This window comes from Crassostrea angulata, chromosome 10 (genome assembly GCF_025612915.1).
Source record: "Crassostrea angulata isolate pt1a10 chromosome 10, ASM2561291v2, whole genome shotgun sequence".
NCBI classification, from domain to species: Eukaryota; Metazoa; Mollusca; class Bivalvia; order Ostreida; family Ostreidae; genus Magallana; species Magallana angulata.
In genome coordinates, this window is record NC_069120.1 from 23,804,406 (window position 1) to 24,377,047 (window position 572,642).

At 33.7% G+C, this 572,642-nt stretch overlaps 45 protein-coding genes, 1 long non-coding RNA gene and 1 pseudogene across 82 annotated transcripts in view; 23 read left to right on the plus strand and 24 right to left on the minus strand.

Annotated features, from left to right (window-relative positions):
- The window catches only part of LOC128167232 (alpha-1,3/1,6-mannosyltransferase ALG2-like), a 5,219-nt gene extending 4,954 nt beyond the window's left edge, over positions 1 to 265 (plus strand). For both annotated transcript variants that reach the window (XM_052832825.1, XM_052832824.1), the window contains exon 4: positions 1 to 265. This exon is cut by the window's left edge and continues 569 nt beyond it. In XM_052832825.1, the coding sequence (XP_052688785.1) occupies positions 1 to 18 (18 nt within the window). In that variant the 3' untranslated portion in view covers positions 19 to 265.
- Positions 266 to 656: 391 nt separating this feature from the next.
- On the minus strand, positions 657 to 6,709 carry LOC128167231 (WD repeat-containing protein 70-like). The gene is made up of 16 exons (XM_052832823.1): positions 6,441 to 6,709; positions 6,057 to 6,137; positions 5,619 to 5,923; positions 5,404 to 5,463; positions 4,538 to 4,671; positions 4,246 to 4,399; positions 3,940 to 4,016; positions 3,320 to 3,500; positions 3,028 to 3,127; positions 2,491 to 2,575; positions 2,222 to 2,357; positions 1,982 to 2,082; positions 1,710 to 1,789; positions 1,477 to 1,593; positions 1,207 to 1,375; positions 657 to 1,045 (listed from the first exon to the last, which is right to left on the minus strand). The coding sequence occupies exons 1-16, from the start codon at positions 6,460 to 6,462 to the stop codon at positions 958 to 960; spliced, it is 1,890 nt and encodes a 629-aa protein (XP_052688783.1). The 5' UTR covers positions 6,463 to 6,709; the 3' UTR covers positions 657 to 957.
- A 3,673-nt stretch (positions 6,710 to 10,382) lies between these two features.
- Positions 10,383 to 13,774, minus strand: LOC128168160 (T-cell acute lymphocytic leukemia protein 1-like). The gene is made up of 3 exons (XM_052834274.1): positions 13,623 to 13,774; positions 13,306 to 13,468; positions 10,383 to 11,653 (listed from the first exon to the last, which is right to left on the minus strand). The coding sequence occupies exon 3, from the start codon at positions 11,637 to 11,639 to the stop codon at positions 10,980 to 10,982; it is 660 nt and encodes a 219-aa protein (XP_052690234.1). The 5' UTR covers positions 11,640 to 11,653; positions 13,306 to 13,468; positions 13,623 to 13,774; the 3' UTR covers positions 10,383 to 10,979.
- Positions 13,775 to 17,814: 4,040 nt separating this feature from the next.
- Positions 17,815 to 23,399, minus strand: LOC128167795 (fizzy-related protein homolog). Its single transcript, XM_052833707.1, has 13 exons — positions 23,308 to 23,399; positions 22,868 to 22,969; positions 22,605 to 22,733; positions 22,312 to 22,443; positions 22,154 to 22,216; positions 21,792 to 21,893; positions 21,335 to 21,490; positions 20,688 to 20,753; positions 20,333 to 20,435; positions 19,770 to 20,188; positions 19,539 to 19,643; positions 18,723 to 18,815; positions 17,815 to 18,616 (listed from the first exon to the last, which is right to left on the minus strand). Exons 2-13 carry the CDS (start codon positions 22,931 to 22,933, stop codon positions 18,575 to 18,577), a joined length of 1,476 nt encoding a protein of 491 aa, XP_052689667.1. The 5' UTR covers positions 22,934 to 22,969; positions 23,308 to 23,399; the 3' UTR covers positions 17,815 to 18,574.
- Positions 23,400 to 25,769: 2,370 nt separating this feature from the next.
- On the plus strand, positions 25,770 to 28,700 carry LOC128167968 (protein FAM183B-like). Its single transcript, XM_052833998.1, has 4 exons — positions 25,770 to 25,962; positions 27,332 to 27,391; positions 28,013 to 28,116; positions 28,302 to 28,700. The coding sequence occupies exons 1-4, from the start codon at positions 25,824 to 25,826 to the stop codon at positions 28,413 to 28,415; spliced, it is 417 nt and encodes a 138-aa protein (XP_052689958.1). The 5' UTR covers positions 25,770 to 25,823; the 3' UTR covers positions 28,416 to 28,700.
- A 110-nt stretch (positions 28,701 to 28,810) lies between these two features.
- On the minus strand, positions 28,811 to 34,304 carry LOC128167967 (probable rRNA-processing protein EBP2). Its single transcript, XM_052833996.1, has 8 exons — positions 34,148 to 34,304; positions 33,914 to 33,997; positions 32,586 to 32,737; positions 31,889 to 32,012; positions 31,283 to 31,372; positions 30,080 to 30,240; positions 29,654 to 29,816; positions 28,811 to 29,127 (listed from the first exon to the last, which is right to left on the minus strand). The coding sequence occupies exons 1-8, from the start codon at positions 34,199 to 34,201 to the stop codon at positions 29,065 to 29,067; spliced, it is 891 nt and encodes a 296-aa protein (XP_052689956.1). The 5' UTR covers positions 34,202 to 34,304; the 3' UTR covers positions 28,811 to 29,064.
- A 2,356-nt stretch (positions 34,305 to 36,660) lies between these two features.
- Positions 36,661 to 39,498, plus strand: LOC128168166 (uncharacterized). Its single transcript, XM_052834282.1, has 4 exons — positions 36,661 to 36,798; positions 36,907 to 36,944; positions 37,241 to 37,399; positions 37,917 to 39,498. Exons 3-4 carry the CDS (start codon positions 37,250 to 37,252, stop codon positions 38,235 to 38,237), a joined length of 471 nt encoding a protein of 156 aa, XP_052690242.1. The 5' UTR covers positions 36,661 to 36,798; positions 36,907 to 36,944; positions 37,241 to 37,249; the 3' UTR covers positions 38,238 to 39,498.
- Positions 39,499 to 45,735: 6,237 nt separating this feature from the next.
- LOC128164600 (L-threonine 3-dehydrogenase, mitochondrial-like) lies at positions 45,736 to 51,469 on the plus strand. Its single transcript, XM_052828531.1, has 9 exons — positions 45,736 to 45,891; positions 46,927 to 47,090; positions 47,212 to 47,254; positions 48,412 to 48,482; positions 48,615 to 48,830; positions 50,307 to 50,413; positions 50,532 to 50,622; positions 50,718 to 50,984; positions 51,127 to 51,469. Exons 2-9 carry the CDS (start codon positions 46,955 to 46,957, stop codon positions 51,273 to 51,275), a joined length of 1,080 nt encoding a protein of 359 aa, XP_052684491.1. The 5' UTR covers positions 45,736 to 45,891; positions 46,927 to 46,954; the 3' UTR covers positions 51,276 to 51,469.
- A 3,112-nt stretch (positions 51,470 to 54,581) lies between these two features.
- Positions 54,582 to 71,061, plus strand: LOC128164601 (tripartite motif-containing protein 2-like). Of its 3 annotated transcripts, none has more exons than XR_008240970.1 (2): positions 54,582 to 54,956; positions 70,927 to 71,061. XR_008240970.1 is itself a non-coding variant. In XM_052828532.1 (2 exons), the coding sequence occupies exon 2, from the start codon at positions 56,170 to 56,172 to the stop codon at positions 57,835 to 57,837; it is 1,668 nt and encodes a 555-aa protein (XP_052684492.1). In that variant the 5' UTR covers positions 54,757 to 54,956; positions 56,138 to 56,169; the 3' UTR covers positions 57,838 to 58,016. The 3 variants fall into 3 exon arrangements, 2 of the variants coding, with proteins under 2 accessions (XP_052684492.1, XP_052684493.1); XM_052828532.1 differs by lacking the exon at positions 70,927 to 71,061 and adding an exon at positions 56,138 to 58,016 and having other exon boundaries at positions 54,757 to 54,956; XM_052828533.1 differs by lacking the exon at positions 70,927 to 71,061 and adding an exon at positions 56,138 to 58,016 and having other exon boundaries at positions 54,801 to 54,854.
- A 361-nt stretch (positions 71,062 to 71,422) lies between these two features.
- LOC128164604 (L-threonine 3-dehydrogenase, mitochondrial-like) lies at positions 71,423 to 82,871 on the plus strand (annotated as a pseudogene).
- A 5,737-nt stretch (positions 82,872 to 88,608) lies between these two features.
- LOC128164603 (L-threonine ammonia-lyase-like) lies at positions 88,609 to 101,038 on the minus strand. Its single transcript, XM_052828534.1, has 13 exons — positions 100,912 to 101,038; positions 98,969 to 99,196; positions 97,982 to 98,052; positions 97,680 to 97,725; positions 96,694 to 96,879; positions 96,385 to 96,440; positions 96,122 to 96,284; positions 95,686 to 95,776; positions 95,498 to 95,573; positions 95,023 to 95,148; positions 94,651 to 94,818; positions 94,398 to 94,455; positions 88,609 to 91,224 (listed from the first exon to the last, which is right to left on the minus strand). Exons 1-13 carry the CDS (start codon positions 100,915 to 100,917, stop codon positions 91,120 to 91,122), a joined length of 1,380 nt encoding a protein of 459 aa, XP_052684494.1. The 5' UTR covers positions 100,918 to 101,038; the 3' UTR covers positions 88,609 to 91,119.
- A 6,605-nt stretch (positions 101,039 to 107,643) lies between these two features.
- LOC128165212 (rho GTPase-activating protein 31-like) lies at positions 107,644 to 134,250 on the plus strand. 6 transcript variants are annotated; one of them, XM_052829487.1, is made up of 30 exons: positions 107,644 to 107,896; positions 109,720 to 109,945; positions 111,301 to 111,444; positions 113,439 to 113,526; positions 113,672 to 113,744; positions 114,087 to 114,156; positions 114,682 to 114,816; positions 115,074 to 115,138; positions 115,291 to 115,335; positions 116,740 to 116,805; positions 117,180 to 117,260; positions 119,450 to 119,632; positions 120,065 to 120,142; positions 120,254 to 120,313; positions 120,436 to 120,632; positions 120,749 to 120,837; positions 121,000 to 121,158; positions 121,343 to 121,401; positions 121,547 to 121,678; positions 121,926 to 122,063; positions 122,159 to 122,215; positions 122,305 to 122,423; positions 122,523 to 122,603; positions 122,728 to 122,809; positions 123,035 to 123,134; positions 123,297 to 123,339; positions 123,475 to 123,523; positions 124,563 to 124,638; positions 125,690 to 125,797; positions 129,875 to 134,250. In XM_052829487.1, the coding sequence occupies exons 1-30, from the start codon at positions 107,825 to 107,827 to the stop codon at positions 132,427 to 132,429; spliced, it is 5,430 nt and encodes a 1,809-aa protein (XP_052685447.1). In that variant the 5' UTR covers positions 107,644 to 107,824; the 3' UTR covers positions 132,430 to 134,250. The 6 variants fall into 6 exon arrangements, with proteins under 6 accessions (XP_052685447.1, XP_052685448.1, XP_052685449.1 ...); XM_052829488.1 differs by having other exon boundaries at positions 124,566 to 124,638; XM_052829489.1 differs by having other exon boundaries at positions 120,749 to 120,828.
- Positions 134,251 to 135,369: 1,119 nt separating this feature from the next.
- LOC128167414 (homeobox protein ceh-34-like) lies at positions 135,370 to 138,873 on the minus strand. Of its 2 annotated transcripts, none has more exons than XM_052833125.1 (8): positions 138,465 to 138,873; positions 138,256 to 138,377; positions 137,924 to 138,095; positions 137,592 to 137,757; positions 137,105 to 137,278; positions 136,545 to 136,671; positions 135,977 to 136,028; positions 135,370 to 135,836 (listed from the first exon to the last, which is right to left on the minus strand). In XM_052833125.1, exons 1-8 carry the CDS (start codon positions 138,675 to 138,677, stop codon positions 135,738 to 135,740), a joined length of 1,125 nt encoding a protein of 374 aa, XP_052689085.1. In that variant the 5' UTR covers positions 138,678 to 138,873; the 3' UTR covers positions 135,370 to 135,737. The 2 variants fall into 2 exon arrangements, with proteins under 2 accessions (XP_052689085.1, XP_052689086.1); XM_052833126.1 differs by having other exon boundaries at positions 135,370 to 135,824; positions 138,465 to 138,869.
- Positions 138,874 to 142,136: 3,263 nt separating this feature from the next.
- LOC128167956 (dystrophin-like) lies at positions 142,137 to 152,934 on the minus strand. Of its 4 annotated transcripts, none has more exons than XM_052833979.1 (17): positions 152,872 to 152,934; positions 149,229 to 149,289; positions 149,041 to 149,102; positions 148,578 to 148,652; positions 148,180 to 148,387; positions 147,564 to 147,649; positions 147,370 to 147,449; positions 147,178 to 147,252; positions 146,767 to 146,878; positions 146,104 to 146,158; positions 145,668 to 145,779; positions 145,426 to 145,556; positions 144,294 to 144,461; positions 144,020 to 144,137; positions 143,831 to 143,893; positions 143,346 to 143,598; positions 142,137 to 142,739 (listed from the first exon to the last, which is right to left on the minus strand). In XM_052833979.1, the coding sequence occupies exons 1-17, from the start codon at positions 152,900 to 152,902 to the stop codon at positions 142,609 to 142,611; spliced, it is 1,821 nt and encodes a 606-aa protein (XP_052689939.1). In that variant the 5' UTR covers positions 152,903 to 152,934; the 3' UTR covers positions 142,137 to 142,608. The 4 variants fall into 4 exon arrangements, with proteins under 4 accessions (XP_052689939.1, XP_052689938.1, XP_052689937.1 ...); XM_052833978.1 differs by lacking the exon at positions 152,872 to 152,934 and adding an exon at positions 152,763 to 152,799; XM_052833977.1 differs by lacking the exons at positions 143,831 to 143,893; positions 152,872 to 152,934 and adding an exon at positions 152,763 to 152,817 and having other exon boundaries at positions 143,894 to 144,137.
- Positions 152,935 to 153,132: 198 nt separating this feature from the next.
- LOC128166548 (kelch-like ECH-associated protein 1) lies at positions 153,133 to 170,577 on the plus strand. Of its 6 annotated transcripts, none has more exons than XM_052831791.1 (5): positions 153,133 to 153,180; positions 166,808 to 168,138; positions 169,347 to 169,552; positions 169,660 to 169,836; positions 169,981 to 170,577. In XM_052831791.1, exons 2-5 carry the CDS (start codon positions 166,886 to 166,888, stop codon positions 170,118 to 170,120), a joined length of 1,776 nt encoding a protein of 591 aa, XP_052687751.1. In that variant the 5' UTR covers positions 153,133 to 153,180; positions 166,808 to 166,885; the 3' UTR covers positions 170,121 to 170,577. The 6 variants fall into 6 exon arrangements, with proteins under 6 accessions (XP_052687751.1, XP_052687749.1, XP_052687752.1 ...); XM_052831789.1 differs by lacking the exon at positions 153,133 to 153,180 and adding an exon at positions 160,663 to 160,760; XM_052831792.1 differs by lacking the exon at positions 153,133 to 153,180 and adding an exon at positions 162,700 to 163,256.
- A 2,072-nt stretch (positions 170,578 to 172,649) lies between these two features.
- Positions 172,650 to 197,212, minus strand: LOC128166857 (sodium-dependent lysophosphatidylcholine symporter 1-like). Its single transcript, XM_052832287.1, has 22 exons — positions 197,133 to 197,212; positions 196,568 to 196,760; positions 196,304 to 196,461; positions 195,791 to 195,858; positions 195,118 to 195,211; positions 189,304 to 189,396; positions 189,003 to 189,130; positions 188,301 to 188,400; positions 187,834 to 188,188; positions 182,544 to 182,699; positions 181,636 to 181,757; positions 181,036 to 181,162; positions 180,835 to 180,913; positions 180,215 to 180,354; positions 179,836 to 179,926; positions 179,522 to 179,634; positions 179,051 to 179,134; positions 178,716 to 178,799; positions 178,317 to 178,429; positions 177,995 to 178,132; positions 176,552 to 176,728; positions 172,650 to 173,571 (listed from the first exon to the last, which is right to left on the minus strand). The coding sequence occupies exons 2-22, from the start codon at positions 196,715 to 196,717 to the stop codon at positions 173,466 to 173,468; spliced, it is 2,676 nt and encodes an 891-aa protein (XP_052688247.1). The 5' UTR covers positions 196,718 to 196,760; positions 197,133 to 197,212; the 3' UTR covers positions 172,650 to 173,465.
- Positions 197,213 to 198,018: 806 nt separating this feature from the next.
- LOC128166274 (mitogen-activated protein kinase kinase kinase 1-like) lies at positions 198,019 to 218,245 on the minus strand. Its single transcript, XM_052831339.1, has 21 exons — positions 217,820 to 218,245; positions 217,124 to 217,232; positions 216,160 to 216,183; positions 215,320 to 215,433; positions 211,984 to 212,130; positions 211,644 to 211,760; positions 211,204 to 211,346; positions 210,744 to 210,865; positions 210,212 to 210,299; positions 208,859 to 209,027; positions 208,385 to 208,627; positions 208,094 to 208,215; positions 207,898 to 207,983; positions 206,044 to 207,558; positions 205,756 to 205,919; positions 204,211 to 204,369; positions 202,956 to 203,118; positions 202,409 to 202,540; positions 201,895 to 202,037; positions 201,624 to 201,755; positions 198,019 to 201,422 (listed from the first exon to the last, which is right to left on the minus strand). Exons 1-21 carry the CDS (start codon positions 217,987 to 217,989, stop codon positions 201,252 to 201,254), a joined length of 4,233 nt encoding a protein of 1,410 aa, XP_052687299.1. The 5' UTR covers positions 217,990 to 218,245; the 3' UTR covers positions 198,019 to 201,251.
- Positions 218,246 to 218,654: 409 nt separating this feature from the next.
- On the plus strand, positions 218,655 to 236,958 carry LOC128167997 (uncharacterized). 5 transcript variants are annotated; one of them, XM_052834033.1, is made up of 9 exons: positions 218,655 to 218,732; positions 225,721 to 225,870; positions 231,266 to 231,438; positions 232,127 to 232,200; positions 232,583 to 232,672; positions 232,916 to 233,176; positions 233,401 to 233,557; positions 233,705 to 233,834; positions 234,153 to 236,958. In XM_052834033.1, exons 2-9 carry the CDS (start codon positions 225,796 to 225,798, stop codon positions 235,221 to 235,223), a joined length of 2,031 nt encoding a protein of 676 aa, XP_052689993.1. In that variant the 5' UTR covers positions 218,655 to 218,732; positions 225,721 to 225,795; the 3' UTR covers positions 235,224 to 236,958. The 5 variants fall into 5 exon arrangements, with proteins under 5 accessions (XP_052689993.1, XP_052689996.1, XP_052689997.1 ...); XM_052834036.1 differs by lacking the exon at positions 218,655 to 218,732 and adding an exon at positions 221,995 to 222,129; XM_052834037.1 differs by lacking the exon at positions 218,655 to 218,732 and adding an exon at positions 222,266 to 222,378.
- A 1,254-nt stretch (positions 236,959 to 238,212) lies between these two features.
- On the plus strand, positions 238,213 to 246,970 carry LOC128168001 (iron-sulfur cluster assembly 1 homolog, mitochondrial-like). The gene is made up of 4 exons (XM_052834042.1): positions 238,213 to 238,364; positions 245,069 to 245,122; positions 246,141 to 246,246; positions 246,417 to 246,970. Exons 1-4 carry the CDS (start codon positions 238,287 to 238,289, stop codon positions 246,563 to 246,565), a joined length of 387 nt encoding a protein of 128 aa, XP_052690002.1. The 5' UTR covers positions 238,213 to 238,286; the 3' UTR covers positions 246,566 to 246,970.
- LOC128168002 (uncharacterized) lies at positions 238,670 to 243,538 on the plus strand. The gene is made up of 3 exons (XR_008241282.1): positions 238,670 to 238,904; positions 243,249 to 243,319; positions 243,427 to 243,538. It is a non-coding gene; the product is annotated as an uncharacterized LOC128168002 (long non-coding RNA).
- On the plus strand, positions 238,911 to 243,232 carry LOC128167995 (uncharacterized). The gene has a single exon (XM_052834031.1). The coding sequence runs from the start codon at positions 239,793 to 239,795 to the stop codon at positions 242,856 to 242,858; it is 3,066 nt and encodes a 1,021-aa protein (XP_052689991.1). The 5' UTR covers positions 238,911 to 239,792; the 3' UTR covers positions 242,859 to 243,232.
- A 150-nt stretch (positions 246,971 to 247,120) lies between the features above and the next one.
- On the minus strand, positions 247,121 to 252,663 carry LOC128168000 (exosome complex component RRP40-like). Its single transcript, XM_052834040.1, has 4 exons — positions 252,451 to 252,663; positions 251,842 to 251,991; positions 248,880 to 249,034; positions 247,121 to 247,757 (listed from the first exon to the last, which is right to left on the minus strand). Exons 1-4 carry the CDS (start codon positions 252,640 to 252,642, stop codon positions 247,544 to 247,546), a joined length of 711 nt encoding a protein of 236 aa, XP_052690000.1. The 5' UTR covers positions 252,643 to 252,663; the 3' UTR covers positions 247,121 to 247,543.
- Positions 252,664 to 253,127: 464 nt separating this feature from the next.
- On the plus strand, positions 253,128 to 259,451 carry LOC128167999 (histone-arginine methyltransferase CARMER-like). Of its 2 annotated transcripts, XM_052834038.1 has the most exons (14): positions 253,128 to 253,286; positions 253,871 to 253,993; positions 254,140 to 254,240; positions 254,406 to 254,510; positions 254,674 to 254,784; positions 254,963 to 255,140; positions 255,317 to 255,407; positions 255,571 to 255,652; positions 255,886 to 256,061; positions 256,266 to 256,403; positions 256,614 to 256,786; positions 258,020 to 258,118; positions 258,274 to 258,386; positions 258,835 to 259,451. In XM_052834038.1, the coding sequence occupies exons 1-14, from the start codon at positions 253,154 to 253,156 to the stop codon at positions 258,949 to 258,951; spliced, it is 1,740 nt and encodes a 579-aa protein (XP_052689998.1). In that variant the 5' UTR covers positions 253,128 to 253,153; the 3' UTR covers positions 258,952 to 259,451. The 2 variants fall into 2 exon arrangements, with proteins under 2 accessions (XP_052689998.1, XP_052689999.1); XM_052834039.1 differs by lacking the exon at positions 258,274 to 258,386 and having other exon boundaries at positions 258,835 to 258,976.
- A 1,445-nt stretch (positions 259,452 to 260,896) lies between these two features.
- Positions 260,897 to 270,323, minus strand: LOC128167996 (spindle and centriole-associated protein 1-like). The gene is made up of 18 exons (XM_052834032.1): positions 270,266 to 270,323; positions 269,436 to 269,535; positions 269,263 to 269,310; positions 269,054 to 269,126; positions 268,867 to 268,949; positions 268,669 to 268,740; positions 268,461 to 268,516; positions 267,990 to 268,099; positions 267,558 to 267,752; positions 266,937 to 267,103; positions 266,374 to 266,523; positions 265,881 to 265,973; positions 265,442 to 265,534; positions 265,133 to 265,241; positions 264,414 to 264,566; positions 263,361 to 264,043; positions 263,013 to 263,102; positions 260,897 to 261,200 (listed from the first exon to the last, which is right to left on the minus strand). Exons 2-18 carry the CDS (start codon positions 269,517 to 269,519, stop codon positions 261,108 to 261,110), a joined length of 2,352 nt encoding a protein of 783 aa, XP_052689992.1. The 5' UTR covers positions 269,520 to 269,535; positions 270,266 to 270,323; the 3' UTR covers positions 260,897 to 261,107.
- A 1,906-nt stretch (positions 270,324 to 272,229) lies between these two features.
- LOC128166291 (probable global transcription activator SNF2L2) lies at positions 272,230 to 289,384 on the plus strand. 3 transcript variants are annotated; one of them, XM_052831373.1, is made up of 34 exons: positions 272,230 to 272,346; positions 272,457 to 273,231; positions 273,687 to 273,890; positions 273,998 to 274,295; positions 274,407 to 274,533; positions 274,647 to 274,820; positions 275,125 to 275,298; positions 275,393 to 275,575; positions 275,889 to 276,013; positions 276,132 to 276,195; positions 276,285 to 276,338; positions 276,651 to 276,700; positions 276,892 to 277,039; positions 277,214 to 277,377; positions 277,470 to 277,647; positions 277,805 to 277,933; positions 278,059 to 278,172; positions 278,350 to 278,463; positions 278,571 to 278,678; positions 278,796 to 278,929; positions 279,097 to 279,239; positions 279,340 to 279,527; positions 279,654 to 279,884; positions 282,205 to 282,234; positions 285,634 to 285,711; positions 285,839 to 285,946; positions 286,037 to 286,147; positions 286,244 to 286,449; positions 286,708 to 286,813; positions 286,993 to 287,094; positions 287,887 to 288,058; positions 288,589 to 288,632; positions 288,746 to 288,835; positions 289,158 to 289,384. In XM_052831373.1, exons 1-34 carry the CDS (start codon positions 272,245 to 272,247, stop codon positions 289,167 to 289,169), a joined length of 5,040 nt encoding a protein of 1,679 aa, XP_052687333.1. In that variant the 5' UTR covers positions 272,230 to 272,244; the 3' UTR covers positions 289,170 to 289,384. The 3 variants fall into 3 exon arrangements, with proteins under 3 accessions (XP_052687333.1, XP_052687334.1, XP_052687335.1); XM_052831374.1 differs by lacking the exon at positions 282,205 to 282,234 and having other exon boundaries at positions 272,238 to 272,346; XM_052831375.1 differs by lacking the exon at positions 276,285 to 276,338 and having other exon boundaries at positions 272,238 to 272,346.
- A 4,792-nt stretch (positions 289,385 to 294,176) lies between these two features.
- Positions 294,177 to 303,945, minus strand: LOC128168025 (ribosome biogenesis protein BRX1 homolog). Its single transcript, XM_052834096.1, has 11 exons — positions 303,864 to 303,945; positions 297,983 to 298,133; positions 297,568 to 297,679; positions 296,581 to 296,624; positions 296,391 to 296,461; positions 296,136 to 296,185; positions 295,923 to 295,996; positions 295,463 to 295,513; positions 295,178 to 295,313; positions 294,787 to 294,881; positions 294,177 to 294,358 (listed from the first exon to the last, which is right to left on the minus strand). Exons 2-11 carry the CDS (start codon positions 298,100 to 298,102, stop codon positions 294,197 to 294,199), a joined length of 915 nt encoding a protein of 304 aa, XP_052690056.1. The 5' UTR covers positions 298,103 to 298,133; positions 303,864 to 303,945; the 3' UTR covers positions 294,177 to 294,196.
- Positions 303,946 to 304,042: 97 nt separating this feature from the next.
- Positions 304,043 to 315,979, plus strand: LOC128166286 (polyadenylate-binding protein-interacting protein 1-like). Of its 2 annotated transcripts, XM_052831364.1 has the most exons (11): positions 304,043 to 304,229; positions 306,596 to 306,657; positions 307,449 to 307,514; positions 309,996 to 310,214; positions 310,806 to 310,918; positions 311,226 to 311,334; positions 311,463 to 311,591; positions 312,710 to 312,825; positions 313,165 to 313,297; positions 313,613 to 313,818; positions 314,999 to 315,979. In XM_052831364.1, exons 1-11 carry the CDS (start codon positions 304,124 to 304,126, stop codon positions 315,081 to 315,083), a joined length of 1,344 nt encoding a protein of 447 aa, XP_052687324.1. In that variant the 5' UTR covers positions 304,043 to 304,123; the 3' UTR covers positions 315,084 to 315,979. The 2 variants fall into 2 exon arrangements, with proteins under 2 accessions (XP_052687324.1, XP_052687325.1); XM_052831365.1 differs by lacking the exon at positions 307,449 to 307,514.
- A 466-nt stretch (positions 315,980 to 316,445) lies between these two features.
- On the plus strand, positions 316,446 to 322,045 carry LOC128166287 (cyanocobalamin reductase / alkylcobalamin dealkylase-like). Its single transcript, XM_052831366.1, has 4 exons — positions 316,446 to 316,705; positions 319,778 to 319,975; positions 320,363 to 320,518; positions 320,671 to 322,045. Exons 1-4 carry the CDS (start codon positions 316,616 to 316,618, stop codon positions 321,058 to 321,060), a joined length of 834 nt encoding a protein of 277 aa, XP_052687326.1. The 5' UTR covers positions 316,446 to 316,615; the 3' UTR covers positions 321,061 to 322,045.
- Positions 322,046 to 326,281: 4,236 nt separating this feature from the next.
- On the minus strand, positions 326,282 to 343,463 carry LOC128166837 (rhodopsin-like). Its single transcript, XM_052832244.1, has 3 exons — positions 343,095 to 343,463; positions 331,496 to 331,629; positions 326,282 to 327,341 (listed from the first exon to the last, which is right to left on the minus strand). Exons 1-3 carry the CDS (start codon positions 343,241 to 343,243, stop codon positions 326,527 to 326,529), a joined length of 1,098 nt encoding a protein of 365 aa, XP_052688204.1. The 5' UTR covers positions 343,244 to 343,463; the 3' UTR covers positions 326,282 to 326,526.
- Positions 343,464 to 348,495: 5,032 nt separating this feature from the next.
- On the minus strand, positions 348,496 to 354,389 carry LOC128167094 (protein FAM166C A-like). Its single transcript, XM_052832621.1, has 4 exons — positions 354,234 to 354,389; positions 353,655 to 353,928; positions 353,341 to 353,453; positions 348,496 to 348,984 (listed from the first exon to the last, which is right to left on the minus strand). Exons 1-4 carry the CDS (start codon positions 354,302 to 354,304, stop codon positions 348,837 to 348,839), a joined length of 606 nt encoding a protein of 201 aa, XP_052688581.1. The 5' UTR covers positions 354,305 to 354,389; the 3' UTR covers positions 348,496 to 348,836.
- A 3,130-nt stretch (positions 354,390 to 357,519) lies between these two features.
- On the minus strand, positions 357,520 to 363,966 carry LOC128167826 (calcium and integrin-binding protein 1-like). The gene is made up of 7 exons (XM_052833751.1): positions 363,807 to 363,966; positions 362,636 to 362,670; positions 362,428 to 362,527; positions 361,977 to 362,124; positions 361,750 to 361,859; positions 361,497 to 361,585; positions 357,520 to 358,303 (listed from the first exon to the last, which is right to left on the minus strand). The coding sequence occupies exons 1-7, from the start codon at positions 363,855 to 363,857 to the stop codon at positions 358,282 to 358,284; spliced, it is 555 nt and encodes a 184-aa protein (XP_052689711.1). The 5' UTR covers positions 363,858 to 363,966; the 3' UTR covers positions 357,520 to 358,281.
- A 200-nt stretch (positions 363,967 to 364,166) lies between these two features.
- On the plus strand, positions 364,167 to 373,317 carry LOC128164862 (vacuolar protein sorting-associated protein 28 homolog). Its single transcript, XM_052828915.1, has 9 exons — positions 364,167 to 364,277; positions 364,531 to 364,556; positions 365,804 to 365,841; positions 369,115 to 369,204; positions 369,341 to 369,443; positions 369,769 to 369,876; positions 370,049 to 370,102; positions 371,806 to 371,897; positions 372,122 to 373,317. Exons 1-9 carry the CDS (start codon positions 364,247 to 364,249, stop codon positions 372,240 to 372,242), a joined length of 663 nt encoding a protein of 220 aa, XP_052684875.1. The 5' UTR covers positions 364,167 to 364,246; the 3' UTR covers positions 372,243 to 373,317.
- A 2-nt stretch (positions 373,318 to 373,319) lies between these two features.
- On the minus strand, positions 373,320 to 411,045 carry LOC128164860 (FYN-binding protein 1-like). 8 transcript variants are annotated; one of them, XM_052828910.1, is made up of 14 exons: positions 410,789 to 411,045; positions 396,171 to 397,401; positions 393,456 to 393,606; positions 392,919 to 393,094; positions 391,465 to 391,511; positions 390,570 to 390,625; positions 389,420 to 389,525; positions 388,513 to 388,599; positions 388,195 to 388,363; positions 385,576 to 385,628; positions 379,241 to 379,287; positions 378,625 to 378,686; positions 376,779 to 376,794; positions 373,320 to 375,242 (listed from the first exon to the last, which is right to left on the minus strand). In XM_052828910.1, the coding sequence occupies exons 1-14, from the start codon at positions 410,789 to 410,791 to the stop codon at positions 375,230 to 375,232; spliced, it is 2,217 nt and encodes a 738-aa protein (XP_052684870.1). In that variant the 5' UTR covers positions 410,792 to 411,045; the 3' UTR covers positions 373,320 to 375,229. The 8 variants fall into 8 exon arrangements, with proteins under 8 accessions (XP_052684870.1, XP_052684869.1, XP_052684868.1 ...); XM_052828909.1 differs by having other exon boundaries at positions 376,745 to 376,794; XM_052828908.1 differs by lacking the exon at positions 376,779 to 376,794 and adding an exon at positions 377,095 to 377,137.
- Positions 411,046 to 411,423: 378 nt separating this feature from the next.
- LOC128165714 (pancreatic lipase-related protein 2-like) lies at positions 411,424 to 416,385 on the minus strand. Its single transcript, XM_052830505.1, has 9 exons — positions 416,239 to 416,385; positions 415,139 to 415,515; positions 414,133 to 414,364; positions 413,513 to 413,752; positions 413,306 to 413,409; positions 413,084 to 413,219; positions 412,826 to 412,934; positions 412,539 to 412,724; positions 411,424 to 411,605 (listed from the first exon to the last, which is right to left on the minus strand). Exons 1-9 carry the CDS (start codon positions 416,327 to 416,329, stop codon positions 411,524 to 411,526), a joined length of 1,557 nt encoding a protein of 518 aa, XP_052686465.1. The 5' UTR covers positions 416,330 to 416,385; the 3' UTR covers positions 411,424 to 411,523.
- A 173-nt stretch (positions 416,386 to 416,558) lies between these two features.
- Positions 416,559 to 422,157, minus strand: LOC128165716 (pancreatic lipase-related protein 2-like). Its single transcript, XM_052830507.1, has 9 exons — positions 422,043 to 422,157; positions 421,517 to 421,842; positions 420,274 to 420,505; positions 419,325 to 419,564; positions 418,584 to 418,687; positions 418,091 to 418,220; positions 417,686 to 417,794; positions 417,166 to 417,354; positions 416,559 to 416,950 (listed from the first exon to the last, which is right to left on the minus strand). The coding sequence occupies exons 1-9, from the start codon at positions 422,089 to 422,091 to the stop codon at positions 416,866 to 416,868; spliced, it is 1,464 nt and encodes a 487-aa protein (XP_052686467.1). The 5' UTR covers positions 422,092 to 422,157; the 3' UTR covers positions 416,559 to 416,865.
- Positions 422,158 to 422,281: 124 nt separating this feature from the next.
- LOC128165717 (pancreatic lipase-related protein 2-like) lies at positions 422,282 to 430,691 on the minus strand. Its single transcript, XM_052830508.1, has 9 exons — positions 430,644 to 430,691; positions 430,137 to 430,459; positions 428,171 to 428,402; positions 426,647 to 426,886; positions 425,359 to 425,462; positions 424,839 to 424,968; positions 424,571 to 424,679; positions 423,107 to 423,295; positions 422,282 to 422,831 (listed from the first exon to the last, which is right to left on the minus strand). Exons 1-9 carry the CDS (start codon positions 430,678 to 430,680, stop codon positions 422,747 to 422,749), a joined length of 1,449 nt encoding a protein of 482 aa, XP_052686468.1. The 5' UTR covers positions 430,681 to 430,691; the 3' UTR covers positions 422,282 to 422,746.
- A 2,275-nt stretch (positions 430,692 to 432,966) lies between these two features.
- On the plus strand, positions 432,967 to 451,184 carry LOC128165713 (SCO-spondin-like). 3 transcript variants are annotated; one of them, XM_052830502.1, is made up of 33 exons: positions 432,967 to 433,360; positions 436,312 to 436,450; positions 436,666 to 436,845; positions 436,945 to 437,112; positions 437,278 to 437,436; positions 437,764 to 437,904; positions 437,986 to 438,156; positions 439,022 to 439,186; positions 439,273 to 439,437; positions 439,586 to 439,750; positions 439,845 to 440,009; positions 440,101 to 440,265; positions 440,500 to 440,664; positions 441,017 to 441,181; positions 441,279 to 441,443; positions 441,553 to 441,717; positions 442,097 to 442,261; positions 442,363 to 442,527; positions 443,005 to 443,169; positions 443,265 to 443,429; positions 443,790 to 443,954; positions 444,060 to 444,224; positions 444,594 to 444,758; positions 444,833 to 444,997; positions 445,479 to 445,643; positions 445,748 to 445,912; positions 446,244 to 446,408; positions 446,870 to 447,034; positions 447,621 to 447,785; positions 448,181 to 448,357; positions 448,586 to 448,747; positions 448,943 to 449,368; positions 450,120 to 450,294. In XM_052830502.1, the coding sequence occupies exons 1-33, from the start codon at positions 433,001 to 433,003 to the stop codon at positions 450,182 to 450,184; spliced, it is 5,778 nt and encodes a 1,925-aa protein (XP_052686462.1). In that variant the 5' UTR covers positions 432,967 to 433,000; the 3' UTR covers positions 450,185 to 450,294. The 3 variants fall into 3 exon arrangements, with proteins under 3 accessions (XP_052686462.1, XP_052686461.1, XP_052686463.1); XM_052830501.1 differs by lacking the exon at positions 450,120 to 450,294 and adding an exon at positions 450,443 to 451,184 and having other exon boundaries at positions 432,968 to 433,360; XM_052830503.1 differs by lacking the exons at positions 442,097 to 442,261; positions 442,363 to 442,527; positions 443,005 to 443,169; ... (2 more) ...; positions 444,060 to 444,224; positions 450,120 to 450,294 and adding an exon at positions 450,443 to 451,184 and having other exon boundaries at positions 432,969 to 433,360.
- A 142-nt stretch (positions 451,185 to 451,326) lies between these two features.
- On the minus strand, positions 451,327 to 455,836 carry LOC128165715 (pancreatic triacylglycerol lipase-like). Its single transcript, XM_052830506.1, has 11 exons — positions 455,678 to 455,836; positions 455,175 to 455,440; positions 454,943 to 455,089; positions 454,697 to 454,805; positions 454,474 to 454,593; positions 454,261 to 454,380; positions 454,051 to 454,166; positions 453,823 to 453,961; positions 453,590 to 453,713; positions 453,255 to 453,455; positions 451,327 to 451,450 (listed from the first exon to the last, which is right to left on the minus strand). The coding sequence occupies exons 1-11, from the start codon at positions 455,781 to 455,783 to the stop codon at positions 451,384 to 451,386; spliced, it is 1,515 nt and encodes a 504-aa protein (XP_052686466.1). The 5' UTR covers positions 455,784 to 455,836; the 3' UTR covers positions 451,327 to 451,383.
- Positions 455,837 to 457,857: 2,021 nt separating this feature from the next.
- Positions 457,858 to 465,581, minus strand: LOC128167224 (uncharacterized). The gene is made up of 6 exons (XM_052832803.1): positions 465,263 to 465,581; positions 465,101 to 465,137; positions 461,572 to 461,703; positions 461,312 to 461,395; positions 460,763 to 460,904; positions 457,858 to 458,631 (listed from the first exon to the last, which is right to left on the minus strand). Exons 1-6 carry the CDS (start codon positions 465,527 to 465,529, stop codon positions 458,547 to 458,549), a joined length of 747 nt encoding a protein of 248 aa, XP_052688763.1. The 5' UTR covers positions 465,530 to 465,581; the 3' UTR covers positions 457,858 to 458,546.
- An 8,474-nt stretch (positions 465,582 to 474,055) lies between these two features.
- LOC128167879 (uncharacterized) lies at positions 474,056 to 475,919 on the plus strand. Its single transcript, XM_052833825.1, has 4 exons — positions 474,056 to 474,107; positions 474,305 to 474,954; positions 475,081 to 475,161; positions 475,566 to 475,919. Exons 1-4 carry the CDS (start codon positions 474,056 to 474,058, stop codon positions 475,917 to 475,919), a joined length of 1,137 nt encoding a protein of 378 aa, XP_052689785.1.
- Positions 475,920 to 485,428: 9,509 nt separating this feature from the next.
- On the plus strand, positions 485,429 to 487,884 carry LOC128164904 (uncharacterized). The gene is made up of 5 exons (XM_052828970.1): positions 485,429 to 485,480; positions 485,863 to 486,278; positions 486,426 to 486,659; positions 486,787 to 486,867; positions 487,276 to 487,884. The coding sequence occupies exons 1-5, from the start codon at positions 485,429 to 485,431 to the stop codon at positions 487,627 to 487,629; spliced, it is 1,137 nt and encodes a 378-aa protein (XP_052684930.1). The 3' UTR covers positions 487,630 to 487,884.
- Positions 487,885 to 493,896: 6,012 nt separating this feature from the next.
- Positions 493,897 to 495,306, plus strand: LOC128166402 (profilin-2-like). The gene is made up of 2 exons (XM_052831540.1): positions 493,897 to 494,163; positions 494,298 to 495,306. The coding sequence occupies exons 1-2, from the start codon at positions 494,155 to 494,157 to the stop codon at positions 494,724 to 494,726; spliced, it is 438 nt and encodes a 145-aa protein (XP_052687500.1). The 5' UTR covers positions 493,897 to 494,154; the 3' UTR covers positions 494,727 to 495,306.
- A 1,671-nt stretch (positions 495,307 to 496,977) lies between these two features.
- LOC128166401 (disks large-associated protein 5-like) lies at positions 496,978 to 508,501 on the minus strand. Of its 2 annotated transcripts, none has more exons than XM_052831539.1 (18): positions 508,196 to 508,501; positions 507,767 to 507,945; positions 507,472 to 507,597; positions 507,081 to 507,135; positions 505,931 to 506,198; positions 505,429 to 505,493; positions 503,702 to 504,818; positions 503,494 to 503,564; positions 503,029 to 503,271; positions 502,213 to 502,338; positions 501,331 to 501,491; positions 500,995 to 501,090; positions 500,616 to 500,781; positions 499,987 to 500,299; positions 499,527 to 499,720; positions 499,077 to 499,214; positions 498,018 to 498,118; positions 496,978 to 497,911 (listed from the first exon to the last, which is right to left on the minus strand). In XM_052831539.1, the coding sequence occupies exons 1-18, from the start codon at positions 508,434 to 508,436 to the stop codon at positions 497,810 to 497,812; spliced, it is 3,762 nt and encodes a 1,253-aa protein (XP_052687499.1). In that variant the 5' UTR covers positions 508,437 to 508,501; the 3' UTR covers positions 496,978 to 497,809. The 2 variants fall into 2 exon arrangements, with proteins under 2 accessions (XP_052687499.1, XP_052687498.1); XM_052831538.1 differs by having other exon boundaries at positions 503,702 to 504,827.
- Positions 508,502 to 514,143: 5,642 nt separating this feature from the next.
- Positions 514,144 to 519,705, minus strand: LOC128167878 (uncharacterized). Its single transcript, XM_052833824.1, has 3 exons — positions 519,112 to 519,705; positions 516,581 to 516,604; positions 514,144 to 515,844 (listed from the first exon to the last, which is right to left on the minus strand). Exon 3 carries the CDS (start codon positions 515,837 to 515,839, stop codon positions 514,406 to 514,408), a length of 1,434 nt encoding a protein of 477 aa, XP_052689784.1. The 5' UTR covers positions 515,840 to 515,844; positions 516,581 to 516,604; positions 519,112 to 519,705; the 3' UTR covers positions 514,144 to 514,405.
- A 4,855-nt stretch (positions 519,706 to 524,560) lies between these two features.
- LOC128165204 (probable dimethyladenosine transferase) lies at positions 524,561 to 545,367 on the plus strand. Of its 2 annotated transcripts, none has more exons than XM_052829471.1 (12): positions 524,561 to 524,707; positions 527,666 to 527,739; positions 538,448 to 538,534; positions 538,718 to 538,779; positions 540,565 to 540,658; positions 541,606 to 541,655; positions 542,203 to 542,326; positions 542,875 to 542,967; positions 543,698 to 543,762; positions 543,872 to 543,935; positions 544,604 to 544,710; positions 544,822 to 545,367. In XM_052829471.1, the coding sequence occupies exons 1-12, from the start codon at positions 524,650 to 524,652 to the stop codon at positions 544,862 to 544,864; spliced, it is 921 nt and encodes a 306-aa protein (XP_052685431.1). In that variant the 5' UTR covers positions 524,561 to 524,649; the 3' UTR covers positions 544,865 to 545,367. The 2 variants fall into 2 exon arrangements, with proteins under 2 accessions (XP_052685431.1, XP_052685433.1); XM_052829473.1 differs by lacking the exon at positions 524,561 to 524,707 and adding an exon at positions 527,430 to 527,453.
- On the minus strand, positions 545,354 to 552,250 carry LOC128165199 (tetratricopeptide repeat protein 4-like). The gene is made up of 12 exons (XM_052829460.1): positions 552,153 to 552,250; positions 550,394 to 550,544; positions 549,374 to 549,482; positions 548,840 to 549,001; positions 548,250 to 548,327; positions 548,036 to 548,103; positions 547,798 to 547,854; positions 546,971 to 547,057; positions 546,607 to 546,800; positions 546,078 to 546,168; positions 545,796 to 545,878; positions 545,354 to 545,484 (listed from the first exon to the last, which is right to left on the minus strand). Exons 2-12 carry the CDS (start codon positions 550,517 to 550,519, stop codon positions 545,385 to 545,387), a joined length of 1,155 nt encoding a protein of 384 aa, XP_052685420.1. The 5' UTR covers positions 550,520 to 550,544; positions 552,153 to 552,250; the 3' UTR covers positions 545,354 to 545,384.
- A 2,912-nt stretch (positions 552,251 to 555,162) lies between these two features.
- On the plus strand, positions 555,163 to 557,277 carry LOC128165068 (piggyBac transposable element-derived protein 4-like). Its single transcript, XM_052829268.1, has one exon. It carries the CDS (start codon positions 555,724 to 555,726, stop codon positions 557,275 to 557,277), a length of 1,554 nt encoding a protein of 517 aa, XP_052685228.1. The 5' UTR covers positions 555,163 to 555,723.
- The last annotated feature ends 15,365 nt before the right edge of the window (positions 557,278 to 572,642 follow it).

The following is a 572,642-nucleotide window of genomic DNA, read 5'->3' on the forward strand; positions in this document are numbered from 1 at the left end:
TATTTACCTTGGTTTTAATCAATGAATGTCAAAAGACAGGTATGTCTTATTTGGTTTGTCATCATCAAATTGTTGAACACAGTTGTGCTCAAAATGTATAGATTGAAGTAAATTGTTATTCAGATATACAATTATGTATTGTTAAATAATTGTTATTTCCAAAGAATGTTTGCAGAATTGATGCTAAAATACATGTAAATGTGTATTTAGTCTTAATTTTACTTGTACTGTAATATGTTAGAAGATATTAAAATGTGCAACAGAACACTTTTAATGTTAATGATTCAGGTTTAATGATAGCAGAAAATGTGCAATATTTATATAGACCATCAATAATGATTACCATTAAATGAATGTATACTGTAATTTGATTCTTTTACAAATTGACTGTCTACGGTAAACTGTAATTGTACCATGAAATGCAAAATTTACACATATAATTATGTTTGATCTTTAGAAATGTGACCAACTTTAAATAATTCACAGATTTCAAAAGTTACTGATTCTTTTGTTGGGTTAGGGGGAGGGTGTCTTAAACTGCAGCATTTTGGCTTGAATCCTGATATTATACAAAAAAAATTCATATGTACAGCTGCACAGGGTTCGCAGTAACCTATAGATACTATAATGTCTTTTTACAAGAGAATAAAATATGATACCAGTATTTTTTTAATTTGCAATTCATTGTTTAATAAAATACCTAGCATGTATACAGTATACAACATGATGACAATTCTGATTAGATTTCATCAAAATGGTTCAAATTTGGCTCAGCATCACTTGTTTACATATCAACTGTCTGGTACAACCTGTTCCAAACAAGGACTGCATAATGTTGACTAATCGCTCAACTGGCTAATAAATGACCTTGTCTCTCTTCCGCCAACAGGGAGGAAAACCACTGCTGTTAGTGACCGACCAGCAGCCACTATCTCGAGATTTGTGATTAAATTATAATCATATTTTTTGTTTCTTCCACACTGGTTCATCAGTATCTTCCTCTTCTTTTTTCTCTTCTTCTTGGAAGAGTTTATGTGGTTGTGTCCTGAAATAATCAAGATAAAGCTGTGTGCAATCCAGTAAACTACACAGTATCTGAAATCTGTTCCGACTACAGTACATGCATAAACATCTGTATAGCTGCAAGTTGTTTTTGTTTCTTTGATAAGATCTTAATGGCATAATTGGAGCCATTTATCAACTTACTTCTTGTAAGCAGGGTCAATCCAGAAAGGGTTTTCTGCTGCTTCCTTGGCGTGTCTTAGGATAGCGGCCCTGGGATCGTTTTCATACTTGTCGGGTTTTCTTTTGACCAGGCTCTGGGCCACATACTGAGCCAGGGTAGCCCCCTTCACTCCCAGTCGTCCACCCTCACCTGAATAGATATGTTTTATTACAACAACTGTGTACAGATATGTTATAACAAGTTGTTTTTTTTATCAGCATTACACTAAGAATTAGGTCTTGAATTCATACCTGGCCCAGTAATGGGTAAATCTGGCCTCTTTGATCTTATAGGATCCTTCCTGACTTTCTCCTCAAATTTCTTGGTACTTGTAGACTTAGTTTCTTTGAACATTGGTAGGGCATAAGCTGTAATGACATAATGGGATTTTATTTATATTGTAAGAGTCCCAAGACTTTGGTTTTGGAAGAAGAAAATAAAATAAAGCTGCTGTATTACATTTGTATTATGGTAAGAAACTTACGTGTGATGATCTGCTGAGATGCCAGAGCAAGCACCTGTTTAGATTTTCTGGGCTGTTTAACCATACAGAGCATGGCTCCCCTAAATAGGTCATTTTGCACGCATTAGTCAATAAAATCCTGTATACATTAAGTTATAAACATCTAATCAAAATCTGACTTGCTCCTAAACAATATAAAGCAAAATGTATAACACATTGTAGAGCTGCTTATTTTAATTAGACTGAGTTATAAAATGTGAATGCGATGCAAAATGATAGTGCGGTGACGTTACCTGTGGCTTTTTTCTGGATCATAAAACAATCGAGCCTTGCCGTCACTACAACCAATCACAATCTGGTTCAGTTTCGGATGCCATATACATCGCACCACACTCTGTCAAGGGAAACAATCCAAAAATTAGACATGTGCACTACACTTGTAATATTATCTGCTTTTTATTTTCAGTAAAAAAAAAAACTTTAAATTATTCAGATATTTGCAGTTTTCCTTTTACAGATTGCAGAGGACTTACTGATTCAGCCACTGTGATTTCTGACACTGTGTCTAATGACTCCCTATCCAGGAAGAGAAGTTTCCCATCACCTTCTTTTTTCACAGAGGTTCCTGTTAGCACCATTCTGTCATTAGGACTAAAGATGCAGTCAGTTCTGTAACACATACAAAACAGATATACACATGTATGCACATATTTGTAATGTGAGCTTGTGTTTCTTATAATAATGGTTTGTGAAGCTCATACCCAGTTTTAAACAGAACAGTCTTTAAAGAAAAGTTACTTACACGGTGTAATAACTGATAAGGTTTTCTCGCACCTTAAGGGGTTTCTTGAAATTTCTCATATCCCACAATTTTAGTGTATCATCACCTGTAAGTATACTTGCTTTTGAGAAATCCATTAGATTTATAAAGCATACAGAAATGTTTGAAGAAAACAGGAGCCCAACAAGTTACAAAAGCATACATGTAGCTTATATTCAATTTATGGTAGAAATATGATGACCTTAAAAGTGACCCTTCATTTGGACATACATGTATTTGAAAACCCTTTACCAAAAAATGCTTTGTAGCAAGTTTGGTTGAATATGGTCCAGTGGTTCCAATAGATTACAGACAGTCAGATCTGGAAACTGGTCAAAATTTGATAAGGAAAGCCCAGGAGGAAAAATTGTTAACAGCCTTACAGGGATCAATAATTTAACCTGTATTGCCTTTACTATTTGTACTATGGAAATGATAGATCTATTGTCTGCTTAGAATGACTTAATTCAGCCTTTTTCCATTTAGTTTTTTAGTTCTGCAGTTTGAAATGAATCTGACCTCCTCTTGATGCAAGGCATTGTCCATCATAAGAGAAGCATAAACAGGAAGTGTCCGTGCCATTCATGTGACATCCTCTATTAATCATAGCCACATTCACCTGTAAATATTAAGTTATAATTACCATCCAGTATATAAGTACTCTACATGACATCTTGTTTCTTACTTTTGAAGATACAGTTCAAGACACATGCAGATATTAAATATGGTTTTTTAAATAATATTTTAGCCCTTTCTTTTGCATGTCTCACACAAATTGTGTTACTGTATATGTAGAACAAAGCAATCTTACAAAGTTTTTGTTATGATCCCACATTTGGATTGAGCCATCCTGACAAGCAGCTGCCACCCAGCGGCCATCATTACTGTAGGCACAGGCAGTGGGGACGAGTTTCCTCCCCTGCTGAGATTTAGGCTTGATGCAGTTTTTGTGCTTTTTCCCTTCGGCGTTGACGTCCCACAGTCTCACTGTGCTACAATGATTATAAAAATATATGCATTGAGTGTTTCACATTTTGAAATAGTTATAATTGCAATTAAAACAAATGACCTTTAAGGAGAAAAGTTATACCGGTATGTTTAAAATTTATGAGAAAACTACTACAGTTTATTCAAGCGTATTACTTAGCGCATTTGTACTCTGTACAGTCAAACAATTTCTCTGCATCCTGTTAGGATTTTTGTTAATCACAGGTGAATAATCAAGCTTTGGACTAAATATACTCATGATAAACATATGCTTTACCATAACATTACATGCATCTCACTAACATATTCATAAATAGAGAATGGTACATTGAATCACCTAAAAGAAAGGGATATATTTCAGCAGATATACCTTAATTCAGAAGGGAAAAATCATTCCTCTTAAAATTGATTGGCTGTCATATTTAATCTGTGTGGAATACCTACCCATCATTAGAACAGGTCATGAACTCTTCTCGGACTTTGGGATTCCAGCTTCCTCCATTTAACATGGCTGTATGTCCCTAATACAGTAAATTACCGGTAACAATTAATTTAATTAACTTAAAATGGCTTGAAACTAACTTTGAATGTCATCAGTGCAGCCTGCCTTATACAAATAGGATATACTGTAATTCTCATTGGCAAAAGAGTGATTAAAAAAATTGACAAATGCTTTCTGACTAATCGTGGCAAAATGAATATCGGTAGCTTTTTAAATCAATGAAAATTTTAAAACAATCGTTTGCTTACTTTTGTACTAGCCATGTCCACAATATACGGGTCTCCCTTGGCACATTCTAGCTTTTCAAAACCATCACGGTCCACTACTTTGGCCCGTGAATTAGCTGCCACTATCAGTATCATTTCACCTGTAGCACTATACTGCAGTTGGTTCAAATGGTGGCTAATGAAAGAAAAAATTCCTTTAAATATTATTCTTAAGCAACATGCATTAGTCTAAACTGCATATGAAATATCATAAAAACATTTTTTTTTCTTGTGAATATCTTATTTTCGTTACAAGAGGACAGATACTCGGTACCTTTCACATGGTTTAATGTTTCTAAATGACTGTAAACTCTGATCCATTCCAGCAAAATCCCAGAATTTGACAATGAAATCATGCCCTCCTGTGACAAGCCGTGCCCCTGCGGGATCCAAGGCTAATGCAGATACCTACATTATAAATTGATATTGTACTTAAACTGGTTTATATAGCCTTTGTTTCTCAATACATGTACAGTGAAGTGCAAAAAAACTTAAATGAAAAATATCTAATACTGAATGAAATGGTGCGCTCATTTTCACTATAAATACTAGTAAATGTATGTTTGTTATTTGATTGCCCCCATGAGAAAAGAGTGCTCATGATATTTTTGCACATTTTGATTTACATAATCAAATTCAAAAAATCTAAAAATATGAAATCTACAATTTTATGGCTTGGCCAAAATAAAATTATGGTTGGTTTAGAAATGCCTCCCGTCTCATTGAAAAAACCTACCCCCCCCCCCCCCCCCACTAATAATATTTTATTAGCAAAAAATGAAGACATTTTTTTACATGGAACTTTTTATTTTTTACCTGTTTTTAATATGCTAAACTTCAAGTTTGAAAAAAAAAATCCCCTCCCTCCCTCCGAGTCTAGAAACCTCCAGGAGACAATTCCAATCACACATTTTTTTAAGGATGGCCCTATACACCATTTCTAGGTATAGTATTTTTTTTTCATTAAACTAATTCAACAGAAAAACTGTGACGTTTGGTTACATATGCATTACATTGTCCGTGATGTTATTCATGTTTTGATAAAAATGCCATAAGCATCCTTTTTTTTATAGTCACAACCATTTGGTTCACACCATAGATTAATAGAGCTTCACAAAGAATAACTAAACTTCTTCTTACTGCTTTGGAGCCGTGATCTAGAGATATCTCATGAGAAGAAGGAATTTTCTTATCTAAGCTCTGAAAAATAACCATGACACAATAATTATTGTGAAGGCTTTATATTACCTTCACTAGATTTAATTCTTAAAAAATGAAAAAAAAATAAATAGATTTTTCAACATTTTCATTCAGACATGCATACGAAATTTAATCAACCTTGTAACTATACATACCTCCTCTGGTTCGTCCTCTTCATCATCTTCATCATCTGAACCTTTTGATGCTGATGTACTTGGGGGTAAAGGGGGTCCTATCTCCACCTCCTCTTCTGATGTTTTTGAGCCTTTAGTCAAACCAGGCGGAAGAGGAGGTCCTATCATATCCTCTTCATCATCACTTTCCACTTCATTAGACTTCTGAGGTTTTGAAGGTCCCAAATCATCTCCAGTCTTTGAGGATTTTTGTGAAACAGAAGGAGAGGGGCCTATGACATCACCTTCCGTGGCAATGGCACTGTTCTTATCATCTTCAAATTTACCTGTGAACATTATATTGTTATTAAACATTAATAATTAATCAAGTATAAAATCACATTCTGCTAGTTTACGAAAGAATTATCAGCATTTTTAAAAAAAGTGTAAAAGATAAAACTATTAGACTCTACTATATACCTTGACTGCGTTCCAGGGCTGTTTGCTTTGCCTCCTTAAACATTTCCATAAAATCAAATGTACGGGCTTTCTTTTTTGAGGCTATAGAATATTGATAAATAAAAAATAATCCTCTTACTTTTAATTATGACATATCTTAAGGCTTAATATTAAAAAGCAACGTTCATTTTCTCCAATCAAATAAAGTATTAATATAGTTTTGCATTATGTTTTGTATAAAGACAGATCATTTAAAAAATCATTTTACTATATAAGGCAAACTTATTGCTTATGTTATACCAGAGACATATTTATGTCTCTGGTTATACTTCATAGACGTTGTTGCACGTAAGACTTGCAAATACCTCTTTAGTTTATTTTAATGATTAGGAAGGCAAACTTTACCATCATTATTCATTTCCGCCATTTCTAGCACCAACAACTTGATGCAGGGTGATTCCAAGTGGTAAATTATACACGATTTCGAATTTCCTCTGAAATCAATTCCTATACTTTCTTTTCCGCTACGATGCACTTTTCCTTTCAATATGTAGAGTAAATAAATACATATAAACACTAATGGAAACTCTGTTCTAGAACTATTTTTACTATATGAAGAGTTTTGTTTATCAGAAAACCATTCGCAGAATACAATGCTTAAGAAACGTCCAACTTCGTTTTACCGGAAGTAAACATTCTCAGATAATTCAATCTTAAAATATTCGCATTCAAACAGTTGTGTTTGTAATTAAATGATATGTCTTTTAAAGGGACTTACGCACGATTTCAGATGAAAATTTCATTTTTGATTTGTATGTATAAAATAGCTTTCTTGTGTATTTTGAACGATTTACCCTTTGAATGTTAGAAGTCATGTTACACTACAAGCAAGATACAGAGGAAAGAAATCGTTGTTATGTAAACAAAACTCGAGTCTCATATTTGTTTACAAATAATGTTAAAGTAAAGAAATTACAATTTCTTTGACAAAATAACTTGTGGAAACAAGATAAACTTATTCAATGTGCTCATAAATAATTTTATCAACAACAAAAAGTAACATTAGATTGAAACTTATATCAATATAGGCCTAACACATATGTAAACAATAACAAGTCTCGCGCTTTGTTTACAAAACAAAGAATTTTTACATCTGTAACTCGCATGTAACTCGATATTTGACTTTCAAATTTTGACAAAGCATTAAAAACACCCATATTGACCATTTTAGGCATTAAATATGAAAAAATAAATTTCTAAAAATTTGAGCTTAAATCGTGTCCAAGTCCCTTTAAAAAATGATGAAATATGGTAAACCATTTCTGATCATGCCTGATCCAAAGAAAGTTTAATCGCTTCCTGAATTTTAATGATTTCAAACCAATTGAAGGGGAACTCATTTATCTGATGATATTAATAATGGTCAGAAAAAAATGGAAGCAAATATTTTAATTAGTGACAAAAATTTTACACTATAAACCGGTAAAGCCAGGATATATATTTTTGCATCTCAATTTATATAATATATGAAATTTTACTCAATTAATTAAACTAGTGCATTTCTTTTGAAATCACCCCCCAGTTCCCAAACTTCTTGAGCAGAAAAAAATCGCACGCTTCTCTGTAATTTTTTTCAATTGCTAGTATACTAGTAATTCACAAAATTATCAACAAAAAAAGGTTTCTATTCATCGAATAACTCCACTGAATACAACGGTATATTACACGTGATCATAGTAACTTATGAACCTAACTCCGTCACCCACACGCTCTTTGATCAATATGCCAAGGAATAATAATAAATCAATATTTTAAATTTAATTGTAACCTTATTTATATCTATATAAGTTATAATAAGAAGAGAACACAGTTTATACAAATTAAATGGTATTCGATTCTATTGAAATGAAATGATATTAATATATAGTGTTGAGCCCTTTCCAAATGGCGTAATTTAACGCTCCTACAAAAAGCGTAGAAACGTCTCTCCGATAGACATTTTAACATGTCATAACGCGAAAAAGAGTGTATTTATAACTTTTCGAAGTCTTCAATGCAAATTAAGGCATCATAACGCCTTTCAAAAGGCATGATAATGAGTTTAGAAAAAAAACGTTATAAAGCCTTAAGTTTTTAAAAAGAGTAACCAAAATGTCTTTCCCATAGCTATTTGTAACACACTGGGCATTAACCAGGCACGTAGCATCTCGGGGGGGGGGGGGGGGGGGGCAGGGGGGCCTACACCCCCTTTTTCTCGCAGCAAATAATTTTCAATTTACATAGTAAAAATTGAAATATCATGGAGTTGCCCCTCTCCCCCCCAACTTTTTTGGGAGGATGAAATTTGAATGGGGAATGAGAAAAAGTGAAGTTATAGATATACTATGCCAGCCACCTACCCCCCCCCCCCCCCAATACGGATTAGGATTTTGAAGATTTTCCCTTTTTTCTTTTCTTTTTTTTGCTTGTCAAGAATTTTTGGATGAGTATGGCCCCCACTTTCAAAATCGATGCTACGTGCCTGTTAACTGAGGAGGGTGTGGTAATGGAAAAATATAAGCTTTCTATAAACATTACCAAGATAAAAACAAAAATATAGACTGATTTTTACATCAATATTTAAGAAAATTATATTAAAGAACCTGCAATTCAATCGCAATGGGTCAAAGTATAAGGACCACGATTTTTGGTGCCTCCAGTCCTGATGTTTAATATCACAGTAACTGCACATTCAGCATAAACATGTTCGATATAAATTAAATTTATTCCTTGCCTTTAGAAAAGACATTATTGTGCCTTTTTGAAAGACGTTATAACGCATTTTTCGCGTTAACATGATATTACGCTAAAGGTGTTATAATTTGCCTAAACGCATGTTATTCACGCTATAACGCCTTTCTCCGCGCTATAACGACTTATTGCGTTATTACATCATTGAACTTATTTTTCTGCATCGTTGGAACCCACGGGTTTTCTATCCGTTGTAACGGATAGAAAACCCGCGGGTTCCGACGATGATTTTTCTGTAGCACAAATGATATTATAAGACTTTTCTTTTTTTTAGTTACTATTCAAAAGAAGAAAGCGATCATTGCAAGAAAAGATGCTGACGCAGATTATATATATACTTTCTCTGCAATGCTTACATCTATGCGCTACATTCATAACCGAATGAATAACAAAAGAAAGCTTTGTGTTGTAAGTGATATCTATAGCAATATCTATACCGGTATCTAGATATTGTACGATTTCCCTTTGTGGATGACTTCTTTTCAAGCCAATATTTTCGACAGATCTTGATTGGTGTCATCCGGAATTGTATACCCAATGAAATTCGTTGTTTTATCCAGCCGGAAACAGCTAGGACTTGAATATTCCTCGTAAAACTGCCCCTACATGCAAAATAAACCATGTCAACATGAAAGCAAATTATGTCAACATGCATCTTTGCATCTTGCATCTGTGATATCAGATGCGGGCGTAAGAAAGTGATTTAAACAATATAGAAATCAGGTTCTCTCTCTCTATCTCTCTCTCTCTCTCTCTCTTTTCCCTTCTATCTCTCTTTCTCTCTTTAAAAAAATAAATAGAAAGTTACTTGCACGTAGACATCATTATCTTGCATGTAAACATAATTATCTTGCGTTTTGACATAATCAAAAGGGGGGAGGGTATTCAACTTCCATGAAAAGAGTTCATGACCTGCTATAATACCTTTGCGGATATTCGTTGTTTTAAAAAGCGCCTTCAATCGACTTTACCTCTGTTACCCCACCATACAGTGGTGTTGCCGTGTTTACACCACACCAACTTTTTTTTTTACACATAATCATAGCTATGATATCAAGTATAATTATATATCCACTTCATAATAAATCTTAAGAATATTTCATATTAGATTTTACTTTAGTTTGTGATCTTTTCATGTATGTAACACAAACCTTTATGACATATAAGATTAAAATAAATAATTAAATTTTACCAGAAGAAGGATTTAAATTCTCTAATACCCAGTAGTATATTAAATGAATAATAGCAATCTAATTTTTATAGAAAACGACAAAAATGTAGTTTTACTTCAATCAGGACCACTAAGTAGCATTTCCCACATCACTGCGACTAACGGAATCATAACATGATTTTTTTTTTTATTTGGTCAAAATATTCGTAAGTTTCGATTTCACAATAAATAATTTCGACATGAACATTGCAGCTCATATTGCTCTAATTCCGTGGATCAACTCAACAACGAAATCCACGAACATTGTTATTTAATAAATAATGAAACCACAGTACATGTACATATGACACTTATTAATTTTGGCCCCCAAAAACAACAATCTTAAAAATGTTTCAGATATGTTTATTAAATAGTACATTTTCATTTCATTTTAATCATTTAATCATAAACTATTATAAAGTGCAGAAAAATTCCAAATACTTTAACTTTGAAATCTTTGAAATTTCCTTTATATTAGTTTAAAGCTCTTCTTTGCAAAGAGATTAATATGGTTTTAAAATAGACACGACCATCCATCCCTCTTAACATGAAAATAAACAGAGGAGACTAATACTTTTTCATGCATTGCCCAAAATCCAAACGTTCGACTTAGGAATTTACAGGAAGAAAAATGATGATGAATTTCTTCAGTAAACACCACCATGTTCAGACCTTTAGATCTATAACGCTGAAATTTCGTTAATAATAAATCCAATGCCGTGCTTATTAAATATGTATGGACTATAATATATACAGTGTATATATTAAAGAAAACCCAAACAAATAAACAACAACGTACGCACACATATCTTTGCAAATACTAGTAGTCAAGCTCATCAAAATCAGCCTGATGCATTTATTTTGTAATTATCTTTGAAGACTATGCAATGCTTCCCACCCCCTTTAAAGAAAACTACAACAAAAACCACCACACACAGAATGTATTACGCTGAATGCAGACTTTCATCATCGGACGATTCCTCGTAAACTCTGTTCCAATCCTCACTAACTTCCTGTTCTGTTTTCACACGTTTAACGTCACCGTGACTCTGATATTCTAAAACGTTCTCTAAAAGTCTGATATAGCGTATAGTACAACGTAGAATTTCGTGTTTGCTGAGTTTTTTATCTGGCGGGTGCGTCGGAACGAGTTTACGAAGATCCGCAAACGCGCCATTGACGTTCTGTTGCCGCCAGCGTTCCCGACTATTGGTAAACATTCTTTTGTGACGTAGTTTCTGTATAGAGACTGGTTCGTTTTCGCTGTCCTTCCCCTGGGTAGAACTTGACCGTCGTTGTCTGAGATCTAGAGGTCCATCTTGGGGGAACCCGTCCGAGGAGGAACTACAATACGATGTTCTGGACGGTAAGAGAGGGATGCTTTGTAGGCAAATGTAACCAGAGTCTTTTGGTTTTACGTCATAAAACACATTATCGTCGCTGTCATCGCATTCTTTCATCAAAGTCTCGTCGAAGTCACATGACAAACTCTTTGTAGAACTTCTAGATTCTGTAAGTTTACATACACTCGGACACAACACGTCACCGAAACAAACAGGGGGCGTTTCAACGGAAGTGGTGCAGCCTCTGTACTCCGCCGACATTGTTTTCAGCGCCACTGGAAATATAATTTCACGGTTAATTAAAAATATGTCAGATCTATGAAATTTTCAACAAAAGGTATGACGTTGCATTGATCCTGGCCCCACTGTTACCAACTTTTATAATTTACAGCCTCAAAGCTGAGGTTTTATCTCATATATGGGCACTTTTCTAGGGAATTTGAGTTAAGCAAAATGTTGGTGACGGCGGGGCAAGGGTGACTAGGACGTTGGTAAACGTTGGCGGTTCATCGACAGAACGTAAAAAGTCATAACGTTGTTGAAACGCATTGTGATATTTTAATAGTGATATCGTAAATCACTAAAATGATCATACGATTCATGATTTCTTGATATTTGTTGCGATATGAAGTTATTTATTTATTGATGCAATTAATTTTGAAGAAATAAATGTTGATTACTCTCCTTCAGATTTACATAAAAACTTTTGACGAATTGCGCACTTAAACATGCAGAAAATATTTTTCTAACATTTTATTTTTGCAAACACTAAAAATTTCAAAAGTATTAATATCTTTAAAATCACAAGAAAATGAAGCTTTAATCATCTCATTGCACAACCCCTTATATTGCCTTTAATTCTTTGTTTACGTTTTGTTTTCATTTTGACCGTTTGTGAAAAAATATCAAAATTAGTAGGTGCACTAGAATGCATTTCTGTGTAAGCAAAGAAATCTATATTTTTCGCTCTTATCTCTCATGAGAGAGAGAGAGAGAGAGAGAGAGAGAGAGAGAGAGAGAGAGAGAGAGAGAGAGAGAGAGAGAGAGAGAGAGAGAGAGAGAGAGAGAGATATTTATATATAACTGTCATATGATCTGTTGACCTTACATGTTGTGCATACATTATTTTTTCTGTATTATATACTTGTATTGGGAGAGGGCGGTCTAAGTTTTTGAACTTGTGCCCAATCCCTGTTGTAAATTTTGTACAATAAAAATATGTTCAAATCAATCAAATCAGAGAGAGAGAGAGAGAGAGAGAGAGAGAGAGAGAGAGAGAAATATGTGTTAATGTAGAAAAAAGTATGATGCTTGGTTTTTATTAATTTATTCTGTCGGTTTTTCCGGGTCAACATATTTTACTCGCGGTTTTTCCCGATCGGCAAGATGGACGATATTTTGAACACAAACCTTTCCCTTCAGCGGAAAAGGGGAAAGAAGGCACCCTTGTTTTCGTGCGTCATCACTCTAAATTCTACTCCAGATCTGAAGATAACGGTAAAACTTCTACATGTATAAGATGTCAAATAGGAATTAGATAAGAGCCCGACTCTTATGGAACATAAGAGTCCATTGTTCCGAGTTGTTTACATACAAATACACCTCTGTCCGTCGAATTTCTAGGATCCAGAAAATATTTTATGAAAAAAACCGTTGTCCCTGCTGTTTTTCATTTCATACCAGCAGAGCTTTCGTGCTAGTGTAAAAGCATCGTAAGGAGAACACGTGTAGCTTTAATATTTAAATTTGATTTAAGTTAACATTTGTTAAAAATAAACAAATATTTAGAGTGATAAATAACTAAGACGTCATTAGAAATGGAAAAAAAAGGTTAAAAATCAATTCGAATTTTTTTTTTAAAAGATGACATTTTTAAAAATGATATGTACCCTATGTATACTTAAGCAAATGGATGAAGATTACTTACCAGTGAGGAAAGTGGCATATTACGTGTCGCTCCAGGTGATATTTGCCAGTTACCGCTGTTAAAATTGCTGAGGAGGATAATATATACTGGAGGGGGCGTGTCCTACATTGAAGAGGGTCCATACGTAAGTGTCCCTATTTTCGTCCTCTCTCAGTTCCCAAGTCTGTCAATCCAAGTATTAGCATGTTTAACAACAACAACAAAAAAACTTTTTTTAAAAATATTTTGCCCCCCCCCCCCCTTTCCCCTTAAAAAATTATTTGATGCGATTAAGCCCAACATGCTGCTTCTTGGAAACATCGTAAAAAATCACTTACCAAAGTTTACGGACAATACAACTATGTCATCCATTTAACGTTTTCTTCGCCGAAATACGGAAGCCAGCGATCATTGGGGACAAGGTATACCACGTGATCCAGATATCACGATGTAACTTCCTCTTCTCCTTCGATGGTTAAGTCTAATCTTGTGTCTTAAGATTCCTTCCTTTCAAATTTCTTCTTTCTTTCTTTTCTTTTTTTTTTTAGAATATTAGGATTTCGTTTTAGATAAGTTATTTTAGTGTCATCTTTTGCTACTGTGATCCACGATAGAGTTTTAAACCAACGACAGCACATGTTTTTATAATCTTAATTGCGTGACTTTTGGGGGAATTTTGAAGATAGAATTTAAGACTCAGTGGTTTGAATTAGTAGCAATTTCATAGATATTTAAATTATGAGAGAGGGGCTTTGGTGGCAAAATTTGTCACCATAAGGAGCAGATAAATTCTACTTATGCAATGCGTTGTGCTTAAGACAATTATACCTTTGGTGGAAGATGATCCACGTCTTCTATGAAACTTAATTTCAAATTTTCAAAGCAATAACTATTTATATTTTAAACCAAGTACACATATCATACCTATGAAATATTTGATATATTGCGTTATTTTTACATTTTCAAACGGTTTTGTTCAAAAATTGATGATTTGTGACTATTTTGAGAATGATAGAGCATCCATCGATATAACCTTTGACCAGTCGGAGTGAAAACCACATTACTGTCTTCATTGACGGTTTTGGCCTTTTCCCCTCTGCACAAACAAATAGCCCATTTCCGTCCGTATAATGTCGCATTCGGAGTCCCTGTATGAAATCTTCATTTCACAACGTGTGACCGAAGACAAGTAAACGCGTGCCCTATCGCCACATGCACGCGTCACGTTTTCAATGCTTAAAAAGGAAATGGCGAGCATGCGTGCGTCCGCCGTCAGTATCGGCGTGACTGAAAGGCGAAACGTATTGATCTCCTCATAAAAACGCCCGATTGTAGAAACCATTTTATTGACGTGGTGTTTTCGCCCGCTTTTCATTGAGACCAATATGTCAAATTTATTAGCGGATATCTCTATTAAAAATTATTTTCTAATGGCAATTTAAGGGTTTCTCTTTCTCCGCAAATACTCTGCAACCGCAAGATTTGTTCAGACATTGCTCTTGATTAGATGGATGCAATTTCCAAAGTTTGAAAAAGAGCGAGCATCCTTCCTGTAAATGACCAATAATGTTTAAATTCAATGTCATCTCATGACGTAATGTAACCTACGCATATCATTAATCCCAATATGCAATTGGTTTATCAAACATCGTTATTAATTAAAATATTTACTATCGCCTTCCCTAGGGATTATATAACTATAATGGTAAAAACAATCAAAACTACCTTCCATGCATATGAATAAATTAAAAAGCTTCATTTTAAACATGTAAATGTAAATACATGAGTTTTGGACTATGTGCATGAGTTTGCTAGACTGGTAAATTGCCTGTTATTAAAACAGGAAAGATATTTAACCATTAATGCATGTATTGTTGCTCTTATACAACCTTGCTTACGATTTCAAAAGACTTTTATTCTATTAGATTAACCATAAAGAATTGACCATTTTATTATATTCTGTTCATTAAGACAAAATGTCAAAATTTAAGGATGCCGATTTGGGATTTTTGCCGAAAAACGACAATAGCAATTTTTTAGATAATCTTTTTGACCATATGTAATTTAAACCAACTTAATTTTATTTGTGAAAGTCTTCCGTCTGGGTTTTTCTCGGGGCCATCTATAAATACAGGTACATTCACTGTAGCAATATAAAGGAAATTGTCAATTTCCGCACTTCGAAGCAGATTTCAAAAAATACTACAATAGCGATTTCCTCAAATTGTAATGTGATTAGTAATACTATTTTTTACCTGATATATAAAAAATACTCAATTCTACTGTCTGGTTTTTAGTGGGGGGGGGGGGGGGGGATCTCAAAATATCAAAATGCACAAAATTTTGCTATATATTTGAAGTATTACAAATGTTGACTGGTACAATGGATTCATTCAAAAATAAGAAAACTAACGTAGATAATAACATTACTCTGTGTATAAAATTTCAAAGGCGTAGACTTTTTACTTTTTCTTTTATGTTATTTTTTTATAACGTACTCCAACAGAGCTTCATTTTATCTGAACGTCATAAAAGCACAATTTTTAACGCTCACTTACCTAATAACGCAAAAACCGTTTAAAAAATATATAAAATCTTTCTCTTAAATCAAATGTTTTAATCTGTACTTGATTTACTGTGTTAAATGTAATAAATGGTATCAAAAAATATCATGAAAGGTATAAATACACCATATTTTACTACAATGTTCAAACACATAATTACGTGCATTGAAAACTATTTAAGTCGGCCTCCTTAAGACAGGGATTTTACAGTTTATTATAAAGTAAAGTAAACAAGACCTGCATAAAATTCTATGATCTGGATACTAAATCAAATAAAAGTTTGAGGTTACGGGTCAAACATTTAATACATGCGTCTTACAAAAGTTGGATAATCGTAAACAAGTTCGTAAATTTACGACTATCCAAGCAAATTTTTGAAAGGAGATTCCAAAATCCCAAACCACCGCAAAAACAAAACTGCCTTGCCGTTGCTCGAATAGCCCAATATTAAAGAGAACATTATTTCAGTTTTATATTTCACACCTGAGTAAAAAAAAAATTACTAATAAAAAGGGTTTTCAAAGTGTCCCACTTCATTTGCCGCAAGGCCACGCTTCATCTTGGCGGCCCATACTTCCTCTTGACATCTTTATACGCGTGTTTCCCCTTTTGAATGCTTTCAAGAAATCACTTAGTAAAACAACTCTATTTCGATGAATTTCGGAAGTACTCAATCGTGCAAACTGACAGATAAGAGCGACGTTGGGGGACGAGAGACGGCTTTTGTGTGGGGCGACTTTTTTGTTTTGGGGGATCAGGCCTATCGCGGTGAAACATCTGCGGCCAGCCGTGGCTCAGCGTTTGATATTTAAAGCTGCTAATAAAGAAATCAATTCGAACGTCATCAAAGATTTGATTGAATCCGCCAGGATCTGGACGCAACGCAATGCGGTTTTCTCATTATCTCTGTCTCATCGTAGAGGAAATGAAATCCATAGTAATTGGTCTTTTTTAATTATTATTGTCGATCTGCAATGTCCGCAAAAATGTTTACGTGGCGAGTCACTTCAGTTTAAATTATAAATGAATTTTGCTTAACTTTGTTTTTTTTTTAATGTTTTTTAACAAAGAGAAATCCTTAACATGAATATTGCCTATGATTCCGCATGTGGTTTTTGTAAAAATAATTCATTTTTAAAAACATTTTTTTTTTAGATGAAAGAAATATGCGCATACTACATGAAGGTTAAATAGATGGCTTGGGTTTAAAATATGCAAAATTACGAACACTTTCGTTTTAATTCAATTTATAAAATAACCTAAAATTTAAAATGAAAAACGTGATAGCATTGCGTAAACAGAGCGCCAGTGGTTAAAAAGCCACCTATTGAACCTAGAATCACTTTCATTGCCGCGCATAGTACACTTATAGTAAATTAAAATGGCATGAGTGGGTCTGGCATTAATCTTCTAAATAAGGAACAAAATGCCCAAAATCTCGAGAGCAGCAGACGATCGAATCAACCAGGCCTGACATAAGCACCCAGTCCAGGTCACGTAGGCGCGATCATATCACACCCCGCGTTGTTATTTTACATGTGCCACACTTTCCAATCTGTAAATTTTATCTACATTTCATCTTAGCCTCTTTACTGCAATACACATAAAATATTAATTAGTTAATGTCACTACTGTGACCTTGAAAGCCATACTGCATGCCGCTTAGTGCAATTTTTAACCTAAAAACTAGATTCACTGAATTCAAATCATTCTTCACGTGAATGTTACAAGATACGCATATTTTTTTCTTTAAGAAAATCAATTAAGGTATTCTTCGGTGGCAGAATACCGTCATCCTTCTCACTTCTCAGTTATCCATACTACTAGTACTTAAAGGAATTCAAATTCAAACCAAGTATCATTATGAAATCCTCACAAACCCACAAGATTTTAAACAATTCATATAATGATATTCTATGTTTTTTCATGTTTCTCAGAAATTTAACCAAGAACTTGAACAAATAGATTTTATTTTTTGGTCTTTTATTTCAATGAACATATTTTTCTGCTAACAAAATTATGCAGCTGCTTTGTTGCAATACAAGTTATATAAATAAGTAAAACAATGTGTCACAGTCAATGTGTACATTATAAAAAAAAACAAGATTTATTTTAAAGTCGTCTGACAGTATCTAGAATAAAACAAAAGTAAAAACTATTTTTGTCCCTTATATCTTAATATCTAATTTTTGGGGACAATTTCAAGTAAAACCAAAACAAGTTGATATAGCATGAGATTGAAATAAAATGACAAATAGTACATTCAACAAAAATCCAGGAGGTTTACTGACTTTGCTTTATAAAAAAAAAAAAATTCAGAAATGCCTAAATGGGAATGAAGCTTCGTTATTAAAGTAAAGAAATCATGAATAAGTAGTACAGCTTGTAGACTACAGGAAAAGTAATATCAAATTACAGTGTGTTTAATAAACTGTCTTTTACATGGATTTTGACAGAGGATTATGTCCGTCACCCCAATTTCCAACTCGGATTCAATGGCAGTGAGATACATAAGGTAACTTAAATATACAGCCATCCCTACCTTATATGTATCTGATCTACAATATATATTTTCTACTCATGTACATATACACTGCCCAGAATATTACTGGTAAAACACAGTCACTAAAACATACCACAGACATAAAAACGCACAGATAACCCGACAACAACTCGTCAACAATAGGAACACACGACGAAGGGCAGTAGAATGGGGACTTCATGGCTCAGCGAATACGAGTGAACAAGTTCAACACTGATTTGGACTCCTGGAAAAAAAGAAAAGTGTTATCAATCTCCTGTTATGGAATAACCAGTATGTTCATTCTACATTAAACAGGTGCAACTTCTAATTATACATGGAGTGTCACTGACCTTAGTTGAGCGAGTCTTGCTGAAAACATTCCAGAAACGAAGAGTTTCATCCCCTGCTCCTGTTACTATGGCCTCTCCGTCAGGGGACATTGCCTACAAATAAAACAATACATATCCATAACTCTTCAATTTATCACATATACCCGTTTATAAAATTTTCACAATGAACAATTTTTTTTTCATTATGAAAAAAGAAGAGAAAATGAGATTGCACTATTTTCAGTATAAAAATATACACACAAACTCAGGGGAGTGTAAAGATGCACTTGAATTTCCCAGGTTTTCTAACTTTATAACAACCTCTGACCTAGCAGGATCAGTCACTCTTATACATTAACAGGTGTTGTGTGTCAGATTGCACCAAGATGCACTAAGAAACCTTGTTTAAAGTATGTGTTGTATATATCAATGCTTTCACTCCTCAAATGTGGGTCTACTCAAAAATAAGTTGATTTCGTGAGTTTTATCATAAATTTTGTAAATAAGATCTCTTGCTGACACTAAATCTGGAAAACAATTACAGGGTACATTTTTTTCACTGACAGCAAATGAACAGATGAACTTCTTCAAATTCCATACTGAAGTTAGTGCATGTTTATATAAACACAACAAATTTATCATTAATCAACCAACAGACATCAATCTATGCACCTCTTGCTATAAATTTTTCTACGTTACTATAACAGTAAACAGAGTGTATTAATTAAGAGAATGGTTCAATTTAAAATCACAAGCAGTTTTTTCATGTGTTTGCAGAGAAAAGGAAGAGAGAGTCAGCATCACTAAAGTAAAAGTTTTAAAAGATTTTAAACTTACCAAATATAGTACTCTGTATGTATGCCCTGTGAGCTTGGCAATCTGAACAAGTGAGGGATATTTCCAAACTAATATTTGATTTTGTGAATACCCATGTGTACTGACCTAGAAAAGAAAGTACATTGTAATTAAATCCATGGTTAACTGTACAGATTAAGTATATCAAAAATATATTCATCAAACAGCACAAAACATCAATTACTACAAATCTCAACGCAAGCTGAAACCTACCAACTCATTCGAGTGTTTAGACCAGGCCAGATTGCACACTTGAGAGCCAGTGTCCACACATTGTAATGGCTGGCAGGTCAGAGTGTTCCAGAAGCGAATACACCGGTCAGCGGTCCCCCCGCCACTAGCCAGCAATCCGTGCTGGTGGGGTGACCATGCGATAGCCTTCACTGCTGCCAAGTGTTCATTGTACGTCTGCACTGGGTTAGTACTAGTCATATTCCACACATACAGTTTATTGTCATTACCACCAGAGGCCAAGTGCTGGTGGTCAGGTGACCATTTGAGTCCACACACTTCCTGTCTGTGGCCGGTCAGTTTACGATCAGGAAGGACACATGGAGTACGAATGTCTCTTTGTAGAATCAATCTGTCTCGACTCCCTGATGACAAAATATCTGTGTTCCAAGCTAGAGCACCTGTTTTGACAGACAAAATTTGATTTTGTTCATTTACAAATATTTATAACCATAAATTATCATTATTTTTTGAGATTCATTCACTAAAATGAGATAATAGTCAAAGATTTCAAAATGTTGTTTTTGTGAACAATTAGCACCTACCAACTCTGGCACTGTGGCCCTCCAATGTGTTCAATTTCTTAGTTGCTGCTACATCCCATATTTGAACATAACCTTTGTGGGTTCCTACAGCAACCAGATGTCCCTATATCAAGATAGAGGGAATTACATCACATGTGTATACTATTCTAACAATATACCGGTAGGTATATATGAAATAAATACTTGCAAAATTACACGGTGGTTGCAAAATTGAAACAAAATTAAGAGATCACAGCAGAATCACACAGGTCATAAAAACTAAGGTGTTGTCTGTTGTATACAAAATATTCTCTTTAAGACATAACTACATGTATTTTCATTTCTGTTCTGAATAGAAATCTGCATTGACTCTCACCCTTTCTGACCAGGAGACAGAGGTTACTGTGTCGTTGTCGCTAGAGAGATCGCATAATCTGGTCACCTAAAATATCAAAGTAAAAATCTTACTATAATGGAAAAATCTCTTAGCAGGATTATCAATTGAAAAATACATTCATATTATTCTGGGGGTTACAAGTTCTGTATGACCAACTTGATGACACTTCGATTACTGTAGATATGATACTTTTAGTTTCATTTTCTCCAAAAAAAAAAAAGATTTAAAAGATTTAAAAATTTACGAGGTCTGGTCATGGCCATTTTTAGACTTATAAGAAGTTCTAAAAATTTACGAGGTCTGGTCATGGCCATTTTTAGACTTATAAGAAGTTCTTCTTATAAGTCTAAAAATGGCCATGACCAGACCTCGTAAATTTTTAAATCTTTTAAATGATTTTTTTTTTTGAGAAAATGAAACTGTATAAAGATAAAGGAAAAGGCTTTGATTAAAAAGCTAAATTTGATGGAATTTTCTTTACTAAATAAATTACCAGTCAACGGCTTAATAAAACATATCAGTAGTTCTGATGTTTAATTTGTTGACCACCTAGTCTCCTTAAAATTATTATTCTATCGTTGAAAAAGATCATAATGGAACTATATTACTGCTACCAATGTACATACCTGGCTAGTGCATGCACTCCACAAGTACACACAGGTCCCTAGACCAACACTTAGCACATTCTGGGAAGACCAGTCGACTAGATTAAGGTAGAAATCATCTTGAAGTTCTGGGGCATCTAGGACCTTGAATGGGATCTTAGAAATCTTTCTTACAGCCTGCAAAACAAAAGAAAAGAACAAAATGTACATCAACATGAACTGTGAAGACCTACACCTTCCAATATTACCAAACATTTGAAATGGTTCTTTAAACACAAAGATAATTTCATACTGTTGTCACTTTATACTTGTTTACGTATATATAAATTTAGAGATTTTTTTTTTTAATGCAGTGCATTCAATTCAACATTATATATGTATATATATGTACATTACCAATCTCTGATGCACATGTTTACTGATTTCTCTGTAATAAAATATGAAATTATAAGCATATACATGTATATATATACTGTACCTTGCGAGGTGACCGTAGAAGCTTTTGGCTTTTACTTCCTACAGGGGACAAAGAATATGGAGAGGAATCACTGAAGTCCAGACTCCTGCGAGGTACATGGTACTGAAACACAAAATGTCATATTCAATTTTGAAAATGCATTTACATTTTTATGTATCTTAAAATTAAAATAACTTTTTGTGAAAGTTGCTACGTCCCCATTAGTGTTAAGTATAATTTAAATTAAGTGATGAATAATTTCTCATACAAACTGATTTTACTAGAAGTTATCAACTTTAATTTTCAGTAAATCTCACCATAGACATTGCCTCTTTTTAAATATATAAATCAAGTCTTATTTGTAAATTAAATATGAAACTCACACGAAAGAGATTTTGACTTTCTTTAGGAACAAGTATTTTTCTATCGTCAGAGAGATGATCTTGCTGTAAATAAAAAACAAAAATGCAAAAATTCCAGACAAAATCTGTTCCTTAAATAATAACAAAATGAATTTAATTTTGTTGATTAATATAAGTACCTTGAGGTCTTCTATTCCAGCAGACAACAATTCATTTTTCAGTAAACATGAATAAGCTAAGCCATCTTTAGCAGAGTCATTTGTTGAGTCTTTGGATTTAGATGAGGGAGTTGGAGATGATGTGGGGCTTCCCTACAAAATGAGATTTTTTTTAAATCACAACTTTTGCCTGGTTAGCCATCTGGCCGACAATGATATTGAAAGGAGCCAAAGTATGTCTCCCAATCAAATAATCCACACTTACTGAAATCTATTTACAGATACTCAAAAAGACATATTGAACATCTACTTACTTTTGAAATGTTAAAGTTGATTTGCCAGCTAGCACCTGCTCTACTAGGAATGAACCTGTCACCATATTTGTCTTTGCTAGGGGAAGCTATTGGACTAGAAGGACTCAATCTTGGACTGAGGGAAAGTGGCTGTAAAAGAAAGAGAGTCTCAAGGATGAATTTTTTATGTGCTGAATTGCTCTCTCTCTCTCACAGTATTTAAAAACAAACTGTCTTTTGAAAAATCAATTACACAAACTTAAAGCCTAGTTAAAGGTTTATACCGAAGCATATGGGGAAATCTGTCCATTCTGCTGCCGTAAAAGGCGCTTCTCATACTCTGGATCCATTGATCCCAATATCCATCAATGTGTAATCTGACTCTTCTAAAAACAACAATGATACAAACTAACTGTTATAATTACATTCATCAACCAATCAATCATTGTTTATGTTCTTTACTCCGTAAGACCTCATACATAAAATTATCAAATATTAACAAAATAATTTTCATTAATAAATCAATGGTCTAGTGAGGCACGCACATAATCTACAAAAACCAATTTAATAATCAAATACTGCAAAGAAACTTACACCAAAATGAACACGAGAAAATTTTACTGCATTAAAATGTTGAAACTAGGATATCGCATGCAAATTTACCAACAAATGCTAAATTGGGATAAGCCACATCTTCTAATTGAAATTTATCCTCGTTTATTACCTTCATATGCTGTAAATATTGGAAATTTCTTTGTTTTTATTTTTGCAGGATGTTTCTTGCAAGATGGCGTCACTTCCCGTTATGATCATACTAAATACCAGAAAGGATATAAGATTCGCCTATTTACCCAAAAGTAGCCTTAGAACTTAACGTCCATCAATTTATATACTAGTACATGTATGTACTTTTCAATAGATAATATAGAATAGTATGATATTATCGTACAGAGTTTTTTAACCATAAATTTTTATGAAAAAAAATAATTATTTATTTTTAGTAATATTATTATTAAAAATATTATCCAGTTCTGAGACACGGAAATTTCAGTACAAAGTACAGTAGTACTTATTTCTATAGTGAGAAAATACTGTTATATTTCAGCAGCGGTCCCTCACTTCTGTAGTGTAAAATCTAAATAAAATGTTATTCTGACTAAAATTTACTTTTGTTGATAGTTTATAATTACTGAGTATTTCCAATATGGAATACAGAAAGATTTTCAATGTTAGATATGGGTATAAAGTCTTATTTTTTAAACATTTTTCTTTTCATTGAAAATAAAATTCTTTTTTTTTTGGGGGGGGGGGTTGGGGGGGGGGGGGGGGTGAATTCATGTAATACCCTTTAAAAATTGAGATACATTGTATATTTTGATAATTTTAAAACCAGAATTTGAATAGTGCATGTTTCATTTGTTTTTTGTGCAATTTAGCTTTCTGTCATTTAAAAAATAAGTAACTTGTGTTCCGTTCATAGTAAAGACCTGAAATTTGGACAGAACCATAACCAGTGTTAAAACTTTATGCCCATTAAATTCAAAAGGTCAAATAAGATGACGTCCGTCATTTAGGATTTTTATCAATTTTCACCTCTGTCAAATACACTTGTAGCTCATTTAATCTAATATCCATGGTCAATTGCAAATTTTCATTATACATGTATTTATTTTATATTTTATTTAAAGGGACTTTGACGCGATTTGAGATCAAAAAATTTTATTGTTATTTTTTATGTATAAAATGGTTTACTGGTGCATTTTAAATAATTGACCAAAATATTGAATGTTAAAGTCAAGTTACAAGCGAGATACAGAGGTAAGAATTGGTGTTATTTAAACAAAGCTCGAGTTTTATAGTTGTTTAAAACAAAAAAATGTAATGCAGAGAATTACCATTTCTTAGACAAAATGACATGTAAAAAAACAATTTAAACTTATTCAATATCTTCATAAATACTATTATCAACTAAAGAAAGATACATTTGATTGAAATTTACACCAATACAACACACATGTAAAAAAAAAAAATGACAATATTCGAGCTTTGTTTACAAAACAAAGAATTATGAACTCTGTATCTTGCTTATAACTTGATATTTGACTTTCAAATTTTGACATTGCATTGAAAACTTCTATATAAATTATCAGTATAAACATTGAAAATGGAAAAATAAAATTTGAAAAATTTCAGTAAAATCGTGTCCAAGTCCCTTTAAGGGATTCTGGGTTGGATTTCATTTGTCAAACCGACCTACGCTGAATGCTTCGATTGACCTTTGGTATAACGTACCGGCTACTTGCTTCATTTGACTTGGAAAGGTTCGCCGGTATGAATCTCACAATTCAAATGGTGATGAAAAATGAAGATCTTTGTTATTAAATCAGCACGCATGTTGATTGAACGCATTGATTTAACAAATTTATGGAATTTTGCCCAGAAGACACTAAGAATATCAGTATTTTTGTACTTTTGGCGAAATGGCGTTGCTAAATATAACAGTTCTATAAATTTTTTTCCATTTCGCCGTATAACCGGCGCATATCGGCCTAAGCCGATATAGGACAAAAGAAGTCCGCCCATGACAATCATGCTGCTAATTTTATTCAAATTTGAAACATAAAATTTCTTTTTAAAGACTGTTAACTCTAATTCGTCTTAAAGGATGATTTATTGTCATAAAATACCTTTAGTTATAATTAGTATTCATTTCAGTGTCTGTAAGTAACACATAGGTCCCATGTATGAATAGCAGTACAAACATTTGTAACATTAAAAAAAAAACTTATTCGCACAGCAAATTCTAACAATGACTATTTCATTTTACAATCCAATTTACAAGGAGATTCACTGAAATGGTTGGCTTGGGGGAATGTGGGCAAAATTGTAAGGTTGGATTTTTTTTAAAATTTTCATTTATTTACATTTCATTCCCAATAACAAAAATTCAAGTTTCCAGAAAAATAAAAACCTAATCTTATCTGTTTTGTACTATCTTAAACATCGTCGGAGCCCACGGTTTTTCTATCTGTTACACTGCTTTTTTTTATGGATACGATCGTCTTCAGGTCATTGCCCCTACGGGTTGAAAGTAGTGTAACGGATAGAAAACCCGTGGGTCCCGACGATGTATCTTTTGAGTGGCACGAATTTACATCGGGATCGTGATTTCAACCTTTCTGTCTTAGCAACCATTCAACAAGTTACGTAACATCCGGGGAAAACACACACAAAACAGAAATGGCTAAAGCAGCAGCAACAAAAGAAAAAGATCCTTTAAATTTCGTTCACCAAAATGCAATTTTATGTGAAACGATTACAAAGGAACAACGGCATCAAAAACTGTACACAAATTACAGCGTAAACCCATTTAAGAAAAGTAAGTTCAACGATCGCTACACAGGGGCCCGTCACGAAGTTTTTTCAACCTTTTATATCTACCACCTCTATACAATAAAAGTGTTTTTTATTGTTTAGAGGTGGTAGATATAAAAGGTTGAAAAAAACTTTCGTGACGAGCCCCTGTGATCGCTATGTGAAAGTTTTAATTTACATGTATCTAACTTTTTAAAGAGGTTAAGTTGTCCTATAGTATGATTTGTTTCTTTTATTCTGCATTGTGACTGTCATGAAACAAGGTCATGGTTAAACCACGTTTTCGTTTAATATAGTGGGTTTTTTTTATAGAAACAAAAGAAAACTGGCACATTCGGAGAGGGTCATGCTATATAGTTATGGGCTCTAAAAACTGTAATTTTGGGGGGAAGTAAACATAAAGGAAATAATCAAAAATGTCAAATCTGAATTTTGGCGATGTTTTGATTAATGGCATAAGAAAAAATGATAAATTTACTGGAAATGAATGTACATGTAACTGGTTGTTGTTGATATTGTCTAAGATATGATCGAAAGAGTTATATACGTTAATCACTATGTCACATCCAAAGTAATATGGGCATGTGTTAAGACAAACAAAACCATATGAATTAATAATTTAATTCTGGTTGTAACGCGGCATTTGATTGGATAGAAAAATTTAGTTAAATTTGTATAACCTGGTTTGCACGTCACAAGACACGTCACAATGCACCAACGTACCAATTCACTTGACATTACGTTTGAATTTTGAACAGATTTTTATCATTTTTAAAAGTAAAACGGACTCAATTTGTACAGCAAATTCCAGAAAATTAAATTATAAGGAATGAACTCAATATCTACCCAAGTTATACTCGTATAACCTGGGTTGGAGCAATTTACGCTTTTTTATAATCCACTTCGCGGATTATAAAGCGTAAATTGCCCCAACCCAGGTTATACGAGTATAACTTGGGTAGACATTGAGTTCATTTCTTAAATAATATGTATATATCTTCCTGGTATAGTCCACTTTCATGGGTAAAATATGAAAAAGTATCTGGTAAACTAAGTTGTTGCATCACAACAACAAATATTGATGGATGTGTATACTAGTATAAATACATGGCGTGACCCAATAATCTTTAGATGCATTCCTTCTTTAGCCAACTGAAATATTTAAGAGTTACAATGAAAACTTAGTTTGCATCACAAGTAAGGTGATGATATGGGCATGCATCTAGCTGGTATATACAAAACCAGTTTCAGCACAGTAATATACTACTGTAACTTGTGCCTTTACATAATTAATTATTTTGTTATTTCTATGTAATAACTATATTGCTTATAAATCAATGCATTAATAGAAATTGAAATGATTTTTTTAACAGTTCATGTCATCACTGGGAAACCCAATTCTAGACATGACACGGAGGAGGGTGAAGAAGACAGTGAGTAGACATCTTTTTTTTTTCTTATATACTGTAAATGTTGTTTAATATTAAATGAAGTATTTCAAACATCATAAAACTCTTATCCAACCAGATCAAATTTTAAACTCCCTTTTATTGAATGTGTAATAAATATAAGTTTCTCACTGATAAAGCATAGGTTTATCAAATAACGGTAGCAGTATATACCGGTATATATATAATTTTATCTTTCACCATTGGTTCATGTTCTTTAAATTGATTCCCTGGCTGGTTGATTGTGGTCAAAACCTGAAAACTTGAAACAACCAAAATACCTTTAGAACAGGTATTGTTCAGGCCAAAGGCTTTCACTCTCACTTACCAGAGTATATGTACATTGTAATGAATACAATATAAAATTTGAACCAAGTAACTTACTTAGCTATATACATGGAGTACAGGGAAATTTTTGCCCCTTTTTATTTTTGCCCTACTGGCCCTCATCGACAGGAGGGTAATTCTAATCAAGGTTAATTAAAAACTGCAAATGTTTTTTTCGTGCAACCACAGCTGACAATATAAATAAAAGGAGCTTGTAAAGGTTCAATTTTAACCAGTCTGTGTTAGGGTGAATTTATAATGGGGTAAAATCTTTTACAGGTCACTTCAAAAATGTTATCAAAAGAGCCAATCAAGAACCAGTAAAGAAGTATGTCTACCCCCAAACAGAGTCCCAGGAAATCGGATGGATTACCAAGCCCCTGGTAAGGCTGTCTCAAAGCAAATTCTTTATCATTTTGAATTTTAATCTTCAGCTTATAATAAGCAAACTGATATAAAATGAAGTTAAATTTATTGAGAAAAAAACATCGATTTTATAATGTGTATTTTTTAACATGAAAATCATGTGTAATGCACAACAGTTTAATGGATTATCAAATATTTTCAGATTGACTCAGATAGATCGGATCGCAGGCTTAACTTTTACAGACAGAATACTCCTATCACCAAATATATGGATGCCGCATGGAGAGTTAAGGAACAAACAGAAAATATGAACTAGGAATTAGTACAGTTTTAATTTACACGCCTCTATTCATTTGTTGAAATCATCGATATCACTGAAATTGTTATTGTGTGTTGAAGTGCATGACAAAGTCACATCCTATTATATGCAGGATAATCTGCAATACTGTACATAAAAAAAACAGGTGCTGTGTCAAAGTCATGTCTAATTTTAGATGTTATTTGTTATAATAAATGCGGGTTTTCAAGAACATGTACAAAAGCCTGTTACCACAAATGTATTGTAATAATTTTTCAAATAAATTTTAACACATACACAATGTTTTAAATCGTTTATTCATTTCTTTAATTAGGTTGAAAATTACATTAGATTTTAATTACATTAGATTTTATGCATAATGATGTATGCATCTGATGAAGTGATGAGAGATGGTATATTGACACTTTAATGTAAGAGAAAAATATTATACATGTAACAAAATACCGTAATGCATTTCTTTACCAACCCTAGAAATGTTATCACAGACACTGACTGATTCAATGTACAGGTACTTGTATCTAAACTGATTTCAAAGTCTCTCGTGAAGATTTACAAAGCAGTTTAAAAATTGAAATCAGAACACATAATTCAGCAGCACCTTGTTCATTTCCTTGACACTTCCCTACAACAAAACAACTCTTATTCTTCACTTCTTTCTACTTTTGGCTTTTTGTCTCCGTGCTTTACCAGGTCTCTTGTTCTTGTTACCCTAAAAAAGGATGAGATGATGTAAACCAATAAGTTAATTGACTGTCTACCATCCAGAGAGTCAGTTGTGAGTGATTATTATAAATAATGCTATTAAGGGTGATTGCACATATTAAAATTAATGCTATGGATTGCAATGTTCTCTCATTTTCAGTGGTTACCTGTGTTGCTGTCCACTGAGTTACCAATAGTAGTAGATATAAATTGAACTCCATTTCATTTAACACAATATATTTCCGTTTCAATTTTTAGTAAATTCTAACATTTGTTGCCATTATGGTTGTACATGTCTATAGATATAATTGAGCACATAACTAAGTGGTCATAGGCGTTAGGCCATTAACCCAAAAAGGTCACCGTTTTCAAGTTATCCTGCAATGGACTAATGTCCCATCCAGGGGGAGCCAATGACTCTCATCTGCTTAGCACCACAGTAAACCTGGGATAAGCACCAGCCTGATGCTCCTTCATGGCTCAGAAAAAGTTTTTTTTAATAGAAAAAGTTTAACTAGAACTGCTATACATACGGGTTTAGGTTTTCCTTTTCCTGTCTTTCCTGGTTTCTTCTGGTTGATATTGGGGTTAAACTCTGACATGTCTAGAGCACTGCTTTTAGTATTCATTTTAGACCTCTTCTTCTGTCCTCCAAATCCAAACTTCTTGTTTTTGAACTCTCTCTTTTTGTTTGGCCTAAAGTAAAACAATATTAAATCTAGTTTCTAATGTCTGTATCTGCAAGCAACCATATTCGCCATTAAAATACTAAAAATAATTTGGTTACACTTGATTCACATGACTAGACATTTCTTATTATTCTGATCTTTAAACACAACAAATTTGCTACTTGTGAGTGGATAGAAAAACAAGACCTTTACAAAACACACGTATACATGAACTCCTACATTTACTCAATTTACAATAGCCATATATTAGTAAAGCTTTTGGGATCATACCGAAGATTATCTGCACTTTTCTTATTCTGACTGTTTTTCTTCTCCCCGGGCAAATTTTCCAAGAAATCCAGTTTATCTTTCTGACCCTTGCGGTACTTCTTGACAGCATCCAGCATTTCTTTCTTTTCCTTCTGTCTTTTCTGAATAACTTCTATTTGAACCTACATAAAAAAATAAATATCTTGTAAACAATCCTACACAGCTATGGTAAGGCTGTCCGAAGCTAAAATTAATGTATTATCGAAAAGGGGTACTCTCAAAGCAATTTAAGAGGGAATATTTCTTGACATTTTTATAACACAAATTAACAGCATTATCCAACACTTTGATGCATTCTTGTTATGTCATCTGCACTTCCTAATTACGTAAAATGCGTATCTTACCACGGCAAATGATCTATATGGATCACATCGGTGCAAGTGATTTATGAGATTATATCAAAAGTATTTTTATGCTTTATAAAAAATCTTTTGATAAGACATGTATTTTGTAGATTTTGCGAGGGCTTCATAAAAATATTTCTTCAATTTAAAATATCATCAAAACATTTGGCCCCATCCTCAAATTTAGGCACATTTTTACTTCTTTAGTGTGATTAACACAAAATTGGGCCGATTAGTAAGTCTTATCCAGCATGATTCAGATTGGTACCGGTACTTATTTTCTCTCCCAATATCACACAAAATATACAAAGATTGTACCGGTATTGACTTTTTACTTGTGCCAAGCTGTTTTTATCTCCATGTTTTAGTTGTGGTAGGGAGAGTCTTCAAACCATTATTTTATAAATAGTTGTTTACCTATCATAAAGCTTTAAAGCTGCTAATTATTTTATAATAAATATTGATAATATTGAGATCAGTATCACTAGTAATAATGACAGCATCTATGTAAAGGAAACAATTGGTTTTATTATCATAATGTCCGATAAAATTTACCTTTAATAATTACATGTACAATTATTAAAATTCCCGAGAAATATCAAAAGGAATGCAGATAGTGATGTCAAATTTAATTATGATGTCATTTCGTATGAATTAGTACAAACAATTGACTTTCTACAAATCGCTGTGAATTCAATGGCGGAAGCCTTAACATACCAGCTAATCCCTCATATTAATTTCCAGCATAAAGTCACACTTTGGGATAGATATGATTTATTTATTATTGTACTTGTAGTAAATAGAGCTTCTTTATACTTACTTTTTTGCCATATTTTCTGAGTTCTCTGAGTTTCTTGGCTTTTTCAGATCTTTCTATGGCTGTCTGTTTCTCCACTAGTTTCTCCCTGACCTAAAATAGAATTAAGGTACATTGTGCATGCAATCCTTCAACATTTTATATTTTCTAAATTCATCAATTCTTAATATACATTTTACATGCAATCCTTCAACATTTTATATTTTTTAATTTCATCAATTCTTAATATTGTAATACTACCGTAAACTTCATTACAACCCATTAATATTTAGCAAATGCTTTATCCAAATTACAAAAGAAACCCATCAAAATTATCTAATTCTTAAATGAAGAACAAAATGATGTATGGAATCTTAGTTTGTAAGTTATTGTCACTCATATAATATACACCATACCACATACAGTAAAATACAGTTATAGCGAACACGCTTATAATGAATTGACGCTTACAGCGAAGTGATTTTCATTTCCCAAGTCTCTATTTCATGTTGTAAACTTAACGGGTATAACGAATTATGCTTATAACGAAGTAAAATTGCCTGTCCCTGGGACTTCGTTATAAGCGTGTTTTACTGTATATAATGTACCAGTATTCAAATTTCAGTTTACCCGTTTCATATGATCGTCTGATTTAGCCATCTGTGCAAAGAAGTCCTCTGGTCTTTTCGTGGGTATGCTCATACTATGGAGTCTTGGTATTGCCTCAAGGACAGTGGCCTGTGCCTGACAATAGCTGAGAAAAGAAATATTAAAATAATGGCACAGCTAATATCAAAGTTCATGTTGTTCACAAATGATATCATTTTACAAATCGAATAGGGTTTCTTTTTTCCGTTTTCAAAAAAAAAGAAGAAAGTTTGCAATTCTTCTTAGAAAAGATTACATTTAAAATTGATCTATTCCAATAGTTTTCATGAAATAAAATAAATTTAGTCTTGGAGGTCCCAGATTAACTAAGGAAGTATTCTTTTAAACTTTAATGGAACAATGTTAAATTATTTATTTAGTTTTATTCCTTTTTCAACACTTTAAGATCGTATCTATCCTTACTACTGAATGAAACTAACAGTTTTTGTCGTTGTCATTTTCATATTGTAAAAAAGATTATTTTTATACAATGAAAATAACAACCAAAACTACTATTGTGTGTTATCTCCCTTACAAATTATTTTGTAATTTTGATTTAAATGAAAAACATTGAAAATTTCAAATTTTGTAATGAATTTCTGCTTAAATGAATGAAAAGCTTTTGCAAGGGCAAATTACATTGAAATATTATAATGACAGTACAATCTCAGACACATACAATCTCAGTTCTCGCTTGAAATCATCATGGACGTCAGTCTCACTCTGACTGATGAGATCTTTGTGCGTCGTTGCGGGTTTACTGGTCACATCTAAGCGCTCCAACCATGGCAGATTTTTCTTTATCGTCAACAAAGTTTGATTCAGACCTGCCTATAATGATAATTAATGGTTCATAATCACTGTACGTTGAGCACTTTTTAATATTTCATCTTTATTCAAGTGTTTGTTATGTTACATATGCATCAGGAACCTACCTAAAAAATGCAGATTAGCTACAGTGAATGCAAGATATATACAAAGAATCAATGCCTACAGAAGATTCTAGGATAAAAGATTGGAAACCAATGAGGAAAATTTTTTCTGAGATAGAGATGGTAAATGTTTAACTTGACAAAAAAACTGACAAGCTGGTAAATCCTGTTTTGAATTTCAAATGAAATATTTGAATACTGTCATGAAATATTTCAAATCAAATTTACTCCAAGAAACCAACTGTCCAGTCATATCTTAATACTGATTGTTCGCCTAATAAAGAAAAGTCAGATGCACAGTCATCTGAGCCATATCACCACGAGATTATCTCAATTGTAGTAGGATGAATTGGACCAGGCCCAAAATCTCCAAAGCATGTGCTCTATCAACTGATCTATTTGGCAACATAACTGAGCCTGGGTTGAAAAGCAGTAAAGCTACAGTTCATTGCACAATTATCAAGGTACATGAAAAACTTTTATAGTCTGTCCCAAAATATTTATGCAGCACATTTGGACGATTTTTAAATAAAAATACACAGACCTGTGAAAGAAAAGCAATTGAAATCGATGAAAATAACCAAGATATCTTCATTGACACATTTTCATTTTTTACTTGAAATAATTCGCAGGAGCAAAAACAGATTTTTAACGGTAATTTATATTGGGCAGTGTTGACATATATTCATGGACTTTTTATTTTTAACCATGTTTCCAAACCTGGCCATCTTGAGGGGGCATTTCATAGGAGAAATCCTGGGATTTTTTCATGCTATTGAATGAACATCATTTGAACTCCGAGGTATTTAAAAAAATCAAATAATTTAAGGAAATGTGCTGCAAATATCTTGAGACAGTGTATAAATTGAGGAACATAAAAATTGTGCACTGGTATTGGACTTGTTTAGATCCACATGTACTGGCAAGTGGCATATACCAACACATATACATTGTTTAGACATTCTACATATCTCGTTTAAAAACATTCAGGCCCTCTGAAACCAAAATTGGAATTACCGTCCAGTAATTCATATCAATATGATATCCAAAAACTGTGTATACATGCAGCACTTACTGTGTTATTTATTGTTTTAGATGAAGCTGGCAATTCAAGATTCAACCCTGGCCTTAACTTTCCAGCTGCAAATGCTTCTTGTAACTGAAAAGAAAATCACACAATTGTAGTTAATTAAGTAATAAAACCCCTACTGCTAGCTGTTGAGCAAGATGCGTTTTCCACAACTTGTCAATTTTCTTTGGATCTCTTGGCAATATGTATTGTTGTTGAATATATACAAAATATATTTACCTCCTCATCCGAGTCAACACTTGATTCTGATGAAAAAGATTCATCTAAATCCATTGTAAACAATAATGTATTAACTAAATTTTAATCTTACAGTCAGTACAACAAAGTTTCACGTGTTTGTAGTAAACACAAACACTTAACTGACGTGGATTAAATCGGAAAAGAGAGAACCGGGAGTATCGATATCATTATTCCGAAACTACAAGAATGAAAATGTGTCCGTTTTTGAATTCCGTAGCATTGACAACACATAAAGGATATAATTATCACTTTCACTTACACTCAGGTACCAAAAGTATGTCATTTTTTTTTCTTTTCGCTACACATTTCATTGAAAACCATCATTTTTCAACGTAACCACTTGACCGATTTTGAAAAGACTCTGTTTGATAGATTCAGAATTTCTCTAGCTTTTTTGGGGGCATCATATTTAGATATTTTTCCAACCTTATGTTCCTGAGATTTGATGTTAACAATCAAAAGTAAGATTTTTTCGGCTCGCATATTGCAAAAGATATAAAGTAGAGCAGAGACATAAATAACATAACTGTTATTATGTCTCTGTAGAGCTCTTAATTAAAAATATCTTCGTGTTGTGTTTGAAATATCAAATTATACAAACGACTATTTTAATGTTTGTCAAAAATGCAAATTGAATCTACTTTAATCAATATAATATTCTTCAAAATCTTACAAAAACAACTTCAGAAAACCTTTAAAAAAATAAAATAAGTCTTGTTTTCATTGAAATATATCGGGGAAAAATATATATAAAAGATTTGACATACTTTTGGCATGCAAGTGTAGATATGTACATATAACAATTTCATCCAAGTTGGGAGGGGGTAGCATCATTTGATGATACTACATCAATATTCATTTTTCGTTGGGTTTAAAGTTTTTTGTCAATTTTTGATTGCATGTTTTAAGTATAATACATTGCATTTTGGATGACTATTGACCATTATGACATGTAAGATGGGATAGAAAATTGGTTGGTACGAAGTATATAAAAAATCAATTGAAGAAATGCTAAATCACACAAAATATACGATGTATTTTATGGTAAAACCTATAAAACTAAAAATGATAAATGTTTTAATGAGATGTTTATAGACCCCCCCCCCCCCCACTTTTTCACCAAGAAATTAAATGCAATCATGCGCGGATCTAGCGTGAGGGGGGGGGGGTCTCGGACATAACCTCCCCCCTGGAAAATTCAAATTCCTGAAATTCACATAGTAAAATTACCAAAAACATGTCTGGACACCCCTCACCCCCCCCCCCCCCCGAAGTCTAGAATTCTGAAGTAACATAAGCTGAATATGTATAATGTTATGGCACTGACGGAATTACTGCATTTTAACAAAATTTTCATATGCATAAACGACTGGACACAATTTACTATAATATTTGCTCGTACATATCGGCAATGAAGTTTATATATATAGCAGCAATAACAATAAGCAACAACAATATGTGTTTGTGTCAAGAGAATGATAAATCATTTAAATGCGTCTTTCGGATATCGTAACATCTTCATTTGAAATCAGTGAAAAAAGTATCAATTGAATCCATCTTTATTTCATGTGACTTTTGCTCACTAATTAACAGTTGTGTCATGCTGTAAATTTTGAATTTACTGGTTGGGTGTATATACAAAATTTACAACATATCAACTTGTAAAATTTTGTATTTTACAGCATTACAGTTGCACCAGAGATTCGTGTGTATTAAGTCGCGAGTAATTTCATGTTTCTCTGCTTATCTATCTAGAGTTTGATTTGGGTAGATTTAATGCATACAGTTCGTTGGGAATACCAGTATTCTGCAATATAATATTTCAAGCAAATAATATCATCTTAGTCGCGTTTTTCTTGTACTTGATATACATTAACTTGGTATTCTTTAACTTCACCATTATCATTTTTTTGCATACATGTCTGTGTCACAGCGTGAAAAAGAAATTAAACTGTGGTTAAGTAAATGTGAAAATAAAAAAAATCTGTGTTCTTGAAAGATCGCCACTCTCGAAAACTAAACCCAATATCTAATTCGTCATTTGTTAAAAATATTGCATAATCAAATAAATAGATCCACGATTAGACGATAAGTGTAAGTATATTGCGGACATTTATAGAGGTGCATGCACATGCAATATAATCACAGTTAATTAAGCAGACCTATATATAGTTGTGGATTTCAACACCATTCACTAATTCAAAACAGACTTTCATTATCACCAACCAGATTTTTTTTTCTAATAGAAAACATCAGCATTTCGAAAGAGAAATCTTTCAAAACACAAAAACAAGGGTGGAAACAAAAAATACATCGGACACTGGAATCGCATCAATTACCTCGTTTGTAACTACACAAATGTGATGCTTGTCAATCAAACAGAGATAAAAACTGTCCACAGTAAATACGCTTTAATTATCGGTATCAGAATTCTCCCCCGGGATTCATCAGGCCCGAGCTCATGATAATTGATTTAACTGACGGTTTGTCGAATCACTGTGTAAATGGGCATTATCAAACCCCATATGCTCGACAACGGAACCCAAAGCCGCTATTTATCAACACAAGGCCGAAAGAGGTGACTGCCGTGTTCCGCTGGAAAGCGACAAATAATAATGGCTGAACAGCAGGTAATAGATAAGTGAAAGTGATGTAAGATTGCTTATAATTGTCAGAAATAATTACACTTGTAGTAACCCTGCTCTCACGTCTGGTTCCTTCTCTTAACTTTTTCACAGGAACAACATGCTGGAACTTTTTATGCTTCCCGTTTGAGGTAAACTTGTACATTATTACTTCTCAGAGAGAGAGAGAGAGAGAGAGAGAGAGAGAGAGAGAGAGAGAGAGAGAGAGAGAGAGAGGGGGCTTAGAATTCTATTCTTGTTTTATTGAAACTAAAAGATTGATGTGTATTTGTTTTCCAAGGCCAGATTTCAGTAACTAGTAACGAAAAAGGATATACAGTCAAATCTGTCATAATTCTATGTAGTTTGTAAAAAAGCTCATCGATCGTTAGACACATCAATTTACATTGCAATTTACACACTTATTTTCTATTTCCTGGGATGTAAGTTTGTAGCAATGGAGAGTAGCACAGTTCCTCTCCGCCATGCAAACTTACAAGGGAACGTCAAATTACCGCGGAGGTTTGCGGTGCCCGGAAGTTGTGAAACGTCGACGGACCGGATGGAGGATCTAGCTCGGGCTATGACTTGGGTCAGACAAGAACTGGTGAGAGTATATGGCGTAAAAGAGCCCCGGCAAGATCGTTAACGAAAAGTTACACTCATTTCGTTGGTTTCTTTGAGATATTTATGAATTTTATACTCATAAGGTCGAAAATTATTACAATTACACCTAATAGATAAAAAGTTTGTTTGGTCGAAATAATAACTACAATGTATATTGATCTGGTTTATAGAGATTAACGTCATATTATGTACGTCAGTAGGACCTCAAGCAAAAAAGCTCAACATATCAGGAACTAAATATTGAAAGCTAGCAAACCATTATGATGTTTTCCGAACATAAGTAGGTTTTGCTAGTCGATATATTTATGCTTTGAGGAAGTTTCAATGATGATTCAACTTGCATCAGTGTTATACTGAGTAGACCATATAGTTGTTGTTTTCCTTATAACTGCAAAACATTCTAAGCAGAATGGAAAACAATAAAAATGTACATATTCTGTACAAGTTAATGAAACATATTGTTTTCATTAATTTTCGCAATGATTGCCTGATTGTAGATACAGTTACGTCAGCATGACATCCTTCTAAAGAGACAATTTTGCGACATACAGCACACAATACGGTCCTTACAAAAAAATCGTGTTCCACGTCACGTAATTATGTCTTCTACCTCAAGTCTTCAGTCGACCGCCAGCAGTGTTGACATCACAATGGAGAATTATGGGGTGAGGACGGCGACTAGTGCTACTCTGCTACAAGAGTGTGAGGACACTGTGGACGAAACGTTTTCTTTCGGACGACCTCGAACTTCGTCAATGAAAACGACACGTGATCTTGCTGCGCTTGCGCGTAGAAGAGGAAGTAAAGAAATGATATGACGTCATTCAGATACGGATTGTATGTGCACACAGACTGGACTACTAAGGTAGTTTCACCATTGCACTTAGCAAGAACACTGGGCTACGTAGAGGGGATATGAAGCAGATATCTTGCATATTGTATTGTTTATGTACATGTGTATATCTTTTCGAATGTAAAAGAAAGCGAACAATGTCATAAAAATGCAAAAAGAACTGCAGTTGTCGCCAAATGTTTTGCTTAAGGAAAATTTGTGCTGTTAGATTCTGTTTTAACTAGCATCCACAACAAGAATTTGTTATCCATTAAACAAAAAACAAACAACACTTTACCATGATTTTAAAACCAAGTCTAAATTGGTCTTATCAGACTCTGATAACAACAGAAATCGATCTACCAGTTGCTTTTGTTTTTGGGTCTTTTAATCATAAATACATTATTCAAGTTGCGTTCCACGCAAATTTTGCAGACCAAGCGCAAAAAAGCACTAAATTGAAATCCGGCACTAATTTTAAGTATATGCCAACTTCCCAAAGGATCACTGTACTTGTTAAACTTTTACTTAACATCAATGTGAAAAACCCAATGAACAATACCGATGTCTATAATGAAGCAAGTTATGCAATTTTTGACATTTTACGCAATCTGACAACAGTAAAAAAGTTTGGAAAGGAATTTTGCACTAATCGACATTGTTCATTATGTAAGGTTCCGATTTCAAGTCAGTAGAATTTTGATCGTTATGCGCATGACTCATTGCATATGTGACAATTAAACCCACACTTCTGCTACAAGATGGATCAAATTTTATATTTTAAAATTACTGACCTTAATATATTTCTGAAGATGTGCATCGAAAGTGCCTTTGCAACATTACTATATTAAATAAAAACTCTGATTCTGAACATATTCTTAAAATACATTGTATAGGATTTTAGTAAACATCATTGTTGGAATAGGCCATAAATTTGTCAATGATATATAATACGCCGGTTGTCGGACTTTGAAGTAAGTTTGATAATGAGCTATGATACACTTGTTGGTATGAAACAAGCTATGACACACTGGTTGTTTGACTATGATAATCTTGTAATGAGCTATGATATTTTTGTTATATGACTATTATGTATTCATAATCTGGTAATGTTGTTCTTGGATTATTTGATAGTGAGCCATGGTACGGGCTATGATGATCGTGTAATTTAACAAAGGTGCACTGATTCTTTGGTATATTTTGGTTGTTGGGGATGTAATAATCGGCAAATGAACCTTGATACACTTGTTTGGTTTTTTTTTTTTGGGGGGGGGGGGGGTTGCTAAAACGCGGAACGGAAAACGGACGGAAAGTGGAACTTAACGGAAAGCGGGAAATACTATGACGTTTATCGCTTAAATATTGTATAGATCGGACACAAACTATTTACTTGGTATCATCTATTCATATTTTATGAATGATTGTTATCAAAAGATTGCTTAGTTATTTGATATCATTCTTACGAATGTCTATCAACTAAATAATTGCATTCAATTTGCTTTATAAAATACGAAACGGAAAAATGAAGTGTACACATTGTAATTAAAGCTATTAAAATAACTTTTTAAATTATTTTCCTTTTGTAATATTGTTGGAATAATAGTGAAGGGTAGTTTGGTTGAAACGTTTGCTTCTGTTTTTCATGACTTCGAAACTTGCTTGGGATTTCAAACTTATTTTAAAAAATTCAAACATGATGTACTCTCATCCACATTGAAATTTTAGTGATCCATACTACATGTATTTTAAAAATTTATTTTTAAATTTAAGATTTACGAGGTTTTTCTCACAGAATCATTTTATTGGATCACTTACGTTCTAGATGTCCTGCAATCTCTTTTCTTTCTTCTAATATCGGCGTTCGTTGTCTACATCTTTACCGTTTTAGATTACTTATACCTAGTATTTTAGGTATGACAGTTTCTTTACGTTTACCTACATAATTGTACATTCCTGCAACTTAATCCGAATAGAGAGCTGGATATGTTGTTTAGTTTGATAAACTTGGAGTCTTGGACTATTGGTCAAAGCATGCAATGCATACATTTTCTAAATAAATAAACTTGAATTTGGATAACATTTTGAACAATATTAAAAAATAACATATAGTACATCGTTTTTAGCTTGTTTGACACATCTGTCAAGTAAGTTACATTATAGCGAGCGCAGCTCGCCGGCGCGTGTGCGCGGGAAAAAGAACGAGCTAAACCTACAGTTCATCAAACAAAATTTTTTGTTACGTCCCATAATGCTCTCTAATGTTTTCACCCGTGGTGCTATGCCAAAAATGGCCGACTTTTAACTCGTAATTTACAGTGACTTAAAGTTTGAAGACACGTTTTGAGTACCGCATATGCTTTGGCGAGACTCAAAAGATTTGTTACATGCTTCCATACCTCCGTAATGAGTCGAGAAACGTAAACAAAGACGAACAAAGTCATGGATGACGTCACAGTGCACTCGCGCTATATTTCCCGCGATAAATTTAGAGGTGGATCAAACATCTGTAATGCGTGTACTAGCTATTTCAGTACAGACTGCGATACCTGCCTCATTGACGTATGATTTGTTTTTAATTTTTTTTAATATAGAGATTTTATGTATATATATTAGCAAGAGCCATACTTTACTGTCATATCGATCCATTTTTAAGCTGATTGTGCATGAATGAGTAGGGAGGAAATAAACAATAGGACATTTTGAAATAAATTAAAAAGGAATAAATTAAAAAAATAAACAGTTAAAAAAATTATGTAGATATGGGATATAGTCAGACCATTAAATTTAAAAGTGGGAAATTACACACCTACAAACAGGTACCGGTCTCTCTCTCTCTCTCTCTCTCTCTCTCTCTGGGAAGTGGGTTGCGCTGTATGTATCATAACCATTAAAATTAGTACCTTTGGCATACTTATTGTAGAGCAATATACTCTCTCAAAAATTCTTTGACGTTCGTTGATACCTAAATAAAACTATAAGTTGACAATGATGCAAGGTATGTGTATAATTCTTGCTGCGCTCGCCAGAACGGTAGCACCGTAAAACATATTAGCGAGCGCAGCTCGCCGGCGCGCAGCGCCGGCTAGCGAAGCGAGCTCTAAGAACCAGTGTGCGCGGGAAAAAGAACGAGCTAAACCTACAGTTCATCAAACAAAATTTTTTGTCTACGTCCCATAATGCTCTCTAATGTTTTCACCCGTGGTGCTATGCCAAAAATGGCCGACTTTTAACTCGTAATTTACGGTGTCTTAAGGTTTGAAGACACGTTTTGAGTACCGCATTAGCTTTGGCGAGACTCAGAAGATTTGTTACATGCTTCCATACCTTCGTATTGAGTCGAGAAACGTAAACAAAGACGAACAAAGTCATTGATGACGTCACACTGCACTCGCGCTATATTTCCCGCGATAAATTTAGAGGTGGATCAAACATCTGTAATGAGTCTACTGGCTATTTCAGTATAGTCTCCGACACATGCCTCATTGACATATCTTTTTTTAATATAGAGATTTTATATATATATACTAGCAAGAGCCATACTTTACTGCCATATTGATCCATTTTTAAACTAATTGTGCATGCATGTACAGTAGGCAGGTAAGTATATGAGTAGGGAGGAAATAAACAATAGGGCATTTTGAACTAAATAAAAAGGAATAAAATAAAAAAAAATAAACAAGTAAAAAAATTATGTAGATATTGCATATAGTCAGACCATTTAATTTAAAAGTGGGAAATTACACACCTACAAACAGGTACAGGGCTCTCTCTCTCTCTCTCTCTCTCTCTCTCTCTCTCTCTCTCTCTCTCTCTCTCTCTCTCTCTCTCTCTCTCTCTCTCTCTCTCTCTCTGGGTAGGGGGTTGCGCTGTATGTATCATAACCATTAAAATTAGTACCTTTGGCATACTTAATGTAGAGCAATACTCTCTCAAAAATTCTTTGACGTTCGTTGATACCTAAAACTATAAGTTGACACTGATGCAAGGTACAGTATGTGTAATTCTTTCTGCGCTCGCCAGAACGGTAGCACCGTAAAACATATTAACATTTTCCGTATTCCATTCCGTTCTGTTTCCGTTCCGCGTTTTAGCTTCACCCGTTTTTGGGCTGTGATGTTATGTCTGGTACATGGGTTGTAGGACCATTTTTCATTGTGTTATAATTCTCTGCAATAATATTATGGTTACTGGTCAATGGAGTTATATGGAACGCCATAGCTGCCTTATGTGGCTATTTTATATGTAGATGGTGCTTTATTATATTGTGCTGTGGTTATTTCATGTGAAGATGGTGCTTTATTATATGAAGATGGTGCTTTATTATATGAAGATGGTGCTTTATTATATGAAGATGGTGCCTTATTATATGAAGGTGGTGCTTTATTATATGAAGATGGTGCCTTTTTATGTGAAGATGGTGCTTTATTATATGAAGATGGTGCTTTTTTATATGAAGATGGTGCTTTATTATATGAAGATGGTGCTTTATTATATGAAGATGGTGCTTTTTTATGTGATGGTGCTTTTTAATGTGAAGATGGTCACTCGGAACTTTATTTTTGAAGACTGAGTTAAACATTTACTATCTCGAAATTTTGAAACTAGAACAAAATTGATACAGTTAAAATCCATTTAATACACAATTGCTAGTTTCTCTTTCTTAGCATAATAAGTATTTATGTTACGAGATGAACTGTACGACTTAATCTCAACTGAATTGACAAATATGATTAATTGAATAATACAATATTTTGTCAGTATTTCTTGACATTTTACTTTTGCCTTTACCACTTATAAAAGGGCTTTCTTTGAGCTATATTATAGTATAGTAGACCTTTCCCTGTGACTTAATTTCCCTTACTTTCTCTTCAAGTCAAATCCTATCACCTATAGCTAGGGCATCAGTCTGTTTTAAATCAGATCCTCAATCCGTTCCTTTATTTGTGTTTTTTTTATGATGTTTTGTTTTGAAACACTCAGAATGTGAGCTCTTCCTCCAACTCACCACTTAGGTTAAAGAGGAACGGTCATCAATGACGAAGACCGACTGGGCGATGACAATAACAAAATCAAAGTACTGAAAAACTGACGGGAGTTGATTTTGTCGATGTTTATTTATTTTAAAATCAATGATATGTTATTTTGCATGACAAGTACATGTAGTTTCTAATTTGTATTTGAATTACGCACATTTTCATAATATGAATTTTTGGACTTTTTCGACAAGAATGTCGAGAAACCCCCATAATAATATTTAAAGATAAAATTAATTCAATCAAACTATGTATCAGTAATAGAAATATCTCTCGAAAATTGTATGGATCCAAGCAATTTGAACTCCATGGTCTCGTTCAACCAAACGCTCGGCTGACACCGTAAATCTCCGACAAGCAAGGGAGACTCTCTGCTTGTCGGAGATTTACGGAGACAGCCGAGCGTCGAGTTAAACGATACTATATTGAACTCTGGCGTAGGAATACATACGACAACAAAAAATATCTAAATTGTTCGTACCATTTAAAATCTGACTATTTTCAAGGTATTTATAAATAAGTTTCCTTGAAAAACAATGCTGTAGAATACATTACATCGAATTTATTAATTATGTTCAAGAACTAAGTCTTGTCAGCAGCGATGATTTGTGCTGAGGTCCAAACACTGTTTCACTTTCGGTTTGTCTGAGTAACTGCATAGGAGAGTTCATTAAAATCAACTCCCAATTAAAAGCGGATCAAAGATCTTATTTTAATCAGATTGCTAGGGCATAACCTTCGCTTAAACACAAATAATTATTAAATTCAATTTTCTGCATTTCAGGATAACGTTACTAGGCTTTAATTCTTGTAATATTCCGTCATTATATAGTTGTCACTTATAGGTGTAAGTTCGGTTGGGGTAAAGTCGTACACATGCAGCTAGATCTCCTCGATAGCTTATATACTAATTGTGCTAGAAAAAAGAGGAACTAGCAATATTGTATCAAATGGATTTTGATCGCATCAATTTTTTGTTTTACTTTCAATATTTCGAGATAATACATAAATGGTTAACTCAGTATTCAAAAATAAGAGGAGTTCCGAGTGATCACCTTCACATTAAAAAGCACCATCATATAAAAAAGCACCATCATATAATAAAGCACCATCTTCACATAAAAAAGCACCTTCACATAAAAAAGCATCATCACATAAAAAAGCACCATCTTCATATAATAAAGCACCATCTTCAAATAATAAAGCACCACCTTTATATAATAAAGCACCATCTTCATATAAAAAAGCACCACCTTCATATAATAAAGCACCACCTTCATATAATAAAGCACCATCTTCATATAAAAAAGCACCACCTTCATATAATAAAGCACCACCTTCATATAATAAAGCACCACCTTCATATAATAAAGCACCATCTTCATATAATAAAGCACCATCTTCACATGATATAACCACAGCATAATATAATAAAGCACCATCTTCACATGAAATAGGCACATAAGGCAGCTATGGCGTTCCATAGAGTTACTATACTTTGTAAGTAGCTATATGAGTTAGAACCCTTTTAACAAGAGCTTGGACTTTGGGTAGTTGTGTCAAACAGCAATGTGACGTAGGCCTGTCTATTTCATTGCTAGCCACTAAGCCATGCCTCTTTGAAAACAACAAGATTTGTCTGGCTTTTAAGCTAAGACTACGCAATCGATGCATATTTCGCTTGAAACCGCGTCATTTTTAACTTATTTTGACGCAAGGATTAGATAGCTACGCCCTACTGAAAGTCCTAGGTCTTGTTAAATTGGTTCTACTTGTCTTTGCGGTTTAATATGACTATTGTGCTAAAGTGTACTGGTTGACATTGTGCTATAATTATTACTTCTCTGTTTCTTAAGAAACCCGATTGTGGTTCACAGCTCTATGGAAACTGACTGTGCTGAAGTCTACACGATCTAGTTCTAGCCAGTTTGTCGATCGGTCGAAACGTTTATCAACCTAGAAAAATCACGAACTGCACGAAATAATTAAAATAATGTCATAAAATAAAAAAATAAATTCATAATAAATGGAAAAATGAATGCATATTCAGAAATAATCACTAAAATATCTCTAATTACTTATTTCAAGCTCGTTAGATACTTTCCAATTAAATATTTTTATGTTAAAATATATTAATATTGCAGTTTATCAGACGTAGAACATCACGATAAAAAATGTTTAACGTTTTAAAATACGTTCTGCATTAGTTTCCTTCCTTTTCCCGTGTAAAATTAACAATAGATGTAATATTTATTATTTATAATCATGATCGCAAAATAAATTTACAAATATAAAACATGAAATTGTTTACAGAAAATGCGATAGGGCTTCATGCATCTGGATTAATATAACATGTAACGACGCTTATTTCCTAAAGCGTAATAATGGAAAAAGAACTCCCAAAGAAACGTGCTTTAAAAAGAAGGATTGGTAATATCAAAGCATATTGTGCTTTTTCAATGGATCATCGATTGTGGAAATACGTCACACCAAAAACCGGATGTATACAATTTACTGCCTCGAACAAGGCGATTGGTTAGAAAGGACAAGCCCCCGAGTCCACGAGGTTTACTAATAAGGAGACATAACCAAATAAAGAGCACCCAGGTAAGTCTTATCATCAGACACCTATATCAAAAGTTTATGTGCGGTTACATTTGATTATAGGATAATCGGATTAAGTCCGGAGTTGAGCGACTCTCTCAGAAATGATCAAAACATGTACGCCATAAGGCGACCCCTGATTTGTTTACTGTGCTCTGATTAATTTAGAAGTCGATAGGTCATACGACCTTTTGATTGATTAAATGTCATTATTCGCGACATTTGAGGATTTCATGTGAATTGACTTATTTTGTATATATAGTATATATTATTTTATACTGTGCTTATGTAGAACCGCTTTTTTCATTTCTATAAGTAAAATAGGTGCTAACTTATGGTCATATAACAAATTGGAAGTGACATGTCTAGACTTTGACAAGAATATATGACAGCCCCGTGTCCATTCGGTGTCACTGTGAACCTGCTCTTGTGTTGAGTTATGATTCATCATTTCTTAAAACACTCTTTTTACACGTGTGAGCAGCTAGACCAACTGGGAATCAATCGCAAATCCACATAATTACTCACTCGTGACAGAGATCAGTTTGATAACGAAGCACTTTCATGAAATGTTTAATTTTAATGATCATTTTGTGTGAATTTCTTTATAGAACATGAACATTCATAGTCACAAACCTTTCATTTTCAGAAATGTTGAGATTTGTTTTCAATCGGTCTTTTCTAAAAATGATTTCACTGGGATGTAAACACTTTTACTGAAGATCATGATTATTGATCTAATCAGAGGGTGATCAAGGATACATCTCTGTATTGTAGAACAAAATATCCGCACAGTTCATTTATAGCTTTGAGTTTGTAATGAATAAGAAGTCAATGTATGGCGAACGTCCAAACACACGGGAAAACCAAAGTTGTTATTCTAGGTCAATTTCAAACCACGTGTATCAAGTTGTAATCCTTTTATGTAAATATGTAATTAGCTGTTGAGAATTTTATATATATATATATATAAAGAGGAGAGTATCAAATATTGTTGTCTAAATATTTACATGTTGGTTTTATTGTGTCAATTTTAAGCAAGAAGAATCGGAAACCGGACGTTGGGATGAGTGGACTGCCCCTCAGGAATTTGTTGCGAAGCTGTGTCCCGCGGGCTTGTTCTGTCCGTCAGTACAACGGAGTCACCGGTGCGGCACCGGGGGTCAAGGACAAAAATGACCACCCCCGAGTCTTAATCACAGGTTGATCAATCTCAGTCTAATGAATTTCAAGATGTTATAAAGATGAAACTGAGAATTTTTTCATATAAATGTGTGTGATATTTTCAAAAGTTAATGTCTTCAATATTCGTTTATTGTACAGGGAGTCTAGGGCAGCTAGGAACTGGGCTTGCCAAAGTAATGAGGTAACTTAGCCCTCCCACCCCACCCTCTTTCTTTACATGTGTTTCTCTCATATAAATACATTCTGAAGAATTATTCGTTTCATTGTAGTTTACTTAGTCAGTATCGACACTTCTTATTACGATACAAATCTTGTCCTTACACTAATTCTGTGTCCTTAGATAGTACGTAACAGTTTAAAGCACACACGCTTTGTCTGTTAAGAAAATGGTCTCAGCTATTTTCACTAAAGTCAATACACATAATTCTCTAATTCTGTAGTGTTGCATAAGGGCATGTGGGGACTTATCGATCGGTCTTGGCGCTTATCCAACATGTTGATAATTAAGGACAGGGAATATTGCGTAACCATATGTAGCCAAGAACCTCGGGTAGTGAATCTTGAACCGATATGCCACCAAAATATAATTCATATTTTTAAAATTCATCCTTCATGTTTGTGATATAGACTTCAGTGTAACTATGAGGACTGAGCAATCATTGTCATACATTAGCCCACACGCTATATTCACATCATGTACTTCCTTGATATGCAGATTTAACCACACGCCAAATGCCTTTCGATGTAATTTCACCAATAGGATGATAAAAATATAGGCCTATATATTGAAAGAAAAACCTTTCTTTTTATGTTGGTTTTTAAATATACCTTTTAAACATGTATATACTGTTATCAATTAAGAATTCATAATCAAACGAAGATACATATCAAAATCAAAGAATTTAAAATCATTTGTTATTGAACTGAGAGAAATGAAGTACAGGTAGTTTGTCGGGACACGTGTTACAAGTGGCTCGCCGCTGGAATTTCGTGTCATACACTTTTTGTGGTTTTATCAGAGTTATTTTTTTTTCTAAACCAAAAATGATATTTTGGGTTTACTAAAAATAGCTCCGAAAAAAACCTACCAATTAATTTTAAATTATTGCATTTACTGATTATATATTTAAGAAATATATATCATCAATATTTTAAAATTTAATCCTATACTCAGATCTCATTGATCACATAATCATATGTACAATTTCAATCGTGACGTAATTCCTTGGTACATTCTTCAAAATGTTATAGATGTTTGCGACCGTTTACATTTTACATTCGTTTTAATTAAACGGCTCCTCTTTTTTATATATAAATTCTATATTATTTTTTTTACAGACAACGCTATGGACAAAACAATGTCATTATGTCCGATATTCTGAAGCCTCCACAGGAAATATTGGAAAGTGGTAAGTAAGAACATTGACCATTGTTTAGCATGATGGGAAACAATATCGATATTATAGATAATACTGTAAGCTATTTGGGTCCTACAAGTAAACGCCTGTTTAGCTGCTCATTTTCTGCACTGGCTTTTACAGGTCCGTATGTATTTGCCGACATTTTGGATTTCAAGAAGCTGCAGGAGCTAATAGTCAACTATAACATCGACTGGATTATTCACTTCAGTGCGCTACTCAGCGCCATTGGAGAGAACAATGTCCCATTAGCCATGCGTGTCAACATCGAAGGTCTTCACAACGTGCTGGAACTGGCAAAACAGTACCGACTCAAAATATTTGTACCAAGTACCATAGGTATACCTCTTGGGAGACAAATTACTCTATGCATTATTTCCTTTGAAAGTCTTAATGAATTACCATCCAAACGACCCTCTCCCCTGTCGATCACCACTGCATAGGTTATTACGTTGGATAACCAGTAACCATACAAGACTGAGTGACGTATATAATACAGGCTTACATTGTCTTCAGATTTCATCGCATGCTGCAAGATTTATTGTGTCTGGGAACCCCTATATCACTAGATTAGGAGATCAGACATGTCATTAACCCATCAAACTAGAGATCAATTTATTAAAACCCGAGAATTCTAATCGAATGAAAATTTGGTGTAAATGCAATTAATCTTTGTTCGTGGGGACTGCATGCTTTCATAAATCCATCCATTCTGGCTCATGAATAATCCTTTAAGGGCTGTTTAATAGCTTTTGTCTGGCAAGGAAAATATTTTTGGGGCTCTAACGAAATGTGTACACACTGAGTTATCTATTTTAGCTTTTGTCAAAATAACATCCGAACCCAAAGAAGTGATAATTCCAACAGAAACCCTGCAAAACTGATATGGAAAATCCATTCTTATTTAACATTTCATAGTACATGTATTATCTTGTCCTAATATTGTAATCAGAATACATATATACTCTTATTGATTCAGATTTTGAGTCAAAGGGCAGACTACTCTCACTGCACTAAGTCATGGAATTAGAAATCTTATTGGGGCTGTGTTGAGAGGGTCGTCACTATGAATTATTAATAATATTACACCGATTACATTTATGATTTTGATATTTTTTATTGCACAAAACATAGTTTTCATGGTAATTTTGCCAAACAAAGCAATAAAAAAGCAAAGGTACGAACGCATTTGATTGAATCGTTAATGTTACGTAAAAGCATGGACTACTTGCTATACAATGCAGCGTCCGTTTACATCACTATTCATTAGTGATATCTTCATGATATCTCAGACAAACAAATACTTCATATATCCTCCGATTTCCTCTTGTATAGCTAAGTTCTGGAAATTGAACTCGATCTACCTAAGACGTCACGCAAATACCGCGCAGTGATTTTGTATCAAATATAAATTAAGAGAGTAATATGTTTGCGTCGATTTACTCACTCGTGTATATTTATTAAACTAAATGAAATTTTTATTTTTTATTTAACAATTTGTGGAGAATATGGTGAAAATAGGGAATTACTACATGATCATATGTATTCTAACTCAAACGTATCACAGCTTACTTGAGCATTATGATGCGGAGTACATTTTTCAAGCCTGAAAATAGCAGGTTGGGCACAGGCTGGACAAGTTGATTGCTGATTTCAAGGATAAAACATTGAACGTTAGGACATGCCGCTTGTACAGAACCAATTGTTTACTGCACTTTGATAATCAGCTGAATTAATTTGAAAATTTCATTCGGAACTTTTTTTTTTTACTTTGATTTTTGTCATAGTTAACTCTTATGTTTTGTTTACTATCAGGAGCTTTTGGTCCCGACTCCCCACGTGATCCCACCCCTGACCTGTGTATACAGCGCCCCCGGACAATTTACGGAGTCTCCAAAGTTCACGCCGAATTGATGGGCGAGGTGCGTTTCTATTATTTAGTATTTCGAATATCATCTTCATGTTTACTTTCAGGATTATACCTACCATTTCAATTTTGTAAATCATTAATTTTTTGTATATATCTCACTATATTTGCAGTACTATTATCACAAATTTGGCATGGATTTCCGTAGTTTAAGATTCCCTGGTATCATATCTGCCGACACAAATCCTGGAGGCGGCACCACTGGTAAGTCTATTACCGTTTACACGTCATGCGAAATATTACACACTGTACACGCAATATACATTGTTTAACTTTTAAAAAAATACGCACATTTGCAGACTACGCCGTAAAGATTTTTCACGATGCCCTGAAATCTGGACATTTTAAGTGCTATCTACGAGAGGACACCATGCTTCCTATGATGTTCATTGACGACTGTTTACGTTCGGTGGTTGAGTTTATGGAGACACCCGAATCAAAACTTAAAATGAGAACGTATAATGTGACCGCCATGAGTTTTACACCAGACGAGATTGTAGAGGAAGTCCGAAAATACGTTCCGGAACTAAAAGTGACGTATGAAATTGATGGCCGACAAGCAATTGGTACTTAAAAATTATCATTAATCGTTTGCTCATCTTATGTCTACAAATTTAGTCTAAGGCTGTAATAGTATTCTAGTCTGTTGTTTAATGTCCAATTCATATACATTGCAATTATAAAAAATGAAAATATTTTATATTCCAGCCGACACTTGGCCCAAACGTTTTGATGACAGTAACGCGCGAGCTGACTGGGGGTGGAAACACACAATGGATCTCCCGCAAATGTGCAAGGCCATGTTTGAATTCCTGGATCCATCCCATCAAAAACAAAAGCAGAGAATCAAAGCCTGAAACAACCCGGAGTGTGAATATCATAAACTGAATCTCACTGACAGCAAAAGAATCTCAAGAATTTTACACCATACGAAATACACTTTTTTTTTTAACTTTTCGTTTTTAATGAAATTATATGTCCATTTTAAAGCATATATTTTGGTTGTTTGTTGTTATATCACTTTGAGTTGTTAAAAAAGTAATATAATTTATTCCAGTCTTTTCTTATCAATGATGTTGATTCTTTACTTTCTTACTTCATGCAAGTAGTCGAATCAGGCACGTAGCATCGTTTTTGAAAGTTGGGGGGCCAGACTCAACCAAAAAATCTTGACAAGCAAAAAAAAAAAAAAAAACTTTGTGGCCATTGTGGCCCCATCCTACCCCCAGGGGTCATCATTTTCACAACTTTGAATCTACACTACCTGAGGATGCTTCCACACAAGGTCAGCTTTCTTTGCCAAATGGTTTCTGAGAAGAAGATTTTTAAGGATTTACTAGTAATCTATACAAATGTATATTCCTATGTAAAAATTCGACCCCCCCCCTTTGTTGCCCCAACCTTACCCCAGTGGTCATGATTTTCACAACTGTGAATCTACACTACCTGAGGATGCTTCCATGCAAGTTTCAGCTTTCCTGACCAAATGGTTCTTGAGAAGATGATTTTAAAGAATTACTCTATATATTCCTATGTAAAATTTGACCCCCTTGTGGCCCTACCAACCCCTGAGGGTCATGATTTTCACAACTACCTCAGGAAGCTTCTACAAAAGTGTCAGCTTTCCTGGTCAAATGGTTCTTAAAAAGAAAATTTTTAAAGATTTAGTCTATATATTCCTATGTAAAATTCGACCCCCCCCCATTGTGGCCCCACCCTACCTCCGGGGGTCATGATTTTCACAACTCTGAATCTACACTACCCGAGGATACTTCCACACAAGTTTCAGCTTTCCTAGCCAAATGGTTCTTGAGAAGAAGATTTTTACAGATTTAGCCAATATATTCCTATGTAAAATTCAACCCCTACCCATTGTGGCCCCACCCTACCTCCTGGGGCTATGATTTTCACAACTTTGAATATATACTACCTGAGGATGCTTCCACAAAAGTTTCAGCTTTCCATGCCAAATGGTTCTTGAGAATAAGATTTTTAAAGATTTATAAAAAAAAAAATCAATAATTCCTAATTATCTCCCCTTGTAAAAGGTTGTTTTCCTTAATTTTCACAACTTTGAATCTCCTTTGCCTAAAGGGTACGGGATGTTTCGCATCTAAACGTGTTCCGTGCTGAGATGATTCGCACCTATTCTGTTTCGCATTGAGATGGTTCGCACCGCGATGTTTCGCATCGAATCGATGTCATTCTTAACAAGGAATGATTGATGAATCATGCCCATGTAAAGGTTAAGTTTATGTAGCCGGTGTCGGTAGAATAAACATTGACATATTATGTAAACATAAATAGTAAATACATAGTTTTTTATGGTTTATTACAAGAATATAAGTAAATAAGAAAATAAATTTTAAAAAGTCACTTGAGTTGGGCCATATCTTAATTATTTAGTTGTATTTGCTGCTTAAAATACACTGGCGTCGGAAGCAAATTGAAAGTGGGGGAGGGGCTAGACTGTTCCTCAGAAATATTGAGAGAAAAAAAACCTAATTCCCAAAAATCATGAAAATCCTAATCCGTGGGAGGGGAGTAAACCTCTACTTCCAAAACAAAAAATCTTTCCGGGCGGCCATTACATTTTCCCCTCAAATCATGAAAATCCTAATCCGTGGGGGGAGGGGGGGGGGGGCCTGTATGCCTTTGACTCCAACTTCTCAATCTTTCAAACGTACACTACGGAATAATTATGTTTCCTGCGAAAAAAGAGTGGGGGGGGGGGCTGAACCCTCTATTCTGCTATGTGCTTAATGGTTAGGTCTAACTTAGCAAAAAAAAAATTGGGGGGGGGGGGGGGTGCTAAGCCACCTCCCTAGCCCCCCGGTTACGACGCCTATGAAATAGTATAAAAATGAATTCGACAATAAATATGTGTGCTATAAAAGATTATTATTATTTTGCATATACGGAATTATGCAAACAATCGTTTGCAAGTTGTTTAAAAGATAATTTATGAATTTCTTCTAAACTTACCACTATGTACAAGATCCTCAATAAGTGTGTCCCTGAATATTTATCTCAGATTATTCCTTATACTTGAAGTAATGATTCTGCATATAGAACTATATATATGTGTGTATTTTTGTGTGTAATTTTCAGTAATTTGCATGTCATTCTCCAATGCATAATTATTTGTTCATAAATGTATGGGAATGGAAATTATCAAACAATATCACACATACAAAAATGGTAGTTGAATGTATGCAGAGGCGGTAATGTAAAGTTTAAAGCAGAAAAGTTATGTAATTAAGTTATTCCCACTTTAGATCTGTGGTACTTAATTACCTGCAATAACACCCCTAATTTTTCATAAAAATACAGGTAAATCTCAAGTGAAAGACGGGCTGTAATTATTATCCCAGAACAAATAATACCTCTTGATCTGAACCTATATAATAAGGCCGTGGCCTCAAAGGCTTCATTATTCATTGACCCATTAAGACCGGTCACTTTAAACATTCTGTTATTTGGAGACCCAGATAGAAATTATTCCTATAATATAAACATTTTCAAACATGTACATCAATTTATTTCTGCTACTAAACGATTTGTAACTTAATTCCACTTGCTACCGTATTGTCGATTTTGTTATTTTTGCATCGTACGACTGTTTATTACTCGGTCACTTTTAATGTTAATTCAAGTTATGATATCTCTCTCTGTATATTTTCTATCATATTTTTCCCTTTTCATTTTTTTGTTAAATTTTTCCATCTATTTCATCTTTTTTCATTTGTTGTTCCTAATATACTTGCCATTCAGCAAGGGCAATTATTGTTTTTTATAGTAGAAAGTTAACTTAAGGAAACGGATTAATATAAGTTGTAACAACTAGTTTCCGAATCCTGTTTGTAATATTTATTGTTTATATTGATGTACAATTCAAATGAAATAAAGTTTAAACTAAAGGCTTCATAAAAAAACAACGAAAACGAAAAAACGTATGTTATACTAGCGGCGCGGCGCATACATAAATGTAAACACCGTTTCCATGTTTTTTATAACTTATTTCAATTTTAATATAGCTTATAATTAATTTCAGAGCAATAATAACACGAGAAAAATATATCTTAATACAGTGAGAATTTTCGCTCCGAGGGAGGTGCGAATCATCTCAGCGCGAAACAGAATAGGTGCGAACCATCCCGGATTCTGCCTGAGGGTGCATTGTGCCAAATTTTTTGGAAATTGGCCCAGTGGTTCTGGAGAAGATGTTGAAAATGTGAAAAGTTTACGGACAGACGGACGACAGACAAACTGTGATCAGAATAGCTCAGGTGAGCTAAAAACTAATACGTTTACTATACATACCTGAATTCAGCCAATCGCGTAATGCCTACCCATTCATTCCTTACTACAACAAACAAATAAATGGTCCGAGAAGTTGCGATTGCACCAGACCCGACACGCCAAGTTGGACTAGGGTGTGTATTTACCGACATAAACCATGTGAGACAACACATATTTTGGAACTGAATATCTCCCAAAATCATGTGTAAGGATTCAACGTCAAAGAGGATTTAAACGTATGTATAACAGCTGTATAACTGGGTCATGTACATTACGACAATTGCACCCACTGACATAACATCGATTTTGAAAGTCTGGGGAGGGGGGACATACTTACCCGAAATCCTGACAAAATATGCCTGAAAAACTATTTAGTTTTCAACCAAAGAATGCTTATATTTGATATTCTAATCGGAAAGGGGGGGGGGTAGCGCGCCTAGTAACGAATAAACAAAAGGATTGGCTGTTCGCACTAAACCACGTTCGCCCTTGACGCCGTTCGCTCTAGTTTTCGTTCGCTCTAGGTCCGTTCGCTCTTGACGCCGTTCGCACTGTGTCCGTTCGCCTTAATTTTATAGAGGATTAATTAATTTATGTATTTTTGTGTATTCAAGATTGTCAATTTAAACATTTTGAAAGATACATATATAATTAATGAAAACAATACCGCTCTTTCTACTTCTACATAATAATCACCATGGATGACAGTAGTTTAATACAGTTACATGTTCCATTTCCGAATATATATTAATTAGAGATCAAAGGATTGTGTTATGTAAATTCTTTAAAGATAGAATAGGGGATAATCATCTGCTAATTAGCTTCTGAATGAGCCAATTAAAGTCTCAAATTATTTAATTGTTTAAAAACACCAAGCAAATCTTTATAAAAACAAGAAGACGGTTATCGACAATGTACGGCAATAAAATCTTACAATTAACATATACCAATTGCGTCATTTTTGATGAAGGAAAAACATTAATATTATATACGAATAATTGATAAAAGTTAAAAAGTTTTAAGTTAAAAGTAAATGAAATAACTTATAATATTGTTTATTTATAAACAAGGAGCAAACGAGGTTTAAGGCGAACGATTATTTGGGCGAACGATAATTAGAGCGAAGGCACCTAGAGCGAACGGACCAAGGCGAACATGTGGATAGGGCGAACGCCCCCGATACCAAACAAATTAATGTTTAAAAGTCAACATTACTCCATTTAATTTGTTACATGCTCCCAAACAGCTGGGACTACTTATTTTCTATATCTATATTTGAAATTAACAAAAATCTGTCCTTAAGAGGTTCATACAGGTCAACATAACACTTTTTAAAAATGTATACAAATTCATGCAAAGCAACTGAAAAGGAATAAATATTTCACTTCTTATTTCTTAATTGTTATTGTTTTTTCAGGATCTCTAAAACAGGGTATAAAAGAGTCTGCCATGGACCCTGGGACTTGGGCCCAGGATGTTTTACGGTGTCGACTCTGTGAGACCGCAGGCCCCCCTATGTACTGTGACATTTGTCATATACATCTTTGTAAAGCCTGTGTGGGGGAACATCTCTCTGATCAATCCAAAGAACACAAAATGCTGCCATTTGAAAAGAGGGGATCTACTACTAAATGTCTAAAACATTCCTCAAAGATTTGTGAACTTTACTGTAAACAATGTGTCGTTCCTATTTGTGTGCTCTGTGTTTCCTCTAAGAAACATAACGCACATGATGTAGTCGACTTTGTGGATGGTTTTGGAAGCCACAAACATGACTTTCAGAAAGATTTAAAAGAATTAGAAGATTCCCTTTTTCCCAAATATCAGATGATTGTGTCCAACATTGCAGTTCAGAAATCTGAAGTAAAGAAAAACTCCAGGAAATTGACAACAGCAATAGACAAACATGGAGAAGACTTGTACAAAGAAATAACTACCATTATACAGGAACTGAAATCTGATCTTGATGAAATGGACTCCAAACACCTAGCTGTCTTAAATAAGCAGGAAGATGAAATCACATGCACTATTTCTGAAATCAGACAGAACATTGCTGATCTGAAGGAGTTACTGGACTCCAATGATGTCAGCCTTGTCTCTGCCTATAAATCCAGGAATGCTGAATTCAGAAGATTGCCTCCTAAACTCACAGTTTCTCTTCCAAACTTTATCCCTCAGAAAATTAAAATAAAAAAACTTTACCAACAATTTGGTTCACTGTCAGCATGCTCCATTACAACAAAGAAACATGGCTACACAATGGACACCTCAGAATTTGGATCCTCTCCTATCAAACCACTCCTTGATGAACCACGGATCATCTCCACCATACAGACACAGAATCAATACTTAGACGGTGTTACTTGTCACAATGATGAAGAAATCTGGACCTGTGGTAATGGTAAGATGATGAGACTCTACAACCTGCAGGGGGAACTAGTGAAGTCAGTCCAAACCAAGTCATGGAACAGTCCACGGGACATAGCAGTGACAAGGAATGGGGATCTACTTTATACTGATTACACGGATAGAACTGTGAACCTAGTGAAGAATACACAGAACCAGACAGTAATCAGACTACAGGGGTGGAGTCCTCGCAGTGTTTGTAGTACCTCCTCTGATGACCTTTTGGTTCTCATGGACAGAAATGACGATGAACAAACAAAAGTTGTGCGTTACTCTGGCTCCACAGAGAAACAAAGTATTCAGTACGATAAGAAAGGAAGACCTCTGTATTCACCTGCTGAATTACGTAAACAAATTAAATACATCAGAGAGAACAGGAACTTAGATATCTGTGTGGCAGACTATGGAGCCCGTGCAGTAGTGGTGGTCAATCAGGCCGGGAAACTCCGGTTTACCTACACTGGTCCTCCCTCTTATACAAAGGGATCATTTATTCCAGAGGGCATCACAACAGACAGCCAGGGTCAGATCCTGACATCAGACTTTAACAACCACAGTATCCACATCCTGGATCAGGATGGAGAGTTCCTCGGCTACATTGACAACTGTCATTTACAAGGTCCATCGGGTTTATATGTGGACACCAGAGACAACCTCTATGTGGCTGAATCGAACACAAATAAAGTGAAGAAAATACAATATATGATGTAAACAAATCGTTTGTGTGTATTATATGTAAACAAACTGTGTATGTGTATTATATGTTAACAAACTGTGTGTGTGTATTATATGTAAACAAACTGTGTGTATGTATTATATGTAAACAATCTGTGTGTATGTATTATATGTGAGCAAACAGTGCATATGTATTATATGTAAACAAACTGTGTATGTGTATTAATATATGTAAAAGCTTTACTGATATCAAAGAATACCACTCTGATATCTGAAATTTTTGACGATATTGAGAATGAGATTTTTAACTTGTCCAAAGAAAATGATTGTATATGTTTATTAGGTGACTTTAATAGTAGAGTATCCACATTGAGAGATTTTATTGATGTTGATGATTCTCTATCACATTTTTGTAACAGTGCTGACAATAACAGTAATTTTGATTGGGCTGTTGATCAAATAGACCTAGAAGCAATTGAAAAATATGGTTTTTCCATAGAAAGGAAATCTAAAGATAACACTGTTAACTGCTATGGAAAAAAACTTATTGATATTTGTAAACATTGTAACATTATAATACTTAATGGTAGATCCATGGGTGACCAAAATGGTGAGTTTACATGTAAACAATCAAGTGTCGTAGATTATTGTATTTCAAACACTGAGTTTTTAAGATATGTACACAATGTGAGAATATTACCTTTTTCCTCATTTTTATCTGATGTTCATAACCCTATAGAGATAGTATTGGCACTTGAAAGACAGCACAGCACTGAATCCATCTATCAACAAAAGCCAACACAAGAAATTGCTAAACAATGGAATCCCGAAAAAGTTGAAGTATATCATAACTATATAGAAGATAAAGTAGATATTGTAAAATCATTAGAAAATGAACTAAGTAACACTAAGCTTGAAAACATATCACTAGAATTTATTGATAACATTGTTGAAAAGATTAGTGATGTACTGGTTGAAAGTGCCAAAAATGTATTCGGTAGAAAGCCAGTTCTTACAAATACAAGTGAAATATTCAATGTCAAATATAAGAAACCATGGTTTACTCGGGACTGTAAGAATGCTCGACAGAATTATAGAAAAGCGAAAAGGTTGTACAAAAAATTTGGTGGAGATATTTTTAAAAGTGACTTGTATGAAAAAGAAAAATTGTATAAAAAAAGGTTGAAAAATGCAAATGGAACGCATAGAGTAGAAATGAAAAAAAAACTTTTTAGTTTAAGATCAAATAATCCTAGAGATTATTGGAAAATTTTGAATACAAACACAGATAAGAAAAGATCTAATGCAAATTTATATGATCTTTTTACTTTTTATCAGGATTGTTGTAACAAGAACTATAATGAACAAGAAGAGTCAAATAACAATGTATTTTCTCTTGATGAACTTAATATGTTATCTGATATTAATCTTAATAATGACATTAACCAACCAATAACTTGTGAAGAAATATTTAAGGGTATCAATATGTTGAAAAATAACAAAGCTTGTGGTGATGATAGAATTTTTAATGAATATATCAAAAGTACCCAAGATTGTATGTTGAATTTATATACTGTATTGTTTAACAAAATATTTGATTCTGGTGTTATACCCACACAGTGGGTTAGTGGTAACATTATACCTGTTTATAAGAATAAAGGGGATAGTACAGAACCCCAAAATTATAGACCAATTACACTCTTGAGCTGTCTTGGAAAATTATTCACTGCTATCATTAATGAAAGGTTAAACAAATATGCTGACAATGTTCAACTCATTTTAGAGAACCAAGCAGGTTTTCGTAGAGGTCATAGTACAATAGATCATATTTTTTCATTGTATTCTCTTATCGAACTCTTCAAATTGCATAAGATGAAATTATATTGTGCGTTTATAGATTTTGAGAAAGCATTTGACTCTGTTTGGCACATTGGTTTATGGAACAAGGTATTATCAAACAATATTGATGGAAAATGTTTTAAAATTATTACTAATATGTACAAAGGTATTAAGTCAAAAGTACTGGTTAATGGATTAAGTTCGGAATTTTTTGAATGTACAGTTGGAGTACGACAAGGGGAAAATTTATCGCCTTTTTTATTTTCACTATATTTAAATGATCTTGAGGAGTATCTTTATACAAACAATGTCAGAGGTTTGTCACGCTTGTCTGATAACATTAAGAAAGATCTTAATATTTATTTAAACCTTTTTGTCTTATTGTATGCAGATGATACCATCTTATTGTCAGAAAATCCAGAAGATTTTCAACACTTACTCAATGTTTTTTCTAGATATTGTAAAGAGTGGCGTCTTAAGGTTAACAGTAAAAAAACTAAAGTTGTAATGTTTGGTAGAGGTAAACAAACCAACTATTTTACTTTTGAAGGTTCCCAATTAGAAATTGTTAACAACTTTAAATACCTGGGTGTTACTTTTTGTAAAAGCAACTCTTTTAATCTTAATGTTAAAGAACTGTTTGATAAAGCTACTAAAGCAATGTATGGTGTTATTGGGAAGTGCAGAACCCATAATCTAACAATTGATTGTAAAGTAGACATGTTCGATAAAATTATCAAACCAATATTATTATATGGATGCGAAGTTTGGGGTTTTCATAACACTAATCTCCTTGAAAAATTACACTTAAAATTTTGTAAACATATATTGAACTTGAGAACCTCAACTCCAAACTTTATGGTATATGGGGAACTTGGAAGATACCCCTTAACAATTAATGTTAAAGTTAGAATGATTTCCTTCTGGGGTAAATTAGTCAATTTCCAGAACTCAAAATTGTCAGCAAAACTTTTTAATGTATTGAAGAATTTTAATAACCCATGGTGCGAAGCCATTAAGAAAACTTTAAATCAATGTGGATTGACATATATATGGTATCAAAACACAATAAACATACCCTGGTTAAAATCTAAAGTATACAATATTCTATTAGACCAATTTAAGCAATCATGGTATAGTGAGGTACATAATTCTCCAAAAGGCTTAAATTATAGGATTTTTAAAAACTCACTGGATTTTGAAAAGTATTTATTGATTTTGCCAACTCAATTATGTAAGAAATATTGTAACTTTAGAACTGGTAATGCTAAATTACCTATTGAGATAGGTAGATGGTTTAATATTCCTAGAGAAAACAGAATTTGTAAACTATGTACCTGCAATGAAATTGGGGATGAATTTCACTACCTTTTCAAATGTACTGATGTATATATATCCAATTCAAGGGTTAGATGTTTACCAAAATATTTCATAACAAATCCAAATGTTGTAAAATTTGAAAAACTGTTTAATGTCACAAACATAAACCAACTTACCAATATTTGTAAACTATTAGATACTATATTTGAGAGAGTTAGCTCTCTTGGTTAAATTATATCTGTTATCCCTTCATCATGCATGTACCATTGATTTTCATTTATTATATATATTGTAGTTTGTACATACTGTACATATGTTTTTTCTCTACACTGTAAATTCAGTTATGAGAATAAAGTTCATTGTCATTGTCATTGTCATTGTCTTTGCCTTGATCAATAGCCCGATAAAAGTCGTTTGTTATACATAGTAATTGATTTATTGTGGAATCATTTGGACGGAATCCAGATTGTTGTGGAATTAATATGTTATTAGAATGAAGATAATTATATATGTGCTTAAAGATGCATCTTTCCATACACTTTCCAAGTACAATTAACAATGAGATGGGTCTGTAATTACTCGTAATATTAGCTGATCCTTTTTTAAATACTGGGACAACATTTGAAGTTTTCCATAGACTCGGGAAGGATGAGTTTTGAAGGGAAAGGTTGAAGAGTTTAGTAAGAGGATATGTAAGTTCTGATGAAGCTTGTTTGAGAAGCATTGGATTTAGGTTATCAGGGCCGGTAGCTTTGCTAGTGTTTAACATTTGTAAGGTGTCCTTAACATCTTGAGAAGAAATAACGATTCTATCGATAGTGCTCTGCGAAGTAATATTTGGGTTATCTGGTAGATCAGTATTTTCGTCATTGACTTGTGACTGTAGACAAAAATATGTATTGAATATAGTTGATTTTTCAAAATCGTCGCTTGTCGGTGTACTATTTTCATTTAATTTGATAGGAGGATAAGAAGATTTGTTAAGTTTTTTAATATTACTAACTCTTTTCAATAATGACCACCATTCTTTTTGAGACAGGTTTTTTGATTTGATTTGGTTTGCTAGTTTTAAGTAGTATGTTTGTCTTGCATTCCTTACTTTGTTTACACATTCATTTCTAGCTTATCTGTACTTAACCCAGTCTGCTGGAGATTTCGTTTTTTTTGCTTTTTTGTGCAATCGTTTGCGTTGCCTTATTGCTTTGCGGACTGCATTGTGCAGCCACGGGGGGTCGCTAGGGCGATAAGTGATTACCTTATTTGGTATATTTTCTGACGCAGAATCTAGTATTTTATTTGTAATTTCATTACAGACTTGATTTATATCATCCCAAATTATACTATCCCAATCTTGATTTTGCAAGCTGGTTTTATAATCATTAAAATTTGTTTCAGCAAACGACCAAATTTTCCTTGTGAATGTCCTTGTGTATGATTTGGGAAGTTTTAAAACACAATATACAGGACAGTGGTAGCGTGTAGTGCTAGGAAGTACATTTTCACCCACCCCAAAGAAATCAATCTTTTCCGTATCGTTTACGATTAACAAATCCAATATGGTTTCGGAATTTTCTGTAAAATGTGTTGAATTTGAGATTAATTGAGTCATTCCTATGTCTTTAATAATGCCACTAATTTTGCAATTTTTTGAGTTGCGGAGATTGTCATTAAAATCGCCCGTGATAAGTACATTTTCTATGTTTGTGTTTTTGGCTTTTTCCATAGAATATGCAATTAGATTCCATTTTTCCCTATCGGCATTCGGTGGACGGTAAAAAGTTCCAATAAGAAATTTTTTCTTGTAAATTAAGCATTCGACCCAGATGCATTCGATTTGGTTTACTTCTAGATCTGTTCGGCGTTTACATACTATATTACTATTTACATATATCATCACACCACCATATCTATCGTCTCGTCTATCGCGCCTAAATGGCTCTTGGAAGCCTTGGATCATTAGAGTTTCAGAAGTTGTATTATTGTCTAACCAAGTTTCGTTTAACGTAATAATGTCGAATCCCCCAAATTCTGCTTGAATTATATCAAGCTTGTTACATATACTTTGAACATTGAGGTGTATTAGAGTAACTGATTTCTCTAGGTATGCATCAAGAGAGTCCAGAGAGCTGTCGTTGTCATGGTCTATCACTGGGGGGCCTGGATTTTGTTCAATGTCGCCGCAAAGTAAAAGTAAAATATAGATAGTTATTGATATTATTGTCATTGTCCATGTGAGTGATGATGTATATTTATGTGGGGGCATGTTAAGGCGGGAGTCGTAGTATTTCGATTCGTTGTTTGATTTTGGTGAGTTTTGGTTATTACGTAGCATAATGGTCGTGTGTGTAGGTAATATGCATAATATTAATATGATTAGTGATATTGATTTTGGCCCAAACTTAAGTAGTAGGTTGACCATCAAAATAGTAAGCAAATTAATATACTCATTATTCTTTTTAGCACCGTTGTATAACCCTGTCCGGATCCTGTGTGTGACACTATTTACTGGCATGGTTTAGGTAATTGGCGTGAAAAATACATATAACAATAAAAAAGGGGGGTTACACAGGATCCAGAGCTGACAAAAACGGAAAAGTGATACAAATTTGATATGTAGAACAGTGACTTCACTTAAGGTTGATACTCTAGGTTTCTTTTGTGTTTCCAACTCAATATATAACCAAAGGAAAAATAAAATAAGGAAAATATGTACATTCATATCAAAAGTAAACATTTATTTACTTTTGAGTGCTGTAATGAAGGGTTTGACTATAGACAAAGGATTTTGTTTGTAATAACTGTATCAAATTTATGAAAAACTTAGAATTTGTCAAGAGTTAGTGATGAATACGATTTGAACACATACATTAATGCTTTTCACAATATAATATCATGAGTGGATCTTAGGATCCGAAAATACCAAGATTTTTACAACGATCATGTGCGTGGCAATTCATGTGCGTTAGTTCACCATGAGAAGGATTTAACCGTCCGCTGTTTGTCGTCCTCCAATATGAGCAAGGAAATTGCTCATGTCTTTCGGGTTAGGGATCTTGTGTTTGCGGTCGTGAAAATCGATAACGAAGATTTTTCCGTCCCAAACGAATGTTGATTTGGCTTGTCTGGTTTTAACGAGTTGCCTAGCCTCGTAGGCTAGCTTATTTCGGGTTTTAGTAAGGTCTTGGTTTATGGCGACCTTGTCCATGCCCGTAACGTTTCTGAGGTCTTTGCTCGACTTGAGGAGGCGATGACGTAGCTCGTAATTTTTTATACGGGCAATGATTTGCCTTGGTTTTGCCGGATTTTTTGGTCCCACCCGGTGGGACACCTCAATGTCCGTCTGCTTAAGGGGAACGTCGAGTTTCTGGGCGATGTCCAACAATACTTGGTCGGTATCCTCACACTCCTCTGATACGCCGGAGACCCTGACACAACTGCGTCTGCTGTACATTTCTAGGTTGTCAATCTCGTGCTTCAGAGCTTCATTTTCGTTTTGCAATGAAATAATTTGATCTTTTAACGGTTCTATAGCGTTGTTTAGCTCTGTAACCAAGAGACTCTTGACAGCTACTGCTATTCGTTGTACATCGATGTCTGTTAGTACCGATTGTTGGGACTGCTGCTGAGGCACACCCACCCCCACCCCGTTTGTGTTTGGTGGAGAGGACAGAAATGTCCCGGGATGTACCATGTGGGCGAGGTGTGGATGATAGGATGACATTGGTGTAAAGGAGCCCTGAGGAACTTGGTTGGGGTCCTGCATGGATCCGTGCAGTGACATGGCTGGGGTTATGTTCATATGTTCTTTCGTTTTTTTGTGCAAGTGAGTTGTGCTTGGTGACGGTTCAGAGTCAGAGGAGCGGAATTCCGATCGTTTTCGTTTTGGTTGTTGCTCGAGTTTATACATACATATGATACACAAAAACTACACAAAGAAGGTTCACAGTACACTTTTGTTTTGTTTTGGTTCGCTATACGCTTGGCTGGGCACTGTTGTTCGAGTTTATCTTCACCCAAAAACCATGTTATACATACTTCACTTGGACATATAAATTTACATTCGGAACGTCCAGAGGATTAGTAATGATATGTATCTTTCTTCAATTATGTCTTCAACTTAAGACATAATCAAAACAAGTTAAGGACAGCGACCAAGGGTATAAACAATGAAACAGTGAAAAGCGTGCGTGCGGGGGTGAGCGTAGACTCACCTGGCTAAGAAAGTATTACAGGTGTTCGGGTAGAATACACTATAAATTCCATGCGAATCTTCGAATGTATGTCCATTAAACACAGTCAATGCAAAATTCACCCTTCACTATTAGGCACAAATGAGTAAAACTTACATATTTCTAATTTTCTCAGTCCGTTGAATATCCCACTCTCACCTGTCTAGCGCATGCGTATTTCTGCTTATGTCTTCACACTGACTATCTAGTTGACTATCCACCAGTCTGTCAGTAGACTAAGCAACATTGAGCTAAATTCATTCTGACTCTTTTGGCATTTTAAGAAATAATTATTTTTATCCTGTCTTATTTTGACTCTATTTTATTTGATTATTGTTGATATTTCATGGTTGATTTAAATCACTTAATCAATAAATTGTGTAAAACCTGCCTTCGAGTTATAGCTCTATGCATATTCGACTTAGAGGTCAATTTAAGCCTATTGACTAGGCTGACCCCCTGTCTCTTGGGTTGGGTTTATACGAGTTAATTCCCCTTATTCTATAGTGCCCTTTTCCTATTGATGTTGTATAATAGTAGCTAGGAAGACGGTTTGATTTATAAACAAGGTTACGTTATAATGCGACCTCAATAGCAAGTTATGATGGCATTCAATGTTTTTCAGTCGCATTAAATTATTTTAATACAACTCTTTCTTTGTATACTTGTTAATGCTCTTTGAAGAGCCCTACCCAGTATTCTGAAGAAGGAGAGTAAAAACTCGCGCCGTAATACGTCATGGGCATTGAAAGTATTCAACGGCTGGAGATCTCAGCGAAACCAACAGCATTGTGACATTTATACAATCCCCGAGTTACTTACAAGTTCATATCAAGAACTATGATTTACTTTATCGTGTTTTGTGATTGAAGCCAGGTGCGCGGATGGTCCCCCCTACCCCCCAAATACTATATGAGATATGTTCCGGTATCTTGCGGTACATGCGAGAGGAAGGCGTAAGCGACATGAACTTTTTAGATGCGAAAGATGCCCGTTTCCATGACTTCCGAAAAACTCTGGACACTTGTATGAAAGAACTTGCATCTCAAGGAATCGGTGTGTCTGTCAAGCAAGCTGACCCGTTAACTCCAGAACAAGAGAACGTGCTTTGGAAGCGACATAAACACAGTAATTGCAAACATTTTGGATTGCGGGGCCCAGATAAACACAGAAAATTGAAGGTATGTCAGTTGAGATGCGACATATCCGACGGAAAAACGTGTATTGGTTTTTGTGGGCGCACATCAAAGAATTTTGCTGGGGGACCTCACCAGAGGAACATTCTTGCAAAATCGATACGCCACTTCTCTGAATCGGGAACGCCACAATATATATATATATATATATATATATATATATATATATATATATATATATATATATATATATATATATATATATATATATATATATATATATATATATATATATGCATCTTACATCTCTATGGTGGAACAAGGTCCATTCTATAGACGGCCACTTCGTCGAGCCGAAATCCGCTTTGGAATTCAACCTAGGGGGGTCAACAAGTTTGGGATCATTATCAAGACCATGTGTGCTGAGGCAGGGTTTGATTGGGAACTTCTGAAACCACTAGGGGAAACGCACTTGCACAACGAACTTGTTTCAGTCCGGTAAGTTGCATGATTAAAATGAACAAGAGTATTAAATTATCTGTGTATTGTAATTTTTGTTTTATGTGTGTGATGTTTAATTTGTTTTTATTTGACTGTACTGGGTTTTGAGGAACAGCAGATAATGGAAAGAACAGGCCACCGTAGTTCCATCATAAGAACTTACAAGAGGCAGTCTGCGCAACAACTTGATGAGGTGAGTCGTGCATTAGAGCCACCTCGGAAATCCATGAGGCAGCATGGGGATGTCGAGAAGGAAAACGCAATAACCCAGGAGACGAAAGATTTAAAGGAGAGAAACAACGCGATTTCCGTGTCCGAAAACGCTGGAGAGGAAAATGTGCAAATACCTATGAGTGAAAAAATTATTCACTTTTTTGTCATTTTTGAAAATAAAAATAATGTATTGTAGGCTATTTGAATTTTTTTTCTGCACAAGAAATGTGAAAAATAGAAACTAGCCAACTGTTATAATTATTTACTAGTTTTGTGGAAAAAACTTTACTATTGTTAGTTCGGATGTTTCATTTCCGTTTCGAAATCAACATAATCTTGTTTCATTTGCATATTAACTCCTCCTACATTTTAGTTAAAAGAGTTTGATATGTGATGCTAAATATTGAATACGTAATACTTTATATGTAAATATCTCCACACTTTTCGTGATATGCGAAATACATCTTCATAAAGATCAAAGGAAAAGTTGTCGGTCATGGGATAAGTATTTATAAATCTATTTTTTGTCGTACCATCTGTTTTAATGAATACGTCAATACGTGGGATGCATTAAATGAACGTAAAAAATAAAAGTTGGGAAGAACATAATGTTCTTAATGAACTGACGTAATAAGTCTCAAGACCTAATAAATCCTCAAAAATAATTTAAAAAATAAGAAAACAAATTACTTGTAATCGTGAAGAAATACATGATTTGGAAGGCTTTACAGTACTAACATTTCATACCTTCATTATTAAAACAATCCCGATTCTCCTCATCGAATACTATTTTGTATTGGTAGATATTACGCAAAAAGTGTCATTCATGTTTTTAAAAGATTTACAGAACCCTTATTATGATCATAGACTCAAAGAACCATGTGGCTCATAGGTAAACAAAAGATGCATTGTACAGGTAAATGGCGGGTGATTTAAAATGTACTATGTATTAAAAGAATTACTTTTCGAAATAGTGCCAAACGAAACGCTTCCGTAAGGTAATAATAAAGAAATCCTTTTTTTTTTTGTCTAAATTTCTATCTCAATATGATTACATCTCATTCTTATCAATATTAATATTAAGATTTAAAAATGTACATTTACTTATATCAGTGACCAATAATCATCTACATGTAGTTTAAGCAAACAAACAAAAAACCAGAAACACAAATATGTATCAGGATATCTTTTCGGTTACAAGCAAATAATTATTTAAACAACACATGTGCATATTAACATTTTTTACTCTTTCCATTTGAGTAAGACCGCGGTACATTAACCGGCAACTTTTACGTCAGTTTCACCTGTTGCGTTCAAAACATTTGAATTGGCGGGGACAAATTACGTCGGCGTCTGAGAAAACATTGGATTGAAACTGTAGTTATATTAAGAAGTCTATTTTCAATCCACCTTAGCGTTTCTTACTTGCTATATAAGTTAATTAAAGCGATCGATTGAAAAAATGTTTTATTTCATCAATAAGTTTATATTCAGCAAATATTAGAAGATTCCAATGCGGGAGAGATTATACATGTACGCAAGGCAAAGGATTGTCCGACGACTTCAGAGAATCAGTCATCACATGTTTGTGTATATGCTATAGATAAACAATGAACGCGCATATCTATTATACATTTACTTAGCGAAAAAAGAAAAGAAATTTTTGATCTGGGTATAATTTCAATTTATTAAATCAGAATTTGAATTATTCTTCTCTAGAAATAAACCCTGGTTTAAACAATGGGCCTTTATGTACCACTTTATTTCAGACTTGTCACTCTCTGCATGGGCGCTTCCCAGCTAATTTTGACGAACGATATATATTTTTGTTATACTTTCATGTTAAATATTGAAATCTGATTGGTTTGGACGCAGTTGATAATCCGTTCTATTACCCTCAGCGTTAGCAACACACTTGGCAACGGGTAACATTATATAAATAGTGCCTGTTTGGGAGGGTAACAGTTGAAATTGACACCCCGAGGAAACCACTGTCAACCGACGCGGAGCGGAGGTTGACAATGGTTTTCGAGGAGTGTCAATTTCAACTGTTATCCTCCCAAACAGGCACTATTCATTTTATTATACTGAATGTCTTAATATTAGATAATTTTTTACTGCTTTTATATAGAAATAACGTGAATCCTACGCCGAACCGTACATACGAATATATGCATACCCTCTGTACAATAAAATCTATTTTCTAATCAAATTCAGTTTCTCAAACTTCCGCGTAATTTGTCCCCGCAGTCAAATGTTTTGACTATAACAGGTGAAATTGACGTAAGCTGTATATTTCTAGTCTCTATATTTTATTAAGTTTCTGTGAAATTATCTTAATAAAGAGATGAAACAGAAGGAATGGTTATTTTTATGTCAATTTTATAGCAAAAAGACTCGGAAACCGTTCGATTGAATCAGTGCACCGCCCCTCAGATATTATATATATATATATATATAATAAAAAATAACAGAAAGCCGATTCATGATAGAAATGAACTACTACAGATAAAAGATAAATCAGAAAAATGTGTTATTCCATACGTCTCAACACACAACCCGAAAAATCAAGAGTTTTACCAAATTATAAAAAGCAACCTTCAACTTTTAGAACGTGATAAAAAAATGAATGAAGTCTTACACAAATTTCAGATCATCAAAAGTAAACGACAAAGTCCGTCTCTGAAAAAGATTTTAACCCGTGCCAAATTTGGAAATATCGAAGAAACACCAGATGTCCGTAAATGCCAGAAGCCAAGATGTGCAACCTGCCCTTACCTACAAGAAGGCCACCAATTCAAGTTCAAAAACGGCAGAAATTTTAATATACATTCCTCTATTACATGTGAAAGTTCCAATCTAATCTACGTTATTACATGTGCAGGATGTGGAGAAAACTATATTGGTCAAACCGGAGATACCCTCAGACATCGAATGACCGTCCACCGACAACAAATTCGTGAAACAAAATACCAGTGCACGGCTGTTAGCGGACATCTCAGAAACTGTGCCAAGAACATTTTTCCGAACTTTACAGTGTGTCCTATTTATAAATTTTATAAAGCAACAACCGAAAAAGAGCGTGAAACAAAAGAAAAACATTTCATTTCATTATATAAACCAAAACTGAATGCATTATAATTATGAATGTTTGAATATATTTTATGTTTTTCTTGTACAATTATGGAATATTTGAATATATTTTATGTTTTTCCCGTACTGTTATAAAACGCTTATACTATGACGTCATAATGAACTCTGAAAAGCGCAACATATACTTGATGTTATATGACGTCACAATGATCATTTGAAATGTATGTATCTTATGTATCTATGGTGATTGTTCAAAACTCCTGAAGATTTTAATGAAACCGGTAGAGTTTTGAATCGGCTTTCTGTTATTTTTTATTATTTATTACTTGTGTGGATTAACTTTACTTATTTTGGATTATATATATATATATATATATATATATATATATATATATATATATATATATATATATATATATATATATATATATATATATATATATATATATTGAAACACAATAAAATCCACAGTGGTCGGCGAGTTATAGATAAAAATTAAATAAGAAAACACGAAAAACGTTCAATATAGCTTAAGCGTTTTCATTTTAAAATCTTCAGAAGCTATATAAAGTTTTATAAGAAGCTATATAAAAAATTTTATAAAAGTTTATAAAAGTTTTTTATATATAAAATATATAAAAAAAAACACTGAGGTTTTTCTTGGATTTATATATATATATATGTACGTTTCTGAGAAAATTTTCTTAATATAGAGATGAAACAGAAGGAATGGTTTAATATATATATATTTTATATACCTTCTTATAAAAGTTTATAAATAAAAAATTTTATAGCAAAAAGACCCGGAAACCGTTCGATTGAATCAGTGCACCGCCCCTCAGATATTTATTGCCTAGCTGTACCTTCCGGACCAGTTCTAGCCGTCACTACACCAGAGGAAGCGGTACAGCACCGGAATCATGGACAACCACCCTCGAGTTTTAATAGCTGAAGAAAATTAAATATATATACTAACTAGTATAATACTAACATCTACTAGTTAGTATTGTAAAACATCTGAAGAAAATGAAAGCGCTTATGTTTTACTCGATCTTTGTGTTTTCATTTATTTAAGTTTTATATATATTTCACCGACCACTGAGGTTTTTCTTGGATTTATCTATATATATATATATATATATATATATATATATATATATATATATATATATATATATATATATATATATATATATATATATATGAAATTTTCTGAGAAAATTTTCTTAATATAGAGATGAAACAGAAGGAATGGTTTTATTTATTTCAATTTTACAGCAAAAAGACCCGGAAACCGTTCGATTGAATCAGTGCACCGCCCCTCAGATATTTATTGCCTAGCTGTACCCTCCGGACCAGTTCTAGCCGTCTCTACACCAGAGGAAGCGGTACAGCACCGGAATCATGGACAACCACCCTCGAGTTTTAATTACAGGTTACAGGATTTATTTCAATCTTAAGACCTAGGTTTTGGAAGCTGAAAGACAGATAAATAAGCAAACATTTCATTCTGAAATATGGTGATATTTTATCTGTTGAATTCGTTTATTGTACAGGGAGTCTAGGGCAGCTAGGAACTGGGCTTGCCAAAGTATTGAGGTAAAAACTCTCTCTCTCTAACTCTAACTCTCTCTCTCTCTCTCTCTCTCTCTCTCTCTCAATTATTCTTTAACTTATGTTTAAGTTTCCTTGTTGCTTCAAACATAAAATATTATGTTTCATTGTACAATCATCGTTACCACCACCCCCTCACCCTCACGCTAATTTTTACTTTTTTTATTTTTACTTTGTTATTATGAAAGTTTGTAGATGCCTATGTATCTGTAGAATATTTCTGACATTATACACGCATTCTTATGATTCCCGATTCTCTCCCCATTCTCCATTTCCTACTTTCCCTCTTTTACTCCGTCTAAAAAAATGTTGATGTATACAAGAGATCCTTCATGGGTTTATTCCCACTTAGCCAACATTCTGAAATTCTTAAATCCGACCTGGCCAACATTTTGATTTTCACACCTGAGTGATCAGGAGGCTAAAGTCTGTTTTCACATGTTATGTATTTGTAATCAATTACCTGAGAATAGTTTGTTGAAAACAAATCAAAAACAGCATTTAATTTTGCCCATAAGATGATAATCAGAATAAATAAATAAAAAATAACCAATTTTTTTTTTTGAAATATAGATCAGCAATTTTCTGCAAGATCATTGCCCAAAACATTTTACATGTTGAAATCAATACGAGCACTTGCATGATTAAAACGTTTATGTAAATAATTTTAAACTGTTTAAATTGGATGTATATAATATATATAGATAAGATTGATCAGCAGTTTTAAAGAATAGACTAAAAACACGTATTACTATGGTGTAATATAATATCATATTTATAAGACATTGACATTACAATTTAAAGCAAATTAATAACACAATTTTGTATCATATGTTCATGTGTATTTTAATGGTTTGAGAGAATAAAGAAATTGAAATTGAGAAGCATTATTATGGCCAGAATTTACAGAATCAAAAGCCTGAAAATCATGATCATGTGTTCTTAATTGTTGATAGACTGTTAGTTGAAAGACATGAAAAATGAAAATGCCAATCTTCAGGTGCAGGTCAACTTTATAGAAAATGACAACGGAAGATTTTATCTTCATAACTAATGATGTATTGATCATCATACACCATTTAAAATATAAGCACTTTACTCTAGCGTTTTTGTGTTTTGTTAATTAATCATATCATGTAGATTGGAATTAATCAAAATAATCATAGAAACCAAAGAAAATTGAAAAAAAATTTGAAATATGACCCCTATGATGTATAATTAAAATTTCAAACGTGATTCTTATAATTACAAAAAAAATTTTACAATGCAAAGTTTAAGTCAGCTTATATGATTATCTCAATTAATGATGAAAATAGACAAACCATGATATTTGTACCCTAATTAAGGGCATGAATTATAGGGGAATATGTAACAATTCATTTTAAAAAATTAACATTTTTATCTGAATTTATTCAATAAAATAAAGTACTGGGACAGAAGCTCAATTCGTATGTATTCTTCTGTAGGCTAACGAATATATATTATTTCTCCTACTTTCATCTGAAAACAGACTATAGCTTACCTGTAATTAAATTCTTTTGTTCACCACCTGTACCCCATTCCCACTTAGCCAACACAAATCTACCTGTATTTTTTTCAAAATGTTGGCTAAGTGGGAAGACACCCTTACATGTGTAGCAAGCAGGTCAGTGCCGTATTAGGTTTTTATCAGTACTTCGCGTTGTGTTTATTTTTGTTTTGTGACTGAATTTGACCTCTACATTAAAGGGACTTGGACACGATTTGACTTAAAATGTTCAAATTTTATTTTTCCATTTTTAATGTTTATACTGATAAATATAGAAGATTTTAATGCTATGTCAAAATTTTAAAGTCAAATATCAAGTTATAAGCAACATACAGGGTTCATAGTTCTTTATTTTGTAAACAAAGCTCGAAAACTGTCATTTTTTACACGTGTTGTATTGGTGTAAGTGTCAATCAAATGTATCTTTGTTTTGTTGAAAATAGTATTTATGAAACCAGATATAATAAACCAAAACTCAAAGTAAGTGAAAACCAAGATTAACAACTCTTTATAAATTTATTACGACAAAATAGGAACAAACATGTTAAATCTAAACCATGTATAATAAATTCCCCCAACCCTAACCTAACCTAACAGGGACCTCAAATAGACAGAAAAGACGGGGACTCAGGAGAAAAGTAGCTAGCGAAACCAGCTGTCTCCCTCCCACTATCTGGAGTAAAGTAGCTAGCGAAACCACCTGTCTCCCTCGTCAAATAAGGACTTACACGACTTTATATACGTAAAAAGAAAAAGAGAACAAAGACAACTATCAATAAAGTTATTGGCTATCGAATATAGGGAAAAGTCTTCCAATTATTTTCCCATAGAACTCTATACAAACCTTTTAGGACCTCTCAGTACTTTACTATGACAAGAGTAGCCAAATCTTTGGTATCATTTGAAACTTCATTTTAAGCACTTTCGGAAATTACCAAAAATATATGGTCCCGTGGCGTTTATACATCTACTATAATCTCCCCTGGCATTTCTGTATTTTCTGCAATAATCCCTCATCCCATCATTTCTTTCTGTCTTGAACAACCTGATTGTTTATTGAACAGTATAAGACACCACAGTCTTCACTTGTATTTCCTCTTTATGAAAATAAAAGAGAATCTTGGTTACAGTTTAAGTGTGAATTAAAACGCCTATGTCACCCCTGCGAATGTGTTCGGAATGTTTTCTTTATCGTTGCTAAGTAAGTAATAAATCCAGAGGTGCTCGAATGAAAGTTCACGAGACTTCACCAATATTTGTTCACTTCCTGTGAAATTTCGAGCGGAAGTATAAGTGATCGGATAATATTCTCAAAATACGTAAGTACTGGTCGTTTTTCATATCATATCCTACTGTGATTTATGTTAAAACGGGAAAAGCTTTCAAGATGTATGTCTTATTTTACCATCTAGCAGTTATTTATATTAAACGATAATATTCAGAACAGAGTTATCGTTCGTGTGCAAACACGTGTAGAGTGGTTGAAAATATAACCATTGGGTTGCTTAATAAATTCATAGCCATGTTTGATGCTTGTGGTGTGCAATACCATGTTTTAAAAAAAAATAATGGGTGTCTGTTTTGCATTAAAACTTAGTATATCGAGCCATTTTCAAGGTACATTCTGCATAAAATGGTATAGTCTGTTTCACTATTGATGTTATTACTAGGTCCGGCGCGGATCGAAAATTAATCCTCAGGAGGGATCTCTTTTAAGCATGTTAGTTGTTGCAACAGCAGACAAAAACTAATTTTTGTATGGTCACATTTCTTTCTAGAACACATTTTATTCACCAATTAATGAAGATAAAGTTTAAAATCAATAAACCTCTAGATTTTATATTTGACTACTATATTAAGAACCTAGATACATGAACTGTGAAATAGACTTTATACACGAGGTACGATTTTTACTGCGAAACTGAAATGGTCAAATAAAACCACGTGGTCTAAAATTTAAATGACAATAACATTCGCAGGGGTGTATGTGTTGAAATACAGTGTTTAAAATTTGCTTTCATTCTGAAGTTAAGACCCTTTCACAATTGGAGCACTAGCACTTTTCAACGCTTTGCGATCGGATTTTTTTATATTCGCACGAGCTCTCTCATACGTTGCACGAGCTCTCGCATACGTTGCACGAGCTCTAGCATACGTTGCACAAGCTCTCGCATTCGTTGCATGCGTTTTAGTGCTCGCATCTGAATAGCGGACATGCACACTATTTAGACGCGACCGAATGCGATCCAAATCATCGCAGTGCAACGCAAAAACATTAGTACGAAGTTTTACAACGTTTAGTGTACTTGCAAGAGTGATGCACGATTTTTAAAGGTCGTAAGATGAATCGCTGCTGTATATGCGTGTGTTTTGCGACCATGAGACTGTTGCTCAACATGTCTCGTGTAATATTGCAACGTTTTACTATCATTGCACGACTTATCAGCCTCAATATGCCATGCTTTGCCACTAGTATATATACCCTGTATAAGCATCCCTGTTTCAGACCACAATTGACAATATACATTTATTGCATGATGGTGAGGAAAAATATGAAAATTTATTTCTCCAAGAAAAATCATATTTTCCGAGGGCTTCGCTCGTTTTTAATAAACGTTTTATTATACCGAACAACATATGATTATACAAAATACGTTGATTTCTAAAAATTGAAAATAATTCTTAATAGCAATAACGTCGTGATTGTTTGATTTCCTATCCTATCGGCTTTTTCATTCCAATGAAATCGCCCTGTCACGTGACTTTCTAGATCAATCAGATGTAATAGAATAATCATATTGAGGTATAATAATAAATGCTGATGCATCTTTGTTCCTTCTTGGGCAGCATGTTCCCTCGCTTTCAACTATGTCCACTGAAGATCGTCGGAAATGGGCAGTATCGATACCCCCTCTGACTCGCACGAGCATTCGTACCATGGAACACATCATCGCACGTCAATCATCCGATGACATGGTCTCTCGCGCGATCCTGTCGCATTATATTTCAACAGTCGCTTTCATTTTACAACAGTCGCATATAGACGCAAGATATATCGCAATATTTAATGGGTTTACATCGCTAAACGCTCGCTTAGATCGTGCGAGTTTCGTAAGAATACTTTTTCAAATTCGATTATTTCGGCAACAGTTTACGATTCATATCTAATTTTTTCGGTCGCACGAATATTTTGTCGCTTCTGTTTGTGCGCCAATTGTGAAAGGGGCTTTAAAGCTGACATGAATTCATAAATACGAATTATTTCCCTTTTTTCTCCGACTACCGCCATATTAGTTGTCGATTTCTATTGTTCTGCTCATCGCTACACACCCCCTATATAAGACCGAAAGCACTATTCATGCTTCATCGCATTCAGGTATTTCCTACACCCGAACATTTTACCTTCGACAAAAAGACGTGTAGAAAAGCGTTTTGAACAAAAATAATACGACAACCACTGCTCTTGCTAGGAATATCCAATGAACGACGAAAAAAGACAGACAGAAATCCAGGCACAGATACTCGTACTTCAAAAATCCTTGATAATTGTAGACCGTTTTCCTGTTTATGGCTATAACATTGCACATGCGCAAAAACACACCGGGGGGGGGGGGATGGAGCAATGTCAATAATCGCATGGATTTTAGAAACGAAGCGTTTTCGTAGAAACCGATGGAAACGAGTAGATGATACATGTTACTTTCTTGGATTTACTATCATTTAGCTACTGGGTTGGATGTAAAGCCGCCGGGGTTTTCAAAAAAGATGCAGACGTTGTGCACTCTGTTTTAACGACACACGTGTTCGATGTGCATGTAAAGTAAGGCAGCACAATCTGTGCAAAATAATACCGATACTAGTTCCTTGAAATTCTTTCAAAGAATAAATATATTTTGTATTTTATTGATTGTTGTTTCCTTTATTCTTTATTACAAACATTTTACTACAACGTGTATATTATGCATTTAGAAGTCCGTGCAACCTGAATGCCTCGATCGGAAAGCAATCGACCGTAACTTTCTCGACCGGTATATATACCCCAGTGGCAGTAGAGGAGCGATCGAAACTAATATGGCGTCCAAATGCTTTTATGAATTCATGTCAGCTTTAAGTACAACAATCCCTTTATTTTGGCAGAGTGTATATTTTGCGTACTTGTGGTCATCAAAGCGGTGACGGTCAAGTAGCAACATTCTTGAGGTTTATCATCCTCACCCCTGCGAATGTTATTGTCATTTAAATTTTAGACCACGTGGTTTTATTTGACCCTTTCAGTTTCGCAGTAAAAATAGTGCATCGTGTTTATAGTCTATTTCACAGAATCTAGGTACTTGTAGTCAAATATAAATTCTAGAGGTTTATTGATTTTAAACTTTATTTTCATTAATTGGTGGATAGAATGTCTTCTAGAAATAAACGTGACAGTACAAAAAACAGTTTTTGTCTGCTGTTGCAACAATTAAAAAAGCTTATAGTAGAGATCCCCCTGAGAATTAATTTTCGATCGCGCCTGACCTAGTAATAGCATCGTTAGTGAAATAGACTATACTATTTTATGCAGAAAGTTCCTTGAAAATGGCTCGATATACTAAGTTTTTATGCAAAACAGACACCCATTATTTTTTTTAAAACATGGTATTGTACACCACAAGCATCAAACATGGCTATGGTTTTATCAAGCAACCCAGTGTTTATATTTTCAACCACTCTACACGTGGTTGAACACGAACGATAACTCTGTTCTAAATATATTATCGTTTAAAATAAATAACTGCTAGATGGTGAAATAAGACCTACACCTTAAAAGATTTCCACGTTTTATATAAATCAAAGCAGGATATGATATGAAAAACAACCAATACCTACGTATTTTGAGAATATTATCCGAACACTTATACTTCCGCTCGAAATTTCACAAGTTTGAACAAATCTCGGTGAAGTCTCGTGAACTTTCATTCGAGCACCTCTGGATTTATCACGTACATAGCAACGATAAAGAAAACATTCCGAACACATTCGCAGGGGTGATCCTGATGGTCCAGTAATTTGAAGGTTCAAAAATTTGTCTATTAGCTTGAAGGATTGTATATGTAAATTTAAAAGATTCAGTAGTCAGAAAACCCAAACAGTACAGGTCTCTACAGTTTTGAACCATACTAGTATATACCAGCACACTAAATAGAAAGTATCTACTCATTAATATATTTTGTTTCTTAAACAATCAAACAACATAAATGGGTGCCAATAACTAAATTAAACGGTTAGACCCGTGATCATGTTCTCTCTCTCTCTCTCTCTCTCTCTCTCTCTCTCTCTCTCTCTCTCTCTCTCTCTCTCTCTCTCATATGCTTTTAAGGTCGGCAAAGCGTCAGAGAGCGACCAAATTTTGTAAGCGGCTATAAACAAAAATATGTCTGTCCAGTAAACAAAAATTCAACAGTTGCTGCCTTGAATTTTGCAACAAGCGTTATAAATTCAATCGCCATTTCTTCAATGCGCAGCAAATTAGTTCATGGAAATTCATGCGCATTGTATGTGTCCAAAATGCATACTCAGTAGTCTTGTTTTTAAAACACGTAATTCATAAGAAAACTAAAAAAAATAGACAATTCTTTTGAAATTAAAAAAACAACAAAACCAACACTTTTGACAAAACGTGGCTCTTTGTGTAACTATTTGTTATACCGGAAGCTTTTACTTTGACGCTGTTCGGTTTTTTTTTTACTTTTTAAGTTCTGCTATTTATAGTAAAATTGGCGATTTGCCTGCCTACAGCCAGGACTCTGCTTTCAGCAGACCCAGGCTAAGAATTCTTTGGTACATTCTTTACTGATGTTTTTGCAATTATTTCATATTTTTAAAACACGAAAATCGCCTCTATACTATTTCTAAAACAATAGATTGGAATTATTACAGACAACGTTATGGACCAACCAATGTCATTATGTCCGACATTCGGAAGCCTCCACAGGAAATATTGGAAAGTGGTAAGTCTGGTGTTGTCTGTATAGCATGATGAGAAATACCTGTTTGCATAGAATAAGCAATTTGGGCTGTAGATGTAAACGACCGATATTAAAGCAGTTTATTTCCTTTATGAACTCTCTTAGGTCCGTTTGTATTTGCCGACATTCTGGATTTCAAGAAACTGCAGTAGAAAATAGTCAACTATAACATCGACTGGATCATCCACTTTAGTGCACTGCTCAGCGCCATTGGAGAGAACAATGTTCCATTAGCCATGCGTGTCAACATCGAAGGTCTTCACAACGTGCTGGAACTGGCAAAAGAGTACAGACTTAAAATATTTGTACCAAGTACCATAGGTATACCTGGGTTTTTTTAAAAGACAAATTACTCTATACATTATTGTATTTATATGACAATGTTATTTGCATATGGGAATTACAACCATTATACAGAGAAACTGTTTAATTTTGTAAATAACTTCAGATTTACGATTTTATGATAGTTTTAGCATTTAATTGGCACAATTATTAACCAATTATAAATTACCAATTTTAAAAATCATCACTATAAATGCACTTAACATCGGTTGAAATCAATGCACAGGACGAGGAAATTCTGACGAAGTTACGGAAAGCGAATGTGTCAATGAAATAGTCCCTAGTTGGTCCATTATTTATGCCCAGTAATAAACAAAAATGAAGAAAAAAACTTTTGAAGTTTTATTTTATATACCAGAAGAACATGTTCTGATAATTAAAATTTTTGACACTTGATTGGGAAAAATGGATCTGGAATTGGGAAAATATAGGTGATATTTGGATTGGGAATGGGTCCAGTAAACAGATCCAAAACTAAGCAAGGAAAACCCCTGTCAAGAGATCTGGAATACCATTAAACCAAGAAATGAATATTATTGGTTATAATAAAATATATAAGTTAGATACTTGTCGAATGATTATCTGGTTTAAATGCAATCTTTGTTCGTATCCACAAATCTATCTACAGTACCTTGGCTCATGGACAGTCGTTTAAGGACCGTCTAAAGGTTCCAGGCACCAAGGAAAAATATTTTGACTCAAAGAAATTATGCTTCGCATAATCGTGGACATATTGATTTTTATTTTCAACATAACTAGGATACGTGTCGTCTTTCTTGAAAAAAAAATCTCAATGTTCAATATCATCGAAGTGAAGATGAACAGAAATCATTTTTTATTTATATAATAGGGAAACTATAATATGCAAACAAAGTACCTTAGTTACTGTGGTATTTTATTTTATTATACTTTCATGTTAATACTGAAATTTGATTGGTTAATCCGTTTTGTTACCCTCAGAGTTACCCTCAGCAACACTCAGCAACGGGTAACATAACGAATTGTTACATGCGCGTAAATGATGCGCGTACGGTTCGCCGTAGAATTCAAGTCATTACTATAGAAAAGCAGTTAAGTTTTCTTCAAAATGATGACATTTCTGTATCATAAAATAAATAGTGCTTGTTTGGGAGGATAACATTTGAAATCGACACACCTCGAAAACCATTGTCAACCTCCGTTTCGCGTCGGTTGACAATAAATGGTTTCTTGGGGTGTCAATTTCAACACTGTTTAAAATGCTTGAGTTGATGAAAAACAAAATGTTGTTAGCTTTTTTTCTTTCAATGGAAAGATCACTCTCACCGCACTTACGTTCATAAAGCAGTTTTGATATTAATTATAACACATGCTGTAATGCTTTTGTCGGTTGGGGTTTTTTTTTGCGTCTATAACATGTTTTACAACTATCAACGATGTTGATGATAATTTTTCCAAACAAAGCAATGAAATGAAAAACCGTAATACAAATTTGATTTAAGGAGGCTTAATGGTCAACAAATTAACCATAAGTTCTACCTTAGATTTGTTCAGGTATGATCTACTACTTAGTAAAGAAAAAACTCTCATCAGGATTCGAACTAATGACTAACTGATTCGTAGTAAACCCCCTAACCCACTGAGCTACGCTGTTAGGTGACTATGTTGGGAAAGAAACTACTCATATAATTATACTTCATTTGACAGTTTTTTTCGACAAACATTACGTCACAACATGGAGTTGTCCGATAACATCTTCATAATAATAATCACTTAAAAGTTAAAGTTAAAGACTTAAAGTTAATCTACCTGGGACCATTATCCCAAATACCACTAAGTGAATTGTATGAAATATCTCGAGTCGGTTTTACTCGCCCGTGTAGAAAGATTTTTGTATGCACGTATCTGCATCCGCTGATAAAATTTAATATCATACAATCATAATTTTTCATTTTATAATTTGTGAAGGAAATAGGGAATAGGGAAGACTATCTGAATACAAACTTACAGGATTTTTTAGTTGGAACATTCTTTACTTTGAATTTTGTTGTAGACAGTGGTTAACCCTTATGTTTTGTTTACTGTTAGGAGCTTTTGGTCCCGACTCCCCACGTGATCTCACCCCTGACCTGTGTATACAGCGCCCCCGGACAATTTACGGAGTCTCCAAAGTTCACGCCGAATTGCTGGGCGAGGTGCGCTTCTAATATTTAGTATTTAATATATCATCTACATGAAGATTTTCATGATTTTACAAATAAGTTCATATTTGCAAATCATATGCATCTATCTTATTTTATTTGCAGTACTATTATCACAAGTTTGACGTGGACTTCCGTAGTTTACGATTTCCTGGTATCATATCTGCCGACACAAATCCTGGAGGCGGCACCACTGGTAAGTCTATTACCGTTTACACGTCATGCTGAATAATATACACTTTACAGGCAATATACATTGTTTAATTTTTAAAGTTTCTTCCGCACATTTGCAGACTACGCCGTAAAGATTTTTCACGATGCCCTGAAATCTGGACATTTTAAGTGTTATCTACGAGAGGACACCATGCTGCCTATGATGTTCATTGACGACTGTTTACGTTCGGTGGTTGAGTTTATGGAGACACCCGACTCAAAACTCAAAATGAGAACGTATAATGTGACCGCCATGAGTTTTACACCAGACGAGATTGTAGAGGAAGTCCGGAAATATGTACCGGAACTAAAAGTGACGTATGAAATTGATGGCCGACAAGCATTGGTACTTAAAAATTATCATTAGTCGTTTTTTTTCCATTTTATCTATTCAGAATTAGGCGGTAGGTAATTTTCTTGAAAATTCTAGTATATTTTTTATCACCAGATTCGTATATATTATAGACAAGTAGAGCAATTTAAAACTGTTCAACTATTTTCCAGCCGACACTTGGCCCAAACGTTTTGATGACAGTAACGCGCGAGCTGACTGGGGGTGGAAACACACAATGGATCTCCCGCAAATGTGCAAGGCCATGTTTAAATTCATAGATCCTTCTCACCAAAACCAAACACAGAAAATTCAAGCCTAGAACAACATTAAGTGCATATATTTATTTTAGTATCATTAATGAGTCTCACTGACAGCAAAAGAATTAATCTCAAGAATTTTACACCATATCAAATATACTTTTTAAAAATGCTTTTCGTTTCTAACGAAATTATTTGTCCATTATAAAAGCATATTTGATTGTTTGCTGTTCTAAATTGTGATGTTATTACAGGCATCTAATTATTGTAGTCTTTTCGTATCAATTACATTGATTCTGTTCTTTTGGAATTCTACTTGAGGCATACTCTTTCCTCTTGTCTGCAAGTTATTTTTCTATCAAAAATGTCGACATGCAAGATAGTTTATGCTCCATGTCGACATATATGATAGAAAGATAGCTTGCACACAAGAGGCAGAAGAATGCCACCATAACAATGATTAAATCATGTATAATCACGTGGACGGAAGTATTAAAGGTCACAACGGCCAGAGGTTAAGATCATCAAAGGTTAAGCATGATGGAAACGTGTGTTTGGTCCTATTTACTTCCGCTAATTACGAATAAAAACACATGCAGTCTTCAAGAACAATAAATTATTGTGTATTCTGGATACAGAATTAATGATCGAAAAAGACACGATCCCTTACCAGGTTAATTTGCACCGTCTCGAGTAACTACAATCATTTACATACGACATGCATCTTCATCCTCGAAAACATTAATTTGATTATGCAACTGGTAAAATCAATAGAACACAGGTAAACACAATCAACCGGCTTTGATGGCTGGCGCCTCTCTTAAGTTAAAGTCGATATCTATTGCTTTTCCTCTCGATTTTATTAAGTAAAGAAATATTCGTCGTTTAATATACTATGGCCAATAAGAACAAACAGTCCCCATTAAAAATGTCAATCAGTGCAATTCAAAATCAAGTCGATTTTTTGCAATTATATGGTTTTGTTTTCATGAAAGTAATAGTAATTATTGCTCACACAATCTGATAGCTATGTCACGTGGTTAGTCAGACCTCCATAAAGTACAATTACGGTTAATGAAATTGATTGACTTTAGATACCGCTATTTTTATTTCTTCCGTCCAAGAAAAAGAAACACGATGCGTGCGATGGAATATTAAAGAAAGAACAAAGTCGAAAACCCGCCAGAGCAGACTTCCTTCGCCAAAACTTTCACTTTACACCAAGATGTTAATGGAAAAACAACGATGATTCTGGACCAACGAAGGAAATCCGGGAAGATGTTAGAAAATTAACAAAGAAAAGAGGACTGTGTGATTCGATGTCTTCATTAGATAGCATGACTGCGGAGACAGGACGACTAGCTCTGAACAGAAACAATATGGAGAAAAATGGACTACGTGTTAAACTTACAAGACTTGATGGGGAGAGAGAGGAGACATTGTTCGATATCAAACGCAAGGAGAAGTCCATTTTGACCAAAAGAAGGAGTTTTCGGATCAGAAGGGACAATTGTAAGAGGACAGAAAACGAAGAGAGAAAGAGTCGTACCACTGAATCTACCAAACAGACGATAGAGCGCGGAACTTGCCACTCCATGCGCCACCTTCAGGGGTCACTGCGCAGGAGTCGAACAGAGAGTTGTCTCCCATGTTTACCCAATCTACCGTCGTACAACCAACGGATGCAGAGTTTGAGACGACAGCCGCACGACCACTCCCGGTCCGAGACCCCAGTCCCTGACGCAGACAGCGAAGTTGAACATGACCACAAAGGAGGAACCAAATCTTCCCTGGAAAGTGTAAAACACGGCACTGTTAAACATTCTCTTGATCTTGATTTGGCCAAACGTGTTTCGTCAGACGAGAAGCTGGATTATCTAGTAAGAAATGTGTTCGAACGGCTATACCACGGCGCGAGAAGCCTGAAGAAGCCACAGGAAACTCATCTAAATGAAGACTTTAATTCACTAAGGTCTTGCCGTTATTTGCGACTCCCAGTATTGAAGTAAATTTGTATTTGATTTTGCTACGAACTCTTGAATACTTTTAACCGTACGAAGACCTGGGTAAAGGATATTCTATGGTAATTTGTGTTGGACATTCTGTCGTTTATTCAGAAAGTGTTGTTTTGACATTCTTTCTGTGGGAGAGCGCTATCATTATATCTTGTGAATTTCTTGCCACATAATTGCTTCACACTCATAAAAATTATTGTGTGATTACTGGTGTTTTTTCTTGTACTGTTATAAAGAACCATAATCTCGTACGTGATCTTTGGGGGCAAGTGTTCATTGATTTCCGATTTCTGCGGGAATTCGTAAACACCTAGGACACCATTGGAGTGGCCAATGATATGTACTTATTTACATCAGATTTTGCCGAACCTGAGAGGATAAAATTTGTTTGATTGTGTAAAATTTCCTATTCGAGTCGTTTTGTAGAAGCATTTTCGACACAAACAAAATACAAATCATTACTTGCTGATATTGTTTTAAATAACAAAGGTAGAATTACAAGTCAACCATGCAATATTCTTAGGGGCTCAGGCGCTATCAGCTTACTTGCATGTACATCCCATAGGAACAGGTGCTCGCTTAATATTTTACGTTGAGGGTGACAAACTTACAGTAATAAGAATACACGAGCACTTAGTCTAGTACTTTACGTAACTTCGAAACCCCTTTCTTTGAACCGTTTTGCTTATTTGTGCTTTTGAATGCAATATGTAACCATTTTTTTTTTAAATCTTACAGAATCCCTCATAATTTTTTTTTATAAGAATGTATTCATTTTTTTGAAAAAAATATTTAACACATTCTCATTATGGTGGTATTGTTCTGATTTATTTAAGATTTGGATATTTTTATACTCCGGTACAAGATGGAGATATAATAATGGCTTTAAAAGGCCATCAGAAGATTATCATAATAATATTTGATATAACATTATTTTAATCTTCTGAAGGCCTTTTGCAAATTCTATTTTTATACAAGTTAATATTCTAAACCTCGATTTCGCCAAACGTGTTTATTTATACTTGATGGGGCCTATTTGCGAAATGTGCGATGTCTTCGGGAAATATGATTTCTTTGGGGGGGGGGGGAGATAAATTTTCATATCTCTCTCCCCATCATGCATTATGGTATAATATGAGGGTACATTGTGTTACGGCGACTGTGTCAGCATGTTGTTCGATGGAGTGATGCGAGACGGCGTAATTGTGACCGCGTGTTTTGTGACGGCGAGTTGTCAATCGGCGTATTTCGTACGCGCTCTGCATGGCGCTTTTTAAAATGGCTCTATCTGGACACAATAGACATAAGCATACAAAATTGAAAATTTACGAACACCTAGGAATAGATAAATTCGAGCCTTGCCATTCTGTGAGTTAAAAAATGAAATTGAAAGGGAAACAAAAATAGTCATTTCATGAAATGAAAACAGAGAATTATTTTCTAAACAAAAAAAAAAAAAAAAAAAAAGAATTAGGATTCAGTTTATCATCAAGTCCTTTTCCATTGAAGTGAATTTTCAACAACAAAAAATGTCAACATGTGCAACAAATTCTAAGTTTGTTTCTGAATATAGTGTCAAAAAAATGGAAAAACAATAGTAAATCCACCATGAATAAATTCACATGGACAAAAACAAGATTAAAATTCCGAATTAAAATTGCGTTAATGTAATCGTGAATTAACTGCATGGTTGATCCCTTTTACATGGGCTATATAATCTACCAGCTTATTGTAGTGTTAGTTATATTTTTTTTTAAAACCCCTCTGCACATGTTGACCAAGAAGCCAGAGAGATTGACTTACATTTACATATAGAAGGAAGACAAGTGTATGCGTTGTAAACGATGAAGAAAGTTAACATTGCAGCACTTTCAGAGAAATTCGAACCCACTGAGGTGTTAAAGCGTCTTCAGACTGCATCAGACTACAAACAGTTGCATTCAATGGATATGCAAAGACAGTTCCATCTACAGAAAGATAAAGAGGATCTAGAGGATCAGCGAAAGAAACGCGTGCGAGAAATTAACCTCAGTAAGAGGGCGTTCGTTAGGAAATACCATAAATACTTGTTTAAAAATAAACATGCTAGGAAAGATTCGAACGAACAGAAAAAAGAGAGCGGTTCTCAGGACACAAAGTTGAAATTGGAAGTTCATCTTCCTCCAATGGAGTTAGAACGAGAAAGTACGTTTTTCTCTTCTGAGGATTCGGTTTTTAGTGAAAGTGAGACGGAGGATGAGACTACAAAAGAACACGGAGAGACTCGGAAACATCGCAAGGAAAAACGACATCGGTCTCGATCCAAAGTATTAACGGTGAAACCAATGTCGCTGTCTTTGCCAGAAATTAACGAAAATTCAGTTTTCTCTTGGAATAGCAGCAATATCGACAGTGAAGTTTCGTCGGGAACCGAACGTACGCCGACGCCTCAGGAACGCGAACGAAGCAACAGTATGGGAGATGTCATGAGACAACGTCTTCTGCCTGAACAAATAAATATACCTCCAATGCGAGACCGAAGCACAAGCCTGGTGGGACTTTCGCGTTCTAGGACGCAATTACCCAGCTTTGGGGGAGAGCTCCAACCTAATTACCTGAAAGCTAGAAGCCAAAGTTTCCATACCATAGACTTGCTTCAGAAAATGGACAAAAATGATGTCGAGAAGAAAGTGCTGCGTCGAATGTCACAAAGTTATACAGGAATGCTGAAATTCAAGTATTTTACCAAATTAATGACCCACAGTATTAAAGAACTCAAAGAGGAATTGCCCGATTCCAAACAAGAGGAGAAACAGGGCTTGTACAAAGAAATGGCGGCCTGTAGGTATCTGCGAGTTCCTTCGGAAGACACATAGTGGTCCTTGTGATTAAGGGACATGTACAGGATAACCGATACTTACGGGTCAAAGTTCAACCTCCAATAAGGTCCCAACACTACTCTTAGAAGTAACCGGTGTATAACTACAACTCTTTGGAATTGTTTTATAAATCAGAACACATTTTTCATTATATCTCTTCAGATTACTAGTATATCTGCAAAATTTACCATCATTTTTCCCTTTTTCCTTCTTAAATAATATGCTGATTTACTGTATTAGCAGATAAACAAAACTGACTACAAAATAACGTACAGAATACCCGTTGTTTGGATGTTTTTTATTTTTATTCACAATTAAAAAGAAGAGGGTGGTCGTTCGTGTTTCAAATTAACCAAATGTCCTACTTGCAAATATCTTCGATTCGGTTGTTCCAGGTATGTTACATTCGTTCTCTACATAAAGTGTATTGTTTTACGGGAATACCATGACCCATATAGGGAACTCATCAAATAGAATTGTTGAACATTGCTGATGCATATACGTTATCAATTAATTAAATATCAAAAGGAAAGAACCAAGGAATATTGTGTTCAATGGGGTTGTTAAAGAAATCGTCTGACTTTTGTATATTTCGTTTCTTTTCTTCTCTTTTCTTTTTTCGCCAGCTAGGGAGAGTCATTGTAATCTTCATACATGAAGTCATTTGCCCTCGCTAAATACTAGTACACGTATACCATTTTAAAGATAGACGTTTAGATTGATTTAAACAGTAAAGAATAATGATCATACGCAAGAGATTTAAGACTCTGTTACACTTTTCTGGTCAGTTTGAATTCCTGTGTAATCCAAATTACTTAAACTTTAAGAGTAAAGTCAAATGGCTCTTTAAAAATATAATTATATAGGTCACATGGATTTTTTTAAGTCCATATCTCAAGACCTTTTAAGCATTATGGATATTACATAATGTACTTCGAGGTATAAGTATGTACTAATAGCATATGTCTTTGGAAACCTTAGGAAAATATCAATTAGATTTGCCAAAGAAGAGATTAACGCTTGTATCAAACAGAAATAATATATTTATAGTTCAAACCAAATTTACAGATTAAGGTATTTGTTTCAATGAATCTATTTATGATTTTTGTTTTGGGTAACATAATGCGTGGTCTATATGCAAAGTTGTTTAATTTTAAAGACAGTATCATGAAACTGAACAAGGTAAAATAGATAAACCATAAAACCTATAAATTATGAAATATAAAATTTTCACGTAAAAAGTTACAAATAATACTGAAACTGTAATAAAAACTAATTATTTAATCATGACAAGTGTATTTTGAGAGTAACTAGAAATTCAGCTGGTTTGTTGTGACTATTTGTCGGGACAAAGACTTCCGTAAAAATGAGACATATTACAAGACAGGTTCATATCAAGATATATTTAAAATTATTTGCAAAATGAATTATAATTGTCGAACATTTTTTTTAGGCAATAAATTGAAATCGATACTTTTATTCAAATTAGCACACAAGTCCGAAAGTCATGCTTTTGTTTGTTACACCAAAACTTAAATTATTTGAATTCTAAAAAACATTAAAACAAAGATAATGCAAACCAACTTTTATTTATGTGCGAGAAATATTCATAGGGTGTATTCATAAGATGTTGCGATTATCCCATACCGCGCACTGGTTCTCAATCATCTCTTGTTTATTAATTTAAGATAATCTGCACCTTGATTGCGAAAATTAGTCGTTGGAAACCAGTTTATATCCAGTAGATTGCGAAATAAAATCGTTGCATGTTAAAAGTTGGTTTACAGGATGTTTGAATTGATATTTTTTAAAAACGTGTATTCCCTACAGGATTAAAATAATGATATGAACCACATTTGATTCACAGGTGACAAATATTACAATTTTTTTCATGAGAACCTCTCAAAGCAACCATTAGTCACTCTAAACTCCTGCAGGAAAGGCGCATACAGGTATGAGCAATAGCTATACATATTGTAATACCTCACTGTCTTAAATAAAGTTGTGGCTAATAAAAGTTGGCTTTAATAATGAGCGCAATAAAAAGTGGAGAAAAATAAAAAAAATGTCATGGTCAACTTCAATCTATGCTAAAAATAAAAAACTCACATCAAAACAATAACTCAAAAATATTAAACCCTGCCAAATCAATTACATTGACCATGATATAATGTAAGTACAATCAAGGTGGTTCTGCATGAATAGCACTATAATGAAGCATGTAATAAAATCAAAACTAAAAGTGAAAATGATTTTAACACAACCAATTTAATACAGAGTACAGACATTTGTGACTTGAGTTGTCCATCTTATAATAGCTGGCACACTGACATTAAAATGTATATCAACTAGCCTTCAAATAACAAAATAAGGTGAAAAAAACCAAAACAATTAAATCTAATTTGTGTTGATTGTTCACAAAGATTAACAGTCCAAAGAGAGACTGAAAATGCATGTTTTCCAATAATAAATGGACATCGAGTAACAATAAATGTATCTTTATCTTAAAGTTATCAGTTTTAGAGGTTTATAATTTGTACATCACTTTTCATCAGCAATGTGTTGTACATGTACTGCAAAATTAATTAGAGGGTTTTGATCAGGCATATGTATGACAAACATCTGGTCATTAGTTTACGGAAATGATATTCTCCATACAATTACTGTTAATTCTTTATATTACGCGAGTACTTAATTCCTTGATCCTACTGGTTTGTATCAAATCGCGATAATATAAAATCGCGAACGTGGTAATATTCTCCTTATTTCTTATAGTTCTCAACCCTCTGAAAGTAATGGCGAGATTTTAAATCCGCGAAGATTGCCTCTCGCGATTTTACATGGAAAATAATTCTTCGCAGTTAATCAGGAATCTACAGTATCCCAGTTTGAGACCTGAAACACTGAAGCCTGACTCAAAAATGCCCATCCAACACATAACTTTACATATAAACTGTTGACCAACAGAAACACATTTGAGATTCTTTGTAAATATCTTATCTGCATGTTAATGTAAGGAAATAGTTCTGACTAAGTGTCAAAAATCAATAATCATACAAAATGAGTAAACAAATACAAGTAAAAAAAATCTCAGAAAAAAAAATTATTCTTCAATATATTTTTGTTATTTTAATTTATTAAAAAATAAAATTTTAAAAATCTCATCTTATTATATCATAAATTTAAGTGGAGGAAGAAGTCATACCAGGTATATTTTCATATTGTTTCATAAAATTCCCTAATCATAAAGGGATATTAGTCAGAAAACATCAAGGAATCAACACTTCTTCGAAACAAAGAAAAATACATATACATATACCAAAAGAGATGAAAGCATGTGCAAGCATTTTGGTAAAACAAAAAGAGAAAGAAATGCACATGTTCAAGATTGTCAACATTAATTTGTATCCAAAAAGTCAATAAAAAGGATTGATTATTAACTAAGAACAAAAGATACATCAATGTCATACAGGCAGTTACCTAAAAATATTTTGAGATCTTCGGCTTAACCGGGTAAATTAAAATCAGTACCGGAAAAACAATTCACTATATAACGTACATTGTTGGTGAATTAAAAGAAGATAATTTAAGAATTCTTTCACGGAAACTAGCAGCAGGCCTCACTTCCAAGACTGTGGCTGTTAGAAGTATTTGGGTAACCAGGCAACTTGATCATAGCGCTTTCTTAGGGCTGCCTCTAATTCTTCCGAATGAGCTTTATCTCGGGCCTCCACCACACATTTCACCTAAAATACATAAAGACCCAAATTACTGTACGCAGGGAAATATTCAGCCCCCTTTTAATTTTCGCCCTTTTGCCCTTGTTACCAGAAGACAAACTTAAGACTGGGTGAATTCCAATGTCTCAAAATATATCTCTTTTAACATGACTGTATCAGGAATTCAAGACTGGGCGAAGCCGATTGCAAGTGAAGAAGGGCGAAAATAACACAGAGCAAAAATTACCCAGTATGCGGCATTCATTGATTCAATCATCTTTTATCAAACTATGGATTTACAACTCATTTACGAAAAAGTATATAAGATAACGATTTTCTTAATTTTTACTGTATACTTCGCATCCCTAAAATAACCGTTGCTTGTACTAACAAAATTAACTAACATTAAATTACTCTGTAAATTAAGGTATTTGCATTGAAATATTACTAACTGTAGCATTGTCAATCCAATTAAGGATACTCTTTTAAGTTTTTTGTAGCTCATCTGAACAGAACCATCCTTTTATATATAACTATCTATATTCGTAATCGATGATTAATCATGAAAAGTAATTTACAGAAAAGCAGAAGGTCAACAATGGTTGCTCAGGTGAGAAATATAGCATAAGCCTCTTTTAATTGCATATATCTCCCTTTCAAATGTTTTAAAATGACCCTTCATTTGAAAACTCCTCTCAGGGTGTAGTACCTAAACGGCTGCTATCAGTAAAAAACAGCGTTCGGTGTTTCTATTCGAAAATTGAACGGTTGCTAGTTGAAAAAAGCATGCACGAAACGCATGGATCAAGCCACAAAATTGACGAAAAATGTACCCAAACCATGTAAGTGTTTGAATAATCCGTGTGCACGGAACATGTAAGGTATTATTATAATATTTTATAAATGTAGTTTGGAAAATAGTCCTATGAATAACCAGAAATAGAGAAATTTCCTAGGTCGGTGACGAACTAAAAGGCTGTTACAACCAAGTTTTAAGCTGATATTTTCATCTACAAATCATAGTTTGTTTGTTCTATATTATGAAAAAAAGCATTTATCTATTCTGATTCATTAAGTTATACAAAATAAACAAGAAAGTATATTTTGATCGAAACAATTTGACATCAAATGATTTTTTAAAGTAACGGTTGCTATTTGAAATACTGATATGTTCGCACCGGCTATAAACTGAATACGATGCACCGGCTACTATATGAAACTTAAATTTCTTTTCCAGCTAGAAAAAGAAAATCAAACTTATGGCTGCACAAGCCTAAAAAATCGAAAACACATCACACAGAATGTGAAGCATCAAGTGCTTCAACGATTTCAACTCCACCAATTCGCGTTCAACCATGCAGCTCTAATCTACGAAATGCACCCTTAAAAGCCATGATTCCACAGTAACCTATGACATATTAAGTCTGTCCAAAGTTACTGTTTCTTTCACCTTTGAGCCATATTTTTTTTTACAAAATACACATAAAGAGAATAAGAAAATATAAAATCAATTAAAAGAAAAATATTGAATATTTGTTTATGGAGGGTATCCCTTTTTTACCCGGAGATTTTCACAGGAATAAAAACAGATTTCTAATGGAGATTTGTAATTGGAAAATCTGATATCTTTTTCCCATTCGGAAGAGTCTCAGAACACCTTAACATGATTTTCTATTGATATCATATGGGTATCAGAGTTCAAAATTCACTGTATATACCGGTATACATCTCAAAAAATGCAAGTTAGAATTTCCAAATTGCAAAGTTAAAATTTTTGTTACTCGCAAAAATTTATGATGTACTACTGTATACAGGGAAATATTCTCCCGTTTTATTTTCATCCCTTTCGCCTCTTTTGTCAGCGGGCAAGTACTGCGCAAACATTAACTAACCTCATGCGGAACGATATTATTTTCATGAAATGTAAAAAATTGATAAAGGATGAAATGTGTACATTTATAGGTAGGTCTTACAGGTAAACAGTCTCAACTTCTCGGGCACTGCTAGCTCACATCACGACGGATAGTAAAACATAATGTATTTAAATCAAATTCTATAAAAATAAATAAAAAGGGGGGGGGGGTGTCATGAACGACTATGTAATACATTCCACAGGTGCATGAGGACGGGAACCCACCCCCCCCCACCCACAACAACATTCACCCCACATTCCCCAGTTATTTTTTCATCATTTATTTTTTTTTAATTATATGTTGATGTATTGTATGCTACACTAAAAATTCAAAATTAACGCGAAACAAGCTATATATAAAAAATATACCAGTGGTACCGGTATATATTTTTTTATACATAGCTTATTTCGCATTAATTGTGTTTTTTTTTTCTAGTGCAGCATACATCAACTTATAATAAAAAAAATAATTGATGAAAAAATAACTCGGGAATTTGGAGGGGGGGGAATATGGGGGGGGGGGGGGGGGGGTCGCGTCCCCAAGCACCTGTGATACATTCGAGGTGGTTTCGAGCTCTGTTGGAAAGGTCGGAGAGTTGCGAAAGTCGTATTTTTAAACGGTTACTATAGAATAACATATTTCAACTGTATGATTCAATGCATATATAATACATGGATGTTATTTCATTGAGGTTAGAAAGTGCACATTTCCAATAGAAACCGGTGTCGTTGTCTAATAGTAGCCGTAACATACGGCTTATCGAGTAAAAATCGTCATAGTTTTTATACAAACATAGAAAATGGATAATTCTTGCAATCAAACTATTCTGTGTACAAATATTGAGAAATCAGCCGCTTCAATTTTTAAAAAAAAACTTTGATTTTGACGCAATCATGTCCAAAAACTTAATTCGACTGCACATGTGCCCAAATCAACGACAGTTATTCACGAAGTTTTAAGTCAATTCTTCATCTTGTATGTAGGTAGCTGGATATTTTAGTGTTGAAATGTGTGTTACGTTCCGTAAGGGTTGTCAAGTTTGCAGGTTAATTAAAATCTTCGAGAAAATGAGCATTTTGTTCAATCTGAAAAGAAAAATACTTACTGTGTCGGACATCTTTTTCAGCTAGTAACCGTATAATTTTCGAATAGAAACAGCGAACGTCGTTTTTTTACGGATAGCAACCGTTTAGGTACTACACCGTGCCTCTGTAATGTAGATGTTTTAAGGGGAGTTTGCAATTTAGCCCCACTGTTCATGAGAGGAAGTGAGTGAAATATTCTTACCTGGACTGAAAATATATCTGTTTTCAGCCATGCTCTTTCATGGAATATGTCTTTGATGCTACAATTAAAAGAACACACTGTAAATATTGTATTCAATACCTACTAGATAAAAAGTATTACAATAACTTCTCTCTTTATAACTAATTCAAGGTTAGTTCAAGGTGAGAAAAGGGAGACCAGCTATTGATTTTAGACGAGTGAACACATGAACTGTTGCACATCTTCCAACAGTATACATTGTACTGATTTTCACCTGACTCCCATATCAGCCAGGAGCTTAGTGAGCTCCGCTATCCCTCCTGGTCTGTCCGACACAGTCACCACAAATCTTATGAGTCGACCATCTGCTGCCAGACCCCGATCTATCACGCGGCCTAGAGCTGTGGTGTCAATGTTTCCACCACATAGAGCCACCACCACTCTAGAAGTAAAAAAAAAAAAACAGGTTAAAAGAGCTGTGCAGTTCTAAAAATCAACTTCACAAGAAAGCTCCAAATTCAACAAAAGCTCTGCATATGATAGCAATGTTTTAAGACATTTCAATTATGAGGGCTTTTTGTAATAACATGTGAAATATGAATTTCAACCATAGTCAACTAATTACCTTAATAACTGATAAACTTACTTCTTCCCTTCAAGTTCTGGTAGTAAGCCCTCCATTATGGCTGCCAGTCCTGTTGCCCCTGCACCTTCCACAATGGCCTTTTCCAGTTCAACCAATCGCAGAATGGCCAAAGCTATGTACTCTTCCCTAAATAACAGTGTTATTGCTGAATACTTGTAGATATAAAGATCACAAGCTTATAGTATTTAAAAGCATTGATGAAAAATACTAACTTTTGTCCAGCAGTCAAGAATAAATACACTATTTTGATATTTGATTCCTCATTTTTTAGATATACTGTTCATCATCCAGGTCATTCTAATTGTATCAAGAATTACAGCATTTTATCAAACTGTGAAATCCTGATATCAATTATTTGTCCAAAGAACCAAATAGTTTTAGCTGTCAGTAAATGAAGTACATATATCATCTTCAATACTTTTAGTCATTAAGGCTTATTCAGTCAAGAGGGTGTTGACGATGCGCCAGTACTTACTTTACAACAACCATTTTATCAATAAGATCCTTTGCTGTTGCAAATGCATTCACTCCCACTGTTGGTACAGCCAAACCTGAAAAAATCCAAATCCATTTATTAGTATTTATATGTTTCATGCAATGAATAAAGCTCTATAGATATGAAGAACTGTGTTACTCTTTGAAATATTGAAGATATAGCCTTACCATCAGCAATAGTAGAGGAAACCTCAGTGCGGACTGGCTTTCCAGCTTTCATGGCTTCAGAAAAACTGGCACACCTCTCTGATTCAACACCCTGAAAACACACAAAATTATATTAATTCTAGTCTAAAACTAAAATATTTTCAATGTTTAAAGATATTAATTAATACTGATGATCTCTCATTAACTCCTTTACCATTGATATTGTCAGAAACATTTTGTGCGATATGAATGAATATGACTAATCTATGAAAATTCAAATTACTTACAGCTGGTAGTGAAATATAAGACTCGACTAAAGTTCCAAGTCATGTAGTATATATTTATAAAGTAAAACCAAGGGAAAGTTTCAGGTCAGGAGATACACAAGAAATATTTTTATACATGAACACTGCTTATATTAACATCATTTCAACACAGCACATCCACACAAACTCACAATGATTTTTACAGAAGGTTTCAGGTTTTTGATGGCTAGTGCTGCACCTGCAATTAGTCCTCCCCCTCCCACAGGAATGACCACCGCATCGACATCGGGCACCTGTTCGATGATCTCCAATCCCATAGTGCCTTGTCCTGCCAGGATGTGTGGGTGGTCGTAGCTAGGAAGATGATAAACATTGAGAATGGATACATTTCCAAAATTTATAAGCTTATACGTAATAATTCATTTTTTCTTGATAAAACAAAGAAAACTCTTACCCATTAATGTAAATGCACCCATTTTCTTGACCCAATTTCTGTGCATGAACCTTTGACTGAAATAGATAAAAACATACGCATGTTAATACAGGGTATATTGGTCAAATTTTCTACGCAATCTTTTACCAAGTTCTCTCCTAATTTATCACAAAATAAATGTACCCGGTACGTCTGTAAAATACAAAACTCAGTAAAAACTAAAGCCTCTTTGTAGGTTATCAAGACAGTCTAAGTTAACTGGACATTTTAAAAGTAGTGCAGCAGTTTCTGTATATTTTAAAATGTATGCTACAACAAAATTTCATTAACCTCTGATATATCGTTGCCTTGGATAATGACGTTTGCTCCGTAGCTTCTGCATGCTTGGACTTTCATCATGGGCGCTATGAGTGGCATCACCACGGTAACAGGAATGCCCAGAGACTGTCCATGATAAGACAGGGCCAGCGCATGGTTACCAGCACTGGCTGCTATTACCCCGACTGCCCTCTGTTCCTGTGGGTGAGGAACACAATCAATCAAAGCACAAACACCAACTCAATCACATATAACATTAGAATCATTCAATTCATCTGGTAGAACTTTTACTGCATCAGTTTACAACAAAAGGGTTCATTTTATAAAACTCTTATCATTATGACCTTTCAGTATTATTGATACATTAAAATGTACACTTTTTAAAATGTTTAATAACAGTCATCAAATGTAATACGAAAGTTTCAAATAAGACCTTATGTAATTCAATTAGCAAGTCATCTTCACTAGCTGGCCAAAGTGATGATCCAAACGCAACTTCTTACGCCTTACCAGAAGAGTTCAGAAAGCATGTATACATCATCTGATGTTAGAATTTTACACGAAGTGGAGTCTTTTCCAATCAATATGAATTTTGGCTTGGCAGCCTTGAATATTTCTTTAATATGGTTATTATTCCCCTGGTTTGATAGACAAGAGAGGTTTCAGATGAATCCACTCCTTTCCTCACAAAAGGAGCAGATTGTCTCCCTTGACTAGCTGTTTATTTTGAGTACATGTATTTAATAGCACAAAAAATGAAAATCAACTTTTTAACTCCTGATTAGAATGACCTTGACTTTTGCTTGAGAGTTTAAATAGATAAAGGACAAAGCTCATGGTCTGGTGGAAAAAAAATGATTGAAGAGGACATCAATCATATATAGATAAGTCATGAACCACGATTCAAGTATAAGATGATAATAGCTAAATTGTAGTATCATCTTGTCCTTGAATAAAAAAAAACCAAATTTCTTTATATTTGTTTGATGTTTTCTTACTTTTGGTAATTGACTCAAAGCATATCTTGCCCCTCTTTCTTTGAAACTAGCAAATAAAAAAGAAAAAGTCCAATTATCTAATTGAAGATGATATTTTTTTTTTTTAATTAAACTTGCTTCTTTTGGCATTTCATTAAGGTTAAAAATAAAAAAAAAATCAATTAAATCATCTTTAATAAAGCTTAAATAGAAACTATAATCTATATAAAATTTTGTCTGTTATATAGAATATGGTACATGTCTAAATACAAAAAATCATTTCAATTACATATGTTTCTTTAGTTTTAAATTAATTACTTTACCTTCCTGTAAACTGCAAGAATTCCTTTTTGAAATAGATTTCCATGTCCAGCATGGAAGACATTCTAGATTTCTGTCAATGAAAAAAAAGAGAAACTCATTTCTTTACTTGTTAATTAATGACAATTAGTTAAGTTTACTGTTACTTTGTATGCTAAAAACTCTGAGAGGTTGTCACATTCCTGCAATGGAATATTGTTAAAAAGGCACCATGTATGTCCTTGATCTCACTAACAACTGTTTTTCCAAAATAGCTAGGAAATAAATAATTCCAATGCAGGCAACTGAAACCTGGCTCCATGGGCATGCTTTACTTCATCAGAGATAGGAGGGCTTTAAAATTCCTTATTTTTGTATGCGGGAGTGAAAGGGAGTGGAAATTAAAATTTAAGTTTTTAATCTGTACCAATTTACAATTACTATTCATTAACGACAATATGATCAAGTGATAGGTACCGAAAATGACATGTACCTGCATAAAATAAAACTCATTTTAGAATTCAATTCAATTTTTCTGAAATGAGGCAATAGAGAACAGCTAGTACATGTATTTATATTTAAGGGGGTATGGGAGACCTCCATATTGTGACGTACTTCCTATCAAAATAAACTATAAAATCAAGAATAATTTTCTTTCCCTACATTATTACCAGTGTAGCGCAATGGTTGAGAGCGTTCACTACGAATCTGTAGGTCATGAGTTCGAATCGCAATGGCGCTTATAATGTTTACCTTTCCAAAAAATTTTAAAACATAATTTTTGGTCAAATATTGTAAAATTTGAAATTCATAAACCGGTGAAAGTACTTTGATAATAATTTTTATCCACGTTAATATCGACGGATGTTCCATACCACCATAAACAGAATTTCATAGGAGGAAGAGCACTGTAATGCAAAGGATTAATGATGGAGACTCATCAATAAAATATTGTATAACAACATCCTATTTTGTCTACAAATATAGCAACTGTGTGGTCACCAACTTACAATACACGGACTGTGGTGAATCCCATCTTTGATTTTATAAGCAGCTGCACTAACATCCTGAAACGTGACTTTCTTTGGATTGTCTGGATCACAAAATGGGTCTTTAATGACTTCGTTCCCTGCTCCATTACAGGCAGGGGGACCTATGCAGGGGCTGGGTGTGGGGGAGGGTTCATCCTTGACCTTTTTACCCCTTGGTGCTGCCCCAGTTCCCTCCGATCGCCGTTTCTAAATAGTGAAAAACATGTATCCATCATATAAATCCATATCAGGTTCAGAGAAAATTTGTTTTATCTTTGTGAAAGGAAATTCTAATATGTCTCATAGAAGCATATTTGACATTTGATATTTATTAATTACCTTGACTCTATAGTTCATGTAACATTCACCTCAGAAGTCTTTATTTTGCCATGTTTACACATGCAATTATACATGCATATACATCTAAGACTAAAGTATGTACCGGTAATATTTGTGAAAAGAAGACAAAGTTATATACATACAAAATTTCCTAATTATTATTCATATTACAAACAAGTAAAGAACTCAATGCCCTCCCTATCTTAAACTTGGAGTATTCTATTATTACTTAATAGGTTTGTTACTGACTGACTACAGAGATATATCGGGTTCATCATTCTCATAGATGGCGACGTGAAACCCAGACATCTATTAAATTTATCGACTCATTATATTTCTGTAGTCAGTCAGTAACAAACCTAATAAGTGTTTTGTTTTCCCAAGGACAAATGACTTTATTCACAAAAAGCGATGATCTATGCAAACTCATGTATACAAGTTGCCTAACATCTCATCCAATTTAACTCATTTAAAGTTTATTCTTAATGTTTTGTTGCTATTCAGTTTTAAATGTTTTCTCTCTTTCCTCTGCAGAGATTTGAGCAAATCTTGATGCTGCTATTTTGTTCTGTTCCAGACACAACAATGTGACGTCAATATTCAAAGGGCAACTACTCTAATTTTAAAGAACTACTCTTAATATTTTAAGAACTTACAGTGAGTGGTTTCTTTATCAAATAATATTGAAAGTCAATATGGGTATGCAAAGCATCAGCAAGTGACACCCATGATTGCCGAATATTGTCACTAAACAAACATAGAGATATATGAGGCAGTCACGCACTATGTTTAAACCAATCAAAGTAAGACATTTTGGTCCGAGGAAAAACAAAATAAAATGAAGTACTATAAACTAAATAAATATGAATAGCAGAACATACTAATGAGAATAATTAATTGAAGGATAAAAAACAATGAATAAACAAAACCCAAATTATATAAAATGATTTCACAAGACATGCATAAACTTGCGAGACATATATTATATGCGAGAGCAAGGCCATTTTGTTTGAGCCCTAAATCTCAGGAACTTCCACAGAACTTTCCTATATATCAGCCACAGCTATAATGGGAAGACCCCAGGCTCATAAAGGTTTCCCCTTTCCTGACCCCTTGCCTTTTTGGCATACATATCAAACAAAGGTGATATATATGTCAATCAAGAGTTGGTTAACACTATAATGGCTCAAAATTGGCAGTTTGATTTACATTTTTAACAAGTCAAACAAGCAGAAATTTGTCATTGTACACGTATTATATTATAAAGTTAAATGATTTCTGCTATCATAATTGTCTCTTTAATTTGATAATGTAGTTATTAAAAATAATATACACAATTGTGAAAATGAATTCAATGGGAAATGTTATAATACTCCATTGAGATCCGCCAACAATCTGCCACCAAACTGGATCAATGTGGTAAACACCTGCTTACATCAATGGCAATGAAGACAAAAGAAATTCTGATCATCTTCACAATAAAAACAAAGATTTCTGTTCTCTGTTCTTTGTTATAAAAATAAGGTGACACTGTTCAAGAGTGTTTAAATCATTGTAATCTTCAATTAAAAGCTGAAACTTACGGACATCGCTTCTCCTTGAGGCCTTGACCTGAAATACCACCAGAGGTCGAAACTCCTCTGATTTCTTCCACACTCAATGAGTGTTCGAGTAGTTCCGAATGCATGAGGGTGTAATTAGCTTGACCAATGAAATTTGAGACGAAACAATATTTTAAGGACAACGACACCGTTGTGTATTTTTATAAACAAAACAACACTAACACGCTATACTTTATGTATTGTAATAATAAGTACTTTGGCATCGCCCCATGCTTGGTGTCTTTTGCAATACAGGGCTTCACTCTTGTGGATCTCCCGGCTGTTTTAAATTACTCCATACAGTATGTACGTACGTCTCTGGAATTTCAAACTTTTAAAATATCTAAAATTGATTTTTTGATTTCTTCCAATTTTAAAATTAGAATTTCAACTTTAATCTTGGAATTTTTAACTTTAAAATGGACTTTTTCAACTTAACCGTTGGAATTTCCAATTTTAATTTTTAAGATGTTCTAACTTTTTTCAAGTTGTTTGAACTAATTTCTTGTAAATATATAAAAAGTATACATTATATCACAGGCAAAATCAGCACAAAAATGTTGCATATATGTCTGAACTAGATGTTTTCATATAAATATATGATTAAAACGTACTTTTCTATCTCAATTCATTGAAGCTGCAGGTCTGTAGCTCCCTGTCTGAAAAAAATCGGATGGACGACAATCGGAATTTTTCAGACCGGGAGCTACAGACCTGCAGCTAATTAACTTCCTTGTTCACTTTATGAATAATTTATTTAGATACTTAAAGGTACTTTTAAATAACGGAATTATTTCGTTTTCTTAAGTTCTTTTGATAATGTTTCAATTCATTTCATTCTATAACAATTATTTTCCCTTTTGACGCAACTCTCGGAGTATTCACAATCGTCAAAAATAAAACTTACTGGCGTGCAGTATAATGTTTAGCGGCGAGGGGGTGGGGATGGGGTGGGGGTATTGGCACACATGTCCAATGAATATATACTTATAGATTCTAAGTGTAACCCATGTAATCTTTTCAAATGCATATACGTGAGTTTAAAAAGAATAGGAGTATGTATTAAATAATATTTATTGCATCAGGTAAAAAGTTTTTATATTATTTCAATTATTATTATTATTATAATTTCGAAATATCTTATTATTTTCCATATATGACAAATACTTGTATTTGAATCATCTATACGGGATGGATATTTTCTCGATTTGTCTTAGGAACTTTCTTCCGAGCATAAGAAATTTTTGCAAACATACCTTTACGTGTGCCGCGTCATTGGTTTCTGGAGCGGTGCGGATCGGAAACCCTTGGCTAGTAAAGATACATATATGTAAACCATGGTTTGACTCAGCGTTACGGAAAGAGATTAGACAAAGAAACCGTTTAATGAAGATAGCAAGGAAATATAAAAACGCTTTAGATATGCAAAAATTTAAAAATCACATAATAAAGAAAACAATATGAAAAAATATGCTATCGATAATTATTAAAACATTTTATAGATTTTTAGAATCTTTTAGATTCCAGTAAAAATAATTTCAAATTATATATTATATTGGAGATTGTTGAAGAATGTTTTTGATATCAAAATGTCTACCGAGATTCCCCCATTGCAATTTGCCCTAGAAAATGGTAAACAATTCATAGCTGATACAAATGCAGAAAAGGCCGAATTTTGAATATATATATATATATATATATATATATATATATATATATATATATATATATATATATATATATATATATATATATATATATATATATATATATATATATATATATATATATATATATATATATATATTCCTCCATTTCACGTCTTAACGCCAATGACTGTCACGCTAGCTTACCGGAATTCAATTCTGCGTGCAACAATTTTATTTCAGATGTATTTATTTCTGAACAAGATGTAATAGATATTATTTCAATCCATCGAGCGAACAAAGCTATGGAGCCGGTTAATGTTAGTCATAAAATGCATAAAAATACTATGTAGACAATAGCCTCTATGCTTGTTGTTCAATTAAGGGATTGTACATTTCCAAGCTATGGAAAAATATCCAATGTTCTGCCTTTATACAAGAAAGGTGAATCGTCTCCAATGTCAAATTTCAGACCTGTTTCCTTATTTTAAAAATGTGTTTCAAAGATAATGGAGCAAATTATTTTTAGACATTTATACAACTTTTCTCACGAGAAAATCTTTTCTAAAAGGGACTAGACACGATTTGAGATGAAAATTTTATCTTTAATTTTTTGTATAAAATGGTTTACTCGAGTATTCAAATTGATTCACCAAAATTTGAATGTAAGAAGTCAAGTTATAAGAGAGACACGGACGAAAGAAGTCGTGGTTATGTAAACAAAGCACGAGTCTTTTATTTGTTTACAAATAATGTAAAGTGGAGAAATTACAATTTCTTTGACAAAATACCTTGTGGCAAACAAGAGACTGATTCAATGAGTTCATAAATAAATTTATCAACAAATAAAAGCAACATTAGATTAAAACTGATACCAATAAAACGCTATGTAAACAATTTCAGGATTCGAGTTTTGTGTTACAAAACAAAGAATTCTGACCTCTGTAACTCGCTTGTAACACTTGTTGAAGCTTGTAGCTTCAAATTTTGACAAATCATTAATATTTAAAATGAAAAAATAAATTTAGAAAAATTTGAGCTGAAATCGTGTCCAAGACCCGTGAAGTATCAAGCTGGATTTTTACCGTATCCCTCCTCTATTGATCAGCGTAGAGAAGCGTATGATCATATTTTAAGAGCAATTAATAAAGGTCAGGCTTGTTGTATTATGATTTTTTGCGACTTGTCAAAAGCATTTGACCGCGTTTGGCATAAAGGTTTATTGTTTAAATTTCATACATATGGTACTACCAGGTACTATTCCAATTGTTTAATAGTTGTAACCTTGTAAATAGAAAGCATGCAAAGGGTTATGTATCGATAACCATACATTTTTCTTCTATTAAAAGTATTTTAATGTTAGAGTGCCTCAATGCTCTCTGCTTGGGCCATTGTTATTTCTTATTTATGTAAAGGATATAGCAGATAATATGTTAACATTTTTGCAGAATATAATATATACTATTCAAGCATTTTTTTAGAAAACGCTCATGGAATACGAAATTATGATTGATGAAAATACTAAAATTTAAACTTAAAAGTAAATCACTGTCACAACTATATACTTCATTTATAAGGCCTAAGTCAGAATCTGATGTATGGGGCGGATGTTCTATGATATACTGGGAAGGGAAATATCAAGGTTCAAAATAATGTATAAAATTGACTGAAATATTTTACTCAGTTATGTAATGCATATTTTTCCAAACAAACGTGTCAATGCATCTTACTATTCTACCAGAAATGCACAGAATTACTCTATATACCAAAATGTTGTTTACAATTGTATGAATCTTCGTTTGTTCCCACGTTGTTAATGAATGGAATGCGCTTTCAAGGGATGTCTAAGAAAGTGATTCCATTCCCAATTTTAAGTGGGAAAATACATTTTCTGTTAAAAATGCAAATTACTTACTTGTAGAACTAGACCTAATTTTTTGTTTACATATGGTAATAAATATTTGAATATTATTCATACTAGACTACGTCACAATTGTGCACTAAATAATGATTTATTTCGATGTAATATTATCGACAGTCCACTCTGTTCGTGTGGTAAGCTCAAAGATGCTTACCATTATTTTTTTCACATGTAATAAATATAAAGATGCTAGAAATGTTCTACTTAATGAAATATTTCAAATTGGAAATCTAAACATTGTCAATACTCATGTTTTACTTTGAGGTGACAGTGCAATAGGTGACAATGAAAACAAACAGTTATTTCAATTAGTTTATAATTATATAAAAAACACAGAAAGATTTAACTGATCTTACAACTATTTGTACACCACTGTGAATTATAAATCACAAATACGAAATTTAAGATATACGCGTTTATTCGCGAAAGTTATGCAGTCCGATGAAAAAAAAGAAACGTAACCTCAAAAAGAAGAAGGAAAAAGAAAAATTATCTTTAAAATAGAAGACCCTTAAGTTTTGAAGGTATATGGCTATATATATATACCCAGGCACGTACATTTGTAGCATCGGGCATCGAGGGGGGGGGGGGGGGCTGTATAAAATGGAATTCGGAAAGGAAGGAAATAAACAGAGTGAAATTGGTGCTATATAAAATTATAGGCACGCTATGCTCTGCTCCCCCTCCCCCGGATTAGTTAGGATTTACATGACTTTGAGAAGTTGCCTTCTTACTTTCTTTTTTTTTTTTATTTTTTTTTTTAATTTTTGCTTGTCAAGATTTTTGGATTAGTTTGCCCCCCCCCCCCTCCTCCCACTTTAAAAAACGATGCTACGTTCCTGTTTATTCCCATTGGCGGATCCAGAGGGGGGGATCCGGGGGTCGGACCCCCCCCCCTTTCTCTGGGACATATGCATTTTTTTTATAAAACGTTTAATGCCTATTTAAAGGCAATTTTCCCATTTATAATAGAAATACTGTATTTATCTCAAGTAAATGCTTTTAAAATTGCTTATTTAAAGAATTTCGTACTACGTCCCATAATTCTGTTTTTATATGAAAAAACCCTATCGATTTTTTATCGAAGTAAAGTACATTGTACTCCCCTTCAGCATTTGGTGTTTACTACACTGAGTAAACATGTGGATAATTAAGAAAAAATACATAAAATTGAGCAGTATCGCTAAAAACACAGATTTATAATAACATCTACAATATATTTTCTACTTTATTTCAACCTATAAAAAAATCGATTATAGTTCATACAGTTTTGAACTGACAAGCCATTGAGTAAACCGACGTTCAAGTACGAGTAAACGCATTCGTTTTACTTTAAAAAATGTATTGTTTAGTTAATTGACTTAAGTAATTATAATAGATGAGTTTTACTTCGTTTCATACGAAAAATACAAAGAAAATTACATGACCCGCTTATGCGGCTTATGCTTTTTTTCTGGAATGCTAGCTACCTTCATACCCACATGAAACACAAAAGAAAGCCTTTTTTGTTTTGTTTCCAAGAATCGGAAATTCTGTTACAAAAATACCGTATAAAGGGTTTATATGTAAGCCATTATGAAAATGGCCAACTTTTCAAAACTTTTCTAAATATGATCGTATCTGTACTAGTGCCGGATGATGTAGCGCACCCATTACAGAGGTCACAACAAGTTCCCTGGGACAACAATTGCTTTTACCATTGTATTGCACACGTACCATCTATTCAGCAGATAATTTATCACCATTCTTTTGTCATATTCTATCATTTAGACCTTTATTTAAGAAGGCAATTAAAATCGATAAATAGTTCAGAATTTAAATACATCAAAGACATAAAAAAAATTACCAAAATATCCATTTTAATAATAGTTTGTCTCAATTAGTCTGAGTTATTTTTTTGTTTCTTAGTGTTTCTTTTCTATCAAGCATAGACGCACTTTCTCATTGCTGGTGACTTGGGTTTCTTGAGGCTAAATATTATGCAAATCTTCCTTACCTAAACCAAAACGGCAAAACGCTCAATAATGCAGTGCACTCTGATGTTGAAATAGATGTGAAATAGATAGTGATGAGATAAATATTTATTAAAAACAGTTGTATACGCACGGAAAACGTTAAAAAAATCCTTGTTTATTGACGTTTATTGATGAATTTTGCACATATTGATTTTCATAAAATGGACCCCCCCTTTTCCAAATTGCTGGATCCGCCTCTGATTCCTACATATCTATATTCATCTTTGTTAATGCAATTGATAATACATGTAGAACTCAATAGGGTCAGTCATTAGGGTCAGTGTTTCGCGGGAAAAGGGACGTTAGTTAAATACATATTTATAACTATAAATTATAGGTTCATGTAATGAAATGAATAACTCTGCCATATGGCACTAAAATTCAAGAGGGTTGGGATCGGACATCTTTGGTAGGCAAGTGTCCGATTCTTTTTTACACTATTTTCTCATCTAATTCTATTCTCTTTTGAGAAGTGGACAGGCATAGCCTACATCCGACTGAAGTGGATGTAGGCTGTACCTGTCCACTTCTCAAAAGAGAATAATCTAATCCCATCTCTTCATCAAGAAATACGCGAATCGGTTCCTCCCTCGGCGAGCGAAGTTTAGGGATGGAACCAACATCCCCTTTTTAAATCTGCACAAATATACATGTAGTTGCTCTTTAGTTGATTCCGAAACGATGCATAAAAAATAAACAGCTGACATGGCGAATGAATGATATATCAGAGTATTAATTAGCCAGTTGGACTTTAATTAAGACTTATTTTATTTATATTTAATAACTAATTAAAACCAGTACTAAATATGTCAAGTTATGTCCTGCGTTTAGGTTATCAAAGACAATACTAGATACGAGAGATCATGTGCAAAAATATAAGAACCGATCGGGCCTAATATTTATTTTGAGTGCTTTAATTTTTTGCCGCATTTATAAGCCTATACTAGGTGCCCTACCAGTAGTGTTCAAAATTTTGTAACTAATAATAATAAATATAAGTCTTTGTAACCAATGGTGTTTACATATAGTGTTACACAAAGAAAATTTAAAATGTGGTTTTATTAGCCCCTTCTAATCTAGAGGTTAGCTAATAAGGCCTTTACCTTTCAAAAAGGTTATTACAAAGGTCACGTGACTAATTCATTTCCGGTCGAATGATGGCCGACTTCTTTAACTTTTGGAAGTTCTGTCAAAAGTTGTGAACTCTGTGTTTGGTGATGCCGAGTTCGGTTTTAACTCTTGTTTAATGTGATTGAAATGGAAATACTCCATAATTATGGTGCTTATGCTGAAAATTACCAGGCATTATCGTGATGTCCGCTGTGGAACGTCAGGAATTAGCATCAGCCAAGAAAATACCAAGTCTCGAAGTAGTGGAACAAAAGGTATATAAGTGACCCTGACAAAATCTTTTGCAAATACATACAAAGAAAATAAACTTGATACGCTTAGAAAAGATCAAATTGGTGCTAGTGTGAACTAAACTTCGAAACATACTTGAGATGTTTATGTTTTGGTGGCGGATCTTGGAGTTCAGAGGTTGCATCAAAATTTATATAAAAAATGTAGGCTTAAATATTTGGATCCCACCTGCACATACGGACAAAGATAGTGAATGTTGGAAGGCATACAGAAGTCATTATTAATCTTTAGTAGGCTAAATTTCTTTGGTACTCAATTATATTTTATAGCTATAGAGAATGGGAGGGGCACTTGAGTATCAGTGAGACAGTACTGAACACCGTATCTACTTCAGTGTTGTATAAAACTCACCATTACTTACCTTAACAAGTCTTTATGTGGAGTTATTTCAAAAATGTATTTTATATTCTTGTTGTAAATGTCAGATGTAAATGCCAGGGTCAAGATGACTTTTAAAAACTTCTTACATTTTTTAAATTATTTTATAAAAAAAGAAATATGGTGAGTTTATTTTTTACCAGAATGTTTTTCAATGTGAAGAGGTTCATTTGTAGTACAGATAAAATTGTATTTCTATTTACCAACACCTTTCCCCATTAGTATTGATACTGGGAAGGAAAATTGCAATCAATTGTCAAAGTATGAATATTAAAAAAGTACTAGTCTAAATACTTTATATCAATGAGTTATTTCCTGTATATTTTTTCGAGAACAAATTTTTTTTTACAAATTATCAAAACAAGTACATTTCTTGATCAGAAAAATATTTTTACAAAGTGGAATTATATCTTATTTCTAATTTATTCACATTTCTTACCACATCAGGAAAAACACAGCGAAGTTTTTTTTTAACTCTATATGAAAGTGAATTTGCCTTGCCTTAAGTGTTTCTAAAGGAACACTTAGCTAATTACTCACCTGTACTTAACCCATTGAAGGAGTTATTTATGACCGTATCTCTATTGTGGGCAAACAGACAATTTAGTCAAGTTCATAGACATGCAAATGTGACTTGTTCAATTTGACCAATCTGCTCGTAATGGCCTAATAAACATACTAAGTATTGATTACATGTCAGGTTTACAGATGTTTACCTTTCAAATGATGTTTGTAGGAAATGCTGGGTTAATTTGATGTTGGTTATAGCAATGGAGAATGAGATATGGAGGTTCAGTGTGATTTTAATGAGCAGAGTGCTCTGTGAAGTTTCATAGTTGGCTGATCAGAGACGTTAGGCTGACACATAGAGTGTGACTAGATGATTACTCTGATAACAGTTGTAAAAGGACCCACTTGCAGCATTGGCCACTCTGTGTGAAGTCCAAACACTGCTTTACTGCCCCAACAGTCCCCATATCTAAAAGTGATTGTGAAGTTGTTAGATTGGTCATTAGTTTTACAAGCTTAACTCGATGGACACATTTAAATGGACCTAGAGGGTAATGAATTTAACGACTGTTTTTATCAAGTGAAAATGATAAGAGAGGTTTAAATGTACATTTTAAAGTTGCTTAACAAGTTTTACCTTTATGGAAGTCATAAAAGTTAATGTTTTCGTAAATGTGATTTTCTAACCCTCATATAAGGAGGTTAGAAAAAAAATATACTGCATCGAACAGGTATGATTATGTATCAATTCAGAAAGGTAATTCGGTGTGTAATGTGCATGCAGAGATTTTTTTTAAAATGTACTTTTAGTGTAAATGAAAGTATCAAGTTTTAAGTTTAAAGAATGAATTTTTTTTTACCTAGATGTTTATTGTAAGTAAATGTTTGAATTGAACAGGGACCACAGAAGGGTGTTGTGCCTGTGGGAGCCACAGATAGCCCATCCCATCCCAGCCCATCACAACAGAAGATGACCAAGAGCATGTCCTTGACAAATCTCAACAATAACCAGAAAGCCAGCGCTGGCCCTGTGGACCAAGATGATATATTGGCTCTCACTCAGCAAGTCAAGCTGTTCTCTGATGGCCTGTCTCACCTCAAAACCGTCTTTACAGATTTCTCAGGTAAGGTACTGTAAGGCAAATCGGGTCAATTTAGCTTCAGAAACATACATTTATTTTAAATTGATCTCTCAAAAAGGAAGTTGAAAAATTTGCGACTTGAAACTTTACAGGGATTTATTTTATTTTTATGGCTTTATGAAAAAAAATTATTTTTAAAAAAAATTTATGATTTGTTTTTTTATCAACCAGCAAATCCAATATTGATTTGCAACAAAACTGCAATATACCAGTTTTATGGCAGTATCTTGTTTGAAAGAAAGTTGTAAAATAGGTAAATATTTACTTATGTTCTCCATAAAATACCAATGTAAGTTTGGGACAAATGGTAGACATGATGGAGGCCTTCAAGAGGCCTTGAAGTTTTTAGCTCTGTAAAGCTGTATTAGAGACAATTATGTAAATTAAATTGAGGAAAAAAACCTCTTTGAAAACCAAATGCTCCCTTAGTGAGAGGAATCATTGAGTTTGACAGAAAACAGAAAGTATAAGTAATTGTATACCATTTAAGAGATTTAAATTTGGGAATAAATGAGAAATGGAAATTGAGGTCAATTCTAATTTGGAAGTTTGATAATAGATGTTGTCTAATTTAGGTCACTTTAAATGGTGTGTAACTTAAAAGATGTTAATAGATGGTTACTTGATGCTTCTCCTTTTGTATTTATGGCTTGTTAATGTTAAATGATTATAAAGTGTTTAAGTTGAATTCAAAAGGTTTCACGTGAAAAGCCACAAAGCCGGTGAATGCAAACAAGGTGTACAATTGTATTTAATGTCACCGAACATGATCTCCTATAGAAACCCAGAGGAATTGGACACATTAACGATACTTATGGCATATTTACATGACAAAATATAAAATGTAATTGCATAGGCTTTTTTGTAATAATCTTGAATTTTGATCATAATTTTGGACAAAAAGCTGTTTGCTCTGGCTGGTGGAGTTGTGTATGTATAAAAAGGAAATAATGAGAGTTACACAAGGTTTGAATATTTACATAGCTAAAGCCCTGTAATCATGAAATACAAGTGAAGGAGAGAAAAAAAAGTAGATAAAAACTATTGATAAACTATTTTTATCTGCAAACCATCTGTACAAAAATTCGTGGTGACTTTGTTTTTCTTCAAGTTTCTGTTGAGAAGCATAATGGTACGTCAAACAAATACAATTGTGTGATTGATTGAACTTGAGAAATAACGGAAAACATTGGGAAAACAAAATCCCCAAGCAAATTGCAGTGTTATTGCTTGTTATCTGGAATCGTGTTTTACCTGTTCAGGTGACGCATTGGATCCTTAAAGTTCTCACCTGTGATAGTGACAAGATGGATGGGCCTTTATGTTTTTTTTTGCAGGATCTGGGGAGGATCTTCGTATCATGTCCCACTCCCGACTCGGAGAGGTCCTTGCCATTTTGAAGAATATTCTTCATAAATATCCTGCACTGCAGTCCTCGGAACTATTCTCAGCATCTGCAGGTCTTATCAGTAAAATTAAAAGTATGTGCCTTGTATTGTGGGTTAAGTTTATCTTTAGTTAAATAAAAAAAAAATGAATAGACCTACAGTCATATTGAAAAGTCACGTTTTGAATTAAGAAAAAAAAATATAAGACAGTTGTTTTTAGCTCACCTGAACCGAAGGTTCAAGTGAGCTTTTCTGATCATCCGTTGTCTGTCGTCCGTCCGTCCGTCCGTCCGTCCGTCTGTCCGTCCGTCTGTAAACTTTTCACATTTTTTACTTCTTCTCAAAAACCTCTGGGCCAAATTTAACCAAACTTGGTACAAAGCATCCTAATGAAAAGGGGATTCTAAATTGTTAAAATAAAGGGTTCAACCCTTTTTAAAGGGGAGATAATTACGAAACAGTGAAAAAAGGGTGCATGTCTTTAAAAATCTTCTTCTCAAGAACCACTGCACCAGAAATGCCAATTTTTACAAAAAAGCATGTATATATAGTTAAGATTCTAAATTGTAAAAATCGTAACCCCCGGACCAAAACTGGGGCCCCAGGCGGGGTTCATAATTTAACATGGAAATACATTAGAAAAATGTTTAAAAATCTTCTTCTCAAGAACCACTGCACCAGAAATGCCAATTTTTACACAAAAGCTTGTATATATAGTGAAGATTCTAAATTGTAAAAATCGTGACCCCCGGACCAAAACTGGGGCCCCAGGCGGGGTTCAAAATTTAACATGGAAATACATTGGAAAAATGTTTAAAAATCTTCTTCTCAAGAACCACTGCACCAGAAATGCCAATATTTACACAAAAGCTTGTATATATAGTGAAGATTCTAAATTGTAAAAATCATGACCCCCGGACCAAAACTGGGGCCCCAGGCGGGGTTCAAAATTTAAATATGGAAAAACATTGGAAAAACATTGGAAAATGTTTTTCTCAAGAACCACTGCACCAGAAATGCCAATATTTACACAAAAGCTTGTATATATAGTGAAGATTCTAAATTGTAAAAATCATGACCCCCGTACTAAATCTGGGGCTCCAAACGGGGTTCAAAGATTAACATAGAAATAAATATGATAAATGTTTAAAAATCTTCTTCTCAAGAACCACTGCACCAGAAATGCCAATAATTATACATAAGCTTGTATGTATAGTGAAGATTCTAAATTGTTAAAATTGTGACCCCCTGGCAAAAACTGGGCTCCCAGGCGGGGTTCAAAGTTTAACATATATAAGAAAAATGTTTAAAAATCTTCTTCTCAAGAACTACATTGCAACAGTTTGGGATATTACTATGCATACATCCTTGGCAATTGTAGATTCTAAAGTGTGATCCAATATCGGACTAATACTGGGGCATCAAGAGGGGTTCAAAGTTTAACATCGAAATATATAGGAAACATGTTTTAAAAAAATCTTCTCGAGAACTACAATGTCATTTTTTGTGAGATTACTTTACTTGGATCCTCAAATAATGAAAAATTTGAATTATAGAAGCGATCTAATACTGGGGCTCCAGGAGAAGGGGTTCAATGTTTCACATAAAAAGGAGGGAACATGTTTAAAAATCTAATGGAGGAGAACTACAATGCTTCAATTTGTGAGATTACTATGCAAGCATTCTCAAATTGTAAAGTTTCTAAATTGTGGAAGCCGTGACCCCCAGACTAATATTGGGGCCCAAGAAGGGGTTCAAAATTAACATAGAAATATATATCGAAAATGTTTAAAAATTTTCTTCTTGAGAACTACAATGCTACAGTTTGTGAGATTACAATGCAAGGGTCCTCAACTAGTGTAGTTGTTAAGGCCAACCATAAACCCCGGACCAATACTGGGGCCCCAGAAAGGGGTTCAAAGTTTAAAATAAAAATAACATATGCTAGGAAATAGAATGTTACAAGGAACTGTTGTTCAGGTGAGCGATGTGGCCCATGGGCCTCTTGTTTAAGTATTTTATTTTGAATTTATGAGAAAAAAGATTATGATGTAAGTTTTAGTTTTTATTATTTTTTTTTATTGTAGCCCATGATTATGGTTTATCCCCAGCCTCTTTAGCTGATCATAATTTTTGTGAAGCAATTGACCAACTGGCCCTGGCTTTCAGCAGCAGGTGGGTTGAACAAGCAGCTGTGAAACTGTACATTGTATTTTTTTTATAAATACAGGTTATTGATCTTCGAATAAATGTGTAGAAATATGCTAAGTCAATCCATCGTACTTTAATATTGGGTTGCATGCTCTGAAAATTGTTACAGTGTGTCAGAATATTTGATGGGGGACTTAGGGAGCATAACCCTTACAAAAGAGGGGAAAGTGGACAAAACCAAGGTAAGAGCTTTCATAGGGTGTGGGTGTGAGGAATGGGGCAGGGGGAGAGAAAATAAAAGTTGTGTCAACAATACACACCCAGGTGGTCTAATAAACTGGTGTTTATAGAGACAATAGCTTGTGTAGCATGTAACAAGATGCTATCCTGATTATAACATCAATAGATCCACTTACTCTCCATCAGTTGAACTTTTCATCAAGATCTATTTACATCCCTGGAGAATTGACTGCTTACCGTAATCAACTTCTGATCAAACTCTGTATATTTAAAGAAAAGAATTAGTAGCTTGTTGTAGAGACTGTCAAATTGTCCTTTATATTTTTCTTCTTTTTGATTCTCAGTCTTACGGAGACCTTTTGAAATTAGAGAAGAATGCTGGATTGTGTGCTGCAGATCCAGCCACTCAAGACAGTAAGTAACTCTGTAAAGCAGGAACAAATCTGATACACGGGAGCTTCTTGACAGCTACACAAAGGCTCCTGTCGTATGCAGGAATAATTGAACATGCACTGGGTTGATATTGAGTGTTTTATTCAGAAATCGGGCAACTGTCGCAATCAAAGGACCTATTAAATAGAGTCCCTAGAGGTAGAGGTGACCTTTTCATTAAGTGAAATGTAATGATATGGCAAGTTTTACTTTGTATGTAATTGTGATAGTGGCATGTTAGCTAATGAATCCATTGTCTGCTTCATCTATCATCAAAAGTGCTGGCTGATGCAAAAGCAATTTAACAGGGAAGTACTCCATCACGAAAAAGCTGCAGCTATTCTCATCCTGCAGACTTTTTTAAAAATGTCTTTGCTGAGAGGGAGGGAAAAAGTATCCTGCTTGCGAACTTGCATTGTTGAAGTGTTTTACACAGAAAAAACTGAATACTTTGTATACTAGCCCAATGGTACATGCAGGAGTGATATTTCTTCTGGTATTTTACAGCTATGAATCCCGAAGAGATTGATTCCATTTTGCTAAGATTGCAAGCTGGGGTGGACTTGGCCATGCAAAGGGCTAAGGCGTGGTCCAAGTACATGAAAGAGATCACTACATATATAGAGAAAAAGACACAACTAGGTAAGTAGAGTGCATCGGACAAAACAAGGATAGTGAAGAATAACTGTGTAAGGTATTTCATATTTTTTTTAAATGAAATTTTTTTAAGCCATGCATTGCTGTTCAAGTCAGTTTTTATCTTCTGTGTGTGATATTGGCTGCTGTCGTTATATGAAGTTTCCTGGCTTGTAGTACAGTATTGATGTGTCAGAAGAACTTGATCCAATTCCAGTATTGGGATAATGCAATTTATGTTTTTGATTTGAATTGATTTTCAGAGGCTGATTACACCAAGAATGTCCTCAGACTAGCAAACAATATGCTCCCTGTCCTCTCGGAGGAGGTAATTGTAGACCAGTCTTTCTATTGAAAGCATGATTGAAATGTAACATTGAATTTCTGTAGTTTGTGATGCGACCTTGGGGATGTTGAGGAAACTCAAAATTTGGTGGATGTTTTGTTTCTATTTTAATACATGTGATGATTTTTTTTCAGGGTTTTTTGCCTCTGCAGTCTGTGTTTTGTACAGCGATCTCACAAGTAAGCTCAAGTCAATGAAACATAAAAGAATTATGTTTCTATGTTTTTAATACCATTTTAAAAAAATTTTAAGACTCTTCAAAACTGAATCCATTTTTTCTCTAATTTTGAAATGAAAGTCAAGTTTCTTCTTAATTAAATATGTGCAAGTGTTAAGTTATGCATTTAATGAAAGAGGAAAAGATTTACCGTAATCCGGTGAATATAATACGCACTTTTTTCCCAGCATTTTTTACCTTCAGAAAGGGGTGCGTATTGTACATCCCTATAGGATTTGGGCATATTTTTTCCTAGCTGAAGCACAGGGTATCATACTACCGTATTGCCTATGTTGTTCACAGACAGAACCGATACCCCGCTATACATCGTAATATTCCTTCATTATCACATATATATTACTATGTAACCCCTTTAGGAAAACATTGTTATAGCATGTAATTAAAGAAAATGTACACTTTAAGTCTGTTAATAAATAAACTGTTTCAAAATGGCCTTTAAAATTTAATTTGAACTGCCTATTCTTTATCTCCGTGTACGCCGCCATTACAGCTGTTATTAATAGAATGCGGACTTGGATGGCCACGTGCTATTTGATGCCGATCTTTGAAAACAGCTTACACATCATTCGGCTCATTTTTAACCATTTTCATTTAATGCTGATTAATTTATTGCAAATAATTATGAATATAAATGATTCTATAACCTATTCCGTTAATTGAAGCCATTGAAAACAGTTGTGGTTCCCCACCGCTAACGCTTGACACCTTGGGTATCTCAGACACCCCCTTAGGCTATGTGTACTATACACTACACAACTATTTGTGCATATATTATAGTATGTTCCAGGCCTCTAATTGATCGCTTTGATCGGAGTCATTTAAGAATTTAATTACATGTAGGTCCGTTATCTCCATACCTGTACATCGTCCGTTTTTCACTTCACAGGGATTGTAATGACTAAACAATTATATCACGCTTGTTAAAAGAAGTTGATTTTATTTACGGTAGAATATTTAATACTATGTCTATTAAAAACATTGATTATGAAATAAAGATTTTACCACGATTTATTAGTTACAATAAATCCGTATCTAAGAAAATATTGTGTTTTTCTTATTTCCGGTAGCGTATTCCCGCGATGAAGTTGAGCGTGCATACAAAGTAAAACTGCTTTGTTGATACTCAGGATTACCGTTTGGTCAATTTTTTTGATGCGTATTATACATCCCAACAAGCTTTTTTTCACCATTTTCAGGCCCAAAGTGGGGGGTGCGTATTTTACACTACTGCGTATTATATTCACCGGATTACGGTAAACCAATTTGACACCAAAGTTTGGGGTTTAAAATGAATTTCATTGAGCATGAACAAACTTCTATAGCGTGTAACTGGTTTATTTTGTAGGATATTGAGTATGCCTCAACATGTCAAGCCACACAGACACTCATACAGTCCACCAAATTTGTGGAGGTAGGTGACACTACAGCCATAATGCACATGCACAGATCTAGAAATTTTTTTCCAAATGGAACAACTTTAACACCCCCCCCCCTCTTCCCCAAATCTGTGCATCAAGAATTGGAACTACATGTACATGTATGTACTATATATTCAAGTAGTTTCAGTAGCTTTGTTTGGGAGAAGGAAGTAAAAGCAATTGAGAGCCTTCCGGATATTATTTAGTATGTTTCTACAAGCTCTAAAGCTACTTGAGATATTTTTCTTTTAACTTGGAGAAATAAGAGCCCTTTATTTCTTTAAGAAATCCATTCTTTTGTTTTTTTTTTATTTAGAGAATCATTCCTTTGTTTGTATTGTTTTCAATTTGTGTCTGAATGTTGCAGCCTCTGACCACAAGGAGGTCTGAACATGACAAGATGAGACGGTCTGTGAAGGACACATGGGTCAAAGAAGTCAAGAAAATGGTAGGCAACTGTACCAGATACAGTAAAACTCAGTTATAAAGCAATGTCAGGAACGATTCTTTATGAATGTTTTATCAAATAAATTAATGAACAATTCTCTATGAATGTGATTCTTTTCATCAGACAAATTCATATATTGTCTGTTAGAGGGACAAGGAATAAAGATTATGTAGCTATACAGACCCTGAAACGTACTACTACACCAAAAAAGCGTGCGACTTTCGTGCGAGAAACGTTTCGTGTAAACCGTTTAGCGTTTCGTGTAAACCGTTTAGCGTTTTGTGTGAATCGTGAAGCGTTTCGTGTAAACCGTTTAGCGTTTCGGGCAAAGCATGCAGCGTTTCGGGCAAAGCGTGTAAATCGTTTCGGGCAAAGCGTGCGAGAACCATGTGAAACGTTCATCAGATTTCATTCGGAACTCTCTGATAATTTAATTGTTTCAAAATAGCGCTCGTGTTAAACATTACTTAAAACTGTTTGTGAATGGCAAAACTCCTTAGTAGATATTCTCGTGAAAAAAATCTATAAGAAATGATATACATGTACTTATCTTTTTACAAAATTGAATTAATTCTAAACAAACAAAAGAAAAGTACGCGTATTGAAAGAAAACTAGTTACTGAGACTATTCGGCTGTGTACAACCAGCACACATAACCTCGGACATCGGGTAAGACCTGCACCTGGCTGAACCTGTCAATCAAACTCTGTGTATTCGTTTTCATTGGATGGTCACGCGTGTCTTTTTTTGTCATTAGCCAATGAAAATTTAATGACTTCAAGGTAATCGGAATCAGTATTTGATGATGCACACAATTGATATGATAGATTATTTAACATTAATTTGAACAAAGATAAATGTAAACATAGAAAGAAAATATACTGTTCATTTCTATTAAATGCAGGAAGTAAATTCTTCTGAATCCCGATTAAAAATATATCTACAAGTTATTATTTTAATTATTTTAACACTGATAACGGAAAACAACAAGTAATTAACACACTGAAATTTTCCTAAAATGTACACATGCTATTGATTATTATGGGAGTCTATATGCATGGTACTTAATTCAAATAGATTATGATAGATATATTGTACGCCGTTATGCGGGGTGCCGGTTATGTATACGAATGTTGAGACAAAAATTTAAATCAGTTTTATTTTTTGTTCTTTCCGAAATCCGATATAATAATGACAACTTTCTTTATTGTTTAATCGATTGATTTTTTTCTCTGATTTTATGTACGGAACATTTATTTACGCGAATAATACGACATAATAAAAAAAATAATCGGTTGTTTTATAGCATTTTTCTAACTTATGTGACTAATCTTATTTTACTTAACTTTCAAAATTATCAATGTAAATAATTAAAGGTTTATTTATTGTATTTTTACATCGTATTCTCTGAAACCAATAAGAATACTAATGTGAGAAGAAAAAACAAATCCCGCCAAATACTGAAAAACCGATTTCAGTTTGTAATTTTTGCTATTGAATATTGTGTTACGGTAACTTTTAACTTTATGGAATTTGTATTAATTACGGCATTAATAAGAATCATGGATATTTCTTTTGAGCAATAAATATATTTATAGAAGTAGTATTTTTTGCTAATCTGTGAATAAATAATTTTTTGCTTTAAATAAAAGTACCAAATTGATTTAATTAATCAATTCAATACCTAAGTACATATATGTTTCTAATATCAGTATTTCTATTATTTCGTGTTGTCTTAAAATTAATTACTAATATATTCAAGGTAAATATCAGAGAGGACCCGAATCGATCAGGATAAAAGCGGGTCCAAAGCGTGTGAAAAGCGAGCAAATCGTTTCGTGCGAGAATCGTTTCGTGTAAACCGTTCAGCGTTTCGTGTAAATCGTTTAGCGTTTCGGGCAAAGCGTGCAGCGTTTCGTGTAAACTGTTCAGCGTTTCGTGTGAACCGTTTAGCGAGCGTGTAGCGAGCGTGCAGCGAGCGTGTGGTGTAGTAGTACGTTTCAGGGTCTGTAAGTGTGATTTTATTATAGTAGGTGTTCCCTGAAATGGTGTTTTACTGTATTTGTTAATTTGTTCAGATCATTAAATGATGAACATATATCATGGTTGGCAATCATGAATATCCTTGATTTCAGTTTTTGTGTGTATTGTACTTTTGAAACTGTGCAGTTATCTTATCTCTTTTACAGCAAGAGGCAGTGAACAGTTTAAGGAAGTCCCAGTCCATGTACATGATGCGGAAGCAGGAGTACGAGAAGGCGCGGGAACAGTCCTCCAAGGTTGAGTCGGACATGCTGGACAAGAGCAACAGCAGCAGTGTCCTCAGTAAGATGGACAAGCGCAAAAAGCTGGAGGAGGATGCCATGCATAAGGTGGGAAGGGAGAAAAGTCCGAAAGAGCTTCTTGATTTAAGATATGGTTTCGAACTTACTGTATACAGGGTTATTTTTGCCTTGTGAAATTTTCAACCTTCTACACTTGCAAACAGTTTCGCCCCGTCTTGAATTTGCCCAAACAGAGTTGTGTTTAAAGAAAGATAATATGAGACATTGGCCTTCGCCCAGTTTTAAATTTGTCAGCTGGCAACAAGGGCAAAAGGGGGGAAATAAAATGAAGGCGAATATTTCCCTGTATACAGTATTACTGTAGTGATATAAAAGGAATTGATAATTGAGTCATTTTACATAAATCAGTACACATGTTTCATGTTGTGGGAAAAATGGACAGAAATACAAGAATTGGTTTGTCTAGGTGGTCTGGGGAAAAAAGCCAATGTTTTAAGTTGTAAGTGTTTTGATTGGTAGGCAGCTGAAGCGGAGACAACATACAAAGCCTGTGTGGCAGAAGCCAACTCCAAACAACAGGAACTGGCCAAAACTAAGGTACACCTTAGAAGCAAGATTTTACTGTTTGACAAGGCTTCACTTTTATTTTAGTTATGCATGTGTTATTACTTGAATACTATTACAGATTGATTATGTGTTATTTTGCAGGGGGAACTTTTATCCAAGATCAGAGAACAGATTCTGTTGTGTGACCAAGTTATAAAATCAGTGAGTGAAAACTGTTACAATAAATTGGAACATTGTAGTACCATATTTTAATGAATATCCCTTTAACCAATTAATAATTGACTCTGGGAGGGACACTAAGTGAGATGTGTTGTGTTCCGTAGGTTACGGTGGAGTACTTTGATCTCCTGCACACCCTGACGGCCCCGATCTCTGTCCAGTACCAGTCCCTGTGTGAGGCCAGTCAGAAGTACCAGCCTGGCTCTCAGTTCGGCGCCTTTGTTCGCAGTGTCTCCATGTCCCCCACCAACATACCAATGAAAGAGGATGCCTTTGTGTTCGAACCATTTATTTCCTCAAGGTACACACACAGTTATATCATTTTTGTAGGTTGTATATTGTTGGTTGTAGGGTATAGGTGAATATTTTGTGTGAAAATTACGAGAAACTGGACAATTGCATCAATTTTTGTTTCAGAGAGTCGCAGAGGAAAACAAGTGGTCAGTCGACTGGATCATCCAATGATCTCCAGTTACAGGATGAATCTCCACTCATGGGTAGAAATGGTATATTTTGTAACCTAGTTCATCGAGTTAAAATAATAAGAAACAGATTTTTTGAAAATGCCATTTACTTTTCTGTTTAAAATAAAATCTACATTTTCTTTTCTGTTTTCTAAGTATTATCTACTTGAAAATTACCAGTGGAGGTTTGTTTTTCTGATTCAGACCGATATAGAGTGAAAGCATGGGGGACAACTCTGGTGAGTGAGTCGGACAGTGGGAGTAGTCGCTCTGTGGAGTCCTCCCCCAGCAGTAGTCCCCACCAGAGTGGGCGGAAACCCTTCGTCAAAGCAGGCTCTCTTGATGACCTGGAAGAAGCTGAGGGTAGATATTTTATTTGTGAATATTGAATACTTCAGAATGATTATAAACCAAATTGACATATATCGATGAAGAGTAATAATTATGGTTAGATACAAGATGTTTATACACGTACTTAGACATATACATGTATATAGTTGGATTGAATATGGAGTTTACAGGTATTGTGTTGATTTGTTTGTTGCAGGTGAAGCTGTTTTGTTAGGGTTACCCTCTACAGAAGTGGATCTGCAAGCTTTACTGAAGGTGAGACATGATAACATGTCAGTAGAACTGTATTCAATCAATTGGTTAAGCTTGACAGTTTTACAGGTGTGTTCCTTTAACTGTAATTTTTATAAAACAATACAAATTTGGTATGTGAAATGCAATATTTAACCTGATATTGCAGAGGCAGAACAAGCGACGAAACACAACATTTGGTGTAGATTTCCAGGAGCAGGTGGAGAAAAGTAGATCCGCCATCCCTTCTATTGTGACAAAATGTCTGACAGAAATAGAAAAACGGGGCATCATGATCAAAGTAAGCTTACAGAAAAATAACACAACACACTGTCTTATGATAGAATATCTGTTCAGAAAATCGAAAAAGAAACCCCAATTTTGTGAAGCAATTTTAAGTTCTTTTTGGGTGTTTTTTGTTTTAATAATGTTAACTATTTATTTTGGTGTTTGATATACTATCTTATTAATGTACACATAGATGAACTGAGTCCATCAGGTTTAAGCTAGGAGATAGGGTAAAGTCAGTTTATTCTCTGGATTTATAGGGTATCTACAGAATGTCAGGAGTGAAGAGTAAGGTGGAGTCCCTATGTTCCAAGTTTGAAAAGGACCCAGACTCTGTGAACTTAGATGATGAGCACCCTAATGTCATATCTAATGTTCTGAAACTCTACCTTAGACAGGTAAAATAACTGTACTTTTATTGAGGTGCTTTGTGAGTGATTGAAATTTATTGATGGCTATGTGATAGTAATATGAGGTTTTTTCTTCTCCTCAGCTGCCTGAACCTCTTCTTAGCTTTAAGCTGTATTCCAGTTTTATACAAGTTGCAAAGGTATGAGCATTTTTGTTTTCAATTCTTCATTGAATAGTATGCATGTCTCAAATTTTGACTACCAATTTCCCAATGTTATTTTAATGCAGGATAACATGGGAAATGTGTTGAATGAAGAAGACACAGTGAACAAGCTTGGAGACCTAGCTTCACAACTTCCTTATTCCAATTTCAAAACATGTGCAATGCTAATACATCATTTGTCCAGGTAAACTTTGTTGCTCTGAAAAGAGTTATTTCCCTTTTATCCAACCTTAAATAGTAGAGGATTGATTTTTGATCCTTGAATTGTTTTTGTTTTCTTCAGGATTGCATCATACAGCAGTTCAAATCAAATGACGGCCAGTAACCTTGGTATTGTGTTCGGACCGACACTTCTTAGGCCTTTGTGAGTAGCTTATAGTCTGTTTGGATCAGTCAAATATCAACAGTGTGTAATCAGTTTCAAAGATATAACCATGTTAGTTACTTTTTGTTTATAAAATCATTGATATATTTTTGTTCTCTTTTAGAGAGGGAACAGGCAGCCTGGCTTCACTGGTTGACACGCCTCATCAAACTCGGACTGTGGAGCTTTTGATCATTAATGTCAAGGTGGGCTTGTCATTTCTCTGCAGTTTTGCTGCTATAGTATTATGTATATTCATAAATTATTTGTATTTATTTTGCTAGAGTAAGAAATTTGAAATTTGGTGGAGGGGGAGGTGAGATATATGTACTTAATATTGCAGAAAATTTTTCAAAGAAAATGTCTTAGGAAGTCTAAAATAGGACAAAGCAGGGCACACTTTTAATGTTTATCTTGCTGTATTTGTACAGGAGATCTTTGGTCCCGAGACAGAGTATGAGTTGATACCTGGAGAGACGCCAGTGGAACAGTTGTCAGTGAACGGACAGAATCGCCACGAGAAGGAAGCAGGTAAGTCAGGTGATTGAGTCCTAGGGATCCTTTTGGAACCCATTCACTTCATCCTTAGGTCAATAGGTCAATGTTCATTAGAGTTTCAAGGGAACTTCTAAAATCTCATCATTTAAAAGATTTTTTTTATTTACTGTATTATGTGCTTTTGTTTGCTTGCAGATCTAGAAGGAACCAAAGAAAAAAGCACCAAAACTAGATCTAGGTATTGGGAGTCTTGTGATGTTCGAGCAAAAAATAAGTTTGACAAAAATATAAACTTAAGTGTTGTTTCTAAGTCTTGTTGAAACTATTCAACAAATTTAGTTTCTGTAGTGTTAAGTGCTCTCTTATCTTACAGCACTGAGGAAGGGGACCTGTTGAATTTCTCAGATGATGGCAAATCCAAGGTATGTGAAAGGAGTGGGTTTGTCTAAACTTCATTTTATACCTAGTTTTTTATAACTACCGGTAATACATGTACAAATAATTTGCTTCCTTGGATATTTATAAAGTTTTAATATTGCTGTGTAAAATTGTTTATCATTCTAAATTCAATTCTGTGATATTTCTTGTACTGCAATTACAGTGTATGTTCATACGAATTCATGGTAGTAAGCAGTGTAATTATTTTTAGATTATCTTATATGGTTAAAAAAAAGGTAAAGTGTGTTGAGATTAGTGCTTGCAGTACAATCCTTCACATTCCAGAAGATCTCAGACAGCTTTTGGGAGTTGTGTCCCTTGGTTTTTCAGTTCTATCCATATTTAGATTTGATTATAGTGCTATTGAATTTGCAATTATATTTAGTAGAAATGGTGAGCTTAGCTGCGATATTTATCAATATTTCTTCTCAAATTAGTTCTATTAGACAAACACTCTAGTTGTAAAATGGAGAAGTTCTTTTTTGTATTTTTTTTTTTTTTTCAAATTCTTTTTTGTATTTGACTATTATGCTATCCTTAGATGTTCATTAATTAAATTTCAGCGGTTTTTTTTTTATATATATTTTGTTCATTTTCTGATTGAGAGATGAATAAAAGAAACTTAAAGTGATTTCCATAGGTAGACATTTTATAGTGTTTGTTTTGCTGTGGAAATATTTTTATCAAACAATATTATGATGTACATTTATGTATAATTTAGCCTGAGCTCTGATAGCTCTGTTTAATGGCACTTCTGTACCAATTTAACTGCACATTACACATTTAAAAGCACAGTATATGGTGCACTTGATTTTCTTTGAGAAAGATTTCCAAGCTAAGTTACTTGTACTTAAAATCTCATTGAGAACCTCATCAACATCTTCAGAAAAAATGATATGTTATGCATAGGACAAAAATGGCCCTGTCAATAAATAGAAGATACTCTAGTACCAGAAAATGGTTGAACCTTTCACCACCACTGGATGTATGTAGTTGATGCCACATGGGCTCTTTCTATTCCAGCAGACTTCTGACAGGGACTATGTTTTACCGGGTAGCACAGACAAGAAAAGCTCCTCACCCCCAGCTGTGTCCGAGGGTAACGAACACTAACAGTATAGCCATGTAGCTTGAACACATGTCTGTCTGTGGCACTGTCTCATGTTCTCGTTACTGTCTCAAACTCCTCATGTGTCACTCTGAATGTATTCATGTAAATTGTCCAGGTGGATGGTGAACTTTACAATACTAATTGTGTACCTAATTTTTTTAAAATAAATTCTTTTGTATTTTCTTTCTTATTTTAAAAAGTAATTCATTTAGTATGCAATTTCAAAATTTTTCATGTAATATGTTCTGTTGGCGTAATGATTTAGCACTAAACAGAATTTTAAAAAATTAATTGAATTCTTGTTTAGTCATTAACATGTACACTGTACATAACATAGTTCAAATAACTGTCAAAACTCGTAGGACTCTTAGTTTAACATTTACATCGCCCTAAACTTCTGTCTTATTTGATAATATTTTACAGAAATTTGGGGGGGGGGGGGGGGCCTTTTATGTTTATGTGTGGCTAGAAAATCTTCAGAGAGCATACATTTATTCATCTGATTCTGGGGGTTAAAATAAACAAATTGCATTATGCATACATCTTGAACATTGCTTCATGGATAAGTTGTGAAACTTTGTACGTATCTGTCCTGTTTGAGCTCTCTCTCTGTCTGCTTAGTCCTGTGTGGAGTGAATCCTCTGGTGTGTGAATTTTCTCTATCCTTGATCAGGAAATCCAGTCGTGATTTGTTACCTGCATGCTTAGTGTTTGTGTAGAGTGGACTGTCTCCATTTGCTGTGTGTGTACTGTATATTGCCAGATATTTTACCCATGTATCTATAAGTCTCTCTTGAGAGTAGTGCTTTGAAATAATGTAAACAGATCTTGTTCCTTTGTCTGAAGTGTTTAAAATGTTATAAACTTTAAAATTGGATTTCTAGCATTTCTCTCATTCATATTTTACTGATTTTAAAAATGACTTTTGTTTAAATCCAAATGCCAAAGCATGCTTGCTAGAATTTCATGTTTATTTGCTTTTATGCAACCTTTGCCTTGATGTTTGCATGGCCTTGAGTTGTATCAGTGACCCTTTCAGATGATAATGCCGATGTAGACTTCGACGATGACTTCACGGATTTAAATCTTCCCGACGAATCTTTCTCTTCCCAGCATGCAAATTCTGTTTCCTCAACAACTTGCAAAGGTAGTGTAGTCACCATAGCTTATTTGTGTGCTTTCACTTTCCTGAGTTGATGTTAGATGGAGTGATTTCCCCTGATTCTCATTTCTCTCCCTTGATCTGCAGATCGTGTGGATGTCATGCATGGTTCTTTTAAATATTAGGTAACAAGCTGCATGATGAATTATTGCATGTATCAAAGTTGTTATTTAGTGGATGGTACATAGACAGATGAATGGTTTAGGGATAAATGTATATATTTACATGTAGATACCTAATGTAAATCAAAATCTTGTTATGGCAGGACTATTATAGTGCTTTGAAAGCATGTTAGAAAACACACTAAAGTATATACCTACATTGAGTTTTACTTTAAATGTATTCTGCATGTACATCGAATGCTTGTGTATATGTATGGTGTATCCTAAATGACAGTAAAACACATATACATGTATATACATATTGGTGTATTTCTTAATTTCATTGTACGTGGGACAACTCTAATTCCTATAGATAAGCAGCTTATCAGGAGCTATAGGGCTACAGATGTTGGATATACATAAACAAGATTAGATCTAAGGTCAAACATTGAAAGTGCTTGGGATTGAAATTTGTGGGTTGCTTTAATTAACATGCTCATATATTTGTTCAGATCAGTACTGGTAAATTAAATTACTTAATTAAAACATGCTTTGAATTATTAAAAACAGCTGATTCAAACATGTAATACTGTGGAATCAGTAGAAATCATGGTGGCTCAATTTTCATGGTATTCATGGGTAGCCCTTCCACACAACTTTACATCCTCAATGAAAATAGATTTAGAAAGAGTTATCTTTCTTACTGAAACTGAAACCTCCACAAAATTATGTTCCCATGAATAAGCATAAAACCCACAATCCATGAAAATTGACCCCCACAAATGTAAATGATTTCACTGTTCATGTATATGATACAACAAGAGCAAAAAGACAGGACAGAAAACATAAGTATTTTAATTGTGACTTTATGCATGTGTTGGAATCAACTAAAGCAGAGGGAAAGGAAAATTAACTGCTATTAATGAATTATTTTGTTCCAGCTTATTCTGAAGACAATACTAATGCCATACTAATTATCAGACCCAGAAAGCAAGGACAAGCATGCTAAATGATTTCTTCTGAATCTTTTATGAATATCTTTATGAACTTTTTGATCAGAAATAAATGTCAAGTATTTTGGTATCATTAAAGAAAATCAGGATATGATGCAGCTCTAATCCCTTGATTTTTGGGTCAAATAACAGTGATCAAGAATTAATCACTTTTACTAAGCTCGGAGTCTCTGACTCTAACAATAACTAAGTTTATATTTATTTTTGTTTTATTTTCTTTGATTGCTTTGAAATTTTGTGTATTCATTTGAAAAGGAAGAAATGTAAAGTGCACAATACATGTTTAATTGACTCAAAATGTGATATGTTAAAGTGCTGTAGATATCTGTGTAATTAACTGTTTTGTGATGACTAATAACAATGTGGTTTTATTTTGCATCTTGAATTCCAGTCCACATTGATTTCCTGGGCTACGTGTAAATGTAAGTCACCCGTTCTAATGGTTTGATCCACCCAATCTCACTCTTCAACTGAACTGGGCATTTGTGGCAGTTGATTCCTCCCAACTTCATATTCATTGAACAACTCTTATGTATTGTAATTAATTTCATTTAAAAAATGAAAAATCTTGTGAGAGAACTGATTGAAATACAGAAAAACAATTGAACAAGTTGCCATGAATTTTACAATTTAAGCTCTCTATATTATAACACAGACCATCCTTCCCAGAAAATATCTGTTTTAGCCAGGTTTCTCTTGTTTATTCATTTATAGTTCTAAATCTGGGGAGGGTCATTAGCCCCAAAGCTCAGTTCTCATCACGCCTTTGTTGGTTTGGCTCCATTATCTACAGGTGTCCGGGTTAACCAGTTCTTCCAGAAGCCCAGCCATACTGTATCCAGGGGTTACCATACTTATATATAATTATATACTCTCTGCATGCAGTTATTTACATGCATGTGTCTTACATTGATAAAATTATATTTGCATGGGTTTTTAAAGAATAAAGGCAATTCAAATTAGCAGTTTATGGACTTTTTGTGGACTTGATTTATAATGACTGCATGGAGTGTGGAGTAACTTGATGAATTAGTCAAGCAGAGTACTGTACACAAGTATATAGTTAAGATTTGCGGTATCATTTTGATGTAGAGATTAGATTTGTTTATTGATTCACTGAATACTAGTACCACGTAATATTGTAGGAGACACCACTTTTGGCTGGTATTAATGGCACACAGGTAATGAAGCATGTTTAGTTGGCACTGAATCTTGAAGCCTTGTCTAGCCTTTTGACCCCTGACCTCTGTTGAACCTTTGTGTGTCATGCTGTGTTCTTTTTTATTTATCAAAAGCAGAATTTTAAGAGAAAAAAAACCCAGTTCCCCCTTTTTATTAGTTTGCTAATTTTATTTAGAGCATATATTCAAATTACATAAATCTTGATCAAAGTTTGTCTGCCAATTAATGTCAATAGATTCTCTCTAATGTTGCACAAGATTAGCTTGAAAGATTTGTACGGAACATACCAGATTATCATGAAAGTAAGAGTAACTTTATATTAAAATAAATCATTGTCATGAATTCACACCTTTTTCAACTCAACATACCAAAAGATTTTATTATGGAATTCATATACCAATACTTTATTTCCTCACAAAAAAATAAAATGAATATTTTAATATTATGAAAGGGGTTCTAATTGTTGCAAATTAAATTTACTTTTCTTACTTCTGTGTGTCTAAAAAAAAAATTTCTATTCATTTTAATATTATATGTGTATTTCCTTGCTTTCATTCACTACATCCAAGTTTGTTAGAACACTAGTATTCCGGCCGGCCTTAATGTTCACTATTTAACAATTTAAATGTACATTCCAAATACATGTACATTTTGTTCTTTGCTAAGGTGAGCTTTGTGTTGTATGAAACACTAAATACCGGTAATATACTTTGAGTAGGACTAGTAACTAGAAATGTAATGTAAATTCTATGAAATTGAGATACTTAGTAAATACATATCTATCTTAGTAGGTTGTTATTTTTGTTAGCATAGAAGTATTGTTCATTAGAATTTCAAGTTGTTCCATGCTGTCAATTTTTTCGTCTTGTATCCTGTTCAATCATTTTCTTACTTATGTTGTCGGTGCACAGTGAAGATCAGTAAACAGTAGTATTGTTATTGTCATGTTACGAAAGGTATAGCTCCTGTCCTATTGAAGTCCTATTCCTTACCTTTCATAAAAATAATCGAGGTTTAATGCATTTTTGACTACCGGTTATAGGCTTTTCTTCTTTTTAAAACAACTACTGGTATTTTCCTGTTATATTTCATTTGAAGCAAGATAGTAGCAGGCAGTTAACAAAATCTTAAATTTGAAGGTCAAGGTTACAGCTGCTAGAGGGAATATCATAACTAAAAAAATCAAGTCAATGAAGACATTGTGTTTGCTTGCTAGCTTTCATTTAATTTGTGGATTTTTCAGAAGCATTCATAGTTAATTACAAGCAGTTTTATTTTTAAAATGTATTTTTAAGAAATGATTATTTTCTTCAAAAAGCTGCTTGTTCATGCATTAAAACGGCACTGCAAAATAAGAAAGTTAATTCAGAATGCAGGTAATTTTTAATTCATAACTGAATTTTCAGGGAGTTATTTGGGTCCAAATCAGCTTCTGTATTTCTCTTTCATTCCCTAAAAAGTTTGCTTGCATTATCAGTGCACACAAGTCCCCAAGGCTGTTCAACTGATCACTTAAGAAACTTGTGACAATAATAAATGATATCTTAAGATTTGATTCTTCTTCGTAATTAAAAAAAAATAGTAGAACTTGGATTTAGTATGAATTTGCATGATCTTATATAATAGATGTGTATTTTTTGCATGTAGATTTTTTTCTCTATTTTCTTAAAAGCAATAGTATTATAACAAAATAATTTTTGATAGACAGTAATTCTACTCATTGAAATTAAAAGATTTTCTTGTATAATGCAATTTTGGTGTTTCAGGAATAGAGCGCTTAGCCAGACAGTATCGCCTTCAGAGCTTACCAATCAAAGAGGAGATTCAGAAAGTTACCCGGCCTATCATCATGAAGCCATGTCCCCCACAAGATCTAGCCCTGAGTCCGGAGTCTGCTAAGAAAATGCTGGTGCCCTCCATTACTATAGTAGAGAGCAGTCCTATCACCGAGTCCCAGCCTCAGATGTGTTACCCACTCAAGTCCTCAGACAAGTCCAAATTCCGAACAAGTGCCCTTCAAAACCTCAAATCCATAGGGCCCTCCTTACAGTCTTTTGTCATTGCCACTGCCAAAGGACTTAAAGCTAACTTTCCTTCAAGCACCAAAACAGACAAATCCGATTCAGTGAAAGAGAAGAAATCAAAAACCTCTCCACCTTTACAACGCCAGTCTTCCTCCGACAGTTTGTCGCTGTCTTCCATAAGAAACGTTCTCCAAAAATCTCCCAAACTTCCCAGGCAGGCATCCTTGTCAGAAATTAAAGAAAAGCCACATGTTTCAAAAGGATTCAAATCCCTATCAGATGAAAGCAATGATGTGTCATTTGAATCTGCCAAAAATATCTCTGTTGGAAACAAAAATGAAAATCAGAGAGGCAGTAGAATTGTTAAAGAAAGAGGTGATTCTGAAGTACTAACTCAAGAAGAGGAACAGGAACAGATCCCTTCAGATCAACAAGATGAGAATGAAATTCCTACAGCAGAAAGTACTTCTACAGAAAATACGAAAAAAATGTCAGCTTCCTATCCAACAGTCAGCAACACAGAATTTCCCATTCAGAAAATGACTCCACCAATAACAAGACAAACCAAAGTATCCTTTGCTCTTCCTGAGGATTCCGACTCCTCCTCAGTTTCCTCAGGAGTGTCCTCACTGACCAGTCCTTGGTCCTCACCACAGGTACAGAGGCCTGCTTTAAGTAGACAAAAACCAATAGAGACTGAAATCACAGTGAGTGAAGAAATTACTGAAGATCAAGAGAAAACAATAAAGGAATGTCATTTGGTGTCACAAGATGATATTGTTGGACAAATGGAAGAAAATTCTCCAAGTCGGGATAATGTATCTTTAAGTACTGCATCCTCTAAGGAAGAAGCTCCATTGTCATTCACAGACAGCCAACCAGTGTCAGTGTTGGAGCCCAAACTCATAGTTGAGCTAAAAGACCAATCAAAATCCTGTTCTTCAGCTGATGGTGATCAAGCTGTCCAAGCAGATGAAATTATTTCAGAAGATTACCATAGTGGAGTTGTTAAGAGTCTAATTGAATCATCAAGTCAGATTGCAACCTCTATTGCCACAACCAAAGAAATTGAATTCCAGAAGTCAAGTATTTCTTTTGATCAAGAGGAGGATAAAAGCAAAAACCAACTGAAACCCCCAGAAAACAAACCAAAAAGCCTGTCATCCTCCTCCAGTGAAGGCGATATTGTCAATAATCTACTTTTAAGGGATAAGGATGGCATTTCAGCAACAGATAAAGACGAATCAGTTAAAAAGGCATCTTCTACAGATTGTCTAAGTCCTGACTCAGGGGTTGAGGAAACCTCTCCTAAATCCCCACAGGAGCCATTCAAATCCTCCATCGGTTCGTCTGCCTTGCTTCTGTCAAGTTTATCTCCTGTTCTTCCTCGAGGACACAACTACTACTCCCATTCTCTGTCTTCCTTGAATGCCAATTCCATTCTAGCTGGCAATGTGCCAGTGAGACCAGGCAGATCCAATGTAGTGCGCAACACTGGAGTGCCATACACGCCACTGAATTCATTTTCACAAAGTGTGCCAAATCTAAGAGACTCTCAAAAGAGACAGACGTCAGCTCCCCCTTGCTTTCGACAAAGCTTACCAGAAACCAGTTTTATGGAAGAGGAAGCAGAGAGCACTGGTGCTAGAATCATGAGTGCCAGTTTTGAAGGAATACCTAGAACGGACACAGATAGTGAAACTGAACTGAACAAAAAGTCACTGCAAATTGGCATCAAGTCGAAAGAAGGTCCCAGTAAAATCTCTACCAATCCTGCTGTAAGCAGAACTAAAACGGGTCCAAAATTACAGTCTTCCAAACCAGCAAGAGACAGTCAAAGGCCTCCAAAAGGTCCTAGTGGAATAGTCATGGGAAAAGCCGCAATTCAACCAAACAGAGGTGGACCTAGGTCTGCAGCAAGCACGCGCAAAACTGGACCATCACAGGACCCAAAGAAACCAGCTGAAGCTACAGGTACAACTGATGAAACATGCAAAAAGAAAAAGACATCTCCATCAAGAAAGTCTCCTGGTGCCTTAGCTACAGCTGAGTCTCATAACTACTCATGTGCTACATGTGGAAGACGAAGATCAGCTGCTTCCAAACTACTGGAAGAAGCACAACAAATGTCCGACAAAGAAAAGTGTGGTACAGATCGGGAAAAACCTAGTAGTGAGAGGAGGCTGTCTGCGGGCAGTGGAAGAGGAAGAAGGAATTCTCCAGATGATAGGAAATCCAGCGAGACCAAAAACAAAACCCCAAAGTTAAACAAGGACAGGACTCCCAGATTTGTCTGATGCTAATCTAAAACATGTGGAAGATTCAGTTGAATAATGTAAAGTATTCTGAAGACAAGGATGATAAACTCTCTGTATACAATAACAAACTTTATTTTCTAATATAGAATTCAAGAATTCTAGACTAACTAAAAATTCTTATAGTTGCCATATTTAGAAAGAAAATCTCTTTACTGCGGGTCTGTGATATTTCATTGGTGGTAACAACCTTACACAGTAGTGGTCACTTAAATTGTCCCAAGATGTCAGTGTTTTGTGCAATATGATTGGCTGCTGCATTCAGAGTCAATAGGTCATGCTGATATTGTGGTTGTTTTTAATCACGCTGAAATGTGTTTGTAACGTGATTTAGAGTATTTATTGTATCTGCTTGTGGTTTTATATTTTATATTGTTTCTAGGTTTATACATTTGAATTATGTATGAGTTGTTTTTTTTTTTTTTGTGGTATAGTGCATCGTGTTCATTCTGTAAGATCATTTGTATATATTAAATATACAGTTGTTTTTTTTAGCTCTGTTGTGTGTTGTCTATTTTTTGTCTACTGCTGTAACATCTAGTCACTCTCTCAGGAATCCTCAAATAGTCCATCATTCAACGTCAGAGTTGCAATATTGTTGATGACGCAATTGAGCCACATAGGTTTCACATATCACTTTTAATGTTAATTTCTTTTCTTGCCTGCGTTAAAGTTGTAGATCTGTAAGTGTTGTTTGTGTGAGAAGTCCTATCTGTACTCAACTAATATATTGTAGAGAATGTGCATGTTTTCTAAAAAGAATTTACAAGTTTTCCAAAAGAGTTTCAAATTCTATAAAATTTTACTTGTTATTGTCAGAATGAATCATATTTATAAATTTTCCTATTTTAAGGCTATTTTTTAAGTCTTTATAAATATTTTTAGTTATTTTTCATAATTGCAACATGGTCTTGTAACAATTGAAATCACCCTAAGGACTTTGTATCATAATATTTTCACAAAATATGAATTAAGAGGAAATAAATAATAATGATTATATTAATTATCGTGAGGCAACCTTCTTTTTTTATCTTTAGAACCAATCCCTTTCACCCCCCCCCCAAAAAAAAAAGACTTACCAACTTGACACATTGCAATCCATTGGACATATTCATAAATCTTATGATTGATATTGGTTCATGAGAAATTATGACTTTAAGATGTTTTGGCTTTGTTTTTGGCCACCCAAGTAATTTTTTATTGTATAATTTTATTGTTAAAAATTCACCAAGACTGATTATCAATACATGTATTGGGGTGTTGGGATGGGAGGGATACAGAAGGTTGAAATGAAAAAAAGGTTGTCTTAACATGACTTTTTTTTATTCTTATGCAATGCATTATATTTTTATTTCGAGAAGGAAAGGTCTCATTTAATTTTGATTTGGTATTTTATATTAATACTCTTTTTTTTGTTTAACCGTATTTTTTTTTCTTTCAAGAATATTCTCTTTCAAAAGGGAAGACTATCTGTGGCCATAATGTTTTAACAAATCTATACATATTATAATCTGGTATTGAAAACAAAATAATAGAATACTATTAAGCTGCAATGCATTTGATATGGTTTGCATTGATTTGATTACATGTATTTTAAAGGATCATAATCTCAGCCTCTCATATTGTGTAGATTTAGTTACTGTTAGTTATAACGGAAGTTTTCTTGATGTATTTATCTTGAGTTAGATACCATCAGCATATCTCAAACTGTTTGGTAGTGCTTGTTTACTAGAAACTGAAGCAATTCGTGAAGGAATTGCACATTTATTATAACTAAGAATTGATAATAAAATGTGAAATCAAGTTATTGTTCTTGTATTGGGAAGAATGTGATTGCATCACGAAAGCAGGAAAAATTGTACAAAACACATGCAACCCCTGCCTTTAGATACCGGTATATTGGATTGATGATCAAATTTGATGTCAACAAATCTTTGAACATAGAGAGAACACCCATTTGCCTTATGCTGTATTCAAGATCATACCAGTTACCCTAGCTGCTACCTGTAGGTTAGATATCCCAGTCCTATTGAATACACTAAATGAATTATGTGCTGGTATTGCTAAGCTAGAGTATTGTTCAAGATCATAGTGGATACATAGAGCTAGAAAAAAAGCTGCTGTGATCTTGAACAGTCCTGGTGACCTTCATTTTGGTTGATGACTGTCAAGCAGAGACGTATCAAGGCATTGTTGAAAAACTAAAATTCTACCGACAAAGAGTAATAAAATGCCCTCCTTTTCAGCTGGACCAAGGTTAAAAAACACAGGCACTTGTTTCTGAGAAAAAAATTTACCCTATAGTTTAATAACACAAGGTATCTAACTCCAAATGAGGTAAACCACCCCCTCCCGTGTGTTGCAGTCGTTTTCGATTTTAAACGAAATGCAATGCAAAAGTGTTTAGTACCATTTTCTTCTACAATAAATTATCTAAACAACCATATATAGCATGCTTACTTTTGTTGTATTCTAATGTGCATAATCTGCGTCAAAACACGATAGACCCAAATTGAACCGTAGGCACTAACATATTATTATACTATAGGGTAAATTTTTTTCTCAGAAACAAGTGCCTGTGTTAAAAAATTACAAAATTTTGGAAGAAACCAGAATGAAAATGTAATTACTGTAGGACATATTTTCGTTGGGTTTTGAACTACCGGTAATAAAAATTCCGTTGGCATTTAATTTTGTCATTACGTAATCTCTTTGTATTCATTAATACTTTGGTTAAAAATTCGTCATTAGAATTTTATCATTTTATGTCTTGCATGCAGTGCTTGATGGATATCCATTGGTTACAGAGCTTCCAGTATTAAAGTAAAATGCTGCCACTCGGTCTAGCCTATCTTTACTTGTTGCCTTTTTCTTATACGGTAATTAATGAACTCAACTGCAAACTAGCTTTTGTAGGTGAAATATTCTTTATTTCAGTTTAAAAACAGTATCAAGAATATCTAATTTAAATAAATATTAACTTTAAATAATTAATTTATAAATAAATTATGAATAAATAATGATCACATTCTTGTTTAAGGGTCTTGCAACATGCAGAAAAAAGTGTTGTCGTACACGGACACAAAAACAAAAGTGCATTCTTTAAAAAAAAAAAAAAAATTATGTACACATAAAAAGAGATCAGCTAGTACATGCCCAGCATATTTGTTGCATTCAATTAGATTACATGATTTTATAACAAAAATTGGCTGATTTCCATCAAAAATCATAGAATATAAAGTAATGGTAGACTTAATGCTGACGACATTGTCCAAAGCACCTGTTGGGGCTTAGTTCATATGATTGGAGGGCATTTCTCCAGTGATCAGGGGCCGCTGCAGATCCAGCAACATCAAAGCTGCCTCTGTGTCACCATGCTGCAAAATATGCTGACAAATCAGCATCAAAATCTTACAAATATAATTTTTTATTTGGATATTATCTTGAAGACAATTAACATTTGACATGATTTTTCCATATTTTTAAATCACTTTTTTTATAGCTAAAAAACAGTTGCAGAAAGTCCTACCTGAATTTGATTTCTACAGTACTGGCAGCGAAAGTTTGCTTCATAAGAATCTCTACAATAAAATGCATACATGTACTGAATTTATACCTCACTTGTAAAGAATCAAATTGTAACTACCGGTACTCTTGCTTGCAAAAAATAAGGGTTTTTTGGCAAGCAAATATGGCCTTTTAAGAAATTGACTAATTAACCATACACATGTATTGGGAAGATTTTGTAAAAGTTCATATATATTACTATTAGTTACTAACAGTTCTGGAGAAGGTTTGAACATACCACCGGCCACCCTGAGAATAATTGTTATTCTTCTCATTACCCCCCCCCCCCCCCTCAATTCCCAGAAGTGAGCTTGGACAATTTTTAAAATAAACTGAAGCCTGTCACACATAAGATCACCTTAATTAATTAGTCTGTTGGATAAATGAGCTTACACCTGGCGCGCACATTCCAATTAAATAACAAATGCAAACTTCATTTATACCTCTATGTAGTATTTATACTTGAAATAATACAACATTCAATTATTCCAAAGAACATACAGTCAAAGATCATTATACATTGTAAGTACCTCTGAAGACTTTGTCTGCTAAACTGGTTTGTAACTGGCAATTGAAAAGTCAAAGGTTGACTGAAAGCATCACCATAGTAACATGGTTCAGTCACACATGCTGCATTGCTTACAGGATAACCAGCATCTACAGATAAGAGAATCATGGCCAGGTTATGATACACTATAATCTTAGACATTTATTTGATTGAAAGATAAAAAATGAAAACAAGGTTGTTATTTAAAAGACAAGAAAATTTATGACCACAATCAAGATTTACACAGAGATAGTCCTTTCATTTATATGTATATTAAAAATTGGTCAATTAAACCCAGGAAGTGTTAGTACAACTATAGTTGAATCAAAATTTAGCACAGCTGAATCAAATTTTAGCTCTTTCTTGCACAGGTTAGCATAATCTTAAATTATAGTGCAATGGGAGCTAAGCTTGTAAATCTATTTGAATAGTGTAGATCCAAGGCAAGAAAGAAATTTCCTTGCACTGCTGTTTTTTATTAAAGTGAGGGCAAATTTACATCTTTATATATATAATTTTTTTATTTAAATAAAGATCCCTCACCTTTAAAGAACTGCATTTGGTATTCATCAGACGACCAACACTTTGCATCATACGGTGAACTTTGCTCCTGATAGTTACATGAAGGGGAGGTAATGGGGCTCCCAAAGGCTTTCTTCTGCCATTCCTGTAAACTCTGTAGAGGATGTGTCATGCTCCAATCGCTGATCCATTTTTCTGCAAAATAATTGGTACACATTACGTACACAACAGATTTAAAAACGTGTACAAATACACAAGCAAAATTATTTATGGTGTGCACTCATACAAAGAGCAATTAAAATATGATTTGAAAGCATTGCATTATATTTTTTCATTTCATATTTCAACTGTTACAAAATAGCATGTTCTATCAATCTAAGGAAACTTAGCTATGTACAATGGAAAATATTACAATTACAGTGTATACAAAAAAACCCCTCACTTTTAAAAGGCAGAAAGCAAGAATATTTCATCGAATGAAATTAACATATAAATCTGTGTAACAAACCATTGTCAACTGCTGCAGCAATGTTAGGCCTGAGGTACAGATGTGGTTTATTGTTGGCCATTGGCAGGGACATTTTCTGATCAGCCTTGCTATCTCCCATTTGTGTTTTCCCTCCATGAGATGTGTGTTTGACTTTGCGTCTGGCATTGGAAAACCATGTCTTCACCTTTGGAAATCAGAAAAAAAGTTATTTGTCCCAAATGATATGTAATGGTAGCTTCTGACATAATTTTGTATTTTTGAGTCAAATTAACTGAAATGTATCAAGCTATAAAGGTTTGAGCAAATTCTGACAAAATTTCAAATTAGTAAGTTCATATTGCGAGTTATACCTGGTAATCTGTGAGCCCGGTTTCTTCACACAATTCTTCTCTCTGTTGTTTGGATGGGTAGGGATTGCTTTCATGCCGACTGAACCATTCCTTCAGAGTTTCCCTTGCCCTCTCTGGCAACTTGTGCTGGGGTCTCTCTCCAGATGGACAAATGTTTCTTGGTGGCGGAAACCTGAAAATAAAAAATGCATATATCAAGTACTGGAAAACATAAAATAAAGTATTCCCATTGGTGTCGGTGATGAAAAGATTAACCAAAACGAGAAAAAAAAATGAACAATGACATAATACCGTGACAAAATATCTTTGAAGAGGATCAACAATATACATACTTTTTGCGGATCCTGAACCTCATCAGCGAGTTTAAGGGTCTGTGTATGTTCTCCTCTCGTTCCCTGTAGTGAGCTTGGTCCCAAATCTCGATCAAATCTTCAGAATTTATGAAATGACCATTCTGGCGAACAAAAAATAGAATTATATTACTATGTAGCACACATTTTCCAATCAGTTAAATATATTTACACTCAAGAGAATTTCATACCTCGATGATATGGTAAACTTTCTCGAACTCCCTTTTTTCGAGGTAAAATGCGATCATTGCACGGCAGTACTCATCGAACAGCATCAAACTATCTTTCCTCTTTTCATCTAAATTGTCAAGAAAAAGAGCCACCATGTCGTACTTTCTATCCAATACAAACGATTTTATAATTCGAAGAATTTCTTCGTCTTTCAGCATTGTGTTTCGTTCCATTTCCTTTTTAACTTTCGAATCGTGAAACCCAACAAACTTTCTTAATGGGATTGACAATGAGGTTCACAAAGGGGGTGAGTATTTTACATTAACTGTTGTAATACGGAATTTAATCTAATCTACTCCAAAATATCCAAGAAGAATTATTCTTTATTAATTTTTACATTCAAAAAGAAAGAGTCGACTGAAGTTGTGTCAAATAAATAATAGGTATATAAAATAACAGCAATTGCCCTCGACCACCCCAATGTGACGTAATGTGGCAGGTCCTTTGCGTATCCATTTCCTGTTTTGGTGAAATTGCGTGTAATATACGTTCTCGATAAAATTTACATGATTGCAGACCAAATGAAATGCCATCTGACACCTGCTTGGAGAGAGAGAGAGAGAGAGAGAGAGAGAGAGAGAGAGAGAGAGAGAGAGAGAGAGCACGTGCGGATTAAACGGACGGGAGGGAGGTCGGGGATCCCACTGGAAAATTGCCCAAAACAGGATCCCCTCCCTGAAAAAAAAATGGAGAGAGAGAGAGAGAGGAGAGAGAGAGAGAGAAAATAGTGGTATTGTTGACTTTTAGGAAGTTCAGCTTTTGATATGATTCTCATAAAATTTTATATAAAGACATTTTTTTATTTAACATCGATACTTAAATTGCAGTATTTAAAATGAATTAGGAACATAAATTATTTGTAAAGTCAAATAAATCTAAAATATGATCAGTATCTTCAAACAGGGTTACCGCTCTCATCTTGATTTAATATAATTTGCGCAGTAATTTTGTTGGGTCAGATTTCAATATTTGCTAAAAAAAAAAAAAATAATAATTATTTATTTTATCATGCACGCAATGTATTATATAAAATGAGGAATATCTGGCAAAAAATGACCACATACATATATACATGTTTGTTCCTGAGAGATTTCGCACTGATAATGTAATTTTTATCTGAAATGTTAAATCGGGGATCCATAATGAATAAAAAAAATTGTAGAAACTCAAAGCAAAGATGTGGGTCTATACTGGGGAAGTGGTGTCGGTCCTGTACTTATGCACCTGTGCCCCACCGTAGGTTCAATACCATATCAATATAGCAGGAAGTAAATTGAAAAAAAATCGTACAAAGATGCTTTTTAACATCCCTTTTTACTTCCCGTACACATTTTCCCTCCTATTCCCAATTCATAGAGCCTTACTCGTGATTGTGCCCTTTTCGCGTTAAATTACGACTTCTATTTTATATTTCGGTACATAAATGATGCAGGTAGGCTTCCGTAGGAAAGGTATTATGTCTGTTGAGTATGAAAGACAAATGGAGTCGTATAAAAAATAAAAGACATCGTAATTACGGGGTCTTTTCTCGTAATTAAGAAATAGTTATTATGTGGAGTTCAGTACTTTCAGACAGTGTACTGGTGGTCTATAAAGTTGGATGATCAACAAATTACCGATCCGATAGAACTATATAGTCCTCCGTCCAAAACATGTATGTGGTTAAAATTCTACGAACAATAATTCCTCTGAACGAATCAGGCACACTGAACGACAACCGAATTCTTCATTCAATCAAAGAATTATAGCACAAAAATGGTTAAGTGGTGTATTGACTCATTATGATACTAGTAAACAGAAAATAGTTCAACAATCCCATTTAAGAGATATGAAACTATAGACGATTTATTTCTTTACAATATTTTGTTCTGAACGATTTTCTTAAAAAATGCACAAGTTAAGATCTCATAACTTCAAGATAATAGTCTCGTTATTTCAAATCGTTTCTTGTAATAATGAAAGATGTTCTTGTAATTGTGAGTGTTAATGTGATGCCTCATTGTCTTTCAGTTCTATTACATCATATCTTTAATTATCTGTATCAAAGGGATATATTTACATCTACAAAGCATAATTTCCTCGATTTCTTACGGAAGGTTTATAGTGTAATTCATAGCTCTATAGAAACAGCCAGACTGAAATCTACACGCCCCATCTATCTATTGGTCGAATTCTACAGCGGCTTAAAGCGACAGGACTGAAATTGACACCCCTGTTTATCGATTGGTCGTAACCTACAGCGACCTATTTTTATAAGTAAAATCACGGACTGCATGAAATAATCATGATGATACCAGACTAAAAGTCTCACAGGAGACGATTTGGCTGTTTCTTTTAGCTAACGTACATGTGTACGTTAAAAGTAATTTAGTGAATTTTACGAACTTTTCATAATCAATTTATTAATTAGTTCAAGAAAGATGTTAATATAAACAATACAATGCTTTCTTTTATGATTCATGCAGGTTATGAAGGTAGCGATCATTGCAGGAAAATTTTTTCCTGCAATGTCGCTACCTTCATATCCTGAATGATTCACCATAGTTTAAATAAAGGTGTGTTCACACGATGCGATTTTCCTTCCAACTAAAATCGCTCAGTGTGACCACTTCAGGAATAAGAAATCATTCTTTGAGTATTATGAGGTGATAATTTCGGTCGGGGCGTGGTCATATCCAATAAAGCCCAAAGGGCTTTATGATAGATTTGACCACGCTCCGACAGAAATTTTCACCTCATAATATTCAAAAAATGATTCCCTTTTCCTTATATTTATATTATTTCCAATTTTTACACTTTAAAACAATATTATTTTAAAACCACTATTTTCTTATGTAGCACATGCTGTACGTATTACTACGCGGCGCAGCCAATACCGTTTCTCGGTTAAGACACGCCCATTTTGTGTCACTCATAATTTATGAAGTTATTGGGTTTTAGGGTTCAAAATTGTTTCGTAATGTTATCACAGACAAAGACAGTTGAAAATGTAAATATTTAAAAATCACATCATGTGACCGCACCTTTATACAAGTCTTGTATCAAAAAACAGTTTAATCAATTTGACATTCTGATCAACATACAAAGACACTTCAATGGAATGAATTACTTATGAGAAGTTCAATGATATTCTATTTTAGTTTACATGAAAATTGTTCACTGTGATTTGTCATTGAAGTTTCATGTACTGTAAAGCAGGTTATTTTTGCCCTGTGTAATTTTCGCCCTTCTATATTTTCAAACAGTTTCGCCCCATCTTGAATTCGCCCAGACACGTTTGTGTTTACTATGATTTGATTTAAGACATTAATTGGAATTCGCCCAGTCTTAAATTCACCCGCTGACAAAAACGGTGAAAGGAGCGAAAAAAAACAGGGGCTAATACTTCCCTGTATACAGTAGTTAGACTGCATATCATTATCAAATGTTTACTGCAAGTTTTTAATAATAGCCAAAATAACATATCACAAATGTACTTTTGACTAATTTAAACAGTGTCTTCCAGTAAGATTATTGTAGCAGTTCTCCCTTGTTCATTTACTTTTTATTTCCCTTTTGTTGGTGTACATACTTAAAATTACATGGAGTTATTGCTGTACAGTATGGGGAGGACAAAAAAAAAACCCTTCTCAATCTCTAAAATTCAATTTATTTCCATAAAAGTTGTAAATTCAAAATTATTTGGATTGTACAAAAAACAAAAAATATTTTCACTCATTGCATATATATATGTTGCTGCAAAATCTGTATAAAAGAAACAACCAAACAAATTAAAAAAAGTGTTGGCAAGCAGTTGCTGTAGTTATAATATCAAAGAGTTATCTCCCCTATAAAGCAATATATTGCACAAAATTCATAAAACGGCTCAAATGACAGATAAACAACAAAAGCCCACCCAATATAAAAAATTACACAGATATATACAAATATTACAACCAAAAATGAAGAGGAAAAAAACCTGAAGTCTCAAACAAAATATACAGTACAAAATGTGGCAGGTTTTGGGCTATATTCAAAGTTTTGGCACGGTTTGGGATGGCTGCATGCAAGGCTGGTGCAAGTGGATTTCTATTGTGTGGGTTCCATCAGCAGTGCTCTGTGGCATCAATATCCCAGTGATTGCTTGTTGTGGGGCATGATGGCTTCACTCACAAAATCTGTCATTGCACTGCCAATGGTGGATGCTGCCTGCAGCATTTCGTCTTGTTCTACTCCACATTTTGGCAAGGAGTACACTGTAAATCAACAAACTGGTCAGTGACAGCTGCATGGAAATACAGTAAAACTCAGTTATAGCAAAGTCCTAGGGACCAATTGATTTACTTCGTTATATCTGTAATTTGTTCTAACTGTATAACGAATTCGTAATACATGTAATAACTATAGCGAATTCACTATATGTACATGTTTTCTTTCACCAGACTATAATTTTTGCTAATTGAGGCTTAGATTAAAAATACATTACTTAGATAGCTTTAATAATCGGATTGTGAGTCGAAATAAACTCATTCAAACTATTATGTTAAATGGTAGTGCATTTTTTTAAAAACTGTAATGAAATTAACCTCTATGGGACTCAAAATCAGTTCGCTATATCCATAAATTCGTTATATCCGAATTCATTATAACCATAAAATATTGCAAAGATTTGTTAAGAATTTTACCAGGGACTAAAAAAAACTTCCCTATATCCGAGAATTCACTATATCCGTGTTCGCACTAAATGAGTTTTACTGTACAGGCATAAATGCGCATCTGTGTATGTTCAATTCATCAAAACAAGCAAATCAGTTGTTGACCATTAACAGTTTTACATGCATTCTAATTTGTTGACTTAGTACCTGAATATGACATGTTGCTTGGGAAAATAAGCTGCATCTTGTTGACCAAAGCATCCATAGCTTCCTCTTCATCCAGACACTCCCTGCTGTTGGTGAGAGAGGGGAGGGTGAAGTGGGAGGGACTGACCTCCAGGAAATCCAAGCTATCGTACTGGGGCCCCCGGCTGTGGGGGGTATCTGGGTCAGGGCTCTGTACAGGAACAATGGGACTCAGTGGCTGGTTAGAGTTGGCCAACTTGGATGATAAGAGAGTCTGTAAAGTCAAAATTTACACACATCATATCAGTTATTTATCCACGGAATCTTTTTCTGCAAAGTTTACATGAATGATGAATTAAACCAGAGGCCTGTTCAGTAGAGTTAGAGAACACAAAATTACATGTACCTGCATGTGAAATTAGTTTGTGCAAATTTTTTCAAGGGCCTGTTTTTCTGATCAGGCTTCTGATGACAAACCCACAAAAAGGTCTGGATCCACCACTCACCTTGTAATGGTGTGGAGTGTCCCCTGGAGACACACCACTTAAAGGTCTGTATCCACCACTCACCTTGTAATGGCGTGGAGTGTCCCCTGGAGACACACCACTTAAAGGTCTAGATCTACCACTCACCTTGTAATGGCGTGGAGTGTCCCCTGGAGACACACCACTTAATGGTCTAGATCCACCACTCACCTTGTAATGGCGTGGAGTGTCCCCTGGAGACACACCACTTAATGGTCTGGATCCACCACTAACATTACTCTCTGTATCAGAGGACTCTTTCATTGTCATTATCTTTTCTTGAAGTCTCCTGGAATAATTATCATAATACTTAATACAAATGTACCAGTAATTACCTATACTTTCCATACCATAAATCCTATGGCAACCATTTAATCATGGATTTCTTGATAATTAATCAAAATATCCTGATATGTCTTTGAACATATGTATTTATATAATTTACCTGTTTTCCTCCTTCAGTTGTTCAATGATTTTCTCTAGGTGCCTCTGTTGACTGAGTGCATCAGCACTGCTTTGACCTTTGAACTGAGCTTCAGCCTCTGACAACTGCTGGATTTGCTGAGTGAGTGTTTCATGTATATCTGGAGCTGGGGGTTCTCTCCTCATACCTCTGTAAAAATTGTTTTTTTAATCAAAAGGACCTTGACAAAATTTGAGCTCAAAATTTTCATTTTATATTTTTCCATTTTTAGTATCTAGAATGGTTAATATGGGTTTCTGAAATGCTGTGTCAAAATTTGGAAGTCAAACATCAAGTTATAGGCAAGATGCAAAGTTTGAAATTCTTTAACATGAAAACAAAGCTCGAGTCTGGTTATTGTTTATATGTGTTGTATTGGCAAGGTTCAGTCAAATGTTGCTTTTTTTGGTTGATGATATTACTTTTATAAACACCTAAAATCGATTTTAACTTGTTTTCCATGAGTCATTTTGTCAAAGAAATGGTCATTTTTCTACTTTACATTATTTATAAACAAATATGTCTCGAACTTTGTTTACATAACAATGATTTCTTGACAATGAATCTCACTTGTATCTTGACCTCTAACGTTAAGATTTTGGTCAATAATTCTAAATGCACCAGTAAACCATTTCATACATAAGAAATAAAAAAATAAAATAAAATTTTGATCTTAAATTATGTCATGTTTCCTTTAAAGGGCAATGCCCACCTTCAATTCATCTGCCTATGAAAACAACATTCTTGCCCCCACATGTCAAAAATGCAATCTCATTGTGGTGATACATGTATATGTATGAAAAACATGTAACACATAACCTGAATTAACACTCATAAACCTCATATCACTGTAAAAATTGTTTCATAATTAAAGGGCAATTTTGATGCCCACATTCAACTCTTTCACCTTTCAGAACAACCTTCTTTCCCCTCTACATGTCAACAGAACAATCTGATTGTGGTGATACATGTACATGTATGAAAAACACACAACACGTAACTTGAATTAAATCAATATGATTATCACAGATAATGAAAAATGAATATCACAGTGGAATCTCCATTTCAATGAGACGCAAGACAAGGTGCGACAAACAAAACCAAGCATACTCACGCTGTGTGGGAAAACAAATGACTCTCCGCAACAACAGGGAGGTATTTTTGCCTTGATTTCTGTCGATGCTTTTTGCTGATGTTATTGCGCAATGTCTTCAGAAAGGCCTTTGTATCCACCTTTGTTGTTGTCTTTAAAAATTTGATATGATAAAATTCATCAATCAAATGACACTCATTTCATGAATATATAACAGAAAATAAATACATGTATAGAGAGCAAAATTTTGTATCAGGACTTACTGAAAGACAGTATTCCTGAATGGGGTGTTTCAGTTTGTGTTTCTTTTTGGTACATCCCATGTAAAAACACTGCTGGCACATGTCAAAATTAAAACACTGAAGACATCGGTACCTTAAGTAAAAAAAGATCCCATTTTTATTAATGGTTATCTTTCTTTCTATGTTTTGCATGAAAGTTACCAATTTTACATAATGCATTCTGCAGCAACTCTTTCTTTTTTTTAACAATAAAGCCAAATTTATTTTACACCTATCCTTGAAATTTTTGCACTTTATAATTTGGAGAAATTTCAGTGTACACTACAGTAGGCACAAAATTTTAGAGGTAATGTTGGAGAATTTTTTTGATCTGCCTTAATGGCAGTGCATCAAAATTACTCAATATAAAGTACAGCTCTAATACATTGTAATTCAGTAACCAATATGTGTAAATTACCTAAATCCAACAATAGGGTAGGTTTTACAGATGTTGCACTTTGACTCATGTTTCACTGAAATAAAAAAAAACATTTCTTAATCTGTCACATCCATGTTCACATTACACACTGTAATCAAGAAAAGAAAATATACTCCCACTTGGAGGCATACATTTTGTTGACTCACTCACGTAAAGTATGAATAAAATGTACGAGGTATTTTCTTTACAATCAAAATCAAAAGAATGTCTTTTTTTTTCAATATCCATTATATAAAACAAGCATTCTTGTATTAAACCAGGACACTATTGTTGCGTAGTAAACAAGAAAACGAAACGGTGTAGAATGTCCCCAGTAATATTACAGAATTTTTGTGATTTTTTTCATGGCTGCGTTTATAGGAACCAGTGGTCCTGGGTGTAGAATAAATCACCCAGAATGGCTAGTCTAAGGATTTTTCTTGAAACAGTACTTGTCTACATATTCACTCTTTTGCAAGTGGTCGAACATAAAACACTTTTTGATTGGATTCAGGGGTTAATTGCTTTGTCCAATTATATAGAGATAGCCAACGACAACAAACTTGTACTTAATCCGCCAAGGGTAGGAGAGGAGAGGAGAGGAGTGGATAGTAAACCCTTGGCTAGCGAGGATGCTAAAGGTCCAGCATCACTACAGTGTACCTGTTTCTGATGCAGCCAGTCTGTGGAAGGTAGGTATCCACACCAATGTCTGAGGCTCCTTCAACAGCCATGAGTAGAACTGGTCCTCCGAAATCCCCACGCTGCTGTCAGCCTGTCAACAAGCCTTCATTTAGTATTTGTGTTTGAATAGGAAAATAGAGACCCAAAGAATATCCTAATGTATTTTGCACAGACACGATAAAGAACAATTCAGTCTCCTTTTTTTAATATTTAAACAATCAAAAATAAATGAACTGAAATTCAATAAAATTTCATGTAAAAAATAATTAATCTAAGTTCTTTCAATTCAGAGACAGTTCATTGTTAAAGTTAAAGGCAACTTATTTCCAAAAGTAATTTTTTCAAAATACTTTATATATGTTTTATCAAAGGGTGCATTTAATAGCATACCATGTTGATACAACTGTTGACAGTCGCAGTGACATCCCCACCGAAGATGGCACCCTCTTGTAGCAGGTCTGGTAACTGTTTAAACAATACACATGTAATATTGCTTTTAATATAAACAGTTTAAATTAACCAAAATCAAGCTTGGGTCTTTCTTGCTGTCATTATACATGATTGTCTGGAAGTTTTTCTTACCTGACTGAGGTCTTGAAGAAATGCGGTGAGATTTTTACTGCTTATGTATGTGCTGGGCTCTGCCAACTCATGATAAAGAGCTACAGAAAACAAAAGAGAATAGAAAGCAATACATGTATTTTGTATATCTTACACCATGTGTATGAAAGAATATCATTTATCTGTGGATTGATAATAGCTAGCATGAGTCTTACATCTGTATTTGTCTGCCAGGCGAGCTGATGTCAAAATGATCAGGACTTGCTTCACTGAGCAAACTCTCAAACAACCTGTTCTGTCTCTGTAATGGTTCAAGTTTTTATAAAAATAAACTTCCTTTGGAAAACATTTAAATATGAAGGGAAAATGATAGCCAAAATATGAGTAGAAATATTCAGGTCTTGTTAATGATAGAAGCCTAATTTCAATACCCATTTGTGAAAAGAATGGTGTATTTATGTAAACACATATGTAATAAACAATTGCATTTAGAATTTTAATCAATTTGTAATGAATTCATCTTTGCAATGAATAATGTTCTTATAGAAAGTTTTGTAATACTGAAATATACAGGGGTAAAATGGAGATAGGGATCAAGCATAAGCATTCTCAGTCCTTTTATATAATAACCACGAAGCATAATTTCACAACATTAAAACTAAATTAAATTGAATTAAATTAAATCTCCAAAAGAGGTAATAGTCTATGCAAAAGTTTTTTTGACCACACAGGACATTCGGTCCTGTGTAATCAATAAACACACAGGGACAAACCTATTATTGTCAGACGGAAACATTTGATTTTGGGACCGGAAATTAAGGAATTACATACATGTCAAACAAATTGAGAACTAGATTCTGCAGTAGTTGGGCAAACACCTCCGCCTGCTGGATGGTGACGTTAGCTGCCTGGTCGGCCGTCTGATACACGCTGGTCAGAAGTTCCTGTAGTTCCTCACAACCAATCACTGTGTCACAGCTCTCGGGGTAACCATGGCAATCCAACATCTCCTTCATGGCCTCCAGCTTGACATGATGCACTAAGAGAGGATTCAGCATAAGTTGATTACTGGGTTGCAAAAATGCAACTAACCAACAGACCTTAATTACCAGTACAAGTACACTCACAATCCAATTTCTTGAGTGATGTAGCATAGATTACTTTGAATTTCAATAACTGTTACTTAGCCATACCTTTTTGCCCTGCATGTGCATGTTCAGGGTACTTACATTTGAGTCGCTTCTGTATGTGTCGTATTTTGAAGGCAGTCCTATATGCTGCATATCTGATGTCTCTATATTCATCTACAACAGAGAAATATTTATATATATGCTTGAAGGTGCATTACAGCATACATCTTATATCAATCAAAAACAAGCACAATAATACATTTACAAAACTGTAAAGATCACTATAATGATATAGGAAAATGTTCAATTTTAAAACCAAAATTATTTGGAATTTTTCTCCTCTAAATAATAAAGTTAGTGGCTAAAATTCATATTTAAAATTTTGAGGTAGATTTACATGTAATGGGTAATTTGTTGAGCATCCAGCTCTTTAAGTTGGATAATATTTATAGTGAGTTTGTTTGGGAAGGGCAAACAAACAACTCTTTTAATTAAATGTGATTTTAGATGCTCTTTTGACTAATGTATCTTTAAACATTGGAGTATGTGAAATTAAAATTACCCAGTTCCTCCATGATTTTCAGGTAAAATGGGTGATTCCAGGATGTACTCTCTGTCTTGTGACTGAAATTCACCAATCATTTTTTTTTTTTAATTATTTCAATCATACAATACCGGTACATTCCATATACATGTACCTCTTTACAGTGTATACACCCCATGTTAGTTTAAAAAAATTCCACTGCTTACCACACGTAATAGGGAACCCCTTTCTCTGTCTCTGTTCTTTCCCATCCTTCAACGATCTTATCTAGAATAAAAGATACAAATAAATACTAACTAGATATCACTAGGATGGTGAGACAGAGATGGTAACCATCAGTAGGAGCCAGACTTTTAGTAAAAGAGAAGGATTGCCCTTTGACCTTAACCTATGAATAAGGTTCAAGCTTTGCACTCACTTTACTCACTAGAAATATACAAGTCGGAGGCGAAAAAAGTGTGCAACTTTAGATATAGAATTATATTTTCAAAAATTTAATTATAAGCAAAAATGAACAAAAGTCCAAGAAAAAATTTGAACTCATGATCTGCAGTTTACTCCAATACTTTAACCATTGAACTATAATGATAATCAACTAAATCGATTGATACAAACAATTAAATTGCCATCATGTGACATAGTGTTTATTAAAGTACATGTCTAGCATAAGTCTAAGTGTAGTGAGATACCTCAAATATACAAATCTTTTACAGCTTGTACACCTAAAAACCTGGCAATTCTTGGTATGTTTGCATTTATTACAAAATACAAAAATACAAAATATTTGCCCCACAAAAAAGTTTCTACAAATAAGCAAATTTTTCTATCAGTCAAAAGGTGCAAGTAAAATATCATGAAAATGCACTGTAAACAAATTAGCTGAATTACCTGTAAAAATGAAATTGCACATAGCAAACCTTCTTTTTTTTACAAGTGTACAATACCTACCAATTTATGGCATTTAGTTTTCAGGACATCATTTTAATTTGCAAATTAATTAAAACACATAAAAGGTTGTTGGTCCCCATGCTTTTTCATCATAAATTACTTAAGTTCACTTCATTTTGCATAAAAATTATGGAAAACATTTATGATATCAAATTGAAATACAAATTAACATGCAAAAACTTAAAAAAACATAGAATATCTTTGTTCAAGACTCAGAGGGCCTCACCAATACAATTTCTTGTTCGGCAGACCCAGCGTGCTCAAATTCAAATAAAACTATTCAAATAATATTACATGTATTATTAATTTCCCACATCAAGGAAATTCTGCGCTGTTTTCTACTCTACTTCCACTCTATTTTTCGCATTAAAAATAGTTTTAATTTATGAATCAGAAACAAGTAGAAAGAATATAACTGTCCGCACAAATTTATTTATGTACCATCTGAAAATTTTGACTCAGGAAATAATAACTTTATTATTTTAATTGCTCGCCCTCTCGTACCTTTTTTCACTGGATGTCCGACGAACAAGATATTCTATCGGTGTTGCCCAGGGACTTTTTTTTTAAGATAAAACAGTTAGACAAGGAAAAATATAAAACAAGTGAAAAGCTGTCAATGTGACAGCAAACCGGGTTTTCTTTTATGTAAACTGTATCCATAATCCATGTCAACCCATATCCAGTGAAATGGAGTACCCTATATGCAACATTTTGCCAAAAATTGACTAAGTTCAAAAGCTAGTATTATTTTCATAAATAATCTGAAATCAAAATCCTAGCAATATGCACACCTCTGATATATGTACAATTGATCTGCAAAAGAACAACTTCCTATCTTGAAAACTGTAGGAGGAGTTATCCGTACAATGAGGGTACCCTATATGCAATATTTTGCCAAAAAATGACTAAGTTCAAAAGCTGGTATTTTTTCGATAAATAATCGGAAATCAAAATTCTAGCAATATGCACATCTCTAATATAAGTACAATTGATCTGCAAAAGAACATCTTCCTATCTTGAGAACTGTAGGAGGAGTTATGGGTACAATGAGGGTACCCTATATGCAATATTTTGCCAAAAAATGACTAAGTTCAAAAGCTGGTATTTTTTCGATAAATATTCAGAGATCATAATCCTTGCAATATGCACACCTCTAATATAAGTACAATTGATCTGCAAAAGAACAACTTCCTATCTTTAAAACTGTAGGAGGAGTTATCTGTATAATGAGGGTACCCTTTTGGCAGCCCCCCGCCCGCCATTTTCACCATTTTAATACTGGATATTTCCGTTGGAAAACCCGGTTAACAAGTGAAAAGCTGTCAATGTGACAGCAAACCGGGTTTTCTTTTATGTAAACTGTATCCATAATCCATGTCAACCCATATCCAGTGAAATGGAGTACCCTACATGTATATGCAACATTTTGCCAAAAAATGACTGAGTTCAAAAGCTGGTGTTTTTTCGATAAATAATCGGAAATCAAAATCCTAGCAATATGCACACCTCTGATTTATGTACAATTGATCTGCAAAAGAACAACTTCCTATCTTGTGAACTGTAGGAGGAGTTATCCATACAATGAGGGTACCCTATATGCAATATTTTGCCAAAAAATGACTAAGTTCAAAAGCTGGTATTTTTTCGATAAATTATCTGAAATCAAAATCCTAGCAATATGCACACCTCTGATATATGTACAACTGATCTGCAAAAGAACAACTTCCTATCTTGAGAACTGTAGGAGGAGTTATCCGTACAATGAGGGTACCCTATATGCAATATTTTGCCAAAAAATGACTAAGTTCAAAAGCTGGTATTTTTTCGATAAATTATCAGAAATCAAAATCCTAGCAATATGCACACCTCTGATTTATGTACAATTGATCTGCATAAGAACAACTTCCTATCTTGAGAACTGTAGGAGGAGTTATCCGTACAATGAGGGTACCCTATATGCAATATTTTGCCAAAAAATGACTAAGTTCAAAAGCTGGTATTTTTTCGATAAATTATCGGAAATCAAAATCCTAAAATAATATTAGAATTATTATTTGTACTTTATATCCCTGATCTGATCCGACATATGACAGAGTTTTAAACACCCAAAGACCAATTTGTGTCCCATTTCTAATATTGCATAAAAATCAATGTTAGTTTCTTTATTTTACTAGTATCTCAATATTTTAGTAATATGATTAAAAATTCATCCAAAAACAAAAACAATCCCTTCAAACAAAGGGAAATAAATAATCTAATAAAAAATAGAATAATTTACTAGGATTGAACAGATCAAGTTCTGAAAATTTGTCAAGGCTCATGTGATATTAACAAAGTAAATGTAGAAGTTGCCTGTCACGTTAATATACATGTCCCGGCTCAACCTGACATTTAAGATTAGTGAATTAAGTACCGGTATTGTTTGAATTCTTGTGTATTTTAAAGGTTTTTTTTTTTAATAAAGTAGGTCTAAAAGCAGAATGTGATTCAAAACATATGGACGGTGTATAATTATGCACTACAAGTGAACAATTTATTTACAAAATGAGAAATTAAGTTTCAATTTGCGAACAATGAGCAAGAAGTGTGTTATCATGACCACATCATTGCAGAGTCTGAGACATTAATAACATGTTATTTATGGAGACATAAATAACATGTTATTTATGTCTTAGATCATTGCAATTGTATTTTAAAATTTTGAATCTCCATCATGCACATTACCATTGCAATTGATCAATGCAATTCAATGAAATTTTAAAATTTTCAACTTCCATCATGCACATTACCATTTGCCAAATGATTTGCCATGACCAGTGCCACATGCATATCTCATTTGGAAAACACCGCTAATTTGAAAGGTTAGCAGATGCATATAGCCATTTTGAAAGTTTTTACCATATAAATGATCGTCTGATTCAATTTCCATTCTCGGTTTTAAATTAAATTGGTTAATATTTAATACGAGGACCAGTTTAAAAATTTGTTAACTCGTCCAAGAAATAAAAAAAATAATGATTTGAGGATATTTTAAAATGGATTGCACTAAAACAGATAGTTTTCATTATTTCAAAATATAAATTACTATGAATATTAAAATGCTGGATACTGCATATAAGCATGATTACAATATATAAATACTGAAGCATTTACGTACGACTTAAACTTATTTGAACTTCCGGTGAAAGGACACAAGAAAATTAGAATGTAAGTTTGTATTTTTTTCTCAACTAGTAGAGAATAAACAGTATAAGTGACATTATATTTGGTATTAGGTACATAACTTGAAACGCGGAATATCAATCTGTCTGAAATATTCATAGTTTTTCGATTTCTAGACCTTTACTCATCATTCACGATTCGTTGTTTATCAACAATTTTTTGAACAGCTTGGGACCAATCTCCCAAGTGGGATATAATAGCCCGTTTGGGATATAATAGCCTAAACGGGATATAAATTTAAAGTGCAAAAAATATTTTTTTTTATTTTAAAATTTTTGATATAAATCCGCATTAATGTGAATCAAATGCAACAACTTTTGGTTAAGAAGTTTTTCTATATGTCTACTGGCGTGCGACCAGTTCTCGCCGAGTACCAGTTCTCGCCAGTACATTGTGACGTCATTTTATCAACACATAAAATTAAAGACGAAAAATGACGTCACAATGTACTGGTGAGAAATGGTACTCAGCGAGAACTGGTCGCACGCAAGTATAGTTTGTAAAATTGATCCCCAAGAAGTTTTGGATATACTGATCGAGGGATCAATCTCCGTAATAGCACAGCTACAGAAAAAGTTGTTCACCAAAAGTTGTATTTCATCTATTCTAATGCGGACTTTTATCAAAAATTTCAAAATCAAAAATTTTTATTTTTGAGTAGGCTCGCAAAGCAAGCGTCCTTGTTATCATAGCCGTTTCTGCGAAAATTTTGCACTATGTTATTCATGCGCTAATGAAAAAAGTGCATTCATTAACCTCCTTTGTTTGCGTGATTGCCAATTTGAAATGGTTAAACAATCTTATCTTTTTTTACACATATATTTTAAAAGTTTTTCTTGATGTTAAAAAAATAAAACAAATAAAAGTAGTTTTTGTTCAATGGCCGTCCATGAATTCGACAACTTACACGGGGAAAACCTTGTTCCTTAAGCGTAAAATCTATTTTTAGAAAAACCCAGCTCGCGAAGCTAAGCGAAAAGACACTTGCTGTCATCGGATCTCTTGGAGTGGATTTTGAGCACAAACGTGAATTGATAATGTGCGATATAGTGCAAATTGTTCTTATTTCTTTGTCATTGAAATTTGTCTCTATCCTACGATATTATGCATTGCCAGTCTGGCAGGCATTGCCAGTCTATCATTGAAATGTCAACAGAACTGTTGAATCAAAGTACTGAAAGTACTGACACGAGTTGATGATTCAGGAATCAGACATTTATTGACTCTTTTCTGCTTTCAATACGCAGAATTTAAAATAATTCATGAATTAAGTATAGAAGTATCTTATTATCACTGGCTACAACATATCAAAGATAGAAAAAAATCATGAATCGTTAAAGATAATTTTTTAAATAAATAGGATATATCTAAATATTATTATCGTATAATTTAATATGATAAAGCTGGTCTCATAAAGGTTATGTCTGCCACAATGAGCCCTGTAATCTTTGTTCAACTATGTTTAATTCATTTACAAAAGACAGAATTTTTTTTATGTATTACTAGTAACAATGTAATAAAAACAAATACATCAAATATTGACAACACGTTCAGAGCAAGTCGACTCATAGGCCCTTCAGGCCTTTGATTTGCACTTTAAATTTATATCCCATTTGGGCTATTATATCCCAATGCAGAAGTTGAGAAAATGATTTGACAGCGGGTTTGTGTTGATTTGTTTGTGATATATGGATGCATTAATGTTTAAAATGTAGAAATAATAGGTTTGCTATGAAAATTCAGGGAAACTGGAGTCGAAACATAGGTAGAATTGTAAACCGTCTTTGGTTCCGAAAATTACACGTTTTCCAGAATCAAAATAACATTTAAGGCTAAATAGTTGTAATAAAAGTAAATACCTTATTTATTGAACATCAGTAAATATTGCCCATGGTGAAATAAAATTCAGTGAAACCTTAAGATTTTAAAAAATGAAAAAGACTTTAAATGCTGAACATTTTACAAATGCCCCCTTTTTACCTGTAAAAACTTCAAAATGGTGCCGCTTGTCAATCAAGTTGAAACAATAGCACCCAGTTTGATTGACCTGATCGTCCAAGGATGATCTGGCCAGGTCTATTGAACTTTGTTTACTAGCAATTAACAGCCTTCCAACAGGTATTTAAAGGGGAAAATAAAAATTCAAGTTTTACCATTATTGAAATTGATTGTGAAAATTAATCATTTACCGGTAGTTATAGAAATCACACAATTTATATTTAAATATGCATGACCTAATGAATTCCACAACGATAAGCAGCTTCAAAACATATTAAATTTTCTTTTGAAAACAAACGTAAGAGTTTTTAAAGCTTTATTTACCAATGCACTAGTAGTTGGCAGTTGGAATTTGATGCACCAGTTGGGAAATTATAGATTACGTGGCATGGCTGCCTTTTCATTCTACATTTTAATTGATCGCAGTGTACTAAATGTAAAGAAATGAGATATATTGGAGTTGTTTTATTTTGAAATTATGGTAAATAAAAAGGTATGTGTAATTGGTAAATGATAATCATGATTATATATGCTTAGATGTATATGAAACCAATAAATTCCTTGCTTTCCCTTTTTAACAACAGATAACTTGATTCATATATGATATTGTAAAACTTAAGACATGGGATTTTGATAGTCTGAAATATATTTTTATGGCAAAGAAACCAAATTGTGAAAGACTTATTCAGTGTTGGTAATTGAGTTTGATTAAACTGGGGGTGAAGTTTAAATGAATTTTATAAACATTGCAAGTTTTTGGTCAAAGGAACAGAAACCACCCAAGTTTTTCTTTCTTAGAATATTGTTTTCAACAGGCAAGTTATGAAATTATGCATTCAAAAAAATTCTCAAATCTACATTCCAAATGCAAATTTGATACTTGTACCTAAAATATCTTACATCTTATTTTCGTCATGCTATGGTGGTTTTATGCAATGATATAACTTATTTAAGATATCTTATTACATGATAGAATTTTGAATTCTGAATTTGTGAGGAAGGAGAAGCATTTTCTTAATTTACTTTGAGCATTCACTATTCAAAGTCATACACGTGTGCATGGATAAAGGTATTTCAGCATGCATGCACATCATAATTTGATCTCTTTTGTAACTTCATTTGATGAGGCATATACATGCAAACACATTCATTTTTTATGCACTCTAAGTTCATATTTTCTGTCTTCTAATTTTCATCATCTAAAATAGTTCAGTAGCACAGTCGGTTAGAAATTTAGTCAGCTTGGCTTATGTTGGTCATGAGTTCGAGACTTGATGAGGTTTTCACTCTTTTCATCTTTATAAGAATTTTTTGAATGCATTTTTGTTGTAAAACATATTGTAAACTTAAAAAATTCTTAAAAATTCTTTAAAAAACACTGACTGAATATTTAGATGTAATGTACACTCATCCATAGTGATTTCTCAAACTTCCCTCTTCCTCCTAGAGTCAGGAGGTCTTCCTCTTAGAGTCAGGAGGAGGCGGGATGGTTAAGCAATTAACCATCACATTTACCTAAAATTTAAGAAAAACAATACAATTTTAAAAAAATGGCATCTACCATTGAGCCCTCTTAAAGGTCATATGAAACGATATCCTGACCATATTGAGTTATATACGGGAATGAGTTCATAAGTGCCTATTTAATAAGACTGACATTGTTTTTTGGATATTTTATGCAAAATGTGAGCGCCACAGTCGATCAAAATTACTTAATCGGGAAAAGGAACATTGACTTACGCGGCTTACCTCCCTTGCTTATGACGTCAGTAAGACCCAATCGCCTTATAAAGCTATGTTGTGAATACAAATATCCATGTCATTTTGCAGCATTTTAAAAGAAAAAAAATACTATTTTATATAAAGACTTGTATAATTATACAAAAAAAAAATAAAAATAATCAACCACGTCAGTATTTTTTCTCTCAAGAAATGAAATCGTGTGCGTTTTTATTTACATGTAATAGCATGTACATAATGATATTCAGTTTCGAGACTGCAGGGAGAATAAATGATTTTCTTCATAGATCCACATGCAAGTATAATATAATTTTAATATAAGCATATTTATATGTTTTATTTTGATCTTTTTAATGAAATTGACAAATTCAAAAATAAGTCTGATCGTTTTTTCCCATTTGCACGTTCATGCAATTCATTAAGATTTTTTTTCTAAACAACTTGTAGGCCTCATTGTGCCTCATTCGCTTCACGATTATATTGTTTGTTTCACTTTCAAATTCACAAATATGTTACCATTTAATTATTTTTAGTCTATGAGAAATTTCTTCAAATGTTTTGTTTTTGAAACGTGTACTTGAATGTGCGGTGTTTTGATTTTAAAACGTTAAATGCTTTAATTCCCTTTAAATGTAGCTCAATCATTATACGTACGGAAGAAGAAAATGATGTTTCTATTTCAAAAGGATACGGATAATTCATTAATCAGCTGTAAATGTTGGAGCATTTCTTTCGTTAAATTTCCACTCCAGTACGGGATCTTCATCATGATTTTACTTTTGTGAGAAGCTGATATTAGATTTATTCATTAACGACCAATTAAAACTAAGTCATCTGTAGGCTACTACGAAATCAAATGATCTCATTTGAAAAGAAAGACACGTTCATATATGCAAAAATTACTAAAATTTAATCGATAAACAACTGTAAAATTACACTAGTTTTAATGCATTGTTTACATCGGTGGGTCTTTGTGACGTCATAAATCCACAAAATCAAGAACGATAAGCGGGCAAGAATTTTTTCAGGTGCTCAGTTTTCACGGTTATTTCTCAGTAATGCAAAGGCAAAAAAATCTTACATCATGTATTTTAACATTTGTTTATACCAAGCTTGATATTCATGAAAGAAAATCATAGTGTTAAAAATCGTTTCATATGACCTTTAATAAAAAAATTTTTTTTAAATATAATCAAATTCATATAATTTGTAGATTTTTTTTTTTTTTTTATGAAAACAGACAAAACAAACTTACGTGACCATGCATGCACACTTACGCTAAATTAGAGTGTAAAATTCATATCTTTACCTCATTCAATTTTTGATTTAAAATTAAGAACCACTATAGAAAGCATTTTATAGTTTAAATGATCACAATGCTTATTATTTATTCGTATTCTATCAATCAAAATTTCTACAAACATATTTTCTGTAATTAGAAAATGCCCACAAACAAAAAGAAGTATCGATACTCACCATATGCATGAAAATTTCTTGATTCATGTGTACTATATATAAAGCAGTACATGTACATTTTATAAATCAGATAAAAAGCCATATTCTCCCAATGGTCACTTTAGTTTTCTCCTTTCATTGTGTTATTTCAAGACAGGTATTTGTTATTGAAAGGTTTATATGCGATTCTAGTTGTAGTTTTATACAGTGCATAGATTTTGTAATTACATGCATGATCCACCAATAGTTCAAAAATTACAAGAGCAAAGTATGTACAGTATCAATGGGGAGTGCCTATGATTTCTGAAGTTTAGGAATCAGTGGGGATACTTTCGACATTCTTATTTATTCTTTCGATGGATCACTTTTCATTTTTTGGCTTTTAAGCACTTTGTTATAAAAAATTCCATGTAAGAATTTTAAAATATGATTAAAATTTATTGGCTGATAATTTTTTTGTTTACTAGATAGCACCTGGTATTAAAGTTTATTCATGCAGATTTACCTAATTTTATCCATGCATTCCAGCACTGAATGCTAGAAAAAAAAAACTTTCATAGAAACTAAAGTTTCAGTTAAATTCAAGTTCTGATTTACTCTGCAAACCAATTTTAAGACAAAAGCAATACAAGTTTTCCATGTCAGAAAACTTGTGAAAATCAACCTTAGTCATGATATAGTATTACTAATACACATGATGCTAAGCAGATTTTTTTTTGAAGAAAAAGAAATGCCTTGATTAATAATGGTTTGAGAATTGAATACAATTGATTTGGTGCTTTGTCTCCTAAGAAAAAAGGTAATAAGATGCAAGGATGAAACACGAAACTAAGTGATATTTAGTTGGCATTTCTTTGCATGGCTTTCATTTGCATAGCTAATTTCATTAGATGATTTATTTGTTGGATTTTGTTTGTAAAATTTATAAACACACAATTTTTTTTATGCAGTTAATTTTTTTTTTTTTAGATTTCTTACTGTAAGAATTTTAGTTTGTCGTCAATAATTGTACTAGATGAACATTTATTACCATGGAAACAAGACGTAAAGAAATCTGAAAAAAAAATGATTAGATTTATGTTAACTAACTAAATAATGTTCTCTATAACAAGATGTTTAAGGATCGTCAATGACTAGGCACAATTTTTACCACGCTTTCCGGGTCTATACATGTATTTTTAATGAATTCAAATGAATTGTGATTAGCTAGGATATAGTGTTAAGGTGTCCAAGTTACTGATTTCTCGTGCAAAATGTCAGTGGTCTCTTCAGCCAAGCATGATTGCTGTATATGCGCAAACTATCATATATTCACTGCTTGGTCATTATGCTTGAGAGAAAATACATGTACTACAATTAAAGCTTTTTTGTCATTTCACGAAACTGAATTTATGCACAATCCATGGCCTTTTATTAATACTTTTGAAGCAAAGCAACATTATAAACACATTTTTGGAGGTATTTTTTTTTAATAGTAAATACAGTTTTTAAAAAAGTTAAAACAATTAAATGCTCTTTTTATGAATTCCTTTATTTAAAAAATGATATAGATATATTCGATCATTTTCAATATAATCATTAAAGTAATTCCAGATGGTCAATGCCGGAACTTAAACTTGTTAAAGTAATTTCCATAAATCTTTTATTAATTTATTGCTTTCCATATATTTTTTATTTTTATACATGTATAGTTTACTTAATGATGTTCATTTTTATTGCAAATTAATTACAACATTTTTAAAAAACTTGTTCAGAAATTGGTTTATTTAAATTAGACCTTTTTATCACTGCAAAGCAAAAAAAATATAATTAGGATTTTTTTTTCTCTATGTCGTAGTCTGAATCTTTAAAATTTCTTTTTGATTGAAGTTTTAGATTTGAAAAAAAGACTTAAAAAAAAAAAATTATTATTAAATTGTCCCTCAATTATTAATACCTTAACAACATTCTTATAGCAGTTGTTCTCATAAGAGATATTGTTTTTCTCACTTCTGTAAATGTCAGGTCCTTTTTATTAAGATTTTAAATTATTATTATTTATAATAATGACACAGTTTTGGTTTCACTCTCTGTTAAAACAGTTGGGGATGAGGATCAGTTAATGATCTATTAATAGTGTAACATGTTATAAGCACTATTATTGGTAAACAGTGCTGAGAGATAAAGAAAGGGAGAGAGAGAGGCGTTCTGATTTCAATCATTGCCAAAGTCAGATGTACTGCTGGTAGAATCGATCCTCAGGTAAACTGCTTTGTCATGTTTCCATTAACACGTTAAATACCTATGTCACTTCCCAATAGACCAAGTCTACGGCCAGCACGCTGCTTTTCATTTTAAACTCACAGACTGTGCTGCCTGCTTGCTGAATGACAGTAAGTGAGTTTTGTTTGTTTGTTTGTCTGTTGATTGTGTAGAAGGGTAGTTCATTAGTAGTTAGAAGAGTTAGAGGAGATTTTTTTTCCCTCTGAGGTTTCAGTCATTCCTTAGGGTTATTGGACTAGAAAGTAAGTGTTTGAAAATAAGGGGTTTAAAAAATAATCTGGGCCCAACATAAAGCAGATGTATTGCCGTAATCAAGCAGGTAACAGGTAAATATACAATTATTGACGAAAAAAAAATGCTTGAAATGTGTTATCATTTTTATAACAATTTTTTGTTTAGTTTAGTTTTATTTTATTGCTTGTTTTGAAGAATTTATATCCAAAAGATTGTATTTAAGATTTTTATGATACTTTAATGATCTCGAGGAGAGGGATTTTACATCATTAAATCTACACTTTCATTGACGAAAAAAAATATTTTGTGTTGGGTATGTAGATATAGATCATTTTAATAAGCTATCATTAAATCAAGACAGGTTTATGTACTGTTTAAATAGAAAAGATGTGTATTGGTTTTAAACGTTTCGAAAAAATTAAATTAACTATGATATCTGCCACAATGATATTAACAGTAGAAATCAAATGCCAATAATTCACTACAGATGCATGACGTACCCTTATCTATTTCCAATAAACTGGTAGATAAAATTCTGCCGAGTCATAGCCAGCTACTGGTGATCTCTGCCCACAAACAATAAATCAGCGGATATGAATTAATTTAAATCCTTTATTTTGCAGCCTAAAGCCCATTCTGTTAATTATTTCATTGTTTTTGAGTGCAATCTATTGGGTTAAGAACTGTTGAGGGCTAATGAGAACAGTATTGTACTTAATTGGTATATTCAGAGTTTTTCTCTCTCTCTTTTTTTTTTCTTCTTTATTTTTATGTCTTTATTTGAAGTAATTTTCATTCTCCTTATCATATGTTATTTATTCTTTATTTAAGAGTGTTTTTATGATATCAAGAATTTTGTTCTTGTAAAAGATTTTTCAAGGTAATTAAATCAAACAATTTTTGACACCAATGTTCAAAATCTGAATCTGTATTTCCTTGACATAATCTATCATTTTGATTTGCCAGAAAAACCAATCAAAAATATTTGTTGACTTCCTGTAAATGTTTATGATAAAATAAGGACACTTATCTAGAAGCGAATTGAAATATTGTCATTATCACATTATTTTCAAGTTTACCAATCTTTGATGTACATGTATAACAATATTTCACCTTATTCAATAGACCAGATAAATTTTGTTCAGGGCATGTTCATAGCGAAAAAATGATCTCAATTTTCTAAAACAAAGTCAGTTTAATACATATAGTTTTGAATATTTGATAAACTAATTTAATGAAATATTTGTTCAAAAATATTTAAATTATATTATCTTAAAATTACCTGTAAATTAACTGCTTTTTATCATTATTACAAATGTAGTAGGATGAACTTTAATTATTCATGATAAAAATGGCAAAATTCTTCAATAATTTATATGCTGTTTTTCTATAAAAAAAAAAAAATGAATTGCTTTAATTAAACATTTTAGACTTTTTTGGAAGAATCTTTCATAATTTTATACTATTATAACAATACAAAAGTAAATGCATTGCATAGGAAATTTCTGTCTTAGAAGAGCCCAATATTTAACAACTAATTTGAATATCTTTTTAGCCATTGAGTGTTACATACTTAATGCTTACACACCTCTGTAACTGTCAAAATTGAAAAATCTTTCATTAATTTTAATTACCAATAAGACCTTTTTTACAGAAAAAAGCTAACAATCTTTCAAATTTTCGAAACGTCATTAAAACTAATTTGAATCTTAAATTTTGCATACCAATACTAAATTACAAACAAATTTGGATTTGCTTCAATTGCTACTTTAAATTTGGAAAATGATAAATTTATCCAATTTTATGCTAAACAAGCAAATTGCTAAAGGTAATGTTAAACTGTCACCTAACAATCTTTAATTAATTTTTCTCGTTATCTGCGGATCTTTAAAAAGTTAATTTATGTGTTTTTAAGCAAATGTATTAAAATGAATTCAGAGTTGTTTCTTTGCATAGTCCTGCAAACCGGTACTAACGCTTCACTGATAGTTGTTGTATAAAGCGTAGTATAAAACAGCTACAGTGTCTTGGCATTTTGTGACTAGGAAATGTTAGACAACGACGGATCTTCTTGTAATCCTCAATTACGCCTGATTAGACAACAGGATTCTTGTGTTTTAAAAATGGTTAACTAATGTGTATAGCTTCCATTTGTTTAATTAATATGATCCTGTAACTTGTGTGTGAGAAAGATGCTGATGTGGAGCAACATTTGGAGACTTTCAAATTTGACTTTTAGTGCATTGAAAAAACTCTCTCAGATTGATGCTATGTTTTTAAAGGACACATTTCAACCGAAATTCAAACTTCGGAGTGGTGTGACTTGAAACAAAAGGGGCCTGGCCCAATGTAATCAGCTGATTTTCTGACTGGTAAGGTGGACAAGAATACCATTATACTGGTAGCTAACTTTTGTCCGTGTTTGTTGAACGTTTTTGTTTGCTTGTATATTTACTTCTCTGGCCGCTGTTTAAGTATTGTACTGTTAAGACTTTATAGAGTGAACAACTGTGGTCCACTATGCTATCATTGTGTACTTTGTATAGGATGAAGGTGTTTTAGTATTCTGTTAGATTTTCATCCGATTCCAATGTACTGGTACTCGGAAGTGCTATGGCGAAAAGATTATTGTCAGAGGAGATTGGTAACTTAAGGAGTTTGAGGAAATCATAATATGACTAGAATTTCAAAAGCTGGATGTCAGTAAAAAGGAGTATATTCTAAATTAGGACAAAGAAAAATTTTGATTGAAAATTCATTCATAGATGGATTAGTAAAATAATTTCAAAACCTCATTCATGATGTAGTCATTTGCAGAAAAGGATTTCTATGAATACAGCCTATTGATTTATTTATTTTTTTCCCTGAAAAAAAAAACCCCAATGCCAAAATTTATTTGATTATTCTACAAGGACATTTGTGACTTGGAAATAAATTACTTTGCAATACTCAACAGTCTGCAAAAAAAGGTGCTGAGTCAGTTTAATAAAAAAAAAAATCTATTTTGTTAACATAGATAAGCTGTGTCATAAAACATATTTTTGCCTTTTTTTTTCAATAAATATATGCCTTCAACATATTTGATGCTGGGTAATTGAAGATGGTTTCTGAGTCCTAGGAGTTAAGTGCTTTCATTGTATTGCTAAACACCCTATGTTATCTTCTCATCAAATCCTATATTGTAATCCACTCACGTTCGCAAGAGTGAGGTAGCAATATCCAGTAAAAGTCCCAAGTCATGCGAACGTGAATGTACGAGGCTTTGGAATTCTATTTTTCCATGCTAGAGTGATTAAGAAATAAAACACTCATATCTACACAGCTGTATGTAATAATTATTGAGGGGAGATTGGTGTGTAACGCAATGATTTCCTAGTAGTATTAAGAATAATGTAAGTAACCGCTCAACCAAGGAACATCCCCAAGGGCGCCTTATTATTGAAATGACCGAATAACTCAGGTAAAATACTTTCCATTGATCAAAAACTTTGGTTGATCTTTGTGTTCACTCTAGCAGAACACAGCTTTCACGTTTCACTCCAACTGGGCATGCGCGAGGGTAATTGACACAGTTCTCTATTTCCCACCTATTGTCCTTCATAAGTCTTATGTCATTATTCCTTATATGGAGATCACGTCTGCATGTGTGTTTTATATAGCAATATTTAATAGCAATGAAACATCACTTTTTTTTAAACCTTCACGTTCACATCATTAGGCAGGCAAAAATTGTTGTGTTTGGTTGACCATAAAGGCTGCCATTATATTAAATGGATTTAATTTCTTTGTGTTTGCAATGAAAAAAGGTTCCATGAAATAATACACTTTGGTCCACAGAGCTTTTTTGTATGATGAGCATAATTAACATTGCACTATAGAAATAAAGGTGTAGGTAATTCGTCGGCCCATGTTCACTGGTTGAAAGTAGGACCCCAAAATAGTCTCTACGGGTCTTTTGTAAAACTTTAAAGAGGGAAGTTGTCAGGAAAGTCAACACATAGAGTACTTGATGAATATATTAGCCAAAACAATGATTTGGAAATGTATCAGGTACATGCATTTGGAAAATTTCCTTGAGTGAATCTGAAAGTGAAAGTATGAAAGTATACATATTTTATATTAAAAAAACTAAGTTTGATTGAAATTGATGACCATGGAAATTAAAACTGATTACTCATTTCATCCAGGTGGCTTGGCAAAGGGATTTATTTATAGGCTTAGCAATGACAATAGCTGTTATGCAAATGACTCTAATACTGCCTTTTTTTCTGACTGCATTCTTTTCTGGCATAAAAGCTAAGGACGGACGGATTGCACAACTAATAGGTGGTTATTTTTGTTTAATGGTTTGTTAATTGGACACCTTGAAACCTTCACGAGCACTGTTAAAACACAAATGAATTGTTTTTACCTGGCCATGACTTGCACATTTTGTGCATTTGATATTAAAGAATATATCTGTCTGCTGGATATTCATTGATTTACTGTAAAGTCATAAAGTAGAAATTGTAGGCTAATAAGCTAGGGAGAGTGAGAGATAGGGAGAGATTTGTGATAGTGCTGAGTCACTGTACAGTACATAGCAGTGCTGATACTACGTGGGATCAGCTGTGACCTCTTGGAAGAAGGTCGGACCTAATGATTACAAACCAACAGATCTGGGTAATTCGCTTTAAACTTGTGTACTTGAGTATTGGACCAAGGATCTTTACTTCTTGGTTGGTCAGTTGCTTTGCTTTGTCAAAAGTATCAATAGGGCATTCTTTGGCTAGATAAATTTATTTAAATTTTCTTTTAGTTAAAGAAAAAGTATCAACAGATTTTTTAACTTTTCTAAATTGGTACAATTTTTTTTTGTTCTCCTCATTAAGAATTTTTTTTTTATGAAAGTGCAAGAGAGAATGACAAGGTCATTTGGATGTTTGTGTTCCTAAATCTGTGTTAATCCGTGCCAGTTGGTTCTTTGCCTCGTCTGGCTTCTTTCAGACTCCATTGTAATTGACCCACAATGCCCTCACGTTCACATCGCATTCTTTCTTTCTTTTTTTAAAAAGGAAAGTAAAATTGAAACATGATTTGGAATGAACAGACTATTTTATCGATGAATAGACAGCTCATTTGCATTGAAAATAAAGACAGCCAAAAAGTGCTGCCTCATTCAGCCTTACCTTTCCTAAGGTCACATGACGCGAGATTAGTGTAGCGTGCATTCAGGAGCTCACACTTTATAATTGAGTCTAATCATTGACATGCATGTAATCATTGGCATAACTTGGAGGTTGATTTTTGAGTCAGAGTATTTTATTCTGTCCTCACATTCTGGCTTGGAACATTGGACATGGATGCAAACTCAGGCAAGGTTTTTACTGAATTTTTTTTCTAGAACTGTCTTGGTTTGACAGGTTCATTCATCTGATTGAAGGTGGGGATTTGTTTACAGCATGTTGTTGGGTTTATTGAATTATCTAGAAGTTGTGTGAAATTGGTAAATGATTTTCAATAAAAAGTGATCCTATTTAGATCACATGAAGTTCAGTTAAGACATTGATCAAGTAGATGATATAAAATTTACTTTGGCTCTCCATTGATATTCCGTTAAATGTATTTTACGTGCAGGTAAGTAATTACTACATTTGGATTGGATAAGGAAGGTAGATATGGAGGTGTGTGTGTATAGGTCTCAAAATGGGAATACTGGTACTAGATTTTAATTCTCTTGATAAACTTCAAGCTTTTAAAAACAGATATATTTTGTGATTTTGATTTTTTCAAAAGACCAGATGACTACATGTACATAGTTTTTGATATTACGTGTATATTCATTTAGGAAACCTGTGTTATCTAGCTGTGAGTGTTGGTGAGATAAATAATTACAAAGCAGTTTTTACTGGAAATTTTATTGATTTATTTCTTTATTTTACAGGACTTTATTCAGCTATAATTCGAATCAAAGACAGTCCACGATGTATACTTGAATTGTTGAAAAGGAACGGAATTCAAAATGTCTGCACAGGAAGTGTATGAGGCAAAGTTGCAGACGGACTCAAGTTCTTGTTACCGCCCTAAGGCAGTAACCACAGAAAAGCCTGCAGATGGGAGCATGCATTTTACGATCATGAAGCATCCAAAGGAAGCTTTAGAAGTCATGAGCACTCTGCGGAGGCTTACAAAACTATGTGACGTCACCCTCTTGGTGGGGGAAGAAAAATTCTTAGCTCACAAAATTGTGTTAGCCGCGGCCAGTCCATACTTCCGTGCCATGTTTACAGGGGGAATGAGAGAAGAAGAAATGACCACCATACCCTTACATGGAATCACGCCGTGTACGTTGGCCACTCTAATCGAGTTTGCGTACACGGCGGAGGTTCGTGTCAGTGAGATGAACGTTTGTTACCTCCTGCCAGCAGCCACCATGTTTCAGATGAATCATGTTGTGGAGGCTTGTAGTGTCTTTCTTGAACAACAGCTAGACCCTAGTAACTGTATTGGTATAGCAGATTTTTCTAGTGAACATGGTTGTGTGGAGTTACAGACAAAAGCAAGAGAATATATTTTCAAAAATTTTTCTGAAGTGATAAAATGTGATGAATTCTTAACGCTTTCACCTTGTCAGCTTATTAATTTGATTAAAAATGATGAGCTGAATATTCGATGTGAGTCCGAGGTGTTCAACGCTGTGATACGATATGTTCAACACGATCCAGAAAAGAGGATCTGCAAGTTGGAAGGACTGCTTTATGCTGTTCGGTGCCATTTTTTGTCTCCTATGTTTCTGGAAAAACAGTTAAATCATTGTAATATTCTGAAGAAAATGCCTCAGTGTCAGGAATATTTATCGAAAATTTTTCAAGGATTAAAACTTCATCAGACATGTCCAGAAAAACCCAGAAAACCATGTTCACCTCTAGTCATATTTACCGCCGGTGGTTACTTGCGACAATCCCTCAGTAACTTTGAATACTATAACCCCTCTCTAAATCAGTGGACAAGACTTCCAGAATTACCTACTCCCAGGAGTGGACTATGTTGTTGTATTGTGAAAGGCTCCTTTTATTGCGTCGGAGGCAGAAACAATTCACCAGATGGAAACATGGATTCCAATGCCTTGGATGTGTTTGATCCTATCCGGAACATCTGGCTCTCCAGAAGTCCGATGACAGTCCCAAGAAACCGTGTAGGAATTGGTGTGATTGACAACATGATCTATGCTGTCGGAGGTTCACAAGGTCAACAGCATCATGCTTCTTTGGAAAGGTAAGGGATCCTAGAGAATGCAGCATATGTAGCATTATAATTATGTGATATTGAGAAATGTGTACAGCACTGCCTGTGTTTGCTTGCTAAACCCCAGATCAAACCACATCCATCATCTCTAGGGCATACTGAGAACACATGGGGAATCTTTATTTGTTTGATAACAATATATATATAGTACAATGCAGCTTAATCTTGGATAATTATGGTAGGCTTACATTTCCTTAAATCATAAAAAATGATAGATAGTTGCAGTGGTTAGAGCACTATATGCATTTGGAGTTTCTCTGTAAGAAAATTGATTGTCTTAGCAGAAAGTAATATGGACATGTACACGTTCAAAGATTCTACATGTATGCAGGTTGCATGTACAACTAAATGGAATTGCAAAAGACTAGCTCGTAAAGGGTGGGGTGGGAATGTTTTCAAATCTTTACTATACCGAATTGCAATTCATGAACCTCTACTAGATGTATAGATAAACACTCAGCAGAACAAAATAGACCAAAAGTCTGATGGCCACCTATCATGACATCTTCCAAACATAAAAAAGATTGTGGGTTTGGACAGAATCCAGGATGTCATTGTCTCTTAATTCATTAATATTCAGAATCATGAATAATAAAGCCTGTGTAATCCTGAACTGCTTCCAACAAGTGAGGAAGATTGTGAAATCCTAGCCTGATTTGATGAGTGCTTGTTGTACCCTGGTCTTTGTGCAGGCTTGTCCCCAGAGTCAGAATCAGTCTTTGTTAACAGTGGCAATAATAGCCTGGAATTACTCAGCTCTTTGGAAGACTTTGTGCATTCAATGACTGCAATATCTGTGTATCAGTGTATTGTCAGTGTGGGGGCTTTATCTCATCAACTTATTCCCATATTGGCAATATACCCACATGACTTGCAGATATATGCAGGGCTTTGTTTAAAATTGCATAGACATTTTGCCTCTAATTAGACTGACAGAAAGATTAAATGAACTCTTTAAATCTGTCAACAAAAGCTTTTATAGTAATCCCGAGCAGTGCTTGTAAAGTTAAATTTCATTATTCATCTAGAAAGAAAGAAACGAACCAAGATTAATTTTGCAGTACATGTAGATTTGCCTTGATTAAAGCTTAGTTAAAGTACCTGCAATTTATCCATTGTTAGGGGAAATTTATCTCTTTAAGATGTAATTAATGTGTCTATTTGTTGGCTTTTTGTAGATATGACCCTGACCTAGATAGATGGACTATGCTGGCATCTATGGCCACCAAACGAATTGGTGTTGGGGTTGCTGTAGTCAACAGGTTGCTGTTTGCAGTAGGTGGCTATGATGGCAGCAACAGGTTGCGGAGCATGGAATGCTATGATCCAGAGAGAGACGAGTGGCACTTTGTAGCTCCTATGAACACTACACGCAGTGGTGCTGGTAAGTCCAATGGCAATGTGGTTACAAGTTCAATTCTTGGATACTTGCATATTTGTATCAATAATAATGTAGGATTTTTGCAATAACTAGTCATTTTTTTTATTCAGGTGTGATTGGAATGGATGGCTATGTTTACGCTGTTGGAGGATATGACAGTAGCTGTCAGCTAAGCAGTGTGGAGCGATATTGCACCGCCACCAACCAGTGGGAGTTTGTTGCCCAAATGAAGAGTCCAAGAAGTGCTCTAAGTGTTGCTGTAATCAACAATAAACTCTATGCCTTAGGTAAGAGTCACATGAAAAGTTCTTGTTGAGGTTGCGTTTGGTTGTCAGTTTAATTCAGTCTGATTTTGGATTTTCCACTTGCCTTAAACTGATTATTGATGCTATTTTTAGTAGTACATGTACTATTTTTTTAAATTTTGACAGGTGGTTATGATGGACAAGAGTTTCTGTCAACAGTTGAGTGCTATGATCCTGACAAAAATGAGTGGGAAGAAGTGACAAACATGACTTGTGGTAGGAGTGGTCACGGGGTGGCGGTGGGGGCTGAGCCCTGCCACTCCTGACATGAGGTCTTAATGCCCCGATCAACCGTCCAATCAGAATCTGCAATCCCACCGTGTGACAAGAACAGCTAAAAATCGGCATAATATCTCACAATGCTCCCAGCATTTGTTGCACATGCAGAGTCTGAAGCAACTTCAACACAGGGTAAACGAAAAAAGCCCACCTGGGATTTGTTACATTGTACTGAGAAATCAGGCTCCAGCTTCAGAAGATGACCCACCACAGAAAAGAATCTACATGCTCAGAAAAAAAACACTTGTAAAGAAAATATCACAGTATTAACTTGCACTGTCATATCCATTATTCTGTATGAAAAAATTTGATTATAATGAGGTATACTTTAAGTCTATTGGTATTAGAACTTCTTTATTCTGTGGTATTGAAAAATTGAATTCCAGATTTGTTTCATATAACAAAAGAATGCATTTTAGACCCTTTTTGTTTTTAAAACTGATGCTATGAATATTGAAGATTTGACATTTTCATGGCTGTATTTTGAAGAGATATTTTTAAACATCCATTTTAACAGAACCATTCAAACTTCTATTTTGGCCCATGGTTTTTTTTAACTACAGACATGAAACCTCTATTCTGATGCTTAGACGGGGTCACTCTGGGTCAGAAGCGTGACCTTGAATCACGTAACCTCTATTTATTTTACCATTTGTTTTTTTTCCTTCAAATATTACTATGGTTTGTGATATTGATCAGCAATTGACAGACAAGATTAATCATTGGTGCTATTGTTGTTTAGCAGACAAGTCAGTCCGCTAAAATTCAGAGGTGTAAACTCACATCTCTCATTGTTGTTATGTTTTTATTCTGCTGCATACACTAGTTCTGTGTCAATAAGTAGAATTCCTGTAATTATTGTAAAAGGGAAAGGTTGAAGTTGTCAATGTGTAAACTGTGATAGAATCGTATAAAGACGACTTTGTATAAGTTATTTTACAAGGAAATTTCTTTGTATCCTGTACCCTACAGTGTAAAATATACCTACATTAGAAAGTATTTCATTAAAGACCAAAGGAAGACATTTTAAGAAAAACAATTTTTTCTCTCTTTTTTCTCTCTTTTCCATAATTTTCTTTTCACTTTCGTAAGGAAAAGTGCTGCATTAATTAATGTGTTTTAGAAAACATGAGCCACCAGTTTTTTTGTTTTTTTTACAAAACCTGATTGAATGTTGTAGAGCAACACCTTAAAATTGATTTTGGTTCAAACCATCTACTATAATTGCTGTTGTTTCTCCTCTTATTTCATTGTGTGTGTGTGTGTGTGTGTGTGAATCCATTATATGTGTATGTGTGTGTATGCAGTTCTTGTTCAAGAGTCACGATGAACATTTTTAAATGCTGTGTTATTCATGTTATGTTAATTTTGGAAAAAATTAAGAAATGATGCATAAAAAAATTGTTAAAAAAATAAAAATAATCTACATTAAATACTACGTTGGCTTTTTTCTTTGGTCAGTTAGAAATATTAAGAGCTCTGGGTATGTGGATTGATGAAAATTATGTATTTACCGGTATTCATATTTTTTTTTCAAAGCGATCGTTTATATAAATAGCGTAAGAACTGAGTAAGAAAGGTAACTCTAGATTCAAAAAAAAGAAAACGCCAAAAATTTACATCAGCATTATTCAGCAAATTTTGGGCTTTCATCTTAGGCAATAAAACCCGAAGAGCATCACATTGGAACAAATCGCACATTATAAATGTTCTGTTCCTGCAGAATTTGCATCGCACGGAATGACACTAGCTTGTTAAAGACTCTTTTGGGTGAAAAAAAAGTTGTTATTGCAAAACGTGTGATTCACCCCGTGCAGTTTCGTAAAATGATTTCGTCTTTATTATTCAACTACATGAATTGCATATGGTATGCATGTTGCGTTTTATTTTCAATAAATCTGTACAGGCTATTTGATGGTGCATCTAGATGATGAGATGGCTGTAAATCTCTTTACTTTTTTTAAACGGCGGGTCGGTGATATGGGTTAAAATTACTGTATATAGTTTATACAATATACAGGCACGTAGCATCGGGGGTGGAAGGGGGGGGGGGGCTGCCCCCCCCCCCACCCCACTTTTTTTGCGCAGCGAAGATTTTTCTCAAATTTACATATAAAAAATTGAATTAAGATGGAGCCCCCCCCCCTCCCACTTTAATGGGACCATGTAAAAATTTGAATTGAAAATAAGGAAATACCGGTAATCATGAAATTGAAGTTAAAAGTATACTACTTTCCTCGCCCACCATGCAGCCTCTGCGACATAATATAGACAGTTACGTCATAGACGGACAAGTAACCATGACCTGGCCTTTTGGCGCTCTTCGCCGATCAATTAAAAATAGTACACGTATTTCGTGCCACACTTACTTATCCACCCACCTTTACTTGTGTACAAACCACAGCTCTTTTTGTCGTCTTCAGATATTTACCTTCGCAGCGATATATTTTTACAGTATTAACTGTTATTGAAAACCGTTGTTGCACTGAGAGGGTGAGAACAATTTGTTAGAGCATGATGAAAACTCTTGTTTTTATTTTACATGTAATGCGTTTTAATAAAGCACCTTTTGCCAAATGAGACTTATCAAAACATGTACAAAGATTACAAACAAAAATTAGAGATAAAACACAAAGACACACGCAAAAGAAACAAATAAAAACTAGGGAAACGTCCATATGATGAATAGTTTTTCTTGTACATTAGTATGTTTATAAAATGTACAGTATGTCTTTTTGCAAAGGTCTCAATTTATGTCAAGATATGATGACAACCGGTTTAATTGTTGTTGTTTTTTTTATTTGTGCCAGATAATTGAAATATCCGGAACATCTTATTTGCGACTAAATTACTTGAATTGCAAAATAAAGTGAGATAATGTTGAAGAGAAGGTCAAGGAAAGGGGAAAAGAACAGATTTTTTTTTCATAAACAACGTAGTATGAAGTTCCATAATAATATTTAGTAACAGTTCCTTCGAAAATTAGGCTAACCTGAAATAAGGAATAGTGAAGTCAAGATCAAGGTTATAGAAGCTCAAGGTCAGTAAATTATGACACAATTTCATTACTTTCTTCTATAAATGAGATATGTACATGTATCAATTTTATCCATACAATTTTTAAAATTTGAAGATTTTGTTCATTTCCGCACGCAAACGATCTGATTAAACTGAACCCAAAACAACAACAACAACTACAAAAAATCGTTTGCGCTGCAAAATTCTTTTTAATTCCATTCGTGACTGTCTTTGCAATAATTAAAAGTTCAAAGGTTGATGACAAGGTATACTCATGTCAACATTGGGTTTCTTCAAGTAGGAAACTATGGCTATCATATTTCTGTACTGGTCACCATAACGCTCTCGTAGCTGAGACTTTGGTCAATGGTGTATTCGTCCGGCGGCAGGAGTGAGTCCTGCTTCTGTTCGCCCTCCTCTCTACAATATGACAGATGCGTGAGCTTGCTTGGTAACATTTTATTTCGGGAGTTGTGCATTATTCAGTTCAGTTCAATTTATTGACAAAAACTACATATACAAACAGTATACAAATACAATTAGTACATAATTTTCTTATGTTAAATGCATTACGTATGAAGTTACAAATATATTTCTTGTTGATTTAACATCTGCTGAGTTAAAAATTTTATAAGATATATAAATGCGTTTTTAAAAAGTTAACAATATTCACTTCATAGTTGTTAAAGAAGACATACAAATAAAAAAATGATAATCATCTTCAACAACAGTGTGACAATACAATATCTTTCGTCCCTTGGAATAATAGGGCTACAAAATCTTCCAACCTCTATCTGTAATTTGCGTGCAATTATTCTTAATTGAGTAAAAAAAGAACGAATTTTCTTGGAAATGGAAAATAATTATTTAAATGCGCATCCGGTTGATAAGAATGCTATTAAATGGTTTTAAAATGATATATTGTTGAATCAAAGTTGAAGTTGCACATTATTCAAATACACATGCAGTTAATAAGAATGACACCAAACGGTTTTGGAATGATGTATTGTTGAATCATATAGGAATGTGCGGTGACTCAGTTTTCATGGAATTTGTTGGCACCCTTACCGTCGAAATGACATCCTCAGTGAGCACAGTCTTTAACTATCTCCATACTCAGTTCACGAAATTACCTCCCCCACGAACCTTTGAAAATTGCCCAAAAACCCAACCACCCCCCCCCCCCCCCCACACCCAACAAAAAAAAATTGATTTAAAATTGTGGTCTCAAAACTTCAATAACAATATTAAATCAAGGAATACATGTATGCGAAATATCAAAGGAATGTAACTTCCAATTTCAACACTCTTGGAATATTATGACATTGTTTGGTCAATTTCAGATCTTACTTAAATAGTTTTTTAGGAAAACTTTCCACTGTATGTGCGGGATCTGCGAATGTCTTACCGGTAAGTTCATTAATTATTTTACCTGGTCCCGTCGTCACAAAATTTACCAATCCCTCAACTCTAATTCTTAATAGAAATGTGCATAAAGGGGCCAAGACTCGCAATTGAGGCTGAGTATTGGCTTTTGGAAAATTTGTGACGACGGGGCCTGTTTTAAATCTTTGTTACTGATATTGCGGTGTGTGACACTTGATGCGCCAGACTTATAGTTGCTGTTGCTGTCTCAAACAATATTATAGATGAAGAATGACCCCGGCCAAATTGTATGCTTTCGCGGGCCCTTATTTTTTACTGGTGATGTACTCGAAGCGAAATTTGTGGGGTTGTTGCATTGTAACTTACCGCCACTCGGTAAATAAACAAAAAATACAACATTAGAGTTTTCTATGTCAAACTAAACAAACAATATTATTTCTTACTATTACCCTTATATAAAAAATTAATGTAGTTCAAGTGGATTTTTACTTCTGGCTTCTTGTCTTTCGTGCGTTACTACTTCGTATTTAATACACGTATAAATATTGCATCTTTTTATTTGTCATGCAATTTAAAAAATATATATATTCATGGATAATAGATGATTAAACCAGTTGAACTGTATACGAACATGAATAATTTCCTTTGATAAATGCGGTATTATTTATGAAGCGCTATTTAGTATATAGAATAATTAGAATTTCCCATTCGAAACCAAGAGGCCATGGATCAGGCTATTTTCATTTTGTTTTTTTTTTTTACTAGGTATATTAAAAGTTCACCTTTTTCTCAGTGATAACTCCTTTTATCTATAATTCATTTCTTAAATTAACTTGATGTGGAAACTTAAGAAAAAAAATTAACTGATCTCCCATCTTATATTTTTCAGTCAATAATAAACCCGCTTACTGGTATATATATAAGCAGATATCATCTTTATAACCTACATTTTTTTTCATATTCCTATTCACATGTTCACACATTACATTGATCTTTCGACGTCATCATGACATACTTTGATCAAAAGGACAGGTGTATTCTTGATTAATACTTCCCTTCACGTACGTCACTGGAATTTAGTTCATGAGGTTTGTTTGTCAAAAAGATCAATATCTAGATTTAAAAACATTATTCTGCTAAGCTAACATAATATAGCGCAACACAAAATTTTTATAAATTCTATTCTCAAAGTGCATCTCCAGTGGTCTTTGTATTTTTTAGGGGGCTGGGGAGTGTTGTTTCTCGCGATTTTATACCGTGGTGTTGAGGGAATACTGCAAACGATTTCATCAAGTATCAACGGATATTTTATCAAGAGGCAGTGACTATGTGTCCATGCATATATACCGTATATACTATATATACCATGTAATTTTTCATTCGACTACTAAAAAAGTGTATTGTATTCATTTAGTTAAACAGAATAAGTGCAGGCTACACCATGTTACACAATAGCTTAAACAAAGATAACAAGATTTTTCCTGATTTTTATCTAGGCGCTCTATATTGTACTTGATTTTATCAAAAAGCCCTGTAGTGTATCTGATTTTATCCAAATGCCATGTATTGTACCTGATTTTATCCAAACGCCTTCTATTGTACCTGCTTTTATCCAGGCGCCTTGTACCTGCTTTTATCCAGATGCCAGATTTTATCCAGACGCCCTGTATTGTACCTGATTTTATCCAGACGCCCTGTATTGTACCTGCTTTTCTCAAGATGCCCTGTAATTGTACCTGATTTTTTCCAAACGCCCTGTATTGTATCTGATTTTATCCAGACGTCCTGTAATATACCTGATTTTATCAAGACGCCCTGTATTGTACCTGATTTTATCCAGAAGCCCTGTATTGTACCTGATTTTATCCAGACGCCCTGTATTATACCTGATTTTCTTCAGACGCCCTGTATTATACCCGATTTTCTCCAGACGCCCTGTATTGTACCTGATTTTCTTCAGACGCCCTGTAGTGTACCTGATTGTATCCATACACATGTATATCCTGTATTGTACCTGATTTTCTCCAGACGCTCTATGTTATACACTCTCCTAGCCTCGTTGATTGGGTATGCCCAAAGAAGAAGAAGGGCCACCAGGACGAATATGACCGGCCCGGGAACCACCAGGAGGCGCAGGGCAAGCCCCACGTCTTTAGACTGGTCACAGGCACCACTCACGTAACCACCCAGTCTACAAAGAAATCACTCGGTCAGTTCAGTTGAAGTCTATGTATATATTACTATCAAGTTTTAAAAGTCGTATTTTTATGAGCAACATTTGAACTCGGCAGTTTTCAAAAAAGACTATATAAATGCCAAATGTATATTTACATCTACCTATTTTATAGTATGATTTCCTATACTTCTTACGGAAACTTATAGTCAATTCAGAGCTCTTTAGAAACAGCCAAACTGAAATCTACACGCCCCGTTTTTCATTTGGTCGAAATCTACAGTGGCTGAAACTGACAGGACTGAAATCGACACGCCCTGTTTATCGATTGGTCGTAACTTACAGCGACCTAAGAAAAATCACGGACTGCCCGAAATAATCATAATGATGTCAGACTCAAAGTCTCACAGGAGACGATTTGGCTGTTTCTTTCAGCTAACGTACTTATGTACGTTAACAGTAATTTAGTGAATTTTACTTACTTATTAATTAGTTAAAAGAAAGACGTAAATATAAACAATAAAATGCTTTCGTTGATGATTCATGCGGATTATGAGGGTAACAATCACTGCAGAAATAACCCGCTAACTCGGGTTATGTAATTTTTCTGCAATGTCGCCACCTTCCTATCCCGAATGAATCACCAAAGAAAGCATTTTATTGTTTAAATGTACTTTTAAAGCACCAGATCAATAACGTGGTATTCAAAACTCATTTCCACATGAATAGTTAGTATACAGTGTAAAGAATTTTGCAGCTATTTCATTCGCGAATCTTTTCTGGAAAAGAGTACATTATATAAATAGTGCCTGTTTGGGAAGGTAACAGTTGAAATAGACACCCCCAAGGAAACCATAGTCAACCGACGCGAAGCGGAGGTTGACAATGGTTTTCGAGGGGTGTCAATTTCAACTGTTATCCTTCCAAACAGGCACTATTTATTTTATTATACTGAATGTCTTAATTTTAGAGAATTTTTTACTGCTTTTATATAGAAATGACGTGAATTCTACGGTGAACCGTACGCGCATAATTTACGCGCATGTAACAATTTGTTGTGTTACCCGTTGCTATTTTTCTATAGGTGTGTTGCTACCGCTGAGGGTAATATAACGGCTTATCATCTGCGTCTAAACCAATCAGATTTCAGTATTTAACACGAAAGTATAATAATAATATTAATTCATAGTGTTCCGTATTACGTATGAATGTGCACTATACGATAGTCTTCAAAACGTAAAACTTTAGGATTCTGGTGTAAACAGACGGACAGACAAAACTAACTGTAGCGCCACCTGCGATATCCCTAACCCTAGGCCCGCCGCTAACTTGTTAAAGAAAACGTAAAAGGAGTAGAAAATGGCGTCTTTTCTTTCTCCTGTGGAGATCATGAATTCATCAATCACATCAGGCAGCATTGACCTACAATAGAATATATACCCTGATAAGGCTGCTCGTTTCCTCATTAAAAATAACTTATTTCATTAGATTTATCCATAACCATAAGTATTAAAGTCATTTATGAATTCATGTACAGAAGAAATCCTATATTTTGTTTCTCTTTTAAAAATTTGCTTAATTGCATGTGCTTCCTCTTTAATCTTACCAGGGCAACAGTAGCGCAACAGCTATACTGAACCCCGCCAGTATCAGAATAGGTATGTAAACGTAAACATTGTCTTCTACATACAGCTGCGATACAAGTATGGGTATAAATATCTGAAAGTGATCAAATAAGTTGATGTAAATGACAATTGTAGAAATCCGCTGACAGTGACACGAACAACTCTCGACACGTGTCATGTAGTTATCGTTCATTCTTGTTCCATTACATGTATACATGTGTCATGTTTTTTACAATCACTTTCGACTCAGTTTTTTTTTTTACATGTATGTGCCATGCATCTTTGTTTATTTCAACTCCACATGTCATGTATCTTTTGTTTCTTTACATGCATGTATAAAGTATCTTTGTTTCTTTACATGTTTGTGCAATGTTTCTTACTATCATTCCAGCTGCGAATGCCGACTTTTTGCCAAATTTCTTCAAAATAAATTGCCATATTGGCATTGATGCTATTGAGGAGACCTTGTCAAAAAACAAAGAGAAAAATTAAACCAATCATCACTTTTAAACAAAAATATGTATCAATCATCGGTTATTCACCTTCACCATTTTTTTTTATTTACATATTTCAAGGTTTGTCAAATTCAAAGTGCGCCATGAAATGTCGTCTGTATAAAGATCGTGACTTGCGGTGTGCACGCATTGCTTAATTACATATACATACTTGTACATGCAATACTAAAATTAATAATCTTGGCAGGTGCGCAACTCACCAGTAAAATGATGATGAATAAGGAGAAATCGTCTCCCAGATCTAGACTATGAGTACAAAATAGGGCCAAGTTTCCTTGAACAATCTTCAAAATAATGCTGATGATGATAAAAATAGACCAAACCAAAAAACCCAAAACAAACACACACGACATACAATATGTATCAAATAACATGTATGTACTCTACCATTCTCATAAATATCTAATTATAATCTGGACAGAGCACAGCTGTCAGTCGACCAAGGAATCAATGTTTGAACGTTTAAACTTTTTATTCCAAAACATCTCATATATCTTTAAATATTTTAGTTTTTCACTGATATTACAAAAATATTCCTTTTAAGAGAACCATTGAAAAAACATCAAAACGGTCTCATTTATCATTTTAAAAAATACTGATCATATCTATTTCATTATACATTTATTCTATCAAAACTGAAACTTAGTAATACGTAAAAACATGCTTCGTACAGCAATAGCCAGTGAGAGAAAGAGAAAACAGAGAGAAAGACGGACATAGGGCGGAAAAGTCAGTACTGCACGAAGGCCCGTCAGAAAACCGTCGCTGTGTCCTTCAATCACATCTAAAATAAAAAAAAACAACATATTTCAATTTCTTAACTATATATTTAATACTTTAAAAAACTAGAACATATCAAAATGATGCATCGTAGAAATATATATGTGTACTTTACTTGCAATAGAATATATGATGTGGAATTTTTTCAAATAAAAGCATGTAGTCGGGAAAAATTACTTTAGAATTTAGTTTTCTGAGTATATACCATCACACTCTTTCGTTCCCAAAACGCAGACGACAGAGCAAAAAACGCACGTGGCTATGACGACAATGGAACCCTCTAAGTAGGACCTCTTCTGCAAAACATCACGAAAAAACCTTGGCTTCTGGACGACCATGACCCATGTCAGAGTATCTATCTAACCTAATTACAGATGAATTAATGGTACTGCAGGTAAAATCTCAGTCATGCAATAAACATTTCAGATCTCTAGTATATCGGTCGGGATTTGTGACATTTATGTATTTTTAGAAAATAGCGGAAATATAAACACTACTTTTTGGAATTCGTAATCAAAGATGACTCTGCACGAATAATAATGACTTAGCCGCAGATTTCGTTGTTAATCAGAAGAAAAAAATACTTCATCGTTCAATTGTTCTGGTGCCACTGTTGAAGATTCTTCTCCATTCTTGGCGCAGTCGCCTGCAACTCTCGTAGAATTCACAAAAACACCTTGCACTGTAGCAGCCATGAGAACGCCCAAAGCTTCAAAAACCATTCCTACGATTCAGATTTAGATATATTTTAGTATATTGTATGGTCGGAAACGCATATGTTCACCAAGCGTATGGGAGACTGGTGGGTGCATATCGATTCTAGCAGTTTAAGGTGGTATGGGACACCTCCATATTGTGACTTACTTCCGATCGAAATAAACAATAAAACTTTTACCTTTCCCAAAATTTTAAAACATTCTTTGGTCAAATATTGTAAAACTTAAAAATTTTAAAACAGTGATAATATTTTGATTATTGTCTACTAATATCCACAGTAATATCGACAGGTGTCCCATACCACCTTAACTATACTTGTGTGGTTTGAAATGAGATGACCATTGCATATACTATAAAATTACGGCATAGAAATTGTGATATCTTTGACATGTTAACAAAGAAGCAGATAAAGAGAATGAGTATATATAAAATGATATACATGTACAAAACATTAGCTCAACAGTGATAATTGGTTATCTGTACACACTGTAGGCTGTGGCAGAGTCCCTCTGTCGCTGGTCCTTACTTATGTACATCGTCATGGCAGTATATGGTACATGTATTCCCTGGGAAAATATAGGTTTCTATTTTAAATTCTGTTACTTGTTGTTGAAATACGGTTAAGAATAATAAAAACATTTTGATGCAAAGAGACCTTATAATATACCAGAGAGACCTGAAAACTCACCGACAGGAAACCTTGAAATAGGCAGTACCACGTGAAATACCAGGCGACCTTAGCCTCCTCGCTAAAATCCGGCACGTACCAGAGGAAAAAATACGCCACACAGGCCAGAGGGGTGGAGAGGAGAATCCTGTGAGAAATTCGTTACTACATGTATCTTTTGAAAAGCAGTTTAAGGTGCAAAATTCTTCTGGTCAAGTTGCTGTATTATAAATTACGAAAGCCCATTGACCTTATTTTCGTATAGGTAAAAAAAAATTTCGCGAATAAACGCAAAACTTTCGCAAATTAAAGTGGAACTTTCGCGAATAAATGCGTTATTTTTGGTAATTAACGCGAAAATGAGCTCAATGGGCTTTCGAAAAAAAAAAAAGAGACCCAGGGGGAAAATCCAAATTGTAATTCTAATATATACATGTGTATTTATATGTACATCCAATCTCTACATACAGAACAGGGGAAGTTTTGAACCAACACATTTTTTGTTTTTACTTTTAAATCATTAGTTATGGAAATGAAAGATACGTGATTTAACGTAATCAGATTTATCTTTCATTATGATGTAACGTAGATGTGAAGACGACGACATTTCATTTCGCCTACCATGGTTTAAATTGCCCAAACCGGGTCCTTGTTCTGTTGACGAAATAGCCACACAATGGGTCGGTGATGGCGTCCCAAACTTTACCCCCAAAGACAATTATGGCGACGTAGGAAGGACGAAGCTGTTATAAATGTAATAAAACAGTTGTCATAATTAAAAAAAAAAACGATGATAGAATCTTAACGTATATAACCTCTTGTCAGCATTAAGATGATGATGATGGTGATGATGATGATGATGCATCATAGCACTTGGCGGGTCAGAATGAGACAATGACAATAATAAAAATCTTTTAAAAGGCGGTGATAATTGCGGTTACACTGAGACGAATTGATTTCTTTGAATTAATTTTGAAATGTTACCAACATATGTGGTTTATTAACAACGTGGTTTGTTTGGAATGACTGCCAGACATTTCACTTGAAGGATATTACATAGTCATTTTTCTGAGAAATTGAATGAAATCTTTGAGGGATAAGTCGTCGACCCGAGTCTGTCGCTAGGTCTGAATTTCGTTTGTCATTGCTGGGAAGAAGGTGTGGAGATAAACTTTTAAAAGGAATGCACGTATCGAGATATCATTTCTTCTGATCTCGTTTGTTTATATTCAGGAGTATCTATATATATATTAGTATTTAGATAGAAATTCCCCCAATCAGCACAGTATTGATTTCTTATCTATGCTCATTTAGACGTTGGAGATGGTCTAAATAAAATTTTCAGTCGTCCAAAAACCAGAGTTGATAAAAAAGACGTAGTCCCCCCCCCCCCCCCCCCACACACACACCCTTCCAAAAGGGTCGGGCATTGTAGATGATTACAAGTTCTCTATAGTTAAATATGTCAAATGCAAATTTCATTTCAATGACATGTACATGTATAAATAAATAGAAATTTTTTATTGTACCTCTGCAACTTCTAGTAAGAATATGCTCAGGAAAAAGTTAATGACTGTGTTGGTGATTTGATAGGGAGGTCCTCCTATGGCGTAACACAGTTTCCTAAAGAGAGGCACATGTTGTGTTGTGACGTCATCGCCGGCTAAAAGAGACTGCTGCTCGTTCTGTGAAGAAGGAGTATGACATGCAATATGTAATCAAGTTTCTGTGAAGAAGGGGTAGAACGTAGAATATGTAATCACGTGTCCGTGAAGAAGGAGTAGACGTACAATATGTAATAACGTGTCTGTGAAGAAAGTAGGACGTGCAATATGTAATCACGTTTCTGTGAAGATTGAGTAGAACGTACAATATGTAATCACGTCTCCGTGAAGAAGGAGTAGGACGTGCAATATGTAATCACATGTCTGTGTAGGAGTATGCAATATGTAACCACGTATCTGTGATGTAGGAATAGGACATGCGATATGTAATCACGTTTCAAAGATGAATGGAAAATATCAGAGGAGGGAAATGAAACTGGTTTGTAATAACCTTGTCGTCGGCCATCCTTATTATCCTCGATCAGTCACTGTACAACCTTCAAGAAACCATCCCTCAAATACAAAGAGTGAAAAACGCTTCCAAAATTAAACTACACATTACAGCAACTCACATAGAGACCTATATGATACAATCAGATCTGACTTGAGCTATGACTCGCTGCTTGTTGATAACGGTTATCAACAAACAAACGTAAGATAGGATTTGTTAGGCGCCGGGTATTGATGATTGTATATTATCTCTTTATATGGCAATGTAATAAGCGTACGTCATATCTTGATCACGCTTCATGCCCACATTATCATCGTCAGTTAGTGATTTCTAATTCAGCATTCCATTCCCCCCTCCGAGGAACATGGTGTGGTACTTTATTCTTTTGAGAAAGGAATTACGAAGGTAGAGAAGAAAAATGTAAATGGCCCATCCATTCAGAAACACACACAAAAATGGATACTGCTTCGTTCGCCTCCATCATGATTTAATTTCCTATGATACAATTTTTCATATTGAAAAAAAAAATACAATCTGCCAAACATAATCAACATTCCATTTTTACTGTCTCTGGCTTTTCAATATTTTCGGTTGTCATCACAATCGCTGGAAGCTCAAGCATGACCAGTCGAACACACGCTTACCGACAGTACCACTCGGGTGTTTTCCCCATGGATCGATGTTTATACGGACGCAATCCTGGGACCATTCGGCATACCGGTATATCCTTTCTATCCACGTCCTTTACAGTCATGGCCCGGTATTTTTCCTTCTGACCCAGGGACGTAGCATGGGGGGGGGGGGGGGGGGGCAGGGGAGGGGAGAGCTGCTCGCAGCAAAGATTTTTGTTAAATTTACATATAAAAAATTGAATTATCGTGGAGTCCCCCCCTCCTCCCCACTTTTTTCGGGAGTATGTAAAAAAAAAATAACGAAATTAAGCTAGAAAATGAAGTTATAGGTAGACTACGCTACCCCACCCCCTCTACGGAATAGGAGTTTCATGATTTTGGGAATTCACTTTTTTTTTGGCTTGTCTAGATTTTTCTCGATGAGTGTGCCCCCCCCCCCCCCCACTTAAAAAAACAATGCTACGTGCCTGTGGCCGATAGACATTAAAACGTTTTGAAGTTTTGTCGTCATCTCTTGATTATGTGAGTCATCTCTCTCTTTAGAAAGGGATCTTGTTAGGCTTTTAAAGCAATATGAGCTGTATTTCTTAGAATTTTATTTTGCTGCAAAACCCTGCTAGTATGTTAAGTTTGCATGTAACTTAAACTTTTATGATAAATAAGATTTTAAAAATCATTTATTTTTGTCAGAAGAAAGATTTCTCTTTTAAGGAATATAAAGGAGATCAATTTTTGTACGGGACGACAATGATCCAAGTTTTCTTCAATTAAGGCTTCTTAACAGCTTTTCCAACAAAAATAAGGCTCACGGAAATTAATAAACCATGATATTTTTTGTCATTTTAGTAGAAAATAACATTTTTGTGAAAAAAAAATCAGCATGAAAATTGCAGCTCAAATTGCTTTAACTAATTAAAGTTTCAAAAATGTACATTATACTTGGACAGCTGGTATGTAAACCTTGTTGGACCAACTTAACGTTTTTGGTATAAACTAGGAGTAGAAAATTAAACAAAAATTGGGGATCTTTTGTCGCAACTGTGCATTTAACTTGACCTTTCTGCATTGAAAGTGCAACTTACAGATAAATCAGTTTTCCCTCTATAATTTTATAATCGGAATGAACCATGGTATCATATACATGTACAAATTTAGTCTACAATATATTTGTATTAAATAAAATTAAAATAATTATTCTGAAAAAGTTCACAATTTCACCCCCTAATTAATATTTTGACGTTTTTGTAATAATACAACGCTGTTTTAAGTCATTAACATTTCAACATGCAATGAAATCATGTAAAAGTCTCAAACTTTTACTCAAATTAAAACCATTTTAACAAGACCTTGGACTTTCGGTTGGAGGTAGCTATCTATTTCTTGCGTCAAAACAAATTAAAAATGACGCGGTTTCAAGCGAAATATGCACCGACTGCGCAAGTCTTAGCTCAAAAGCCAGACAAATCTTGTTGATTTCAAATAGCGATGGATGAGTAGCCAGCAGTGAAATAGACAGGCCTACGTTACAATGCTGTTTGACACAACTACCCAAAGTTAAGCTCTTGTTAAAATGGTTCTATAACATACTTGTCAGACAAATCTTATAAATTCAGGAAAAAAACCTAAAAGTATGGGTCAATAATGTAATATTTTAGAAGCCAATTTTAGGCAAAATTGAAGTTAATTTTTTCGCAGAAACAAGTGCTTGTAGTACCACAAAACTTCGATTTCGAATGTTAATTAGTTTGGTTAATTATTTCATTTTGATCTGGCATCCTGGCCGTATGTTGTTTTTGTAAAGATTGAAATTATGATGGCAAAAATGAAGTTCATTTATAAAAGCAAAAATAAACGTTCATTATGAATAATTATTCGCGTTATATTGCAAGTAAAACGTGTTTATTCTCAAACATTTTTCGTTTATGCTTGCGAACACAATTTATTCATAAGCTTCAAAAATGTGCTAAAAATGTGTTCTTTAGCTTCGAAAAAGTGCTAAAAATGTGTTCTTCTATACGATTGTGATTTTGAGAGCGTTTGTAAGCATTCGTTCGTTAAACATGATATGAGTGGAAAATCAGTTAATTATTTGTTCTTTCTCTCTAATTAAATGTACAATATTAATTTTGTTTTTCAGTCAATTGATATCTTTAAAATATAAACGACGTCTCTCGGTTTTTATCATATGCATGGAAAACTTAAATTTATTTGAATTTGGTAATTCCATCCGACCGATGGATCTTCTGTGGTGCATGTATTATTTTTTACCTACAGATACACCTGTAAAAAGAAGTAGATTTAACATGATTGACTGTTTTTTTTTGGGAGATGAGGGTCTTGCTCAACACCGTGACGCCATTGTTTAATTAAAGAATTAGTAGTTAGTTACTTATCTGTAAGTAATTATAATAGTTTGAAAGCGGCTGTTTTTCAAACGGTAACTATATTTTAAATACATGTATGTTACAGTCTCACTCCAAATCTTCAAGGTCTAAGTTACCACCCTAATGTTAAAGGAGAAGACTATGACCTGATCTTAACCTGACCTTGTTACAAATGATTCCGAAAGGTCAAATATAGCTTCATATCATTTTTTAATACAAAGCAAATGAAAAGATTCCTTCCTCAGTTAATTAATGGACAAGCTGACCTTATGATCAATATCTTAACGACTCCTGCTATTGAAACAATAATATATAATATAATAATAATTATAATATCCTGTATGGGTACGTGTATCATGCTCTCTGTTTCATTGGGGCTGACATATTGGAAACCACGCAGACATTAATTGGCGCGTCCTGATTTGTCACCATGGTATGTCTGATTTCCTAATGAGGATCGACTAGCTAGAAGCACACAAGTCATAAGCAAACACATAAATGAATAGTTTAAGGAAATAAAATTCATTGCAGCAACACGTGTTCTTTTTACTGTTACTGATGGACTGATTTAAACAATCTATGGATTGGTCTTAATCACACGACCGCCCAGGTTTTAAATCAGAATTGGCCGTTTGATAGTTAAACCCTAGAGAAAAATACTATATAGAAAACTGATAGAAGTACATATATTTGAGGACTAAATTGTTTGATTTTGATCTGAAATAAAAAAAAGATTATTCCATTCCAGAAAATTATGAACTTGTATAATGTAACGGTATGTGCTAATTAGTCAGACACCATCTTTTCCCCCAACTATAATGCATACATGTATTTCAATTGAACAAAGGGGAATAACTGACTTCAAAGTAGAGTACAAATCATTAAACACAAAGTCTAAACTAATGAAGATATGTAAACTCTGTAAGTTAACAACAAACCTAAGATCAATACTAGTACAAACATCATGCCTGCTGCATGCTAATCTTTACTACCGGTACCTACTCGGTTTAAAAGTGAGTTGGGAGGATTTTTAAAGAATACCAGTAAATGCTGATTCACTTTATAAGCAAAAGAGACCCACCCTAACAACATGTATGAGACTCAAAGAGTGTATTCAAATGATTTGATGCATGTATCCTATTCTTAAAATTTGTTAAAGTAAACATTAAACTCCTGTTAACGGTTTTAATATCATTTGAACTGCACTAAAAACAAACAATATATCATTCAAAATAATTTAATATAAAGTGGCACAATGGGTTTCGTCATCTTGTATCATATAGATAAAAGAATGTGATACACTGTTCTGTATTGAAGGTTATTTTAGTGAGATGCTAATTTTGACTTATTTTTGTTGCTAAAGTCAAATTTGACAAATCAAAATAAGGTGCATGTGTCCTTTTAAAGTGGAATATAATAAAAATGCCAAAATTACACGACTTTAAATAAATGCAATACTCTATTCTCTTCTCTGAAAAATTCATAAAAGTTAACACTTGCCAAAATAACCCCTTAAAATTGTAAAAAGAGAAACCATTGACACGTCTCCATAAATCAAAATGGATGGCAGAACATCATGTATTAATACTGACAAATCATTCATCTGACATAAATCCTAAATGAACAGCATAGCATAAAACTGCTATATTTGTAGAAATAACGTTTGGTAATAAAGCACAGCAAGTGAGTACGAGCATCCAAAACATCAAGTATCTTTGTGACTAGGAGGAATCTCTACAGTTCCGGACCATTCTCCGGAACCTATCCGCTGAGGAAGGTCGGACAGGCTTGGCTGAACTTGGGGGAGTTACAATGTGTGGTGAGGCAGCCATCACACTAGAGTTCTTGGTAGGTGGTGTCACTTTCACCATCCCAACTAATCCCTGCTTATTCATGTCTCCATGGGGGCCACTCAACTTGTCTGTTATTTGGGCACTTAAGTCATGTGACACTTTCATAGGTCTAATCTTGGGGGTAGTGGTCTCGCGTGAATTGTCTGTTTTTGTTCCAGTCGGGCTGTTTGCTCTTCCTGGAGGACTAGATCCTGACATGGGACTCGTGTTCTTTATCCTAAAGGAAGACACTTGTGGGGAGGGAAGTTTCCTGTAATCACCAAGACCGTGTTTTAAAGCATCTTCAGTAATAATGAAGAATAAAAATCATTCATCCAACAATGTGCGATATTGTTACAAACTCAAAGCAGAAATGTACTCACTTGATGGAGTTCACTGGAGAAGGCCTCATAACCGCAGGTTGTGGAACCACACTGTTTGACAACATCTCCTTTTCCATTTTTGATCTTTCAACCTGCAACTCTGAAATAAATTTGTGCATATTTTTTAAACAATCTGCTAAATGCCCAGTAGTGGAGAGAATTTTTACATAATTACTAAAATGCATTTTCACAGTATGACCAAGAGAGCTCTGCCCTCACACCAAATCCTTTGACCCAAGAATCATGAATTTCATCATTGTTATATTATCTGCTTAACTTGTCTGCTAAATGCCCTGGAGTAATTAAAGAAAACAATTTTCAAATGTTGCAACAATTTTTAAAGAGAGTGACACCACAGGAACATGGCATTATATATTTTTCTCATATAAATAAAAAAAAACATACCCCCTACCTATATAATGTAAGGGTGTATTTTATTATTAATAGAATCATAATGTGAGGTGCCTGTGAGTGCCACAGATGACCTTAAAATGTTGACTTTTCGGGGGGCCAAAATTAAATCTTATCATATATAGTCTATTAGCATTTTTTGTCTGGATTAAAATTGTGAAATACTTATAATTGATAAAACCACTCCACAGAATGTTACATAAATATGATAATTTTTCAGATGCTGAATTTCTAGAGAATTGCAATTCCAACAGGCTGATTATCTATCAGGATGTATTTGGCGGTAGTTACCGGCAATGGTTGGCTCCCTGGAATAGGTACCCTGTGTCTCAGCCCTGTACATTGCCTCCTCATCCAAACATTCATACAGAAATTGAATGTCTCTAAGAAGAGTGCTGATTTCATCCTCTAAATACTCCCTGTTAAAATTTTTCTTACAATTTATGATAAATCATTAATTAAAATCAATCACAAAAATTATCTGATAATAATTTGTTTACTTCACTCGATCAGACAAAAGTTAAGGTTATAAGATTTGCAAGTAGTTCTAAACAATGCATTTTTGTGCCATGATTTTTGACACATATATTACTTGAGATGTTGAACAACTTCATCAAACTTGAGGTAATTCAGCTTGTCGGTCATGGATTCAATTTCTTCACTGAGAGTTGAGGCAGCAGATGCTCTAAATTACAAAAGAAAAATACAATAGGGTTCTAATGTAGATTTAAACATAGGTAATCACAGATTACAAAGCTCACCGAGACGAGACATCACCCTTATGAGACTTTACCTTTAAGAGACCACCTTTATCATATTAAATGAAAATCATACTTTATGATCTTGGATATTCATGGATTCTGTTTTGACACAATATCGTATATCATCTGTTAAAAAATTGTATGATAATCATATGTCCATATGTTAATCAATACAATAATATAAAATTAAATATTGCATCCTATCATATCAACAAAATATATCATATAATACAATAAAATACCATAATAAACAATGATGAGATATAATATTGTAACGTATAATATGACATTGTATTGTGTTAATAATTATTGTATTTGATTAAATAATACAATATTATATTATATATAAAACAATATAGTATTATATTATAATATCACATTACATAATAACATTGAAACATATGATATTATATAATATAGTATGATACTGTATCATTTTTGATACATAATATGATATTGTATCATATGATACATTATTATGTGATAAAGTAATATATAATATAACACAATATTATATTATACATATTGTATCATATGATACAATAATAAATTTTACAATATCATTCAATACAATTTCATGTGATGTGATAATACATCATATTATAAACCAATATCATATTATACAATATCGTATGATACAATATTATACAATATTACAGTATCATATTATACAATTTCATGTCATATAATTCTATATTACAGAAACTAATATCATATTATACAATATTGTATGATACAATTTTATAGAATATACAATATTGTATCATAGGATACAATATTATTTTTTGCAATATCTTATGTAATAGTATCATGTTATAAAATAATAAATGAATAATACAATATAACATTATACAATATTGAATCATAATATACAATACTATACATAACGATATCATGATACAATATCATAACATAAAATATCAAAAAATTGATAAAATATCATATCGTATCATATAACTTTTTATAATATTACATATGATATTATATTGTATCATATTAAACAATATTGTTTCATACCATACAATACTATATCATAGGAATCATGTTGTTTCATTTATCAACAAACACATCTATCTATCGAGCAGGTTTGAGCGAGGAGATTTTTTAAAGCATCCTTGATAATGGAGATCAGGCTATGCATCTGAAGCAACCTCTACGTTTCATTTATAATACAGTTAAATCAACTATGCAAGTTATCATCTATAAAAATGTGACCTGTTCCAAAAAAACTAAACCTCATCTAGCATCCGAAACCTATGGCTCAGATTCAGCACTCAAGCCTGTCAGGTGCATCAGTATACATACAATGTAAGACGCATCTCCATGCAAGTTTGGTGAAGTTCAGACCAGTTATAACTAAGATATCATCATCAGAGGGCACTAGCAATTAAAACAACCTTTGGCTCAGATTCAACATCCATGCCTGTCAGGTGCATCTGTATCATAAGACACACCATCCATTCAAGTTTGGTGAAGTAAGGGCCTGTAATAACTAAGATATATTTATTAGCATCCTTGATAATGGAGATCAAGCTCTGCATCTGAAGCTTCCTCTGTGATTCATTCATATCACAGTTTAATCAACTATGCAAGTTTGAAATAGTACTATTATCTATTAAACATGTGACCTGTTCCAAAAAACTTAACCATATCCAGCATCTGAAACCTATGGCTCAGACTCAGCATTCAAGCCTGTCAGGTGCATCAGTATCAAAAGACGCACCATCCATGGAAGTCTGGTGAAGTTAGGACAAGTAATAACTAAAATATAATCATCAGAGGGCACCTGTTTCAAAAACTTTAACCAGCTCTAAAAACCTTAACCTCCTCCAGCATCTGATACCTATGACTCAGATTCAGCATTCAAGCCTGTCTGGTGCATCAGTATCATAAGACGCACCATCCATGGAAGTCTGGTGAAGTTAGTACTAGTTGTAACTAAGATATAATCATCAGAGGGCACCTGCAACAAAAACTTTAACCAGCTCTAAAAACCTTAACCTCCTTCAGCATCTGTAGCCTATAGCTCAGATTCAGCACCCAAGCCTGTCTGGTGCATCAGTATCATAAGACACACCATCCATGCAAGTTTGGTGAAGTACGGACCTGCAGTAACTTGCTATCAAAGGGCACCTGCAACAAAAACTTTAACCTGGTCCAACAACCTTAACCTCCTCCAGCATCTGAAATTTAGGACTCAGATTCAGCACCCAAGTCTTTCAAGTCCATAAGTAGGTCCAGATGCATCATCCATGCAAGTTTGGTGAAGATAGGACAAGTAATAGCTTAGATACAGGACCTGCAACAAAAACTTTAACCAGGTCCGGACACCGACGCCGAGGCCGAGGGTATAGCATAAGCTCCCCCTGACTTCGTCTCGGTGAGCTAAAAAGGATACATGCATTGAATTAAACTGTCTTTCTCTTGTCCTATATCATAGGCTACATGTAGTAATGGTATAGATGGAGTCTAAATACCCTCTTCCTTCATTATATGATGTTCAGCATTATTCTTAACATACTTAACATAACAAAATAAATCATTCAGAATTATTGTACTTAGCTTGCCTTTATTTTTCATCTCAAGAGTGCAGCATATTGAAGATTTGTACTGATATACAGATTATTAACATAAGTTCCACTTTTTTGAGAAATGTTGTGAGGTTAAACTACATTGGTATACATGTATACTGTTATTTGCACATTCAATCTAATAATTCACTCACCATGATTTACAGAACTAAAATTCATATTAGCACTGTCGTGTATCCGCGCCGGTAGTGACATGTTTGGACAACGTGAAAATGGCGTATCCATTGCAAAAACAATAAGTGTTGTGTCCTTTTTTCTATCGACAACGAGGTAAATACTAATTAAAATATCGTAATAGTCGTTCATATTTTTCTGAAGGTGTTGCAGTTGAAAAGAGTGTGCGTTATTTTAGTTCATCGTTAATAAAAACGACTTATTTGTAGAAAAATCAATCGATAACGTGTCATTTTAACGCTAAAACCAAGAACTATTTCTAGATTACATAGATAATATAACACATACTAAAAATCTGAAGCAGCCAAAATTAATTTAAAACATTACATTAACCAAATAAAATAAAACCGATGTCTTTTTAATACATTAATATGTATAAAAATAGCAAGAACTTCATGCACCTGCTAAAGAAGTAGTACGGTTTGGATAAATAAATTATTCCGGTTTGGATGCTAAAATATAAATTGTGCAAATGGTACGGTTTGAATAATTTAAAGTTATAGCATTTTTGATATTTTAGACATAAAGGGAGCAGTTTGCATTTTATCGGTGTGCAACCGAAGATACATCTTTTTAAAAAATAGTGGGTCATTCAATTACACAGCATGCAAAAGATGTATTTAAAGTCATGTGAAAAGAACTTAATATACAGACGATGTATTTTTCTTTCCTGTCCGACATTTTTATAAACGTGATGAAACCAAAATACTTCCACATGGTCAAAGGGAATGAAAACTGGATTACTAAGTTCATTTCTTTAGGCAAGCATGTTTTTTTTTCCTCTGATAAAATGGTATATTTAGTATATAATTGATCAGAAATTTATTATTTAACGAATAAGGAATCATTCTTTGATCGAATATCATGAGTTGATTATTTTGGTCGGGGCGTGGTCAAACCCAATAAAGCTCGAAACGAAATTACACCTCACAATATCGACAGAATGATTCCTTATTACTTATATTAATTTAATTCATAGCAATTGTACTTTTAAATATTTAATTTGAATAAGCAAACGTCATTTGAATTTATTGGACTGAATATGAACAAATTGATACTTAGTGTTATCACATAAAAAAAAACACTGAAAAATGTAAATATAGTTATATCAATTTTTTTTTAACTAACATTTCAAAGGAATTCTTTCTTTAATTTTAAATTATAAGGAAAATATGAGTTGAAACATGAGGAACACAATTAAATGTTAAAAAAAAAAAGTTTTTCACTTTTAACCTGAAAAGTTATACATCATATTAACACCTTAACAGATAACTATCTACTACTTTTATTGCAAGCGACTACATGTATATGATGTGTTTTTTAGTTATTCTGAAATGATATTTATAATCGTGAAGTAAGTTGATCGGAGAACGTGCTTGGTAATAATATTATGAAAGTGAGCCTCGTTTACATTCAATACCAAGCCTGAACATCGCTAGACAAAGAAAGTTCTACAACTATTTCACTCCCAGTGATATAATACAAAGTCCATAGATGTCTGCCAAGTCATATATTTACTCTTTTGTTAGATATAGTTTGTCCAAAAAATTCAAGTGATGACGAGACCTAAGTAAACATCGCCATTTTATATGTACATTTATTCAATCATGATTCTCACCAGAAAATCAAAACGATAAAGATGTACGACAGTATCTATGTATATCAAGAAGTTTTGGTGACTCATGCGGGAAATGAAGGTGGCGTTACCGCAGAAAAAGTACAAAACCCGCGTTAGTATTTAACATGAAAGTAAAATGATAAAAATTTCATAGTTAAAAATTTGCCAAAGCGCAGTTTGCTGTTGCAAAACCAAAAAGTTGTTTGGGAACGTGTCAATTTTTAATTTAAAAAAATATACAAGTATGATGTTCGGTAATTTAAATACTCTGTATCAAAAGTGAATTTTTTTTTCATTTTCATGAAACCCATATCAGGATACCAATAGTTAAAAATATCCACGTTATCACGGTTTGTTCTGTGCATTGTATCTATATATTATATCGTTTCAATTTTAAAAGAGAAAAAAAAATATGTGTATCATTAGATGATTTTACAGACATTAAACTTTTTAAAGTTGGTACATAATTCTGTATTTGACTGATCTCTTTTGATTTTTTGACGTTTTCACGTTTAAAGGCGACAACGTTATAGAAGCATAACAATTGAAACTGTCGTAAACACACGTTTTTTGTGTCGGTAAAGATTTTGGTAAGGCTGAATCTTTCGAAATTAATATCGATGGAATGATCATACAACAGACTTAACATATCTGTAAAGCGCTCTGTATGCAATTTTTATCCGCGGCCAATTGCAAGTTATTTGAAGCGGTGTAAAATTGAAATTCAAATTACGGTATATTAAGTTTTGTTGGCTTAAATGCACAAGTCTTTAACGTGTATGTTTATTTTTTTAAACAATGTGACTTCATATGTCTATCGGATGACGATATCCATAATATTGAGTGAGGGCATGTATATCGCACAGTAGCGATGCTATATCCCCTTCGCGAGGGGATAACAAAACGAACTGTTTACACTCACATATTAATTACATCCACACCGTATCAGATACGTATCCAAACCGTTCCTATTTTGAAAAACAAGGTCATCCAAACCTGTTCCGTTGTTCACAATTAATGGACATAAACTGCATATTTACATAATCTTAACATAAACTTCGTAGAACTTAAAAGATTTTATACACTTTTAAATAGATCTGACGATCTTTTTCATGTAAAAGTAGACAATGTAAGACTTAAATAAAACGAAAACTTATGAAGAAGCAAACGGAACCACCATTTTCACTTTATCCAAACACGTCACTACCGGCGCGGATACACGACAGTGATTAGGCTAATAGCTGACATATTTTCCAGATTACCTATCACTGCCTGTAGGGGTACAAATCATAGGAGTGTCCCTTCCTTCTCTAGACATGGCGGTGGAGGGTCGGGAACCCCGAGCTGTGCCAGGCCCTAAATCATACATACAACGTAATGTCATAAAATTTTTTATATCACTCTTACATGGTGAAAATAGAATCAAAATGTAATTGGATTCTAAAAGTGTACTGTTTACATTGAAATTTCAGCAAAGAATTTTTTTTTACACTATATGCATTGATACTATGTACACATTCACACTTGAACTAACTTTTGTTTCTTTTCATTTCTTCAAGAAACAAAATCATGCATTAATCATTAAAATTCAGTGCAGTACCACTGTGTATTGTTTCCACTTTTAATTCATGTAATTATTAAAACACTAAAGGGGCATGGTCACAATTTTTTTCTCTACAGTTTTACTTCTCCAATTTTTATATTTATTATGCTTAAATAACTACTGGTATTAGGCACATATATTTGGCAATAATTTTCAATGGTCAGTCAAAATTTTACCCTCATTTGTCAAGTTATAAGCAAGAAACAGAGCTCACAATTCTTTGATATGAAAAAAATTGAAATAGAAAGGTGAAATTTGGAAAAATTTTGACCATGTATGTTTAATATTTACAGCATTTTAAAACATTTTGTTTCTTGTTTTGAATAACTCACTGCTGACATCCATGGCATAATCTAGCACAGTAGTGTTATGTCCTGTTGCTAGGATCCTCTCAGGGTTACTGCATTAGACAAAAACATTCTACCGGTAAATTAAATTAATTAATCACACAAACAAAATAGCTACGAAATGTATCAAGTAAGAATTATTGGTTTATGACATGTATCAAATGTTTATCAATTTTTAGTGCCCTTCACACTGCTTCTTGTCTACTAATTTAATTTAGACTAATTGGTATATGTACATGCAAATTATAACTGAAACAAAATCATGTAAAATCTTGGCTCCAAATATGCTAATTAATGTCTTGGCTAATCTGACAGTTGAAGAAGACTGCACTTAATTTTGTGTGTAGTAACTTGTATATTTACAGTATGATACAGAGTTGTTCTGCATTCTATTTTTAAATTGGTTAAAGTGCTTTTAAGCATGTTCAATCATTAAAACTGAAGAAAATAAGGCTTTTAGACCCAGAGCCCAGTATCCCTTCCAGAAATGATCCTTACAGCCCTTGTAATCTGGATTTCTCTTTGACATTTTCCAGGAAGAATTGAATTTCTTGCACGAGTCTGTCTCTCAGTCCAGGAGGTTCAGGCAGCTTTTCTTTACAATTTTCATTAGTTTCATCTCGATAGTCTCTCCAAATATCCAAAAGTGTGTCAATCTATAATTCATTATGAGTAATAGTAATGACATATATATGCATATTTGCCAACGGCAGCACACATCATGGCATGCATGACAGAATTATAAATTGAATGTTATATTACCTCAGTTCTGAGTTCTAGGCTTTGATCCACTAAAGATTCTCCGAGCATCCCCTTAATCTCTTCATGTTCATGTATTGGAATGTGTTGTTCTACAATACTCCATAGGGACACTGGAGGCTCATAAGCATTCAGATCAAAATTTGGCTCCATGTATACAATTTAAGAAATATCTCCAAGTCACATCCTGAGAAGTCTGTTTACCAAAAAATGAAGATTTTTAGACAAGGCACAAAAAGCAGTAACATTGCAAATATTTTAAAGAGATAGGTGGCATCTGTTCGATCATCACACTTATAACTGTATAATCTTGCTTCTGTTGATATTTCTATATCTAAATTTACGTTGATTGACAATAATAGAAAGTATATCATACATATAATCTTCTAATGATTCATAAATTTGTTAATCTTTGACTCATTGGAAATTTTGAGATGGTTTCCGGAATGTCTGGCCGCCATTTGTTTACAGGTCGTTCAGGACGACCGCTAGCAGACGATTGATATTTCACCTCATACATTAGTAAACAATCAAATCCATTGTACGGTTGCTTTAAAATCATACTTACAAATACATCTTTTGTTTCTATAGCCTGTATTTAACCCCTTTGTCCAAATAAATTATACTTATCCATCTGCCATGTTCATTGCAAACGTGAAAACCGGAAACGTTTAATCATACGATTTCCGAAATGAATCAAAAGCAAATGATACGTGGAAAAAAAGTTTTAAATAAATAAATGCTTATCCGTAGGCCAAAACTGATCGTAAATTCATTATTTAAAAACTATAAGTATGAACTTTAATAGGCCCACAGTAAGCTGACCATAATCATTACCTCTTGGCACATACAGTTTACATACCAGAGAGTGAATTTGCAGGTGATATCACCAAATTTAATAAAGTACTTGTAACAAAGTCCATTCAAAATAACTGTTAAAAAAAATAATTACATGTATCATCTGGACCGACTGAAAAAAGGGAGCAAAGACCCTGGGATCTATGGTTGGGGGTGTGGGTGTTAGTTCTGTCCTCGTGAAAGCACCTGTGGGCCCCCTGTATAAATAAGCAGGTGGTAGGGTGCATCAAAATAGTCAACAAATAGCTTATTCTATCAAAGATAATTTATTCAGAAAATAGCACTTAAAAAGAAAACATAAAACTGTCCAGAGCACATTAAAACATAAAAAAAAGACTCGACATAAAATCACCACAACAACAAAACATCAGAAGCAGACCTAAACCTTAACCAGAAGTACATTCAAAGCTTTAAATATATATTTTTTAATTAATCACCAATTTTATCATAGCTTTAACACACATATCATGTCTAGTTTTTTACATTTTCAAGTAACAAGATCAGAAAAAATATACATATTTTTAATTTTTTAATAGATTTTAAATTTAACAAACCAAATCACTATCTTAAATTCAAAACCAACTACTATAATGCTGTTGTAAAGTCTACCTTATTCTTATGTTCTAGTATGAATATTCTGAAATATTTTATTTGCATCCAAACCCAGTTACTTCTATAAGTTTAATTCAGATAAATGGGTAATAAATTTCTGCAGTTGCAACTTATAATTATCAATAAATAACAAGATTATGAGTAACAAAAACAAAAAATTGAAAATGATTTAAAATGACTAGTATCCATATTGCTAAAAAATATATGAGATATCTTGATATCATTGGCTTTGCTTGGAATATCTGTTGATATGAATCAATCTTGATAACTTATTTTCATCCTAAAAATATCCATCGACTGAATTGAGCTATAAAAGATCGTGTTTAATTCAGATGTAAAATTCCTGAAAGTATTGGATTACATTTCTTACAAGTCATTATTAATTAGGCTCTATTGGTATTGCTATTTTTGGTAATAAACATACATTTCATGCATACCGGTAACTGAATTCTAAGATAGTATGAATATTGAATATTTCATAGCTTAAGATATAATCCAATTAAAAGTTTTCTCAATACAACATCAATTTAAATTTGTGACAAACATTTCAAAATGATAATGATATGACCATTGCTTAAATGTATTCGTAAGATGTAAAACACAAAACAAAATTTGTGCTGAGAAACCTTAAAAAATGAATTTTTTTTTTAGCTCAGTCAAGAAGTATATGAGCCACTACTTTGTTGACAACAGCCAAAAAATATTAGTATAATAACAGGTTATAAAAAATAGTTTGATTACTCAAAGTATAACCAAAAAAATCTTTTAACTTTAAAACTTTTCTATGTTCATTTACAAAGATCAAATGTAAAAAATGTAGGATCAAAACCTTGGTACTTATAACGTCCACAAAAAACAATGTACATGTATAGCGACAAAGGAGCTACAGAATGAAATACATAATCTACTCTATGGTGAGAGCATATGCATCAAATCATCACTTTTTTGAGCTAAGACTTATGAGCAGAATAAAAAAAGAAAGGGAAAGAAATGTACATACACACAGAACTTGAATGCAATGACTTACAGACAACATCAGTGATATGTACAATGATCACAACCCTATTATCACAAAATCCATATGATCTCCAGAACTTTTAATAATAGTCTTTAATTCATAAAGGCACTTCAAAATTTGAAATATGCTAAAAAAAAATCTGATATTTCTTAATACTGGCTTAACTAATAAGTGCATATTTTTCAAACATTCTTAAGTAAAAGAGGTAGACATCTGAATGTTTTTTTTTTTTATGGAATATAAATCATTCATGAATTTTTGATTATGCATCAAAGCAGCAAGGATCTATTTCTCAGAGACAAATAGATTAATGAGGCAAGAATCGGCATGGAGACCTACCGATAGTAACATACAAGTTACAAGAGGAACAATGGTATAATATTACTTGACTATATAAATAGCATTTTCTGTAAGCTGATATATTTGCAGATTCACATCCAAATTTATTTACATTATGAGACCGAAAAAAGAATCAATTTTTAAACTGAGCAAACATTATAGAGCACTGCTATCTAATTAATGTTGAGATTCATAATTCAATCAACAACAAAAAAACCCAATGGGCTAGGATGAAAAATGTACAATAGGAGTAAGTTTTCATGCTAATGTGCACTGAAAAAATGTGTCTGCATAGTAGTACATTGTAAATCAAGTATTTAGTACCGTAATAGGATTTTTTAATAAACAAAATTTCATTGTATATATATATATTATGCATGATTTTCATTGCAGAAATGTATGACCACACTACGTCTATGTCATACAAATGATGTGAAAGATCACTTAAAAAGCACCATTGAATTAAAACAGTAAACAATTTTTTTTTTTACATATCCTTGTACATTATTTTATACAGTTTTATTCCACATGTGTCAAACACACTGGATTTTATGTAAATATTAGACAAAAGCAACACTACATATAGGTCATATATTTCTCTCTTTTGGTATATATTAATAAACAAATGCTTTCAGTCATAAAAGCAATAAAAAAGAAAAAAAAAAAAAGCTTTGTAGAAACAAACTTTTGCTTTGGTAGAATATGTATACAGACTGACAGAAGAAAAGCTATTGAATCCAATATCTGTACAGAGAGCGAGCTAAGGGTATAAAATAGAAGCATGAAAAAGTAATAACTACTGCTAACTAAATAAATAATATCACGACTACTGAGACAATTGGCATCTATGATATTAACGTGACAGTGACACCCCAGTCTAGGAGAGCTAACAGATGCAAACTAAAACCAGCTAAAGATGTTATGTTCAACAGTTAAACAAAAAAAAAACTGCCATCGTATATATTAAAAATTTAACATGTTCATATATTGGGGATTAAACATGCGCATGCATTATTCCATTGATATTTCATGCTCCATAAGCTAACTTACAATGAATAGGAGAGAAGAAAAAAAGAAATTAGTATCCGTCAACATAATCTAGTGATTCATTGGCACTGAATAATACTAAAGGGAGATAATACTGTTTAGTTCAACATTGAAAAAATGTCTAAATGTACATGTAAATCCAACAGAAATAACAGTAAAAGTGCAATAGTCCTGATAAAAAATTTGGGGGTCATTTTTCAGTCTTCAATACTTGTTGATAAAAATTCTGTATCATAATTTCTAGTCCTTATCAAATTAAGGGGTCATTTATCATTCTTCAATGCTTGTTGATAAAAATTCTGTATTAAAATTCATTGAATGATTTTTACATCATTTATCTATGAATCCATTAAAGAGATGACTTGATTGTTACCAATAAATATTGAGGGTTAGAACACTGTGAACCCCTTTGATAACAGTGGATAGTGAAAACTCATCTTTAAAAAACCTTATCATAGATATTTAATTACCAATCAGTGATTAGTTTTCATCATATATTCGTTGTATAGAATAACATTGCCTGTCAAATGTGAATAAATGTATTTCAAAGATACACGCACAAGAGTGGAGAGCAATATCCGAATATCATACAGTTTTTAAAGATGGACAGACCTTGAGCCATATGTCTGAGGTGGGAGGAATGTAAAAAATAATATCTCCATTGCTCCAACTGCACAAAAACAATCTTAAATGTTTACCAATCAAAATTACTTTCTCAAATATTCTGACATTTGCTGCATTGATAATGAACACGGAATTCCCCACAAGATGATGTGGCATGGCCCAAAGCTGAATGCTGGGAAATGTGGCACGTCAGCATTTACTGCTGGTGCTTGTCATGTACTGAGTAAATAGTGGATGAACCAACAGTTCCTTGGCAGTAGGCCTCTCCGTCTTCTTCTGTTCCAGGCATCTTAAAAGAATGTCTCGGATCGGTGGGGAGAGATTATCCGGAATAGGAGGAGGTTGCATAGATGTTGCAATCTGCAGAGGCAAAATGTACTTAAATGTAAATGTACTATCAAAAAGTGTATGGTGTACTATCAAAATCTATTGTTTCAGTTTAAGTTATATATTTTGGAAAAACAAAAGACGCATGAAGACATGTTATCTGGCAATTGCTGATTGATTGTTGAAGAAACGAGGCATGGTTTCCTTAATAGTCTTTACCTTAATAGTCTTTACCTTAAATATGAGTGCCAGGTGGTTTGAGATATCCTTCGCATTCCAAGGAGGTTTGGTGGTTGTCATCTCAATAATGACACACCCCACGCTCCATACGTCACAAGCTCTTCCATAATTTTCTCCTCTCAAAACCTGCCATTTACATAACAATGTGCATGCATGAAAAACAACCTCACAAAATCTTGTTATACGATTTCTTGATTTGAATTTTAGCAATTTGAGAGAGACTGAATTTCCATCACTGACAGTTGTATGGCTAATAGTCACAAACCTCTGGAGCCATGAAAGCAATGGTTCCCAGTAGCTGACCCTGGAACTCCCCAGCTCCTGTCGTCTGAGAGGCCAAACGTGCTGCCGCTCCAAAGTCACCAATTCTTAACCTTTGACCTGTACTGTCCACCAAAAGATTTGCACCTGAAAATAAATAAAAATACAAAATGTATCTTTTGTGTCTTATATGAAAATTATAAAGATACATGTAAATACATACACAATATACATGAACCTTTTTCTTTCTCATGTACTTATCTTACTGTGGAATCATTAAACTTCGTGGGGGCCAATTTTCGTGGATTGCTTATATTTTACAGGTTCGAGGGGACGTAATTTCGTGTATTTTCGTATACATACAAAAAGATTATGACTTTATAGCCCTAATTTATTAGTTTGTGGGGGTGTATATTTGTGGATGAGAGGTAGCAACGTATTCCATGAAAATTGAGCCACCACGAAATCTAATGATTCCACAGTATTTGAAAAAATACAGAAATAGCTTATTGAATTACCTTTTAGGTCCCTATGGAGAACATGGTTGTCATGGAGATAGGCTAGTCCTCTTAGAATCTGGAGGATGTAGCTGGTGATGACATTCTCAGAAAAAGCACCATACATTCCCAGCAAGTAGGAGATTGAACCACCTATGTGTCACAAATAAATATAGTCAAAAGCCGAAATATACAACAAGCATTTCAGAAGCATTGTGATGAAATATGAAAAAAGGCAAATAAAAAAAAATAAAGGAATGAATAATTTAAAACTGATATGCGATCAACTGATCAGAAGCAACTACATGTAAATTGGACCTTGACCATGTAAATCATGCATTCAAATCAATTTTTAAATGCGTAAAAACAAAGTGTGGAAATGGAAATACAGGAGGGATATACAGACAGACAAACATATGAAAAGGGAAAGATAGGTCCTCTCTTTTCTCACTGATAACTATGCATGCAATACATTCTTAACCGCCCCCACTTTCCATTTGTTAAATAATTCTTTTCAACAAACATGACATATTTTTGTTTGGTTTAAATACAATGGCAAAATTCCTACCAGGCATCCACTCCACGAACATGTTAAAGTGGCAGCCGTGCCTGGTGGCTCCCATGATCCTGACCACATTGGGGTGGTTCAGCTTGGTCATCATAATGATCTCCTCTGTGATGGTCTCCACCACAATCTCCTGCTCAGACCTTGAATTCCGACAAAAGGACACCTGAAATTGTTTTGTACAGACAATTAAAGAAACAAGACCAACAAATACATTTCTTAACACAAAACGATAGTTTAAAAAAAAATACAAACCAACTATCCGGTAATGATATCCCTGTACCAAAGTTTCATGTACCATACATACTGGTTTTAAAATTACAAGAAGTGAAAGTGTTTTTATTCATACATGTACATGTATCTAATGAGGTTTTAATTCATTAATGACTATGCAGACATATGAATTGGCAAACATGTAGAATGTGCCAAATTATGTTGATTTCAACTTGTCCCAAAGTAACAGCACTAAAACTGATATATTAAAAGAACTGAGCTAGTATAATTTACTTTGGCTAGGTAGATGATACTGTAGATTCCCAATTAAACGTGAGGAATTTATTTCCGAATTGAATCACGAGAAGCAACCCTCACAGAGTTTAAAGGGACATGGTCACGATTTTGGTCAGATTTATTTTTTCTGTTTTTATTATTTCCAATGCTTTAGGAATGCATTTCTAATGATCAAATGAAATTTTGGTGCCAGTCGCTGGGTTTTAAGCAAGATACAGGGCTTACAATTCTTTGTCATGTAAACAAGGCTCGTGCCCTGTTTTTGTTTACATAGGTTCAATATACCAGTAAAAAATCTTTTTAAAGCTGGTTTGTCTATGTTATTATTCATTTTAAGCATAAATAAACAGTTCCTAACGATAAACACTTTCATTTTTAGGTCTAAAACTGGAATTTTCACTTCAACATTCAAAATGTAAACAAACGCTTTGTTTACATAGCGAAGAATTGTAAGCTCTGTAACTCGCTTATGACTCATCAAATGACACTCAAATTTTGGTTGCCTATTAAAAATGTCTTACTGAAGCATTGTAAACATTAAAATCGAAAAAATAATTTTTGACCAAAATCGTGACCATGCCCCTTTAAAGTCTCGCTTTTATTTTTCAGACAGTTTTAAGCTTTAAAATTTATAACCAAAAATTGGTGATCGCATTTTTATATTCTGGCAATTTGATACAAAACAGCGGAATTGCAGAATTAAGTACTTGCGTAAAATAAGGAATTTACAGTACTGTAATATACATACCTGTTTGACAGCCATAATGACACCTGTTTTGACATCCCTGGCTTGGTAGCATGTACTGTATGCCCCTGTACCTAGTAAAGGGCCCTTAATCCAATGGATTCCCTCTAAGTAAAGTGAGGGACCATTCCCTCCTTTTGCATCATGAAGACGTTCTCCATTCTGTAAATAAGTTTGCTTGCTTGAAAACTTGAATTACTTTTTCCTGTAGTGCATGTATTAAATATATAAACAAACATACACTGTGAAATCATTAGAATTTGTGGTGGCTCAATTTTTGTGGCATTTGTAGGTAGCCCTCCCCCATGAATTTTCATCCTCAACGAATACAAATTTTGATTAAGGTAGCTCACTACACCTTGAAATATTTTCTAAAATCAGCAGAAAATTACTTGATTATGATAAATATCATAATGGATAAGAAGTATCTAAGTCAAATAGACAAAAAAAATTGCAATTTTGGATGAAAAATTACAATTTCGAAAAGGACTATGTGCGGTATGGTCAAATATCTGCCCCCAATTTCAACCAATTTTTAAATAGTATCGTATAAAAATGAAATCTTCACAAATCATTGTAAAGAGGATGCCTATAACTTTAATCTTGATTTTAGTCATCATTGCTCACTCGCTGTTTATCTATGACGTCACCTAAATGACCTAATTCCCGCAAATTTGCAAACAAGTGAGGATATTCTCATTTTTGCTCTATATTTTGCATTCGGAAATATAGAGCGCAAGTCTGCTCAAGTGCGATTTTAACATATGTTTTTCTTCAGATAGTTATACATATCATACTAAAAAATGGTACTTGAGCAAGCCTGCGCTCGATGTTTCCCAGTCGAAAAATCATCAGAAAACACCCATATTTTGCCACAAAACATCAATTTATCAAAATAATGCAATATTCATGACGTCATTTCTACATTATGACGTCACTGTGGTGATAATTTTTTACACCTTAATTTCCAATATGATTTTAACTATCTTTCACCTTATTTTAAAGCTCTTTCTAGAACTTTGATTTTGTGGGCAAAAATTGCATAAAACCGCACTTAGTCCTTTAATTCAGTAAACATGAACAAAAGCTCTAGGCGGATTCAAACTAATGATCTGCGGTTCAGAAGCCCAATACTTTAACCACTTTATAGCTACAATGATATACAACCGAATCAAAAGATATAAGCAATTTAACACAACATTTGAAATTTTAAATCGCCATCTTGTGACATAGTGTCTTAAAAAGTATAAGTCTAGGTGTAGTGAGGTGCCTTAATTTAGTTTTCTTACTAAAACCACGAAATAACAATAATTGGCCCCATGAATTATAATGATTTCATAGTATTGAATGTGGCAAAATTTTACTAAAAAAAAAAGTTAAATTACCTAAAGAAAAAAGGAAAAATTCAGCTATAAATACGCATACTGGTACAACATGTATCATATGTACCGTACATTTGTGAAACATTGTAATAAAACAGTGAACCACATTCACATTGAAAGTTATATACATTGTAACCAGTCTACAGCTTTATAAATATCTGAATACCTCTGGCTGAATGCGAATGGTTATGACTTCCTCCCTGTCCGTTGGGGTGAGGCCAGGGATGATGGGTTTGGGAGGGTCAAGGGCTGAAACTTCCATGGCTTTGGCTAGTGCCAGGGCCTCCTCTCTCTCTACCTCCTCTTTACAGGGACAATCATCATCTTGCTCTAGAATATAATAAATGTATGGATCCTTATCTTCTTTCTGTACTCAATGTAACATGTTTATACATGTAATGATTACAGCTGAAGGTTTCTTAACTGTGCACACAACAACCTCAAATTCACTTACTTTGTTTCATAAAACTCTTTATAGGTTCCTTTGGAGAGGCCACCTCTGATTTGAAAGAAACCGAATGTTCAAGACGAGTTCGACCTCTTGGTCTTACATCCAGAATTTCATCACTTGAGGTGGCTCCTTGTTCTGCTGTTGGAAACCGACCAGGATCCCTCACCTTACGACGGCAAACCCTGTCTAGCGAGTCATCAGAGGAAAGTGTACGCTCATCAGACGAAAAGCTGGTACTGCCCTGGGCCTCTGCATCGTGAGGCTCTGAAGTTGCTGTATATGCAGAGGCTTCCCTCTTTGGTAAATCTAGTGACAAGGGTAATTTCTTTGGTAGGTCTAAAGATAGGAGACAGGGTTTGGGTTTATGTTTACAGCCTTCTTTGTCCTCGCAATCACACAATGTGAAGGGCTTTTCTTCAGTTGTACACGGCAGTGGCAGTGACAGTTTCTTTCGCTCTTCTGACTCACTGGCACACTTCACCACATCTGGTGGTGGTGGTAAAACTGCCTCTTGAGGGGGCAGTGTGGGAGGAGACAATATCGGGCCAACTTGTAGAATCTCATAACTGCCTTTTCTAGAAGGAGGTCTGGGTGGAATAGGGGGAGGTGTTTTAGGAGGGGGAGTCTGAAGTTTTGGAGATGGGCTTTTTCTTGCACTGTCCTGAAGCATTGACTCAGTTGTAGGGACAGCTATGACTAGTTTAGCAGGTTTGGAACACTCGAGTACTTTTTCTGTTACAATCACTATGTCATCGGGTATTTCTCCATTCACAATCTCATTTTGCTTTTTTGTATCACATTTTTCATTAGCAGTCTCATTTTCTGTTGACTCGTACTTGCATTCCTTCCGAGCCCGAATTGGGGTATTGGGAGGGACTAATGGTAAGGACCTCCCTTTATTTGAACCACTAGCTTCACTCAAGCATTCTGGAGATGCTGTTACGGGAGAGTTACACCTAGGTGTCGACTCAGGTGAGGAAAGGGGAGAATTCTCAGGTGTGTGATCCTGCTCATTGTTCTTATTTGTTATGCCATGATGCAATTCATGTACTAGCTTTTCAGACAAATTAAAGTCGTCTGAAATTCTGGACATTCTTTTCTTCAAGGACTTCACCGATGTCTCATCTAGTACTGATAACATGTCGTGCAAATCCTCCATCATGGACTCTAAATGAATCGAAAACTTGGCCACCAACAAGAAAACTTTCCTAGCCATGCGACTGACTTTTGAATGAGAGTTTTTGACAAGCTTTATAACAAAGCGAGCAATGGTCAGCAGCCTTTCAGGGGAAGTCATAGCACCCCCTTCCGAAAATTTGGCTCCTCCCAGCACAGATTCCTCATCACCGGATTTCCCTTCTGGAGGATTCCTTGGGGATAACTCGTTTTGAAACTCCTCAAAGAATCTTTCCAAAAGGTACAGCCTTCCCAAAAGCCACTGCCACGAAACTGTTTCTGAATCAAAATCCTCTGTTGCACATCGAATCACATAATCCAAACTGTCGAAACTTTGCGCCCCTGAAAAAGAGTCTGCAATTAAATCAACCATTACATATACATAATTGTAATTTTAATCCTAATGGGATGAAGCAAAACATATTAATGTAGAGATTTGTTTGTAAACAAATATAAATTTTATCCTGATATGAAGAGTCACACTTACTAATGCTGTGGTAGACATTTATTTACACCTCCAATGTGCTAATGCAGTTTAACATTTAACTACCAGTATATACAACCTGATCAATTCATGAATGTATATACATGTATATAAATTAGGTTATTACTCCCTTGATAGGAAAAAACAAATTTTCATTCAACCAATGCAGAATGTTTTAATCCTCGAGCCGTGATTACCTGTGATTTGACTTCCCACACTCAGCTCCCCGCTGCTTCCTTTTGCCAGCTCCACGAGTGTAGACAAGGACAACTGACTAGTTCTTCTATGAAATAGAAAGATAAACAAAGAAGATGATCAACAAATGAACATTGACTCTTTTCAAATATGAAATAGTCATTTCTTTTTCACATTCACCACGAAGGACAATCAAACCTGTTGCCATCGGTGCATTTGATGATAATGGCATCAACTACGGGCTTAATGTCTGCCTCTAAGCGAGACTTTTGTTTGTCCTCTCGACATGGAATATAGGATAAAATAGTCCTTAAAGCTTTCTGAAAAAAAAATTGGAGTATTTGTTTTAAGAGAATATAAAAGTTATGAGTATCCTATGGATTGACAAATTTCAAATAAAACTTCTAGAAAAGCAACACAAGACAGCTGAGAGATTGTGTTTTGAGTTCTCAAATGTTCATACATTACATCATCAGCTTATACACTTACTAAGCAAGCTACATATACTCTGTAGACTGGATCCCCACTCATAAAGGCAAGGATTTGACAGCACACCTCCAGGGATCGATGTATGTGACTGGCTTTCTCTGGGGAGAGCATCACACCACTTTTCCCCTCCCCCATACCTTTGATCAGCACCCCTACCACCTCCTTACTCAAATGTCGAACCCCAGACTCACGAATAGACCAGTTACGGGTGAAAAAGCAAGATACCAAATCCTCGCCATATATCTAACAACAAAAAAACTTTGCTATATAATATTTATAACATTTCAGCTAGACACCGGTACCTCTCTTTCCTCTCTCTCTCTCTCTCTCACCTACATGTACACATAATGATTATTATGTAAACTGTGTCAGTATTTAAGGAAATGTAAATTAAATGAATCAACCATTAACCTTTATCATTGAAATGTAAACTGTGTCAGTATTTAAGGAAATGTAAATGAATCAACCATTTACCTTGATCCAAGGTTCTGCAAGAGCAGCATGCTCGGGAGGGATTGGTTCAGCATACGGCAGACGGTCTCTCTCTGGGGGGACAGCCTCAGAGTATGACAGAGCCCTGTCTGGGGAGGGGGCCCTAGTGTTTGGAGGTACTATGGGCAGCTGGGTGTCACCAGCTTCCTCTCTGTATTAAAAGAACAATGTTCATACATTGAAAATCAAGTTGTCAACATTAGTGTTTCTCTGCTCAATGACATGGATGGGTGATAGCAAATGAGAATATTGTGGTATCATCAATGTTCGTAGGGAACCGATGTTCTTGGCTTTTGGTAGGTAACCCTTGCCCATGAATTTACATCCCCACGGACCTATATACAAGCATTTGTTTAATTTTTACAAAAATTATTTCGAACTTGCAACTAACAAAATTACGTCCCCACGAACCAGGATAATTCTAGCTACCCACGAACATTGACCCCCATGAAAAAAATTATTCCACAGTACATGAATTAATAAAAAGAAGTTTTTTAAATTGACCTGTAATTAATTGAATAAAATGGAGTAATGTAGTGTAGTAGGTAGTGTAGATAAGGGTAGTGTAGTGTAGAGTAGTGTAAGTATAAGTATAGTATTATTAGTTTGTTTTCCCTCGGACTGAAATGTCACACTTTCATTGGTTTAAACATAGCACGTGATTGCCTCATATATCTCTATATTTGCTCGGTGAGAAATAATATTAGGCAATATGGCCGTCAGTGGCCGATGCTTCGCTTACTCATTTCGACATTTCATAGTATTTAATACATAAACCACATGCCGTAAGTTCTTAAAGTATTTGGAGTAGTTGCCCTTTGAAATTCTTTAAAATTAGAGTAGTTGCCCTTAGAATATTGACGTCACATTGTTTTGTCTGGAGCAAAACAAAATGGCAGCGTCAAAATTTGCTCAAATCTCTGCAGAGAAAGGGAGAAAACATTTAAAATTGAATAGCAACAAAACATTGCAAGTAAAAATGGGTGAAGCAAAGGTTTTTAAAGAGTATTTGAAAGGTGAGATTGAAAATTTTGAAGAGTTTAAATGAGTTAAATTGGACGAAATGTTAGGCGACTTGAACCTGGCTTTGCGTAGATCATTGCTATTTGTGAACAAATATGTCGCTTGATAGTCCTCGGGAAAAACAAAACACTTATTAGGTTAGTTACTGACTCACTACAGAAATATATTGGGTTGATCAATCTATGAGATTGATCAACCCAATATATTTCCGTAGTGAGTCAGTAACTAACCTAATAAGTAATAATAGTATACTATAAATCAGTTTGAATTAGTTTATCATGTAAATTAAAAAGGCTATAGTTGTTGACTTGCCCTTTGATTTCAATGTCACTGCACTTCCACTTGGCTCTGCATAGAGGGCAGATAAGTGGATCATTTTGTCTCCGGCAAAGCTCAAACCCTGAAAGGGCAAAAGGAAATCATGTGATTTTAAATCTAATATCCTGTATATCCTAATTTTGTTGTTAATGAATTCTGTAGATTCCTTATTTACCAAAATACTTAATTTGGCAATTCCATCGTTTTGTTAACAAATAATGAAAATAAAAATTGAGAGTATCAAACTTTCAAATATGTATTTCCATATACCGGCAGCTAACAACTGTGCAATAAAAATGGATTTTACACTGATATTGACTCCTTACATTTAACTAGGAATTTACTATTACAGAAACCAAATGATATAAATTTCTTATTACAATAAAAGTCTAAAATCAGACCTCTATCAGAATATAATTATATTGAACGTGTGTTCTCTTTTGAACAAAAATAAAAAAAAAGACACTAGCAAAACTAATGGTGAAATAAATCTCATATTTCATGCAACATCAACTGTGGTACATACAGACTGATATGCAATGATGATGTAGACGATTTTGGCAGCCATTTTCACATTTCAGCAAGCTCTCCCCTTCCAGCATTTCCAGCAGACAGATGGGACAAGTATCATCATCCTCCTTAACACTTCTAAAAAAAACCACCAAAAATCAAAATCACAACTTTATGTTAATAAAAGTAAAATTATTAGTAAGTTCTGATCCAAAAGCATTGCATACATGTACTTCAAGGGAATTTTTTTTAAAAAGCAAATAAAATCTTCTTAAAAAAAAAAATTAAATAAGAAATAAAGCAATTACTTTTTTGGTTTCTTTTTAACTGCAAACTTTTTTTAAGTATCAAAGGCTTGAAAAAATTCAGGTCTGATTCAAGTATGTAATACTCCTATCAAACATAAAATATAAACAATACAGATTGAATTTGCTAGTGAAGATATGAAAGTCAAAGGAAGGAAAAAATTGTCTTACTCTCCGTCTGCCTCGGACTGTCCGGAAGCCATGTCTGGAGACAGCAGGTCAGAACTACTTGCTGTCTTCGTTACTTTTACTTCCTTCTTCATTGAGATTCTTGACGACATTTTGTCATGGTACTCTTTAAATAAAGCCTCCACCTAATATGTATATCCATACATTTGATATCAAGCTTATGAAAAAATAGCACAATCCAGTTCTCTTAAAGTATTCAAAATACATTTATGTACCAGTATATGAAACATTTCATCGCGAAAAGGCCAAAATAAAAATAATCTTTAGTTTTTCTGACCAATTTTAAATATAATGCATCAGGCAGAGTTTTTATTCTTATTAGAAATTTTTCCCCTTTCCAAAATGTCATTTGATATGATGTGATGGTACATGAAAAACTAAACATTGTTAATTTTTTGGCTACACCCTGTAATACTAGTCACCTCATAATTTTTCAGCACTTTGCTCAGTAAACGAGGATCACTTTCCCTGATTTGGAAAACTCTCAACATCACAAACAACACATGGACACAGTGAGGTCCTTTGCCACAACTGCATGTCTGCAAAACAGTTTAAGCACACAACAATTAGTCAAAGGTCTGAAAGATGCATTCAAGATGATTTGGAAATTACATTTGACACTTGTATATTTCAGCAAGGCTCGATCAATTTTAGTGATTTAGAATTAAAAATAAATAATTTACTCAAGAGTAGTTCTATCAATGTCTCAGCAGTATTATGATTCAGAATATGAAATTAAAACTTCTGCAATGAGGAACTGACCTGCGGTCCTATGATGACTCGAAACTTGTGATCAGGCGAATCTCCACCAATCAAAAAAGAATTTGGACCGGCTTGTTGCAAGAGATACAGTCGAGCTCTAAGTACTTTAGCAATCCTATTTCTGGTCAAGGCTTGAGACTGTTTAAACTGTTAAAGAAGGACAATGCGCATGTAAATTTTTCTGCAGAATTAAACTATATTTACAAATGAAAACTACAAAGAAATCAAAGGCCTGAAGGGCCACAATGGCGTCGAGTTAAAGTTAATTTGAAGAATAAAATCCTAATTAATTTTTTTTTAAAAGTCAAAATAATCTCCACTATTACAAAAATGCATATTTTTTTTATTTGTGTAATTTATGGTTCTCCTTCATTGATCAAATGTACACTTAGGTGCTGTAGATTAAAAATCAAAGTACTGAAAGTACTATCAGACGGAGGCATCATTTTGGAGGAAACTAAACTAATGACAATATATGATTTTTTTTATTTAAGGAATAACAGCGCGCTTACCTCTTATCATGTTAGAATATTTGCGAAGCCGTTTAGTATTATTGCGCGAGGATATTTTTTTAGGTTGACATCAGAGTTAGGTAAATAAAATAAAATAATAAGTGTTGTTCTATTATTTTAACCTTATAAGATTATTATATTACTACTTAAAGGTGTTTATTTTTTTTTTTGTGCAAAAAAGGAAGGAGAAAATTATTTTGCACCACAAAACAATATGGGAAACTGTACATGTTATTAAATGCATACAACTCAAATTACTCTTGTGTAATTAGATTAAGTATCGTTATATTTCCTGTGTATAGTTACTTGCAAACCCACACCTGTTCAAGACAAAAGATAGCCTCTAAATTGCAAACTACTTCGTCTAACCGTACAACCACCCCTACCCCCCCCCCCCCCCCCCCCCCCCCCTTTCTATCTTACAGATGGGGTATCTTGATTTCTGAGTGTCGTCGATCCAGATATTATCTTATTATGATCGTTAAGAGAGAGAGAGAGAGAGAGAGAGAGAGAGAGAGAGAGAGAGAAGAGAGAGAGAGAGAGATTTCTGTTGAGAAAAAAGAAGTATTGGAATTAAACTTTAAAAACACGGTATAGTTTAGGCGTAATTTTACGTATATTCATTTGAAATATACTAATATTATATATTCATAAATAGTATCCACAAAAGAATACAGTACATTGTGACTGAATCCAGCATGCAGTTTCAGTCCGAGTCCACGTGTTACCCCTGTTAATTGTAATCAAATCAACGCGCGAGGTGCACCACGTGTTCCTTCCGAAATAAGAGTAACAAGTTTCGTTCTAATAGTTTTCATTTCAAGTAAGGAGAAAAGAAGTGTGTCTAACAATAAAGTATTCTACACTGTTTGTGATGTTTGATTTCAAGTAAAGAGAAAGGAAGTATGCCTTACTGTACAATATAGTATTCTACACTGTGTGTGATGTTTGATTTCAAGTAAAGAGAAAGGAAGTAGGCCTAACAATATAGTATTCTACACTGTGTGTTATGTTTGATTTCAAGAAAAGAGAAAAGAAGTATGCCTAACAATGTAGTATTCTATGCTGTATGTGATGTTGATTTAAAGATTGATATACCGTGTTTTTAAAGTTTAATTCGTATACTTCTTTTTTCTCAACAGAAATATCTCTCTCTCTCTCTCTCTCTCTTGTTAAGACTATCGACACAATAAACACATGAACTTAATTTTGCTATTTATTTTGAATTTGCAGAGAACTCAAGCTCAGTTACATGGTACCAGTTGTAATGATATATATCATGGCTATTGTTTGTAACATATAAAAGATTTCATGTCAATGCTATCTATTTTTTTTTCACGCGCAACACTCTTATCACTTGTTTTATAAAAACACACTGACTTCCAAAATCACTTGCCGGGGGGGGGTTTGTGTAGTGGAAAAGAAAGAAACGTCTCCGCGGGAGATTAATTGATAATACGCGAACGAAGAAGCACACCATGTTTATTCATTGAATCTCATAATTATTTATTATTTCGTCCACCACTAGATGGTGCTTAGGGAATCCTCATTATTTGACGTCACGGGCAAGACAATCACAATATACGGAGGCTGTAATACAGCCCCCGTCTGAAAATCCTAAAAACAAAGTATGATTCTGTAACTCTTAGTAATGTGTGTACTTAACATGAAACCAACTTTTTTTGTTGTTTTGCTGGAGAGTAATTTTATAAAATTGAGTTGGGCGGTCAATTTAACAAAAATGAAATTTGATATTGATTTTATGCAGTCAACTAAAATGATAGAAATATTAAAATTAAGTGTGAATTTTTATTATATTTTCAAAAATCATTCCGATTTAATTATTGACCATTCATTTAGAAATTGGTATCAATCATACTTACTTTTGAAAAACAAATATAAAGACAAATACATTAGTCAACTTTCAAAAAAAAAAAATTGTTTTTTATCATATAACTAATTAAATTACAATTCATTACAAATTGACTCACCTAATTCTTAAAAAGTTTTGAATGTTAATTAAAAATCTAAGTTTGGAAATATCTTAGGAGTTAAAATTTTTTTAGATTTTTTTTTCTCTATTCATATAGCATTAAATATTAAAATTGTGATTGTGTTTAATCCTATATATTGTATACTGCTGATAAACACTCTCTAATTATCAACTTGATTTAAAATTCACATGATTCCAAATGACAAATGCCGAAAAGATCAGGGGTAGATAAAAGAAAGCATCCTTTCACGTTGTTTACAAAGTTAAAGTAGTTCACTAGTTGGTTTAAAGTAACTTTTGGTTGTAGATATACTTATCGCTCGATGTAGGAAGTTTTGTTTCCAAAATATCAAACATTTGTGCTTAGTCAATATTCGATATGGATAAAAAATAATCTGTTTTGCAGGCTAGTATATTTCATAACCAAGTTGAGTATATAGGCCTAACTATCGCATATGTCTCGGTGCAAGTGTATTCATCCGCTGAAACCCAGGCATATTGTTTACAATAAAATGTGAACACTTTTAAAGACATCAACCATTTCGTATCTGCCAACTTGTTTTGTTGATGTACAGTTCTGCTAGATAAAGTATGTCATCTATTTTTCTTCAAACACATAAGAAAACTTTGCACTCATTTGAGTTGTTTGGTTCCTTAAAATTTGCAACTTCCGGACGTACGATCCCTAGATGGCTTTCGAGCTTAGCTCGACGCCATAAAAATGAAAAAGCTCACGGCCTGTCTATTTTTCTCCAATATAGAATATAAATATATAATAAAGAATTTTGACTTTCAAAAAACATAAATGTACTCAATGAAAAGAACACTCACAGAGTTGGATGGCGAAACTTTTTTCCTGACTTGAGCTGAATTGACGACTTGCTGTTGAAATGCTGACTCCAGGTTTTTATTGAAGGACTTCTTCCTGTAAATGCTGGTGCCACACTACCAACAGAAAATCACAACATATGTCTGTGATCACATGTAATATTGAACACTTCATCTATCATAATTTTTTGAATTAGCAAGTATTCTAAAATTAGCAAATAAATCTTAAATACCGGGTAATGCAAAAGCCGAAAATTTTGTGGGACATTCATCAACAAAATTAAATCAAAAATTAAATTAAGACAAGAGATTTACTGTGAAGCAAATACAATGGGCAGTGTATTACATGAAATGTTTACATTATACAAAAATCATTTTATAGTTTGGTTATTTTTGAAACAACAATAGAAATTGCTCAAAAAACCATAGGAGATATATAACAAAAATTGAAATTTTATCCCCATTAACAAGTTTGCTTTTACAGTATTTTTGATGATATATTCTGTATGAAATATTTAACAAAAATTAAACACTATAAAAAAGATGTGAGCAAATCTAATTGATGCACTCCTTAAAAATGAAAGTTATTTTGAGTCTTTTTGTTTTAAGAGCAAATGAATACTGTAGAAGCACATATTTTCGTTGGGTCAAAATTTCGTTGTTTTTGAACCAAGTAAAATTCCGTTGGCATTCAATTTCGTCATATCGTAATCTCTTTGTATTCATCAATACTTTGGTTAAAAATTCGTCATGGATTTAATTTCGTTGATTTATACTGCCAACGAAAATAACGAAATTAAATCCTCAACAAATATTTCTGCTTCTAAAGTATTTAATTCTTACCTGTCCTGCTCCACTTCCATGTCGCTATAAAAACAAAAAGAGCGAATCAAGATTTTCAACAGCAATATTTATTTATGCTTTATGTGTGTGTGTGTGTGTAATTTCTTTTTTTTTAATAACTCGTCCCAAGAAACTAAAGGGAGATTATGCTACACATACTGTGCATATACCGTGGAATGTGGAATCATCAAAGTATACTGAGGTTTATTTTCATGGGTTTTCAATATAATCACAGTTATCTGATTAAATTCAGATCCTCGATCTGCTCTTTGTTTTTTTTAGAGTTGGGAGGATCTGAAGATATCCCGCTTGAGTGAACTTTGTTTTGATCATTGAAATCGGTTCCAGTCCTCAGTTATGTGTTTTGGAAGTCATGCCAATACAATCTTTAGATTCCCTGATGGCATCTAATATCAAGTTATGCTCCATCTCTAGCTTGCTGATACCTAAAGATTCAAGAACTCGCTGATACCAAAAGGTTTAAGAACATGTGCCATTGCTTCGTCAAATGACTCTCTTTTGTTTTTACTCGAAATTACCGTTTATAACACTTGCTCTGATTGGCTAAAATAACTCATGAATATTCTTATATCATAGTTCACCAGAAAGTGACTTCAAGCTGGGTTTTTCACATCCTCTTGTAGCGATAATAGAACAATAAGGAGCGGGCTGAGGATCTTACCTTTATATAATCAGATTGTATTCACAGTTATCTATTGTAAACATATTACATTTGGCTGTGTATTCTATATTAATTAGCGCCTTCTGCTAATACAAGTACATAAATGTCATGCATATGAATAGTCACATTCAGGTATATGCTAATTCAAATCCAGGCCAACTTGTTCAAAAACTAATTTCCGCCAAAGATCGTACACGCCAAATAAAAAATGTCTACAGCATGTTATCTAGTAAGAAGAATTTGAAATCTCTGTCTTTTTATAAGGTAAAGATAGTTAATTACCTTGACTGTGATTTTCTTCTTTTCAATGAGGTGTCTTTTCCAGGAGGGAATTCTGCGGGGTTTGTCAGACTCCCTCAGTTCCTCTAAGGTTCGTCTAGTACTATTACTCCTAAATGATCACAAAAGTATTAAGTTTTATTGTGGATGTAGTCAACAAGATGAACTAAAATACCAAATATTTGTATTATATACAGATTTTGGAAGCAAGAATACACCGTTGTATTATTTGAAAAGAGGAGTACATTATACATTATAAACAAACCATGCATCAGGTCAAAATGTATATAAATCTTTTGGTGATGTTACATGGGAAAATAATGACAGAAGAAACCTGGATTTGAGTCCAGGACCCCTGTCTACAAATTGAGCTATTTGGCTCCAGTCATTGACTGGTCTAACCATCACATTCCTCTCTCTTAAAATAATTTTTGCCCTTGAAAATCAACACATTCTTTCCACTTTCAGGAGTTAATAATGTCAGTTTCAAAGGTTGACTGTACCAAATGTATGAGAAAAGGAGAATAATCATGGACCAGAATGGGATTTGAACCCAACTGCTCCCTCAATCTCTAGTTTCCATGAGGCATCAATCCCACAGTGTTTATATCACAAACTTACAATAATACTGTTCTTGTTTTTTTTTTCAAATACATTAATCAATATCAAAATTTTTAAGAAATGGAAAAATTACTTTACCTGGAAACTGATGAAGATTGGGGAGGCTTGGAATCATCAGCTGTAAACTGAAACTGGACTGGCTTCAGTCGCCTTCTCCAGTCGTGGGGCCCTTGGAAATCTTCATCAGTGTCCCTATTATCTTCATTCTCAGAAAGAGAAAGAGAGTCCTTCCTTTCTCTACTTGTCATATTGAATATCAACAAGTTTTAGACAAAACAAAGGAACCATTTCCCACTTTTTAGCATTCAAAAGATGACAGTAAAAGTTTGTGAAGAAAAGCGATGTCTTTGGGGTCTTCTTGCATGTTTACTCCATTAGATCAACATCAGAAGCTCTAACTGTAAAAATATACAGATACTTCGTTATTTAACACTATTAAGACCTGTCAGCTTCATCTGTTCATCTTTTCCTTTTTTCCTCTTGGAAATATTTACAAACATCTGTTTGAATAAGATCTGTTTGTTTTGATAGATGCGTTTTACTATAATTGCATTTTTCAAGATACTGTAGTCGATAAATATTGATATACTCAAATAAAGAGATTATTTAAAATTTGTCGAATAATATATACATATATGGTATTAAAAGAATATAAAAGCTAAATACAAATTCTTACAATGTTTCCGAATAAAATATGTACAAGTTATTTAAAACAGGTGCTACGACTGGAAAATACTATTCTTACTAACAATACGAAGAAACAATAAGTATGGCATTTAACAAACAACAGTTACTGAAAAAATTATTGCTATCTAAGATATGATCAATTTGTCCAAAATGAGGAATATTGTGTAATATATTTTCAAGTCAAAATATAAACCAGCGTTCTGAATTATTTTCGTTTCTCTTTCAGAAATCTGATTTATTATTGTTGTTGACAACGAGCAACCACCTGGTCAGGCTGGTGGTCTTTGAGAGTGATGTTGAATTGGTAAGATAACATTTGTTAAAGGTTGTTTTACTGGAAACGACAGAGACATCCCAAAATTAATGTATGTTGCCAGAAATAATTATATATTTGTCAATTTTTGACTTAACATGCACATGAACAGCAGTGGTTAGTACTTATAGCTGCATGACTCGGTACTGCATGACTCTGCAGACCCTATTCACAACATATGAATTTAGTGTTCTACCGGTAATGTAAGAATGAAACGACAAGCATACATGACCAAATTAAAAAAGGCAGACCAAATTAAAAAAGGCAGATGTTATCATTACGTAAATCACTAATTAGCCGATTAATTGATGCCAATTAAAGCAGCTGGTTTGAACTATCTCTTCGCAGACCCTCTTTGCACATGCCTTGTCAGTAGAGCTAATGCTTCAGGTCTGCATTTTGCACCATCGATCTGCACTCGCTAATATGTTTTGCAGTGCGACTATTGGGGCAAGGGCAGCATAAAATAAAATACAACCAGGTATACATATGTGTCATAGACCCTTTCACGATAACTGTGGTACTGCTCTCTTCACAGGGCAAATTGATATACTTTGCTGAAGTTTTAGTAGAAAGATAATAAATGGATGTAATTGAAACAATTGACGTTACGTCATATTTTACCAAACTTTGTCATTTTGCCCTACAAAAGAGCAGTACCGCAGTTACCGTGAAAAAGGTCTGTGATACATATGTATACCTGGTTGTATTTTATAATTTTTTTTTAAGAATAATTATTTATTATTTTTACGCCCCAGTATAGAAGCAATACCACCATATTTGATTAATGATGAGAACTTAGTTAAATCAATTTACTTGTGTTCATACCCCATATATGATTAGATTTGATGTCTATTATGGAAACATGAAAGTCATAGACATCTAATGCAAACAATTAAGGGAAACATTATTTACACGTAACGTAATATACCATGTGAATATGAATACAGTAGTAGCAAAAATATGTGATGAGGACACATTTCTGATACCAGAAGTATATAATCCACTCATGCAGCAGATAATTTTGAATTGAAAAGATGGTGAGCACAGTAAATGCTGTTTGTGCCAGTGAGCAAAATAACCTCTTAATTAGGTCGAAGGAGACTATAATGCTCTGATGAAAGAATCAGCCAAAACAGTTTTAGGGAGCTATATAGATCCATTCACCCAGAATTACCTGTATTTTTGGACTGTATTCCAAAACTCTTATTCCCAGTAGCCCTTCATAAAAATAACTGACAGATCATTCATTAAAAATGTAGTAAATTGTTTGGTTCACCACATGCTTACCTTAAAAATTAGCTTTATATTCAATGTACCTAAAATTGATAATGAATTGATGTTACAGTTAAAGCTTGTTATTCATTATGTATTTTTAGTGAAATGAATTTGTAGATCAAGCATTCTGTAATAAACTACAGGTTACACGAACCTGTTTCAGTATAAACATTAGTATATTCCTTTTATGGTGTCTATATGGAGATGGTGGACATTTAAGAATTTGATCAATGATTATGAACATTTAGACATTGTATTTTTTTCTGATCACTGTAATTGGAATTTAAGCACCATTGATTAACATTTCTCATTTGTTTTTATATGTATTGGTATTCATTTGATACAACATGCCCTGCGGATAAAATTTTCAGTTTTTTTCTCTTCCTTTATCTTGTATTTATTTCAAATTATTACATTGTATAGATGATGCCAATGACAAACCTTCATGATTCAGTATAATAACTTAGGTAATTTGTTACCAGGTATATCTGTAACATGGCTTTATGCGGTATTATGCATTTCTTGCCCCAAAACTAAAGTTCTACAAGTAATAGCTAATTTCCAAAAAAATTGCCTGACTAAACAAATTGATTCAATGGAAGCATGCATGTGTCAATTAGGCTATTTTACAAGAAATGAATTTTAATTTTCGCTGCTGATCATAAATTCGTAAATGGAAAGAAAATCCTGATCCATGGGGGTGGAGGAGCGGGTATTTTTCAGTGTAACTTCAATTCAATCAGAATATTGCTTATATTCAGATTCATTTATTACATGCTCTGACAAAAGTGAAAGGGGGTGGCAAATCCATGACATTTCCTTTTTTTCATATGTGTGTGTGTGGGGGGGGGGGGGGGGGGTGGTCTGTGACTTGGGACTGCATTTATAAGGCCCCTAGTGGGGCCTGGTGGGGTAAAAAGGGTAAAACTTCTGTAAGCTCCTGGATGCTAGACATTTTTCAGGATACAAATTCCTTTAAAGTCAGACTTTTGTGATATTCCCTCTTGGAATTATCATTAAGAAATGATAAAATTACAAATTTCTAAAGGTTTGTAGATTTAAGAACTGCAGTAAACCCATCAAAAGCTTCTACTTTGCAGAGATCCTTTTTATCTTTGAGGGAATGGCTCTTAAGTAAAAGTTCAGTGGGATGATGTAAATGAAATAAAAAAATGAATAAACATGCCACTGCTGTATCAGTTATGATACACTAGGAAAACTTAAGGTAGCTAGTATAACCTAGCTATTTTCTCAAAGGTGGTTAATTGGTCACATTAGAACCCACAGGGATGGTGACTAAAAAGGGTTTTCTAACTTTTACGTTATACACTATTGAATCCACAAGTTTTCTTCTTACTATACCATTGAAATCAGTCTTATATAGAGAAATCCAATGAGTTTCCATAAAATTGATAATTAAGACTCACAAATTGTTTATTTTCTTTGCCAAAAGGAGTATTGTATGATTTAACTTTATTTTGACAATTTTAGGGGGTGGGGGTTGGAGGGGTTATGGTGGTTGTGCCTGATGCAATTTAAATGCATTAATTATGTAGACTATTATAAATCTTAAAAGGGTGAAAAATCGGTGCCAAATGTTAAAATTAATCTGCTGATTTAAATGTTGATTGGTTATTAGGATTAGCATTGTGCATTATTATGAATTAATGAAGAAGCTAGTACATCTGGCTAGAAGGCATTAATTACTGATAGCTTTCTTGAAATTTTATTTTTTGAGTAAATTGCATTGTCTATATAAAATCTGATCCTTCAGTTGTGTACAACTTATCAACCATTGGTTTCAAGTACATGACCTAGCTATTATGAATCATGGCGCATTCTCTTAACATTCATTAGAGTTAATCACCCATTCTAAAACCGCTTATATTCATTGTTGATGGACATAAAAGATTATGTATTATGCAACAACATTTGGTAATGCTATATTGGAGATTGTACGTTAAAGTGAAATGGCATTTAACTCTGGAAAACAAATAAAAATTACTGGAAAATCAATCTATCTAACAAATTCATTAGAGATCAGTTTAATGTGCCTTTAAATCTACAAGTATAGCATCAAATCTTAATAATCTAGGAATTCAAAATACCGGTATGTACCTGCTCATATGCACTCATGGTGACATTGTTTCTTTTCCGATTCACTGACCAGAGAAATGTATGGGTATTTGCCTTCTTTTGTTGTCAGTTTGCTCATTAATTGTTTATAAGAAAATATCTATGGATGGAAATGTCACTGCAATGGGCTATATGTTTATCTTTTACAACAGACCTGATCAAATGATCAATTTCTTCAATATTTTACTGGCTGATGGACATGCAGTTAAGATTTTGTGTCATTGTGAGTGATCTGAAGTTCTAGTTAATCATAAGTTTGAGGTTTTGGATGTTTAACTTAGAATCAGAATATCATTTATGAAGTATGTATTGATTGTAGTGGAAATTACATGAACGTAATGAATGAATTTAACAATTCTATTTATGTAATTGTTCATGTTCAAATGTAATATGTAAAATATGTCCTATCTGCAAAATGATTTGATTATGCACATTAAGGCTATAATTGGGTCAAAGCATAGCTGGTCTTGAAAACTTACTTAAAGCCCAGTAACTGATTGTACTATACTGTATACAGGGTTATTTTTACCCCCTTGTAATTTTCATCCTTCTACCCTTGAAAACAGTTTCTTCTCGTACTTATCAATTAATTCACCCAGTAGACACATTTGTGTTTTAAAAGTGGTAATTAATTTGAGACATTGTAATTCGTCCAGTCTCATCTTTGCCCTCGGACAATTTCTTGGGCGAAAGGGGCGAAATAAAACTGGGGGGAATATTTCCCTATATACATGGAGTATATGTTACATGATGGGCTAAGCTGCTGCATTTAGCGGAATTGTTTTGAAGACAAAAAATCTACACTTTTGCTGTACTCTACTCTAAACGTCGATCATAATATTTCAGCTGCTCCCTACCAAAACTATTGTTTAATTAATATACATATGTACATGCAGCTCTCAAATTTAAAACTAATACTGCATGATTATAATTGAAGAATCAATTCTGATTTGGCAAAATAACAGACTTATGAGTACTAGCATATCATTTTATCTTAATATATTTCTATTTACATTAATACCCATGAATCACTCACCAAATATTTGTTTGACATTAGTGCAAATATGGTTCTTCGAAGCTTATAATTGTTTAATTTCTATCTGAAGTGTCTGCTTTTATAAGACCTTTACCATTAAATATGTATTTTGCATAGATTCACATGCAAAACACAAGTATAGATATGTCCACTATTATAAAGATTTATACAGTGTATACTCAATTCATTTCTATAATTCTTGGAAACTTTAAAACTTTCGTCATGATAAAGGAGAATTGAACATATGGCCAGCACATGTTTTAAACAGCTAGAAGAAGATTAACTTGGAGAGACACTGATTTATTTTTATTTCAAATCTCTTATAAAAGAATACAAAGCCAGGAAGACATAATCAAAGCTAAGAATAGAAAAGAAATGTAACATATTTAAAGATTTTGTTTCGGAATGGTATTGAACGCATGGAGATTGGTTATAGAGATAAATCTGTTGGTTTGGAAGATTCTTTAGGTCACCCTCTGGCAAAGACCTTATATACCTGAATAAATGGACCTTATAAGACCTCCATATCACCATATCTGAGTAATATTAAACTTTTTTATCTTTAAAGTTCCAAAGAATCAATTGAAGTTTTATAGAACCTTTGATATCATGGTCAATGTGTATGGAAAAGCAACCCTAGGTTGAAGAAGAGATTAAATATGTTGGTCTAGCACTAGAAGTGAATGCACAATTAGGTACAATGAAAAAAAACGGACCATCATGTTTTTCTAATGCGTTTAATTCGGGAAAGTAAATTGTCATTGTGCTATTGGATTAAAGCTTATTACTTAACACTAAGAGATTTGACGAAATTAAACAAACATCTTGTGGGAACGTTTTAATCAGTCTAGTCCGCATACACAGAGGGGGAAAGTGGCCAAATTTCTTTGGTGAGTATGAAGAACTAATGTTTAATATTTCATTGCCCGCTGAATGTTTGACGACTGTTAAACAAAAGCTAGTAAACATTCTAAATTACCTCCAGATTATAGGTTTGTATTCAAACAGAGCACAGAAAATAAATGGCTGTAATTTATGTCAATTTTCCGGTATAGTGTAGATCTTGTGATAAATTTATTGGTATGTTTAAAAACGCATTAAATTCAGTGGGAATGGGGGATTTCAATTATGAGATAAGAATGTATTATTTCATTGTCAAGGTTTTATTTTTTTCAATTACAAAATCTGTGAAGAGAAGGGATAAATGTAGACATGTCTTCTGGAGAAGAACACGACAATTTGACAAGGTGGTACACAATGTGACAAGATTGGAGTGTTTGATCACTCTGAAAAATAAATACAGGCAAGATCTCTAGTGACAGGACTCGATTACAAGTCTGTAGAATTAACAAATCATAGAAAATTTACCTTCGATTGCAATCCAGTGGTGTTGGTAAGTGTCTGAGACACATTCCTCGCAGAATGGAAGCGAGACAAGTTGTTCTCTAGGAAGGGTCATTGCTAGGAGACATTGGGGGGTAAAGCGAACATAGTTGAACAAGCTTCTCGGAATCGCTTAAGCCTGGTTGTTAATGGGTCGTGAATTCTGTCATTTCATCTTGTTTTCTACAGGATTTTTTTAGCGAAAGCTGTTTGTGTATTTTATTGAAGCATCAGGGATTATGTTTGGAGTGTTTCAAAGTGTTAATAGTGAGTGATTCAAAGTGTTAATAAGCAGTTAGTGATCCAAGTGTTAATGAAATAAATTTGTGTACAATTGTTTTGAATTGTGTGTTGGGTCATTGAACAAACCAATGTCTTATTGCAGGTGTTACAATGCCTGTTCAGACCACATTAAGTTTTAATTGCTTTAGTTGCAGATTTTAGCAGTTTTTGGGTGATATGAAGATTTGATTTGTTGTGAAGCAGTGTAAAACAGTTAATACATTTTTAACTGTGCTGCAATATGAAAATAGAATTGATCAAAAATGATATATCTTTATGAAAATATCCCCCTCCCCAACCGCAACCCCCACCTTTTAAATTACCGGTAAGTGACCATTAATTTCAAGTTTACCCAGGCCTGATATTGTTTGATACTGGGTATACTATGTTGGATATTTGTTGCAATTGTCAGATACCATGTATCTATAGACACCTGTATTAAAGTGATCATTTAATGATAAATGAAGGACTGGTATGTGAATATAAAGTTGTCTAGTGGTATTCAATACAATAGAGTTACTGTATGAAATGGGAGTGATTTTATTCTCATCCTTGTTTAAATGATTAATACAACCAAATAAAATGTGTAACTATGAATGAAGTGAGAGAATCAATCTCCATTATCACCTTAATGTAGGTGAAAATGAATGATTGAGCCTGCACTTTTGTGATATGGATTTTTGAAAGAGGAAATCATATATGCTTTGAAATATTTACTTACTTCATTTCCATACATACAATTAACTTAAGTCTCAAGAGAACTTCATATATAATGTAGTTGGCATCATCAAATGAATTATGTTAGGAAGATCAATCAATATAATCTCTGGCAATTACGCATTTGATTCACATCAATCTTTGTAGGCGAGTCGTGGTGAACCGCAGTGACGGGAACTGACCAGAAGTGGTGCCACATCAGACACCACATCAGACACCACCATGGCACAGAGATATCTGGCTGCTTTGGACTATGCCGATTACAACGCGCGGCAAATTCTTCGCAAACATGCCAAGGTGAGCTAGCTAATGTCAAACATCAAAAGACGGTTTAATTACAGGGTAGTCCGTTTCAAAAGTGTGTGAATCCTTACTGGGGAATGAAAGGCTCAGTAGATCATGGTCTAGGAAGAAAATTTTTAACAAAACTGAACAAGTCGTTCCTAGCTCTGCAAATTTTACCTGACTAGAACAAACTGCAATGCTTTATAACGGTCTACACAGGTACAAATATATACCCATTCTTTCTATACACACACATACAATTTAATAAAAATATCTTTTTGAATACTGCTGTTTGGGGTGCAGTATTTGTATTGAAGCACAGCTGTAGCTCTTTGGGACAAGTGTCTATTTAACTGTTGTTGCTTCCCATGAAGAACATTATGTCATATACCTGTCTAGAGTAGAGACTTAAGTACTAGGGTGCTCTATTTTTCAAGCAGTGGTACTAGTAAGTTATAGACTTAGGTCAAGGGAGAAAAAGATAAAACATGTATAAATTAATAGATCAAGGTTTGGAGACAGCACTGTGAATAAGGATTACATTAAGGAACAAGCAAGATTCTGCAAAAAGGTAGGAGAATTGTTACACATGTATAACTGCTCTACACATGATTGTAGAATGATAAGGTGCATGAATTTTAAATGTTATTCATGTTGCATGCAATATAGATGGGTGTATATTATTGTACCCAATGGCTGTTGTCTTTGATTCCAAGTGACAATACTCTGTTCCCACCTGTGTTCTAAATGGAAGATTATATCTCGACATGGCGCATAAAACAATTCATGCTGACTATGTAATACACTATCAGATAGCCAGAACAGGACTGTCAGGCTCGGCTCGTAATCGACAAACAAATCACTGTACAATGGCACTGCCCAACACTCAGCGCGCTCCTACTACTTCGAAGTTAAAATCAGACTTAAATTGAAACTTTGAGGCATACCTAGATAGCTCTGGTAAGGTTTTATTGAGTCTTATATACCATACTCCAATTTATTCATATTTAATAAAGAGTGACTATACCAGTATATTTTGTCACTAACTGCAAAATTTTGCAACTTCATGTATTAAATGGTTCGATTTGATGCATGCTCTAATCTTGTCATTAATTTCTAAATGTATAGCCTGATTTGTCCGATAATTTAGCAGACTGTGTGCATTTGTGACTATTGGGGTTAAGCTTTGGGGCATCGTGTTTAATTTGTTATTATCACTGGTTGAAGTGGGCCATATGATGTTTGCCAAAGAGTGCTTCGAGACAATACCGAATTAAAGATTAAATGGATTTTTTAAGGGATTATTTACACTTAATATTTGAACAGTGTCTAGTTATTACACTAAAACTAGAATGATACAAGGGCCAATTCACACTTTAACAAAGCTTAAAAACCATATAAACTTTTCCCTCTCCACATAAAGGTTGCTACTTACTAGAAAAATGTATACTGAGGAATCATTTAATATCGTGGGGGCCAATTTTTGTGGACTGCAGAATTTTTGCTTATTTGTGGGGTGAGGGCTATACCCACAAATACCATGAAAAATTAAGCCACCATGAAATCTAATGATTCCACAGTGTATGGAATTAAATGAAGATTTCAATATTTTTAGATTTTTTTCTCCCTCCAAATTTTCCTTTTAAAATGAATCGACGGGCATGGATTAAAAAAAAGAAGAAACTTCAATAAGGTGATACGAAAAATTGGATCAGACTCTCAAAAAATGATTAAAATTGATGAGTGAACATATATACTACCGGTAATTATATGATATAAGTCATTCTTGTACCTTGTAAGGTTTATCAAATTGATCCCTAGTTTTGATAAAGGTATATACATGTACTGGTACTAGAAAATGCCAACAATTTGTCTTTACATATTCAGTGCATTTTGACAAATTAATGACGCCTTTGGTATTAAACTCTAATGTATAAATTTAAGATAATGTTGAGAAAAGGCTTCCTGAGGGTTAGAATTTGGGAAGGTATGTGCCGTTTTTATGAAGAAACTACCGGTATCAAATACGGACCAAAAAAAACCCCTTGAAGACTGTAAATCCTCCATTGATTTTGCCCGCAGTGAGAGTTCTAGCCCTGTTTAAGGTCCAAGTTCTTCCGCTTAAGTCTCACAGCCTGTGATGTAATGACAAGGGGTCCTTTGGCCTGGTTCCTTACATGTCACCTCATAAAACACATCACAATGACTCAATCAATGGTTTTAAAAATGATAAATTGAAAAGTTCATAATGAATGTTATACAGTTAGATTTGTATTAATGCATGCCTTTAAGTCTCAGCTGGCATTTCCTTTACAAGTAGCTGGTAGATTGAAGAAAATTAATATGTGGTCTTCTGAATGCTTAGTTTCTTGTTAACAGAAAAAACCCGTTGGCCTATTGAAAATTTTCCCTCTTTAAAAACTGGGTGCATTTAATGATCAGGAAAATATAATTGGTTTAAAATGGATCCAAATTGAAAAGGCGTCTTCATTTGTGTAAGCTGTGACTTACAAAGACATTGTATTGTATCCAAATATTACACGTAAATAAAGGAGAAACTTGCCATGGAATCTGTAATTTACCAGTGAGAGCTTTCCATTAAAGAGTTTAAATGATATTTCCAGCTTACTTTTGGTGTTAAGATTGAATTTGAATGGAAGTTTTTAGCTCTCCTTCAAATACTTGAGTGGAGTACCTTGAGATTTGCAATGCATTTTGTCAATATTGTGAGGTGTAATATAGAAGGGCATTGATAAGGTTAGCCTATACACATTGTCCCCAAAGCTTTTAATTTGTCCACCTGAGATTTGTCTCTAATCGGAGCACTCCATTTTTGTGCTCTGAATTGTTTGCCGCCCGGGAAACTTTTTATCTGTTTGCAGCAACCAGTGCCGAGTTTTTAGTGATATAGATAAACGTTTTGGTATTTCAATTTTTTCTTTAAACAAATTTGGAGAACAAGTAAATGGTTTTAGTTCCTAAGTGTGACACTGAAGTGACAATATTTGTTTTATTCAGGCAGGTATTCAAGGGCATGCTTAGATAGTAAGTCAATAAATTTAGTTATGAACTTGTTTACTGGTAAACTAATGGTGCTAAAATGTTGCTGTTTGCACAGAATGGCAAACCTGTACTGTTTGTGGACAAAAATTCTTAATTTTTTATGACAATTTTTACTAGATTTCTTACGAGGGTTGTATGGAAATTATTGAGACAACTCGATTATTTTCTTTTCTAAGTGACGAATTTTAGTGAAAATTGGCATAGACACTGAAGAAACACCAACAAATAATAAAACAAAGTAATATTAAAAGAATATCTAATATTTTGTTTACGACGGTAGATAAACAAGTCGGTGGTCGGGGTACCCGGCGCAGCCATGAACTCGGAGATTTAACAACTTAATCATCTACTTTATAAGTGTCTATAGAATCACAGTTAATGAAAAAAGAAAGCATATTAAATATGTTTATTTTGCTATTCTTTGCGACTAACTGTTGATTAAGTTTCACTGATGTTCGAGTTGAAATACGGATATGGAACACATATATTTACCAAACCATAAAAATCTGACAACGACTTAACATTGAATTTTGACGTCAATGCGGCGCAACGAAAACCATAAAATTGGTGGAAATTTCAGAAGAAGACCCGTTAAGGCCACACAATTGCGTAAAAAAAACTATACGATGACAAGAGAAGGTATAGAGCTTCAGTTCATCATATTTTTTTCACTGATTGTTTAACTAGAATTAGGCCAAATGAATTAATTAACAAGTACTTTTGACACACTAACTGTTGTCAATAGTTCTAAAAAATGACTGGAGGAGACATTTACATTAATTAGACTTTCTGGTAAAAATAACAATAACTCGATTTTTTTCTCTAAAAAAAAAAAGAATTAGAGAAAATGTAATTGATGACATCTTGAAATTAAAACAAAAGATGAGAAATAAAGAATACTTTTTATTTCCGTTCGTTTGTAAGGTGTTTCGAACACAGGAGCAGTAAGAAGCGTTAAAATGACGTTGCGAAAAGTTTGCGGTTGCGCCGGGTCACTGGACGAAGGCACGTTGGTCAGATTACTAGGAATGATCTATTCATGCCATGAACAATAAACTTTTCACATTGATAAACTCTATCCCGATTTACGTTTTGGTGAAATTTCAAGAGTTTATCTTTCTTATTAAAAGAATAAGACAAAATGTCTCAATAATTTCCGAACAACCCTCGTACATGTGAAGTTAGGAATTTTATATTTGTCTTCATATGTTTGCATACAAGTCAAAGCAGATAGTAATTTTGAGCAGATTATATACCTTAATACATTCTTTGACAAAGATTTACTTCGCAGACCGTATTGTTAAACTAGTGTGACGGATGTCATATCTTATAGCTGCAGAACTGTATATCTGGTGGAGAGCTAAAGATCTACAACTAATTGTACCATGCATTAATTAATTGTGACATGCAGGTTAAGATTTACAGTCAATCAACTTGACAATGTTTACTTGTACTACAAATATCTATGTCATCAAAGAAATCAAAGGAACACATGTCCTATGTTACTTCGCTGAAACATATCCCAGTGCATTTTTGCTGTGCCTTCAATGGACTACACACCCATTATCATTCCTAGACAGTCAGTAACAAATTAAGTTTTATAGGACTCAAAAGTTTTTGTATGTTGGGAAATTGGAGAAAGAAATATAATGAAAAATGATGTTATTGCCGTCATGTTGCTGACTACTGTTATTATTTGCTGGTTACCAATTGCAACTATTGAAATATAGACAGCAATCATGTGACACATTCCATCCGATGATATTGGGACAAAGCAATATTTTTTAAGTTTGTTTCTGTCTTAAAAACTATGTCAGGTTGTTAGAGCCCATAGAAGGCAAGGCGAAGCTTAATATATATATATTTCTGCAGTAACACATTTAAGTCCAAGGAAAAACCAATATATATACATGTACTGGTTTTGGTAATTCTGTTTCATCTGTGCCCTATTTTGACCCACCTTAAAGTATATATTGATATTCAATTAACATATACATTCTTTTTACCTTGGAGAGTAAATATGGTACAGTTTTCTCATGCAGACACTTTATTATGTTTATAAACAAAAAGGTATTGATTCAGTAAAATTGTTTCAAACTAGTATGGTATTAATAACAATTGGTGGACTAGGTACCTATACACTTCTTATATGTCTTGTGAAAGTTGATTCAGTGCAGTTTTTGCATTCATTCAGAACTATAGGTACTTGGATTTGACAGAGTTTTTTATTACTTTATACAATAGATAGTACAGGGTATATATGTATATATATCACTTTCTTATCTAAGACAAAAATTGAGCTATGATTTGGGATGTTAATGTTATTTTTTGTTGATTTTTGCAGAAACGGCCTCTTGGAGAGATTGAACTTCGGCATCGCTACACTCCGGCACAGCCAGTTCTGTCCTGTCGAACTGTTGACATCGACGTTAGCGGAACCCGGACGTATCGACCCAAATCCAGTACTGACATCATCCAAGAACAACATCGGCTTATCCACACAATATACACCAAAAGGTTTGGCTGATCTTTAAAGTAAAACATGATTATATTAAAACATAAATTCATAGTAGATGATCAGTTTATGATTTTAAAATAAGAGGAATGGAGCTGACTTTGCTGTAAGCCTGGATTTGTTATAAGTGTGTTGCTATATCTGTTTTTAACTGTATATGCATGTACTAACTTCATCAGTACCAATGCGTACTGCAACTATTTTCACTTTTTCTGAGTTTTAAGTCCATTTTCAATTGAAACCTGAATTCTGAAAGTTTAAGTTATGAAGTTTGACCTACAGTGGGGTTTACTTCATCAATTAGATTAAGTAAATACTGGTATTGTATTAGACAATATATTTAATTCCATATACATGTACTGGTAGACATGTACCAGTACCGGTAGTTGAAAATGATTACCAGTTGTTAAAGTACATTGACTGTAAACCAGCTCTAACAAAGTAACAACTTTATTTCTCAACTGGTCAGCAAATAAATTTCGAGACTGAACCATTATCTTACTTTTTAATTATACAAATACAAAGGACATAATATAAGGACTGTGATGTCAGGGACTCTTTTTTACTCAGTCAGGTGATTTAAGTCTTGTGCACAGAACTGTATATCGGTTCACCCAAACCATTTTGGCATAGAATCTACCTGCATCCAAAACGTTGTGTTTATTTAATTGTTGTTTGATTATTTGACAGACCTGTTGCATCAGCACCTCCAAAAAGAAATATTCCAGCTCAAAATAGCAACAGAAAAGTCCAGAGAATAAATAGTATGTACAGAGATAAAATGTTGAAAGTATCTATGGCATGCATGCACCGTAAATTATATTTTATTCATAGAATTTTTAATGTTATTTTGGTTTTAATCTTTTTATTTTTGGAATGAGAGTCTAACAAACAAAATTCCATAAAAAAGATAAAATTGTGAATTTGAGGATAGCATATTTATATAGCTGTCTAAAATTACCAAATTTCCAGCAGTAAATTAACATGAATATTAACATGAATATGCATTGATAGAAAAGTATGAAAATTTCTACATAATTATATATATATTTTTGTAAATCAATAAAATAAACCAATAAACGGTAACGTAGAAAAGCATACTTAAGCTATTTTTAGATTATTCAGCTGTGGTATCTTTTCACACAGTCCAGGTTACTGGTCAGCCTTTGTCCAACAATTCAGAGACTCCACTCCCAACAAGGAAAAAGTCAAACACCAGAAAACCTAAAATCAATGGTATGTAACCATTTATTGCCCATAGAAAAAATCTGTATGTAAACCAGTTTTGATTAAGACCTTTTCAAAAACCAAGATGTGTCTATTTTGATTCCAATTTTTCATGATATTTAAAGTCTAAAGTATAAGGCAAATCTCAACAGTCTCATAAAACTGTGTATTCAGTCAAAAAATATCATAATTCTGAGGAGAAAAGACAATTATGGGACCCTGTCTCCAATTTGTCTTTGCATCTTTCATCAGGCAGAGCCAAAAGTGCACCTTCATATAAAGTTGTAAGGTGGAGTGATGACAAAGAGCTACTCATGACGAGTCGGTCCACGAAAGCCTTGACCTCAAAAATCCACCAGCAATGGCAGCCAGAGAACCATGACCTGAACTCTGGGGTCTTTGTACGGGGACAGAGTAAAGCTGAGGCCCCTCCCAGCCTCGATACATGGCTGACTTTTGGGGGGTCAGCTATTGCTGGGGAGACTCCAGGAGGCATTATTGATGCATTTGCTCGTGAGTTTTGAAAAAGATTGATAAAATTTTAGATCAAAAATGCCTATCATTTTGCGTAATTGCTTACCTTTGTTCACATTTAATATATTTTTTCTTTCATTCTTTAAGTAATCCCAATATTTTTCTACAGACAATGTTATCTGTGAAATAGTGGCAATAACATTGAACCAAAAAAGTTATGTTATTGCTTTCAATATTAATTTTCTTTTGTCATGTATTGACAGAATTCAAGGATTGTGGAGATTTTTACAGTGTGGAAGGAGGTGTAGGTAGTAGGATTGCACAACAATTACAAAAAGGGGACCGTGTCAGAATAGGAATCAATGGTCGTCCTCAGACACATCACGTTAAACTCAAACAACGCAGTCTAAGTGAGGAAATGTAAGGCTTTAAGAAAAACACGCTTAATTCTTCAAAAATCTCTCTCTCTCTCTCTCTCTCTCTCTCTCTCTCTCTCTCTCTCTCTCTCTCTTTCTCTCTAAGTTTACAACTTTTGACAGCAATTTTCATTTAGATTTAAATTTTCAGAATTGAAGAGGAGCCACAAACTCAAATGGAGAAAAAAACAGTGGTTCCTTTGTGTTGGGATGACCAAGTGAAACTTCCGACTGCAAAAGTTATCTCCCCAAGATTACAGAATAATGACCAGCCTAGACCTGTAAGCATGTGTACCGGTATATATAGCATCTGAAGAGTTATCCCCCTTTTATTGTACCTTTGTTACCGCAAAAAAATGCTTCTAAAACAGGAATTGATTAAACATGGAATAAACAAAGATAGTATTTACCTGCGATTTTTTGTAAGGTAGAATTCTTAAGCTAAGTATGGTGTAGTAAGTAAAAATTAAGGGAAAAACAATATAAAAGTCTGTTTGAAAATTCTTATTGTGGTATGGTCATTACATATATATATATTCTTAACATATCAAACATATGCAAAGCTAGTAGGTAATTTTGCCATATCCTATATATTTTAGAATCTTTGTGAAACCCACCCTGTTATATTCAGTCATCCTGAAGAAAACAAAACGCGTCCAAAACTCGCCTCTCCTTCACATGAAGGCTACAAAGTTCGACAGCGACCTAAATCAGGACCAGGCTTAGACGGCCATGACCAGCAGAATAAGATAGTAGTTCTGTCCATTGACCCCAGTGACGATGAAGATCAACTGCAGTCTTTGACTGTTGATGATGTGCTCAAACATTCTATCAGTGCCAAAAACTCTCCAAAGCAGGAAGCTTCCAAAAACGAATCCTCTGTGGAAAACAGTGAAAGCCCTCCGGCAGACTCTGTGTCCGACCCTGATAACACAGACAGGAGTCCTAGCAAGACTAGCGGGGCTGAATCTCACGTCAGCAGCAATAGTGAACCCTCAAAGTCTCCCAAGTTTAAAGCTGTCACTCCGTCCTTTACTGTGCAGCCATATTCAGTGGCTGACTTGACAGTTGGACCTCCCTCCGGTTCTTTTGTAAGATCGCAAAGTGAGTTAAGTTCACGGTCTGTTGCTTCCAGTCGAGCAGGAAGTGACAGGTCCATCAGCAGAAACAGTGACAGAGCTAGTGCAAAACATATGTATAAACCGAGTCCCACTAAACCTATTCGAGTCAATAGCCCAGCTTCCTTTTCTATGTACGGAACAAAAGGAGAGACAGAATTTATTCAGATATCTACACAGATTAGAAACCCTAATCCTAGAGATTGCTCTGCGAATAAGAATTCAGACAATTTCTTCTCACAGACAGTGAATGAAGAAGCCATTCGACAGGTTACGAAACAGAACAAAGCAGAGGACAGGGGGACTCCAAGAATCACCCCCGCCCCTGCCTCCTCTCCTGAGCCCCTGGAGCAACAATCCTCCGCTGCAACACAGGTTGCCATTAACATTCCTACAGCAGAAGACTTTAATGATAGAGACTCTGTAATGGCTTCCCCTTGGCCGAACAATCGTCACAACAAAGAGGTAGAAAAAATCACAACATTAATGGAGGATACTGCAGTGGAAAGGGAAAGTTCTCAAAAATCTGTCAAGTTCAAGGTGGAGAAGTGAAATGTGTACCATACTAATCTCAGATGTTGTGAGTTAACTTCCAAATCATTTGCTTGTGTAGTTATGCCGCTATATTCTTTCTGGCTGAAGATTTAACTACATGCAGCTTTCTTTTTTCTGTCGGAAATGTTACCAGTAAATAATAGATGGACTTAAATTTACATTATCGTAATATATCTTGTCTTGTTGCTTATCAATTTGAAAATTTTTTCCTTTGAAATGTGTTTTATTCCTTTCTCTGTTATATGAATTGTTATATACAGAATATCTGTGCAGAAAGAAAACTAATTGACTTCCTAACATGATGATATATGTGATAACTGTTACTTTCAGAATAATCAGGGATTATACTTTGGTATTGTTTAGTTCATCTACATGCGTCTTTTTGTACTTCTTTCAAGGTAGAGTGTTTTCCATCCAGTAGAATTTATAATGATCTCTAGCAAGTGAATATATGTCGTGATTTTTGATGCTACAGTACTTAACTAAAGTTGATTGCTGTAAGAAGTTGGTATCGAGAATTTAGTTAGATTGCTTATAATTAATTTCAGTAGAATATACCGTAAGTTCAGTGTTTTCCCTTTGATTGTTTATTAAGTCTATCTATAATTGCAACAAATCCTCAAACTGTTGCAATTTCATTAAAATCCAATGAAACTTAGGGTTGTTCTTGTTCACTATAATTCTTGTTTAACACAAAATTAAGATTAAATATTTACACATTTTCAATATAGGCAGGCAATTAAAAAAAAAGCCCCTGCAAGTAACCCAAGGGATTAATTGGTGGTTGCTTTTATGACAGCTAGAATCAGTACATTGAATGTTTTGTAATATTGTGGAATCAACAGATATTATATGATATATTTCAGACCGAATTCCTTCATTTTGTAGGTATTCCCATGCTGGAATACTAATTTTTTTAGAAAATTGTCCATACCGGTATATGAATCTATGTTACAATAAAGCTGTAATGTTTTTTATGATTCATTTAGTCTAATATAATATATATTGGTAATCTGAATAAGATTTGGCTTATGAAGTCTTTCAATTTCCCCCTTTGTTTCTCCCACAATCTAGCTTTTGAAAGAATTTGTACTTTTATAGAGTTAGTTTAAATATCTTATATGTCTCTGAGTAAGAAAGTCACCCTGTGGTCCTGATTTTATAAAATAGTTCAATAAAATACATGTACCGTATGTCATTATCAGTTTATCATTGAACACTAATTGTTTGCTATTTTTAACACATATAGGCAGTAATTTAACTGTTAGCATTTCTGGTCAGCATTGAATATATCTAAGCCTTTTTGATATCATATACAGTTTTTTTAATTGTTTACACTTATACATGAGAATTAATACCTTTCTATCATGGTAAATTTTTATTCTTACATTTTTGAAATTATTTTCAAGGTTGCTTTCATGTGTAGCACAATTTGTGCTTGCAGCAATTGTGGCGATTTATAGTTTAATCAACAGCGTGTGCTCACAGTGTTTCAAGCTTTATACAAGCAAACATAGTGATATTGAAGTACAAGCTTTTATCTTTTGTATTGTGGGTGTCCTGTTTTGATTCACTGTCTTAATTGATGAGTTTTTGTTATTTTTGCAAATGCTGCATCACTGTGCTGTATTAATTTTTCTTTAAAAAATCTTTTAATTTGCATAGAAATACATTTATTCATTTTTTTTAACATGTTCAACAAAATAAAAAAAAAGGTAATATGTTAAACATTTGAAGTGTTATTTTTTCTTTTATAAAAGTATACCCAGGTTTGATCCTTAATTTTGAGGCATGTCAATGACTCAATATATTGAATTTTCCTTTATTTATGATATTAAATATTGTTTTCCAAGAGATATCTGAATTATAAATGAAATGTGATCAATTCCAGCTAGTATAACAGTAATTTGAGTGGTGAAATTTGACCGAAACCAATAAATCAATGTACCGGTATGTAAATGTGTTTTGTTTAATATTTATAGTTTTCTTTACATACAGATGGTCTATTATTGTGCTAAGACCCACTTATATTGATCAGTCTGTCTGTCCATTTGACATGACTTGTCCTGAGCATATTTTCATTTTCGCTCCCCTTCGGATCATATGGCTTATACTTCACTTACTTAGTTTCTTTAGGTAAAGAATGTGCAGTGACCTTGAACCGAGTTTTTAGGTCTAAGGTTAGGGTCATAGCAAAGTTACAATATGTGTAAAATTCTTGACTTATGGATCATTATTATTCAATTTTACTTTTAGTCCAATCTGGCTCTTACCCCCTCTATGGAATGCCTTAAAAAAAATATGCTTTGACCTAAAACAAAGCGTTTAAGTCAAAGGTCTAAGTCATATCAAACTTCATTAAAAATCCTTGTCTGAACAATATGTTCATTCCCTTTATGCCTATTTGACTTAAATTTAACATCAATTGTGCTTATATATGGGTAAAGGGTTTGCAATGACCTTGAACCACATGTCTATGTAAAGGTCATAGCAGATCTCCAATTTTCAACCAAAATTTCTCTACCCTTGGCTTTATCTTGCTCAGATTTAAATGATGACTGTCTGTATATAATTTAAGGGGTTTGCAGTGATCCTCAGTGAAAACTATTGTCCAGAGGTTAAGGTCAAAGCATAACTATTGGTAACAGAATTGAAATATAGATTAATGTCATTAATTATACTTCACTGCCCTTAAACAATAGTTTACAAACAAATATAGTTTATACTTTGTGAAACTGATAAGTGCACACAAAACTATGGTTCTAACTAGCATTACAGCCTACAGGCAAATTACGAATCCCCCCCCCCCCCCCCCATAAAAAAAAACCAACCCCCCCCCCCCCAAAAAAAAAAAAACAACAACAAAAAAACACCAAACAAGTTGTTGACATACATGAAATATTTATGCTTGTCATAATACGTAATATTGAAGATAAAACAAATGTTATGACGAAACGTTTTAGCATCGACTTACTTTTAAAAAAATTGCCCTTCGGTTATTTTTGGCGTTTATGTTCTACAATACGACAAGTCTAGAGAAATTGTACAATAACATACAAAATGGCGTCAAGAGTCGTCGGTACAGTGCGTGCAGTTGCCAAAAAGCGATTAATTCCAACGAAGGCTCCTTTAGTTTTGGTGAGAGACATGGTTTTGATGTTTAACTTGATATTTGTTAATGATATAAAACTTTAGATGTTTAAGACCTATAGTATTACGAGTTGTATTCATATATATTTGTATTGTTAAAGGTCAATGTCAGCCGTCACGTTTTCTTACGTAATTTATTTATCTCCTTGCTACAGTTTATTTTGGTAAAACTTTTAAGTCAATACTTAGCACTTTCGTACAAATTAAAGTTTTGGATCGACTTGTATGTTTCCACAACACAGATTAATTTTTGTTTATCACCATTCTATGTTGTGTAACTACATACATTAGGCATGCCAAAGCAAAGGGCCGTAACTCGATCTTCTCTATTTTTTATATGTCTCTGACGTCATGCGTATTTTAGGCATGAGGGTTGTTGTCTTTTACGGCTTACAACTCGAAGAAAACGTACGATATATTCCGAATGTTAAAGGAACCAGTTTACGAAATGATCCAAGCGCATGCCTTTCTCTCTACTTCTGGAGAAACACGTGTTTTTATCAAAGAAAAATAAGCTGAAAGAGAGCGGTAAGTGTGTTTTGTCTTTTTAAATGCAAAGGCAACCTTTTAACTATGATAGGTAAAATATATCATACTTTATGTTGTTAATTATTATAAGAAATGATGAAAGAATGCACGACAATATGTATATTTTGTCGAAATAATATGTGGTGTGTTGATAGCCTCGTTTCCGTGCAAAAATGGCGGCTCCCATATTTCACACTGATTTTCACCTTTTATTTCATTTTCAAAGATATATAGCGTAGTTTATGCTTGTATTTAAAGTTATTTTGAAACCATATTATTGAAATTGTTCTTATTACGGATTATCTTCGATCAGATAATAAGATTTTAACGTTAATTTCGATATGTCAACAGAGGAAATTCGAAATGTATATTGAATTGATTATGGTAGGCGATTTACATATTGTAATGGCATTCATTTACTACTTTCAACAGATCAAGAGTATGTCAAAGAGTTCTCATCTTTGTGAGGTACTTGAAAGGCAAAGAGCGGGGTTTTGTGTTCCTAAACTTTCCTTTGTCAGGAAAATTTTGGATGGCCGTTTAGCCAGCAAAACATGTTCAGATAATGCCAGAAAATTACTGAGCATTTTTGACAAATTTGTTAAAGAGATTTATGATGATAACAACTATCTAAAAGCTAGAGATATTTTTGAAATAAAGGTAGAAGACTACCTGTATCAGGAAACAGAGTTCATTGAAACTTTGATAGAAGATATCACGGACGAAATTTTTTTCAAACGTGAAAAGAAACTCATTGGACTATTAGATATCCCAAGCAGCATTTTTGAAATAAATAGGGCTTTAATTGAAAATCGAGGAGGAAAAATGACAATTCTGGATGACTGTAATGATATCTGTTAAATAACACCCCCCCCCCCCAAAAAAAAAATGCCACTCATAACCAATAAAGATGCCGTAAACATGTTTGAAAAAATGAAAAATGACAATGTTCCTCTATGTAAAATTGACCAAATTTTTAAAGACTATATAGGAGAAAATGAAATTATTAATGCAGATGCTTTAGTAAGGAAATTAAGACGCACAAATGAAAACTTAAAGAAAAAAAAGGGGAAATACAGAACCGATTTTGAAGCTTTAAATTTTGAAATTCCTGTAGGGACAGTAACACGAGGTGTTAAAAAGCCAATTATGGCACAATTCGAGTCTGAAGCAGTTAATTTAACATTGATGTCTTTGAGCAACACATTAAAAGAACAAAATGAAAAAATTAAGCATAGAGAACTTCTCTGTGAAGAAGAAATAGAGGCGTCAAAACATTTACAGCAAAATAAATTAAAAGAAATAACAGAAAAAGAAAAAAAAAGAAAAAAAGAGGTTGATGAATGGAAAGCAAAAACAAGAAAACTTAGGTATGAGAATTTACTACTAATGAGAAAAAGAAAACGAGATGAATTAAAAATAAAAACGGCTAAAAAGTATCAAAAACTGGAGAGAGATTGCTCATATTTGCTTACAAAAGAAAAAGAAAGATGTAAGGAATTGTTGTCTGAATATAAAACTATGCAGACTGAGCTTACAAAACTACAATCTGTTCCTCACGAGACAAAACCAGAGGGTAATGATGACTCTGCAAAAGAATTATTGAAGTTGAAAAGTGATATAAAAGCACTGGAACAGGAAAGAGATTATTTGTTGAATTTATTGGATGATGATGTTGAAATGAAAATATTTGATGAAGATTCTGGATCATACACCCCCAAGGTTAGAGAATGTATAATGAAATTGACCTCTCTTAATGTTGCCACTAAAAACATCCCATCAGTTATTGAAAGCGTTTTAAAGTTAGGAAACAAAGTAGCTAATAAATTGCCATCAAGACAAACAGTAGACAACATTGTGTGTGAAAAGGTAGCAATCGGACAAAAACACATTGGTGTGAAACTGGGACAACAGAAAAACCTTTGTTTGTATGGAGATGAAACGAGAAAGAAAGGCAAGACTTACCAAACATTCCTTGCAAGCAATGAAGAAAAAGAGGTCTTTTGCCTGGGACTAAGAGACATGCATAATAAAGCAGCCTCAACAACACTGGACACTTTCAAAGAAATTCTCAACGACATATCATCTGCTTGTGAGGAAATGATAATCAATGAAGATGTATCAGTTGGTCATACAATCATAAGCAACATCCAAAGTTTCATGTCTGATAGGGCTAAAGTAAACATATCATTCACAGAACTTTTGCAGCAGTATAAATCGGAAATTTTGTCTATTGTTAAAAAGGACTGGGAAGTACTCAGTAATGAACAAAAACTCATGTGCAGCAAAGTTAATAACTTCTTTTGTGCACTTCATCTACTTGTAAATATGGCAGAGTGCACATCACCTATTCTCAAAAAGTTTGAAGATGAACAAGGAAATTCTGAATCTAATGTTGTTGAAGATCCTGAAACTGACCAGGAAAGTGAATGTTATTTTTCAAAAAGCGAGGCTAAAACATTAACTTTAATGAGATGTTGCTCAAAATGTTTCTCTTGTGGAGGCGATGAGAAATGTGGTGCATTTGCAGAATTCAAAGTTTATTGCAGTTCAAGGGATAAAAAAGTATTATTTATTCCATTCCGGGGAAACAGGTTCAATGTAATCTTTTTTATTGCTGAGGTAGTTTACTACCACAGAGAGACAATCAGTACATTTCTAAACAATGTTCATGGAGTTACAAACAATCTGCACAAGATAATTGCTCATTTAATTAAGAATCCAGTTTTCCTTGCTGCCTGCAAGGTGTTGGGATTAATATCAAAATTAATAACTGCACCGTTTTGGAGAATTATTGAAAAGAACCTCAATATTTTAGATCTTAACACATATTTTGAAAGCCTTACTGTATACCTTGAAAGACAGAGCACAGATGCATCAGGATTTGTGAATGGAGATGAGTACCCATTTGAAGAGAGTTTAATTGTTAAAGACAAACTTTATGAAGAACTAGTGAAACCAAATGATGAATTTGATCATATTGCTATTCAGCTTGCCCAATTGCTGTTTTGTGGCTTCCATAAACTTGTTTCTGGCGCCTTAAGAGAACATTTACCTGGAGGAGCATACAATAACCCTTCTGATAAACTCAAAGATCAAAGCAAATCTGTTGTTCCACACAATAAAATGAGTGAGAGAGTGTTTGGAATGTTAGACAACTTTATAAGTTTTCGCCCAAACGCATCAACCATAACAAATGAGGCATTCATCATGTTTTCATTTAACAAAACATCCAAATGGTTAGATTCTTTACCAGATCAAGAAAAACACGAGATGATAAGTAAGGGTATTTCGGAAGGAAGGGAGCTTAGAGCACAATTTAAAGAGCGGTGCCATGATATTGTTTTAAAGCGAAGACAGCTTTTAGAAGAAAAAAAGGTTGCTCTTGCTAAAAAGGAGCAAAATTTACTTGCACAGCGGGAAAAACAAACAAATGAAATAGCATATTATGGGCTTTGGCAGTCGAGGGAAAGAGTTGATGCAGCACTTGGTGAGATTGAGAAGGAGAATGAGAAAAGGAAAGCACTTGAGGCTCAACTTCGATTTAGACAAAAGATGTTGAAGCAAAAACATGAAAACAAAGAGGTTTTTAAGTTTAGCTCTAAAGGTAAAAAGCATCCTATTTCTGTATTGAGAGAAAACTTGCTGAAGCTTATAGATGCTGCTTATCATGGCCCAGATACTGAACCACAAAGAATTAGGACTCCATTATTGGTTGGGAAAAGGGTTACACATAGATTTTCAAATGGCAATTACATAGGAAGGGTTATAAGTGTTGTGCCAGGTTTTGTGAACTTCTATAACATTGTGTATGATAATGATGTGGCAGAAGATGGAATTACAAAGTGTGTGTACACTTACAAACTTTTGGATGATTATAAAAAGGGTGATTTAGAGATTATACCAGAGGTATCAGTTGAATGTATGGCATTTCGGTTGTTTTTCTGTTGTTGAAAGTTTTGGAAAAGACCTTTACAGTTGTGAATTTCCTACTTCATGGAATACTAAAATTTTATTTCTTTTTTACTAAAAAACATTTTGTTTTTAATTATTTATCATATGTACTATTGAAAACTGATAGAAGTTGCAGGCTTGTCTTCTTTGTTTTGTTCTTATAGTTGTGGGTTGTTTTTTTTTTTCAATTCAGACTTCACATTTCTATATTGGTGCTAGTATTAATAATACACTGTATGATAATTATGAGAATTGCATTTACTCTTCATCACTGAAAATAAAACTTAAACATTTCAATTTATTAAAGCAATACATTTCATCAGTCCATTAATCATACAATTTGTTAAAAATTTAAAATATCTTACAAAATTTACTTTTGCTTGGTTTCAGACATGTTAGCAGAGATTTCATGGTTCCCGAGTTAAGACTTCTGTATACTGTTCTGATTCATTTCTAAACAGGTAATTATGTATTAGTAAATAGTATTACTGAGATATCTTGTTTATTTATTCATTTTATTGATATGCAAATATCACATAAATTAATATTTTTTTAATTCTATTTACAGACATTGCATGGGGGCGAGAGATCTAGCTGATCGACCAAAATAAACTAACAATTTTCATTTCATTGTTAATTATAATTAATAAAATTGTATGTTTAATGAAAATTTCACACTGGACATTGTTCTTTTATCAATTCTCTTGAGTTTTGTGTTAACAAAAAAAAAATTTCAGTGGTTTAAAGGTATGAAAATGGAGGTGACATTTTATATGTAAAAATTCAATTGTATATGTTAAAAGTGCAAACTTCAAAAATATTTTAAAAATATATAATGTTGGAATTTCTCAAAAACAATGAATTTTTAAGCTTAATAGCAGGTAACAGAATTGAAATATACAAAGATTTTAATCTCATAATACCATTTTAAAATTGGCTTGGCATGCCTACATACATTTTTCACATCTCTATTATGAAATTATTTACTCGTATAGTTGTAAGATTAATGAAATTAGTTTACTCGTATAATTATATGATGAATGATTATTTATCGAGAAATATGCAACCGTTTAGAAATTGCTAAAAGCCAGTTAGCAAGATCTACATCCCTTTAAAGACTTTGGTAGGCATATTTTCTATTCTTTTATACTCTGTCCCGAGTTTTTGCTTCCACCACTTTTTATTTGATATATCAAAAATAGTAAATACCTTTGTGCTCAAACTACGTTCATCCACTAATATGAAAAATGTCCAGATTATCTGTTTTGAAAAGCCCCCTCTACCGCTTCAGGTTTAAATACACATCCCAAAATTGAAAGTCTACTGAGATTTTGCATTGCATCAGCCATTATTAAGCCCGGATGATAACGTTAACAAATTGCGCAATGTATTCCAAGTGTATTCCGAATGGAGAAAAGATGTAAACATTTCCCACTTTAAATCTCCGTAAGAAAATTATTTTCATTCCAGTGAAGTTTTATGAGTGAAAAGGGATAACTGTTCAATGAAGATATTTTGGATATATTCCCTTTCATCGATTTCAATTGTATTTCTTTCACAGGTATGTGTATTTTTATGAAAAATCGTCAAAAAGTGATGGAAGCAATAACTTGGGACAGACTATAACAGGCTTAGGACAGATTGGGACCAATGTCCCAAATGGGATATAAAGTGCAATAAAAAAATTTTTTTTTATTTTTCCAAAAATTTGTCTAAATTTGAATACATGAAATGTAACAAATTTTGGTGAACAACTTTTTCTGTAATAACACTCGTACAAAGATTGATCCCTCATTATATCCCACACTTCTTGGGGATCTCATTATATCCCAAACTTCTTGGGGATCAATCTAACTAACTAGTAACTATAGATTTATAGTAAAACTTGTATACTGTCCAAAAGTTGTTGCATTTGATATGAATTTATGTGGATTTTGAAAATAACCAAATAAAAAATTTCAAATTTTTTTTGCACTTCAAATTTAAATCCTGTTTAGGATATTATATCCCAAACAGACTATTATATCCCATTTATATCTTATTTGGGAGATTGTTCCCAACCTGTAGGATAAGTAGTTTCAGCAATTTTTCAGAAGTGGATGGATGCAATGTCTGTCCATTTCTCCAAAGTGAATACTAAAAAGTTATATTATCCAATATTCAGTCCATAAACTGTTTTGTAAAGAATAAATACCAATACAATATTTTAGACACCAGCTGCTGTTAATCAAGTGAAGAAAATCCTCGGTGAAAATCCAGGAACGGTAAGAAACTCATTACTCTTGCTCACTGTTTACATAATAATTTGTTTGCAATACATGTATCCTACCAGTAATACTCTGAATTCATCTGGATATCGATTAAAAACCTGGTACAATACCATATTGAATGCTCTTGTGTATAAATACACAATATATAAAGCACTTATTATTAGGGATGACATTCAATCAAATCAGTTAATTGCAATTCATTCTGACTTATTAATGGTTACTCGTATTTAAAAACTTAGATGTTTGATTAATCATTATTTTTTGATAATATCTAAAATGATCACAATATGAACATTCTATTTATTTGTATATCAAATGTTATTATAAAATAAAATTCCTGTCTCTTAGTTATCATTCAAAAACAGAGAGCAAACAGTCATGAAATAATTTCCCAGACCATATGTCACGAATTCATAGTTACCGGTAATTAAACATCTCAAAAGATATTAAAGTTTGCCCAGGTTGCAGATATATGTTTGAAATAATTACGGTTCTAGTATCTTTTCGGATTTTAGTTACCTGTACATGTATGTGCCCATTTTAAAAAACTGCATTCTTTATGTAATAAATAAATGCTGTTAAAATCCAGTATGTACAACAATACTAACCGTAACAGACTCAACAGTGATTTAAGTATCATTCATTAATGATTAAAGAAAAGTTGAGCAGTACTGACAGGGACCTTATAATTAATTTACACCTACAGATTATGTAGATTATGATAAATTCTCTAAACTGTGTTTTCTTTACTTCTTTATTTATTGAAGTTTTATGATATTCCAGGAAGAATTCGAAACTACATATATTCCCAGTTGATTTTATGGGTTAAACAAACTGACACAACACCATATATAACGAGTTGATTTTTAGATGAGATAAAGAATAACAAAATGTTATTGATCCCTTTACCACATATTAGTACAGTGATTTCTTTTGTAGCTCTTGTTTTCAGTATTTATTATCAAACTAAATACATATGTTAAACTCCATATGAATTTTTCCTGTATTTCAGATTGGTTTGAAGATAGGTGTTAAAACTAGAGGCTGCAATGGCTTAACATACACAATGGAGTATGCCAGAGAGAAGGCAAAATTTGATGAAGAAGTATTGCAAGATGGTGAGTGTTTCAGTCACTTGATAATTGATAAATAAACATGAATCTTTATAGAACTGTTTTTCATAATACTGTACATATAATACAGATACAACCTCTAGCAAACATTTTAAACAAGAATTTAAGTTATGTATACTGGTATTTAAAAACATGAAATTCTTTTTTCTGAACAGGTGTTAGAATTCTGATAGATTCCAAAGCCCAGTTAACATTACTTGGGACAGAAATGGACTACCAAACAGATAAACTAGCATCCGAGTTTATATTTAACAATCCGAACATTAAAGGCACGTGTGGCTGTGGAGAAAGCTTCAATGTATGACCCATATATTGGGATTCTCTGTGATATGGTCTGTGAGTGTGGATTTTCTTATCCATGTTGAATGTGATTATATGTACCTGAGTAGTGTCATTAGGAGAGGAAAGTGAATTCTCGGTGTGAATAGACTGATGGGTGACTGGATGCTGCAAGTGAATAAATGTTGATTATGATGTTTTGTGATGCAAATGATTGGTTTTTGAATGAGCTTAATTTTTTTGTTTTGAAGGCTTTTTATTATTTTTATCATTATGTTTTATTCAATGGTTCTTGATTGTTTGTTATGTAAATGATTTTAAATAATGTTGTAAATACAGCTGTATGTTTTGTGAATTGGTATATTTATATTTATTAGATCTTTATAAATACTATGACAAAAGTATGAATAAATATATCAGGTCTCCTGAATTTTGTTTTTATTAATTCTATCTCTATGTGTATGATATTGCAATAATGTTTGTTACAGACAGAGTCAGATAACATTATCAGAATGTCATAGCCAGCCAGTCTTGCATACACATTGGTAGTTTTGACCTTAGACAAACTCATTACATTCATTTGCTTTTTTACAAATATTAATTAATCTCCACTAATGAAAAAAAAACTCTTTATTTTTTGAAGCCATGAAAACAAAGATTTATTAATATCATGTCATGAAAACAATGAAGTGAAAGCATTACCATGACCATTACCTTTTCACAAAAGAATGAACGAGCTAATCAAAATACCTGGGTAGAACATGGTTTGCATTGAGAACAACAAAAATTTAGTGAATTGTTTCAAGGTCAGAAGGAAATTGAAAAGACAACTTGAGTTGTTTGTTTAATTGGAAACAAACCTTCAACTACTTGATATGAATACCAGTGGGTAAATTCAAAAGATTTGTTTGTTGAATCATTTAAGCTGCCAATCATATAGTTTAAAAAATACATCTTCAATACATAAAAACAGAAACAACAAAAAGCAATAAACTGTATCACATTAAAATCCTACTAAAGAATCTGCCATCTGTGAACACATTTTCTGAATGTCTTGGTTAGTCATGTGTTGTGAAACACTGATGGCATTAGCTACAGCGATAGTTTCCATCACAGTGTGACACTTAATCCAAATACGTCCATTCATTCCTACAGCAACCTCATACTTTAAATTCTTTCCAAGTGTCTTGAATAGAACACACTCTGGACTCAACACTCTGCAAAAAAAAAGGTGTATTCTTTCAATAATAGATATCAAAGATTATACGATCTGTCTCCTGTTGAATAAACAAAAATGCATTTTTGGAAAATAATCAATAGATGAACAGGTCGGGTACACTACCTTATATGGATAGCATTATTTAACACGTGACAGTATTTGCATCAAGCAGATTGTCCAATCCACTGAATGAGTTGCAATGCATGACGGTCTACAACGTGTTTACGATTCAACAAACGCACGTGGTTTTTGTCTGTTTTATTAACAATATTTAATTGCTTGCCGGAATGTTTGTACATCTTGATTTTTACTTTAGAAGGTAGAAAAAGAAAGATTACGTACCATTAACTTTGTTCCATGCTCACATTGAAAAATACGTTGTTTTAGTTGATCAATTGTTGCTTCAAAAAATGATCAGTATCAAACGACTGACAAACATACGCAAACAAACAAGTACAAACAGATTTTGATAAGAAAAAACTGCACAATTGTGTATTGGTGACTTTATCATTGTGCACTAGAAATAAATACAGGTAACTGTATATTTTTAACAAACGTGAATAGCCACGGTAGTAGAAATGCACAAATATACAAACGCAGAAGCGCAAGCTATGCAGCATTTATTATTTTGTCCGTTAAGCATTCTGATGAATGTCCCTGAAGAAAATATCAACGCGCATTCTACTAATGTTGTCCCAAATATGGGGTATCACGTGAAAAAACGGTACTCACTGCTTCTAATTCAATAGAACTTGCCTCTCTTTTGAACATTGACAATGGGGTATTTAAAGAGGTTGAAAATGGGTTGATATAAGCCCTCATATGCAATATTTTTTAAATGTGAGCATAGAAATTGAAGTTTAGACATAATTGTCCATATTAATTTCATAAATTCTGAAAAATCATTCAAAATGAGTTTCCAAAGGACAATTCAAAATGGTATATATTTTCAATACGCTTTGTATACACTGAAACTTGTAGTAGCCCACAATGCCTTGCAACTCATTCACCTGATTGGTTTGTCGATAAAAGTAAACGGCTAATTTAGTATGCAAATTTATGCCGACGTTACAAATTATAGTGGTCTCGACCTGATGAATAATGCAATACTAAAACTTACTTCTGCACCAAATTAATGGGGACCTGCAGCAACATTCCTCCATCTCGTCCAATAACACCAAGTCCGGCACTCTTACCACTGCCATCTATACAAACAAGCTCTGGTTCCATATCTTTGTTAGCTACTAAAAACTTGCAGTAAACTATGTCACCAACCTGAAAAAAAAACATCCTAATTATATGCAAGTAAATCATTAAAATTTGGAATTTCTAAGTTAGAAGGGTTAATCCAAAACGAATGTCACACAATGCAACGCACCTCTTGTTGGCGCTGTTTTACACAAAATAACATATCAAAAATTTCCCCAATCGAAATTGTACTTCGAACAAGAAATTGGTTTAAATTATTGGTTTATTGAATTATTGAGAAGATATGAATGTTTATTATATAAGGAACCATTCTTTGAGTACTTTTGTTGGGGTGTGATCAAATCCAATAAAGCCATAATGGCTTTATGATAGATAAATAACATGGTCCAAAATTTGAAAGCTCCAAACAACATAATATTTTAAAACAGATAATGTATAACATAGACTTTTTTAACTGCTGTAAAAAAAGATAAGCGTTAATACTGTCCATTTCGGTTAAATATGCAGTGCCTTTTTGTCTCTAGATCTAGGAATAAAAAGGCCAGATGAGCGTAACGTGATATCAGATGCATTTTTTACTTCAATAGATAGAAATAACTTAAAAGATAATTGGAATTGATATATCAACCTAATAATGAGAGAGAGAGAGAGAGAGAGAGAGAGAGAGAGTAAATAAATGGAATATTCTCAATGTGGTTCAAATGCTTTATAAAAGCTTATGCCATACTTTAATAAAGAATTAAGTCAGAGGACATTTTCTCTGAAGGAAAATTAAAGCTAGGTTTTTATGTCTTCAGTAATATAATAAGGCTAAGTTCATGACTTTAATATGTCATCAATACAAGAGGCCCATGGGCCACATCCCTCACCTGAACAACAGTTCCTTGTAACATTCTATTTTGTAGCATATGTTATTTCTATGTTAAACTTTGAATCCCTTATGGACCCCAGTATTAGATCAAGGGTCACAGCTTTTATATTTTAAAATCTACCCTACCTGAGGATACTTCAAGTTACAGCTTTTCTGGCTAATCATGTTCTAAGTAGAAGATTAAAAAAAAATTCTCTATATATTCCTATGTAACAATTGCACCTCTCATTGTGGCCACACTTACCCCCGAGGACCATGATTTGAACAGACTTTAATCTACACTATCTGAGGATGCTTTCACACAAATTTCAGCTTTTCTGGCCAAACGGATTTTGAGAAGAAGATTTAAAAAAAAAATTTACTCTATATATTCCTATTGGCCCCACCTTAACCCCCGGGGACCATGATCTGAACAAACTTGATTCTACACTATCTGTGCATCTGAGGATGCTTCCAGACAAGTTTCAGCTTTTCTGGCCTAATGGTTTTTGAGAAGAATATTTTTTTAAAAAATCAACAAATTTTCAATTAATCCCAATTACCTCCCCTTGAAAGAGGGCATGGCCCCTCATTTTAACAAAATTGAATCCCCTTCGCCAAATCATGCTTTGTGTCTAGTTTGATTGAAATTGGCCCTGTGGTTCTGGAGAAAAAGTTGAAAATGTACGGACAGACATAAGGACAAAAAGTGATCAGAGGGGCTCACTCAGGGGTTTTCCTACTGTTTTAAAACTGGGTCAAGGGTCCGTGGAATTGGAAAAATTGACGCGCAAACTGTTCAAATTGGGAACATTACAAAAATGTACTAGTTTTATTTGAGGACCAACCTATGGCAAAATTTTATACTTTATTACTTCTCACCAACAGAAATAAGTGAGAAGTTTGGAAGATTTAATTTATTTTATGATGTAACAATGATATTTACAGATTTTATACTTAATTTTTAGATAGTAAGTGTAACTGATATAAAATTGAAGCAAACACACACTTACATTCAAAGATAAAAAAAAAATACTTTTTTCTCTCCAAATTTCTAAAAGTTTTCCAATTTGTAAAAATTAATTAAATTCATGCATTTTTACCTTATATAGATGAAGTGTTTCTTAATTGTGTTAGCTTATTGTCAAGCATGCAATGAAATAATTCTTTGAAATATGGCAATGATATTTGCATTTGGGGGTATTAGTCCTACCCTTTGACCCAATTACAACCATTACACAGAGAAACTGTTTTATTTTGTAAATAACTGCAGATTTACGATTTTATGGTAGTTTTAGCATTTAATTGGCACAATTATTAACCAATTATAAATTAACAATTTTAAAAATCATCACTATAAAAGCAATTAACATCGATTGAAATCAATTCACAGGATGAGGAAATTCTGGCAAAATTACGGAAAGCGAATGAGTCAATGAAGTCTTCCCTAGTTGTTCCATTATTTATGCCCAGTAATAAACAAAAATGAAGGAAAAAAGCTGTTGAAGTTTCATTTTATATACCAGAAGAACATGTTCTGATAATTAAAATTACTGACACTTGATTGGGAAAAACGGATCTGGATTTGGCAAAATTTTGGTGATTTTTAGATTGGGAATGGGTACGGTAAACGGACCCAAAACTAAGCTAGGAAAATTCCTGTCACTTGAGCTTTCAGCTCAGGTGAGCTAAAAATGAATGGAGCATTTTGGCCAATTCTTTGTTGAAGACTAAATCATGAAGATTTAACGTAATGTTAAGTCTCTAGAAATGACGTTGGCATTATGCGGCGGCTATCCTCACCTAACACTGTATAGAATATATTATCCTCGGATATAATTATAATGCAGTAAAATTTTCAGATCTGAACTGAAAAGAAAGATATTTCAATGTATGAATTTTAGTTAATTTTTGCGGATCTTTTCAAAATTTTATTACATCTGTAGAACTATATATTTTGGACCAACCCTCATGCTATAAATAATATAGTGTTACAATGACTTGCAATGAAAAAGCAACAAACCTTAACATCTGGTCGGTTTCTTTTTGTAGCACTCTCAAAAGCCAAATATGGTAATGTTGCCAATTCACTGGCACCAACATCTACACGAAAGACATCACCAGCCTTTGTAGTTATAATGCCAATGACAGAGTCTCCTCTTTGAGGAATATACTGAAATGGATAACAAGTAAACGTCTTCACATCACTGCAATTTTATCAATCTATGGTTTATTTAACCAGACCTTTATTACTTGTAACCATTTATATTGTTAATTTAATATACTGCCACTCTCCTACTAACACTAGCTTCACCCCGGCAAACAGTGCAAGCTCTAATGACAACACCTGGGTGAAGTGAAAACTTGCATTATTGTCCCTTTTGATGTAATAAATATTCTGTCTTTTGAATTGTATCTTGTAACCACTGTAACCAGTCACAAATACATTATATTGTATTCAATAATGAAAAAATTAATACTGTCACCATTGTCACCTGACCTGTAACTGCTGTTTGAAAAGCCCATAGAAACTTTAACATTTAGCATTGTAACCAATGTTACTGGTTACAAATGGAGTGGGGTAGAAATCAGGACTAATTTCTGGTCATGTATGCTTTTGTTAAAAACTCACCCGCTTTTGAAAACTGTCAACCCAATATATATTTGGCTCTTTAAACTTTAAGACGCCAGGTTTTGACACGATCACTAAATCTGTCTCCTGTCGTATTCCTGGACCAAGCACTACTTTCAAAGTTGAGTCTGATCCTAATAAATTGGTTAAATTCTCTCCTGGCAAAACAACTTTACCCACACTGTCCACCATGCTTGATAAATTTCTGATACATTGAAACGTTTTTGAGATATGTTAGAGAGATTCATTGTCATAAACATTTAAACGATACAGATTGTTTGAAAGAAAAACTTAACACGGATACTTTCAGTTAGTATTATTTAGTGTTGTTATTTTTTTAACGTATAAAATATCTGCAAAAATTAATTATTGATATAAAAAGAAAAAAATTACAAACATATATTGGTTTATACCTCCTCAAAAAGAAATAATAATAATTAAAAAAATCACATTATTTCAATAATATCCGAATTTTATTATTTACGCATTCTGTGCATTTTAAGGTCACCATGTTATAGTTCATTTCAAAATTGATCCTTTAGAAAGTGAATCAATTAGATGTGGAAAAACCTTATACAACAATTTTATGATAACTTATGCTTCACAATACAATATATGATTTCTGAAAATTTATATAATACTTTTGAACGTTGTAACACTTTTTATTGCATTTTGAAATAGGCTATACCTTCATAGAGCAAAAATGGCGTCAACTTTTGACAACGTGCAGGTCGCTGTTCTAACAGAAAATTACAATTTTAAGTTTCTAACAGATCATCCGGTTGTTCTTGATGTATCTCATCAAGGAGACTGTGTTATGATGCAGTTTTTCAAAGGTATTTATATTTCTCTCTTCTTAATCATTCTCTGAAATAGCTTTCTTCATATTGGCGGACAAAGACAGACACATGAACATGATGAATGAATGATCGAATTGATTAAAATGAGTGTTATTGATATCCCTTTTATTATTTACAAAGTTATTTATTTTGTAACATTTTAATTCCAAAACTTATCTCATGATGTCATTTATTTTAAGTATGCTATCAACATTTTATAGGTAAATTAATAGCTGTTATTAATGGTTATTAAAATGAGACTTATCCAGAATATTGCAGTATTGAAACTTTCAAATACCAGCAGAAATATTACAGCATTATTCTAAATCCTTGTGGAAAACCGGAGATGAGTATTAGTCTCATCACGGGGGTAGATGTAATCTACTCTTTCTTTCTACAGTAAAAACACCCAATTCTGACTTGCCATTGAACATTTTATTTTATATTGGTGTACGTAGCGTCTTTACTTTAATAGCAAAAGAAGATGTTTAAAGTAAAGCATTGGTATTAATAGGGGACTTGTAGATTTTTTTGGTTTGCATTGTAAATTGATATTGACAGAGTGTACTTTGATTTTGCAGACAAAGCCCCAATTCACATGTTCTCCGTAAACAATGACACGGAACATGCCAGAATGGGAGCACAGAGTATCATCTTCACACGAGACAAGGACACAACACTGGTCCGGTTTTCTAGTGTTCACAGTATGTTTGTTCTTTATTAAAATTGATGATTATTTATGCCAATCTAGAATAAAGAAAACAAATTATAATTTAAATATCACCCGAACGATTAGAGCAAAATAATAGTTTGATTTAACTAGTAAAGAACCCATTTTCCATATATGTAGATATGAAGCAGTTTCAGTTCCGTCTGAATGAACTGACAGATGGATTAAAATCTGTGTTCAGTGACAGAACAGATTCAGCATCAGCTGTCCAATATTTCCAGGTACTGATTATTAAAGTTTTCCTGTCTGAGTATTATCAAGCATAAGGCTGGTAACAATTTTTTCCATTTTCTGTTCTTTATACATACTTGAATATATACATATATTTCTGCAATTGAACTTTCATAACATGCAAAGTAGCAGAAAATGGGCTTCTTATTTTGTAGTTTTATGGATACCTCTCACAACAACAGAACATGATGCAGGACTATATAAGAACATCAACATACCAAAGGGCTATGTTGGCCAACTTAATAGATTTCCATGACAAGGTCAGTAGTTTCTCCCTTTCCAAGTCATCAAGAGAGGCCATTATTGCAACACACACCTCTTGGTCGGCAATTAAGCAACACATATCTTATTGACTGAGATATACAGTTCACTCAAACTTTAAGAAATTTCACCCCCATAAGATATGTATGTGTATTTCTCCAGGTTGTGTTAGATGTTGGTGCTGGGTCAGGCATCCTGTCGTTCTTTGCTGTTCAGGCTGGAGCCAGAAAAGTGTACGCCATCGAAGCCAGCAGTATGGCCACCCATTGTCAGGTGAGGAATCTGGTCAACAATGATTGGTTTCAGGGGGGAGGAATAATTTTCAAACATGATTCGCTGTCGATGAAAAACCAAATAGTTGAAACATGCATGGTTATGCAACCCTTGGATAAAATTATCAGATTATTTGTGGGATTCTTGTCTTTAACACACGATTGTTTTCTTTTTAAAGACTCTGGTAGCACAAAACAAAATGTCTGACAAGATTGTGGTGGTGCCGGGGAAGGTGGAGGATGTTGAGATCCCAGAGGCTGTAGACACCATTATATCCGAGCCCATGGGCTACATGCTATTCAATGAGAGAATGCTGGAGACTTTCCTCCATGCCAAGAAATGGCTCAAACCTGGAGGTAGGCACACAATGTACTTTTTTTCAGTGGAATGTTAACGAAAAAGAAATTTAATGGACAAACAAATAAAATAAAAATATTGATACACATGATGCATAATAAGTACAGCAAACCTTGACAGAAATATATTATATGCATAAAACTGAAGTATAATGTTTTTCAATTTTTTTTTAAAGGGAAGATGTTTCCAACTCAGGGAGACCTGCACATAGCCCCATTCACAGATGAAGCCCTTTACCTGGAGCAATTTTCAAAGGCTAATTTCTGGTATGTGTTCTGTTTAGTAACTAAGTGAAGTACATGAAAATGTATATGCACCTGTATTTAGAATTCCAATAAAAACTGTATGTACATTTTTTAATGCACATTTTATGAATGATTTGCAATGTTTTCTATACCTGCTTTGTGATTTTTCTGAACTTGATTTTAGGTATCAGCAATCATTCCATGGAATTGATTTAGCAAGTTTACGTAGTGCAGCTGTCAAAGAATACTTCACACAGCCCATTGTCGTAAGTAACCTACACACATGTATGGGATAACATGTCCTCAAAATCAAAGAATACACTGTGTATGCATAGTGGAATCATTAATATTTGTTGGAACTCAATCCACATTAATTGGCCCCAGCAAATTTAGATGGTTCTACATTATCAAAATTACATGTATACATCAGATTTAGTAAATATTTACAAATTTAAACAAAACGTGCAAGAAATGTCAAAGCATTATTTGGACATTGTAGGACACTTTTGATGTGAGGATATGTCTTGCCAAGTCGGTGAAACACACGGTGGATTTCCAGACGGCAGATGAAACAGACCTACACAACATTGAGATCCCCCTGACCTTCAGTATGCACGAGTCTGGTTTGGTGCATGGTCTAGCTTTCTGGTTTGATGTGGCCTTTTTGGGATCAATGTAATTGTTTAATACATATATATTTATGCATTAATTTGAAAAATCTGTTAGAAACAAAGAGGATATGCAGACCTGTGATATATTTTTTTGGTTAAATGGTTAACTTGTTTATAACTCAAATGTTTTTGAACTGTGATATTTTAAAAATTTCTGTGTTGACTGAATCTGCTAAACAATTGTATAAGAGACTTGTTTGGTTTACAGAGAGTCGGTATGGTTGTCTACAGCCCCTACAGAGACCCTGACCCACTGGTACCAGGTCAGGTGTCTGGTGGAAACCCCGGTCCTGGTCAAGCAGGGACAGACCCTCACCGGCAAGTGTGTGCTAAGGTGTAATAAAAGGTAGGTAAATGTGCATACTATAAACTAAGGAAAAAATGTTTCGTCAATTTGTAAAATACATTTAGTATGCTTTATAGTCAATACTGCATTGTAATTTACAAGTTTGATGCTAACCTTCTTAGAGTAAGAGAATTCATTGATTTCTTATGTGTACTTGTATTACAAATATCAAGTCGACATTATAGAGTTTGAAAAATGTTCTCATTGCAGACAAAGTTATGATGTTGACATTGAATTAAACATCCCAGGAACAAACTCAAAGTCCACAAACACTTTAGATCTGAAAAATCCATTTTTCCGTTACACGGGTCAGACCCCTCAACCTCCCCCAGGGACCAACACAACCTGCCCCACTGATGCCTACTGGAATAATATGGCAACAGGTGCTGGGTATACTCAATATTTATAAGATATGTAAATACATGAAGCAAAGTAACTGAATTTTAAACATACATGTATGTAAGTACTTTGCACTTGTAAGGAAGTTGTTGATTTGTTTTATATATATAGTCATCATTTTATAGGGCTGGGACGTTACTGTACTTAGCCGATTTGGTACATATCACGATACATGAGATGCGATACGATACATATCACGATACATTGCAACTAAATGAAAACATGAATAAGGGTTTAAAATTTATTCAATCTGTCAATGTATTACCGCATGTCTAAAGTTATTTCATTATATTTAAAATGAGCGTTGCACAATTTACAAAGTACTTTAGTCTCGTATACACTATTTTTTCATAAACAAGTAATCCAAAAGTTTTCCACACTCAAGATTTAGCTTCATAACAGTTTTGACAACTTTACGAGGTTTTTCGCCATCTTTATACTTTCATCTTAGGCGCGCGGACTAGAAATAGCCATTATTTGAAGCTCGGATATTTTATGAAAATAAAAAAAAGTTTGCTAAGGTATCGTTGTATTGGTAAACGTATCGATCCAAATATCGTCAAAATAAATACCGTGATGCACCAGTGCATCTGTGGATCGTCCCATCCCTATCATTTTATCCTTTGAAAACTGGATGACAAATGATTCGTCTTGTACAAGTTTGTCTTCACAATATGTATATGTACATGCCTCTGCTGATTTAAAGGGGTATGGTCACGATTTTGGTCAAATTCTATATTTCGATTTTTATTATGTACACTGCTTTAGGAATGCATTTCCAATGACCTAATGAAATTGGAGAGTCAGTAGTGAAGTTTGTCATGTAAACAAGGCTCGTGCCCTGCTTTTGTTTACATTAGTTCAATATACTGATAAAAGTTCTTTTTCAAGCTGATTTTTCCATCTTCTTATTCAATTCAAGCATGAATAAACAGATCTTAAGGTTTACCACATTCATTTTTGGTCTAAAACTGAAGTTTTCACTTCAACGTTCAAAATGTAAACAAACGCTTTGTTTACATTGCAAAGAATTGTAAGCTCTGTAACTCGCTTTTAACTCAATGAATGACACTTAAATATTGGTTGCCTATTAAAAATGCCTCACTGAAGCATTATAAACATTAAAATCGGAAAAATAATTTTTGATCAAAATCGTGACCATGCCCCTTTAAGCAAGTTGTATAACACATCATCAAATATTGTTTTTATGTTTTCAGGTCAGACTGCCTATATGAATGGACTGGTCAACGGTGACACCAGTGCCGTCCAACTCATTAACCACCAGGGGGTCGTTCAACAAAATCTTGTCCCAGTCTGTAAGTTCTCCAAGTTAACATGACATATTTCATTTGTACAGGGGGTTTGTTCACAAATGTATCAGATTGTATGAATGCTTCAGACAAGTTCAAAGTGTATAATAATGTATTTCTCTCAATGTATGTGTAATCAAAATCTTCCAAAATTATTTTAGCTGCTCCTATCAACCCTGGGGGTATACCAAGCGTAATAAATTTGACATCCAATGCCCACAGAGCATCTGTTGGGGCTGGAATAAGTCCAGTCAACTTTGCACACCAATCACAGGTTAGTGGGTGCTGAATTGATTTAATGGGCATGAGCAGTACGCGCGGTAGATATGACGAAAATAGGAAAGTAAAGAGTGTTGTCATTTGTTTAGTTTAGGGACAAATAATGAATTTTTTGGTATTAAAAAACACACTTCTTATCCTGGTATGTGTCACACTCACTTTACACATGTGACATCCCATTTAGCCTCACTCACCCTTATTCACCTTTACCCCTGTGTAGGCCGTCATTGCATGGGTGTTGGATTACTGCTGTGTTTGTTTTTTCAGCTTTGAAATTTAAATTAATGAGAAACAAATTTACTTTTCATGTATTTCCAATTGAACGACTTTATTGAATTTTTAAAAAAAAATTATTAAAATCTTTAATAGCCACATTTACGGGTTTGCTTTGTGTATGTACTGTTTGCAGTATATGATGACATTTGTATTCTGTCCTTTTACAGAGTTCCATCCCTGCCAGTTTCCCAGTCAGCAATCAGTTTATGATAGGGGATTATGTTATGCCAGGAAATGTCATTTATCCATCACAATCACAGTCACGGAAATCAGAGGCAGTGTGACAGTAGAGCAGCAGCAAGTGATGGTCAGATGATTTTACAAACAATTACACAGTATCTGTGTTCTATAGCTCACTAGACTATCATAATCATTGGATCTCTTCTTCTGTGCTCAACTGTATCATTGATGTGTTGTGTCATGATTCTGTTGGAAGGGGCAAGTTCTACACAATGTATACTGTAGACAAAGCTGCCGCCGAAGACAAAGCCTTATATGAAATGTAGTTCCATATTGTGTTGACATTACATGTAGCCGTTAGTGATGGATCCGTGTATTAGTTGTACTTTTTCGGACCTCCAGGATGGACTGATTTCTGTTGAGTGACAGACTAAGTGGAATTAATTTTAATCTTTCTGCTGAGATCATGTAATAAATCTGTTAATGTGATATAGACACATGATACATGATTTGTTTCAAAGTACATGTACTTCAGTAAACAAAAACGTGATTTTTTGCATGATCAAATGGGAAACAATTGTCATATTAAAAGAAAAGTACCCTACAGGCCTTCATTTACTACATGTACATATATATTACTGAATTCAGGAAAAGGAAAACAAACAGCTGGTTGATTAATGACTGGGGTGATCATTTACATGAACATGTATGCTTTACAACAAATATACCATATAGCAAGATTATTCTATTGTGGAGAACATAGTCGGAACCCAGTTTAAAGCTACATGTATTTAAGGATAAATCGGTTAATGGAAATGGAACTTTATAAACCGATGAATTCAAACGTTTTAAAATGAGCATATAATTTATGATATCTAGAAATAGGAAATATTCAAATGTATTTGTGCCATCTTGAAAGAAAGGCTCTATTGCTGAAGGTAAATACATGTACTGGTATAGATATTATGTTGTCCAACCTTACCAAAAGAGCCATTCAAAGACTTGTGCATTGATGTTTCTATTTCTCTTGATATAGTATACATGTAATTATATTTGATACAATTTCATAGCTTATGAGTAGATGACCACTTGAGGTCCTGAGGTACATGTAAAATGATTATGGTGGACATCTGTCGATGTTTACATGGATTAAAGTTCATTATAATCAAAATACTTTCACTGGTTTTGAATTTTTAAATTTTACAGTTTCTGACCAAAAGATATTTTAAATTATTTTGAAAAGGTAAAATTATAAAATCCCCAGCGGGATTCGACTTTATTACTTACAGAGTTGTAGTGAACCCATTGCACTACGCTTTTGATTAACAATTTTAGGAAAGATATTATAAAATACTGGATTTTATTGTTTATTCCAATAGAAAATACATTGAGGTGTGCCGTTCATGTACCACCTTAAGATTTCAGATGTTGCAAATCCTGAGTTAAAAGGATTAAGATATCAGTTTCTACACATCCTTGGGTAAAAGGATTAGGATTTAAATGCTACACAAAATTCTCTTTAAGGTGCCTCACTACACCTTGAAAAGTTTCTCAAATCAGCAGAAAATTACTTGATTATGATAGAAAGCATGATGGATAAGAAGTATACATGTCAAACAGGCGAAAAAATGTGCAATGCCTTAGTTAAAAAATGATATTTTGAAAAATTTCATTCAGTAAACATAAACAAAAGCCCCAGGTGGATTCGAACTCATGACCTGCGGTTCACAAGCCTGATACTTTAACCACTGAGCTATGATGATATACATCTAAATCGATTGATATAAACAGTTTAACAATACATTTAAATTGCCATCTTGTGAAGTAGTGTCTTAAAAAGTGTAAGTCTTGGTGTAGTGAAGTACCTTAATGGATAGTTAAACTTTCTCTTCTGAAATAGGATTTAAAAGTTCAAAGATAAATGCTCTTAATTTTTTTTAACTGGTTCACTGCACTAACTTTAATGAATGATAGAATTGTTATCAAATCATAATTGCATGTACATGTAGTTCCAGTTTGTAAGTGGGAGAAAACACAACAACACAAGTAATAACTTCCATATCTTTAATTGTCTCTATATTATACAAGTTGCAGATATTGTACAAATACATGTACTAAACATGTGGTTGATTAATAAATAATCTATTGTCATCCTATTGATACATGAATTACATTTTGTCCTCGGAAGAACCACTTAAAACAGTGATAAACAGCTATCTACTCGGAATATTGGAGGTTCAGGCGCCAACAAATCAACTCGTCATCGTGGTGAAGGACTACTGTCTAGTGATAAATCCACTGTTGGCAAGGAAACCGTTATCCCATAGGGAGGTGCTGTGTTTACACGGGCATTCTAAAAAATATCATGTATACTGCTTTAACAATATACATAAAACATTTATTTTACACAAATCAACATGGAAGTGGCCATGTTGCAAGATTTTGATTCTTTCAATTCATTATTGCCTTCCAGGATTGAAAATGGGCCTTTTTGTTGTGACATTGAACTTCAAAGATAATGCATCAGGTTTACTGGTTTCTGTTCATTGTGGCCACTCCTTGAGTGAAAAGTGTCAAATAAACTGTATTACCGGTGTCTAATTTGTAACTCATTTTGATGAAATAATCCATTTTAAAAAAATTTTTGTTCATGTATACATGTTAGTACAATGTTATATCAAAATACTTTTATTTTATCATATGCAGGTTGTAATATCATGTGCAGCTTGTAATAGCTTAATACAAACTTTACTCAAGAAAATTGTTATCACTGTCAACTCTTGAATACCATTAGCTTCTAACCAACATACAAAAAGACAAACGAGAAACCATGGGCTATAGCTGTCACCAAAAACTTGTGCATTTTTATAAAAGGAAGCACGAAGCCTCAATGAGTTAAGCTAACATTCCAGGTCTGTGTTTTACAATATAAATTACAACCAAGTCGTAAATCTTTCCAGTATCATGGAGCAATCCCTCAAATGCAATATTTACCGTACACAAAACCATTTTTACCAACAATATTAATTACTGTTAGAATGTTTTACCGGTATTAATTAAATGGTAGTTAATGAAAAATAATTGATTATAAATCTGGTTGTCAGTTATAAGTTCATTTGTAAAACACTGCCCTGTTGTTGGTAAATTTATAAACTTGCCTGTTAAAGCTTAGGAGTAAAAGGGGTAAAAACATTATGTAAAAGGAGTATAATTTCACACGATAGGCATCACTGCTTTGAATTTCTATACAAAAAGTTTGTCCCATTGAGAACTGATGAGATTTAAATGGACTCTGCCAGAGGCCTGTTCAGCAAGTAAAGCAGGCACTTGCAAACTGACAAAATTGCCTACCCTGCTACAAAAATTTCGGAGAGTACTCGCTAACACCTGCTCTGCTTAACAAGCCTTTGGTTGATCTATTAAATATGTAAGAATAAATGCCATCGACTACTTCTCAAATGCAAGCATTAAGAAAAGGAAGTCACTCAATATACAATATAGAGTACATCAATATTAAAATTAGAAATTATGGAGTGTTCCTGGAGTGCGGCATGCTATAGATGTAAATCAATAGTTATATACTCTAAATTTATATTTTAGTGCATTTAGGATCACAATCCTGTCTCGTATGTTGTACATGTACTGTATATATACTGTACATGTATCATAAAAATTTACTGTGGAATCGTCATTATTCGTGGTGGACCAAGATACGTGGCTTTCATGGGTAACCCTTGCCCAAAAATTTACACCTCCACAAACGCATATACAAGCATTTTTTAAATATTTATTAAAATTATTCAGAACGAATCAGCAAAAATTTGGCTACCATCAATGATTCCAGCTACCATCAATGATTCCACAGGAAGTGATTTTGACTTCAATGGGTGGAAAATAATAACAAAGTGTTGAATGCCATTTGAATTTACCCAGAAGCATTTTCATACTATACATGTACTAGTTTTGTGTATGGGAAAATTAGCATTATACAATCTGAAAAATTTAATATTATGGTAAACAAAATACATGTATTAACAAGTGACAATAGTCAGGATTGCTAAGGTCAACTAAGTTACCCAGGTGACCTACTGAGCCTACATCATAAATACCGGTATATTGTTTTCTTTGCAATGAGTAAATTTACAATTTCATTCCGTTATTATACCTGGTTCATGCCTTGGATGATGGTGAAGTTGTCAGACCTCTGGGAGATAGGAGATATTGGAGGGGACACTGGATAAGCTGGCAGTCCTCTCTGAAAGAACAGAACAGTCTGTTGTACATTAACGCTAAACACAAAATGAATTGAAGTATTGGTGTCCAGTATTCCTCCAACTTGATGATTTACTAAAATTGTGTTTGAACATACATGTACAGTTTGTAAAAAAAACAGGCTTCAAAATACATATACTAGTATATGGAAGATAAAAGGAAGAACGTTTTTTTTTTAATAAATGAACATATACAACTGTGCAGGTACCAATAGGTTTTAAAACAACAGCAGACAACTTGCCTGTTCAGATGGTTGTTGCAAAGACTCAGTTTTCGGTAGGTTGACTCCATTTGAAATCAGTTGTGGTGGGTATCTGTTGGGATCCTGTTGTAGAAGAGTCGTGCCCCCTGAAGTCCCAGTACTTTTACCCATTTGTAAAGATGGAGGCTGCGAAGAGTTGGACACAGCTAGTTTGTACTGTCCATGTTGTGGTGCCGTCTCGCGTTGCTTCTGTTGAGATTGTTGCTGTTCCAGCAGCGCCTGTAGACGTTTCTGAGCTTCCTCGTGTTGTTTATTTAGCTGGGCTATTTGTAAAGTGAGATCCACCTGTCCGTTTTGCTGGGGTTGGACAGTGCTCTGGACTAGAGGGGTGGGTCTGGGTACATTCACATGGGCAGGCTGATTTCCATTTGACTTGCTGTCCTGTGATGTGGTACTCTGGGTATTAACCGAGCCCCTTGGGTCCTGGCGAATGTTAACATTGGACTGAACAGGATGTCTGTGGTCCTCTCTCCCAGAAGATACCTTCACTTCCTGTATGACTTTACTCCTTGCTGGAACTGGCACATGGGAAGACTCAGGGTGTTCCAAGTCGGAAATATCCAGGTGACCCTGCTGTTGTAAGCTTCTCCCATGATAGGGAGGCTGTTCGGATTGAGCAGGCTCCTCCAAATGTTGACCAAAATCCATCATTGGAAGGGGACCTGAAAACGTTAGACTAACAATTAACAAATCGTGTTCAGGTACATGTACTTTGATGAAAATATCTAAGAAAGGGAAAATGCAAATAAAGTTTATATTAGATTACTGTGAAATCTATTAGATTACTGTGAAATCATTTTAATTTAAGAAGAGCAATTTTCATGGATTGTTTAGTTCTAAATTTTGTTGAGATGTACATGTACCGGTACATGTACCCGTAGTTTAATTTCGTGAACTTTCAACATATATGGAATTAAGACTGTGTTTCATAATCTGTTCGTAGTGTTAAATTTTTGGTGAGGAGAAACCCCAAAATTCTTGAAAATTGAGTCCCTACAATTTCAAATGATTTTTGAATAATGTGAAACTAACCTGTTTCAGGTTTTGGTTGCTGTATCCTAGTTTTTCTGACTGGAGGAGAGAGCAGCACTGCAGATGGATTAGCCACGTCTGTTGGGTTTAAATGCTGAGGTATAGCAGCCATGGGCTGTTGGCTATTTTGCAAATTGTTTTGGATAGCCATGCCTAAAGATAAAATATTTGTAGCATGAAACATTCTAGTATTTTTATTAATACTTTAAAACATGCAAATTCAAGTACTGGTATGTACAGCAAATTTTTTTCCTGTTCTCTATCACACTAAGTGCCAGTAGTAAAAGAATGGAGTCTAAATTACACCTCTGACTCATTCCTTTATGTTTTGTACTGGATATCCAAAAGACTGATCACTAGTCCACCTTAAGACTAAGTACATTGTAAGTGAGTTGTAAGTCAATACCAGTTTATTTTCAGTCAGAAACTTTTGGCAAGTTCTCATATTTGAAATTTCTTTTATACTATCTTTTTATCTAATTGACTGTCTACAAGTCTGTTGGTAGACTAAGAAATATAAAGTCTTATTAAATTTTGGCTAAATTCTAATTACAGAGTTTGTTCCCCTTATCTTATGGTGCCCTGACCATTGGTGACACATGTACTCAAAGCCAAACAATGAAATAAAGTATAAACATAAATGTCTAACATACATGTACCCAGAGATATCACTATATACATGTGTAACATTTTCCTTATGGATATGATGTACTGTTTACCTTGCGCTAACGAACTCTGGGCAGGCATTCTTCCCCGCGGTGGAGTGGTTTCCATCTGCGGGGGCTCTGGTTCTATTGGTATGTACAGACCAGCATTCATTAAAGACACCTAAAACAGTTGTAACAATGTTTTTAGATACATAACAGAGTCGTTTTTATATTTCCTTTTTTTTTTAATTTATTTTTTATGAGATTAGCATACATGTAAATTTTGCATCTACATGTACATGTATAAGGTACATATAGGGTACCAGAAATCATATTTAAAAATTATTACTGTGGAACTAAAAGAATACACTGAGTTTTGACCTTTAGAGCCTTGATCTCTTGACCCGTCTCCTCCCTGTATTTTCTGTACTCATACTTCAATGTATTGTATTCCTCTTGAGTCTGAATTATGTCCTAACAAACAAAGAGGCAAATAATATTTAAAATTGTCTTCAGTTTATTCATATTACAGTAAGTTTTCATATATTTAATGTTATTGTCTGAACAGTTTTTAGCAAGGAAAAAAACAGTTATACAATGATTTCAAATTAAATGCAAGGAATTTATATCTGCTTAAAATCTTGTTAAGCCCAACTTGCAGATTCTAAATTTTTATAGCTATATACTATATGGAATTATTGAATAAGTTCTGCATTTGGCATTTATTGTTCTTGTGCTTTGATACAGAATGGCAGGATCGCAGAACTAAGTACTCTCGTAAAATAAGGAATCTACAGCAAGTTTAATGAATTAGACTTACTGACGTGAGAGCATCTATAAGGGAGGTCAGCTGCTTCACATCCTGAGTCAGCTGTTCTCTGAGCAGAGCCTCAGTTTTCAACCTTATCTCACACTTCCAAAAAAAAAATAATACAATTATCAGTATTTTACCTAAGGAGTTTTCTAATTCACTTTGTCCCTTTTCATAAACAGAATGAACCAGCAGAATAAAATATATCATTAATTAACACTCAATTAATATTACTGTGGAATAACCATGCTTTTTTATTTTTCATGGGGGATCAAAAGTCATCTTGTGGGTACCCACTTTACTTGATAATCTATGTCCCAATGAAAATTGAAAAGTTCTTTAGGCTCGCATTAGTGATTAATCAAGAACATCTTTTATTCACAAAATCATAACCCTGTGAACTTCTGTAATTACATTTAAAACCATTCAAATCCAATGAATATAAATGACCCACAGTATTTCTGAGCTCTAGCCAAAAAAACTAAACTCATTGTCCACATACATCTTTGAGGTATCTGCTGAGCTTAGTAACCGAGTCCACCAGGGACATGGTGTAGCCCGAGAAGCTTTCCTGTCGGGGCTGTTCTGCCCGCGGACGTCGACCTGTCTGTGTCTCAAGGTCTCCTATCTCATTCTCCAGCTGCACAAGAACCTGAAAATTCATGTGAACAAATGGTAAGGCATTTTGGAGATACATGTACAAACAAAATAAATTTATTATATGTATTTAGTTTCTAGGTCCAAAATATGATGCAATGGTTGGTAATATTTTTTATTGAAAGATTGAAAAAGGGGAATAACTCAATTGTGTTTTAATCCCCATTTCAATATGATGCAGCGGCTATGTTTACATAATGAAGCAGTGTCTGAAAAATTAAATATTCATATTTTTATGTCCAAATACATGTACTGTGCATTATCCCATGTTTAGATTTGAAACAACCATGTATGAAATGTATTATCCAGTACAATGTACTAGGGAGTGTCAACATTGTACTTGTACTAAATTTGGGATTAATATGAGTATCCATCACATCACAATCAAATTTTGAATTAATCTTGTACCTTTTTTAGCTCATTTAAGTTGAATGTAGAATTATGTTGAGTTGTGTCTGGCTCCACTCTCCTCTTTGTTTTCTTTATCTTTTGGGTATCATTCATGGCAGATTTGGGACTTCTTAGCATTTCTATGGACTTGTTGTGCTTTTTAGGTGGAGTGGTGCATGCATCATCTAAAAAACAAAATTAATATTCATTACAGCTTATGATACCTTTCTTTTTGTTGTGCCTTTTAAGTCCTTTGATTAAGAATACCAGTAGTCACAGGACAAAAAGTTTCTTTGGTATCTAAATACCCCTCTACTATATTTAAGAGATAAAAATAAGTGGACAACTTTGGTAGAGAACAATTCTAAGAAGTTTATTTCTAATTAACACATTAGGAATAAAATGCAAAGTGTTTTTGGTGCACAAAAAAATGTAATTTCTTTTTCTTGTGAAAAAAGTAATTGAAAACGGTTTTGGAAACTAACAACAGAGAGATAAGCTGACAAACCCAAGGCTCATAACATACTGTACATGTACATGTACCTTAGTCCACTATTTTTTTCTTCATGTTTTTCATAGCTATTAGTACATGAATAGCATGCATATAGAAGTGTCTCTATCATTATCTACTGTCCTCACCTCGTGTTGTCTGTAGACTTTGGGTGTCCTGTATCCTGGTGCTCTGGATGGGTCCCTGGTCCATGTGGCTGAGGTGGGCCTGCCCACTAATGGTACTCAGCGTATTGTTCTTCTCCTCTGCCTCCAGAAACCTCTGAAATCTGTTCAGGTCTATCTTAGGTTGATACATGATGGGCTCCATTTCTTCCTCTGAGTCTGGGATAACAACCGAAATTACAATTCAAAGCAAAGCAAAAATAAAGACTAATCAAAGTTACTGTAATTGATGTTATAATCAAGAACAAATAAAGAAATTCAAATTTATTCTAAAATTTTTGCTTTTAAGATCCTTTCATATAAATGGCTTTGATTTGATTTAATCTTCAATACTTTTGCACATATTCTTGAAAAAAGTCTTTGAAATTTTTTTGGTGCACTATAAAGACACCATACCACTGTCTGTTTCCGGTAGGTCATTCAGCGCAGACTGGTCCATCGTAGATTCACTTAATGTTTCCATCCGTGTCTTCACATCAGGAAGGTTGGCCACAATCGACTTTGACCTTATGAGACAAAAGTGGAAGCATTGACACATGTAAGTGACTTCTTGAAATCATTTACATGTATCTTTAGATAGATATTCATAAACAAATTCATTTGATAATTCAGTGGGAAAATCACAAAAAGAAAAAATCATCACAGTTACAACTGAAATTCATTGCCTAGTTTAAATAAGTGCATTTTATAATTGAGATGAATAATACTAACAATACAATTTACATTTATTAAAAAAAACAGTTTTACATTATAGCCTCTTTATTAAACACATCTTTGTTCAAATCATATATCAACCTGGAGGATTTGAAAAGATGCAAAATCTTGGCCCTTTTCCCCCCCCCAAAAAATATAAAATTGTTCAATTACCTGCCATTGTTTTCAGCATTAGGAGCAGATGTTACATTTGGAAAACCTGTAAACCTCTGCAAATAGAAGCAATATAATGTGTAACATATTAAGAGCAAAGATCTTAAAAATATGTCCAGCTACAATGACTTGATTAAACTATAATAAAATACAGGTATGACTGGTTCTGCAGAATTAATATTCTATTAAGCTTCCATATATTTTTTACCCTTGGATCATCTCCAAAAAGGTCCTTTACAACTGCCATCATTCTGTCTGATTTGGATAAGACATCATGCAGCTGCAAAAGAACATGCAGACTGTGTATATTTTGGAAAGTAAATGTTCCAGGAACTGCATATAAGAGCTTGAAATAATAAAGAGATGCCAAACAATATTTTTAAGAAATTTCATATTCTCCCATTACCTGTTGTTGGTCATACAGGACCTCCTTCATTACTGCTAGTTGTCTTGCCTCTGCATTGGAAATACTCAAGTCTTGTTTCTTAGCTGAAATTTTACGCAGAATTCAAATAAATTTCAGAAAGGCATTTCAAATAGATTTTGTTTTGCTTCACCTGGCATGTGTATGATTTATATATACCAGTACACACCTTTCTCTTTAGAGATTTTTTCAAGTCTAGCAGCCAGCGCATTTTTGGACCTGTGCGCAGCTTTTCTTTGCTCCTAAAAAATTAAAACAGAATTTCTCTGATTTCACTTATTACACTGGAGTTAAGAAAATTTCTCTGAATATCATATTTTACCAGTTGAATTTTTATATACTAGTAATATTACATTGTAAAGACATAAAGAAACTTACAATTTCTTCTGCAGTGGCCTTTAGTGTTGTTAAATCTTGAATTGTGTCCTAAATATAACAGATTATGAAATTAAAATAAAATGAAAGGCATATAATGAATTTTTTTTACACAAACAATTTTCAAATTTGCAAAAATCTTTGTAAATGTTATATAATGTATATGTTTCACTTACATCCCAGGCAGGTTTCTTTCTGTGAGTCTTCTGTTTCCTTGGTATCCCAGCAGAGTTTGATCTTCTAACTCTCACAAAAGACATTTTCACAGGATGTTTTCTGAGAATAAAACAAAATACCTGATACTGTTGGTAAATAAAAGGGTAAAATTCATGCATTATGAGTTTTATGTTTTAATAGCTTTTAAATTAAATCAGAGCAATTTAGCTTTGCAATGCTGGACTCTTCTTAAAATATATACATGTACCAATATCTATTGTAATTAAGTAGAGTTGCAGTATCTAATCTTGACCAAGATTTTACTCAGCTGGATATCAAGTGGACAGATGCCTTCACCAAGAGAGCATCGGTCCAAATATCAAACTGAGCAATATCTCATTATATTTTTGATTCAACAAAAATTAAACGTTTCAAATCAATACTATTTTGGAGCATATAAAAAACTCAACTTGTTCAATGCTTCAATTTTCCAACAGTTTGACACAATCTGTCCCCCCCCCCCTAAAAGGGGGGTGGTATAAAACAACATACCATTTTTTGGCTCAGGTTGTGTCAGTTCTCCGTGATTTTCGTGATATTAACAAGATATCTATTACAAGAAATATTTTAAAACTTTTTCATTTTAATTAATCAAAACTGATGCTGCAGAAACAAGTCAAAACAGGTCTAACGTTACAAGAATTTTTGGTAGGTTCGGGAATATCCGAAATAGGATTGTAATAAAATTTCTAGCAATACGTTAATGTTTAAACTTATAATTTTGGTTGATACTATTAATCAATGTCAAAATCAAATTATATCAGTAGAAATTCAATCGACATATACGTACTTTTCAAATTAAACACCCCGCTTCTACGGACGCCATAAAGTTTTCAAAGGGAGGTAAGTTAACAAAACGAAAACGCTAATGACCGCAAATATAATATATAAGTGGGGGTCGTCAAACCTTTCACTGCTCTCGTTTTTACAATTAACCAATAAGTACATTTCTATAGATGTAGAATTTTAAAAATAACTATTTAAGGATATTTATTGCTATATATTGACAATTCAGTGAAAAGCATCTCGAAAATATCACATCTTTTTTTTTATATCCTTTTTCGCATATTAGACACATGCGCTCTGCGCTTTGTTGTGCGCAAACGTTTGTGCTGATTATAAAGGCATAAGCTATCGATAAATATTAGTATACTTTGAGTAAAAGACCGATCTCTTGTCATTTTTGGTAAGTTTGTTTACCCTTTCTATGATTTAAGATATGTAGTATTCTTTGGGGGTGTAGTTGGTATGATTTTAAGCCCTAAATCATTCGTCTGCCAACATTGCATTGTTTCGCCGAAGCAATTTTCCGGTTTTGATGTATGATTACTTATTTTCATTTTTAAAGCTTATCTTAGTCGCTATTCTTTTGACTAGGATAACAAATTACATTGTGTCACTAAACTGCAATGTCTATTTAGTAGGACGCTTTAATTATTTAATACAATTTACATTCGGATACCATACAATAAAAAAAGGTGAAGCTATCTGTATAGAGTCCGAAAGAGATGACGTTTTCCTGGCCTTTTTAACAATTTTGACATTTTACTAGCCAGGAAAACTTCAGAAACAAAAATTGAAAATTCGCCGCCTCTAACCGGAGGCAGCATCATCATCTCGAGTCTATAATATTTGTGTGTCAAATCAAATGTTTTACTCTTTACTATGATTAATAAACGATGAAACTTCTACTCACTAATATCATTTTTATGGGTTCTTACATCCCATAAACATAGCTGCAGGTCTGTAGCTCCCGGTCTGAAAAATTCGGATGGACGACCTGGGAGCTACAGGGCCACCCATTGAAAAAATTGTATATTTATTGCGCAGAAAAACGTGTGCTAGTTTTCGACTAATTTACCTTATTTATACGCAAATTCTGTAAAAACAATTAGTACCATTAAATTCTTCATGCAATTTACTACTGATATCATCTCTTCACTTGCCTCGGATAGTCTTTAAACACCATCACCAGTCCCGTAAATTCATGTGGTGCACTTTGTTTACATGTAAAAGTGGCGACTCTCGATCTCGATGTAAATTCAACATACTTGATTTTCCGAGGTCGGTAGCGTGTTTCGGATAAAGTCTAAAGCAAATAAAGAGGCGATATCAGTAGTAAATTGCTTGAAGAATTTAATGGTACTAATTGTTTTCACAGAATTTGCGTATAAATAAGGTAAATCAGTCCAAAACTAACGCACATTTTTCTGTGCTATAAATAAACAATTTTTTTAATGGGTGGCCCCCTGTAGCTCCCAGGTCCTCCATCCGAATTTTTTCAGACCGGGAGCTACAGACCGGCAGCTACATAAACAGACCGTTGAATACTTTTTTCACATTGCCACGATTTGTTTTGATTTCGTGCATTTTTTAAATAACATGAGAATATTTGGTCTACTACAATTGTATCAGTGATTATCAAAATATGGAGTAGTATTTTATTTTAAGCAATATTGTTGAGTTTATATACATATTCTCAAAAAATTTAGCGGAGACAAAAAAGCAATTATCCAGTTTTCATAAGGGTACCAGTTTTGACGTTTTTCTGGCAAATAAATTGCTGAAAAAGCCAGGAAAATATCGAATATTATGGATAAATAAGATTTTTATGTTTACAATCTAGCCACTTTGAATAGTTGATCCAGAGAATATTTATATAAGCAATATTTAGATTTTTTTTTTGGTAGTTTGTATGATAAAGATAAGATTTGCTCCCAACATATTTGCTTATAATTTGACAGGTTAATCATATAACCTTGAGGTGCTATGGCCTCAGGGGACGATGGGGGGATGATGCGGGCAACTCCCCCAGGTCCAGCATACCCTCCCCAGCAACAACAGCAAGAAAACGTACAGAAGATACACAAGGTAAATCTTTATTTCATATATCTCACATATGCCTTCCTCTTAGGCAAAAACATTAAAAAGTTTAAGAAATTTTACACGTGCTTTATTATTTTTAAAAAATCTTGTTACAGGCTATGAATCAAATGGAAGAGAAGGGAATGCAAGATGACCCAAGGTATGCACAGTTAGCAGCCATGGCTGATATGGCCAGAAACCCAGGGATGCCAAGCCAGCACCATAGTATGGGCCACCAGAGAATGGGAGACTACCAGGGCAACATGATGCAAGGCCCACCCCATAGTATGAGTGGTGGATCTCAGAGCATGGGAGGAGGGTCACAAAACATGGGCGGCAGCCAACCAAATATGATGCAAGGAATGGGTGGTCCTCAACATAGAATGGGAGGAATGCAGCCAATGCCACACCAGGGACAGAATATGAATCAAGGAATGCCACCTCAAGGCCAAGGAATGGGTCAGGGAATGGGTCCACAGGGACAAAGTATGGGCCAAGGAATGCCACCACAGGGTCAAGGAATGGGTCAAGGGATGCCACCTCAAGGACAGAACATGGGACAAGGAATGCCACCGCAAGGACAGAACATGGGGCAAGTGATGCCTCCACAGGGCCAGGGCATGGGTCAGGGAATGCCCAGTAATAACCCTGCCATGAATAATCCAATGATGTCTGGATCAAGTGCTGGAGGTAATTACAATCCCATGGGAGGACAAGGAATGCATGGGAATTCCAGTATGGCTGGCCAAAGTAATATGTCAGGATCTCAGCCAATGAACACAGGAATGGGGTCAAACTCTCCACATCCTATGCCACAGGGAGGGGCCATGCCACACAAGATGGGAGGAAGCATGCCACCAATGGGGGGTCCTAACAGGCCAGATCAGCAAGGTGATTTTGATTTATTCCTGTTTTTATATTACACATTTTAAATGGATTTGAAGTGGCTACCAAATTAATTGTAGTGTTTCCAAAATATTGTTCTAATCAGCAGAAGCATAATTATTGGGGGGATTAAATTTTTTCATACTTAGCATGATGTTTAAGATGCCACAAAAGAATTTCTATAGAAGTTCTTACACCATTAGCTTACCCCAAAATTATCTTTCATTTCCTTGTTTTGAATATCAAATGAATTATTTCTTTCTTGATAAACTAGTACATTTACAGAGGAGTTTGTAACTTAATCTCATGGTCAATGAGTGTTAAGGAATTATGTATGATTTAATATTTGGGTTCTTGTAAGAAAAAATCCTTACCCTGACAAATTGATTCAGGAGATATGATTTCTATGATTACTGTTTATGATGTTGTTCATAAATGTTTTGAAAACATACCTTAAACAGGACAACCAAACATGCCAAATCAAATGGGTGGACCTGGAGGATCCCAAGGTTCAGGAAGACAAACTGCCTTCAATCAACAGCAACTGTCTCAGCTAAGAGCTCAGATAATGGCATACAAACTACTGTCCAGAAACCAACCTATCCCAGATAACATAAGAATGGCAATAGAGGGGAAACGAGGGCCTCAAATGCAGAGACCCCCAGGTATGTTTCAGATTCTCAGATGGTATTTCACAAATGTGTAAAAGTGGAAATTGAATTGGAGCTTCTAACGTCTCTATGTTTGATTGTATCCATACTATTTGATGCAGATCCAAGTGGTAGACAACCACCAGGGCAGGTCCCAAACTCTCAAGCTCCTCACAACCAGGCCTTTAACTCGGGCTTCTCTGGGGGACAAATGACACAAGCCCCACCCAACACCAGCGCAGGGCAGCTCCCCCAGAGACCACCTGGTCAGCAGCAAGGTGGTTCTCAAGCAGGCCCACATGGGGCCGCTCATCCGCCATCCTCTCAGTCCGTCATGCAACAGAAACAGAGCAAGATTGCTCCTGTTGCCAAGCCACAGGGACTTAATCCTATTGACCTACTGAATGAAAGGGAAAACAGGTAGATACATATGGCCTTTGAATGAATTGTACTGACCTTTGACTGCTTGTGTCACCTAATGAATTCTGTCAGAGCAGACTTCAAGCATGAGTTGTTTGTTTTGTATTTCAGAATTGCAGCAAGAATTTCTAGTAGAATTAAGGAACTGCAAGACCTGCCTGCTACAATGCCAGAAGATATGAGAACTAAAGCTATGATTGAACTGAGGGCATTGAGGCTTCTAAACTTCCAGAGACAGGTGAATTTCTACCCATGGGTTGTCATTTTGCTTACAAATTGAAAATCAGGTGGTGTGTTTGTCCATGTAATTCTGCAACAAGAAATGATGATGGTAATTTCATTTGATTACAGCTAAGGAGTGAGGTTGTTTCATGCATGAGAAAGGATACTACACTAGAAACTGCACTGAATACTAAAGCCTACAAGAGAAACAAGAGACATTCCCTACGTGAAGCCAGAGTCACTGAGAAATTAGAGAAACAGCAGAAAATTGAACAGGAAAGAAAGAGGAGGGCCAAACACCAGGTATGATAATATCCTACAGTGCAGACGAGTTTTGTGTATAAACATGTATGTTTACATATTATAATTGTAATAGTTTTATCTAGCATATTCTTTATTTTAAGCAAGTACTAAATTCTACATTTCCATTATTTTTATCAAATTGCTAGAATCATAATTCCTCACAATTAGTTTGGAATTACAGTACATGTAAATTGGTACAGCTTTCATTGATATTTTGTTTTATTTGATATTCATATGAATTACAACTGTATTTGAATGAAACAATTTAAACTGCTTATATATTATTGACTGTCTTATGACGTAGGAATATCTGAATGCTGTTCTGCAACATGCAAAGGAATTCAAAGAATTCCATCGCAATGTTACCAATAAGGTTGGAAAACTCAATAAAGCCATGATGGTTCATCATGCCAACACAGAAAGGGAACAGAAAAAAGAACAAGAAAGATTAGAGAAAGAGCGTATGAGGAGACTTATGGTAAGTACATTTGCTTTGTGTATTGAATAAGTTCAAGAGTACATATATTTACTATGATCATGTCCTCATTGCTGCCTGAAACTTTTGTTTCCAGGAGGAAGATGAAGAAGGGTACAGGAAGCTGATTGACCAGAAGAAGGACAAGCGTCTTGCTTATCTGCTGGCCCAGACAGACGAGTATATATCTAACCTGATGACACTGGTGGCTCAGCACAAAGAGGACCTGAAGAAAAAGAAACAGAAGCGTCGCAAGAAGAAGAGGGAAGATAAGGCAGAGGTTTGTGAGCGTTCCAAATGTCAAAGATTAATTGTTGTTAGATTTTTGTGTGAACAAGTTCATCTAGTACAGACTAGCAGTGAACACGTAACCCAGTTATTGACTTAAAATTCAATGATGTCATTATTACATGTAAATTGTTGTACTAAAGGCAAAAAGCCTGTCTTGAAATCTGAATAAAATGAAAAATCATGGTTTGAATAATAAAAAAGATTAAAAATGATAGGGGTTGTAGAAGTTTTAATACTTCTTATAAGTGTTAAATGAGAGTTACATGTACATGTAGGTGAAATTCAGCATTATATTCTTACAGGATGGGGATTCTAACATGAGTGAGATGAGAGTGTCTGTTATTGAGACATCCACTGGCAAAGTACTCTCAGGAGATGATGCCCCATTGACAAGCCAACTGGAAACCTGGTTGGAACTGAATCCTGGGTAAGTCAATAATAAGCATTATGTTCCAGCCATCTCCAGCTATATTCTGAATTGTGATGGCATAGTTTTAACTACTGATTTAAACTTTGGTGTATAGCTTACTTTGCAATCCTTACAGTTATGAGGTAGCTCCTCGTGACGATGGAGAAGAATCGGGATCTGGAGACGAGGAAGAGGAAGAGGTGAGACACTATAGCACTCGCATAGATTCTTATATCTTACAATGTCGTATTCATCAATATCATTAAACATTTAATTTCTTATTGTTTAGCCTGAACAGGAAGAATCTTCTTTACTTGCAAAGCCAGAGAAGATGCTGCCCAAGGTAATCCTGATGTACAAATTTGTACGCAAGAGATTTAGGAAGGGGGAGAGGGCTGTAATGTGCTTTGGTTTTTCTGCATTTCCTTTCCATACAGACTTCATTCACGGTGAACTGAAAGACAAAGATCAAAGAACCTCTATCAAAAATTAATTATAACCAAATTTGATACCAATAAGGGTGTTATGCTCAAGAAATTGGGTTCCTGAACACATGTTTATAAAATTCTGTACTTTCTTTCTGTATGTTGTTACCTCTGGTATGCATATTTAGATCCAATATTGAAATTCAGCTTCCATTTTCCTTCCATTTTAGCTCACAAGTCCTGATGACATTGATGAAGGCATGGCCAAGGAAGTCATTACGTAAGAATCTGATTTTGACAGTTTATAATTATGTCTCCACTTTTCAGAAGAGGAGACATGTTGTTCTCTTTATTTTTTTAAAATCGCATACACAGATATCTGCATTAAAATAGTAAATATTAAACATAGACATTGTGATGATCTGTCATTATGATAACAGTAACTTTGCATTGTATGTCTTGTATCATCAGACAAGCTTCCCAAGAAGTAGACGATGAGTACCATCGCAGTGCCACCAAGGCTGAGGAGAAGAGCTACTACTCTGTGGCTCACACTGTGCATGAACACGTCACAGAACAGGCCTCTATCATGGTCAATGGCAAACTGAAGGAGTACCAGGTATGTTTGTAAATGTACAGTGTATTCAATGTTTTCCTTAATCCAGGTTTCTTCCTTCAGAGAGCCAAAATAACCCATAATAAAAAACCAAGTTGGCCACTATTACATGTATATACTGGATGTACATGTATCAAACTTTTTTGTTTTAAGTGCAAACATTTTTTATTTTTGTAGATAAAAGGATTGGAATGGTTGGTGTCCTTGTATAACAACCATTTGAATGGAATCCTGGCCGATGAAATGGGCCTCGGGAAGACCATTCAGACCATTGGACTGATTACTTATCTGATGGAACGGAAAAAAGTCAATGGTCCCTTCTTGATTATTGTGCCCCTGTCGTAAGTAAAAAAAAATCCAAATTATTTAATTTTTGATCTTTTGACAAAATTAGTTTGCATTTACTTTCATATGATTGTCATTTTTGTTGTAGGACATTATCAAATTGGGTGCTGGAGTTTGAAAAATGGGCCCCATCTGTAGTTAAGATTGCTTACAAAGGATCGCCTACAACTAGACGCTTGCTGGTGCCACAGTTAAAGGCTGCCAAGTTTAATGTACTACTTACAACATACGAGTACATCATTAAGGACAAAGCTGCTTTGTCTAAGGTAACACAGAACATATCCACATGTGCTTGTATATTACAATGTATTGCAATTACTGATAGATGCTAAATATTTGCTTGATGTGGACTGTTTGGCGTTGGTGTATAGAACAAAGAATTATCAGGTTGTGAAATCTGAATTGATATCTTAAACATTGCAGTTGAGGTGGAGATACATGATCATTGATGAGGGACATCGTATGAAGAATCACCACTGTAAACTGACACAGGTGTTGAACACCCATTACTGCGCACCCCACCGCCTCCTTCTGACTGGAACACCTTTACAGGTAACTGAGACATGAAGTTCATGCACATTTATTACAAATTCAGCATCTGATGTGATGGCTGAATTGTGACCCTTTGATTGATATGCATGTACATGTATAAAAAATATATATCGGGATTTTTACAGAACAAATTGCCAGAGTTGTGGGCCCTGTTGAACTTTTTGCTACCAAGTATCTTCAAGTCCTGCTCTACATTTGAGCAGTGGTTCAATGCTCCATTTGCCATGACTGGAGAAAAGGTATTTGATATTGCTTAATTAGAAAGAGTTGGTTAATTCCTTTGCTAAACATATGCAAGTATAGTCATTGGGATTTTTCCCCCCAGAGTTATACCCAATACATGTACTTGTAAAAAAAAATTAAAGCTCAGACAGTCATGCTTTAAAGTTTATAACTCTGGTTAACTTTTGTAACAGGTTGAGCTGAATCAGGAAGAAACCTTGCTGATTATCCGACGTTTGCACAAGGTCTTGAGACCTTTCTTACTCCGTCGTCTTAAGAAAGAGGTGGAGTCACAGCTTCCTGATAAGGTACAAATTAATGACTGTAACTTAGTCATGTACATGTATTACAGTTGTCATTGTTTTCCACAGATTTGTTTTCATATTCATGTATATTTTTACTGTATAATTTATAGGTGGAGTATGTGATCAAGTGTGAAATGTCTGCCCTCCAGAGATGTGTGTATAGACATATGCAGGCCAAAGGAATTCTGCTTACTGATGGGTCAGAAAAAGATAAGAAGGTATGGTGTTTTGTTACAAACTGTATGACAAGAAAGTGTTGGGCTCTTTGTGAATGAATTACTTGTACATATAGTTCTGTAACAGTGTATTGTAAAACTGAACTTTCTTTTTTTTAGGGCCGTGGTGGATCTAAGGCCATGATGAACACGATCATGCAGCTGAGGAAGATTTGTAATCATCCTTTCATTTTCCAACATCTGGAGGAAGCCATTGCAGAACATCAAGGAGGCACTGGTGCCTCTATCAGTGGGCAAGTACCCAGTTTAACGAGTTTGTACACCAATACGATGAATTAGATTCATCTTTGAATCAAGAATGAATTTGATACATAACGACCTTGATAAGTGGAATTAAATTTAACATGAAATACAATTTGTCATCTACAAAGACATGATTTACATGTATGTATGTTTACAGACCTGACTTGTATAGAAGCTCTGGCAAGTTTGAGTTCTTGGACCGTGTACTGCCCAAGCTGAAGACTCTAAACCACCGTGTCTTGCTTTTCTGTCAGATGACATCACTGATGAGTATACTGGAGGACTATTTCTTGTACAGAGGTATGTGAATAGAACATTCATAATGTTGAGTGAAACCTTTCTCTTCCTTTCAAATATCTTATGGATGCAATAATGGATACAATGTTAATTGCTTTTGTAGGATATAGATACCTGCGTCTGGATGGAACAACAAAATCTGAAGATCGTGGACAACTGCTAGAGTTGTTCAACCAGAAGGATTCCCCTTACTTCTTATTCTTATTGAGTACCAGGGCTGGGGGCTTAGGTCTGAATCTGCAGGCTGCAGACACCGTCATCATTTATGATTCAGATTGGAATCCTCATCAGGTAGAACAAAAGAATTGTAGAACTGAACAGAAAAATCTACATAATTCTTTTAATGTTTTGGTTGTTTATAAATGGTAAAATAAAAATTGATGTTCCAAAAGTTATAAAAGTGATTGTTGTTTTTAGGATCTCCAAGCTCAAGACAGAGCTCACAGAATTGGACAGAAGAACGAGGTCAGAGTGCTGCGTCTGATGACTGTGAACTCAGTGGAGGAGAAGATCCTGGCAGCCGCTCGCTTCAAACTGAACGTCGATGAAAAGGTCATTCAGGCCGGTATGTTTGACCAGAAGTCCCGGGGCTATGAGCGGCAGCAGCTTCTACAGTCCATTCTGGAACAGGAAAATGAGGAAGTGGAGGTCAGTTTGTGGACAATTCTTTGATTTATAAAAATGGAACAATATGAGAAGTAGTTCCTTGGCCCTGTAACTACATGTAATATTTAAATGATCGTGAGGCCAAAATTAAAAATATTTATGTTTCCCCTAACGCGACCGACCCAATTATATCCCACCGACTGAATTGGTTTTTTTCACCACATTGAAAATTATAAAGAAACCTAATTTTACTTAAAATCGTTTTTAGAAGACCCACATTTCTTTCGTTTTCCAATCATTTTGAAAGCCGCGATCATTAACATTGGCAAAATACTCGCTTTATGATCAGTATCTTCCCCTGAAATTCCTCCGAAAGAGAATGTGTTCTTAGTGCACGATCGTGTAAATTAACCCCAGAGACATTAAAATGATAATCATTAATTTAATTCAACAGACGTTTCCACAGCCTCAGTTAACCACTTTTGTGATTAATCGATTGTCTTATCTTTTATGGGTAAAAAATAAGAGTGATTCAATATGTACTGTAGCCTGCACTGCTTTGAAAATTACAACCGATGTTTATAACTTTTAGTGTTGATATCAGAATTAGTCGGTAACCTGTAATTAATTAATAACTCGACCAAATTAATGCTAAAATAATCATAAAACAATCTGCCTACAGTTATCTTAAAAAATAAAATGATCCTCTACACAATGGTTGTAATTGGGTCAAAAGGTTGGACTAATGCCTCCAAAATACACAGAAGTACAGAGACTGATTTCATTTGTCATTTAGCTAACACAATTACATGTACAAAACATTTCGTCTAAAAATGTATGAATACATCAAATCATTAAATTTAATAGATTGGATAAGTTTTTAAAACTTTAAGAAGTTGTTTTACTTTTTATTTACTTGCTTAAAGTTTAATCCAATTTTAATTAAGGTTGAATCTGTGTATATCATCATTCTTGTAAGTTATGCTATATCAAATATTGACAGTCTCCCTGATGTCAAATTCTCCCCCTCTCCCAAAAATTAGGTTGGTACCTGTGAAATTAAAAACTCTTTATGTTTAAAAATTTAAACAGTTCTCTTAACTTTTCAAATTTCAAATCAACAGATACAAATGAGTTGGGTTTTGGTTATGACTATAATTAAAATGAAATTACACGTAGGTAAATTTACAAAAATCTTAAGTATCTAAAAATTATTTCTTCCCTAGCAGTATGTTACAAATTTGGGTTAAAATTTCCTTGTCAAAGAAGAACATTATCTGCAAGTGTAGTGATTTTGTGTAACCTTACTCTTGTAGAATCATCAAATATGACTTCACAAATTTTTACATTTAATAAATTACCTTAAGTTTAGCAAATATTATTGTTTTAATATACTTTTAGACATTCTATATACCAAATTTTGAAAATTAATCGATACTATGAAGTAGGTACATTATGATCATTTTAAATTTTAAAAAATATATTTAAATATAGGTTTACATGTACATCAACATACAAATGATAATGAATGTATTCATGCGCATCTAGTCATTGAATCAAACATGTTAAAATCTAAGATGAACAATATCAAATTGTGAATCCGATATTAATTTTGTTGAACATTCCATCAGCACAAGTATAATCAAAGTACTGTAATACTAACGGGAGTTGATTTTATCTTTTATAATTAACTATAAAATCAGTGATATGTTATTTTGTATGGCAAGTAGTTTTTAATCTGTGTTTGAATTATGCACATTTTTATAATATAAATTCTCGGACTTCCGACAAAAAAATTGAGAAAACCCCATACAAATCATGTTGTGTAATATTTAAGGTATACGTTTACTCAGAATTAAAAAAATTCCACTGACTATAATGAAAAACCATCTTTTGTGTGTTCAAGACCTATCACGGTAGTGCTATTAAAGTGGGTCAATGACCTACTTTTTGAGATAATGGTCACAAAATATTTTTTTAAATTTTAAGAAAAGTCACTAAAAATTTAACATTGTTATTGAAATTTTCTGAATTGTGAAAATAATACAAATTGCTAAACTGCTTCTAAAATGTAATACAGTTTATGAATGGCAGTGACGCTTAACAGACACAAAGCAATAAGTTTTCTTTCACAATTTTTATGAATATTCCAGTCCGAATTTCCTCTATCAGTTTTCAAATTCCTTCCTTTTTTTGATTCAATTTTACAAAAAACCGAATGATGATAATACTTAAACATTTATAGCATTAAACTAGGTATATTGACCTCACTGCAGGCATTAAAGTTATATGAGGTCAATGATCAAAATTTTGAGATATGGTGTCTTTTATCGTTTTTAAACATTTTTCAATATTGTTGTAGTGTGTGCCATTCGAAAATCTAAACGAAAAGGTGAGATAAAACCAACAGAAAATATGCAAAATTATGTTAACAAACAAATATAATCTGAACTTTGAATATTACTGTGCTACCAAAAATATTTCAGTGAAAAACAAAATCTGAAAATTTTAGTCCGAATTTCCTCTGTTTTGCTAAAAGCCCAACTTTGTTTGAGCCTAATTCTATTATATAGTAAAAATATCGAATGGTTTGTCAATAATAATTCATTACATACATACTTTTAGTGTTTAAAACAAATTTTACTCATGACATTGAACATTATAAAAACCTGAATTTGAGAACTCAAACCCTGAGTAAACAACGTCCTCAAAGATAGAATTAATTCCATCAAATTATGTATCAGTAATCGAAATATTTCTAAAAATTGTATGGATCCAAGCATTATCAAACTCTTGTCTCGTTAAACCAAATGATCGGCTGTGTCCGTTAAACTTCGACAAGCAAGAGAGACTATCTTCTTGTCAGAGATTTACGGAGACAGTCGAGCGTCTGGATGAATACTATGGCGTAGGAATACATTCGACTACAAAAAAAAATCCAAATTGTTCGTACTATTTAAAATCTGATTATTTTCAACGTATTCGTAATACATTTCTTCGAAATACAATGGTTCAGCATACATTACTGAGAATTTATCGCTTATTTTTTCAAGACCTTACTCTTGTCCGTGGTAATGATTTGTGCTTAGGTTTAAACACTGTTTCACTTTCGGTTTGCCAGAGTAACTGCATAGGAGAGTTGATTAAAATCAACTCCCAAAAATAGTTTTACAGCTTGTAATGTTTTTTTAGTTTTGTAATTATTTAAAGAATTGATTTATTTTTTTTTCATTAGCTCACCGAGACGAAGTCGGGGGAGCTTATGCTATACCCTCGGCGTCCGGACCTGGTTAAAGTTTTTGTTGCAGGTCCTGTATCTAAGTTATTACTTGTCCTATCTTCACCAAACTTGCATGGATGGTGCATCTTGACCTACCCATGAACTTGAAAGACTTTAATGCTGAATCAGGGCCATGAGTTTCAGATGCTGGAGGAGGTTAAGGTTTTTGGAGCAGGTTAAAGTTTTTGGTGCAGGTGCCCTTTGATAGCAATTTCTAGGTTACTACTGGTCCTAACTTCACCAAACTTGCATGGATGGTGCATCTTATGATACTGATGCACCAGACATGCTTTAATGCTGAATCTGAGCCATAGGTTTCAGATGCTGGATGAGGTTAAGGTTTTTAGAGCTGGTTAAAGTTTTTGGAGCAGGTGCCCTTTGATGATTATATCTTAGTTATTACTGGTCCTAGCTTCACCAAACTTGCATAGATGGTGTGTCTTATAATACTGATGCACCTGACAGACATGAATGCAGAATCTGAGCCAAAGGTTTCGGATGCTGAAGGAGGTTAAGGTTTTTAGAGCTGGTTAAAGTTTTTTGGAGCAGGTGCCCTTTGATGATTATATCTTAGTTATTACTGGTCCTTACTTCATAAAACTTGCATTGATGATACGTCTTATGATACTGATGCACCTGACAGGCTTGAATGCTGAATCTGAGCCAAAGGTTTCGGATGCTGGATAAGGTTAAGTTTTTTGGAACAGGTCACATGTTTAATAAATTTTAGTACTATTTCAAACTTGCATAGTTAATTGAACTAAAATATAAATAAATCGCAGAGGTAGCTTCAGATGCAGAGCCTGATCTTCATTACAAGGATGCTAAAAAATTTATCTTAGTTATTACTGGTCCTAACTTTACTAAACTTGCATAGATGGTGTGTCTTATGATACTGATGCACCTGACAGGCATGAATGCTGAATTTGACCCATAGGTTTCAGATGCTGGAGGGAGGTTAAGGTTTTAAGAGCAGATGTTTTTGAGCAGGTGCTCTCTTATGATTATATCTTAGTTATTACTGGTTCTAACTTCACCAAACTTGCATGGATGATGCATCTTATGATACTGATGCCCCTGGCAGGCTTGAATGCTGAATCTGAGGCTTAGGTTTCAGATGCTGGATGAGATTTGTTTTTTTGGAACAGGTCACATATTTTGTAGATAATAGCTTGCATAGTTGATTTAACTATAATATTAATGAACCGCAGAGGTAGCTTCAGATGCAGATCTCCATTATCAAGGATGCTAAAAAAATTCTCCTATCTCAAACCTGCTTGATAGATGTGTTCGTTGTTAAATGATATAATATGATTCCTATGATAGAGTATTGTATGATATGATACACTATTGCTTTATATGATACAATATTATATCATATATTATATTGTAAAAAGTTATATGATACGATATGATATTGTATCAATTTCTTTGTACATTATGATATGAATTGTATCATGATATTGTTATGTATAGTATTGTTTATTATGATACAATATTGTATTATATGATATTGTATAATAAACTATTTTATCACATGCTATTTCATATGATATTGCAACATATAAAATTGTATCATTTGATATGATATTGTATAATATATATCGTATCATGTGATACAATATTGTATAATATGATATTGGTTTATATAATGTATTATTATATCATATGAAAATGTATTATTTGATATTGTATAATGTGATATTGTATCATATTATACAATAAAAGTATAATGATATTGTATGATATGATATATTACTGTATCACATGATATTGTTTCAATTAATATGATACAATGTTGTATCTAATTTTATTGTATCATATGATACAATATCCTATTTTGTATCAAATATGATACAATATGATACAATATAATATCATATGTTATTATATTGTGATGTATTATGTGATATGATATTGTATCATATATTATTATATTGTATCATATAATATCAATTTCATAATATATTATGATATTGTATTATGTGATCAAATACAATAATGTATAAGAAGATAAAATGTCATATCATATGTGTCAATATCATATATCATCATTTATTACAGTATTTTATTGTACTACATGATATGTATTGTAGGTATCATAGGATGCAATATTGATTTTATATTATTGCATTGATAAACATTGTATCATATAATACCCTATGAAATGAACATATGATTATTATACAATGATATTATTGTGTCAAAACAGTATCCATGTATATCCAAGATCATTATTAACTATGATTTTCAAATAATATGATAAAGGTGGTCTCATAAAGGTGATTCCTCATAAAGGTGATGCCTCGTCTCGTTGAGCTTTGTAATCTGTGATTACCTATGTTTTTTAATTTACAATGCATTTTATATTGTGCCCTGACAGAAAAAAAATTATTTACCTATCTACCTACCTAACTTCAAAATTTAGGGTCGGGTTAGGGGAAACATAGATATTTTTAATGATGGCCTGAGAGAAATTAACTTACTGTACATTGCAAATGTGTATTGTAGGAAGAGGATGAAGTTCCTGATGATGAGACTATCAATCAGATGTTGGCAAGATCTGAGGACGAGTTTGACCTTTACCAGGTAATGTCATGAATGTATTATCCTTCCAGGGTTAGATCAACCTGGTACATGTACTAGATCAGTGACATGGAATTTGTCTAAGATTGTGTCTTTGCTATTTTAATGTTTGCTCATATTTATTATGCAGAAAATGGATATTGAGAGAAGAAGAGAAGAGGCCAGAAATCCAAACCGAAAGCCGCGCTTGATTGAGGAAGCCGAGTTGCCAACATGGATTCTGAAAGATGAAAAGGAGGTCAGAACTCAAAACCTTCTCAGATTACTTATCAGTATTGAACTGAGGGTATCATTGTTCCGGATTTATTTTCGATTTTATTTGTTCTAGGTCGAAAGGTTGACTTACGAAGAGGAGGAGGATAAATTATTTGGAAGAGGATCGCGACAGAGAAAGGAGGTTGATTATTCTGACTCTCTTACAGAGAAACAATGGATCAAGGTAGGAAACAAATTATGCAAGCATATATTATGGAAAAAGTGAAAAACTTATCGAAATCCATTCTGTATGTTGCTGATTTCATGAATGATTTTATAGGCTATTGAGGAAGGCAATTTAGATGAAGTTGAAACCGTAAAGCAGAAATCAAAGAAACCCAAAAAGAGAAAGCCAGAGAAAGATGAGGAATCAAAGCCCAAAAAGAAGCGAGGTCGTCCCCCAGTGGAGAAACTCCCACCCAACCCCCGCAAGCTGACCTCTATAATGAAGAAGATACTGGATGTTGTACTCAACTACAAAGACAGGTAGGTCCTGTTTGTAACAGTGGTACTTTAATAACAGTTTCACTGTGTTATACTATGAATATAATTTTGGAATTTTTTGTGATGCTCATAACTTACAACTTTTGAACTGTATGATGACTATAAAAAGAAAAGTTCTTTTGTCTCATATTGCTGGGGATGACTTTTCCTTTAAAAACTCTACTTTAAGGAGTTGGAAAACAGGATCAGGGTGCTTTGTAAATTGAAAGTATGTAATGATATAATTCATTTTGATTTTAGAGATGACAGAGTCCTGAGTGAAGCATTCTTCCAGCTGCCATCAAAGAAAGATTTGCCAGAGTACTATGAGATCATTGCAAAGCCTGTGGATTTTAAGAAAATCAAGGTTAATATTTCTTATACATACAAGTATTAAACAGGATAGTCTTTGTCTCACCCCTTGTTTAAATCTGTATGAAGAAGAAAACTCTGTCTGTTGCACATATTTTATGTGTACCATTGTTAGTTATTTAGTGATATTAGTCAATATCATTGATAATACAATTCAAACCCTGTTATTTACAGCAAAGAATTCGAGATCACAGATATCGCAGTCTGGATGACCTGGAGACAGACGTTATGCTTCTGTGTGAGAATGCTCAGTCTTACAACATTGAGGGATCACTGGTAAGAACTCTTATACATGTACTATGTTTTTATCACATTTTAAGAAATGTCTCATGTAATGTTGTCCTAATTGACATATGGTAAATGTATTACCTATGGCGTGTACGATATTTGATGGATATGATTTTTTCAGAAGTTTTCTTGGATTTGAATAAGCATATTTCTGGATGAACCTATTCTTACACACATACTGTATGTACTTATGACATTTAGCAATGTACATGTATTAGATTAAGTGGAAGTTGCTTTTTGCCAAAAAACTCTAAAAAGTATACACAGCCAAATGTATTGTGTTTACAGTTTCATTTTCCAAAATATAACTAATCCATGATTGTGTGGTTTCATCATTATTTCTTGAAAACCAATTGCGTAGATTTTGTTGTTGAATCAACAGTAATAGAAATCAGAAGCATACATGACAAGAATTTTCATTAGAAAAACTATTCATTGTTCATAAATTTACATATCTTTGAAATTGTCATTTTTACTCTATTCACAAAAGGTGATGCACATTAATATTAATGTAACCATAATATTTGTTGTCAAACCAAGATTTAAAATGCATAGTGGTAAATCAATGATTAAAAATTATACCCAAATACAATTATTTATTGTTTCAAACATAAAGCATTTCCCTAATTGGGCATATGTATATTATTGGGTCTACTACCATTAAACCCTTGTATCTTAATTTATTTTTGTTTCTATCATGAGGATTTTGCTCCTTAACCTCAGTTATTACAAGGAATATTTTTAAGACTCTGCAATCACAGTAGGATGTTTCTTTTACAGATCTATGAGGACTCCATTGTTTTGAAATCAGTGTTTACTAGTGCCAGGGAGAGGCTGGAGAAGGAAGGCGTGACCTACTCAGATGATAACAGCAGCAGTAATGAGGAAGATGAGGGAGAGGATGAGGATGGCAAGGGAGAGGATGAGGAGGAGGAAGAGGAAGATGAGGATGGTAAGCAAAAGATATATGTACATGTATGAAACAGCCAAAAATATCATATATTTACATTATCCAGTGTCTTTGTCTGTGATAACACTACGTATCGATTTTGTACTATGTAACCCATAATACAAATGACGCCAAATTGAGGTGCCGGAGGGGTTTGCTTATTTATATTTAAAGATTTAATCGTACGATGGCCTAAAATTATATAAACATGAGTAATAAGGAATCATTCTTTGAATATTATGAGGTGATAATTTCAGTCGGGGCGTGAGCAAATCTATCATAAAGCCTTTCGGGCTTTATTGGATTTGATCACGCCCGACCAAAATTATCACCTCATAATACTCAAAGAATGATTCCTTATTCCTTATTTATAACCAGTATGTTGGAAATTTATCTATGCTGTTTCTGTTGAAGAAGTACATTTGTACCAATACTGTATGTTTAAGAACTTTCTTTTCACTTATTCATTATGTAACAAGTTGTTTTAAAATAACAAGTACAATTTTTTGCAATTCTGAACTTGTATTTGACAGGTGCATCTTCAAGCAAAAAACACAAAAAAGACAAGTCCAAGAAGGTATTATTTCTTTCACAGTTCTTTATTGTTGATTTGTTTCTTTGTTGATGTAGATGTGTTTTAATTACTTCAGTAAATGTAAGTCTACATAAAAAATGTTCTTCTTCTTGCAGAAAAAAGATAAGGCAGAGAGTTCTAAAAAGAGAAAATCTCGTGGCAAGGCTAAGCCTGTAATCAGTGATGAAGATGATGAAACAGATGAGGTATGAAATAAACGGTATAGATATGTGAACAGTGAATTGACCCAATATTGTTTGATATATATGTCCTTCAATAAGACATGTATTACCTTCAAAGACTGAAATATTGTACATTAGATTACAAAACTCATGTTTATAAAAGAAAAAAAGCATAAGAATTTAAATCATCATGTTATGAATCGAACCGCTAGTTGCAGGAAATTTTAGATAAATACCAATAAGGAAAAAAAATTGGGACACCATGAGAGAGAGAGGGACCATTACATGTATATACTTCTGTCATATTTATCATGTACTCTCATAATGGTTTGGTTGTTTGTTGTAGGACTATGAATGAGTGACAGAAGACAGTGAAAAGTACAATGGCCAGGCGCTGTGTGATTCAGGACTTATCTTGAGTTTTGACTATATTATACTACATAATTATATTGATCTATTTTGTATACATGTATGTAAAGCTGTGTTCAGTGTAATCAATTATCATTGTTTAGTGACCATTGTTTTGTTGATTCAGTGCAATGACATAAGTAAATAAAGTGTAGTAACAATGTCTGTTCTGTATTGAATTTTAATTACAAATACATGTACTGATATATTTATATGTAAACATTGGTAACCTAATGCTATTTCCTAGCTGCTGATAAGCAGGAAAATTCAGGTTGACAAGCCGTGGAGCTTCAGTTTCTCCAATAAAAAAAAAACTTGCAATTTATAGCTCACAAAAAAATTGCACTAGTTTGAGCTGATTAACCTTGTCATTTAACACATTCTGACAAAATAACTATTATTATAAAATTCTTTGTCAATTGACTACCAATATCGATGCTTTACTTGCCTGGCCCTACTCTGAAATGCACCAACAGAACTTGAAAAGTGAAATATGCAAACTTCATGTGCAGTTTTATGTGTAAAAAAAAAACACACATTAATTTTACAGGCCTGGTGATTGTGTTAAAATGATATTTTGAGGCAAGTAAAGTGATGACATCTGTAGGAAAATATCTTAGAATTGTTTGCCTACTGAGAAGAAGGCGGGGAGAGTTTATGCCACACACTTGGCATTGGCATCCGGACCTGGGTTAAATTTTTGGAGCAGGCCCTGTATCTAAGTTATTACTTGTCCTATCTTCACCAAACTTGCAAGGATGGTGCATCTAGACAGACTTGTGAACTTAACACACGATGCTAAATCTGGGCCATAAATTTCAGATGCTAGTCAAAGTTAAGATTTTTGGAACAAGTGCTTATTGGTGACCATATTCTACATGTAAGTTATCACTGGTCCTACTAAACTTGTGTGGATTGGACATCTTGTGATACATATACAACTGACAGGCTTTAATGCTGTATTTGAGCCAGAGGTTACAGTCGCTGGAGAAAGTTATGGTTTTTGGAGCAGGTAAAAGTTTTTGGAGCAGTTGCTTTGACGTATCTCTACCAAACTTAGATGTATGATGCATCTTGTGATGCAGATGCACATGACTGGCTTGGATGCTAAATCTGAGCCATTAGATTTAGATGCTGGAGTAGCAGGTTATGGTTTTTGGATCAGGTCACATGTTTATGCAAATTGTCTTTTCTTTTCTTATTTATACTTGCATGGTTGATTTATGTATGTAAATGATTCGCAAAACTAGCTGCTCATACCGAAAATGATAAATTTTAGAACATCTAAAATGATGTTAAGGTCTTTAAGCTGGTTACATAATTAAATTCTCTTTAAAACCCAATCAGACTTGCATGGTTTATATAACTACAGTGTATTGGTGTGTAATAATGAGGTAGCTTCTAATACAGAACTTGATCTGGATTATCTAAATGCTGGAGCAGGTGCAGACATTTTAGAAGAAAATGCTGTCCTGACCAAGTTTTATGTTTCATGTAACTTTAGATTAGAAACATGGATGACAGCGCCTGATCTCCATCATCAAGGATGCTAAAACAATCTGTCCTTCCTCACCTAAACTTGTTTGATAAATGTGATTGTTTATATATGATATATCATAATTCCTATTTGTAAGATATTGTATCATAGCAAGAGGCCTATGGGCCACATCACTCACCTGAGCAACAATAGGCATGATAAAATCAGCTTAATGGAGTCATAATACAAAATATCTGGACAATGTAGTATAATACATGTACATCTTGTATAAATAAAATCCCTTTTCTCCCCTTATGTTTGTTATTAAGTCCCTTTTCTAACAGGATGATTTTATAGTCATATCACATGTTGGGCATTGCAGTTCTCAAAAAGATCTTAGAGAATTTTTCATATATGGGATACTAGTATAAACCTACATCAAACTGTGAGCCCCTTGTGATACCCAAGAGTTGTCCAGGGACCAAAGTCTAACTCTAAACAATTTTAAATCAAAGACCGAAAAACTGACGGGAGTTGATTTTGTCGATGTTTATTTATTTTAAAATCAATGATATGTTATTTTGCATGACAAGTACATGTGGTTTCTAATTTGTATTTGAATGATGCACATTTTAATAATATGAATTTTTGGACTTTTTTGACAAGAATGTCGAGAAACTCCCATATGAATCATGTTAATTAATATTTAAAGATAAAATTGATTCAATCAAACTACATGTATGTATTAGTAATAGAAATATATCTTGAAAATTGTATGGATCCAAGCAATATTGAACTCCAGTCTCGATCAACCAAACGCTCGGCTGACACCGTATATTTCCGACAAGCAAAAGAGACTCTCTGCTTGTCGGAGATTTACGGAGACAGCCGAGCGTCGAGTTGAACGAGACTATATTGAACTCTGGCGTAGGAATACATACGACTACAATAAAATATAAATTGTTTGTTCCATTTAAAATCTGACTATTTTCAATGCATTTATAGATTAGTTTCCTTGAAAAACAATGCTTTAGCATACATTACATCGAATTTATCAATTATTTTCAAGAACTAAGTCTTGTCAGCAGCGATGATTTTTGCTGAGGTCCAAACACTGTTTCACTTTCGGTTTGTCTAAGTAACTGCATAGGAGAGTTGATGAAAATCGACTCCCAAAAATTAGCAATATATATAAAAGCTTGCATATATGAGCAAAATCATATATTATAACATTTTTTGTAAATTATTAAAATGTTTTCCTTTACAAAACTGGATCCCAAAGGTGGCCCCATCCCACTCCTCATGATTTTGATTTTAATATTCTACTTAACTCCCCTTGAAAAGGGTGTGGTCCTTAATTTTCAACTTTGAATCTCCTCTGCCTAAGGATGATTTGTGCCAAGTTTGGATGAAATAAATTAAATGTTGCAGTGGTTCTTGAGAAGATGTTAAAAATGTGAAAAGTTTACAGACAGACAAAATGTGATCAAAAAAGCTCACTGAGCTTTCAGCTCAGGTGAGCTAAAAACTGTCTTTGCATTGAATCATATAATACAATATTGTATTGTATCTTGATACAAAATATTATTGTATTATGTGAAATAATATTGTAGACAGATATGATATCGTATGTTTTAATTTTTTATCATGATATATTTAACAATGTTGAATCATATGAAATTGAATCATATGATAATAGAATATTGAATCATATGTTACAATAATGTATCATTTCATACAATATCACATCAAAAGATACTATATTGTATCATATGACATGATGATAGATATCACATCATACATTGTTTTGCCTCGGACTAGAATGTCTCGACGTCATTGGATGCATGAATCGTGTCACGCGATTGCCTTATAAATTTCTTTACACAGCGGGTGTTAAAATTTATACGGCAACATGGCGGAAGTAACGTTCTGTGAGCTTATTTTTAACACAAACGCTCAACCATACCTTTAATTTTTAAGCCCCAAAATATTTAGAGTGACTCCCCTTTTGCCCGTGACGTAATAAAACGATCATATATACAATGGCATCCAGGTTTGCACAGACGACTGACGAGAAAGGTACAAAATTAGATAATAAGCCTATGAATTTAATTGGTATATATTATCTTTTGTTGTTTACATATCAAATTTAGGGTCCTCGACAAAACAAAACACTTATTAGGTTTGTTACTGACTGTTTACAGAAATTTGTGGTGTCGGTAAAGTCCATAGAAGACTCGGCTCCGCCTCGCAGTAACAAACCTAATAAGTAATAATATTGTATCATATAATATGACACAATATTGTGTCATATCAATGATAGTTTCATTTAATATGGTACAAAAAGATATGATGTTTTTCATTATATAATATTGATTAAAACAAAGTTGTATGATACATTATATCATAAGATACAATTTTATGTTTTACAAATGATTATTGTATCATACTTTACAATATTATCTAAAATAAAATGTATCATATGATACAATATCATGGTACAAGTTTGTATATTACAATATACTGTGATGATATATATCATTTACTACAATATCATGTATTTTATGATATCATGATACAAAATTGCATTGTTTCATATTATATGATATTGAATTGTACTTTGAAATAAATATTGTAGTATGATACAATATGAAATTGTACATGCAACACAACAGAAAATTGCATCATATGATATGATCCATCATAGCATTTTGCTCCGTTTGTCTTTTTGATTCTGTTTTTGGTACAAATTATTATTTGAAATAGTGATTTTCATTACTTTCATAAGGAATCAAGTTTTGCTGTACTTCGTTACTGCTTCATTTGAAAATTTCTTGCAAGCTCTATGTAAATTTGTCATCCTCCAGTCCGATTAAAACCACCCCCTTCTCCTTACACTTGTCAGGGTCCCTGAGAAGGAGAAGGAGATGGTTTTAATCAGACTGGTCATCCTCCTAAGTTGTATTTTTATAACGTAATGCCTTATAAAAGTTTAGAACTACATGAACATTATCATCACCAACATTTAGACTACAAAGCATCTGGTGATATTGAAAATCAATAGGAACTGTCTAGTTTTGTGCACCATGGGGACTAGTCTGTTTGAAGTTAAAATGACAATTTTTTAAGATATATGTCTGAAAATAGCTAATAGTATATTTTTATACAACATAATCTGGTAGTCTACAATCAGGGCATTAGCCTATCTACAAATGGGGCAACAATCAGTTAAATGTCTGTCTCACAAACACTGATATCTCCAATATGATGCATATGTAAGTGATTGTATTGAAATCTTGATATCTTGAATCCTTGAATAAGTCAAAGATTTTTCCTGTTCCCATGGAGTTCTAAATAATGAAGTTTAGAGCATTCAGATATGCAGCCTTAGAACTTCTAATCATACTAATCATCTGCAAGGCACTGCAAAATCAATGCAATAGTAACTATATATAACTACAGAAATACTCAAAACACATAGAAAGTTTCTAATTTATTTATCAAGAATCTTCCTCAGCGTCCTCGGGTCGTATCGTGACAAACACATCGTCTGTTGGGTCTGTTTCGTAAGACGGCTGACCGCGTCTCATCTCCAGCGATTTCTTGGCCTGAATCCTGGACATATATTTTTGGGCTCCTCTCTTCCTCATCAGATGCCTCAGCTGTGACAGAAACAAGTCACTTAAAAAAACAGGGACATTTACAACATAAAGTACACTTACAGTTTTAAATCATTTACCGGTAACCTCTTTCATAACTATTGATACAGAAAATTGTAAAATATAAGAACCAAATATAAAGGACAAACAGATATCACGATTGCCAGTAAATATTGTACCGCTGAATGTTTTTTAATAAAATTTTTGATCCCCTGGTAAGTATCTTTTGTAAGGTTATTTGGCGGAATACATGTACATGTGGCATTGCATAAATATTCCAAAACCCCATCATACAAATTGTACAAAGATCCTTTTTTCCCCCCAAAATACATGTATTTGCAAGGTCCATTCATTTCCATGTTTATGGTATCTATCATGAACATGTATTTGAGTAGTATTTTAGTTGAGTATAACAACACTATTCTACTTACATCATTAGGAGATACATAGTGAGGATTCTGGAAGAGTGTTGGCCCTCCAAAACTTCCCTCAAATATTCTGATAGGATTCAAAACAAACCGGGGTCCTATTGAGAGACAAAACAATAAGGATAAAAGTAATTCCACTTTGGAAGCATTTGACTGCAGGCATTTCCAAATCTAGTTAAAGCTTCATTCATTTCTCAAAGGTTATTGAGTGATATATTTTTTTCATTATTTTTTTTTTTTTACATACAGAAATTAAGACTGATAATTGACCTGCTAACCAATGTATGTGCATTGTTTCATACTTTAACATGATATACACTGTACTTGCACAATAAATTGGAATGATTTTATTCCATAAATATACAACAGAATTACAGGGTTTATAAATTCTAACCGATTTCTGCCAAAGAACCATCCTCCTCAAGTATCTGGTAATTCCTGAACCAAATCCGGTTGTCTGCGATGGAGAATGTGTATACATGATCAAAGAATGGCTGACTCTTGGGATGATGGTTTGGGGTACTAAATGTCTGAAATAAATGCAATCAAACTGGTGAATAACAAGTTCTGGGTGTTTTTTCTCATTATGAAATTAATCTAGTGGATTCATCACCTCAGCATAGCTGATTTAAGCAAAATCAAGAACTGCCTGACTAAGACCAATGCTCAATGGACAGACCTGTATTAATAGTTCTTTAATGAGACTCCAGTGTGCTTCTTTGTCAAACTCCTGAAATGAATTTTTATATTTTTGTGCATCAAAGATTTCCACTTAGTGTCTGTCCTCATCAATAAAAGTCAAATTTCACTAATTGTACTCATCTATCACCATATCCAATAATGTGAAAATTACATCTCTACTGTATCATTTTATTTACTGTTGTCTAAAAAAAAATCCTGGACAAAATATTTACTGCATAAAATCTAGTCATTTGCTCAAGACTCTACTTTTGATTTTCACAGAAATTGTGCTCAAAATATGGTTTGAGTTAATAAATACCCAGTAGTCTGCAAACATAATAGAAACCAAATAAATGAAATACCACTTTCACAATTGTCCATGGTAGTAATCATTTCCAACCCTACTGAATAAAGTTTCTATTTCCATTATTGGATTTATGAAGCATGTTTTAACCTACTTGATCAAATGAGAGCAAAGGTCGTGACCCCTTCAGACAATTGCCTGTCATCTTCAACTCTGACATTGTGTGTACTGAAAAATTAAAGGTCATGGTGTCAATTAACACACTATAATCAGAAGTAAAGAATTAATACCGGTAACTGGCAACGTTGTATCAGTATTGGGTCATCTATTAATACATTACATTTATGAAATTACAGAGATATCTTACAGTTTTCTACAAGAAATTTGGCAGAGGGGCCTCGTGGTACATTTGATAACCTGAAAAAAAAAGATAAAGGGCTATAACCAATATATAGTACATAATGTAAAAAACAGATTCTTGAAGCGTAAATTTTAATGGTTTGTTAAAAGTTTCACAACTGGAATTGAAAAAAAAGATTGTATTGGGTAATGAAAGGTAAAGATCAATCAGTTATTAACTCAATTTTGAAGTCGCAAAGAGGGATAAAATACTAGCACTAACCACATGTAAAGATCCTGCTTCTTCTTTGCTTCCAGGTAAATACATTTTGAACAATTTCTCATCTCACACATCTGTATATACAAAATGATATGATATTTTTTTGCATTTTAGAACAAGTACAGGATTGGGTCAACTAATACCTTTACAACATTTCAACTAGTGAGTTTAAAAGAAGAGAAAAATATCTTACCTCATTGATGACAAAAAGTTGATCTTTTTTATCCATTTTAGATTCTAAAATAACAAAGTTTTAAAATCAAAGTAATTTATACATTAAACTGTTTGGTATAGAATTGCATAATATCATTCATCTAAAAAACTAGATTGTTCATGTATCGAAACTCATATAAGCAAAATATATGTGCAAAATTATAGACAATATGTAATGGTGGTGTATAAAATCAAATCAGGGATGTACTGGTACATATAAAGAGGCTTCAGAAATACAACCATTTCAACAAGAGCTTGGACTAATGGACTTTGGATAGTTGTGTCTATCAGCAAAGTGATGTAGGTCTGTCTATTTCATTGACGGCCATTGAGCCAGGGCTCTTTGAAATTAACAAGATTTAATTGTCTTGCTTTTGAACTAAGACTATGCAATCTATGAATACTTCACTAGAAACCATCATCATTTTTTACGTCCTACCAAAAGTCCAAGGTCTTTTTAAACTGGTTCTATTGCTTATCTTCCATAGTCAATATCAAATTTGAAATCATAGGTCAATTAAAATGTCAAATAAATCTATTTTGTTAAAATACTTTTGTTACAAAACTCTTTGTCTGAGAATGTAATTTTAAACTCTTTGATTTTCACATTCACATTTTCTATCCCTTCTCTGAGCTTTTAAAGATGAAGTTTAAAAAGTCCATGCAAATAATGGTTTTCTAGATTGTTTAGTCTTTTTATGATATGTGATATTTTAATTATGATTAAACAACAATCATTGATAAATTAAAACAAAATTATATTGATATAAAAAAAAACCTAATAATTTCTCTCACTGAGAGGAAACATGTAAGTTTCAAAAATTAGAAATAATATGTTGGATAATCTTTTTTATTAGTTTCAAGGCAATGAAGAATTTGCCATGCAACATTTCAATATACATTCCAATCAAAACTAGAACATATATACACTTTGGTGTTTGTTTATTAGCATTATATACACCCATACCTGATTTTGCATGAGGCATCAAGGTCCTCATGTCATTCATTAAATGGCGACCCCTGTATGATATTCCTCGAGATGAAAAAACTAGTACTCTTTCCTTGTTAGTCCATTTAGTCTGTGGAATAAATAAGTATTATGTTTCACATAATATATATGATCACTGATTCATTCTACACTGTTACAATAATAGGAAGGGTATGAATAATTAAGAGATTGTAGAAATATTACTCAGAAACTTTAGAAATATAATTTGCTGATCAACAATAAAAAGCTATAGGAAACAATTCCTAGAAGACCAAAGAAGAATTTGATTTCAAAATGCTACGGTATTCTTAATCTCTTTTTCTAATCTAAGTAGTAAGTGTAATCTCTCTCTCTTCCCGAATTTCCTAGCATTAGAATACGACTCAAATAGAACCTGTGTTTTGGGAATATCTTCCGATGATATTGTCGGTTTTAGGACAATATCCTCTCTGATTTTTTGTTTCTTTTTCTTCACAGAGTGGTTCTGGTCTTGTTGTTTTCTTTTAGGTGCCATCGTTTTGGTGTTTTATTTTCCAATTTCAGTCATGTGTTGGGGTGATACTAAAACAAGTCCCACGGAGAAAACAAGTCCCACGTAAGTCCCACGTAAGTCCCACGGCAAATGCGGCTATATATCGATATAATTATGATTGATTATGATTAAATGTGATAAAATAATATTAATTGACACAACAAAATATTTTTATAAGTTTTTATTACGGATTTATCGACGAAAAATTAAAGATTTTGGTAAAGATAGATAACTCGTACGTAGAATTCGTACGGTAGCAGAAGAAATATGTATACCCGTCGTTTATTGATGGATAATTTAAATTTTCTTTAACAAAATAAAATCTAATAGCAATAAAAAAAAATAACTTTATATTAATTAAATAACACAAACTAAGTAAAAGTTGGGTAAGTAGACAACTCCTACGCAGAATGCATTCGCCCGCCGAGAAAAGAGCAGACCTGCCGCTTAACTGATGGGCGATGTTTTACTTTTATTTCCTAACTTAAAAAATGATCATATTGATAAAAAAATACCACATTTATTGATTAACACTCACTAAATTAGTAAAAATTATGAAAGTAAAAAAAAAACCGCAGAATCCATAATCTAAACAACTAATTGCTATTTTTTTTATTTTATTTATTTATTTATTTATTAATTTTTTGTATGTTAGTCTTTTATTTCATTGTACTAAAAAAATGCATAGATAAAATTATTAATTTCTTTACGCAAATTTAGAAAAAAAAAAAGCGCGAATGACTTAAAAATAAAGGGAAAACTCTACACAGAATTCTTACGACTGTGGATTTAAAATGCACGCCTGCCATTTATAGTTATGTCATTTTATTTGTAAATTATTTCAGGTGGCTGTAATGTTAACATATTGCCTTATGATTATGTTCAGAAGAGAAGTTTACGTATTGCTGTGATTAATTTATTATATTACATGAAGTTGGGTGATACGAGTTTTATATAGTCCGTATATCACTCCTTTTAAGTTTGACCCAGTTCTGCTCTCTCTAAGAACCGTCATGTTGTAAATTTTGAATTTACTGGGTGGGTTTACATACAAAATTTACACATGTTGGAAATTTTGTATTCACACCCACCCAGTAAATTCAAAATTTACATGACAGAACCATGCCTTCATTCAGAGTATTTTTTGGGAGGTGTGGGGGGGGGGGGGGTATTCAGGTTTGTCTGGGGAGGGGGTCGAGGCATATTTTTGGTCATTTTACGATGAAATTTACGAAATTTGATTTTTTTTTTCCAGGGGAGGGGCGGGGGGGATTCCACCCCATCCTCCGAATCCCATCTCGATCAGCTCATGAAAAGTCTGTCAGTAGTGGTGAAAATCTTCATAAAAGTCAAAGAAAAGATCTTGCATCTACTCCAAAAAAAAAGAAAAAAAAGAATGATGACTGAAATAAAAATTTGATGGAAGTTCATGAGTTATACTAACATATACATGTATTGTTATTAAATTGTTATTGTCAGCAAGAACATTCTAGTCTACGGCAGCTTACCGTTCACGAGACTGATCCACGATCTTTGGGTCTAAAGACCAACTCTGTTTTAAATGGGTTTTTTTCTACATAATGAATGAAAAATCGTGTTTCAAAAATAGAAACCAGCAGAGATCGTCATATTTTCGAAACCCTTATGATAAAAGAGAAGGCTTTGAAAACATGTATAAATATATAGTTGTTTGCTTGTCAATTTTCAGCAAGGAATCAAGGTGTTTTCTCGAGATTTCCATTATATTCCCCCAATTTATTCGGAAACCTATGGAAATCTATACATATGTTAAAAGTAACTTTCTACTGAAATAAATGTTTTCGACTTCTTATTTTATCGAAATATTCATAATAACTGCTAGAATCACACAAGCGTATATGTATACAAGTATGTATATTTATAAACATGCATTTCTTTCTCTCTTTCTTTGTCTTCTCTCCTTCTTTCACTTCATCTCTTTCTCCGTCTTCTCCATTCATCTCTCTCTCTTTCTTTCTCTCTTCATGAACGGAAAAACCATACAAACATCGATAGAGAAAAATACTTCTAAACGTTCGAAAAGCAAAATGTCATTCCGACAATTTTAATGAATCACACTGAACAGAATGCATCGAAGGTCGAGAAATGTTTTACATTATACAAAAACAGGGACGTATATTCTTAGTATATACGTCCCTGATGAAAAGAAAGTCAAGAATAATGTAAGAATAATGCATGGCTGCATTACCAATTATAATTGATTTTTTAATGTATATACATGTATTTATTGACATGTGCATATGTTTTTCATACGACAAACAATCATTCACTTCACTTTCCCTCAAACGGTTACACGCAGAGTTTTGTATAAAAAGAAAAAGAAAAAAAAAGAAGCGGGACCATTGTCACAATCTGAACACGGCGAACACGTTGATTAATGTATTTTTTTTATCTCTATAAATCATGTACTAATTACAAAATAACTTGCTCATTATTTCCTTTACTACTTTACTATAATATGTGGGGCTAATGGAGGGGGGGGGGGGGGGGGCTACATGTCCAAATATGATTGGTGATCGTTGGCTCTACCTATACACGTGTATATATACACGTGTTAGTTTCTTGTATATTCTGTGTGAATTGAACGGGTTTTTTGTCGCTTAGGAAACAATAGACCTTTACCTACCTGTTTATTGGGAGACGAACGTGAAGCACACCGTGTACACAACCCCCACCCCATCTCTCTCTCTCTCTCTCTCTCTCTCTCTCTCTCTCTCTCTCTCTCTCTCAAATGTTTTAGGTGACTAGGAAAAATAACAGTTATGAACGAGTAGATCTACGAAACACAAAAAAGTTATGTTTCAAAATACTATGCAGTCCACTTTTATTATTCCCGTTGATAGAGCAAGGTCGCTACATGCAACAGGATTATCAGAGTTTCTGACACCCAATTAAAACTTATATGTAATCTATATGAAATTGAAGACGAATAACACTCAATCCTTATATATCTCATGTACACTTACACTGAAAACTTAATTAAAAAATATTATAATCCATCAGTGTTTTAACTAGTCAAACTTAAGTATAATTTCTACAGTACATTTATAACCGTAAACATTTAAACATGTGTGTTACTATCTTCGAGAAGCTTATAAAATACAGAAAAACAAAATTGTTTTTGCAAAGGAAAGTATAATTCATTATTATTTACGAAACAGACCAGACATATATTAACCAAGAAGATTGCCATGTCATTGAGTTAAATCATTTTACAACGTTAAACATTGAACCGGGTGCTTTTTTTTACCTCCATTGAAAATTGAAACCAAAATATACCCGGTTACATTCGTTACACTGATATCATGCAATGTAAAATTTTGCTACAGTCTTATGAATGACGTATATAATATTTGTTTTTAGAAACAAAATCAGGACTTGAAGATTTACATATAGTTTGGTGAACTAGGCAGTGAAAGTCTTAGATCTAGATATGAAAAAGAACAGGCTAACGTACTTGTGTAAGCATTCCAGATTTTATAATTATTTGTTCTCCAAAATTCATAATTTTAGTAAATTTATATTGAGAAAGAATATACGTTTAAAGCAAAGTGCACGCACATTTTCGTATATACATAATCAGTTCTGTACAATGTTAGTAACTGTTTACATCTTGAAAAACTTGGAGAAGATGTAAGAATTTTTCTTTGGCTTTGTAGATGATTTTCGATCACATACTTTTCATGAGCTGAATCTAGATGGGATTCGGGGGTGGGGGAGGGGGAGTTGGAGTTCCGCCCCCGTGGAACAAATCAAATTTCTTAAATTTCCTCGATCCCCTCTCTTAACAAACCTGAATATACCCCTCAAAAATATTCTGGATGAACGGATGGTTTTTATTACGTTTTATTATTAAAAATAATCTGATAGTTATTTGTTGAATCGTTAATTGGTTTAGTTAAATGATATCAAGATCACGCATTTTTGCGTCAGACGAAAAAGTTATGATAATATTTAACAGTATACTTTTTTAAAACACAATAATTCTTATTGAATTCTTATTAATGTATACGAGGGTTATTTGAAAAGTTCGCGGACAAGTTGACTTGTGAGCGGACCATTTACATGATACTAGCAAAACTTTTCAGATTTAACTTTTATTTTCTAAGAAATATGAAACGATTTGTTTGTTTTAAATGCACCATAAAAAATATACAGCTTAATTATTTGATGAATATGCTTCACGGAGCATGTCAGTTGTTTTTTTTTTTAACTTTCTATATTTTGTACGCATTTTTCCTTATTAAGAAAATGTACCGTTGACGTGCATAAAAATAAACGATATTTCATATGACATCACAATAACTTATGAGGGTCATTTTATGAAAGTTTTAAGTTGAAGAATTTCTGACCGTTTTATCGCCGAACTTGGACGAACAACGCTTGAAAAATAAGTCAAAAACTATTTATGGACATCTTGGAGCACCGGGCCGTCATTTAATGTTGTGTGCACGCAGGAAAATCTCCGATGGAGACCAAAGGGTTCTTATATGAATGCTACTATTTTTTTTATAGGAAAAACGTTTACAACTTGAATCACAGAGGTTTACAGCTGAAAAAACTGGGTTTTTTTTAGCCCTTGCAGCACCCCCCCCCCCCCCCCCCCACCCCCACAGCCGGATCGATCTTGCACTTATAGATTTCGCTTATTTACCTCATCTAAAGTCGAAACTGCAAAAGCTTGACAAATAATGGTTTGAACGTGCATTTTATAAGTCGGTTAAATGTCTTAAAAAGTGTGTGGAACTGAAAGGTGTTTAGTTTGAAAAAAAGTAACAAGTTTGACTTTCAGTTGTTTGACGTCACCTGACTTCGTGGATATATGAAATGTTGCTCCGTAAATCTAATTCACGCAAAGTAAAAATCGCTGTATCTTTTGGGGAAAAAAATTAAAATTCATATCATTTTTTGCATACTTATTTTCAAATGGTAGTCATTTAATAAAACATACGCCATCCTACAAAGTTCACAGTAATTTTGCCGTAAATCACTGTCCGCGAAGTTTTCTAACAACCCTCGTACAGTTGATTAAAAATAAAAACTAAAGTAATGAAAAAATCATATCCATGAATATAGGTAGGTATTCGACAAGGGTAATTTAAGCGTACACATGTACATTCCTTCAGGCTTGTGTGTTTCGTATAGACTAGATCTTAAATCTTTCACTGTATTATAATTTATCATAAAAGCCTCAGTGACAGGCATAATAATTTTTTTTTTATTAATATGATCATTTTTAAGTTAGAAAATATAAAATATTAAATTAACCCATCAGGTAAGCGGCAGGAGTACTCTTTTCTCGGCGGGCTAATGCATTCTGCGTAGGAGTTGTCTACTTACCTGATTTTTACTTAGTTTGTGTTAATTAATGAATATAAAGTCAACTTTTTACTGCTATTAGATTTTATTTTGTTGGAGAAAATTAAAATTATCCATCAATTAAACGGCGGGCATATAGATTTCTCCTGCTACCGTATGAAATCTACGTACGAGTTATCTACCTTACCAACATCTTTGATTTTTTTGTCGATAAATCCGTAATAAAAGCTTATAAAAATATTTTGTTGTGTGAATTAATATTATTTTATCACATTTAATCATAATCAACCATAATTATATCGATATATAGCCGCATTTGCCGTGGGACTTATGTGGGACTTACGTGGGACTTGTTTTCCCCGTGGGACTTGTTTTAGTATCAGCGATGTGTTGGTCCACAGCGTTTCTGCAGAACTTCCGACTGCGGATCTACTCTAAATAAATTTTCTTTTTTATCCAAAGATGTAATTTTGTCAAAAATAAAAAAAAAATTAATTACAAAATCTGTATTTGATATATAAAAATATATGTATATTTTTGTAAAAAAAAAAAAAACCCATTTGTATCATATAATTCGTACGAGTTAACTTTATTAAAACGGTGTTTATTTATAGAATTTTTCGCGAAGATTGTCTCACGTTTGAGATGTCTTCAGGATCAGCTGGGAAAGATAGTGAATCGGGATCACATTTTCAACCTGGTCTTAGAAGACCGCTTCTATCTACTCAAGAGAAACTACAAAATGGTCTCGGTATGGTTTCAAAATTTCGAATTTTCTCTGTTTTTCTGTTCAAATTCCAATATTATTTATTTTTTATGGCTTAAAATTGTTTTATTTGTTATATTCTAATTCAATGCTGTATTATCAACTTATTTTCAAATACTTTTTAAAGAATGAAAATCTCCTTGGGCAAAAAATACAATGGCATCTGGTGCATAGTGAAATGAGCATGCATTTGTTTGTGAACTGTTTTACACGTGGAAAAATGGAGATGTATCAAAGACTTCTTTCATTTTTTCAGTGATCCTTTAGTTCATGTTTTATATCATATGCATGATATAAATTTCAAGACAACTTGTACCTTGCTCAACTTTAACCCAAGACAGTCAGTAGTTTGTACTATGAGATCTCGGCTTAATCTCAGCTGAGATTTGGCTTAATCAGCTTGATGTCGAACTGACACCCCAACCAATTTGTGAGACAGTCCTTTATAATTCATGTCTGAACATTTGGCTCCAACTTTGGTTGACTGTGTGGTTTAAATTGCATGGGGTAGCCATGTTTCTCTTTAATATACTGCAATCTCTGTTCTTTTTTAAATGAAAGAGTTTCAATTGAGTCATTTGGAAGCTTAACGACGCCTAGTACAGAACGAGTATGCACGCTTTCGCGCAGCGTTTCATTTGTATTGTGACGTCATCTTTTTGCTTTGTTGACGCCATGGCGTGATAGTTTCAACTGCAGATATTCAGAAATTTGTTGAAAATAGCTCGATTTATGCGTAAAATTGATATTATATTGTGGAATAAACATAAATGTCTCGAAGTATAAGCTATATTTGGGCTCGGTTCGAAAACGTGAAGAGGGTTCAGCAAGCCTAGTCCTCTGTCACGTTTTCTTAACCCGCCTAAATATAGCTTAATTTCTATATTTCAAGACAGTAACCATGTATTTTATATTAATGACCCCTAATATGCGATGTTATATATTTATTTATTACTTAAATGTGTCTGAATGTTTTAATACTACTATAAAGATCACTATTTCCCTCTTTGTCAAATAATAAAATAGCCATTATCTGGCAAACTGGGAAATTGGGCATACAAAAACAACTTTGATAAGACCCCTCGATCAAACCAGGAGGTAAAAGTTTTTTTTATTTGACCATTTGATGCCTTTAAGCAATAACTTTAATATGTAGAACAGAAAAAGAAATCCCTAGGGCAGAAGTTTTAAAAAAATGTAAAAAATGTGCAAAATTGATACATTTCAAGCAAAATCCCATAGGGTCCTATGTTAAAGATTAACAAACTTTGAGATGACCCCTTGAACAAACGGTGTGGTAAATGTTTGATATTTTCCCCTTAAAATAATAATTATATCAGTAGATATTCATGTAAAAAATTTCATGAAAAAATCTAGGGCAGAAAAAATTAGACCCGGCCTCGTTAAATGAATATGAGCCTGGTCTTATGTGCATCAACATTAAGCTTTGGAGGATTGAGCCTAAGTGGAAGCAAAATCCCCTAAAAATACTCCAGCTCTAAGAAGTATCAATATTAAAGTAATGTTGATATAGTCACTCACTCGACACGGTTTCTCCCTAACCGTTACATGTACTTTAAGTTGCTGGTGATGCCACAGAGAGAAAACACTATGGATATCGTGTACAGTACCGATCAGACCCAATCTAACACCAGAGTAAACCCCAACTAAACCCCGGGTTTACTTCTGGGTTTACTTTGGGTTTACTTTATGAAAATTTGGGTCCACTCGGGGTTTACTTTGGGTTTACTCAAGAATTGCTTTTGGAGTCAACAATACACACTGAAGTGTGAAGCAGACCTGTATTTTATCTTATCATCCTACTGCCTGTAATTCCTGCCCCTTGTATATTCCGAATACACATGTAGCGTCTGCTTTCAGGGTATACTGCTGATCGGGGTTTACTCTCTGTGTCCACTCTGGGTTTACTCAGGGTTCACTCTAGTAAACCCAGAAAGTAAACCCAGGGTTTAGTTGGGGTTTACTTTCTGTTAGGTTGGGTCTGATCGGTACTGTATGCTCTTTATTGTTGATTACCGCCACATATAGAATTGTAAATGCAGACCACATTCTGAATATTTTGGTATATTGCATTAATGTAAGCTGATGATACCAGAAAAATTACTTTTTAAATCTAGTTTCGAAGCAATGGCAATGAAAATTATTCCTGTATCAGTTTTAGCCTATAGAAATGAAGTTCAATAGTTGTTGAACTAGGGTAATTATTTATTTTGATAATAAACCAAAATTGGATTCTTGGACAGACTTAAAACTCTCCTTTCAGATGATTTTATATTGTAAAGGATACATTTTTTACTTATCCTTTTCATATGGTATGATTTCTGTTGTAGATTCAAGTAAAAATCTCCAAAGTACTCTTTCTGTCAACGCACCAGAGTTTGTGCCTAGAAAGGTTTGTAGTATTTAAATGCCTTTTTTGTATCTGTATTTTATATAAAAAGGAGATTAAACTGTTAAAATTAAGTGAACTTCACCAAATGTTGGTAAATGTTTGTAAGTAATTATACATACTGAAACATCTTTTTAAAGATGTTACTTTTTCCCTTTTATTACTGCTGGAAAGTTTTCCAAGACAATTGAGTTGTTATGATACATGTACATTCACAACTACTCATTGACAAGCTTATTTTTTTCCTGACACAAATAACCTTAAAGCTTACTGCAATGTGATCACCATATAAAAATATGCAAAGTTCTAGACATTAAAGAAAAAGGAGTTGAAGTCAAGAAAACTTGGTACTTAAAATATATCTATAGTATTTTATATTCCTAATGGAAAGTACCATGTATGTTTCATTGTGTTTAGATTGACCAATTGGGTGCAAAATTGACCAGTTGGTGGATTAAGATATGAACTTTCATTGATAAAATGAGAAATATTCATATAGTAATCATTTCTCATTGGATTGTATTTTGTTTACCCTTTTTTTTTGGGGGGGGGGGGGGGGGAGGGGGCACATTAATCTCATAATGACCACCAAGCTTGCTTTTTTAAAGCCTTATACCGTTAACTATTATAATATATATATTTTAATAACCTTTTGACAATAATCTAATTCCTATCCTAGTCTTTTTCAAAAGTATTTACTTGAAAGGAGAAATATCATGTGAATAGACCAAATCTCTTGTCTGGTCGAAAGATTTGCATGACAGCTTTAACTTTTAAGTTCCTTGATTTTGCAGACCACATTTTCTGTAACAGCTGCCGAATTTGTCCCCAGACAGCAGCCTTACCCCCAGTATTCACAGGTATAGCTAGTGTAAAAGAGTAATTCTACACTAATAGCTCGTGTAAAAGTACATGTTGAAAGCTATGGCTAGTGTACAAAGTGTGTGTCTACTGTTATAGCTAGTGTAACAGTATATGTGTGAGAAAGCATGCAGTGTTGCACACTTACTACATCCAAAGTATTCATGTGTGAGTGACTTGATGAAGCAATTAAATACTTTTTTGTGAGAAAACCAATATGACATCAAAAGTATAAGTACCTGTTTGTGAGAACACCCAAATATAACATCAAAAGTACCTGTTTGTGAGAACACCCAAATATAACATCAAAAGTACCTGTTTGTGAGAACACCCATTTATAACATCAAAAGTACCTGTTTGTGAGACACCCAAATATAACATCAAAAGTACCTGTTTGTGAGAACACCCAAATATAACATCAAAAGTACCTGTTTGTGAGACACCCAAATATGACATCAAAAGTACCTGTTTGTGAGACACCCAAATATAACATCAAAAGTACCTGTTTGTGAGAACACCTAAATATAACATCAAAAGTACCTGTTTGTGAGAACACCCATATATAACATCAAAAGTACCTGTTTGTGAGAACACCCAAATACCGGTATAACATGTACCTGTTTGTGAGAACATCCAAATATAAACATCAAAAATACCTGTTTGTGAGAACACCCAAATATAACATCAAAAGAACCTGTTTGTGAGAATACCCTGGTAAATCCTCAAAAGTATTTCTTTGTGAGTGCACCAATATAACATCAAAAGTACTTGGTTTTTGAGAGCACAACATAAAAAGTACCTGTCTGTGAGAACATTATAACATGAATTGTACCTGTTTGTTAGTGCACCAATATTACATCAAAAGTACCTTTCTGCGAGTGCACCAAAAATGTCTGTGCGTACAATATACCATGAAAAATACCAATTTAACGTCAACAGGTTTTGTTTGTTAAAACAATACGTGTGATATCAAAAGTATCGCTAACACCAAAAGTACCTGTCTGTGAGAACTCCAATATATATGTAACATCATCAACAACATCTGTCTGTGAGTGAAAAGCATGTGAGAAGCAGTAAGTGACAAAATGTAACCTCAGGCTCCACTGTCACCAACATTTTACATACATGTACCTCTCTACTCATTCCTCAACTCACACCCTTTCATGAAATGTGCCTAAATCTGAGGTCAATACTCAGACCTGAGGTTGCACACAGTAATAACTTGAGAGAGCACTAGTATGACATCTAAGTACCTGTCTGAGACTGTCCTCATTCCTTGTCTGTATCGTATTGTTTATTTGTGGTTATTGTAATACTCTTATTTCTGGAGCTATTAACACAATGACTTTAACATGATGGTTTGGGATGGGCCTACCATGTACAAATGCATGGCTCAGAGTTTTCTTTCAATCAGAAATGCATGTATTAAAGACTTCCTAAAACACTTGACAGCTGTACATTATTAGCATGATTAAGTCAGTCCCAATTTATTGTTGATTTTGTTATTGTTTTAAAAAAAAAACAACTTGTATGTCCTTAATACCCGGTAAAAGTGTTGTTAGCATGTGCAAGCATCCATCAAAATGTATGAAATACTTCCATTCATGCATTTCCATAACGTTTATAAGATTCCACTTTCACTACATCATTATCTACCATCTTTTGATAACCAACAGTTATCTAAGCATATTGTTTTGAGCATGCTGATTCTTACAATTTTTTCTTTGACATATTGTATACATACTAAGAATCTGTCAGTACAATCATATAGAAAATAAATCCTTGGACATAAAATGTATAAAACGAGGCTTGATCCTCTATACATTTCTGTAAACTTTCCTGTATATTTATTAAATAGAATCATTTATTGTACATGTAAGTACATACTGTTATTTTCTCCTTTAATTTTCCAATCTTTTACAAGTAGACATAGCCAGCAGCCAATTTTAAAGCAACTGCTTTATACAAGGATATCTATATTCTATAAGTTATTTTCACCAAATCACATGAAAACGATTCTTGCACTAGCATATTGATGATTAAATAGATATAACTTGCAGTTTTGATTAAGCCCCATTTTGAATTTGCTAACAACAATAAGGGTATGTGAATTTCCTGCATACAGCACACATGTAACTGACAAAACTGAGGCACTGATATATCAGATAGGTTTTTGTATTCCTGGTTAGGTTCTTTTGTCTGTTTGATTTGGTACTTATTCTTCATGAGGCAGTTGTATGAAGTTTATTGACGAAAAAGGAAAAAAAAGAAACGAGAAATTGTAGATGTCATGATTAAGTTTTTGAAAAATTATCATACCGGGTAATTGTGTTTACATATATATATGTATCAATTTATATACGGTATCTTTTTATATATACATGTATATGACATGTGCATGTCAAACAATATTTCAGTTAGGTATGTGGGGTAGTATGAGAATTGTTCATTTATTGAGAGTCCACAATGTTGGTTTACAGAGCCTGTATCAGGACTTCCAGGGCCTACAAATTGGCGGATATGGCCAGCCGCCCACATCTGAACAGGTGTTGGACAGCTTCAGGACCGCCCTGACTGCCCTAATCAGTCAGCCCGGGAACATGGAGGAGTTGATGAGTGGGGTCATAGATCAGATGAACCAACTGCCAGCCACCGAGGAGTCAATTCAAAACAAGGTCGTGGAGATGCTTTTTGAACAGGTAGTGTGTAATTGTAGCATGTATTGTAAGTATGGGTATAGTCTGTCCCAAGATATTTATGCAGCACATTTGGATGATTTTTAATAAAAATATACGTACCTGTGAAAGAAGTGCAATTGAAATAGTTGAACGGGATATTTTCCATGATAATTTCATTGACAAATTATCATCTTTCACTCGGAAAAATTCACAGGAACGAAAACAGATTCCTTACGGAGATTTATAAGGGGGATTGTTTACATCTTTTTTCCATTGGGAATACACTCGGAATACATTGCGCAATTTTTCAATGTTACATCCGGGCTTGCTGCAATACAAAATCTCCGTAGACATCACATTTTTTAGCATTGTATTGAAACCTGATAAGCTAACAGGGGCGTTTCGACTGAGAAATCTTACTTTTGAATTAACATCGTTTGAACCCTGAGGTATTTATAAATATCAAGCAATTTAGCCAAATGTAAATCCAAGATATCTTGGGACAGAGTATAAATGAATTTGCAGCTATTTGATAAACAATTTTAGGGTATATGCCCAATGGTGCAGTATCATACAGGCATGATTTTAATAGGGAATCTCTTTTATTTTCAGTGTGTTTCCGAGCCTAATTTTCGATACACTGGCGCCAGGCTTTGTAGACTGCTGTGTAAGAAGTTAAAGTCCCATCCAATGTTTCAAGACTTCAGAAATGTATTTCTTACAAGGTAAGTTTAATATTGTATCATTGTATTATTTTTTTCTGATGTTGTTATGTCAGTAAGTCTAGTAAGGTAAGCAGACAATTTGAAAGTACCGGTAATTGAAATTGAAGGGAGATAAACAATTACAGTAAAATAAGGCTGTCATGGAACCAGTTTAAACATGTACACTAGCTGCAAATAGCTCTACAGAAAAAAAATTTAGCTGACGAGGCATAGAAAATTAGTACTACACCAACAAAAAACTTGCAATTTAGAGTGCACAAAAACTTATAGATATGAATAATCCTGATTATCTTTTTTTTTACTGCAGGTGTAAAGAAGAATTTTTAAAAAAGGAAGAGATGATATCCAATCCTAAATTAATTGACCGTCTTTGTGGGTTCACAATGTTTATTGGGGAACTATTTCTCAACTTAGAGGTAGAGCTAGCCATGTGAAAAATATTACATAACAGTTACTTTTTGTTATCTTATTACATCTTTAGCAAGTTCAGCGTAGCAAATTACATAAATTTTCAAATTTAAAGAATTTAAAGGATGTCTTGCAGGTTGAAGACGGAAGTGGTAAAGCTCATAAAATAGGTATACTGCGAAGCCCAGTATTGAAGGATCTTTTGTTGATTCTTTTGTCACACCCCACTGATTTCACGGTCAAGTGCGCAACACAGCTTCTAAAGGTATTTGTATAAAACAGGATGTAAATTATGAAAACAGTATTGATAAAAAAACAGATGTTGTAAATTTTTCTCAAGAAACTGACTTTATGATTAAAACATTACTTTGACCTCATTAATTTATTCTAAATATTTTCCTAAGCAGTTGGATATTAGTAAACGTAATCTTATATTTTACTGCTTGATCCGATTTTTTGGTCAATGCATGTACAGTATCAGATAATTTTTCCATACAAACCAATTATCTTAAAACTATACATGCTATAATTTGGGGCAATTTTTAACAACATGGAAAATGCATGTGTTTGATTACTTATAAAAGTTACCTTTATAATTATAATGCTCAATTCGATCACCTAACAAATTTGTAAACAAATTTTGTTTATTTTTTCCCATTGAAATATGGCTTACCTGACTGAGAAATTATTGTTTAAAAGCATGCATAAAATTTGATATACTGATAAAGCAGCTTAATTATTAGACATGTGCCATTATTATTCCTTATAGAATTATGCTAAAAAAATATACAAGTTCATGTACATGTATACATGTATTGTATGCAGATACTAAATACACCTCTGGAGATAAATGAAACAGTAAAAAAGATATCTATTTGCTTGCAGAAATTAGTTTTGACAAATTTATTAGTTCTCAATTGGCCATGCACTTACTAATGAAATGGACACATGCTATATTATGTTTATGTATTTCTCTGATGAAAAGTGTCAGTGAACAGTCCTACACTCCCTAAGTCTATTCACTGAACAGGCTTCAGGAGGTACAGAACACATCATCTCCCCAAATCAAGGGTTTCAGATCTGCACCGCTTCTCACAAACCCTGTTTGTGAGAAGTGGTGCGGATCAGAAACGCTTGACTTGGGAAGTTGAGAACACATCAATATTGTGACATATTGTCTCTCAGAATGTGCAATCTTGTTGCCTCACAACATAGCAGCTATGGATCTGCAAGTCGTGTTTGAAACCAACTGGGGTGCTAAGGTGTTAAAAAGATTTAACCCATGCGTATACAAAACTTTGAAATACAATTTACAAATGTTGGCATTACAGTTGTTGGCAATATGAGACCTCTGTGTATATACATGAACTACTTTCTGAACAGCTGACAGGCTCTACAATAGAAGATACTGCTTACTTGAATAAAACTCCTGAAGAGGGCTCCTATGATGAAGTCTTCCTCCAGATCAGACAACTAGATACCTACCCAGATCTTAACAGGTACCTGGTAGTATTGTATAATGAAATGGTTTCTATGCATGAAATGGTTTATATGTTTTGAGGTTTCATTTTCAAGAATTTTATTTCTGGAATTATATATGGTAATTTTTGTGTGTTGACATGTATACATGATAAATTCGGGGAGAATTTTGTTTGGTAAAATGAGCCTCCCGACCTCCATTAAACACCAAAACAAATTATCACTGTCACATTTACAGTAATGTATATGATTAAATGTTGTAAAGAAATGTAACAAAAAAAGTAAAAATTGTCATATACGTTTTCATTGCTAAAGATTGTAACGTAAAAACATCTCTTGATATTTGTTCTTTTTTTTAGAACTAGCAAGTGTTTAATAAAGTCAGTGTTAGATTTAAAAGACAATAATTGGGGACGATCACGATCCTCTAATCCCCCCACACCCGAGGATTCCTACCAGCAAAACTACCAACAGGCAGCAAACTTCACACAGGTATTATTAATACAACAATCATACTTTACTACAAAGTGGTTCAGGGGATTACAAAAGCAGTCCTGGAGGCTGAATTGTAGTGTTGCTTGGGTTGGCTCTGCATGATTTGACCTCTTGTGCACATATTGCACAAAGAGGAAAAAAAGGATAATATTAAGGATGAAATTATTCATTGTAAAAAGTTTTCTGTAATTAAAGCGGCAAATGTGCTACTTATGAAAGTAGTGGATTGAAGTTGAACAGTGAAGTTCAGTAAAATATAATGTTACAACTTTCATTTTGTTAGAATGAAATTATTGGTATCATTCATTGCAGAATGAACCCATCTTCTACAACCAACATGGTCAACCAATCTCAGCTCAAGAGGCGGGGTATTCAGACCAGGCGTTCGACCCATACCTGCAAGAAGAAGAGGAGGAGGAGTTTGCCCGCTGGGAGGCGGGGGAACTGGAGGAGGGGGGTCACTGGGTGGAGGGGGGAGACTACCAGGCCTGGTCCGATCAGGACGAGTACTTTCAAACGTAAGTTACAGTCAGGTAGATTGTCCATGTACATTTCTCCTAAAGACAGTTTTGCGCTTTACTGGGGAGATAAAGACAATTGGATTACACATGTACAATACAGTATTGTGGTTTACGGCATTATGAAGTTACAGTCAGTAACAATCAATTGGACTACGCAAGTACATTTTTCCTAATACATGAATTGAATTTTAGTAAATAACTGTAGACAGTTTTTCCAGTATTTTACTTGTATTTTCAATTCTCTCTTTCGGAGAATTTAAACCTTGACTAGTTCAGGCAAATTTTCTGACATATAGTATGATACATACTGTGAAATCATCATTTTTTGTAGGAGACCAATGTTCGTGGCTTTCATGGGTAACCCTGCCCACAAATTAACATCTCCATGAACTAATACACAATCATTTGTTTAATATGTATTAAAAGTTATCTTGACTACACCATCAACGAAATTACGTCCCCATGAACCAGGGAATTTCTGGCTATCAACGAACATTGACCCCCACGAATAAAAATGATTTCATAGTACTGGTCTTATTGTCCTCTAAGATAAACCAAGCTCAAAAACATAAGCTGCAACTTAAGGTTAAGATGGAGCCACTTCTTCTTAATTAAGCCATTGAAAAATAAGGGAAAATTTAGAATGGAGTGATATCTTTTACAGTGAAATAGGGCAAAAACATCATGGTTTGAAAGTTAAAAGACAAAAACCATCATGTTTATGATTGATGCATAAAAAATTGAAAGTTAAAAGACAAAACCATCTTGTTTATGATTGATGCATAACGTAAGACCCATTAAAGAATATTGCATATATTTCATGATTAAAAGGGACCAGGTCACGATGTTGGTCAAAAATTATTTTTCAGATTTAAATAGTTACAGAGCTTGAAATTCTTCGCTACGTGTGTATGTGAACAAATCATTTGTTGACATTTTAAACACTGAAGTAAAAATTTCATTTTTAAACCGAAAACGAATGTGTTAAAAATGCATTTCCAAAGCATTGTGAATAATAAAAACATAAATATAGAATTTGACCAAAAACGTGACCATGCCCCTTTAATATGAAAAGTGAAAACATATGAGAAAAATTACATGTATATTTGCTTTGATAATCAGATGTTTTAAAAAAGGAAACTGCTGTAGAATGAACCTTCTTTTTTCTTTATTTTAGGGGGCCATATACTGAGAACTACATGGATGAGGAAATAGAGGCTGCGTATGAGGAATTCCTTCGACAACAACCCTCTCACCACTAGCGTAGCCCCGGCTGTCGGCTAGTCTGACAAAATGTCCTTCTGTATGTGTTGTAATATTTCATTTGGACAGCCAAAAGACAGTGCTTGTTTACGTTTTGAAGTCCAGGATTATGTTACAAGTTACATTGTTTTCAGTTGCTCCCAGCAGTGAACAGGAAAAGTTAAACACAGGTCTAAGAAAACAAAAGAATGATAAAAATAATGAAAAGTGCCTTTAAAAATAATGAAAAAAATTGGTTAAGGCTTATATACTAAATGAAAACTACTTATGTGAAGAAAAAAAAACAAGAGCTTCTTAGAATTTATCCTAATTTCAGTATTTTGAAATGGCATATCATACTCTTACTCTCAACATTGTAAACCTAATTTTTAAAATACCAGTCCTTGTATGTTCTGTTCATTAGATGCAGAAAAAAAAGAGCATATAAAAATTATGAAACGGTTTTGTTGCCAATTAATATCCTGTGGAATCATTTAAATTCGTGGGGGCCAATTTTCGTGTATTATGACTTTTTTGCTCATTCCTGGGGATGTGATTTCGTGGACGCGTAGCCTACTATTTCAGTAACAAAGATGACTCTTTCTAAAATTGTTTTCGTTGAGGATTTAAATTCGTGGGAGAGGGCTACCCACGAATTCAACGAAAATTGAGCCACCTCGAATTTTAATGATTCCACAGTATTGTGAAATGAATTAAGACCTTTATTAAAAGAAAAAATCAAACTTTTGAATAGTAGAAAGATAGTGCAATATGTTCAGTATCTTCAGCTATATAGAAAACTCACATTGTGTATTAAATTCATTATGAACTATGATACTGTACAGAGAGTTGTGAAAGAATTTGTATCATAAATTCCTTTTTTCATTGAGAGTTCAATTAAACTTTCCAAACAACATTTTGGTTGGGTTTTTTTTTTGTGTGTGAATTTAAGTTATATACCAGTAATAATGAGATATGAATCAGATATATATCAGTTGAATATATTTTTAAGTAAAATATAGATATATTTATTGTGACCACATACACATGGCCTCGATCATACATGTACAGTATCTTCTCCTATTCATGTGCACTAGCACTAGCTTCAGTTCTAAATGAATTTTAAAGAGTCAAATTTATCTTCTAAAGATACAAACTGTAGAATATTTAAGAAATACATCTGTCATCACTATTTTTTTTATTATGAATAAACAGGGACGTATATACGTTCTGGAATAAAGTAGCAGTATTTAATAGACATTGCCAGTAAGTAAATTTCAATCTTGCTTTTAATATATCATTGAATTCAAATTGTCAACTCAGTTTGTGTCTGTTAAGTAATAATTATTGATGTAACTATTGACAAAGAAAATGGTTTCAATGGTGATGCATTATACATCACTGAATAGGTGTATACTCACTGTTGTATATATACATTTAAAAAATAATATTTCATTAAACTTCATGCATTTAATTCCAATCGGGTTTGAAGTACAATAATAAATTCCCAGTTCCGAGTTTCCTCAGATGGATGTTGATTTGAGACTCGAGCATGGAATTAACAGAAGAACAATGTGATGCACTTGTCAAGAGAGCACACATATCACTTGCGTCAAGGGGATTTGAAATACATCCGTTTAAAGTAAGAAAAACAGCTATATGTATTTTAATTTATAAGTTGAGAGGAATATAGCCGCAGGTCTGTTAGCTCCCGGTCTGAAAAAAATCGGATGGACTGCATAGGAATAAATACACAATTTTTAGCTCGGCGAGACGAGGTCGGGGGGGGGGGGGGCTTATGCTGTGCCCCCGGCGTTGGTGTTCTGACCTAGTTAAGGCTATTGTTGCAGGTCCTGTATCTAAGTTATTAATTTTCCTATCTTGTCCTAACTTGGGTGCTGAAGCTGGGCCATGAATTTCAGATGCTAGAGGAGGTAAAGATTTTGGAACAGGTTTTTGGTGCAGGTGCCCTCTGATGAATATATCTTAGTTTAATTACTGGTCCTAACTTCACCAAACTTGCATTGATGGTGCGTCTTGATATACTGATGCAGTTGACAGGCTTGAATGCTGAATCTGAGCCATAGGTTTTGGAAGCTGAATGAGGTTAAAGTTTTTTTGAGCTGGTTAAAGTATTTGGAGCATAATATTATAGTCTGTCTGGAAGTTATTGCTTCCATGACTTTTTGATGATTTTTAATAAAAATACACATACCTGTGAAAGAAATATAGTTGAAATCAATAAAATGGAAGATATCCAAGATATCTTCATTGAACAATTATTATTTTTCACCCATAAAAGTTCACAAACAAAAAAAATTTCTTACAGAGACAAATAAAGGGAAATGTTTACATTTTTTCTCCATTCGGAAGTACTCAGGATACCTCGTGCAATTCTTTAACGTTATCATCTTGGCTTAATAATGGCTGATGCAATGCAAAATCCCCATAGACTTCCTATTTTGGGCATATTGGTGGATGAACGTAGTTTGAGCGCAAAGGTATTTATGATTATCGAAATATCAAGCAAAAAGTGGTTGAAGCAAAAACTCTGGACAGAGTATAGTTATTACTGGTCCTAACTTCACTAAACTTGCATAGATGGTGCGTCTAATGATACTGATGCAGTTGACAGGCTGGAATGCTCAGAATCTGAGCCATAGGTTTTGGATGCTGGACGAAGTAAGGTTTTTGAGCTGGTTAAAGTTTTTAGAGCAGGTGCCCTTTGATAGACAATTCTTAGTTGTTATTTGTTCAGTTTTCAAATTTAAATAGATGATTCATCCAATGATTCTGATGCACTCCACAGGCAAGGGTACAGATTCAGAGCCATAGGTTTCAAATGCTGGAGGAGGTTCTAGTTTTTTGGAACAGGTCACTTGTTTAATAGATAGTAGAACTATTTCAAACTTGCATGGTTGATTTAACTGTAATATAGATGAATCTCAGAGGTAGCTTCAGATACAGAGCCTGATCTTTATTATCAAAAATGATAAAAAACTCCTACATTACACAAACTTGCCTGATAGATGTGTTTGTTGTTAAATGATATAAAATTTTTTTTATAATACAGTATTGTTTGATATGATACACTATTGTATTAAATGATACAATATTATATCATATAATATTATATTGTAAAAAAAATTAGATGTTACAATGTGATATTGTATCAAATTTTTTGGATATTATGATATTGAATCATATGATATTGTTATATCATATATTGCATATACATATATTGCATGGCTTCAAGGGCGACATACCAGAATATTTGCCCAGAGGTGACAGGAAAGCCCTGGAGTGTTATGTCGCCCAATGCCGAAGGCAGAGAAGTCATGTTATATAACATTTTTAGAAATAAAAATCTGTGTATAAATAGAATACATTTAACTCATCAATGCATCTTCATATCTGTCTATAAATAAGAATACATTTAACTCATGAACAGGTGTATTTTAATTATCAATGCATCTTCATATCTTACAAATCAATTTTCTTTTAAAATGTTGATCGATGCTTTCAAAAAGTAGATAATTTTTTCTAATCAAACAATTAAAGTAAGTTTCTCTGAATAGCAGACACTGTCCTGACAGTTTTTATTTTCGAGGAACTGTCTATGTTTGCTTACCTAAATTTCAAACTTGAAATAATTAATATGCAGATTTACTGCATGCGATGGTGGTAAAACAGTTTTAGGAAGGCAATTTAACCATTTCCTGTGAAATTTACCTTTTTGGGGGAGGGCAATATAATTATTTCCGTTGTGATTCAGCAATTTTCAGGGCATGGTAATAAAATGATCCCATTTGTGACATAACAAGAAAACTTATTCAAAAATGTTATATGATATTGTATATTATGATATGATATTGTATAATGATGATTAGTATACTATAATATAGAATTGTATCACATGAAATTGTTATATAAAATATAATATTGTATCATATTATACAAAAATTGTATCATATTATTCAAATATTGTATCATATTATTCAAATATTGTATAAAATGATAATGTTTTTTAATATTATTATTGTATCAAATAAAATCATATCATATGATAGTGTAAAATATAATATTGAATAATATTAAAATGTTTGACCTGTATCCATCACTTTTTGTTGATTTCCTTAATAAATTGAAAAACCGGTCTGTAAAAAAACAAATGAAATCAATATGTAGCAAAAATTCTTCTTTCACACATTCCCTTATCCACAGGAGAAATTCAATTGAACAGAAATGGATACTAGTATCTTACTGGGATTTCTTATGGGAAAACCTGACATCTCTAACCATTCTGAAATTCTAACGAATCCTGGCACAATTTTTTTTATATTATCATTTGGGTACTTTTCAAGTCATATGCAATGCAAAATCCTTGTAGTTTTGACTATAATGATAGCATATTGAACTTAAAGCAATAGGGGAGTGTTTCAAAATAGAAAAACTAGACCTTTCTTGTTCCAGTGAATGAAAAAAGGTTTGGTTCAAAGGTATTTATTATTATTGAAAAATTGAGCAAAAAGTGGTGGAAGTAGAAACTTTGGACAGAGTGTACAAAGATGTCCGACTGGTTAGCATGCTGGCCAAGTTTCTTGGAAGAGTATGTCCCATAGATCTTGAGTTCAACCCCAGGCTAGTTGGGACATCTGAGACAATTGAAGCTTAAAACATAGTTTTCTTCTTATGTGACGATTTCTTTTTACAGATTGGTTGGTACAATGAGCATGTACAAGAGGCGTTCAGACTGTCTTACCCAGCGGATACTCTAGGTCTCCTTGTCATCAGCACCCCAGACATGTTTGAGAGGGCGTTCATTCCATTTGTAAAAGAGCAGAAGGAGTGTGATGGTATCCGCGATCCCATTGACCAGTGTGTGGCCTATTACTTCAACAAGGTCAAAGAGGTACACAGTATGACATATATTACGCATGTACACAGTATGACACATATTACACATGTATACTGTATGACACATGTTATGCATGTCACAAAATTTGCAATAAAACGGCAAAATTGTAACATTTTGATTTGCACCAGACATTTTTTGCGATCTGAAAAGTTTGGACCAGTAATAACTAGCAAGCAATACTAGATAAAATTTCTCTTTGTTGTAGTTTTTGTGATGTAAAGTTATTTAAAGAAAAGAGCAAAAATTGGATCTTCACTAAAATAACTGGAAATATGATTTAGTCAAAGAATACAAAAACCTATGAAGAAAAAAAATCTTTAAATTGTAGTTATTTTTTTCATACTTATTTGAAATAAATTTGAAATTGGTGTCAAATTTTAGGATTTTCCAGAGTACGAAGTTGAATCAATTCATGACTACGAGATGCATCACAGTCGGCGACCCAAGATTTTAGTGCAGACTGTGGGTCATGTGTCTGGTGCTGTGTATTACTATCAGAAGTCTGATGTCACAGATCAACCCTGGCCTACAGATAAGGTAATCCCAAGAGTTACGTGTACTTTTGCACCAGAAAGAGTTAATTGTATGTCCCGTTTACCCTTTAATACCTTAAATAAAACCTGACATAAAAATCAATAATGTGTATTGTTCAAATTAATAAAGATGTAACAGGTATTTTTTTCTCTCAGAAAATCTGTGGTGTGTGTTATCACCCGGTCTATGGAGGATGGTTCGGTCTGCGGGGGGTTCTCATTTTCAAGGATGTCCTCTGTCCCCCTCTCCAGCAGCCCTTGCCAAAGGACGTGATCCCCAGTCAGGAGAAGAGGGTGGAGCTACTCAATAAGTTCAATTTTCATTGGCAGGACTGGACATTTCGTGACCTCCTTCCAGTCCGACAGAGGTACTCCCAGGAACAGATCATGTACTTCTCAACCAAACCAAAGGACCGCCCAGAATTAATTCAGAGAATCAAGTCCACTGGGACATTGTTAGGGGACGATTCGGATCAAGTGCAATATCAAGATAAAGGCCATTCTGTGGATTCATTGGAAACAAACGATTCAGTTATACCTAAATAAACTTGTAATGTAATCAATAGGCCAAGGATATCTATTTCTGTTTTGAGATACTGCAGTTTTAGTTTACCTCTTTTACAATGTCTTTTTATGAACACAGGTATGTACACCATACACTCTTTTATCAAAGATCTTTTGTACACTGTTCACATAGGTAAGGATTTCATTTTCAGGGTATTTTATAGATCATAGAGTTATTTGTCGATTGATACAACTCTATCTTTTATTTTTCAGTTGATACAACTTTATCTTCAAGCATATAAACAGGGGGTGTTTATACCCAGTGTGTTTTGAATTCATTGTTGAGCATTGATTACTGTGTATAAATGCATGTAAATCAATACTTTTTGCAAAAAAGGTGGTCTTTGATTTTTTTCAAAATGAATGTATTTTCACCAAATTATTAATTACTGGGTAAGTCTCACACGTATGAAAATCAAAATCCCATATCCTATCTAAACCAATCCCAATCCCAGAGCAGCTAGCAGACAAATCAAGGATATGAAAAAATAGTATATAGGTATGATGTAGAAGAAGATCTTTACCAAAATTGTGAAATTCATGACTCTCTAGGATCTGAGGTTAGTGCAGGGCTGTTTTGATCACTCAAAAAATGTATCGACTATATTGAAAGTATTCTTTTACCTTAGGATTAAAGGTGAAGTTATTTAATAAATAATTTATTAAAACTTGAAAATTTATAAAATCTATTGGAAACTTATTCTCTTTTACTAAACATCCTGCAGGCAAACTGAACACAAGCATTATGAGCTAGGAAGCACTTGCCAAAATTGTGAGTTAGGTTTTCATGATTAGTTTTGATATCGGGACGTGTCCTATTAGTGATCTAGGGAATATTCTTTGACTTTATTAACACAACACGGAATTTAAGCTTTATTTTACCTGCATGTTTTAAATCAGGCAATATCCAAATTTTATCTTCATTGCTACAACAGAGTGGAATTTCATTTACAACGTAATTAATAGATGAAATAAAGTGAACCGTCCCCACCCCAAAATACAACTGCACGCGCGCATCTTTAATCCATTCCAATGTTTTGGGTCCACATTTCGTTCGACAATGCATATTAGAGCAAAAAATATGAGGCGTCGTTTTTTTTAAAATATTTATTGTCAGAAAGGTGGTATCACCTATTCGAGTTTGTGAAATCACATGATATAACATATTCAAACTAAACTACAGCTCTTTTTTAATGACGAATTGATGACCATTAATCTCCATTAATGTCCATCATCTAGATCATATAGAAACTTAAATATATACGATATAAGTATTTTTAGTATTTTCTTCATTTTCTTTCTTTTTTTTTGTTTTTTTGTTATTTTGAATAATGTTTAAATAAATAGCATCAGGGACGTATATACGTCCCTGATAGACCACTAACACACAAAATTATATAAGTTTATATCATTTTATTTGTTACGTGAATCAGTAGCAGGAAGTTAATGATGGCGGCAATGCCACACTTATCTATTTTAATTAAAAAGCTGACATTGCATTGTACCTAGCACTATCGGTCACTGTGTCAAGAGATTTAATTAAATTCAGCGATCGCAATCCATGTTGCAAACTTAGTTACATTGCCTGGCAATCGACATAGTCACTATCGAAGCATTGCAAATCGGGATAACTGAATTGTTCTTTGAATGTTATTTTAAATTATATAAAAGCATCCTTTGCCTCAGCTGCCACCATATTAAGGTAATGTCTAAAAATAGGGATAATTCATTATTTTATGTAGTAATAAATGCTAATAGGTAACATCACCTATTTGTTTAGGCGATATCACCAGTTCAAATCACAAATACATGTATATAAAAGATGAGCTATCTAGCTTGGGTTTAGTGAGTTTGATGTTATAATAAATTTTAAAAAAAAACTAGAGGTGCTGTGGATAAGCTCAAAAATGATACCCACGGCTAAAAAAGTATAACAACTAAAGTATTTCTCTATTGGAAAGTAAGGAATCAACCATTTTTCTTATAGCGACCTTGAACTTGGAAAAATTACTTGAGCTCGAGATCAGGACATATTTACAGTTCACATGCAATCTTTGTGTCAAATTTTAGCTTCAATGCCTTTTCCATCACAATATATGCATTTCTTTAACGATTGCTTTGAACTTGCACAACTGAACCTGGATCAAGTTCATGACACACCCTAATGTCATTGCCATAAGCAATCTTTATGTGAAGTATGAACGGCTGATGTTTCTCTATAAGAAAGGTATAGACCGGACACAAATTATGAATTGTTTCTGTCCAATTACATTGAACTTGTTCCTATGACCTTGGGTCAAAATCACGAAACACCCTTGGGTCAAGAACAATCTTTGTGAGAAGTAAGAACTTTCAATGATTCTCCATAAGTAAGATTTATGATAGACCAGGCACGAATTTGGCATTTTTCCTTTCTGTGACCTTGGGCTTGCCCAAATGACCTTGAGTCAAAATCATTACACACACTCAGGTGATAGACAATCTTTGTGTGAAGTAAGAACGGCCAATGTTTTTCTCCATGAGAAAGATATGGATTAATTACACTGACAAACGGACAGACGGACAAGGTCATTCTTATATACCTTCAAACTTTGTTTGTAGGGGTATAACTATAAGATAATTGAATGCAGAATTTTGGATACCTTCGAACAAAGTTTGATGTCCCTCTTAGTCGCCAAAGTGTTTCTTGTATCAGCATCTGATAGACAATTTCTGTTACAATCTTACTTTAAAGCTGAACACCACTGGAAATAGGCACTGGTCGCCATATTTCTCTTTCATTACCGCTATCTTTGCAATCCCTATATTAGTCCCAGACCTCTTAACAGTTTAAAGTATTTCGCTGTAGAGGTCTCATCTGTGTGGGTGGACGTACGTCTTGCCTCGCCGTGTTACTCGGTCGCGATAAGTCATCAAATTTTACACTTTTAATCAAACGAGGAAAATGCTAACGTAAATAAACAGGTCAATGCATTATTTACAAACGGAATAAGCACATAAAATAAGACATGAGTATTTAAAATCGTAAGTCCATCAGCGGTGTTCAGAGACCGATTTATTATAATGGCAAAGAAATGTATCGCAAAATTTAGAACTTCTTTTCAATCTTTGAACATTAAAAAAGGCAGAAATAATAGCATAATAAAAAGTCAGAGGTTTTATGATATATTAATATATTTTATATATTATTGTTCCCCCCCCCCCTGCAATATTGCTACCTTCACACCCCTCATGGATCATCAAAGAAAGCATTTAATTTTTTTGTTTAGATATTTACACTCCCTTCGTCTTTTAGCAACGGAGACGAAATGGGGTGAGTTGCGCCCATTTTTTCCATTTTTATTTGACAATTTTAGGCCTAATGATTTGTTCTTAATGTTGAAATGAATTGGATAGTTGTTATTTTTTTTTTTAGAGATTTTGTAGGGAAAAATTCTCCATCACCCTTTCTCCCTTCCCCTGTGAGGTTTTGAAATTTCATGGACAAGGTCACGATTTTACTAAAATTCTATTTTTCGGTTTTCATTAATTAAAGTGCTTTAGGAATGCATTTCTAATGATCAAATGGAATTTGAGAACAAGTCGTAGAGTTAAACGCAAGATAAAGAGCTCACAATTCTTTGTCATGAGCCCTATTTTTGTTTACATATAGGTTTAATATTCCAGTAAAGAATCTTTTTCAAGCTAATTTGCCTATCTTCCTATTAATTCTAAGCATAAATGAACAGTTCCTAACGTTTAACACATTCATTTTAGATCTAAAACGGGAATGTTCACTTGAACATTTAAAATGTAAACATACACTTTGTTTACATTGCAAAGAACTGAAGGCTTTATATGTAACTCGTTTATAACTCAACGAAAGACACCCAATTTTTATTGCCTATTAAAAATGCCTTACTGAAGCATTGTAAACATTAAAATCGGAAAAATAAAATTGACCAAAATCGTGACCAAAGATTGTTGTCCATTGTTAACTACCGGTAGTATTTTAAGGTTCTCTGATCCTCAGCCACAAAGTAATTTTTTTTCATTATAAAAATATTATTTATCCTCCAAACTTTATAAATGAAATAAGATAAAAAGATGATTTTTGATGGTATCCATGTATTTTACAAAGTTTTTGAAATTTTGGCCACGATTAATATATGGGAATAAATAACGTATACAAGTTGAGATCAAATTAGAAAAAAAACCCCGGTTGTACCGGTGTTATATAGTGCCTTTTCCCCCAGCCATCTTTCCCCCCCGGAAAAATGGCTATATAGCAGTTTTTCCCCATGGAAAACTGACTAAATAGTGGGTTTTCCCCCTTTTTATAGCCAGATTACCCCCACGGAAAACCTACTATATAGTAGATTTTCCCCCTTTTTTACATTCCGGTCATGTTTATGGCGGACCATTCGTGGCAATAATTTGCAATAACTGATATGATATTAATTTCTCATAATAAAGGATAATTATGGCATTTATTAATACATAGAATAAAATTCATGGTTTATTCACCCCTGATAGGAACAAAGGCATGCGCCTTCATAACATTCCCGTGTCGTCACCATTTATTTCACCTTTTGTTACACCTTTTTGGAACACCTTTTACATGGATTTCGGAATACCTCTAATCTTTTTCATCTTATCGATGCTTATCTACAGTTTTGACTTCGACGTTATGACATAGACATTTTTGACAGAACACGTCAGAATACATTTGAGTGAAAATATGTCGGTTTGGAACTCTAATTTTCCCATGTATTATCATCTATGTATAAGCTCCTCCCAGGATACTAACTGACCAATCTTGACTAAATTTTTAAATTAATACCGTTAAAATTGACGATCTTAAATATAATCGTATACTTCTTGTACAATTCTTGTATTTTATACATATGACTACCTTGTACCTAGTGGAGAAGGCTTAAATAGGCTTTGCCTGCTGCCCAATCCTATTATGTAAATATTATTTTGCATAATAAAATATGTTCAAATCAAGAACCACTAAGCCAAGCAATTCGATGAATGACTCAGGGTGATATTAACACATCAAGACCACGAATCAAGTCTGTTATCAGTCTGGTGGTGGTATTGGAATTGTATTAACAGAATTATTGTGATTTTTTTACAGGATATTCCAGATGGAATAAAGCTGTAAAATATGTACATTTAATTTTATTAATTATTTTATCTTTAAAATGACATTTTTTTTAATGTAATCAAAACATTTTATTAATCTGATTTCTCAAGGAAACATATCAAAGGACAAGAAAAATTTTATGGGTTTCATTTATTACCGGAATTCATTCATCAACAAGAATAATAAAATATACCGAATTCAACACTTTATATAGTAATCAACAAAAAAGCAATGACGTCATCAGCCGACCATCTTAACTGATCATATTGATGCATTTCGTTGTCTGGTTTAAATCAAAATACAAAAATGACAAAAAATTATGATAAATCATTATTTCGATTACTTTTTATATCAAACTCTATTTGTTGCTTATCAAATCCGGATGACGAAAATTTATTTGAAGACATCCGGCTGTTCATTTTTGACAGTGCCCCAGAATTTAACGAATTTCGCCTGTACAGCATGCATTTGATTTTCGATTTAAATTTCGGGTGTATGATGGCGTAAACGATTGGGTTAAACACTGTCGATGTTTTAGCTATCAGGCCTGCTACAGATGACAGGTAGGGGGTTATCAGCGTCCTGTCCCCAAACAGACCCATCATGGCCGTCACCGTGTACGGTAACCAAGAGACGACAAAAAGACACACTAGACCAATAATGATAAATGCTGTTCGAATCTCTGCTCTCACTCGGTAACGCTGCAGCCTGAAGTTCAATGACGAGTTCTCACTTTTCTTGCATATAGATAAATTCCGACGCCGAACTATCATAGCTGTCACGATCTTGCAGTAGGCTAGTATGATTACGATTACTGGTATGGCAAATTCACAGGTGGCTATGGCAACAATGAAACTGATCGTGGTTGCGTCTCTCGTGAGATAATCAAACGAGCACGTGGTTCGAACACCCTCCAGTTGATACTTACTCCAACCTAGTACTGGACTAAGCGACCAAAACAAAGCATACGTCCATATCACGATAGTCGCTTTGTAGGTTTTCCACTTTGGCGCAGGGCTAACAGATTTCACTCGTATCACAATGGCGCAGTAGCGGTCTACAGCGATGACGGTCAGTGAGTTGATGGTGACCAGGCCCGATAAACCAGTCAATGTTGCATACGCCTCACATACTGCAATAGAAATGCATTCAAACTTTCACGTGTTAATCTTTTACGTTAATTTTTGCATATTATTTTGACTGCACTTAACTGTTGTGTAAATATTATCAATAAAGCAATTCAACATTTCATGGACGATTGCAATTTTTAAAAGAAATGTATGACAATTTTGCATACATATAAAGGAGTTATGACCTTATTTGTTATTATATGTAGATTGTCTTCCCACAAGTGTTTATTTCAAAATAAAATTTGGAGTCACTTTATTTATTTTTAAATATTTACATTTTCAACTGTCTTTTTTTTGTCACGGGGCTTCCAATTTTGGCCTCAAGGGAATCATTGTATTTCGAAACGGGTTGGGACTCTCTTTCTAAAAGAAGGGAAATAGCTAAACTTACGATTATGTACAAAATTCATTACAATCTTGTACCACAATATCTTAGTGATATTGCTAACATTTATAGGAAAGATAGTTCTCGCTACAATACTCGTTATGAAGACAATTATTTACCTCCTAGAGCTAAGTATGAAACATATAAAAAATCATTTATTCCAGATGCGATAGGCAAATGGAACTCACTAAATTCGGATATTAAAAAATCAACATCCATCCGCCAGTTTCAAAGAAGCATCTCTTATAATAGCAGTGATTCAAAAGTTCCAAAATATTTTCTTCATGGTAAAAGAGTAGCTAACATCATTCATACCAAATTAGGACACAATTGTTTACTAAATTATGATTTACACAGAAAAAATATTATTGATTCTTCAAATTGCATATGTGGAAAGAAAGAAGATGTTTATAATTTTTTATTTATTTGCAAACTATTTTCTAATGCAATGAATACCTTATTTAATGAACTATTCCAAATACAAAATTTAGGTATTGTAGATTCGCATACTTTACTATGGGGTAATGACAACCTAGATTATAAAACTAATGTTAGAATTTTCACAGCTGTGCAGAACTTTATAATCAATTCTCGCAGATTTACATAAGTATACTATTTTGTTCTTTACCATTTTTTTCAATATATGTGTATATACATGTACCATGTTTTATGACAATTGCAAATTACTTGTAATTGGGTGAGAACCTAGTAAGTTGCAAGAACTTGTGTTCGAACCCTTTGTATATTATATATACAATAAAATATGTTCAAACCAACCAAATGTCTTTTTCTGTGATAACATTATGAGTCAACTGTGAACCCTAAAATCCAGTAACTTCATAAAACATGAGTGACACAAAATGGGCGTGTCCTATAGCATAACCGATAAACGGTATTGGCTGCGCCGCGTAGTAATACATAGCATGTGCAACATAAAAAAATAATGTTGTTTTAAAGTGTACAAATTGGAAGTGATATAAATATATTTACATCATCCAGTGTCTTTGTCTGTTATAACACTACGTATCGATTTTGTACTATATTACCCATAATACAAATGACGCCAAATTGAGGCGCCGACGGGGTTTGCTTATTTATAGTTAAAGATTTAATTGTACGATGGCTTAAAATTATATGAATATAAGTAATAAGGAATCATTCTTTGAATATTATGAGGTGATAATTTCGGTCGGGGCGTGATCAAATCTATCATAAAGCCCTTCGGGCTTTATTGGATTTGATAACGCCACGACCAAAATTATCACCTCATAATACTCAAAGAATGATTCCTTATTCCTATATAAGTAATAAGGAATCATTCTTTCCTTCGTGCTTTATTGGGTAACATTATATAAATAGTTGCTGTTTGGGAGGGTAACAGTTGAAATTGACACCCCGAGGAAACCATTGTCAACCGACGCGAAGCGGAGGTTGACAATGATTTTGAGGGTGTCAATTTCAACTGTTACCCTCCCAATTATGCACTATTTATTTTATTATACTGAATGTCTTAATTTTAGAGAATATTTTTACTGCTTTTATATAGAAATGAGGTGAATTCTGCGGCGAACCGTACGCGCATAACTAACGCGCATGTAACAATCAACGGTTGACAATGGTTTCCTCGGGGTGTCAATTTCAACTGTTACCCTCCCAAACAGGCACTATTTATATAATGCATTGAACAAATAAACCCGTTTTAGAACCCTATAGTCTCACTCCTGACAACGAATAGAATATAGGTATTTTGTTTCAGAATACGCAGGAATGGTTTTCAAAGAGGCTGGAGTGTGCTTAACAAAAGAACGTTCGACAAAGTCGTTGATATTTTCCGTTTCATGAAATGATCTTTGAATAATGGATATATTTACAGCTATTTTGTATGATAGCATAGTTCTACCGTCAGTTGTCAGATAATAATGTTGACTTGTCTGATTTTTTTGTCGTACTTATCAATATTTTACTTTTTTTTTATATATGACGAAGAAGAATACGTTTAAATGGTATTGAAATAAAAACATTTGTTAGTTTACTCAAAATTCATTAACTTGAATGTAAATCGTAGGTTCATTTGTAAAATGTGGCCTAATGGCGAGACAATAAAAAGAAAATCAATTTGTAGGAAATAGATAATAGAGTCGCACAGATATCATATATAACAGGAAATTATAAGTCCCACAAAATCGCAGCAAACAATGAAATGTCTTCTTAACAAATATAAGTTGACATGAATTGTAAATTAATTGCCATCTTCAGTTATTTTTTTTTCTCAAAATGAGTCTTTAGTTCCTGATTGCCTTTAAAAAAGCAAACAAGGCTTATTTTTGAATACATCTATTAAAGATGTGGATTATAACCGACTTTTATCTAAATAGGTCGAACTGAGCGGTAAGATGTGATAATATTATATAATCATTTTTTAGATTAAATGGAACTTTTCACAGATCAATTTAGCAAAAAGAAAAACCGGATTCCGTTTTCGTAAAATCCCCTACGTATAATATTTCCATTTCAATTACACGAATGACATTTCTCTTAGATCAGTATTGGAGATACTAATTATTTTTATCTGAAAATCCTCCTGTGACATTACTGGAGTACCGGTATTATATGATAGGTCATGTTTCCTACATATAATATTCGGTTTAAAGTCATAAGAATTTGAATGAATATAGGTTAAAATAAATTCAGTTTAAATAACATCACTCGGCTGAAGACTAAAATAAAGCTAAGACAACGGACTCGTTAGTTTCCCTTAGCGAAATCGTAGGAAAAAAATCTTAGTGCATAGTGCAGAAACCAATTGAATTCGAAGTTCTGCAACATCAATACATCAATGTCAGCGTTATTTAAGTTATTCATCGATCTTTCTTTAGTGATGAATGAACACCCCATAAATGAAAGTAAACCGTTAAATTGTGAAATATGATTACATGTACATATATTTGATTGGTCAGCTGCGTTTGATGAAGCAATTCCTAAAATAAAAACACCAAATTTTTTCCGGACCTGGCACGTAGCAACGAGGGAGAGGGGCTGCTTCCTATTTGAAAAAAACCCAGACATTTCTCTTAAGATATTATATAGAAAAAGATTAATTTGGAACGACCTGAAAAAATTAGACGAAAACTTAATAGATTGGTCAATTTGAAAATACGCAGCAATCCATCTCATTCTGATTAACGTAAAAACTTTGATGCACTCCGGCCAAAGCTCCGATTTAAATCAGATTGCACAGCAATAAACGAGTCCCCTCACGGATTGGGACAATAAAGATTGGAGAAGATAGGCATTTCCTCTTCTACGTTTTGATTTCTTTCATTGCTTGTCAATATGTTGGAGTATGTCTGCCTCCCCCCTCTAAAACAAAAACGATGCGATAGTACGTGCCCATGGATTCTGGTATAATCAAATTCTTTAATGGGATGGTTTATATAATCAGCTGCTTCGTGACATATTTAAAGGAGCATCATTAACTGAAGCAGGCAATGTTGTCTACAGGTCATCGTCACTAAAAGGCATTCGATAGCAGCGGCGAATTCCAGTTCAAAATGGAACGGATCTAAAACGTGAATATTTTCGAAAACATCATAGCGGCTTTGTCTTCTTCTGATAACAACAATTGTCATATCGATATACGTTATGTAATTGCTTTTTCTGCGATAATGAGTGGAAAAAACTTCCCGTGGTGTGTGTTTAATAGAACGCTTACAGGTATTTGTTTTGTTTTTGTTTTGCTTTTTTTTTCTTTTAATGAAGGTCTACATGTACCTGTTTGTCCAAATGGCCAGTCGTGGTAAAAGCTGGCAATGATGAGGAGAGGGAAGTCGATCAGCGACATCAGTAAATTGGCTATCGACAAATTAATTATAAACACGTTGGACGAGGTTCGAAGACTGCGAAAACTGAAATAAAAAAGAAATTTAAATAATTAAACACTGCCGCTAAACAAGGACTGCTGTTTGATGAAGCTTGTTGACACTCTAAACCATAAACAACGATCTAAATCTTCATTTTCTATCGATTTTCAACTTTTCAAATAGGGAGGAAAAATCGTGTTTTAAGTAATCGACTAGCGAAACCAATTCAAAAATAATTGAGGAAAATGTCACCTAGCTTAGCTCATATATTTCCACAAGCGTGTAACTAAACAGTGAAAAGTACACGTATTAGTCAAAACGTCCATTAAATATATTACGACAAAATTTACAAGAATCAACAAAGTACTTATACAGTTGACACACATTGTATATAGGTATCAGAACAGTGTAAAATGAGATATTTTTTTATCATGTTCTGTTTTTTGGGTTCAATTGATTTTGATCCTATTAAGATTGTTAAAATAAAAAGTTTAAAAAAAAAAAAACAAACAAAAAAACCCCCAAAAAAACAACCTACCTCAAATCAACCAAAACTTTAAACCAAAAGTTTTAGATTCTCATCTTTAGGCATTGGGGGTGTGGAAGAGAGGGGATTTGGACATAACTATCATAGGGATTAAAATTGGATATCTAATCTTAAACAAAGGTTCGGATTTTAAGATATCTAACTACAAGGATGCAAGTTTAGCCAATACGTACGTACAATTTAAAGTATATCATTTCACATTCTCGACTGAATTTATGTTCATATCTTGCTGCTGGTGTCTTCTTTTAATTTCTAGATTTACTGCTCTCGATTAACTTTACCTAAAAACTACTATATAGACATTATTTCGATGGCAACCATCACAGAGGACCCCTCTTCATTAAAGGACTTTGATAGAAATTAAGTTGTTCAAGGTCGTTGCACATCCATTGACCAACAAGCACTCTCTTTAGATCAAGGAATGAGTAAACATGGTACGGAAAAGAACTTTACACCGAAGTCTGCTATTACCTTGACCCTACATTGTCGTATCAGCTACAAACTTTGTTCAAGGTCACTGCGCATACCTACAAAAATTCTTTTGGAAAAGTCTGAGCTAAAGTGGGCCAACATGTAGCTAGAGGAGAATGTAAAATGGTCTCGAAATTTAGTCCAAAGAGATATGCTTTGATCCTGACCTTTTTCTATAAACTTGCTTCGAGGTAATTGTTTAACCTTTAACCCCAAATACTCTTTACGTAAAGTACGAGCAATGATCGAAGGGCAAAGGAAATGAAATTTAGTCCGGGCAAGGATTTAAAACATATATCTTTTACAGTATGACCTTAACCTTTAACATTAGAATTTTGGCTCAAAATCTGTGAGCGAAGAGTCTGTCTGTTGTCCATTCGCTCCCAACAAGAGATCTCGGACGGACAGACGTACATAATTAAACAGACCTAATTTCCCTCCCCTCCGCCTATCCAGACGAACAGACAGACACACTGCTCACAATGAAATTATTCTGGTATAGTATATCAAATCCTTAAGATAAAGTAAAAAGAAAAATGGGAGCCTTCTAAGTTCGTACCGTGTTGTGTAAATCTGCAAGCGCAGAGTCTGTGAGGGTAACCTTCGCGAAGCTAATTGTTTTACTTCGAAATGGAATAGGCCCTATGGATAAAACATATTGCTGGACTGAAAACCTTACGTTTTTATATAAATTGAAGAAAAAAATTGACAGCAACCTCATATCTTAATGCAACAACACTGAAAGTTCTTGGAAATTCAGAACGGCTTGAAGGAAGAAATAGTTGAAGAACTGAAGCAATTTATCTAATTCCGGACAATATAAAGCAGGATATTCAATTTGTGCACAAGGTTCATAGCAAAGGGGATAAGATACTGTATGTCTATTTATATAACTCCAGTCTATGATTTACATTATTCCTAATAAAATTAAAATAAATAAAACTAATACAGGGGACAGTAAAATCCATCACGTAATCAAACATCTACCAAACGACTCCCTGAATATGACGTATCGGTAACGTCATAAATGAACATAATAAAGTCTGAGTTACCATATCGAGATAACAATATCATCCAAAGAAAAAAAAAGGGGAAAAAATTCAAGATTTTGTCCTACAGACATTTGGCTGAAGATGCAGAAGTTATTTGGACAGACGTTCACTGGCTCAATATCTGATAACGCATGATATGTCATGCCTTAAACGGAACAAATTGGCCTCGTAAAAAAGACCTTCAAATGTTCGTTTGTAGTAAGCTGATCCTTTGATACAGGGCTATCGGTCATCACGAGCAAATCCTGTTCGACTGATGCATTAATGCACAAAACGATGATTGAAACTGCACTGGCTTCAATGTGAACTTCTTGTAGGAATGATATTGGTCCATAAACCAGATGTTGCAAACACATATTCTGATGTGGTATGAAGCTTCCGCAACTTGAGAGGTTGTTTTTAAAGATATGAATGCTCCAGTCGATATGTTAAAAAGTGAATGCATGTAATAATTGCTTTTATAAAATATATGATATAGTACATGTACATAGGTCGTGATCTAAAAATCATATTTATTGACAATGGTGAGGTTTCCTAGCTTACAACATAGAGTTTACAAGAGAAAAAGAAAACTATGCTTGTGGTCAAATGATGCGTTGAATTATCTTCTTTTTTTCATTTGTTTATTGACTTTTTGGATATTTCAGACACAAATTGTTTATAAAGTTCTTCTTTACAAAAGAGCGTCCTTAACCCAAATAATTTTGTAACAATATCAATATTTTCTAGTTGAAGGGATATCAACATGTCATTGTGATCGTCACGTTTTCACACAACGAGGAATCCCTATGTTATCCGACACTTGCTTTGGCCATACAAGTGCTTTCAAATAAAGAAAGAGCAGAGAGAGAGAGAGAGAGAGAGAGAGAGAGAGAGAGAGAGAGAGAGAGAGAGAGAAAGAGTTTTAACTATCACGAAATTTTCACTTACTAAAATCATACAGCGTGTGTGTCAACTAAAACATTTATTTCTTCACGAACAACAAAAGACTTTAAAGTGCCTACTGCTGACATATAAAGGCCTTAGAATGCTAGACTCATTCGATATTTTATGGTCGTTGCAATAAAATTTGATTGCATAATTTATCATTTTTTAGCCTTCCATGTTTTTTTCTCTTTAAATTTATGAAGAGTGTTGGATCATATAAAGGCTGCATAGTTGCAATTATATCTTAAACTTCTCTTAAAATTATTTGGGAACCATATTCATTTCCTGATGGTACAAATATTAAATTTGAATTGGGGTTCTTATCTCCAATGCTATAGCTCTCTTTAAGTTCAGATATATCATATTTTGGTAATGATCATAGGCAACCATATTGTTTCTAACACGATAAGAATTATTTGAATATTAATACGCAGGCATGTAGCTTTTTCTCGCCCAAAGAAAGATATCATGGAGTTGGCTCCCTCATTTTCTGAAAGGGAGAAAATTAACAGTGAAATTGATGTTACATGTATATGAAGATATTGGTAATTGGTACGCTATGACCCCCCCCCCCCCCCATTACGATTTTCATGATTTTGAGAAGTTGCCTTTTTATTTGGCTTGTCAAGATATTTTGGATGAGTTTGCCCCAACCGTATTTTCAACAAGAGGCCCATGGGCCACATCGCTCACCCGAGGAACAAAAGGTATGATTAAATCAGTCATAATACAAACAATCTGGACAATGTACAATAATACATGTAGATCCTGTATAAATAAAATCCATTTCCCCCTGGATATTCTTATGTTTATAATCATTAGTCCCTTTTCTAACAGGATGATTTTATAGTCATATCACATGTTGAGTATTGCAGTTCTCAAAAAGATCCTTAACAATTGTTTATATATGGGATATAAAGCTACATCAAACTCTGAACCTTCTTGTGAGGCCGAAGAATTGTCCTGGAGCCAAAGTCTTAACAATTATAAAGAATCATCTGGCTGATTAGTTTCTGAGAAGAAGATTTTTAAAGATTTACTCTATATATTCCTTTGTAAAACTTTGACCCCCCATTGTGGCCCCACCCTACATCCAGGGGTCATGATTTTCACAACTTTGAATCTACACTACCTGAAGATGCTTCCACACAAGTTTCAGCTTTCCTGGCTTTCTAGTTCTTGAGAAGAAGATTTTTGAAAATATCTCGAAATTTTTCATTAATTTCTAACTAGCTCCCCTTGAAAACAGATGTGGTCCTTAATTTTCACAACTTTGAATCCCCTTTGCCTAAGGATGATTTGTGCCAAGTTTGGTTGAAATTGGCCCAGTAGTTCTTGAGAAGATGTTGAAAATGTGAAAAGTTTACGGACAGACGGACGACAGACAAAATGTGATCAGAATAGCTCACTTGAGCTTTTAGCTCAGGTGAGCTAAAAACGATACTTCGTGCCTGTTATGCAAAATTTTGAGTTGAATTATACTTCAAAAGACTCAATTCTAATTCTAAACAAACATATCTAGTCGGTACACCACCATGGATTTTTCTCTTCATTTTACCGCACATGTATACGCTGTGATTGGACCCCATAGAAAAGTCTGCAACTAGAAGACAATGCGCTCTCTCTCCCCCCCCTCTCTCTCTCTCTCTCTCTCTCTCTCTCATTTTTGATGATTTTACAGTGATAATCTATTCAGTGTTTATTCTCCAAATCCACTGCGATGAAAAGCCCATTAATTCCGCGTTACGAAAAAAAAACTTTGCAGAGAAAAAAATGTCCTTAATATATATAAATTGGATTAGTATCCATTAACACAGTTACATGATATGGAGCCAAAAAAATCTAAAAGCCACGTTGATTGAACGAATTCACAGATTGAGCTAACACTGAAGAGTTATATCATCCAATCCGATCCGAACAAGTGCTCTTTAATAATTCAAGGATCCTTCTATCGTCAGTAGCTATTGCTTTGAAAAATGGTAAACTTTTTACTCGTGTTTCTTAGATTATGAGTCCCAATCTAAAAGTAATCACAGATCACAAACACAAATGCGACAAAAGCATGAACGGTTGGCGGTAAACTACAAATATTGATGATAACAAATCTATAAACTGAATCTGTTTCAAGTTAGAACTAAAGTTTCTTTGCAAAATATTCATTACTTTTAGAGAGGTTGAATTATATAAGAACGTCATGTACGCCTGATCGCAGCACGCCCTGTGTCGTTATTAGAAAATTCTTCGTAATGAAAGCCGGCCGAAACAAACTTTGATACTTAGTTCTATTAATTCACATTTGCATTTTATTTTAAAAAATCATTTTGCTACAATGTCATGCATGGCAGTTTTACGTGAAATTTACACCTCTGTGATACAAACAAATCCGTCAATATTACCAGAAGAGATATTTCTGTCCAGTGATATATCTATGGCGTTTGTATAAATCAATCTTCAAATAATATTTTTCCACAAAAAGAAACTAAGAAATATTATGCTTTCTTTAACGAAATCGACATTATGACTTGTACCATTAGTCTAAAAAGATTTCTTTTACAACGATTAATAAACAAGTTCCTACAACTAATATAATGTCTCTCGTTAACGCGGGGGGGGGGGGGGGGTGGTCATTGATGTGCGTCGTTTGAGGAAGTCGAAGTGCTTGGAGAATACCCACGTGTCCAAGCGGGCGGCCACTATACCCTTTCCCATACAACCACTGTCGATCACGGGATCCCCAGTAGTCAAATCAATAGTTCTAAGAATAGTTCTAAGAAGAGTTTTTTCATAACTATTTTCTACTCGGTTACGTCGTCAAAATGGATGATTTCAGTTTCACCCATTCGCTTAGTTGTTTTTTTTTAAAGTTGCTTTTTAATGACTGATAATTGAATTTCAAACGGTACATTCGATAGGTCTTAAACTTATACTCATATAAACTGTGGTGAAAGAATTAACTCTTTTTTTCTTCTAAAAAGCTTTGCAGCTTGTGACGATACGCTCTATGATGTTACGTTGTATTGAGCGATTGCATGTTTTGCAGCATCGCAAAAAACGAAGTGTTTTTCCTACCATGTTGCTTAGGTCCTAGTATTGCAAATGATCCCATCTAGTTATGCGTTTGGGTGCCAGTGTGTTGCTCTTTGACTGGCTATTCGTTAAATAACCAACAGAACTAAATATGTTTATCCCAAACTTAAAATTATCCTCTTACAGGGAAGGAATAAACCACTCCGGGATTTAAGAGTCCCTGTTCCGCGATGAGATGGGAATGATGCTCTGACTTAATTGACAGTAGAATTTTTAATTTAGAGAGGTTTAGAATGGTCAAATTTTTGATTTTTCACTTTTGCTCTCAGACATTGGCCTGTTTGAAACTCCGTTTGGTAGATGTCAATTTGATATAAGCTACATGTTATTCAATTTAATAAAATCCGTAGGGAAACTCTATGCGGGATCCGGTTGTCTCTTCCAGTGTTAAACATTACTTACGGTAAAAGGGTCTAATGAAATCGCAATCGCAGTGTAGGCATTGAGCATGTCATTTGAATGCAACTTGTGAACTTAAGTATTTGATACTGGGCAGGCACGTAGGTTCGGGGGGGGGGGGGCACTTTTTTGCCCAGCAAAGATTTTTCTTAAGTTTACACACAATAAATTGAATTAACATGGAGTTGCCCCCCCCCCCCCCCCCCCCACTTTTCTTGGACCATGTAAAAAAATTGAATTGAAAAATAAGGAAATAAACAGTGAAATTGAAGTTAAAAGTCTGCCCCTCCTCCCACCCACCCCCCCCCCCCCCATCCCCCACCGAATTAAGATTTTCAGGATTTTGGAAAGAAACATTTTTTTTGGCTTGTCAAGATTTTTAGATGAGTCTGCCCCCCCCCCTTTTCAAAAACGATGGTACGTGCCTGCTGGGTATGTCTGGATGTCTCCAATGAGCCCTATTTCTTATTCTGTGATGGAAAAAAAAAACACCATAAAATTAATAACAAAAATTCAACGACACAGACTTACAGACTTATTCCCTCAACGATAAAAATGCTTATAACTGGTAGCATTTTTATACCCTTTACACCTTAGATGTAGGATGTATATATAACATTGGATCGTTTAGTTCATACATAAATCATTTCGTTATGTACTCATGTATTATAAAGGTTACACCGAGGACAGAGTATTTTAGTCAGACTTAATTGTTTACGATTGAAATAGCATGTATCGTTCTGATTGGTTTCTTTCCTGATTGGACTTACAGTTTACTTTATATCTGACCCCGCAATCAATGCGGCACTCAAGAATTGCTGTTACGACAATTGCGAAGACAATGTATTGATATAGCAATAGATAGGGTAAATGCATGTCTGCATTTCTTTATAACTAACGTTATAGTTGTGTTGAGACATACTATGGTAAAACACTGAATACATTATGAAATCAAAGCAAAACCAGCATTGGGATTGCAGAAGTTGGTTGTGGAATAGGAAGACAGAAAATCAAACAGACGATCGGACGGAGAGACAGATCGACGGACGAGATGTCTTAGGTATCGCTTTCTGATGATGATTATGTCGACTAAATTGGGACATATAATTAGAAATCTGATAAAATTTGTCTAGAATATCTTTTGTTAAATATTGTAGATTTTTATTTCTATTTTATTCTTTAAGGCTTTGGGCTTAGCAATTTATAGTACACATTTTTAGCCGGAAATGAAGAAACACGCGTTCATTGAGCGAATCGGTTCCCTACATTGTTATGTACTTTCAGAACTTTGATTTATCACAACATTCATTATTGTTTATTTAAGGAAGCTCTGTAGTCAACAAACTATAATCAACAAACGTTGAAGTTGTGTTGAGACATACTATGGTCAAACATTGAACACATTATGAAATCAAAGCAAAACCAGCATCGGGATTGCGGAAGTTGGTTGTGGAATAGGCAGACAGAAAATCGGACAGACAATCGGACGGAGAGACAGATGTTTTACAAATTAAATAGGTGTTTCATTAGCTTCCAGTCTACTTGCAGTATGACTGCTGTTCGTCTATAAAGGAATTTTGTACAAAGAAAATAAAAACAAGTCTGAATTTGCCTTCTCGTTCGTTGCCTCATTAGTTGATTAAACTGAATTTAAATTTCAAACAATGCATTGTAAGCAAAATCTATAATAGATTATACATTTTGGAAGACTTATACATTATATGATATATACAATCTTATCGATTGAAGAACCAAGTTAAATGTTAATGTTCATGTTCTCCGGCTTAGTTTGAATCAGGCTTGGGGTGAATTACATTGTAAAATAATGCATTACATTACCATTACTTTATGAATTAGGGCATTAAATTACCATTACCATTACTTAATTTTCTTGAAGAAATGCATTACATTACCATTACATGAGTAAAGTAATGCATTACCATTACTTTGTGAAAAGTCAATAAGTTTAAAAAAAAAAGTAATTTAAAAAACTAAATAAAGAGTTTTTGTAAATATTTCATAAATAAAACATGCTTAAAATATTTACAGGTTCATGTTCATATTCACTATCAGGTTCAAATTTAATGACTTATACAAGATTGCTGTTGCACTTGTAGTTCTCAAAGTAAAGTTAGTCCCGTAACATTTACACACTAATGGCGGAGTTGACAATCTCTGTTATTTATGTCTCTGATTTTCGGAGTATGATTTTTAACGAAAGGAACGGTTTTATCGTAATTCGTGTAGGTGATGCACGAGTTTACACAAAAAGGTAGTGAGTGGCGAACGGATTTATTTTTACCTATTAATTTTGCATGAATCACAAATGAAGAGAATCGTGTCAGATAAGTCGGTCTTAAAAATCAAAATGGCGACCGTGACAAATCTTTTTATTGTCAAAGTTCTTGGAATCTTATTGTAAAAAAATATTTCTAACGTCAGGTGCTTGTGTTTGTTATCGGTATACAAATGTTCCCTTTGTTTGTTAATTCAGCAGTTTTAGAGTTTTCGGGGTTTTCATAAAAGTTTTATTACGGATACCGTCCGACTAGTGGATTTTCCCATGGATCACAAAATTGAAGAAATCTAATGATTAAAATTATCTACTTTGATATAGTTGTGTGATATTCCTGGTTAGTAGTAATTTTTAAATTTTTTCCTTGGGGTCTTATTTTACATAGTATACCGTTGTGTCCATTTTCTACAATTATGAAGGCCGGGATTGATTAAAATTCAGACAAAGTATCAGACAATTGCAAAAAAGCCGAATTAACATAGACTGTAACAACTAATTCAAACTCAAAAATTTTGGAAGCATATTCGAGAAAACCCAGGACAATTACAAATTCAAACTTTCAAGACCCCGTCTTTCAGTACTCTCAGTACTTTAATTTTTAAATGTTTTTCATATATTAAATAATGCACTGTTTCTTTTTTCCGATAGTATATGTTCATTTTGCTACTTTTGTGTAAGTTTTACTGGTGTTCGTGTCGAAATACGAAGAAAGCACCAAAGTCTTAATCAAGCAATTAAAATCTGACTGAAACGGTTTATTGAATGTTGACGTCACAGGTGCTTGAGGACATGATCGACCCCCCCTCCCCCCCCCCCCCCCCCCGAAAGATTATAGACCCCCCGGACTTTATTATTATTTTTTTTAATTAAATTATCCTTTTATGACATATTTCTAATCTAATTTATACATTCATTGCCCCAAATTACCTCAAACAAATATTTTTAAAAAAATCAGATCCTCTACATATGTACAGAGGGTCTAATTTTTTTTCAAAAATGTTTGTCTTCTGTAATTTTTGGGCAATGGATGAATAAATTAGATTAGAAATATGTCATAAAAGGATAATTTAATTAAAAAAAAAAATAAAGTCCCGGGGGTCTATATATTGGGGAGGGGGGGGGGTCGATCCTGTCCTCAAGCACCTGTGGTTGACGTCAGGGCAGCGCAGCGAATATATACATAAACTTGGTGTTAATTTCGGAAAAAGACCTTTTTTTGGGTCAAGAAATTGCTTACATAAAATCTATACGATGGAAAGGGTCAAAAACTTTAGTTAATTGGGTTTATTTACTGATTGTTTAACTAGAATGAAAACAAAGGAACTAAATATCAAGTCTTTTTTTATTCACAAACTGATTTTAACAGTTCTAAGATATATACAGAATAAATGTAAGAGAAGTTTCACAGTAAGTTGACTTTTGAGAAGAAATAACTCGTTTTTTCCACAAAAAATCAAGAATGGAGAGAATATGTAACTCCTGCCATTTTAAAATAAAAAGGAAAGATGAAAAATGAAGAATAGCTCATGTTTTCCGTTCGTTTGTTAGGTGTTTAAAACATAGGACCAATGAGAAACGTTAAAATGACGTTGCGATGAGTTTGTGGTTGCTCCGGGTCAATGGATGTAGGCAAGTTTGTTAGCTTACCAGGAATGAACAAATGACGTCATTAACTTCAATTTTTTTACGTTAATAAAAGACATCCTTGTTTACTTACTGGTGAAATTTCAATCATTTGTCTTTTTCCATAAGGGAGTATAAGAGTAAATGTCTCAAGATTTCCGAACAACCCTCGTATAATTCCTAGTCTCTGAGATCTGTACGTAAAAACTATTTGTTTAACAGCTTACGCTGCAATGAGCTGCTTCTAAATTTATTTAGCAATAAAACTTTGCTATTCATAAAAAATTCCACTTGCATCTTTTCTTAATAGTGCGTTTTGTTTTGAGAAAACTGTTCCAATTTGAAAATAGTATTAACTAAATGGTGGCTTTCGATCAAAATGACTGGTTACTAGTATTTTAAAAGGATTGGTAATTGTCACGATTTTCCTTCCCACAACAAAGCAAAATATCATAATTTTTTACAGCTCTGCACTGTCTACATGTATTGTTCCGTGTTTAGAGTTCTATAAGATGTAGTAGCATAGACACCCCTTACCCTTGCATAGTCTTTCCCAGTTCAAAAACGGGCCCGTTTCTAACGAACCAAATGTATCCAAAATTCCTATGATTTACAATGTCTTTGAAAATTGTAATATTAAAAGGAACTCTTCACTAATTTTGTGCATAGGGGAGAATTGTGTATTAAAGCAATTTTTTTTCGCCTATGGGGGCGATCTAATAAGGGACCGCTTTTCCAATGTGGATGACCATGCAGGGGGAACTCTAGGCATGGTACAACGAATATAGGAATCCCAGTACTTTCCATCCCCCCCCCCCCTCAGTCTAGGGGTCTTTGAGAATACATGTATCTAATAAAGGGACCGGGTAAGAAAAAAGGGGGTGTAACATTATGCTGTACCCTGGCTTTAGTCTTATCATTTTCAAAAAAGTATATGTATGTTTTAAATACATAAAAAAAAATACTAGTATTATCAATAAAAAAAAAATTCAGGAGGGATCAAGCGTTTAAATAAAAAATGATTTTTGTTAATGATTAACGCGGTAAAGGAATACAGTGTACCACATTTAAATAGCAAAAGCCGTCATCTAAAGAAACCGCTCCTTACCTGATAAAACACCAGATAACAAGACCATTGCCAGCTATTGCTCCAACTGTAGTGAACACCATGATAATTCCGATGGTAACATGGTAGGTAGGAGAAACCTGTCCAAAACGGTGCCAGTAGGGGTGCAAAAATGACAAGTTCTCTGTCATCCTGAAAAACTTGCTCTCCAGGAAAAAGTCCGGGAAATCTTCACCCACATGGTAAATTTGCGTGACCGCCTTCCAGTTTCATTACTTATGTGTCTTGGACGTTTTTGTATGCGACAGATGCCAAATGATAATTAAGCCAGAAATGATATTAAGCAATTTACCAGCTTCTTATTTGATGAGAAGTTACGATTGCAAACTTCCAATAACTTGTTTATCCTTCGCCGGGTCTTTGGAAACTGAAAAAAAAATCAAAAGTTTTTTGTCAATGGGCGATGCGATCAATATATAGGAATTACTTAACAGTTCACCACCGAGCATTACGCTGAATATTGTGTCTCATTTATAATTCATATCTCATACTGTTTGCAATATTTTCTTTGAATTTTATGGTTTTGATGTTTTTTGTTTACAGTACTATATAATAAGGTCGTATTTCTTGGCCTTTGGACCTAACTGACAAAAATGAAGAAAAAATCTTGATGTATAAGGGTATTCTATGGGATTTTGATGAATGATTTTTGAAAATTAATTATTTTTAATCAATAACCTCAAAGCATATGTAAATATTACATAAGCTAATAAGAGACTTGTAATTTGAATTTTGACCAAAACTCATTAGCTCAAATGGGTAAAAAAGAAATCAAGAATTTTTGTTTATTAATAATAACTGCTAGAGAGAGAGAGAGAGAGAGAGAGAGAGAGAGAGAGAGAGAGAGAGAGAGAGAGAGAGAGGGAGAGAGAGAGCGCATCATTTTCTTCGAGTAGCAGACTTTTCTATATATGGGGTCAAAGCATAGCATACGTGCGTTAAAATTAAAAATAAAATCCATGGCCATTTATTTTCTGTGATAATGGACGACTCGGGTCGCTCAAGAACAAAACAATATTTCTGGTCCACCACAAGATAATGACAAGATACTAAACACATTAAGAACAGAACCATAATTAACTGTTGTCTGGAAACGGGCTCATCGTTTCTGTGTTGTCATTTCCGGGAGCTGTGGTCTAATGTTCTGAATGGAAGTTACATAATATTTAAATTGTGATTTAATCTTACTGATGGCCATTCTCCTGATGATTTCCAAGGTTATAGAAGGATAATTATTTTACAGAGATGTTCAAAGTTGATGTGACTCAAATCCATACATGAACGTAACTGTATATCGTGTAAACATCGGCTGAAGGATTTGCCAAAAGGAGAGGTTTAATAAGATATTTATCACTTTCAAACTTATATTGCACCAGAATTCGGCTTCATCAAAGGAAAGACGGTTTAATGAAATGATAGATTTAGTTGACTCCAGGCTTGTTCTCGGTGACATTGATCACCCTGTGTGTATCCAATGAGTGACGCAGATTACGTAACACACTGTGTAAGACCCAGTGTGGGGTAATAGCGTCCCGCTACTTGAAAAGAACTTCCAAATGGAATTCCAGTAGGAAATGTAAAGCTTTTGTGTAATATGTCGTGAATTGAGGGCCAAGAATTAATCAGATTGGTTGCGGAAAGACTGTCTGACTGACAGATGAACAGACAAACACACATTGTTGGATTGACGGACATTCTCATGATGTTATGTAATTATTCACTTAGAATTAAAAGGCAAAGTAGTGATATTGACTCATTATTTCTTTTTCTCTGCAGCCAATATCCACCACATGTGGAATTAGTAAAAATGCATGACCAATTCCACAATAAAGCTTTTAAAACGCAACATGAGATGAATATTATATCGCTGCAAAATGCCTGACATAAACTACAATGTAAGCGTTAAGATAATAAAATGATTTTGCTTCCAATTGTGCTTTTAAGTTGCTTTTTATGACTGAAATAAACGAGAAAAATACAATAAAGGTCCATTAATGTGACTGAAATATTTAGTCGCAATTGTACGAAAAGAAATATTGTTTTATAAAATATAAGATTTAGAAACGGAAAGAAAAGGAAATGAGTTTAGGTTGCACGACAACCGCTGACTCAAAAAAGGTTTCCATTGATTTCAACATCAATAGCTCTGCACGATCTTCTTTAAATGTTGCATACTTTCATACAGATTAAAAGAGACTCAATAGATTGATTATTTTTCTTAAAACGTCCTTGTGAGTAAAAGAAATCACATTTCACACGATCTTCGGAGTTCCATTCTTTCATACAGATTAGAAGAAACTCAATGGACTGATTACTAAAGTATTTTTCTTAAAACGTCCGTGTGTGTAGAAGAAATCACATTTAAAGAGACCACTGGTGCCCCGATCTAAACCGGTGCGTTTAATTTTAATTCCTATACTAATAATTTTATTGTACAACGTTGCATGTTTTTAAGATACTTTGTGCTTATTAAGCGCAAGGCCTAAACTGCTTTTCGGACTCGTCTGTGTATTACTAGAATTTGATTGGTTGAAAAATGTTTGGCAAACGTCCCATCAAGAATATTCATGCTTTTATTTAAAGAAAAAAATCCTGACGTCATTAGGTGATACGAAAAGGGATAACATGAATGTATTGAACTTGCTATAAATCCAGCTGGCACTGGTTAAATGCGGCTGTTTATGGGTTAGCTTAATAAATGCGCGAGTTTATGCAAGCACTAAGACGAGGTCAGGTAGGTATTCCGATGTTGTGACATTTTTGCACCTGATTAAATCATTGGTATTGATACAAGATTGTGACACTTTCACACTTTTATCATTCTAAGCTGAGTGTATGCTTACATTGAATTAAAGTCGTTAAAATTTTTTAGGAGACTTGGGGGTCAGCAATTTAACTATTAGATTTTCTTTTCTTTTTTTTTTTTTTTTTTTTTAGATATGATAAGTTATGAACTATCATAAAGTAAAAAAACCCAAATATTTTAGTTTTAAATTTTGAATATTTTGAATATTTGAATATTTGAAAAGTTTAAATATTTGAATATTTTGAATATTTGCTATACATGTATTTTTATACAGAGCCCTTCCTCTTATGAGATTGAAACACGTGTAGTCTTAAAATTTTGATGTTGTTTGCAATATATTTTTTTTAAATTCAGATCATTCCAAATATTATATTGTTCCTCGTCCAAACTGTATAGATACAAGTATTAGTTATTTTTTTAAAGAAAGAAAATGTTCTTACCTCTAAAAGGATTACTCGATAATCATATTCAAGGTAACTAGTTCCTTTGGTTGTAGTCGGTCTTTCCAAAGTTCCTTTATCCGACAAACTTTCACAATAGCAGATGACTTGCAAATATTTTATGATATCAAATGTTTGTATAATTGTCAATAATTCACATCACTTGGATATGAATTATTTACTTGCTTATTATTTTATAGACTCCCCATTGTATCAGCGGCGGAAGTGTCGACATATGTATATATATATATGTTTCTTTTTTTCAGGACACCCATGTGTCTCATTGGTTTCCAAGACCCGCGAAACCATTATATTTGATCAAATGAAGAAACCATTGTACATATGCATGATCTGAATCAACCTTGTTCAATATATTCAGTGCAAAGATGCAAAAGTGTGAAATCTTTTGCATCTTCATTACAATACAATTTAAGTGACCAATCTCAATTTGATGTGTGTTTTTTCATCGATCAGATTCTATTTTCATATCAGATGCTATGCTTCAGGGATTAGTTGGTGGGGGTCTGGGTTTTTTTTATGCGGTCGATGGACTTGCTTATACAATGCTTTTCAGCCATCTGTTGCCCTATCAGGAAGTTCAGTGCATAACTTGGCTGTGTTTGACTTTGAGCCTTCATTTGAATGGGATAAGTAAAATATTCATAGTAAATGATCGGTCGACCGAATATATAAACAAAAACTCAAGTCTTATGTCAGCAAAGGTAGATTATGAATTGCAAACTAAAGATCTAAAGATTGCATTCAATAGATTACATGATAAATAATCATATTTTACCACAGTTTAGGCGGAAGCTTCTAAGTAAGCGTCAAACCAGTTTCGCGCACGTTATCATATTTCAATGAATCAATTATGAAATAGAAATTATTGGGTGGGTAAGTGCATGAACATCATGATCGAATTACCAAAAAAGGTGACAGATTATATGATGTGATTCCTGGTTCAGAATTGAACGAAAATCCGCAAGTCTTGGATGATGTTTAGGGGCACCTTATGCTCGACAACTAAGGACGGGCCTAGGTTGGGAGGGGGAGGGGTTTGTCAGAGGGATCTGGACCCTTCACCTCCTCACAATCTAGATCTGTGCTTGTTTAACACTTAAAAATGAATCACATTCTGTTCAATATACTCAAACCTTTTAAGTGTCTGTGTCAAAGTTCAAATCAGTGTTGAGAAACGAACAGATCGGTTTCGTACCGATTTACGGACAGATAAACATTTGAACGAAATTACTTTAATAAGTACCTTGTTATTACGTACTGTAAGCAAAGATAGCAAAAATCATTGAAAAAAAAATATCCCTACACTGAATTTAGTTCAGATGAAATTAAAAGTAGACTCAATCACTGTGATATAATTACCAAACACGGTCGGATCCTTGGGAAAGCGTAGAAGACAATATTCTGATTTGATTTTTTTTCGTGGGAAAAGTAAGACCTTTTGAATTGATTCTATCTAATACGTTCATTTGGCAGTAATTGATATTAGCCCAATTTCTACAAAAATGCGTCTGGTTTTTTTTTCTTCTTTTTATTTCTCGTTTTCTCGTATTCAATCAATAACTTAACTGAAGACTACAAATGAAGTAAACTAATTTTCATTTCACCGTGAAAGACATTTCGGAGTAACTGTCCAGACAAATTTGTTACTGGTCAGAAATACGGTTCAATTGACGTAAAGTTAATTTCGAGGTTTTTTTTTACATATAGAATAATATCGCCACGTCAGTGTTGTGATTTATAACAAAAACATGTTTGCTATTCCACTAATGATAAATCCACGTGAACTATCACTTTATACCACACTTAGAAGTCTTCACTCCAAGAGATGGTAATAAATGATGCCGTGTACACAGTAGTAACTCCGATGCCTATATATAGTTATATTCCTCTTCACTCAAAGCTAAAATTGTTTTCAATTTATAGGCATGCTCAGTAAGTTTAAATGTTACTATTGTGCAGTTATGTCTCTGCAATCATCCCTGATTTCATTTAATGTTTCATGCGAGTATGGATGCAGAAAAAATACAAAAGCCGAGCAAATGCGCATTGATGGCCGAGACTTCAATGTAGAGGAAACTTGGATATTATTGTAATGATAATAGCTGTACAAAAGTCGTTTATTTTATATACTTTAATCTTCAACAAATATACATTTAATGAACAAATATTAAATAGTTTTTCAACAAAACCGGACAACAGGGTGCTCTACAGGTTTACCAAAAAGATTTCTATAACAGTTTGTATTGTTAAATGTTCTAAAGCAGAGGAATCCCAATAAAATGGCATATAATCCCTAACCTTCGTTATATGAAAAAAAATATTACAAAATGATACACAAAAAAGCCCTTGTGGTGCAATAAATAAATAAAAAAATTCAGTTCTTCTTGAGCGTTAAAATATATCACATACGAAAGGACCGAAACCGTCGAAAGGCCACAGAAATTCTTGGTGCGACGCTCACCGCTTCTCAAAATAGACGTCACGCATCTCCCGGTCTCGCTGTGAGGAGAGCGTGGTGAAGTGACGTATAAGTGGGGGGCGGCGCGCCACGTGGTCCAGGTAGGGTAGGTTGATGTCATCCGTGTGACGGGTGGACAGGATCATGCTGCAGAAGTAATGACGAATACATGTAAAACACTCGATGACGGTATAGAAAATCACACCAACTTTCCATTTTGAACACCTCGGACCTTTTCTGTGAAAGACACATTACAAGTAAAAAGGCCTAAGGTGTACAAGATGACCAACTTTCCTCCCAGAAAATATATCATTGTCTCTGGTGGTAAAAATTGTGTGTGTTATTCGTCTATGAATCTTAAAAATGTAGTAATTGCATTACACTTACAATTATATTAAGTAAATGTAGACCGAAATATCTGACGTTTTCAGGACTTTTAAAACAATTTTGATGTTTTACTTGCCAAGTAAAGTATCAAAATTCAAAAAGCCAGGAAAACGTCAGATATTTTGGACTAACGCAAATGCAGAGTAGAAATGAAATTTAAACTTACTGAAACGCCAACGGCTACTACAACCTCATGGTCAAATTGATATAAAGTATTTTATTGTTAAGCATTTTGTACTGATTTAGATCACTGTGACTTGATTGAGGTAAGAAGCATAAGTAAGTTACAATCTATTGTAATTTCATCTTCATATGCCAGCGTGTTTTCAGGAACATATAGACAGACCCCCTTGAATATGCAAAGATGTATACCATAGTTCAAGCTTAGTACTTATAAAACGGAAAAATAGCATCATTTGGCACTGTCAAGTCTTTGATATAAATTAATTAAGTTATCAAATTTAACATATACAGTCAGAGGGTGAACAGAACAAAAGGCTCAGGGGCCACATCGCTCACCTGAGCAACAATATACCAAACGGACATAACTCTGATCCCAACAGCTTTAATAAATCAAATATAAAATTATATGTACAATTTTGCAGATTTGGAAAAAAAACCAAAAACCCGTTTCAGTATATTTTTAACATTGAGTCCCTAAACAAGAATGAAGATTTTGAATGATTTTTCATTATTCCTATGTAAAGAGTGTAGCATTCTGGATCCACCTTGCCTTCAAGGATAATGACTTGAACAAACTTGATACTACACTACCTTCCACATAAGCTTTTGTGGCAAAATGTTTTATGAGAAGATTTTTGAGGATTTCCCCATTACATTCCTACATAAAAAAATCCTCCCCCCCCCCTTCTCCATTGTGGACCAACCCTACCCCCGAAGATCATGATTTGACCAAATTTGATTCTACACTCTCTAGGGATGTTTTAACATAAGCTTACACTTTTCGGGCAAAATATGTTTTGAGAAGGTTTTCAAAAAAATAAACCTTATGTGTTCTGATGTAAAAATATGACCCCCTCCCCTTCAATGGTGGCTCCTGTCATGGTATAAATTTTGAATTTACTTTACTAGCCAAATAGTATTTGAGAAGAAAATTTTTAAAAATTTACCTTTTATGTTCCTTTGTAAAAATTTGAACATCCCCCACGGTGACCCCACCCTATCCCCGGGGATAACTATTTCAACAAACTGGAATCCACACAACCTGAGAAAGTTTCTTTATAAGATTCAATTTTTTTAGCCAAATCATGAAATGGTATCTGAAAAGAAGTTTAAAAATTTAACTGTATATGTTCCTATGTAAAAATTTAAACACCCTTGCTCTTCCCACTGTAGCCCAACTCTACCCCAAGGATCATGATATGAACAAACTTAAATCTAGACTACCTGAGCATTCTTCCACATAGGTTTCACTTTTCTGCCAAAATGGGTTTTTGAGAGGAAAGTTTTTAAATATTTTCCCTTACAAATTGCTATGTCAAATTTTGACTCCCATTGTAGCCCTACCCTACCTCATGTTGTTTTGATTTTAACAAACCTAAATCTACCCCATCTGGAGATGCTTAAACATGAATTTCAACTTTTTTGACCAAATGTTTTCCAGAGGAAGTTTTTTAAAGATTTTCATATATATTCCTTTGTAAAAATTCGAGCCCCCCCCCCCCTTCACACACACACACACACACACACTGTGGTCCAACTTCTGGGGATCATGATTTCAATAAACTTGAATGTGCACTACCAGAGAAACTTTCTTATAGGTTTCAACTTTATTGGTTAAGTGGTATTTGAGAAGATTTTTAAAGATGTCAATAATTTTTCATCATTTCCTAATTTTCTCCCCTTTAATTACGAAAGGCATGACCTATTTAGATTCATAAGTTTACGAAAACAATAAAAATACAATGCTAATGACAATGACAATTAATGGACAAATTTTGATCAGAAACGCTTACTTGAGCCTTTGGCTTAACAATAGCTGCTGTTCTAGAATATCAGCACCAATTAACAGAACTGCCTTAATTTGACTGCATGAAAGTCTTAAAGAAGACTTAAAACAAAAAAATATAGCTTAAGAAACTGGATCGAGTTTAGTTCTATGATTTAGATTGGGTTTTATTTTACATATTTATCATTTGATTGTTATATAGTTCTCTCTCGAACTTGATCAAATTTAAGGATACATATCTAATTGCATAATCTGAGAGCCAAATAAAAAAGATGTAACTATAATGACTTCCATGAATTTCCTCAAAAGATAATTGCAAATGTTTTCTTAAAAATGAATAGGTATCAAAATGCTTTAATAACATTTGCTCATCTAAGCAAAGCAATCATTGACTTCACATAATTTTTGTTTTCTAATTTTAGTTCCTACTTTATATGATACTTTGTACTTATGTAAAGTTTTAAACAATTTAATTGTGATGACAGACTTCCTTCTTATGTAATCTTTGATGGTAAGATTGGAATGGGATTCTCAGCTTCATCATCTTATAAAATATCTCATCTGTTTGGTTTAGAGTATCCTGATTAGAGATTATCAGTTCTCTCTCAGATTGGTGAAGCACAACATTGAAAATGGTGCCGAGAAATTAATTAATTTAATGTGTATCATCTTCGCTAGACAAGGGTGACTATCCATGGTAAGTGGATCATCATCTTTGGCTAGCAGAGATGAATGCATATATGTACATGTGTCTTGTAACATGGTGTAATTCCATTGAACCACTTTTATGAATATTCTTAGTAATTTTCAAAAAAATTGTTACAGATCATCGTATTTTGTGTGGAATGGTGCAAGGTGTTGTTTTGAGGTTGAAATGAGAGAAACTGATAGAAAGTGGAAGACAAAAGCACACAAGTGTGCATAGACAGTGTGCTTAAAGTATATACATACCTGTAAACTGTGTCAAACACATAGCACAGAGAGCACACAGTGCTTTACAGCAAAGACCCCACACGGTCACACAACAAGCCAACACGTGACAGAACAGCCACATCAAGTGCATTATGGGAGCGTTTCACAGTTGTCAGCGTTATGACCAATTTTGTGGTAACTCCCAAAAATTTGCTTTCCATTGCTTAAGGGATTTACTTTTCAAAGTATGGGTGTACAGTATTTTATTTTCTAATTCATGCTTGAATTTGATATATAAACTAGTATATAACTACATGCAAAGAAAGGTAAATGGTTGATAACTGGTTGAATATAATAGTATGCAGTGTTACATTTAATTGATTTCAATATGGTATGGTAACATGCGGTTGAGAGAATATAGTAGTAATAAAATCAGTTTAGCTGTGGTTTGCTAGTAAATATTGGTATTTTGTACTCTACAGGATTATATGATCTAAAAAACTAATAATAGAATTCTAATTTGAACTACATAGAAGTTTAATTAAGGAACCAGAGAGGGGGGTAACGGGAATGCAAGCAAACATTTTGAAATGTTACCATTGAATATATGTCATTTTTTTAACACTACATTCATTGATAATTTGGTAAAATAACTTGGTTAATAGTTCTTGAACATTTGAAGTCAAAAAGTCATATACAGTTGGCATGCAAAAGCTATTAATATTGTCTATGATAGCACAATTTGAACTACAGTAAGTAATTTCATTTTTCTTTTATAAAAACTCTACTTTCTGGAAAAACAGTGTGTTTGATTGTTTTCTATAAGGAATAAAATTACACACACTTTATCATACATGTAGTTTACTTGGAGTTGAAGAGATATATAAACAATACTAGTAAATTAAAGTATTGAACATAAATTGTGCTATCACCTTTTGTTGTCACATGAAAATCAATTAGTGTTTGTTTTTACCTCAACATATTTGATAATTACATGTTTACAAAAAAATGTTACATATATAGTTGTATCAAGAAATTTTTGTACTATCATTTATAAGCATGAAAAATTAAATAACTTGTTCAGTTGTTGAGATAAAAATAAATTATGGAAGATATATCAAATGAGAAAGAATATATTCAAGCACTGTTTCAAAAGCATCAAACCAAACAGAGAAAAAAAAATATAACATGGTTTAGTATATGACAGTTAGCAGGATATGTACACCCATACTTACAATGGCACATTGCGCTTAATTTGATCCTCAGCTTTTGTTGGGATCATGAAATGATTAACTTTCTTTAAGGTTCCAGATTTATCTACATAAAATTCTCTATGCTTCTGGGCAAGCTGAAAGAAAAGAAAAGGTACATGTATTAATTTTAATCATAAGTTGTTTTATGAAAACAGAGTGCAGCCATTCTATCTTGTTTTTTGTGCATAAATAGGTATATTATTTCACAAATTTAGCTGTCCCTAGCATTAAAAGATGATCAGAAGAATTATTTGAACATAGCATCACTTGTTACATGCAGCTTAATTGAGACATACCTTATCAAAAGACTTCAGTTCTTCTTTCCTATCAAAGTCGATGTTTGTTAGAGAATACTTTGGTGTATGCAGCCATCTGTCCCTGTTCCTTGTCCTGTTGCTAATCACAGTTTCTGGTTTGTGGGTGTAGTAGGTGGGGAATTCCCCTCCCTTACAGTATGGATCAGCTGAGGAAGAGAGGACTTCTGAGCGATAGTCCTGGAAGTACTTCTGTGTAGCATTTCCATATGTCTCACCATAATCATATTTAGTTGTGGGACAATGTCCTCTGTACCTGTAATTTTATTTTTTTTAACAAATACTTAAATTGAGAATAATACGCTAGTATTCTATATATAAAACTTAATATACGCTATTTATGCACTCCGTCAATGAAACAAATTTTAATATGCTTGTTACAAGTGCTTTAAATTGTTCTTTTTTGAACGTACAGCTCATTAATCACTACAAACGGGTCATTGTTTTGACAGAATCGGGCATATAAGATTAAGATATGCATAATTGTTGACAAATTTTGCGATCAATATGCTGATAATGAATGAAACCTTTAAAAGTAGTAAATTTTGGACGTCTACATACCCGGGCATAAATCTTGGGGGTATAAAGGTGGCATTGTTTGTTGTAATTAAGGTTCCAGACGACCGCGACATGATGGATATTTAACACGTAACGGTTTCACAATGTGAAGTTGTTTACATGCCTAAGAACACCTAAAGTAAACGATTGCGCGAGAAGATAAACCCATTATAGTGCAAATTTAATTGTTATATATCGGAGATTTTCATAATATTTCTGTTTAATGACTCTATTTGAAGTCTGAAAAAGTGACTAATCCTTTTAACACACCCAATATTACACTTTATTTCCAGTAGAACGGTAACGCGTATGAAGACAAACGTAACCGAGGTAACTTCTTTTATTGTAACTCTTTTGTACTTCCTTGTTGAAACGGCGGTATATTCAAACTGAGAAGGAGATGCTAATGAATCGCGCATGAGAGTGCTATTATCCAAACCCCACAACATTAAAATTACAAACTTGCATGTTTAACAATTTTAGGTTTCAGAAAACCGATGCTAGTTTCCATGTCTTTTTTTATAAGTGAAAAGAATGGGATAGTGTGCATGAACTTGATGAAGAGTGAGAGCAGAGGCATAAATAACAGAGACAGTTGATATATAAATGGTCATTGTCATGAAATAAAATATAAGCTATGTTTGGGCGAAGGTAAGAAAACGTGACAGAAGGCGAGGCTTCCGGAGCCCTCTTCACCATTTTTGACCCAAGCCCAAACATTGCTGCATGTTCAACAACTGAATTCATTTATAGTAGTAAAGTTGGTCATATTTAAGGAATAAGGAATCATTCTTTGAGTATTATGAGGTGATAATTTCAGTTGGGGCGTGGTCAAATCCAATAAAGCCCGAAGGGCTTTATGATAGATTTGACTACGAGCGCTCTGACTGAAATAATCACCTCATAATATTCAAAGAATGATTCCTTATTACTTATATTTATATTCACTTATAAACAATGGTTTTTTAAAACCACTATTTTTTAATGTGACACATGCTATGTATAACTACGCAGCGCGGCCAATGCCGTTTTTCGGTTATGCTATAAGACACGCCCATTTTGTGTCAATCATGTTTCATGAAGTTATTGGGTTTTAGGGTTCAAAATTGATTCGTAATGTTATCACAGACAAAGACAGTTGAAAATGTAAATATTTATAGACTAAAAGACACTGGAAAATGTAAACATTTGCAGATATGAATGCATGAAGTTTATAATGCTGTCCTCAGACAATATGCCAGCAGCTAGAAGATCTAGCCTGTTTCAGGCTACTAGCTAGCTAGAGGATCAAGATCTTGACATTGTATGATGCTTGAGAAATGGTCTGCCCCTTACTAGAATATAAAAAGAGCAAAGTTTCCCTCTGAGTCTTAATTTTCAAAGCACTGGGAGGAGAGACATAAATTGGCCCCAATAAAAAAACTCTGCTTGGTAAATGATTGCCATGCGGAATGCAGGAGGAAGTCAGACATGAGTAAATAATATGGAAACGGTGGAGTTTTCAGGCTTTCTTCCAAAAAAATTTGAAAAAAAAGGAATCATGAAATTCCTAATCCATGGGGGAGTGAATTTCTTATATGTAAATTTTTTTAAAATGTCTGCTGTGAAAAAAAGTGCAGGATCAGTCCCCCCCTGATGCTACAATTGCCTGACTAAGACTGAACCTAGAGCAGCAGGAACCCTGCTCCAAAGGAAGGATATAGAATAAAAGAAGCCAGTAACAATTAAGAAGGGGAAGTTGATCATCGAGGAATATCGTGATAGGGAAGCCCCTTGAAGGTTGCAGAGCATAGGGACCAAGATGACATGGCTGAACTTTAACCTACCCTCTGCCTACCAAACCTCCCTGAGGCGGGTAACTCTGAAGAGTTGCAGTCCTGCTTCAAGTGGCTGTGTAATAGTATATAGGGCTGTAACTGGGAGAGCGAGAGCATTAGTGAAGAAGAGGATCAAGGATGGAGACCAAACAGAACTGGAGCAAAATAGAGACCACAGTTGAAGAGCCATGAACTAGAGTGCGAGTTGAGGAGACTACAATCCATGGACAAACTTTTTTGAGGAGTGAATGTGACTGTGATGGAATGTGTACATATGTGAAAGTTGGGACATTATTGATTTTAAATGTTTTAAAAAAAAGTTGATATTATAAGTGATAAATTGAATATCTTTTATCTTAAAAGTTTTGATATTATAATTATGTACATAATATCACTAAATGAATGTTGTTGTTATTGTCCATGAACAGGCTACATAGAAGGAGGAGAAAATTATTTATTTGTGACAACTTTATTTTGTGATTTACTGGAGATATAACTGGATTGCAGTGACTAATTTTCACCATCAAGATGTACATTATGTAGACTACATGGAATATATTTTACTAAAGTCATTGGAGGACTGGTTCGCGGTGAGAATTAGTCACGACAACGAGGCTCGGGAAAAAATTTCTTGTTCACAAATTAAAGTTGGTTTACAGTAATCTACTTATTGTCAAAGTCAAAAGTGAAAAACAAGACACTAATGAGCGACATTTTTATTTATAGTACTAGTATTGACCAGACACAATCTAACATCCAAGCAGACCCAAAAAGCTGACCCCAGGTCTACTTTGTGCCTCCTCAGGGTTATTCTCTTTTGAGAAGTGGACAGGCATAGTCTACATCCATGGATGTAGGCTGTGCCTGTCCACTTCTCAAAAGAGAATACCTCAGGGTCTGCTTCTTCAAAATTTGCATCTGCTCTGGGTATACTCGGGGTCCACTCAGAGTCTGCTATTGGTGTACTCAGGGCCCGCTCTTGGGGTCCGCTTTACACAATGGTGAAACAGACACGTTTTTTTCTTACCGCCTGTAAGCCCTCCCCTTGTTTATTCAAAATACACATGTAGAGATATGTGGTCATTTTCAGTAGGGATTTAAGGGTCTGCTTCTGGAATCAGGTCTGCTTTCTATGCTCAGTATGTGGTCTACTTTGGATCGGCTCCAGGTCTGCCATAGCAGACCCAAAGCAGGCCCTGAATAGACACAGAAAGCAGACCCGGGATTTGGTTAGGGTCTGCTTTCTGTTAGGTATGGTCTGGTCAGTACTGTATATCTATTTTAAAAATAAACACTTAAAAATAAGACTTACCAATGAGGTTAACAATTAACTTCAAAGCTGTTTTTTAAAGTAAAAGAAATGTTTACATTAAGATGCATTATGCAAATTGATTTAGAAATAGTAGAAAGAATAGTCTGAACCCTTTGGACTTTACAATATTTGATCATGCTTTAAAAAAAATAAAGTGTGATGATGGAAATGACATCATTTATTTGGATAACAGCATGACTTAGGTAAATTGTTACATGTATATGTGATTTACTGTTTATAAAGAAATATGACAAACCCAGTACCATTAGAAATAAAAATATAATGTGATAAAAATACTCTTGAAATAAACAAACATTCATGAACACAGTAAATGAACAATAGAGAAATAATGGATAAAGAGTAAAATAATACGTTCCGCAACTTGACTTCTAACACAAGCTTCTCATGCAATAGTCATATGCCTGTGAAGATGTCAGCTCTGCATCATATATTGTTTATTCTATACATGTATTCATAAAATAATTCATTAAACATAGACTACATGTATAGTAAATGATGTCATACATTTAGGTACATGTTATGAATACAATTGGATAAAATTTACAAAAGGAAGCTAAAAATCAACAAATGAGATACATGTATTACATTTGAACATTAAATATTTTGTTTTATGAACTGTGCCCTGAAATTGGTCATAAAATACATATACCAATTCATTATGGATTGCACCGAGAGAAATTCATTGGTCTTTGAAGTCAACAAGTCTATGAGAGAAATTGAACCAGAAGAATAACTGAGATGCTATATATAAAAAGTTATGAACAATAAAATGTAAAATAGTAACAATAGAGTCATAAATATCTGTTCACAACCTACGAGGGACTGTAACAAAAGTTTTTGTGGCAATAGTTTGTGTATCACAGGCAGCAGGTTTGATCCCTTGTCTGGCAATTCTCCATGTCTACAGCCGAATTCTGAAGGAACTGCAAAACAACGTGTCCACAAATCAGTATACCTATTCTATTAAATGACTGAGACTGATGCCTTTTCATTTGAATTAAAAGCAATACATGTCTGATCTTTATTTTAAACATTATTTCATTTAGTTTCACAAACATGCTATTACTGCATGTATTTCCCCATGTTTTATAAATAACGCTAGTACAGTTCATACTATGATAACTCTGCTTTTAACTTAAACCTAATACCAAAATGAAACAAAACAAGAGCATCAAATTCATTAAATTTTTGTATCAAACTAGAAAACTGACCAGTCAGGAAGGGCCCCGCTATGACAATAAATATAGAGAAGTGAAAAAAAATTTGAATTCCATCCTCTTTATATTAACAATGATGAAAAATAAATGCCCGGCAGAAGATGTAAAGAACTGGAATATATAGGATCTCGTGATTTGTAGTTGGATATGATTTTCATCCAACAATTAAAGTGTTTTTTTCTTGAGCCTTAGTGAGGGGATAAAACACACAAGTTGGATAAAAATCATATTATACTACAAATCATGAGATTCTATTTATCCCATATTTTATACACCGCAATCAATGTTTACACTGTTTATAAAACTCTACATTATTTTACTTCATTATGCCTAGGCAAATCCCATTGTAAAGTCACAACTGTGGGATATCAAAAAAATATCCAATGAGTCATATCCACGGGATAAAGTGGGTTAACATGGGATGAAATAAAATTTGTTAAAAAAACAAAGAATTGATACCAATGCAATGATACCTAGGCTTTGCCTCTATTCAATAAAATTATTATAAATCATTGTGTACGGTATTTTAACCAAAATAAAATATGAATATTATATTTTAAATCCATATTTCAAAAAATGTACACAATACTACACATCATTCAAAATTGACCTTAACTTCAAAACAAAGTTCATTTGCAGACACAGGCAGTGCAGTAATTAATCTCAATGTGACAGATAAAGATAAAGCTTAGGATTTTCTTCCTGTGGAAGGTTAATTAATCCCAAAGGAAAAATATTGCACAGCCTTCCATGTATACAATGGTAACATTCTCAGCAGTTATCTCTCTTTGCCCATTCATTCTCAGCAGTTATCTCTCTTTGCCCATTTTTCTTGTGCATAGTTAGGAATCTACCCCACTACCCCAGCTCCAAACCAGAAGACATAGAGAACCAAACTTAGCATCAAAATATGTATTTCTGCCTACTGAACTACCATACCAAATTTGAACTTGATTGGGCAACCATAAAAAAAGTTATTAGAAAAAAACAGGAAATTTGTGGACAGAAGAGTGACAGACGGACGGACGGACAGAAGGACGGACGGACAGAGTGATTACTATAGGGCACCCGCAAATTCTTGCGGGGCCCTAATAATATACAGAATGTGTACCAATAGCAAATCAAATGTTGTACAGGATGACAATAATATGAATAAGCTTCAATCAAAGCCTCTAAATAGCAAACCCAACAAGATATACATGTAGATGAAAGATATCAAACAAAATATATTTCTGTCAATGAATCAGGGTTGGCAAAAAAGCGGGAAATACTCATATTTCCCTGGACGGTGGGAAATACTGGTAATTCCCGGGAATTACTGGTATTTCCCGGGAAATACTGGGAAATAAAGTACAACTACATATTATAGTACTTCATACTTAGACATTAGTCTTAATCAAATCTGTAGGGATGTAGACAATAGTACACCTTGTCAGCTATATGACATTTTACAATGTTCTTTAATTTTAACAAGTTTTGACTAGTCAGTAATGCATTAATTATCCTCTTATGAAAACTCAAAAGTTCAAAACATGGTTCCTTCATACACCATTGTTATTTTAATTGCTTTTAAGGCTATAGTCAGGTATAGGTGCATCTGTACAGTTATCATAAACATAATATCATAAGTTCCATTTTCTGGTTATATGGTAAATGTGAAAATGGGACAAGAAAATTGTGAAAATAAAGTGTGACTGTGTCACTAACTCAGTATGCAACACACATAAGAAGAAGCCAATCAGCCCCACTCATAGTATATATCTCCCTAAAACAGAAGCATAAAACTGTCAAGTGTCAATTAATTGTCAAAACAACATGTGTGATTATTAAATTTTTACTTGTAACACAAACACTAATTATAACAGTTTATTTTGTGCTTTGAATCATAAATCTGTAAAACACAAAACTTGAAATTCAAAAAGCTGGACTAAAATTTGTACATTAGCAGCTATTTTCTTCATGGCAAAAGAGTAGCTAACATCATTCATACAAAATTAAGACACAATTGTTTACTAAATTATGATTTACACAGAAGAAATATTGTTGATTCTCCAAATTGCATATGTGGAAAGAAAGAAGATGTATATCATTTTTTATTTGTTCGCAAACTATTTTCTAATGCAAGGAATACCTTATTTAATGAACTATTCCAAATACAAAATTTAGGTATTATAGATTCGCATACTTTACTATGGGGTAATGACAACCTAGATTATAAAACTAATGTTAGAATTTTCACAGCTGTGCAGAACTTTATAATCAATTCTCGCAGATTTACATAAGTATAGTATTTTGTTCTTTACCATTTTTTTTTTCAATATATGTGTATATACCTGTACCATGTTTTATGACAATTGCAAATTACTTGTAATTGGGTGAGAACCTAGTAAGTTGCAAGAACTTGTGTTCGAACCCTTTGTATATTATATATACAATAAAATATGTTCAAACCAAGCTATAGAAGTCTTTGAGAATAGGTGATCTGGTGAACTTAAGATTCATAAACTGACTGTGAAATGGGAAAGTATGATAAATTGGTTTTTGATGCTTATTGTTAATATCTTATATCCTAAACATAAGTTTAAGTTGGACTAATTAAAGAAATTAAGATTATAAATTTGTATTTCCCAGTATTTCCCAGTTTAGTGAAAAACAGTAGTATTTACCGGGACGGGAAATACCGGTATTTACCACCGGTAATTCCCACCACTGGTATTTCCCGGCCAACCCTGCAATGAATTAGTAAATTATCTCTTCTCTTCAGGAGAAGATTGTAACTTTAAGAGTAGCAGACTGTAGATCATTGGTTTTTTAAGTTGCAATATTGTAGCTCTTCCAATTTTCTTTTCTTCATCAAAGCTAGATAAAACATTTAAATCTGATACTGGATAATGCTTACTTGATGAAATCAGGAGCTTTTGAAATAACATGTTCAAATTCTGCAAAGGAGAGGGAATCATCATCATCCAGATCAGCCTCTTCCAGAATCTGAGGAAAAAGAATTCACATCATTGGTGTTTTAAACACTATTAATTTAGCCAGATGAATAAAACATTTCCTTAAAAAAATCTGTATACAACACAGAGTACAGAGAAATGCATAGACAGACAAATGCAGGTCATCTATGTCAAGTTTTTACCACGTTTTCTTACATTTTGGATGAGTTGCTCCATCTCCTCATCATTAAGGGCTTGTTCGCCTGTGAGTCTGTTTATTACCTCCCTTAGATCTTTGCCACTGATGACATCATCCTCATCAAAATCTATGTAAAAGGGAAATCCAGTGAGTATGCGTGCAATCATTTCACAATTACCTAAAATCCCATGATATTAAAAAAGAATTTATTGTTTTCCGAAATGATCATAGAAGAATTCATTACCATAAATTCTGAAAGCATACTCCACTTTGACGTTTTTGGGGGCATTGTCACTGAATACAGACATCATGTCTAAGAAATCTTCAAATGTCATGCAACCATCACCAGCCGATGAGAAGACTGTTGTGATCCTATCATTGAATGGATTCACCTAAAAAAAAAACAGTAAAAAAATTATCGCTCAAATCATCCTGGTTTCATGGAATTTTGGAATATTTGAATTAAATTAAATGATTAAATAAGCATTTTTTTGTAAATTCATTTCTTATATTATCAGAAACTGAGATTTCTGTACATTTAAAAAGTATAAATTCAGTAAATCTGTAGTTACTGTGATGCCTGGCATGTATATTCAATATGACCGGAACTGTTTTTCGGCAGAATAAATAAACCTTAATAATGAATTTGCAAATGAATAAAAAATCCAGAGGAAACCCTACATACAAATATATACCTGTAATTCTGGGAGTTTGAGAATGGTCTCTCTGTTAAGCTTGGCATTCTTATCTCTCTCAACAGAATCTGGATCCAAAGTTTGGAATCTTTTGAATACACTACAAAAGCAACAGACACTACGTGCTTTCAGAAGTTTGATTATGCAATGATTAGATGATTAACAATATTTTAGGTTCTGGGTAACTATTTCATTTTCAATTACATACTGTAGTATTTCTTTCTTTGTGAAGTATGTCAGTTCCTGCAAATGATAGAATAACATGGTATACACATGATCACAACTCTTGAAACAATAAAAAAATGCAACCTGTCCAAACCATGATCAATCAATCTTTTTTTGATAGTATCTATGTATCATGTGTACATTTATGCCTTAATTTTATCAACCACAATCCTTTTACTTATTCTTCATCAAGAAAAAAAAAAAAAGAGGTATTTCAACAGGTCCAGTACAATCTCCAGATTTAGCTATATAGCTTGAATAAGATAGATAGCTTTATTAAGCTATTCAGAGTAGCTTCATTAAGCTATTTTGTCATATATTTTTCTTAAATGTGTAATTTTTTCAGTATGTATAAAAAATCGCACTTTAGTGCAGTGATAATTTTCAACTTTGAACTGTTCTGTAAACAATGCATGTAAAGATTACTCATAAGTTCGCGTCTCCTTAAGAGACTTTGCACTAAAATTTTGGGGCAACTGATTCATGACCACACAGTTACTTCTTGAATGAAATATAAAGGAGGTCAGTTATGGTGAACAAGATAATTGATTGGTAATAATTTATCACAATGAGAGGAAATCATACTTATCCACGCCTCATTGCACACAAAGTGGTGAACAGTTACCCAAACAATGGAAATATATTTTTTGCTTAAAAGTGTTTAAAAGCTGCAGTGTTAAAACTATCTTTAATTTGGGTCAAGTTTATAATGGTCAATGGCGCAATTATGAGTAGCAAGTTAATTGCGATTTTTCGTCCATTTCTTACAATAAATATTTTTTTCAAAAAATTCATATTAATAGCTTTATTAAGCTATTTTGAATAGCTTTATAAAGCTATATAGCTTTTTGAAGCTATATAGCTAAATCAAGAGATTGTACTGGACCTGTTCAACACATGTTCAAAATCTCATTGTTTCCCAATAGGACAATTGTTTATTTGCTAAAATAAAAACAATGATATTAAAAACTTATTTCAATGGAAAAAAATTAAAACATCAAAACTCAACGAATTGTTTTATATGAAAAACAAAAATATATAATCTCGCTAAAAATAGTAACATAAGGTCAAGCTTGTCATGAATTTTTAACCAAAAATTTTGACCCCCTTTTCAATCTTTCTTATATTGAGAGTTCAGTATAACTAAAACTTACCTGATAATCACTCAATTCCTGCTCTGAGAACACACTCTGTGATCCTCCCATTGCTGTTTCTCTAAAACTTCTTTAACTTTAAACCACACTGAAATTTTTGTTGACTTGTTTTTTCTTCTTCTTTGTTTTGCTTCCTGTCTCGATGGAATGGCTAACTGATACCCGAACCCGATTGAAATACACCAAGGTGTACTTGATTTCAAAATACCAGTCAGGAATGTTCATTTTTCGTCGTATTTTAAAAAAAAAATATGGTTTTTTAAAATCAATATTATATTATTATGTATTATAAAGCATATCATCAAATAACTTAATTTTTAAATATATATATGAGTAGAATACGAACTTCTCTACTATGAATGAAAATGTAAAGCAGTCAAACGCACTCTATGTATTTATAAATGACGTAAACCGTGAAGTGACAGAGAAAACTGAAAAAAATGTTTGCACAGATCCCACAGGGACAAACAGGTAATTAAGTAATTCTGTTGATATCAAACTATGTAATTTGATTTCAAGACACTAAGAAAGTCTTCGTGTTACACGATAAATTTATTGTTATATGGTTAAAATCTAAGAAGGTATACTATAAAAAAACAAAATAAAATTGTCATTTTTCACATGCTTGTGAGTCATGTGCATTGTATCACTTAGAGCTTATTACTATGTATTTTCGTAATTTTAAAACGTTAATACCATAATCCATTTCTTTTGGTTTTTGTAGATTCTAATAATCCTGTTCTTTATGAGGTAAGACCAGTGGTATCAGGAGAAAACGTACCCAAGAGAAAACGTACCCAGGAGAAAACGTACCCAATCTCTAGGGTACGTTTTCTCCAGGAGAAAACGTACCCGGGTACGTTTTCTCCAAGAGAAAACGTACCCTATGAAAATCATAATTATACTACTTAATAGTTTTAAATACTATTTTGCATAATAAATATACAGAAATGTAAGAGTTTTATAGATATATGAATTTAATACTTTATAATTTTAAAGGGGTTGGACATATTAAATAATTTTCAAATGCTACTTTAATGCATATTTCAATGCATAGATGTATAGAAATATATTCATTTTATGAATAATATCTTTATAATAATTGTAGCAATTAACTTTTATTTTAGTACGAATTTAATAATGACCTGTCATAAAGTGTTATCTGACTACTTCTTCTAATTATCCATTTATCGGTAGCCTTACCGATTTGAGTTTCTCCATGCGAGATCCCCTGATTTTAATTATAGTGATAATCAATTAAATACCTGAGCAGCATGTCAGTGGCGTCAGAAGCAAATTGACTGTTGAATGTTACATTTCGTAGTAGTTTCCATGTGAACTTGGTTTTATTAAGCAACTTTGTTTTATAGATAAATTACAAAAAATGCAAAAAAAAATAATAACGCGATATCGACTTCTTGAGATACTCATCATTGAGTTCTCCAAATGAGATTGCAATAAAAACTAATTATTTAACGGTCTCGTTTATGGTGTATTAATTGTCGACCAATTAAACTGCTCAGGGGATCTTCGTGTATACACATATGTTACAAATAATTGTCTTAATAATTTAAGTACGTGACTATGCATTTAAAAACAACAGCAACAAATGCTACAAATGTTCATTGTATATTTTATTTTGTTTCATTTAAGAATATCCATAAAAACCATTATTTATTATTTTCATAGGGTACGTTTTCTCTTGGAGAAAACGTACCCGGGTACGTTTTCTCCAGGAGAAAACGTACCCTATAAATTGGGTACGTTTTCTCCTGGGTACGTTTTCTCCTGGGTACGTTTTCTCCAGCATTCAGACCAGTTACCATATATTACACATTACATATGCATGTAGAATACAATGGAAGATAATTCATAGAAAAAAGTTCTTTCTTTAAGCATTCTTAAATGCAGGAAAGCATTACATTCTTGTTGTATATTTTGATAATGTCACTAAAGAGATCTTGGAGGCTTTCATATGATTTTATATATTCATACAGGAAGTGAAACTTTCAAAGTCTGCCAGAGAAAGAGAAAAGTAAGTACATGTTTTATTAAATTCAAATTAACTTCATTACCTTTGCCAACTCCTACCACAATTCGATTAAATTCACAGTGGACATATCTAGTTCCAAAAATGTATTTTTGGATACTACATCAACCTTGGAAAATGGTGAAATAAAATTCAGTTTCCATACCAAACCCAATGATTCTCACCTCTATCTCAAGCCATTGAGTTGCCACCCTCCCCATACTTTTAGAGGAAGTCCTAAAGGATTAACAACCTGAATCAGAAGAATCTGTTCTTCCAATGAAATCTTTGAAGAACTGAGAGCAGAATATTTAAAATCCCATCTGTGTAATCGAGGCTATAAAGCCCACACAGTGCAATCTGCAATTGATGAGATTATTACAAAAGACAGGAAAACCCTTTTGCAATACAAAGAGAAAACAGACAAAAGCAGGGTTCCACTTGTCACTACCTATCACCCCACCCTTGAGAACCTCAACAGCATCCTTAGATATAATCTGCCCATTCTTTACACTAACGAAAGAATGGCTGATCTTTTCAAGGATCCGCCAATGGATGCGTTTAAACGCCCGAGGAACTTAAAGGAAATGGTAGTGAGGGCGAGATTATATAGACAACCCATTGCCAAATGGTGGTTTTAAAACATGTTCCGATGCCAGATGCCTTTTGTGCAAACACAGCACCAACACAAACAGTTTTAAAAGTCCCATCACGGGTCGCATCTACAAGATATTTGGCAACACTTATTGCCGCACAGACAACTGCATCTATCTCATCAGTTGCAAAGTCTGCTCTAAGCAATACGTTGATGAAACAGGTGACCTCCGCAGAAGGATCAATAACCACCGCTCTACTATAAAGACCAAAAAAGTCAAGGAGCCCATCAGGGAACATTTTAATACAAGTGGCCACAAATGGGAAGACATGACAGTGTTGGTTATTGACCATAATCTTCATTGTTATAAAGTGGGAGGGGCTAATATTTGTGTCAGGACAAGTTGGCAGAAATTGGAGGCAAGTTGGCAGAAATTTAGAGTTTGTAGGCAAAAAGTGGAAGGGGTTGGGGTTAAAATAGTTGCCAATCTGGAGCTCACTGGGCTGAAAAAAAAATTTGGGGGGGGGGGGGGTTGACAGAGCTACAGTGTATAAAAAAATTGTATTTGGAATATATTGGGGGCAAAAAATATGCGCTGTTTTTCCAATTATTTCTCCGTACATTTCAAATTAAAATGACGACTTTGCTTATTTTTTAACCAAAATTTTCAAACAAATTTTCGTCAAAGATTTCTCAGCAACTATTTATCGCAGATGCTTAAAATTTTTACACAGTATTTGTATAGGCATGCTTTATCGTGGGATATATTTTTGTACCAATCGGACGTCAACTTCCTGTTTAATGAGTACTTTGTTTATTTGAAGCCGAAATTTTTGAACAAATTTCCGTCAGAGATTTCTCAGCAACTATTTATCGCAGATGCTTGAAATTTTAAGACACTATTTGTTTTGGCATGCCATATTGTGGGATATATTTTTGTATCAATCGGACGTCAACTTCCTGTTTAATGAGTACTTTGTTTTTTTAGCCAAATTTTTCAAACAAATTTTCCTCAAAGATTTCTCAGCAGCTATTTATCGCAGATGCTTGAAATTTTAACACACTATTTGTTTAGGCATGCCATATTGTGGGATATATTTTTGTACCAATCCGATGCCAGCTTTCTATTAAATGTCGACTTTGCTTATTTTGCATATTCACATCAGAGCGGGGGTATCACTAGTGAGCATTGGCTCACAGATATCTTGTTTTGTGGAAGTAGTAAAAGAATATGTTAGAAAAACAAGGTTGGTGATATGTTGATTGAGATGGCAGCTTAGACACACAGAGAAATAATTTGTGAAACAGCACACTTTTGTGTGTGCACTGAATACATACTTTCTTTTAAATGCACACCTGCGAATGTGTTCGGAATGTTTTCTTTATCGTTGCTAAGTATGTAATAAATCCAGAGGTGCTCGAATGAAAGTTCACGAGACTTTACTGAGATTTGTTTAGTTCCTGTGAAATTTCGAGCGGAAGTTTAAGTGTTCGCGGATAATAATCTCAAAATACGTAAGTACTGGTCGATTTTCATATCATATTCTACTTTGAATTATATTAAAACATCAACATCTTTTAAGATGTATGTCTTATTTCACCATCTAGCAGTTTTTCAAATTAAACGATGATATTCAGAAAAGAGTTATCGTTCGTGTTCAACAACGTGTAGAGTAGTTGATGATATAAACATTGGGTTGCTGAATTAAATCATGCTTGTGGTGTGCAATACCATGTTTTTAAAAAAAATAATGGGTGAATGTTTTGCAGAAAAACTTAGTGTATCAAGCCATTTTCAAGCAACATTCTGCATAAAATAGTACAGTCTGTTTCACTATTGATGTTATTACTAGGTCAGGCGCTGATTGAAAATTAATTCTTAGGGGGGATCTCTACTACGCATGTTAATTGTTGCAACAGCAGAAAAAAACCTATTTTTTGTATTGTCACATTTATTTTTAGAACACTTTTTATCCCCCAATGAATAAAGATAAAGTTTAAAATCAATAAACCTCTAGAATTTATATAAGGAATAAGGAATCATTCTTTGAGTATTATGAGGTGATAATTTTGGTCAGGGCGTGATCAAATCCAATAAAGCCCGAAGGGCTTTATGATAGATTTGATCACGCCCCGACCGAAATTATCACCTCATAATATTCGAAGAATGATTCCTTATTACTTTTACTTATATAATCTTAGGCCATCGTACGATTAAATATCTAAATATAAATAAACAAACCCCGCTGGCGCCTCGATTTGGCGTCGTTTGTATTATGAGTTATATAGTACAAAATCGATACGTAGTGTTATCACAGGCAAAGACACTGGATAATGTAAATATATTTGACTACAAGTACTTAGATTCTCTAAAATAGACTATAAACACGAGGCACGATTTTTACTGCGAAACTGAGCGGGTCAAATAAAACCACGTGGTCTAAAATTTAAATGCCAATAACATTCGCAGGGGTGAAATGGATGGCACTGTAGCTCTCTGGTCCTCCAACTTTTTCAGACCATGGAGCTATAGATATACAGCTAGAGTTAAATTAAGTTCACTAGCTGAGTAGCGGTTGGTTCATGCAATTTAGTGAACATGACTCATTCAGAAATATTGAATAAAAATAAGTCTTCCTTTTGCTGTATGTCATAGTTATTGATTGAGTTTTTTTGTTTATAAGATATGACAACATGGCTGAATTATACGCTGTGATAAACACACTACAGAGTTTAGAGAAAGCCTACATAAAAGATGCTGTTCAGCCCAAAGAGTGAGTTTGCAAAATGTTTAGACAACAACTGCAATCAAAGCTAATTTATTTCATTTGGTTAAAGATTTAAAAGAAAGCATTTTATTTGATACATCTTTGACATATGAATTGAGTTTCACATGATTCTTACTTTTAGGTACACTGGTGCATGCTCAAAGCTCTTGGTGCAATATAAAGCAGCATTCAAACTTGTTCAGGGAGATTTTTCAACAGTAGAACAATTCATGAAAAAATACAGGGTATGTTTTGTAAAATAAAGTTTTTATGGAAAAAAATACTGGTTTATTTTAAAATTTACATTTTATTTCAAGTTTTGTTCTTACTATCAGTATGTGGTTATCACATTGTAATGAAAGACTAGATAATATTTTTTTTTTCAAAATGACAAACTTACCGAATATTATTACATGCATATACAATGTATGAGTTTAAACATTTTTTGATGCAGATGTACATGTATCCTTTAAATGGTATAAAATATTTCTGGTGGGGATTGTGTCTTAGATAAAGGAAGTAAGTACTGGCAAAAAATCAGAATTATTTTTACAAATTTTATTTCCTTAGTTGGACTGCTCTGCTGCTCTGGAAAGAATAAAAGAGGATCGACCAATCACAATCAAAGATGGGATTAGCCAAGGCAACACAAGTAAAGCTATCGCAGATATTGTGTCGGTAAGTTATTAATTCATCAAACATCAAATTCAAATGATGGATTATCTTAAATCAGCCACTGCCAACAATATGAATGTGAAGCCCATGGCATTATCATTCACATGCTAGTATGTGATGTGCATTAGAGTAAGTTGCTTAAATTAATATGCTTTAATTTTTTTTTCGTTTTTAGCTGTTTATCACAGTAATGGACACTCTAAGATTAGAAATCAGAGCTATGGACAAGGTACGGTTTGATTATTCATGACTACTTGTTTGACTCCAGTAAATCAAAGTACTGAAAGCATTGAAAATAGCTATCATATCAAGAAACACCTAGCTATCACACTCCTTTGAATCTGGAATGAGTTTCTAAGAAAGTATTTTAAATATGATTTAATCTGATAAAAAAATAATTATCAAAGATAAGAATTATCATTGTTGCAAGTTATTATGGAAACTTAATGTTATTTTTTTTGTCCGATAGCTTGGGTTGGATGGGAAATCATTGTATGACATGTTAGCTATGCTAAACATGTTATTTGACTTTATAGGGATTTAAATAGGTACATAAAAATTGTACTAAGAGTATTCTTTAATGTATATGTGCTCTTGAAGTCTACTAGATTGAACATTCTAATCTAACCTAATTAGGGCCCCGCAAGGATTTGCGGGTGCCCTATAGTAATCACTCTGTCCGTCCGTCCTTCTGTCCGTCCGTCTGTCACTCTTCCGTCCACAAATTTCCTGTTTTTTTCTAATAACTTTTTTTATGGTTGCCCAATCAAGTTCAAATTTGGTATGGTAGTTCAGTAGGCAGAAATACATATTTTGATGCTAAGTTTGGTTCTCTATGTCTTCTGGTTTGGAGCTGGGGTGGTACTATGCATAAGAATGAATGGGCAAAGAGAGATAACTACTGAGAATGTATGGGCAAAGAGAGATAACTGCTGAGAATGTTACCATTGTATACATGGAAGGCTGTGCAATATTTGTCCTTTGGGATTAATTAACCTCCCACAGGAAGAAAATCCTAAGCTTTATCTTTATCTGTCACATTGAGATTAATTACTTCACTGCCTGTGTCTGCAAATGAACTTTGTTTTGAAGTTAAGGTCAATTTTGAATGATGTGTAGTATTGTGTACATTCTTTGAAATATGGATTTAAAATATAATATTCATATTTTATTTTGGTTAAAATACTGTACACAATGATTTATGATAATTTTATTGAATTCTAAAATCAAGATATATATTAAGATATCCTTTTTCAATATTTTATTTTTTAATTATTTATTTTATTTTTTTCTGCCTTAATGCTGTTAATTTTAACAGGTAATCAGATAATAACCCCATTCTGTCATTTCTGAAAAAAAAAATCTTATTGTAAATTTAGAAGAAAGGGATTAGAGAGCAGAACAATTAATCCCCTGGGATTAATTATCTTGCCTGCTGCAGAAAATTTAGAGGCTTATCTCTATCTGTCATATCGAGATTAATGAACACCTTTGTCTGCATTGATGTTTGTTTTGAAGCGAATTAAACTCTCATTCCATGAGCTGCACCCTAATATTTTTAACCCTCAGTTTAAAGGATGGTATTTGATAAAGAATATATTTCATTCTAGTCCAAATACTTATATACTGTAAAATAAACAAAAATATATGAATTATAATAAATTAAAAAAAAAAAAAAATAATTGAATATCAGTTTTTTGATTCTTTTTTTTTTCTTTTTTAATGGATGTTTTGGTGTTGTTGTTGTTTTTGGTTGCTATGTTTATAGTACCTGAAAATGTTCCTTCTGTAAGCCCTGATTAAATAAATGGATGAGAGCAGGATAATTAATCCCCTGAGATTAATTACTGAGATTTTTTCACTTCTCTATATAAATTGTCATAGCGGGGCCCTTCCTGACTGGTCAGTTTTCTAGTGTTCTATTCTATTTAGCTTCAACCTGATCTGAAAGAATTAATGGAAACCATGAACAGATTAAGTATATTACCCAGAGACTTTGAAGGCACTCAGAAAGTTAAAAAATGGTAAGTTTCTCTTTGCCCCATTGAATAATTATGTGAACCATATAGAATTTTATATTTCTTCATTACATGCAGTTTTTATCATTCATAATTCACATAAATATTGCACACCAGCGAGGGTTACATAGAAATAGTCACCCACCCAAGAAAACCACAGTTTCATTACGAAGCAATTTCCCATGCCGCCCATCTTTCAATCAGTCTAAAACAGTAAATCATCCTTACAGGTTGGACATATTTGATGAAATGTCTGCCTCGGAGGAACTGGATGATAACCAAGTGCGACAGATTCTGTTTGATTTGGACAGTGCTTACAATGCCTTCAACCGCATACTGCATGACCACTGAAACACCAGCTGGAATATGAATGTTGTTCTCTGCGTGACTCAAGATCTTGATTTTCTCATTTGTCTTTTAGCCAGCCATTTAAATTTGGCTAAATTTTAACATATTGTCATGACCCACATCTGTATGGTCGGTTTATAGAGAGTACCGTTTTGTTGACATCATAATGACAATTGCAGTGCTAGTATTCATTACATGTGTGCTGATTGATAGGAAGTAATGTTCACGAAAATGGTCAAGCTTTTTCGAAAAAAATGTTCATTTAGAATAAAAACATTTTAATACAATGTACTACTATCAGTAGTGAAATATTGATGAAATTGTATGATACATCTGTATGCTGATACCAGTACATGTGTAATATTGTGATTTGTTCTGTTTTGATGATGGAAAAAGGACTTTTAATGATACTTGCATTTATTTTGCATCATGGTTTCAATTAATCATAGTTTGATTGAATTGTATTAACTTAACACAGATATTCCTAATATTTACTTTATGAATTATGAATAAAACGAAAAAATATAAATGCTTACAATTGACTCTGAGAAATTCACATCCAGGAGTTGGGAAAAAATAGGTATTCAGGGCAAAAATAAAACGGGGTCAAATGTAACTCATCTATTATAGAGTAAAATGTTATGTACACATTTAATGATGAAATATTTCTATCACCCGATGCTTGCTCAGAAAAGCAGGTGCACTTGAGTGCCCACCCAAATTTCATATCCCTCCAGTGTAAATGTTGGGAGTGTGCTTGTGAACACCTGCTTTACTGAACGTGCCTCTACCATAAAGCAAACAGGCTGAGTGGTGAATATTAAGTTATCCATCAGACCCACCATTACAAATTTGATGCATGATTTTTGATGCCCAAATGAAAAAAAAAACCCAAATTTTTAAGCTATAAAATGTGAATACACCTTCATTTCCAGGAGTTTTAATACATATTGTATATATGTAGAATAGCTCAATATAGTCAAGACCATCCATCCTTTCTAAAATTAAAAACCCAGCAAGATTTGTCTGATCTCTATTGTATGTTTGTATTTGTAATGAATAAAAAGGTAACACAATACATTTCTTCTATTAAGTATTTTATTTATATAGCAGAATTTTGTTTTCTGTAACAAATCATAGTTAACATAGTACTATCTCAAGTTAAAAATAAAAAAATAATGTATTGTCTATATGTATTATATATATATATATATCTTTATAAAGCAAGAACATTGGCAGTAGTATCAAATTGTTGTCTCCGAAATACAGAAGTTGAACTAAGCATAAAGATTGTCATTCATAAAACAAAAATTGAGTAAATAAATAGGATTTGTTACAAACTATATAAATATTGTACATGTGATAAGAAAGGAAGTCCATGCAGGGCCATTATATGTTTTACAATATTGATGGTTTTCTGAAAAAAAAAATGAAACTTATACCAGTACTTATACTGCAATTCACTTTTTTGTGTGTGTGCACTTAGTGTATCTACATGTATACATGTATAAATAAAAATAAATCCATAAGAGTTTACCAACAAATTGAGCTAAACATATTACACTAACACATGACAAAGAGACTGCATGCATGTGCTGAGCACATTTTACTAGACATACATTGTGTATTGAGCCTAAAAAAGACATACATGTATTTAGTACATGTACCAGTAATAAACTAAAGAATAATAAAAAAAAATCTGGAAAAGGTATATAAATGTTCCTACATTAAATGTATTTTCATAAAGAACAGAAAAAATATTAACAAGATGTGTGATTTTCACATGTGTTACATGTTATATAATTAATGTGATAATATCTGCACCAGTGCATCACGGTGGACTATTGAGTGCTGTTTAAATTACTGAATGAACACATCAAACTTGCTATAACAAAGGATTCAAGAACCAGGACTAGTTAGGTCATTCAAAGTCATTGAATTTGTGTGCAATATATACCAGCACACAATTAAGTCCTCTTATTATATAGTACTATAAACCACCTTTGCAAAGTTCACAAACAACAATTGTATAAGTTGCAAACAGACTAATCCATCATCATCCCTTTTATTGTTCAAGACCATTAGGTAATAGTTATACTGGTAGACTGGTTTGGAAAAGTTAAGTCGATGCACTGGAGTGTCACCATTTCCTCAAGGGTATATATATATGTACCTGTACATATATATATAGCCATATGGTGAGGGCTTAATAGGCAGTACCTGCTGTCTATTAATTCTCTGTCAACAGTACATTGCAAAATAAAGTCAACAAAAATGCTGGTTTATATTAAGTAGTATGGTATTAAGTACTATGGTATATTGATAATGTGTACCAGTAGTTTTCATTTTCTATAATGTAACCACAATTTCATTTTGCTACATCTATTGCATGACTAGACAGTGTTTTAGGTAGCTATATTGCAACACAGGGAAAAATTGCCACTAAAGGAAGCAAGTTATACTTGCACAATAAAGCTCAAATCTCCTATATGATTCATCTACATTCCTTTGGCATAAAATATACATATTCAATGAAACCCAAAGGAAATAACTCATAAAACTTATTAATTACATGAAGTCCGTTTCCATACATCTGCCGTAGCTTTAAGTAACCACGCAGTACAGAATCAATTTTTAAGCTGCTTCATTGAATCAACCTACTAAAATATGAGATAAAATGGAAAGAAAAAAAAAGAAAGATAAAACTGGATGTTGTTGCACTATAATACAATTTAGACAGTGTGACAGTAATATATATAGCTAGTGTGTGTATATATAAACCACAACTAAAGAGAAAAGTGCATGCGTGACTATAACTTTAAAGGAATGCTGTGAAAACAGGAAAGTACAGGAAGATTCAATCACTCCTGCTAAGTGTCCCTGTATTTAAGGCCTCATTTAAGTCTCTGTCTCTCACTCAGAATGTACATCACAGTCAATCTCTATGTAGAAGCAGTTAGATGTTTCACATCGGCTTCTTCTACACATCCTCATATAACTCTCCTGTTTTTAAAAAAATAGATAAAGAAAACAAATTAATCACAATTGTAATGTACTTTTTCAACTCTCAATAATATATCAAAAATATACTGACTAGTAAAAGTTTAAATTTATATCTGTTGTACATTTTGATTAGGCTGTGATTTTTTAAATCCAGAAACTGTTTAACTTCTTTGTAATTTACAAAATGACAAGTAAATGCATTCTTGGAAAATATATGTGACAAACCTGAATCAAACTATGCTATATTATGGACCTGGTAAATGCATGTAGTATTGAAATGCTTGTAACAATATTGGTTGACTGCATGTATATGCATGTATTATCATTAGATACATTTGATAAAATTGTAAAGGCAATATAATTACTGGTACCGGTATATTAGGTAAGGAGTATGGGGATAAAGCAATTTTTCAGATTTGGTTGCGGAATTCTTCATGAAACTTTCTATTCTTGATTCTATGGTTTATGGAAAAAAAAAATAATAAATAAAAAAAGATGTATCTACATATCAAGGACATTGTAATGCTACAATTGTGCCATATCCCAAAATTTGGAGAACAAATTAAGATTTGTCAGAACTGGCTCCAGGATTACGACGCAGTATTACTGGCATTATAAACTGCTACGACTCTGCTGGCCATATTTCATGATCGTATACGCGATGCACATTAAGGACGTAACATGGCAGCAGTCATTACATGTACATGTATATTATTATGCCATCCGATCAATAAAAAACAAATTTGTTTTCATTTATGTTTGCGTTAAAATTTCAACTTTAAAACGTCATGGGAGCAAATGAAATTATGGGAACATGAATGCAGTTGGTGGTAGTAAGGGATTGATAAGTAGCAAGGGGGTAGTACATTGAAGGTATATGCAAACATTGGTATAAGTGTGTTTCCCTGACATATTTCAAAGTACATAACCCCCCATCCGTAAAAAAAATTATTATATATCACTGCATGTTTTCTCCCTATAATGTTCATTAGAAAATTAAAATGCCAAACAAAGAAGGTTTTGAAATTTTATAAACATGTATGTGAATCAAATATTATATAATTCAAATTGCTTTTCTTTTAACTATTGTTTCTTGTATAAGCAATCATTGCAAACATGTTTAGCATATGATTGATATTTTAATTGAGTAGGATGTCCGCATTCAATATCAACTGTCCCTTATATACCGTTAATTGAAATAAAAGAATAAAGCATTTCTAATTATTGTTAATTAAATTTAAAAGGTTTCTCCTTAAGAAAATGTACAAAACAATATGCTGAGCTGCAGCTTGAAAAATACCTTGAAAAAAATTGATCTGGCTTGGTTAATTGACCATAATATTTGTGTCTTATTCCGAAATATCAGAACTTATTTTGACCATAGACTATAGCAGTGCTACGTACATGATGTAAACATATGGTATGGTGCAAATCACAATAAGGGGGAATAATTCATTTTAGGGAGAAATATGTTTTATAGCTATATGTACATATACACATACTCAGTTTACAGTTCACATTTTTGTTGAAAAATACCTGAAGGAACTGCTACCTATAAATAGGAGAAATGATGGTATCTTAATACCATAATGATTAACGAACAGAAATTAAAAAGGTCTGCATGGTAAAAAGGGAAAAATGGAAATATCAAGTTGTTATTCTTTTGTAAAGAATTAAAATACTGGAGAACAAAGTTCACAAATCACTTTATTAATTTAAAGATCTGTAGTAAATGAGTTTTCTAGCAATCAGCATTCAAATTAAAATTGTGTGAATGATACTAATCCAGATACCTTATATTAATTAAAAGGACATATTAATTAAAGAGGAGGTTCACAACAAATAAATTTACTTTCTCCAGGAAAATGTCCTCAACCTGGATTTATTAAATTTGTCTGAAATAAAAGAAATTAACTCCTATATGTTTAAATGCAACGTTTTTCCACATTTTCTATTGAATATGAGTCATTTAGAAACACATTTTTTTCATTCGATCACCTAATTTTTTTTTTACACAGACATACCTTTGCATATTAATTATTAGCTAATTAGCAACACTTTCTTCACCTCAACACTGCTCTTGATAATTTAAAACTATAACCCAGGTTACACAATTGTGGAACTGCCCTTTTGCAGAAAATTCATTCAATGGATAGATATGCAACTTAAATTGATTGCTGATACATCATATATTTCACCAAACTGTGCCATTTTGCACAGCAAAAGGGAAGTAACCCTGACCTGTGGTGATGAAAGAGTTTCATATTGATCTAAAAAGACTATCATATAAAAATCAAAGGTCATATAATTAATGGACCTCTTAAATGAGCAGCTTCATTTACTCTCAGTAAATCATCAAATATGTAAAAAGTGGTAGCCTTTTCAATAAACTATTAATAAGCAAACAAATACAAAAATATTAAGAATTGATACACAAAGAAACATTAAGCATACAATAAATTGCTTGATTGTGATTTAAATATGGTACGTAAACAATTACAGAATTGACTGCTCAGGCCCCCCCCCCCCTTTTTTTTCCTCTCCAACATAAACCAAATTGTTCATTTATAATGTAACCACAGGTGTCTGAATGGGGCCATTGCAATTAAAGCCCTAAGCAAGTTTTGAAAAAGTCTCATAACACAACTTAATGTCTTTACGCTAGCTAACATATCTTTATACAATATGCCATCAGAACAGCACAACTTTACACAGGAACACGCCACTCACAGACATGATTGCACTGTCACACAACAAGCTATTATGCTTCATTGCTTTGATCTACATCCTAAGAAAAGACACCACTGCACTGTCAAACAAGATGCAGTCAATTGTTACCATTTTCCTGTCGCGCTGTCACAATTACAGCTTGGTGGTAATTCCAAACAAGCTGTTGATTGAACTTTTGCAAATGGCCATATCTGGACATCGCTTGTAACTACCTGTATCTTTCAAGTGTTAATCAATCTAACTCTAGTACCAGGTAAACAAAAATTGATTATCTCATAAACATGCATTTGACAGATTATTACTCCTCTATTGATCTGATGAAAATTAAAAGAATTAAAATACAGTTGAACTTCAATATCTCAAACACCGATATCTCGAATACAATGGATATGACAAAGTGATTTGTTAAGTCCCAACTACTAATTTTTTAGGTATTTTTTCCTCGATATCTTAATAACTCGGATATCTGAAAGTTTTCAAACAGTCCAATCTAGTTTGAGATAACGAAGTTTGACTATATTAATTAAGAAAAACAAAATTCTTCTAATCATGAAATAAAAGAAGCTATAAGGTCAGTAACAATCATGAGACTTTTTTATCAAATGCCTTAATTCGTACAAGCATTATATATAGACTGCTTAGTGACACGTACCATCTTCTTCCTCGGCACCAATCTCAGCATCAGCATACTCTTCCTGGTCATCCACTAGAAACCTGTAATGAAAATCAGCAAATTTGTCTTTAAAAAATTATTTTTCATAATCATAATTCATTATAATAAATAAAAATTTCGGAGGATCAACGTCTTTTTGAATTATAAATATTGAAAATTCAGGAAAAGGGGATATATACTGTATCTGTATTACTGTATACTTATTATAAACAATAAAATGCTTTCTTTGACGATTCATTCAGGATATGAAGGTTGCAACATTGCAGAGAAAATACATAACCCGTGTTAGCGTGTTATGTAAATTTTTTCTGCAATGATCGCTTGGATAATTCTGTAAATTCAGTTGTATACTGTAGATTCATGATTAAACGCTAGCCTACTATACTTAATTGAAAGATTCCGCAAAAATACAAAAATGAGAGCACTGAACTTTTGTTATAATTTTTTTTATTTGGTAGTTCTTTAAAAAAAATAAAAAAGAGATTTTGCATGAAAGGTGCTTTCCGTGATTTTATGTGTACATTAATTCCTTGCGTTTAATTTAATTGGAATACAAATCTACAGTCACCGAGAATAATACATGTATAGTACTTACTCTGGAGGTGGGGGAGGTAGACTATTCATGTAATCACCCGCCATTACCTGAAAAGAACATGTGCACAACAAAATGAGTTAATACATATATTTATAAGGTTTATTTTGTCAACAAAAATACTTCGCAAAAAAAGTGAAAAGTTTTCAAACTTGAGACATAAATAGAATTGATGTCTCTCTCATTTTTATAATTGTCCCAGTTTGTGCAAATAAATTAAATCAAAAAGATTGATCAGTGTAGTTGACAAAAAAATCATCACATAAAGAAATAATTAAGACTCGATCATTTCATTCAAAAACACAAGCTTCATAAATACTAGTACAATACTCTTGGTATACAATTATTATGAGTGTAATGAACTATAAACAAAACTATATTTGTACAATATGAATTATGAATAACAAAAACTTAAATGCCCAAGACATGTTTAATATTTACTGATGTCTTTTAATGCAATGTCTACACAAGAACAATTGAAGTGTAAGTGTATTATTCCGTTTATTACTAGCAATATCTATTGAGATATGATTACCGTAGGTATTTGATATATTTCTGTGGTTTAATGGTTCATACTGTATACAGGGAAATATTCGCCCCCGTTTATTTTCGCCCCTTTCGCCCTCGTGTTAACGGGCGAATTTAAGACTGGGCGAATTCCGATGCTTCAATTATTTTTCTTTAAACAAAAGCATGTCTGGGTGAATTCAAGGCTTGGCGAAACTGTTTGCAAGTGTAGAAGGGCGAAAATTACACGGGGCAAAAATAACCGTGTATACAGTATTTAAAAAGCTGCTGGTGTCAGGACTTCAAATTTACACCTATATAATGCTGGGGCTCAAACCATTGAACATTGACATTTCTTCTAATCAGACTTATCAGTATGGAGACACAGGTCCTAAGTGTTTAATTTCTAACCTAAATGTTTCCATTTGGCAAATCAAATGGAAAAGACTCTTTAAGACTTAATGTGTTGGGACAATGATCAAACCCACAAAAAGCTAAATATTCTACCAAATATAGACTACTGTGGCCATGTATTGTATTTTTGAAAATCAATTTAAGGTTGAATAACACATCATCACAAAATGGCTCACCACTGATCGAAGAGACATTTCGTTTTAATAAAAGGATTTTATGGACTGAAACATGTAACTTTCTCCATAGCCTAGTGGATAAAGTGTCGGACTTGTGATCCGTACATCCAGAGTTCGAATCATGCAGGGGCTTTTGTTGTTATACTCACTGGAATAATTATTTTAGATACATGTATTCATTTTTTCCCCCAAACTGCAAATTGTTCGCTTATTTGACATTTGTACAGTTTATTATCATTATATCTTTCATTATCAAAAAATTTCCTGTTAATTTGAGGGACTTTTTCCAGGTGTGTTATTCCACCTTAATATCAGAAGACATTCAAAATCAGTGAAACCAAAAATAAAAAGACCTTCATATGATTACGTCTACTTTTTAAAAAAATTTCTATTATTTAGTTAAGGTCACAATACACTCTGGGACTTTAACCCTTTTTTGAAATATCTCTATAAAGACGAAATTAAGAGACCGAAAAATTGATGTAACTAAAGGATGAAATAAATGTGAATTGATACAATGAAGTACAACAAGCACTTAGATGCACAGTGTATTAAATAAAACTAAATAAATATATACACTCAATGCTCATCATAATTTAAGTGTTATGGGTATACAGTAACACTGTAATTAAATCAAATATGAATACATGCTTGTAGCGAAAATTCTAAATTTTACTACCCAAGGTTTGTCAATTACTCTTATTTATTTACTTTCTATAGACATTACCTTAAATTGCATGTTTTTGTCAAAATATTAGGAAACTGCTATTTCATATGTTTTCTTGTAGCTAATTTCTTTTTAATATATAATCAAAATATATGTACCATTAAATAGCTTCATAAATAATTGATTTCACTACAGCAAATTTGATTTCCTAAAAATTTGTTTATTAAAGAAATGAGTTTGACTGCAAATAGATTTTTTTGACGGCGGAGCAGTATAAATTTAAGTATGTAGTATAAATATTTATATGACAATTCGCTATACAATTCACTGAATAACAGCTACATAACATGAAGAAAAGATATTAGCAAGGAGTATGAAAGTTAAGATAATTGTCATTAATAATAGTTACTACATCTATTTAGATGGAAGACACTGCAGTCTGATTGAAATAAATCCTAATACGTAATATTTAGATCACATTAAGTAAAATTTACGTGATTAAGAAGGGGGCGGAGGGAGCGAAGCGACCAAGCCCCTTCATAATCGCATAAATTTTACTTAATAGGATATAACTTACTTAGAACATAACCCACTTTTCCATTGGCTGATCAAAAGTTCTGCGCCAATCAAATATTAACTATCTTTTGTCTATGGCTCTCTATAAGCTATCAATCGAAAGGTGAGGTCGCTGTGAACATAGAGATTAACGATTAAAGACATCACTTGATAGAATATTTAGCCACTGCCAATTGGATGAAAAAGTGGGTTATATTCTAATTAAGATACAAAACAGCAGAATTGCGGAATTACTCGCATAAGACATCAAATTTACAGTATCATTTTACTCTGGTAAATCCAACATTATGATACGGCAATGTTTCAATTGAAAATACTGCTGTGTTACATGCAGAGTTACTTTTTGCCACTCTTTCTTTTATCACACTTGTAAATGACCCCCCCCCCCCCCCCAATACTCCCAACTTGAATCCAATAATCCAAATTCACAGTTGTGTTAAAGAGATGTAACTTACAATTGAAATAAATCCTAGCTGTTTTGAAATCACTGACAATAATTTATGGGAGAATAAAGAGAGAAAAAAAAGAGGGCAAAAAAATTCCCTGTAATCAGTGCCACCGCCTTTGAAATAAATGGTTATACGACCATGAACTGAGAATAGACAAAAGACAAAACTAAAAATTAAATTTATTCTCAATATGAAAAGTAAATACTGTGGTTTCATTTATATTCAAGGGTATCAATTTTCGTGGATAAAGTGAATATCACAGTTTCAAGGATACGTAAATTCGAGGCCAATGACCCTATCAATACAAAATCTTAATAGAAATTGCCCTTCAATGAACATTTAATTTCATGGATCAACTTAACAACGAAATCCACGAAAATTGGTATTCAACGAATATTGATGAAACCACAGTAATAAAAGGTCAATTAACTCATTGTTTTAAATTAATACAAACCAAATTAAATATGGAAGGTATTTGAAACAGGAAGTTATCGAAATTTTGACTTTAGTCTCTTCTCAGTTCATGGTACGTGTAATCAGAGCCTGATTTTAATGTCAGTGATTAAAAGTCTGATTATATATCATACAAGATACATATTCTAAATCATATAGCCCCAACATGCACACAGGATCTAAGGATGTCCGGGCAACTACCACCCAGCACTACATAAGCAGAAAGCTATGACAATATACACGTATTCCCATGCAAGATGGAAGTCATAAAGAAAACACGACACCTCTAAGCAGTGATAATCTCTTACCTTCTACAAGTCAAGGATAACATGCAGGTAAAAGAGGGAGACACGTATTAACTCAGAAAAAAAAAATCTTATTTAGAGAGGAAAAAATTCATGACAAATTCTCCATTATGGAGGTAAATACTAGTCATAAATCTATTCATCAACAAATCATGTAGGTTAAATCAAAACATAATGTATATAAATTTAAGAAACTGATTGTCTCAGCCAATTATAACAATTGTCGAATAAAAGAGATGCACGTCTTATATACAGAATTATTTAGGTTTAATACTGTAACAGGGTGGGGGCAACAATGACCGATCAGACCAGGATTCGAACCCAGGCCCCCCTGTATATCTAGTCAGGTGCTCTAACAACTGAGCTATCTGGCGCCGGTATTCCAACTGGTCTGACCATCACAATTATATAAACAACTGAGCGTGATTTAATTTTCTTATTCTCTTGGTACAGAACGATCAGGCCATTACATGAACATGTACTGATTGGAACCTAATGTGTGTTTAATTCAGGTGCTCTAATGTCATGTGATATGTGTATTGAAAAGTAAAAACATTAAAAATGTACCAGTAAATATAAATCTATAATATAGCTGTGTTAATTACATTTGTAAGTACCAGCTATTACTTTAGCTGTAAGTTAAAATGGTCAATATACAAAGATATATGAGCAATTAAGGAAAGTGATAAACATCTATAAACCTAAGTCTATTATACTGGTAATTTATGGTACTTCTATAGTGTAATTAATCGACATGACTGTAAATGATTTTCTACATCAAAGCAATACTTTTTCATACACCTGTAAATTTATCTATATGAATACTATGGTTGAATTTAAATTAACTTATTTCTTATATAATACATATACTCACTCTAACATATAATTTATTTTTTACAAATTTTATTTGGGGCCCAAGACTTTCCTGAAATTAAATATCAAATCAGGAACATACATCTAACTAAGGCATCGCCAAATTCACAAAAATGAGCTAAACATAGTTTCATAGTTGATAAACTAGGTTTATCAACTGTTACCTATAGTTTATGAACCACAAAATATAGTTATTATGATTTGGTAACTATAGTTTTCAACTGCAAAACCATATATAACAGTTGTAAACTATAGTTTACGAATTATCTAAGTTTTTCTGTCTGTAAATAAACTTCAACAATAGATTTTGGTGATGAAAAGAGATTCACATCTGTAAACTATAATTTACATTTGCATACTTGCCAACTAACCCGATTTCGTCGGGTCACACCCGATTTTTTGACCCTTCACCCGATTATTTTTTATGACCCGGCGGGTCACGCTTTTCACCCGATTTTTGTCGAACAACCCGAAAATCCCCCGATTTCCGGATTTGGTTCGTAAATTACGTTGCGCGTTTGACTTCCAGTTATGAACCCAAGCTGAGCTTGGATTTACGTAAACAATGCCGATGGCTATAACAGACACATTTAGTGTTAATTATTATTGTGAGTTGTTTTGACTAACGAAAGGTTTAAATCATTAAGTGTGATGGCTTCCAATAAGAAAAGGTCTACATCGGGGCCAGCGGAATCAAAACCAACAAAAAAAAAAACCCCCGATATTTTTGTACCTTTCAACATATCTGGGAAAATGAATTTCCATAGGTAAAACTAAGTAATCGAGTACAAAACGAGGCTTTTTGTGTTCTATGTAACACCCATTTGAATATTGGATTTTGTGCCCAAATTGATCTGACTAAACATTCAAATACGCTAAGTCATGTATAAAATGCCTTTTAATACACAAAAGTCTTCTAAGTCACTTACAACTTTCATGCCATCATTTACAGAGTTCAAAAGCAAGGTTAATGAAGCAGAAACTCTTTTTGCATTTTTTTAGCTGAACACAACCTACCATTTTCTTTGTCAGATCACTTTACAAAGTTCAAAATCAGCAACTGTTAGTTAAAATGCTTCTTTCCATTAAAGTATTACACATAAGTTTTAACACATTGTTCTATTGTATAAACCTATGAAATGCATGATAAATATGTCGTGAATGTCGTTACACGCTATGACCAGATTTTTTACTTTCCAAATCTGGTCATGACCAGATTTTCACTTGTTGGAGGTTGGCAAGTATGCATTTGTGAACTATAATTGAGAGTTGTTCATCATAGGTTCAGAAATCTTGAAACTATATATTTATAATAATAAACTAAAACACTCCTGAAACATAAATGATAGCGTATTTTTACCTATATGCTTTAATTACAGACAAGAAATATACATTAACGTCATCAACTATAGTTTCACACATGTATAAACTTAAAATTAAGTTTAGTACAATCGATAAACAGTGAAACTATGTTTAGTTTATTTTTGTGAATTTGGCATGCCATATCTAACATACCAAAATGTTATATTACAACAAATGTAAATTTGTTTCCTACATGAACACTTAATGAATATTTTCCCGGTCACTTGATTTGCAAATTAATTCTGCACCCATGCACTAAATCCTGAATATTTACTTTTTCTATGATCTAGGTTCCCTTACCTTAAATTTATCAGTTTATTCATTAATACATACACATCTAAAGCATGCATTACCCCAACAACACATTTACTTTTCTGATCAAAGCAATATATATGAGCTGAAATTTACATTTCATAAATTTGGATGGTAAAATTATTCAAAAAGAAGAACAAAGTTCTGATCGAATTGAAAATTACTTCATTGTCTTTGAGTTTTATGATTTTTTTTTTTGCTATCTGTTCGGAATTTTTCTAGAGTCATGCATGAAGCAACTTACCGATTTAATGAGATTATTGTCCACTTCTACATTGCTGGACTCTACATATCCAACTGTGTAAGAATTAAAGAAACAGAATATATAAGTTATATTTATGAAACAATTCACCATGGCCATAGGGATACATGTAAAAATTATCTGTTACATGTAATGTACTGGTATAAATTTTATGTATATATTGTTGTGTTTAATGCAAGAAAAATGCTGCTATTAAAACTCTGTTCTCTGGATACCTAAATCAAGGATTAATGCACCTGCAATTATATTGCTGTCTTTAAAAAAAATAATTATAACAGAACAAAAGGATTATATATTCCAAAACGTTAATTAAGAATCGAATATCTCAAATTACAACCCCAATCTACTCAAACCACCACAAAGATACCAGAATCACATTTACAGAAGTTCTATATAGACAATAAAATTTTGTTAAGTATATATTTGAAAATATTTTACACAGTATTATGCTAAAATACTGGAACAAAAAATAATAACATTTGTATGTGCATGTAACTGGGTTTTTGAAAAAATATATCAAAAGGACGTCTGTACCATAAACCAAATTTTATTCATGTGCGGGAGCTGCAAACTTTTCTTGCTGCAATCCTATGGAACGCCAAATTAACATTTATTCAAATATTTGTACCTATCTTCAAATAATTGTACCTATCTTCAATTAATTGTACCTATCTTCAATTAATTGTACCTATCTTCAAATCATTTGAAGATAGGTACAATTGAATTACAGATAGGTACAATTGAATTGAAGATAGGTGTAAATAATTATACCTATCTCTAAATAATTATACCTAGGTACAAATGAATTATACCTAGGTACAAATGAATTATACCTATCTACAATTCAATTAAAGATAGGTTCAATTCAATTAAAGATAGGTTCAATTGAATTATACCTATCTCTAATTCATTTGAAGATAGGTAAAATTCATTTAAAGATAGGTACAATTGATTTGAAGATAGGTTCAATTCAGACATATCTACAAAGGATTTGAAGATAGGTACAATTCAATTATACCTAGGTTCAATTCGTTTTGTGTATTGTTGAAAATAATGAACGCTCCCTTGAAGACATTTCAACATGGAGGGAAACGAGGGAAGCACCAACAACCCCTCTATTAGATGGGGTATCAAGTGCCTATAGAAATTTTTGAAAATAAAGATAAGAAATATTAAAATCATGCATTCTGACTGTATTTTGGTCTAAACGTTCTACATAAAACAATTCATTTAAGAAATGAAGATAATAATTTTTCTATTGATCGACGTATCGCATTGATGAAAAAGTTTTTCGGTCAATTTTTTCTTTGATACGTCGATCAACAGAAAAATTATTATCTTCATTTCTTATCATTTAATAAAACATTTTCAAATCAAAAACTTTGAAGTGTCATTGATCAAAAATGTAAATAATGTAAATGAAGCGTCGCGTATGAATACAAAACAACAACAGCAAAATGGATGCGCCTTCATCTGATGCAGTACTATACAGGGAGTATTCATTATTGCCAATATTTTAGTAATTGAAGATAGGTTCAATTCAATTGTACCTATCTTTAATTCAATTGTACCTATCTTCAATTCATTGCATTTGTACCTATCTTCAAATCAATTGTACCTATCTTCAAATGAATTAAAGATAGGTATAATTGAATTGTACCTATCTCTAATTCAATTTGAAGATAGGTACAATTGAATTGAAGATAGGTACAATTGAATTGAAGATGGGTACAATTATTTGAAGATAGGTACAAATATTTGATTATATGTTAATTTGGCGTTCCATACAATCCCGCTTTTAATGTCTCCGATATTTTTTTCCCCAATTATCTATGATGATCGATGTTGCAATCAACTGGACATGTTTTTTTTTTATCATACTAGTATATACTATGGATTTACTATTCGCCATATAGTTCATATTACAGATATATTTTTTCAAGGGTTTTAATTGTTTTTAGGTTCTTGAGTTATACATGAGCCATATGTTGTTTAATTGGCATCAATGTAAAATAAGATACTGTTCTTATTTTTTCTTTTTTAAAGGAAAATTAGTTGCCATTATCCACTCTACAGTGAATCCAAAAATAAATTCATTTTGAAGAAAAGGTGGTTCACAGTATATTATAAGATTAATTATTATCTTCAGGGCATATGCTGTATATTTGCATGGTGACTAAAAATAACTCAAAGAAAACATGCTAATTAAATCAGCATTAATCAAGAGGGTTTTGTGTTTACAATGTAAATGCTGATTAGAACTTTGATCAGTTTTCTATTCGAATAAAAAAAAATTACTGTTGAACTGAAAAAAATTGAACTGAAATGGATTTTAAGAAAAGAAAATTTGAAAATTCGAAATCAAACCAAAACAATTTGACATTTTTGACAATATACCAAATACAGAAAACGGAAAACACTTCGGGTTAATATATGTACAATATTCAATTACTTACATTGGTACCTCCGAAGCTTGAGAAAGTATCAAGTTGAAAAGAGCTAGTATTTTAATGCAGGCATGTATATTCAAACACATTGCATCTATGTAAAAAGAGTGTTACATGTAATATAAACAATGTACATGTATATCCAGGAGCTTACCCAATCCAGTAACTGCTAATTTCACCAGCCATTTCCCCTTTGGATTATCAGTTAAACGGATTAACTGAACTCTTGTGCCCTTTTTGACTTCTAGACTGTTTTTACCTCCCTTGTCGTCTTCCTTGATATCACCTTCACCTTGAGGTGAGTCAAGGTCGGAGGGTTGAATCTGAAAAAAGGACATCCATGGATGTTATAGTGTTTATACAGACAATTAATACAATGCATAATATAATCAGGGGGAGGGGGACATGACATCAGTTAATAGATACAACAAAAAAAGCTGATGAGGGGTTATCTTGGTATTATCAGTCCTACATTGAACTTTTTCTTTAAAGCTTTCATCTCCTTCTCTTGTCGTTTCTTTTCCTCTTCTTGTCGTTTCTTTTCAGCTTTCAACCTTTTCTATAAAAATAAAAAAGCTAAGATTGATAAACATCTGAATACTGTATATATATAATATCCATTTTTTTTGTGTGTGTGTCACAAAATTTGCAAAAATTGGAAAATGTGAAACATTTTTTATTTGCACCAGTCTTTTTTGTCATTTAAAATGTTTTTTAAGCAAACAATACTGGATATAATTTCTGTGTATAGGATATCTTGTGATATGTAAAAATGATCACGGAAAAAGCGAAAATTATATCATCAAGAAATTACTGGATATACAGTATATCTAACTTTAATAATAATTCCTGAATCAGATAAATCGAGAATGCACCCTCTTCATCATGAAACTACAGGTAAAGATTTCTAAATTCTCAACACCCCTCCTAAAAAACCCTTATAAACTTTGATCTAGAAAGTGTGGAAGTGACTCCAATAATTTAATGACAAGAGATTATTATTTCTCCTCTACTATGGCCAAATCTTTTTGTCTAGAGATAAAGATTGTTTCTTAGAGGTGAATAAAAGTTGATTCTTGATAATTATAACTAAGAGAATATCTCATTTAAAAAGACCACTTACATTTGTAACATCACATTTTAATGCAATTGATAATTAATACTTTTGGGTGTGGTTTGGCATCAAAAAACAGTTGAATGAATTGTCTTATTGATATTAGGATTTTTCATATATGTACCTGCAAGGTCATTGCTTTTTTAATATGCATCACTATATACAATTTTTAAGAATAATTTTAGGGGAGATAACTAGAGTATTACATGTACTTGTTTATTACCAGGGTAACAACTAGTTCATTTGTCTATGAAGAGCATTGTACCTGCTCCTCTTTCTTTTCCCTTTCTTCCCTCTCTTTCCTTTCTTTCTCAGCCTTCTTTTCATCTTGTTGTTTTTTTCTTTCTTCTTCCTCCTTTTTATTCAACTCCCTAAGATAAACCACTTAATTATCACAATAAACCATCACACACATCAAAAAATCCTGCAGTGTACTTCATATAATACATACATTTACAGAAGAAGTGACTAGACAAATCTAAGAGAGCTCTTTGCTATCATACTGTAGTTGTACTTAAATTTAGGCATGAAAACACCATATAAAATGAGTTTTCTGTTGATTGTTAAAGATCCCGTGACACCACGTGGTGCAGACACAGTCTCATTTTTGATACTAGCTATTAATAAAGGAGCTGAGAATCAACTGCTTAGAATGAGTGGGATAATATAATGCCTCATATTTGTTTTGTTCTTTTATCACAATTCAGTTAAAAGCTTAAATATGGGTTTTGCACCTCCTGCTTTCAGTTTATTGTACATGTATACCTTTGTAAATGTGTGTAAAATATTCTTTAGAAAAATCATCTTTTTTCTGTAGTTTTTAATACATGTAGGTATATGATATGGGTTATACTAGCTGGTATATGAAACATTAAAACAATGTCTATGGATGTATAACTAAGAAAGAAATTCATTGTGACATCACTCAACATTCAACTTTCATTTAAAGGATATCTTATAATGTATGCATGGAATAATTCCACAGTTTTTCCAGTAAATAAAGCAATACAGTGCTTCACATCAAACTTTGCCTATATCAAAATAGAATATTTGTTTACTTTTAAGCAAGATATTAGTACATTGTATGTCACTTGATTTATAATCAACATGTATCAAAATTTATAAATATGAAAGACATCTCTGGACTATAAATTCTATTGAAATGAGGCCAAATCATGACCTAGCTACACTGTATATATATTTTGTCAACCTACATGCCGTTACAGAGAACATATCGTACCATCTACAAATAAACACTAACTGTTGGGATTGTACATATGCATGTACATGTGTAAGTCTCATTTCCTGAAAATTCATTTGATAGGTTTTAAAGGTTCTAGAGGAGGAAATCCCTCTCTTTATAAACACAATTGAGAAAGCTATAATTAGCTTGGCCACAGGAACGATTGACTTACTCTTGAATTTCATCTAGTGGTTCGTACACATCATCCTGTTCTAAACCCTCTTCTTCCTGTTAAATAGAATTCTTTTTAATCAAACCTTTGATTACATGACACGAAATTGTTTGTATGTTTTTACACGCATGTCCATGTGTCATATCATATAGACTATAAATCATGTGTTTGTCATCTCAATTTTAACACACGATATTCATATTTGAACATGAACCATTATGTTGTTAAACTTGATCTACAGACCACCCCCCCCCCACCCAATAAAATAAAATTGCCAAAAGAAATGTCATGTAACAAATGAACCTTAATAATACAAAAATAAGGTGTAAGGGTGAAATCACTTTTTAATACCTTTCTTCATACCAAAATATTTTTTTTGAAAATTCCCTTATGAAATAAACCACTTAAATTTTTGCCAGCAAAAAGTGGTCTCTTAATATCTATTTGAAATGATTCTCATAATGTCTATAATGTCTAAAAGTGACTCTCAGACAATACAGATATATAATTATAAAGCTATTGAATGTCATATTATTATAATATTAAATCAACAGGCCAATATTTTAAAGTTACAAGCAGTTTCCCTGTGCAAATGTACTGTAATTGAGGGAGTATGTACCAGCTGACATATTTTACATGTTGTACAAGTCAATTAACATTTCATTTACTGAACACAATGTTCTAAGCCGCAATGTCCATCTTCCTTCATATCATTGATTTAAAGTTCTTTTCTATAGCCATCTTGGATGACCATGCATACAAAATCTGGTATATTTGATTTTTCTACTGCAATGAAAAAAAAAATTCTAACCAAATCTAACTGAATTTAAAACTAAGTTTGAAGACTTTAAATGATTTTTTTGGTTAAAAAAAATAAACTGGTTCTATTGCTTACTATTCCCCCGGCCTCAGCATCTGCATACTCCTCCTGATCAAGGTCATCTGAAAACAGAGTTAAAAAAATAAATAAAGTGTGCAAACGCATTCAGATTCTGCAATTCAGGAATGAGCCCTGTAATATATGTAGTGTTGTCTGTCCGTCCGAGATCCCTTGTCCGGAGCATATCTTCTCTCCCCTTGGCCCAATCTGGCTCATAGCAGAATTAAATGAAAAATCCTTGTCCAGAGCATATCTTTTCTCCCTGTGGTCGAATCTGGCTCAAACTTCACTCAGAGTGCCTACGATCAAAGGCTGTGCAGTGATGTTGAATGATGTTTGTAGGTCAAGTGTCAAGGTCATATTAGATCTTGCAAAATTCTTTTTCACAGCATATATATACTGTCCACATATACGGAAGGATGGATGGACAGACGGACAGACTGATCACTACAGGGTGCCCGCAGAGCGGGGCCCTAATAAAGATCATAGTCAATTTTTATGGTAGTCAAACTGAAATTTTAAGCATTGCAGTTTATTATGAAAACAACAAAATATGACATCATAATATTTGTGACTTGTTTATTATGACTATAATATATATATATATATATATATATATATATATATATATATATATATATATATATATATATATATATATATATATATATATATATATATATATATATATATATATATATAGATATATATATATATATATATAGATAGATAGATATAGATATATATATATATATATATATATATATATAGATAGATATAGATATATATATATATATAGATATATATATATAGATAGATATAGATATATATATATATAGATATATATATATATAGATAGATATAGATATATATATATATATAGATATATATATATATATATATATATATATATATATATATATATATATATATATATATATATATATATATATATATATATATATATATATATAGATATATATATATATATATATTCTTAAGATTTATAACTATGGCAACAACCATCCAGCCCTCATAAGCCTTTTTTGGCATTTTGGATTGCACAAACAGGACTAAAGTTCCTAACTGGTAACAATAAACAGCATTTTCTATTTTTTGTCCATAAATCTTAAGATACTATAAAGATGAATTTCCAAAAACAAATTCATCTATAGTGTTAAGAGGCCATATGAAAATACACATGTGGTAGGAATTTGCTAATTTAAGTCTATGCCATACATGGTCGAATCAAACATACATGGTTAGTTTTGCTCATGTTGTCATTTTTGCTCCATTCACATTCATCAATTAATAAGCAAATTCAAAATGGGGCTGGTTTGAAAAATTATGATATTTCTGTTTAAACCCAATTGTGTCAAAGAGAAGTTAAATGGGACAAAAATTACCCTGCTTGTACACATGTCCAATAGTTCATAATTAAAATACATGTAATCAATTAAGAACATTACCGTTTGCATCTGATGGTGTGGGTATCAGTGGGGGTGGTGGCCTGGCCCTTGAAGGGATTCCAGGGAGTGGGGGGAGGTCTTTTGGAGGGGGTGGAGGAAGACTAGCTTGAGGGGTGGCTACAACAATGGCCGTATCATCATACTCCTCCTCTTCTTCATCAGACGCCATTTCTGGTCTATAAGGGAATAATCATTCAATGACATCATCAAACCACTGATTCAAACTTCAAAACAAATATTTTAATCATGTATACATACAGAACATTAATTGACAGTATGATAGATGCAATTATTTCCTTAATTTCATATTGTACACATATCAAGTCAATTATTAAGTATATATGTCATCTTTAAATCATGAGCATACACATTGAATTTCATATCACATTTTCATATTTCTAGCTTGATTAACATTGATGAAAGTTTATATGCATGTATAAGTGAAAATATTTCAGTTTTAAGTTTGGTTACTTTAAGTTTTAACATGGAAATTAAAATAAAAAAATTATGGAAAATAAAGAAACTACTGTGACGTACATAAGAGAAACTGCCTTTGAGGCTCTAGAATTATTCTGTCCCTCGGACCTTCTCCTCACTGCCACTGGCTCCTCCGGAAGCTCCTCGTAAAGTTCATCCACCTCAAGCTCTTCCTCCACCTCAGCCTCAGGAGAGGGCTCTGTTTTCACTCCTGAAAAAATCCAAACATACATGTATACCTGACTGCTGAAGTAAAATTTATTACCGGCATATAAAATCCAACTAACAACCTTAAAACCATGTAACACAGGCTTTGTAGATATCATATTCTGTTTTGTTTTCATTTCGGGGAGTAATTGTGATGTTAAAATTCTTAAACATTTAGAATATTGATTGTTAACCTACAAAAATCAAATCACTGACAATATAGTCTGATTTAACAAGGAGTACAGGTATCTTTAATGTACAAATGATTGCTTTTAAACATAAAAAAAATAGATTTACTATTTCAAAATAAAAACCAAGATATTTATTGATAGTCTAAAACCTAAATAAATCACATAAGACATTTGTTGTAATGACTCATAAGAAAGTTTGCAATTATGTGAGGAAATGATATACTTAAGAATTAATTATTATAAGGGCCCGAATATTAAGTTGCATGGCCAATGTGACAATTAATTAAGCAAGATATATTATTGTTTAAGTTTATCTTTAAATTATAGAGAATCATATTTTAGTGATGTGTTAGGAAAAAAATCACTTATTAGCAAATTGCTTATGTATCACAAAATATATGACTTTACGATATGTTGTTACCCAATTTTTTTGACATGCTTCTGGACCACACAACTCACATGGTTATGGCTGTTTTAACTAAACGCATCCTCTGAGCTTATTTGCTGTTCATGCACATCTATAAAATGGGATAAATTAGTGATATCCCAATTACACGGAGAATTCTGATTATCATCAGAGTCAGACATTGAGTGCGATGAACAATCTTGTTCAATATTAGACCCTAAACGCTCCTGTATTTTGAAGTGTATAGCTGAGAGGATCCAACAACATCCCATAAAGGGTTACCTCAGAGAAACCCCCAATCAGCAAATATAAAACCCCTGCGCCATGCTGTCAAAACATTGGCTATTGCCTCGGACATCTTTTTCTTTTTTTCACAAACAAAATTTAACATAAAAGCCTATATGGCATTCCATAAAGTAAACAGTCATGCCTAAATGCATGCCTATAATCTGTTGACTTGTAAGATATAAATAAAGCCATATAATACTATTTTAAAACTTGTTTATAGAAGCTTTAATCTTTTTGTCTATATTTTAAATTAACTCTTATTCATACTTTAAACGTTGTTTTAATTGTGACAAACAAGAGCCTAAGAGATCAAAATTAGCAGATATAATGATTTTTTTTTCTATATTCTTTTACTTTTTATCGATACAAATGCTTATTTGAAAATGAAATTTTGCATGTGGAAAACAAAATTAAAACAATCCCACAAATCAATAAATCAAGTTGAACAATATGATGAGAATTGAGGATCGATCATTTAAATTCAGATCCTCAGTTGATCAGCTAATGATAATTACCTCGTCGTTAGGGAAAGTAATTGTTATATATAGAAGATGTACTAGTAAACATAGCTGTTACTACTATATAGTAAATGTACCAGTAAAAGTAACTGTTACTATAGTAACTGTACATGTTCCAGTAAAAGTAGCTATTACTATAGTAACTGTACCAGTAAACATAGCTGTTGCTAAAAGTAACTGTTACAATATTAAATGCACCAGTAAAAGCACCAGTAGCTGTTACAAAGTATCGTACCAGGAAGTAATTTTAACATTTCATCTTTGCTAATTAATTCAAGTACATCTAGCTTGAAATCTTTGATGAGTTATGATACTCATTTCAGCCCACAGCATATTCATGTAGCAAGCTCCTGATTATGATACAATGTATTTCATAGGAAAAAGGGGGGGGGGGGGGGGGGTGGGGGGTTAGAAATAGTGTTCGTGTCAGGAAGTACGTACTATCCATCATTGTTGTTAAATATAATTATTAAATTTAAAAAAAAAGAGGCTTTAAAAAAGAGATATTGTTATTTCAAGAGTATAAATTTTCAGATAACATCCTAAAGCAGTAAAATTTATATACCTATCTAAATATAGACTGGATAAAATGATGTGTATATCTTATATTGTATTCTAAACATTGTACTCTGAAGAAATTATCTATTTTGTGTCTTACAAGTGATAACTAAACATTGAATTTTTGACATCATTTCATTTTATTATGATGATATAGCATGTTTTTGGTTGATTTCAATAGATCATCAATTGACTAGGTTTAAAAATTCTAAGCCTGCTGATTAAAAAAGCACCATCAGAGGTTCACTGCTTAATGTCAATCACAGGCAATGTGTGTGTCACTGTGTATAATACTGATAAAAAGTCTGACATCTCGCATGCACTCATTGACAGCATCATAGCGTAGAAATATATGCGAGACTCACTGCCTGTGGGAATGCATGTAATTGTACACAACACATAACCAAAAGCAAAATAGTTGCTAGGTTCATGTGAAAGGTGGGATGAGATTAAAGAAGGGGGTGTTTCAATTTAACTAATGAATAAAAGGAATTGATTTTTTTTATCATTGACAAGAATTTTGGCTAACTGTAAAAAAATTTTGTCTTTAGTAATATACCGGGGTATGTGTATTTTATCTATGTTATGTTTTTGTTTTTGGTCATACCTGATGAAGGAGCAAGTCGAGCCTTGTACCTCTCCACAATGATGTCAATGTTTACAGCACCGAACATCTTGGCAGGTTTCGGAGGCGGATTGTTATCCGTCTCCACAGTCTGTATGTCTACTGCGTAAAACTTCTTCTGATCAAAAGTTCTAGTTAAAGATTTCCGCTTGATTGACTTTTTCTGTTTTAAATTCCGAAGCACAGGGGGTGGTTCATCTGATGATGCACTACTTGTTCTGTTCAATCTACCTATAACCGCATTAAGCTCCGATTTGTCCGCTAGGAATGGACTTTTTAATTTACTTGGTGGTTGCTTGTTGCCATCTTTTGCTAAAGGCTCTGTGTTTGCTTTCCAAGATGGAGTGGGGGGAGAATCAGATTTATTTGCCTCTGGTTTATTTAATGTCTCCGGCTTGTTTTGGAGGTTTTTCTGCTTCCACAATGGCACAGGTTTTTCTTCCGACACATTGTTGGTGTCCACTGGGAATTTTTTTGCTTTCCATGGTGGAACATTTTCACTCTTGTTTTCAGAGCTCTGTTCTTGAGAAGCTCTGGCTTTCCATGCATGAGGCACCGGTTTTTCTGAGTCTGTGTCTGGTTTAGGGACCTTCCAAGGTGGTGTAGGCTTGTCTGATTCTGCAGGTTTTGGCATTTTCCATGGTGGAACTGGTTTATCCGAATCTGACCTACCCAATGGTTTTACAGGAGTAACAGGTTTATTAGTTGAACTTTCCACTTTCTTTTCTCTGTCTAATGCTAGAAATGGATTTATAGGCTTTTTCACTGTTTCACTTTCCGTGTTTGAAATATCACCGTTTTCATGTGACCGATTACTCTGCGCATTATTGATGGTCCTGAGTATTGTAGCTACACTTGATTCCTTATCCATAGGAACTTTGGGTTTTAATGCCGGCTTAGGAGTCATCCCCGGTTTGTTCTCCTCCACAGGAGTTGACACAATTTTCTTCGGAACTACTGGCGGCCTATTCATGGCTGGTTCTTGCTTGTCTGCCAAAAATGCAGCAGGAATGTTTAATTTACTGTTTCTCTTGCTGGTAAAGCTCGTTGATGAAGACTCTCTTGCATTTGCACGTTGGGTTGTTGGTGTGACATCACAGCTACTAATTGTATTTCCTGGTTGTGATCTGCCTACATTCCCTCCCAAGTTTTTATCTTCCTGAAGGGCTGATCTTGGCTTTGAGAAAGTCCCAGGTCTTGCTTTATTTACATCCTGATAATTAAAAAATCAAGCATAATTATAATATATATATATACATATGTACATACAATGTAAAAATGATGTATATGACTGTGCACCAGATGGAATTTTAAACATAAATTGGGGTTGCTTAATTTTCATGAGTCTGACAACTCTACTTTTTTCGTAACCAATAATGCCTCCGGAGAAGTAGTTGAAACAGAATGTGAGAATTAACATATAAAATATGTCTATAAATCAACTGAATGTTCTACATACATCACTTTATAGTACATGTACTGCCAAAAAATATTTTTTTTCCTAGTATATCAGACAGACAGCCCTGTGAATCTTTCTTTTTTTTTTGGGGGGGGGGGGGTTACTTTGAACAATCTGATTTATAATCATATCATATTTAAAATTGCCTGAAATCTTGTACCCCCTTGTATTGGTCACTGAACATAACACTGCAATCCTGCTGATACATGTATTGTGCAGATCTACATGTATTTGAAAACTGATAAATGCAGTATGTAATTAGTGATATGAAAAAGTGTACGCATTTGTAGGAAATAAACATTAGTATGCCCCACTGCAACACATACATGAAGCATAATAATAAAATGATGTGTATAAACATGACTTTTTCCTCCAATACACATGTCAAGCATTATATAGATGTATGTGTAATTATTATGTTAATTCTTGTGCTGGATGTATGTACATAAATTATGTATAATGAGTGTACTGAAGCATGGTAAAGTATAATAACATATTCATAAATACACACACAAGTGTTAGATGTGTGTTCTGAATTGTTACAACAGTATTATAATATATATGTTAACAACATGAGAACACATTATAAGTGTTTACAAACAAGGAAGAAATATATATGCAGACAAGACTATATACTTGGTGTTCTCAAATTCAAAATGACACTCCACTTCTCCTTCAGTGACAAGCGGTGAACAGTGTTTGTTCATGACCACTTTAAATGTAATTCTTTGTCTTATAAAGCTATCACGAACCATGAAGTTCTGTCACTCCGAAAATCTATTTATACAGGCATGGATATAACCATGCAATTTTCAGATATATCATATTAATACTAAATAATTCCTGTAAATAATGTATATACAAATCCACGATCTAGTACATATATGCTATGTACATTCTTCAATTCTGGATAAAAATGATTTCACAGCTATATAGGACCTTTATACATAAGTTAAATTCTCACGAAACAAGAGGTTCATGAACCTTTATGGTCACCCAGGTATAAAACATTAATTGACTCTATAAAAGTACCAATCTGTATTAGAAATGATTTCACAATATGATCCTGCCAAAAGCAAGCTAGCTAAGCTAGGCCATCACCAGATCTGATGATCCATTAGGCCACACTAACTCAAGTATAATCTGCTACATACCAAGGAAAATGGACGATTTCAAAGATCAAAGCAATTATTACAGTTTAACAAAACAATCAAAGCCACATGAGGCAATACGTGTTATAAATTATAACACAATTGATATTCCCTAAACACATATATACACAGGTGTTGCACTCAAAATTTGTTTTGTACTTTAATAATTGAATAGTTTACTTACAGGAATTCAACTGACATGGATAACAATAGGTCACCTCTGTGACTTGTGCGAACCAAAATAAGCATCCTAATACCAAGGCGACAGAGAGGAAGGACACATAAAGCCAAGTGGTGGGTAGAATTTACTGGTATCCACATGATGATAAGGTTTATTTTAAGTTCAGCTCTTTTCCAAAAATAAGCCTTAAAAAAATCCCAAATTTGATTTTTTGCGGAGGAAAATATGAATGCATGTCTGAAAGCATTTAATATCACTATGGGTAGTCTCTATGTCTATAAAAATTTCAAATGCATTCCATAGAATTAATAAAATTTACTGATGTATATAATAAGAGCATTATATCGAGACTTATAAAAGTCATCTAATAAACTTGATGTTTAGGTGTTGGTGGAGAGAGAATAAACTGACCAGTATGAAGCCACAGTTATACCCAGAATTCTACAGAGGTTAATTTAGAGAAATATATCATCTAACATCATTCATATAAAAATATCTTCAAGTTGGGTTTTGACTTTCTTAACATTATTTAAGCCATTGCTTGAATCAGGATTTGACTGATGTCACAATTATCAGCTAGAGCAGCATCAATGTCCATGAGTACAATGTTACTACATATAACTATGATATTACCATCATTACTAATTAAGAACCTCAAGGATAATGAGGTCATGTAACTTTTATTAAAGTGCATGTTGGCAGTACATGTATATGTGTTATATAGAAGACTGGCAATATTTTGTATTACGGTAGTCACAGTTAAATACATTTTCCCTAACTAAATAATATTTGCACCCAAAAAAATCTGAAAGTAGACGGTTTAATTTATATCTTTGTCCTATATATTTAATATTATGACTTTCAATATGAAATGATCCATATACTGGCAAATAGTGTCCCGACAAAGAGCAATACATGTACTGCAACGAAACATTGCATGTACTAAGACATATACATGTATTACAATAATTCTTGAGATTCGTAATGGGGTCAAGGGGTATAGCATGAAATTCAAACTGAGCCCAAAGCATTTGGACCTTCACCCCCCTCATGGATAATTTACGCTCATGACAGGATGTGCTTTTTTTAACCACTTCCATACAAAAAAAAAAAAAGGATAATACATCCTGAATTAAATTTCAAAATTTCTCGCTAAAGAAGCAGTTGATCCACAGTTCATGATACCTATCTTAAAACTACAGAAATGAACAAATGTTCACATGATCAGATAAGTTATGTCAGAATAATAATACGGAAATAATGTTTACAGTTATAAAGCATTAATTAATGAAATTCAAACCCCTTTGATTTTTTTCCAATCATATTAAGGTAGATATAATGACAGACCAGACCGAGATTTGAACCCGCGCCCACAGAATTGCTGGTCAGGTGCTCTACCAAATGAGCTACAGGTACATGTTTCTGCCACCATGCAGTGTGGAAAAATTCTTACTATAACATTTCTACCCTCTCAAGTGATCCTCACCCTGAAAGACCATCATCCTTGCGCAGGAAATAACCTGTCAGTCCACTGCACCAAAAGTAATGGGATATTGATGGGAAAAATAACGATGGACCAGACCGGGATTCGAATCCTTAGGCCCCCTGAATCTCTAGTTAAGTGCTGTACCTACTGTGCTGTCAGCCATAGCGCTGGCGATCAAACTGACACAATATAACGTCTCTTTGCAAAGATGTATATCAAATTATTCATAAAGATATGTGCAAATCGTGTACTAACCCTTCGTTCATGTATAATTATTTTGTGAATGTGTATATATTGTATATTGATTACTGACAGATCCCATCAGATAGTCAGTAAACAATTTCAAATAACTGACTGAAGTCCCTAAGTTTTTATAGATGATATTTCACTGTGCTGGAAATATCTTTGCAAGATTAAATTAAGATGCTTTATGATGCAAAATAAACTATACAGAAAGATAAAAAAAAAACCCAGCTTTTTATGGACTTCATAAGAGTTGCTCTGTAAGTCAGGGTAGAGAGTACACTAAAACTTAGTTAGGTATGTGTTAGTTTATAAAGCCTAAAAAAGCAAGATAATTAGCATAGTACAATACATTATGACCTATATAGGTATGAAGTTGTCAACCACTTGATTCTCTATAGTCTGCAATGATCGCCATTACATATAGAAGAGTAAAAACTGTGCAACGATGCTATATAGCTCCTTAAGATATTCCTTCTTGACAGCTAGGCCTGAAAAGAGGTATAGGGGTTTTGGTGACAGTTGTGTGTCAGATTGGAACTGTGACCCCTTGGTATTCCTGTTATCAATATGTAGTTGTCTGAAAATAAATGAATCTCTACCCTCAATCAAAACACACCCCCACCCCTTTTAACAAATAAGAAAAGGATACATCTATGACATTAAAATGTCCCTAACAAATAACATTAAAATTTATATGCAAGAAAACTTTTGCTAGCTTCCTCAATTTTTTTTTAAGATGGTATATAGATTCCCTTGAGTATTTTTTTTTTTTATTTCCTAACCATATATATTTTAGGAGGAAGTGAAATTTTATACTTATACCCCAGTGCCTATTGTTCACGTACATATAATATTTCCTGCCTCTGAGCTCATTTGTACGTTAAAATTTACTAAATATCAGGTTCTGACAAGATAAACAGTCAAACAGATTAATATTACAGTTGTCCTTGCTACAACCCACTATTTTTTCCCCAAATACAAAAAATAAAGAATAAGAAACCTTGGAAGTTTTGTGGAAGCTGTTTAAAGGTACTCTATCATTTTGTTCCTTCATCAAAAAAAATAATTCTAAAATGCTGATCATTATAACGCTGAGGTCAGCCCACATATAAAAGATATTTATAAAGATCTCTAATTTACAGAAACCACTCTAGCTGGCTCGACTTTCGTCCACCCAAAGCTTGTCAAAAACTTAGTTTTGACTCAAGACATGTTTTAATAATTAACACTAGGGAACAAATAGGGAAGTAGTCTCGCATCTTGATCAAGTGAAATGGTAGTTAAGTAATTTACAGAAAATATCTCGGTGCACCTTACTTATTTAACACAAAAATAACTAGCAGTGAGATAAGGGAAGGAGATTGATCGAGTCTTATCTGGTCTTATGTGGTGATGGAAATGTCGAAACATGCAGGCTTAGTGGGTGCGATTATGGCATGTTTTATTGCAGGTCACAAGATTATCACAGTCAAGGTACCTACTGGTAATTACTAAATAAGAAATATGTTTTAATTAATTCAAATACATGTACTGTCTTTTCCATTGATCATAATAAACATCAATTATGCTAAAATTCATCTTTTATTGCAGGTTTCATTACATTATATTGAATCAGATATTTTTCTTATATTAATCTGAAATCTTACAATAAACTATTATATGATTTAATATCTAAAAATTTAAAAAGAAAAAAAAAAGATAAGTTCAGTATAAGATGTTTATGTTAAAAAAACAATTGCAATGTGGTACTTTAATCGGATAATCATATAGTCTTAAGCTTAATTATACCACATTCTAATAGTTTTTTACATAAACATCTTATATTGTTATACTTTCATGTTAATTATATAAAACTGAAATCTGATTGGTTAAGACGCAGTTCACAATCCGTTCTATTACCCTCAGCGTTAGCAACACACTTAGCAACGGGTAACATTAAAAATTGTTACATGCGTGAAAATTATGCGCATACGGTTCGCTGTAGAATTCACATTATTCCTATATAAAAGCAGTAAAATTTTCTTAAAGATTAAGACATTCAGTATAACAAAATAAATAGTGCCTGTTTGGGAGGATAACAGTTGAAATTGACACCCCTTGAAAACCATTGTCAACCTCTGCTTCGCGTCGGTTGACAATGTTTTTCTCGGGGTGTCAATTTCAATTTTCATGGAAATTTATCTAAAATGGAAAAACATTTTGTGTCCTAATAAGATTGGTATCCTCTCATTTTTATTGACAATTATAATAATTTCCTTATGATATATATTATTTAGTTTTATTATTAAAGCAAGCATTACATTTAGCCCATTTAGAAAGAAGCGCATAATTTATATTGATCCTCAAATGTATTTGCTTTGTATTAAAGTGCATGTACATGTATATTGTTTCAAGGCCATGACATATTAAGCAAAAGTAATTCATGAATTGTCCAAGTTTTACCAAAGAGCTTGATATCAATTAAAATTGTTGACATTTTTAGTCTCATGGAATGATCATACAAACATAAACAATTCATAATAATTTCAATCCTTTTTTTTGTAATTAAGCATTCATTATATGAGCATTTGTAAGTTTTACACATGAGGAATTCTTTGAAAAAAAAAACCCCTAAATTGAAAATATTAAAAAAAACATTTATCTCAGATGTACACAGTAGTACATGTCAACAAAATTACGTATTTAATCTTCATGCATATTGTTTAAATCGTAAAGGCACCTTAATTTGAAATAAAAAAGATTTTTTTTACCGCAATAAACTAATATTAAATACACGTTGCTTTCATTCAAAGCGTCAGTGAGCTCCATTCTCTAGGTTATAACCAAATAACACAGAATGACCTATAGCTGTGATGCAACATCACGGTATGTTAATTACGGGGCCAATGAATATTTACAACGCATCAATATGTACCGGTACACTAATGTTTACATTATTTGACAACAAACAAAATGTAAAGAAAACTACAAGAGCATGGCATAAGTTTTGCGTGGAGAAATATAATAATTATTCAAACTGTAAAAATCTTACCACCGATGGAAGTTATGGCGATGTGGATGAAGTCTTCCTGAATGAAGAACACGGTTATCTACTGAGAACAAACTATAAACTTCCTGGTGTGACACATTAGCTCACTGTACCGGAAAGTCGGATAAACAAGGGGCGTAATCTAAAATCTGGACACAGCCAGAACAAATCAAAAAACATAATACTTTGTTTTTATTTAGAAGGTTCATATAAGTCTTTGCCTGTTACACAATCATGTTAAAACAGAGGACAAATATATTTAACGATACGTTAGTCGTAACACCCCCCCCAACTCATCTATCATATATATATATAACCATTAACACGGTAGGTTAATTTGATTTTTTGGTATGTTTGTTTTTGTGGGCGTTTAAATTCGGGGGATGCGGAACATGCGCGGCTCTAGAGGGGGGGTCGGGGGGTCCCGACCCCCCCCCTGGAAAATGAAAATTTATTAAATTTATATAGTAAAATTATCGCGAAAATATGCCTCGGACCCCCCCCCCCCCCTGGCAAACACAATTATCCTTCGGACCCCCCCCCCCCCTGGAAAAATTTTCTGGATCCGCGCATGCGGAATGTTTGGGGGGGGGGGTAGGTTGCGGCAACTGTAGAATGACTGAGTCCCGTCTGCCGACGGAGGTTATATGTATATGAATGCATTATCCAGGGTGAGCTCACACAATGATAACACCCCTAGGTGAAATATAAATAAGGAAGCATACTACAGAGATTTATAGGTCTCTGAAATTAACTTGCAAAGATCACAGTAGATTACCGACGATATCTGTTCATATATCGCGGAGTCAAGTTGGGGGGGGGGGGGGGGGGGGGGCTAGCTACAGCCTACAAGTACACTCTGTAGATAGAGAGGAGATGAAATGACAGGAAGTTTGACCAAACAATTACGTGAAATTGGAGGAAACTAAATTAAATTAATTATATAGCCTGCCTTAACATAAAACTTAACAAATAATAAAAGAAAATGCAATGAATAATATGCATATATAGGCTACTACATGTGGTAGATACGGTGTAACGAAGAATATTGACCCGGGTTGAAAATTGACCCGGGGGTCATTTTTCAACGTTGAATATTGACCCGGGGGGTCATTTTTCAACGTTGAAAATTGAGACCAAAATCGTGAAATTTATACCCGGGGTCATTTTTCAACGGTATGAGAAAGATTTTTCTAAACTCTGATGTCCTCGACCCGTTGAAAATTGATCCTGTTGAGAATTGACCCAAACCTCAGAGTTTTGATCTTACAATTGATCTTACAATACTATGTATAAAAGCTAAGAAGATGACCGTTTGCTTCGGAATGGAGCAGGCGAGTAGGGCTAGAATATTTTTTGACATAGATGACATGGTTTTCATTCCCTCATGTGACAGAATTTATAGTTTAAACTTGTCACAATCTCTGAAAAATATATCTAACAAACATATTGTCCGTCACTTTTAAGGCAATTCAACAATTTTCATTTATACTGGGTTTTTTTATACGTATATATACAGCATATACATATTTACACATGTTTTTAATTTTTTACGACTTAAAAATGATTTTTCATAAACTTGTCTGATTAACTTTATTGAAGCACCATCCAATTTTCTGCATATACAGTCATGGTTCTTCTTAAAAATGCAATTTATTTCTATTATTTTGAGTTTTCAATTCTATTATTTACCTGTAAATTAGAAACACAGGCAACTGAGGTAATATATTTTCTAAAAAATTAAAAACATATACCCTCTACAGCAAAAATGTTATCAATTAAAAAAAAAGTAGGTTTGCATCTAGATATACAGTCGGAGGATGGTTGATCTAATTATATTAATGGTATATACATTAAAAAGGTATGCGAAAAGTATACAACTGATAGATATGTTGTTTGGAGCAGCTGTATCAAGGAAAATTCCGAATTGCTTAAACATGTACAAATTGAAGCAACCAGGACAGTGACAGGGATCAGAGTTAATTCTTCTAAAATAATTTTATATAATGAGCTTAATTTGGAAACCTTGCAATCTCGAAGGGATACATTGTAACCATAAACTTATTATATTCTACAAGAATATAAATGGTTTAGCACCACAATATATGTTAGATTGAATTCAATCATATTTTCTTACTGAACATGCATATAATCATAGATCGAATTAGCTTTTTTACTATCTACCACTATATACTTATTACAATAGCTTTGCTCCGTCTACATGTAAATTATGGAATAAAGAAAATTTCATCAACTTTATCTTTCTATTAAGTCAAAACTTAAAAAACAAAATATACCTAGAGTTTACAAACCTTTCAGTTAAGACAATAGGAAATATTATTTTACGTCAATTACGGAATAAAGGTAGTAAAGCTTACTTATTTAAGTTTTTTTTCTGATGTGAGTCGATGTTTATACTGTGGGTCTGAATCTAAAGGTAATGTGATTTTTCCCCTGGATATCCAAGATACACTCAACAAAGAGACGAACTTTTTAAACAACTTATCGGCATTAGTGTACCATTTTATATGAACTATATACTTTGTGGTAGTTATGATTTTTCATAAAGATAAAATTGTAAAATTGTTTCCCATGTTTATACTTATATTAGATCTCCAAAGCGTTTTTGATTCTCTTAAGGTACACTGTTTAAACCTATTTAAGTATTATACCTGTATATTTACTTAATATATAGTTCCCTTTTATTTACTGTTCTTTTCAAATGGGCTGGATCATGAAAATCTCATTCTTATGTTTGTATCTCTGCAGGTATAAATGAAGGTGATATGTTTGTTAATATAGGTGTGAGTGAACATGTCTACCAACAATATGTCATACAATCATACATGATAAATATTCAGATAATTATTTAATATTCAAGTACCTCATGTCTTATATACACATAATATACACATTTAACACGTTTAAATTAAATTAATAATGTAGGTGGCTGTGATAGGAAGTTCAATCATCTACTCCAACGCTGCTGTATGATCTTCTACTATTTATTTCTATTCCAAAAATGCAATTTACCAATTTATTGACGAAAACAATTACTGTTAGTAAATTTATGATAAATTTTTGTGATCAAAGCAATTCAGAAACTTTAAAGCAAAATTCTATTGCCATCCTGTACAAAAATTAGGTTGCTAACGTGCTACAGATTCCATGAAGCAGAATTGTTAATGCCTAGAAAAACTAGCGATTTGATGATATTTAGTAACATCAAAAGTTAGTCTAACGGAACAAATAAAACACCAAAATTCGGCTTTCAAGGTATAGTTACTATAGCATTGTTCATGAAAGAGTACAATCATGTTAGCATATCATAATTTTGTAAACTTTTATTGGCTGGATGGGTGTGAATACAAAATTCAGACAGTCACAGTTTTAACAAACTGAGTGGGTGCAAACACAAAAATCTCAATATGACATACTGTAATTTTTTTTATTTACACCCACTCAGAAAATTGACAATGAACAATATCAAAGTTTCAATTTACTGGGTGAACGTAAAACCAAAATTAAATAATATGACGTATTGTAATTTTTTAAAATTATTTATATTTGTACACTTCTCCAGCAAATTAAAAAAAGAGTTTTACTGAATTGAATATTTTAACGTGTAACCATGTATACTAATATTATTAAAAACATATATTTCTTTAAAAATATATAGTTGTAGATATCACACACAGTATTTATTCGCGAAAAGATTATTATGAATAAAATAGTTATTACACGTACATATTTAAAGGGATACTATGTAAATTCAAAAAATAATTATTTAAGTCTCATTTTAACCCCCCCCCCCCTTGAAACATTTGAACATGTATATCTAAAGAATAAATATATAAAAACTGATAATTTTTAATTAAATAAACTCAAGTTATAATATTGATTCGTTAATTTGTGCTTCTTTGCTGTTGAATTTTGAACCGGTTTCATGATCAAAATTCCACGATGCGGGTCAATTTTCAACGGATTAGGGTCTTTATTCAACACCTTTGGTCTCAATATTCAACGTGGAAAAATGACCCCCGGGTCAATTTTCAACCCGGGTCAAAATTCTTCGTTACAACGGCCGTACATGTGCTGTATAGATCGAGGGGCTAAAAGCATATTCTTTAAAATTTCACATTTAGGGAGATTAACTTTGTTGGCTAAACTTAAAAAAAAAATCAAATTTAGACTGTAAGTGGAATGTCTAAATTATTCAAAAAGACGGACATGCTGATCGATTTTTGAGGCGATTCTGTGAAATTCTTAGCAGTTTCACACTTTTTATGAAAAAAACGGAAAGTAGGATCTTAAACATAAACAACAAAACAGAAAATTCTTTGCTGATTCATCTCTGAGATTTAATGCACGGCAATCAATACAGGTTTTAAATTTCAATTCAAATTTCAGTTAAAATGCATTGTTTTCTGCAATGTCCACATAATTATGATTGCGTTAGGTTAATAAATTTAACCGGGGGCGTCAGTTCAATTATCAGGCCAAGCCGAGCATCACGTTCACGTTACGACTGACAGAGTTACGTTCTCTTGATGTTTTGATAAATTAACTAGAAGGGTGAATTAGTGCATAGTTTAAGATTTTATTCAAACTTTAAAAAAAAATCTATATCAGCATTTGGATCTTTAAATGTTCAGCGATTGCATAACACAAGCAAACATTCTATGGGAACATGCACAAAAGCTACACACTAGATTAAGATCTAGCCCCCCAGTACGTGTGTAGCTCCTAATTATGATGGTCACGCGACCATCAAAATTAAGGAGCTAGTGGAAAGTAGATTTTAAACAGAATGGAATGCTACAGAACACTTTAAACTCAGGTTCCTTGCTTTCATTATCGTCATGTTCAGTGACTCGCGCTTGACTGGATTTTACACTAGTTAGCTTTTGCATTTAATTTTCAGTTTAAATTAATTAATTCACTCAACATTATGTTAATGGTACATAATGCACACGAATTAAACGAAAATAAATAGAACATTGAATCGTGCGGAAAATCCAAAGTTATTTTTCTTTAACGAGTACAGGTTGGTCACGTGATAAAATTCTATATAACCCGAAAGCAATTGAAAAATAACAGTAATTGAAAACTGATTGAGATAACGAAACGCAAACTATAGGTAAATTTATATTTCACATCTGCAAATCGTAGTTAACGCGATCACCTAAGTATCGGAAGTGTAAAACTATAACTATAGTTAAAGAATCGTTCACTAATCACTATAGTTAACAGTCGATAAACCTAATTTAATAACTGTGAAACTATGTTAAGCTCATTTTTGTGAATTTGGCGTGCCAAACATACACATGGTGGATGCACTGCACAATAGATTGTAGATCTAGATCTCACGTGACTAAGAATCCACGATCACTTAATTAATTAAAATTAGGCCTATTGTTTTAATGGGTTTTTTGTCTTATAAAAAATACGTGTTTGAAAGAAGTTCATTATATATGCTAAATCAAAATGCGTCTAATGCGATGTTATGTTTTAACTAACACATTTTATTTGTATTCAATCGGTTTCGTTCACGTATTAAAAGTAGTGACCCAATTATCAGGGGGTTAATTTATTCACAAGCACCTATTCTACGAAGAAACAAAACCGAAACGTTATTTCTAGTACAGTGTTATCTCGCTGGAAAATGTACATACACAATTAAACTTATCCCAGCAATGCCAATATAATAAAAAAAAGGATAAAAATTATGAGATTTTTGTCAAAATCGTATATTTTGCAATTCATTTTACGATGAACGCTAGACTTCCTCAAGTCACCACTGTTTCTGTCAGCACTATTTCTGAATTTTTAAACGATGAAAAACATTGAATGATATATTTGAAAGATTTCAAGTACAACATAGTGCAGATATTCGGAATTTTAAACACAGAAGTAAAAAATCCTTCAACCCCCCCCCCCCCCCCAACAAAAACCCACAAATAAACAAACACTAAAGTAATGAGACGAGAGCAAGTTTATACGAATGTCAAAATTTCGTGTATCTCGCGACTAAAATATTCCTCCGATCAAAGACGTGACAATGTTCCCCTTGAAAAAATAATAATGATAATGGATGATTCAGAAAACACATCGCCTAAATTTTGAATAACAACTATCGAAACTATTTGTAAAGAGGGCAATATGTACAATCCTTTCAGTAGACCTAGAGTCAACAAGGTATGATAATATATGTCGGGAGGTTTTTAAATTTCTGACCCTCCTCCTCCAAAGATTTGTCAGATAAAAAAAATCACAAGCGATTACTAGGTCAGCCTGCCCAAAAAGTATAAGAATAATTACCAGCCCGTGAAAATGCCCCCCTTCCAATTAATCGCTACCCATTTCCTCATTCACATGAAGCCGTGCACTTTGAACGGAAAATACAATGTGTGATGTCTACTTTAAGCCTTATATACATGCGATGTCAGCAGACCTTTTGTGCTTTGTTTTAAGAGAAGACTTCCTGCTTTCTTGTCGCGAGCTTTTGTATTGACACTAATGAAAGTGTCCCCTCTATACAGCACACAGGCTAATATATACTATACATAAAAGTTGCTGGGATAATACCAAGAATCAACAATCCTCTGATGATATTAAGGATATTGCCCGAGATTCTTGGCGTATGCACTACATCAATGTTAGTTTACAACTAAACAGAAATTCCACACCTGCAACAAAAAACCTTGATCACGATATTTTTCTTCTCTCTCAGTTTTCCTCTCTTAACAGATACATGTAGTTCTTCGGTGATCATTAGGGGGTATTTGTTTTTAATCCTGGTACATAGGCGATAAATATACCTACACTAGCCTATTGACAGACACTTGACCTTTATCTTTATTAAATTCACTATAAAGTAAAATAAAACGAGGTGGAATTAACCAAGGCATGCAAATAAAGAGAATTTTAAGTTCGTCTTTGCTAATCATGCATTGAATGGCCATGGCATCAATCAAATTACTAATTCTTACAATGAAAGAGAGAAAATTTTGAATATTTACAAAGACTTCAACTTTCGTGCCACTCACCATATCCTGTTGTGTTCTGAGAACAACGGTTAGGTAGTGCTAACAGATGTCATGATGTCGCAGTGCTCTCGCAGAGTAAAAGAATTCCATGCACGAAGCACAAGACAACTGCAACAGTTTAACTTCCTCTTTCGATTTTTTATCTGATATAACCACAGGTATGTGCCCTCTTTCTGAATATCTCTGGAACACAAATCAATGGAAGGAGATATATATACAGCGGTATATATGTATACACCACAGGGCGAAGTTTTAAATTGCTCGGTCCTTCAATTGCCTACTTGCGATATATAATGCTTCAAGTATGTATATGTAATAAAGCAGTACTTCCAAATTTTAATGTAGACACGTGGGCAAATCTTCTCCTGGTATAAATCATGTTAATGACATGAAAACTAGAAAAATGACAATATGCAATACGATCACATTTCCATCAAAAAGCAGACGTCAAATGTTGTCTTGCAGACGACACATCTTTTTTTTTTTAGATAATTGTCATAAAAATGAATAATCAACCCTTTATCAAAAATCATCCTAGCACTCGAGTTTGAAAAGGAAGTACTAGTACCTCTTTCTCTCTTGAAAAATCATAATCAATTTAAATTGGATCTACGTTTAAAATAATGAAACGGAACTAATGAAGATATAAAGCTTTAATTTCCATGTTCATGCACATTGCAACATGCTGACAGTTGATATGGAGAATCTACCAAGTTGTAAACCATAATGTACGAGCTATTTGCACACAGGACTGGTTTGTCTTTGGGCTGTGAACGCACGTCCATCAGATAGCGAATGCTTTACACAGAAGGAGAAACTGTGAAATAAAACGTCAAAGAAAATTTATTTTAAAAAATCAACTCTACAAACCATACAGAAAACAACTTAGTTACTGAGGTTATAAAAGATAAAATTTTACAACAATAACCTAAACTTGAAAAAGAAGAGACATACTAGCATACCTATCAGTATTTTATTTCCTTATAATATGGTGAAGGAATCATTGGCCACTTAAACTTAGTATAGATTTATGATTATTTATCTAAGCTTGTCTAACCGATAGGCCTAATCTTTCCTTGTGACGTGTCCAACTATGGACGCAAGCAGATTATTGTTTTTTCATGGTATGCCTCTTGTTCCAACGGACCTCTGTTTTCGAGAATATTTGTCTTGGTATTACAAAACGTTATAATCAACGATGTATGAATATAGAAATATTCAAGATTCCCTCTTGAAAACTTGAATATAGAAATATTCAAGATTCCCTCTTGAAAACTTGCTCGTTTTTATTGCCCAAGTGCTACTTTTACTTCCTTACAGAATACGAGCTGTGCTATAATCTGTTATAAATATAATTCACCAGATTTTTCTGGTTGCCTACAAATTGTGCAATTTGCACTTCTAAGATACCTAAATATTAAAAACTATGCGATGTTTGTTAATGCCTAAATTTTAGGCCTTATCGTAGATAGGTGATATACCGTATATCCGCGATGTCTTTTAAATCGCAAATCATTGAATACGCAGAAATTATATATGTATCATTTTCTATAAGAAACATTTTAAATTGCAAAAAACGGCTGACGCAAATTTAAAAATGCTATACATTTTGCACATTTTCGCAAATTTTGTGACACGCAAAAAAACCCCGGATAAACCGTACTAGTTCCATAGGTGTTGTATACCTTATATTAAAAATAAGAAAAAATAAAACAGAACACGTTATTCAGATTATATGAGACGATTTTACCTGTCACCTAGTTCCCCAGACATTACGGACACGGACACGACTTCGATACTCTTAGCTCCACCTCCCCAAAATAAAAAGCCGCTCTTTTTCTTGTAGAAAAGTTCTATTGATGTCACATCTCCAACCTCCACCGGAACAGCTACCAATTTCGACACCATTCCGCTCGTTCTCAAGTGAGCATCTTTCCTTTATCCCAGTTTTGTGTATGAAAAAGACACATTTTCTTGAATAAGTTCCTCAATCGTTATATTTTTGTTCATTGAACTATTGTATACATTGTATCTTACTCGGTAATGGCGATCAAACTGCTTTGTCCGTACGTTCCTTTCAATCTTATAGAAAGCGTGCCGTAGGTATCTGTGTGTCCCAGATCGTATTTTATCACATAATGAAAACCTTGAGCAGAGAATGCAACATAAGATAAATGAGGGGAAAAACCTATATTCGTACTTACCTATAGTAAGTTAACATATGAGAAGTTTAACAAACCAACGTGTATGCGTACACGTTGCTTCGCTATTAAACCAAATATCTTAAAAACTCACCACAATACGGTCCGTGCTCGTTACTCTGAGTTACGAGATACATCTTTCCCCGGGCTGTATACTGATCGGCGTAGTACCCCATCTGGGAGCACCCTCTTGTCCCACAAGTCATACATTCCCCTCGGCTAAAATTTTGCTACACAAGGGTATTTATTATCTATAAGTTGTGTAAATTTAATATCTAAATAAGGACAAAATGTACTGAAAATACTATTGACTTACATAGCTGTCACACGGGAATGCCGTAAAAGGGCAGTCAGTGAGTATAGATTCGGTAAAATACACGTGGGCGCGTCCGTGACTACAGGCCACCGCTTCTCCAATAGCTGAAGAGCAAAACAAACACTCGATCATTCGGATCATAAGTTCAGAATATTGAAAAAAAATGTAGCTGGATTGCCAGGTGTCTGGACACAAGTTTTTGTGTACCTGTTGTATTAAAAGTTAAGAGTGATCCGAAGAATCCGCTTATTTGATTTTTGCAACCAGGCTGCTTTTCGCCGCCATTGACGTAGAAATCCACATGACCAGAAGCTTGCATTAGACCGTAACCCAAACTAGAGATGGGGGCGCCATTGGTGTGGATGACATCGACAAAGTTAGCATCGGCAGGGTCCAATCGAATTCCTTCAGACAGGTGTTCAAAGTCGGGCTCTGCTGGGTCCATGCCTAAACAAAAACGAGAAACGGAACGTCATCTGCAGGGTCACTGTCGGAAACTAGCGGAAAGTCTCGCATACGCTTATTGACCATGGGCCAATTCATTAAACTTTTCTCGTTCTCGATCATGAATGATTCATGCAGCATTTTGATTGGCTCTACGCACTTTTCCTCCAAAAGCAGTGAATTGAGAATGCATAATATTTATGAAAACGAGAAAACTTCAAAGAGATAATCCACGGGCAGTATGCGTATGCGAAAATGGACATGGTTTTCCAACAATGCAGCAGGGGTACGTGTATATTATAGTACCAGTATTTGGCAGGACTTCGTATATATAAACATTAATTGAGTGTGTAGGATAGGAAAAACATATCAATATATCTCACCTGTGATTCTACCCAACCTTCCATGAAGAAGTCGTCCAGTGTAGCCCGCAGTGTGGGCACCAAGACTGTGTCCAATCAAATGCATGTCGCCGACCTTACCACCCGCCCTTACCATCATGTCAATGATGAGACGGAGCTGAGTCCCTACCATCCGAGTGTTTGACACTGCCTGGTTGTAATTTGGCGCCGTGGCTCCCTTTCCCCATGCCACGATAATGACATTGAAATCATCCTGACAAAAAAAAAATACACAAATCAAAGGTTACTGTAAACGTATTACAATTGGCTGTGTACTAGTATTCTATTTAGCGTTTTTGCGGAAAACGGCGTCCGCTAAATCAAGTACATCGCCAAATGTAAAATATGTAAGTAGATAAAAAGTTACAATTAGAAATGCGCTTAATCAAATCTATGCTAACTTGTTCAAAAATCATATTCCGCCAAATATCGTACACGCTAAATATAATACGTTTACAGTAAATGAAAATACTTTGTTCCAAGTTTTCATTTCTGCGTCGTCATCTTGAGACAGAGTAGAACCGTTTTAACAAGATAACAAGAGTTAGGTTGGATGTTACTAACTATAGTTTGCTCATCAAAACAACCTGTCAAACAATGACCTCCTTTCTTCCAATTCGCTAAGAGAACCTCATTAATATTCATAGACTGTCAAAACCGTTGCTACGCTGCGTGAAACTGACGCTGTTTCAGCGAAATATACATCCCTGGATGAAGTCGGACGAGTGTCATTGCAATCAATGTATGCATATCTATAAGCCAATGGCTGGACAGTTAACCATGTTTAGACCCCGACTTCATCAAATCAGAGTTTATCACGTACTGCCCAAAGTCCAAGCTCTTGTTGAAACCGTTCTAACTTTAATTGCAACTGCAATATTCTGCAGAGCATAACTTTACGGATTTTCTTTGGTCCTCTCTTACATTAATGTTCAGTCAACTATATCTAAACATTAGATAGAAGACATTTGAGAGGAATATTGCTCACCTTTGTCAACAAGGCATTCTTCATTCCGTATAACCATGTCGACTTTATAGAATTGGTAAACCCATGGATTATAATTTTTGTTTTTAAACTGCTTTTATAAAAGGAGTTTGTGATGGATGTCAAAGAGGAGTAGTTGAGATGTTGGGAATTGTTCCAGTTTCTCCTCGTATAAAGCAAAAATTCAGTTCCGATTGCCTCGGGTGATAGGGGTAGGTCGAGATTAGCATTATCGAATGGCGGGAAATTATCGAAGCAGCCGACGTATGCGTAACAAATTGTCTTGTTAGCATACGGGTTCGGTTTTTCAGTTGTTATATTCACCGCAGTTGGAGAGGACGTCGACTCGTGACTATGTGTTGTGTCATAGTTGGTTCCTCCTATCAAAATGAAAACAATGTGTTCGATCTATAAAATGAATCCATATTTTAGTTTGGTTTCGGAAAGATTAACTCCCTTGGATATTTTCGAAAGTGAATCAACGGAAAGTGTACATCGACACAAAATTAACCTAAATATTTTTATACTCTCCAACGTTTCAGTTTCAAACACGTTTTGCTTTATATTTCGATATTTACTGGAAATGAAAAACAAAATCCAAAAAAATTATTTTTGTTTTGAATTACGTACCCTTCTATTGCGTCAGTAAGGAAATAACTGTGTGAATAATACGAATATAAAAAGTGCATTGCATATGAACCGAAAATATACCTGAATTGTTGTTGAAAAAGTGTTCAAAGTTTTTCAAGAATTTCAAAATGGAAGAAATATACATGTACAAGATTTTTTCCAATGTAAATTCGCGTCAGGAATATTTTTTGTGTCAATAAATTTGGGTTGGTAGAAGAGAACGTTTTCCTTACATTGATTTCAACTATTCTCCAAGAACTTTAAGAAAAATCTTTTTCTTTAAGAAAATCCGACAACAAAGTGACGAAGAAACGAAAACCTTGAAGAGATAGTGGTAATTTTTTTTAATATATAATTATGAATATTTTTTAAGTAATTCTACACAAATCTTTATTTAACAATGAAAATATATTCTTGCCGTCTTACCATCAGTTGTATAATAGAAAGAAAAATAATACGCCAGAGACACCTACCACAAATCTGGACACACAGTCCGACGAGGATTATCCATGACGTGGCCATAGTCGACGCCTTCTGCCAGAGATAAGGAACCCACCGAACCATATCACTTACAGAACACAGCACTTGGTGACCAAATCATATGGTGACCAGATTATATAATATCTGTCATACATCATACATCTAAGTTTGTATCTATTTTGACTTTTCAGGTGCGTCTTAGATTTTGACCGTGAAGTTGGTCGTCTTTGCTTGCAAAAGTCGAAAACCTAGAGACATTCTAATATAATAGATAAACCAGCGAGAGGAAAAGAAAGGGAAATATGAACTAGACTTGGGCTGTATAGGTTTTAATGTACGAGATCCCGAAAAGTTTTTTAGTACATTTTTTAAATGTTTGGTTCGAATCCTCTACCCTTTTATTTCACGTCAACCAATTCCCAAAACTCTTGGTACGATCGGCTGATGTATGATATGAGTGATCTAAAAAAAATGTCAATGCAAATGGTGATTTACCTACACACAACAACTGCACTTAATTTGTAATAATTTTAATTTGAAAACTTTTTTCTTGGTATTCTCATTTCATAACTTGTGTCTCCAAAATAAAAATGTGAAGCGATTTTTTTTCATTGCATGATTCAACAAGTTCCGGTGGCGGATCTTTGAGTGGTGGTAACGGATACTCCATCCGAGAAGCGGAAACTTCCCATGCAAAACGTGAATCTAGAAAAAAAAAGAATATATCTTTATACTTGTTCTATTAATAACAAAAGTTTGATAAAAGTAATGCTGAACGTTTTTAATGAAAAAATGCAAAACTTTGAGTCGTGTCATAATGATATTCGCTATTTCAGCGCATAATTTTGAAGGAAAATATTACTTAACCCATTTTAAAGAATAAATGCAGTAAAGACACAATGGAGGATAAAAATACTTACTTATTGTTTGCCCAGATTTCCTTAATTGTAACGGACGTCAGTGATATATCATTTGGTGCTCCTCCCCATCCAAACAAAAATCCTCTCTTTTTCTTATACAGAACATCAACAGCATTAATATCTGTAAATTTCCTTTCCAAAACAACGACCTTGGAATGAGGCATCCCTGCTCTTAAGGATTCCCCAGAACTGCAAAACCACATCTTATAAAGTTATAAGATTTTTACCAAAGTTTTGAAATTTTACTCAATTATACAAGCTGTTTACATGACAAAGAATTGTGAGTTCTGTATCTCGCTTATAACTTGACAACTGATAATAATATGGCTGACCATTACAGAATTAAAAGCATTTAGAGAAGAAAAGTAAAATTTGAAGGAAAAAAATTGTGACCAAGCCCCTAATATTTCTGAAAATATCTTCGCTGCACAAAACCAAAAGGGTTAGTATTTTTGGATCGGAGAAATTCTAATTAAGCACTGATATACATGTATATTAGAACTGGCTGTATGAGACTTACCCAGTGACAGGAATCAGCTGTGTTTGTCCAGCATTACCACGCACTGTTAGAAGTAACTGACCAATGGCATCATGTGTTCCAATCACAACGGTTACAAGATAATGGTACCCTAAAAGGGGATACACTTACTTTATTCTAATGATTACTCGTTGGTAGGGTATAACGAAGATGATTTATCACAAAAATCTATTTAGTCTCGTTGTCAGTGTTACTAATTCAAATCTATCTGGTTTTATTATAACGTGTAAAGCTACTAGTTCATTAAACATTGTAAATACTATTCAAACCCAATGCTTAATGTTTGAAACCATAGAAGTACTTTAGAACAGGGAGGGAAAGCCACGTTTTGTTAATTTTGTTACAACATTCTCTTAAGCTCGTCTTTTGTCATCAGTTAAAGCTCACCACAGAAGGGTGCCATGCTGAGGGTGTCCAGAAACAATTTCCCGCGTCCAGAGTTTACGTCCGCGTTCAAGCCAAGCTGAGAGCAGCCTGCCAGTCCACATGTACTGCACCCCCCGGAGCTAAACTTGACCTGTTTTGTATATATTGAATTTTACTTATGAATCCAAAGTGTGGTCCAATATCAACGATTCTTTAAGTTACTTGAATTGTATAACCAAATTACATTTCATTTTCGAAACAATATTTTGGTTGATAAGATAGATAAGAAAATTGGGTAACAAACAATAATTTATCATGAATGTTGGCAAACAGATAGGCCGACACCTTTTAGTTAGAGGGTAATAGTAATAGCAACAAAAGATTCCTCTAATGTGTGCCTAAGACTGAATTTAATCTGGGTTATGGATTGTTTGTTGCCGTAATGAACATGTCAGAAATTGTGTTATAACGAGAAAATGTTTCCTATTATCATATCAAGTCCCTGCACTCTTACATAATTGTCACATGGGTATGCGGTGAAGGGACAGTCGGTCAGTATGGATTCGGTGAAGTATTCGTGAGACCGACCATGGCTACATGACGCAGCCAAAACTGCACCTGCATAACAGAATACAAAACTACTGATAAAATAGTTCGGCTGCTTGCATCCTTTTGTCACAAAGAACTGGCAAACCTCCGTTCTGCATTCAGAGAGATCAAATATTGCAAACAAAACTGTCGTGCTTGGAAAGCCTCCTTTTTTAAACCTCAACGATCGGTGAGAAATTAATAAGAAAAACATTTCCAACACGGCTGATTTTCTTCAAGGTAAGTTGGAATTACATAACAAATCAGACAATATTATACAATGAAACTACTTTATTCGTATAAAAGAAATTTTTAGTGAGACTTGCGAGAAAATCGTTGTCGCAAATATTTCTCTTCGCCTTTACCAGTCTAAACACTTTTGAAAACGTTTAAGAATTGTTACCGCGATCTATTTTATCAGTCTTTATTAAGGATGATGGATGGTCACCAAAATAACCATTAAATCTACCTAGAATTGTAAGATATTATTTATTTTAGCAAGAAACTATTGTTTCAGGAAGAAAAAAAACCCCATATATCTTACCTTTTGAATTAAGGTATTTCACTATATTTTATACAGTCTGAGAACTCTTCTTCTAACGGAGATCAATACAGCCTAAAAATGTCCACCACCATCGAAACTTCTTTACTATTACCTCTATTTTACCTGAAACGTTTTGACTAAACAGCTGCTCAAACGTCCCGGTGACAAGGTTAGGACATCCCGGTTGTCTCTCCCCTCCATTGACGTAGAAATCCACGTGACCTGACGCCTGCATTAAGCCTGCCCCGCCCCGCCGTATGGGTGCTCCGTTTGTATGGATAATGTCCACAAAAACAGCATCCGAGGGATCGATTCTTACTCCTTCTGGGTGGTTTTCAAACTCTGGCTCAGCTGGGTCCAGGCCTGGAAAATGTCAAAGTAACTACTGTAAGAAGTTGTTTTGCCCTAGTTGTTTTAATTGAACCAATTAAAACAAAATATCTTATATTTACATCAGGATTCTCACTATCAAGTATATTGCTCATACAAATATCATATTTTAAAGCAAATAAATTTTTGAAAACAATCCTTTTTAAAGGAAATAGAGCTTTTTGTTAAAACGAAAAATAAATAAATTATGCTTGCTTTACCGAACGTAACATCCTTACATTCACGTTCACTTAAAAAATAATTTTAAAACATAAGTTTTGATTTGCATTAGCTTTGTTATAAATTACCTCTTATTAAACTTCACATAATTTTATAATGATATATTAAACTTCACATCATTGTAATGCAAAATCTTCAAAATATTATGTAATAATATCTGTATATTTTGATAAAAATGATAGGATTAAAAAGAGGAAAAAACAGGCAAAGTTTACTTTAAGTATCTTTAAAGTTACTTAAATGTGACGGTTAGACCCCCCCCCCCCCCTTTGCCTATAATATTCTTTCCTTTATCTGAATGTGAATATTATTTAAAAGGAATACATCGGGTTGGACACTAATTGTCGATACATTGTATCCAATATAGAGGATATGAACTTCCGAACACCACACGACCATAAACAAGCAATATTACCATGTGCAAATAATTACATCATATATTCCGATTTCGTCATCACCTTACCCGTGATTCGTCCAACTTTGCCGCCCATTTGTCTGCCTGTGGATCCGGCGGTGTGGGCCCCCAGGCTGTGACCTATGAGGTGGATGTCAGTGAGCCTCCCCCCAGCCTGGACCAGCCCCTCGATAATGAGCCGGGTCTGGGTGGCCACCATTCTGGTGTTGGAGACGGCCTGGTTGTAGTCGGGGGCCGCGGCTCCCGCACCCCACGCCACAACGATCACGTTGTAGTCTCCCTGTCAATGACATGTATCATAATATACACTGACATAGAAACTGGAGCTTTTCCTTTGTAGGAGAGGCCTCGAACAAGGAAAAGTTATGGAGGGATGTGGCACAGAGTGATGTTGTTATTGTTAAATACCAACCAGTTAAAATCAGACTAGTAAATCCGCTCCTCTACGATACGCTATACTTGTATACAGCTTATCATCAACGATACGCTATACTTGTATACTCGTTAGCGTATCCACTACGATACGAGTATAAAAGTATAGCGTATCGTAGAGAAGCGGATTTACAATTTACCAGTTTGATAATTATATGAAGGTTTATTTCATCCCATATTTAGACCGTCTTAGTTAAATGGAATTATGTTTGGCTTCTATAGGTGAATTGTAACTAGCAATATGTACTGAGTAAAACTATATTGCACATAATGTACTAATATACTAGATTAGGTCGTTTGGGTTTTAAAAGGGTACATCTCAAAACTCAAATTTCATAAATGAAGTACTACAAAGGTATTAAAAATGGAAACGAGATATGTATATTTCTATATTTTGAAATGTATTTTATTCTATTTCTTTTTTATAAATTGTTTTGACTTTCACAAAAAACACAGTTTCTTTAAAAATTCAAATATGCCACCCCCCCTTTTTTGTTCAACAGAGTATTTATTATGTTTCTGATGTAAAGATGATTTTTTCCCAAGGTAATACACACAATAATTTAATTTGTTGAGGAATTTATTTAGCAATAAAAACCTTCGTCGAAATATAAAACAACTTCTCAGTTTAGATAGAATAATTTATTCCACGCGTTTACGATTTCAACCGTTTGATAAGACACATAGAAAGACCGAAATACCGTGTGTTATAGTTTCTTATCAATATTAAATGTCTTTTATTATGATAAAGATCTGATAATAAGAAATGTTCATTGTAATTGAAGTTTTTTCAACTGAAACTAATAATATATTTAATTTTTAAGAAAAATTACACTAATAACGAACGCCCTTTTTTTACCTTTGTTAAAAATGCATCTTTCATATTGTATAACCATGTGGTTTTGACTGTGTTAGCGAATCCATGGATAATGATCTTGGTCTGGACACTGCTCTGGAACTGAGAACTGAGGACAGAGGATTGGGATACATAATCCAGACGGTCTGGATTTGATGGATTCCTCCGTGTAAAAAGCAAAAACTCTGTCCCTATCTCCTCGGGCGAGCGTGGCAAGTCGTAAGCAGCGTTGTCAAAGGGAGGGAGGTTGTTGAAACAGCCCACATATTTGTAACACACTGTTCTGTTTTCATACGGGTTTTCCGTTGTACTTGTCGTACATATACCGGCTTTTGATAACGAAAAAAAAATCCAAACTCATAAAAAAATGAATGTGTAACTCAGCCATCCATTTAAAAAATACAATTTGCTCAGCGAATTAATATTATCGAACATGATAGTTTAAGATAACTTTACTTTCAATGAATTGTTGATATACAGAGTTTAGCCACTTAATTTCTGATGATCATGAATATTTACTAATTCTTACCTACAAAAGTCAACAAGATTGCTATCTGTGACGTCATATTGTTAACCATTGTGTTATCAGAAGACGACACAATTCTGGGACCTTCTATTCCCTTTCAAAGGTTAATACCTTCAAATTACATTATCATAATATACTGTATTTAATAACATTATCTAAACAATGTGATTTCACAAATACATGTAAATGAGAATGATATCATAAAATATCTATACATAAATAAAATATTTTTTTACAGGAAAGGGTTATTAAATGTGGTTGAAAACGAATTTTGATTTAAAAATTTTTTTTTTAATTATATGCAATTTAAAATAATTCAACACACATATAACGACATCTTTCATTGAACCACAAGTAAAAGATAAACCGTGATAAAGTCTCTGTTTGACCGATTCTAGCAAGTTGACGATGTCGATCTTTATATAGTGTTGGCGGATATTCCGTCAGTGAGTGTTTGTCTCATCAAACAGAAAACATGTGGATGATGTGTTGCAACGCACTGTCATGGGTAGGTGTAAATACAAAATTTACCATTTTGGTAAAAAAAAGTTATCGTGTTGTAAATTTTGTATTTACACCTACCCAGAAAATTCAAAATTTACATCATAACAGCACATTGAAAAAATACGCACTTCGAAAAACAAATTTAAAGCGCGTTTCATTTGGGACTATGTTAAGTATATTTTTATTATTTTATGTAGGATGATTTAACAAGTTCCGGAGGCGGATCTTTGAGTGGTGGTCACGGATACTCTATCCGGAAATCGTAATCCTCCCAAACAGAACGTGAATCTAGAAAGAATCACAGTGTTTTAATAATAATAATAATATATTATTAATATATAATAATATATCTTGAATAATTCATTCTACTTGTTCGAATTCTTAAGATAAAATCTTTTTTAAAAGTAATTTAACATAATATATGTCCTTCAAGTTTGTATCGACTAAGAAATTACCATAATAAATTAAAACGTACAATTGTAATTCCTAGAAAGTTCATTACCTTAGTAGAAATTGAAAGAAAAATAATGGCAGTAGGGACGCAAGTGAAGATACAAACTTACTTATTGTTAGCCTGAATGTTTTCCACAGTAATGGATGTCAAAGTTATTTCATCTAGTACTCTTCCAAGTCCAAACAAAAATCCTCTCTTTTTTACATACACAACATCAATAGATTTAATATTCGCAAATCTTCTTTCCAAAATGACTACTTTGGAATGAGGCATTCCTGCTCTTAATTGTTCCTCAGAACTGCAAAGCCAAAGTACTAGTAAATAAATAAAGAAATCTTCTATCTAAAATCCTACAACAATATTCTCTGGGAATAAATATTCTTAAAGCAATATGAGTTGCAATTTACATGTTGAAATTTTTTTTTACGAAAATGTGTTTTTCTTCTAAAACGACCAAACAAAATCATGGTTTTAAATATCTGTAAGCTGTATTTTTGTGGGAAAAGCCGTTAAGAAGCCTTTATTGGAGCAAAATTGAATTATTGTCGTCCTGTTGATTTGCTTTGAATTGTTGAAATTGATTTGCTACAAATGCCTTATAAGAGAAATCTTTCTTCTGACAAAAATTAATGAATTTTTCAAACTTTAAACATAAAAGCTTAAGTTAAATGCAGACTTATCATACTACATTGTAGCAGGTTTCTGCAGCAAAATCTATACTACTTTATTAAAATAATAGAGTCGAATTTTGGGGCTTTAATACCGAGAAATCGGAAGAGTACTGTCTTTTGTCTTATACATTTAAAACATCATTGGTACCTAAAGATTACCAATTTGTTTTTATTTTTTCTCAATCAAGCTTCGCTAATTAATAATCAACGAAAATTCCTATAAAAAATCCAGAAATTATCTGGATTTTTTGGATTTTACCATCTTGTGCATGCCCATTACATTCACGCTAAATCACAGGGTCTCTATAGTTTTTGTTTCCACAATATCACTTTCGCATGGATAAACTTAGAAACGATATTACAAATACATGTAAATTTTCATTGAAATTTGTCATATATTCTGTTCATCAAAGGAAATACGGGATATAACCTTGGTGAAAAGGTGTTGAATTCTTCATTAATATGAATTAAATTTTAGATGAAAGATATTTACAGCCTCAAATTGGTTTGTTATGAATAATTTAACTGTTATTTTCAATGCAGCTTCATTAATTTTCTCCAAAATCGTTTCGGAGCGATTCTACGTTTACGATCTACGATACGTTAGTGAAACGGTCGCCAGCAATTTTTTGCTACATTACGATACCCGTAATGTTAGGCATTTTAACTGTGGCGATTATTCTATTAAGCAGAGTGTAGTGAAATTAATAACTTTACTGTAGGTTATGTGATGATGTATCTATTTCGTAAATGTCCGATAATATATGCAATGTCAACCCGTGCACGCACGGGTCAAAGTCTAGTAAAATTCTAAAAAATACATATTGCTTTAAAAAAGGAAAACTAGAATTATCAATTTTTAAAAAATGATATTAATTGAATCTCTGTTCGTAAAGGCTCACCTAGTAATAGGAATTAGATGCGTTTGGCCAGCACTATCGTGACCTGTTAGTAGTAATTGACCAATGGAATCGCGCGTCCCAAACACAACGGTTACAAGATAATGATAACCTGCAAGAAAAAAATGCCTTTACTTTATTCCGATGACTGCATTTTACTTGACTTTAAGTCACAAGAGGGTTTTGAATAGACTTTGTTGTTTTTGTACAAGGCAAATTGAAAAAAACCAGCCTCTTTGGCCCAAACCTTTCCATGGGTTATTAAGTTTACCAAAGAAGGGTGCCATGCTGAGGGTGTCCAGAAACATTTTCCCGCGTCCTGATTTTACGTCTGCGTTTAAGCCAAGCTGAGAGCAGCCTACCCGTCGACACGTTCTGCACCCTCCGGAGCTAAACTTCTCCTGTTATGTACATTGTATATTTATACATTTTTAATCTAAAGATGTGAGAACATACATGTATTACAAATTCGTATTAAATTTGTATGGATTTTGGGTGTTTGATTTCACAGTTGTTTTTATTGTTGTTGCTGTTGTTTTGGTTTGTTGTTGTTTTTTTTTTTTTTACATCTAAAGGTTGATATGATTGATTAGATAATTAGGTTACAAACAACAATAACATAGTATATTTTAATCGCAAGCAAACTCTGTTTTATATCATGATCCTCTACGGAGGGAAATAAATTTATTTTCATAATGGTTGATTATATGTTTTCAATGTATTATGTGTACATGTATTATGTGGGGAAAAAAAACTTAAATCTAAACGTCTACGCCTGTAAAACCACTTACATAATTGTCACATGGGTACGCTGTTAAGGGACGGCCAGTCAGTATAGACTCGGTGAAGTATTCGTGAGACCGGCTATGGCTACATGACGCGGCTGTAAGTGCACCTGCATTACAAAATATTTACATTCTACTGTGTTTTTCGATTAAAATTCTGTGATCTTTCAATGCCTTTAAATGCAACAACCTAATCACTGCGTATGAATTTACATGTAATTTACAAAAGTAGTTCCCAAACATTGATTTCTATGTTATCGGTTTAAAAATGTATTTCATACATGTTGTAAAAACACCATGCTTTACAATTATTCAACAATAAAGTTGATTTTATTGTTAAAAGCAAAAAGAGTTATTTTTCATGGATTATATTTTTATCCTCATCTCAACAGTCTATAAGTAATAACCAGTTTAATCCGGTTTTATAAAACAGCTGTTCTTGCTGTTAATCAAAGTACTGAAGTACTGAAAGACAAGACTTTTGGTGTGTCTTTATGCATATTGTGTAGTAAAGACTGAAAATCAATCTCTCTCTCTCTCTCTCTCTCTCTCTCTCTCTCTCTCTCTCCCATGCTTTTAATGTCGGCAAAGCATCAGAGAGCGACCAAATTTTGTAAGCAGCTATAAACAAAAAATATGCCTGTCTAGTAGAAGTTAAAAAGTTCTAGAGTTGCTGCCTTGAATTTTGCAACAAGCATTATATATTCAATCCCCGTTTCTTTATCGCGCAGCAAAGTAGTTCATGGAAATTCATGCGAATTGTATGTGTCCAAAATGCATAATAATGTTTTAAAAACACGTTATTAATAAGAAAACTAAAAAAGATAGACAATTTATTCGAAATTCAAAAAAAAAAGAAACAAAATATATTGTGATTTTTTATAACATGATGATACTATTTTCATACATGACTATTTTTTTGATCTATTTTTTGGGGGTTTTTTGTTTTGTTTTGTTTTTTTTTTTCTGGTTTTTTTGTTTGTTTTTTTTTTTTACTTTTTCATCTTGGAAAGAAGGACATACAACATGTAACAAAAATTACTCCTAATCTTAAAATAACTTAAACATAATTTAAAGCGAAAACACCACATGATAGTGAAGGAATAATTGTATTATATAAGAACACATTCGTATAAGAATGTCACCAATATTCAATGCACACAAACATTATTCCATAAAAACAACGGCGAATAATGCAAAAACAATTATATATTATACCACTGCAAGTTTGTAATAAACATAACACCGACATTCAGTTGAAAAAGAATCGATAAAAATAATACATTCTTTTTACCAGATAGATTGCGACTGAATAACTGTTCAAACGTCCCGGTGACAAGGCTGGGACATCCCGGTTGTCTCTCTCCTCCATTGACGTAGAAATCCACGTGACCTGACACCTCCATTAAGCCAGCACCACCAAGACGTATGGGCGCTCCATTAGTATGGATAATGTCCACAAAAACAGCATCCGAGGAATCTATTCTTACTCCTTCTGGGTGGTTTTCAAAGGCTGGTTTAGCTGGATCCAGACCTAGAAAATATTGTTAAAACAAGAGGCCCATGGGTCACATAGCTCACCTGAGCAACAATAGCCATAACAAAATCAGCTTTATAGAGTTGTTTGTACAAAATATGTAGTTGAACACATTCTGTATAAAAAAGTTCAATTTCCCCCTGGATATTTTAATGTTTATTATTAAGCCCCTTTTGTAACACGGTGATATAATAGTTATATTACATGTTGAGCATTGCAGTTCTCAAGAATTTCTTAAACAACTTTTTATAAAAGATATAAACCTATCAAACAAATTTTGAACCCCTTGAGAGGCCAAGGAATTGTCCAGGGGCCAAAGTGTTATTAACAAATCTAAAGAATTCACAATTTGTCAAAATGCTTGCATATAAGTAAAACCATACCTCAAAACATTTTTTTTTATCAATTTAAAATGTTTTCCTTTGTGAAATTGGAACCCCAAATTGGACCCCACCTTACTACTGAGTATTTCGACTTATTTGAATCTACACTATCTAAGGTTGCTTTTACTAAAGTTACAGTTTTTCTAAGCAAATGGTAAAAGAATTTTAAAGATTGAAAAAGATTTAAAAATTGTGGTTCCACCCTGTCCCCAGGGATCCTGATTTGAAACAAATTACAATCTATCCTACCTGAGGAGACTTCCATACAAGTTCAGCCTTCCTGATCGATTGGTTTCTAAGAAGAATTTTTTTAAAGATTTACTCTATATATTCCTATGTAAAAATCCGACCCCCTCATCGTGGCCCCATCCTACCCCTGGGGATCATGATTTGAACAAAGTTGAATCTCAACTTCCTGGGGATGCTTCCTCGTAAGTTTCAGTTTTTCTTTTTAGAGATTTACTCTATATATTTCTATGTTAAGACGGAACCCCTCGTTGCGGTCTACCATACCTGGGGATGTTTCCACACAAGTTTCAGCTTTTCTAGTCAGATGGTTATTGTGAAGAAGATTTTCGACAAATACCAACACATTTTCAATAATTTTTAATAACTTCCTTTTAAAGAGGGCAGAGTTTGGTTGAAAATGGTCCAATGGTTCTGGAGATGAAGTCAAAATTGTAAAAAGTTTACAGACAGATGGGCGCCGGACAGAAAGTGATGAGAAAAGCTTACTTGAGCTTTTAGCTCAGGTGAACCAAAAACCAGATCAGACCACATTATCTGTTTATAGAATAAAATATAGGGGAGTTAAATGAGTTTTGAAACCAACTTTTGCAAACTACACGATTATTTGGGCACGAAGGATTCTTAGTGTTTTGGCTTGTCATCACCTTACCCGTGATTCGTCCAATTTTGCCGCCCAATTGTCTGCCCGTGGATCCCGCGGTGTGGGCCCCAAGGCTGTGACCTATGAGGTGGATGTCAGCGAGCCTCCCCCCGGCCTGGACCAGCCCCTCGATGATGAGCCGGGTCTGGGTGGCCACCATTCTGGTGTTGGAGACGGCTTGGTTGTAGTCGGGGGCCGCAGCTCCCGCCCCCCACGCCACGATGATCACGTTGTAGTCTCCCTGTCAACGAAATATCTTACGCATATATAATGTTTCATTCTGAAGATCGGCTTCATGTACAAAAAAGGAATGGAATGATGCGACACGGACGCTGTTAATTAACAATTAAATTCAGGCTTGTTTCATCCCCTATTTAGACTATGTTTGTTGAAACGTAGTTAAGGGACCGACTTTGGTTTTTTTGTGTAACAACTACAACAAAAACTCCTTATTTTCATATCATATGTATCTTGCACTGATATTATGTAACTGCAAAGTTTCATGAATAATCCCTTATCAGCGAAATATACATCGCTGTGTCTTTGCGTTCAATCAATATATTCATTTCTATTAGCCAATGACTGGGCAGTTAACCATGAGTAGACCCCGCCTTCATCAAATCGGAGTTTGTCACGTACTGTCCAAAGTCCAAGCTCTTGTTAAAACGGTTCTAGTTTCGGTCGGGGCGTGATCAAATCTATCATAAAGCCCGAATGATCAAATCTAGTATCATAAAGCCCGAAGGGATTTATGATAGATTTGTACACGTCCCGACCGAAATTATTCCCTCATAATAATCAAAGAATGATTCCTTATTACTTATACTTATATAATTTTCAGTCATTGTACGATTAGATGTTTAAATATAAACTAGACTTTGACCCGTGCGTGCACGGGTTGATATTGCATATGATATCGGACATTTACGAAATAGATACATCAACACACAGTATTGTTGACATTTACATAACCAAGTTTTAAGCATGCAATAATGCTTTTAATTTCATTATATTCTGCTTAAATTAGTTAGCTAGAATAATCCAACTGTGTCTGGCCACAGTTAAAATGCCTCCCGTATACCCGTAATGTAGCAAACAATATCAGAATCGCTCCGAAACGATTTTAGAGAAAATTAATGAAGCTGCATTGAAAATAATAGTTAAATTATTCATAACAAACCATTTTGAGGCTGTTAATATCTTTCATCTAAAGATTTAATTCATATTAATGAAAAATTCAACACCTTTTCACCAACGTTTTTTACTCGCTTCGAAATTACACACCATGTTGACGTTTGAAACTCTCGGGATTTTTCATATTAGAGTTTTCTCCCGTATTTCCTTTAATGAACAGAATATATGACAAAATTTCAATGAAAATTTACATGTATTTGAGTTTATCCATGCAAATGTGATATTGTGGAAACATAAACTAAAGAGCCTCCCGTGATTAAACGTGAATGTAATGCACATGCGCAAGATTGTAAAATCCAAAAAATCCAGATGATTTCCGGTTTTTTTAAAAGGCATTTCCGTTGATTATTAATTAGCGAAGCTTGATTGAGAAAAAATAAAAACACTTTGGTAATCTTCAAGTACCAATGATGTTTAAAATATATAAAACAAAAGACAGTACTCTTCCGATTATTAAAGACCAAATATTCGAGTCTATTATTTTAATGTAGTAGAATAGATAGGCAAATCCCGCTGGCGCCCCAATTATACGTCGTTTGAAGTTATTGGACTGTATATTACAAAATCGATACGGAGTATTATCACAGGCAAAGACACCGGAAAATGTAAATATTTTCTTATCAATTGGTAAATGCCTATAAAGACTATGTAGATACATTATCAATCATATATCAAAGAATGGTTGTTGTCATTGAAAATTTTTTATATGCAACGAAATACTGGATTTTTTAAGAAATGGAAGATAGCAATATACTAGTACATAAAGTAATATTTTTTTTACCTTTGTTAAAAACGAGCGTTTCATTTTGTATAACCATGTGGTTTTGACTGTGTTAGCGAATCCATGGATAATGATCTTGGTCTGGACACTGCGCTGGAACTGAGAACTGACGACAGAGGACTGGGATACATAATCCAGACGGTCCGGATTTGATGGATTCCTCCGTGTAAACAGCAAAAACTCTGTCCCTATCTCCTCGGGCGAGCGTGGCAAGTCGTAAGCAGCGTTGTCAAACGGAGGGAGGTTGTTGAAACAGCCCACATATTTGTAACACACTGTTTTGTTTTTATACGGGTTTTCTGTTGTACTCGTACATACAAGGGCTTTAAATTGAAAATCTTAAAACTCTTTAATAAAATGAATGAGAATACCTACCATCTATTAAAAACACAATTGCTCGAATAAATATTATCAATGATAATAGACTAAGAAAAATCTTTCATCATGAATGAATTATTCTTTTATTGATAAACAGGGTTTACTCCCTTAATTTTTGATGATCCTTACCTACAAAAGTCAACAGGATTGCTATCTGTGCCGTCATAATGTGCACTATTTGTGTTATCAGAAGACGACACACTCCTTTAATCTTTTATTTCCTTCTAAATGTCAATCCTTTCGAAATACATGTACCATATATTTATTTATGTTATCTACACAATATGACTGTAGAAAGTAAAAAAAAAATATAAAAAACGAGATGTTTTTCATTATAGAAAAAAATATACATGTTCTGATTATAATTTATCTAAGGGGAAAGGGTTGGTCAATTATGGCAGAAACGAATTTTTATGTTTCAATTTAAGACAATTATGCCATCATTAATTTGGTGTGTGTTCTCTTTGTTTTCGTTTTTGTCAGAATACCACGAAAATTGAACCAATTTTTTCTCAAAACCTATCATGTCAAATAAAGAAACAAATAAACCATAAACAACCAGCCAAAAGAGAAATAACCAAACGCCAACAATGATGTATATAATACGTCGTTATTTGAAGTAAAGAATTGTTCATTATAATTTTGTCTGTAAAATTCACGACTTTTGAAAACTTCAAACACAGAAAAGTATGACTTTGAAGGAAATTGATATCCTTGTCCAATGATTCAGTGTATTTATTATCAGTGCAGTGCAAAATAAGATAAGTTTTCCGTATGCCAGCGAAATCTACGAAAGTGAATCCACCACGAATATTAATGATTTTACAGTATTTGAAGAAGTTAAAATAACAACAGACTGTTAAAAACGTACTTTCATTGAACAACAAGTAACACAGACAGACTGTGACCAAGTCTCTAGCTAGTTTTGAAGGATTTAACAAATTGATGTGGCGGATCTTTTGATATTCGTGGCGGGTAGTCCATCGGTGAGAGCTTGTCCCCTCAAACAAAAAGTAAACCTGTTAACGTTGTTGGGGGGAAATGAATCACGATGCAAGGCACGGCACAAATATAAACGTATAAAAAATAAACCTGCATCTTTTACGAATAATCTAGGGTTGTGTAAAGTACTTGTTTGTTTACATGGTATTTTCCCCATGTAAAAATATAATTTTTTTATTCAATGGCTAGATTCCAGTACATCATCGTTGAAAATATAAAGCACTGAATTGAAAAAAAAAAACACCCAAACAACATCGGCGTTTTCATCAATTAGCTATAAGATAATCTTTTGTCATAATTATAAAAAATGGTTCCATAGTAAACTGATAATGTAAAACAATTAACATTTAAAATGATTATATATAAGCAATGCGAAAACAAGGCCTAGCTTAGCAAGGCTGTAATTGAGTCTGCCTTAAAAGCAAGCAAGACACGAGGCCAGAATGACCACTGTACATGTAGTTACAAGAAAATTATATTCACTAAGGAGAATGATGTCGACGATCACTGCGTCAGTTGGATCCAGCCTTATACTTGGACGGTGATTTTCGAATTCAGGTTCAGCCGGATCAAGACCGAATCAAACAGAGTATTGTAGGGCCACACCAATATAATTTCTTGTTCGTCGGACCCCACGCGCTCGTATTTCAATAAATCTATACAAATAATATTATTACAAATTTCCCGCATTAAGGAAATTTTGTTCTGTTTTATGTTCTATTTCCGCTCTGTATATGGTCTAGGCAGTGCACAAATATATTTTATAGATGTTAGGGGGTTGGGGAGTTGGGGTTACTTCCTAGAAGGTAAAAATGGCTGAAGAAAGGCCGTTCTTGCAAGTTTCTTGTCGATCAACGTTTATTATGATATCAATAACACCAGGGGCAGTTATTGCGACAAAAAGGCATATAATATATTTCAATAACGATAAATATTTATTGATTATTTCAATAAATGATGAATCAAATTTCCCTGTATCATTGTACATATGTACGACTGTGTATATCCTGTTTATTATATATGACAGATATACTGAGTTGAAAGTCTTGTTTATAGATGGATTCTTTCATTCGATTCCTTTTTTGGTCATGTAGAGAAGAGAAAAGCAACTGCCAGATTTTCGGTAAAATACTACCGAAAAACCTATGGCAATCAAGTTGAGCAGTAAAAAAATCTTTGATTCTTTGGGCAACAACAACCCCTTTACCTGCAAATGTACAAAGCCAGGTAAGTCATCAAATATGCATAAAGGTAGCCAATACGGGAGGCTTGCTCTGGTAGTCTGTATACTGCGTGAAACCCTGACGCAAAATTTAATTAACACGGTCCAGGTTTACGATCAATTATACGTACTGTTTATTTCTTTCTGTAGCACTAATTAGATAAATAATTGAAGATGATACGTCATCAATAGAAGAAAAACCACATACTTTTTAGGAAAATCTACTCAAGGTAGGTCCCTACAAGGGACGAGACGCCAAACAATGAAGACAGCATCGGGAACTCTCTTATTTTTGCTGCTGTTCACGCGCGTTTCTAGTCAAATTACAGAAATACAGAGAGATTCCAGAATTTATGCTTTCAATGTGAACTCAAATCTTTCATTCGTTGGACATGAGTTTCGGAACCACCAGATTTCCAACTTCTCGACAAAGTTCATGGCTACTCAGTGTGCATTGGAGTGCCACAGAACTGCGCGGTGTCAGTCGTTCAACTTTGCGTCCAAGACCCGACAGTGTCATCTAAACGATGCCACTCACGAGGATTTTCCTGAGGACCTGGCTAACGACTCCAGCACGACCGGAACAGTATATTACCTTAAGGAAGCCATTTCCATCAACCCGGTAAAATATCTAGATTCTGTGTTTTTAGTATATAATGAAATGTGCTATTCGTTTGAAACTAATTGAAGACAAGTTTTGATATTTTATTACGAAAATTTATTCAGACAATGGCATTATCAAAGTCAAAAAAATAATTCATCTCCTTTAAGACATTTATTATATGGACTGGTACAAAACACTGATATTTTTTTGGCCATTTAAGTAATCCGTAAAAACAAATGGCAAAAAACGAATGAAAGTTTGGAAAAACCACATAATTATATTATTTTAAATATCTTATATAATCATATTCTGTAAAACAGAGATAAAATCTTAATCGCCGACGAGCAGAAATATCTCAAGGATGCATTTATTTCATATTGACCCATCAGAGAAGAAGGTCAATTTACAATGCAAAAATTTCTTTTTCAATTTAATTAAAAATCATTTTCAAAGGCTATTTTGGGATAATTTTTAACCATATACAACTATATCCAAGTATTTGCGTATACGTTAAATTTAAGTACAAAGATTAACAATGTATTCAACCAAAATACAATAGTATAATGATATTAGTATAAATCATTTGATGGTGTACACGCTTTATTGGATTACATGAATTTTGTCTGACACTACACGCTTTCTTCATTGCCCGTTTATGTACAAAAACACGCTGAAAAGCGTCTTATCTTTACTCCCTCTATAAATCTCTCTTAAGTAACACATATAAACACATATAAAGTTAGCATTTTTATTAACAAATACTTCATTAATGATCGAAAGGTAACACAGATGAAAAGTCCAATAAATCTGTCGTCAGTTTCTGTTGCTTTTAATGTTGCAAAAACTTTTGAATGCTCTCGATGAAAAGGTTTTAGAAACTTTAACTCCAAAAGTTAAATGTTAAACATTAACTTTCTATTTTACGAATTGTAAGTATATTTGTATTTGAACAAAAATGAATAATTAAGAATAAAATACACCTTTTTGTTAGAAATAATGTCTTTTTGGAGGCGGTTTATTTTACCCGTCGGTGATTCGACCTGTTGTTCATCTTCTGGCAAATTTCACTTAATGTTGCTACTGAGCAAGCTTTTAAGATCCAGAATTGTTCATAAATTAGTTAAGAAGTACTAAGTTTTTTAAAGTGGATGTAAATACTCTTTGGATATTCTGCAGTATTTACAGTCCATTGTACCAGCAAGATTTTGAGAAAATTTGAAGGCATGAATGAAAATTTGTTTGTGCTGCAAAAAGCTAAGCAAAAATTACCTTTTAAACTGTGATTGTAATGTATTTTCAATCGATCGATCTTCTTTATTTTTATTTACATCTAACGAGTAATTTTCTTAAGAAAACTGATTGTGATTCATATAGCTCTAGAAACTTACATGGCTTAAATCTGTACAGTTTAGTTCTAATTAGTCGAAATCTTCAGCAACATCACGGACTGCACGAAATAATCATGATGATGTCACACTCAAATTCCCATGCACTTGTAACTAAAGATGACTTGGCTATTTCTTTTATGTAATATACATAACAATAATTTAGTTATTTATACCTACTCTTTAGGATCAAATCATAAATTTTCTTTTATAATTCATGCTGGGTATGAACGTAGAAAAAAATATCATTATCCGCTAAAACATGATACAGTAAAATATCACTTACACAAATCATCTTGTTATACTTTCATGTTAAATACTGAAATCTGATTGGTTATGACGCAGTTAATAATATTTTCTATTACCCTCAGCGTTAGCAACGCACTTAGCAACAGGTAACATTAAAAAATGTTACATGCGCGAAAATTATGCGCGTACGGTTCGCTATAGAATTCACGTTATTCCTATATAAAAGCAGTAAAATTTTCTTAAAAATTAAGACATTCAGTATAACAAAATAAATAGTGCCTGTTTGGGAGGATAACAGTTGAAATTGACACCCCTCGAAAACCATTGTCAACCTCCGCTTCGCGTCGGTTGACAATGGTTTTCTCGGGGTGTCAATTTCAACTGTTACCCTCCCAAACAGTTTATTTATATGATATCACACAACATTGTTTTTTGTATTATACTTTCATATGATTGGTTTGGACGCAGTTGATAATCCGTTCTATTACCCTCAGCGTTAGCAACACACTGAGCAACGGGTAACACAACGAATTGTTAAATGTGCGTAAATTATGAGCGTACAGTTCGCCGTGGAATTCACGTCATTTCTATGTAAAAGCAGTAAAAAAATCTATAAAATTAAGACATTCAGTATAATAGAATAAATAGCGCCTGTTTGGGAGGATAACAGTTGAAATTAACACCCCTCGAAAACCATTGTCAACCTCCGCTTCGCGTCGGTTGACAATGGTTTCCTTGGGGTGTCAATTTCAACTGTTACCCTCCCAAACAGTTTATTCATATAATATGATACAATATTGTGTTGCATCATATGATACAATATTGTAATGTTCTCAGTATAGTAGTGGTCTTATAAATTTTGTATCACACAATACACTAAGAAATTTACATGTGGTATGATATAATATTGTATCATGTGATTTGATACAATATTGTAGGATAACACACAATATTTTGATATAGAATTTTTCATGATATAAAGATGATGAATCATCTCGTTGAGCTCTGTAATCTTTGATTACCTATGTTTTAATATCACATTGTGTCGTTTTACAAGTGAAACAACACATTAAAACAATACTTTCTAATAAAACTGTATATGAAATAAGTACTTTTTGAAATTGGATTTTGCACATAAAACATAAGATAAATACATGTGAAGTAATATAACTTTATCCCATTCGTTGCATTAAATAACATTTGTGTTAATGTGAAGTTTTTAAGTTTCTTCCCACGAAATGTCAGCAGATTTTTTTATAACAGTAAAATTCGACACCGTTTCAAATAAACATAACCGTTAGTGAATTGACGCAAAAAATTGTTTTCATTATATAGGATGCAATTGGGCCTTGCGGTAACCATCCCTGTAAAAATGGCGGCCGTTGCCTAGATACGATTTCTGCTGTTTCCGGGAACAGAACATTTTTCTGCTTGTGTCAGAATGGATGGAAAGGAGACATATGTGACATCAAAGGTTTATATAACTATAATTTAAAAAACATATCTTTCCAATGATTTTCAAAAAAAAATAGTTTTGAGAAAAAATTACAAAAAAGTAATAGATCAATCAATAAAGTAAACAAATAAATAGATTAATGCATGTAATTTCACGAATTAAGAAAGTCATATCCTGTGTAACATTTTACAATTTTTGGTGATTTTTGTTCTTTGGTCTTTTCATATAAAAAGAGGAAAGTTTAGGCTGGGCTCAATGGGTTGAGTGGTCACAATGTTCTACCACCTGTGGCAATGGCTACCATATCAGACAACGAAAATGCAAAAACTTAGACAGTGGGGTGGATCTCGCCTCCTCTCAGTGTTACGGGCGGGACACTGAGTACAAGGCCTGTCAATTCAGGAAATGTCCGAGTAAGATGTAGATTCAATGCTGAGAGATTCCTTAGTAACCAAGACACACGAGCTTTGTACCTCTTTTAATGCCGACGTTCTAACTTATTCACGTTTCAGGGTGGAATGAGTGGGGAGTATGGGGTGAGTGTTCGACCCTCAATTTCTGTGGCAAAGGTTCTCGCTCACGCACACGCACATGTGGGAATGGAGGAAGACCCGGAGTTGATCGATATTGCCTTGGACCTTTCAACGAAACAATGGCTTGTGATTCAGTTCCGTGCAATGGTATTGCTGAGTTTTTTTAGTCTTCTATATATGGGAAAAAATGAAAAAAAAACATGCATTTTTATACAAAAAAATCGCTACGTTTCCTGTGATTTCACATATACGTACATAGCTTATTTTACTCATTCGGTCATTGTTTCTCCCCCATTTCATTTCTTTCTATAGGAATGGTACGCCTAAGGGACGGAGAAAAATTCGGAGAGGGCCGGGTGGAGATGTACCACAGTCATTCCAAGATATGGATGCAGGTTTGTGGAGAGAAGTGGACCCAACGGTCAGCTGACACGGCTTGTAAACAGCGGGGCTTCTTGGGGGCACACAAAGGTTAGGCGGAATTACTTACAATGTGAAGCCTTATTATATTATGATAAAAGCATTATTTCAAGATGTATTGAATTTCTTTAATGTAAAAATGAAATTTAATGAAAGGTTGGCATGCATATGAATCAGTCTGATTAAAACCACAGAAAGGACGGAGAGGGGATGGTTTCAATCGGACTGCATATGAATGTGTGAATCTCAAAAAACAAGACTCGACTATGAAGACATGGAATATACTATGAACATTTTTTTAAGAGATTGATTTCTTGATCATGTTGAAGAAAAAAAAAACGTAATTGTTCTGACGATCTCACACTTCTTACTGTTTAGTTTTGACTAACGGCGAGTACGGCAAATCCGACAGTTTAGATGTTGTTTCCTTGGAGTGTACCGGAAGTGAATCGTTTCTCCACCAATGTCTGCGAGTGAGAGCGGACCAGTGCTCAGTAATGGCCGGGGTTCAATGCATGGGTAAAACAATCTTCTAAGTCATTCATCTTAAAAGGAATTTTAATTAATTGATTCTACAACATCACAAATTTCTCCTTTCAGTACGCGGTGCATGGAGTTTGTGGTCCTCTTGGGGAAACTGTTCGGTCACGTGTGAGAACGGAACTCGCACGCGCACGCGTGTCTGTAACCACCCTCCGCCAAATTTTGGTGGCCGGGAGTGTCCCGATACCGACATTGAATATAAGCCATGTACAATGATAATGTGCCCAGGTATGTCATATTTCTATTGATGTACTTTTTTTCTTTAGCATAATAACAAAGTGCACTAAAACTGTGTTAATTACGTACAACTGTTTTTTTTTTAAAATTTTTCGAGGAAACTTAATTGTTGAATGTTGAATTAATAATATGGAAAACTTGTTTATCGGTATAAATACATTTAAATCGCTTTTCACTGATTTCACCACAATATCACTGTTCTGCGCCTTCACAGAAGTTCACAAAAAATTATCACTCACTGACTATCTAGCTTAGAAGAAAAATATGTTCTAACAGCCATTCTATTGTTGCAAATCCACAGTATCAAACAGAATTCCAGTTTTAAAGTTACACGAGATAAGTGCCACTTCCACGTTAAAAACTGCTTTTGACATTTAATATTAATTAAGCGTAAATTCAGAAGTATGTTATGTTTTGGTTTTTTCGAAGTAAAATAATAATCCCTATTAGTATTTATCAGTTGTATCACATGACCTGACTTTCGTAGGAAATGGCGTATGGCTTACGTGGGAAGCATGGACAGCTTGTTCTGCTCAATGTGATGGCGGGAAAACTTCCCGCCAAAGGCAGTGCGACACGACGAGGGGTTCTTGCTTAGGCAGTGCTTATCAAGTTGAGACTTGCAATAATTTCTCATGCTCGGGTAAAATTGATGTACATTTAACCGTTTCCAGCTTCAGTCTATCCTGCAAAAAAATCCCGACACTCCAACCCCTCTTAATTCATGCTATTGCTACGCCCTATAACACAGATCTGCATGCTCACATATGTTCTCAAGTGCGCAGAACCAGTATAGTACTAACTGTCCGACATTACTAACATTTACTATGAGCTGCATGTTAATTCAATGTGGTAGTGGATGGTATCTGGCGAGAATGGTCCACTTGGTCTGAATGCTCCGTATCCTGCGCCAATGGAACCAAGTATCGAACACGTTCCTGTCTTGGACCATTCCACGAGGGACAGAATTGTTCAGGAGACTACAGAGAAACAACAGATTGCTTTCCAAAAGAGTGTCCAGGTAAGTCTACGATCTACTTCTAAAACCATCAAATGATTTAAACAATATTTTTTTATCTACATTGCTGGAATTTTTCCCCCTTAAAGTTGACGGTGTGTGGAATGGATGGATGCAGTGGAGTGAATGCACCGTGTCTTGTGGTTACGGAACAAGAAACCGTTCCCGTACATGCAAAGGTCCATATTATAAAGGAAAAGAATGCGATGGACCAAAGGATGAAACCGAGTCTTGTAACGCCTTTTCCTGTCCAGGTAGACGCATTTGATCGACAGAAAAAGTTTACAATTTGAAGATAAATTTACTGATAAAGAAACAACGATGCATGGCTTTTAGGCTGTAAATACCGCTTAACATAATTCATTTCTCTGTCTATCTGCAATATCCATCATGTCACTTTAGTTGATGGCTCGTGGAAGACCTGGAATGGATGGGAGAGTTGTTCGGTAACTTGTGGTGGCGGTATACAGAATCGCACTCGAGAATGCAATTTGCCTCTGCACGGTGGAGAAACGTGTATAGGACACTCAGAGGAATCGAGAAAATGTAACGAACACCCGTGCCCAGGTACATAAACATTGCTTATGCAATTACAGGTATGTTCTTTAAAATTCCTAGGTTTCAAACAGGAGATCGAACGAGGGATTCTTTGTTTTTGTAGTGGATGGAGTGTGGACTGCATGGGCCGATTGGTCGGATTGTTCTGTAACGTGTGCAAACGGCACCCAGTGGCGGAACAGAACTTGTGTGGGTCCGCTGTACGGGGGCATGAATTGCACAGGAGACGAAACGCAGGAGAAGATATGTGTGGCCGCATCATGTCCAGGTATGACTCTTTTTTATTTTTACTTAAGATATTCATTATAATTTAACTTCCCCATAAATCTGTATTAAAGTGACCATCACGATCATTCTAGTTAATGGTGTATGGAAACCATGGTCTGAATGGGACTCTTGCAACGTTACCTGTGGAGGAGGGGAGAAGGCGAGGAGGAGAGAATGCAATGGTCCATTCTTTGACGGAGATCCTTGTGAAGGCCCCACAGAAGAACGCCTTACCTGCAACACTTTCAATTGTCCAAGTAAGGAGACATTCTGTTCAGAAGTCCTCATAAAATAATTACTGCTTTACAAAAGCGGTTAACGTTTGTTGAAAGAATTACGAGTAGAAAATATGTCGCTTTCAGCTTAAAATCTGCTTTATCAAACAACGGCTTTCTACATTTTAAAACATGTTGCTTTTGAAACATACAAAAAAAAATCAATTGCTGCTTTTGGCACCGTGTTGCACTGTGTTGCTGTTGCTTGCTTATCAGTTGATGGTGTTTGGGAGGCTTGGACCACGTGGACATCGTGTAGTCGTCCCTGTGGTACTGGGGAGCAAGTCCGCTCCCGTAACTGTGTGGGCCCTTTTTATAATGGAAGCGACTGTCTGGGGGATTGGAACCAAACTAAAACCTGCAACACTCACTCTTGTGCAGGTAATGATTTCCAATGCGGTTTTGACATTTTATTTGGTGATTCCCAATGGGTAAGGATTTAGATAGTAGATACTGTTTTGAATTGCAGTGCCGTGGCTATTCCTTATTCTTACCTTTCCCCTGATTGAAATATCATGGATTCTTTCAGAAAATCACCTACAATACACCGATCGATAATTATGATCGAGCGTTAAATTGAACGTTGAAAATATTTGGAAATTTGATTAGAAAACAGTGTTTTACTGTTAGATTTATTGAAAGGCAAGTGATTTCTGAAATGTTCCATAACTTTGTTTTTCCTGTGTGCTTTGTGTGCTGTGCTGTGCCGTGTCGTGTTTTTGCTGTGTCGTAGTCGATGGTTACTGGCACGAATGGTCAAAATGGACCTCCTGTAACGTCTCGTGCGGTGGAGGATCCATCTGGCGCAGACGACGCTGTGAACAACCCTTGTTTGGAGGAGAAAACTGTACAGGACCGTCTGTAGAATTACAAGATTGCAACACCTTTCCATGTCCAGGTATAATACCCTTTCATTAAGAATTTAAAATGAATTTAACAAACCTCCCTAATATTCTTCTTTGTAAACTATTTATATTTGTTTGCTTTGGTACCAGTTGATGGGGTGTTTACGGCTTGGGGCAACTGGTCAGCGTGTAGCTTGACTTGTGGGAATGGTACTCAGTCCAGAAATAGGTCATGCGAGGGCCCATACTTTGGAGGAAAGAATTGTACCGGAGATTGGGGTCAGACAAAAGACTGTAACACATTTCCATGCCCCGGTAAGTAAATATCCAACCTCTTCTTCTTCTTTTCCGTTAATGATGTGGATACCCAGCTTATAGGACGTACACTTATACATGTGATTTTCATTTTTACATTTCATTTTAGTCGATGGGTTTTGGTCAAACTGGTCAAATTGGTCAGATTGCTCAAAATCGTGCGGACGAGGCTTTATGTATCGCACACGCGTTTGCGAGGATCCGAAATACGGGGGCTCAGAGTGTGTTGGCGTTTCCAATGAAACAATGCCATGCAATCCGTCTAGCTGCCCTGGTATGTACCTGCGACCATCAATTGCTATTGTTCGCTTTTGTGCGCATTTATTACTATATATGTGTATGTTTATCAACTTACAAATTGTTTATCCAGTGTTAATTCTGTCAACATACAGCATCATATCCTTTTTAAAAATTATCAAGCATTTGTTTTCTTTGTATTAAAACGTTTGAAATTATTTCATATGTCAGATAAGAAAACCGTTGTTGCACTAGCTTCTGTTGCTATGTCTCTATTTGTGGCACACAAGCTTAACCCCTTTTAACTCCCAACTTTTTACATAAACACCATGCTAGGGAGGAAAGGTCTTTGTCAGTGCTACACTTCAGAATTGAGCTTTTGCTATAGAGTAGTCGTAGATAGGTGTTTTATGTAGTGGACGGAATGTGGAACACCTGGCAAGCATGGTCAGACTGCTTCGGTACCTGTGGGGTTGGTGTCCAGTACAGAAACCGTACCTGTGATGGACCATATAATGGCGGAAATAACTGTACAGGACCGGAAAACGAAAACCAAGAATGCTTCACTAAAGAATGTCCAGGTAGCTATGTTCTATATCACATATACTAGCATTGTTAGATCAAGATATTTGGAACACGTTTTAATGTGTTTTTTTTTCATACGACTTGAATTCCTTTTCAGTGGATGGACTTTTCACTGAATGGTTAACTTGGAGCCACTGCTCTGTTTCGTGTGGTGGGTCATTGAGAAACAGAACTCGGAGCTGCATTGGTCCGTTCTTTGGTGGTAAAGACTGTGACGGTCCTAGAAATGATAGTGAGGTGTGTGGGGACACACCGTGTCCAGGTAATGATAACAAATACTTACATTTGCAAATAAGCTTCCTTATATATGAACTATAGAATAGCGAAAACGTTCAATTCTGAATGAACGTTTTCGTGACGTCACAATGATCATAGTGCGCGCTTATTGCTTGTCGCTTGGATTATTGTAAACATAAAACCTCGATTATTTTAACAGTTCTGAACGATTTGTCTTTTTCAAACTTAAATATAAGTAATTAACAGCAATGTTAAAAAGTTCTCCGGGATATGAAGTTGGTTGGTGCGTGATCAAATCTTCTGAGAAGCCCTTTGGGCTTCACAGTATTTGATCACGTGACCAACCAACTTCATATCCCGGCGAACTTTTTAAATTGCTGTTTATTTCTTAAATGAACGAAAATTTGTATTTGTTGCGGGTTAATGTATTACGAATATCATTCGTTAGATAGTATGAATAACGAATAACTTTGTAAGATTTGATGGAAACTTTTGGTTTCAGTTGATGGCGAATGGAGTTTGTGGTCTTCATGGGGTGGCTGTTCAGAGACTTGTGGTAAAGGACAAACACAACGATATCGTTACTGCACACAAAACAAATTTGGAGGGAGGAACTGCTCCGGAGGTTCCCTTCAACATCAAGACTGCAATGATTTCCCGTGTCCAAGTAAGAATATAAAAGTTTGAAGATATCTTGAATGACGGTTGGTGTCTTTTGCAATACACCCGTGTATTAAACTATAATTTTTTTTATCATATTAGTCGATGGCGTTTTTAACCCTTGGTCAAACTGGACGGAGTGTAGCAAGACTTGCGGTACAGGGATTCAGTCCAGAAATCGAACGTGCGATGGTCCATATCATAACGGCAAAGAATGCATGGGGAACTATTCTGACTCTCAAGAATGCAATACACATCATTGCCCTGGTAAATGAAATAAAAGAACAATTTTAACAAGAGCTTGGACTTTTTGGTAGCTGTGTCAAACAGCAATGTGACGTAGGCCTGTCTATATCTTTGCTAGCCACTCAGCCTTGGCTCTTTGAAATCAACAAGATTTGTCTGGCTCCTGAGCTAAGACTACGCAATTGGTGTATATTTTGCTTCAAACCAGCGTCATTTTCAACTTCTTTTAAAGCAAGAAATAGATAGTCACGTCCTACCGAAAGTACAAGGTCTTGTTAAAATGGCTCAGTATTCAGCTATAACATCGATCTTTTTTTGAAAACTTTGACATTATATATCCTTAAAAATAACACTACGTAATATCAAGTTCTTTTTGCGTAGTGGACGGTGTTTTCATGGAATGGTCGACTTGGACAGACTGCTCATTGTCCTGTGGATCAGGAAAGCAGAGCAGATCCCGTATATGTGTCGGACCTTTCTATGGCGGAAGTGGATGCGACGGCTCTTTTCAAGACAACAGAACCTGCAACGATCACCATTGTCCAGGCAAACAATTTTTCTTTCCCTGATATCCACAAAAAATACAGAAAAATGAAATTATTTTTACCATCATAATCACATAGACAACTTTCTCGTTCGCTTGAATTATAGTTGATGGAGTTTGGGATGACTGGGGTCCCTGGAAGGACTGTGATGTCACATGCGGTGGTGGAAATCAGACACGTGAACGCACGTGCATAGGGCCATTTTATGGTGGTGCCCCATGCAACGGTTCTTGGAATGATACACAAGAGTGCAACACGTTCCCATGTCCCGGTAAGAAAGAGTCAATGTCACTTACCTTAAGCCATCTTCTCCTCCTGTCATCGTCATTTCATAAAATCAGCCCACGATTTGTTTCAGGTTTCTTGTGACATGGTTGATTTTGGATATCCGACAAGTCAGTATCGTTCGTCAGCGTCGCTTAGTATTTGCTGCCACGCTGTAGAATGTTACTACACAAATGACTGTTGTCTTCTGTCCGTGTCTTAGTTTGAAGTAGTTGCTTTCAATGTATCATACAAGGTCGTAGAGCAGGCACAGTGTTGGTGTATACTATACACATGTATACATGTATACGCATTTGTTGTCACAACAAGGTTTTTTTTATTATGAAGTAATTTGGCCACTACGTAATTGTTGCAGTGGATGGCCTCTGGCTCTCATGGGGTGGCTGGGGCACATGTAACGTAACATGCGGGGGCGGAACACGCTTACGTAACCGAACCTGTGATGGGCCTTATTTTGGCGGGAAATCATGCGAGGGTGAAGATGAGGATTCGAGCAGTTGCAACGATTTCCCATGTCCATGTAAGATTCTGTCCAATACTTTATTTACTCGGAATTAAAATAAAAATACGTAACGCCACGTTTGTTTATTTAAGTTGACGGGGTCTGGAACCCATGGTCTATCTGGGATAACTGCAGTGAGAGTTGTGGCGGTGGAAACCAGTCTCGCTATCGTACGTGTGATGGGCCGTATTATGGTGGAATGAACTGTTCCGGGAATGACACCGAGGCCAGGGACTGCAATACACACCACTGCCCAGGTCTGAGACAAAACGTCCTGTAGTGTGCAATTAAGACCAAGTACTGTATTCACATGGACGCAAGTAAACGCGTTACCCGGATGTTATATTTATAATCATTATTGGGTGGGTCCTTTCTTGGAACACGGTGCATTAACCTTTATTAGCTTTCGAGATTTAAAATTGAATGACTACATCTCCGTCACGGTTCATTTATCGTCACGAACCAGAACAGGGGTCAAATTTTGGGATTTATGGATCCCCTTAAGAAATGTGTTTCAGTCTTATTAATTATTTCTAGCTAAAGAAAAGAGCAGGACAACGAGGAAATATTATACATGTTTTCCTTTCATGTAGTAATTTCAATTGGGTTTTTTCATTAATTGAGAATAGACAAAAAGAGACGAAACTGACTATAGTTTTATAATTTTTCAAAATTGCAAATTGGCCCCCTGAGAGACAAAGCTCACACAGTAAGAAAATACAAAACCTTTGATTGTAGTGGATGGAGTGTTCGGTAACTGGTCTCAGTGGTACGACTGTAGTGTGACCTGTGGCGCCGGGGTCCAGTGGCGGAATAGGTCCTGCATCGGGCCCTTCTACGGAGGAAAGGACTGTTCCGGCGCCTTTGAAGAATCTTCCACCTGCAATACGCATCCGTGTCCAAGTAAGTACATTTATTTCCTTGTTCTATATATAGACATCCGATTAAAAGGAGCTTGTTCCTTTCTTCCAATGCATCACGTCTAATTTCTGTGACAAATTCTTTAGTTGACGGAAAATGGAAATCTTGGGGGGAGTGGGACACCTGCAATGTAACTTGTGGAGGGGGGATTCAGAAAAGAGTCCGGGACTGTGACGGTCCATTCCACGGAGGGAACAACTGTACAGGTCCAGAGGACAGTTATCAGGAATGTAACACACAACCTTGCCCAGGTACCTAAACTATATTAATCCAACGATTCAATTAAGGTATTATATTTATTTCTCTTCTTACATTGTAAGATATATGTTATAAAGGTGGCTTGTGGTCAACATCCCATTTATATTAACCCTAATTTTTTTAGAGATGGTTTATTAAACCATAAACTATCATTAGATAAAATCCAAGTATTTTAGCTTTGTAATTTGAGTATTACCGGTATTCGACATCTTTATATAAAGCTCTTCGTCTCATTGAGGTAAATATAGTCTAAAAATGACCACCACCGTCGAGCCTTCTTAAACATTTATATAAATATTAATGAAATACTGTTAACAATTGTAGTTGATGGAGTATGGAAGGATTGGGCTGGCTGGGGAGAATGTAGTTTGTCGTGTGGCGGAGGAATACAGACACGCTTCAGAGACTGTAACGGTCCATTTCACGGCGGAGCAAACTGCACCGGTCCCGATGAGAGCTCTCAAGCGTGCAATACGCAACCGTGTCCTGGTCAGAAACGACGGCGGATAAACTGTTTTTCTCTTTCAGATCTCAGGACCATTGATAATTTATTTGTTTTATTGATTTGAGTGTTTATAAATAGATGTCCACAACTTTGTCAATTTCTGTAAATTTGCGTTTCAGAAACGCGAATTTACAGGAATTGGCCGCAGTTCACTGTGTGTTCCCTGCTTTGAGCACTCTAAGATAACAAACTTGTTAAAGTTCTTTCAAATCAAGCATTTTTTAAATTACTAATTCAAATCATGTAAGGAAAAAAAATTATAAAAATATCAATTAACTTAATCAAATATCAAATCAAATAAGATATACTGAATGAATCAATTTTGAATTCTATCATTGCCAATGCATTAAAGTAAATTATTATATTTCTGTTGGATGTTTACATATGACTCAAGTCTATACTGATATTTCTGCACTGCATTGCTTTAACGCTGACAATGTTACAGTGGATGGAGAGTTCACGGATTGGACAGATTGGGGCAAGTGTGACGTCACATGCGGGGGAGGGTCACAGCTTAGAAGTCGTGCTTGTAATGGTCCTTTCCATGGTGGTCAGAACTGTTCTGGCGCCTGGGAAGAGACCCAGACATGCAACTCACAAAATTGCCCAGGTAAGAGATTAATTGCATCTCAAAAGATACGATATTTCAAAGAATACTGTTTGACATGGTCAAAATTAAATTGATTTGGGTCATTTCTATCGAAATTGCTAAAATCAATACGCAAGATTGAATTATTAAAATAATAAAATAAAAATTTAACAGTTAGGTAATACCGGTATTACAATTTCTTGAACTTAAACTGTGAAGTGTAAATATTTAATATGTAAATAAACTTGCAGTCTAGCTTTTGGTTCCATCACAGAATTAATTTCCGAAATAATAGAAAGATATGCGTGGTTTACGTACAGTATACCCTGTTGGGGGGTAGTCACCACGGCAAACCTTGTTTTGGCGATGATTATGTTGATGGTCAATATTCAGTTTATATTTCAGTCTAAATATCATACTAATATTTAAAATACTTAACTATTAATATCAATCATCCAGGAATCTACATTAATTAGCTAAAGATTATTTTGGATGTATTAAACAGGTGAAGGTGCTGTCGAGACTTTTTTTATGTTCACTTTAAAGAGCCTTTTGTTTAAAAGCGTTTGATACGAATCTCCGCCCTATTGTTATGTTGCTTTGACAGAGGACGGAGTGTGGATGACTTGGTCCCTGTGGGGAGACTGTACGGTGACGTGCGGGGGCGGGCTGCAGTACAGAAATAGGTCATGTGACGGCCCTAGATATGGAGGGGCAGAGTGCGCGGGGGCGGGCGAGGAACAACGGGACTGCGGGAAGAACCCATGCCCTAGTAAGACAACAGTTCTACAACTTGAGTGAATCTTGTTTTTACTTTTATTCTAAAGCATGTTTAAAAATAATTGTTCGTATACTTTTGAATCGCGGAAGAATCATCAACTTAATCTATTCTTTTATTTTATATAGGTTTTATACATGTATATTTGAAAAAAAAAGTCAGATAGCTTTGTATGTGAGCTGTGTCCATTTGTGTGCTCCCACCGCCAACTTCCTGCCACCCCTTTATCTCCGCTTTTCCCCCTTTTTTCTCTCTAGACATGTCATAAACTGTATTTTCTATTCTCCTCAATACACAACACTGAGGGTTTTTTTCCTTCTATTTCAATAATAAACTCTGCAATCTTTTCCAGAAGAAAGTGAGTTACATTATTTATATATATTCAATAGTTCCTGGAGACTGGATGTCATGGTCAGGTTGGTCGAGATGCAGCGCCACCTGTGGAACAGGTGTAAGATGGCGGACCCGAGATTGTAACGAGACTTCGTATGGAGATTTGACGGCGCCTTGCGAAGGAACGAGCAATGGCACGGAGGATTGCAACACGTTCCCTTGTAGACCATACGGTACATAGTTCATTAATCACAACTCTTTTCTCTTAATTAAGAGATAGAATAAAGATAGAAATTATATCAAAAATTTGTTAACGCTAACGTTTGCATTTAGTTTGGATTTAAAATATAATGATTACACTTTGCTAGTATAGATGTGGAAAATTTAAATATCTGTACAAACAGCAGATTTGAGGATTTTTTGAAATCCTAAAATTCAATGAATATTATGTTTCAAATCAGCTGCCACATGCAGTAATTTACGAGATATGGGGATGGTAGATAGCGGTATGGTTCAACTAAAACCTGAACGGAGGGACTTGTACTCGGAAAAGCCGGAACTAGAGCCAGTATGGCTGTATTGTGATATGGAATCTGAAGGCGGGATAGGGGTAACGGTAGTAGGTAAGAAACACTGACTTAGTACTGAAAAGAGATCTTGGTAATTAACACTGCCTATAACCTAGTCCCCACTTTTAAACATAGAATCTGATTGTTTTTGCATATTAAGACTACACAGAATTGTACCCATGCACAGCTGTTAAAAAATATAAAATATGATTTGAGTTGAAACTTCAACATCAATTTTTTGTTATAAAGGCCATGACAAAGAATCGCGCACTAATGTAAATGGATACGAAGGGGCCGGAAGTTACCTTGCAAAAGTGACGTATGAAGTCTCAACTGATCACGTCATTGCCATCATTGATCAATCAAAATTCTGTAAGCAGTTCCTGAGATGGGAATGTAAAGGCGCGGTCATTCATAACCCTCATCAAAAGGATTCTTGGACGACTTTTTGGACAAATCGCAGTAGCGAGTTCAATCAGTACAACACTCCTGCGACTTACTTTCCCGGAGCAAAGCCGGGAAGTGGTAACTGCGCATGCGGTGACACAGGAACATGCACAAACAAATCATTGTCTTGTAACTGTGACAGCAACGACTTTGAATGGCGCTCCGACGAAGGCTTTGTCACGTACAAAGACGACCTGCCAATTCTTGCTTTTCGCGCTGGAGATACAGGTGAGCTATTCATTTTGTCTTTTGCTGAATTATGTCCACAGCAGAGAATAAATTTTCAGATATATTTGTTAAAAAAAAATTTGAAAACGGTTACTCAATAAGAAAAATTTATGCATTTAATAAAAACAAAATCATGGTGTAACTTAAGGAGGCTAGACCCTAACGAGTAGATATTTCTTATCAATTGACATATAATTTACATTATTCCAAATCTTTAAAAGTTATATTCGAGTTCAGCATACTGCCCTTTAAATGGAGGCTAAAAAGTACTCTAAAATGTCTACAAGAATCTAGCCTTATTAAGTGAATTTTGCACTTCATTTCCTTACTTAGACGTTAGTGTTTTGCGATGCTTACAAGGTTGACATGCACGCCAGCTTGGTGAAATATTTGACAGAATATAAAATATATTTGAAAAGCATACAAATTTTTCATTTACTTAGTGTTTTTCTCATTCGAACTTAAAAACATTCATTTGATTATAATTTAGTATACATGAACAATAGTTCACTTTAACTCGTGATTAAAATGTATTTTGATAGTTTTATTATAAGTTTTCAAATATTAACGTACAATTATAACTGCAATACTTGTATTAATTCTATTCCAGCAAAAAAGGTAACATTACATTAGTTCAATGCAAGAATGGTCCTTGAAGACAATTAAAATGAAATATGTAGTATTGTTTTCCTTTACACGTCCACTATGCTAATAGGTTGCCATCTAAAATAACCTACCCTTATTTCTAAAGGGAATGAAGGAGAGGAAGGCTACCTCACAATCGGACCAGTACTGGCTTACGGGACCTCGGATTAATACTTTGCTTAAAGAAATCGTCAAATGGACTATCTCTATTGGAAACCCATCCTAGTTGGATATCACAAAACACGCCTCCCTCATTACACTCTTACAGATTTGGTTTTTTTTTTTTGGGGGGGGGGGGTTGGAAAGGGGGGGGGGGGGTCTTCAGGACAAACGTGTGATAAGTGTGGCGTGTTTGCACCGATATCCATCTCACAGCATTACTTGTTTGTGTTTCGTGCTTGTGTTTATTTGTGTTCATTGTTTTTGTAGGGAATGAACCCGTGGAACAGGGGGCGCATACAATAGGGCGTGTTTATTGCCAAGGAGTGGCGTAGGAGATATCAACTGCAACAGCTTTTTGCGCGCTTTATTTTTCTCTCACCTTTTTTATCAAAATATATTCATCATTTCTGCAAAAACTATATTAAAAAAATAAGTCAAGCGCCTTTTTGAATTAGATTTTTTTTTAAACGTTTTGACAACTGTCTGTTTGCTATGATACAGGTGATCAGGAAGGCGGAGAACAGGGGTATCATACTATCGGCGCACTTCAGTGCTTTGGGGTGTGAATGTAAGGTGTACTGTTCTGTACGTCGCCTCTGGCTTTCAGATAGACAACATAGTGATGCTTCCGCTTGAGTCTAGTATTTCGTGTCTGTCAGTGACGTCATTTCGTTATGTTAAAATTGACCAATCACAAGCCCGGTTGTCAGAATTGCACAAAACTGTAACACCAAATAGCACATAAATTCAAAAAAGTCGTTTCAAAGAAAATTCGTTGTAAATAAGGCAGGTTAATGGGACTTGGCGTAAAATCATATATTAATCTTAAAAAACGTATTTCTTTAAATACACTATTTTAATAATTATATATATGTTACCAGTAATTTCAAATATACGTCAAGAATCATTACTCAAGCGGGCTTGAAGTACGTTGTTATTTATGTCATATACGTATTCTTATGTTTTAAACTGTTATCATGTTTTGTTGCCAATAAATGTTGCAAAGTCACTGTTTCTTTCCTCAATTGAAGCCGATTGAATGAAATAAAATTTGTAAAACGGTATTTGCATCTGCAATTAGCTAATTGCAAGACATCGAGGGAAAAGTAGGCAGATGGTGTACAATACATTCCCCTATAATCGAAGTCAAGTTTGAATAACGTTGGTTTGTTTATTTCTACTGAATAATACACATACACCAAGTGACGTCAGCATTTGGTACTGAGAGTTCTTTGGGAATTGCTTTCTGTTCCACCTGTACCACAAAATTTAATTCTACAAAAGATGAAAAAGAAAATAATAAGCATTAAGAGGGCTCGATGGTCGTCGCCATTTTTAGACTGTATTGTTCTCCTTAAGAAGGAGAGCTCCATATAAAAATATAGAAAATACCCAAATTTTAAAGGTTAAAATTACGGATTTTTTCGTAACTAAATAATAGTTTATAGCCAAAACATCATTCTAAAATTATAGGTAGATCTGATGGTGAATTTGTTGACCATCCAGTGTCCTTAAAATATGAAAAGTGTGGTCGTTAGTCAATCTGTTGATCAATTGTGGTTAATTTTTATGCGTCGCAGTTTGTTGTCCATATTAGTTTGATCATTTAAGCATTGAATCATTATTTTTTTAAAGATGTGGTCTCATAACTGCAACGGTGTGTGCATACATATTGAATAACGCGCGCTAGCGCGTTATGATAATTTGTTTGCACACACCGTTGCAGTTATGAGACCACATCTTTCAAAAAATAATGATTCAATGCTTATATTTACGTTTTTAAACATTTATTTCCTTCCCGCAAATATGATTTGTTTTTAAAAAGCTCTGACTTATTCAACGAGTAATGCGAAATTAACGGAAGAGTCACTGGAACAGCCGAATTATGCTGACAAAAATAGTGCACAACGTTTTAAATTCTAATTACACAATTTTATTTTTCTTTCTTTGATTTAATGATTTTACTTTTTGTACCCTAAGAAATTAATCAATTGAATTCATTTAACCGTCAAAATATATTTACATCAATGAAATATTATAATCAGCGTAAGTATAATATCAGGTCGTGATCCGGTTTGAAGTCGCGAGAAGAGTCAGTCATGTTCTTCGAGAAATACTGAAGGATTACTGAATGTATTCCTACGCACCAGTTTTGGTGATTGGGTCTTCTGTGTTATGCGTAAATATCACTCAAATCAACCAATGCAATTTAATAGAGGGAAAGAAAGTAAATGTAAATATTTAGCTGTGTACAAAAAAACCCAATCTTCACCAAATAACTGGTTTTGCATCGTCCTATCGAAAGTTGCGTACATTCATTGTAAATAATTTGACCACATCCCCTTAAACCTTGAATTTTGGGCTCAAGATTGTGTTAATGAAGGGTAGTGGTTTATATAGCTCATGAATATTCATTTGATTATTTGTTTCTGTTCTCTTGATATGAAGTGTGCCATGTCGGTATAAATAGTGCCTGTTTAGGAGGGTAAGAGTTGAAATTGACACCCCAAGAAAACCATTGTCAACCGACGCGAAGCGGAGGTTGACAATGATTTTCGAGGGGTGTCAATTTTAACTCTTACTCTCCTAATTTGGCACTATTTATTTTATTATACTGAATGTCTTGATTTTCAAGTAAACTTTACTGATTTTATATAGAAGTGGCCTGAATTCTATGGTAAACCGTACACGCATAATTTTCGCGCATGTAACAATTTGTTGTGTTACTCGTTGCCAAGCGTGTTGCTAACGCTGAGGGTAATAGAACGGATTATCAACTGCGTCTAAACCAATCAGATATCAGTATTTAACATGAAAGTATAATAATGGTCAATAAAGACTATAAATAGTAAAAATCGTGTGTTGCGTTACTGATCAGTTCTGATAGACCCAGTTAATTATATACATGTAAAGACCTTTTGCTCTTTTTCGGTACTCATTGTCTGCATCTTCAATCATAATTTGTCCAATAAATGGTTTTGTCACTTAGTCTTGTTGATCAAGAAGTTAAGGTTGGTTAAATATGAATTGATCATCTATATGAAATAAGCCGAGATCGTGTTTGTTCTGCAAATCTTACTTTTGAAAAGAATCTCCGGCTACAACTTCAACGCTTTGGAAAAACAACTCCGGGTGTCTGAGATGAAATGGGTTCCACTGGAATGGATTGATACTGATGCCGTGATGAACCCAATGCAGGGACACGTCGCGAATCTCGCCGATGTTGTGGGGCACGGCTATGAGAAACGAGTAGCTCTGGCCGGGGTTGAAATAGACATAGCTACGAATGAAGAATGGTGATAGGTTTACAATGCAAACCAATCATTGTTTGTTCAATTCGCCATTTTATTAAAAAAAATATTCAAAAATCGGTCGTAGTTTAAAAAATAAAGACCAGTTTGTTAGCTTTCTTACTCGTCGGTGACCACTCTTTCACCAAGTTGCCCGTTCGTGCCATGTATGTTTGCCCTGAGTTCACCGCGCCATTGATGGGAGCCCGATGGATTGCCCAAAGTCACACGGAGAGCGTAGTGATATTCTGAACACCAGATTCAACAGAAAGAAGGGGAAGAAATTACTACTCTCTCTTCACTCTCTTTACCAATTTCTTTCTTTTAAAACGAGAAACAATTGAAATGCTTTCTCACCACAATATGGGGCTCGTGATGTTGTTTTCATGAAAAACTTTTTGCCGTAAGCGCTTTTTACAGATTTTAACTCGTCGGCATGGTAACCCATTTTACCACAACCGCCTGGTACAGTACAGTCTAAATGACATGTGCCATCCTGAAAATGGGTCACAAGAATGCAATTCAAGTCTTGGAAACAAGATCGAAATAATACGAAAATGCTTTTTGATGTCATATAGTCGGTACCTGAAAGTGGTCGAAAGAATCACAACTGTAGCCTTCAAATGGACATTGGCTGTTTATCGATTCCGTAAAATACTCATAAGCTCGTAAGTGGTTGCATGCAATAAATTGCTTTGTCCCTGAAACATTGTTATATAACAAGTAAAGATAAGATATAACCTGAAGGTCCACCCTTGAGTATTTCGATCAAAGATTTTGAATAGTTAAGATAACCGTCATATATTCCTCCCTGTATCAATATTTGTGTTACTGGGTCGGCGTTACATCCGGGTTGATCTTTGCCGCCATTCGGATAAAAGTCCACGTGACCCACAGCTTGCATCATTCCAAATCCTGCAATCAAAAATATATTTATAGTAGCTGAGCGTACGCAGAGACCAAGTTAGATTGTCCATAGAAGAGCAAATTTTGCTGTCATGTGCTGACCGATGTTTGGGACCAAGTTCTCGGAGTCTGTATGTAAAGCGTCAACAAAGATTGCGTCAGAAGGATCTAAGCGGACAGCTATGTCAGTGTTTGCAAAGTAGGGTCCAGCAGGATCAAGACCTGGAACGTAATGTTAAAATAATTAATGAAAGGCGTTTTCCATGGCGCATAAACATTAACTATAACCGTGAAGCAGAAGAGACCGATCACCGTGATGGGTTACCCGTGATTCTCCCCAGGTTGGGCGTCTTTTCTCCGGCGTACCCAGCAATGTGAGCGCCAAGACTGTGTCCAATGACGTGGATCTTTGTTGGTTCGGCATTGGAAACTCTCTGAATGATAAAACACCTCTCGAATGATCATATAACTACAGTTCAACCCAAAATTAAATACCACATGTATACTCAATTGGGAATTCATACGTTTGGCTGTGTTATATAGTTACGGTTGTATTTTTCTTCTGTCTTACTTGTAAGATTTTGATGAGCTTTGCAATTTCAGCTCCAACAACACGTGTGTTAGCTGTGGCCTGGGTGTATGGGAATGAAGACCCACCGCCCCAGTCAATCAGAATGACGTTCAAGTCGTCCGCCTTCAGAAACGCATCCTTCATTTTCTGCCAAAAAAATGGATAAACTTACTCGGAATTTACATTCCAATGCAGTCTAAAATACCATGCTTTATTTAAAACGGCGACGTACCGCCATCCAGTCGACGAAACCATTTTCGAGGAACCCGTGCGATACGAATTTGGTGTCTTTCGTTCTATCAAAGTGGGAATTCCGAATGCTGTCGTAGTCATTGGCGACGAGTTGAGTGTAATGACCTGTGTTCGATCTAGTATACAGGAAGAACCTCGTGTTGATCTTCTCTGGTCTCTGAGGGAGGATGTTCAGGGGCCGATGGATGCTCCAAAAGGGACTTCCCGTGCTGTAGCAACCAAGGTCGTCATAGCAAACACTAGAGCCTGTTTAGCAGATTCAATCACAGGAAAACGATTTCAACGATGCTGCACTCGTTAAAAAGACGTTGGAGGTATTGTCATACTATAACTTTTTAATTTCCTGGGCGAGCTATTTACACCCACCAAGTAAATTCAAAATTCACAGAATGACAGTATTGCTATCTTTACTGTTTAACATGTTGAAGTAGGACATGACTTTTAAAAACATGTAAAATTCTATATATATGTACATGTACTTACGTTTATGAAGATTATGTAATGTTTCTGCCTGGTCCTCACTCAGTGTTCGGGCATTTACCCCTGTGAGAGTCCAGATTGAAACCAAAACAAGCACCTGCCACATCATGTCGCCAGACGTCCCTGACGGTGACAAGAAAGCCGGGCCTTATCACTTCAGCTGACCTACTCGTGGATTCCATGATACGAAATTCCAATCTATTTCCTTTTCTTGAGTTAGAAATAGTTCCATGGCAATTTCTTTTAAGAATCCACAAATTGTCTGATTGAATTTATCAATTCTGTACTTAATTTATGTACCGTTGATAAGGTTTTAAACCCGTTTACAAGAAAACATTGCCTGATTGAATTTATTGAATCTGCACTTAAGTTATGTACCGTTGACAACATTTCAACCGTTTACAAAAAAACATAGTCTGCTTGGATTTATCAAATAAACATTACTTAAATTATGTACCGTTGACAACATTTCAAAACCGTTTACAAGAATTACATTGTCTGATTGAATTTATGAATAATTACTCTGTACAAGTACTTAAGTTATGTACCGTTGACAACATTTTAACACCGCTTACAAGAATCACATTGTAAAATTGAATTGATCAAGTCTGAAGTAAAGTTATGTACTGTTAATAACATTTTAAGGGTGTTGTTTACTCAGGGTTTGAGTTCTCAAATTCGGATTGTTATAAAGTTCAATGTCATGAGTAAAATTTGTTCTAAACACAAAAAGTATCTGTGAAATGAATTATTATTGACATAACATTCGATATTTCTACTATATTATGGAATTATGCCAAAACAAAAATAGACTTTTAGCCAAACAGAGGAAATTCGGACTAAATTTTGCAGATTTTGTTTTCTGCTAAAATGTTTTTGGAAGTACTCTAATATTGAAAGTTAAGATTTTATATTTTAGTCTATATAATTTTGCATATTTTCTGTTAGTTTTACCTCACTTATTCATTATAATAACTGTATGGTCCGAATTTAAAAAATATTGAAATATGCTTAAAAACAAGAAAAGACACCATATCTCAAAATTTTGATCATTGACCTCATATAAATTATATGCCAACAGAATGAGATCAATATAAGTAGTTTAATACTATAAATGTTTTTGTATTATCATCATTCAATTTTTTGTAAAATTGGATCAAAAATGGGTAGGAATTTGAAAAGTGATAGAGGAAATTCGGACTGGAATATTTATTAAAATTGTGAACGAAAACTTAATGCTTTGTATGTATTTAATGTCATTGTCATTCATAAATTGTATTTCATTTTCAAAAGTGTTGAGCAATTTGTATTGTTTTCATAATTAAGAAAATCTCAATCATAGTGTAAAATTTTCAGGGATTTTCCTTTAATTTTCCAAAAATATACAATGGCCATTGACTCAAAAAGTAGGTCATTGACCTACTTTTTTAAAAATGAAAATTATCACTACAATAAAAGGTCTATAACACACAATAGTTGGTTTTTCATTATCATCAGTGGAATTTTTTTTCGTTCTGAGTAAACGTCATCCTTAACACAGTTTACAAGAATTACATTGTCTGATTGAATTTATTAAGTCTGTATTTAAGTTATGTACCGTTGACAACATTTTATTACCGTTTACAAGATCGCATTGTAAAATTGAATTTATCAAGTATGTTATGTACCGTTACTAATGTTTCAAAGCCGTTTACATGAATCACATTGTCTGATTGAATTCATCAAATGAACATGTACTTAAATTGTGTACCGTTGACAACATTTCAAAACCGTTTACAAGAATCACAGTGTCTGGTTGAATTTATTAACAGTCACTCAGTACTAGTACTTAAGTAATGTAACTTTTGCAACATTTTAACACAGTTTACAAGAATTACAATGTCTGATTGAATTTATTAAGTCTGTACTTAAGTTATGTACCGTTGTTAAAACCGTTTACAAGAATCACATTGTAAAATTGAATTTATTAAGTCTGTACCTAAGTTATGTACCGTTGTTAAAACCGTTTACAAGAATCACAATGTAAAATTGATTTAATTAAGTCTGTACATAAGTTATGTTTTGTTGACAACGTTTGAAAACCGTTTACAAGCATTGGTTTAATTTCAATTTTGATATGAAGTGTGTTTGAAAGCACTGCACGACATTCCAAATTATGTGAAAAAAGAACAATTCGTCAGAACTACATTGAAAAGAATCTTAATTGAAACAAACAGTTCAATTTTTAATGAAAGACAAAGTTAATAGATAACACAAAGAACAAAACACAGAAAACAGGTTTAACTAACATTATATTAGGCTAATATTAATATTCATCATCAAGAAGATTGGTGTATGAATCGTAAGTTATATCAAACACGTGCCATAACTAATCAATGTAGTAAAACATTGCGAAAACTAGTATCATATTGCACTCAAAGTTGCACTAAAATCGTGCTGATACCAAGAACTGAATGTAACGTTGGTTTTTTGGTGACATCTTTATTCTATTGCGTTTCAATCGCATCTTATACGTAGTAACCTTTAGGCAGGCTGTGTTACTATAATTAAACTGCTTTGACGCCTAGTGAACACGTCTTATCTCATCCCAGACTTTTGTCTATCATTTTGGGGCGCTTTTTCTTTTAAATTGATCGAGTAACATGCATATGACACCATAAGACAACACATTCTGATGTGGTTGCAATCCAATAAATGGGGAAAAAAAGTTTTTTCGCCTGATGTTTCATTATTTGAATCGGTCGATTTGTATCTTCCAATTCAGCAGTAATTTTTTTTCGCTATTGATTCGTTTGATTTGGTTGTTATTTTCTCTTTGGTTGTTTTCACGAAAGACAACAAAAGCAAATATAAAGCAAAAAAAACCCCCAAGCTAGACCCTCTGTGTTACAAGGACTTCACACAGCACCAATGCCTGAGCATTGTTTTCATTTGTTTCCTTTCGAATCACCACGTATCTACAACAAAGCAAAAAAAAAATATTAAAAACTTAATATAGAATAAGGACGACTTTGTCTTAGCCTGGCCATTTTTTAAACTCAACCTCAAGCCAACCCCCCCCCCCCCCACCTTTAAACTGTTATTTATACACTGTATACCTTTTATTAACCCCCATAAGCACTAGGTTTGCCCGAATATAAACTAACTTTAGTCTATTCTGACACATGTAATGATAATCTATAGATAAATATAGAAGTGGTACTAGTGTAACCTTTTAACCTATCTTATACACGTTCATGTATAATTGTCTTACGGACACATCTTTCTACGTTCTTTGGATATTCTTCTTTTGAAAAATAGAAGAAAAAAAGCCAATAAAGATTAAAAAAAAACATCGATTTAAAATTTTTCGCGTATATGAAAAGATTAGATTCAAAGTCACTGCGTAAATTCATGGAGCTGGTTTTTTTTTTGGGGGGGGGGGGGGGTTTGTTTGTTTTTTTTTTTTGTAAACCCGATACTAGTATCGAAATTTACGAAACAAACAATAATGATTAAAATTTTAAAAAATAAACAATTATTAAAATTTAAAAAGAATAAGCTTTAGAAAGTAATAAATGAATATACTCGATGAGGATTTTTTTCTCCCCGTCCCCCAAATTTTCTTTGACCACTAATATCATTTAAACATCAAAGAACTGGAAGTACTTATGGGAGTTTTTTTTTTTTTTACAATGTAATAATTAAGTCGTTGTCTGTAATAACACTACGAATCGATTTAATAAAATAAATGTATAGCCCTGTACATTTCTTCAATGACTATATTTTAATATTTCATCGTATAATTGCTGAAAATTATATAAATATCATAATAAAAAATCATTCTTTGCTCAAATATGGTCGGGCGTGATCAAACCTACAATGGCATTAATAATGCCTTCGAGCTTTATCAGCTGTTTATTGGTTTTTATCATCCCGACCATATTTGAACTCCTCAAAATCAGTCCTTCGGTAATTTCTCTTTGGAAAATCAAAGATCTTAACAATCTCTGATCCTTAGCAATGTTCGATAACTCTTAATCATCCGGAATTTTTTTATCCGCATAAATCTAGACAAATTTAATTAATCTTGAAGTGTACATGTAAATATACGCTAAGTCATTCAACGAGCGGCTCCACGGAGACCTAATACCTAGAGGTCAAGGGGTTCAAGCGACCGTTGCACCGGTACAACCTTTTTTCAAATTTGATCCCAAATTGAATACAATATTTATTTCATAATATTCATTGTGGGAAAAATTGCAATAACTTCGTAAAATTCATGGATACTATCAATTGAAAGACTTTCTTTTTTTTTAATTTCATTTTTAAAAGTTTAAAGGATAAAAAAGTTTAACATTTTTAGGATGAAAATGATACTTTGAGGCTGAGGATCGGAGAACCTTAAAATACTTTTTAGATTATATTTAATATTGTAATAAAGTGACTTGATTCGAAACATACGAGCAATTTTAACCGATTTTTTAGAGTGTTTCTGCTAAATATATCCCTCAAGGATTATATATGTAGCATTCAAATCCCATTGAATTTTTTTGTCAAATGTTATTATAAATTCAAAGCCATTTCCATAAATATTGGTAATATGTTTTCAATAAAAATCGATATGCATAATTTGCACAATTTTGCTGATTGATTATTGGTAATCGTAGAGCCTATATTCATAAAGAAAATGATCCGAGTGACTGAATAGAAACGATTTTTTAAACATGAGAATGGAAAACGTTTCAGGAGGGACACTTTTCCGCTCACAAGCATTCCATTTTTTTATGATTATGTACTGGAACATTTCATTTCAATTGATCAGTGTTTTAAATCTACAAGTTTCTATTCAAAATAAAAAAAAGTATAAAGAATTGTGAAATATTTTTGACAATCTGTCATCAGAAGAGAACCTTTTCCTGCAGACGGTGAAACTGATTCTCGACAAAAGTAGTGTCAAGATCTGAACAGAGCTTGCATTGATTGGCTTAATGGACCAGTTAATTTTGCATTCCCAACTTCATTCCAATTAAATTCCAACTTCCCGTTGGTAATAACCCCCGTTTCTGACTAGTTTTACTACCAATTATGACGTAACAATGTCCCCACCTTCCGTCTGTGTTTTGGCCACAGCTAGTAATGATTGATTTCGAGATCTCACTCTGTCGATAACAAAGTGCCCCACTCTTGGAATTGACATCGGCGAAACTTGGTTCTGTCTTCTGAATCGATATACTTATATTTTGAAGACCTGTAAGTCAAGACATTGTTTTAATTCATGTACAAAGTTTAAACAAATCGACCCCTTTCCACACCCCTTTTTACTAAACCTAGGTGATTCTCTTTCCAAAGCATTTAATGGTTTTCTGAAACATTCCCATTATTGCTTTAGATCGGAGACTCGTTTAAAAAGTAAATAAGAAGTCTGGATGGTCGAAAAATTATTCAGTAGACCTCTCATAAGATTTTTAATATGATGTATTTGACTATAAGTTATCATTTTATTTAGTTAGGAAAAATTCAAAATATCATTACTTAAAATTTTGAACATTGTTCTATATCGTTAAACAGAGCTCTTCATCTCTAGGAGGTTTCTATTGTCGTCTAAAAATGGCCACGGCCATCTGATCCCTTAAATTTGCAGCATATTGCCGATACCTGCATTAGGGCCTTTGATTATCACAGCCTCGATTGGTCGGATAGCCTGTAGATCAACCCACCAGCTTGGCGATATTTCCTCATCTAAATTAGATTTAATTTATTATACAAAATTTAAGTGTTTGTGCGCAGTGAAATGTTTTGCTGTTAAAGACATTTTGTAAATTTGAAAATTCTAAAGAAGGGTTAGGGAACAAAGCTATTCAGTTAAATGCTGATTTTCTGGGGGTTTTTTATTGTTGATATCTACCGGAAGTTACCTGTCTGTGAACACGTTTCGCTGTTTCCATCCACTGCTAACCTAGAGTACCCATCGGCAGCTGTTGTCACGCGGTCAGAACTCTGTTTTGTTGGTTTTTCAAGAGCGAAGTTGTTTGTGGCAATAAATTGATCTGTCGGTTGACAGTAAAACAGTGAACATTCACAGATTTCCAATAAATGTTGCCAGCAAAACGATTAATAATATTGTATTTATTATGCCTTATTAAAATAAACGTTGTAATGAATTAGATTTTGGTGGGGAAATGGAATGACCCGACTACCTCGATCTGGAGTGGACTGGACTACTCCAGGGGTATATAAACAACTGTCCTGAAGAATCTGGGAGACTCGTCAGAGAACAATGGAGTACAGAGGTCAAGATAGAAAGAGAGGTAGGGTCAGGTAAAGACTAGTGGCAAGAAACCCAGGGAAATGAGGCGAGGTGCTTGGTGTAGTAAATCTGAAGAAGATTGAGACACCGAGTACCTCTCTCTCAATAGGAACCGGGTATAGAAAAACGGCACAGAAAGCCCGTCTAATACATTAGCCCATTTATTATTTATTTATTTAGTATGAAAAGTTGAATCTACAAAAGTTTTGTTTTAATGATACTACAGACAAAGAAATAAGTACAGACTTACTAAGTCAATAAAGGTCATTCTTACATCATGGTATCGAGTGTGAAAATATTTAATCTTGATATTGCAATTTTAATCAATTACTATACCAATCATAATAAACTCGTATAGTTCGAGGAAAATTGATTTGATATATCATCACCGATAAGCCAGGACAAAAAATGTTACAATATCAATCTAAAGGGATTTGGACACGATTTGAGCTCAAAATTTGAATTTTGTTTTTCTAATTTTAATTTTTAGAATGGTTAATATGGGTATTTCTAATGCTTGTCAAAAATTGATAGTCAAATATTGAGTTATAAGCAATATACAGAGTTTGAAAGTATTTGTTTTGTATACAAAGCTTGAGCTTTGTTATGGTTTACATTTATTTTTACTGGAATAAGTCTCAATTAAATGTTACTTTTTTCTGTTTATTGTATTATCTATGAACACGTTGAATCAGTTTACATTGTTCCCGCAAGTCATGTCATTTGGTCAAAGAAATGGTAATTCCATACTTTACATTATTTGTAAACAAATATAAGACTTGAGCTTTGTTTACATAACAATGATTTCTTATGTATCAATGTATCTCTCTTATAACTTGACTTCCAACATTCAAATTTTGGTCAATCATTCAAAATGAGCAAGTAAACCATTTTATACATTAAAAAAAAAGAAAAAGAAAAAGAAAATTTTGATCTAAAATCGCGTCCAAGTCCCTTTAACATGTAGCAATAATTTACAGGTACTGAAATCAAAACTTTCCTTTTAACGTTCCATTTATTATTTATTTATTTATTTAGTATGAAAAGTTGAATCTACAAAAGTTTTGTTTTAATGATACTACAGACAAAGAAATAAGTACAGACTTACTAAGTCAATAAAGGTCATTCTTACATCATGATATCGAGTGTGAAAATATTTAATCTTGATATTGCAATTTTAATCAATGAAAAGCATGAGTGTTTAACGCATTTTTATAATCTAAGTAATATGTAAAAATATTGAATCTGTGTTGTTAAGATAAAAAAAAAACGGGAAAAACTAATAAATGTACTGAAACTCGTATTTTTTATCCCCCCCCCTTTCTAAAAAAGCCCAAAAAACCACACACACACACACACACACAAAAATACAAAAAAAACCCACCATAATCAACTTTAGAAGATATCACTGCACATTGCACTTGATTTTGGAACAAATACATGTAGATTGAGGCTCACGACATTTGCGGACCACGATATATTAAACCTGATCGATTCAAATTTTTCAAAACTAAAGCTTAGTAGAATCTATGTAACTGTGTTGATTTTTTTTAAAATCATAATACACATTAAAACGATCTATCTCAGAAAAACCATATTGTCTGTCCAATATTTACAGTACACAAATATACTGTATACAAATATTTACTGTATACAAATAAAACAACTGTACCTATGTACACTTCTCTTTATTCAGAATATCTTGATCAATTAATAATAATACTATTATCATTTATTTAAAAAAAATACGATTTTGCCAGATGATGTATGAATAATAATTTTGTAACTTTCTATTTATTTACATATATACTAAATCGACTGATATAATAGGTGCCATTACTACTTTTATTACTATTACATTTATTATTATATATTCGATACTTCAAATTCATGTGCACATTATTTTGTTACATATACACATGTATCATTATAAATAAATGTTTAGAAAAAAATAATACATGTATCTGTATTGTTTATGCGTCCTAAAATTAGCTGACCATTTCGTTTAAAATCTTGAATTCTAAAACTGGAAATATGACCACATGTAAACATGTACATTCATTACCGTATCGACATCAGTCCTAAATTACGGAGGCTGGATGACCAACAAATTAATCATCAGATCTTCCCTACTCTATAAAAATATATGATCTTTCGGGCCATAAACATTTATTTAGCCAAAAAAAATCCCATCATATAACTTTTGTTTTAAAATTTGAACATTTTCCCTATATACAGAGATCTCCTTAAAAAGGAGGTAAATAAAGCCTAATAATGGCAACGACCATCCAACGTTCTTGAGAGAGGCTGGATGTGTCTCGTAACCGTTACCGGCATTTGTGCTATTTCTGTATCTTTAGAATTTACATATAGTGTAGTTAATTAATATTCGAAAGTTTCAATTTTGGGTGAATTTTGTAAATTGTGCATATTCGTGAAAACGTAAATTCGTAGATAATCTATTCTATTTACCAAGTATACTCTTGACATGCTGTTTACTTCGATGAACATTTAAATATGTGGGATCTGCTGACCAACGAAAACCTCGAAAATGTATGCCCAACGAATAATGATGAAACCACAGAACATTTAATGTTAATCAGTGCGATTGCATATAGTAAGTAATAAATAATATTCCCAAAACTTAAGGTGGTAAGGGACACCTCCATGTTATGACGTATTTTTTACCGAAATAAACACTAAAATCTAGTATAATCTAATAATTTTTTTTCTTTCCCAAAATTGCCAACTAACGGTTCGAATCCCGCTGGGACTTTTAAATTTTTAAAACGTATTCTTTGATGTAAAGTTTGAAAATTCTAAACTGGTGAAAGTATTTTATTTTTAATGTACTTTAATCCACAGACAGATGTCCCAGACCACCATATATAATATGCTTTATTTTGATTATAAGAGAACATCCAACAAAATCGAAAAATGCAAGAAGAATATAATGTAAACAAATTATTTGAAATTTTATTCTCAAGCATTTTTTAAATCAATAACTTTGTATGCATCGAGTGTTTTATCACTGCGACCCGATACGCAAAGATTCCCTAATTTTTCTTCCGGCGTTAATTAACCGGAAATGGAGGAAAACCTAGCTTATGTTGCCAGTAGAAGCGGAAATTACTTACCGACATTTTCCTCGATAAAGCGCTCACTCCAAGCCACCTGAAATCAATCAATGTAAAATTTCAACAGTGACATGATAAATACTCAAGTAATTTTTGGAGGAAAGACACACACACATTCTCTCTCTCTCTCTCTCTCTCTCTCTCTCTCTCTCTCTCTCTCACCTCTTCATCCCTGTTGCATTGGTTGACTCTAATGGTACCGGCCACCATCAATACCAGAGATATTGCAAACAACAGGCACCCACATATAAGATACACGAATCGCAATCTTCTCGAGGCGCATGACGCTTTGGATTTGGTCAAGACGGGTACGTACTTTCTGATCATTTTAATGTTTGAAGACGCCAGCAAATGTCGCTCGTCACCGGGCAGTGAGGTTCCTTCCGGAGAAATCCTGGCATCTTGATTCTGTGGGTTCACTTCGTTCATATTCCTATCGGAGGCTACTCAACTCTGACTGCCGTTCACTTACGTTCTACATATGTATATATATGTAGAAAGATCGCTTGCAAAAGAAAATGAGCCCACATAAATCGATAATATTGCTGTCAGCTTTTGCGTTTTGAAATTCGCTCTCGCGGTTCATTATTCAATTTATACCTGTAAGAGAGGGATCAAATATCCGTCATTTCACAGTTCGTGACGAATTATTTATTTCATTTTATTTAATTTTTTTTTTGTGTTTATTTTTTTAACACTTTTTTATATAATTCATATCAAAAAGTACGTGCATATAGATTTAGTCAGTGATGTAGGATAATATGATGTCTTTTGGAATGGAAAATAGCAATATCGTCGTGATTCAAGACAATATTTACGAGATATTATACATCTATAAAAGTGAGATATACATGTTGTCAGACATAAAAGTTCGGGTGGACTACCTGGGAACTAGAGTGTCATCTATGGTAACAAAAAACTGCAATTTACGTAGCACAAAAAATGCGCTAGTTTTGGACTAATTACGGTAACCTTATTTCCAAACACATTCTGTGAAAAAGGGTACCGTAAATTATTTATTCAGTTTACTACTGATATCGTTACTTTAATTGCCTACAACGTTCTCTTAAACATGCTACTGACCTCAGAAATTGAAGTCTGTTAAATTCATGTCCAGATCGAGAGTCGAGATTTTTACATGTAAACAAACTGTACCATTTCAATATTTATGGGGGGGGGGGGGGTGTGGAGGCTGTTGAGATAGGTAAAGTTAGCTTCTAGTAACTGGCTACTAGAACTAGTAACTGGTTACTAGCAGTAAGAAAAGTTGGGTACGAGTAACTGGTTAGTAGAAGTAAGAAAGTGAGCTACTACAGTAACTGGCTACTAGAAGTTAGAAAAACTAGCCACTAGTAACTGGCTACGAGATGAAATATAAGTTGGCTACTAGTAAATACACGTCTACTAGTTACTTGTAACTAGTTAATTTTTTAACTATTACATTAATTCATTTAATATAGTATAAAGATGTCTACTAGTGTTGTCAATATAATTGTTTTTGCAGGTCACCTACATGGTATTCAGTACAATTACTCAGATAACTCTCGTTATCTTATCAGCTACTATGGCCTCTATTTACAAATTATATCTCTATTTTTCAGCAATTTCATACATTTTACTCAAGTAGCTGTAAACATAAATTGAGGATCGATATATACTTTTTTTTATTATTTCTAACATTCTCCCATGTCACTCACATGATATTATAATAATACGGTTGTTCAGATATTTCACTTAATCTGTCTCGTTAGCTACTAGCCTATACGTATATTTCATTACAAATATGTTAAACAGATAAGCTTCTTTTAGTGGCCAGTTACTGGTATAACTAACTTTACCTATCTGGGCTGGTGGTGGTGTTTAAAAAAATATCAGACTGCGAGGCCAGTAAAGTGGTAAAATGTCCGAGAATTTTTTTGGGAATCAAAACGATTACGGTAATCGAACCAAAACTAGCGCAATTTTTCGTGCGCCGTAATTTGCAGTTGTAGCTCCCAGGTCGTCCATCCGATTTTTTTTTCAGACCGGGAGCTACAGAGTACAGAAACGCAGCTAATATAAAAGATGTTGGTGATATATTGCCCAAAATTAAGATCCTTCAATATGTGAAACACGCCATAAACCCATAAATAATCTTTTCTTTATAACATGAAATGTAATTTTATTGCAAATTGTACAAAAATATAATGCTTGCGAAGAGGCTGTAAGGATTACGTTTACTCAAGGTTTGAGATTTCAAAAAATATTTTTACAAAGTTCAATATCTGAAGTCCAAAGTTGTTTTAAAAACACAAAATAACAACTTTATTAACAAAAAACGATACTGATATCCATGATTTGTTTATTTGAGGAAGATATATTCCGACAAAGGTAGATTAAAATTGAAACAGAGGAAATTCTGACTAATTTTTTCATTTTCTTATTTTCTCTTAAAAACTTTCTGTTGCAATGTAATTGCAAAAGTTAAGTTTCTATGGGTTTTTTTTCATATCATTTTACATTTTTTATGGCTTTATTTACTTGTCTATAAATTCATATCACTGGCTAGCACGCGATTGGAAAAATCTTTAAAATACATAAAAACGATTCAAGATAAAATAACTTGGAATTTTGAGTTCATTTTTATTGTTAACACTTAGAAGTTTAACTAACCTAAAAACACTTTTTCGGGGGGGGGGGGGGGGGGGAATAAAAATTCTTTATATATCTCAGCGTGAAAAAGGACACATGGTTAAAAAGTGGAACTCATTTTCTAGATCTTTTTTTATTACAAAATCTCTGATTTCTTAGCACCTTGTTTTGTCGACCCTTTTCAATATGTAAAGAGTGTGATGAAGTTCGAAAAATACTTTTTTAATTTAATTATATCATGATTAATTAGTTTCCTACGGCGGCGTGGAATGGCCAGAATGAAAAATAAACAATCTTATTTGTTCGGACGAATTAGGATTTGTTCGGACGAAATGGTTATTTGTTCGGACGAATAGGTTATTTGTTCGGACGAATTAGGATTTGTTCGGACGAATTAGGATTAGTTCGGACGAATTAGGATTTGTTCGGACAAATAAGTTATTTGTTCGGAGGAATTACAATTTGTTTCGACGAATTAGGATTTATTCGGAAGAATAAGTTATTTGTTCGGACGAATTAGGATTTGTTGGGACGAATAAGCTATTTGTTCGGACGACTTAGCTATGTGTTCGGACGAATAAATTATATTTGTATATAAAAACAGATTATTAGATGAGTAATTTACAAGACTATCTGATCTGGCAGTAATGTAGATGATGAAGGAGGAGAGGGTCTGTGATCAAGACACCCTGTGCCTTTCCTTAAATGTCGTTTTTCCTTCAAATGATAGCACCTAAATGTTATACATGTACTAGTCACTGATATTTCATGGATGTTGGAACAGGGGCGGCAGAGAGGTCGCCGCCCCAAATAATTTTGCATAAAAATGAATTTAAAAAAAATAAGACTGAACTGAAACTAATAACGGCGATCTGTATTCATTGGAGCGGCGGTTATAATGGCTATTTTGGTTCAATGGAGCGTGTTAGTGTTAACTTTATTGTCAAAAGTGGGGTATATATATATATCTTTCTGGCTTATTTTGACAATCAACAGTGTATTAATTACATAAGTTCGACATTAAAGCCCCAGTTTTTTCTCCCATGGGAGAAACTTTTTTATCAGGGTGTGCTGTCAACAAAAGGTTACAATCCAGTCAGATTTATGATTCTGCAGTGATGTTCTGCGTAAAAAGCTAAATAACTTTCTTCAGCTTTGATGATCAATTACAAGTTGTAAGTTAGAAACATATCTTATGATCTATGAAAATACATATAATATGTAAGCACGCGATTCACGGAAATCCATCTTAGGATTTTAGAAAGTCTTTGAAGTTCATCAGAGATTGATAAGTTGAATTCAAACTTTACTATGTTATTTAAGAAATTTGAATTTTCTAAGGGGTACGGTTGATGCACATAAACGTCTTTAATATAAATGTGAGTTGCGTTATACTGATGCACATATTATGTCGTCAAAGGTAAGAAATAAAGGTTAAGTACAACTTTGCTTGGTTTCTTATATAGTGTCATCAAATAGGCGACAATATAATTTATCACTTATCGATCAATTTCGCTGTCTCAATATGAAAAATCTTTCGATGGCCCTGCATTTAATAATATCTGACATATTTTGCTGCCAGAATATAAGCTAAAGTCTCAAAATCTGTCAATAACTGGGGTAATATTATTTGTTATGGCATGGCGCGATTTTGTTTTTGTTTGTTACTTTAGAGAAACCTGCGATGCCTAGAATGTGCATCTCCAGGGGATGCATCTCAAGAATTCAATGAGAGTGGGGGATGAGGTGGGGGTGGTGGGCAAACAAAATTATCTTTAACCGCCCCCCCCCCCCCCACATCAGGAAATATTCCTGGATCTGCGTATGATGTCGTAAACTGATTTAGACATTTCACATGTGCGTATTCATGACTATTCTCTCTCTCTCTCTCTCTCTCTCTCTCTCTCTCTCTCTCTCTCTCTCTCTCTCTCTCTCTCACACACACACACACACACACACACACACACATAATAATTAACTTATTCAGACCAAATATCTTATTTATTTGTCCGAACAAATAGCTAATTCGTCCGAACAAATACCTTATTCGTCCGAACAAATAAGACGTTTTTATTTTTTCATGTGGCCCTTCTCCGCCGCCGTAGTTTCCTGAGATAAGATTGCAGACAAAAATTATCTACAGGGTGCATGTTGATATAACATACTCTTCGGAAAGGTTGAAAAAGATGACATCAAATTTTGTTTATAAATATCTAATATTTTACACTCAATTATCTTGTATGATTAAAATATTGATTTGGACAAGTTTAGTCAAACAACTCGTTTTGTACGGAAACCACCCAGTTATTGTTATTGACAAGCATGCTTTCGTAATATACAAATGCAGTCTACCCTGTAAACAATGCACTAAATTATATGTAGTTTTTTTTTTGTCGACTATTCTCTTACAAAAATTACGTAAAAATCAGAAATATTTTAATATTGGAAGCATAAAAAAATATCAAAATATCTTCAAAATTTTAGAAAAGTAGAGGAAATGCGGGCTAAGCAATATCAATTATAGGTAAAAATATTTATTCCAGTTTAGTAGTACAAGCTGATAGACATTCTGATATTCTATCATTTCATTGAAGAATAGAATCTTCATATCTAAATATATTGTACTTTTACTACTTTGAGTAGTACAAGCTGATAGACATTCTGATATTCTATCATTTTATTGAAGAATAAAATCTTCATATCTAATTCAGATGTCTACATAAGTGCAAAGAACTATGCGAACTTATGCGAAAACAAGGAGGTCAAATTTGATTTAACTGATAGAATCATTTGGTTATATGATCTGTTTGACTGTGTCAAAATTTTATGAATTTCTTATTATAAGAAGTGTGTTTGATAAAGAGAAGACTCCTTCCTTAAAAGTATTCACAACTGAATTTTTTTACGGGGGGGGGGGGGGGGTATTGCTAAACTGAGTTGAGATAATTAACTCGTTATAAATTACGAGATACTTACTCGTTATTACAAGATACCAACTCCTTATAACTAGTTAAAAAAAATTCATTTATTTTGAAAATGAAGCCTAATATGCTTTCGCTCAAAACAAACCGAGCCAAATCTTGAAGAAAAAAACGCCGCAGTGTTTTTATTTATTTTGAAAAGGCATTTTGGATTCATTTCTTAAAGGGGCATGTTCACGATTTGATAAAATCCTTTTTTCTGTTTTTATTATTTACAATGCTTTAGGAATGCATTTCTAATTATCAAATGAAATTTGAGAGTCAGTCGTAGAGTTATAAGCGAGATTAAGGGGTTACAATTCTTTGTCTTGTAAACAAGGCCCGTACCTTGTTTATGTTTACATAGGTTCAATATACCAGTAAATGATTTTTTTTTTCAAACTGATCTGTCTATCTTCTTATTCATTTTAAGCATAAAAAAACAGTTCTTAATGTTAAACAAATTCATTTTAAGTCTAAAACTGGAATTTTTACTTCGACGTTTAAAATGTAAACAAAAACAAAGCAGAGAATCGTAAGAACTGTAACTTGCTTATAATTAATTCAACGAATAACACCCTAATTTTGGTTGCCTAATAAAAATGCCTTACTGAAGCACTGTAAACATTTAAATCGAAAACTAATTTTTGACCAAAATCGTGACCATGCCCCTTTAAACTAATCTTCAAATTGCAGCTTTCTTCTTATTAAAGCAACAAGCAAAATAAAATGAAAACAATTGATGAATTCATAAATAAGTAAAGAAGTTGATTTTTAGAAGAAATGGATTATTATTTTGCTTGTCTCAAATGTATTCAAATGTTTTAAAATATCAAATGAAATTCATGGAATGCGAGTTAATAAACTATTGGAATACCAGTGGTTTTTGTTGAATTTCCAAAGACAGTGCTGGTTTAAGTACCTCACCCTAAATTGAATGAAAAGTAATGTTTTAGTTTCACGCTTATAAATAAATTAAAATGTTCAAGTATTTTTCAATACAAGAAAAACAATATAGATGGCTTAGAGCCGATGTATACTTTTCCATTTACATGTATATATATATATATATATATATATATATATATATATATATATATATATATATATATACAAACTAGGGCTTTTCCTGACACATCTACAGGGATTTCTCATGCGATTTTAGGCTTCTTTTCGGCAAAGGCAATACGTATCACATCTCTCCGAAAGAGATGGAGAAACGTGATGATTGATTGAAGTAAAGATATTTTGTCTCGATCACCATAATTACTGGCCATTTTTCCTTGATCAATTTAGATCGTGCAATTTGGAAATTTCCAGCAATCTCTACCGGAAAGAAAACGATTAGTAGTTTCTATTTTCGTTTTAAATTTTTCTGTTTGATTTCTTCTGCTGTAAAACTAAGAACTTAAACAAAAAGAATTTCCATAGATTTTAATTGACAATGATTAAATATCATAATTGATTGAATAATCGAAAATTATAAGATTCGATATATTCTGCACAAACGCTGCATCTCATTCGATTTATTATTACACACGTACGTAGCTATATGTAATTCAGTAGACCGTAGAATGCTAAAAATAGAAAGAATTTGCTATAGGTAAGTACGTGTGACTTACCCCCCCCCCCCCCCCCCACCTCCGGTCTCCCCAACCAAGTCAATCAGATCATATGAACGTTTCATTAATAAGTTTCACTGGTTGGGTGGTTTTATGTTTATGTATTAAAGTATTGTGTTCTTCGTTTGTTAATTTAATGTTTGTTTTCTTTTGTTTTTGCATTATGTACAACTTCACTATTTTGAGGTGAGCTGTCAGATAAATAAAGTTAAAAAATACTGGTAATGAGATATCAGTTGAACCAGATTAGGATTAACGTATTTTACAGATTCACTTAGATATGGATTTCAAAAATCCAAATCAGTAGAACTTACTTGAGGGTTTTTTTCCGCGAAAAAACAAATATATATATATAAAATGAAAATAGACGGCGTTGTATCTGACAACCGGAAACGAGCACTTTGCATTCTTGAGTGTCATACAAGCAGCTTTTAATGATTAGCTATGCATTCCAAACAGCACGGCCCATTCGTAACTCTTCTTTTTTTTCGATATACTTGTACGCGATTGAATCAGTCGAGTTTTGCCGAATGTGAATTCGGCAAACCTTGGCCGATTATATAACGCAGTGGCCAGAAATGCTTTGAGAACTTATGATTGTTTTCAGGAATGCTGATGAAATATACAAAAAATACAAAAAACAAAAACAAAATAAACAAAACTTTTTTTAGGTAGAACTTAGAGCAAGTCCGTCATAGTTTTGATTTAGAAATTAATACATATATAAAATCTATGTCCGATTTTTACTTTTCAAATACATGTATATATTTTTAAAAAGTACTTAAAGTAAAACAAACCTACAAAGAGTGCATTCACAGCTCTATATGAAAATATTATTATTTGAAATTAATCAAAGACCTTTGAGCCAAATCATTTTAAAAAATTCGATTAAGATCACTCTTAGTCCACACTGACCTATAATACTCGAAGCCGGAAGCATTCATTAAATGACTCCGGCTAAGAATATGGTTGGTCAGTTTATATTTAGTTGGACTTCTCGGATTAAAAAAAAGTGAATAAGAATTAAAGTTGAATGACTAACCATTTAGATAAAACATATTTACAGGTTGTCCAAATGATTTTTCATGAGCCGATTAGTGGAAGAAAAAAAGAAAGAAAGAATATGCATTAATGATATCATTTAAACATATTAATATATATAAAATGAAATTAAACACACATTTGAAATAATTGTGCAGTTTGGTAGGCATATACTGGTACTGGTATTCTAAACACTCCACTCAACAGAATTTAATAACAATACCAGTTTGAAAGAAAAATAATATTTGACCTAAAGCATTATTAAACTATTCGTTAAATGATTTTTTTTCTCAAGGAAAATCTTCAGAATCTGTGAATATTATACACAGTTGAAGCTATGATATATTTTTACTACTTACACACAAATAATCAGATCAAGAAATTGTATATTAAAAAAAATCTAAATATAGAACGAAGCATCAGATGCTGACACATCGTTTCCGTAGCATTAAAAGTGAAAGTAATTAAATTGTCTAAGATTTTTCGATAAAATCGAAACTAAAGGATAGGGATCTGATTGGTCGCTTTTTTCTATTACAACTCTGAATGCCGTCTTAAGAATTCATTCATTAGTTACTTTGATTTAACATTTGAAACTTTTCTTTCTAAAATTCTTTCTTTCTTTCTGCATATATAAATTCGACATCAGCGAAAGCATGATATATTTGAACTTAGTTTTAATAAGACTCAACACTGAAGAAATGAACATGCAACCAGTTTTATTATTTTTCACAATTCTATGTCTTTTGAATGGTATGTATCACCTGTAGATTTAACGTTAAACTGTTATGTTAGTGCAACCCTTTCATTTGCTGCAGTGAAGAAAAATAAAGTAATCTGCTAGAAATAATAAAGTAATCTGCTAGAAATATTTGAGAATGGAAATGAGATAATTTCGTAACGCGTTCAGTTTATATAATACTAGTATAAAATCAATCTTATCTTTACAGACTCTGTCAGCTGGGGGTTTAAACTCGCATTATTTCCAACCTCAAATGAAAACCTGACCGTTGAAATGTCCCAAATACCCGAGGATGTGATAGCCCACGAAAGCTTTATAGATGACGTAATTGTACCAGCGATCAACAATGGCGACGACAACGCTAACCGAGCCGATGGTAGCAGGCCGTCACCAGTTACGGAACACACGATATCGCGGAACTTCAGAGGACAACATGAAGTAGTCAAGAAAAATGCTCCAAAGATCATCAAATTGCTATCTACCAGCGATGTCCGGGTCAAGAGGTCCACAGCATTCGAATCGACTAGAGGTGCCGAAATGATGCAAGATTCGGCTGTTACTATGACGTCAGATTCGTCCACAAGGAGGAGCAGCGACTTCACCGAAACTCCTGGGCTGTCTCAAAATCAAAATAATTCAGAAAGTAATCCGAATTACTGCCCTCTGCGTATCTACACCGCGGGATCAGGAGTAATCACCGGAAACAAGATTTATGGATTGCTCAAAAAACCCTGCCCCGATAACAAACCATCCGAACACGACCAAGACTACGTGAGACACATACTTCAAAGGATCCAGGAATTTCTCGCAAAGTCTGTCCATTTCACCAGCCAATTGCTCTCCAAAATCTCCGAAATCGTTAGTAATTTATGTAATTGCTTTTTAATAGAGTAAAACAATTGCTTATAAAAGTTTTGTAAATGATGACGTGCAATCACACGGTCACATACAGTAATTATGTACCAAACAATTTTATTTCAACAGATAAGGAATGACAACTTAATTGAAAAACTCAAACAGGAAGACTTTACATGTTATGCCTCAGAAAACATGCTAGAAAATGAGGTAAGTAAAGAACATTTTGTGTTTCAATTTTTAGAAAAAAATAGTTTGTTAATAATAATTGTTACACTGGCGTAGCATTGGTTTATTATTTCGTTCTATTTCTAAACTTTTCCAAAATTAGCATAGCCCTTTTTTCAAGGAATACAAAGGGGTCGTCTTTAAAAATAACATTGAAAATAAACCGACTCGAAAATTTCTGTTCCTTTACATGTAATGCCAGCTAATTACAAGTTTATGATTGCATGAATGCTTTTGCAAATGATATCAGTCGCTAATTGTTGGAAACATTTTTACAGCTAGTTTACATTTAATATAACTATGTGATGAAACTAGAGTAAGTCAAAAACTCAACTGTGAATGAAACAATTGACATCACTTTATTCAAACTTTTTATCTTATTCCAGACTACTGCAGAAAACCTAACTGTGGAATTACACACATCCCTCCTCAAAAGTTACGCTCTTCTGGATTTGGCGATCAAAAAAAGGTGTCAGAACGAGACCGTCCGCTATGATAACATCTGTGGTGATGTCCAACAGTTGAGGAAAAGCGTTAAAGGACTTTTGTGTGGCATTGAAAACTTTTCCGTCCTCAAAGGAATAGATATTGTAGATTTCCCTCTGTATTCAAGTCCCGACGATGACGGGTTTCAGCATCTTTCATTTGAGCTCTACATGTACTTGCACGTCAATCAGGTTTACAATTTTCTAAGGAACTTCTCATCCAATGAAACATGGTCAAAGTTATGGTCGTTATAGTGATGTCAAAGAGCTAGAGCCACGAAGCATCAAAATATGCCTTAGAATTTTCACAAAACTCAAGTTTGAAACAATACAAATTGTAATTACTTATAATGTAGGGCACAATATTCTGCTTCTACGCATATGAATTTTTTTCACTTCGGCCCCACCGTTTAGCACATGCGCATCATCAAACATACTATGATCGTTAAAAATAGCTGAAAATTGTAGATTTTACTGCAGTATTTCCCAAATTTGAATGTGGCCACACTTGAGTACCTCTTTGAAACTTTTAAAACTGAGAGATATTGCATAAATGCTTCTGCCTGCAAAATTTCGTAGAGGTACTCAAGTGTGGCCAATGTGTATTTTACAAATTTTGAAAATTTTAGTAACAGAAAATAAAACCGACCACTCTGTTTTAGGGTAATTATTTGCTTCCTTTTTATTGAAATAGCAGAATTTAATTAATAATGATAAAGAATTATTATTGATTATTTACAAAATCACCATTTTATTAAATATTTGAGGAAGAAATGCATATAAACTGAACTTTAACATGTTTTATCTAGTAATTTTATACTGTGTATTCATGCTTACATCGTGCATCATCAATGACGTCATAGTCTGACGTTTGCGACGTCAGTTAAATCTGTACATGGAATCTTGAGTTCTTTCAGTATTTTGTCAATAGAATTTACCAGTAAAGTCTGCATTTTAAAAAAGCATTATTTCTATGTATCACGGTATTATTCAATTGTAGTACAATATGATATACATGAACATTGCTAACAAACAGAAAAAAATTAAATTGGCAAAGTTAACATTGTACGTACGTAAGTACTAATATATATTTTCCTATACCTTTATGTAGAATAAGCGATAGCATGTATGAGTAGCTAGTTGTGGGTTTTTTTGTCAAACGGTGGAATGCATTAAACGAATTATAGGAAAGATACAAGCGATTTTTTTCTTACACAAGTACGTGTTCCTGAATACCGCGGGAGAAAGACAGTCGACATCCCGTGTAAACATGTAGGCCTGCCTACATATATGATAAACTTAACTTATTCCGTCAAAAAACTTGATTTTTTAATTCCTAAGTACAGCTGTAATTGAATATTAAGCCATCGTCCGTTGAATAGAACATTTTGCCAATGAATACGTCTTTTCTTTATCAGCCACCTGTTGATCAGTGTTGATTCGTCGCGTGGTCAATGCATTTCCGGTGAACCGTTACATGCAGTTACATTCCTTTCTTAAAAGATCGATTGTGTCCGTTTCGATGGAGACGGCTTTTGGTATACACAGCTTAGAATACATTATCAGCATGTGCACTATATAGAAGTCTAATCCTAATTGCGATGTCTTTGTTGATCATTTTTCCAATAAAATAAAAAATCACCTGAAATGTGTGTACATCGGTGACTGACTTTTGCCTATATTATTTTATGCGTATTAAATTAATAAAAGTTTTTCTTGTATGGCATATAAAAAAAATTCAGATTGCCGGGCCCTTTCTTTAAAAAAAAAAACAACGATGAGTACAGAGAGATTTAAAACAGTATTTGTTTCCATTCAACCCCCCCCCCCCCCTTCCCTACCCTCTGAAAAAATCGATTTACGGCCTGGTTCATTACAAATCTATATATATGATAACACAAATTCTACATGCTTGCTATGAATTCGACTTTCAAGACAATTTTACGACATTATTTATGTGCTACTGCTTGATGTTTTAAATAAAAATGTTCATTTTAACCTATCTTCGCTTCAAAATAGTAAACCCACATTCTCTCTCTCTCTCTCTCTCTCTCTCTCTGAAATGTGATCTTAATTCTCAAGACATTTACGAATAGCTTATCACTTGGAACAATTCTCAAAAGACATGAATATCACTAGAAAAAATGAAATGTAAATGAATAAACGTTATGGCATTTATAAGGAATAGTTAACTCAGAAAAATATTTTTAAAGAAATCGATATTCTTTTTTTCATTTAAATAATTAACATTAAAACACTGCTGTAATGTCATTCCCTTGTTCCAGCAGTCAAAATTTTTACTTGTGACAGTATATTAGAGAGCTTCCTAATATCAGACCATTACCAGTGGTTACAATACTGTTATTCTTTAAAATCGGACTGTCTCAGGAATCAACAAGGATATTCAATGGAGTGATTTAAGTACGATATATGCTTCAAACACTTCTGTATGAAAAAAATATCACAGTTCTCGGCCCTATAACGGGCCTCGAAACTGTTTTATATTATTTCATTCAGAACTGCTTTCGGCATACTAATATATCCATTACATATACACAGTCGCTAAAAGGTTTTATTTTTCACTTGAACAGTTCGTGAACGGTGAGCGCAAAGTGAGTGCACTCTAAACGAACGCGGTGAGTGCAATCTGAGCCGAATTTGGATAGCGCTTATGAACGGTGAACTGTGAGCGAACGCAGAGCGCAAACGCAAGCGCAAAGTGAACGTTGAACGATATATGTACTCTATGTGAACGCAAGATGAACGATTTATTCGGAGAGCCCCGGGAGGTATTGTTACATTATGTTTCGTTGGTAATCAGGAAATAATAACAATAAACTACATGTTTGTATTGGTATAAGACTAAATTTAATATCATCTGACTAAACAATAAGTGAACACTAAACGAACGCAGTGAGCGCAAGGCGAAATCTTTGTGAACGGAAGGTGGGCGTTTTGTGAACGATGAGCGGGAACGGAGCGGAGAGCGCAAGTGAACGCATGGCGAGCGCACATGAACGCACGGTGAGCCCACGGGAAAATGGGAAAATAAAACATTTCAAAGGACTGAACCCTGGCATCTAACTGCTGTAAAGCACTAGGATTGGGTGAAAATATCGAGGCCTTGAAACAAGTAAAAAATGTACACAGACTGTTACAGTAATGCATCAACATTCGAGATTACATATATCTCTATTAAATTCAATTACCGTATCTCTGTCATATTTATTTTTAATAATTTGTGATTACATTGGTAGAATTCAATGATTAATCCTCAGTTATACACTGCGCATCATCAGCATTACTTCATGCATTTTCAAATTGCAGAAAAAAGAACTTTTAAGACACCGACATATTTAAATGTACCGCCGTAATATTATTGTTATATTTTTTAAACGTTATTGTAAATAAGCTTTTCATGGTATTTTCATCAATAAATTCATTTTCATAAATTAATTATAATGTCTACATGATAATTTTATTTGTTTTTTGTTTATTTTATTAGATTCAAGTTATACGTAGTTGTATCATTTCGTGACGTTACTTAACAAAAATGACGTCTGTTCTACATTTTTCATCAAAACAATGCCATATTGTAGGCTCCGTTTATAAAAAAGTATGATAGATATCGAAAAAAGAAAAACAATTATGAAAAGCTAAGATTGTACCCTAAATTTTACCAAAATATGGTAATTTTTAATGATAGGGCAATTTTTGATGCTTCGTGGCTCTAGCTCTTTCTCTGTTATTTCTCAACCAACAACCAACCGAGCTATGGTCAGGGTTTTTTTTTTTCCATAGTACCTTGAGATTGATGTCCCCATTATTATGAAAACCCTTTGCACGTCCAGCTGCCAATGATCTGTTTATTCTATGCAATATATTATATTATATTTATTCGTATACTTGATTATGTGATATTCTTAAAGAAAAAATTGCCTCAGGGATTGTATTTTGAAAAGAAGTTGCTTTTCTTTTTTTGCATTTACCGTAAACGTGTTCGTTTTAGTATCATTTTATTTATCAATAACTTTTTCCACCATTCTTTACAACGTATATTTTTTTCATTAAATATTTTAATACGATATTTTATTTATTTTTATTGTGCTTTATTTTGAATTTAATTTGTTTATTTGTGCTATACACTGCTGTAATTTTTATTTGTACTATACAATGCTGTAGTTAACTTTTTTAACAAAAAATAAAAAATAAAATTGAAAAAGTGTACACTTTTTTTTAGAAATGATGCTATTAATTATTGATTTATATGTATATGTGAATGGGAAAAAAAATCTATTACATGCAGTAATTAAACGAGGTATGTGGACCGGTAGAAAGAAATACAAAATTTGGAATTAGGTACAAATTAATTTCAACTGAGAAGCATTTTAAATTTTGTTTATATAAATGTATTGGCTTTACCTCTCAGTCAACCGGTCATTTGTTTATTCATATTAATACTAGATTTTTTTCACCAGAATATAAAAAAAAAACATCCGAACAACGTTTTTAAAAATGCTTTCACGATTACAATATACATTTATTAATTTTAAAACTTTTGTTTCTTTATAATATTATTTTGTTTTCTGGTTAATTCTTAAACCAGATATATCAGAGAAGTTACATGTGAATGATGTATATTTTCTTGATTTTATTTGTAAACGAATTTGAATTAAAACATTTACATTTGTCACAGCTGTTGTTTTTAATATTGTAAATGTGGATTACACGGATCAGCCCATTTTTCTCCGAAATTATACAGTTAAACCAACCTTTTTCCCGTTTTTAGCTCACCTGAGCTGAAAGTCCAAGTGAGCTTTTCTGATCACCTTTTGTCCGTCGTCCGTCCGTCTGTCCGTCCGTCCGTCCGTCCGTCTGTAAACTTTTCACATTGTTAACTTCTTCTCTAAAACCACTGGGCCAATTTCAACCAAATTTAGCACAAAACATCCCTATAGAAAGGTGATTATAAATTGCAGAAATGAAAGACTGATCTTTATTTAAAACGGAGAAAACCTCGAAACTGTAGAAACAGGGGGTGCATTTTAAAAAATCTTCTTCTCAAGAACTACTGAGTCAAATTCAACGTTATTTTGCAAAAATAATCCTTATGGAAAGGAAAATATAATCTGCAAAAATTATCGGCGAATTTCTTTTTCAAATTTGAGTATTGTACGAAAATAAAAATAAAGAGATAATCGCTGTCAATCAGTTTATAACTACGGGTTCGGTATTCCATATCGAACACGAAAGTTCATTGTACAAGGCAGCCCATGTTTGAATGTTGACGCATGACAAACGGGTCAAACTGACAAAGATGAATTTGCTTGTTGTGCAACAGTTTACGTGCGAAGGGGTACTTGAAACATGCCTAATATATTTGTGCCGATTTCGTGAAGTGAATTGAAGTTTAATCTTTTAATGCGTTAACATTTTTGACTCGTGACCGTGGTTTTACGTTGTTTTGAATTTTGTGTATGCTTTTTAACTTGAGGGGAAATATTGCCTGTATTTTGGAATTTTTACGTATCGAATCAAATATAGACTTCGATAAATCAGAGAGTTTATTGTTTACCTGCGCAAAATGAGCAAAATCTGATGCATTAACAACATATTACATTATAAATACTATACATTGTATTGGTAATTCGGTACGATCTCTACGTTATGGTCGATTATAATGCAACGTGTTTTGTTAAGATGCTCTGCATTTTCAGTCTAAACGGAGATTGTTTTTGCTGCTAGAAATATATAGGTATATATATATTATGAAAAATAAATTGTCCTCTTTCTTTGTTTTAGTGCATGTTTCTTCTGTGTAAATTATTTACAATTTTCTCTTTACTAACAATATTCAGCTGTGTCAAGTTTCAAATTACAAGCAAGATACAGAGCTTTGCTTACATAACTAAGGCCGTGCTTTTGTTCATTCTGAATAAGAAATACCAAGTTTAAATATCTTAAGCTGAATGTAATTAACTCTTGTGAACAAAAAATTGTCTCAAACCAAGCAGAATTGTGAGTTCTGTATCTTGCTTATAATTCTACATTTGACGCTGAAATTTTGATTTATCACTAGAAATGTCTCACTAAACGTTAAATACTTGTACAGAAAAATTAAAAGGATGATATGCTGTAACAACCGTTTAGCCCCCCCCCCCCCTCCTTATACGATGAATCTACATCAACTTTGTTGGTTTTTCAGACACAATTATATAAAAACTACCTCTTTATAACAGTTAAAAACATTACTGTTACGGGGATAAATGTATTATCGCTATTCTTAAGAAAAAATTACAGCGGAACATCATCTTGATTTGTAGCCATTTGTTAACGTTGGTTTTGAATAAAGATGAAAATAAAGGGTGGTTTTTAGTAAAATAGAGCGATATGCCTGTTAATACATTGCAGTCTGAGGCTCATTGAGAGGGGTGGGGGGGTGGGTTGGTGGGGCTAGACCTTATCAGAAATCTTGACAAGCCAAAAAAAGAGAAGATTTTTAGTATGGCTATGTCTAACTTTGAAAAAAAAGTGGGGGCCCCTCCCCCTCCACCCAGTTCGAATGCCTATGCATTGATTATACATGTAATAGCTCTTTAACATATCACATGATAACATTTTTCATTCGAATGTATTCATCGATCAAGTGAGTAAGGTAATAAAATGTAGCACGAGTTCATGCCTGGTAAACAACAAGTGTTTATAATGCGGAAGACCAATTAAATTTTTGAATGTTTTTAATTTGAGCGCCTTAAGGTACACTTTTCCTTTTTTCACATATAGGAATTTTTTTAATAAAATACAATAACTAGCTAGTACAATGTAGTTGAAGATGAATATGTACCTATATGCATATTCTCATATATAATTGGATCGTTTTATAAAATGAGGGGGCAGAACTAAAATAAAGAGAATTGGAAGAGTGTACCCCTACCAAAAACTTAGTTTTATTTCTTGCATAGGATCTTATTTTTGGTAAAAATGGTATTTCATAAGGGTACATTGTCAAAGATTAAGTGTAGGAAAATAAGTGTAAAATTTGGATACAGTTTATTTTATGGTATTCTTTTTTTTTGTTTTTCTACCGAGGGGCCATATGGCACAATATCCTTTGAACACCCAAATAAAGCCATTGTTACTCAGGTGAGCGATGTGGCCCCATGGGCCTCTTGTTAATGGTCTTGATTATCCAAATTCTATAAAAGGAAAAAAAATAATAGTAACTGTCCGTTTCATTAGGCTCAAAGGTCACTAAACTTAGATGACCCCTTTGATTTTAGTCTCACTTTTATCAAAACAAAACGAATGTACACGTATACTGTTGAATCAATGTGTAAACTTTTTCAACTTTTTAATGTTGAAAATGTAAAGGAACTATGTAATCTGGATAAATTTATTCACTTTGGTTTGAAATTAAGACAAGATTTACTTAATGCAAATTAGATGTTGATATCATATGTACACTTCTGCCACATTCTCCTGTTAACCTACCTGTACGTGTATATTGTTGATATTCATTGTACTAATAAGCTGCATAGCTTAAAGTTAATAAAGAACTAAACTGAACTGTGTTGGTCTAACTCTTGCTAATTTCGTGTGTCCCATCCCCCTGTCGTTTACTTATTATCAATTTTTAATTGTCAATGAGTCCATGACTAATTAGATATGGACTCATTGACAATTAAAAATTGTTAATTACTAAAAGTCGTATTGTATTGTTTATTAGTCAACAGCTGTACAGCTCATAGACATATACAATTAATATACACATGTTATAATACATATACTGGTCACTTGAAAAAAGCAAGTTTATACATGAAGTTTTCTGATTACAAAAGCATTCTTAATATATTTACCTAAATTGCACAAATCCTTTACATTTTGTGTTGACAATAATAGAATTAATTTAAAGACAGAGGGTTTAATATAATAAAACTTCTTAAGGAATTTTTCTCTTAAGTTACAGTAATAGGGACATTTCAATATAAAATGATATTCATCTTCTATACCTAAAGTACATAGAGGACATAAACGTCTTTGTAATGGAACATTGTTATATCTGCCAGTTTCGATGGTAAGACAATGGGATGATAATCTTAATTTACATATAAGTTTCTTATATTGTAAAGGAATTCTTCTTGTTAGATATGACTGCAAGGTACAATGATCAACTAAATATCTATAGATTGTACATTTGGAAGAAGCATTTATGTCAGCTAGTAAAGACTGTTTAAAATTATCAATTATCACAACCATGACTTTATCAACGAATTATAATCCACAATACTAATTCCTTATTTATACAAGTTTAGCCATTAAAATACGTCTTCATAAACCTTTAAAAAAATCCACGAAGGTTATTACCCCCCCCCCCCCCACCCCTCCTCGATCGCTAATGAGTCCGCAGTGTAAGAAGAATAAGACTGAGATAAAAAAAAGAAGTAGGCTTGTCTCAGTTTTATGGCTGTAACAGGGCTCAATAGTTATTGCTATTTTTTAGACTGTTTTGAAGAACTCTAAATAAACTTATTAGGAATGACCCAAATTTAAAAGATAAAATTTAACGATCTTTTCTTTACTAAATAATAGTTAACTATTGTTTTCATCTGCAAAACAATATTTAACGGTTGTAAACTATAGTTTATGAATGATTATCTAAGTATATCTATCTGTAAATAACGTTAACGATAGAGTTTGCAGATACATATAAATTCATTTATCAGATAAATCATGTTTGCAATCGCAAATGGTTGTTTTCGGCGTTAATTATAGTTTTACACTTCTGAAACATATGAACGCGTTAACTATGGTTTACAGATGTGAAATACCGGTATAGATTTTCGTCGTTAACTAGGCCTATAGTTTTCGGTCCGTAAACCATAGTTTACAACCGTTAAAACTAGTTTATCGACTGTGAAACTATGATTAGCTCATTTTTATGAATATGGCGTGCCATATCTTGAAACTATATTTATCAGATAAACAATGTTTTGCAATAGCAAATGGTTGTTTTAAGTGTTATTTATAGTTTTACACTTCAAAAACATAGACGATCGCGTTTACTATGGTTTACAGATGTAAAATATAGATTATCGTCGTTAACTATAGTTCTCTGTCCGTAACTATAGTTTACAACCGTTAAACCTAGTTTATCGACTGTGAAACAATGATTAGCTCATTTTTGTGAATTTGGCTTGCCATAACTATACCCAATTCTCTTTTTATTGCTGACATGAATATATATCGATGTAAAAAGTAGCAAGAGGCAATAACTTAAAGCTTCTAATGGCATTCATTACCATGGTAACGGATACTAAAGATAAAAAATGGCAAATCTTAGTAACTTTAAAGTAATATTAAAACTAAATAGACGGTAAATATCTTATTTTTAAGTACTATTTAGTTACCAAACACTTAGAATATTCATTCAACCCAAGATTATTTTTTTTTATATTCAAAGCTTGTTTATGAATATATGCTGACACATCGTTTCTGACGGTAGCATAAAAAGTGAAAGTAAAAATTGTCTAAGATTTTACACAAGTAAGTGTTCGATGAAATCGAAACGAAAGATTAGGAATCTGATTGGTCGCTTGTTTCTTACAACTCTGAATGCCGTCTTAAGAATTAATTCATTAGTTACTTTGATCTGAAACATTTGAAATTTTTCTTTCTATTAAAAATTCATCTGCATATATAAATTCAACATCAGCAAAGGCATGTTATATTTGAACTTAATTTTAAGAAGACTCAAGATTGAAGAAATGAACATGCAACCAATTTTATCATTTTTCACAATTCTATGTCTTTTGAATGGTATGTATCACCTGTAGATTTAACAATGTGTTAAACAATTATGTCAGTGCAACCCTTTCATTTGCTGCAGTGAAGAAAAAAAAGTAATCTGCTAGAAATATTTGAGAATGGAAATGAGATGATTTCGTAACGCGTTCAGTTTTAAATGATAAATATATATTGTCTTACAACTCCATGAATACCTGTAAACTGATTTCATTGATCTATTTTACAACGGTTTTTAAGGTCACGTGATATCGTCTGTAGTTTCTGGCGGGGGGGGGGGGGGGGGGGGGAGGGGGGTAGTAATACTGAAATCACTATTTGGTAAACCCATAATGAAATGGGGATTAATACTAATTAATTAATTAATACTAGCATTACATCAATCTTATCTTTACAGACTCTGTCAGCTGGGGGTTTAAACTCGCATTATTTCCAACCTCAAATGAAAACCTGACCGTTGAAATGTCCCAAATACCCGAGGATGTGATAGCCCACGAAAGCTTTATAGATGACGTAATTGTACCAGCGATCAACAATGGCGACGACAACGCTAACCGAGCCGATGGTAGCAGGCCGTCACCAGTTACGAAACACACGGTATCGCGGAACTTCAGAGGACAACACGAAGAAGTCAAGAAAAATGCTCCAAAGATCATCAAATTGCTATCTACCAGCGATGTCCCGGTCAAGAGGTCCACAGCATTCGAATCGACTAGAGGTGCCGAAATGATGCAAGATTCGGCTGTTACTATGACGTCAGATTCGTCCACAAGGAGGAGCAGCGACTTCACCGAAACTCCTGGGCTGTCTCAAAATGTCAGTAAAAGTGAAACAAATTTGACGTCAGAAAACGCGAATTTGTTCAATACAATGCAAACACTCCCCCCATCCGAAAACGTTTCCAATAATCTGACAGCAGGAACAGTTACTGCAACTGCAACAACCACAAAATCATCTGTCAATCAAAATAATTCAGAAAGTAATCCGAATGACTGCCCTCTGCGTATCTACACCGCGGGATCAGGAGTAATCACCGGGAGCAAGATTTATGGATTGCTCAAAAAACCCTGCCCCGATAACAAACCACCCGGAAAAGACCAAGGCTACGTGAGACACATACTTCAAAGGATCCAGGAATTTCTCGCAAAGTCTGTCCATTTCACCAGCCAATTGCTCTCCAAAATCTCCGAAATCGTTAGTAATTTATATTTATTGCTTTTTAATAGAGTAAAACAATTGCTTATAAAAGTTTTGTAAATGATGACGTGCAATCACACGGTCACATATAGTAATTATTTACAAAACAATTTTATTTCAACAGATTAGGAGTGACAGCTTAATTGAAAAACTCAAACAGGAAGACTTTAAATGCTATGCCTCAGAGAACATGCTAGAAAATGAGGTAAGTAAAGAACATTTTGTATTTCAATTTTTAGAAAAAAATATTTTGATAATAATAATTGTTATACTGGTGTAGCATTGATTTATTATTTCGTTCTATTTCTAAACTTTTCCAAAATTAGCTTTAGCCCGTTTTTTCAAGGAATACAAAGGGGTCGTTTTTAAAAATAACATTGAAAATAAACCGACTCAAAAATTTCTGTTCCTTTACATGTAATGCCAGCTAATTACAAGTTTATGACTGCATGAATGCTTTTGCAAATGATATCAGTCGCTAATTGTTGGAAACATTTTTACAGCTAGTTTACATTTAATATAACTATGTGATGAAACTAGAGTAAGTCCAAAACTCAACTGTGAATGAAACAATTGACATCACTTTATTCAAACTTTTTTTATTTTATTCCAGACTACTGCAGAAAACCTAACTGTGGAATTACACACATCCCTCCTCAAAAGTTACGCTCTTCTGGATTTGGCGATCAAAAAAAGGTGTCAGAACGAGACTGTCCGCTATGATAACATCTGTGGTGATGTCCAACAGTTGAGGAAAAGCGTTAAAGGACTTTTGTGTGGCATTGAAAACTTTTCCGTCCTCAAAGGAATAGATATTGTAGATTTCCCTCTGTATTCAAGTCCCGACGATGACGGGTTTCAGCATCTTTCATTTGAGCTCTACATGTACTTGCACGTCAATCAGGTTTACAATTTTCTAAGGAACTTCTCATCCAATGAAACATGGTCAAAGTTATGGTCGTTATAGTGATGTCAAATTTCTCTGTTATTTCTCAACCAACAACCAACCGAGCTATGGTCAGGGGTTTTTTTTCCATAGTACCTTGAGATTGATGTCCCCATTATTATGAAAACCCTTTGCACGTCCAGCTGCCAATGATCTGTTTATTCCATGCAATATATTATATTATATTTATTCGTATACTTGATTATGTGATATTCTTAAAGAAAAAATTGCCTCAGGGATTGTATTTTGAAAAGAGGGTGCTTTTCTTTTTTTGCATTTACCGTAAACGTGTTCGTTTTAGTATCATTTTATTTATCAATAACTTTTTCCACCATTCTTTACAACGTATATTTTTTTCATTAAATATTTTAATACGATATTTTATTTATTTTTATTGTGCTCTATTTTGAATTTAATTTGCTTATTTGTGCTATACACTGCTGTAATTTTTATTTGTGCTATACAATGCTGAAGTTAACTTTTTTAACAAAAAATAAAAAATAAAATTGAAAAAGTGTACACTTTTTTTTAGAAATGATGCTATTAATTATTGATTTATATGTATATGTGAATGGGGAAAAAAATCTATTACATGCAGTAATTAAACGAGGTATGTGGACCGGTAGAAAGAAATACATAATTTGGAATTAGGTACAAATTAATTTCAACTGAGAAGCATTTTAAATTTTTTTTATATAAATGTATTGGCTTTACCTCTCAGTCAACCGGTCATTTGTTTATTCATATTAATACTAGATTTTTTTCACCAGAATATAAAAAAAAAACATCCGAACAACGTTTTTAAAAATGCTTTCACGATTACAATATACATTTATTAATTTTAAAACTTTTGTTTCTTTATAATATTATTTTGTTTTCTGGGTTAATTCTTAAACCAGATATATCAGAGAAGTTACATGTAAATGATGTATATTTTCTTGATTTTATTTGTAAACGAATTTGAATTAAAACATTTACATTTGTCACGGCTGTTGTTTTTAATATTGTAAATGTGGATTACACGGATCAGCCCATTTTTCTCCGAAATTATACAGTTAAACCAATCTTTTCCCCGTTTTTAGCTCACCTGAGCTGAAAGTCCAAGTGAGCTTTTCTGATCACCTTTTGTCCGTCGTCCGTCCGTCTGTCCGTCCGTCCGTCCGTCTGTAAACTTTTCACATTGTTAACTTCTTCTCTAAAACCACTGGGCCAATTTCAACCAAATTTAGCACAAAACATCCCTATAGAAAGGTGATTATAAATTGCAGAAATGAAAGACTGATCTTTATCTAAAACGGAGAAAACCTCGAAACTGTAGAAACAGGGGGTGCATTTTAAAAAATCTTCTTCTCAAGAACTATTGAGTCAAATTCAACGTTATTTTGCAAAAATAATCCTTATGGAAAAGAAAATATAATCTGCAAAAATTATCGGCGAATTTCTTTTTCAAATTTGAGTATTGTACGAAAATAAAAATAAAGAGATAATCGCTGTCAATCAGTTTATAACTTCGGGTTCGGTATTCCATATCGAACACGAAAGTTCATTGTACAAGGCAGCCCATGTTTGAATGTTGACGCATGACAAACGGGTCAAACTGACAAAGATGAATTTGCTTGTTGTGCAACAGTTTACGTGCGAAGGGGTACTTGAAACATGCCTAATATATTTGTGCCGATTTCGTAAAGTGAATTGAAGTTTAATCTTTCAATGCGTTGACATTTTTGACTCGTGACCGTGGTTTTACGTTGTTTTGAATTTTGTGTATGCTTTTTAACTTGAGGGGAAATATTGCCTGTATTTTGGAATTTTTACGTATCGAATCAAATATAGACTTCGATAAATCAGAGAGTTTATTGTTTACCTGCGCAAAATGAGCAAAATCTGATGCATTAACAACATATTACATTATAAATACTATACATTGTATTGGTAATTCGGTACGATCTCTACGTTATGGTCGATTATAATGCAACGTGTTTTGTTAAGATGCTCTGCATTTTCAGTCTAAACGGAGATTGTTTTTGCTGCTAGAAATATATAGGTATATATATATTATGAAAAATAAATTGTGCTCTTTCTTTGTTTTAGTGCATGTTTCTTCTGTTTAAATTATTTACAATTTTCTCTTTACTAACAATATTCAGCCGTGTCAAGTTTCGAATTACAAGCAAGATACAGAGCTTTGCTCACATAACTAAGGCCGTGCTTTTGTTCATTCTGAATAGGAAATACCAAGTTTAAATATCTTAAGCTGAATGTAATTAACTCTTGTGAACAAAAAATTGACTCAAACCAAGCAGAATTGTTAGTTCTGTATCTTGCTTATAATTCTACATTTGACGCTGAAATTTTGATTTATCACTAGAAATGTCTCACTAAACGTTAAATACTTGTACAGAAAAATTAAAAGGATGATATGCTGTAACAACCGTTTAGCCCCCCCCCCCCTCCTTATACGATGAATCTACATCAACTTTGTTGGTTTTTCAGACACAATTATATAAAAACTACCTCTTTAAAACAGTTAAAAACATTACTGTTACGAGGATAAATGTATTATCGCTATTCTTAAGAAAAAATTACAGCGGAAAATCATCTTGATTTGTAGCCATTTGTTAACGTTGGTTTTGAATAAAGATGAAAATAAAGGGTGGGCTTTAGTAAAATTGAGCGATATGCCTGTTAATACATTGCAGTCTGAGGCTCATTAAGAGGGGTGGGGGGGGGGGGGGGTTGGTGGGGCTAGACCTTATCAGAAATCTTGACAAGCCAAAAAAAAAAAAATTTTTAGTATGGCTATGTCTAACTTTGAAAAAAAAGTGGGGGCCCCTCCCCCTCCACCCAGTTCGAATGCCTATGCATTGATTATACATGTAATAGCTCTTTAACATATCACATGACAACATTTTTCATTCGAGTGTATTCATTGATCAAGTGAGTAAGGTAATAAAATGTAGCACGAGTTCATGCCTGGTAAACAACAAGTGTTTATAATGCGGAAGACCAATTAAATTTTTGAATGTTTTTAATTTGAGCGCCTTAAGGTACACTTTTCCTTTTTTCACATATAGGAATTTTTTTTAATAAAATACAATAACTAGCTAGTACAATGTAGTTGGAGATGAATATGTACCTATATGCATATTCTCATATATAATTGGATCGTTTTATAAAATGAGGGGGCATAACTAAAATAAAGAGAATTGGAAGAGTGTACCCCTACCAAAAATTTAGTTTTATTTCTTGCATAGGGTCTTATTTTTGGTAAAAATGGTATTTCATAAGGGTACATTGTCAAAGATTAAGTGTAGGAAAATAAGTGTAAAACTTGGATACAGTTTATTTTATGGTATTCTTTTTTTTGTTTTTCTACCGAGGGGCCATATGGCACAATATCCTTTGAACACCCATATAAAGCCATTGTTACTCAGGTGAGCGATGTGGCCCCATGGGCCTCTTGTTAATGGTCTTGATTATCCAAATTCTATAAAAGGAAAAAAAATAATAGTAACTGTCCGTTTCATTAGGCTCAAAGGTCACTAAACTTAGATGACCCCTTTGAATTTAGTCTCACTTTTATCAAAACAAAAAGAATGTACACGTATACTGTTGAATCAATGTGTAAACTTTTTCAACTTTTTAATGTTGAAAATGTAAAGGAACTATGTAATCTTGATAAATTTATTCACTTTGGTTTGAAATTAAGACAAGATTTACTTAATGCAAATTAGATGTTGATATCATATGTACACTTCTGCCACATTCTCCTGTTAAAGGGACATGGTCACGATTTTGGTCAAATTTTATTTTTCTGTTTTTATTTTTTGCAATGATTTAGGAATGCATTTCTAATGATCAAATGAAATTTGGGTGCCAGTCGTTGAGTTTAAAGCAAGATACAGGGCTCACAATTCTTCGTCGTGTAAACAAGGCTCGTGTCCTGTTTTTGTTTACATAGGTTCAATAGACCGGTAAAAAAAAATCCAAGCTAGTTTGTCTATCTTATTATTCATTTTAAGCATAAATAAACAGTTCCTAACGATTAATACATTCATTTTAGGTATAAAACTGGAATTTTCATTTCAACATTCAAAATGTAAACAAACACTTTGTTTACATAGCGAAGAATTGTAAGTTCTGTAACTCGCTTATAACTCATCAAATGACAGTCAAATTTTGGCTGCTTATTAAAAATGCCTTACTGAAGCATTGTAAACGTTAAAATCCAGAAAATAATTTTTGACCAAAATCGTGACCATGCCCCTTTAACCTACCTGTACGTGTATATTGTTGATATTCATTGTACTTTAAAGCTAATAAAGAACTGAACTGAACTGAACTGTGTTGGTCTAACTCTTTCGTGTGTCCCATCCCCCTGTCGTTTACTGATTATCAATTTTTAATTGTCAATGAGTCCATGACTAATTAGATATGGACTCATTGACAATTAAAAATTGTTAATTAGTAAAAGTCACACCCATGACTTTATCAACGAATTATAATTCCATAATACTAATTCATTATTTATACAAGTTAAGCCATTAAAATACGTCTTCATAAACCTTTAAAAAATCCACGAAGGTTATTACCTCCCCCCCCCCCCCCCACCCCTCCTCGATCGCTAATGATTCCGCAGAATAATAAGAATAAGACTGAGATAAAAAAAAGAAGAAGTAGGCTTGTCTCAGTTTTATGGCTGTAACACGGCTTTGCTATTTGCTATTGCTTTTTTTTAGAATGTTTTGAAGAGCTCTATATAAACTTATTAGGAATGACCCAAATTTAAAAGGTAAAATTTAACGATCTTTTCTTTACTAAATAATAGTTAACTATAGTTTTCATCTGCAAAACAATATTTAACGGTTATGAATGATTATCTAAGTATATCTATCTGTAAATAACGTTAACGATAGAGTTTGCAGATACATATAAATTCACATCTTTAAGCTATTATTTAGATTCGTTAACTATGGTCAAGAGTTGTTTATCATAGTTTCACAATCGTGAAACTATATTTATCAGATAAATCATGTTTGCAATCGCAAATGGTTGTTTTCGGCGTTAATTATAGTTTTACACTTCTGAAACAAATGAACGCGTTAACTATGGTTTACAGATGTGAAATACCGGTATAGATTTTCGTCGTTAACTAGGCCTATAGTTTTCGGTCCGTAAACCATAGTTTACAACCGTTAAAACTAGTTTATCGACTGTGAAACTATGATTAGCTCATTTTTATGAATATGGCGTGCCATATCTTGAAACTATATTTATCAGATAAACTATGTTTTGCAATAGCAAATGGTTGTTTTTAGTGTTAATTATAGTTTTACAAAAACATAGATGATCGCGTTAGCTATAGTTTACAGATATAAAATATAGATTATCGTCGTTAACTATAGTTCTCTGTCCGTAACTATAGTTTACAACCGTTAAACCTAGTTTATCGACTGTGAAACAATGATTAGCTCATTTTTGTGAATTTGGCGTGCCATAACTATATCAAATTCTCTTTTTATTGCTGACATGAATATATATCGATGTAAAAAGTAGCAAGAGGCAATAACTTAAAGCTTCTAATGGCATTCATTGCCATGGTAACGGATACTAAAGATAAAAATTGGCAAATCTTAGTAACTTTAAAGACATATTAAAACTAAATAGACGGTAAATATCTTATTTTTAAGTACTATTTAGTTACCAAACACTTAGAATATTCTTTCAACCCAAGATTATTTTTTTTATATTCAAAGTTTGTTTATGATTATTTTATCGTGGATAGCTGAAACTGCAACAGTCCATCATGGCAACCGGTCCCTATAACAGAACAATTTAAGGTTGTGTTGCATCTTTATTAATCAAGGGGTATCAAATTATGACATATGTGTTAAATCAGATCGGTCACTATGCGTAGCCACTGCATTTAGATAATTACAATTAATCTTAATAATAATTTTTTCCATCTTCTCTCACATAACTTATGTGAACTTGAATGTAATGTGTTTTACCTGTATTTTATGTGTCAATTGGTCTATAACATTATCTTCATTTTACTATTCAATCAAAATCATTATTTTTTTAATCAACGTTTAATAGCCTTTTCTTTTATATACTTAATAATTCAAGAACATCCGTGGAAACTTATTGAATTTCTATTTTTCCAGAAACAGGTTTATATAACAAGGCCACGACCATCTCACCTTATGTCAGCAACAAATCGGGAAAAGTTTGTATTGATTTTGATTCAACACTGATTTTACAACGAAGCGGTGCCGATCGCGCCATATAAGCAAATGGACGAGGTGATATTTGTTTAGGACCAGTTATTTGGGATTTAAGTTATTCCAAATGTATTCATAGTCTTTGCGATGATATCTTGTTTCCACAGTACAAAGGCCTTACTTTAATTCAGTTAATCGATATGTATCTCGAATACGTATATATTCGATTTGTCGCCTAGTTGAATTGAACGTTGATAAAAACGTATTCAAGATTTGCGCACTCATTAAATAGCGTGTGAGAAAAATTCCCATCGATCCCTTTATGAAACAGGTAGGTAAAATCACCTTTTGTACCCCGTCCATTATAATGCATTTTTCCGTTGAGGAGTATTAAACAGCTTTTACTTTCGGAGTGAATGCTTCCATTAAGTCGTATAGCCTTTTAACTCATTCCATCTCACACAGAATGGTGCTCAAGCCTCGGATGAAATGAGCACCGGGATGTCGCCTGCTTGGTCAGAATACGTCACCAATGTCCTGATAGAGAGTGGATACGTCTCCCGGGCCGCCATTGTCGGCAGCGATGGACGCCGATGGGCCGCATCTCCCACTTTGGAACTGTCTTCTGCAGAGGTGAAAGCCATCGCAAGCGGATTCGTGGAACCAAACAGTCTCCGCCTAGATGGAATATCACTTTGTGGTAAACTCTACACGTGCACGAGAATGGACAGTGTGGTAATGGTGGGGCGGGAGGGGGCCTCAGGGTCGGGCTGTATAGTGTACCGGTGCAGGAACTCGCTGGTGATCGGGGTATACGAGGACGGCGTCCACCCGGGCGGGTGCTACAACATGATTTGTAAAGTTGGGGATTATCTGCGGGAGCATGGACTCTGAAAGACATTAAGAGCGATTCGTGGAAATCTCTCAAAGACTGCACGGGCTCGGTTTTCCCAGCCCATTTCAAGATGCGCACCTTCATGGAGTGTAGATATTTATCTAGAACTACATGTTCATTTGATGTCAGATCGGTGATTATGCTACATCGTGAGAAAGTTGATTTAAAAACCGACAATGTAATAATCAAACAATGGAAAATTTACTCCGGCTTAACAGACTCTACAAATGTATTAAATTGGATTATTGTGATTTCTTTGTAAAGTCGATTAGTGTTGTTTAAGTAGGCACAATGGCCTATTATGACATTGTTATTTTTTAGTGTAACAAATAGGACCATATTTCTGCGGCTGTTGATCTAACATCCATTAGTTAAAGTTGGTCTTTCTCCATTGAAAGTCTGCAGTCCTTTTGAAACATAGCTGGGTACCTTTTACCTACGGTGAGGCCACCGAGACGCAGAAACGGACAAGTCATTGTCGATATTGAACTTCTTAATTTTGTAATTTAAAGCTCTCAGCTCCCTATGTATTTTGTACCATTTGGTATTTGACGTTATATTAAACGCTCCCATACCATCGTGGCTTTGTTGAGTGTTTAGGGCTCCTCGATTTTTTTGTTTTTAGATTTTATTTCCTGGTTGTATTTATTTCCTTACAAACATAAAAAGCTACTATATTTTCTAATAGTTTCAAGCTGGTTGGTTGAGGAGATCTTACAAAAGGTTCACCATTAGGGCACATAGCATCAGTTTTTAAAGGGACTTGGACACAATTTGACTTAAAATTTTCAAATTTTATTTTCCCATTTTCAATGTTTATACTGATAAATATAGAAGTTTACAATGCTATGTCAAAATTTGAAAGTCAAATATCAAGTTATAAGCAAGATACAGAGATTATAATTCTTTGTTTTGTAAACAAAGCTCGAAAATGTCATTTTTTACAAATGTGTTGTATTGGTGTAAGTTTCAATCAAATGTATCTTTCTTTTGTTGAAAATAGTATTTATGAAGATATTGAATTAGTTTAAATTGTTTTTTGCATGTCATTATGTTTAGGAAATGGTAATTCTCTACATTTCATTTTTGTAAACAACCATAAGACTCGAGCTTTGTTTACATAACCACCAATTCTTACCTCTGTATCTCGCTTGTAACTTGACTTTAACATTCAATATTTTGGTCAATCATTTAAAATGCACCAGTTAACCATTTTATACGTAAAAAATAAAAATAAAATTTTTGATCTCAAATCGTGTCCAAGTCCCTTTAAAGGGGAGGGACTTGTAAAGTCGCTACCCTTTGACTAATACCGGTATTTACCATGCACGCCAAACGCAATACGATCTTTTAGAGTACCAGTGCCAGTAAGTACATACCCTAATGCTTATCTTATAGTAGAACTTGTTTTAACGGTTACACAACGTAACTCTCTTATATCTATCGATTAAGTTGGTTCGAATTTGAGAAGAGGATTTATTAAACACCGAGTTTTATATTTTTTTAACAAACTAGAACTGTAGCTTGTTTTTCAATATCGCTTCTTTATTTACAGTAATGCTTATCCTTTTTTCAGTTCTGTTACGTTTACACTATTTTGCAGAATATCATGTTTGGGAAGGAGACGAGTTGTGAATATCGTTCTCCCTGTCATCAATCTGAAAAATGTATTGGTAATTGAACTGTTTCTTTGGTTGTTCTCAAAGACAGCCAATCATATTCATTAGTATTTACAAATTACCATACTATCATATAATTTAAAATCGAAGCCCACAGTTTGTATTAAACTAAACATATTTTTCTTCAAAGGGTCTCCATAATAAGGTTTTATATACCTTCATATAGAGACACATTGAAATTTTTTTTCAATGTGTTACTTTGTTCCAAATTTAATATATTTGGAAAAAACTTCAGAGTGGTTTGAGTTTATCCCAAATTTAACGCCTTTTGAAAAAAATTCAAAGTTTGTAATTATATCAAAGTGTTGCCCTATCGTACAATGTATAGCAAGAGTTACCTCCCTTTGGAGAGGTACAAGGTTGATATTATTTCATATTACAATGTGAAATTAATAATTGCTAAAAAAAAGCTCATTATTAGACTTGTCAAGTAAAAAAAAAACCTTTCGGTTGAATAATCCGTAGTAGGGTGTTGAATTCACTTTAACACATTTTCCGTACCTATTGCACCAATACAAATGTATACAGATGAATACTTTATAGAAATGTATGTCAAGTATTAAAAAAAAAATTAGTTCATCTTTTTATTGTCTGTTACAAGCTGATCTTACAAATAACAGGAAATCTTATTGAAAACATCATCAAGAATAACATATCAGCATCATACCAAAAAAGACCCCACCGACAATGATGTAGGTAAATTGGTTTTACTTAATTTGCTTCCTACAAAACTATCAGTGATAGTTGCATAATCTCTTACAAAATGCCAGGATCAAATAATAGCAAAAGTACACATTTATATTTAACGTGTTCCACAATCAATTTAAGTAACACAAGGATATTGGATAATTGTTAAAGCACAGGGGAAAAAATTTCCGAAATACAAATAAAGTGTGTCATATCATTTTTTATGTGTATAAAAACAAGACTTGCTGGTCTAATGAGAAATAGCCTAAGTTTTAAATATCGTTCATTCATCCTCAAAACAGGCATCAGAAAGGAGGCAGAGAGGGATACATGTCACTGAATAAAAGTACCAGATTGTACACATTTGTCATATAAAAGAAAGCTTTTTCTTAAAAAAAAATACACACATGCAAACGCTCAATCTTTCAATACAGAAAAAAAAATATCTTAATACTGTCATTCACTGACATTCAGTACATCTTGTTAAAACATGTAAACTTGAACACCCTTACGTAACATGTATAAAAGGAAAGCAATGGAAAAAAGGAGATAAAAAAAGACACAGTCAGAGATGATGTCCATGAGCACTACTGTCCATCTCCATTAACACTGTCCACAGTAGTCCAATACCAAACAGCTGTGACTGATGACTGTTAGACACTGGGGTGGGTGGGGAGGGTGCAGACCCCCCCCCCCCCCTCCTTTCCCTCTTTATCTCAGGGAGAGAATGAAATGAGGGTACCTATAGCTACATCAGCAGCAGAACTCTTCTGTGAGGGAGATCCAAGATCAGGGGGAGTGTACAATAAACTCGGTCTCTGAAATGAAAGTGTGGACATGATGTTTAAATATTGCAGACAAACAAATTACATTTGATCACCAGTTATGGAATTGACTGTTCATTTGTAAATTTGTCGCACTCACTGATCGAGTTGATCGTGTGATAGGCGTAAAGGCCACATTCAGCGTGGCAAACTTGGTCTCATTATCACTTTGATTGTCAGAATCAGAGTCTGGTTCTTCAACTGCAAAAGAAGAAAAAACGTTTTAAGCTTGACAAACTGAAATCGATTTCTCCAGTGTCCTCCACTGCTGACCCTACAGATTACAAGCATCAAATTTATCTATTGGTTTCATCATCAATTAGGAAAGAATGTTCTCTTGATCTGTTTACCTACAACATGCAAAATAATAAGTCTTTGGTAGAGTTGGAGATGGGTGAGGAGGTGGAGGAAGGGAAAACCCTCCATATTTGATCTTGCCACTTTTGTTTCCAACCAATGAAATAATGAAATACTAACCATATATAAAATTGGGGTTTGAACTTTTCAATGTTACAAAAATTGACTCACATTTAAACCTGTCCAAAAAGAATAATATTTACATTTCACATATATTTTGCATTTAAAGCTACTGCAGATGTAGCACTGTAACACAGATAGGGTACTAAAAGGTTAAATCACGAGTTTTAATTGTGACGTCACAAATGTTGAACGCTGATAAATACGTCACAAGCGAAAATCAAATATCACGCTTGTGGCTGTTACTGTGGCTCTTCCATTAATTTGAACTTACCCATAGGATAATACAGTAATTTGAGGTATAATTCGCATTTGCGTCCAAGGCAAGAAGGTAAAAAAATGTAAATATAAGTATTAAATCCTTATTTTTTGAAAGATATAGTCTCATAACTGCAACGGTGTGTGCAAACAAATTTTCATAACGCGCTAACGCGCGTTATTCAATTTGTATGCACACACCGTTGCAGTTATGAGACTATATCTTTCAAAAAATAAAGATTCAATACTTAAATGACTACTGAAGCTCCACAGTACTTTGTAATGTTAAATATATAAACTTCTATCAAAATGATGAAAATCATCATCCCTCACTCTTAGCATCATGGGGCTGCCTCTCATTTTGTTTGTAGAAAGAATACTGAGCCTGTTAGCTCAGAGACCAATGAGATCTGAGTTTGTTTACCTAGGGAGCGGTGAGGGGTAGGAGGTTGTCTGAGGGAGGAAGATTTGTCTTTCTCTGGCAGTGGACTACAAAATGACACACTCCTGCGTGCTGACCGCCTTCTGTCTGATTTCAGTGTAGATTTGGCAGATTTTCCACCTACAAATGTCAATGTAGCATATTAAAGGACTTAAAAAAGGCAATTCCTGGGTTCTCAGCCCCTTCTGCATATAACAATGCATATCAACAATCTTAATTCTTTAATATAAAACTTCTCCTGTGTTCAAACACTTTTTAGCACCCCCCCCCCCCCTTAAACAAAATCTGGACCACATTTTAGATATTGTGTACTCCCATTGTTCAAAAATGAACTAGATATCAGAGCTAATGACTAGTGAACTAGATATCAGAGCTAAGGACTAGTGAACTAGATTTCGGAGCTTGGGACTGGTGAACTAGATCTATACATACCAGAGCTGAGAACTGGTGATTTAGATGCAGCCTCGCTGAAGTAACTGTCCATGATGCTGACAGGACTGTTAGACTCCTCTGGGATACACTGGGAGGGCTGGAGATATTTGGAGAAGCTCTCATTGGCGGGAGACTCTGGCTTCTCTGGCTCCTCCATAAATGACACAGACTTCCTCTTCAGGTTAATGGATCTCCTGAAATGTTTTGTTAAATATTTTTCTCCTGTTATGTGCCATAAAAATAAAGGTTATTGCATCATAAACCCTGGTAAGCTAACAGCCTGATGTAAAAAGAATCAGTTGATCTGTATTTTTATCTACAATATTTCATATATCTAGTAATAGTGTGAAGAGTTTGTTTTTCAAATGAGCGAGACAAAATTGCCAGTAGTTTCTACTAGAAAATTATTTTTCAATTTAGGTAAAAACATAACTAAATGGTTTTAAGTCTCTAAATTAACCTCAGTGATTGTCGTCTAGGCCTTGGCGTCTCTATTTTGTCCTCTGTTGCATTGAGGGGAGTGTGTTTCAACAGACTGCGTGTGAAGCGTGGCTGGGGGGTGCAGTCCTGCAGGAGGGGACTGGGAATTATGGGTAGATAACTCTGTCTTTTGGGGGTCCTTACAACAGAAACATCTTCCACTGCGATTGTTGGAGGGTTTTGCTGAACCCCTGATACTGGCTGTGACTGGTTTTCCTCCTCTGGCTGGGATAGATCTGGTCTAGGTTGTAGTGGCATTGGTGATTCAGCTGGTTTTGGCTTGGGAGACCCAGCTTTATTAAAAAAACCCAACTTTATACACACATATGAATTGATAAGGCAAAAAAAAATAAAAAAAATATTGGATTCTAAGTCGAAAACTTTCAAAACAAATTGAAGCGGGCAAATACCAGGTAATTAATTTTATTGCAAGATATGCAAAGAGGAAATTACTAAATTTTCAAATTGAATATTGTTTACGGTAATTCCCCTTTTAATATGGTAGTAAAATTAATCAACATTGCAGCAATTAACCAATATTACTTGTACATCATTTTTTTTTTGTTCTAAGCATTACATCCAAACAGACTTGTCTTTGATCCCTTTTACCTTCGCAGTGGTAGGAAGGCTTCCTGAGGGGACTGGTAACTTTAAAGAGACCCCAGTCATGTTCAATGGTTTGAGCAGGAGCAGCAGATGATTTCAAGCTGGCTTTAAAGGCAGCAAACTTGGACTTCACTGGCTTCTTTAAAACTGGTTTGTTAACATTTTTCTTCTGTTGATATAAACAATTGCAGGGATTACTTTGCATTTGGAGGGTGGGGGGTTAATAAAACATTTCATTCAAATCTGAGTACAAAGGGACTAGGGACAGAACACTGCAAAAGTCACATCAGTGGGGATGTGAAATGTGCAGAACAGGTTCAGGAAAACTAAAAATAAAACTATTTCATTCAAGTCAAATCCCAATTTTCCCCGACAGGCTCACCTTGACCACTTTCTTGACTGGTTCAGGGGATTTCTTCACCCACCCTGCCTCACGCTGTTTCTGAAGGTCTTCAAACTTCTTGTCTACATCCTCCACCTTTCACAAAACAAAGCATCATGCTGATTCATGCAGATTAAAAAAAGAACAATGTAAACTTTTAATCATAAACCTAATTCTTATTCTTTAATATCAACTACATTTTGTAATCTACGTGTACCAGTGAAAACCTCATAATATTTGTGAAAGAACCTCACGAAATACTCTTGCATGCAAATATAAGTTGGTTTACAATAATGAAAGGGGTGTACAAATTTAATTCCCAAACATCTATTGTACCTGGAAGTAAATCATATCCCAGAATCCCTGGAGGTCGGTGCAGGTCGTCTCCTTTTCACCCAGCTTAAATTCGCAGTCGTCCACAAGCCCACTGAACTGCTTAAATCTCTGCGATATTATCAACTGTGCCTGGCCTATCACAGTTCTGATCTGACCTTGCACTAGAAAGTAAATCAAGAGGGTAAATATAAATGATGTTCTGTGGTTTTATTAATATTCATGGGTATCAATTTTCGTGGATAAAATGAAAACCACAGTTTCAAGGATAGGTAAATTTGTGGTTAATGACTCTATCAAGAGAAATTAGAAGAAATTGCACTTTAATGAACATATATTTTTGTATTGCTTTATATTTTAGGTTTAAACAAGTACATAAGACTAAAATATTGTTGTCTTTCTGTTTGTTTTGTTTCGTTTTTTTTGTAGTTGTGTTAAAGAACTGTTATTCATTTTGAACTTTAAATCATAATATTTACATTTTCCTGTGTCTTTGCCTGTGATAACATTACATATTGATTTTGTACTATATAATTCATAAAGCCAAATTGAGGCGCCAGCGGGGTTTGCTTATTTATATTTAAATATCTAATCGTAAGATGGTTTAAAATAATATAAATATAAGTAATTAGGAATCATTCTTTGAATATTATGAGGTGATAATTTCGGTCGGGGCGTGATTATATCTATCATAAAGCCCTTTGGGCTTTATTTGATTTGACGCCCCGACCAAAATTATCACCTCATAATATTCAAAGAATGATTCCTTATTTAATTTCATGGATAAACTTAACAACGAAATCCACGAAAACTGGTACTCAAGGAATATTGAACCACAGTACCTGGTCAATTTCACCAATTTCTGTCTACAGGTAAAGTACTTACCCTCCTCTGTGAGTTCTCGTGTGTTGATAGTCTCCCATTTCTCACACATGACATTGAATTTGTCTGTCTCTGATATCACTAGGTTTCTAAAGTATTTCACATCATGCTCTTCATCAAGTTGTTCTCCTTCAAAAAAATAAGTACCCCTACATTTAACAGTCACCCAAAATTACCGGTACACACAGAAAATGAGAGATAAGAAAAAGTAAGGGGCACGAATTAGAAGTGTTGTTCCAATTCTACAACAATATACATGACCAGTTGAATAAGTTTTAGTACTGTAACCTTATACTGCTTTTCAATGTACAAGGCATATGCTGAAGATTTTTTTTGAAATTCTTTAGAATTCTATTTCAATCTGGATGAAAACCCCCTCATTAATTTTAAAATCTTGCTACACTTGTAATTTTCTGACAGTTTAAAACAAGATAAAATAATAGATTTTATACTATCGTAATTTGTTTCAAATTGGCAGAATTCAGTACTTGCACAAAATAAGGCATTTACAGTATGGACCATTAAAACATGCAATATGTATATATGTGTATTAGGCCTAAAAAAAAAAGTTGTGTGTTTAGGGTAACCCTACCTAACCTACAAAAATGCCCCGATCCTACCATTTTTAGACGTCTGTTTTTATCAGATTGTGATCTTTACATTATTTCTATTAAAAACCCATTTTTAAATATAACACAAACAAACACCCTTAGGATTCATGCATAAAAAAATATGATAAAATAAAAAAAAATCCCTACCTACCTAACCTAATTTTTTCATCAGTGCCCTAAACACACAATTTTTTTTTATAGGCCTTACCAGAACTAGTACTGGCAGGGCACTGGTCTTGTGTTTGTGCTGTGTCTACTTGTTCAACAGCCTGGTCTGATGAATTGACTTCCATTGGTTCAACTGCTGCTTTATCAGGACATAAATCAGCTTCCTCTGCTGACAGATTGGCCATTATCACCTTGGAGATGTCAAGGTCGCTCTGGATATCCTCCTTAGGGGGTAGATTGAGGTCATCTAGGTCCAATTCCAAATCCAGCGCTGGAAGTCTTGCTGTTGAATATCATATTACAATGCTCATAAGAATAGCAATCATTTTTTTAAACAATCATTTATAAGCCTTGCTGTTAATAAATATCACAAAAATATCTTATTTTTAAAATATAAGCAATGTTATTCTTATGTAAAGGTATCAAGAGATCAGGCTTCAAGCCTTCACATTAGTACATGTAATAAACATGCACTGTTATCAAGTCAGCAATAGAGTGTACTTACACACAGGAGATTTTTGTTTCGGAGTTCGCCGAGACATTTCCACCATAGGACTGCTCTTAAGAATTTCTACCCTGAAAGAGTACAATGAACTTTATCTTTTTTTGCTTGTACTGCTCAACTGTAATAACATGAAACAAAAGACTGATGTCACTATGCCCATTACCGGTAATTGTTAAACTCTGCTGTACTAAAAAACAGTAATTTTTACCATTCTTCCGGACTCTTGGCTATGTGCAGAGTGTGCCTCCTCTGCTTTGGCTTTGAACGCTTTGCAGACAAGCTTTCTGATGGCAACTTGAATCCATCAACCACTGCCACTGACCTACGAGTTGGCCGGGATGGCTTCGCATTCTCTTTATCACCAGAAGCGAAGCTCTCTGGAATTTCGGCAAAATCTGGTCGAAGCCTGATGGATCTTCGGGACTTTCTCTTTGGCGTGCTGGAGGGTTCCTCTTCAAATACTTCCAGGTTTTCCTCCATTTCCTCCACTTCAGCTGCCAGTTCCTTAGTATCATCAGACATCTTAGGTACAGGGTTTAATGACCTCCTGGTCGTTTTTCTGTTCTTAGCAGGACGATTGTTCAATGCTTCTGTATTTTCAACACTAGGGCTTGGAACCTTCTTGATGTTTTCAAGTCCATCTTTTGTGCCTATGGAGGTCCTGGCTTTTAGAGTTGAACCTGGGGAATGTTTCTCAGTCACTTCAACTGTCAGGCTGTGGTTACTAAGCTTCACACTCCTGTTGGAATCCATCTCATCATCTGCTGGATCATGTGGTTCATTGGGACCAACAGATTTTTCTTCTTCTTCAACTGTATTCTCTTTGTTATCTGTTTCCATAATATTTTCTGTATTTTCAGGAGATTTTGGCTGCTGCTCGGGTGAAGTTATCAGATCTACCTGGACATTACCTCTCGTATTTATGCTAACTGACCTCCGTGATTTTCTTCGTTTCTCTGTACCCCTGTCTTCCTGACTGCGGGATCTTTTGCGTGACCTAGAGCGAGACGGTAGTTCTCTGCTAGAGGACCGTTTCCTAGCTCCCTCCTCGACACTGGCAGTTGATCCACTCCTCAAGGATTTTCTGGAGCGTGAGGGAGTTTTGCTTGAAGTCTGTTTGCTTGGAGATGAGGAGCTCATTCTTTGGTTGCTAGATTTTCTTGCTCCAGATCTCGATTCATTTTTAGAAATATCCATGATAGACAAAGAGTCATTTCTTGATGAGATAGATTTGGTTTGAGAGCGTGTTTGTCTCCTGGTTTTGGTCATCTCAATTGATGTTTCTGCTCTACTTTCATCATTTTTCTTGTCCTGTGATTTTTTACCTTTGATTTCAAAATTTTTTATTATTAGATTAATTAACGATATATAGATTTGGATGCTCAGAATTTAGATAAAAAAAATCAAACAGTACATTGAACAGTGTGGAAAACTAGTATGCAAAACAGCATATACCATTCCATTATTTACCAGTACATACACATAGTAATCTGTGGGAGTAGTTAATATCAAAAGTTTAACAAAGATATATTACAAAACAACTGTGATATTTACAGAATGAAAGCACCAATAATACCCATCAAAGACCTTCAGATGTGTAGATGAAACACCATACCATTTTCACGCTTTTTCATAGAATAAATACTTTGGGCTTATTATAAAATGTGAGGCGATTCAATTTTCTTGGATTTCATAGGTACCCCTTATCCATGACTAGACAAACAGAACAATTAAGAACCACAGACCTTGTAATGTAATGCCATGTATGTACAGGTAAATTTAAAGAATAAAATTCTCAATAAACTTTTTAAAAATTGACAATCCGCAAAAATGGATCCCAATGAAATTCAATGATTCCGCTGTAATTTTGTAACAGAATGTATCACATCATGATACGTATCTACAGTACCAGTACATGTTCTACAGTACACATACCTGTCTTCTCTTCATCTGATGAAGTCATCTTGCTACCTGCTCTTTCTTTCTTTGGAGTTGAACATCTAAAAATATAGAAACCTACCATGAATTATTTGTTTCACCTAAATTCTCCATTAAGTTACAGATATAAAATGTTAAAGGAAAACAGCCTACTGCTCCAATTTCTATGAAATACAAACATTTATTCATTAATTGTGTAACATTTATTCCTAAATTGGATATATTATTTATTGCTTTTCATACAAATAAATATCATCTTAATGATTAAAAAAAAAAATAATTATTTACATTTTACTCTAAATAACCTCTTTTAAATACTGGTATGTACAGGTTGCTGCTAAATTGAAATCAATAAATTATTACAATGGTATGCTGAGTAAAGGAAACTTAACGATATTTTTTGATTTATGCAAAATGAAAATCCAGATGAAGAAAATATCAAAATGCGAATAAAAAACTTGCAGCAAAAATAAGGAAATCAACTGTTATATACATGTACCTTCCGGCATCAGTAGCAACAAATGCAGCAGTTTCATCCGGGTTGTTGGAGAAGAGAAAGTTTTCACAGCTGGCCGGACTCAGTGGCTTAAACACAAAGGAAGCCAGGTTGTTTGGAGCAGTAAAGGCAAACTCGTCAGGAGCAAACGACATTCCTCTGGCGGTAGACACTTTCCTCAAGTCCACCGTTGAGGCTTTCCCTTTTTTGGATGCACTCTTCTTGCATGAGCCTGCCTTGTCTTTCAGCTGTTTTCCGCCATTCTGTACAGCTAGATTTATTTTTAAAGATAAAATATAAAATTGTATCATAATGATTGCTATAAAAAAAATTTTTTATTCTTCTGAAAATGCATAGGGCTCTTTTTTCTTTTTGAGAAAAAATTAAAATGTGTAAGAAGTGGCAAATAAGAAAAAAAAAACAACAATCAGGAACTGTCCTTTCTTAACTTCAGTTAAAATATGACAATCATTAATTTATGTATCTAAATGAATTTTTAGTGGTGACATTGGGCATGTTAAGAAATCAATGTCTGTTTCTGTAGTTTAGACAATAGATGAAAGAAATTCAAGATAGTGATAACATAAGAGATAAGAAAGTCATTGCAGGTAACTCTCTTTGACAAAGTTTAATGGGACTTAAAACCTGAGGTGATTAATAAGTATGAATTCATGTGCACAGACTAATTTTTCCAGTTTATATCTGTTAGTATCCAGTACACTAAAAGATCAGAGGCACATTCAACAGAGTGACAGGGGAGTGCTCACCCAAATTCCCTATACCTACAATGCAAATTTTGCCAAGCGCTTGCTCTGCTGAACATACCTCTGTTGTAAACAATCATTCCAGGTCAATAACATGATTAGTACTTTTTTTCGTCATTTTAATATGGAAATTTAGAAATACAATATTGCAACAGCTACTTTCATTTTGGATTTTCCTCCCCCTTTCAAGAGGTACAAGGTAACTTTAATATGGGGTATCATAATGCATCAAATTTTCAGACTGGAATTTCTAAATGAAAACATGACTGGGAAAAGGAGAGCAAAAATTCAGGAAATACAACTGATTTCTTAAATTAGCAATTGGTCCTGTCATTTAGACTATGAACCAAGTAAAGAAAACCCATGACATAGAAATTACAGTGAATTACCTGATCTAGAATTTGTGGACCGAGTTACTCTTTCTGTTACTGGTTTACCAATTGACTAGAAAAGATAAGAAAAAATAATAAGTTGACAGGTATATATATACAACATGTACAAAATTATTAACATCATTTATAAATTAATCATTTCCCCCTTCAAAAAATAGAGGTTTTCTATCATCAAAGAAATTTTGCATCAGAAATTGCCACTTTCTCCCCAGTTTCAAATTAACTAAACACCAATATATTCCAAGTTGTTGTTTTTTTTTGGTAATATGTTAACCCCCAATTTGCTCATATATCAACCTATAGTTCCCATTTGTTCACATAGATTTTCGATACAAAGTATTTAATTGAATACAACATACAATTATATTTCAATGTGCTATATACATACCTTCTTTGCACTTGATTCTTTCTGCATAATAGAGCTGCTTTGTTTTTTGGAGACAGTTGCAGATTTGTTTGCTCTTGTTTCCTTATTTTGAGGTTTTGGTTGGAGTGGCATAGTGTTTGATTTTGACTAAATTTAAAATCCAAAGCAAAATTGTTAAATCATAATGAAATGATAAGTGATTTAGCATAAAATAACTTGAAATTATCATTAAAAAGTCATCAAAGTACTGGTCAATAAATATTTTATCAACATAGATATTTCATCTGATTAAAGGTAACCTTAAAAATCATCTCACCTTGCTGGGATCTGCAACTTCTCTTTTAACTGCTGATGGATTGATATTTTCTGTGGGTACTGCATGTTTTATAATAAAAGGTTTTTTCTTTGCTTTTTCTTGTGCATCCATTTTCTTTTTCAATGCCTTTTCTTCCCTCCATCTCTTTAATTTCTCTCTCATATCATTTGGTTTGCCACCTATATTGTTATTTTTTTAATTAGTAAAAGAAAATGAAAAAAATAGGAGATCTTAGTGTACAAAACAGTTAATTATGTTAAGATTAACTGACTATCCATTCATCATAAACTGAACATTTATAACACGTCGTGTCCACATAAATATGGTGTCATAAAACACGGTATGTAAATTTCATGACAATTCTTTTCGCATTGGAGAAATGGAAAAAGATAATTCTCGTTGTTGATGACGTTGAAGAATCGGTCTCACCTTTGTTTGGTTTTGTTGGTGTCTTGTCTTTGTACATAGAACATAGGTGCTGGTTTTCTTTGATCTCCTGCAGTGGGGACAAATTCTTTAGGTTTCTTCTCTTATCAACTTCTTCTCCCCTGAGACTCTTCCACTCGATGGAACGCCTATGAAGACGGGCATCTTTTTTCTTAAGAGATGATCCAGATTTTAATTTGTATGCTGCTGAAAATTCCGACGACTTGCCCGTCTTCTCCATCATAAACTTTGAATTTGGCGCACGACCAGTAAATTTTAAACGCCTATTGGCCCAAATTTACAGCGCCACCTATATTGACTTTAGATTTTGCTGACTACGTGCCCGATGTTAAAAAGTTATTACTGAAGACACGTTTATATTTTGTGACAACTGGTCGAAATTATTCTATGGGTGTTATGTGGATTTTGCACATGAAGTTTGTTCGATTAATAAATATTTTAACGACTGCCATCATCTGTTGTGATTCGAATATGAAAATTCACGTATAAGAAGATCTCACTCAGGACTTCGAAATTCAATTTAATTGAAACAGACCAAGTTAAAACGTTCATTTACGATATGCTATGTATGCATATCATAAAAGGGTGGGGTTTTTTTAAAGTCTAATTTAAAAAATGTATGATTTTTTTCTACCGAAAGAATTCGAAATAAAATTTTAATAAGTATATATAGTAAGTAAAAGAAACATTGAAATATGATGGGGAAAAAAAATCAAAAACACCAAATACCAGAATGTGCATAGAGCTATTCTTCAATTATACTTATAAAAATGAGACGAGAGATTTAATTTTTTGTCCCTAAAATTCCCTTATAACATTATGAACCACTAAAGAAAGCAAAATCTAGGTTTATAAACGTCAAATGTATACGTAATTTAACATTGACTACTTTGATATACGTTAGTAAGTAAATATTCTATATATGTTTACAGATTAATGATTACAAAACTCCTTTAACAAAAAACGTATATAATATCATACAACAGACCCAATGGACCTATCATTATGTCACTTTATATAATTTAATAAAAAAAATTGCATGTTTTAGAAGTAAGATAGTTTCGTCAAGTGTTTTGATTCATAGATAAAATCTCGATCGCAATTTGGCGAGGGTTGTTATATATTAGTTTAATGAATAAGGTCCTATAATCAATAACATTTTGACTTTAAAAATAAGATCAGCTTAGTATTTTTATTTATATAAATATTGACCCTTGTGTATAAACCAAATGCGTACATACCGCAGAACTTTACTAATATCCTATGGTTGAGCATAAGCTTGAGCAATATTAAATTTTCGTGTACATGTAATATTATACGAAAGTGATCAATAAATTACAACTAAAAGGCCCGTTAGCTTCACTTATAAGTAACAGTTTTTAATTCTTTTTTCTTAAAAAAAATGATAAGTATCATATAAGTAGGCATTCCTATGTGTATTTATTTATGAGTTTTAAGGCAAATGAATAAAAAATTATTATTATTATCATTATTGATTTGCATTTCGTTCACATGACCAATTATTGGGCGGTAATTCACAGCTAAATGAAATTGAAGGAAATGTTATTAGGATGCTTGCAATTTTATTCTTGAAAAAGATTTTAAAATCATTTCCTCTATACAGTATATCTTATTCTGAAGATAATATCTAGTTCAAAATTAATATACACTTCGGTGCATGTACACCATCAATCCACCCCCCCCCCCCCCCCACTGTCTCCGTACTGTCTCAAGAAAATTTGGTAACTTGGTATTTGACAAAGTTGTGTCTTATCTTATCTAAAAGCACTTGACCGATGGATTGCATACATGCGTATATTTATCAAATCTCGGAGATTCTACAGACCTTTCGTGTTCACTGGTATTTAAAGTTGATATTTTTTATTTCGGTAATATAGATATATCACGCAATTCTGAGTGTTTTGTGGTGCATTGAAATATTATACCACGGCTTTGATTTGAAACGCATGAAACGGGCCTTTAAATGAAAAATATGTGTACATTGTACATATTAAACATATAAATAAGAGACCCGATCTCGACCCCAGAGATCACCTGACTTTAATACAACAATGTAAAATAAAGGATGCATAGGAATTAAGAAAATTAAAACGGGTAGAGGAATGGTTGGTGCTCCTCGACAAAACTCGTGGGGTTATAAAGGATGAAAATAAATAAATGAGTGTGGTATACTGACTTCTTCAAACTACATTTATTTTTTTTATTCCATCCAATCACTGCATGGAATAGATGAATTTTGTCACCTTTGAATTGGTAATGAAACGATTATATGTGAAAGTAGTCTTTAAGAATTTCTATTTGTTCACTATATTGTCACGTTGTACATTTTGAATTTACTTGATGAGTGTGAATACAAAATTTACAACATGACAACAGTTTTCATATGTAGATTTTATTGTACATCTCTGGCACTGGAGTGAAAAAATTCCAATTTTAAAATTGTTTTCCTCATCCTAAAAATGCAAATAAAAAAAATTAATTTTCTTTAAGATCGCATCAATTTTACACCTTTTAATCAACTTTTCTTATCCCTGGGGAGTGAAGTTATCTTTTATTTCATTTTCATAAAAAATGTACAGAGTTTTTAAAAGGAAGTTGATTAACGGACGACAGTCGACGCATGGCGATGAAGAAAACAACTACAAGTCATTATTTCACTAAACTCATGCATTTCAGTGATTTTTATAAACAAAAAAAGGGGGGTACGGGGGGGTTGCATATTTTCAAAGATTGTGATTTGCATTGAAGACTTTAAAAAGTGTGGTAGGAGGCAGAGTTATTTCTAACGGTGTGTGTCACTTGCTCTCAAAACCTAGTGATGATCAGGAATTTTTTACTGTATAAACTGCAGAATTGTAGTTTGTAGTTCTACGGAAAATTTTGGACGGCAGGCTGTAAAGCTAGAGTTCCTTGTTCGAACCACAACTCCCTCTAAAAACAAACAAAAAACGAAAAAAAAAACCCCCAGATCCTCACCGGTTTACTTCACACAAATATATGCTGGTCGTAGTTTTACACTGATGTACTCAATTTCCAAATACATGTACATTGTATTGGGAATGTTTTAATGTACCAAAAATTATTTGAATACCTATAATTGTTAATAATCATTTCTATTTATAGAAAGGGGCTTAACATCGATATTCATAGTATCGGGGTTCACATTAAGGTCCATTGTCATCTATATTTATAGAAATGGGATCCGTATTGAGGTCGCTCATCATCGATATTTTTAGAAACGAGATCCTTTCAGAGGTACTGCCTAGAGCGAGTTCTATCACGAAATGCGATCGAACTCACTTTAATACAGTAGTTCAATCGGCGGAGAGACCCTGGTCAAGGTAGAGGAAAGCGAAACCTCCAAATTTTGTTTCAATAAATCAACACAACATGCTTTTCGTTTATAGTGCACACACTTAGGAATTAATGCGTTATAGCATGGTACAGTGTATTGTCCTTCCTTTTTAATGAACAATAAAATTATGAGTAGCTAATAACATTTTTCTCGTTATTTTAACCAGATAACGACCAATGTGCGTTCGAATACGGATAAACGCATCATAAGTTTCCCTAGTAAGTTGCAAGGACTTGTATTCGAACCCTTTGTATATTCTATATACAATAAAATATGTTCAAACCATAAGTTTCCCTTCTTACCGTGGTTCAACTCTAGATAATGGTCTATCTCGCCCTCTATAAGTATCTCTAAAAATATCGATGATAAGAAACCTCTATAAAGTAGCTTTTTTCTACGATTGCTCGCTATTTTGTTTAGTAAGAAAATACCTACAATAAGCGACTTCTGTACGGATCCCATTTCTATAAATATAGATGACACTGGACCCCTTTACGAACCCCGATACTATAAATATCGATGATGAGCGACCTCTAAACGGAGTCCTTCCTATTAAAGCTCAGTGAACACCGCTCGTAAATAGGCACTGTCCGCCATATTTCTCTTTCACCACCGTTATCCCTACAACCCGTATATAAGCTGCAGACCTCTGAGCAGTTTGAAATATTTCACTGTACTGCAGTAGAGGTCTCACCTGTGTGGACGTACATCTTGCCTCGCCGTGTTACTCGGTCGCGATGAAATTATCAAGTTTTACGCACTTTTTTCAAGCCAGGAGTATATTAACATCAAATAAACTGGTCAAAATATAATTTACAAACAGAATATGCATAAAAAATAAGAATTAAATACATAAAATCCAAAAACCACGAAAGGTGTGTAACGAAATCGAAGGGTTTATATACCAGGTATACCTGTGTGTATTTCTTGATAATGTAATGTGAACATTAATATGTTAACATAAATAACGAAGAAAAATTAAGAGAAAGTACATGTAAAAGATTCATTTTAAAATTTAATATTAGAATGATGATAAGCCAAAAAAAGAACTCACTTGTAGTAAAATTGAATTTTCTTCATGAATACAGCGATTTAAATGTAAAAAGCTTTTTTTTTTTAAAAGTATCTTTTAATCTTTATGATGACTGTAGTGTATGTCTTTTATCTTCATCAATTTTTTTTTATCCGAAATTCATAGTCGATTTGTTTGAATCATTCTTATCCTGGAGCTATATCAATTCTTCGTTCATTCTTTACTTCCCTCCTAAGAAGATTATGAAGTAATATTAATGGAAATGGTGTAATGTACAAGTCAAAGTAAACAATGATGAGGATATAGAGAGAGGTGAATATCCGCACATAAAAGGATGTTGAAAAGGATGCGAGAAAAAATCGAATTATCCTATAATTGCCTATAGTTGCTTATACGAAAATATCAAAATGGTTATACCATTGTTGATCAAATTTAGCAAAACATGTGAATGATTAATACCGGTATTTTGAATAATAAAACTTTTCACATATTTATCAGTGCTTTCTACAGTACATTTTTACAAACTTATTTATACTTTATTCAGAACAAACAATTTAGATAACAATTATTATTTACACAATTATATGTTTATACAAGCTCCCACCTCGCCTAAATTCACCTTATAGCCTAGCTACTAAGGCGAAATGGCAATACCAACTTTTACAGTTAATTAAGGCGAAATGGGAATAGGAATGGATCCGTTACTATCCGTCCTTGACATCATCATCATAAAGAGATGTATAAATGCATCATCCAAGGTTGGTGAGGATGTTTGAGAGAAAGTCATAGGCAAGTCGTTCAGTAGTATCTCATGAATATTTTGGTATCAAAACTTGTTTTGAAACTAGCGCATATGTTTGGGCGCCGTGAAGTGTTTTGCAAGGGATCATCAGGAGCATCTTATCCGCTCTGCTTTTTAATGACATATGTATAAAAAATATACCTTTGTGTATTATATATATATAGAGAGAGAGAGAGAGAGAGAGAGAGAGAGAGAGAGAGGGGATAAGATGCCACTGTGGATTACAGTACAAGGGGAGCTTTCCAGTTTGGATTTTTAATAGATGTACGCCCTCACAGACATGGATTTACTAAGCTCCCTTTATCGTTAAGGTTCTGAATTTAAGAAGACCCAAACAATTTAAGTTCAGGATCACACGATGTCACCTGCCATTAAAAACTAACAAAAGTCAAGCTTTGGGTATCAGTTAGAAAGTAGGTGGCGATTAAACTCTGTGTGTTTTAGAATTTAAAAAAAACCCACTTTTACTTGGTTTTTACATAACAATGTATCATTGAGGTATAATTTTCCCGTGAGGACATCAAAGATAATACATTATAGTGCCATAATTGTAAAGATCTATCAAGCACATAGATGGTTCAACATAGAGGCAATGGAAGCATTACATGTTTTAAAATGATACACTGAGCAGCAAAAGATCGCGCTTCTACGATAATAACAACCTGTCACGAGTGCTAACAGCAATAAGGGTGCTTATAATTGCAAAAACAACAAAAACATTTTTTAAAAATGTCTTTATATAAAATCCCATTACAAGAGTATGCTAAATAAATATTTAGTAAAACAACAAATAACATGTTTGTGTCTCTAAATGCTAGTACCTGAACCACCCGCAGCGTAAGAACATGAACACATACACACAAGCTCAAACATTGTGAATGGTTCTGTCTTGTGTACGGTTTTTAATGCATACAATCAAATTAAAACATGCAAGCAAATAAAAAAAACGCAAAGATTCACAGAATACGAAACAGATCACGGCTAGAACAGAAGAGGGACGATCCTATGCGGTACCATCTGGCAGTATTCAACCCAGAAACTGCCATATTTGTCGCCACACTTGTCATCGTCACGGTAACTGCGGTGTATCAACAAGAAGGTGAGGAATATGACGTAAGAATAAGGCATGATGTTGACAAACAAGGATGGGACAGTCCAGCACAAAGCAAGCATGATCTCTGCCAAGTAATTAAAATGCCTAGCGAGACCCCACCAGCCAGAGGCTAGCAGGATGCTCTCTTTTTCTTTGCCATTTTCGAGCTGATACTTGGCACGGATGATGTTTGGTCTCTTTCCCCAGACTAGACATTTGCCGCCAGTCCCCCTGACTTCCTGTTTTTGAAGGTCGGCTAAGTAATTGACAGCTATACAGAGAATGCCCGTCAAAAGGATGAGCGACGACCACGTGATTCCCAAATGCACGGGCTGCTGCACAAGATACATGCTCACTGACGCGTAAAATGTGGGTACGTACACAAGACAGCCCCAACAGATGTAATAGCCAGCCCTGTCGACCATGATGTCGATGGTGCTCATGTAACCCCCTTCCCACCAGAAGAATTTTGTTATGTAGATCAATTGCAGTACTGCTGAAACAAACATACTGTCCACGAAGCCATAAAGTTCGAAACTTTTCAAGGCATGTATGCACACAAGTAAAGCCCAAACGGTCATGCCAAACCGACAATTTGTGAAAACTTTAATGTCAATGCCAAATATTCGCGGATACAATTCAGTTCCCCAATAAAAGTCAAAAATGAAGTTTCCCGACACCCCATTGTCTGTGGTAGAGGGCCAGTATCGACCCTTTAGATAGAGAAGGACGCAGAAAAGCGGACTGAAGATTTGAAGTGTAGCTATGAATTCATCAAATCGATCGTATATCACTGATGGCGAAAGCCCCTGTAATTTGAGCAAAACGGTAATGATGGAAAAGGTTGCCATAGTAACGATATAGTTGAGAAACCCATTATCAACATAAACTGGTATATTTCCTTTCGGTGTCAAAGGTCCTTTGATAATTTTCCCCGGTAATAGCTTCATCAGGATAACAGACCAAACGCTGAATCCAAAGAGGACCAGCACGCTAAACTGGCTTGGTGGTCTCATGGTTGCCCATAATTCTATTATTGACGTATAGAACGGTTTTCCTGCAAAATGACCGAGGAATACCGAGTAGCTCCCTTCACAATGCACGGAAACGTACCACATGATAAGCGCGACGTGAGGAGTCAAAATCATCAGAAACAACGGAAAAACCGTCTTGTTCCAGAGCCCCTTGACTCGCTTCATCAGCCCTATCTTCTCCAACTGTTCATAACCTTCCTTATATCCATGAAATCCGTGAGCAAAAACATCTTGCCCGTTAGATTGCTCCATTTTCGCCGATCCGTTCCGAATGCGAGCAGACGACATCCTTCCTGGAAAAAAAGGGAAAGGTGAAAAAGATACAAAAGATGTTCGAAAGCAGCGTTTGATATAACTAAGTTCAGCCCCTTCACGTCTTATTTGTATGGGAGGCGATGGTAAATGGGAGAAAAAGGGTTGATGACCTCGTGAGATCACAGTAATCCAATCTTTCAGAGTTCTGTTCTCGTGCGTATTGGGATTTCTTGTTTATCATTTGCATTAGCAAAATTTTACCACACGGCACAATAAAATTGTTAACAAATAAACTACATTTGTGCGATGTGTCTGTGTTACTTTAAATAAGATATATTTGCATATATACTTGATTTGAAATATTTGCTAACTTTTTGAATTGATTGCAATACGTTTATTACATTTTCGGTGCATAATACATAGCAAATAGCAAATCCTATTCATAATAGATACCAGTGTGCAAACAGTAGCATAATGAATGATCGCCTCATTCCTTTCTGGTAGAATAAAAGCATTGTTTCCGTCAATTTTTATACACAGACTATCCATTATATCTTGTTTATAATACATGTAGTTCACACAGTCTACAGTTGCAAGCCAAGAAGTAGAACATACGAATAGAGGCGTTCTCGTATTTACGACAAATAGCATTTTTCAGGTACATGTATTTCATACTTGTAAAATGATACATTCATTTTTGTTTAATGACAAGAACTGATTGCCTCGTTAATACCTGCCTATATTAAGTAATTGTTTGTGAGAATTTCTACATACCTTTTTGGTGTTCTCTCTAATTATCTGAAAAAGAAAAAAATTACGTCAAAAATTTAAATGACGTCATAATACTTATAGAGCACCTGTCCTGGCGGTCACAAGAATTTTGTCACTATATATCATTTCCTGTAGGCATATAAAATATACTCTTTTTCACGTGAGTGTGTCTTAACAAATCCTTATATTGAGCAATGGACGGACGCTAAAAAAAAATTTGGATCTAACACTTCTTGTTACTTTTTCCGTCGAATTTGCCAATTTATTTTACTAATCACTGCTCAAGGAACACAAACCGGAAATTCCTGACAGCACATGTGGGTGTTCACGAAACAAGCAAAAGGGTGTCCGAAGTCATGCGAACTATGTAAGAAAACATGTCCCGTAGTGTGTCCACGCGGCCGAATTGTCGGGGCAACAGGTTTCACAACGACAGCCTTGGACAAATAGCATTTACCTGTCACAGCGGGACAGCGGTTATACGCTTCTAGATATATGTATACCTAATGCAGGATTTAGAGCCCATGTCCTAGATTGTCATTATCATTCTAAAGGTTACCGTAACTATTTTATGGACGACTAAAATCTTATTCAATTTTTAACCGATTTTAAGTCCAAAACTAAAGCGTTCATTCAAAAGTTTTATTTTATATGAATTAATGATAACAAAAATTAATTTGGACAAACTTAGAATATATCTATTTCTGTACCTCTTCAACTTTATCCGTGCACTTTTTAAACTTCCTTCTCCATATAACGTTAAAGTTCCTCTAAAGAAGTAAATTTCCACCAGCGAATCGGGAACAGATTATTGTACGCTACTTCTCTTAGCAAGAACAGCGCATTACTTATGCATGTATCAATTTAATCTATCACAATACATATACATACATACATATATATGGCAGTCACAAACGCTCTGGGCAACTTTCCGGGACTACGCATCGCAGATGCAAAGAAATGAGGTGCTAATTGGGCCCAATAGGTAGAGCCTACCGCCCTCGGTTACCTATGATTATACACACCTCAGTGCGACAACTGTAAAGAGTTGACACTAATAGTATATAGGCCTACGGATTTTTTTTTTAAACAAAGACGTGTCATACTCACCCCCCCCCCCCCCCCCAAAAAAAAAGAAGAAAAAAAACCACACACATATACACTTCTCTCCTCCCAAACCTCACTCTTCAACATCCACGTTTTTGATGTGCATGGATCGGAAATTTGTTGACCGGTATGATTTTTCTAAAATTAAGATTTCTCCACACAGCGAGAGTATTGCACGCTTTTTCAATGTACCAAATGACTGATGATTAAGAGAAATAATGTAATATTATGAATTCTATCAAAATCCGAATATTATAAACTTTAACGAGTCCATTAATGGCTGTGATTTAGAAAAAATGAAAACATTGTCAAAATTTATGAAGAAAATTCTCTCGAAGCTCTTCCTGTAAAAACTTATACCACCTACTGTATTGTGCTACTGGGTTTTTATCTTGTACATTTCTCATGATCCTTCCCTGTTTTGTTTTTTGTGTTCATTTATATACACTTTTGTTGAACCTCGTAAACCTATGAACTGCATGGTCTTTAGTGAATAAATTAAAAGAATTGATTTGAATTACTACTAAATTAAAAACATAATTTGCTATCACAATGAAAAAATATATGTGTACACGGTGATATTTACGAGGTAGGGAAAAAGACGACCTGGGGGAGGGGTTGATAGTATGTTGATTTTTCAAAATTGTAGTGTAAATTTATCATGTACTCTTTCATTTTACATTCATTATTATCGTAATTTGAAACAGAAATGTATATAGACACCCCTTCCCACAAGTAAGCGAAGTTTGCGTACCAATTTGGCAGAGTGTACAATTCACCAGTGTAACAATCATCGTCACTATTTCTGAGTACATTTTCTTGTTCCTGCGAGATTACCGGGTTCCTTAAACACTGGAGCGGATATATATGATACATGTACATGTGCAGAAGAACGTCCTCTCCATACTAATCCAACAGTCATGCACGTGCATGGGCCTTCTGAAAGGATTTAAAAACGACCTTTCTCTGCCCATTTTAGAATATGCAACTTCGTCCTTTTCAAGGTTATGTTTCGGTACTCATAAATATACAAAGTTTAACTTGGCGTGCATGAAAAACATATTTTGCACTCTCATTCTATCACAGACTGATATAGAAAGCTTTAAGTTGGAATCAAAGAAACGTTAATTAATTGTTAAGAAATATTCATATAAAATGTTGCATTTAACATCATCTCAAATATATAAATATATAGAAAGATTGATTCTGTGATAAGAAAACATTTATGAAGCACACACACATAAGTTCCATCTGATATCTTATACAAGCCTTTATCTCTTGGCATCGCTCTTAGTGTTTTTCCTATGCATAGTGCCAGCGCACACAGGATTTAACAAATAAATATAGGCGCTTATAATAAAACATGCAAGCATATAGCACTTGTCTAAGGTATGCAGAATAGTAAGAAATATATAGCAAAGTCTTACCTCACAAATTCGTGCGTCTCATGTAGTCACCCAAGTATATTGATTTACACTCTGATTCATCATACGATAGAAAGGTCGAAGGTCATCTGCAACCTCCGAGACGTGAAAAATGCGCACGTGTCTACACAACTATATACACACAGTTAGACTATATGTTGACTATGGTATCGTCTGCAAAAAGAAATCCATTAGAATGGGAATATTGTCCAGCAGATGAGTATTGAACCATATACATGTATGGTACGTTATCACCATAAAAGATATTACGCAGAACTCGATTACATGCAATTATAATATGCTGTATTTTTTATTACAAATGTTCCCCTTAATGTAATTCGCATCTGTTTCAGTCTTTCAATCGATTGTTTTCAAGCGACAATGTCAGGGCGGACTAAAGGAGGGAGAGAGAGAGGGGAGTCTATACTTTACCCGCGCGTGCAGTGCATATACATGTATAAATAGTCCCATTATATCATATGGTCGATTTTGATTATAACACACAGGCCCATTCCACGAATATCGAGCTACTCAAAAGAATAAATACCGACTATTCGTTTATTAGATTAACCAGCTATTTTTATTACAAATAATACACAAAATCGTTTCTCAGCGATCGATCTATCATTTTCTTCACACAAAATTGTTCCATTGTATGAAAGACCCCCCCCCCCCCCCGACTTCTTCATGCCCCGGTGCGCCCCACTTTAGTTTCCTCTCAGCTCCTATTTATCATAATTGATAACGCATTGACGATATTTCAAACGGCTGTTTCAGTTCAGAGTCGGTGCATATAACATATGATGAATCTGTAACAAGAAAGCCAAGCAAGCAAGCTATCGTCGAGATCGAGACCCCTCGGTGCTTCTACACTACTTGTACAGGTGCAATTACAGCTATAGAGACCTACGGGACACTAAAACACTTTCATTGTTCCCCTCTCTTCTGTCCTCGTTTATATAAAAGATACATGTGTCCTGTTTATTTTACCGATCTTTTTTTATTTCAATTTAACGTTCGTTATTGCATCGTACTAATTGTGTCTACAGTATATATATGTACATCGTAGTCTATTTTGTAGGTTTATATTGGGAATTTACCTGCTAACCCTGTTTAATCTTATTACTTACTAAACTCTACCGGTATGTTGTCTCAAGGTTCCGCTGGTTTTGTTTTTTGGGGTTTGTTTTTTTTTTGCGACATTTATGAATCAATTCAGGTGTACGTAAATGTATGTGTGCCAGAAAACAGACGGACATTTAAACGTTCCATTTTCTTTCTTTTTAATTTGATGACAAGATTGTACGATCACGATTTTTTTTTCTAATAAAAAATCGTACCAACTCGACTCATCTTTGAGATATATGTTTTTATACACAAGTGAAGCAAAAAAAAAAAATATATCAATTCTTGGTGAAATGTTGCCACACGTTGCCTGTGTTATTTGAGGGTTTTATTCCCCACAGTGGAACAAACACAACCTGCCGGTCGTTTTAGGTCACTCCTGAAATCAAACTTCTTTGTAGATTTTGTGTGTTTTTAAGTTTGTAATTGTAAGCAAAGTTCTGAAACAGAATTGAAGTTTTATTTCTACTGATAAGTAAACAACATTTTTGATGTTACTTAATTTAGTATATAAAACAAGTTAAAATTTGTGGGGAGTGTAGTTTGAGCAATCATCTCTTGATTTATACCATGAGTATATATACGTTGTACTGATATGCACTGTAATCGTATGAATGCTAACTGTGTGCATTTTGTAAAACGTGAATGCTCTTTTTAATTCGTAAATCGAACGAAACTCTTACGTGACCCTCAATTCTATAAGATAATCTGGATTATTTTTAAAGCGACAGGTGCAACAACTATTATTTATTTCAACTTTGAGCAATAAGCTCATCAGCATTAAACATAATATATGCGAGGCACGCAAAATGCGAAGCCAGTAGGCTTCAGAGTCTCTGCAGAGCGTGCACTCTCGCTATGGAGAACAACATACAGCTTTCATACGTTTACATCATATAAGATATTGTGAGATACAATAAATATATATAATACTAATAAGGTGAAGTTCGTCAGATCAACAACTACAAAAAAACCCCGAAAAACCAAAAACAAAACAAAAAACCAACAACAAAATAAAAACAACAACAAGCAGTTCTTGTGTCGTTTGTTAAGTTGGAATTAACTAGTTGGATATAGATACAAAATTTACAATTTGACACTTGTTCAAAAGAAAACAAAACGAAAAAATAAATCAAAACAAAAGCCAGGCGACATAATTTAAATGTGTATCAGTGGAAATCTGATATATTTAAGTTTTAACACAAAAAAATACATTGAAACTAGTCAAAATGAACATTCTTATTGTTTAGTAAAGTTGAAATATGTCCGAAGGACATTAAACATGAGCCAAAGACAACATTTTACAACAACTACTTATGATAAACAAGGCGATATGTATGTAAATGCACATATATGCAGTCCGACAGACACTTAATCGAAGTTTGCTCTTACAGCTCATAGCCCATAGCGTTGGATGATATATCCAATGTGATTTCGTCTTTCGATTGATACACCCTTGTATATATTGGACTCTGCTATACCTTACTTAACCCGTTTGCACATTGTTTACAAACGAAAATGAGTATAAATAAACGACAGTTCAAATTCCGATTAAGTAATTTCATTTAAAAGATTCATATTCATTGAATGTTTCCTCCTCTATTTCTCAAAACACAATTTCGAAGTTTATATATAAATACTCCATATAGCAAACACATTTCGCCATCTTGACCAATAACAATTTCAAGAGCAATTTTGCCCGAGTATGTACTACCGAATCACCAATAAACCTCTTTTACACAAGAGATTAAAAAACAAGAGACCCACAGGCCACAACGCAGCTTTATGGAGTCATATACAAAATATCTGGACATTGTGGTTTAACATATTCTGTTTTAAAAAAGTTCAACCTCCCTTTAGGATATGCTAATTTTAATCATTAAGCCCCTTTTGTAACAGGGTAATTCTATTGTGTTCAAAAAAAGATTTTAAACAACTGTTTATGTAGAATATGTAAACATATAAATCAAACTCTGAATCCCTTGTAAGGTATAGGAACTGTCGGATGGGCCGAAGTCTAAACAATTTTTCCAAAATGCTTCCATATAAGTAAAACCATATATAAAAACATTTGAGTTTTTTTTTTTAAATAATTTAAAATTTTAACCTTTGTAAAATTGGACCCGCCCCCTTCCACCAATAGGGTTCCACCCGATTCCTCAAGATTTTGACAAATTTGAACACAATGTATACACTATCTAACGTTGCTTTCACTAAGTTACAGCTTTTTGAAACAAATGTTTTTAGTGTGATATTTTAAAAGATTTTTCTCTATATATTCCAATCTAAAAAAAATCCACCCCAATTGTGGCTCCAACATATCCCTGGGGATCATGACTTTAATAACTTGCATCTATACACCCTGTCTTCAGGGATCATGATTTGAACAAACTTGAATCTACCTTACACGAGGATGCTTCCAAACAAGTTTCAGATTGATTTCTGAAAAAAAAAGTTTTTTAAAGATTTTCTTTACATATTCTTATGTAAAAATTTGACCCCATTGTGGCTCCACTCTACCTCATGATTTTCAAAACTTTGAATTTACACTACCTGAGGATGTTCCCGCGTAATTTTCAGTTTTCCTGGCCAAATGGTTCTTGAGAAGAACATTTTAGAAAAATTCTCAAACATTTTCAATAATTCCTTAATCATCTTCCCTTTGAAGAGGATGTGGTCTTTAAATTTCACAACTTTTAATTCCCTTTGCCTAAGGGTGCTTTGTGCCAAGTTTAATTGACATTGGCCCAGTGGTTCAGGAGGAGATGTTGAAAATGTGAAAAAATTACGCTCAGACGGACGAATAGATGGACGGACAAACGGACGACAGATAAAAATGATCAGAAAAGCTCACTTGAGCTTTCATCCCAGGTGAGCTAAAACTGTTTTTAAAAATTTTTTATGTTGTCCATTATTCAATGTTTATTAGAATTCTTATAACAAATAATGTTGTTATTGACTTGTTCAACCATTATTGTTAAGCTTATCAAGTTTATTCTTCACGAACGATTTTGAGGTCGAGCGGAATAGCTTTCATCATATTGAAAACAACGGACTGCATGGGCTGAAGACTAAATTTTTGGCTGTTCCGTCTTTTTAACAGTTTTACTCACCTAACATGGACAATGAAGAGAGAAGAAAATATGCTTTGAACATACTTTATTGTCTATGATTTTAACACAAAACAATGTTTAATATTTAGATAAATGTACAATATATATATATATATATCCATTATGCAAATGACCCAAAAAAGTAAAGTAGATATGCATGTATCTAAATACAATCAAGATGAATAACGTTACTTTCTTACTATAAAAAATAAATCAGAAACGACAAGACTTCGTTACAAAAAATCCACGTTGGAAAATAGATTTTAAGTTTTCTGTATACTACAGTATAGTATTAACATGATTAATTTAACAGATTAATTGGAGTTATTTTTCCACAATAGAAAAAAAATCGGTGAATGATTTTTCTGCTTTTTTCACATGAGCATAAAGGACTTTCAATAATGTTACATCTGAATATGTCACCATTCCAAATACACTTTTGTCCAAGTATGGACTACATTCCAATAGCGTTCGCCACTGGAAAAGGAATTTGTTTCTTAATTTATTGGTTCATTTGCCATATGAAGAAAGCGAGTTTTGCAGAAAAAATGCGTAATTCTGGATTCAATACAATATTTTCACACACCGAGTATTTTTTCCTCCATTTCTTAGGAAAACCGATTGTAACTCATTGTTCTAAGGATACATGATCCAGTTCAAACCAGTCAGTTTATTTTTCGATCGGTCGAAACCTTCAGCAATCACGGACTGCACGAAATAATCACAATGATGTCAGACTTCAATTTCTTCATGTGAATAATTGGCTATTTCTTCTATCTAATGTAGTGATGTTCATATTACAATGATTTAGTTAATTTAGTGACCTTTGCTTTCTTTTCATCAATCCAATAATTTGTTTGTAAGTATAAACCTAAAATACTTTCTTTAATGATTCATGCGGGCTATGTTGCAGGAAAAAAAACCCCATAAACTTGCGACAGGTAATTTGTTTAATCGAATTGCAATAATTCTTTGGAAGGAATTAGATTTTTTCCACTAAAAATGTTAATTTTTTATACTGACAAGCATTAAAATTATGCACATCTTTAAGATAAATCAGTGTGAGCTAATTTTAGATAATTGTTTTACAGAGATTTTCCGCCACCTTTTTTTTTTTTTTTTTAGATATCATTCAAAAGTTGAAACATTAGTTTGGATCAGGGACGTATATACCATATACGTTTGGATTCAATGGATAAAATGTATTTCTGCACGGGATCGGTATTGAAATTATTGCGAACCAACCGGAAGCACATGTGGGTACGACGTAAACATTCTCAAAAAATCTTAAATATAGTGAAATATGCCAAAAGAACGAGTAGCAAAGAAATCAAGAACACACCAAGATGTTCAAAAACAAGGTGGGAGTATTTTACATTATATTTTACCGCTTATGATTTGTGAATAACGTTGATGTAGGGTTGTGTTAATGATTCTACATAGGTGACAGGGGCTTGTAAGTTGTATAGAAAAACAGCATCGTTAAAAAAAGTGGTCACATCTGAGGAAAATAAACAAGGGAGGACGCAATTTTGGATACCACCTCGCTTCATCAGATATTTTCTCATTTTAAATTTTGTACTAGACATATTTGTTCCATGTCATACAATTGGTCAGGTCTAGCACAATCTCTTGATTTAGCTATATAACTTGAAAAAGCTATATCCATGTAGCTTAATTAAGCTATTCTGAATAGCTTAATTTAGCTATTTTGTCATACAATTTTCATAAATGTGTATTTTTTACAACATGTAAACAAAATCAAACTTTAGGGCAGTGAAAGTTTTCAACTTTGAACTGTTGTGTAAACAATTCACATAAAGATTACGGTACTCATCAATTTGTGTCGCTTTTAGAGACTTTGCATTCAAAGTTCTAAAAGTTTTGGGGCAATAATTTAGGACCTCACAGTTACTTCTTGATTGAAATATAAAGAAGGTCAGTTATGGTAAACAAGATAATTGATTGGAAATAATTCAGCACAATGTAAAAAAATCATACTTATCCATCAAGGTGGTGGACAGTTACCCAAACAATGAAAATATATTTTTTGCTTAAAATTTTTCAAAAGCAGCAGTGTTAAAACTAAATTTAATTAGGGTTGCTTTTTTAATGGTCCGTGGTATAAATATGAGTGGTAATTAACTTGCAAATTTTTGTATATTTCTTATAATTAACATTTTTGTAAAAAACTGCATATAAATAGCTTTATCAAGCTATTCTGAATAGCTTGATAAAGCTATTTATTAAGTTTATTAAGCTTTATTAAGCTAAATCAGGAGGTTGTGCTGGACCTGTTGGTTATGGGTAAAGCCAAGGAGTTAATGATTTCGGATATTTATGAGAGAAATAGATGTAGTGTAGAATTAAACCACATGTAGGCTCTTACAGAAGAAACATTTTTTAAAGAATACAAATTGATGCTTTTGCCTTAAATTATCTCAAGTTTAACAATTTACCATAAAGTTTTGTGTATAGCATATGCCTGTGTATAATATGCACCCCCAAATTTGGGTGTAAAATAGTTTTCAGAAACCCAGCTGTTCCTATGTATATTACACCCACAAATAAGTGAAATTTTTAATTGAGATTTTTAAAAAATCACCCATGTGTATGCATTGATAATGTTTTCCAAGCCCTTAAAAGTAATTATGTCTGCAGATCAAACCTAAAACAACATCAATAATATGTAAACGGTGTGACTGTTGAGCCGAACGCAGATTTTTATGCTTTTAAAACATAGGATCTGCCTGCCTACTCAAATCATAAGTCATAGTTAAACTAAACATAGCATGCTCAGTCTACATTATGATATCATGTTTCATATGTAAAACGTAAAAGTTGTGACTTCAGAAAAAGTTGAAGAAAAGTACTCAAAAATAAATAAATTTTCTATTATACTTTAATTCAGTATCTAAAAGATCGGTTCCTTGATGTTAATGTTTTTATTTTCCATCTAATAATTTGATAAGACACATTTGAAAGTTCTGTTTTGAAAAGTGAAATCATTTTCATTTAAATTACTTTCCATTGAAAACTTATTTAATGAATGAGTTAACTTCTAACATGAGACAGATGCATGCTTCACCGGAATTTGTTAAACAAATATTGACCACGCAGCAAGTCAACAAATGGCTAGTTACGCAATGGCGAATATACTGACAAGAGCTTGTTTGATGCAAGGAACAGTAGTCTTGGTGGATAAATATTCTAATACATGGAAATTAGATTAAGAATGAGGTATTTTTGTCAAAATAAACTTGCATAACATACACCATCGACAGTCATATTTGTGGTATCCAGAAACACGCTCTGAAAAAAAAAATGGGGTAAAATTTTGTTCCCATGTATAATACGCACCCCCTGCTTATGATCCAATTTTGGCTGAAAAAAAGTGTGTGTTATACATGAGACTTTATGGTGGTATTTATTCATTTGATGGGACATATGCAAAACAAGTAGGACCTTCTGATGAAAGTACATGTATTGCAACTTTTCTGGTTTATAATGTCAATTATTTTCTCTGAAGATACTTGGATGTTTTTGTAGTCAAACAATGCTTGAAAAATTACATTATATAAATAGTGCCTGTTTGGGAGGGTAGGAGTTGAAATTGACACCCCGAGAATGCCATTGTGAACCGACGCGAAGCGGAGGTTGACAATGGTTTTCAAGGGGTGTTAATTTCAACTCTTACCCCCCCAAACAGGCAATATTAATTTTATTATACTGAATGTCTTAATTTCATAGAAAACTTTACTGCTTTTACATATAGGAATGACGTGAATTCTATTGCGAACCGTACGCACATAATTTACGTGCATGTAACAATTTGTTGCGTTACCCGTTGCCAAGTGTGTTGCTAACACTGAGGGTTATATAACGGATTATCGACTGCGTCAAAACCAATCAGATTTCAGTATTTAACATGAAAGTATAATAAAGATGATTATTGACCAAAAAGGGGGAAATTAATTTTTTTCTCTGAAATATTGTGTATGTTTTCATTGTTTTTATCTTAAACCAGGATTGGTGTTTCACCTAATTCATCATGTTCAGAATCAATCAAAATAATATATACTAAAGGATGTTTGCAGACTCAAAAATGTATGCATAAAAAATATGTTTTTGAATTTTCATTTTTTGCAAATCGCAAAGACTTCAGTTTGTTCATTTATCAGAATATAGCATCTTTTCCTACCATGATATTTAGGAACAATTATTTTGAAACAGGAAGGCTTGTATGTTAAGCAGTGTTGTCAAGTGATTTTGGCTTTACTTTTTCATTTTGATATGCTTTGTTTTTGTTTTTTGAACAGGAATTAATTTTAACAAGGAATTTGGTCAACATATTTTGAAGAATCCATTAGTAGTAAATAGCATGATTGAAAAGGTAAGAACTATGTTTTATACTTGTTACAATGATGTACATTACAACAGTCAACAAGAGCACTTCTTTGTGTGTGTGTGTGTGTGTGTGTGTGTGAGAGAGAGAGAGAGAAAGAGAGAGAGAGATGTAAAGATTACATGTTTTGATAAGGCCTATTATTGAGGTACTGCACCAAGTGAACATGAGATGTTTGATATCACACTGAATAAATTGTTATTTTCGCCCTTCTACACTCGCAAGGGGTTTCGCCCCGTCTTAAATTCGCCCAGACTCGCAGAAATAACTTGGAACATTGGAATATGCCCAGTCTTAAATTCACCCACTGACAATAAGGGCGAAAAGAAAACGGGGGCGAATATTTATACAGTATTTAATCAGATACAGTACATTATACATGTAGTTACAGGGAAACATCAATCAAACCCTGCTGTCTTGGATTTTTTATATTTAACCATGATTAATTCTATATATGAAATGTTAAAATATTAAGTCACAGGTCTTTAATTTTATTGATTTTATTTTTATGATCATTCTTTGTCGATTTGTCAACTCCATTTGATATAGTCTTTACATAAAACACACGAGCTCAGGATTAAACTGTCTGATCTGATAAGATTGAACTGATATATTAATCTGATATTGTTTGAAATGCCAATACACAAATCTAATCCCCAAAATTTATCTATTGGTAAAGAACAGATTGGATTAAACACAACGGACAAGTTGATAGATTTTTGTCTATGTTTCCATCCACAAAACCGCAGGAGATAAAGCCGCTTGTCACTCATATAACTGAAATCTGAAAATAAATTGATATGCATCCTTTACTGTGAATTTTTTCCTAGTTTCAAACAAGATTGACCAAGACTTATTGAAATAAACTTCAAAAAGAACAATGGGTTTGATTAATTTAGCTTGGCAATAAAATAGCTGAAGATGGATTCAGAAAAGCGTGTCCTTATTCCCCTAATCCCCTAGTCTTGTTGATCTTATTGATTTGTGGAGACGGCTTAACTTTGAGAAATGAAATTCCAGTGAAGATCAGAAATATGTGGAGTCATCCATCAAACTTGTCAGTCATTATTTTAAAGATGAATTCGAAGGACAAAAGTGACTGATTATGAAGAACTAGGGAGGCTCATTAGTCACGTTATTTCATTATGTACAGTTATCTGAATTTTTTTTAGCTCACCCGATCTTTACCTATCACTGTCCTGGATTGTCATCTTGGAATTAGCAAACATAACTTTCATTTATTTTTATCTCTAAGATCTAACCTGAGAACTGCAAGGCTAATATACATGTATTTATAAATTTTTCATAGGAATAACTAAGGGGGAAAAAAGTTAACATGGGGTCAGTGATGGATGCATTCGTTAGGTACATTTAAAAGATGTAATACTTTCTGATTTAATAAAGATTCTAATTTGATAAAAATAATGATACCCAATAACCCAGGATGTGGCCACAATAGAGTTTTTACATAATTTTTTTTTTTTTTTAAAAAGGTTCACTTGAGAACTTTTACTCAGGTGAGTGAGGTGACCCTCAATGCACAAGAATTAATTATCCATGCAAGTGCAGTAGTAGTTGTAAATAAATTTTATTAAGCTACCTAGTTGAATTTCTCAAAAGATATTATCGAACTTTGATGATGTTCAGAGTCTGATAAATGAGAAAAAAGCCCATAAAAATTCTGGATGAAAAATGAGAGAATCAGTTCTCTGATGTAAAATCAATCTATTTGGTTGCTATGACAACATATGTGGCCATTCTTGTAAAGTTAGAGTTAATTATATGGAATGAAGATTGGATTTCTCCTCAGATTTCTGGAGGAACACCATGGAAAGGGTTCATTATGAATTCTGACTGTAGACAGACAAAAAGATCAATAATGATGAAGAATCTCTCGAGACTCTTATTACCAAGTTGAAAACTAATGGTGGTGCATTTAATCAAAGGGACCAAACCAATATGCCCCTCCAGGGAATATGGCCCCACTTAGTGACTAACATTTCAAGTAATGATCGACTCTCAGCCAGCAATTAGTTACTGTCTGGTCATTGTTCCACAGGCAGTGATTGTATAACTTTATTGAATTGCTTCTAGTCCTTCTGTTGATATAACAGTGAAAATAACTGTTAATATACAGAGAAAATGATATCTTATGAAATAAATTGGTTTTTAAAATCTCGCTTTTCTGACAAATGAAGTCCTCGTGCCATTGTATTTACACACATTTGCTAGAAATCTGGTTGATACCAGCCATGTGTATTGAACTTGAGACTTTTACATTGTAATACGAATGGAAAGAAATTTTTGAGCAGCTCTGTCGAAACATTGTAGGTTGTGTGTAAGTGTGACCTTTATACAACTAGCTGTTTTTCATCAGACTTGTTACTAGTAAGATTCAGAGATAAGATAGACATGATTTAATATAGATAAAATTGTCTCTCATTTCAGATACCTGTATCAAATATCTTGTATTTATTCTATGTCCTGGAATTACATTTATCAACTCAGTCTCTATAAGCCTGCTAAAATTGCTTTACTGGAAACCTTGTGAATGCATTATTTTCATGCATTCAGTACCCCCCTTCCCCCTCCACATATGGTAGTGGAGCTGGGACTAAAATTGAGAAAATCAGTGAACTTTGTTCACCTTTTAAACAAATCTTCTTCACTTTTGAAGTTATCAAATGACAATGAATAACTTCTTAGGAAAATCAAGTAGAAACAGTGCAAATTAACAGTGCGACACAACGAACATGTGAAGTAACAGCGTATTGACATTGTACAAGAAAAGACCAAATTCAAAGTATATTCTGATGAAAGATGAGCAATACTACATCACATACAAAAAAAGGTCATGTTGCCAGGATTCTGTTGATTGCTGGGTGCTTTTGTTTGAATGGAACAAGGGCCTATGAATGGGGGCCTATGAATGGTCCTTGAGTTATAGACAACTGAGAGTCTTGACCTTCCCTTAGGAGACAAAAGCACATTAGATACCGTACATGTAGCACACGACAGTCAATAAGTTGGTCAACATGTCTGTTTCTTGGAAGATGACCCCTACTGATTTTGAGGTAAAGGTCGATGATCTTACATTTTTGAGAAATAGGAATATATTCTCTACTTCATATTAAAAATAAAAACTTTGCTTGGCAGACATCAAAACTTGGTACTCTTTAGGCTGTCCAAAGTTAATCCTTATCTGGTTAATGTAACCTGTGAACATGGGTTTAGGAGGAATTGTGTTTTAGAAAAAAACCAAACCAACTCCTATTTTAATTTGATATTTTCCAGTTATATTTGACTGAAAAACTGCAATCTGTTGAAATTCGAATTGTTTAAAGCACATTATGGACTATATATATCAGATACTCAATGGGATTGTCAAGAACAATCATAAAGAGGTAGCCTACATGTAGACTGAATACACACTGTATTTGTATTATTGTAAATGGATAAAAATCATTTGTTTGAAAATGTTGTTTGTTGAATTTTATCGCCTTCCTCATTGGTTTTGCATTTTTAAGTAATGTTTAACATAGAATTAAATTTGGGTGGCCTTAAGGAGTAGATTGCTTCTATTTATATGTATGATACATGGTCAAAAGTCATACATTCAGATAGATTATTAATGATATAAATTACTCTGATTTACAAATACTGATTTATGTTGCTTTTGATAAGTCAAAGACATTCTAAATTTGAACTTTAGTCTTTTCAATTTTGGAGAGGGGTCATATAAGTTTCTTCAACATTTCTTGTTCATGATTTTTTGGGGAATACAGTATTTTTGTTTATAGGAATAATGATATTCAGTTTTATGAGATAACGTGGTATGTATCAATCAATATGTAATGTTAAATTGTAGGGGTTGAAATTCATTGTAACATTAATTTTACTATCAGTCATTAGGATATTTGGTTTATATGTGATATTTTGATGGATTGGTATGTACAATAACGTTACCACATTATCACACAGTAATTTCTAATACATTTGAAGCGTCCCATATCTTTAGATGTCATTAGATTGAACTGGTACTTAGTAAAAACAGATGCAAGTACCGGGTAGTTATTTTGATGGCACAAAATTATTCAAATTGGGGAAGGGGGGGGGGGGCAGTTTTTGCAGACCATAATAAAAATAATGGGGTGTGGGGGGGGGGGGGGGAGGGATGGGGTGTGATTTATTGTGTAACCATGCACTAACCCATTGTCCTGCAAAAATCATTTAACCATCATCTCACAATTAGGAGAGAAATCTTTGCAATAGCCAAGGATTTGAGACACTAGGGTCTAATTCAATGTTTCAAATCAAAAATTGAATTTTGGCATACTAAAATTTGACTGTGTACTCTTTCAGTATTTGTCAAAGTTCATCTATTGGGATGCAAAATAGCTTACTAGGAGTATCCACAAAGTGACCCTGAAAATATAAAAATGTTGCATACAGGTAATACCAGGTATTTGACAAAGTAATCCTGTTCCATTCCATTTGGAAGTTTTTGCTATCTTCATAACTCAGTGGATTTTCAGACATTTATCCATTTCAAGTTTATATTTTAATGCTAGATTTATGTTCAGATAATGTCTATTAGAAATTTAGACAGACTGTTCTCAAGATTTGAAAGGAATTTAAGCTTTTTAAGGGTGCACTACATGTATTTATGAGTTTAGATTAAAATATCTGTGACACACTATTAGCTAGCCACTATTTTGACCGTATTTCTTTATTGAAAAAAAAGCTTTATCAAACAATCTGAAGGTGAAGTTTGGAGGGATCTACAAGACAACAAAATAAAGACATGGATATGTTGCTTCAGTTTTTTGGTGGAACTTTTAAAGTCAAGTGGCCTTCCAAGGCCTACTGGGTATTGATTTAAACAAAAAAGTAAATTGAAACACCATTAGTGCCATTTCTCTTTGACAAATTTATTTTGCACTGTAGAGAGACATATTTTAAGTGGAACTTTTCTTAAAGTCTAGGGGCCATTGAAGGCCTATTGGTATTGAAAAAGTAAATTGAAACACAAGTACCAGTAGTGCCATTTCTCTTTGGCAAATTTATTTTGCACTGTAGAGAGGCATATTTTAAGCGGAACTTTTCTTAAGTCTAGGGGCCATTCAAGGAGATAATTGAAACACCGGTGGAGCCATTTTTCTTTGGCCAATTTTTTTACAATGTTGAGAGACAAATTGCTGCAAATGACAGTGTTTAATGGTGATTTATAGTGGAATGATGGATTGTGTTGAAGATAATTAAGTTTGGATTGTGAAATATATCACCCATACTTTCCAAAGAGCGACATTGTTCCTTTAATAAAAAAAATGCAAAGTTCATGTACATGTATAATGCATTCTATATTTGTAACTTGCTTTATTCACAGTAAATTGTATCAGATCCTTGAGTGTGGATGCCATCCTCCAGTACAGTATTTATTGCTTCTCTGTCAGACAGAATACATGTAGTTCAGTAACCCATACAGATTGATTGAATGGTGTTAATGTTGAACTTTATGTTCGGAAAATAACAAAAAATGTAAATGGTATTTTTGATGATACTGATTGATTGGATTGCAAAAATAGTATCATTTTGTTGTCATTTTACTGCCGAATAAGACAAATGAGTGGAAATTAATACATGTATATCTTATGTGATTTCTCCTATAAAATAATAAAGCATTCCAATCCATCTTTTAAAATATTGATAAAATGATGACCAAAATTTACTGTCATTTTCAATTTCATAAGTTATTTTAGATTTTTAGGTCACCTGAGTCACTCAGGCCATTGGTCTTCACCTGTCGCCATGCATTGTGCACTGTCTGTTAACTATTTTACATTTCACTTCTTCTTGAAAACTACATTGCCAATTTTTATCATGGCCTCTGGGTCAGGGGTTCAGATCTTAGGGCAGGGTGAATATGACCATATAGTGAACATGTAATTAATCTTAGAAAATCCTTTCTACTCCCATATAAAGCTGAGAAAAACGAAAAAAAAAAAAGTGAACCTATTATTGAATCACAGTGGGGATATCAGTGTATTTTTAACTCTTATAAGTCTAATGCGCGTGGGGTATGCATATTGTTCAATAATAATTTTGAGTTTCATATCCACAATATTAAAAAAGATGGGGAAGGTAATTTCCTTGCTGTTGATCTTACCATAGAAGAAACCAGGGTTACTCTTGTTAATATATATGGTCCAAACTCTGACCAGCCAGGTTTTTATGAAAATATTAGAAATATATTTTTAGAATTGGATAATGAGTATTTTATTTTATGTGGAGATTTCAATCTTGTTCTCAATCCAGATATAGATACCTACAACTATAAGTATATAAACAATCCAAAGGCTAGAGAAAAACTTTTAGAAATTATGGATGATTTGCAGATAGTGGATTACTACAGGGTCTTAAACCCAGGTAAAAAAATATATACATGGAGAAAAAAAACGCCTTTAAAGCAAAGTCGCATTGATTATATTTTGATTTCAAACAGTCTGTCTAATATAGTAGAAAATTTTGATATTAAATCAGGCTACAGATCTGACCATTCTATTGTTATTTTAGAACTAAAGTTTAACCCTTTTGAAAGAGGTAGGGGGCTTTGGAAATTTAATAGTAGTTTACTGACTGACATGGTTTTCATTGATAAGGTTAAGGAAACTATAGATAGAGTAAAGAGTCAGTATGCATACAATGCTGATATTCATACATTTTTCAGTAAGGATATAGACGACAGTATCTTCCTAGAGGTGCTTCTCATGGAAATAAGGGGTCTTTCTATTTCATACTCATCTCATAAGAAAAAGGAAAGAGAGAAGATTGAAATCTCCCTAGTTAATGAAATAACATCCTTAGAATCTCAAGAACACATTAATTTTGAACTAATAGAACAAAAAAAATCAAATCTTGAAAATTTAAGAAAACATAAACTTCAAGGCCATTTCATAAGATCTCGAGCAAGATGGATCGAGCAGGGAGAGAAACCAACAAAATATTTTCTAAATTTGGAGTCTAGGAATTTTCTGAACAAAACTATCAAAAAAGTAGAACTTGAAGAAGGGGAGATTATATACAAGCAATCGAATATATTGAATCATGTCAAAGAATTCTATGAAAATCTATATACATGTGCTGATTCAGATTTAATAAATATTAACCTTGAAGAAATTATTAAAGTAGATATTCCTAAGTTAGAACCAGATATATCTAGCTCGTTAGAAGCTGAAATCTCTGAAAAAGAAGTTCTTGAGGTTCTAAAAAATATGAAAAATAACAAATCACCAGGTAGTGATGGTTTTACAGTTGAATTCTTTAAATTCTTTTGGAAGGATCTAAAACTTTTTATCTTAAATGCAATCAACTTTATTTTTCTGAAAAAGGAACTTCCTATTTCCTAGAGATTGGGAATTATATCATGTTTACCAAAAGGTGACAAACCAAGACAGTATTTGAAAAACTGGAGACCCATCACTCTTCTGAATGTTCTCTATAAGCTTATATCAGGATGTATTAGTTATCGAATTAAGTCTACACTAGACTATATTATATCTGATACACAAACAGGCTTTCTTAAAGGAAGATATATTGGAGAAAATACTAGAATTATTTATGATTTAATGTCATTCACTGAAAATGAAAACATACCAGGTCTTTTAGTTCTTATCGACTTTGAGAAAGCCTTCGATTCTGTTTCATGGTCCTTTATATACAAAGCTCTAGAATACTTTGGATTTGGAAATAATATTATAAATTGGATAAAGATTCTCAACAAAGATTTTAAGGCTTCTGTATTACAATGTGGCTTCCTGTCGGAACAGTTCAAAATCCAAAGAGGATGTAGACAGGGTGACCCAGTAGCTCCTTACTTATTTTTGATATGTGCAGAAATTTTATCTATTCTCATAAAACAAAACTTTGATATTAGAGGTATAATTGTTAATGGCAATGAACATAAGATTTCTCAGTATGCAGATGATACTTCACTCATCTTAGATGGTTCACCAATGTCACTTTTCGTAGCTCTTGATACTTTAGAATTTTTTTCACACATTTCAGGTTTGAAGATAAACAGCTCTAAAACAAAAATTGTATGGATAGGTTCTAAAAAATTTTCTAATGAAGTTTTTCACCATTCACGTTGGAAACTTGATTGGGGCTCCACTTCTTTTAATTTACTTGGAATAGAATTTTCTGTCGACTTAGATAAAATGACATCACTAAATTATAATAAACAACTGCCAAAAGTTTTTTCTCTAATTCAACAATGGAGGAGGAGAATTTTAACTCCCATTGGGCGCATCACGGTTGTAAAAAGTTTGATTATTCCAAAACTTAACCACCTGTTTATTTCACTTCCAAATCCAATACAAGATGTCATTCTATCTCTTAGTAAGAGCCTGTTCGAATTCATTTGGAATTCAAAGTGTGATAAAGTTAAGAGAGAAATTGTTACTCTCGATTACCTAAAGGGTGGTTTAAAAATGGTTAACATTTCTAATTTCATGGCATCTCTTAAATGTTCATGGATTAAGAAATTAACTCAAGGCTACAAACCATGGATGGACTTTTTTTTATCAATAAATGGTAATGATTTTGCAAAAAAACTTATTGATTTTGGTGATGATTTTCTATCATGCATGGTTGTTCAAAGAAACAATATTTTTTGGCAAGATGTTTTTAATTCTTGGCTATGCTATACTAAGAAAATGATTAAAAGCTCATTAAATACCAAGAATGTTTTCAATATTCCTGTGTGGTACAACCCAAATATAAAAATTGCATGTAAATATGTATTTATCAAAGATTGGTATATGAAAGGGGTTAAAATCATTGGAGATTTTATGAATGAAAATGGAAACATATTGTCAAGAATAGATTTTACTGAAAGATTCCATTTTTCATATATACCTCCAATGTTATAAAATAGTGTTATATGTGCAATATCAAAATACTTGACATATTTGTCTATTGATAAGTCTACTTTGAAGAGAGACTGCACTACATTTATGCCATTTTATTATGAGTCTATTTTTTTGAAAGAAAAAGTAACAAAGCATATATACATATGTTTAACCTTAAATGATTGTGTACCTACAGCTATCAACAAATGGAATGCTGAGCTATGTGATATTTTGCCAAATGATCTCTGTGTACATGATGTGTTTAAAATATGTTTTAGAACTACCAATGATTCAACTATTAATTGGTTACAATATAGAATTCTCCATAGAATTCTTCCTGTTAAATATTATCTTAAGAAAATCAGAATTACTACCTCTGACTGCTGTACGTTCTGTAAAGATATGCCTGAAACTATAAAACATGTTTTTGCAACTTGCAAGAAAATCCAGCCTCTATGGAATGCACTTAGTATACTTATATACGAGAAATGCAACAAAAATGTTAATTTTGATGTTTGTAATGTATTATTTGGTGTTTATCCCCTTGTTTGGGAGAACAGAATTCTAAACTTTGTAATCCTATATACAAAACATTATATATTTTTATGTTTAAAACAAAGTAAGACGCCACATTTTTTAGGGCTTTTACACTATTTAAATCAAAGATACAAGACTGAAAAGTATATTTATATTCAGAAATCAGAAATTGACGAATTTGAAAAAGCATGGTCTCCTTGGATTGATTTTATTAATCATCTGGCAGTTTAGAATTAACATGTGTACAATAATGCATCAATTTAATATTTTTATGTTTTTTGTTTTTTGTTTCTTTCTTTGGTTTGTTTGTCTGTTTTTTTTCACATGGATTGCAGTTTTACTGCATAGGCATAACTATCACAAGCAACTACCCTACTCTTTATTTTATATTACAATATGGGATGAAAATGTGAGTATGTGAGAAGTGAGAGAGTAAATGTTTCATAAAATGATTTATATATTTAACCTTTGTTTACAATAAAAAAAAAAAAAAAAAAAAAAAAAAAAAAAAAAAAAATATTTCAAATAAAAAAAAAAAAAAAAAAAAAAGCTGAGAAAAACTAAATGCATGGTTATGATGTTCATGAAGCCCTCTACCAAATCTGTGAAATTCATGGTCCTTGGATCAGCTTCAGGCCCTAGGTTTGGGCTTATATGGCGATATAGTAAAAATTTATTAAATCTCATAGAAAAATTTTTCTTCTCGGGCAGGCCAATATATATTTGAGAAAAACTGTTATGATGACCATGAAGCTTTCTACCAAAATAATTGTATGTGAAATTCATATATATATAATGTCCTCCTCTTAAATTGTAAAAGTCACTGCCCATGGGGGGAGGTTTGGGCTTTTTTTTTTTAAATGGGGGTGGAGGTAGTGACAAATATGGCCATATAGTGAACATATTTCTTTAAGGTCACTTAAGTCATTTAGGTAACTTATTGTTGTTAGTAAACATCAAATAATAAGTAGAGTAATTATAGTCAGAGGAGGATCAGATTAGGATTGAAGCTTAAAATGTAAACAATTTAAGAGACTCGCTGACAGGTCCATATATGGGCTTTGGTACTCAGGTGACCATCAAGGCCTGTTGGCCTCATGTTGGAGAAAATTGTCATTTTATAGATTCAATCAAATGATGACTAAATTTCTTTGAGATATGTTTATTCTCAGTCTTAGTCTATGTGTGGAAGCACGCTGTACATATATATATCAAAATTTTGAATTCTTTTTTTATTTATCTGATTGTAGTCTGCACTTCGACCCACAGATGTTGTTCTTGAGGTTGGACCAGGTACAGGAAATATGACAATGAAACTATTAGAGAAAACCAAAAAGGTGTGAATGTAAATTCTGAAGTAATTTGTTTGCTTGTAATTCAGCTAGAATCTAAAATGTATGTACATTGCCAAATCATTGGTTTCTATCTTGTCAAGCTACAAAACAACAGATTTTAATTTAATATTTAAATTAAAAATTGATATGTACATGTAGATTGAAAAGACTACCGATTTTGTCTAGGTGATAGCATGTGAAATTGACCCTCGGCTGGCTGCAGAATTACAGAAAAGAGTGCAGGGAACGTAAGTTTTTACGTTACCTTCTACCATTTAGTCTATTAAGTTATTATGTCTTAAATGCATAACTGCTTTCCCACCAAGGATGATGAGACTAGATTAACATATGAAGAAAAGAAGGCTGTCATCCCAGGTTTCCTTTAAAACTTTAAATAGATGATAAGAATGCATTGGTAGGCATTTATTGTTGCATCCGAGGACCTTTCAAACTTGAATTTGAATCAGTATAGACTTTCTTCTGTATCATGCAGACAAGAAAACTTATCAGTTAAATCAATGTGTCGGGTATATGTGAATATAAAATGTGCTGAATTCTAGAATTTATTATGATGCGTTTTAAAAGGAAACAAAAGCATGTTGATGTTTTTTAATGTGATATAATACATTTCAATGTTATTCAGTGCACATACTTCTGCATATATTACAACACTATGTGGGGAAATAAGTTATTGATATTCTTAAGTAATAGGAGTAATAGTATCAGAAACTGCGATCATCTTAAAATGCATAACATCCAACAACTGTTTGTGGTGCATCCATGTTAAACATCTCAGATCACCAGAGATGTTATAATCATTTAGATCTAACAGATTTACAGAATCAGGCCTAATGACTTGGCATCCGTGGTTTTTATATACCATCACTAATTGGATCCTAATGAGTTTTTGAAAATGTCGATAGAGAAAGACAGGTTAATCATTCAGCTAGCTTTATTATTGATATATATTTGATGTCTCTGTCGGAGAGGGAAGTAAGTTATATAATTTATGATGTAAAGTAATGAAATGTTTATGAGCTTGTAATGGATTACATAAATTAAATTGACTTGGTTTTACCGGTATAATCAATAAAACATGAAAAATTTATTTTTGAAAATAATTCCTGGTTAATTTATTTTCCCAAGACCCTTAGGGAGAAGACATGTCTCAAATCTGGTACAGTTAGTACCCAATGCAGCCAATCTGTCACCTGGTTTCACCAAGACCAAAAAATTAAATTCAAATTAGGGAGAGTGATCACTGTAAACCAATTTTCATTTCATTTAGGGACTTTATTTCCCGATTTACTTCCAATGAACTGGTTTGCGACAACTTATGTTCACAACCAAGCTTTATCCAGACCCGTGTTGTTATAACAATTATACAACAACGACTGGTTCACTGCGAGAAATATTTGCGACGATGAGGCTCTCGCTAACCTCACAAAAATTTCTTACAAGCAAATTATTGGTTTACAGTAAATTTAGTAAAGCCTATTTGTAACCACGTTATAGATTTGCCCTACTGGGAAACTATACAGTTTTATTGCCATTTATGTTAAGTAGGAAAAAGTCAGGGTTTTCTTTTCCAGCCAATCTCTTTATCTTTTGTTAATTAAATCAGTATATGTGAGAAGGTAATTATAAAGTGAATTAAGGAGTAAGATCTTACAGAATCCTGGCCAGGATTATCCTGACAAAGGACCGGAATTCCAATCTGATGAAAATACGAATCTCTACAGATCTGAATTATGCCCTCAAAGACAAATGAATACCATCCTTTGATCTTATTGAACTTAATAGCTTACTACCGTGCTGATTTGAACAATTTCCCTTCTTAAAAGTATCATGGTTATAAGGTTTTTGTGTGGGTGTATACCATATATTTTTAGCTGTACAGTTAAAGAAAATGAATTTTGAGAAAGTGAAATTTGATCTAAACAAGAGTTCCCATGCAGTGTCTTTTTCATGGCCTGAGAACATGTCATGAAATGTTAGTTCCTGATATGTATTATTTGTTTTCTTTCATGCAGGCCTTTCCAGACTAAACTCCATCTGATTGTTGGGGACGTCTTGCGAACTGACCTGCCTTTTTTTGACATCTGCGTAGCTAACCTTCCTTATCAGGTTTGTGCATATTTTTTAAATACCGGTAGTTATGTAAAAAAATAAAGGGATATTGTTTTAGATACCGGTACATGTATGTGAATGTTGCAGAGACACCTGTCATTATTTTTTTTTCCCTTGATAAAAAATATATATATACTTCAGTTATTTATAATTCACAAAGCACAAGGTACACCATGCCACATGTGAATTTTTCCAGGAATGAGTTTATGTCTCAATCTCATTGAAAAAAATCTTATTTTAACATCCTCTTTGTCTTCAGTGTGGTCCTTTACTTCCTCGTTTACTAGTATTTTAACCAAAACAGGACATTGCATTCAGAATTTATTGAAATCCTTCCTTATTTTGTATCTACTGCTTTGAGAATGTGACAAAAGTTTTATTGTGACTTGATCTTACCTGTATTGGTTTCATCTTCAGATTTCTAAGAATCTTTAAAAAATAAAATAAGGACCAATTTAAACCATTATGAAATTGAAGCTCCCTTGGGGTATACATTGAAGCCAAAATTTCTTACTTCCCATAAAAAATGACATTACAAGAAATACAAGTAAAAAGATATGCAAGTATTAAGGGCTCAAAAACTCAATGCCTCAGAAATCTGTCAAAATATTGACAATTGCCCTACATTCAGACAGCTGTTATTTTTTCTGCGAAAATGCAAATTCTGAAATTTAGGACAATTAACATACACAAAGTGATTGATCTGATCGTCCTAGTTGATTCAGAATGTTTTGGTTGTGACTTCATTGTAAATTCCGATAAACTCTGGGTTTGCATATTACCTGGAAAGATACTGGGTCATCTTGGAAATGTTTTGTGATAAAATATCTTTTTGACACATTATTTTGGGACAGACTATGAAAGAAATAAAATATGAAGTTTATTTAAGTTATGAATTACCATGAAATTGTTTTGACAGTGATTTTATCTTCTTTATGTTACAGATATCCTCTCCCTTTGTATTTAAGTTGCTCTTACATAGACCATTCTTTAGGTGAGTTTTGGTAATACAGTAAATATAATAATTGGGATCTATGTTGTTTCATTATGTTCCATATCAATACATGTATTGAACTTTCTTGTATAGAGATATTATGAATGGGAGATAACTTCATCATGTACCGTGTACTTTCTTAGTTAGCACAATACAGTATTTCTCATGGTGCCTAGGGCACTAATGCTAATGATTTAGAACTTCATTCCCCCCTGATTATCGATGGGAGACAACTCAATATCATCATTCAAACATACTTAGAGTGTTTACTTATAATGCGACTACTCTTTATATTTTGTAAATATTTCTAAACGTATATTACAATATGCAGGTACATGTATATGCTGAAATATCCTTGCCACAGCTGTGGCAGAGAAAGAAATAGATACTTAAAATATGTTACTACATATTGTTACAATGGTGAACGTATGAGCTGAGTTCAACCATTAACCTTATAAATGTATACATGAACATGGATATTGTAATCAGAGATATAATTGTAGAAAAATAGATTCAGTAAAAGGTTTATTTTTTTATCTTTATGCAGATGTGCAGTGCTGATGTTCCAGAGGGAGTTTGCTCAGAGATTGGTAGCCAAGCCTGGAGACAAACTGTACTGCAGACTCTCCGTCAACACCCAGCTGTTAGCCAGAGTCGACCATTTGATGAAGGTTCACATCAATTCTGCACTGTTCTTTTCGCAATTTTTTCCCATTATCAAATATTGGTGTATATATATATTTGCTAAAGTCAAACATTTAATGATGGTTTACCTCAACTCCAATTCAGCAATGTTTCTCCTAGCAATTTTTCTTCAATGATAAAACCTAAATCCCCCCCCCCCCCCCAAAAAAATGTTCTTTTAACTTTTCCTGAATATAAACACGTTAAAATATGACTGAATATATTTATTTATTTATTTATTCACCAATCAAGGGCCCTCAGGGGGCAAATACATTAAAAAAAAAATAATAATAATAATATCATGATCATAACAAATAATGAATGAAATACTGCTCACAATGTCCAGGCAACAATATATGAGTGAAGTGTATTTTTTAAAACAATTATTAGCTATTTGTGTAAAAAAAAAAACCTCCTGACAGCTTTCATTTGTAGTCTACTTTTGATTCTAATTTATTGAAGAAAATATCAAAGCAATAAAAAAGGTGAAGTGTAGATTGCTATTGCAATTCTGTTTTGTAATTGATTACTGTAGGTTAGCAAGAACAACTTCAGACCCCCACCAAAAGTGGAATCCAGTGTTGTGAGAATAGAGCCAAGGAACCCCCCTCCTCCCATCAACTTTCAGGTAAAACTAAGACATTTCACAGAGTGGGAATGATCCCTCCAAACCATGTAAACATACAATATATAGTACACAGAATTTTTGTAAACCCCCCCCCCCCCCCCAAAAAAAAAAAACCACAACAAAAAACTAAGTACAGTTACATTCAGAGGAACTGAATGCTTGGAGAATTAAAGAGATTTAAACACCTAACTTGTGCAAAATGAATAGCAAATAAAAGGTTTATAACCACGTAGACTTTATTGATTTCAGGCACAAGATAGACTCTTTAAAATACTTTGAGTTAATTAACAAAATCCAAAGTGTTCTCAACAAAGATTTACAAAGTGCAACAGGTTCTTGGGGAAATAAAGTGGAATGGGAACTCTGTGCTTGAAATGTACCTAGGTTAAAAAGAATTATCCAAAGTTTTGGATTACACAGTGCTGAACAAAATGGGTTCCTATTATTATACCAGGTAGTAATGAATGTAATTTTAACATGTATTCAATTTCCCAATTCTATGCATGTTTCAAACTTCAAGGGCATTTCTAAAATTTTATCTGAATTTATGGTGGATAACTACCGAGGCATGCAGTTTGATTGGTACAAACTAACGTTAATTGTGTGAACTTAATTTGCATTTTCTGTGGGAGTTTTATTTTTTTAGTGTTCATGTCTGTAAGCCGCATTAGTTGTATATGTATAAATAAAATGAATTCTATTTTAATAATTTTTCCTGGTTTCTCTGTAGGAATGGGATGGACTTGTCAGAATTTGCTTCTCCAGAAAAAACAAAACTATAGGAGCTTCTTTTAAGTGAGTGCAAGACATAAAGATTGTCGGGAATTGTTTTAAGTGCAATATCCATTTCACTCCTACCATTTGGGTGTGAAACTGATCAATGTCCACCATGTATTTTTTGTAGATATACAAAGGTGTTAGAATTGCTGGAGAAAAATTACCGAACTCATTGTTCTCTCAAGTCTGTGGTGAGTTTACACTGTATCATGTTACTGACTGTTGGTTTCTAACAAAACTTAGAGGCTAGAGCCACAAGTACACGTCTACAACTGAGATGATCAGACAAAACTGAGCTCCCTTTTGTTAATGGTCAAGATTTTACAATAAGATTATGTGTATATAAACCTAACAAAGATTTAAGGTGGTGATTTTAGTTTTCCTTGCGCATGTTTTTGCGCGATCTAGAAATTTTTTTTTCGATACCACTGATAAAAGTAAACAAAATATAGAGAAAATATTTAGATTGTTTAAAGAAAGTTTTATTTTTCAAAAGATTTTCTGTTGTTCGGTAGGTGAGCGTTGCTATTGTGCTTTTATGGCATTACGATAAAATGAAGCTTTATAGGAGTATGTTATAAGACATACATGTAACATTTAAAAAAAAAAGTTAAAAAGTGCATGCTTTGGAAATATTACACCCATGATATCATCAGGGTTATTTTCTTCATTTTTGAGTGAATCTATTGTTACAGTACCAAAGTACATATGTAATATTCCAAATGTATATATTATGATAATAGCTGTATGAAAAGGGAGAGTTGTATAAAAATAAGAAAATAGCATGTATCAAGATTTTAAATTACATGGGAGATTCAACATTTGTATATTAAGCCAGATCTGTCTTCATTTCTTGCAGCCAGTGGCACCAGACTTTGATGTGAAAGCAAAGGTTACAGAGATTTTGGAGAAAGGAGACTTTGAGAAGAAAAGAGCTAGGACCATGGATATTGATGACTTTCTGGGGTAAAGATTGTTTTAATATTTCAATGAAAGATAATTTTAATATGTGTGGTATCCGCATTTTTAACTATCATTTTGCATTGAATTAAATTGCATGTTTTTTGTTTTCACCAGATTGTTGAACTGTTTTAACGGAGAAGGATTTCATTTTTCTTGAGGCTGTCCTAGAAGGAAGATATTTGCCAGGTCTTTCATATTTCACCAGTCAATAAGTTGTCAAAATTCATTGTGAGTGTGAGGAACTAATTGAATGCAATGCAACTTTCTCAGTTCTGAGTCCAATAGTGGCTTGAATGGACACAGCATCATCAGACTGAAACCAAATGTTAAAACTTGAAACAATCATAGCATCTGGTGTTGAAATGGTTATTCTCTTATATTATCTGACAGTATTTGAACACTGACAAATTTGCTCCTTTATTTCACTCTGACAGTTTTGAGTTTGAATCAAACTTCTAAGGTCTTCCGACTCTTCGTAAAGCAATTATTTGCTCTTTAAATTTTTCTCATAAGAAAACCCCCCAAAAATAACCATAAGCAAACTGAAGATCCTGACTACTCTTTAGTTGTATATGCATGTACAAAATGTACTTGCTGCTTTGTGTTGTTAATCTTTGTGTTATTATCAGAATTATTGATGAATAAAAACATGTAAAACATTTTATTGACTTTTGAATTTATGATGGAATTACAGTGTACTCTTTGATAAAATGTTGCTGAAATCGAGAGTTGTTCACAAGGATGATGAAACAAGGAGTGCCAGCATCTACTAAGAACCTGTAAACAAAACAGTTGGAATACTGTCAGTGATTGGGTTATTAATTTACCGGATACCATGTGCTTGAAATATAGAGAGGATTTTAAGAAATTAAACGTATATTTTCACTTAAAAGAACTCAAAAATTACAGCATTATAAGTTGAGGTTTTTGTTTTACAACTATTTACCAGTACACTCATTTGAGAGAGAGAGAGAGAGATCGAGAGAGAGAGATGGTATACAGCCTAGGATTGAAGTTGGGAAATCTTGTTTTCAATTGATAAAATACGCAATAGCAAAACAATGCCCCAACAATAATCATGAACTTGCCATTTGTTTTGAAGAGCTTCCAGCAGAGTACACGATGGGGATATCTGATGTAGGGTGGTCTTCTCTTTGTCTTCATAGTAGATCTGAAGAAAGTAATTATCAGTAGTCAAAAGATATTTTAATAGGAATAATGATTGGATAGTACATGTATATACCTGAGTACTTAGTATTCATAAATTTTAATCTGAATACATATTGTCAAAGAGTTATTCTTTTTAAAATTCTATAGGTTCAATAGTAAGATGAAGACGAAATGATGCATTCATAAAAGGTAAATCTTACCAATAAATTTTCAGGCTTGTACTTCTTATCCAAATCCCACGAGGCTGGAGGTACATCTGGTCCAAACATGTGGAAGATATGATCCTCAAACCTGCAAAAGAAACATATTTATGAATATGTTAAACAAAGCTTTTCCAGCTCACTTCATTTGAAGAATTTTGCCCAAGACAATTGGCAAAATAAACATAATTCTCAGTAAAAAGTAAAAAAACAACACAGATTTTTCTTTGACTTTTTAATCTTAATTAAAACTAAAGTCTTATACATATACTTAGACATTCAGATCTTTGGTATAAGGTAAAAATTATTAAATCAAAATTATGTTGTGGGGATTCATTCAGTTTCCGTTTGTTCTGTGATGCATGTTTTATTCGTTTTATGAACGATGTGGGATTCTAAAACTCTTAATTAAAAGTTCAAAACAATAGTCAATCATTTTTTCTAAAACCACAAATATCATATATCATAAAAATGAATGAGTCATAAGTAAAATCTCCATGATAGTGAACTTTTTTTAAAAAAATCTTACGTGTGGTTTTCATTGAAGTCCTCTATATAGTCTGTCTGAGTGTGCTCAGGATACATGAACAAAACAGGCCAGTGCAGAGTGTTTTCGGCGTCAACGTAAACCTTGGCTCCACTAGGGTTGTGAAGCTCTACATTTGTAAACAGGAGAGGGTCATATCCTTTGTCAGCTAGACCGGCCAGCCTGATCCCCCGACTCTATGGGAAAAGCATTTTTTTGTGATAAAAAAATCTCCAAAAATTAGTATATATATCAGCTCTTGCAAATTTCTGTCTATTATCAAAGTTTTTAGGGTTAATGGTGTAAATTTACATAGAAATCAGTCCTAAATATTAATCGAAGCCTATCTCAAATTAATCAACATTACCTTTATTGCTGTAATCAGTTTTTTGTGCTCTGCCAATTCCTTTCTCTCTTTGGCCTCCTCTTTCCTTTTCTCCTTTTCTTGTATGCTCTAACAAAGAAAACACATTTGTAAAACCTTCAGTATAATTTTCAATTCTCAAAAATGTTTTCAATGCTAAATACCAGTACACTCCCATCAAAGAGGGTATACAGTAAAACTTGTTAAGTACGAACACTGATATAGTGAATTATCGGATAGAGCGAAGTTTTTTTTAAGTCCCTAGTAAAATTCTTATCAAATCTTTGTAAAATATTACAGCTATAATGAATTCGGATATACAAATTTACGGATATAGCAAACTGAGTCCTGTTGATAAATACAAAATTTAACACTTTTATAACAAATTTCTTTACGAATTAAACACTTCACACTACCATTTAACATAATAGTTTGAATGAATTTATTTTCTTATAAATTTTCAATTTACAATCCGTTTAATAAAGGTATCAAAGTAATGTATTTTTTTTAAAGCCTCAATTAGCAACAATGTTTTCAATGTTAACTACTGAAAACTCTCATCAAAGAGGGTATATATACCAGAAAATGTATGTAATTACGGTATAAAGGTTTACTCAAACAAGCGTTAGTGTTTGGGTTTTTTTTCATCTATTGGCTTATACAAAGTCACCTAGACAGAAGACATTAATATGCATTAATGCACATACGATTGTCTGTGAAAGTTATTGTGTAAAAATGAAGCCATTTGCAGACTGTTTTGTGAAGTCATATGTGTACTAATTTCAAAATTGCATTGTTTCCCCAACCATTTTTTGCATTTGGAATCTTACCCTTAGCTTCTCTGCTTTCTGTCTAATTTCTAGAAGGACTGTGTTTGTCTCTTCTATCTGTGGTCAGTTAAGAAAAACAAACTATTGTATATGGTAGTTTGCAGAAGATGACAGGGTAAAATCAATCAAAAATTACAAAGCTGTTTCGATTCAACAGCCAACTACACTTCCCTTCAACAAGAAGCAGAGTTTTGCTGCTATGTATTGTACAAAAAAGTGAAGTTTGCAGAAAGGATACAGCTAATCCAAGATCACTCCATAAGCTGGCCTCAGCATATTTCTTCATCTCCATACAACACTGAGCACCTACAAAATCCATTAATTGTTACTACATGTATTTATCACCCAAACATAGTACTGGCTCTTTTATTGTTATAAATATCCATGTATGGACCCTTGAAATATTTTACAGTTGTGTCACAGTTGTGCACAAAGAATTTAGAAGTTTGTACCTCTAACAATTGCCTTCATGTGGTCTGGTTTGAATTTGCGAGCAATGATTGCATCCTGAAGTGCTGATCTGTAATTTTCTGCAATAGAAGAAAGTGCTCTGAGATTCAGTTTTATAATGTTTTTGAAACAACATACTATAACTGACACATAACACTATGGTTGAAAGTTGAAAGTGGGGTGGGGGGGGGGGGGCAAACTTATCTGAAATCTTAACAAGCAAAAAAAATTTTTAATATAAATTTTTTTATCTGCATTTATTTGTCCCCTTATTCCACATATTAGGTTTTCTTTGTAAAAAGAAATAAAGAACGTAATATATGATAGACCTAATAAGACAATGCTTGAGCAACGACTCTATGACAAAGAGACCTCAGGCAATCAGGGGTCAGGGGCGACTGAATTTTAGGGCGAACAAACATACATTCATAAACAGGTGCCCAATCTAGATAAAGAGATTGTGTAAATTTAAGAAAAATAGTTGCGGGGGAAGCCTTCCTGTTAAAATTTCTGAATCTGGATCCATGCATAAGTACATGTACATGTACTACAATTTGAAAATACCATAAATCTTGGTAGCTAGGAGACTTACGTTTATAGAATTGAGCTGCTGCCCGATTTGAGTACAGTACAGCGTTGAGAGTTTTGTCTGGGCATTTTATCTTTATCCCTGCAGTATAATTATCTACAGCAATGTCATATCTCTTTTTTTTGAATTCAACATTTCCATCCTCCTTGAAAGCTTCAGCATTACCTGTCAGATAAATGAGTCAAATCAATAACTCACAGATTTTAGTTTGTTTATATTTATTTCTTCATTTTATTCTTTTCAACGAAGCTGATAGTCTTGACCATTTCATAGTATTTTTACACTTTCAAAAAAGAGTTTTACGAATCAAAATTGTTTATAACTTGGAATAAAAATAATTTAACAATTTTAATGGATTTTACTGAAAATATAAAGATCATGATGTTTCAAGCAGTGATACATTTGCTTTAAGGAAATTGCTGTTATAGGTAACTTTGGGTGCAGTAAATCTATATTGTACAAGAAGATAATAGGGCTAGATATGGATGATGAAGTATATCACATTTTCTGAGTTTCATTATTGTAATAAAGATGTACATGTTGGATCTTGCTGTTCATATTTGATTCGCATCAGTCCTTCCATTTCTTTACTGAGGGGTTTTGTGTAGTCCACATCTTTCATAAATGCAGGATGGGTCTCAATTTCCTGAAAACAATGTATACAAGACTGTTAATATAAACAGACTTATACAGGTGTAAAAATAATGGAAAACGTTTTTTTGGTTTCAGGATAAAGTGATGTAAGACAGGTTACTTGTGTAATAGATCGGGATTTCGTTTCTATTTAATATATATAATATACGGTAATATACTAGTATTCTGATCCCGATGTGATTTAATTCTATTAGTTTGGTAACGCCCACTTTATACGATAACCAATAACTTTAATGACAGTTGTCTTTGTTCTCGTTTCCCTATATGAACTCATGTAGGTCCTTATTTGACGAGGGAGACAGCTGGTTTTGCTAGCTACTTTTCTCCAGACAGATAGAGGGAGGGAGACAGCTGGTTTCGCTAGCTACATTTCTCCTGAGTCCCTGTCTCATCTGTCTATTTGAGGTCCCTGTTAAAGTTAGGTTTTAGGATTGGGGGATTTTAAATACTTGATGTAAATTTGGGTTCTTATTTTGTTATAATAAATTTTTAAAGGGTTGCTAATTTTGGTTTTCATTTACTATGAGTTTGGTTTGTTACTATATATGGTTTACCAAAATTGAGAGTAAAGTCGTTTTCATACCTTATTCATAATTTAGTAAAGTTTAATTCTTAATGTACTTAAGAGGTCAAATTCAGTCTCAAAGCAAAAATAAACACAACACGAAGTACTGATAAAAACCTATATGGCACTGAACTGCTACAATTGAAACAATGTAAGATAATTCAGAAACTGTCTCTTCTCTTTGTTAAAACAAGTCAGTGAAAGGAAAATAGTCACAATATAAAACGAGGATGTCATGCAGCAATAACAAGAATAAACTGCCCTAACCACTTTTGTAGTAAAACTGTAAATTATGTGTTTACTACATGTACAACAGCAACTCTCATATATCAGTATACCTGTAAAATTTCTTCAAAACTTTTTTCATCGCCTGTCTTTTCCTGGGATTTTGCTACTTCTGCTGCAATGAAATCCTCAAGCTCCTGGTTTAATCGCCGAATCTTTTCTTCCTTGCTCTCCGGCATTGTTTGTTTTCTTTGTGTTATTTCCCTGCATAGAAATTGGACTGTTTAATCAACCATGAAAATAATTTAGGCATTAGGTAGAAAGAAAACTTCAAGTAGAAATGCTTAAAAGAAACAACATTTTATAGCAACTGTCTGTGGCGTGTTTCTTTGTTTCTAATTTTTTAGGAAACAGTTTTATTCTTGATGAAATTATTTAATGGTTAACATGTCAATTTTTTTTAACAGCAGATGAATTAGACATTCAAATAATAATAATAACACATTCTTTGTCCCCTTAGTCCATATATTAGGTTTTCTTTGTAAAAAGAAATAAAGAATGTTATATATGATAGGCCAAATAAGGAAATGCTTTGCAGATTATAAAATGTAAACTGTCTTAGCTGCAGGTCTGTAGCTCCTGGTCTGAAAAAATTCATGTGGACAACCTGGGAGCTACAGTGCATCCCATGGTAAAAAGCTGCAATTTACGGCGCACAAAAATCTGCGCTAGTTTTTCACTGTTTAACCTTATTTTCACACAAATTTTGTGGAAAAAGATTAGTAACATCAAATTCTTCATGCAATTTCCAACTGATATTGTCTCTTTACTTGCCACAGGCTTAAACACGCTAATTGACCTGGGATATAAAAGTGTGTTAAATTTACGTCAAGATCGAATGATCAAAATTTTTAAATGAAAACAAACTGCACCGTTTCACGTTAGGGTAGAAAGAATAATCTTATGGTTACCAAGCTGCGCTAAGGTCACAGAAAGAATTCGTCCCATATACTTGCAATGTAGCAGCCGCAAAACAGATCTGCTTCGTGTCAATTTAAAGTCTGTTAAAAAAATCTCCAAAGGAAAAACACATTTATATTCATTACAAACCTTTTTGAACATGCATAGGTAGTTAAGTCTACAAAAAAATCCATTTAATGAGTCATAACAAGGCATTTTGTTAATATACACGTTTGAATTTGCCTGCCATTTTGTCGCAAATAGCACTCGGAATGTGATTGTCTCAGATTTTATTATTAACATGGCAACCGTATACAGCGAATTTTCAAACGTGATGTTTAAAGTGGCTATGATTTCGTTGCAAAAACAGTTGATGTGGGAAAATGGGACTATAATAAAGAGCAACATTGAGACCAATCATATGAAAATTTAGGTGATATACAACACAATATTTTTTCTCATTTGTTACGAGGCAAGTAAAGGGAACAAATTCCAGCATTAAACTGGGTCCATAGGACATTTGTTATTTTATCAATAGAACATTCTATCTAACATTACAGGATTGGTAATGGTGTTTGAAAGAATATCAGATGCAAATAAAGTGACGTTATCCGTAGAAAAAATGTCCGAAGAGTTTTTTGGAATCAATTATTTCTATTGAAAGTCTTTAGAAATAAGATTAATTAGTCCAAAACTAGTGCAAATTTTTGTGCGACGTAAATTGCAGTTTTTGTTTTACTGTGGGAGGCACTGTAGCTATCATACTGTAGCTCCCAGGTCGTCCATCCGAAGACCTGCAGCTAAAACTGCCCCAACCAAGTTTATACTCGTGTAACTTGGGAAGACATTGAGTTCATTCCTTAAATATTATGTAAAAACTTGAATGAATATCTCAATAATTAAATAAATTACCTCACAATAATTCACGTTGTAAAAATCAAACAGGAAACAGATGACGGTATTTAAAAGCAGAACCTTCCCACACTGGCCATATAAAAAAAGGATTTTATAGTTCACGTAATCTTATAGATAAGATTTTACATATGATATTCGATGTAGAAATATTGAGCATATGTGTACTTTTATCAATTGAATATATAGCATCCTAATGATCATATAGAACGTCAATAGTATACCGGAAATATAAAATCCCTTCTGATGTAGCCCATATTTATAATGTATGGCCATATTTGGCACATGGCGCGAAAAGCCAGATCACGCACTAAGAAACAATGGGAAATGTTGAGGTTTGTCTTAAACTTAATGAATGTCTTCACCTTGTTAAATCTTATTTATAATGAGTCTTTTTAAAAACACAATTTGACTGTTTTAAAATTGCAGGATAGTTGCCTAGTCTACTTGCTGGTATCCCTCGTTTTGCCACACAACCCATGCTTCAATGCAACTTACTTCAAATGACTTGGTATAGGTAATTTTAGTTAACATCACGTGACTTTGTTATTCTTTTTATGGCAGTTGTCAAATAGGAAGAATTCAATTATAGAACTTCGAATTACTATTTTCTGATTTTTACTTTTTAGTGAGAAGCTAAAAAATTATTTATAGATATGGGAATAAATACAATTAAACAAATTAGATCAAACAATTATTGTGGGTCACTAGGGCTCCAGAAAATATTGTATACCATAAAGCATTGAATTGCCCTGTTTTTATTTTTAATTCAATGCTTTTAAAAGAAAAGTTTTTAAATATTACAAATTACATTTACAGATTATGCATGTACATCCAAGTCAAGCAGGAGAAAACATTGATATTATGATGATGGAGAGCAGTGCCATTTTTGTTTCTTCTTCTTCTGGTATGAAGTTGACCTCATTAATCGAGTGATTTTCTGGCATGGTTTAAAACAGGAGGCTTTCTATGAAAGTAAGTCATCAAAATTATTTTTTACATGTTTAGATACCCTTAAATGTAATAATCTTAGTTGTTCAATCTAACAGGTGGTGAAAAGTCAAGTCTCAACCTGGACTCGAATCCAGGGCCTCTGTGGCTCTAACCAGCTTTTGCGACCCAATATATTGACTGACAGTCACACACTTGTTAACCCAGTTACATGTGGACCAATTAGAATCAGAGATTCTATTATTTCTGTTGATTTTAGCTTGAGGGATATATATACAGTGAGGTCTATGTCCACTCTCTTTGGAAACTTGTCTATACTCAGAGGCCTGTTTAGCAATTATAAGTGCTTGCTATAAATCTTTGTTTCCTCTCTGACTGAATCATAATACTTTCATTAGGGCTCGGCCCTGTAGGCGCCTTTTGGTGATTAGTCTGCCCGTCCATCTGCCTGTCTGAGATCTCTTGTTTGAAGCATATCAACTCTTCCCTTTGCCCAATGTGGCTCATACTTCATCCACAAAGTGCCTTTGAGTAAAGGGTGTGCAGTGATCTTGAACCATGTTTCAAAGGTTATAGGTCATAGCAGAATTATTTTTAAAAAACCTTGTTTGAATCGTATCTTCTCTCCCTTTGGTCCAATCTGTTGCATGCGTCACTCACACAGTGCCTATGGTAAAACAAATGTGCAGTGACATTGAATGTAGTTTTAAGGTCAAGGGCCAAGGACCTTGCATACATGCCAACTTTTGAAAATCTCCACGGGGGATTTTACGCGCGACGACATTTTCCTAGAAGGAAATTTCGCGGCATTTTGTCGTGTAATTGCTTTGTATAAACAATTGAACTCTTAGAAATTCATCTGTTTCTTTATCTATTTATCATTATCCTAATGTGTTTATCAAACAATCTCCTCTTTCAAATGAAATCATAAATAAAGTACATAACTTTATTTTCATATATTAAATCAATCTTTATTAAATCAATCTTTAAAATCTCAACAAACAATAAATAGTATGGTATAGCAGTTCAAAAAGCACTAAATTCTGCAACACAGTTGGCAAACAGGACCTCTGCTTTTGTGACATCTACAAAATAAAATGAATAATTAATTAAATTAGATATTAAAAAGCATTTATGGGTCAAGTTGCTATAAAAAGTGAAAGAAAGTTTTTATAATTGTTTCCTGGCTTAAAATTCTTTAGAGATATTATATACTAGCTTATTAAAAAAATGTAGTTACCTTCATAAGCTGTTCATCTTGCTCCAATTTTGATTTCACAAAAAAGGTGGTAGCAGCAGGTGGCTTGATGGATGGCTGTTTTCGTGTTCTTTGTAACATCATTCATTCCACCATGGTCTACCCTAAAATCCCTCAAAATAAAAAAAATTGTTACTCATAAATTTAACATATCTATTCTTCTTGTAGATAATCTTTTATATAGCTGTCAATCTCTCCTTGTGCCATGTGTACACAATAAAATGTACCCTGTCAATAGATATATTCAGTTGTACTATATATAAGTTAAACATACCTATTGCACGGCAATATACATGGTTGTCATCCAATTACGATCCCGATAGTCATCCCGAAAATCGGGAATCTGCCTCCCGATATCGGAATGAAAGTTTTGTTTTCTTTGGTGGTGTAACCCCATTCTTGTCGAAGTTTGTGTAAAAAGTGTGGCATTTTGCTATCCATCCCGATACTTCCCGATTAATTACTATCAAAACATGCTCCTCATTAGGTTTGCAAACACCCAGACACAGGTAGCGTACAGGTAATTACACCAATTCACACATCCCGATATACACACACGCGATACAGGTAAACAGCAATGGCGGTCATAATCCCGCTTTTTGATTGGTTAGCGTAGACAAGCAGCGCGGGATTTGAAAATTTAGATGGAAATCGGGACTTATTGTCGTAAAAACGGGTTGGATTTTTTGAGAATCGGGGTATTTTGACAATCCCGATCGGGATATCGGGATTTGTATTTTTGGCGACGTGAAATCGGGAGAATCCCGCAAAAATCGGGATAGTTGGCATGTATGACCTTGTACCACGCAAAAATTCTTTTTTTTCAGAGCATATATACTCTCCACTAAGCCCTATTTGGCACATACTTTACCAAAACAGAGCATTTGAGTAAAAGGTATGCAGTGACCTGAAACCAAGTTTAATGGTCAAATGTGAAGGTCATACCAGAATTGTATGAAAAATCATTTTCAGGAGTACATCTCTCCATTTGGTTCAATCTGGGTCATACGTCACCCACAGGGGTACCTTTAACCAAAGGATATACAGTAACCTTGAATAATGTTTGTAGATCAAGGTCATATTGCATCATACAAAATGTTTTTTTTTAAGAGCATAAATACTCTTCACTTAGACGTATATATGGCTCATTCTACACATAAGCAGAGCTTTTGGGTTAATGGTTTGCAGTGACTTTAACTCTTTACCCCTTAGACCCCCCTATCCTTTAACCCTTAATGACGTGTTTTGACGACTACTGCCATATCCTTAATGACGACTTTTGACGCACTCTATATACAGCAGTTAAAAACACCCCTAATTACCTGTTGTTTACTATAAACATCGTAAGATATATACCCTGCCATGTATACGGTAGAATTCCCACCTGGTGTAAATATAGAAATCACGTGGTTTACCTGCGTAAATAGAGGAATTCTGGGACCGCGTACCTTGTTCAACTTGAGAAAAATGGCGGACTATGATTCAGACTACGAACGTGTTTTGGACATCATTGATGCAAGTTCGGGGTCGGAATTTTCAGGATTTATTAGCGAGGAAACCGACATAAGTTCCGATGATGATTCTGTGTCAGAAGATTGGGAAAATGCCCCGGAGAATGACGGTACCGATGACAGAACTCCAAGGTGTGTTTTACCTGCCGGACCTAAACTTCCTCGGGATTTCGATGTGAAAAGTGCTGGTGCATTGGATTATTTTACTTTATTTGTGCCCATGGATGTCTACGATCACATTGCCTGTGAAACCAATTTGTATGCGGAGTTAGTTCAGCGAGAAAAAGGAGAAATGGACGACAGGTGGACTGATATCTCGGGGCCCGAGATTCGCGCGTTCATCGGACTCAACATTCTTATGGGAGCTTCGCCGCGCCATTCCTACGAGGATTACTGGAGGGATAATGACTTCCTTGGTTCGCCAGGATTTAAGAACACCATGACTTACAACAGGTATGAAAAACTGTCCCAGTATATCCACGTGAATACAGCTGCCGCCCGGGAAAGACGATCCGATCCAAACTACCATCCCATAAACAAGGTGAAACCTCTCTACGATGTTACAAACCAAAACTTCCGAAGATACTACCAACATTCAACGGAAATATCCATAGATGAGGCAATGAAGGGGTACAAAGGAAGAAGTGAGCTTCGCCAGTATATGCCAGATAAGCCAGAGAAGTTCAAGATCAAGTTTTGGGCCAGATGTGACGGTAGGACTTCTTACATGTCCATGTATCAACTCTTCACCGGGAAACGCGACAGAACCCCCATTCAGCTTCAGCATGGCCTTGGCTACCGAGTTGTGCATGACCTTACTCGAGATCTTGGGGGACTCAATCACCATGTGACTTTGGCTACAGATCTTCTCCTGGAAGATATCTACACCTGTGGAACCCTCAATCCAAACCGGAAGGAGATCCCCCCTCAACTACAACAAAAGAAAGCCATCATCAAACTACAGATTCCCCAGCGAGGAGATTCAGTGGACTACAAAAAGGACGGTTTATCAGTCACCGCTTGGAACGACAACAATGTGGTACCTGTCCTTCACAACAACAGCTCTAGTGATCCTGTGAGATATGAGCGTCAAGTAGGACGGAATCGCCAGATGATCCCGCAGCCGAAAGCAATCGCCGACTACAACCGGTTTATGAATGGTGTGGACCTACATGACCAAATGAGGAAAAAGTATTCGTGTGGACGTGCCAGCAAGAAGTACTGGAAATATTTGATGTGGTTCATCATTGACTGTGCCCGTACCAATGCCTACATCATTTTCCGAGAGGACTCTCCGAAGGAAGCGGTTCACTCAGTTACTTCGTTACGGAACTTGGTGAATCTCTCATTGGAAACTTCTGTGGACGAAAGAGACTGTGTGTCAGAGAAATTCTATCTCCCCTAGATGTGAATGACAACCAGATGCCACACGTTCATGTGAGGATGGAAGGCCTGCGCCGTCGATGTAAACACTGCTACGCCAGAGGTGTAAAGAATGAAGTTGTGAAAGGATGTGCTGTGTGCAATATTCACATGTGTTCTCAATGTTTTCTTTAGAAACATTGAACACACTTGACTTTCCCATGATGCAAAACTGCCCTGTGATTCTAAACACACCTGTGATTAAAAACTTACCTGTGATGAAATTTTACCTGTGTCTACCTGTGTACCTGTGTCAACCAGCAAGACTTAGTGTAAAACTGAAAATTTATTTATGTTATTTTGTAGTGCATAATTTATTTCATTTTAGTGGCTAGTGATTGTAGTGCATAAATGAACTCTTCCTTATGGTTGCTCGTTTTATTTATTTATTTATTACAATATGTGTAATGTGTATTTATTTACCTGTGCCAATAATTAATAGAGCAAAGTTTTGAATTGTGCAATGATATACTATGAAAATCAAATGTAATGTATGAGTAAATCAATGCTGTACTCAGTTAGAAAAATAATTGTTACTTTTTTTCTGAAAATGAATATATTTTCCAATTCACACCTGTAAATATTTTTTCAGGTGAATAAAGTCATTATTTTTGCAAAGTAAACAAAAAGTTGTATTACTACTCAATTAAAATGGTGTATAATTAGACAATAACTTCATAAAACACTTATTATGAACCATTATATTTTTCTTTGTTTTCACTGTTTTGAAATGATTTACAAAGTGTGGATAGCAGTGGATTATTGATTAAAGGTGCAATAATTATATAAACCAACCTTGTAAAACTTGATAAAAATATTGTGATATGATGCCATTAAAGTTTTAAAGATAATTTATGATGTTATGATCTCTGAAATTATTTATAATGATGTTTCTTTTATATCTTTTAAATTCAGATTTATTTATTTACCTGTGTTTTTAGCTCACCTGAGCTGAAAGCTCAAGTGAGCTATTCTGATCACATTTTGTCCGTCGTCCGTCTGTCCGTCTGTCTGTCTGTCCGTCTGTAAACTTTTTACATTTTAAACTTCTTCTCTAAATCCGCTTATCCAATTTCAACCAAATTTGGCACAAAGCATCCTTATGTGAGGGCGAATATAAATTGCAAAAATAAAAGTCCGATCTGTATTCAAAGCGGAGAAAACCTTGAAACTGTAGAAAAAGGGGGGTGCATTTTTAAAAATCTTCTTCTCAAGAACTATTGATTCCAATTCAACGTAGTTTAGCATAAATTATCCTTATGGGAAGGAAAATATAAATTGCAAAAATTAAGTGCTAATTCTGTTTCAAATCTGAGTTATTACGAAAATAATGATAAAGGAAATGCGTGTTTTAATCTGTTTAATAGCTTCGGGTTCGGCATCCGGTAATCCGGCATCCGGTAAAATGGGTAGGCAAGATTTGGTCTGGGCAAAACAAAGATTGGCAGTTATTAATCTGCCAATCTCATTAAAATTTCAGGATATTTGATGGACTAGTATATTTGTATTCGCTGTAAATATTGCTGCAAAATAATGCGTATTTGGAATTGACAATTGTCGATCTGCCTTGGCTTTTATTTTGCCACGGCCCGGGTTTGCATACCCATTTTACCTAGACTCGTATTCCATACTTCTAAAACGAGGTTCTTTGTTTAAAGCAGCCATGACATTATACGAAAAAGGGTCGATCAGACTAATGAATTCGCTTGTTGTGAAACAGTTCGCGTATGAAGGGAAATTTTTGAAACATGCAAAATATATTGTTGCCGATTTTGTGAAGTAAATTGAGGCTAAATATTTTAATGCGTTGACAGTTTTCACACATGACGTTGGTGTTAGCTTGTTCCGATTTTCGTTTCGTTTTCATTGTTTCTGCTTGTAACCTGGGAACTATCGTCTGTATTAATTATTTCGTGATTTTTACGTATCAAATCAAACAGAGACTTTGGTAAATCAAACAGTTAACTGTTTACCTGCGCAAATTGAGCAAAATCTGATGTATCAAAAAATAATGAAATACAATTCATTCTATCGGTAATTCGATCGGCATTATCTTTTGCGTAATGGTAGATTAATGAAATAGGTTTTGTTGCGATGCTCGGCATTTTCTCGAGTTTATTCAGTTTAAATAAAGTTTGGCATTGCTGACGGAAATATGTAGGTATATACATGTATATATCTGATTCATTTCGAAAAAATAAATTGTGTTCTTTATTTGTTATAGTGAATGTTTGTTGTGTTTAATTGTTTTCAATTTCTATTTACTAACCATATTTGAGTGTTAAGCTTCAAATTATAAGCAAGATACAGAGATTTGCTCACAATTCTATGTTTGTACACAGATCTTAAAAACTAAAGATTAAAAAAGTAAAAAATTTATCAATATTTATTAAGAAAATTTTCAAAGTCTGTTCGTTCAGAAACCAACTTTAACATCTTATTGTATTGTAAACTTAACCTTTTTTCATCATTATTACTCTTACTGTACATGTGATCCTTCACTGTGTTTGTGTACATTTGTATAAACTGATTTTGAACCTCAAATACCAGTGAACTGGTCTTGAGTGAATAAAAGAATATAAAATCTTAGGCCATTCTTTTTTTCCATTTTGAATGCTGAATAGGAAATACCAAGTTAAAAATCATAAGCTGAATGTAATAAACTCATGTGAACAAAATATGAATCAAACCTAGGCGAATTGTGAGCTCTGTATCCTGCTTATAATTCTACAATTGACGCTGAAATTTTGGTTGAACATTAGAAAATTTTAATGAATTCGAGTATGTTAAATACTTGTTCAAACAAAATAAAAGAATGATACTGTGAAATCATTAGATTTCGTGGTGGCTTATTTTTCGTGGAATTCGTGGGTACCTCTCATCCACGAAATAACATCCTTCATGAATTGATGAATTAGGGTAATAAAGTCATATTCCCTTTTGTAGATATATATGAATACACGAAATTACGTCCCCACGAACCTGTAAAATTTAAGTCATCCACGAAAATTGGCCTCCACGAAATTTAATGATTCCACAGTATTCTGTATATATCTACTCTCTGGGGCCCTCTCTTTATACAATAAATAATGTGAAATCTACATCAATTTTGATAGTTTTTCAGACACGAGTAAATAAAAACGACATCTTTAAAACAGTTTCCATATTCTGACACATTTCTGTTGTGGGGATAAAGTAATTATCGCTATTCCTAAGAATATCACAGCGGAAAATTATTCTGGTTTGTACGCGAAGTAAATAACAGTCATTTAATTATAATGGAGAAGACAAATAAATTTTTTGAATGTTTTTAATTTGATGAATTGAACACATTGAGGTACAATTTTCTTCTTCACATCTATACATGTAGGGTTTTTAAAATAAAAAACAATAACTATTATTTTTTTTTGATACAATAACTAGTAAGTACTTAGTAGTTGATGAAAAAAATGTACCTATATGCTCTCATATATTTTGCTCGCTTTACAAAGGGGGGGGGGGGCAGAATGAAAATATAGGGATTTGGAAGTTAACAACTTTACAGTATACCTCTACCAAATATTTAGTTTTATATCTTGCGTAGAAATTTCTTATTCTGGTAAAAAATAATATTTCATGAAGGTACAATGTCAAAGATTATATGTATACAAAATAGTGTAAAATTCGAATACTTTACAATATTTATTTTTTGTTTTTCTACCGAGGGACCATATGACACAATATCTTTTGAACGCCCATTGTTGCTCAGGTGAGCGATGTGGCCCCATGGGCCTCTTCTCTTTTTTATGGTGACTTCAATCACATTTGTTGTAAAATATTTAGAAAGAATAATTTATTATGAATCCATTGATATATAGTTTTCTATGATTATGAACAGTTGAAACCTGTAATAAATTGATTTCTAAACACACTCCAGCTGTTTTCATTTCATCTGAAAAAGGTCTTAGGGTAGCCCAGGGTAGAGTGTTAAGGATATGGCCTATGCGTCAAAAGGTGGCATTAAGGGGTAAAGAGTTAAATCAAGTCAACGTGAAGGTCATAGCAGATCTCTTTATATAATGATTTTTTCCTTTTTGGTTCATCTTCCTGTGGTTGAACGAAAATGCCTGTACTTGATGAGTAATGAGATTGACTTGTATGTTCTATGCCAGCTCGAAAATTTGAAGTTACAGTACAGGCAATGCGGATCCCGTATTGGCCCGCGTTACCGTCACAGTATTTTTATCGTTCCCGCAATACACCATCGCAGTTTTTGATCGCGGTATGGATTGCGACTGCGATGACACTGCGACGGTGTGATTTACCATTATTCCTGCTGCTGCTTGTTGTTGTTACTTTACCTGTACTGTACATTACAGGCAATGCGGGTCGCGTGCAGGGGTGAGCAATTACCATCGCCCTACGCCCAGGGCTACCGATTTTAGAGGTCGGGCTAGCAGAAATCCTCACTGTGGTAGCCCTTCGGGCTAGTAAATAATAACGATGATAAACGAAATCAGACTTCTGTAAGTGTCATTATAACGTCGACTGATTTTATGTACGACTTAACTGTTATGCAAAATCAAGATCTCTCATTCGCTTTAATGTATGTGCATTGTGCGTACTAATCGCTGGTCCGCATGACAATGCACTTAACGATTTGTTTCAAACATGGAGAAGTACCTGACAATAAGTAAGCGTAAACGTTCGTTTGATCGCCTTGATGACAACAATAATCAGCAGTTGGATACTACTGATCGTAATGTCGATAAAACTGATGCCAAAGTTGAAGACACGATGCCTAAAAAACATGATATATGATAAAACAAAAAGAGCCGGAATTATTTACCACAGTGGGAAACGACATGGCCAAGGTTGATTGATTAAAAATAAAATAACAGTAACAATATATATTGTTTGCATTTTTATCTATTTGACATTGTTTACAGTTTTAATTCAACTAATATGAAGAAAATGTTGGGCTAGTAAGTTTTAACTTTGGGCTAGTAAATTTGCTACTGCCAGTAGCCCCTGGGCTAGTAGCCAATTTTTGTAATTGCACACCCCTGGCGTAAAGCCACGTCAAATATGCGACTTCAGATTTAAGCATTATAACAGCTGCATTGTAAATAAATTGTGGTCCATATTATTATAAAATTAATAAATTATATTTATGAAATAGAATTTCATGAAATCGTAAACTACATTTGAATTACAACATAACATGATTATTATGCTGTTAAATTTTGTGATGTGTAAATAATGTTACGAAATTTATTTCTCACATCCCAATACACATTCCCTGTTGCAATAAAAGTCCATATACACCATATCAAGAAGTGAATTTCCGTTTAATACATCGTATGATGATCGTTCGCTGTGTACTAAGATATTTTATCATTCATGTGTTCTTTGTTTACAATTACCAAGTCATTGTGGAAATAACGGCGAGAAATTATCCCGAGTTTCCTCGACGATTCATTTGGTCTTATTTATATTTCCATGCATCATTTAAACCCTTTTCGTTTCATTAATTCCTCAATCACAACTCCCTCCATTGCCTTTCGATAATACATATCGTCAAAACGCCGTTATTCACGTATTTCAGTTCTCACATCTTGTTTACTGCTTTCCCCATAACGGCGGGTTTGTATAGCATGCGGTATGACGTCATAACGGCCGAGCCCGATGCCTTAAATAACGAGCTCAGCTGTTTGCACGGCAGTTGGTTTGATCTGCCACGGCAGATCAGACGGTCGAGTCCACATCTGGACAACATCCACACACTGGAAATGACCATGGAAATTTCCCGTTGGGTAAATGCTCGATAATTTAGCAGTGGGAGCTGATGCAATAACCTTCTTTTATTAATCAATTTATTATATTTAAGTATATAGGCTACAGGGAAAAGATTGTATAGGAACGGGACTCCCGCACGGTTAAGTGGGATATTTAGAGCTATATTAAGGGTTTGGCTATTTGTAATATTTGTATTTTAATCCCATCAAGTTGGGAATTAATTTATGTTATATTTACACTCCCAGAGTCTTGGGACTATCCTCGTTTAATAAACTGAAATATCTATATTTTATTTGAATCCTGACTTTGAGTTTTCTTTGGTACCAATATACAGATTTGGGAGACCCACAAGTTGCGTTTTACAACATCCCGGGTTATATATAAAACCCAAGTTCCGTAAAATATAATTTATAAGCGGGACAGTTTTAAAAACGCAACATTGGTGTCAGAAGTGGGATAGTTTTAAAAACGCAACAATAAGAACACATATCTTTGTATTTGACGTGCTTATTTCAGTTATTAGTTCTATTAGTTGATAATCCTGTTTTTATTACAATCTTAGAATTGAAATATTTTCATTAGATGAACTCGTATCATTCCAGAGCAATTTCATCTTCTCATTTTATAAGTTGACACGCATAGCGCCGTAAACTGTCAATACATGTGTTTGTTTTAAATTGAGACATGAACAAATGTCGGGTATCAACTAACAAATCTATTTTTCCATTCAATAATAAAATTATTATACATATATAAAGTTGGTGCTGCGTTAAAGCACATGGAATCATAATGTATTATGTCAGTCTGCATTTCCTGTGTATACGGTACATATAAAGTTTAAGTCATGATCATTTTCTGTGTATACATGTAGTGATTAACAAACTCGGGGTAGAAAACAACATGCCCTTGAGGGTTCTCACACCTATTCACCACAAAAGAAAAAGTTTATATCGCGTACGGCTTCGTCTAATCGCACAACACCTTACAGGAGAGAGAGAGAGAGAGAGAGGCGTTTAAGCATAATTTAATGTACACTTATCTGAAATATACGACCGTATTTTTCTAACGATTAGTCGGTATTTTTTTCCTCTGAAGCAGAACACCTGACTTATCGTCTTGTTCGACTCGAAAATTTTTAAAAATAGCATTTAAAATCTTGGTTTTAATCATCTTGAGTTGGCTGTGTGATTGAAAATTACGTTGTTCAATTCACTGTTTATCTTTAATAATTATATCATTTTCACTCATCTGTCAACACTTAAATACATAATAATAACAACAGTTATTAAAAAATGTTACATTGTCTTTAATCAATTAAAAGTTTTACCGTTCTGTTTTTATAAACACATCGTCACATGGTTCTATGTATCACTAGTAGGAAGATAACATTGCGCAGTAAAATTGAAACCAAGTTTGAATGGAAGAAAATATTGCAGTAGGTCCGGGGGATGTTTTTTAATTTAAAAAAACTTAAAATTTAATTATTTTATTTGTAAAGAGTTGTTAGTGGAAAGTATAAATCAGAAATATTTAATGGTCAAATTCAGTCTTAAAATACGTAATCGGCAATTATCAATACTACTGTTTATACAATAGGCTGACACAGGTTGTGTTAATAATCTTGCCCTAAGGCTGAGATCTTTACGGCAATTTCACTCCCTGTGTATATAAAGAGTACCGTTATAAGAGTGATTATAGTTCATTGACTAATTATTGTCCAATTCTTTGATTATTGTTAGATAATTTTTTTAGGAAACGTATGTATGTCGTATATCGTCATTATCAAGTCGTACAAATGATCGATCTATTTCTAACAGTGTCTATGTAAAACAATAGCGTGTAACTGCATTACTGGATACAAAGTAAACAAGTTTCATCAAATCATAGTAATTGCTAAGCTTTCTGCACTTGAGACCCCCCTTTGAAGTCCGACAAGACACAGGTGCATGCCTATGACACCGGAAATTGTTAAACAAACATTGACCACGCGCCGAATCAACATGTGGCTGGTTACGTAATGGCGAATACACTGGCGATAGTCAGAGTGGATACTTATTTTAATGCTTGGGAATAAAATATTTCTGACAAAGTAAGTTTAGTTTTGCATAACACGCGATATCGGGAATTGTTTAAAATGCAAGCGACTTTGTAGAAGTTGCCGGTATTTGAAAATTTGATGCATACTTATAAAGCGTAATTGTTTAAATGTTAATCATTAATAATAATTGGTAGCAATATCGGTGACATCATGGCATCATACACTAATAATGTTACTGCAGTTTTATAGGCCATTTTGAAGTGATAAGATCGACGTATGGTCTGAGATCGACGTATCGTAGGATTTTGTTAAAATTTTGGCTAAAAATGGGCAATTCGACGAGTCATCCGCATCGACGAGTCGTCGGGAAAATACGGTAATATCCAATACTAAATATTCATAAAAATAAAAATAGTATTCATAAAAGAGTATGGTACACTGTGATTGAATCCATCATGCAATTTCAGATTTGAGTCCACGTGCTGCACCTGTCAATCAAATCAGCCCGCTAGCTCTCCCTCCATGATAAAGTTTCGTTTTATTAGTTTTATTTTTAATAAAGAAAATAAGAAGTATGTGTAACAGTTAAGTTTTTTTACAATGTTCGTGATGCATGATATACTGTGTTTGGAAAGTTTAATTCGTTGTGTTTTTTCTTTATCTCTCGTTTAGTTTATAATGGAGGTTTTTTGCGGGAAGGAACATCTTAAACACGTTTAGCAGTTAAAGGACGCAGTAAAATGAATCAATTATTTGATATAACTATTAGTAAAATTGTTTGATATGCATGTAGAATTTTTCTTGGTCAATTGTTTCACAGATTATCTAGCTGCCTCATTCCTAAGTATTCTGTGCGTTCAAGCATAGAGTGATTTCCTGTCAGTGCGATGGTATCACACCTTTGTGTAAAACAATTGGGACTAAAGTCAAATAAAGTTAACTTCGACAGTCATAAAGCTTTGTAGTGGTGGTGGTGGGGGGGGGGGGGGGGGTAAGGTTAAGAAAACGGGAAACAGGTTTACATATTTGTTGTAGCTTTATATTCAATAAGATTACATGTACATGCACACATAAAATGATATCAATACATTTACTGAAATGTTTAAATGTGTTTTTATCGGCATGAAATACTTTCAAAACATGTTCTTTATTTCTTTGAAATGTGTAAGAACATAAGAACGGTTTAACAACATTTCCTTCTAAAAAAAATTATCTAGTTATTCTGTTAAGATAGAGAGAGAGAGGGCTCGGTCACGAGCAAACGATAACCTTCGTCACGGCGGGTAGCTGGTACACCATCACAACAACATGACAAGGGATACCCACAATATCTTTCGATTACATAATTTTATGCAACTCTGGGTATCTTTAAGGCTCCTTACTCTCTATTTGTTATAATTCAGTTCAGAGAGATACACGTTAATTTGATTTTTTGCTTTACGATGGGGCGTATTCAAAGGTGGCAAAGAAATGATTAGGAAGGAGAGTCTGGTAGACACCCGGCATCTTCCATCTCTTGCAACTTGGCCCTCATGTCCTGCTCACATCCAGCATGCAAGGCCACAGCTCGATCGACTTCCTCAGGCCGGCCCCACTGAACTTCATACTCATTTCCACACTGAATATTCAAGTCAGACTGAGTATTGAAGAACACAAATTTAACGCACTAGAAAGTGGGAATCCTCGCGCAATGACAAACGACGAGCCATACTTAAAGTAACGCAAGACAAATTCACTTCAACGTGAATTCACAAAAAATGTTCTTTACACGTAGAAGACCTTGTAAGAAATGAACGGAACATGCTAAAAATACTGGGGTGGTAATTTTATAGGAAGCCCTAATTCTTAATCACTTGCTCATCATTAGTTGACACGCATGGACTTCAACAACAAACAATACAAATGTAGGCGGACCAATTTATTGTTAAGAAAACACAATCACAGTGCGTACACATTTATAATTTTATTAGCAATTAAAATCATTTTATGATAATTTTTATATTAAAGACCTTCTTAAAATATTATAATTAAATGGAATCGAAAATATTTTATTTGCAATTGCTGCACTAGTATTAAATTAAATACTTTAATAATTTATTCAATAGCTATGGAATAAAAAAAAATAGTAAAAAAGACTCCAAGTATTTCGATTATAATATCTGTCATAATCGGGTTAAATATCGTCATTAAATATAAAGAAACATGCAATTTATTTGTCATTCGGGGAGATAACTCATGCTTGTATACGATACTTTTCCATCGATAATTTTACCGTGACGGGGACAGGTAGATGATGAGTTTACCGTGATGGGAACGCGGTATACCTGTCTCACCTGGCCGATCACCCCGATGTGTTTATACCGTGACGGGGCGCGGGAAACACTGGATCCGTGTTGCCTGTACTGTATATGTGTAGGTCAAAGCAAAATTCTCTGAAATGCTTTTCATCCAATTGTCCATTATTTATTTTAAGTGGGGCCCTTTGAGATGGTCACCATCTCAACGTTGTCTAGTTGGTTTAAACATGGCACATGACTTCTTGATTTTTTTTTATGCTTGACTGGTTGGTTTTATATTCAGCAATAAAGCTTATCTGGACATATCATTTTATTTAATACATGTATAGAAACCATGTTTCATACACATTCTTTTTATATGGAGTAGTAGAATAAAACTGCAGCATAGAGATTTGCTTGAAATTGAAAAAGGTTGCAGTGAAGATTATTGAAGAGTATTTGATAGATGAGAATGATAATTGTACCCCCTGTTCAAAGAAGAGGGGAGTACACTGTTTTACCCTTGTGTGTCTGTCCGTCTGCCTGTCTGTTCATCCGTAACAAAAATTATTGTCACATTTTTCTCAGCAGCAATTCATCACAAGATACTTTAAACTCTTTGTTTAGGCATGCCATATTGTGGGATTCATTTTTAAACAAATTAAATGTCAACTTCATGTTAAATGCCGACTTTGCTGATTCTGTATATCATGTATATTCACATCAGAGCATGGTTTCACTAGTGAGCTTTGGCTAACAGATATCTTGTTTCTAATGCTTATCTATATGTCATTGCATACATGTACTTTTTAAAAAAACTATGTATTGATGCTAATATGCACCTTATCCATAGCTCTGGGTCACTCATTATAGGTTCTTCTTTGCTGCAATTACACAGTCTCTCTTTTAAGTATTGGTCCTTTGATTGATGTAAGTATTTTTTTTCTTCTATTTATTTATAGTTTCCTTTTGAAAACTACATTCTTGCAAAAGAAAAGGAGAAAAAAGAAATGGTGGGCAAAATTGCTCTGAATAGTAATAATGAGCAATCTATGGCAGCATTGTATCAACAAAACCTGGAATATGTAGAATACCCCATTGTTGACTACTTTAGTATCTCCAATCAACAGCTTCATCTTTATACTGTGGAAATTGTCTTTGATATCTCCTGGCAGGCTTTTGATGATAAAATTGACAGAGGAACCTGCAGGAACAGAATTTACAGGTAAAACTCTATCAAACTGAACACAAGATTAATATTATTTAAAATGAATTCTTTCACCAAATATGTGTTCATTTGTAATTTCAGGATCAAGTCCTGAAAGAAATCATGCAGAATCCTAACTTGTGTTTTCCTTCAGTTGGATGTAGGCTACGTCTATCATCTGTGAGTAAGTCAGCCTGTCTCCACTTTGTTTTCTTATTGTAATAACACTTGGTTAGAATGTTGATGCATATATAGCTTTATAACGACTATTTTCAAATCAAGTTTGACTTTCAGAATGATTACATGTACCTGGTAATCAAAAAGGTGAAATGTAATCAATTTTGAAGTAATTTTTTTGACTGGGTTACTCCTGCATATATTCAACTTTTAAAACATGACACTCATTAGTGTCCCCGCTCTGTAGATGCTTGATAGTGTTCAGTCTGTCCATCCAATATCACTTGTCCAGAGAATCTTTAGGTGTGCAATGACATTGAACCTTAATTCTGGCATTTCTTGGTCAAATGTTTTGGTCATAGCATTCCGTTGTGTTAAATCTATGTCTGGACCATATATTTTTGGCCCATGGCGCAATCTGTAACATACTTATTCACCCATAAGGAACTTTTAGATTACGGATGGGCAGTGATCATGACTGAAGATTCTAGGTCAGAGGTCAAATCCAGTTTTGGACCATTATTTCTTTTCCCTTTACCCAATCGTGCTCAGACTTCACTGTAAGACTGCCTGTAAGTTAGGAGTGTCTCTAGGTCAAAGGTCAAGATCATAGCAGACCTTGTGTAAAATTCTTGTGCAGATGTTTTTGACTCTTGGCCCTGTCTTTCTTCTGCTTTACACATAAAGTGTTGGATACAGGGTGTGCAAAGATGTGAAATTTAATTTCAAAATCAGAGATAAAGGTATATCAAGATTATCTACCAGGAATAGACATTCTCTGATTTTCACAAATGTAAAAATTGATCGCCTGAAAATTTGTAAGAAGAAATCCACATTGTTTGTGTAGCATTTGTTTAGTTTAGATTCAAATATTGTGAAACCCAGACCATATACCAAAAACAGGGCCTAAAGAAAGGAGATAAAGCTCAACCATCAGTGGTATAACACATTTCATAGAGTTGTGTGCTTTATATGGTAAATAGAGTACGCTGTATTTGTACATATCCATAAGATGTTTGAAATTTTACATCAAGGACTAGCTAACAGAATATAATATTAACAAATTCTTTATTCTTCAGATCAAAAATCTTCTTTGGCTTGGACAACAGTCACCGTAACAAATGCTCCTCTGAACCATTGATGGAGAAAGCCACTACAGAAGATGGGCATCAAGGTTTTGATAGCAGTTCTTTGTCATTTTATTTATAAGGGTATATACTTGAATGCTTAGTTACTTTGCAAGTGTCTGTATAACAGTTTAAAAATTTTTTTAAATGCATAAAGATGTTTAATAATCATCAAATTTTTTGAAGATCCAGCTTTAAAACCGGGTTAGTTGTATATGACATTGATCTACAAAAAAACCAAAAACAGTTGTATACAAACAAATTTGCAATCTATATGTTTTCAGCAGCCAAGTTCTAGCTGATAGTGCAGTTCAATGAAAATATGATTGCATTTCTATCAAGTTCTTAAAGTCTCAATTAAGCACATTTTTTCATTAAGTCTAATAGGATACCTGCTAGTTTTTTGGTTTTTTTTTTTTTTTTTACACAATTTAGTTATGGATTTTCTTAGTGTATATATATGAATTGACTGATTTATGTTGTTATGATTATTTTTTGTCGTTGGTTTTTGTTTTTATTTAAAAAATAGAATTCTTTCTTTGATGATTCATGCGGGATTTGAAGGTAGCGACAATACAGAAATAATACATAACCTGCAGTAACTTATTTATTTAAAACTCTTTACCATAGAGTTTGTATCAATTTAAAACTCTTTACCATAAAGATCATAATAATTTAAAACTCTTTACCATAGAGTTTATAAATTTAAAACTCTTTACCAAAGAGTTAGTACTAATTTAAAACTCTTTACCAAAGAGTTAGTATTAATTTCAAAACTCTCCTCTACCATGAAGAACTTATTAATTTGAAACTCTTTACCATAGAGTTCATATTAATTTGAAAATCTTAACTATGAATAATTAGTTCATGCAGTTCACTGCTCTACTGGGTAGTATATTTTAAGGTTTACAGACTTCCAATAAGATTTAATAGATAAATATAATTTAGGCCACATGAAATTTATTTTTAGATTATCATCCCCGCCCGCCCCTCTGAAAATTGACTGCCCGGATGCGATTATTTTTAAAAAATTGTGTGGAAAAACATTTCGGGGGGGGGGGGGGGGGGGGGGGGGGAAATCAGGCTTGGTATACAAAAAATTCAAAACATTTTAATGGCTGCCAAAACATGTGGATTACCGCCTGATTCCATTCATGTATGTTATCATAAGGATACAAATGTCTTCATGCATTCACAGTTAATTTGAAATAAAGTGGAATTAAAAGATTAAATGTGGGTTTGTGTACTCCTATTGGCACTAACAATATTATGGAATAGAGCAGTTTTTATTTCTAGGACATTAACAGTGAAAAAGGTGTTTTAAAAAAATATAATAAATAGAATCTGCCGACACCCCCCCCCCCCCCCCCCCCCCAATTTTTTACAAATCAGGATGAGAATCTACATATTTTATGTAACCTTAGTTAAAAAATGTTAAATGATTTATTCCTTTAACAGCTCATTTTGATTATGGTTATGCCTTAATTAGAAGATTTATTTGTCCATAAAATAATGCTTACTGGGGTATGTTTTTTTTTTTAAAGAAAAAGCTACATTTCAAGTTTTTGTAGTAAAAAATTACTTACATGTGAAAAGCTTGACATTTTATTCATGTTAAATTTCACAATGTCCAAGAAAAAAATATGTTCCCTAGCCATCATTTGGTTATGTCACAGACAATATTTTTATTGCCAAACTAGTATGTGTCACATGATAGATAGGGTATACCTCAGATAGTCCTTGTCTTATCCTTGTGATATATCCTTGTCTTAATCGGTATGTCTTTGAAATATTTTTGTCCCAAGCTTTCTTGGCATGTACACATGGAATAACAAATTACCAACTCATGCAATCATTCCTTTAGCTATGGCTATGTTTTCCTCTGGCAAGTAAAACTTCTTTTAATTTCCTTTTAAGGGGCTCATATGCAATTACACTTTAAAAATAGGATTTTTACCACTCTGTCCCCTAGCCACATTGTTTTCGTTCAAATGAAATGGTGACAAAATAAGTACAAATTGTTCTTCTATCTGTTTTTCCAAAGAAATGTTTGAATAGCATCTCTTCCTTGCTTTGATTTGTCGTTTAAAAAAAAGCTAATTATGCAACAATCTTGCTTTCATTTTTAGCTCACCTGAGCTTAAAGCTCAAGTGAGCTATTCTGATCACTTTTTGTCCGTCGTCCGTCTGTCCGTCCGTCCGTCCGTCTGTCCGTCTGTCTGTCCGTCTGTAAACTTTTTACATTTTGAACTTCTTCTCTAAAACCGCTTATCCAATTTCAACCAAATTTGGCACAAAGCATCCTTATGGGAGGGCGAATATAAATTGCAGAAATAAAAGTCCGATCTGTATTCAAAGCGGAGAAAACCTTGAAACTGTAGAAAAAGGGGGGTGCATTTTTAAAAATCTTCTTCTCAAGAACTACTGATTCCAATTCAACGAAGTTTAGCATAAATTATCCTTATGGGAAGGAAAATATAAATTGCAAAAATTAAGGTCTAATACTGTTTCAAATCTGGGTTATTACGAAAATAATAATAAAGGAAAAGTTTAATAGCCTCGGATTCGGCATCCGGTAAAATGGGTAGACAAGACTTGGCCTGGGCAAAACAAAAGATAAGCAGTTATTAATTTGCCAATCTCATTAAAATTTCAGGATATTTGATGGACCAGTATATTTGTATTTGCTGTAAATATTGCTGCAAAATAATGCGTATTTGGAATTGACGATTGCCGATCTGCCCC

What these genes read in the sequence shown, in the direction of transcription:
- LOC128167968 (XM_052833998.1), top strand. Translation starts at nt 25,824, where the DNA reads ATGGCTAAAGCAGCAGCAACAAAAGAAAAAGATCCTTTAAATTTCGTT. An exon ending in GGAGGAGGGTGAAGAAGACA is followed by an intron (nt 27,392 to 28,012) that starts GTGAGTAGACAT and finishes AATCTTTTACAG; the next exon opens with GTCACTTCAAAAATGTTATC. An exon ending in GATGGATTACCAAGCCCCTG is followed by an intron (nt 28,117 to 28,301) that starts GTAAGGCTGTCT and finishes AAATATTTTCAG; the next exon opens with ATTGACTCAGATAGATCGGA.
- LOC128167878 (XM_052833824.1), bottom strand. Translation starts at nt 515,839, where the DNA reads ATGTCGTCTGCTCGCATTCGGAACGGATCGGCGAAAATGGAGCAATCT.
- LOC128166401 (XM_052831538.1), bottom strand. Translation starts at nt 508,436, where the DNA reads ATGATGGAGAAGACGGGCAAGTCGTCGGAATTTTCAGCAGCATACAAA. An exon ending in CAGTCAAGAAAGTGGTCAAG is followed by an intron (nt 500,782 to 500,994) that starts GTGAGCCTGTCG and finishes TTATATCAACAG; the next exon opens with AAGAAAAATGTTAACAAACC. An exon ending in TCACACGATCAACTCGATCA is followed by an intron (nt 497,912 to 498,017) that starts GTGAGTGCGACA and finishes CTTTCATTTCAG; the next exon opens with AGACCGAGTTTATTGTACAC.
- LOC128165199 (XM_052829460.1), bottom strand. Translation starts at nt 550,519, where the DNA reads ATGCCGGAGAGCAAGGAAGAAAAGATTCGGCGATTAAACCAGGAGCTT. An exon ending in GGAGTGATCTTGGATTAGCT is followed by an intron (nt 547,855 to 548,035) that starts GTATCCTTTCTG and finishes AACTGACCACAG; the next exon opens with ATAGAAGAGACAAACACAGT. An exon ending in GACTTCAATGAAAACCACAC is followed by an intron (nt 546,169 to 546,606) that starts GTAAGATTTTTT and finishes TTTCTTTTGCAG; the next exon opens with GTTTGAGGATCATATCTTCC.
- LOC128167224 (XM_052832803.1), bottom strand. Translation starts at nt 465,529, where the DNA reads ATGAACGAAGTGAACCCACAGAATCAAGATGCCAGGATTTCTCCGGAA. An exon ending in AATGCAACAGGGATGAAGAG is followed by an intron (nt 465,138 to 465,262) that starts GTGAGAGAGAGA and finishes GATTGATTTCAG; the next exon opens with GTGGCTTGGAGTGAGCGCTT. An exon ending in GGCCAAAACACAGACGGAAG is followed by an intron (nt 458,632 to 460,762) that starts GTGGGGACATTG and finishes GCTTTGTTGTAG; the next exon opens with ATACGTGGTGATTCGAAAGG.
- LOC128165068 (XM_052829268.1), top strand. Translation starts at nt 555,724, where the DNA reads ATGTATACGGTAGAATTCCCACCTGGTGTAAATATAGAAATCACGTGG.
- LOC128167795 (XM_052833707.1), bottom strand. Translation starts at nt 22,933, where the DNA reads ATGGATCCAGAGTATGAGAAGCGCCTTTTACGGCAGCAGAATGGACAG. An exon ending in TTCTACGGTCACCTCGCAAG is followed by an intron (nt 21,491 to 21,791) that starts GTACAGTATATA and finishes TTTGTTTTGCAG; the next exon opens with GCTGTAAGAAAGATTTCTAA. An exon ending in GCAAGACTCGCTCAACTAAG is followed by an intron (nt 18,617 to 18,722) that starts GTCAGTGACACT and finishes CTTTTTTTCCAG; the next exon opens with GAGTCCAAATCAGTGTTGAA.
- LOC128164862 (XM_052828915.1), top strand. Translation starts at nt 364,247, where the DNA reads ATGTTTGCACAGATCCCACAGGGACAAACAG. An exon ending in GATCCCACAGGGACAAACAG is followed by an intron (nt 364,278 to 364,530) that starts GTAATTAAGTAA and finishes TGGTTTTTGTAG; the next exon opens with ATTCTAATAATCCTGTTCTT. An exon ending in GATGCTGTTCAGCCCAAAGA is followed by an intron (nt 369,205 to 369,340) that starts GTGAGTTTGCAA and finishes TCTTACTTTTAG; the next exon opens with GTACACTGGTGCATGCTCAA.
- LOC128164601 (XM_052828532.1), top strand. Translation starts at nt 56,170, where the DNA reads ATGGACCCTGGGACTTGGGCCCAGGATGTTTTACGGTGTCGACTCTGT.
- LOC128166857 (XM_052832287.1), bottom strand. Translation starts at nt 196,717, where the DNA reads ATGGAGCCAAATTTTGATCTGAATGCTTATGAGCCTCCAGTGTCCCTA. An exon ending in CAGAACAATTGAACGATGAA is followed by an intron (nt 179,927 to 180,214) that starts GTATTTTTTTCT and finishes GATGTTTTGCAG; the next exon opens with AAGAGGTCCTACTTAGAGGG. An exon ending in ATATCGCAGGTGGCGCTACA is followed by an intron (nt 176,729 to 177,994) that starts GTTAGTTTTGTC and finishes ATTTCTTTGTAG; the next exon opens with ACTGGGTGGTTACGTGAGTG.
- LOC128167414 (XM_052833125.1), bottom strand. Translation starts at nt 138,677, where the DNA reads ATGGAACGAAACACAATGCTGAAAGACGAAGAAATTCTTCGAATTATA. An exon ending in AAGTTTACCATATCATCGAG is followed by an intron (nt 138,378 to 138,464) that starts GTATGAAATTCT and finishes TTTGTTCGCCAG; the next exon opens with AATGGTCATTTCATAAATTC. An exon ending in CCAAATGCAGTTCTTTAAAG is followed by an intron (nt 136,672 to 137,104) that starts GTGAGGGATCTT and finishes TCTTATCTGTAG; the next exon opens with ATGCTGGTTATCCTGTAAGC.
- LOC128165716 (XM_052830507.1), bottom strand. Translation starts at nt 422,091, where the DNA reads ATGGTTAACAATATGACGTCACAGATAGCAATCTTGTTGACTTTTGTA. An exon ending in AATCTTGTTGACTTTTGTAG is followed by an intron (nt 421,843 to 422,042) that starts GTAAGAATTAGT and finishes CGTTATCAAAAG; the next exon opens with CCGGTATATGTACGACAAGT. An exon ending in CAAAGTTGGACGAATCACGG is followed by an intron (nt 419,565 to 420,273) that starts GTAAGGTGATGA and finishes GACATTTTCCAG; the next exon opens with GCCTGGACCCAGCTGAGCCA.
- LOC128167996 (XM_052834032.1), bottom strand. Translation starts at nt 269,519, where the DNA reads ATGTCTTTTGTGAGAGTTAGAAGATCAAACTCTGCTGGGATACCAAGG. An exon ending in AAAAATCTCTAAAGAGAAAG is followed by an intron (nt 268,950 to 269,053) that starts GTGTGTACTGGT and finishes GTAAAATTTCAG; the next exon opens with CTAAGAAACAAGACTTGAGT. An exon ending in AATGCTGAAAACAATGGCAG is followed by an intron (nt 268,100 to 268,460) that starts GTAATTGAACAA and finishes TTGTCTCATAAG; the next exon opens with GTCAAAGTCGATTGTGGCCA.
- LOC128168160 (XM_052834274.1), bottom strand. Translation starts at nt 11,639, where the DNA reads ATGTCGGCGGAGTACAGAGGCTGCACCACTTCCGTTGAAACGCCCCCT.
- LOC128168000 (XM_052834040.1), bottom strand. Translation starts at nt 252,642, where the DNA reads ATGGTGGACAGTGTGGGTAAAGTTGTTTTGCCAGGAGAGAATTTAACC. An exon ending in TTGACAGTTTTCAAAAGCGG is followed by an intron (nt 251,992 to 252,450) that starts GTGAGTTTTTAA and finishes TATCCATTTCAG; the next exon opens with TATATTCCTCAAAGAGGAGA. An exon ending in CCCATTAATTTGGTGCAGAA is followed by an intron (nt 247,758 to 248,879) that starts GTAAGTTTTAGT and finishes TTTTTTTTGCAG; the next exon opens with AGTGTTGAGTCCAGAGTGTG.
- LOC128166274 (XM_052831339.1), bottom strand. Translation starts at nt 217,989, where the DNA reads ATGACAAGTAGAGAAAGGAAGGACTCTCTTTCTCTTTCTGAGAATGAA. An exon ending in AGTGACATTGAAATCAAAGG is followed by an intron (nt 209,028 to 210,211) that starts GCAAGTCAACAA and finishes CTTTTAATACAG; the next exon opens with AGAGGAAGCTGGTGACACCC. An exon ending in TTGCTTTCATGGCTCCAGAG is followed by an intron (nt 201,756 to 201,894) that starts GTTTGTGACTAT and finishes TGTAAATGGCAG; the next exon opens with GTTTTGAGAGGAGAAAATTA.
- LOC128166548 (XM_052831791.1), top strand. Translation starts at nt 166,886, where the DNA reads ATGTCTGCACAGGAAGTGTATGAGGCAAAGTTGCAGACGGACTCAAGT. An exon ending in CATCATGCTTCTTTGGAAAG is followed by an intron (nt 168,139 to 169,346) that starts GTAAGGGATCCT and finishes GGCTTTTTGTAG; the next exon opens with ATATGACCCTGACCTAGATA. An exon ending in CAATAAACTCTATGCCTTAG is followed by an intron (nt 169,837 to 169,980) that starts GTAAGAGTCACA and finishes AAATTTTGACAG; the next exon opens with GTGGTTATGATGGACAAGAG.
- LOC128167826 (XM_052833751.1), bottom strand. Translation starts at nt 363,857, where the DNA reads ATGGGAGGATCACAGAGTGTGTTCTCAGAGCAGGAATTGAGTGATTAT. An exon ending in AGGAATTGAGTGATTATCAG is followed by an intron (nt 362,671 to 363,806) that starts GTAAGTTTTAGT and finishes TATCATTTGCAG; the next exon opens with GAACTGACATACTTCACAAA. An exon ending in TGGAGCAACTCATCCAAAAT is followed by an intron (nt 361,586 to 361,749) that starts GTAAGAAAACGT and finishes CTTTTTCCTCAG; the next exon opens with ATTCTGGAAGAGGCTGATCT.
- LOC128167995 (XM_052834031.1), top strand. Translation starts at nt 239,793, where the DNA reads ATGCCACTCATAACCAATAAAGATGCCGTAAACATGTTTGAAAAAATG.
- LOC128164904 (XM_052828970.1), top strand. Translation starts at nt 485,429, where the DNA reads ATGAACATGCAACCAATTTTATCATTTTTCACAATTCTATGTCTTTTG. An exon ending in AATTCTATGTCTTTTGAATG is followed by an intron (nt 485,481 to 485,862) that starts GTATGTATCACC and finishes TTATCTTTACAG; the next exon opens with ACTCTGTCAGCTGGGGGTTT. An exon ending in TCTCCAAAATCTCCGAAATC is followed by an intron (nt 486,660 to 486,786) that starts GTTAGTAATTTA and finishes TTATTTCAACAG; the next exon opens with ATTAGGAGTGACAGCTTAAT.
- LOC128164600 (XM_052828531.1), top strand. Translation starts at nt 46,955, where the DNA reads ATGAGTGGACTGCCCCTCAGGAATTTGTTGCGAAGCTGTGTCCCGCGG. An exon ending in CCCCCGAGTCTTAATCACAG is followed by an intron (nt 47,091 to 47,211) that starts GTTGATCAATCT and finishes TTTATTGTACAG; the next exon opens with GGAGTCTAGGGCAGCTAGGA. An exon ending in GGGCTTGCCAAAGTAATGAG is followed by an intron (nt 47,255 to 48,411) that starts GTAACTTAGCCC and finishes TTTTTTTTACAG; the next exon opens with ACAACGCTATGGACAAAACA.
- LOC128165714 (XM_052830505.1), bottom strand. Translation starts at nt 416,329, where the DNA reads ATGGTTCGGTGGGTTCCTTATCTCTGGCAGAAGGCGTCGACTATGGCC. An exon ending in ACTGTGTGTCCAGATTTGTG is followed by an intron (nt 415,516 to 416,238) that starts GTAGGTGTCTCT and finishes TCATTTTGATAG; the next exon opens with GAGGAACCAACTATGACACA. An exon ending in CGAGCACGGACCGTATTGTG is followed by an intron (nt 412,935 to 413,083) that starts GTGAGTTTTTAA and finishes TCTCTGCTCAAG; the next exon opens with GTTTTCATTATGTGATAAAA.
- LOC128168001 (XM_052834042.1), top strand. Translation starts at nt 238,287, where the DNA reads ATGGCGTCAAGAGTCGTCGGTACAGTGCGTGCAGTTGCCAAAAAGCGA. An exon ending in CGAAGGCTCCTTTAGTTTTG is followed by an intron (nt 238,365 to 245,068) that starts GTGAGAGACATG and finishes ACAATATTTTAG; the next exon opens with ACACCAGCTGCTGTTAATCA. An exon ending in TCGGTGAAAATCCAGGAACG is followed by an intron (nt 245,123 to 246,140) that starts GTAAGAAACTCA and finishes CCTGTATTTCAG; the next exon opens with ATTGGTTTGAAGATAGGTGT.
- LOC128168025 (XM_052834096.1), bottom strand. Translation starts at nt 298,102, where the DNA reads ATGGCACCTAAAAGAAAACAACAAGACCAGAACCACTCTGTGAAGAAA. An exon ending in AACTTTTTGTCATCAATGAG is followed by an intron (nt 296,462 to 296,580) that starts GTAAGATATTTT and finishes TTGTATATACAG; the next exon opens with ATGTGTGAGATGAGAAATTG. An exon ending in ACTATGTATCTCCTAATGAT is followed by an intron (nt 294,359 to 294,786) that starts GTAAGTAGAATA and finishes TTTCTGTCACAG; the next exon opens with CTGAGGCATCTGATGAGGAA.
- LOC128165713 (XM_052830502.1), top strand. Translation starts at nt 433,001, where the DNA reads ATGAAGACAGCATCGGGAACTCTCTTATTTTTGCTGCTGTTCACGCGC. An exon ending in TAACGAACACCCGTGCCCAG is followed by an intron (nt 439,751 to 439,844) that starts GTACATAAACAT and finishes TTGTTTTTGTAG; the next exon opens with TGGATGGAGTGTGGACTGCA. An exon ending in CAATACACACCACTGCCCAG is followed by an intron (nt 444,998 to 445,478) that starts GTCTGAGACAAA and finishes CTTTGATTGTAG; the next exon opens with TGGATGGAGTGTTCGGTAAC.
- LOC128167231 (XM_052832823.1), bottom strand. Translation starts at nt 6,462, where the DNA reads ATGGCGGAAATGAATAATGATG. An exon ending in GGCGGAAATGAATAATGATG is followed by an intron (nt 6,138 to 6,440) that starts GTAAAGTTTGCC and finishes AATATTCTATAG; the next exon opens with CCTCAAAAAAGAAAGCCCGT. An exon ending in GGGATCATAACAAAAACTTT is followed by an intron (nt 3,128 to 3,319) that starts GTAAGATTGCTT and finishes TAATATTTACAG; the next exon opens with GTGAATGTGGCTATGATTAA.
- LOC128166286 (XM_052831364.1), top strand. Translation starts at nt 304,124, where the DNA reads ATGTCTTCAGGATCAGCTGGGAAAGATAGTGAATCGGGATCACATTTT. An exon ending in TGGAGATGCTTTTTGAACAG is followed by an intron (nt 310,215 to 310,805) that starts GTAGTGTGTAAT and finishes TTTTATTTTCAG; the next exon opens with TGTGTTTCCGAGCCTAATTT. An exon ending in ACCTACCCAGATCTTAACAG is followed by an intron (nt 312,826 to 313,164) that starts GTACCTGGTAGT and finishes TCTTTTTTTTAG; the next exon opens with AACTAGCAAGTGTTTAATAA.
- LOC128166287 (XM_052831366.1), top strand. Translation starts at nt 316,616, where the DNA reads ATGGAATTAACAGAAGAACAATGTGATGCACTTGTCAAGAGAGCACAC. An exon ending in TTGAAATACATCCGTTTAAA is followed by an intron (nt 316,706 to 319,777) that starts GTAAGAAAAACA and finishes TTCTTTTTACAG; the next exon opens with ATTGGTTGGTACAATGAGCA. An exon ending in ACTTCAACAAGGTCAAAGAG is followed by an intron (nt 319,976 to 320,362) that starts GTACACAGTATG and finishes GTCAAATTTTAG; the next exon opens with GATTTTCCAGAGTACGAAGT.
- LOC128167967 (XM_052833996.1), bottom strand. Translation starts at nt 34,201, where the DNA reads ATGGATTTAGATGAATCTTTTTCATCAGAATCAAGTGTTGACTCGGAT. An exon ending in CAGACGATCATATGAAACGG is followed by an intron (nt 31,373 to 31,888) that starts GTAAACTGAAAT and finishes ATTCTATTTTAG; the next exon opens with GTCAGGGAGAAACTAGTGGA. An exon ending in GAAAAGGAAAACCTAAACCC is followed by an intron (nt 29,128 to 29,653) that starts GTATGTATAGCA and finishes ATCCTTTTTTAG; the next exon opens with GGTAACAAGAACAAGAGACC.
- LOC128166837 (XM_052832244.1), bottom strand. Translation starts at nt 343,243, where the DNA reads ATGACAGAGAACTTGTCATTTTTGCACCCCTACTGGCACCGTTTTGGA. An exon ending in GTTATCTGGTGTTTTATCAG is followed by an intron (nt 331,630 to 343,094) that starts GTAAGGAGCGGT and finishes TTTTTATTTCAG; the next exon opens with TTTTCGCAGTCTTCGAACCT. An exon ending in CTGGCCATTTGGACAAACAG is followed by an intron (nt 327,342 to 331,495) that starts GTACATGTAGAC and finishes TTTCTATTGCAG; the next exon opens with TATGTGAGGCGTATGCAACA.
- LOC128165212 (XM_052829487.1), top strand. Translation starts at nt 107,825, where the DNA reads ATGTCCGCTGTGGAACGTCAGGAATTAGCATCAGCCAAGAAAATACCA. An exon ending in TCAAAGAAGTCAAGAAAATG is followed by an intron (nt 117,261 to 119,449) that starts GTAGGCAACTGT and finishes TCTCTTTTACAG; the next exon opens with CAAGAGGCAGTGAACAGTTT. An exon ending in CTAATACATCATTTGTCCAG is followed by an intron (nt 122,424 to 122,522) that starts GTAAACTTTGTT and finishes TGTTTTCTTCAG; the next exon opens with GATTGCATCATACAGCAGTT.
- LOC128164603 (XM_052828534.1), bottom strand. An exon ending in TTCTTGCAGTTTACAGGAAG is followed by an intron (nt 97,726 to 97,981) that starts GTAAAGTAATTA and finishes TTTATTTGCTAG; the next exon opens with TTTCAAAGAAAGAGGGGCAA. An exon ending in AAGGCAACGATATATCAGAG is followed by an intron (nt 96,441 to 96,693) that starts GTTAATGAAATT and finishes TATCTATTTCAG; the next exon opens with TCAAAGGTTCATGCACAGAA.
- LOC128167999 (XM_052834038.1), top strand. Translation starts at nt 253,154, where the DNA reads ATGGCGTCAACTTTTGACAACGTGCAGGTCGCTGTTCTAACAGAAAAT. An exon ending in CAGCTGTCCAATATTTCCAG is followed by an intron (nt 254,241 to 254,405) that starts GTACTGATTATT and finishes CTTATTTTGTAG; the next exon opens with TTTTATGGATACCTCTCACA. An exon ending in CTGGAATAATATGGCAACAG is followed by an intron (nt 256,787 to 258,019) that starts GTGCTGGGTATA and finishes TTATGTTTTCAG; the next exon opens with GTCAGACTGCCTATATGAAT.
- LOC128164860 (XM_052828907.1), bottom strand. An exon ending in ATTAGCAGTTACTGGATTGG is followed by an intron (nt 385,629 to 388,194) that starts GTAAGCTCCTGG and finishes ATTCTTACACAG; the next exon opens with TTGGATATGTAGAGTCCAGC. An exon ending in CTACCTCCCCCACCTCCAGA is followed by an intron (nt 378,687 to 379,240) that starts GTAAGTACTATA and finishes TTTTCATTACAG; the next exon opens with GTTTCTAGTGGATGACCAGG.
- LOC128167094 (XM_052832621.1), bottom strand. Translation starts at nt 354,304, where the DNA reads ATGTCGCGGTCGTCTGGAACCTTAATTACAACAAACAATGCCACCTTT. An exon ending in CCCCCAAGATTTATGCCCGG is followed by an intron (nt 353,929 to 354,233) that starts GTATGTAGACGT and finishes ATAAAATTACAG; the next exon opens with GTACAGAGGACATTGTCCCA. An exon ending in ATTAAGCGCAATGTGCCATT is followed by an intron (nt 348,985 to 353,340) that starts GTAAGTATGGGT and finishes TTACTTCTGCAG; the next exon opens with CATGATCCTGTCCACCCGTC.
- LOC128167956 (XM_052833977.1), bottom strand. Translation starts at nt 152,802, where the DNA reads ATGCATGTGGCACTGGTCATGGCAAATCATTTGGCAAATG. An exon ending in TTCTTCAAGACCTCAGTCAG is followed by an intron (nt 147,253 to 147,369) that starts GTAAGAAAAACT and finishes TTGTTTAAACAG; the next exon opens with TTACCAGACCTGCTACAAGA. An exon ending in TACCCTATTGTTGGATTTAG is followed by an intron (nt 145,780 to 146,103) that starts GTAATTTACACA and finishes TTTTTACTTAAG; the next exon opens with GTACCGATGTCTTCAGTGTT.
- LOC128165204 (XM_052829471.1), top strand. Translation starts at nt 524,650, where the DNA reads ATGCCAAAAGAACGAGTAGCAAAGAAATCAAGAACACACCAAGATGTT. An exon ending in CCAAGATGTTCAAAAACAAG is followed by an intron (nt 524,708 to 527,665) that starts GTGGGAGTATTT and finishes TTTTTTGAACAG; the next exon opens with GAATTAATTTTAACAAGGAA. An exon ending in TATTAGAGAAAACCAAAAAG is followed by an intron (nt 538,535 to 538,717) that starts GTGTGAATGTAA and finishes GATTTTGTCTAG; the next exon opens with GTGATAGCATGTGAAATTGA.
- LOC128167997 (XM_052834033.1), top strand. Translation starts at nt 225,796, where the DNA reads ATGGCACAGAGATATCTGGCTGCTTTGGACTATGCCGATTACAACGCG. An exon ending in AAAAGTCCAGAGAATAAATA is followed by an intron (nt 232,201 to 232,582) that starts GTATGTACAGAG and finishes CTTTTCACACAG; the next exon opens with TCCAGGTTACTGGTCAGCCT. An exon ending in CATTATTGATGCATTTGCTC is followed by an intron (nt 233,177 to 233,400) that starts GTGAGTTTTGAA and finishes ATGTATTGACAG; the next exon opens with AATTCAAGGATTGTGGAGAT.
- LOC128167879 (XM_052833825.1), top strand. Translation starts at nt 474,056, where the DNA reads ATGAACATGCAACCAGTTTTATTATTTTTCACAATTCTATGTCTTTTG. An exon ending in AATTCTATGTCTTTTGAATG is followed by an intron (nt 474,108 to 474,304) that starts GTATGTATCACC and finishes TTATCTTTACAG; the next exon opens with ACTCTGTCAGCTGGGGGTTT. An exon ending in AAAACATGCTAGAAAATGAG is followed by an intron (nt 475,162 to 475,565) that starts GTAAGTAAAGAA and finishes ATCTTATTCCAG; the next exon opens with ACTACTGCAGAAAACCTAAC.
- LOC128165715 (XM_052830506.1), bottom strand. Translation starts at nt 455,783, where the DNA reads ATGATGTGGCAGGTGCTTGTTTTGGTTTCAATCTGGACTCTCACAGGG. An exon ending in ACAGGGAGGAATATATGACG is followed by an intron (nt 454,167 to 454,260) that starts GTTATCTTAACT and finishes ACAATGTTTCAG; the next exon opens with GGACAAAGCAATTTATTGCA. An exon ending in GCCGGAGATTCTTTTCAAAA is followed by an intron (nt 451,451 to 453,254) that starts GTAAGATTTGCA and finishes CATCTTTTGTAG; the next exon opens with AATTAAATTTTGTGGTACAG.
- LOC128165717 (XM_052830508.1), bottom strand. Translation starts at nt 430,680, where the DNA reads ATGACGGCACAGATAGCAATCCTGTTGACTTTTGTAG. An exon ending in CAAAATTGGACGAATCACGG is followed by an intron (nt 426,887 to 428,170) that starts GTAAGGTGATGA and finishes AATATTTTCTAG; the next exon opens with GTCTGGATCCAGCTAAACCA. An exon ending in CATCTAATTCCTATTACTAG is followed by an intron (nt 423,296 to 424,570) that starts GTGAGCCTTTAC and finishes TTGGCTTTGCAG; the next exon opens with TTCTGAGGAACAATTAAGAG.
- LOC128168166 (XM_052834282.1), top strand. Translation starts at nt 37,250, where the DNA reads ATGGAGAGTAGCACAGTTCCTCTCCGCCATGCAAACTTACAAGGGAAC. An exon ending in CTTGGGTCAGACAAGAACTG is followed by an intron (nt 37,400 to 37,916) that starts GTGAGAGTATAT and finishes GCCTGATTGTAG; the next exon opens with ATACAGTTACGTCAGCATGA.
- LOC128166291 (XM_052831373.1), top strand. Translation starts at nt 272,245, where the DNA reads ATGGCCTCAGGGGACGATGGGGGGATGATGCGGGCAACTCCCCCAGGT. An exon ending in GAGACGAGGAAGAGGAAGAG is followed by an intron (nt 276,196 to 276,284) that starts GTGAGACACTAT and finishes CTTATTGTTTAG; the next exon opens with CCTGAACAGGAAGAATCTTC. An exon ending in AGGAAAATGAGGAAGTGGAG is followed by an intron (nt 279,885 to 282,204) that starts GTCAGTTTGTGG and finishes ATATTGTTGTAG; the next exon opens with TGTGTGCCATTCGAAAATCT.